We start from the raw sequence: 576,716 nt of genomic DNA on the forward strand, positions 1-576,716 counted from the left end.
TTGGGATTCTTCCCTTTTCCTCTCCCCGCTCTCATGCATGGTCCCCCTCTCTCAAACAAACAAACAAACAAACAAACAAATAAATAAAATCTTAAAAGAGAGAGAGAGAGAAATTAGTCAAGTGATTAACAGCTAGTAAGTGACTGAGCCAGAATTCAGTTTGAGGCAATCTGTAACCATCCCTCCATGCTGTTGCTAGAAATTACTGGCTTGGTGGACAACTGCTGGCTAATTGTATTAGAATGGTGGTTGGGGGTGGTGGGGGGAGATACTAACATCCTAAATGTTGAAATGTTGAATTCTTTTAATGACTAGTCTTCCAGAAATTTTAGTAACCATCCAAACCAAGCCATTCTCTATTTTTCTTGAAAATCTTTCTTGGACTAACCCAATGTGCTCGTATAACTTCAGTACATTGTATGTTTTAGCACAATGACTGCTGACTTGGGTCTTGATTTGGAAATTAAATTCTGCTTGAAACTGGTGCTTGCTGTTGTTCATAGTAGAATTATCATATTTAGCTTTTATTTCTAGAGAATGTTGGATTATAAACCCTGTGATTTTGGGAGGAAGAAGTCCCCCTCCTGCCCACGTCCCTGCATATAATGTTAGTAGAAGATGTGATTGCATTTGAAAAATCTTTATGGAAGTCTCTGGAATTCTAAATAAAAATTCCAGGAAGGTTTGGAGGTTTCTGGACAGCAAGGCCACTTTCAGAGACAAAGAGATATTTTATTTTCTAGCAAGTTCTCAAATTCTAAGAATGGTCTATTTCTTAAATTAAAGGTTAATAAGAAATCATTGTGCCATAGGGATGCTGTCAAGTTATCTCTTTTTTCTTTATGCTCTCCATTGGTTTTTGGGAGCCTACTCTGGTCTGATGGAAAAGGTCTTGAGGGGGGCCCTTTTTCTAGCTGTTTACTGGGCCTCTCTTTTTTCCCCTGAACATGGGCCCTGAACTTAGATATATTTTTATGGATATTCTTGATTTATACTTTATAGGAGGACTGCCTGCATTTCCAGGGTGTAATTGGAAGTCTTTATTAAAAAATCATTTACCTTTCAGTACCTGTGTTTGGTCTTTGCTCCTCCATGGTGTTCTCCATCATTTAAGAGTGGCCCATTTAATTGGTAAGGGATAGATTTCTTTCTATTTTTCCTTATTGTGGGTCTCCATTTCATCCAAAAAACTGGCAGGCCTGATGGCCCTCCCTGTCACAGCAAGATGCCTAGGCTCTCAGTTGACCTCTGGGGACACAGTACAAAGGAAGCTTGAAAAGTGTCAGTTATAGACCCTGTTAGTATCTCCAGAGAGCACACAGAATCTGCAGGGGTGGACTGTAGGATTGCTGGGCTTGGAGCCCCAGAGGGAAGAGTGGAGCTGGTTATATGCCAAGATCTCCCAGTCATTAATGCTCCCTTAGGGATCCTATTCCTACCACCCTCTTCTCTTCCAGGTTCTCTGGTTTGGGTTCTCCCAACCATTCTCTCTTTATTCATGTGTGGACTGCCTCATGCCCAGAGCCTCCCTGTGACCATCACAGTCAATCCAGACCAAATGTTATGTCTTTTAAGAACTCAAAGTCTCCTCATTTCCCTAAGGCTTAAAATGTATATCTAAGAAGACTCTGTAAATCCCCGAGTCCATCCAAGCCACAGGGTGGGGGATGTTGGGACTAATTTTCTGGGAGGGTTAATGGCTACTTCAGTCCACCCTCCCACCTAGTTTATTACCTACGAATGATGTTTCCTCTGGTCTTTTATGTCCTCCTGCATCCTCATACCCCATGTTACTCTAATCCAACCTTCTCCTGCTGCAGTTCTCCTTCCTGACCCTTCTATTAGGTTCTCTAAGGCTCCCAGATTTGTTCCAAGACAAACACACACTTACATTCTCTGTCTTTGCACCAGCCATTGCTTTAGTCACAAACCATACCCTGAGGACACAGTTTTCTGGAGTGAGTTTTCTCTAGTTGTTTACTTTAACTGTCAACATGGCGAAGGTGGTCATCATTGTATCCCCAGTGCCTAACACAAGCTTGGTGCTTTGTGTATATTTGTCAAACGGATGAATGAATGGATTGAAGGACCTGATCATTGATGATAATGAGAGAGAGGAGAAGCTGAAATACGGAACAAGACTCACTTTGTCATTTCAAGATGGCTGATGCCAGTGGGATTTTGGAAACCTTTTTTTTAAGGGGTGTAGGGGCAGAGGGAGAGCGAGAGAGAGAATCTTAAGCAGGCTCCCCACGAGGATCCATCTCATGACTCTGAGATCATGACCTGAACTGAAATCAAGAGTCAGACGCTTAACTGACTGAGTCACCCCAGTGCCCTGGAAATTCTTTTTTCCCCTCAGGCAGATTTGAATTAGTAAGAAAAGAATATAGAAGAAAGAAAAGAAGATGTGCTTTCAATCCTCCTTTCTGTGAGACTTCTCTAGACTACCTCCAAATATGTAGAAGCAACCCTACCTCAAACCTGAAGAAGAAATCTGTCCCCATGGCATCACTCAGGAGAAATCTGGAAGATGTGCAGGTTGTGTGTATGGGCTGGGTGTGAGGGAGATGGGAGGTGAAGCAGGGAGTGGATGAGTGAGGGATGTCACGGTGTACTGGTCTGAAAATCCACCCCCACTCCCAACACTCATGTCTAGGCAGAAGGTCAGAACGGGACCTTATTTGGAAATAAGGTCTTCATAGATGTAATTAGTTATGATGAGGTTGAACTGGGTGAGAGTGGACCCTAATCCCAAGACTGGGGTCTTCATAAGATGAGAAGACAGACACAGAGACACAAGGAAGATGGCCCTGTGAAAATGTAGATAAAAATCAGAGTTATGTGGCGACAAGTTCAAAAGCACAAAGATGGCTGTCAACGCCCAGATGCTGGAAGAGGTGACAAAGGATTCTTCCCTAGAGACTTCAGGCACTGCTGACACCTTGGTTTCAGATTTCTCCCCTCTAGAGCTGTGAGAGAATAACCCTGTACTGTGTTAAGCCCCCGGTTTATGGTAGTTCAGCAGAAGCTCTAAGACACTCACACACAAGGGGAGGAGTCATTTTGTTTCATCTTGCTTATTCTTTCTTTTCTTTTTTCCCCCCTTATGCTTATTTCCCTCATGTATTGAAGAAAAATCATTATCAGTTCACTCCCCTAGTCACGTCTCCTCCTTGCATCCTATACCTGTTGACAGTTTCATTTGAGTTCGAAGAATTAAATAATCTCTTGCAGCAAATGGAGCAGAGGGAGCACCATGGATTTTGCTCGGGAACTCCTGTTCTTCACTAAGTGACAGTAAGGAGGTAATGCAAGACACCGCCTACGGTGCTCCACGTACAGTAGCCAAAATCCTCACGACAAATCTGCGAAATGGGCTGTATTATTCTTGTTTCAGAAATGAAATGAAGTCTCAGAGATCACTTCTGACAAGGCTGTGATCTCTATGGACGAAGCACAATGGCATACTTGACATGTGATCAGAGCCTTTACCAACCATGTATAAAAAAACACTGAAGTGTCCCTAAAACACTTAACTCTGAATATGACAAAGAGGAAACAATCATGTTCAGTCATTGTTTGCTCTCTGGTTTGTTTGCTGGCCCGACAGAACTTGAACATGTAGGAAATGGGGCACCTGGGTGGCTCAGTTGGTGAGGTCTCTGCCTTCGGCTCGGGTCACGATCCCAGGGTCCTGGCATTGAGTCCCGCATCGGGCTCCCTGCTTAGCAGGGAGTCTGCTTCTCCATCTTCCTCTGCCTGTCACTCGCCCCCAACCTCACCTTGTGCTCTCCTTCGGTCTAATAAATAAATAAAATCTTAAAAAAGAAAAAAAAGCATGCAGTAAACACTTTAGATGTTCAACTCAGGTGTTCTCCCCTTTGCCCACAACCCCAAGGCAATCTGACACAAAACTCGTACTTACCCAAGCCGGCAGCAGATGGAGGCTGTGTGGACCTCTGGCCGCATTGAAGTTTCTCTCCTCTCATGCTGCTTGTGGGCTGGTGTTGGTGCCCCAGCTTCCCGGTCTGGGCCACGAGTGCCTGACGATCAGTGTGGGGGTGATGGGCTGCCTTCCCGCCAAGTCTGCAGGCTGTTGTTGGGACTGGACATCCCTGCAATTGTGCCTAAAGACTGGAAAGCTGCTGTTCAAAAAAGAAGTTGATGAGCATGAAGAAAATCTGAACCTTCCTGGTGGACTTGAAGGTAAAGAAAATGTCATTGCAAAAGGTATTTTTTGAAAAGCTTTCCGTGGGATGATGAATACATTTTTAAGAGCTAAAGTCAGTGGAAGCTTGAAGGAAGGATCTCGTAGCATGTTACATAACCAAAGAATTGAAAGATCTATGAGAACTTGTTGCTCCCCCATCTCCGTCAGGTTCACACTTGCAAATCTGTCTGTAATTACAGAATGTACTTCTCCCTTATGCTACTGTCACACAATCGGTATCTATTTTGACTTATAAGCTTTTTTGTATGTGTTTGTGTGGCTGAAAGTCCACTGAAGTGTAAAGTCTGACTCTCCTGTTAGACAAAGCCAAATGAAATAGCGCAGTGAGAAATAGGAAAAAAAAAAAATAAAAAAACAAACAAAAAACAAACCCTGACCCTTTACTTTGGTCCCTTAGCTTACTTTGCTGACAACTTTTAAAATGCAAGTGTAATGCTTCCTGGGAAAAAGAGCAGGGTTAGGTCATGTGTAATCACAGGGATAAAATAGGAGAATCACCTGCTACTCCCATGCTCCTTGTCAAAGATGAGGCCTGGAATTGTCTCTCTTGGATTGTATGTTACGGTAGGGGACTTTTGTTTTCCCTGCAAAGGAAGCCAGTTAGTAGTTCTTCTAACTGTTCTTCCTTTAGTCCTTCTAGTCTCTTTTTCCAGTTGGATGGGAAAAACTTGGAGGTCTTTGGACCTCAAGTCTCTCAGGGCCTTGATCTTTGTCCTCATCGCTCAGAAGAGTAGACTTACAAATTAGGAGGAGAAAACCTTCTTTTTTCTTGAACCAGGTTGTTAGAAAGAATAAAAGTCCAGCAGGTAGCAATCTGTGTTCCTGAAAAACAACCTTTCTATTCAAATTATTGGGGGCATTTATGGTTGCAACTGGTACTCATTTGCTTGGTTTTAAATGTTAACCTATTATTCTGATATGATTTTCAATTTATCAATCCAAATATATTCTTTCATTTAAGAAGTATTTATTCAGGAATTTCTGTGCTGTACTATAGGAGAATATATTTAAAAAGGTAGTGATCCTGTCACCAAAGAACTTAACAAATCTGGTCTGAGAGGTGATGCAGGCGCAAGGGAGCAGATGTTGGTTTTTGCCAACACTTACTGAGTACTTTCTATGAGCCGTGCCCTGTCCAGAGTTTTTGCATTTATGAATTCTATGAGTCTTCAGAAACTCTATGAAATAGGTCCTATTTTTATTAGCAGGTTACCAATGCAGAAGCTGAGACAAAAATTTGGGAAACCTGCCTGAGGTCAGAAATCTAGTAAGTGGTAAAATCATGCCACAAACTCAGGCAAGCTAACCACAGTGTTACCATAAGTTTCAAGTTGGGCAGAACACACACACATACATCACAGATAAGAACAGATAACTGATAGTCACTAACAATACTAGGGCAGTAAAATAAATGGGGGAGATCATCCTGGGTTGGTGTGATATAGGAAGACTTCATGATATGAAACCAATATTAGATCTAAACAAGAAATACCAGCCATATCATCTTGTTGGAGTTGTCCATTAGCCCATGGGAGGCTCTGAGAAGCACGCAGAAGAGAAACTTGTGTGTTTAAGCTATTGATCCTCAAACTTCATGGGCTATGAAGACTTCTTTTCTCCAGGTAATGCTTAAACAACTTTTGGCACACACAGTTTTTAAAAAAAGGATTTTTTTTATTTGAGAGAGAGAGAGAGAGAGAGAGAGAGAGAGAATTAAAGAGAAAGAGAATGAGCAGGGGGAGGAGCAAAAGGAGAGGGAGAAGCAGACTGTGGAACCTTACCTGGGGCTTGATCTACCCGAATTCATGACCTAAGCCTAAGTCAAGAGTCAGATGGTTATCTGACTGAGCCACTCAGGCACTCTGGTGGACACATCCCCTCCTCCCCCACCCCTGCCACCCGCCCAGTCATTTATTTAGTATTATTATTATTTTAACATATAATGTATTATTTGTTTCAGGGGTACAGGTCTGTGTGATTCATCGTCTTTCACAATTCCCAGCACTCACGATAGCACACAGGCTCCCCAGTGTCCCCCCAGCTGCCCCATCCCTCCCATCCCATTGCACTCCAGCGACCCTCAGTTTGTTTCCTAAGGCCAATAGTCTCTTAAGTTTTGTCTCCCTCTCTGGTTTCAACTTCATTTTTCCCTCCTCTCCCCTATAATCCTGTCTTGTTTCTCAAATTCCTCAAATCAGTGAGATCATATAATTGTCCCTCTCTGCTTGACTTATTTCGCCTAGCATAATACCCTCTAGTTCCACCCATGTTGTTACAAATGGCAAGATTTCAGGTTTTTGATGGCTGTGTAATATTCTATTTTGTGTGTGTGTGTGTGTGTGTGTGCACACGCACATGCGCATACCATATCCATTCATCTGTTGATGGACATTTAAGCTCTTTCCATAGTTTGGCTATTGTGGACACTGCTGCTGTAAACATTGGGGTGCACATGCCCCTTCCATCACTATATTTTTATCTTTGGGGTAAATACCCAGTAGTGCCATTGCTGGGTCTGGCAGACACATTTTTAAGCAATTTTGAAAATGTTTAGAGGAACAGAATCTATTTTAGGGTCTTTTATTTATAGAGGCTGTACTTGACTTCTCTGCCTCTGATAAAGTTGCAAAAGGAATGGCCACTGGAAACTTCTATAGATAGGATTTGTAGGATATGAATGGAATTCATGAAAACGTGACAAGTTATCAAATTTTGTTTGCTAACTAATCCTTTCTAACCAGGATTGTATTGTCATCAGTTCTAGGAAGGGCTTAGATTAAACAGATGATCGTCTCTGACTGGGCTGAGTATTTACTTTATAATCAGAAAAGTTCCTTATATTCCCTGGTCTTATCAGTGTATCCTTAGTGCCTGAAGAACATTGTCTTCTTTTACAATCATTTTTACAATATTTTGTAAAAATATTGTATCCTATATTTTATAAGGATTATTTCATGATCAAGCTGGTCACCTACAGATATAATCATTCCCAATGTCTATTAAGCGTTCTTGTGTTTTCTTTTGCACAAAAACTGTACAACCTAGAGAAAGTAAAAGGTATATCCCAACCCTCAATTTGTATATTTGTTTTAAATGATATAGGAACTTACATTTGTTGAGGACACTCTATTAGAAAACATGCTGTATGTTTTATATATGTTTTCTAATTTTGACGTCACAACCACCCTGGAAGGTAGGTGTTACTCTCATTTTACACGCACGTGAGGAAATGGAGGCTCAGAGAGATCAAACAAATTATCTGCCTGGAGTTAAGCAGCAAGTAATAACAAGGGATTTGAATTCTGGTCTGTTGACCTCAGTGCCCACACTTTTAAAACTCTAGGCAACTCTAGGCATTGCCTCCTTAAAAGAGGAAAAAAATTACTAAAGATTAAATCTTGCCATACTAGAACTTAAAACATTCCAGGCAATTGAATCTAAGACACATTGTTGCTTAGACAGCTGAGACAAGGCAATAATCCTATCAGCTAAAACTTAAAATTTTTCTAATAATCTCTCCGGAAAGAAGAAAGAAGAGAGAAGAAAGAAAGTTTGGAAAAAAAATAAAAATCCCGTCATGGACTGTTCTGTAGCTAAAAACTCCCTGGGTAGTCATTGCTTAAATGTCCATTGCATTCTCACAGATGCAAAAATGTGTCTTCTCCTTTCTCTGACGGCATGTTACTTGAGGAGTGCCTCTGCTTTTGGTCCTGCTGTGGGACAGATGGTGAGCACTGGCTGAGAACGCGTCTGGAAATGTGAGTGGTGTGTGTCTGGGAGGCACCAACTTCCGCGCACAGTGGAGCCTACAAAAAAGCAATGAAGCTTTCAGGGCTGGACTCAGAAGAACAGAGCCATCACCAGTCAGAAGTAGAGCATATGCAAAGGAGGTAAATGATTCTTCTTTTGTTTTTAGGACCTGTTTCCTTCACAGAAATTTCGGACAGAACAGCAAACAGAAGATCCACTATCTTCCACTCTAGAGTATAGAAAGCTAAGCTAAGGTCATGGGAAGCTGAGACAGAGCTTTCATTTGAGGAATGGATTGAAGGGATAATCATTTAATCCCACCTTGCAAATAAATAAATACATAAGTTAATCAACTGTTTTGAAAAAATATGAAAATGAGTTTGACTTCCTAACATAAAATTACCAGCTTTTCTTCACTGCATTTCCCCCCCATATATTCTTCACATACTTACTCACTTGTGAATGGCTATTTGCCAAACTTCTTGTCATTGATGAGGAGAGAACTTGCATCTCTTGAAAAGCCTACCACATATAGACAGAATATTCGGTTGGTGCTTTTTGTATTTGGTCTTTTTTAATTGCCACAACAATACCATGAAAGATATTACTATCTGAAAATGCATTTTTTTTTTTTTTAAAGAAGGCTCTACACCCAGTGTGGGACCCAACATGGGGCTTGAACTCATGATCTTAGGGCTTGAGATCAAGACCTAAGCTGAGATTAAGAGTTGGACACCCAACCAGCTGAGCCACCCAGGTCCCCTGTCTGGAAATAATTTTATAGATGTTCAGTAACTTCCCTGAAGTCTCAGAATAATTTAGTGACTGAATCAAGATTGGGACCCACTATTGTCTTGAAGGAGAGGAAGAAATATTCCTCAGTCCAAGGTTTTTCTAGTTGAACTAAGAATTACATATACGTGAGACAGATTAACAGGAGAAAAACCCAAAGTTTGATGATGTGCCCATGGAGGCCCAATAATGAAACTGAGACCTAAAGAAATGACCAAGGCTGGCAGTTTTACACTCTTTACACAAAGACAATAGGTTGGGAGGAATTGACAAGATGAAGAAAACTCAATTTTGGAAGCTTCAATTAGTAAAGAATGCTAAACAGAATTTGGGCTGGGGTAGCAAATTAGTAGAGTGTGAAAAGTTGTTTACACAGCCTTCTTGGCTCTAAATTTCCCATCTCTGGTGACAAGGATGTCTTTACCTCTTGGTACAGGAGGCTACCTTTATACATGGGAGATTTAGTGCCTGCTTTCAGGGGGACAGAGGATGGTCTGAGTATCCTTACGTAGGCTGTCACGTAAGTAACTTTTATTTAAAATATTCAATATGCTGACATGGCACATTTTGGGGTAGCCTGCCTTGGCCCCTACAGTCTCCAAGCTTATCTATGTTCTGCTATGTTGTACTCGGGGAGAGAGCTTTATCGGTGGCTGAGGCCTTACAGGTGTTCTCACGGATTCTCTAAGAAGCATTCACTGGCCGTGCTGGTCTCTGACACAGTCTGATTTCTCCTGGAGAAATGGAATCTTTTTATATCTCAAGTCTCTAGTGCAACCTCTGGCACAGAGTAGATCCTCAATCAATATTTGTGGAATTGAAATTCAATTGCTCACATAGGCTTGACTTAGTGCACAATGTCTCAGCTAGGTTCTTGGGGCCATTTGAAGATCATGTCTGACTGTTATTTGGAAAACCACTGGGTTCTCAATTTTGATTTTGATCTTATGATATCAAATATCCACAAATGAAAAAGTGGCTTTGTTTTCAGACACAGGGAAGCCTGAAGGGGGTGAGATTCTGTATCTAATCTTAATAAAAAGGGACATGAAGAGACCATGCAGATACAAGGTTGTTTCTGGGAAGCAAGGGTGGTGATTTTTTTCTCCTCTATTTCCAGATGGGTTTAGGACACTCAGTTGTCCTTCCTGAACTGTTCTATTTGTTCTTGATGGTTTCTAGTCCTGAAATCTGCAAAACCATATTTTTCACAGGTAATTATTGAATGAAGTCAGCTTTGTCTTTACAACCTAATCCATTGTACCTTATTCTCACTCATATATGAGTTTGACAAATGTGAAACAGAAAAATATCAGGACTCAGGGGAAGTGTAGAACTGCATGGTGGGAGAATGAGAGCCTTCTTTCCTGAACTTGGGACTAACTGGCAAGAGATGCCTTCATGGACAGGGCTGTTTCTGCAGCCCCAAGTAGGATGAGTCACATGAAGAACCTGTCTGTATCTGTGCATTTTTCCCTTGCAAGTTTCCTCTCCTGAACAGCTGGGCTTCATTGTTGAATCTGATTGTTTTGCTTATAACATGTTACCTGGTGAGAATCAGTATATTTTCAAGCTTTGATGTTTTTAGGAAATTATCTTTATTTTCAATCGTTGATCTAGACATGCCAATGGATATTTAGGCCACATTTTGAGCAAAACTCACAAGGTGTTTGTTTGTTTTCCAAATCTCACATGTATACACAAAACAACACAATTTTAAGGGTTTGCTTAAAAGAACAGAACATAAGAAATACAGTGAGACACAAGCTCATAACCAAATTCAAATCAGTGAGCGGATCTGATTCAACAAGAGAAAAGATTACAAAACAAGTCTGTGTTTTGTAGGAAGCACTATCTGAAGACAGTGTCGCTGGACACGCTCCAAATGCCTTTGTGAGAAGCCTTAAGCAGGTGGAAAGAGAGCTGGATTTTTACTCAGCCTGGAGTAGTTCGGGTAGGTTAGGGCTTCATGAACAAGTTTCTGCATACTCACGGGTTCTGTTAAAGGAAAAGCAGGCTTTGACAATCAGACCTGGCAGTGATATATATTCTCTCTCTCTTAAATTGATCTGAACTCTGTTTTGCTTACTAAAAATAGCCCTTTGATTCCTTTCTTCTCAAGTAATGACAGAATTAAACTTGGTAAGTCAACTATTGGTGGTCCATGGACCAGGAGGAGAATATAAAGATAAAATCCATGCTTGATCCAACAGCTGTGTCTTAACTAGCAATGAACTCCTCTATCGAAAGGGAGCCACTACTAGGCAGGAAAAAAAAAAAAAAGTTTTCACATTCTCTTTCTTTCTTTCTTTTTTTTTTCTTTTTTTGCCAGAAAGCAAGGAACTCAAGAAAACTCCAGAAAGAAGGAGAAAAATGCATCTAGTTTATGCATCGTGTCTCCTTCTACTTCAAATTTGGATTATACTAGTAGCTGCATCATAATCGGATATCCGGTGGTTTTCTCTGTGAGCTCTTCTTCAAGACCTAATTGTAAAATAGGCTTCTGTCCTATGAACTTGGAACTACTAAAAATGCCTCCAACCTTACTTATTTAAGTTACAATATAAATATAATTTAAACAAAGTCCATTTCTTAAACCCAAGACAGAGGTCCCATTCGCTCGAATAGCATCTTCTCTTTTCTCCACTGTACCATCCTTGACAATTGCTTTTCTTCATTTGATCTCAGGTACGTTAAACACAGACCACTCAAAAGCTCTCTCTGCACCATCAGACCAAAGTAAGAGAGATTCAGAAGCAGGAATACATTCAACATTTTCTCTTTCGAGGCCTTACCCAGCTGAGAGCTCCAGAGGATGAAAGCAATAAAGAATCCTGTGTCAGTTCATAGCTATTACAGAGAAAAAAAAGTTAGTGTTGAGATTTCACAACTTCTCTCTTACCCATATCAACAATTTCAACTTCTCATCCACCCATTTCGTGAGGTTTTTCACACTTTCTTTAGTACCATCTGACAATCTCTCCTACTTTAATGAAAATATAACCAACTTTCCAAAACGTCCCCTAAACCTTCACTCGGCAAGCCTCAGTGTCTCTACAGAAACTTAGTACAAACCATTTAGTTTCCAACATTTCATTTGTATGTTAGGAGGGGAGAAAACCCACAAGAGTTGCAAGTAGGAAACGAGAGTTAGCTGTCAGTTTGTCAGCTTGCGAAACAGCTCGATAGTGGCAGAAATGATCATATTATCATTCTCCCACTACAACATTATTTAAGGTAAGAAGAAAGGGACATGCCAATTTTCATGTAACATTATTTAAGCTAGAACTTTGAAAGAAAAGGTTGAATGCACAGAGCTCAGTCACCAGAGAAGGATGCAGTAACAAACTGATTTCCCGACCAAGAGTCTGTCGAAAAAAATGACCAACGAGATTCCAAGGTGTCTCTGTTAGCTAGAACTGTAATGAATCACGATGACCTGCCAGGAAGGTAAATTCGGTTGCAAAACTGAAATGTTTTCTTGATTTCAATAATGTTAGCTTCAGCTAGATAATTGAGTAGTTGTTCACACGAAATTAAGGAAAAAGAAAAATCCAGTTACTGTTAACGCCAAAGAAATGCACGCCAACCATAAACCAAAGGTGCTTTGGTACTGTAGCCATAACAAACAAAGTGTGGTGGGAAAGCAGGGAGTTCCCTGATGGTTAGATGACAGGGTCATAGAAGGTTTGTGAGACCTGCCGTGTCTCCTGCGAGGTTGACACATCGCCACGGTCCAAGACAAGAGTCACATAAACACGAGCTTATCAGCTGGCTTGTTAAAACAGTGTGCAACATCGCTGTGTTGAAAAGTGACTTCAGGCTTGTTGAAAGGTCCCATTAATCTGAGGAAACGATGCTTGGTGCCATAGATAAAACACTATGGTCTCAAGCGGAATGCGTGTGAAGTTTCCAGAATATTTCCTCAAAGACTTTAGTCAGTTTTGGTTTGTGACCTTAGCTGGAAAGCACAAAGATGGGCATGGGAAGGCAGTTCAGAAGGACATCTGTGAGGATTTAAGTCGGGCAGCTTTCAGAAGATGAAAGATGTTTAAAGTTAAGGCCTTTATCTGCAAACAATAGTATATTAATAAACTCTATACCAGATTTACAAACGCATTCTCTTGTATGAAAACTAACAGTATTCTGTTCACAGTGCCATTATTGATACAGGTAGCAATCCCATAATACTCATGTATTTTGGCATGGGAATCAGTAGCGCTTGGTATTTACAGAAAATGTACACGTGTGCATATAAACATATCATGGAATCTGAGTTGTAGATAAAAGACAGATCGGCTAATGGTGCAAAGGAATGAACTGTACAGCACCTTCCCCTCGGATCGGATAGGAAACGTGGTTTTTTAAATTGAACAGATGCCAAATCTCTGACCCCAAGTGGCATCAAGTCAGTAACAAAACAATGAACCCCCTGTTCAAGATTGGGTACATTGAGTAATCCTAGTCCAAAGTTTTAGATCCATTGTCTAGTGCATAAAATATAAAAGTTAAAAAGATTTATTATTATTTTTATAATAATAATTATTATTAAAATAGAAGGTCCTTTCTCTCACGTTCTCGTTTGTGCTCTGGCACTTAAGACCCATCTCCTTGGAGGTCCAAGTATGCTGGTGTTTTTGTCATGCAGATCAGCAGTCAGATGGCAAACGCTAAAATAAAAACCCCAAAACAAACAAAAAACTGCTCTGGACTCAGCCACCGTCGCCTGTCTGTCACAGTGTGACCCGGGGCCCGAGGAGGACATGGCAGGAGCACCTCTTTCTTACTCCCCAGTCTTCTCCTGGAGGGGCGAACCTGACCCCCTCATCCCCCCCGAGCCTCGGCGCCCACGTTCCTGAATGGAGTTGCTTATTTCGGCAGCGAATGCTGAGGTGACGGATGGCTTCTGTACACTTGGAAAAAGGAGAGGAGGCAGGTGAGTGGGAGGAGGGTGGCCTTGCAAAAAGCCCAAGACGGATCCCAGCACGTGGCTGGCCTGGTGGCCAAGAGCTGCCACCCTCTCAGGAGGCCTCTGCTCCAGGAGGTTCTCCTCTCTGTGCGGAGCCGGGGCGGACTGGCTGGGACTACGGGGCGTCGCCTTTGGTCCCAGTGGGCACGTCGCTGTCAGTCCCCTGGCCCGCGTGCTCCGCGCCACCGCTCCTGTGGGGCGTGGGCAGCAGGCTCTTCCACTGGGCTTTGTTGTGGGACAGGTGGCGTAGCATGTTCTCCGACAGGGCGCTGGGGCCTGTGAAACGGGCCCACTCCCGGAAGAGTGGCTCCACGATGTAGCTCATGAAACCTAGAACGGGCAAGGCCAAGCTCAGCACCGCGAAGGCGGCACGACACCCACCCCACCGCATCCTCACTCCCAGACCCCGCTGGGCTCCCTCCAGAGGCAAAAGCAGGTATGTTCCCTAAACTTCGGTTTGGGAGCACCTGGTGTGTCACCCCGGGCTTGTTTCTTAACCCCTCCAGACTCAGTTTCCTCATTTGTAAAAAGGAGCTAGGAAGAGGACCAAACCCATAGGTTTCTTATGACCAGGAAATGACTTCACACAGGTGCAATGCGCAGAAGGCTCCCGGCACGTAGTAAACCCTCCATACCTTTGGCTGTTATTTGCGGAGGGAGAAAGACATCGGAACAGGAAGGTAGGAAAAAGTCTGTGTTGGAGCTGAGGAGGGGGTGCGGGAGAGGAGGAAAGGGGGAATGATATCAGGAAGGGGCGTATGGTTGCCGTAGATCCATGGGGGAATTCGTGTGTTTCACGCTGTAGGATATTTCTTCAAGAGTATTGATTTACAGCTTTATCTTACTCTCAGTTATGTTAAGCAACTAAACGGAGCTTCGCTCATTTTTGATAGGGATTTTTACCTGTATAAAATCCCTACCTTGATGACCAGATAAGAATGGTTGATATTCGGTATGTCTGTTCTCTTAATTTCAATGTCAGGGTCTTTCCATATTAAATATGATTTATTAAAGCCAAGACGACTTTTAGTCTAGGCTGGACTGACTGGAATCATCACCAACTTGGACATAGTTAGGTTTTACTGAAATGTAGGTGTGGGGAGAAAGTGTTTTTTAGCATATCGAATTTTCCACTGACAATGTATGTTTATGAGGCTGTGAATTACAAGGCTTGATTGGATTATCTTTTTATTGAACAAACAGCAGATGCTTGGCCTTTGAGGGTGCTACAGAGATGGAAAAAGAATGGAGGCATGCAAAGTGTTATTTCACATTTCTGCATTATCTCATTGTATGTGAAATATGATTTAAGTAGTATGAGATCATTTTAGATCACCCAAACCTGACTGAGGAGGAAATTTAAGCCAGTGATAAGGTTATATAGGGAGTCACAAGTAAGGATTCCCTTGAATTTTCTTGTTTACTATTCCTGAATTTTCTTCACTTCCTTCATAACCTCCATATCTAATTTCTAATATCCTTCACCGTACGAGAGATTTGATATTAGAAAGATGGCTTACAAAATGATATTATTTTCAGGTTTAAAGTGTAAATATTTATCAGGTGTACGTTCATATCAAAAAGTTCATATCAATCCAACATTGAAAAATCTGGTACTTGAAAATCAACTCATTTTCTTCCTGGTGTTCTTGGGGAATTATCCCCCATATATCTACTTGCCCGATATAAAGAGCGCTCATAGTAGATTAGGCAAGCCAATTTTGAAGTCTGAGTAGACACCAGGAGGTACTTTTTCAAGTGAAAGTGACTTCCGCACGATCACATTTGGGAAACTGTTCCATCCCTTCCCAGTGCATTATGCCAAGCTCTCTCTTCTAAGCGAGGGACTGCCTGCCTGGATTGTGTCCTCCTAGAAGGCTGGGAGGGGGAGAGGGAGGCATGGTGGCCTCAGAGCAAACAGGGAATAAAGGCAAGCCTCTTTCTCTTCCTCCTTCGATAGCTTTCGCCAATTAGAGATTCATTTGATCTAATATCTTCTTTCTAAAATGCAGAATTCAGTGGAGAGAGGGAAAGGGATTTTAAATCCCACTTCCACTTGGGCGAATATGAATGACTTAAACAGAAAATCAGATCCAAACCTGAGATGGCACGTGGGGAAATTCTCACTGTGGATTGGGACAGGAAAAAAGGGGACAGTTACAGTCCCGGGGAAATCAGGGCAGAGGACATAGCTGCCTTACTTAGGACCCACTGGCAAAATCCTCGTTTGGGAGCATGAAACCTGCAGCTCCCATCAATCAGACTTTATCTCCAGATTTTTGTAGTTTAGCTTGATCTATGCCTTCATACATGCACCTCCCAACCCTGACCCTACAGAGCCCGGGAATGGGGAACAGAGATTAAGAAAGATTTATGTACGAAAGGTTGTTTTATCATCACCTTTTCTTTCTCTTTCTCTTTATTGGTGTGCTTCTGCAGCCTCACCGAGCCTTTCCTAGTCACTCAATCCCCACCCCATTTTAAAAACAGGTATCTATGGTAACCACATTTTCCTATGCTGAAAACCAGGACATATGATCTGACAAAATAAGTGTGTTCTCATGACAACAACAGGGTAGAATCTCTAAAATCAGGTCTGTCTTGCAAATCCAGGTTGTGTGCTTAACAATGTGAATTGTTAAGCACACAACCTGGATTTGTAAAGACATTTCACAAAATGTCTTTAGCAGAGCCTGGTAAATTTCTTTCTAGCCAGAGCCTTAACAATTGTGGGGGGGGGGGGCGGCGGCACAGGGTTGGGATTTTGGTCAGGGTCTATTCCTTTTAAATCGCATCTGCAGAACCTCCATAACTAAGGGAACCTGGAGTGGAGACTGGCTCCAGGGAGACCAAGGCTGAATTTCTGTTGATGTTGCTCCCTTCTCTGCACTGCCTCCCAGGGATTCTGTAGCTATGTCATCACCCTGAATTCTTCCTGGTTTGTGGTTTTTTTTGTTTGTTTGTTTTTGTTTGTTTGTTTTTCGTTTTCTTTTTGTTTTATAACACTCCCATGTTTTCCTCTTTTGGGTGGAAGAATCAGTTTAATTTTAAAAACAACACAACAATACTAAGGGCAATTTGGAAAAAAAAATGGATCACCAATAATCCCATAATTTCAACATACCTATTTTAATATTTACATCCGTCATTCAGATCTTTGTAACTAGGTTAATTTTGTTCCTATTCCCAGAGGATGACTTTATGACTCTTTTGTGGATGAGATTTGACTCATAGTGACTATAAGCATATTATTATTTGGCTAACTTGCTCTGGTTTTCTTAATTTTCAGTTTAATTTTTTCCGATGCCCCGTTCCCTCCCAGTAGAGGCTTTAAGCCTTGATCCTTGCAGAGGGCTGCAGCCCTGTGAAGGCATTAAGCTCTCTGACGTCTGTGGGTACATGTCAAGGCTCTAGTTTATGACTAAAGGAGTTCAAGTTCTGAGTTTGGCTTTAATTGGAAGGAACTGCAAGGATATGAAGACTTGCTTTAAGTATAGATGAAATTGGAAAAGTATTTTAAGAACTGATGGAAATTCATATTGGATCAAAAATATTTCCTATGTGCCTGAAATTTCCACCATTTGATTTGTTTCATAGTTTTATGTAATATAAAGTAATTATTATGTTAGGTGCATTAGCATCACAGTTGAACAGTTTACTGCAATCAATACTTGAGAATAAGACTGAAAATAAGTTTTGAAGTGCAAAGTAGAGAAGTAGGGGACCCAGAGCTAGAAGCAATAACATGGTTTGCTGAGCATGCGGCAAACCATGCACGCGCCTTCGGATCGTGTTGGGGATGAAAGGTATTGGGGCAGACTGGAAGGGTCCTCAAGGTTCATTCTGCCGACTTCCCACTCTTCAAGTCCTAAACAGTGTGAACTAATCTGTATCTCAGCAGCAAATAGTTGGTTCTTCAGACTTTCCTTCTACTCAGTTTGGTTTTGATTTGATTCTGAACTACAAAGTTAATACAGGCTAGTTAAGGGTCTGTAACAAAGAATTTACTCCATTTTTCTTAGTTTTTTAGTTGGTAATTACCCAGTAGATCAGTCATGGTTAGACTGTTTATTTGGACTTAGCCATTCATTAAACCTCAAGTTTGGATCTTTCAAAGGCTGTGTGTAGATGTTTTTTCTTCGTGACTCTAGCAGAGCTGCCAAAAGTACTTATTTAAAATTAAAACTGAAAAAAAAAATTAAAACTGAATTAAACTCACCAATTTGTATACTAGGGATTGAATCTTTCTGTTGATTACAAAGCGGACTGATTTCCAGCTCAAATTTCTGTTCAAGGTCACCTAAGAAGAAAGAAGAAGAAATACTGGTAATCTAGAATATGTAAAAAATGTGTGTTGTTAGCTTTAGTGATCTAGTTCAAAGAAGTTATTGTGGGAATTACCGTTTGCTGCCTATTACCATTAGGAACTCTCTAGCACCCACTTGCTCTGGTAGCTTCTGTGAAAATTTTAAGATATCAGAGTGTCAATGACCATTTACAATAGGCTTGTTGTAAATGAGTATGCTCTCGGGCTAGAATAAACCTTTCACCAAGATCTGTAAAAACAAGGATACAAGTAATGAGCAATTTCCTACATGAAATGGAAGTTCTGGTTTAAGTTACAGTTAAAGTGAATAGATTTTGTGCTCCCCCTGCCTTTCACCCTGCCTGAGCCTCGTCTGATTTCCTCTGAACCAGGAATAGTGAATAGGCAGGAAATGGGAGTGAGGGACTAGAAAATCTCATTCGAGGAACATCTCTGTCTGTAGCTACAATATTGAGCAGAAACAAAGGTTATCTATCACCTTTAATCCGACTTAGTGTCACCTAGTGTAACTAAAGTTTAAAAAAAAGTATAAGTCAGAAAAATATTTTTTTAATGCCTTTGTCAGCTAGAAGGCCAAAGGCCAAGTGTACCATCTAAAGATTCATCAGAATACTTTATCAATCTTTTGGGGGGTGAAAGATTATGGGTCAACTTTGCACTGGGAAAAAGAGTCTGGTTAATCAGTAGAGAAGCTGTTCCTTAGAAACATTAGCTGCGTTCACAGAGGAGATCTAAATACAACATTAATATCATGCTTCATGTGTGTCAGGCACTATTCTAAACATTTTACATATGTCAATTAATTTCATCCTCTTAACAACTTCATTATAGTACCCATTTTACAGATGAAGAAACTGAGAGGAAGGGAAGTATTTTGACTCAAGTTGCCACACTACTAATAAATGGGGGACCCTAGTTCCAACCTAAAAGTCCAGCTCCAAAGTATCTGCACTTAACAGCTGAGCTAGGGTCTCAGAGATGCCACACCTCTGTCATTTGTTTTAAGCCTTGTAACCATGAGTCCTGTGGTCCCTTGGGGCCTGGCTATTCTCAAGACCGAGGTAAGGAAATCAGTCTGGATTAATTTGAGGAATCCGGGGAAGCCAGATGATAATAGCTTTCTGAGGACAGGGCATGATATCATTTAATATTAAAATGACTTCTACTCCTTACCTGCATAATTCTATTCATCATGATTTTTCAGTCAGCTTGACACTTTGGAGGAATTGTCTTTGATTTCTCCCTTCCCTTCACCCTCCATCTTGAGGCATCAAATCCTATTTATTCCTTTCTCAGAATATCTTTTTTTCCCCTATTCACACTCTGCCTGTCTCTATTCTGGCTTACTAATAATTCACTTTTAGTGTTTGCTTCTTGGTTGGTTTTCTTCCTTCAATATTTCTTCTACTTCAATTACATAAGTTGCCTCCATTGCACTTTCTAAGATGACTCTCATTGTTATGTTCTCTACTTGAGCCTGGTTGGCGTACAAATCCCCAAGTCCCCATATTCTTGCTTTCTACGAGTCCAGATTGCTATATGAAGCAGGTCCCCGTTTCAGTGCATTTGTCCATGTCTACACCTGCCTAGCCAGAGCCGCAGCATCCAACAGACTTTCTGCAATGATGGAAATGTCCTCTGCACTGCCCACTGTAGTGGCTTTTTGCAGTATGATCAATGAAACCAAGGAACTAACATGTAAATTTAATTATTTTAAATTTAACTAGTCACATATGCTTCATGGCTCTCCTCCTGGAAAATGCAGGACACTAACTACACATCCTCCAACACATCCAATTCAGATTCTTTGTCCTCAGCACCAGTCTTCTCCTGTGACCTCAACCATGAGATGCCATCCAGTTAAATCATTTATTCATTCAGCACAGAATTCTAAAGCACGGTACATTTCAGACTCTTTGTTAATCAGTATAGAGAACAGAGAGGAAAGTTGCATCATTTGGCTACTCCAGGAAATTTACTGCCTACTACTACTGCCTACACTTTATACTATCTTGAGGTTCTGAATCTTTAACTCTACTTCTTTGTATCCTTCACGACCCCTTTGGGGGGCTTTGTACATAGAGGAGTTAATAGTTGTGCTAGGGTTTAACAAGGCTGGAAGCAGATGTTCAATAAAAACTTTTGGGAATCTTGGTTGATGGAGATGACATCAGCCGGTGGTTACAACAGGACAGAGATTCTACTTCCCTAAAACATGGAGAGGAAGGAGTTGAATGATGTTCAGAATCTTAATTTCTGTTCTCAGAATTTAATGCTATTTTCCTAATTCATGGGATGTCATCTTCTTTCCCTGCTAAGTCCTCAGCCTTGATTTTAGAGGCTTTTCTTTGCTCAGCATCATGAACCATTAAAGATACTTGGGCTAAGACTATGAGCTGTCTGTGGAAACCCAAATCCTTCCAGGAGACACGCCATAGCAAAGTGAATGGAAGCTCACCTTTTGTGGTCAGGGTTACACATGTTCTAGATTGTTCTATCTTGTAACATTGCATTTGCATATATTGTTAAGGGCAACAATGGGTTTTGGTAAAGAGATCTTATGGATTCTTTTCCTTGGTTGGTCCCATTTACTACATGTAGTTAATAACTCTAACTCCCCAGCTCCGTGGGCCTTACTATCTGTCCAAGTGACATGGCCCCCTGCCTCAAGTCGCTTGCTCATCATTCAAATAAGAGGTAAAATAAGCAAAGGAAGGGGTTAAATGGCAATCAGTGCCATCTGGAGCACACGACTGAGTCAAAACCAAGAGGGACAGAGTAGAATCTCTTTTCTGCCCCATCATTTGATTTCCAAGCATGAGGATCTTAGTCCTTCTCTCATGTTTCAGTATTTTCTATATCACAGAGTAAAGAAGATACTTGTCTTATCTAAGTCTCCTGTTCCAATTTTGTCATATTTCCTTTTGTTTTCTCTCAGTGGAGATTTTATATCATAGTCCATAAGAACTGATTTTTTGACTTCTAGCCACTCACACTCAACTGAAGTGAAGTCACACAGAGTTGTGGGCACTCCGTGAGCGCTTTTCCTCTGAGCGAAAGAGATGGTGAGCAGAGACTTCTGGCCCCATGTGAACCCTGTCCCATCTGCTTTGTCTTCTGTCTTTGGGACCATCTCGATGTCACTGACACATCTTTCGATGAAAGCTTCTCCAAAAGGCTCACTGTTGCTGCTTGACCTCCCCACGGAGCTGGTATGTGGGACACTTCAGGCTTTATTTGTTCTCAGCCTCTCAAACCTGATCCTGTCTCTAACATCAGGCCACTGTTGTGCCTGAACAAACATCCTGAGCACGGAAACCAGGCCTGAAGAAACAAGGCTATGTTTAAAGGCCGATATCCCACCCAGCGTCAAGATCCTGTTCGCTCATTCATAGCCTTATTTCTGAATGAGGTTAATCTCTCAAAAATTATACCGAACTTGGGGCCATTTCTTTTCTCACTGAGTATGTTTGAGAGGATGAGCTCAGTTCTTGGTCAGCTGTGCTCTGTTTCATTATTAACTCTATTTAAGAAAGCTGGGGGAAGGAAAACAGGAATCCAAGTCCCATCCGAGTGGAAAACATTGACCCCAAATGGCATTTAGCCTTTAGGTTGTGCTAAGCTCATTAGAATGAAGGTCAGAGCAAAAATCAATCTGTCCCTCACATTCTTATATCCACAGAGGAAAGCCATTAAAAAGATTACATATACATACATATAAATACACACACATTTATTTCCCACTTCCTCTCATTTTTATTATCCCTCTTTACTACCTGTTTTCACAGTAAGACAGTGTTATTTATGTTTAAATTATTTCCAAAAAAGGGCTGAATGGTTCGCAGGAGAGTCAAAGAGAAAGGCTAGGATAATAAGAGTTGATGAAAGAACAAATGTCATGATAGATTAGCCATTTCTTGTTTGATGAGGCTAAATGCCCAACAGGAACAGGGACCATGAAAAACTCAGCTGTGGGATCACTACTAACCTTGCCTGTAGAATTCTTCACAGACCCTTTCACTCCATTGCTTGCTCATCTCCCAGATTCTACAAGGATTGCAAATGTCAGCACACTTCAAGGCAATCTGAGAGACAACAGGGTGGGAGAGAAGGTTAGAGGCTGATCTTTCCACAGCCAACGTGCCCTAAGCCCGAGGGGCTGTCCCACCGGCCAGGGGGCCTCATGGTCCCCAGCCTGTATTTACAGAGTGCCTCTTCAGGAAACAGCAGGTATTCACCACCACACAAAACCTTCATTCAGAATCCCCACTTTATAGCTTTGAGAAGGAGAGAAGAGCCACGGTCCAAGGACAAGAGCTTCCTGGAGGAGGCCTGGGGTGGGCAGGCCAAGGAAAGCGGGTGGCCTGGCTCCTTCCATTGCCCCACCCCTTGCGAGTGGGGAAGCCGCAGGGGCCCCAGCCAGGCTCCGGTGAGATCATTTGGCCCTCATCCTCACAGTGGCCGCACTGACAGACGCCGTGGATCACTTCACTTCTGTGTGGGCTCTCGTGCCTGTGTCTGTGGATAACAAGCGAGCCCCGACTTGCTTATCCAGCCAGGGAGCTAAGGTCTATCAAACCTTGGAGCGTGTTGTGTCTCAAGCTAATTCTTTTTTTTTTTTTTTTTTAAGATTTTATTTATTTATTTGACAGACAGAGGTCACAAGTAGGCGGAAAGGCAGGCAGAGAGAGAGAGAGGAGGAAGTTGGCTCCCTGATGAGCAGAGAGCCCTGACGTGGGGCTTGATCCCAGTACTCTGGGATCATGACCTGAGCCAAAGGCAGAGGCTTTAACCTACTGAGCCACCCAGGTGCCCCAACCCAAGCTAATCCAAAGCTTACCTCACATTGGTCTGGATCTGGGATGCCAGCTCTTGTCAATAATGCTGACTCTAAGAGGGTTACCTTGAATTCTCAGGAAAGTCCATTCTCTCCCTTAACCACCGACTGCTAAGTTGGGCCCCCGCTAGTGTGTTCTGGCCACCAGCAAAGTCTGTTTGTTTTGACCCAGTTCCTTGGCATCACAGAATCGCTGGCAATGCTGGCATGTGGGAATGCCCTGATCATATTAAAGTTACAAATTTGATTGTTTCCTTATTTCCCCGTTGTCGGGGACGCCAGGCCATGCTGGAACTGGTGAGGGGCAGAAGTGTCCTCCAGGATCTGCCCTTTGGGAATTCATTGGCCGCAGCAAGCCTTGCTTTTGAAATGCAAGTGTGCCAGCCAATTCTTTCAGCTACTCCCAACTTGGCTGGGAGTCTTGAACACCCGATACCTTGATCTTTGTGGCACTCAGGGACTACAAGATGGGTTTGGAAAGTAAAGAAGGAAGGAAACCTAGTTCTACAGCTGGGAGGAAGGCATTTCCTAGGAAGGATGGAGCCCTCGGGACAGCCACAGAGAGCAGCAGGAAAGCATGGAACAAAACCACTGCCCAGTTCAGTCTGCTCTGTGCAGCTGCATTTCCCTGGGTAAAGCCGGTCTATCTAGATGAATCCAGGGTCCATCCGTTCAGCCTTTTGTGCCAAAAGGAAGGAAGTAAGACAAGAGAAAATACAGGAAAAGGCTATGGTTTGGATACCAGCTCAGACCTGCCCTCATGGGGTCCACCCGTCCTCTCGTTCTCATGTTCCAAATGGCTCCTTGCCGTGAAAGGAAGCAGAAAGGGTCGCCCTGACACAATTCAGTTCATTCACTTAAGACTAGTTTGTGAGCCTATGAATTTAGGAATAAAAGGAAGTACAGCAGGGTTTGATGAAACGGGTTTTACATGAAGGAAGGTTACTTGGGTTTCAATTTTGTTCATACTACAGATAATATAACCTGGTTTTGTGTTATAGAAACAGTGTTTCTAAGTTGCACAGCTATCACAGGGGCCGCTTTTACACCAAGCCACAAAACATGGTAGGTTCTTACCATGTATGGTTGCCCCACAGGGCTACTTTGTGGACACTATGGGGTAAGGAAAAGTGAGGGCTTATCAACTTGATGACATGAAACCCAGATTTTGCTTACTTGGAAAACACTTAAAAATTTCATGGGTCTCAGAGCTTTTCATAAAGTCGGTCACCGCTCTAACTGATCCCATGGGGGACATGCCTTCTCACAGGTGCTAAAGTGATTGATCACGTCATGAAGCATTTTTACCCGCAAGGAAGGCAGTGGCTTACTTCGTGGTGGCTGTTGCTTACCTGAAGCATAAAGTGTCTGTCGTGTACATCCTCCAGTCTTAAGTCTTTATTGTGGAGGTGAGTTTTCAGTCTGGTCAGAAATTCATTCTGCCTGTTGATGTCTGTGGCCAAGATCAAGGAGCCCAGCTGCTGTTCAATATCCTGTCTGCATCCGCGAAAGGGAAAGAGAAAACACACACACAGAGCAAATCCTTTGGGGGAGAGTGATCGGTTCTGCCCCCAGCAGGTGGCTTGGACTCTCATTGGTGTCTTTGATTTTGTTCGTTACCCAGAGTCCAGTCCCTCTGAGCTCAGGGGGACTCTCTAACCCCCGGTCACTTCTGTCTTTGGGCCGGAGGTGCTGGTAACTGCACAGTGAATAGTGATGGTAGTTTATACATTCCCATGGTAACCATGGGTCTAAAGACGGAAAATTGGTTAGAAATGCATGCTTTATGTGGGACATAAAAAACTGGATAGCATCGCAAGAGTTTGGGTTATGCTTTTAAAGAGTGGAAACCAACTCAGACATTCAGCTTTGCATGGAGAGAGAAAGGGCATGAGGAGAGTAATAATAAGGAAGACAATAACAGTGACTGATCTGATGGTATGAGAGATACACCAATGGAACAAAAGAGGCTAGGAAAGATACTGGGACTTAAAAAAAGAATCATGGGTAATTAAGACACCATTAAAAAATCAGTAGGCAAGCGATATAGTAGTTGACAAACGGTAGAGGGAAAATGAGATATTTTGGAAAAACAAGCAAATCAGAGCTTTAGCTCACACATAGAAGGAAATCAACAGAAGCAAAGATCCATAACTGTTTTTTAAAATTCATCTTCAAAAATTCAGTATACTTAGGTTTGTCTATAACATCTGTGTATAGCAGTCTTTATGAAGCTGATGATCGCTTACGTTTGCAACTATTCTTTACTCCTCCGCTTCCCCCCACCCCTCCATGTCTTAGGTTTACGGTGTCATACTTTATATCCCTTTATTTTATAGGGTGCTTAGAGCACACAGAGTTGAATGCTTAGGTATGAAGTAAATATCTGTCATCCCCAGCCAGGCGGAGAGCAGGAACGTACAAGCAATAGCATATATGGTCTGACCCTTGCACCTGTCCCCAAACCCCTTTTCTTACTATGGTATAACATTTAGTCTTCCTACAAAAGCAATCTATAATGCGGCATCCCACAGAGACAAAACAAACATGGCGTTTTTATCTGGGATCCATAGGGGTGCGTAGACGTATCTCAGGAAAGGAGTGTACCTGAGCAGCCGGCAGGGTTAGGGCGGAGAGTCTGGCCCCGAGTCTTTCCCTCCTCTCCTCCTTTAGTTTTGTTTGCTCTTTCCCATCTGTTCTCTCTCGTTCTCTCCCTTCTCGTCTTCCTTTAGCTGTCCCTGACACATTCCTCCTCTTTTCTTCTCCTTCTTACTTGATTTCTTATTCGAGTTTTTAGTTCTCTGGATCTTTGCAAATGTTCTAGCAAAAGGCACAGGTTTTAAATCCCTGCATGATAATCGGTTTTATTTCATGCCCGGAGGTAAAAAGCGATCGGAACTGAAATTCTTCCTGCAAATGCCACATTCCTCTGGGTGCTAGGAAACAGCAAGATAGTGTCACGAGGCCAGAAATACATGTAGGAGCCCAGAGCACACTGCCTGTTCTGCAGAGGGGCAACTCGGTGCTTGACTTTAAGTTAGGCCCCCTCAGAAAGATGGGTGCATGGATCTGTTCATCTACTCTCCTCTAGCTGTCCTGAGTTCTGCACATTTAAGTTAACAGGTCAGAATTAGTGGATGATGTTCCAGGAGTTAACTCAGAACCATGTGGAAAATGAGGTACTGGCCTTCGATTTAGGATTTGGCCTGAATACCTGGATGGACAAACAGTGGGCCAGGAAACTAGTATTTTCCCTTCTGTTTAAAATGCAAGAGACATAGGTAAATTAATGACCCCCAGAATAGCTGGGGCCAATTCAGTTACTTCAACAAAATACATCCCAGGAAAGAATTTCTGATTTCTGTGTTTGCTAAGACCGGCCATTAAAAAACAAACTTTATTGAACTAGTCTTAAATCTAGCTGGAGATCTCCTGTGTTCCCTCTTGATAAATATTTATTATTTGGATCTTTGTGGGAGGACACTGTTGCTAACGTAAAAGACAGGAATGTGACAAAGCTGAGCATTGATGCTGAAGAGTGTGAAAGCTGAGAGCTGTTTATTATCCTTCTTCCTGATGTTAGGTCAGAGACCATCCAAGGGCCTTTCAAAGCTCATGGAGAGATTCGGGTTCTGGGTTGCTGTAACTGACGCCAAATCTCCTTGGGGCAACCACCAAGCGCAGGCAGGAAGCACAGCCGACTGTCTCTGTGCCCTTAACCCTGGGGTCTCAAGCGTGGCCTAGAGAAAGCGGCTTATCTCTAAGGTGTGGACATCAGTACATTTCATCTCTACACCACTTACGTCATTTCCTCTGGCAAGTGAGCAAGAAGCCTCGATTCTCGAAGCATGCCGATTGTAGATCGCCAGTGGTGATTCTCCAGCACAGACATATTCTAGAAAGAAAGAAAATCAAAGTCATAAATGAGAGAAAAGGCAGATTCTGATCTTTCACACCGCACACCGTTTCCCTGAGGCCAGTGTTTGCCCTCTAGCCCATCTATCCCTGGTGACAAAGCGGCAGGCGAGAGAAGAAACAGAAAATAGAACCACCGCAGGCTTATAATGACGGTGGGACAGTGGCGGGACAGTGGCAGGGCTAGTCCCTTGCTGTGTCTCCCCTGGTGGGTTATTCTCTCTGCCCCCTGCCCCCCCATTTTTGATAGCTCAGTCAAGCAGCACTCAATGTAGAAGAAAACAAGCAAAACAGGTAAAAATAGGTAATAATAGATACCGCAAGTCCCTGCGCGTAATATAATTCAAGATTTTACTACTCAGCTGAACAGAAGCAGGCCCCACAAGCTCTGATCCATGGCACTAACCACTGAGAATATTCTGTGTCTGGTTCAGCCAGGTGGCTGGTGACATATTCAGATTCCTGAGTCCCAGTCAAGATAGTTTTGATTTGGTAGGTTTGTGGTGAGTAATTTTTATGTTAACTAAAGTTTGAGAACCACTATGCTATGGAAGCAGCTTTATCAATAACCATCGTGGTCAGTAGATTTGCACTTAGCCTTTTAGGGACGAGTTTCAATCCACGGTTGCTTCCTTGTTCAATGATCTTGACGTTCCTTCCCTCGTGGGAACCTCGGCTATGTTCCATCTCTCCTTTCACCTTACTGGTATCTTAAATATGCTGCTTGTGTGCACATTAGCTAACTGTTTAAATAGCAACTATTTCTTACAATCCATTGTGTTTTATGTGAATTAGCAAGCATTATGACCTCGCCTCTGACTCGATGCATATAGAATTGAACCCCTCTAGTCCCCAGGAAATATTTTTGCTTTTATTATTTTTTTTCTGATTTATTTATTCATTCTCCATTTTGTTTCAGATGGGGCTATAAACTTACACAGAACACAGGAAGATATAGCATTTGTTAAAAGTAAGGTATTGCATGACGGCATATATGAGGTACTTAGAGTAGTCAAATTCATACAGACAGAAGAGTGGTTGCCAGGGGCCAGGCGGGAATAGGAGTGATTATGTAATGAGTACAGAGCTTCAGTTTTGCAAGAGGAAAAGAGTTCAAGAGATGGATGGTGGTGATGTACTTAATACCATTGAATTGTACACTTAAAAATGGTTAAGAAGGGGGTCCCTGGGTGGTTCAGTGGGTTAAAGCCTCTGCCTTCGGCTCAGGTCATGATCTCAGGGTCCTGGGATCGAGTCCCGCATTGGGCTCTCTGCTCAGCAGGGTGCCTGCTTCCGGCCCCCCCCCCCCACTCTCTGCCTACTTGTGATCTCTGTCAAATAAATAAAATCTTTAAAAAGGTGAACTTTAGGGGCGCCTGGGTGGCTCAGTGGGTTAATGCTGCTGCCTTCGGCTCAGGTCATGATCTCAGGGTCCTGGGATCGAGTCCCACATCGGGCTCTCTGCTCAGCAGGGAGCCTGCTTCCTCATCTCTCTCTCTCTACCTGCCTCTCTGCCTACTTGTGATCTCTCTCTGTCAAATAAATAAATAAAAATCTTTAAAAAAAAAAAAAGGTGAACTTTAAGAGGGTGAACTTTACATTATATTTGTTTTCCCACAATTAAAACAAAAAACGAGAGGGAGGAAGCAAGGAAAATAATATGGAGACTAAATGGAGCCCAGAGAGTGACTGGGAACTATCCCACCATTGTGCCCTGCTTGGGCACACCTAACTTAGCCACCCACCACGCAATGCTCAGCTTCTTCAGCCAATCCGAACAGAGAATCCTAGGGTCCATTAAGATAAAGCAAATTCAAGAAAACCTCCACTGTTCTTGGGTCTCCAACCAGACTGTGATATCCTTCCAGGACTTTGAGAAATGAGTTTCATGAGGCAGCATCTGGGATAGACTGCTCTGCTGCCCTTCCTTTCTTCCCTCACCAAGGAATTATTATTCTTTATTCATCACCTGACCGTGTTTGAACTGGTGATGAGATTTGGTGACTTTTATCAACTGGTCCATTATCTCCTTTTGGGCATGAGCCACACACAACAAAAGAGAATGTTTGTTCGAAATAAAAGGTCAGACTAATTTGTTTTGATTGCAAAGATTTATGAGAGCAGAGAGCGATAGGTCAGCGTGACTTAAGGGATGTTCTATGCTGCCGTGATATTTCATTCAGTCACTCGCAAGTGTTCACTTGCTAGACTAATTCTTGTAGATGTGGAGGCAAGTAAGTTTTCCGAGGGGTCAGAACACTGGATGAGACCTAATGATAAATGACACCATATCCCTGTTGAGTGGAACAGAAGAGTCTGGAGGATTGCCTCAAGCATAGTTACTCATGTCAGCCTGATTTTACATCTTCATTAATAATCTTCCTGGAGACGGGATAAAAGGATACTTGGGAAGTTTGCTGGTGAAACCATATTTGGAGCTGAGCTCTGGGAAAGTGGAAGGAAACTGAGCGAGCCTGGACACTGGCACAGAATAAAAGACAATAGAATGCATGATTATGAAAACAAATTTTCGTGGAGCAGTCATTATAAATAAAAGTATGTTTTGCCCAGAACTGTGCTGGAAGTAGGGGTGGCTCTGTGGATTCCAGAGAATGAGAAAAGAAAAGCAGGGGGACGAACATTTATGAAGCGCCTACTCTGTGCCAGCCATCTCTATGATCTCATTCAGGCCTCACTTAGCTGTCTCCTATTTTTATTGTTAACTTGCAGATACTAAATTTCAGGTTTCTTTGCAGGGCTGCTCAGCTAGTGGTTGAGGAAGGCCTTAAACCCAGGCCTGCTGGTTCTCAAGGCCGAAGCTTTGCACACAGCCCTTGCTGCCTCCCAAGAATTTCTTCTGTGTGGCCACAACCAAGCATTCAGAAGCCTGCCATTTATAAACTGAGAAATGCCTGCAGTTTCACTTAATTTTCCAGAAATTACCTATAAGTTGTTGCTTTAAAAGTCTATGGTTGATTGTTTTAATGAGATGATAGTTTTTCCCCACATTGGAATCTTGGCAGTTACCTTTAACTTTGATTTCACTGTGAAAAATCCTGTAGTTGGAATGTTGGGAGTTGAGTAGATTGAGGCTGTATTGGGAAAGAATTCATCGCTCATGTGCTTTTAGCCCGCACATCCACTTAGACCTGCTGGTTCTTCCAACATGGCAATGCTTACGCCCATCCCTTCCTTGCATTCAAGCGACCTTATTTTAGGGCTTTCGTATCCTTCTTTTCTAACCTCCTGCAATCCATCCTCCTTACAGTGGCCAGAATGTGACTTGCTCACTTGACAGTTTGTTTTTAACCATCTCCTTAATCATTGGTTGAAATATAAACTAATATTTTTTTGAGCACTGATTAATATGCCAGGTGCTAGGGTGGGTCCTAGGGATGGAAAGATTAATAAGACAAATTGCTGCCCTCAATTCAAGAAGTTCACCTAATTGAGTTCACCTAACTTCGATATGATTATGCCATCTGCTTTCTCCCATGCTCCAAACCCTACATGATTCTTTATCAGATATTCTTTGTCAGATAAATGAAGTCTCAGCATTCAGTACTCTCAGAAAATTATCTCAATTGCCATCCTGTTCCTACACGTTTGAAACAAATGAATATCATTATCGCTCTCCTATGAAGATCTTATGGTGCACATAAATGATGCCACATTAGTAAGACGGTAACATATTATTGAAATAATTATTAAATTATGAATATATGACTGTCCTTTCAGTGTTCTTTTGTTAATTTCATGTCTTCCAGGGTGAGTTATGATGCTCAAACACCTCTATCTCTGTGTTTACTTAACAACCTCTCATTTGTTTTTCAAAATCCATTTCAAATACTCCATCCACAAAGCCATTGGGAATCATTCCAGTCAGAGGCAAACTTCATTTGCTCTGAGTCCTGTAGCTCTTTCTTCTGGCATTAAGTCCTGGCATCTGAGTCCTGGAGGACTCAGAGCCTTTGACATGTGTTAGAGTTATTCATGTGCTTACCAGATTATAAACTACATGTGAGTAGAAAACCCGTTTTGTTCCTTTTGTATCCACCCCACTATAAGCCTTGCACAGAGAAAGTGCTTTCTATTAATTTGCAAAGTAAGCTGCTGAACAAATTATTTTATTCATTTGACAAATATATTGAGCGCTTACTCTGTTCTAGGTGCTGATTACATCAACGAACAAGACAAACGGGGAACCGATGGTGGCAGGAATGGGACAGACAGATAATAAACAATGAACATAATAAACACTTCAATTCTGAAAAGAACCGCATTCATGTCAAAAGGCAGTAAATGGATGGAAAGAAGGAAAATAGAGCAGAATAGTGGGAATTTGAGAGCCTTTGGAAGTGGGGCTGCTAAGGTAGTTGGGTAAGATGTAAGATTTGAACAAAGGCTTGAAGGTAGGAGGTAGTGTGAGCAGGAAAGTAACAGGATAAGAAGTTAGACAATGAGAGACCAAATCATGTATGGCCTTCTGTCTATTATAAAGATTTTGATTTTACTCTGAGAGAAATAAGGAGCCACTGTAGGAGTTTGGGAGGAAGGAAATGATAAAAGATTTTAATAAGATCACTGAGGCTGCTAAGTTGAAAGTGGACTTTGGAGGGAATAAGTGTAGAAGGAGGCATAGCTGGCTCTTCGGGGGTAGGAGCAGTCATCCAGGCAAGAGATGATGGAGGTTGGGGAGCCGAGGTGGAAGTGGGCAGAACGGTCAGTCTGGACCTAAGGATGACTGCAGTGTTTTTGGCCTGAGCAGCTGGAAGGATGGCCCCTCCATCACTTGTGACGGGTGGGCTGCAGGTGGAGTGGGTTTACAGGACATGTTGAGTTCTAGATGTCTGTTTGACATATGGACCTCATAGTGGAGATCTCAAACAGCTAAAGCAGTATTAACAACAACAAAAGGAAGATAAAACAGTTGCATGAGTGTTATAATAATTCTGAATGGAGAGAGAATGTCACATAAAGGGCAAGACCATGTTGATGAATCATTCTGATGGTCTCTGCTTTAAAATTAAGCCTCAGAGACTCCTGGGTATTCATCCCCTCAATCTGTTTTCTTTTGCTTCTCATTCACAGAGCCTCAGTTTTAGATGGTCTCATGGTCTCAAAGAGAACATTTTCTAGCCTCCTTTACAACTAGGTGGGATCAGTTGACTAAATTCTCATTCATTAAATGTACGCAGAAATGTTATGTTGGATTTCTAGGAAGCTTGTTTAATGGGAATTGACTTCTCTGACAGAGGCCTCTCTTGTTTTTCCCATTCTTCCTTCTCATGGTCTGGAATGCAGAAGGAATAGCTAGAGCTCCAGCAGCTATCTTGTGCAGTGAAGAAAAGTGTAACACCCTAGTGATGGCGGCTTGTAGAACTAAAAGAATTCTTGGTCCCCTCATCCTTAATTTTGTGAAGCCCCTGTGCCAGTTCTGAACTACCAACCTCTAGACTTATTTGATGGAGAATAGAGATAAACTTCTGTCCTCGGTTAAGCCATTAAAAACACCAAGTAATTTAAGTTTAGTATATGGTCTTCCATATCACCCTGGAAGGGTTAATGAAAGGATTTTTCAATGTTTTGGTCTGTAATCCTGCTTGGTTTTTGGATAAGAGTGATAATAAAGAATTTTATAACTCCAAAAGCGTGAGGAGAGTACACCTCAGTAAAATCAGAAATACATGCGTGTGCCTGTGGGCCTGTCTGCACACCCACCTGCTCACACATGCCCACCCACGTACACGCACCCCCCCCCCCATTTCTTACTTTTGAGATAAACCATTGCCCTCTGCTAGGAAAGATTCTTCTAGCTCTCTAAACAGAACTGACAGCTCCCTCTTCCATCCCAAACCCAGGCTTCTGTCTTGGTGTCTGAGATACTTTATAACAACTTTGTTCCCTGGCTCCTACGTGTCAGTGATCTTCACAGGTTTTTGTTCATTTACTCTTGAAAATAACTTTGAGAAATCATGCTCTTCATATAGTTTTAAAAAATTGAGGGTTGCCTGGGTGGCTGGGTTAAGCCTCTGCCTTTGGCCCAGATCATGATCTCAGGGCCCTGGGCTCTACCCCTGAATCTGGCTCTCTGCTCAGCAGGGAGCCTGCATCCCCCTCTCTTTCTGCCTGCCTCTCTGCCTACTTGTGATCTCTCTCTCTCTATGTCAAATAAATAAAATCTTTAAAAAAAATTGATATCTAAACCTACAAATTTCAATGGTAGCACAAGAGGGAATGCCCTGCATATTCGTGACTACTGGTGATTTAATACAAAGTCATTGCATCATTCTTTTTTATAGTAAGTGTATCTAAGGGACTCTAAACACCAACGGCATTTAATACATATTTATCACCTGTTGAAAAAAACACATGTGTAATTCATTTTTTGAGTTAGAATTCTAACTCAAATTTAAATTTAAATTCTAACTCAAATTTTAAATTGATTCTTTCCCTTCTAGAACTTATATTCCCAATCTATTTCCCCATAGAATTTTATCTTAACATAATATATTTTTAGGTGTGAAATTCCTTTATTGTCACCTATCATATTTCTCTGCAACAAAGATATGTACACAATTTGACATTTTAATTTAACAAACATTTCTAATGTCAGGCTCTAAGTAAGTAATAAATATTTTTCCAGCCTGAGTTTACAATGCAATTATTATTAGTAATAAGGGATCAGGATACATGTATATGGCCAATTTAGAAAAAAAAATTGTGCTTAAGAAAAAAAATTTTCTAGCCATACATCTATTTATGTGGTGACTGGGAGAGTTAAAATATGTCAGTTTATAGGAGACTATGCAATCTGCAGAATGGGTAAGAAATATGTTCTTCTTTTGCAAAGTGAGAGTAGCTGAAACGGAGAACTGGCTTGACTGCCAGTCAATTTAAGGGCCTTCAAATGGATTCTGTTAGCACTACTCACGCCTGTGTGCCCCATGGAAAATCTTCATGTATCCCCATGGGTGCACAGGCCTGTTCTGAAAAGTGTCGCCATACACGATCACCACTGAGAGCAGGGAGCATATCTTATTTATCTTTGAGCCCCAGTACGTGGCACAGTGCCACTTAAACAAGTCAATATTTGTTGAATGGATACTGACTAATTACTTTCCGAAATCTGAAAGTTCAGTAGCTGCAAGAGTTTAAATAACTTTAAAAGAAAAGAGTTCTGTTCATTTTTTTTGGCCAATACCCTAAAGGAGCCAGACTTGGGGTCTTCTTTTGGGAAATCCTTAGATTTAGGTGGAAGCCAAAGAGATTTTTAAAAATATTACAGCGATGTGCTCTTTCCCACTACTCATCTGCAGATAGCCAGGATCAAGTAAATGATTCCAAAAATAACATGTATCTGATAGCATTTTTCAATTCCAAGATAAGCAAATAAGATGATTATAAAGAATTTTTCAATCAATGCTTTTCATTCTTCATGTAGTAAGAATTTATAACCAACAGGAAATGGACAGTGGAAGTGCGTGCCCTGATTTGGTGGTCTCCCTGGTCTGAGTGCTGCTGCCCCTGCTTGGCAGATTTCCACTCAGGGTCTCTGGCGTCCTCCCTATTGCCAGTATTCCTGATCTCTTGGCGTTAGTCAGATTCTGTCTTTCCTGTTGCAGGGGTCCTGTCTGTACGCCCACCATCCTTCTACTGACTCCTCCAGCAACCTTCCTCCTACCCAACAAATAGTCCCTGAGCACCAGGACTGTGCTCAGTGCCAAGGGAGGACACAGAAGGAGGTAGGTACCCAGAAGATTGCAGACCATGTGGGCCGGTGGTGGTGTGGACAGCCAACCGGGCAATGGCAATTTAGAGACATGAGCACTGGGATAGGGTAAGTAATGAAGAGCTGGAAAATCTTAAAGAGGAGCAGGGAAAATGGGCTTTTAAAACAAAAGGAGGCTTTCAGGAAAAAGATATGTCCAAATTGAGCTCAGAAGGATGAGTGAGTTAGAAAGGAAGGAGGGCAGGGGTTATTACTTGTTTGGATCATCTTCCATAGACCCAGGACCTGGGATGTATTAAGCTCTCCGTGAATATTTGTTGAATGGATAAGAGAATGAGTGACATGTTTGGGAATCTGAAAGTAGATCCGATTGGAGGATGCCTGGGGGCCGAGTTGAGTCAGAGCAGAAAGTGAAGCTGGGAATGTCGCGTGGCCTGAGCATAACAGGATTTGTAAATGGTGTGAAGACATTTGGGCTCGATCATGAGGATAAGGGGTTTTAAGCAGTAAAACCTGTAGGGTCAGATTTGAGTTTCGGGAAACTCGTGCTGGCAAGAGAGTGGAGGGAGGACTGGAGATGGGCGAGGCTGTGTGGACCCCAGGATGATGGTGGTGCCGTGCGTTTCAGGGGAGAGGGTGCTGTGAGCAGGCAGGGATTTCCTGGTCCTTCATAGGAAGCGGCCAGAGTTATCTGTGTCCTCACTAACAGTGGGATGGCTCTGCTCCTATACACCCCTCTGGCTTTCACAGTGGTTCAAAGACCAATAGCAGGGGCGCCTGGGTGGCTCAGTGGGTTAAGCCGCTGCCTTCAGCTCAGGTCATGATCTCAGGGTCCTGGGATCGAGTCCCGTGTCAGGCTCTCTGCTCAGCAGGGAGCCTGCTTCCCTCTCTCTCTCTCTCTGCCTGCCTCTCTGTCTACTGTGATCTCTCTCTGTCAAATAAATAAATAAAATCTTCAAAGACCAATAGCAGAAAAAGCTCAATTGAAGAAAGAAGAAAATAATCCTAAATGCAGGTGAAGATCTGAGCATAGGATGAAATGATAGCACTTCAATAGTCATTGAAATCCCCTGTCCTGTTTGGAGTCCCACATTAGGTACCCCGTCCGTCTACCCTGAAGAAGTATCAGCTCAGCAATTTTGCATTATCCCAACGACAGTGAGTCCTCATGTCCCAAACTCTTTATATTTATACTTTTAAAGATAATCTTCATCTTAGAATTGAAAGAGTACCTATCTCCTGTTGTGGCAACATAACTTATTAGAGTTTTAATTTGGAAAAAATAAAACTCTTAAAACCCCTGCGGCAAAGCCTGTGTTTCCCTTTATGTTGAATTATCAAGTACTATCCGCTCTAAGAACAAAACAATCCCTTTGTTCCTGAATAACATCACATCAGGCATTTAATAAACCACCAGCACAGGTTTTCAAATTAAATCAAGAGTCTATTTGTCAGAGAGAAGCCAGCAGAACAGAACTGCTCTCATGCAAGGCAGCTTCCAACCGTTTCTCCCCTATTTATCAGACACTTTCTTCGATTAAAATATGTTGATAAACTGAGTCTGGTGTATCACAGGAATCCGAGTTAACGACACATTTTTAAAAACAATAGGAACATAGTGTGCACTTTCATTTTGACTCACTCATGAAACAGGGAAGCAAGACGTGAGGACACCATGGGGTTGCTGGGCTCTTCCCTGACAAGCCAGAGGGTCCCCTCTGTAACTCTGCAAGCCCCTCAGCCCAGGAGGGCTCAGAGGGACAGAAGCTCCTTGAGCCTAAATAAGACCTTGGCCCCTGGTGAAGCTGTAACACAGCCGCGCTTCCTGCCCGCAGGAAGACATCTTTCTCTGATTCCCAAAGCACTGCTCTGAGAACCTGGACACCAACTGCTGTCCATGGGGCAGGCCCGTGTTCAGATGAGGGCCCCGGACAGGCCACACACAAGCTACTGCACTGTAAGCAGCAGAAACTTTATGAAACAGAAAATCCAATTTCAGCCTCCTTCCTGCAATTTTCACATGATTGGCCCCAACACTGTTCGTACTGCAGAAATTATGAGGTTCTGTATCATCTTTGCAGTTGCTTGTTTGAAGAGGGGTCATAGGACCATGTGGCAGGAACATTTCTCCTGGCTCTGTCAAGTTCCTATTTATGGTTCAGAGTCAGTAGAACAAATAGTGGTTAAATATGCTGATGGGGGATGCCTGGGTGGCTCAGTCGGTTAAGTGTCTGCCTTTGGCTCACTTCATGATCCTAGGTCCTGAAATCGATCCCTGCATCAGGCTCCCTGCTCAGAAGGGAGTCTGCCCCTCCCTCTGCTTCTCACCCCATCCAAGCTCTCTCTTTCTCTCTTTCTTAAATAAATAAATAAAACCTTAAAAAAAAAAAATGTTGACCTGCTCTAAGTGCTTGTGTTAAGTGACTAAGAAAAATGATTATATAGTTCTGTAAGATAATATAGAATTCAATATTATGGAACATTACATTACACTGTAAGGAACAATGATTAATTAGTTTATTCATTAGGCTGCTCTGTCATTAGTTAAGATGTTAGATAAGTTAGACCCTATCAAAAGGAATTACATTTGAAAAGGAAATGAAAGTGATTCTTTTTGCAATAGTCCTTGTTGTGATAACCAATATCCTATCAAATTTAATGCTTACTTTGCCCAACTGCTGAGCGCACAGGTGGGGGAGGGGCAGAAGCTAAGTGCTCCCATGTCTCCCATGTTCCTTTCTCTTTCAGTCCACCGGGGACATCTGGATGGCCTCCACTCTACTGAGAGAGGTGCCATGTGGAAGTGCTTTTTCACCTTCATGTTGAGTTTGGGTTGGCAGTTCAGCTCGTGAGTCTGGTCCAGACATCAGACAATGGGAGGGAGCCCTCTGACCTGGCCTTCACTCCAGCTGCCCTGACTCTCTCTTTATCTCAGGGCAGAAGCACAGGCTGGGTGTTACGCAATGATCTTATTTATTAGAACTAAAAGAGCACAGCCAACAAAAGGAGGGAGAGGAAGCTCTCTTCCATTTTTATCTCATTTATAGAAAAACTAGATTGCAGAAAGTCACGCACAGGGTGTTCTCAGCCCACATAATTCCTGGCACATCTTCTCTACTGGATTCTCATTAACCAAATGTGTTTATGTGGGTGTGTATAATTTTGTTTGTGTGAATACACACACACATACACACAAAATCACAATATATTGTGTAATATATATATAATGTATATACATATATTTTTATTCATTACAGTATATATATTGTGTAATATATATTGTGTAATATATATATAATGTATATACATATATTTTTTATTAATTACCATGGTCAACTTGTTTTAAAATATGGTGTAAATTATGGATCCTTACCCTAGAAAGAAGTGCATAGGTCTATCCTTGGAAAATCTGCATATAGTTTCCTGAAAGTTCATTCATGTCTCAACCAAATGTAGGCTGAAAGTCTACATTTGTAAAGATTTTAAATAACATGTGTTGTTAATTCTCTGGCTCAGTTTATATATTAGGTAACATCATTTTTTTTCTTGAAATTGAAAACCTGAAGTCATGCCAGTTCCTCATCAACAACTTGGTGCAAAGCAGAGATTTTCTGCCTCAGGTCAAGTTCTGTGTAGCTAATCTACAGAAGAAGCTTCTACAAAGAGAAAATATATATGTGAAAATATGCCCAAGACACTGATCTGAGAGCAGGGGCTGTTCCTAGGCTCAGCTAATGGCCACAGAGAGTCTGTTTTCAGTTATTCTTTAGTTGGGGGTTTTAAACCCTGAAGTCCACCAGCTCATGCTGCTTCCAGTGTCCTCCCTCAGCTCTGCTACTCAGAACGTTACACGTCAAGGCCCAGTTTCCCGTTCTTCCTCTCTGAGGTGCCCCCCCCCCCAGGCCATCTGCAGCATCAGTTTCTGTCTTTCTCTCACCTTTGTAGCTATGTCCTGAAGAGTACTTCACAGAATCCCTCTGCTTGCCACTCGGCTCTAACCCCTTTGTCTCCCTCACTTCAGGAGGAAACCTGGTTGAGGGCTCCTACTGCCTCGCGCACAGAAAATAGGTGATCCCTGTGAATTTCAGAGGCCGTGTGTATAGTGCTGAGTCACTTCTGCTTTGGAGACAAAACACTTATTCTGGCTTTGCCATTAATTAGCTATTTATTTTCAGGAAAAACACTTGATTTTTTTTTTTTAACACTTGAATTTTCTAAGTATCAATTTTCCTCTTTCTGGAAAATTGGTATGATAATGGTACCCACCTAACTGGACTGTTGTGCAGAGTAAATCATATAATGCATCAGAAGTGTTTAGCACAGTTTTTGAGTCAAAGTAAGCATTACATAAAGGTTAGTTATATAATTTGTTGAACTATATTTTACATAGAATTTTCTTTATTTTTTTGAAATAAATAATGGTATATAGCCAAATATAGAAGGCATCAGAAATTTTTTGGAGAGGGTCACCTGGGTGGCTCAGTCGGTTAAGTATCTGCTTTCAGCTTAGGTCATGATCCTAGGGTCCTGGGATCAAGCCCCTCATCAGGCTCCTTGCTCAGTGGGGAGGCTGCTTCTCCCTCTACCACTCCTTCCTGCTCATGATCTTTCTCTCACTCTGTCTCTCAAATAAATAAATAAAATACTTTTTTAAGAAAAGAATTTTTTTTCGACAGAACTGAAATCTCATAATATTTTTAGGTCCTCTTGACAATTTTTACTTTTAATATGTTAAATCCCAATTTGGCTGATAAAAATTTCAGCTTTTATCCTAGTGAGCTCTAAGATAGTAGAAATATCTTTATGATACTGTGTGATCCTGTTTGCCTTCAACACACTTTTCCTTTTTTTTTTTTTTTAAAACATTATTTCTAAAACCTAAAGATAAGGGCTTCTACCTAGCTTCCAAGAGATCCTAAGACCAGATGAGAAGGAGACTGGGGAAGATTTATCCTGCATGTGATTTTCAAGTCCCATATCCCAATTCTTTCTAGTTATTATCAAAAGGATCTTTGTCTTTCCTTTCAAGGATCTGGCCAGACAGTCCAGATGGATAAATTCACTGCTAGAAAATATAATAGCTCATTTTATTATAATAACAATTTTGAACACAAAAACAGAACAGGTCCTTACTCTTTAAAGACTTAAATAATATCTGTATGTGTATCTTTAGCTAACTCCCCAAAATGTTTTCAAACTGAGATTAAGTCTTAGATTTTGCACATTTTGAGCATCTAAGTTTCAACAAATGTTTGAGGGCAGAGATTATACTTGATCCATCTTTGTACTCCTAGATCTTAGTATATTATATGATATATGCAATAAATAGTTGTTGATTAAAAATATGCAAGTCTGTATATTGTATTGAAAAGACTGCAGAATTTGGTTGTATTGGAATGTTTATTTTTAAAATTTTAAAAAAGATTTTATTTATTGGTTTTAGAGAGAAAGAGATAGTATGCATGCACAAGCAGGGGGAGGGGAAAAGGAGTGGAAAAGAATCTCAAGCAGACTTGTGCTGAGCACAGAGCCCTATGTGGGGCTCAATCTCAGGACCCTGAGATCATGACCTGAGTCGAAACCAAGAGTCAGAGCCTCAAGTAGCTGAGCCACCCAGGCACCCCAATATTGGAACATATATTTTTAACAAAGAGATTAAAATAAAAACTATTAAAAATTACTGGACTTCAAATGTTTAAGGAATCCATTTTTTTGAGAACAATTTTAATATCTGAACAAGACAGTATTTTTATTTGGAGAATCAATTTTTGTTAATTAGCAATGAGGACTTAATTCTTACACAATTCTATGACTTTCTTATTTTTAACATCTGACATATTTCTTTTTAAACTTCCTGTCTAGATATGAATCCATCTCATGTCTTGTATATACTACATGCCGAAGTGCAGTTTTATGACCCTCATTTTATGTACCAATAAGTCAGTGACAGCAGATACCTTCCTAAACTTCATTGACATGATTTCTTTGATGACAAGAAATTAGAATTATGTAAGCATTTACTTTATATGGGAAGGGACCAAATAGCAAATTTTGCTGATAGATTTCCTTTGTCTAATAAAAGACATTTGAAAAAAATCAGCGTTGACAGGAATAGAAAATCTGTCTGGAGGTTTTCAGTCCAGTCGTTCATGTCTGTGTTTTTTCAAGCAATAAATTTAGCTTCTGATATGCTTTTAGAAAGTTTAGCTTCAGGTTTTATTTTTCTTTGTTTAGTTTGTAGCTCATCATCAAAGGCTTTCTGAATTCTGTCATCTTGTCCCCTCAATGTGGCCACATCTGTCCTGGCTCTGGGTGTTGGCTGGCCACTCAACAGAGCCCAGCTCTGGATACATACTGGTGGATCCATAAACACTGAAATGTCAGTTCCCACCTACTCTAAAAGCTAATCAACAGTTGGGGAAAGGCTTTTCTCATGTTCTTATCATGCTTTATTGGAAATATATGCATCCTCAAGCTGTAACATCTTGTATAATGCAGGTGTTTTATGGAGATCTGTCAGGAAATTTTTAGCATCATGTTTTTCAAAAGATCTACTAAAATTGAGATCAATGGCTACCTTGTACACAATGATTTTGTGAATGACAACCAAAGGTTTCCAAAGGACCACCCTGAAAATTCTGGGAGTTATTAATCTCTGATACAAGTTTTATTACCTTAAATAACATCAGAGGTAAAAGGTCTCTAGGCCAATCTACTCATGCTGCTGAGCTACCTTAGAATATCAAAGTATGCCTATTATCTTTGATAACATACCTCTGACCTGGAGGCCGTTCAAGTTCAGAAATAGTCTTAGAGACATAGTTTAAATTAGGATTGCACTTGGGAATTATCATTTATAGAAGTCCTACAAGGACTGGCTTCAACTGTCCATTATATATGCGATGGTGTCCAGAGAGACACATAGTCTCAGATCCTGAGAGGGTAGGCTCAGAGATCCTGTTTTCCTTTGCATAATTTTCAATCTGCTTTGGAGAGAATGGATTTCCTCAGATACATTTGTAAACAAATTTAATCTTCTTTGGAAAATATCCTGGACTTATTCAAATCTATGATCTTTGGCTATGGTTGTCATTGAGGCTGATCCCGAAGGAAGGCTATCTCCAAAGGTGAGACTCAGGCTCCAGCACTGGGCCGAAGGCTGTTGGCTGAACTGTGACTCAACACTGAGCTCCCTTACCTGGTATAGGTTGGCTAGATGGTGGTTAGTTTTGATCAAAAATGGCTGGTTCACTCCTGGATGGTCAACATCGTGGGCTGCTGCAGCAAGCAGTCCAAGCATGATGTCCAGAGGTGTGAGGAAGCTGGCGAGCTGTTAAAAAAAATCACATTGGGAGATTGATTGGTGTTTTCCCACATAGGTTAGCATTTGTTTTGGCTGCTCAAACTGTCTGGATTGTGACAGTATTTTTCATGCTTTCCATCCTAACTTTTACCCTCTTGAAGCAGCAGTCAGTGAGGTGATACCACATGGAATTGCAGGGGGAAAAAAAGACAGTGGGAAGTAATTAGGCAAGTCAAATTTTTCTGGATCGTTCATTCAACCACCCTCCTCTTTGTACTGCTGTCCTTGTTTCTTTTCATTGGTGTAGTGAGTGGTGTTGCCTGTTGTCAAGACTATTCTCTGCTGAGCAGGGAGAAGGCAGGGCCTGAAGTTAGCCTTGCTCCGAGAGAAAGCAGTGAATGAAGGAAAATTTTAAAGCCAAAGTAATGGACACATTAAAAAAAACCATTTGTGTATTTCAACCATCCACTCTACCATTGCCACTGTACATACAGAACCAAGAGTGGGCTGAATTACAAAATTTGCATATTTCTTCAATGTGTAATAAATAGTGGGGGAATGTGTAAGAATCTGTCATTATTTTGGTAGCTACGAAAACAAGCAGGAGAATGGGAATCCAGTGTTAAATTTAAGCATACTACTGTGTGATATATTAGAGCTTTCAGACAACTTACAGATAAAAATACACAACCTTTAATGGGATATTTTACAAGGATGAGGCATCTACCCAGTTTTCTTTTGGGAATGCCTGTCTGGCATCTGTATTCTAGTGATTGGTATTAAAACTGGTCAAACTAAGATATCATTTTCGAAAAACCTTAAGAAAATGCATCCTATATGTTAAACCAATTTAGTTATATATGGTCGAGAAATGCTGAGGTTTCAGGTCGTGATTATTATTATTATTATTACGTTTTTAGCTTTGGATTGCTTTATTGCTTCAGAACACACTTGCTCTGGGATCTTTGGAGTTGACAAGTTCTCTTGGGCTTGCATTAGGATGCCCCGTTGGTTTAGTAGGAAATAGAGCTTCAGTCTTGAAGAGTTTTGATTCTATTTTTCAGTCAAAACCCATGCAGCAGGAGACTTTTTCCAGAGCATTTCACCACTGGCACAATTTGTGGCAGAGGTCCAAGACCAAACAATGAATTTCTTGAGGGCTTTGAAGATATCTAAGATGTAGATTGTCATAGAAAGGGTTGTTTTTGTCCTCAGTGCAATCTTGAAAAGTATAGAAATTATGGGGGGAAAACCCTAGGGAAATGTCCACCCTCTTTCATGTGTATTATATAACTTCCAAAGTGGATCCTGGAACTTTCATAGACATAATTTGTATTCTTAGAGTGAATGACCCATGCAGTTATTTTGATATGTTGTGTGATTTGGGACTTAGCAGGCAGTTTACTTGACATCTCCAGATGGCTGAGGAGGCACCCGGGTCTTCTTTTACCTTTGGCTCTTTCAGGTAGCAGTGCATGGCCTGGGTGACATCAGCTGCGTGAACAGCGTTGTGATACGGGTTTTGGCTGTGGTAATCTTCTTGAACCATGACTAGGAGGCAAACAGATAACTCCATCAGCTAAAACCAAAACAGGAAGGGCAGACTAAGCTCAGACCTATCTAGAATCCCTTTTGCTTAAAAATATGAATGTCTCCAAAATGTGCAGCCTGGGGATCCTTTAAAAATAAACGTGGTTTGCAAGCTTGGCAGTTCTACTGGGCTGTTTTTAGTGAAGAGGAGGGGGGAGGGCAGACAGGAGAAAGGCTGAAAGGATTTGCGAGGCCCCTGGGATTCCTCACCACCTTCATCAATCACCTCTTTCTGAGGCGCATCAAGGCTTTCATTCATAGGAAAAATAAATACGTAGGAAAAGGACAACTTTATTTCACACCATAGTTTAATTATTTAAGTTTGCTACCATTTATGAATAATACGTTCCATAAAAGAGGTTTCCCTTTAAAGAGCCCAAGTAGCATTGGGCCCCTGATATCCAAAGATTGGCTTAGCAGTTGAATACCAAAGACTGACCAAAGCAAATCCGAGGCTTCTTCAGGCAGAAAGTCAAAGTACTGTGTTGATCCAATGGTGCACTCCTTTGTTTTATTTCTATCTTATTCAGATCAAGCTAGCATCTCTCACGCCTTTCCAATATAAGGACCAGAGTGCTCTTGGAGCCAAGTAGAGGCATAAGTGAGGCGATTTTGTTTTGCAAATTACAGAAGCTGGTAGCCTGCCTTAGCTCATAGCCATGGGTTAGGGTTCAGTATGTTCAGTGTGCATAGAATGTCCAGATTTGCAAGTGTGGCCATATTATCTCAGCCAGTTTAGCCCTGAATTTGGGTGTTATTTCTGTCATCAAATCTTTTCATTCTTTACTCTGTGGGCCAAAGTATCTGTGTTGTCCTTTAGACAAATAAAAATTATTTGGGCCGTTTGTGGCCATTACTTTGCTTGAGAAATCTAAATTCAATTAGCCTGAGGTTGTTTGTGTTTCTGGAATTGAGCCATGTCGTAGCTGGTTTCAAAAGTTTCTTTCGTGTCACGTATTATTTTACGGGTTTCTAAAAACAATTAGATTTCAACTCTGGCCCTCTCCCTTATTGTTTGTGGTTGGGTCAATTACTTAACCATACGTTTCCTCAGTTTTCTTCTCTATAAAATGGGAATAACAATAGCTCCAATTTCAAACGGCTGCTGTAAGGATGAAAGGTGGTTAAGATATGCAAGTCCGTAGTCCCAGCACATGTAAGCACTGTATAGGCCTGGTTGTCCTTCTTTCTGTTGCTATCATGTCACTGTTATTTTACTCTGGAGGCAACAAGGCATCAAGTCAGCTTCAAGATTCAAAGCACAGCTATGGGGCACATTGAAGAAGCCAGAAACATGCTAAGTGACAGTAGGAAGTTATATGGTGATTAAAAATGTGCTCTGGATAATTTGGCAGATAAATAAGCATGTGCATTATGTCCAGTAAGAACTGGGGCTGTTTTTGATAGAGAGTGATGGGGCGGAATGGAGTGGAAACATGGCGGACTTTCAAGTCAGACAGACCTGGACTTGGACAGAGGCTTTGCCAATTACAAGTTGTTGACCTCAAGCAAGTTATGAAACCTCTTCCTACTTTTCCTTAACCATGAGCCAAATGGCGTTGACAATCCCAACTTGCAGAGTTGGTGAAACGGTTAGAAATAACACACTGAGGGCATCTTGTAGATCACGAGCTCTATGTAAACAGTAGTTCTACTTATATTAAAAAAAAAAAAGCCTATTGAAGAATTTTAACAGCTCATGTCCAGATTGGAATTATTTGAGGCCTACATTACTGGGGTTTGCTGAGATGTAAGCAGATCTGTAATTTCTTTAATGGTCACATGGTTTTCTTTATATCATTTTTTTCCTCTATTGTAAACATAGCTAATTGAGTAAATAATTTTCTCACTGATTAAAAGTGGCAAACCATATTTTAAAATTAAGATGAGATAATTTAAGTTTAACTTGAGATCTTCATTTTCCAGCTATCACTGTTGCCACTTTATGTTAAAGAATACTATGGACTGCCATCATTCAGAGGAAAGGAGGTAGGAATACGGAAATGAAGACTTACCTAAAAACCTGTGCAAGGTCACCATGTCTAGCTTGAAATGGTGAATGAGTCCATGGGTGTTGAAGAGGTGGCACAGCAGTGTTACCAGGCTGTTTCCTATAGGAAAACAGTCACTTGCTTTAACTCATTTTTATCACCATTAAAATATCGAGATTGACAGAAGGATCCAAAGATTCTGTAGTGAAAGTTCTCTGGTAGGTCTCCTTTTCCCTATTAGAATTGAATTTTTTCCAGTATAAAAGATATTATTCTTATGGTTTGGTCCTAGGTTTTCTCATATTGTACAAATGAAACAAGCTAGGTCAGACCTTTCTCTACATCAAAGGCAATGAAAGCATTAAGAGTCTGCCTATTGTGGGGACACACCCACCCACCCATGTGAGTGTATTTTTTAAAGACACAGTTTAATGGTTACTTGTGATGTGCCTTAAGTTGCTTCCATCTGATTCTTACGTCTACAGAGATACCTAAGTCACCAAGTTCCTTAAGAATCCGAGTTTGTTCTTCCCAGGCAAAGTCACCCAGGATGAGATCTGATGAGGAGATAGTTTAGAACTTAAGCCAGCAGAGATGTGAAATTGAAGCAATACATTTAGTATTTAGAAAATATGTAAGCATTTAGAAAATATGATGGACTAAAGAGTAATGACTTTGAATTTTGAATAATTTGAGTAATGATTTTTTGTATTTTAAAAGCATTAGAAAATTTATGAAAGACTTTGCAGTGGACCAAGATGATGACTGGATTTCTTAAGTGGAAAACTAAATATTGCCTAAGCACAATCTTCTGGGGCACCTGATCCTGCAGTTCTGCAGATTCCATTGTCTTTGAGCTTTTTCTTGACTCTCGAATTTGTAGATAACGGATAGCATTGCAAATGATTCTTGTCCATAACATGCAAACAGAATCACTGTTTGACAACAGAATACAGTTGACTTCCTCTTCACAGTTTTACAGCTATTAATAAATTCATTTAAGCATTTCTTACTGTTTATATATGTGTTGTTCTTTGAATTTTCCCTTCACCTAGTTTTAGCATTTTTTTATTAACATATAATGTATTATTTGCTTCAGGGGTACAGGTCTGTGAATCATCAGTCTTACACAATTCACAGCACTCACCATAGCACATACCCTCCCCAATGTCCATCACCCAGCCACCCTATCCCTCCCACCCACCACCCCAGCAACCCTCAGTTTGTATCCTCAGATTAAGAGTCTCTTATGGTTGGTCTCCCTCCCCGGTCCCATCTTGTTTCATTCCCCGCCCCCCGCCCCCGCCAATAGCCCCCTGCCCTGCCCCTCAATTCCTCATATCAGAGAGATCATATGATAATTGCCTTTCTCGGTTTGACTTATTTTGCTTAGGATAATACTCTCTAGTTCCATTCATGTCATTGCAAATGGCAAGATTTCTTTCGTTCGTTCATTCTTTCTTGATGGCATCTTACTGGATCGCTAATTAATTGAGTTAAATCTTCGGCATGTACTCATTTCATATCCCTATGAGGGTCATGATTATCCTCCTTTGAACCAATTCTTTTATTCACAGTTACTTTCATCTACTGGTACTCATTTCTCAATTGATTTGAGCAAAGTGAAATATAAGATTGTGGGTTCTGTCGCTATATGGTCTAGTTAGCTTTCCACAGTGTAAAGCTCTGCTTCATACTCTTAGGCTGTTTCTTTCAACTGTATGTTATTTGTCAAGTAACCGAATGGTGAGAAAACCATCTGTAATGACTTAAAGTACAAGCCTGGTATGTGGTGGGACATGTGAAGGTCAGCATCACATATTACGTCTTTCATTGGCTCCCTAAGCCTATCAGTATTTGTTTAATGGGCAGACGAATATATAACCAAATTGTATTGCTTTCTTTAAGAAAGTCTTTATAGGCACCAAGAAATGTGAAACCAGTGGCAATGTCTACTTTCCCCTTCAGCTACCTCCAAAACTTTTACACTGCGTCATCAGCCGGTGTTTTCCTTCAGTAATGCCGAGCATATCTGAACAAGACCTGCATTGGGTGAGCTTCAGCTCCCTCAAGGAAAATGCACAGACACCTGCCCTATAGTGGTCAGGCCTGGTCATATGAGCTTTAGTGTTTCTAGTTTTCACTAACAATGAAAAGCCTCCATTTGGATGTGGCCAAAGTAGTCTGTGAGGAAAGAATCTAATATGTAGTTTCCAAATTCCTTTGGGATCATCAAGGCCAGAAGGAAAATGGTCTTAAGGTTCTAAGGCCAAATATAGTCCTTTTCATCTGAATTAATTTTCCCTTGGCCTGGCCCTTCTGGAGTGGCTGTAGACTTAAGAAAGTGGAAAAAAAGGGAAAGTGAATAACAGTGTTTGGAAATAGGATTCTTTGGGGTGACTTACCATTTGTCAAGCGATCAAATAAGAAAATGTCAAAATCCCACATTCCCACTTTGGAGAGCATATGCTAAAAAGGCAAACGAAAACAGCAGTCAAATGAATCATACTGGAGACTCAAACATTTACTTTGAGACAGTGAGTGAAACAATTAAAAAGTTGGAAATAGTAGCACATTGCTCTCTGGCTTGTGGTAAAACAAATCTTGCTCTACTAACAAGAGTGTAAAAAGATTCAGACTATCTGGTTCGGTGTCAGCCACATCCCTCACTGGATGTGGGGACTTGGGCAAGTTCCTTAACCTCTCCATACCCCAGTTTCCTATTTGAAAAATATAGCTGATAATATAATCTACCTCAGGATTTTTTTTTTTAAGATTTTATTTATTTATTTGACAGAGAGAGAGATCACAAGTAGGCAGAGAGAGAGAGAGAGAGGGAAGCAGGCTCCGTGCTGAGCAGAGAGCCCGATGCGGACCTCGATCCCAGGCCCCTGGGATCATGACCTGAGCCGAAGGCAGAGGCTTAACTCACTGAGCCACCCAGGTGCCCCTACCTCAGGATTTTTGTAATGATTAAAAAAGGCAACGTATGTGGAGTGCTTAGAATGTTGTTTGTACATAATAAGCACACATAAAATTTGATATCTGTTAAAATTGTAGTTCAGTAAAGCCTCTACATTGCAAATGACTATATACTTAAGGAGAATGTTTATAGCAAATTTCTAAAAAATGAAGTCAAAATGATTGCTGAGCACATTACTCTGCTCAATGTGGACTAAATGTGAAATGAACCAGTCTGATAGATAGGAAAGTGAAGTGGGCCATGGAAAATGTTGGGTAATTTAAAGACCTACTCTCCAATGTGGGCTTATTATCCTGTTTTTCTTGTTTAAATCCCTTATGCACAGCTATGGTTACAGATTCTATCCTCACTGTGGCTTCTGCAGCTGGCCTTCCTCTTCTCCCAAAGCCACTGCTTCCAGTAATGACCAGATAACTCCCCTCTTCCTAACCCTAAATATCTTCCCTGCATCTTCAAGTAAGTCTAAGGGCCTTGTCATAGCACACAAAGACCTTCCAGCATTACCAGAAAAATGAAGGACTAATAGGTGACCTGTGAGATCTAGTGTGTGTGAACATTTTATCCAAGTCAAATACTAAAGCAGAATCAGAACTTGATCCCTGATATCCTGACTTGTGACACACAGTTCGTTCTACATCTCAATGTCATCTCTCTTGAGGGGTGAACCTCGGAGGGAGAGGCCCCCAAGAGTGCTCTGTTGCTGTTGCCCCTGCATTGGGAGCTCACTTAGTTTTGCTCTTCTTTCTCCAGCCAACCAGCCAACCAGCCAACCAACCAAACGAATAAACAAACAAACAACATTCACTCAATCTCAGGTCTTGGGTTGATAGGAGTGATTTTTTTTTTCCCTTTTTTAGACCTGAAGTAGTAGTTCTTCTGATATTACTTATTGCTTAGCTACTAATACTATACAGTAATAGTATATATTACTTAAAAGTATATAGCTATCATAATATTACATAGCCATGTAAACTCTAGGACACTACTTCTGATTTCTGTTTAAACTGTGGTATTTTACCCTGAAATTTAAACTCCTTTGACAGTTTGGGCTAGAGATAACTTGTGAACTTTTTTTTTTTTTAGATTGTCACATTTTAATTTCAACCTTTGACCAATGAATTGCAAAAATAATCATAAAATTTGTGAAAATTATTTAAATAAAATAAAAAATGTATAAAGGATGACACACCATATCGGTAGATGGAAGTGGAATTAAGAGTTGGTCATTATTGGGTTACTTTCAACATAGCTATCACAATGAGACAATTCACTGGGCTTAAAGATTGAGTTCTTCTCTCATTGGTAATTGATCTGTCCAAAATTTTACTTTACTTAGTGTTGTGCAAATATGTTTTGCCCATTTATAGAAACGAAAGTAGCTAGCATGTGCTAGGTATGAATATCTGAAACACATTAAGCAATGCTTTACCTTCTGTAATCTCTATATCACCCCTATAAGTGGGTATTTCTATTAACTTCATTTTATATTTGAGGAAAAAGTCCAGATGTATTGATTAACTAGCCAGAGTCACAGAGCGTCTCAGTGGTAGAAGTTGACTTCTGGTACTATCAGCTGAGGTACATGCTCTTAGCCCCTGACCTCCTGGGAGGTGACAGAGGGGAAACTAACTTACCCTTGCTTGTCCAAGGTAGTCTTCATCCAGCAGGTGGAGAGGGGCTTGTGGTATAATTCCACGAAGCAGCCTCGATGCATGGAAGTATCTTTGAAAGCTTAACAGTCTTTTCACCTTTTTTTTAGTGCCAATTTCCCCTGAGTGTGTTGTATCTGTGGAGAGTAATCAAATACAGAAGTTATGTATTTTAAAAGCCCTATTTTCTCCACTATGTAAAAATACAATGTATTATATTTAAGATTTTATTTATTTATTTGACAGAGAAAGAGCACAAGAAGGGGGAGCAGCAGGCAGAGGGAGAGGGAGAGGGAGAAGCAGACTCCCCCATGAGCAGGGAGCCTGATGTAAGATTCCAATCTATTATAAAAGAGATAAACTTAAAATATGCTCTCAGTCCTTTCTTAGATATAGCCTATTTAACTCTGCATTTGAAGTTGTCTTAGAACGAAAATGACCTTTCTTATGTATTACCTTCATTAAAATGTCAAGATATTTCTGAATGTGATTTTAGAAGACATGAAATATATAAATTAAAATCTTCATTTTCCTATTAATGGCACTGATGTGCTAAGTACATAAAATCTGCATACTTCTGTATGCATTTGAAAGGAACAGTTATGCTTTTTTTCCTATGATATTAAAGCCAAGCCTCCATAATTTAAACAAGGTTCTCATCCTACACTCTCTAAATTAAAAGGGCTGAGAATACACGAGCTTATACATGAGGAAAATGTTTCCTAATGTTCCAGGAATACCAGTGGCATGGGAATCAAGTGAAGTGACCTAGATTTTCCGGACAAGAAGCAGAGAGGGTGTCTACTTTCTAATGGATTATATTCTTTTTTACTAGCGGCCAGGAAAGTTTTGATCCTGTCAGTAGAGATATTTTAATACTCATGTCACATGTGCCTTTCAAAACTTGACTGTTGACATCATGGTGATTGTCCAGAAATAACCCAGGCACATTACTTGAAAGGCTGTCAAGGTATGTTTTATCTCAGCTAAAATTCTATGAATCACTCCAGGGCCACTTAAGTGACGTGTGCTGCCCATTTCGAATCTGGAGTCAATTGAACGGTCTACTAGGAAAATGTAGAGTCCGTATATAAAGAAATTCTGGATTCTTTCATGCTGTCTTCTGTCTCCCCTTCTCCTCTAGGGAACTCAGAATCACAGCGGATAGAGAAGCAGAGGAAAGAGTGAGCAATGTGGCCCTCCCTGACGGCAGTGACTGCTGAAGATCAATTTGTTACTTGGGCTGTATTATGCATGCAAAGGCTTAATTCAGGGCAGGCAAAACCCACAGTTGTCTGGAAATCCCACCTGACCAAAAAGCTCTCTATTTTTAAAATGGATCTAGATTTTCTGTGTGGAAAGAGGCAAATACACACCCAGAAAGAGCAGTGTAACTGAACCTGGGTGTTAAGCGGATGGCCAAATTAAAAATGGTATATGTGGACTCAGTTCTACTAGTGAGTTCTTACTCATTTCTACCAATTTATCAAGTCAAAGTACAGGACAAAGTGGTTCATCCATTTATTTAAAACATAGAGGCACAGTGAAATCCTTTGGTTCTCGATCCTCCGATGAGCAAAACAAAGATGTCTGTACTCAGGAAGTTTACTTTCCAGCACAAAAAGACATGCGATAACCAATAAACAAAAAAATAAGTAATTTATAAAAATTGTGTTAGAAGGTGGGAAGAACAATGGGGGAGTAGCCAGAAAAGCTGAAAGGGAGGGACCAGGTCTTCTGTGTTTGGAGAGTCAGGGTGGTCCTTTCTAGAGGGTACAGTCTAATCAAATGAAGGAGATGAGGAAGTTAGCCAAACAGTGATCTGGGGAAATACCTTCCTCACAGAGGGACCAGCTTGAATGTCCCTTTAGTGGGAGCCTCCTGGCATGCTAGCATGTGGGAGGAGCGGCAGGAATTCCACCTAGATAGGAAGGAGAGGAAGGGGGAGGAGTGGGAGGTGAGGTCTCAGAGCAAAGGCGGGCATGGAAATTAAAAGGGTCTTGTAGCTCATTCTAACAGTTTGAGATCTACTTTGAAAGAAATGAGGAGCCAATGCAAAGGTTTGTTTGTTTGTTTAAGATTTTATTTATTTTTTTGAGAGTGGGACAGAGAGAGAGAGAGAGAGCATGAGTGGGGAGAGGGGGGAGGGGCAGAGGGAGAGGGACAAGCAGACTTCCTGCTAAGCACGGACTCCCCTCTCCCCTGCAATGCAGGCTTGATCCCAGGACCCCGAGATCATGACCTGAATCTAAGTCAGATGCTTAACTGGCTGTGCCACCCAGACGTCGTCCTGCCACTGCAAAATTTTGAGAGAAGAGTGATATGATCACACATTTAAAAAGGGTCATCCTGTGTGGTGAGCAGATTGTAAAAGAAAGCTTTGATGTAGTGAGACCAGCTATGAGGCCCTTGAAATAATCCAGGCAAGAGATGATAACTGCTCAGACTCTGGTGGGACGAGTGGAGGGACCAGTAGTGGAGTCAGGGATCTGGAGATCTCAAACTTTGGGTACCTCCAAGTTTTTGCCCTAAATAATAAGGAGAATGCAGCTGCCATCATCACCTGAGATGGGAAAGCTGCAGGTGGGCCAGGTATGGGATGGATTTCGGTTTTGCACATGTTGGATTTTGATGTCCATTGGAAGTTCAGGCAGAGATGTCAGATCGAAATAAGTGGATATAAAACCCAGGAGAAGAGTGGGCTAGAGTTACAAATCTGGGAGTTGTCAGATGGGATTACCTAGGGAGTAAGGGTGTATACAGATGAGGAAAGCATCAGAGTCTGAGTTCTGCAGTATTTAAACTTTGAAATGGTATAGAGAAGAGCAGAGAAAACCAAAGGAGACTGAGGAGTATCCAGTGGGGATAGGGAAAGCCCAGCATTTCCCAGAAGCCTAGTGAAGACAGCATTGCAAGGAGGAAGGTGAGATCCTCAGTATTGAATGCTGTTAATAGATCAAAACAACAAAGACTGAAAATTGACCACGGGAATAAGAATTTGTCAAAATTCACTGAGCTATGCACTTAATAGAGCACATTTTATTCTGTGCTAGAAGCAGCAACACCTCAGCCACACATCTAGCACCCAGATTTTGTTTTAAAACACAATTTCTCACTAAAAGAAACTAGACCACCTCAGTGAAATGGCCAAGTCTAGGACTGGGGCAGGCAAAGTACAAGAAGAAATGCAACCTTTTGGCCTTCTGGAAGGTAGGGGAGGGCTCGAGAAATGATGGGAACAGTACAAAATGACAAAGGAGATGACTTGCAGGGGGTCCCTCTGCACAAATATGGGAAACTGAGCATCAACATGAATAATTGAAGAGCTAATTATAAACCATGGACTGAAAGAAGAATCCATTAGTCCACACTGATGGTAAGTAAGCAAGTAAGTAAATAAATGAGAAGGGGAAGCTCTCCCTTGCAGAGAGTCTACCCAAAATGCAGAGGAACTAACAGAGTTAGAAAATTACCATTTTACACCTTTTTTTTTTTTTTTTTTTTTTTTTAAGAGAGAGAGAGGGGTGGAGAGGGCAGAAGGAGAGGGAGAGAGAGAATCCTATGCAGGCTCGGTGCCCAGCACGGAGCCTGACACGGGGTATCACAACCCTGAGATCATGGCCTGAGCTGAAATTAAGAATCAGATGCTCAACTGACTGAGCCCCCCCAGGTGCCCCAACATTTTGCAACTTTTATGGTGATACTGCTTCAGGCCCAAATCATTGATGGATGCTGAAACTACTCAGTGAAAGTTTAAAAAGCAACAGGATAATTTATAATATCAAAGTATCTCCCCACAGAGTTTCTAACTGGAAAGGAAGAACTGTGTAGTTTTTTAGTGGACAAATGTAGAGGGGGCGGCATCTTCATAAGTAACCAAAGTTCACCTCCCCAGTAATGGGAGAAGTTGCCATTACAGGCTTTCGATGTAATAACACACCGAGGGTACAACATGGCCCGTGTTGTGTTCTTGCTCTGACCCCCAGGAAGAGGGAACATCATGAGAACCTATGCTGAAAGATCCTCTACACAATAATTAACCTGCATTCTTAAAAAATGTCAATGTCCTGAAAGACAAAGATAGTCTCTGGTACTGTTTCAGAATAATGGATACCAGATAGAGGGCTCTAAATGCATTCATGTGACTCTGAATGGGATCCTGGATCAGGAGAAAATTTCCAAAAATGGCTTATTTAGGATAATTTTTGAAAATTGGATATGGACCTATATATATATGAGATACTCCAATTCTGTCTATACATTTCTTGAACGTGCTGATGGAACTGTGGTTTGCAAAAGAAGGCTCCTGTTCTTAGAAAATACGTGCTAGGACATGCCTACATGGCTCTGTCAGTTAAGTGGTGGCCTCTAGGTTTCAGCTCAGGTCATCATCTCAGGGTCCTGAGATCAAGCCCTGAGGTGGGCTCTGGGCTGGGCGTGGAGCTTACTTGGGATTCTCTCTCTCCTTCTGCCCCTCTCCACCCTTCTCTCTCCCTCTCTCTCTCTCTCTCAAAAAAAATAAGTAAATAAATAGATAATTTAAAAATAAATTAAAAAAAAGGAAAACACATGCCGAGATATTTAGGGATAAATGGGCATGATGTATACAATGAATTCCCAAGAGGTTACAAAAAATATATATAGGAAAGACAAACAGGGCTGAATAATAATTGGTTCCTCTGGGTAAAGGGTATGTGAATGTTCTATACTTGAAAATTTTCTGTAAATTTGAAGGTATTTTATAATAAAGAGTTTGAGAGGGAATGAGAAGAGAAATGTCAGGCAATAGTATCAAGTATAGACAACCCAAGGGGTTTTACTACATAGGGAAGCAAAGAAATGTTGGTGATGGTTCTATACAGAATTATATAGAATGAAATCAAGGGTGTCAAGTTATTGAAATGAGTTATTCCTGTGTTGTGCAGAAATTAAATAGGAAACAACCATACAATGACCTGTTCCTTTTTAGCCTTCTATGAAAATTTCCCCATTCTAAAACACAAAAAGAAAATCTCCTAGGTAGCTGAGAGTACTAAGATAACAGAATGGAAAGTAAACAAGGTAAGCCTGAATGATGGAAATATGCCACAAACATAGCAAATTCAAATTATGGATTATAGTTGACCCTTGAATAATGTGGAGGCTGGGGGTGCACACCTGCTGGGTAGTTGAAAATCTGTATATACTCTGGGCATTTCAAAAGTTTATGTGAGAATAACCCACAGTTGACTAGAAGCCTTATTTGTAACACAGTCAATTGACACATATTTTTAATGTTACGTGTATTACATACTGCATTCTTAAAATAAAGTGAACTGGAGAAAAGAAAATGATAATAAGAAAGCCTTAAGGAAGAGACAATACATTTACAGTACTATATTGTATTTGTTGAGAAAGATCTGCATGTTTGTGGGCCCAGGCGGTTCAAACTTGTGTTGTTCAAATATCAACTGTATTCCTTTGTAAACTTCCATTCAGATTTCCAAGTGGTGTAATACTTCAAATAGATTCATAGGTAAGAAAATGACAAGTTACATGCAATAAATATAGATGATAGGAAATAATGGTTTCATTCATTAAAGTTATCAGATTACCTAAAATATTGCTAATCTAATGATGCTTTGAGCTGGAGGTATTTTGTGTTTTGTTCTTGTTGTTGTGGTTTTCTTTTGTTTTCCTGTTTTTGCTTTTTTGGTTTGTTTTTGAGAAATAGAGCTGGGGGGGTCAGAGGGAGAGGGAGAGAGAGATTTTTTTTTTTTAAGAATGTATTTGTTTATTTGAGAGAGACAGAGAGAGGCCAGAGGGAGAATGAGAGGGAGAAGCAGACTCCCAACTGAGCAGGGAGTTGATCCCAGGACCTACGATCATGACATGAGCCAAAGGCAGATGCCCAATCAACTAAGCCACCCAGGCACCCCAAGAGAGAGAATCTTAAGCAGGCTCCACACATAGTGCAGAGGCCTACCGGGTGGGGGGCTGGGGATTTGATCTCATGCTCTGAGATCATGACCTAAGCTGAAACCAAAAGTAGGAAGCTTGAATGACAGCCATCTAGGCACCCCTGGACATATTAAATTTTAATTGAAATCCATTTTGCCCTTAAATCAAAGAAGAAAACAGCTAGATTCGTTCTTCCCCACCTTTCTTCACCCTGTGGTCAAACAGGTAAAAATGAACCAACATACCAGAATATAGATCTCCTTTGATCTTTATTTAAGTTTTTGATATTTTTGGCCTTTATTTTTTTTTGAAAGAATATTACTTTAAAATGCGATATACCTTGATCACTGAGTTATTTGGCGCTGTCTCAGATCTGGAGTATGAAATAAGTAACTCACTGCCCTAGTTCCCACCCTGTCTTGCATCTTTGGTGCACAAGCTCATATAATGTCAAACACGTTCTATAGTAAAATAAACCTAGACAATAAAACCTTCTCATGGCTCATTTTTTTATGGTAGTCTGTAGGTTTAAAAAAGATAGCATATAATATTATTCATGGTGAGGATTTTTCCAAGTTTTTGAACAAATTGGTTATTATGAGGTATATTCTTTATTTATGCAATTTCAACCTCACTGCAATGGACAAGCAGATATCTACCAAGCAGGTGGCCAGTATTTTCTAAATACCGAGGCAAGGCATGACTATGCTATTTAGCACTTCTATCTGGGTTATTCTTTAATTGACAAAGAAATATTTCAGAATTGTTGGATAGCCATTTAGGGAAAAAGTAGGGTTTAATTTTCTTAGTTGAAGACACACATAAAGCTAAATGAGAAAAGCTTCAAGTTAGACTCTAAACAGGAAGAATATTCAATAGTGCAAGAAAAACAAATTTATTTAAAAAATATTAATAACTCATTTATCAACTGTCATTTAGGGAACACTTGGTGCTATGTGAGATAATGACAAGCTAGGATATAAATCGAAGGTACAGTTGGGAGAAAAAAAAATCCATATAAGGAACAATTCATGAATAAGCATACAGCATGCTAATCCCAGGCACTTATTTTGAGTGTTGACATGTGTTATACAATTATTGAATAGGATTGGTTACATGTGTTTCCAAAAGGGCTCTCAGTAAGTAACCAGTGTATTTACTTTGATAGTTTCAGGCATAGTGATATGTGTATCTGGATAGAAATCTAAATGAGTAGCTAAGCTACATTACAGATCAGCTAAATTCAGCTTGTGAAAATTTATAGAGTTTTATTAACGTACCTAATAATGCAATGCTGTTTATTTAATATCTTTACATAGTTAAAAATTCATTATTTAAAGGCATTCACAGTTATCCTAATGGTACTTTTCGTTTGGATTTTGTTGTTTATGGGCTTTCAGTCCCCAAATTTTCTTTTGCAACAGTTATAAAATGGCGTTCCAGAATAGTTTCATTGCCTAATCTATGCGTGCATTGACCCAGACTGTGAAATTCATTTTCTGCTTGCTTGTAGTTTTATAAATTTCACAATATGTACATATTAACACATTTCTGCACTATTTAGACACTAATTTAGGGTTATGAAGTTTATTTTGGCACTGCTAATATGGTCATTCTTAAATTTCACAAGGTCGGGTTGGCTTAAATACCAAGAACGTTAATAAAAATTATTTTTATTTGAGAAGCTTCTTTATGGCATATTCTCTTTATAGGGGCTGATACATTTTGGTAGGAGGAGACACCTTGAACCCAGAATAAATATCTAGGGGAAAAAAACCTATAAGCACACCTACTATGTTGAGGCTATTTCTGTCATCAACTCTATACCTGGTTCTTTCAGCAAGATCTGCAGTAACTGTTCCTGAGTTTGGATAGCTGGTAGTTGGTGCAGAAGTAGGACAGATGATACTGAGAACAAAGAATGCCTTTATATTTAAGTGAGCAGAACTCGCCTCAAGTAAACATGGAGACCCGACTCTATAAACCTAATATCAATACTTCCAGAGCATTAATCTACCTGAATCCTTTTTTTTTTTTTAATTTTACAAAGATTTTATTTATTTATTTAAAAGAGAAAGAGAGACAGAGAGTACCACCTAGGGGAAAGGGACAAACCGACTCCCCGCTGAGCAGGGAGCCTGCTGGGATCCCAGGACCCCAGGATCATAATAAGATCATGACCTGAGCCAAAGGCAGATGCTTAAATGACTGAGCCATCCAGGCGCCCCAATCCATCTGAATCTTTTAAACAGTGTGTTACTAATCCATGCTCTACTCTGATAATTATTGTACTCATACTTATTACAATACCTATATTATATAATAATTATAATGAAATTCTTTGCAGGGTTAGTGTTATTCATTTGCTTTGTTGATTCTTCTATTATAGGATTTTTAACAGGTCTTGTACTATGAGTTGTTGGCATAAATAACTTCCTACCCTCCAAGGTCAGAAACCATCTCATCAAACTTTGTAATTGTAGGGGAAGCCATAACGGCTTTTTAAATTTTGTTTTGTTTTGGTCATGCAAGTGCCTGACTTAACCTTTGCTTGCTGGGCCCAGCATCCACTTCAAAGGGGCATCCACTTCAAAGAAGGCTATTCCAAATAAACACATTGCCAGCCTCACGACCAAATAAAGAGCCAGGTCACCTCCCTCCCACTGAGGCTCCTTTGTTTTAGAGGTCTTGGTTGATTTCGATAACTAGCCCTGTGGGCCACTTGTTTTTTCTCTTCTTATGCTTTAAATTCCCACTCTTATGTTTTAAATTCACCAATAAAGAGTGAGTCTGCAGAACCCTAGGTCCCCACCCCCAGGCCCCAATAAAAGAGCCCTGGCCTCGCTCACACTCTCTCTCCCTTTCTACCCATGACTTGGCTGTGTGGCCCCAGTTGTGCTGTGCAATTTCCAGGTCCCGTAAGTAATAAACCTTTATTTTTTCAAAGTGTCTTGGTGGTTATGGCTGGAGGGTGTCTTGCAATCATAATAAGAAGCACGAGTGTTGGTCCAGCCATGACACTGGTTAGTGAAAAGCTGAGACCAGCACACAGCAGTAATCCCTTATATTGGTGCATAATGCTGACATAATGGAAACTCTATGCAAAATTTGTGGATTTAATTTGAATAAATTATCTCTGCTTGCAGAAATATCATCATCAAATGCCATTTTAAAATAATAAGTCGATTTATAAAGTGAAAGATGCTACAATTTATGTTAGTTTTGAAATCATTTTCTCAAACCTTCCAGTGGAGTTCCAAGGCCCAGATCTTTCTGCCACCACTCCTTGCTGTGATGACTCCTACTCTAACACCCAACTGTGCCCTGGATGATTGCAAATTCACTCTTATTTACACGTCTGATGCTCTAATTAGATGTCAGATCTTGGAGGCCAGATTCCTGCTAGTTTTCTTTGAATTTCCACACTATCCTGCAAGTCACTGATGGTAAATGAACGAGGATGAGGCGCTTAAGAACTTTCTTGTGTCTGTGCTCCAGTTTCAAGTTCAAGAAGTGTTGGAAAAATCAGGCTGAAATTCTAGATTTAAAGTGTAGCTCTTAAAAAGATGAAAAGAAGTGAATTCATTTGATTGTAGGTGTCCTGTGTGCAAATGGCAGATTTACAGCACAGCTCTTTCTCCCTTCCTACAAATTCAACTAATTCAGGATTCAGGGTTCCTGCAAAGTTAGAAACAGGGAGGTTGTCCAGGATGGCATTTTTCTTGAAAAAATACAGGATTTTAAGAGTGAAACAATTTATTCTAAGATGCAGTTCCCTGTAGATACAATTTTCAGTAGACCATTTTAAAAGGTGAAAAAAATTTAAAAAATTATAATTAAAGATGTTGCCTATAAAGAATAATCTTGGTGCATTTCTCAACTATACACTGCAGACTGGTAGTCTTGACGAGGTGCTAAAGATACCAGGCTCTGCATAAGACTAGTGTTCCTTTCAATGTATTAAAGACTTGGATTCATTTTCATGTGCTTTTAGCAAATTTCATAATTTAGACTTGGATGTAATGACTTCAGCCCTCAAATTCTACCTTTCAGAGTTTAGCATCTTTAGGCATTAAGGTCTGCATTTATTCATAAAAAGAATCAGCTGCCAAAAAGCCTTGTTAAATACATTACTATTTCTATCCCAGTCTTTCAAACATCGTCAGTGGTCAAAAATGGCCATAGTTGTTGATTTCTTCCTGTATATATTCCCAGCACTCAGAGAATGTTAGGTAGGAGCTGATGACAACCCGGGGTGTTATCTGGCTCGTAATCATCACACGTGGAGGGACGTATTTTTAAGATATGGTCATTACAAATGAATTTTGAAATCCTGAGCAGTGGGACTGAGATAAAATACAAATTAAATTCCTTAGCATCTAGGGCCTTTTCTAGGCTTAGTGTTGAGTCGGAAAGTAAGAAAATCAGTTGTGATACCAAAAAGCTAATAAACAAAAATACATATAATATAACATCAACAACAACACTAACAGAACACTGAGGGAAAAAAAAAAAAGAAAGAAAGAAAGAAAGAAAGAAAGAAAGAGAGGGAAAGAAAAGAAACTCAAAGTATACAATCACCTTAAAGTGGAACTTGAAGTTGGGACATCAATTTGAGTTAAAAGCAGTGTGGAGGTTATTTTAAGTTCTCTACAATCAGGTGTTGAATAGAGGTGTATCAAAGCCCCGTGTGATTAGCTGTTCTGTGTGTGACAGATACTCACGACTGCTTGATGGCTGTCACTAGAAGAAGAGATTTGCTTCAACACTGCCATGGAGTGGGAGGAGGAGGCGGAAGAGCAAAGTCTTCTTCAAGACAGGGTAAATTGTTTCTCTAGTTCTACTTTTTAACGCGTTTATTTTTTCAATTGCCAGATTTCTCTTTGACGTTATTGACAGTGAGGAGGACACACCAGCGTGCCTAATAGGAGTTTCAGAATAGAATGAACCCCTTCCAGGCTTCCCTACACCTGCTGCCTCAGGGTTAGAAAATGTGGTCAGAAAGTATTCATGAGGGTCAAATGCTTGTCCTCAGCCACACGACACTCTGGCGTTTGGCAAAAATGTGCTGTTTTGAGCCTGTTGCTTTGCCTACTATAGACTCCATCTCAACCCAAGAGCTGTGACTGTAACTTCCAGGGTTCAGGGATGGTTGGAGAACTACTATTTTCTTTTTTTAAGGAGGGGAAAAGGCCTTAAAAATAAGCTCTTAAGACTTCTTTGGGCAACAGAGAAGTTTCCCAAAATCCCAGTTTGAATGAAATTTAAATGAATTAGTAAGAAGCCGATCAAATTTCCTCAGTCCTAAAGAAGAAGTACGTGCCAGGCACAATGCGGTTTTATTGAACTCTCCGCTTCTGGGAGTTTGAAATGTTTAGCAAATCCTGAGTTTTGAGGGCAATGGTTTGTGGGGAGCATATTGAGGTGACCAAACTACAGTTGGTTCTAAGTCTCCAGAGGGTAAAAACGGCTGCATTAACCCACTAGGTCTCAGCATGTATTTAAAGTAAGTGTGGTCTTTCGTCTGGAGAGATGTGTTTGAACTGTTCTGTTTAACTACAAAAATTCCAGAATTGTGTTGGAATGTGCATCTGCTCCTCTGCTTTCCCACTCTCTGCGAGTTCTTTGCTCTCCTGCCCCAGGAAAACTGGACAAACCCTCTGATCGTCCGTCTCCCGTTGACCCTTCCCGTCTATCTCACCTACCACAGGCAGATTTATGCCTTCAGCCCAAATCCAACCATGTCAACCCTGTGCTCCGAATTCTTCAATGGCTCCCCAGTCTCTACTTTGTTAAGTTCGTATTATTTATTCTGGTATTCGTGGCTCTCTAAATGTGATGCCAACTTCTTTTTCCATTTTTATCTCCTGCTAGTTCCCTTGCAGATAAATAGGTCTCTGTTCTTGCTGTTCCCCTCACCCCCAGCCAGGTCCCCCTCTGGTTTTCTACTTCTGTACCACCATGGGATTATAGAACTGAATGAATTATCTGAACAGGAGAGATTCATTCTTCGAACACAACAGATAACAGAGCTAATGCCCTGTGTAGAAGAACTTGAACTTCTAGTTCTTTTCTGAATTTGTTGGATTTTCTGCAATGATTACAAGTGCATCTTGAGAAGGGTGGGAGATTAGTACTAAGTTTATCCGTTGGTCGAGGCGCAGGTAGAAACATATATCTTGAAAAGTGACCAGCAAAGGATCCTCTATATTTTGTTCTTTGAAAAGTAGGTGCATTTTAAGTGAATTCCTTTTCCTTCATATGTTAAAAAGGTTACTAGAATTATATTTCTTCTGAGCGAATTCTTTGATTTAATGGACTGAATCAAGTGGGCATTAGAAGTGGTTGGAGTATACTCTTTAAATGCAAATATCCACTGTAGTTCAGTAGGGAACTCGAGCTATTTATCTGTTCATTGAGATTTGTCTCTTATGGTCCATGGCTCTCTATGGCTTAAAGTGGCTCCTTAGGTGTAATCACATCTCTGACTCTTGGTGGAACAAGCTCTTAAGGAACAGGCTTCCATTAAGACTTATGCCATTAATTCAGACCATGGAAAGCTTTTCTTACGTGGGGAAGAAAGAATTGCTTTAGATGATCATTGCAGTGTCCATCTGCATGGGTACCTGAACTGTTTCCAAAGATATAACTGATATACTTCATCTAGAACAAATGCAACTGGCCTCCTATTCCACTTATACTATCCACGGCAAGGACAGGGCTTGGGGCCGGGAGTGATGGTACTAGGAAATACTGAGCATCTACTAGATAGTGGACATCTGTCACTCTATTCATTTTTGAAAAAGTGGGTATTATGAAGTTGATAGTGATAGATACATTTTACAGATGAAGGATTTGGCAAGATTTAGTAATGTTTTCAAAGTCACACAACTGATAAGCAGCAGAAGGGGACAGAGATCCAGGTCTATCTGGCCTTGAAAATGACACTCTAGGGTTCCTTATATTCTACTCTTTATAGGAATGGACGAAGAGTAGGCGACATGTGAGTGGCCAGCATAGGACCCTATTTCCCTGGGATACAGTCAGGGATTGATACCCAGATTCCTTTCCTTTAAAAAATGATAGTAAAATAAAAGCAATTAAAGGAAATATCAATATAACCCATAAACTTAAGTGTTTTAAAGATGGATGAAGATTTAAAAGTTGAAGATTAGAATCTATATCACTGAACAGAAAATGTCACCATGAGAAATACTGAAAGGAAACTTGTAAAGTAATGACAGAACATATGAGACAACTTCATAGTAGAATTTGGGAGTGATTCTACACATGTCACTTTCCTGTATCTCTCACTATACGCACAAATGGCATATTAGGAGGTGAATAATAGATCACTGGTGAGCTTTAAAATTGAAAACACATGTATGACTGACATTGACTTAATGTGATTTGATTGTTATGTTATTACACAAAGAAATTTATAGGCATTGGTTAGTCCCTCAAGCTGTGGAAAAGACGAACATTTTTGTTGTGGACATAGAGCAGAGCTGCAGTTTCTGGGGAAGGGAAAGAGTGGGAGGCTCTCGGGCAAACAGGCTGCTCAAAATAAAATCGTGACAGGATGCACACAAGCTTCTGGTTTAACCATTTCATAGCCACGCCTTCAAGTCACCTAAAGTTTCACCTGAAGGGTATCTGCTGACTGAGACCTGGTCTGAGGACATGATCTTCCCTGTTTCACCTAATCCCCCACCCCCAGCATTGTCTTCTCTCCCTCTTTCCTTCCCTCCAGAAAACACATATGGCTTTAATGTGTTTTCTAAACATTTTTATTTACCTTTATAATGTGAAATAATATTCTACTCAGGAACAGATATTAAATAACTACATGGTATTCTTTGGTAGCTCTCAAGGAATGAAATGGAAGTCCTTTAATCACGAGTTGGCTATTTGCTCTTCCTGAGTCTCAGTGCATAGATTTAAGCAGTGTGGTAAACACTGGTTAGGTTCTACCTACAAATATTTACTGAACACTGACTCAGTGATAGGTCCTTGAATATACAGCATTTTCTGGACAGAGTTTCTTATGTCAAATACCCAGAGGAGGGTGGTGGGATGGACTCTTGTTGTCTTCACTACTTTCATTTCTACTTCAGCGGTGATGGGAAAGGGATATTTTAGTATGAAAATGCCTAGAAATTATCAATTAAGTGGAAAATATGATCAAGGGGAAGATTTTATGTCTAGTGGGTTCCCCTCTCAAGAATGTGATGATTCACTTTGCCCCTTGCCCTTGGTGGAGTCAGATAGCCCAAAAGGGTAGAGGCAAGATGGCCCCTGGCATGTATGGAGGGGACATGGTGGGGTAGAGAGGCTCAGAGGATAGGACGGGAGAAAAGCAATGAAGAAGAGGGATCAAAAAGAGTAGGGGCATACAAGTACCCATTGGAGGTGGACTCTGTACCATGAAAGCCAATCTGAGACAAAATGTGAGGAGGTTTTTATACTACCCTTTGAATCCCACATGGGTTTGAAATTTGCTATCAGTGAGCTTGTGTTCTTTTTGGTAATGGCCAGGGTCCTTAATGGCCTTCCAGATGAGGTGAATGGTCAGCCAGAAATACATTCCTATTCTTAGGACTATAGAGACTAGAGAGCTCTAAAAACTCTATAAGCTCTAGAAGTTTATAATAGCCTGTATTGGAAAAAAAAAAAATCAGTACACACAAAACCCTACTAAACCTGCAGACCATCCTGTTCAAGAAAGAGTTGTGGGGAGGAAATGGCGGGGAGTGAAGGTGGGGTGACATTGAAATGCACCAAGAAGCAAATGAAGTATTTGTACTGTTTCTTTTGCCCTAGATCGTTAGCACTGGATTCTTCCGAATGAAGAGTTTAATTGCTGTGTCTGAAGGAGGGGCATTGGAGGAAGAGGTGGTAGACACTTGGCAATTATAGGACTTGTGAAATAACCAAAGAGAATTGTCCTCCAGTCCTTCCCTTCCCTCCCCTCCCCTCCCCCTTCCCGCCCTCCCTTCCTTTCTCATTATTCTCTCCTTCCTTCCTTTCCTTCTCCAAACATTAACTAGACATTTACTTTGGTCCAGACGCTGGGCAGTGCTGGTGGTGAAAGATGATGCAGAAACACCTTCTTCCCCCAGAGAGTCCCCTGTCGAGGGGAGGGCTTATTCCTATTCCTCCATGGCAGAAACAGCTGAAAGCAGTGATTCTGGGTGTGTAAGGCAGGGTGGGGGGTAGGAAGGAGTGGGGCGGTGGGTATCTGCACTCTCTTGGGCCCTCCAACGGCCCTTCTAGTAGAACAGGTAGTGCAGCTGGATAACTAAGTAACTGGAAAGATCCCTTGGCCTAGAGTCAAGACCACCTTGTTCAAGTCTTGGTTCTTCCATTTATCAGTCTTGGGGAAAAGAGCTGAAATTTACTTATACTGTGTATGCTCAATAAAGATCAATAAAGATTGGTTGAATGTGTAAAGACAGCCCCAGTCAGAAGGCAAATATCATCTGGAAAGAGTTAGCTTAGCCAATCAATGACTACCTTAGCTTGAATTAGTTTGCAATTAGGTACACAATATCAGACAGATAGATTCTGAGGCAGGAAGGCAGAAAGGACATTTCAAGGCTTGGGGCTTTATCTTGGATGGGAAGTCATGGGCGAGGATCTGCTGGAAGGTGGGGTGGAGAGGCAGAGAGAGGAGAAAGAAGGTAGTTGGGTGGAAAGTCTTCCCTGTTTTTCCCAGTGGTTGCAGGTGTTCTGTGCTGGGTTTCCATAGCTACCACCTGCGCCCCCTCCCCCCCCCCCATTTATATTCAGCAAAACAGTTATTCATGAATTGTCTTGTTTACTTCTCAGCCACTAAACTGTTAGTTCCTTGAGGACAGGGGCCATGTCTTATTTACCTTTTAATCCTTAGCATTTAGCACAATGGAATGAGTGAAAGAAGGTATAAAAGTTGAAGAAAAACTTCATTGACTTAGTAATTTTGCCCAGGGGTCCCAGTTCTCTGAACAAAATAGCTTGAGCTAATAATGCCTATCATTGTTCCAGGTTTATAAGCAGAGAAACAGAGTAACAAAAGGTTAAGGAACTTGGTAGAAAAAACTTCAAAAGTAGAACAGGCATCAAAAGAGTTCCCACGCCTCTCATTAACTGATATTGTTTCTTAGTCGCACACAATAGAATTAATTAAAAAAAATCAGGTTCTATCTTGAGCTGAGGCAAGTGTTTTAAACTTTCCTTCTTTGCAAATAAAGCTCTGTTAGTTATTTTCAATGATCAGCTTTCTGATAAGAATTGAGGGGATGAATATAAAGTCATCACTTTGTAACTTGTATAGGGCATATCTGAAACAAACATACATACTGAGCCAGCTTTCTGAATGAATGGGAATCAGTGTTTTTCTCAAATTGCCAGGCCCTACCTCTAGGTAAAAAGCAAAATCTGCCCAGCTTCTGCAGTGTCCTACAGAACGTACCTCTCAGTAAAGACGACTCATGGTCTGCCCTCTTAGTGACCTGGTTGGGTTGACAGATTTCACACTGTTTAAGAACAGAGTGAGGAGTGTGCTGTTTGGAGGCTCTCCAGAACTATTCTTCAAAGTGTCAGAAAAATCACAACAGGGTGTAAAGTTCAGAAGTTCAGTTAAGTTTAAGGTCTTTCACCCCGGAAAGTTTTCATTCATTTTTTTTTTTTCTCTTTCTTGTCCCCCCCCACCCCCAATGCTGCAGTTGCAAATTTCCAAGCACGACTTGGTCAAAACCCACTCAAAATTATGCCAAGAATCTGCTTTGAAAGTTATACTGTCAAAATTTGCAGCCCTGGGAGGCTTAGATAATTCAAGAAGTATCTGATTTTCAGAACCATATTTCTAGTTATATTGAATTTCAGATTCTTTCAGGATCCCCAACTCTGAAATATTTTTCCTTGAAAAAAAACCAAAGTTTCTGAAATTTGCTTTAAGAATACTTACTCTTTGGAAGTGATACCCATTGTGTGAGGCATGTAGTGAAGTGTTTAACAAGAATGTAACAAATATGTTTCTAAACAAAAAAGAAATATTTCTTCTTCATCAACTTTAAGCCAAAGAGAAATTTTACTATTAACAAGCCATAAAACAATAAAATGTCTGAAATAATAATAACGTGGAATATTATAATAATAGCTTTAGAAGTCCTAGAGCTAATCTTTTAAGATACTTTATAACCAAAAGCCATTATTGATAAATAAAAAAACCCAAAGTGGATTAATAAATTACACCTTAGTAATGAAGAGCTTAAGAAACAACCCCAATAGGGCCATTGGATTTATGAGATCAGTGTGGGAGGCATTTGGGAAGTGTTTGGGGGCATTTTTGGTTGTTGTAATGATGGAAAGAGCCCAGCTGGAGAGTGGAAGGGATCCAGCAAAGGTAGATGGCCTGAAGTGTGTGGGATAGCTCCACACATCCAATGATGGTCCTGTATCTCATTCAGCTTTTATCAGCTGTTTGGGTATTCATGTAGGTGGAAAGCCTTTTTATAATGATCTGAACCTGGAACCTGACCCTCTTCCTCTGCTTTACATATAAACACAAAGCATTTTTTTGCACCATTTTAACTTTCCCTTTTCAGGAAAGCAACTGCTTTGCAAATTAAGGGAGGGATGTCATTTCGGCAGGGAGGGGTGGTAGACAGGATCTCCCAGGACTTGTTCTGTATCTTAGGAAACCACCAGAGTGGCAAGACTGCCTATGATATCTGATTGTGTCACCCACAGAACACACCCGTGACTGTCTGCATTAGTGGCTGTCACACTCTCAGTGATTCTGCATGGATGGGCGCCATGTGACTACTTCATGATGCCCTTTGGGGTGTTGGTGGGGGGCTTATGCCTAAGCATTTATGTGTTGAAACACAATTTAAGTCACAGACTGCTTTTGATTTCTGCTTTATAATACAGCTGGAACCTTAGATTGAGTTTTTGGGAACTTAAGTGAATAAGTAGGCTATGGATATCCTTTTAAGATAGTAAAAATATAAAAATATTTGCTGTAAAAAGGAGACACTGGAGCCGAGAGGGCTTAAAGCTATTCTATTAGATACAAACTTAGCTGATAAAGGTGGTGAAGTAACAGATTCCTGCCTGTAGCCTAGGAAGATCTTTACAAGAAGGCCGGATTTCCCGTGTGAGCCTTATTGCTCCAAGCGGGAACAAAGATCAGAGTTGCCACAAACTTAGTCATATACATGCCATTATTATGGTTTTTAGCACATCTGCCCACACCACTATTTACTTAATGTCTTTTTTTTAAGCCAAACAAACTCACGTGTACTGACATAAATCTTTTGTAATTTTGGTACAGATAAAAACCAGATCAGACATGCTTATTACATTGTTTCCTAGTATGCATTAAAACAAATAGGTAACTATTAAGGTAAAAGAAAGAAGGTTTTGTTTGTTTGTTTGTTTGTTTGTTTTTGGTAACAAGAAGATAACCTGGTTCATCCTTCCATACACATAGTGCACTTTGGGAACCGGTGCTATGGAGGGTCTATAGTAAGGAAGATTGCTCACTTGGAAAACATGACTTAAAGGCAATTACCAAATAATATTGATAATCTTAACGAAGATACTCTTTACTAAACTCATTTGAAAAATGTCTTGTAACTGGGCAAAACCTTCAGCTGTTCTAAGCATGTCATGTGTAGTTTAACTTTGGTAAGAAGAGACTACATCATCTATAGCAGCAGGTCTTTTTGATTAACATGCTTTTTCACTCAACAAATATTTGTCAAACCCTTACTATGTGCAAAGCATTGTTCTAGGCACCAGGACAAGCAGTGAATAAAATAGAGTTGTTTTTTTTTTTTTAAAGATTTTATTTATTTATTTGACAGAGAGAGAGAGAGAGATCACAAGTAGGCAGAGAGGCAGAGAGGGGGGGAAGCAGCCTCCCTGCTGAGCAGAGAGCCTGATGTGGGGCTCAATCCCAGGACCCTGGGATCATGACCTGAGCTGAAGGCAGAGGCTTAACCCACTGAGCCACCCACGCGCCCCCAAATAGAGTTTTTTTCATTGGGAACTTATATTTCATGAATGCAAGATGAGAATGAATGCAAAATTAATTTCCGTTAGTCCCAAGAAGAAAATAGATAGGGCTACAGCATTAAACTCTAAATCAATCAGATGGCCTAAACTTGGCATGAGTGGATGCACACATGCTATCATTTGGCTTTTCATTTTGTCTGGCAAAGTAATTTTCATGTTTTTGTTTGTTTGTTTGTATAGCTTTTCTCACAATATACGATTTGGTTGATGCTTTGCCCTACTTCTTGGCCTCATTTAAAATTCCGCTCTACAATTTAAGGAATGGAATTTAGAATTTCCTGATACTTCAGCCCAAGTTTTCATTTTTCCTATGTAATTTAAAATTGTCCTTAAGTCACCTCGAGTCATACTTGTCTTTTCTTTCTTTCTTTCTTTTTTTTTTTTTTTTAGATTTTATTTATTTGACAGAGAAAGAGAGAGAGAGAGAGTACGCACACAAGTAGGCAGAGCAGCAGGCAGAGGGAGAGGGAGAAGCAGGCTCTCTGCTAAGCAGGGAGCCCGACATGGGGCTCGATCCCAGGACCTTGGAGCTCATGACCTGAGCTTAACCAACTGAGCCACCCAGGTGCCCCTCGAGTCACACTTTTCTATTATTCATGCCATTATTATTGTTGGTTAATGGTTACCAGTGCTTTGTATCATTTAAAGGAGCGTCAGTTGTTCCTTCTCTTACATCTTCTCTATTTAAGAGACTTAGAAAATAATACCAAAGGTGATTTAAGGTGGTGAGAGCTATTTAATGGCTCAAAATACTCTGAGAGAACATTCCTGTCATAAGACTATGGTGACATGCCTTCCTATTAATTTCCATGTAGTGGGTGTTTCTTACTTATCCAGCTATGAATGTTCGATGAAGTTCATCCATTGTGTTACTCTTGTTAGTCATTTCCAAACAGCTGAAATAAAAAACCCAGTGCTTTAGATTATTTTCAAAATCTCGGGTGGCATGACTGGCCTTTATAGGTTCAGCTAATGGAAATTTTTAAAAATAAGAAAGCTGAACTCTTCTCCAAGATTGCTTTGACGTCCCAGTTAATAATTGCTGTTTAAAATAATTGGCTCTAAAGAATTCTATGATTCTGAGAAGTCATGAGTCATTGAAGACTAAGTTATACCCTCAAATAGCTTTTGTGTTAGGCATTTTGGTTATATTAGAATTCTTTCAAAACAGGTTATCCATATTTGGCAATTCTGAGTTAAGAGAACATTTGACTGACCAGAAAAGGCTCGTCTTTCAATACATTAATCAACTCTTTTAAGAGATTTCCCTTGGAGGTGTTAAAATCTATTTGCCTGTGATTTTATTTACATGGGTAGTAAGACTATCAATGGTATCATAAGTCATGTTGACCCTTTAGAAAGCTAATATTGCCCTTTAAGGAATAATTATTGCTATAATCAAGAGGGACAAATGATAGAGAAAACATCTCAAGAAAAGAGGTCCTCTAAAAGAGGGAACTTTGTTTCTTTCCCAACCTAGGGGCTAAGCTATTAGAATAGTGCCTGGCACATAATAGATTCTCAGTATCTATTTAGTGAATAAGCAAATGGAAAAGAGTATCCCAGCAACTGCAGTGTGTATATATAAATAAGGTTATATATATATATATATATATATATATATATATATATATATATATATATATGGCATGGCATGTAGAACACTTTCAATACATATCAGTTTATTTTAGAGTTACCACGGCAGATTGTATATTGATATTGGCTTGAGATCCTGGACTTTTTATGTAAGAAATTTGAAATGGGATTGAGTCCTGAGACCAGTATATGTTGTTTTTATGAAGCATGTTGATAAAGAAGTCTTAATCTAAGGTAGAGAAGGTTGGACTAAAGGAGTTGATGTGACAGAGAATGCATTTTCATCGCAAAACCAGGAAAAATTGGCCGTGTTTCCAAAACTTAGTTTCAATATTAGCAAGAAGCAACCACTTGCTAATAATAAGCAAGATACAATGGTGAGAAAATGTTTTTATTTACTCACAAGCACTTAATAATTCTCCACTTTATTCTTTTTACAGAGTAAACAACAAACTGCCATTTAAGATGGTCCCTGTTCTTGCTCTAACCCATCCTTATTGTGTGTAGAGGTTCAGACTGGTTTTGACATTCATTCTCATTACCTTCCCTCCAGCCCGCCACTCCCTCCTTTCACCACTAAGCACTGACTCTAGGGTCTGAAGACACTCACTCTTTGAATGAATCCAGCATTTTCACACCACTGATCTTTATTTTGAATGTCCTTAAAAAAAACTCCACTTACAAAGATCTAATCATTGTCCAAGTGCCAATGCCAGTCACCTGATGAAGTCTTTCCCTAGAAGGTCCAGTGATCTCTTCATTAAAACTTCCTTGGCACCTGTCAGTTTATCTGGTGTTTATCTGAGTTGTGTGCCACCATTTCCCCCCAATTTTTTTTTTTTCCATCCTGTATCTCCTATAACTCATAGCTTTATATTTACTGAGCCACACAGTAGTGGCTCAGTAAATATAAATTGTTTGATCTAATTTAACTTTTCTTCTTTAAAAAAAAAAAAAAAAAACAACAAGATTTATTCCAGGTCTCCCAAGGAGACTTCTGGCATAGATTTTTAGCTTTCTAGTCTACCAGAATTATCTCCAAATTAGAAAACAGAGCTATTGTGGTAAGGCACAAAATGAAAGAATGAGAAAAGAATAAGAAAAGAGATGGTGGCCTTTCCTTCATCATATGGCAAGGATTGTCCACCCATAGTGAGTGAGAGGAGTGAGAGAGGGAAAGGGGATGAATGGCTTATCATCTATGCTAAGGGAAGTATTTTCTACTTCACTAATTTCTTGGCAACCTGGAAATGCTAAAAGTCTTTCCATTGCTGTTGGAACCAATGGGGAAAGATGAACAAGGAGAGAACACTACGCAGCCTCTGCCTAGAAGGAAATGAGCGACGGCCACAGCTGTCTTCACGCAAAGAATTGCCTCCTCTCCATGGTAGTGGGGTGGGTATGTGGGACAGAGTAGAGTCCGTGGGAGACAGAGGTAAAACTTGTTTCCATGGCTAACCATTCCTTATAGACTGTATTATGCAAGGGCACACACACACACACACACACACACACACCACAGGAAAGAGAGGAGTCTCTGTTGTGAGATTATTTCCTTTTTTGCAGTTTTGTATCTCAGGGAGAGGTGAGATTGTGGGGTAGGACAGGAACAGTGATGGACTTTTCTATAATGGCTCACACAATGGGAAAAAGGGAAAGCAATGGCAGATGCTTAGCCAATAAAGGTGGGGCCAGGCCACTGTGTTATGGCAGGAATTTCTCTTTCAGTGGTTCCACAGCTGTGGTACTTCTGATACCAAGGGCTGGTGGCCAGGGGGAGCACAGAATTTGTTCTCTGGGCAATAAATACACAACCATCAAGCTCAGAGGGTCCTCCAATGCCCAGTGTCCATGACACCCCACCTTGTGTCCTACTTCAGAGAGAAAGTAGAAGGCATTAGGTGGGAAATTCCTTACTTTTCTGCTACAAAGCCTACAAAACTATGCAGACATTCTTTCCTTCTTTCTACTTGTTCTATTGGAAGAGGGGCTGCCTTTTCTTTCTCTCTCTCTCTCTTTCTTCCTTCCTTCGTTTCTCAGATTTTATTTCTTTATTTGAGAGAGAGAGTGTGCACGTACAAGAAAGCATGAGCGGGATGGGTGGGATGGGGAAGAGAGGGAGAACAGGCTCCCCGCTGAGCAGGGATCCTGAGGCGGGGCTGGACCCCAGAACCCTGGGATCATGGTTGCAGCCGAAGGCAGATGCTTAACTGACTGAGCCACTCAGGTGCCCGGAGCTGCCTCCTTTTCTAAGACCAGTCCTCCTGTCTCCATTACTCTTCAGGACCCTTTACTCCCAGTTGTGACTTTTCTGTCCCATAGGGCTTGTTCTTTCTCAACTAGATCTTTCTCACCATAATTTCAGCATCCTCGAATGTCTTACAAACCAACCAACCAACCAACAACAACAACAACAACAACAAAAACAAGACCAAAAAAGCCTTCTCTCTCCCACATTCTCAACCACGGTTTTTTCTCTATTTTTCTCTATCACTTTATTTACAACCATACGTGGGAAAGCAACATGTCTGGCATTGTAGAGGGGGCTCAATAAAAATTTGTTGAAAGAGAAAGTCCCTGCAAGAATAGGAGAATGAAAAAGAGGATGCATCTTTCTTTTCTTCAACATAGGTTGAGAACTCCTTACTGTTATGTATCGTATACTTGTCAAAGCACATCTACATGTGACCATAGAGAAGGGAAATACAGATACCAGAGATAATAACAGTCCACCTTATTGAGAATTGATACCACGGTAGGTGCTGCGCTAGCACTACTCACTCAGTGCCCTTCATGCTAGCTCTGGGAGATATGCACTCTTCAGCTCTTCTTTCTCAGATCGGGAGGCAGGAGGACAGAGGGGTCTGGACAGACACTGCTGCCGGAATCCAAATCCAGACAACTGTTGGAGAACCAACAGCCCCCACTGCCAGGGGAAGGCCTTGGTTGATCCTTTCTTTCATTGCCAGGGTTAAAATTTATTATCTATATATAAGGTAAAGTTTAAATAAGGAAGGCCTGTGGTTGAGTGGAAAAACAGAATGTCAAAAGACCTGAATCCTGGATATTAATGCTTTCAATACCTTGCCAAGAGTCACTTAGCATCTCTGTTTTCTTTGTTCTAATTTTTGGTTTTCGTTTTGTTTTGTTTTTTGTTTATAAACTGAGAAACCCGGCTAACAGACCTCTTGATTGCCTTCATTTAGAAGGTTTGTCAAAGGTAAAGTGCTGTTTGAACATGAATTAGAACTTGGATTTCATGCTTTTTGGAATAAATTTCCTCTTGAAATGACAAGGCATTATTGTGAAGTATCATACATACATAGCTTTTAGAAGTACCTAGCTTCATAATTTCCAATAATCTTTCCAAGGTGGTTTAGCAAATAAAGTTTTCTGGCCCATGGCTGCAGCTTTATTTTCTGTATCTTGGTATTACCTTATTTAGAAAAAAAATCCATTTTGGATTGATATTGCTTTTTCTTTTTAATAAAATTCCCTTTGTTCTGATTATAATAGGGATACATCTTATGGCAGAAAAAAATAGAATATCAGGAAGAAAGAAATAATAATCACCTTGAAACCACACCTGTTAAAACTTTAGTGTATTTTAAAAAACATAACCGACATCCTTAAGATCCTGCTTCTTTTCATTTAACATATTATCAACGTTTTGAGAAACTTTCTTTCAATTATGCACAGTTTGCGTGACAGGAAATAACCAACTCCCCCTTGAGAAAAATTAAAGCAACCGGTGGCAGCCTCAAATCTGACTTTGTCACAATAGCAATTCCATTTCCTTCTGCTTTAGGGAAAGCGTGCAAGTGTCCTCCGTGGTCACCACCACACCCTTCTCCTTCTTATCAAAGAATACAAGCTCAGATAATGAAACAGGCGACTTGTCGTTTGGCATCTTCTGCCAGAGCAGTAGGAATATATAGCTGAGAAGTTGCCAAATCTAGTGTTTTGATGTATGATTATATATCTTCTCACTAAGTTATAGAAATATTTGTTCCAAGATATTGAGGCATTTTTGTACCAAAAAGGAGAGAGTCTAAATGTACTAGAAAAAGAAAATGACTATTATAATGTATGAAAAATATTTCATATGAGTAATTATATCTGCAACACAGAAAAGGAATGTATTGCATACATGTATTGCCTCTGACCATTAAAATTCATCTCTAAGAAGGAATTATAGTACACTATCGTTAAAAGCTTGTGCTTTTGGTATATGGATTTTTGTGCTCTGGTATTTGGATTTTTGGGCTTTGAATTTCAGCTTGCAAGTTATTTCTTGGGTGAGTTTCTTTTCTTTGAGCTTTAGTTTCTCTTCTGAAATAGTAGTGCCTAATTCCTAGGGATCTGGTTGTGATTAGATGCATTAATCTTGTGCAAAGCATGTAAAGCAGGGTCTAGAACCTAAGAGCTCCACACACATTATTATTATTATTATTATTACTATTTGCTATACTATGTGTGTGGCATAATTGACCTCTATCAGTGGTTCCCTAATACTCATGGAAGGTCCAGAGCCAGGCTTGCTGATTCAGGTAGCCTGGGGCGTTTTGAAATATGCTCTCCAAAGATTCAGGTTCAAAAAAGTTTGCAGTTACAGGGTGGTGGATTTTTCTTGGAGATGTGGTGGTTGCACAGAGGAGGGAATGAGTCATCATTCCCCTGGGAGGGTGCAAGCAGGCTTTGCAAAGGTCATAATGCTGGGAGAGGGCTTGAGTGGTGAATAGATACTTAGGAGAAGAAGTGGCTGGGTTGTGTGGGTGGTGTACTCAGCGGAGGAAGAAGATACATCCAAAATTCAACTACATCTACGGTGGACCTATTATAAGCAAGACAGGCTGCTGGACACACTGATCTCATCTACCTCTCCCCTCAACCCAGTGAGGCTGATGTTACCGTCTCCTTCCACAGGTGTGGACAGTGAGTAGTTTGGGCACTTTTCCCACACTCACAAGAGAAGTAGGATTCAAAGCCAGGTCTGACTTCAAAGCTCTTTGTCTTTCTGCCCACTTCCTCCATTAAGCATGGTTTAGAGTGCACACTTAGCAATGGGTGTGTGGTGTGTGTGGTGGGGCTCTGGGCTGGACAGTGATGGTGGGCCAGGCAAAGAAGCAGCCTGTGGTTAGGTGGGCAGAACCTTGGCTATTTCTGGTGTTTGCAGCAGCCCTCCTGTGCTTCTTGGCCTTCAGGAAACCTCTGGCCTTGGGGGGCCTTGACCAAGAGGGACTTCGCCCAAGAGGGACCTCCACCTGGCTTCCTTCAGCCTCGCCCTGGAATGGAGCACCTCCCATCTCAAAGGTGTGGGGGTGGCTCTTGTTAGGTGCCACTGTACTGGCCATTTCCCTTGGGGACTCTCCTCAGTAATTGCTGTCCTCCCTTCTTAGGTTACTCATGAGTAATAAACCACCCAGATGACCCAAGGCAATTTGGTTTGCTAGTTAAGAGAGAAAACCATCTTCTTGAGCTTGTGTGGGAACCCTGAGATCTCAGTTCGGAAACACACAAAAGATTCTGAGGCTGGAACACTTTCTCTTTTTTCACATGTAGAGTTAAATACAGACCCTTGGCAAGTCATTTAAATCTTCTAAGACTTTGAAGGTGGGGTAGCAGTGACACGACATAACCCCTCATTTTGTTTATTAATGAAGTCACAAGAGATAGTCTTGTGCTTCCTTCTGGGTGGGAGGTTGAATTTAATTTTGTTTCACAAACAACTCATTCTAACTGAGTGACTCATAGGATAACTTCAGTCAAAAGAAACTTAATTTACTCCTGCTTCCCTCTTGATTTTACTGTCTCTATAAATCCAAAGAAGCCGCTATATCAGAAAGACTGAGGAAGTCAGGGTTTTACTCACAGAAGTGCTGCAGTAGAAAATGGTCATTTCTCTGTGCTACATTCAAATGAGTTCGCAAACCCACTGGGCTCTGACATAAACAAATGTGTTTGTACTGACTAGAATCCATGGTGCGAGGTAGGGCAGTGTCTGAATCGTGGTGTCTAGTTTCTCACAGAGGTAAATAAATGGCTGGTAAGACTTCTTTGTGGGTTTTATTATCTGTAGTCTTACACTTCTAAATCAAGCTTATTAGACACTACAATTATAGGGTCTCTGGAATGAAGTCGTTGGTTTGGTGATACCTGTTCTGGTCCTATGGCTCATGGAGGATCATGATTCCCAAGTGGAACTTCCAGATCAGGCCTTTCTGATCTGCACCGCAGTCCCTTAGTTGCAGCTCTCTCTTGGACATTTCCCTTTCATTCTTGCAAACAACCTGTCCCTGAGCTCACTATCTTCTCCCAACTCACCCTCCAACTTTGTTCATGGTTGATCTCATCTCCAGTTCTTCAGGTGACCAGATCCACCCCAGGATTTCCTAGCATTCCGTATCATCAAGTTTTATCTGCTTGTCTCCATGTCGTCTCTGGATTTAGACCTTCTTTCTACTTCTGCCATAGTCTGCGATCACGTTTTTCTTGATTTACTGAGTCTGCCCCTCCTACATAGGAGTGTTAGTTAATTTTCTTAAATGCTATTTTATGCTGTCTATGTTTTACTCAAAATTCTCTGGTGACCTTCCTTGCTTAATGAGTCAAGTTCAAGTTCTTTATCTTGGCATTCTAAGCCTTTTGCTTTCTCTCTAGTCAACATACTTTACTACTTTCTGGATCTTCTCCCACTTAATGACTTAATGTCTCCCATATGTCAGCTCAATCTCACTTTTAGGCAATTCCTTAACGAGAGGACACTCTATTTTATCTCTGAGGGTTCAGCACAAGACCATAAGCCTGCTTTTCCTGCTCAGAACACATCAGTAATCTCTGCTGCCTTTTGTCTCTGATTAGTTGTCTCTGTCAATTCTTTTAGAACTAGATTGCTTATGTTCTTGTATACTCCTTGTATAGTTTAACGTATGTGCATCTTGCCCATGTAGTGAGGTCTTTAAGGGTCAGGGAATATCTAAAAGTTTCCTTTTTTTTTTTTTTAAGATTTTATTTATTTATTTGACAGAGAGAAATCACAAGTAGTCGGAGAGTCAGGCAGAGAGAGAGAGGGAAGCAGGCTCCCTGCTGAGCAGAGAGCCCGATGCGGAACTCGATCCCAGGACCCTGAGATCATGACCTGAGCCGAAGGCAGTGGCTTAACCCACTGAGCCACCCAGGCGCCCCCTAAAAGTTTCCTTTTGAACACTCAGAATCCTCAGCCCAGGTATAGGATGTAGTAAGTGCCACCCTGCTATCCACTGTCCTTGTTGACTTGAAAGGAATTGTTCAGATATTGCGGGGTCTTTGGCAGACTCCAGTCCCACGGCTGTCGGAGACAGGAGCTATCCCAGCTGTGTGGTTACCGGTGTGGCTCAGGACACCTTGGCTTCATGGCTGGCTTTGCATAAAGTAGATGTTCTATTCGTTGAATGAATGAATGACAACTCAGAGGAAATACTGGGCTCCCTATTTTGATTTTCCATTTTTTATCAATCATATACAAAATAATAAATCTATTAAACAATGTCAGCCAGGCTAACAAAAGGCAGTGGCTAGTTTCAGTTTTAGCTTTAGAAGGCAAAACCTTTCTATTTCATTGTGGATTTCCCCAGAAAGTCAGGTGCATTGAATGATCTCTCCTGACTTCTTTGTTTGGCTCCTACTTGAATACCTCATCTTCCAATGAAATTTATATCTAGTTGAGTAGAATTGTTGATGACTCCTTCCAAGTTCCTTGGGTCTTGAAGCACGTTTCAGAAGGACTGTAAAATGCTGGCCTTACTGTGCAGTCCTCCTTCACTTCACTGTTGCTCTAAAGCTGTTCCTCTCTAATTCCTCTAGAACGCCTTCCCTATTTTCCCAAGACTGAGTTAACCGTTCCCTTCCCCAAAGTTAATCATGCTCTCCTCTGAATCCTGTATACACAAACATGTTTCTCATACTATGTATACTTTTAGTATACACGCATGTATTATTAAATGTATCAGAACACATCAGAATGTATAGGTTTATGTCTCTATAAATTCCTCAAAGACTGTGGCTGTGTCTCATTTATCTTTGTATCTCTAGCACCTGGCTCACTGCCTAACGTCGGGAGGTACTCCATCAACGATTACTGGTGAGTAGTGACAGGGAGTGAGTAAAACAGTGAGGCTGACATCAGTTGTGTCTTCTGCAATGCAGTGGCATTTCGGTGGCTAACCATCCTACTGGTCTGGCATTTCTGCGTGTGGAGTGCTGGGGAGCTTGTAGCCACAGACCCTGGGTGCACATCATGGAGCATGACCCCCTTGAGTTAGAAAGGAACCACGACTACAGTCAGAGTCTTGTCTTGTCTTTCTTCTAGGAGTTCTTGTAGTTCTTCTAGACAACTATTAAACTTTGAAATTTTGGAGTGTTACTCTGGTGCTCACAAGAAGTCTGAGCTTTTCCCAGCTGACATCTCCCTTCTCTGCTTGTAGAGCATGGGAGCCTGAACTTCGGGGGGAATACTGGATATCATCTGAACATGACTTCTTTCCAAACATCCCATAACATTTTTTAAAGGATGTTTTATTTTCTCTTTTTCAGTTGAGACATAATTGACATGTAATATTGTATAAGTTTAAGTGTATAAGGTATTTGATTTGATACATTTATATATTGCTGTATGATTACCACAGTGTTAGCTAACACCTCTGTTAGGTCATATAATTACCATTTAATTATTGTGGTGAGAATAATTAAGATGTAGTCTCCTAACAATTTTGAAGTGTATAATGAAGTGTATAATGCAGTACTGCTGACTATAATCACTGTGCTGTGCTTTGGATTTCCCGAACTTATCCATCAGTTGCAAGTTTATACCCTCAAAAACATCTCACCCTGGAACATTTTAATTTAAGCCCTTTACATTTTGTGTGATTCTCATAGGTAACATTAAGAGTCACCTTTAAGAAGATGGCTGAAAGGCTCTCACCATCTGCTAGGAATTCTTTCTTAGAAAACTGAGTTTGTAAGCAAATTGTCCTTCTTTAAGAGGGGGGCATCCCTTAGTACCAGATGGTTTGTAACATGCTGGGTAGCTTTTGTTGATGGTTCTTCTGTGAACGTATTTCATATTTCTGCAGGGTGTAATGTTTTAGATGTCAACTTTTATTTTTTTATTCATTTATTTTCAAAGATTTTATTTATTTGATAGAGAGAGAGAGAGTGAGAGCACCAGCTGGGGGGAAGGGGAAGAGGGAGAGGGAGAGGAAGACTCCCTGCAGAGCAGGGAACCTACAGGGCTGGATTCCAGGAGGCTGGGATCATGACCTCAGCTGAAGGCAGGCACTTAACTGCCTGAGCCACCAGGGTACCCTTTGATGGCAGCTTGTTTTTAAAAGATTTTATTTAATTATTTGAGAGAGAGAGACAGTGAGAGAGAGCATGAGCAAGGAGAAGGTCAGAGAGAGAAGCAGACTCCCCATGGAGCTGGGAGCCCGATGCAGGACTCGATTCCGGGGCTCCGGGATCCTGACCTGAGCCGAAGGCAGTCGTCCAACCAACTGAGCCACCCAGGCATCCCTGATGGCAGCTTTTAAAAAAGTCTTTGAAACTCTGAGTCACTTCTCCTCCATAATAATAAAGAATAATATATATTTTTAAATTATATATTTATATATTAATCACATTATATATTTATATATTATTTTATGTTTACATAAAATATTTGTATTATTTTGTCTAATTATGTATTATATAATATATGTATTATATGTATAAATGTATGTCTAATGTATATGTATGTATAATGCATATGTATAAATATGCATTATGTAGTATAATTATAATATATCAAACACATATATATTCATATATATGAATAAATAGTATTTATTAGTTCTATTTCAACAATAATGAGCAAAGGAAAATCTTTTTGTAGCTCTATTAAAATTACCTCATGCTTGTGGAGTTAAAACGGCCCTGGAGAAGCAGATCTGGAGGAATAGAACTTTAAAGATCAAGATTAGCAAATTAGCAACAGGAAACGCCAAAGAGCCAATTAATCTCCTCCTCCTGCAAAGACCGTAGCTGCCCTGGGGCTCCAGGCTCTCTGAGGCAGCTGAAATGTGCCTCCCTAAAACTTCCTGCTGAAGCTGCCTCATTCCTTCAAGCTCCACAGTCTCTGGGAGTGTTTGCTTTGTATGTCACTTCCTTTGCCGAGCGAGTGTGGAAGTCATTGTGTTGCTCCGAAATGGTTGCCATGGGAACATCTCCACCTAGTCATTATCTACTCAGCCTACTGATTACATTAAACCTGGAGACAGAGAGGTACAAGGGCACTGTAGCCACCTGTTCAGGAGAAAACTGGAGCGCTTATGCGACATTTTTGCCTCTGTGGCCACACATTTCTCAGAACATTGTCTCCGTTTTCCTCCAGAGTTAGGGAATGACATAAATTTGTAGGACAGTGGCATTGGGATAACTTGAGTCCTTACATTCCCATTCGTCCTGCCCTCCTCCGGGTCCCCATTTTCGTATCTCACACAGAATAAAAATAATTGTCATTCTTTTCTCTCCCTCTCTTCTGCCCCTCCATGCTTAGGCGTAAGGATAATCCTCTTCTTTAAAGGTCTATGATTCCTGAGCCCGCACAATGGTGCTGAAGCTACATTTTTTCTTCTTATCTAGAGAAGCTTCTCAAAATTCACACAAATGCCTCTTTTCTAAATTATATGAAATATAAACAGTAAATGAAACTGGCTGTCAACAGGTAACTTTATCTGACATATTTCTCAATAAAGAAATGCGTGGGTCTGGATGCGTCTCTTATGAGGAGGATTTCAGATCTTTATTCCTGGATTGAAAGTGACATTTAAGAGGTGTTGTCTTGAAGTAAATTTTTTTGATAGGAAAAACTTTAAAAAACTATTGGCCTTGTAATTATTGTCTAAACCAGAATACTTAGGGAATGAAAATGGCATTAATAAGTTTGCCTAGGCAACAGGTACAGATTTGACCCCTTATATGTAGACAAGTGCATAGGCATGGTAGTACCATGTCTTCAAAAAATAGGGGGAAAGAGATACCTCTTCCGGAACAATGTTTGTTCAGTTGGAAATTGTAACTGAGGAATTTAAAATCTGAATGAGCAAGGAAGTTCCCTTTCTGTTTACACTTCTATCTCGAGTAAGTTAAGTCAATGTGAGTCCATTCTTGAAAGTAAAGTGATGGCGCTGGGGATTGGGGAAAAAGATGACATTAACGAAGGAAAATAGACCAGGGTGAATGTACCTATGAAGATGTCATAAACTTTTAACTTTGTTTAAAAAACTGACTTAAGGGTTAGTCACTCTTTTCTGTTAAGGGTTTTTTGGCTTTGTGGGTCATATGGTCTTTGTTGGAAAGAAGATGTAGATGATATGTAAATGAAGGGCATGGCTGTTTGCCAATAAAATCTTATTTATGAGACAGGGATGGGTGGGAGCATAGATTACTGTATTGGTTTTCATTGGCTCATTCTCATTCTAGTTATCTGTTTTAATGTCTACTAGTTTTGTTCTGACAGAAACATATTTTAGATACTAATTCTGACATCTTTGTGTTCTGCTATGGCAGGTTGGGGCAGTAGCTGAGAGGGCCAATGAAGAAGTGCAATGGACCTTACTATTCAATGTACATTTTTGTTAGTCATATTCCAGCCATTCAAGACATATGCTGAAGTGGGGGGTAGAAGGTGAACTTCCTGACACATTTTGGACAGGGAGTGGCAGCCACATGGATTTCACTAAGCGTTTTAGAAGAAGAGCAGCTGGGATGCAGACATAGGGGAGAGAGGCTCTGGTGATTTGGTTATTACTATAAATGGTCTTTAAAAAAAAAAAAATCCTACCCGGATTCTAGCTTGGGAGAGTGGGGAAAACCGCAAGCACCTGAGGAAAATAAAGTCTTCAGTCTCTGCCTATACTTGAAAAAAAATGACCAACAAGGAAGGTAAATGATACAGCAAATCACTTTAAACTAGTCCAGTACTTACTGTGTAGAACTGGAATCAGTTGGTAAAAATAAATTTTTAGAAGAAAGTCTTAAAATGTTCCTTTGGAGTTTATCTTTCTCTTTTTATAGAATTATACTTAAAATGTTTCCTTTTAGGCAGGAAGCATATGTTAACAAACTCAGGCAGGCAAATCTCAACAAGAACATGAACGACATTAAAGAGAATTAAATAGTATCTCTATTTAAATATTCTATCGTAAGTCACTATATGGAACACAGATAGACACACACCTGCTGCTACCTGGTGACAAGCTGCTGTAATTGCAGGCTAATCTAGAAACTGGAGAGTGACCACAGTCATGTTATTGATTCGGTTTTCAACTCTCTAACCAGGTACAGCAGGCATTTGACAAATGAATGGAAAGTACCACAGACAAGGAAAAAACTCAGAGGGTTTCAGTCCTATCTGAGCTGTTGAGCAAAATATAGGGGATGACAGATGTCATAATCATTTAATATAATCTTTTTGGGGGATCTTTTGATCTAATTGGTAACAAATGTAAGTGAGAAGTCAGGTCTTTGAGATCTCGTAGTCTATTTAGGGATACGTTTTATACATCTAGGAAAGAAATTGAGTCCACCATAAAGCAAAATACAATGAAGGCAAATAGATATTGTTTTAGCATGTTTTACTGATAAAGAGACATAAGTGAAGGGATTATCTAGAGTAGAGTGTTGAGAAGAGGAGAAAGTGGATTTCCAAATGGAGGGCCAACACTGTCACTTAATGTGTGGAAGGTCATGAGTAATAGTTGGAGTGAAATGGGAGTGGAGGAGAAGAGAACATCTCATACCAAGGGAAGGAGGCCAGCGTGAGTCTTGGCACTAGGAAGTTTCTGGAGGACCTACAGAAGATGGGTAACAGGATGGCACCTGTTTGTAAGTGATTTGTAATATAGTGAAATATTATCTGCATTAGTTTTCTGTTTAAATTTTTTATATTTTTTCATTTTTTAATGTTATAAAACCAAAAAAACTAATTGTAAAAAAACCAAAATCCAAGTGTTACAGAAACCTATGATGTAGACAATGAAATACTCCATAACCCCACTTACAAAGATAACTGCTATTAGCTGATGTTGCTTATTAATAGTAGCATAATTTAGAAACAGATTATATCATTTGGAACCTTGAAATTATAAAGAGAAGTTTCTCCTATTTTCCTAATTCATCTGTGCCTCATACCGGAAACCATGATATAACATCTCATCTAATATTGAGAGAGGCTTTTTTGGTTTTCTCCATCTCACACTTAGTAGGTGAAGCCATTGGAGAGCCCTGGTGTCTGTGAGACAGTGAAATAAATAAACCCTTTACTCATCCCTATCTTGCTTGGTGGAACCATATCCCTGGCAACTGGAAATCAGTATAGTCTAGAGACTGTCAAAGGGGTAACTTCCATGGATGGCTGGAACAGCCTAGTGGAGGTCATAAGGAAACTTAAGAGACACCATCAGAGCTCTGCACTATACCCCCCAATATATCTAATATTGCATTGGTTTGGCAAATCAATTATGTCTTCTACAATGTATTTTTGGGGGCCGTGTTGGGGAGGTTATCTCTAGTATGGAAACGTTGCTCCAAATCTCTGTATCCCAGAAAGAGCTGAGAAAATAGATATTGTACATCGATAGGGAAGTTTAATGAGCTAGAAGATCATAAACATTTCCATCCCCTACTGAGCTTTTGAGGATTTAAAGATAGCAAGTTTTGACTCTCTTAGTAATTTTTAGGGGTTAAGGTAAATCGGATTACCTCTTCTGCTGAACTTGTTTATTCCAAAGGAAAGAAATACAATGTAGTTGCAACCCAACACTTCAAAATTTATGGATGGGAAGTGACATGAGAACCAAACACTGAAAACCTTGGAGCAAACTGAAAGTTATCCTTTCTACTTCCACCGGCCTCTCTAAGTCCAAAGTGCTGGATGGTTGCCATAGTTAGAAGACATGAAATAAGGTGGAGAGACTAGTCACTGGTCTGGGTTTCCAAAGGAATTTGAGATTAACAGAGTTATGAACTGGAGGTTGAGAAAAACTCCAAATAAGGAGAAGTATATGAAGGGGAAAGGTAGAAACGAATGACTTTCTGAGGTATTCATAATGGAGGAAGCAGCAAGTCCAGACTTCTAGGGTTCTGCCATGGTGAAGAGTATTACTGGAAACATGAGAATGGATCTCGGGGACCTTGATTAGATAAAGAAGGGAGAATGACACAACAGATAGTTACTAAGGGCAGCGGCATAATAGGTTCCCCTGTGGAGTTTTAGCAATGAAATAGAATCTCATCTGGTTGAGTCCAGGATGATGGTGGAAAGAATGTGCTGGATAATGAAAGGGATAAGCTTCCTTGTATAGGGCTTCACAGTTTTTAAGACTTACATTTTTATTTTAATTTTTCCCACTTTATTGAAGTTTATTTTTTTTCTTTTCAAATTTTTATTTAAATTCTAGTTAGGTAACATAAGACTTACATTGTTAAAGCTGACCTGATCTCATTTGATCCTCACTAAAGCTGAGGCAGGTAGGCTGGGTCAGAATTACATCACTAGGGAGGAAATCTAAAGACAAAGGGTTAAGTTCCATTTGGGAGGCGAGACAGAGAGGAAGGAAGGCAGACCTCGGAGGGTTTTGAAGTTCAGAGGGAAGTAAGTTTTCTTTTTTTTTTTTTTAAGGAAACATTTGTTCCTTTCCAGGTACACTTGATTACTCACTGTTAAGTAGGCGGAAGTCAATGAATGGGTAGGAGCCACGGCGTTCAGCAGGAACCCCCGTCTGACCCCTTAGACGTACATCTCCTGAAAAACAGAAAATCCAAACAAATGTTTGAAAACATTGCCAAGTATATTCACTTTTCCACTTATGTCACTGGAACCAACACCAAATGTCAGGAGGAAAATGATTTCCATTCACCTTGCATAATAGAGAGCTATGTGAGAAGGGATTTTTTTTTTTTAAGATTATTTATTTATTTATTTGATAGACAGAGATCACAAGTAGGCAGAGGGGCAGGCAGAGAGAGAGAGAGGAGGAAGCAAGCTCTCACTGAGCAGAGAGCCCGATGCAGGGCTTGATCCCAGGACCCTGAGATCATGACCTGCGCTGAAAGCAGAGGCTTAACCCTCTGAGCCACCCAGGCACCCCCGAGAAGGGATATTTAATGAATGCTGAGTGTAATGAACTTGGCAATCTCTTATGAGCGAAGCAGCACTCTGCTCCCTTTTAGATCTGCCTAGAAGATGGATCTGTGAAAACCATAGGAATTTACAAAATGTCCATTGTCTGAGGGCCACAAAGATGAGGCATCTGAATTGGGAAGGACGAATGGTGTTCTGGGATTATAGCTTTTATTCTTATTAACATGTTTAATTGCCCAGTGTTATTCTCTTGGTTCTAGCACAGTTGCCTTCTCACTGGTGTCTACCATCCTGTTGTCTAGGCCGTATCATGGATCTGCTTTAGAACCCGCTCAGTGAAGGCCCATCCTGCTCCAGGTAGTTTGGATACTTCGCCTCCCTTGGACATAACAGTTGCTAGGGTTTGTAGAACTTATTTTTTTGTAGGTTTTCTTTAATGTCTGCATTCACTTTCCTTTGTGATGTGTCTTCTGCCTTCCCGATCAAGGGCATTGACTTTAGTACGAAACAGACTCGGGGTCAACCTTAGCTCAGACACCTGTTACCTGTACGATCTTGGGAAATTTATTTCTCTTAGCCTCAGTTGCCTCCTTTTAAAGTGTCATTGGTTGAAGAATCTAAAATAACACTTGCTGTCTTGCCATAAATGCTGGGTTTACTTTTTTCTCAACTCCTGAAAAGCAAGGACTCTGCATGTTATGTGTTTTGCACTTTTCCATACAGCTTTGTGTATTGTATGGCATATATCAGACTCTAAGTGAATGTCTTCTGTTGACAAGAATAAATATAAAGACAAAATTTGCCAAATAATACATAAAGTGTGGAATTAGAGGAGAGGTAAAAATACATGAGATCTACTATATTTCTGGAAGAACTGAATCAGGGAAAATTTCAGTTCCATGAGTAATGGGTCCACTCCCATAAACTACTCTTTCCCAGATGTGAGGCAGCAGCAGGCCTTAGCCTATGAGTAGAGAGGAGGGACAGTCTTCTCTCTACCATTCCCACCTCCTGTAGTCAACAAGCGCCTGGGTGAGATCCCCTTCAGCTGTAACCCACATCATTGGCAATGTTTAAAATATCCCTTACAAATAGATGGGCTTACCAACTGCAAGCTGTGAGCCTCTGGACTATTCTGTGCTTTGAATTTTATATTGGTACCTTATTTAATGCTTTATATCATCTGATATTATAGTGCCATACTGATATTAAGGAACGTTATAGTTTACAGAATAAAGCAAAGTGGGAGGAGGAGGAAAGAGATGGAAAAGTACTTTTATAAATATGAATATCATCTGACATCAAAGAAAGGAATGCTGTTAGCAATTTGGCAAGCTCCTGGAGTAGATGGCCAGCAGTTATAAGAAAGCCACTGGGGAGAGTTGTAGGGTTTTCCTGTCTTCAGCAGCTTGTCTTGAACACCCCATGTTTATAACACTTTGGAAAGTTTACAAAGCACTTTCACAAACATCACAGTATATTTATTTTCTTCTTCATCTCATTGGATCCTCACAATAGTCTTGTGAAGAGAATGACTATTATTATCCTTATTGTATAGGTGAGAAAAAGGAGGCTCAGGGAAAGAAAACAAAGGACTGCTGTTCACCTACCCAGTCCCAGCTCAGAGCTCACGCCCTTTAAAGGCACTCAGTACGGAGGCCTGAATGGCTCAGTTGGTTAAGCATCCAACAGCTCAGGTCATGATCTCATGAGTCATGGGACTGGCCCCCAGTTGGTCTCCCCACTCAGTTGAGAGTTCTGCTTGATGATTCTCTCTCTCTGACCCTCCCTCTGCTCTCTCTATCTCTCAAATAAATAAATAAATAAATCTTTAAAGGCACTCAATAGATGGTTATTGACTTTAAGTGACTGCTTAAGCTTATGGTTCTTTAAGCTCAGAATTAGCAGGGCTGGTCCTTAAATCTAGGTTACTGAACTTCACAGCAGAGCTCTCCCCTCATGTAACCATTGGTTACTAACCTTAAGGAGAGTACAAACCTGGTTTAAAAAAAAGTCACAGGCCCTCACATGATAGAAGGTGAAATTTAACAGTCATGGAGAAGATACAGCATATCAAAATGATATAATAAATTCAGCACTGCCTAAATGATTTCTGTTTTAGTTTTAGAAGATAGACATATATGTAACAACTTCTACATGGATGAGACTGTATTCATTTGGTCTACAAAGCTGGCTAGGTTTTAGTCTTGTTTCTTTTAGTCTTGTATCATCCCTGTGGGCTTTTCTGAATGGCTTTAGGCTCATTGATTTGAAATCACTTGTCCCCCAGCATTTCTTTCCCTCCATATTAACAAAACATTCCTCCTGACTTTGCAGTTCAGAAGGTACCATTTTCCCAGAAAATGTCTGTGTAATATCAACATAGGTTTTAAAGCCTTTGCCAAAATGTATTCCGTTTGTCCATCTGACAGTGTAAGGCAGAGGATGTCCATTAACTTCTAAGGCTTTAAGTTTAGGGAAGCATTGAGAAGACAGCACCGCATGGCAGAGTGGTTAAAGGGAAGGCAAGGCGTGAGTAATTCAGAGACTCCTGTTGCCGAGAGGATCAATATTTCACCCTCTTGGGTGGTTATGGGCAAATCAATTGCCCATTGATAAATATAACCACTTGGAGGTGGTTATATTTAAATATTTAAATTAATTAGCATAATTACAGCAGCTTTGCCCACCCTATAGGTGGTTGTGAGGAAATTACAAGGTGAAAATAGCATGATAGGTAACAGTAAGCCAATCCTTACACCAGACCGAGCATTTTACTTGCATTATTGACCATCATCTGCCCAAGAACCCAGTGGAGAAGGTGTTATTACACCATTTTGCAGATGAGGAAACTGAAGCCAGTGGAAATTTGATAATTTGTCTGACCTCACAGAAATAATAGGTGTGGAGCTTGTGCTCAAAATCAAAATGGGCTCTTAAACCCCACGTTGATAATCCCTCTTCTGTATAATCAGGGTGAAAAATTGCATGAATAGTTGAGCATTCACTTTTTATTGCCCAATGCATGCTTTGATTGCTATTTGCTGATAAACCAAAGACATATTCATCATGATTCCTGGAACCTAAATGCCAGGGAAATCCACCCCCTTGATGAATTCGAGATTCAATCAGATAGATGTTGTTTATTTGAACAGCAGTCCAGCGGAAATGGGCTGAACGGGTAAGACAACCAAATCCTGTTCTGGATCAACAAGGCATCTATTATTTTCAAGTAAGAGATGGAAGGCAATTATTAAAAATATTATTCAGTAGAACTGAAATTACCTAGCAACTAATTTAATCAAGCTCTTAATTAAATAGAATTTTCATGATGTAATGCCGTTTTGGGGAAAAAGAAACTGTGAAGCAAGTTGATAGCAAGGACACCTAAATAAACAAACAGAACAAAACAAATCAACATCAATGACAAGAACCTACAGAACCCATATCTGGAAGGTTCCTTTTCAATGATTATTCTGTCTATAACTACAATTACAGTCTTGGAAGTGGATTACTCATAAACCTAATGATGGTCTTTAGGTTTAGTAAATAATAGTGTTTAAAAAGGATGAAATCACGTTAAAAATACTAGTAAGGCAGGAGGCAGGATAATCTTAAGTGGGTAACAAAGCATTTTAGAAAGTTTTCCACATGAACACTTAAATACAAACAAGCCAAACATTCCATATGTTGAGCATTCTATTAATTGGAGACTCTACTGAGGTGAACTTCATGTCTTAAGTATATATTTCTAACGTAGAAAGTTCTCTCCCTTTCTCCCTGCTTTTATGAGCCCCTTCTGATGCTAAATTGCTTCAATATGCTCGTGGGAAGAGAGAAATACTTCAGTAACTCTGGTCCCTGGAGAAGCAGAGGCCACTGGGCTGATGTCCGAAAAACAGAACAAGTGGACTCCTGCTGGACTGCTTTTTCTGGCCTCTGGTCCCGGGCACTCATCTATTTACCTAAGACCTTATATCCAAACTAAACAATTATTTTGACTATTCATTAGGCCCTTGTTTAACTTAAGCAACTTTTTTTCTGGCAAGTGAAAGGTGCTATGGAAGCTGGGTCGGAAGTGTTGACAGCTCAGAGTCGTGTCCTCAGCCTGTCCTTATTGTGTTCCAGAATGAAACAAACAGCAGGGGAATTATTTTGAAAGGGCTGCTTCTCTTTTGCCTCTTCAAGCCGAAAACATAACATGTCGTCCTTGAGTATTTCAGGCTGCAAACACAGGCAGAGAGCAGAGCTGAGTGGCTCTGGGAGCCAAGACCCGGAGACAGCCACTCACCCTCCCAGGGGACGTGGTTCCGGGATGGACCTCTTGCCCACTTGGCCTCTCGGGCTGTCTCTGCTTCATAAAAGCTTGTGCTAGGGAGCAGACAGACATTCTGGGGCCTCTTATGTAACTGGCAAAGATGGTGGAGACTCTGGCAGCGGTGACAACGTACAGGGGCTGGAACATGGGCCACATGATAGGAACCGGAGTCTGGCCCCAGTTGTGGGGTCAAGGTCATTTCAGGGTGGAGAAGATGGGTAGGAAAGGAACAGAGCCGTGGCTACTGTGCTCCTGTTGCATCTGAGATGCTGAGGAAGGTCATGATAATAGTTGCAGGAAACACATGGAGAGTCATCGCAGGGGAGTCACTCTGAGCAAGGAGGATGAGCCAGGGGTCGTGTCAGAAAGCCACCACTGTGGAGCAGCCCAGACATGGTGGGAGAGCAGAGGCTCTCGGGAAAGGTATTCCTTCGAGCTTCCTTAAGACAGTACTCACGCACAGCACTGCTGTAAACTTGCAAACTTAAGGCAGAGAGAACCCAGACGCCCAAATCACAGCCAGGAGCTTCACCAGGCTGCACAGCCTCAGCGGGCGGCTTCAGATATTTCAGATGACTACTCTCAATTAGCAGAGTGAATTATTTCTCCTGAGATGTTTATCTAGCCAAACAAAGAGGAGGAAGGTTGTACAATTTGATCTCTCTGTAGATTTATGGGATAACTTAGGTAGAGATGACTGTTCTGAGGGTTATGAGCTTGCCCGAGATCCAAGATGGCTGATTAGACCACATTTCCTATTGGGGGCTTCAGTCCTCTGCTTTAGGTTTTTGAGTGAGGCTGGGCCTCTCTGGTGGCTAAGGTGTCTATATCACCTTACAACTTTGGCTTAGAATTATTAAATACTTTATGATGAAGGTGCATTTTAGGACCTGCATATTACGAAGGTGAATATACAAATAACAGTGTCCTTCTTTTCTAAAGCAGGTGAGGCAGGTTTCAACTCAGACTAGACATTCTTCAGCTTGATGGTTTTACAGAAGGAAAATAAGAAGAAAAAAAAAAGTTGAGGGAAAAAAAGTTACAATCACCAGGAACACAGGAGTCTAATAAAAAAAAGATATTGAACAAGAAGTAGCAGAAATGCCTGAAGAGAATTCCAAGAAGCTATAAAAGAACTTAAAAGAACACAAAGAACGTGTCTTCTTATAAAGATTAAGGATGAGGGGAATAATTTGCAGAGTCATTTTAGGGAATATGTGATCTGGGTCTGCCTTAAGTAATGAAAACACTGGTGTAAGCTTGCACATTATTCACTTATTTCTGGGATAATGTTTTTTATTTTATTTGTTTATTTATTTATTTGACAGAGAGAGACACAGTGAGAGAGAGGGAACACAAGCAGGGTGAGCGGGAGAGGGAGAAGCAGGCTTCCCACAGAGCAAGGAGCCCATTGAGGGGCTCGATTCCAGGACCCTGGGATCATGACCCGAGTTGAAGGCCGACGCTTAATGATTGAGCCACCCAGGTGCCCCTGGGGTAATGCTTTTTAATGCTAGAATCTCACCAAAGCAAAGTTTGTTGTTTTAAATAAATGTTACAGCTCTGTATATAGATGTAGATAGAGCTGTGCTTGTTCACCCCCAACCCTTCATGATGTCTGGCACATGGTAGGCATTCAAAAAAAAAGTAACTATTATTTTTATTTACTTACTGTTCTTCCTGAGGTTTCTGCCTGTCCCCTCATTTCCCCCTCCCATAATAATCAGTATTGTTTAGGAGAATTTCTAAGTCAGGAACTGTTTTAAGGACTGTACTTGTATGAGCTTGTCTAGTCCTTATGACAGTTCGCCTGAAGGAGATGTGTGTATCAGCCCCCTTATACTGAGGAACACAAAGAACTTGCTTGCAGGAGACTGAATTGGGATTAGAAGCCAAGTGGCCTCGGGAGCTCGTGGTGTCTAACCACTGCTACACGGGGCCACTATCCCTATTCTCTACAGTAGTGACCAATGAGATCACCCATGACATTATTCAGGGTTTCCTTTGATCCACCAGTCTGTTTCTCCTCTGTCTGCTGGGTAGTTTAGGGTTATAAAGGTAAGTACCAAAGCTATGTCCCAAGGAAAGACAAATGTTTATCCCGTTACTTTTTCATGGGAGCATTGCAAGCCCAGTATGACAGGAATGCTGTGGCCCATGACATGGGAATGCATGGTACCCACTGGTGCCGTGGTTAGACCACAGGGAGTCTGGACCCCACTGGAGATCGGAGCATCTTGCAGGTCAGTAGAACTTTTGAGTAAGTGAGTCAGCAAAAGGGCCAGTTCTAGGGCAGGCTCTGAGGAGACCCTAGGTTAATTGAATTCATTTCAACAAATGCTCATTCACAACATTATACAAAGTGTTAAAAAGTAGGTGTGGAAAAGAAAAATACAAAGATCCATAGGATGTAATCTTGCCACTCAGATAATTAATCATCTAGAAGAGAGCTACAGAAATGAGCAAATATGGCATATGCTAGAAGAAGTCTGATGTTTAATGGTACTGGAATATTTGGGTTTGGATCCCTCTTTCAGAAAGAAGCATTGTAGGCTTTATGATTTTATATGGATAAGTAACTTGAAAATTTCTGTGCCTTGAATGGCTCCCTAGCTATCTTATAAAATGTTTCAGTTGGTAAAAATGAAAGATAATTATTTAATGTTTAATTTTTAAATTAAATATCATTTTTAAATTTTTAAAATATTTTAATTTCAGTTTAGTTAACACAGCTTTATATTAGTTTCAGGTCTACAATATAGTGATTCAATAATTTTATACATTACTCAGTTCTCATTCTGATAAGTGTACTTCAATTAAATATAATTTTTACACTGAAAGGCCATTCACATTTTAGAACTACGGTTGAAAGAGTGATTTGGACTCTGACACCAGGTCTCTAGCAAGCAAGTTTCTTATAGACAAGAGACTTAAATGAATAGCATTAGTTTCAGAAACCACTTCTTATCAGAAGAGATGTCCTTTGTATCTGATGAATGTGATAGCTTTCTGGAAAAAAAAATATGTATACACACACAGCAGGAGAGGTGGGAAGGAGAGAGAGAGAGAGACATAGGACGAAGAAGAGAGAGAAGAGTCTATGAACCCTGGGGCTGAGGGGAGGACCGTGTCAAGGATAGTTCCTAGATTTCTGCATTGCATCACTGGATGATTGGTTGTGCCAATCACAGAAAAAAAGGAAGTTCTAAAAGAGGCATTGTTTTATGTTCTTCATTTGAAAAATGATATTTAATATATAAGATATTTATGACACATGGTCGTTTTGGCAGATAATACAATAGTGAAGAACCTTGGGAACAGACTTGGTCCCATGGGGTTTAGTCTACTGGAGGGGACAGCAAAGAACAATTATGTGCATGAATGTAAAGTTGTAACTTTGGAGAGTGGAACAAAAGAGACATATATTGTGTTAAGAAACTTACAATGGGCGAAGGAATGTTGTTTTAAGCTTCCCTGAGGAGGTGACATTTGATCTGAGATCTGTTGAATGAATGCAAGTTAATTTCAAGTGAGCATATATCTCAATTTTCCCTGGAAAACTTAGTTTATGCCTTTTGTTTTGCCTGGTGGAATTAGTAATAGTGCCCCTTTCACACTCAGAAGTATTCTAGTTGACTCTTACATGATCACTCTGACCTCAGCAATCCAGGCAGGTGAAAATGCATTTCCAAATGTCCTATGGCAGGAGGATGACATATTTGAGGTAACTTAACAAGACCAAGTGCATAACAGCAAGAGCGAAGTGGATGTGATGGGGCATGGTATAAAATGAGGTTGGATAGTTGTCAGGACTTCGTAGGACAAAGGAGGCTGAGGGGTTTGACCTTATTCCAAGACAATTAGGAAGCCATGGATGAGTTTAAGGGAAGATGATGTTATCTGATTTGCATATTGAAAAAACAACTTTTGGTGCAATATGCAGAATGGATTGGAAGGGGCAAGAATGGAAAGTTAGAGATAATTGTAATAGTCTAGGTGAGAAAAGTTGGTAGCTTGGAGCAGGCGGGTGAGCAGATTTTTGAGATATTTAGTAGGGAGAATTGACACGTGGTGTGGAATAGCATATAAGGCTGAGGGAGAGGGAAATAGCAAGGATAAGTCCTAGATTTCCAGGCTTGCATAACTGGATGACTATGTTTATCACAGAAAAAGGAAATTCCAGAAGGACCAGATTTTGGAGGAGAAGTTCATGTGCTCAACTTTGGTCCATTGCGTGTAAGTGTTCCTGAGATTTCAAAGCAAAAATGTCATGTAGGCAGCTAGACACATGGGTCTGACACCAAGAGGGAATGTCTGGGATGGAGATATAAATTTATAAGTCAAATAAAACTGTGGGCATGCTTGAAGTTGCCCAGGAGGAGAAGTGAGAAGTGAATAGAGCCTCTCATCCAGCCTTGACAAACTATAACATTTAATGTCTTGTTAGAAGAGGAGTCTGTGAGGGAGAAGGGAAAGCCAGGGAGGTAAGAGGAGATCCAGGAGCTTGTTTTGTCATGGAAGAGAGTAATTTAAGAGGGAGGGAATGGTTTTCAGATAAATCTTGCTGAAAGATAAGTGAAATGATGATTGGCAAAAGCCCATTGAATTTAGTCAAGTGACTATAATGAGAAATAGAAGCCAATTAGTTTGGCTATTATGTGGAGTTGGGAAATTGGAAAGGTGTTGTTGTTGTTGTTGTTGTTGTTTAATTAAGGAGCAGATATTTAGATGGATCTTAAATGATAAGCAAACTCTGGAAAAGCAGAACATTATATTGTTGGCTTGTGATTCATCCAACTATGATAATTGAAATCAAGGGAAGGGATTTTTAGGAAAAAAATCAAATGATCTTAAGGACAATAATCACTAGGAATGATCTTAATAATAAAGCATAATTTGAAAATTGCACAAAGGACAAAACAGTCCAAGTCATGAAAATGTCTGTAAATTTTTGCAAAATACATTGATACCCTAATCACTTCCTATACTTAAATATACTTCAAGAAAAAAGTTTAAGGAAATCATTCCCAAGACAATTATTTGCTGGGAAGAAAATGATGGACATATCAATTGAGAATGAATAAATATAATTAATAAGATAAAATACTGGCCAAGTCCCAATATTGCAGAATAATTCTTGTTTTTTTGAGCATTGAATAATTTGAGAGAAGTGTTTCAATGTATTGTTTGTTTTCATGTGCTTCTGAACTTCCTGAATCTGGCCGGGAACAAGGACAAACCTGCCAAAATACTGCAAGAAAAGATGTTGCTGATCATGGGCAGGAAATACTCAAAGTCCCATGAGATAGCATGTTCTTAAGAGACTTCCACACCGGGCGCCTGGGTGGCTCAGTGGGTTAAGCCGCTGCCTTCGGCTCAGGTCATGATCTCAGAGTCCTGGGATCGAGTCCCACATGGGGCTCTCTGCTCAGCGGAGAGCCTGCTTCCCTCTCTCTCTCTGCCTGCCTCTCCATCTACTTGTGATTTCTCTCTGTCAAATAAATAAAAAAAAAAAAAAAAAAAAAAAAAAAAAAAAAAAAGAGACTTCCACACCAAGTCTGCTGACCTCAGAAGGACCACTGGGCTATGACAATCCCTACTGAAGTCTGCTCAGGGCTAGAAGGTATTTGGGAATTCTTCATTTACTTCTGTTTTAAAATGGCACTTAACATTCTTTTAATCTTCAAGTATTGTTCATTTTTTGTTTTTCAGAATGGAAACCAAGGACAAAAATGGACTTTGTAGGAAGTTATTGATTGATTATATTATATCCATGTTATAGGATATTATTTTGCTATTAAAGCCAGTAACTTTTATCTCAATAGTAATAGCTAACATTAATTGGCACTTTGTATGTGTTAGGTAATATTTGAAGTGCTTTTCGTGAACTTACTAATCCTTTTAATAATTCCCTTAGATAAATATTTTTATCAATATCCTACCTGAGGGGTAGAGGTATTAAATTACTTTTCCATGATGACATGGCCCAATGAGTGTGAAGGCTGATTTGAAACCATGTTTTTTTGTTTTTGTTTTTGTTTTTTGCTTATATGGTACCATCCCTGTTCAATTATGTCTTGATCTGAAGTGGGAGCCATAGTATATTATTAAGACAGGATGGGTGCAGTATTTAAAAACTGTATTACAAAGTAAAGAAATCAATTGTGTGAGAAGTTGTTTACTACCTGTATGACGTTGGTAAGTCCTAACCATTCTAGGCTTTTTAAGATCTTTCATTTCATTAAGTAAAGATAATAATATCTGCTTTGTATACCCAATCAAATGAAATCACATAGATAAAAGTACTCTGTCAATTACTTTGTAATGAATTTTTATTATTAAGAATATTATTGTTGTTACTATGTAAGTATTAAACATACAAAAAAGATGTTATATAAATTCTATATTGTATTATACTTTTATTATTTAAGTAGTAGTATTATTATTGATATTGCTATATAAATCTGGGTCAGTGTTAAAGTATATTCAAAGTGAGGAATATTATTTTTTGATATATAACTGAACATGTGTGTTAAGAGTATTATAGGGGTGCCTGGGAGGCTCAGTGGGTTAAAGTCTCTGCCTTCGGCTCAGGGCATGATCTCAGGGTCCTGGGATTGAGCCCCACATCAGGTTCTCTGCTCTGTGGGGAGCCTGCTTCCCTTCCTCTCCCTCTATCTGCCTCTCTGCCTACTTGTGATCTCTGTCAAATAAATAAATAAATAAAAATCTTTATTAAAAAAAGAGTATTATAGTCAAATACTCTTGGGAAGCATAGAGTTTTAAAAAAAATTAAACTTAAAAAAGAATTGCAGTGTTATAAGGGTACCTAGGAGGCTCATTAGGTTAAGTGTCTGCCTATAGCTCAGGTCATGATTTCAGAGTGCTGGCATCAAGCCCTGTGTTGGGCTTTCTGCTCAGTAGGGAGTTTGTTTCTCCCCCTACCCCCAAATAAATTTTAAAACAATCTTTAAAAAAAATTGCAGTGTTATGGACTAAATTGTGCCTCCCTCCCCTGCATATGTTGAAGCCCTAACTTCAGTACCTCAGAATGTGACTCTATTTGGAGATGGGGCCTTTAAGGCACTAATCAATTTAAGAAGAAGGTGTTAGATGGCACCTAATCTAATCAGATGACTACAGAGGAAAGACCATGTATGATGCAGCAAGTAGGTAGCTAAGGAGAGAGGCCTCAGAAGAAACCAAACATGTTGATGCTTCGATCTTGGACTTCCAAACTTCAGAACTATGAGAAAAAAATTTGTTTGCTGTCTAAGATGCCCTCTACAGTATTTTGTAATGACAGGGTGAAGAGGCTGCTTCTACTGGCAAAGAAAACTCTTCAGAATTTAGGGGTTCCGTGTCCCCAGCTTCATCAGGGGCTTCCCATCTGTCCCCATTCTGATTTCCAGGGTCCCATTCCTTCCTGATCAAAGCCCTCACTTTAATAATAGACACCCTGCAATGTTGGGAATCCAATCTGTTTTGTAATTCAACCACTAGCATGATGAGATCCCGGAGGGAAGCAGTTCCACAGCTGTAGGAAGTAGTCTCTTTCAGAGCAGATAGAGAAGGTTCCTGGTCATTTATGTGGTGCCTGAGCTGGAAATTTTAATCCCTCTGCTCTTCTTTTTATTTCCCCATTTTGTCCAGCAACATTGGGAGCAACAATCATTAGGAGAAGTCAATCTCATGATACTCGTTAGTTTGACAAAAATGCTCCAAGGAATCTTGTATATGGTTACCCAGAAACTTGTCTCTTGTAAGTATTTGATTAGGGATATCCAAAGTTGATTTTTTTCCTATCTCTCTTGCCACATCACAACATGCATTATCAGTGCTTTCTTTATTACTGGGAAGAGATTAATCAGCATCTTTAAACCTTATCAAATTAGAGATCCAACTACAGAAAACTGAGAACCAATTCAGAAAACTCATCCTTATGATTCTGTTCCTCTGGCACTGGTCTTGGTACCTATATCTGTATTAGTCAGTGTTCTGTTTCTCTGGAAAACCCTGACTAATACATGAAAGATTTTTCAGATCCTTCAACATATTGATGTTTACTGTGAATATCCAAGAAAGTGAGATCGCACAGCATTTTCCAAACACATTTGTCCACAAAACATGTTTTTTCAAGTGTCTTCTAAGATGACTGTTTTGAGGAAAATAACTGGCTATATATTGCTCTACATAGAGCCTGTGTGTGTGTGTGTGTGTGTGTTACTTAGGTCAAAATCTTAGCATTCTAAGGAACTTAGAAGTCCTTTGACTTCCTTTATAAATACCATCAGCTCTTAAATTCTTGTCTTGTATGACTAAATCTACACCTCTGGTTCTAATTTTTTTTTTTTTTTTTAGGCTATAAATCAGCTGGATAATTGTTCATTTATTCCTCAAAAATAGTTTTGAGGAATATTACTCAGCTTTAAAAAAGATGAGATCTTGCCATTTGAGACAATGTGGATGGACCTAGAGAGTATTATGCTAAATGAAATAAATCAGACTGAGAAAGGAAAAAAGAAGAATGAAATGGACCATTTCCTTACACCATGCACAAAAATAGACTAAAAAATGGATGAAAGACCTAAATGTGAGACAGGACTCCATCAAAATCTTAGAGAAGAAAATAGTCAGCAATCTCTGTGACCTTGGCTACAGCGACTTCTTCCTAGACTTGTCTCCAAAGACAAGGGAAACAAAGGCGAAAATGAACTATTTGGACTTCCTCAAGATAAAAAACGTTTGCACAGCAGAGGAAATAGTCGACAAAACCAAAGACAACCAACAGAATGGGAGAAGATATTTGCAAATGACATATCAGATAAAAGGCTAGTATCCAAAACATATAAAGAATTTATCAAACTCAACATCCAAAGAACAAATAATGAATCAAGAAATGGGCAGAAGATATGAAAATGACATTTCTCCAAAGAAGATGTCCAAATGGCCAACAGACAAATGAAAAAATGCTCAACATCACTCAGCATCAGGGAAATACAAATCAAAACCACAGTGAGATACTACCTCACACCAGTCAGAATGGCTAAAATTAACAAGTCAGGAAACAATAGATACTGGAAAGAATGTGGAGAAAGGGGAACTCTTCTACACTTTTGGTGGGAATGCAAGCTGGTGCAGCCACTCTGGAAAACAGTATGGAAGTTCCTCAAAAAGTTGAAAATAGAGCTACCCTACAACCCAGCAATCGCACTACTGGATGTTTACCCCAAAGATACAAATACGGTGATCCGAAGGGGCACCTGTACCTCAATGTTTATAGCAGCAATGTCCACAATAGCCAAAGTATGGAAAGAGCCCAATGTCCATCTACAGATGAATGAATAAAGATGTGGTATATCTACACAATGGACTATCGCTCAGACATAAAAAAAAAAAAAAACCTTGCTATTTGCAACGATGTGGATAGAACTAGAGGGTATTATGCTAAGTGACATAAGTCAATCAGAGAAACCCAATTATCATATGATTTCACTCATATGTGGAATTTAAGAAACAAAACAGAGGATCAAAAGAAAACAAGACAAAATCAGAGAGGGAGACAAACCACAAGAGACTCTTAATCAAAGGAAACAAACAGGGTTGCTGGAGGGGAGGTGAGTAGGAGGATGGGGTAATTGGTGATGGACATTAAGGACTGCACATGATGTAATGAGCACTGGGTATTATATAAGACTGATGAATCATTAACCTCTACCTCTGAAACCAATAATCCATTATACGTTAATTAAAAAATATATATCAGAGTGAAAAAATAAATTTAAGGGTAATCAACAGAAAAAAAATGGAGAAGGGTCTAAGAAGATGGCTCTGAGGTGACTTGAAGCAAAGACTTGAATGAAATGTGGGAGGATTCATGAGGTTCTCTGGGAGGAGCCTTTCAGGCTCAGGGAACAGCAAGCACCCTGCAAGGAACATGAGTGGCATGTCTTAGAAACAGACAGGAGGCCAGCATCCTGGAGCATAGGGGATGAAGGGAGAGGAGGAAAAGATAAAGGCCTAGAGTTGACATGCCAGGAGAAGCTTGGCGTGGGAGGAGTGGTAGACAGTTTAGGAACTTAGAGAAAAACAGGGAGACACAGAAGGCTTTGGATGACAGAGCGATATGATCCAATGTTTTTGAAGAATCGCACTTGCTGCCCTGAGGGAGAGATTTATACATTTAATAGATCCCAAAGTGAATGTGCTTTTTCTATAATCCAGGTTGTGTTTGGTGTTCAAGTCATGGTAAATCCAGTCAGTCACCACAGCCATGTCACTGGCCGTACTTCCTGTGTCCCCTGTTCCCGTGGGTGGTTTTAACTCAGTAGGGGGATAAGCGCTCTGTTAGGGCCTGAGTGTGTGGGGCCTCTCTATACAAGAGTGCTAAACCACAATAAATATTGTCCTGGCTTCACAGAAAATGGATCATGGCACATGACCACATGGCTATTTCATTGACACAAGTTGTCTCTCAAATTTATAAGCATATAAAACATAAATACATACATTTTGGGGAGAAGTATAATTTAGAGTATTTTACTTTATCTGTAAAATTAATGGAACTGATCCTTGTAGGCTACACACTTGGAAGAAAGAATTTGCAGCATATTTACTTAAAGTGAGGACTATTCAGGAAGCAGATAAAAATCAAGAAACATTGGCTACTGTAGAAACAGTCCCAGAAAGTCACATGTATGTGACTGGAACTTACTAACTCATGACAGGGATTGGATCTTCTGCTGATCTGCCCAATGAGAACGCTGCTCTGCTCTGTGCATACTCCTTTTGAGCCAGTTACATGGCCATTAGTATTCAAATTGGAGACCAAACTTAAGTGGAGGTATTTTATAAGCAGAGATAATTTGATGCTTTTTTCTTTTAACCAAATAAGAATCATACAATGTTTGCCTTTTCCTAGTTTTCCAACACTCTTTTCATTCTCCATATTCCATGAAGATTATTGACAGGAGTTTATCAAATATATCTGAAATAGGTGGGGTTATAATTCACTAGACTCAGAAACTTGAATTTGCAGAATGGCCATCATTTTTGTTTGTTTGTTTGTTTTTTACTTTCTTGAGCTTCCATTTCAACCTTCCACACTGACCCCTTTTAAAAACAAAGTTATACCTTTTTTTAGTTTGAATTAATTCTTTTTTTTTTAAAGGTTTTATTTATTTACTTGACAGAGAGAGAGAGAGACCACAAGTAGGCAGAGAGGCAGGCAGAGAGAGAGAGAAGGAAGCAGACTCCCCGCTGAGCAGAGAGCCCGATGCGGGGCTCGATCCCAGGACCCCGAGACCATGACCTGAGCTGAAAGCAGAGGCTTAACCCACTGAGCCACCCAGGCGCCCCGAATTAATTCTTTTTGACAAGAGGAAATTTTTAAAAAGGGCCCTGAGATTTTACTACGTTCTCTTCATTACTATACTTTTACAAGACTTCTGCTCTTAATGTCTTGCCATGTCCTAGGCCATGGACTGGTCCTTTTTCCTTTTTGTTCTTTAAAAAGCATTTCTAAATCCCTTAAAAATCCTCTTTCTTACTGCTTTCCATCACACATTTATGCTTGCTTTTGGTTAGATAAAACTTTCTCTGTCTTTTATGCATGTTATTAATATTTTAAAAATACTAGAATTCGGGGCCTGCCTGGTTCAGTTGGTGGATGTGAGGCTCTTGAATTAGGGGTTGTGAGTAAGCACCCCACGTTGGCCATAGACATTACTTGAAGATTAAAAACACTTAAAAAAGATAAAATATCTGAATTCCTCAGAGAATTTTCCATGTGCCTTCATTGGATTCTTTAGGTAAACCTCTCTACTCTTGCTTAGTGGAAATATTTTGTGATGTCAGTATAAAAGATTTCTATGTTTCTTGTCTATAAACGCCATAAGTTTGAGTGTTTGTCTTGGCCATTATTAAGAAAATGGTGTCTGAATTAACGGAATGGATACAAATTATAATAAATTTGTCTTTTAGAGTTTTATGTCCTTATCAAGTCATATATCTGATTTTGATAGCAACATATATATCTCACTTTTTGAAATTAAAGTCCAACAATGCTCAGCATTCCATTTTCTGTGACTCATGCTCCACCATTTTCCTCTTGTGATAATTAAACCAAGAGAAGTATTTCTTTATGTCCAAACCCAATTACACAATTTTAATCCATTTGAATGTGAGAACTGGAATTGAAAAACTGATCCAAATATATCTCTATATATATTGAAATACTTTTTTTGGAGATGATAAATATATAAATAAAGCTCATTCTCAATGCAGTTCTATCTATTGAGTACTTATTGTGATGCTACTGTACTCATGTATTACTACTGACAGTGACTTTTTTATGCTGCCAGGTGACACCAGGGGGGCAATTTCTTTTAGTACCAATTATTTAGTTTTCCATATCTGATATTTTGCTGTTTATGTCTATACACTTACAAGTGCAATTGTAACAGATGGATGGATTTTTGCACAGTATAGAATTTTTTTATACCGAGTACAAACTTGGTGCTATGTATTGCTTGTTACTTCAGCACTCAAGATTCTACTACCTGTATTTCTTCAGGACTTCCCTGCTTTTTCAGTCCATAAGACACAGAAAATAACATTAGATTCCCACTGGGTTAAATGTATCTGGTTGTGCTAGTCCAGAGTCTTTCAGACTAGACTGTAAGCCCCAAGCTTGCCTGGCCACCCTGAGGCAGAAAGGGACCAACCTCTCAGAACATTAGAAAACTATTTATAGCACATTGGTTGGGTAACTCCAATCCATATAGTATACAATCTATACTATCTCTGTTCCATCTATCCTCCAATCTAAGACAACACTACCTGGAAAGAACCCTCAAACATGGCTCACCATAGGTTCGATAGATTAGAATACACACTCCTTGAGGTCAGCATACCTCATAGAATTTAGAGAATCATACTACTCAGTATCAAGAGTTGGGTAGAGGGGATATAGGTTATGGAAACTTAAAGTAGAAGAAGGAGACCACCATTTAAAGTAAATGCTGTTATTTCTCTAGACTGACATGGGAATGACCAAGAAAAACACAAGCTCTTGATCACCTTTAGCGTTCTCATCATAGGATTCAATAGAACATTCTCTCTCTCTCTCTCTTTTTCCATTATAGTGTCAAACTGGTCAGGATTTTCTCTCTTTACCCCAGGACTCGAGGGAAAAAGACTAACACTGTCCTGTTTTACAAACATCTAAGAGTAGCTGTTCTCAATCAGATCTAATTTAATTGGTCTGGAGTGAATCTGGGCATAGGTGTTTTTAAAAAGATTCCTAGAGACTTCAATGGGGAGACATTGTTGAAAACAGCTGATGAATATCCCACTCTGAAACTGAACACAAATGTGAAAGGATATACCGCAAAGCACAGTTGCTTAGCAAGATAGAGATGAGACATGAGGCAAAAGAAAATCATACAGAAGTATGATCATTATAGATCATAGAAATCATACAGAAGAAGAAAATAATACAGAAATATTTATAATATGCATCACCTTTGGGTATTTCTGAATTGTGTCTTGACGTTTGGGCACTTCAGATGGAAGAATGTATTATCACTACGCTGAGTTAGGAGAGACTTTATGAAACAAATTAACTTGCAGAATGTCTTGAAAAGAAAAAGGTAGGGAAAACATAGAGTATGAATTTATAGATTGGCAAAAAGAAGGATTAGAGTGTCAAATGGAGAAATGGTGGTGGAGTGGGATGTTTGGTGAGAAAGAACTTGGGACTGGGGTTGGATTAGATGAATAGGAGATAAAGACTCTTGGCCCTCCAGTGAGAAGCTTGACTGCTGAGCAAAAATTAGAGCACTCTGTGTAGGGCCTGATTCAGACCCAGAAGTGTAACTGGTACATTTTTTTTTTTTTTCTTGAATTGGGTAATCAGAGCTGAGGAAGGACTTTGTCAACAACAGTCTGTACTCATACTCAAAGCAAAAGTATAACAAAAATAACACAATGGATTACTTTTGAAATTATTTACTGACAAGATTGAAAGCACAATAAAATACAGGTATGTTTCATCTACTTCCCCTATCCTTTATGTCATGGGCCATGGCACCAGCTTGATGACTCCAGGGAGGTAGGGGGCCAATAGGATTGATTGGCCATTGGCCCACTGAGTTGGAGGGCCGAGCCCAGGAACACCTCCTGTGGTGGTTGTGGTGCCAAAAAATTTAAAATATAGGTATAGATATAGGTATATGTTTCATATTGTTTAGTATATGGAAGTTGCAATTCAAGTTTTGAAGAAAAATACAAGTAATGATATAAAATCTGACTATTATATAGCATCTGTGAAGTCATATTATATCCTAATAATCTCTTCAACTAGAAGCACAAATTCTCCAAATTCCTAAATAAGGAATCTTAGGTTTGTAATATGCCTTTAGTAATAACTCACCACCAATTTTATTGAGGATTCATTTCTGGGTCTTTTCTAAAATTTTCAGCATTGTTTTTTTCTCCAAACCTTGATGCTCTATACATGCTCAGTCTTTCTCATAGCTATGTAAAGGAACCCATGCTACCCTGCCAACGGAAGGATGTTTTCCTTGATGATATTGCTATGGTACAAAAAGAACAGTCATTTCTGGGTCATTCAGGGCTAATGGTAATACAGGACTGAGTTAGTTTAAAAGTTTCATTTGGTCTTAGACTATCTCATGGGGCCTACACAATCACCAGCCATCACTGTGTATATCATAAGAGCGACATTTTGGGAAGATAGATGGATCCAGGGGAATTATATGCCTCTGGTTGGCAGAATATTTGTATCCCCAACCAAGTAGCTGAAAGTGCCTTCTGAGCACTAGAGATAAAAATAAGAAAGAGAGAAAAGACACACACAAAGAAGTAAATGTTTAGAATTTAAGTCCCTGAGGGTAAGTGTTCTGCCTCAATATGACAAATATATGTCATGAATTTAAAATATTCCATAAATATTTTGTTATTTTATTTTATCCAAGCGTACTTTTCTCCCACTTGGGAATATGTCCTATATAAAGATGCATAAAATGTTCACTTTGGCAAACTCATTTCCATTCATTACTTGTTTTTTGGTATTCGGAAAATCTACAACAGTGTCAATATAACATTCTGATTATGTTTTTCAACTTCCCCATTCATTTACTTGGCTTTAAACAAAAATAATATTCAAAAGATGGCCCCAAAGAAAATATGCTGGGTACCAGGGTCATCAAGTGAACAATTGCATCTTTCTCTGAAAAGGGAGCTGGGGAAATGGACCAAATTGCAGGAGGTAGAAGCACATGTTTGTAGTCTTCTCTTTTCTCCATATTTAATAGCATGGAACCATTTATTTATTGACTGCTTGAAATAAATTCAAATAGAAGAACTTTGTAAAGGCTGTAGTCTCTGGTAAGACCTACCTGGTGCCAATCTTTTTTGTTATTTATGAGAAGGCCCAGAGAGATTGAATGCCTTTCTTTCTTTCTTTCTTTCTTTCTTTCTTTCTTTCTTTCCTCCTTCCTCCCTCCCTCTCTTTCTTTCTTTCTCTCATCCAGGAGTTTGTGTTGTTGAGAGCTAAAGCCCTTTTGTCTAGAAAAGAAGCTGGAAAATAATCACAAGCTCATGGTTCTCCTAGGACTGAATTGGAACCCTATCCAACCTTGCATTTAAGTGGAATTCAAGTATGGTAGAAAATGAAGAACCCATGTTTTCTGGAGAGTTTTACTTGTGTCTCACTGTTTCTAGATGAGCAAGAATATTTCAGTGATCCCACTGTTTTGTTCCCTGTAAGTAACTGATAAAGGAGTGGAGGCTGGGTATGCGGAGGACTGAAGAAGACCCACTCCTAAGAGTACTTATTGCTTCTACCATTTACTTAACTTTTCTTTTTCCATGTTTTATACGATTTTATAATTTTAAAATAATGGCTTTATTGAGACATAATGTACATATCATTTAATTCACCAATCTAAAGTGTATAATTCCATGATTTTTAGTGTATTTACAGATTTGTGCAACTGTCACCACAAGCCAACTTTAGAACATTTTCATCACCTCAAAAAGAAACCCCATACCTTTTAGTTTTCACCTTCCTCGGCCCCCATTCTACCCTCCTTGGGCAGGAGCTGCTTGTTTGCATTCTGTGTCTTAGATTTCCCTATTCTGGACATTTCATATAAATGCAATCATACAAACTGTGGTCTTTTGTTCACTTGGCTCTTAATCTGTTTTGCCTTGTAATATTTGTGGTTGTGACATCTTGCATTGTGCTTTGAAAACTCTCAATGTGACCCTACCTGTTCTCCTCACATAGCTTGTGCTCTCCTTGAGTCAGAGACACCCTGCAGAGTATGATCCATACAGCACACCCCAATTAGTGCTTGTGAATTTTGAACCATTTCTCTTGTTTTCACTCTTAATGCCAAGAGAAGTTGTCTGCAGTATCTTTCTAAAGAAGGTCACAGTGCTTTGCTCCCATGTTATGGAGTAGTCTCCTCTCTCTCCCCTCTAACAATGTGTTCAACACATACGGTACATGCACAGTGCATTTCCTGCCCTGAGTCTTTCTACACCCATCTCCATCTGTCCTATCTCTCTCCTGCCCAATTTCCAGAAATGTGCTGTAGTAGCCTACCTGCTCAGTTTGAGAGTAACATTGAACTTTAGGTCTTCTGGGCACTGGTGTACTGGCAGTGGAATGGATTGCTCCACAGAATTCCCACTGATTGTCCACTCTTCCTTGTGTGATTTACAGAAGAGACTTTCACCCACTGGGATTGGCTTTTTGAAACTATGAAAAATCAAATTGTTTGTTTATTTATTTATTCAAATTTCTGGGAGAGTTCCAAGAGCAAAAGATTCACCAGTTTTGGTGGTGGAATATAACTGTTTGCTACATATCTGTATTGCATTACAACCTCTAAACTAGCATATGAGAACAAATTGCTCTCAAACTAGAAATATATATGTATATATTTGTCAAAGTATGGAGATACACAGACACGTGCAAGAGAAGGATGATGATGATGATGATGATTTTGCCTCCCTTTTGAGGAAGACTGCTGTTCAATACAAAATTTTCTATGCCTCACACATATTGAAAAGTAAGGATGTGAAGTTATTGCTTTCTGATTGTTTGTTAACACTTCGGATCTCAAAAAACTCTTTACATTTACTATTTACATACAGACAAAGTGAAAATTAACTAGGCTTCACTTTAACGGAATTGACTTAAATTCCAAATCAGAATAAATTTTGGAGGAAAAACTGTCTTGTTCTACACCTTTTGTGGTAAACAAACTTAGAGGAAAAAAATTTTTTTTTCTCTATCTGCTTAGAGGTAAAAAGTTTTCTTAGGGAAATTTTGGAGTACTGGTTTTCGTTAGCCCAAATTTCTGGTTAACAAGCTTGGGAAATGGACTGATCCATACGGGGATGGTAGATTAGTCATCCTCTGAAATTCATTTGCATTCATTCATTGCATTATGCCTGTACTATTGATCAACATAAGATGCCCGCTAGGCTATTATCAACATTTAAATCATAAAATTGTTTGTTAAGACAACGGAAGATGGAAGAGAAAAATGTTTCTATCCTCAGTATGCTTTCTTTCTCATTCCAACCTATGACAGGAGAATGGGTGGATAAAGAGAGAAAAGTACATAAGTCACTGCAGATGTAATTTTAACACATAGAAACAAGAAGTCCCTTTTCTAGTTGGCATGCAAAGGCACTCTTTCCCCCAGAATCTGGCGGAGGCTTCCTGCAGTTTAGGAGGTGATTGGCACATTTCTGTGCCAATGGGAATAACAGCTGGCTTCTCAGTATTCTTCCGAAGCAGCTGCTGTGTCCACCTTGCCGCTGGTTTGCACACAGCTTCAATTGCTGACATTCTCAAACTCTCGCAGAGTATCTCCCATAACAGTACTTCCTTTTTTAACGCTTTTTATGCTAAGCAAAATATCTGCATCTTTAATCCTTGGTCAAAGGAGGGGCAACAAAAATTCAATTTAGGGAGAAATGTGTTCTTAGCCAACTTTGTGTCAATGTTTTTGTAAATGATCGTGGATGTGTTGGTCAGGAAAAGAGACAGACACTGGATTCCCACATCTACCAGTATTATGATATGTCCCTTTTGGAAAAACATCAGGACAGGATCAAAGTGGAATAAAAGAAGGGGGCTGAGCAAAGGAAAAAAGCAGATAGCATATGGGAATATTTAAAAGTCATTAAAAAAAGAATTAGAGGGGCATCAGAGTGGTTCAGTCGGTTAGGTGTCTGCCTTTGGCTCAGGTCATGAACCCAGGAATCTGGAAATGAGTCCTGCATCCAGCTCCCTGCTCAGTGGGGTGTCTGCTTTGCCCTCTGACCCTCCATCCTCCTCTTGTGCTCTCTCTCTCTCTCTCTCAAATAAATAAATAAAATCTTAAAAAAAAAGATCTAGAGTATGAAAGTGTGAGTAGCCTCTCGTAGTAGGCATGGAAAGGAATACTCTTGTAGGAGTAGATGCAAAAGAAAGGCACAGAATGTTCAGAATGGTGTAGAGAACGAGAATATTCCCCATGCACAGAGGTTATAACTTCAGTTACCCAGAGCTACAATCCCAACCCAGAAAACAAAACAATGGGAAAAGTTCTCTTTTGACAAAGACACACTTCAGTAGGTCCTGCTGGTGCTGTGGAATAACGGAGTAACTTTCGTGGTAAAAAATACCCCTTTCGGAAGGAAGAAATCACAGCCCCGCAGGAGGTGCCAAACCCAGCTAAGAAGCAAAACTAGGGGTATCATGGGCAAGCATTCTGAGGATGGGTGATCCAAAAAAACTCACATGGTTCAGAGCTTAATACTCATGCGAAGATGGCATGAGTTATAAAATACGCTGGTTGTGTAGCGTGGCATCTGAGGCTCAGTCACGTGCTCACCTCAGTGTCACCCAGTGAGGGGGAGTGCAGAGAGTCAAGGGATTGATGTGGGGCAAGGACACACAGTAAGCATGACACCCAACAATCACTGCCCTTATGGCAAGAGGAGCTGTCCTGGGAAAAGGGTGAGAGCTTCAGAAATTCCTTTTATTCTTCAGGGTTGACTTTTCTGTTTTTTGTTTGTTTGTTTTTGTTTTTATTTTTCCTGTTTTTCTTTTGCTCCAACTCTTTGCCTTTAGCCTCCCCTGGAGAGCCAACATGATGGAAATCAAGAGTTCCTTATGCACCCGGGAATGTCAACTCATGTACCCAGCCCAAAGTCCCCATGTCCTCAGGCACGGAGCTATTTGTCTCAACACCCAGCGACCCAGTGCCTTACAGAAGCAAGCTCCTGGGTGGCTCAGTCCTTAGTGTCTGCCTTTGGCTCAGGTCTTGATCTCAGGGTCCTGGGATGGAGCCCCACATCAGGCTCAGTGGAGAGCCTATTCTCCCTCTCCCTCTGCTGCTCCCCCTGCTTGTGCTCTCTCTCTGAAATAAATAATAAAATCTTAAAAAAAAAAAAAGTAAGACAAACTGGGCTACTAGCTCAGAAGCTTTTGCCTTTGCTTTGTTTTGCAAATCCCTTAGATATCAAAACACATTAGTACCAGGACAGCACTGTTAGCACAAGTATATGAAATCAAGGCACAAAAAAGAATTTCCTGACTCATTCTCTGTATGTGTAGTTTCTATTTTCTCCTGTTTCTGAGGAGAGGGTGTAAAGCAGAGGAGAGAAGTAAGCATATTCTCCTTTTCCTGTTTCAGAGCTGGAAAGCTAGGTCGGACTGTGAAATAAAAGGCTAGCCAACAAAAGGGTCCCACGTCTATGAGGCATTAGCTACTGCTCTAAGACTCTCTAAAAAGTGTCTAAAACAACAGTGCATTTTTGAAAGGATCTATTGCCCAGCTCAAGTGGAGTGGGAAGAGCACTGGAACTATCATCTCCAGAGTGTGTCCTGCTCATTCGACCCAGCTCTCTTGCAAGTGCTAGAACGAAGCCAGAGTGGCCAGTCATCAGCCTGGAACTGAACCCAGCAGAGAGAGAAGGGTGGAGAGAAAGTGTGGTGGTGATGGGTAGTTTGGAGAAAAAAGAGATCATGGAGAATTTCTGGAGTGTTTTTTCCATCTCCTGGAAATGAAATCAAATTACCTCCTCCCCTCCATTGTCTGGAACCAGCACCACTCCCAAGGCTTTGATTTGCTAAAGCACAACAAAAATTTCCCTCAAAGGGAGAACATAGATCTTGTGCATTTTAGATGCCCTAGCCCTACAAGAGTCCCTTATCCAGTTGAAATATCATATGATTCACAGTTGTGAGGCTATGTTCGGCAATTGCTTTTTATACTTAATAGACCACTTTTACTAACAAAGTCTTTTATGGCCACCTTTATAGGCTAAGCCATAATTAAGCCTTCTGACAGAGAATAGTGGTGTTTATCTTAAATCACAGAAACATGGAATTGCCCCCAAATATATGGTATATTAATTCTTAAGGCCTAGAACAATGAATACATGTCACTCTACATTTGTCAAAACCCATAGAATGGACACCACCAAGAGTAAATTCCAACGTAAACTGTAGATTTGGGGTGATAATGATTTGTGAATATAAGTTCATTCATTACAACAAATGTAACCACCCTTGTGCAAGATGTCAACAGTGAGTAAGGCTGAGAGTTGGGAGGTAGGGTATATGGGAACTCACTGTGCTTTCTGATCAATTTTCCTGGGAACTTAAAACTTCTCTGAAAAGTATAGTCCATTTTTACTCATTTACTTTTAAACATTTATTTATTTATTAAACATTTTATTTATTTGAGAGAGAGAGAGAGGAAGACTGTGGGGGAGGGGGAAAGGGAAAGAGAAACAGAGAGTAAGCAGGGGCTCAGTCTCATGATCCCGAGATCATGACTCAAGCCAAAATCAAGAGTTCGATGCTTCACTGACTGAGCCACCTAGATGCCCCCCAAAATAAAGTCTATTTTTAAAAAATGAAAACAACAAAAAACTTAATGAGGCAATAGTGTCTATCCTTCTGCATGGAAATTTTCTTCCCTGTCCATTCCTTTTTTTCTTTCCCTTTCTTGGGACCTTAGCTGTATGGTTCAAGCTGAAAATACATTTGTGGCACAGTTCTCTAGATGTTTTATGTGAAAGTGGATTTTAATCCACATGAGCTAAATAATTTCCCAACTTATCAATGATTTGAGAGAGTCTAGATTTGTCCAGTAAAATCTTGTGTGTGTCAGGGAAACTCACTCCATTTCATCGAGGTGCATATTTGGGTCTGGACCCTTTCTCAGAGGGTTGTGAGGTTTCATGATTTTGAATGGATAAATAACGTGGAGATTTATGAATCTAAATGATATCTAGAGAACTTATAAAATGTCCCAGTTAGTAGTATAGAAAGAGGAGTATTTTAACATTAATTTTCAAGTCAACTAAAATTGTTACATAAACGAGTCCTTCACATTAAGAACTATGATTGATGGTGTAATTCAGAGGCTCACACCAAGTTTCCAGTAAGCAAGTTTTTATGAGTACAAGCAAACGAAATTAACAACTCTATTTTCAGAAACTATTTGATATCTGGGAGATATGTCTTCTATATTTGATGAGCTTATATCTGTCTGAAAATAAAATCAGACAGAGCAGGAGGGCTGGGGGAGGAGGGAGAAAGTGAGAGGAAGAAGGTGGGAGGGAGGATGAGAAGGTGAAGAGACTCCAAAGAAAATGGTTAGTGAAGGAGAGCCAATCATAATCCAGCTGTTCCAAGCCAACCAAAGCATCTGGTTTCTTTAATTTAGTACACTTCATACTAAAAGGCCAGTTTGTTTACACTGTATATTTTGAGTTATTTGAAATCTTCCTTCCAAACCATTGGGTTTGCAACTTCAGGGGAGGCTTTTCAAATGTGGCTGGAAAGTATCCCCACATCAGTATCATGTGGTATGAATGATATGGAAAAAAGGGAGAAAAATTAGAGACATTTTGTAGTTAGCATGCCATTTCAAACTATTTTATTATGCCTTTTATTAAGTCTATTATGCCCTCCAATTCAACTTCTAAGCCATGCAAATTCAGCCATATTTTCTATACAGGTAGACATATACAAGTAGACCTATGTATCTCACCACTGGTAACAAGACGTATCTCTCCACTGGTAACCTATACTGTGTTCCAGAAATACTACTTACATTTTAAACAAAACACTAACTGAAAATAAACAAAGGTATCAAATCCAAGAAGCATTTATGCGGAGCCTTTCTGGAGGGACTGTTCAGGTTTTGTCCTGAATCTGCAGACTGTTCCTTCATGGACCTCTCTCACTGAGCTCATTATTGGTAGGGTTTCAGTTTTCCCTTTTAAGTGGGGGTATCCCAGTGTTATCCCCCAAGCTACAGTTCCCATATGAACTCCAGTCCTAGATTTCCAACTTTTTCAAAACACTTCCACTTTGCTGCCCCATTCTCACCTGGATGTCCAAGACAGAACTCAACATTTTTACCTAAACAAATCACTCTTTAATCTTCATATTTATGTAATTGATGGCATCCTTCTTCTGGTCAAAAGAGTTGGTAGTTAATTTCATCTACCTCTTCTCATCCCTTATAGTCCCAGGTGGAGAAGACAAGTCTTTTACCATTTGCTTTATAATATCTTTTACATTTGTCCCTTATACCCACTCCCATTACGCTCTCTTCACTTGATACCAGAATGACACAATAATTTTCTATTTGATTTTTCAGTATGCGAGACTGAAAATATATACCTGAAGGCAAAGGCAAGAAAAACTCCTGAATATCATAAATAAATAGAAGATGCTCAAATCTATCTAGGAGAGACATGCAATTTGAAACCATTCACAAGAAAACTAATTCATACCCAAAGCAACTGGCAAGCCATTAAATTAACAATGGTATGGTGAGAAAGGTTCTTACCCATTTATCTTTTTTGTGATCCAGGCTAACTGCATGACTGTCCCTGAGCTAACCATCACAGCCTTTCCAGTGTCTGGTAATATTTGGAAATCTCGCCACCTTCTCCAGGTCATTAGGGGATCAGGTTATTAATCTTTGACTTTTAAGTTCAGATAGGATAAAAGAAGTTCAGACAGAGGAAAGCTTGCTCTCATTTCTCCAGTCTCTCCAGCTGGGACTGTTTGACATCATCAAGAGCCGTAACTGCAGCAACTTATGGACCAAGAGCAACAGCATTGCCCAGTGGGAAATGCAGCTGAAAAACAGGAGGTGAGAGCTAGTGGTAAGGGGCTGGTCATAAACACTTAAGAGCTCAGAGTGACACATTTGTGGCCTGTGTAATTCCCACTGACGTCAATTCCATGTTATGGATACTTTGGGACCCAGGAAAGAACCTTACATTGCTCCACAAGTCAGAGTTACTCTCTCAAATCTGTAAATTAGTGGGTCTCAGAGTGTGATCCTTGGACCAACAATATTGGCAGCAATTTTAAAATTGCTAGAAACATAGATTCATGGGCTTACTCTGACCAACTACAGAATCACAGTCTCTGAGATTAAAGCACAGTAAACTAGGTTAACAAGCTCTCCAGATGATTCTTATTCATGCTACAGTTTGAGGACCACTGTTCTACTGTATGAGGATGATACTTAGATATAACTAAAAAAAACCCAAACAAACAAATACGGAAATAAATATGGGATAAAGGGTAATTTGAGTAGAGGGTCTGATCTCTTTTTATACTTGCAATGTGTGGCACAGAATCAATTTCAGTAAACATTGTTGTTTAAATAACTGAAAGTGTCTTATACAGGTTGATGCCAACATTAAAAATATTCCACAAAGAAAATGTCTTGGGTTTCTTTGCTTATTTGTTTTTGAGACACTCTTTGAAGTCTAGAAAATGGACACCAATCCGAGAGGTAGAACTTTCTAGGATAAAGAGAATCAGTTGTGATGTACAGAGAAAAGACCCAAAGTGCTCTTCCTTCTCCTGTTCTCAGAATGTTAGTAGATGTTCTGATAATAACCACTTCTCCTTTGAAACAAGGCTTACAAGACTGGTTTATTTTTTAATCACTTAGTTGTCCCTGAGGCCATTCTAGCTCTCTTCCATTTGTCCAACTGGTTATCAGATCGTGAAAATATTCCTCTTCCTCTTTGTTGAACTTCTTTCATTGGGTACTTTCTCCAATATGCCTTTAGTTTAAGCATCCATTCTTGTCTGAGGTCACATCTCTTTGGCAGCTCTCTCTTTTTCCATGTGTGACTCTATCCATTACAAACAGGTTACATTAATTTCCCTGAAATTACCACTCTGTGGTCATTGTTACATTTAAGACCCTTCAGTGGTTTTATATCATGCTCAAAATGAAACAGAGACCTTTTCATTATCTGACTCTGCCTAATTCTCCAGCCTTATTGCTTGCGTGGTTTACTGTACCTACCTTACCAACTTACTTGTCCTCTGTAAACAGTGTGCTGTTCTTGTCTTTCACTGTGCTGGGATATTCCTACCCACTTTCACCTTGTGGCTAATTCATAGCTATACTCCAAGACTCAGTTCAAATTTCTCTTCCTGGAGAAGACTTTCTCAGACCACCCACCCCCATTTTTCAGCGGGTGCCCCTCCTCTGTGTAGCACCCCATCCTAACGTTCATCACATCTGTCTTCTCTTTCTCCTTAGAGCTTCTCAAGGACAGGAGCCATTTCTTTATGTATGTAAACATGACACTTGGCTCTTTTCTTGGGTATACAGCAGCTGCTCAATACATGCTGATTCAGCAAAGGGAAGAATGAATCAATATATATAGAAAGTAGTCCTTCCAAAAGTTGCTCCTGGGGATAGAGTTGAGAAAGATTTTCATGTTTGCTGAACAAAAATGGCTCATGAGCACAGATAAGACAGTTCACATCAAACTGACTCCGAGTCTTCCCACAGACCTCAAACTGAACCATATTGGGAACCTACAGAAATCATAAATCTCTTTCCATGCTGTTATTTCTCCTCATATTTCCACACTCCTACTAGGACTGGGAGAAAATGTGTTTAAATGAAACCCCAAAGGTCATTTCAAGGAAGTTAAAATTGAAGTGGAAAGAGGAAGGATAAGAAATCTTCTGTGAGAATGTTTGTTCTCACTGCCAAAATTTCAGCCTCCAGAGATTTGTGTATGGGAGGAGAAGTTTGTGTCAGATTAGAGAGCATGTAAATTTAGATGCTTATTAAATTGAAAATAAATTATAAAAAATTGAAAGTCTACCATCTCAAATTATTAGAACAAGCCTGGAATTTAATTTTGTGCTATATTCTCTAGAGCTATAGGGACCCAAAAAGGGGGGAGTTATTTTCTCACTTGAGAACATGATACTGAATGTGGTTTTTTTTCTCCAGTTTTTTTTTTTTTTTTTCTCATCACTGTAGCATAAGATCTAGGAGAACTGCAGGTGGGTGGTTGGTTTGAATCCAGTTCCCAGACCTGATGCTCATTAATTGTCCTTGTTTTATTTATATTATGATATTTGGAGTGATTTTCCCATGCTGAAGTAGGCTGGATCCCAATCCACCCGGGAGCACCTACCCTAAATTGTCACACTAATTTTGACTGAGCAAGAGCAATGATGTCTCAATGGACCAGATTCTTATGAAAAGTCCAGAACAGTTGGAAACCATGATCTTTGAGAAATCATTGGAAATAATAGGGAAGTTTTCTATTTGTCTTCTTCATCCAAATGTTTGGGTTTCAGTTGTGACTTGTGAATGCTAAAATTTGGGATTTAACCCTATATTATGTTGGCAAGAGTCAAAAATCAAGTGCTTGGAAAGTTCAAGTGTATAAATAAGACCCCAGCCTTTAAGTGGTCTACGCCTAAAGAAAATCTGGTTCTAATAGTGCTGTTCAGTCCAATAGTGTAGCCATCTACTATATGTGGCTATTGAGCCCTTGAAATGTGCTTAGTACAACTAAAGAACTGAATTTATAATTTTAATAAATTTTCACGAACTTAAAATTTAAATAGTCACATGTGGTTAATGCCTATACTATATTGGACAGTGTCGTTTCAAGACATGGTCTTAACGCGTAAATAGATATACTGAGCATGAAAATTGGTGGTCTTTAAAGAGAAGAACAAAGTCAGGGTATTGCTGTGGAAGTTTATCTGTTCATTAAGAATATATAGTTTCTCCAGGTTAGACAATAGTATGAAGGACATGACCCCCTCTTTGTATAAAATTCCATGTATATTCATATAGAGATGGCTGAAAGATATTAGCAAAATAGATTTTTCTTGGGTGATAGGATTTGGGCCACTTTTTACTTTGTTCTTTTCTGTTTTGTTTATTTTTAACAATTGTAATAAGCATGTCTAGTTCTTTTTTTCTAAATTATACAGCTATTTTATAAAAGCGTATAATGTATGTCTTCCAACATTATTTACTCTAAAATGTATATGTACTTTTTAATCATAAATTCAGCTACCCAGCTTCTGCCCAAAAGAGTATTTGGGAGTTGTGGTGGGATTTTGCACAGAAAGTTGTATATAACTTGATAATCAGAGACTCCAAAGAGACACCTTTTCCTTTTCTCTCCTTTAGATACCAATATTTCTTTTCAGGATATTTAAAGTTTTTCATCACCACAGGCATTCTGAGAAACCTTTGTGGTATTTCATTCATGGGGCTCTTGGATGCTAAGATATCCAAATCTACTTTAACAATGAGGTATGTGTGTGTGTGTGTGTGTGTGTGTGTGTGTGTTTTAAGGGAATCAATTAGATGTGCCCTAGAGCAGATCTTGCAAAGGGGAAGTTTCTTCCCTAGCTCCCCTTTGCAGACATCAGGGCGATGTCTGATCACCAAAGTTGTCAGGTAAGTACTCATCCATTTTCCTTAAGTTAAATGTGTTGTGAAGGATGAGTAGCCTTAGCTGAATGTTGGAAAGGCACTCCAAGGATATAGTTACTCATCGGTCACCTATCCAAAGATGAGCATAGCTAACATTCAGCCCTCACTGTCATTCCTTTCCCCAACCCCCAGATTAATCAGTCCTTTGAGGGCTGTGTTTTACCGTGCAAAGCCATACCCTCTTTGTAACTTGAGCTACAACCCTGCACCATATTCCTACAGAAGAAGACCATATGCATATGCTAAAACATTAGCCTCATGTGATATCTCTTTTCCCCATTTATCATCTGACACCCTGAAGCACTCAGCTCACATGTAGCTTGGCACTAGGCTCAACATTCAACTGAACTGAGCATTTCATCCAACAGCTAACCTCAACTCACCCTGACATGAGATTAGAATCAGGAATTCTGGCCAGATTTGAATTAGCAATGGATGACTCCATCAGATTTAAAATAATCATGGAAACCTATGTGCATCTATGGGTGCCATATTGGAATGCACAGTACATTTGTGGTCATTATCAAGTAGCTCAGCTTTTGAATATACAACAAAGAAAATATACCCTATATTTGAAAGATAAAAATCCAGGATTGATGAAACCTCTTTCATAAGCCTGGTTGTGGGAATATTACACAATGCAATAATAACTGAGAGAAATTTACATTTATAAAAGTCTGCTTTTTGGGAGACCTCATAAAAGCCTTTAACGTTAATCTTCATTAAAGTGCTTAATAATTTATAAATACAGGTTGAAATACGTACTTCATATGAACTAGTTTAGTATTTTAAACTTAATTTTAACTTTAATATGAGTAATACCATATATAGTTTAGAAAGTCAATACTATGAAGCCTGCAAGAAGCAAAGAATACTCTTCTTTCTCACCACCACTCAGTCCCTAGTCACACACACCACTGGCAGTTACTTTAAACAATTTCAGAGTTTTAATTATTTTATTTATCTCTGTATTTCTAAATAATATATTTGTAGCACTATAACTTGATTTTTCAATTTTAGATATCCACAAACAATTAGGAATTCAGGCTCTTCCATATTCTTCTTTCATCCCCTCTCACAACCCCCCATACTTTCTGTTCTCAAATCATTCCAATTTGGGCTAAATCCTATCCATTATTATAGTTTTAATATTTCACAGCTGAGCTTTATTGGATATTATGTTTATGGTTTTTTTTATTGTACACCTCCCCTTTTTTAACATTACTTAGTCTTCTGTGTATTTAAAATCATGGTAAGACACATTAATATTGTGCAGCACAATAGGTATGAGACTTATCTTATTGGTTCTGTTTGTAGGCTTCCTTTGTGTAGCATTTGTCACTGTCCTCCTGGTTATTCTCTTTCTTTCTTTCCTGTGTTGGATTCTCTACTTTCCACCCCCATTGCCCTCTATTTTTATTCTCACTTTAGTGGAACACATCCCCTTGAAGGTCTCTGACAAAGGATACATAAGAAGAGAAAAGTTGACATCTTGTATATCTGCATATAGTTTATTCCATCTTCATTCATGGTCAAGGATCAAGAGGGACTTGACTTTTTTTTTTTTCTAGAAAACTCCTCTTCCCACCAAATGTGAATAGTTTTATGTCTTTTTCCTGGTTGGGCCACTTCCCACAGGGAAAGAATCTGGTGCTGTCTTCTAGTAGATATGTTTTGACTTTATTCCCATGATCTTACAACAGTGCCTCCTCCTTCCCCAGGTGTTGTCATGTGCTGTTGTTCAGAACATTTTGGCCTCATATCCTCAGAGAATAGACCCTAGTCTTCTGCCAGGATGTAACAGGAGTATTAGCTTGGGTTTGTGGGGTAGGGGAAGAGACCTGAGGGTGTAACTGCAACTTACATGGATCTTCAACAAATTCTGTTATTTTTAGTTCTCTCCTTTCTTCCTTGCTGCATGTTTTTACAATTCCCTGGTGTCTTCCGTTCCCAAGTGTTTTAAAGGTTTGAGGCCCATGTCACTTACTTTGTCCACATTTTCTCTTCTGCAGGGTCTTAGTTGTACAAAAAGGTAAACACAGCTCAGTTACTACCCACTCATCCACTTTCTGTCCTCCAAGTGTATCACCTGTTGACTGATGTTTTCTTTTTTATTCTTCCCTTGTGGGTTTATTCAGTTTTTTTTTTTTTTTTTTTTTTTTAAGATTTTGTTTATTTATTTGAGAGAGAGACAGTGAGAGAGAGCATGAGCGAGGAGGTCAGAGAGCGAAGCAGACTCCCCATGGAGCTGGGAGCCTGATGCGGGACTCGATCCCGGGACTCCGGGATCATGACCTGAGCCGAAGGCAGTCGTCCAACCAACTGAGCCACCCAGGCGTCCCGGTTTATTCAGTTTTTAATTGCTGCCCTAGCATAGGTTTTTGGGATAAACAGTCACGATCAACCTACCACACTTAACTGCCCTATAAAAAAATAAAGATGAAACATGTTATCACTGCACAGATGCAGAAATTGAGACACAGATAATAAGATACATAATCAAAATCCTAGATAAATGAGTCATGTAGTTAAGGCTAGAGTTTTCTTTCCTACTTCTGACAAATGTGCTTCTTCTTGAGGCATTGCCTGTGAAGGTTTGTTATGCAACCCTCCTCAATGGTGAGTACCATTCCCTGGGATCATTCTAATAGGAAGTGCTTAGAGAAGAGGGAAAGGATGAAAGGAAAGGGGGCAATTAGGGAAAGAAAAAGGCCATCAAGCAATAAGCACTATGAATTGCAATATGTAACTGCACTTCACCCAGAATTAGGTCTTTAAATGATGAAGTGGTGCCGTTCGTTGGACATTAGAACACACACAAACCCCCATATGGCTGGGGTAGAGAGAACATAGTGCTCGTCCTTGTTTTAATGGGCAGGAGAGTGAGAGCATCATGATCGTGACTGTGTACCAACTATTGTGTCAACTCTGCAACATCTCATTTACTATGTACCAAGACAGGAAGTCATCAACTGCTCTCTAAGCAGGACAGTTCAACACGCTTTCCTTTTGTGAGAATCTGGAGGGGGCAGGGGACTTGTGCCTAACACTTGGTAATCCTGGTATACCAGTTACAATTTACATGATATTACAGCTGCCAGAGAACGTCCAGATAATTTTCCGATTCCTCTTCCCCTTTAATGCTTTGAACAATTCCAGTTTCAAAGAGTCTAAAATATGTTTTTGCTATGTGTAAGGAAAAGTACTCAGAAAGGAGAAACAGACAAAGAGAGAAGGTGACTGTAGCTTGAAGACATTTTATTCATTAGCAAGTGTCAACCAAAGTCTTTGATTTAGTGAGGTTATTTTAGACCCTTTTCCTCATTAGAGTTAACAACCGAATGATCTTGTGTCATTATTGTGGAGTGAGTGATCTCTCTGTTCCCCTCTTTAGCACTTTGAAAATAAAATTCTCAGTATTTTGAAACTCAACTTCTGTATATTATATATGGCTTTTTTTTCTAGTTTACTTTTCCTCTTATCCAACATTTCTGAAGACATTGTGATTCTAAATGTTGATTTCTGAGTGATATTTAGCTCTTCCTACTACTTTGTTTCCCAATTTCTTTTTTGCATTAGGAACAGGGTGGGAATGAATCCCCACCAAGGAATTGGGTCTATTGGTGGCATGTGGGAAGCCAAAATGTTTCATTTGGTTCAGATATGAGACTTTTGGTGAAATGTCAGGTTTTGATTTGCATTTTACTTTCATAACAGGTTTTTACAAAGTATGTTGAGATTCTCAGATATAAATTATCATCATCCATGGCTACTTATATTCTGATACACTTTTATGATATATTTCTAGATTTTTACTAATGTAACCACATTAAAGATGCTGCTATGAACTCAATTGTGCCCCTACTGCCCAAATTCATATGTTAAAATCCTAGCCCCTAGTATCTCAGAACACGACTGCCTGCATTTGCAGAGAGAGGGTCTTTGAAAAAATAATTAAGTTACAGTGAGAACATTAGGGTGGACTCTAATCCGGTATGACTAGTGTCTCTCTAAGGAGAGGAAATTTGGACACAGACAGCCATACAGGGAAAACCATGTGAAGACATAGAGAGAAGATGGCTATTTTTAAGCCACAAAGAGAGCTTCAGAAGAGGGCAAAGCTACTGATACTTTGATTTGGGACTTTGACCCTCTAGAACTGTAAGAAAATAAATTTCTGTGGTTTAAGCCAGCTTGTCTGTGATACTTTGTTATGGCAGCCCTAGCAAACTGATACAGATGATTAGAAAGATAGATTTTGCCTTTATTTAACCCAATCACATTCTTTACATAAAAAGGGTGGGGTGTTTTTAATATCTATTTTTCCAAGACCTATCACAGTAGCTGGCACATAGACAGCTCAGCAATGCGTGTTGAGTTATGTACACTCCCCTTAACGTCATTCAGGAGGTCCTTGGTTGAGGCCCTAACTGAGTGATAATGTTTTATGGAAGCAAGGCAGCGGTGACCTGGGTTGTGAAATAGGAGGCGGATTCAAGCATGGCCACCTCTGTTGACAGTGCTAACTCAAATACTCCATCAACACACTTTAACCAGGAGAGGAGGCCAAAATAACCCAAGAACCAACCATGTTCTCAGAGCAAACCAGTCATAAGCAACATTATTCTCTGGGGCTTCTCCAAAAAGAGAAGGGTGCACTGAGTGACTCTTTGCCCTTCCTAGCAGAATATATAGGTGAGCAAATAAAAACCACACGACTGACTTTCTCAAGAGCTGCTTACAAGCCCGAAAGATCCAAAATGGACACCTGACCCATGTCTGTTGTCAAGACATAATCCACCATAGCAACCAGGACATTTTCCATCGCACGTACTGGTCTGCAGCTCAACTGACAAGGAGCCAGAAAGTCAGGATTCTAAATATCAACAGCATCACTCTGTCAGCACCTCTCATATGACCTTTCTCAGAAAAGGAAAAGTAATGACAAAATGAAAGTTGGCCTGACCATCCGTGTCCAGAAAAGTCTTCAGTGATACAGTCTCTGTCTGAAATACTCTGTCCTACAAGGTGGACAGTCTTTTTAAAGGGTAATGTGACGCTGAGAAACTTATGCTAAAATGATGAAGGCAAAAGATGACTATTAGAAGGCATTTTTTCTTTCTTAAGGTCAATAGAAAAATAAAGAAACAAAATTCAAACATCTGTCTTACCTGCTAACTCTCCCCAGCATTTCCTATCACTGAAATTTGTTCAGTTCTTTGATAACACTAATGATAATTTTATCTGCCTGTTTCTCCCCTACCCTCCTCCCTCACTATTTATTTGCTGCCCCCCCCCCATTACATGTAGCCTTCATGAAGGCAGGAACAATATTTGTAGTATTCACCAATTATGTTTAGGACCAATTTTAATGCTTGCCATGTAATAGATACACACTAAATATTTTTTGAATGACTGCATTAATGAAAAATGTCAATGGAAATCCAAGAAATAAGCTGGTATCTATTTAGTTTTTATCGCGTGTGCCACTTAAAAGGCACTGTCATAGGCTCATCTCATTTAATCTTCAAAATATTAGAATGATGTATTCTGAACACCATTTTTCTGCTGAGAAGACTGAGGCCCAGAGAAATATCACATTTTGGTGCTTCTGTACTTATTGTAGAATGAACTCTCTCTCTGTTCTCCTCTTTAGCACTTTGAAAATAAAATTCCCAATATTTCGAAATTCAAGTTTTATATATTATGTATGGCTTTTTCCCCCTAGTTTATTTTTTCTCTTGTCTAACTTTTCTGATGCTTTGGTGACTTTAAACTTTGAGCAGTGCTGAGGTAAATGCTGAGGTTGGCTGCAGAGACCACGGTAGCTTAGCTACAAGACAGTCTCTGTAATTTTGTTTTCACTGGTTATTTTCAATATATTTATTAGGTTGTTAAATGGAACCATGTTGCCTGTCTCTGGCCAAGTTTTCCCCAGTGCAAATGGCACATTAACTATGCAGCTATAGTGAAAGTAGTCAGCAATCCTAGGTGAGCTCCTGAAACTGAAATCCTGATGGGCAAGTCAGCAGTAGGTCGAAGGTTCAATGAGATCTTTTCCAAACCTCTCTGGTTTGGAAGTATAGTTAGAAACCTCCTGGGGTCAAAACTTCTGATGAGATTCCTGGAGCTTCTTGGTCCAGGCGTGGGTTTGGAATACTTGGGAAATAGCCGACCACAGGGATCTCAAGGCTCCTCATTCTGGCTTGGTTGGGAAGTGCTGAGCTGCATGAAAAGTAGGACATTGAGGGGGTTGTGGAGACTTTTTCAAACCTCAACAGGAATTTCAATTGTTCATTTGGGCAAGACTTTGGGTTTGATTCCTATGTAAGCCCAAATAACTTGTTTTCTACTGACTTTAGATTTTTGGACTCAAATTGTAAGTGTTCAAGTAATATGATCATGTAGGAAAATCAATCCATCACCATATTTTAGTTTGATGATAATAAAAAGTCAATGTTTTGCAAATTTTTAGAAAAGGGCAAAAAAAATGACATTCTAAATAATTAGAGAGGGAGAAGAAGAGAGAATATGGGTGCTAGTACTTTAAAATATATAAAAATTACAGTGTTTCTTTAAAAATTAAATGATTTATGGCATATATGAAACGTCTAAAGTGTTATCCCATCTGGATCAATTACTGAACTTCTAAAATAAAAGAGTAAGTTAGAATACACTTAAAATTTTTTCATTGAATAATATTGTCATTTATGACACTTGAGTATGCCAATATTAATGATTTGAGAATCTCATATTAATAAAATCATCAAAAATGTGAAAAATGCAGGTCTGACCAAAAATTGAATGGGTGTTCATAGAGCTTAATAAATATTCTACCTGGATATCATTGTGAGATAAATAATTTGCCCTAATTTACTGATTCTAATCCAAATAAATTCAAATGTGATGGACTTTTTCTTCTGTCCAATTAGAATTTAAAGACTCATCATCAAAAAATCCCGAAATCTTGCCATTCGCGACGATGTGGATAGAACTAGAGGGTATTATGTGGAGTGAAATCAGTCAGTCTGAGAAAGACAATTATCATACGCTGTCTCTGATATGAGGAATTTGAGAGCACGGCAGGGGGCCGTATGGGGAAGGGAGGGAAAAATGAAACAAGATAGGACTGTGGAGGGAGACAAACCATAAGAGACTCTTAATCTCAGGAAACAAACTGAGGGTTGCTGGGGGGTGACGGGCAGAGGGCTAGTGTGGCTGGCTTATGGATATTGGGGGGGGGTATGTGCTATGGTGAATGCTGTGAATTATGTAAGACAGATGATTCAGAGACCTGTACCCCTGAAGCAAATAATGCATTATATGTTAATTAAAAAAAAAAGAATTTAAAGACTCAATCTATTTCTCATTGAACTCTTCTGTGTGTCACATCAAAATGACATGTTATTGACTGTTTTCGAGTTAAGGTACCTGTTTCTTAAAATTGGTTTTAAATCTTCATTTTGCTTTTTATTCTTTGGTCCTTTAAAATACAATGCAGTGTATTCAACTGATAGATTCATTGTCTGTAACATAATGTGTATTCTGGGAGAGAGTTGGCCACTGGGGAGATTTCTAATTTTTGTTATTTATCTGTTAATATTCTTTAACTTTGGGGTCTTTTATGTTCATTTTGTCTTAAATTTGCTGTCTAACACTTTTTCTTTAATGTTGATTCAAAGTAGAGAGAGATGACCCATTGGTTGATCAGTAGCCAGACAGCTGGGCAGAGAAAAAGATATGCTACCTCTTTAACTGAATCTTCTAGTATTATATTTACCATCCTTAATTTATTTTTTTAACATTTATTTTTGTGATACTTTTACCAAGGCATTTCATCTCTGAGCTATTTCCCGATAAAGATTTCGGATCTTGTAGCACAGTAATAAAAACAAAGAAACAAACACAAATTTAAGATCATTTTTTCATATTTTATAATTGTATATTTAAAAAACTAAGCTCTCAAAAACGCTGGAAATGATTCATTCAAAAGACCTAGTTTATTTTAATTGGTCAGGTATTATTTTAAACCATTTAAGAGTATATAAATAATTGCTTTCTTGAATGCCTGTAAAATTCTGCACACTTATACAGATTTTTAAATAACAGTCTTGTATTTCTGAGACAGTTTTAAACTGTACTATTTCAAGGACTGAAGTTGAGGGGAAAACCATGACTTTCTGTCTGAGAACACATTCACTGCTGATTATTTTCTAATTCTTCCATGAGTGCAATCTAACACGGCCTCACATTTCCATATTTACACATGCGTGTGCAGTCACACAGTCTTCAAATGGTTTGTAGGTTATTTCCCTGCATGCATGGAGCATGTTCTCGCTCATGATTTATTCCTGCCTGCTTACAGCTTCCAGCTTCCCTGCCTTAAAAGTTTCATACAGCGTACATTTTCAAGTCATTTCAAAATTATTTTTCCTTTGCTATGTAGAGTAATGGGATGTGGGCCACTAACCACTGAACTGTTTTTAGGATTAAAATATAAACCACGAACTTTCTTTTCGGATTGCATTTCCCTTTTTTCTTCTCCTGAAGGGAATTAAGAACCAGAAATTCAGTTTTAAATTAATTAAGAAATCATTGTTTGCTGCTTTTCCTCTTCCTGACCTTCTCTTTTCGTTGACTCTGAAAGGGAAGTGTGTGCTGCACTCATTTCAAAGGAATGCTTGCAATTTGGTGGTAGATTATGCAAACTCTAATTAGTGATCCACAAGGTGTTGAAAAAACAGGGCCCAACGTGTGGGAAATACTGGGTAGCTCACTTCCAGCAACTTGAAAAACACCTTCCTTGCTTAGATGTGAAGCTACATCTGTAGCAATATGAAATCCTGCTCAACGTCATATGGACAACAGTTGAAACAAAAAACAAAGAAAACAAACAACCAAAGAAGCAAAACACCTTAATTCTAGCTGTGCTCGGTACATAGAAATACTTACATATAGCTATTCAAGTCTTAATTAGAATGTCCTATAGAGTTTTGACTTTATAATTTGTATATAATACATATAAATTATATATATGTTATATATAATATAAATTTTAACATATAATTTAATATATAAAATATAAATTATATATAATTTATAATATTCAACTTTATAATTTAAGTATTGTTCACTTTTCATTCGCTCATTTCAATCACAAATATTAATGCTCAGTATTAGATGTGTAGCTCTTCATGTAGTGTGTAACCTAGTTGGGGTGGGGGCTGGTGGAAAACAACAGAGGTATAGGAATAGCATTTAGAAATAGACATGAACTTGATGTGGTCTCCCTTGGCAATGGGATCATTTATTCTGGAGGAAAAAAGGTAAACTGTTACTATCGAAGAATTTTTTTAAAAAAGATTTTTATTTATTTATTTGACAGGGAGAGAGAGAAAGAGACAGCAAGAGAGGGATCACAAGTAGGGGGAGCTGGAGAGAGAGAGAAGCAGGCTCCCTGCTGAACAGGGAGTGTAATGCAGGGTTTGATCCCAGGACCCTGGGATCATGATCTGAGCCAAAGCCAAAGGCTTAAGGAATGAGCTGCCCATGCGCCCCTTACTAAAGTTGTTTTAAGCTGTAAAATTTTATATGCATACCTCATCTATATGATCTAGGATGTTTCTGTGCATAAGGGAGACAGGTATATCATTTCCATCACTTAAAGGAATTCCTGCAGAGATCAGAAGCGTTTGTCCAGAGGAGTTCTCAGGGAATCATCGACAAGTCGGGTGATTTGGTCAGGTGACCAAATCACCCAACTTCATATTTCTCTGTCTTCAGATTCGTGCTCTATCTTGCCATCTCTTCTGCTTTGGTTGCTAAGCGATGCTGTGTCACTTTTTTTTTTCCTTTTTAAAGAATATTTATCGTGGTACTTTATGTAACAGAATATACTATGTACCTAATAATGTGAAAAAAATTCCCTTTTATGTTAGGTATCTGTTCCTATAATTGATTTGCATCTGCACAGTGAGAGAGCTGAATTCTTTGTCTGCAGCCCAGGCCATGATTATTCTACAGATCTGTCCAAAGTGTCACACTAATTGAGGGCTTTGCTTTTCTCACAATTTATGAATGCTCCAACAAGAAAATGGTGGCTTTGCAAATGAATATCCACAAGGTTTCATTTCTGATACAGATTGAGTTCAAAATCAACTCACATACTCTGACCATACAGGTGTCTTCTAGAAGGACCAATCAAACCTGAACAGCAAGCAAGGAATCCAGGGTGTGTACCTTTGCTCTTAGAGCTCATTGAGTCATCCTGGGGGAGCCAGGTTAAAATCTGGGGCATGGTACTCAGCCATTGTGCTGTGGGGATAGGAGATGTCTGTGTTGTCTCGTAGGCACTTCCTTCTCGATTGTGACTAAGTCAGACTGACTAAAAGTAAGATAAGAGCTACATGTGGATATGCTTGGATAAGACTTAAAAAAAAAAGAAAAGGGAAAGAGAAATTTTTATCGGGACATTGGAATGTGAGAAGCTTTGAGGAAGCCCCCATGGCAGTGATGTGTGAAATCGATGACCTGATTGTAAATCACTAGTTAGAACTCTGAAAACCACAAGGGAAATACTATTTTCATACTATTACTAAGAACTGATAAAAAAGAGCATAGCTTAGTCTTTGAATTGGAAATATTAACCATTTAATGACAGCTGCTGTCATTAAATCATGATCTTTCTGAAAGTTATGCCTAATTATCTGGATTTTTTAGAAATGCAGAACAAAAGACTTTGATAAAAACATTACATAAACACCATTCAACCAAATCAGGTATCAGCATTTTATAACTTAATACTGTTATTTAGCACACATTCTGTACGCAGGATCCTCTGTTTGCTCTTTGGGTTTAGTTTGGTCCTTCTGGAAGGCAACCAATAATTCCTCAGGGATATGTGGAAGGGGTGGGAAATTCGGAACAGGATCCTGCAATTTCCCCTAAACTGGAGTTAAAAGCAATGTTCCTGAAGCCCTGAGAGTAAACTGGATGCTTGTTGAAGATGGCCACTCCAACCTACAGTAGACTTAGTGGACTCACAAAATAATCAGATCAAGCCCAAGGTCTCTTCTTAAATTAGCCAACACTTGTAACCATTAACATGATTTCTCATATGAGAGAAAAGTGATGACAATTTCAGTTTTTCAAACCATTGTCCTCCTGTGACAGCCTTAAAGGTAGTTTTGTGAAGCAAATGTTTAATTTGGTAAGCTTATTTATAAGTAATTGTGTCAGAAAAATGAAATATTTCCTTAATTGTCACATGAGGATATGACGTCCTCAAAGTAGACTAAGAACAACTTACAAGCCCAGATTTGGGCAGTATTCCCAGATAGCCTCTGTCAAGTTCTCCTGTCCCCAGGTGAGTCCAAGTAGCTGTCTCCTTCATTCACTTCTAAGCATGTATGAAATTGTGCTTTGTGGTATTTGGGTTATGGGTTGTCTGTAAGGATGCGGTATAAATATCTTTACACACACACAAACACATGCCATTCTCATAAATTTACAAGCCATTGGATTCTCTGTTACTTGCATTTGTTTATCGACTTATCTACAACAAATGTTTGTTGAGTATCTACCATATGCCAGGCTTATAAGTGACAGCACTATTTCTGCTTGGAAGAAGCTTGTAATGTTTGGGAGAAAGATAGAAATTAAACATACAATGTCAAATATCATGAAGGAGAAAGATGGGTACAGTATGAGCATGTACTTAGGACCTAATCTATTAGGGGCATCAGGAAAGGATGAAAAAAAAAAAAGTGATAATTCAGCTAAAGACCATGAAAACAATGCTTTATGGGCCATGTGAACTGACTCCTTTTTGAAGGAAAGGAGATGAATGAAGCTGATTGTCTCGTCTGCATCGTAAAGTTCTTGATGAAGTTTCCAGATATGAAGGTGGAGATAATTATATGAGACAGTTGAGAAATGAGTTAGGACCAGGGAAGCAAACCCGACAGGACTTAGCCTGAGACCCTCTTAGCTTCCAGTGGAGAACTGTCTCCATTAAGGACCCACATTTAAGCAAACAGGCAGCCTGCTGTTGAGTCCTCCTTTTTGAGTCCCTGTCCCCAGCCTCTTACTCAATGAATTCCCCACCAACAGAGAAGCAGGTGGGTAGCTTTTGCATTTATGAGATAGAAAGCTGAAGTGGGTTTTTTTTTTGTTTTTTTTGTTTTTTTTGCCTATTGTTTGGTGATTTTTGGCTTCTAATGCACAGACAGAAAGTAATTATAATTTGGCTTGTTTTTCTTCTTTCAAAGCACATGTTTAACCTGTTTGTGCTTTTCTTTACAGCTGCAATGTTAATACAGCTGCACTTTGAGAACAATTTTAGCTATTAACAGTCTTCTGTTGCACATTAAGAAGAATCCCAGAGTAAAAAGATGTACAATTAAGGAGTTGTGAATATTTTCATAGTTTTCTCACATGTTAATAGATTCTTAAACCAGATATTTCACATGTCGTATTAAATATCATTAATTAATTAAATGCACTTTAATAAGTTCCTGCCTTGCCCTGGGCAAATGCATGTTGGAGGGAAATGTATTATGTAGCCAGGATACATGAAATATATAATAGTAACTACAGCAATAACTAGAAGGCAAGAAAGAGATGCTATGGGTTACAGGTGTGGGGGTGTTTATCACCAAGATATCAGGGAAGGCTACATGAGGGTAGTAATTGGGCTGATTCTTGAAGGATAAGGGAATTTGGAAATTAGAGAGTTGGGGATGAGGCATGAATGTCTGGGGGAACAACTCTGAGTAAATGTTCAGAGGCGGGAAATAACAGTGAGTAAGAGAAACACAGCTATCCTGTTTCATTGGCATGTAGAAAATGAGGGAGAGAAGTGGAAATTAAAGAATGGGTTCAGCTCATGGTTTGTCTTAGATGCCAGATTAGTGGGGAGCCGCTGGAAAGTTTTGAGGAGAATGGCATAAGTGGAGCTAGACTTTGGAAAGAGTAACCTGTGTTTAGGACAGATTCACCTTTAGGAAATGTTGACAACAGGGAACTCAGGAGACTGATGTCATAGCCTAGGTCATGACTTCTCAGGATGGTGGAAGAAAATGGCAGGAGGATATGGATGGGAAATACTGATGGGTGGATATAAGTGTTTTGATTTTGTGAGACTTTTTCTGCTTTATTTTTTAGTCTCAAAATATCCAATTGTGGTCTTAAAGAGGCATCTATGAGATTTATCAGTTAGGGTATCAGATTCTCCATGTGCCCCTGGGTGGCTCATATGTTGTTAGCTCAATGGTCTTTACTCTTTAGGCCACTGGTGATGCCCTGTAAATTCTTGCATTATTATTTCCCTGTATTCACTCGAAATTCATCCTGTCCCTTCTAGAACCTACTTTTTGTAGCCAAGGTAATTAGTATTAGTGTTATTTTTATAGAAAACCTGCCCAACTAGTATCCAAAATCTATAAAGAACTTCTCAAACTCAACACCCAAAGAACAAAGAATCCAATCAAGAAATGGGCAGAGGGGAGCCCGCTTCACTCTCTCTCTCTGCCTGATGTTCTGCCTATTTGTGTTCTCTCTCTCTGTCAAATAAATAAATAAAATCTTAAAAAAAAAAGAAAAAGAAATGGGTAGAAGACATGAACAGACATTTCTGCAAAGAAGACATCCAGATGGCCAAAAGACACATGAAAAAGTGCTCAACATCACTCAGCATCAGGGAAATACAAATCAAAACCACAATGAGACACCACCTCACACCAGTCAGAATGGCTAAAATTAACAAGTCAGGAAATGACAGATGCTGGTGAGGATGCAAAGGATGGGGACCTCTCCTACACTGTAGGAATGCAAGCTGGTACAGCCACTCTGGAAAACCACATGGAGGTTCCTCAAAAAGTTGAAAATAGAGCTACCCGGGCTCCAGCAATTGCACTACTGGGTATTTACCCTAAATATATAAATGTAGTGATCCGAAGGGGCACGTGCACCTGAATGTTTATAGCAGCAATGTCCACAATAGCCAAACTATGGAAAGAAACTAGATGTCCATCAACAGATGAATGGATAAAGAAGATGTGGTATATATACAATGGAATAAAACGCAGCCATCAAAAGCAATGAAATCTTGCCTTTTGCAATGACATGGATGGAACTAGAGGGTATTATTATGAGCAAAATAAGTCAATCAGAGAAAGACAATTATCACATGATCTCCCTGATATGAGGAATTTGAGAGGTAACGTGGGGGGTTTGGGGTGTAGGGAAGGAAAACATGAAACAAGATGGGATCGGGAGAAAGACAAACCATAAGAGACTCTTAATCTCACAAAACAAACTGAGGGTTGCTGGGGGTAGGGGAGTATGAGAGGGTTGTTGGGTTATGGACATTGGAGAGGGTATATGCTATGGTGAGTGCTGTGAAGTGTGTAAACCTGGTGATTCACAGACCTGTACCCCTGGGGCTAATAATACATTATATGTTAATAAAAAATAAAAAATTAATTTAAAAAACTTGCCCAAGGCCACAACAAAGACCCTATTAAAGAACACTATTAAAGGTTCTTTTCACTTTTTTTTTTTTTTTTTTTTTTTTTTTTTTTTTTTTTTTTTTTTTTAAAGATTTTATTTATTTATTTGACAGAGAGAAATTACAAGTACACTGAGAGGCAGGCAGAGAGAGAGAGAAGGAAGCAGGCTCCCTGCTGAGCAGAGAGCCTGATGCGGGACTCGATCCCAGGACCCTGAGATCATGACCTGAGCCGAAGGCAGCGGCTTAACCCACTGAGCCACCCAGGCGCCCACTTTTTTTTTTTTTTTTTTTTTTTTTTTTTTTTTTTTTTTTAAATCTCTCAACCTGCTTCAATTTTAACCCTAAGGTTTTGAGAATCTAGAACAACAGTAGGAAATTTAATACAAACTCAGGTCAGTGTGATCAGTAACTGCTTCCCTGATATTCCTCCTCCCCACCAAGAATTCGAAATGGCTTAGAATCAACAGTAGATTCTAGGTGCATTACTAGGACAACTTAGCTTTTAGGTCTACCTGAGATGCTGGAGACAACTTCAGATCCATTCTAGAGAGGGATCTGGGTGTTAGGTTGGGTCAGAGCCTAAATGGGCATTGGAGGTGGAGAGGAAGGGATGAATGGAAGGAGGGAAAGGAATCTCCGAGGACCCCAGAGCTACTGTTCTTAGGCCTGAAACGGATTTCTTCTTTTTGTTTTCTTGGTAATTCTTTGATCTGAAAAACCTGCATGAAAAGAGGCTGTGTGCTATCTTCACTAATACTGTGTGGTCTGGAGAACCCTCATGTGAGTTCAAATTCTGCCTTTCTAGCTGTGTGGCTTTAGACAATTACCCTAACTTCTTTAGACAGCTACCCTAACCTGCCTTAGTTCTTGTATCCACAAAATAAAATACAATAGTCCCCCTTTATTCATTGTTTTACTTTTGATGGTTTCAGTTACCCATGGTAGGGAAGCCGGCGATCCTCCTTCAGATGCACTGTCAGAGGTCTATAGGAGCCTATATCACACAGTACCTAGACCATTCAGCTCGCTTCCTCTTGTCCCATACGCATTTGTATCATCTCACATCATCACAAGAAGAAGGGTGAGTATAATACATGAGATATTTTGAGAGAGAGCTCATTCACATAACTTTTATTATAGTATACTGTTATAATTTATTTTATTATTGTTGTTAATCTCTAGGTATGTAGGTACAGGCAAAAGCATAGTGTCCGTAGGGTTCAGTACCATCTGTGATTTCAGGCATCCACTGGGACTCTTGGAATGCATCCCCCATGGACAAGGAGGGGGACAACTGTAATGGGATTTACCTCATGAGGATATTGTGAGGATTACCGAGAAAGCATTCGAACATGGCTCAGTTCATAACCACGATACACCCTTAGCACTGAGAGGTTAGGTCTCCAGTCCTCTCAGTGCTCTCACAGAGCTCTGCCCTACTCTATCATAGCAAGCACACCATACAGCACTTCATTGTTTCCATTTTTGTCTTTTGACTGGACTGCAAGCATCTTGAGGGCCAGTACAGTAATGCTAATATCTCGTGTTTGAGGTCTGAACAGGTTAGTGGGAACAGTGGTCACTTACAAACGAGAAGACTGAGGTCTGAGAGATTAGTTTGCCAAGAATCACATACCTAGAAAGCAACAGACCAGGATTCAAAGCTGGGTATATTGAGTTATTCTCTCGATCACGGTCTTGTAGTATCTTAATCGCAGTCATCTTTGTACCCCCTGGGCCTGCTACAATGACCAGGCTGGATTAGATACTCATTTAGTGCTTGATGAATGCTTTTGGTAGATATTAACCTATGGTGGTTGAGTTTGAACACATTTCATATGACCTTTGTAGGGGTAGTGCTAAGTAACTGAAAACATAGAGAGGTGCTTTCCTCCCAAGTTCATATCTCTTTGACTTTCAGATTTGGCAAGTAATGCTATCTTTTTTTCCTACAGGAGGGCGGGAGAGAGGAGGATGAGTCACTAAGGTTAGGTCAATTGCTCAAGAATTCCTGATCCCAGACTAGTCTCAGGACTTCCTACCCAGAACAACTACCCTTGAATTAGTGCAGAATTATTTGTAATCTCTGCATGCTATTAACACTAATACTGAGGCATTAAAAAAATAAAGCTATTTATTATGCTACTAGCTAATAGCTGAATTTATCTAAGAGTAAAATGAAACAGAGGGTGGCAGTCAACTTCATAGCATTTGTCTCATTTGTGTATACGCACGCATTCAAGAAATCATTACTGTGCATCCAGTGTATGGCAGCTACCAAGCATAGCACACTGTTCTAGGAAATAGCACAAAAGTCCTCCAGCCAGGGAGGCAGAGTTGCAGGTGCTAGCTGAAGGAAGCCTTGGGTCCAGGTGCATGGAGTTGGGGAGTGTCCAGGACCAACCTTAAAGTGCAAACAAAATAATTCAAAGGACTTCTTTTTTAAAAAGTGGTTTGTGCAATGAATACTGTTATGCTGGAGAAAAATAAATAAATTTAAAAAAAGTGGTTTGTATCAAGGGATGTGTATATATAAAATATATATATATATATATATATATATATATATATATATATATACTCTAGGTTGATTGATCCATGTTACAAATGTCAGTCATTCTTTTTTTGTTGTTGTTAAAGGCTAATAATTTCCATTATATATATATGCAGTTTCCATCATGATTTCCATTGTACATATTTTCTCATTTTTTTCTATCTATCCTTCATCTACCTATATATTTCATTTTCTTTATCCATTCATCTTCCCAATGACATTTTAGGTTTTTTTTTTTTTCATATCCAGGATGTGTTTCTTATCTAATCTTTTTTTGAAGCTCTAATTTGGTACAGATCTCCTACCCAACCTGAGCCTCAGTTTCCCATTTGTGAAGTGGAGTAATAATTCTGTATCTATCTATCTTACTGAGCTGTTAAGAGGATTAAAGGAAATAATATGAATGTGAAGGCTCCTTACGTACTCTAAATTTTTAAAATAAACTTGCTTTTATTACTACAACTTAGATTTTATTATAGTTTATACTTTTTCCTGGCTTCTTGCATTTTTTATTCTGCTAATAAGATGATTTTAGGTTCTTATTTACATGCTTCTTCTATAAAGCCAATATCTGAATATCTATTCTAATTTAGCTATTTACTTGTAAACGTGAATTTTAATATGTTAAGTTTTCTAAAAGTGGGCAGTAAAGAAGAGAAGACAAGGGAGACAGAGCAGGGGAGAAAACACAGAAAAATGACATAAATCAAATGAAGCCAAAGAATCAATCCTCTTTTCCATCAAAGTTAGGGACAAAAGGTGAAAGTCTGGGATTAGGACCTAGATTTAGAAATAATCCTTCTTCAGGAAAAAGCTCTGCTAATAGTGATTAGCTTTAAAAAAAAATAGAGGGGTATATTAGGTATTTGTTTTTATCAACTAAAATAATTATCTATTTTTGATTCAGAGGTATTCTAACTTTTCAGCTAATATTCGACGTCAGAATACAGGGTTTTGGACTGTTCATTAATTGTCTTGTTTGATTCTTTGGTTCCAAACTGGATTGTAAATTTTGAAGAGGAAGAGGTTATAACTTGTGTTTCTTCATAAACCTCTCTAAGCTTGGGAGATGTCTGCATTCTGGTGGATGGAATAGTCAACTTATGGCAAACACCTTCCAGAGAGTGATATCTGATATTCCTATTATCAGCATCACTATTTTCTTAATTAAAATGGAGGGTTATTAGCTTTTTGCATATGGAAGCAGTTTACTTATTTCAACTGTGAGGGGTGAGAGATAAAATCTTGAATGTGAAATAGTCTTGAAAACTGAATGGCATGATTTGGGGAAGATTAATCAAGTGAGGATAGTATTCAAACAGCTACTATGTTCTTGGACTTTACGTAATTAAAACTTAGCAATTTATGCCCAGTGTCTAGGCTTTTCCTGTGCAAATGCAGCAAAGCCATCACCCGCTCTTGCCAAAGCTGTCATTCTGAGCTTAAATCAAACATGGGCTCTGTTTCAAGTAACTGCACCCTCCAAGCATGTCTCCATCATGGCTCACATCTTTGTAGCTTGCACCTCCACTGGCTCTGGTGCAGACAGAGGAAAGTTTACATCTGCATAGCAAGTAGGAAGGTGCCTTTTGATTCTATGTCCGGGGATTGATTAATTCTAATTGCGCTGAGGAATTACTGAGAGAGCTCAGCCAAGGATGGAGTCTGCGTTCATTCTTCTGCCTTCTCTCTGCCTCAGAAATGAGTCACTTTTAACTCATACCCTGCAAAGTTGTTATTAGACCACCCTTGGTCCAAAGCACAGGTCAGCTTGACATGTCAGCACCACTCACGCTGAACAACCGTGTGGGGTAACTCGCTCGTAATTCATGCATCTGAAAAGTGGATTGTGTGTATTTAGGTTGATGGTTTTTCCCATTTCCTATATTTTCATAGAAGAACCTAAAAGCCTTATGTTCTACTAGACTATTTCTTGTATAAATCACTTTTCTTCCTTCAAATCAGTGTCCGCAAAGGAATTCCTTTGAGGTCTAGTAAGACATGAAGTTAATGGACATGGTATTGTATATCTTTTCCAGAATTTTGTAAAATGCCACCTACCCCCACACCCACATTCCCCCCACCTTCTTCTTTTTCTAAATCCACCTGTTGTTTCGTTTAAGAGGTGGCCAACCAACACCTGAGTTGATGAGAGGTGAGGTACTTATAAGCCTCCTAAATCTACCATTGCTTATAACACTGGAATATCATATATTAGGACTGCTAATGGGTAGTACATTCCAAAGTGGGATAATTTTGACTAGTTTTATTCCCTTAAGAGCAATTAGCCAGATAGGCTTTTTCTTAATTCCCTTTGACTGTACTTCTATCTTACTGCTGAGTTCCCAGGAAATATACCCTGGAGGTGAGATGGCCTTTGATCAATGAACAGGCTGGTAGTTGTGAATAATTTCAGATTTCTTTCGACATTTTGGGATGAACAGATGTTATATGTTTTCAAGCTGTCCTTTGTCTCCAATCAAAGGTCATCCAAACTTGAAATCTCATGAGAAAATCTAATAATTTTCTTAAACATAACTAGAAGACATCAGCTCCTGCCAGTTTCATTAGGAAATAAGCTATTATGTTGATCTCCTTACAAAACCCCTGGTTTCTGAGAAGTTTCTTTCCCCATAGTGCTTTGGAAAGGTCTGCCACTTGTCAAGAGTGATCAATCTTGATTCTTAAAAAGCTGTGGCTAGAATTCTAATAGCAACGTGTTATGAATTGGATTTCTGCATTAAAAAGTCTAAGCAGATACCATCCCAACAAAATGGAAATCTAGAGACTGAATTCAAATCACAAAACTCTTGGTAATTAACTAGGTTTTTGACATTAGGTGACCATTCATACCACAAACAATTGACTTCTCAAAAATGAGAATACAAGCTCCTCATATTTTAACTTATTTTAACAAAGCATTTAGTTGACAAGCAATACTGGCAAATTCAATATCCTTTTAGAAATTACTTTTGCATGTACTTTGACTCAACCAAATCCTCAACTCTGTATCTCCAGCCCAAACCAATTTGAATATTTTGGCAAATGTATGATTAGAGGTATTAGGCTTTCACTGTAGGTATTGATGTATAAAGGGTGAAGGTTGGTTTACAAATTAGAAGTAAAGAGTACTTTCAAGATTGTATCACCAGATTTGCAAATATAGATAAGTAAAAATTCTTTTCTATGACTTTACTTCTCACTTTATTTATGAGTCAGAGTAATGAATCTTGGATGAGGGAAGGGGAGTTGAATAAGTGCTCCCTGCTAATCAAGAATAAGCTAAAAAGGCAACTTAATATTTTTGAGTAATTATTAGAAATAAGAAAAGTGTGGGATAATAATGGTTAGCACTAGCAGCATGCTAGGTGGATTATCTGACTTAAACATAATGCAGTTTTCATCATTGTTTCCATATTACAGATGAGAAAACTGATGACCACAGAGTTTAGTAAAGATGCAAATTCTTACTCCACAGCCTGTCATTTAACCATGATAATTCCTAATTAAAGAGAAGTATCCCCAGGGATAGGGCTAAAAGGGGAGGTGTGTAGGAATGTAAGTTATTAATTTTTTGTAAGCTCTAAAAAAAGAACATAAATCAGAACTACAAATTTATAAAAATGGATATAATATTTCCAGAAGAGCTGAGAATTGAAGGCTTTCTAAGAAGAGCAGTTCTTTATATGCTTTAACTTTTCAGCTTTGCAGGGCAATAGCAAACAATGGTCCTAGAAAGAACTCAGTAACCTCTAGAGTGGCCTCAGAAGCCTTTAAAGCACATGAACCTGATTCAAAGTAATTTTACAGTAGCCAGTATACAGCATGCCTGTGTTCACATGCATCTTAATTCATACTTGGTTTCCAATGAAAGGACAAGGTTATTCAACTTGGTTAATGTGTCCAAGACTGATGATATAAATGTATAGCAACTCTTTTTTTTTTTTTTAAGATTTTATTTATTTATTTGACAGGCAGAGATCACAAGTAGGCAGAAAAGCAGGCAAGGCAGAGAGAGAGGAGGAAGCAGGCTCCCCGCTGATGCAGGGTTTGATCCAGGACCCTGGGATCATGACCTGAGCTGAATGCAGAGACTTTAACCCACTGAACCACCCAGACACTGCTAGCAACTCTTGATAGCTAAGAGCAACTCACCTTGACCTTGGTGAGGTGTCAGGAAGAGCAGGTTGGCTATTAAGAAGCTAGAAGATACAGTATGTGACAGGTCTTCCTAGTATGTCCAGACACCTCCTCCTTTGAGTCTCTGGGCCACCTTTGGCTCTGGTGTCTTCTTTTCTTTCTACACTGCATTGTTCTTTGTAGAAAGCGGCCTCCTCTCATCTTCTAGTCTTCCACACTTTTCCTTACTTATTTTGCAAGATCATTGTCCAGTGTATGACACTCAGACAAAGCAAGGGGCTGTTTTATTTTGTTTTCTGACATTAATCTGCTTCCTTTAGTGTCTCCTCCGCCCTGGCAGTCCTCCTTGGTAAGTTTATTTAGAAGCAGTCTCCGAAAAGATGTCTGACTGCAGCTCTCAATATATTTAACATCCAGCTTCTCATTGCTTTTGTACTAAAGAGGAAGAAATCTACTTGTTTTCATTCTTACTGGGTTTTCTTAAATATAATATTTATCTTTTAATCTAAACAGGTACATTCTTCCCAATTTTCTGAATTTTTGGAAAATATTATAGAGGGTTTTCACTGAGCAGAATGTTAGGTGGAATGAAGGAGATGGGTTCAAATAAAATGAGAATATGTTCAGATATTATTTATTCTGAACATTTAATTAACAGGTATTTTTTGAGTACCTACATGTGTTCATACACTGAGGAACACAGATGAAGTAAAGGGCTTAGCTGTATTACTCAAGATAGTGTAGCAGGTAAAAAACCAGGAAAAGCCCTATGAGCTAATTGGGACACTTGTATGTTTAATTAGAACCAAATGTCTGGTACAATCAAGGGCAAATATAAAAATATTTCTACCATCTAAGAGGAGGCATTTGTTTCTTAATTTTTCTCTTCTTATTTTAAAGATTATAAGAATAGGTATGCCCATTATAAAATTAGTAGAACTGTGTGAGCTCCATGTTCCAGGATCCTGTGACCTAACTTTCTACATTCATGAGAGCTGAACTCTCCTGAGGCTTGCTCTTCCCTCATGAGGCTAGACTCGTCCAACCTTACATCCTGCGACTGTGTACACGTTCTTGACTCATTATGTAAGACCTCTCCGAAACCACTACCTGGGGCTACTTCAAATTTGACTCCCTATTTAATAGTCTCTATGGAACCATCTTTGACTATCTGTAAAACTGTCTGTAGGTGGCACAGCTCTTCATATCTGCTTAAAGTCCTCAGAAGGACATATACTATGTCACCCATATCAAACCGTGTCATCTAACCATTATCATCCTCCATTGCAAATATCACATTATATTACCATATCATCATTATCACGAACATGATAAAAGAGCCCTATATACATACCTGGGGAAAAATGGTTTTCTTCCCGAGGAATTTTCGAGGAGATCATGAGTGCTAGAATTATTTTTTCCCCCTTTGCCCTGTCTGCTAGGAAATTTAGATCTCATTTCAGCTGTTACTTTATGTGATTATTCTCCTTCCCTCCAACTTTACTATGCAGCTTTTGTCTTTCATCATGACAGAATGGTTTTATGTCTTTGTGTTCTTATGTTTTATTGTGGCTTTCTAAAATAGGCCTACAGGGCGCTTGGGTGGCTCAGTGGGTTAAGCCACTGCCTTCGGCTCAGGTCATGATCTCACGGTCCTGGGATCGAGCCCCGCATCAGGCTCTCTGCTCAGCAGGGAGCCTGCTTCCCTCTCACTCTCTCTGCCTGCTTCTCTGCCTACTTGTGATCTCTCTCTGTCAAATAAATAAATAAAATCTTTTTGAAAAATAGGCATACAAATCTTTCTGGAAACAGGTAGATGCCTATAAATAAGTTGTCACCCTTAAAGTTCTTCTTTTTATAAATTTACATGTAATGTAATATTGATTTGGTCTTTTCCATCATCCTCTGAACAGCCCATTCATGTGCCTCTGCTTATTATCTAATGGTCCAATTCTATAGTTCTGGTTCTGAAGTTATGAAAGCTTCCCAAAGGGGAGTAGATGCCCCATACCATTTATATCAAACCAACCTTTACATATTTAGTTATGATGGGCAATGGTGGTGGCCAAGGAAAGTTGATGATAATGACAGTTGGAGTTACTACTTTGGCATCTTCTAGAGATGGTAATGTAGCTCTTTGCATCTTCTCAGAGACAAATCATAGCTATTGCTTAGTTGTCAAGATTGGCAGAGTTAAACTCTAGGAAGTAAACTCTGTTTGAGACAAGCCAGAGGGAGTTTTCTCATGTCTTATCAACAGTCACTTCATCCAGAGTTTATCATGCACGGATCCAGCTGAATTCGCTCTAAGACCAATTTAGAAGCTCTGTGTAATGTCTCCGAATACCTTAATGCTGACACTAAATTCATAATTCACAATTTCAGGATATGCTTCTTGTGGGGAAGAGAGAGGGGCAGGGGCAAAACAACAATGTGCAAGTTCAAAGGGGCTGAAGATGCACTTTGGGTATTTGGACTGGCACTCCGGAGCTCGCGGATGCTTGTGATTGCTTATCTGACTTATCTAAACTGCTGACGTCAAAAGAATTAGGCTAGAAATCTTATGATTACAGCTTTTCTTGTGATCTTTTCTGGTATTTCCTGTTTCCTGTCAGGCCAAATATACTTCGAGAGAGGGTCATTTTATGGCATTTCACCATTTCTGCCTCAGCTAGAGCCAGAGGTACGGGAGGCATTAAGTAAAAATAATTAAGAACTACATCAGAAAGCTCCCTCAGCCCCCAACACCCCCACCCCTTCACAGTCACTGACGTTTCTTTCCAACATCAAAAAAGGTTTTTGCAATGGTTCAGGGTAGGGTCTTATTTTTGATGGAATGGGTCTATTGTTCATTAAAAAGAAGAAGCCACTTCAATTATATTTCTCACTATTACCTTATTTGGGTGGTAATCAGCAGGCAGCCTGTGAATGCATGATGTTGGCCGTGAAAAAGGTTTTTGAGAAGAGGGGATACAGTTTCAGAGCAAAAAGGAGGAAACCGGTCACCAACGGTTACCCTTTTCTTTTAGGAATACAAACACCTTACAGAAATAGGAAAGAAAAAAAAAAAAGTGGCCAGGGGGATGAGTTGTATAAAGTCTTGCCTAAACTAACTGTTGCCAAATCTTCAATGTGCTTTCTGAGCTCAGCACTATGTTTGCAAAGAGAGACTGAGAGGTTGAGGGGTTCATCCTCAGTGGTTTATGGGCAATTGTACTGTAGACCTAAGCTTTCAACAGCCTCATGCACTGGCCCTGCCTGGCTCACCCTCCTGAAATTTGACCTCTGGACAATAATGCAGAAAGAAACAGAACTATTATACAGGATGACAGTAACATGGCATTTCACTTACGATGGTTCTAGCAGCTGCCATCTCTATCTCACATATAACCCTCTTTAACCTCACAGTCCTGTTTAAATTCTTATATCCGGTATTCCTTTCTGGTGAACAGCTACCCATTTAGTACATTGCAGGTACTCTAGATGGGCTTGAGACTTGCCCAGAACAATCTAGAATCTAAGTTTGGGAACAAGAAAAAATTACATGTACACACGCACATATGCATTTAGGGGCACACATAAACTTCTTGCTTATGTAAGATGGACGTCGCACATAAAATACAATCACAGAAATGTTAGTGCTTGGTAGTGAAAAGAAAAGAAAATAAGATTTAGAGAATTTAATCATGTAGAGAGGCATTTTTTGGAGTTGGACCATGACAGGCAGCATGACTTAATCAACAGCATGGTGGCACTGACGGACCTAGAACTGGTTCCGAGTATGTTGTGTAACTTCTGTGGGGGTCTCAGTTTCCTCATCTAAAGAAATGCAGTGGTTTAATTGATGATATTAAAGGCATTTTCCATTATAAAATTTAAAGACTTCTCTACTCTTCCACTTAAACATTTTCAATGGTTCTACAAAAATTAAGGGTTCTTGTCCAAATATAACCAGTCTCATTACTTCTCTGTTTCCCACTATTCTTTTACTCCAATGTCATATCAAGCTAACTTGAATAATCTCTATTTCTCAATAATTTCTTTTGTTTTTCTATCTTTGTACCTATATTCATTTTAATTCCTTCACAGGAAGATCACTTTGCCACATCTGGTTGAGACCTTAATGATCTTAAAAACACAGTTGTCAATGACCAGTCACACTAAACCTTCCTGGGTTCCCCTAGAGAGTTAACATGACTCCTCATGGAGTATCTACCACACTTGGATTTGTCTGTTTGCTTGTTTTTAGAGAGAGAGAGAGAGAGTGAGTAGGCATGGTGGGGCTGTTGGTGGGGGGGAAGAGGCAGAAGGAGAGGATAGGAGAGAGATAATCTTAAGCAGGCTCCATGCCCAACGTAGAGCCCAATGTGGGTTTGTATCTCATGATGCGGAGATCAGGACCTGAGCTGAAACCAAAGGTTGAACACTTAACAGACTGAGCTACCCATGCACCCCACACACTTGGTTTGTATTTGAGTACCTGGTTTTCTGTAACTCACTACATTATAAACTATAAATTTACTATTACAAAAATTGTGTTTTTCTTAGACATTCTCTCTTCCATCTTGTAGCACCTAACCTTGAAATAATTGCTTAAAAAAATGGTAACGTGAAGACAGGGAGAACTATGACTTGGCAGAGTAGGAGGGATAGACTGCTTGGAACTGTGAGGAAAAGTTGAGTCAGGTCTGAATTTGGAGAAGTGATGAGCATGAATGGAATGGGAGGTCTGGATGGAAGAACATGAGGAATATAAACCCTTCAGGACAGGTTGGTATCAAGTGTTAAAGGACTTGGACTTGATGATTTACATATTATTTCTTGTGGTTCTGTATAAAATACTATAGCACTTGGGAAAGTTGGTTTGTAAATTAAAGTGAAGTTTTCATCATTTCAAAATTCTTGATATTTACTAAATATGGTTACTAAATATTTACTAATATGGTTTACTAAATATGACAGTTAGAAATTCATTAGTATCCTGACCCCAAGCCTAACTCTCCACCTTTATGGCAATCCTTCTAAAATGTACAGTTTATCATGTCACTTCCCACTAAAATTAATTGAAGCCTTCTCATTACCTGGAGGATATACTCCTTAGAAAGGCAGATGAGGCTCTGGGTGATCTGACCTCCAGTCTACCTCTCTAGTGTCATCTCTAGCCCTCCTCCTGATACACTTCCAATCTTAGGACTTGGCATTTCCAAGAATTTCTTGCATTTGGGCCCACTGTTTCTTCTTCCTGCAATGTCCTCTATCTCTTCTTCATTTGGAGAAATGTAACTTACTTTGAATGATACCTCAAAAATCACCTCCTCTCTGAAAACTCTTTAACACCCATCATACACACAGAATTAATCACTCCCTTGTGTGTTGGCATAGACTTTGTGTATGTGCTTATAGTGTAGCATGTCATTTGCCTTGCTCACTTACTCACTCATTTGTTCTATCCTCTATCTATCTATCTACCATCTATCTATCCACCCACCCACCCATCTGTCATCTATCCATCCATCCATCTACCTCAACTTTCCTGGTTGATGAGTTTTTATTTTCTAAGGAATCAAGACAGTATCTGGACCATGATAATCAATAAATAAACTTGGTTAAATACACAGTCTTTGTCTTTTCTCAATGTTCTGAGTATTAGTTCTACTGTATCTTGAGACATATGTCCTTCTGCCTTGATATCAGTGAGCTGTTTATATGTCTGCCTCTTCTAATGGGTCATAACCTCTTTTCCTTCTGCTTTCTCCCAGGCGCATAACACAATGCTATGCACCTAATGGACAGAATGTAATTCTTCAATTGAACTGCTTTGCAAGAAATACCTAGAGATCTGAATTATTTCCTTTCCTGAATATCTTGAATAAATAACCAGTAAATGTAGGCCTCAGTTTCTTTTCTTTCTAAATTGGGTAGAAGTCCTTTTTCAATTGATACTTACTGTATAGTAGAAGATGCTGAATATTCATATGTAACATTAAAACAATTTCCATTCTGTGACCTCCTAGAGTGTTTCTAATTATTTTTGGAGGGCTGAGACTTTTAAAAAATTTTTTCAAAACAAAGACTTTTTAGTTCAACTTTGTCTATTCATGTTCCATAATGCATTTATCACCAGATCAAACAATATGACATTTAGGACTAAAGAAGGTAGAAATTGCTTTAGAGCTTATGAAATCTGGTGAATTCATAGTTCTTGATTTTATATATCAATTTAATTGACAAGGAGATCTTTTCTCCTATTTTACTGTAGAATTAGGGATTGAGCCAGGAAAAAGCACTCTGTAACTCAGCTAATATTCAAAGGAAAAATGAAGGCAAAAAGATAGGTGTACCTAAACCTCCAATGAGTTATAGAGAGAAAGACAGGAGGGAGGCAGCAGTTTCTTCACATCAGCTACTGTGGAAGATGTAATAATGATCCCTGTTACAATGCTAGAAGAAAACAGTGATCCCTGTTACAGTGCTGGCAGCCTTACTCTTCATCACTCTCACTTCTCTTGGTGTCTTCTGCCCCCTTTTCTAGGAGACAGAGTGCACAGAAAGGAGAATAACTCTCAGAAATTTCTAAGGAACACATTCAAGCAATGAGAATGCATCAGACTTGACCAGAGTACAATGCATGTATGTTTATGATGACAATTCCAATATGTAATAGATATAAAACTTCAGCTTTTGATATGGAATCCAACCAGAAAGGTGAGACTTGTACACATCATGTTCCATGTATTACAGTCATTCAGTTGAACTTTTCGGTGTCAAAGTCCTGAGAGCTTGCTGAAATGCATGTGTATATTTTAGCCAAAAGAGACATAGGTAACAGAGAGGACAGAATAATTGGGTTCAACATATGCATGGGAATATACTAAAATAAATAATATTGAGCACACAATACTCAAGTTTAGGGCCCAGTAGTGTAGCTCAAGCAGTGTGTAATGGATATAATATTTTTTGAGAATGGTGCCAATATTCATCATTTGATCTTCAGAGTGGTTCTTATTCGTTTGCTTTACTTTGTTGTTGGTGTTTTGGGTTCTTTGTTTGGTTTTGTGTTTGAGTTTTGGGTTTGTAGCAGAATAGTACACTTGAAAACTGCTCTTTGTGGAAAGATAAAGGGACTCTCTACATTCTTTCATTAGATCCCATTAACATTGAGAGTTAGGCCTGCTGGTATGGTTTCTTATCCCTTCCACACTGAGACTTTCTCCTGGGAAGGAAAATATGGCACAAGGTAAGGGCATCTACAACTTACACCCTGGAGAGTTGTGAGGAAGAGAGTCAAAGTCAGAACCCAGTGGCCAGATGGACTTGCCTTGGCTCCTGTGTCTAAGGCTGGCATTTTGCATTGTGTGCAGAAGCACATTCAGATAGGTGGGTGAGAACCCAAGGCACATGTTCAACCAGAACCACCTTGGAGAAGAGTCAGGGGTGTGGTGTGGGGGGCAGTATTTACCCAAAAGAAGTAATTTAATCTGGAAAAGATTGACTTTCGTCATAATAGTTAGTAAGAATAAATTTTCTTATCCCATTAGGGTGGGCTAAAGAGGAAGTTTTATTAGTTGGAGAAGAAAAAAAGACTATATTTTATTATGCATTTGAGTGTGGACATTTGAGATCTCCATTACAATTGTCTTCACCAGTGACTGTTTCCTCTTCATTGCTATATGTGTTTTTGATTACACTTCTTATACTTGAATGTAGATTGTTTGTAGTAACCTCACCTTACTTCCTTCCCCTTGGTATTCCACAGTTGGCTCCTTACTTTAAGGAGCCAATCCATTCCTTTTCTCTTCTCTTTCTAAATCATTTTCTTCAGCAAAATCTATCAATTTTTTTTTCAGTGAATTTTTGTCACAGATCATCTAAACAAATATGCCTCTCAGTTTTCAGAAGTTCTCATCAAGGCTGTAGGGATTTGTGTGAGATATTTGGGTGTCATCCAAAAAGAGATGCAGAAGGAAGCAAGAAAAGAATCCTGTGCTTCGGCTTTAATTCTAGAAGTAAGGAACATCTGAGGATACAACGGAAAAAGCTCTAATTATTGCATTATGTGTATCATAATACCCTCAGTTATTTAATTTTCCTTTTCAATACCTTGGCTAAAGATTTACATTTATTTCATCATGTTTATTACATTTATCATTACATTTACTTACATCTATCTATATTTATCTCTCACCTTGATTTTATTTTACAGTTTTCTGGCTTTCTCCCTTTCGATTTCTCCTACCAAGTACATACAATGGCTACTTAATCTCTCTTGAAATATGTTCTTTTCTCTCTAGGGATTTTATTTTCCTGCAGTAAGCCTGGCCCTTTGGACTCATTTTAAGGGCATACACAACTAAATCTTGTTATGTCTTTGTCAACTATGCTTTCCAATTGCATACAAGGCCAACTTTTAAGTTTTATCTTGTTACTAAGGATAAGGACCATGACCTACAGGCTCTTCTTTAGTACTATCTCAGCACTGTGTGCCAACTGAGGAAGTCATACAATGCTCAGAACACAGGCTTGGTTTATAATCTGCAACATACCATGTATGTGGATTTTTTAGGTGAGAAGAAGTCCTCTGAAGGAAGGATCTCCAATAATGTTGTAGTTTAAGGAAACTTAAGACAAGTGTAAAGATACAAAGTTCTCCTCCTGGGTAGTCTCTTAGCATTTTAGACATTGAAGTCAATTCTGAAGAGAAATTTATGGAAAGGCAGAGAGAGATAAGTGGAAAAATAAAGACTGTCTACACTGTGTATAGATCTAGACTAGGGCATTGTATTAAATTGCAAGTACTTTGAGCTTCGCTTTTTCTTATTGATATGGTGATACGTACCTACCAGGTACCCTGAAGCGTACTGATAACTAAAGAGTGAGAAAAATCAAATAAGAGAAAAGAGCACATACTTCTTCATGCTGCTTCTGTGAGTTGAAAAACTAACTTGAAGCTTTGGTCTTCTTACAATAAAGCTCCTAATGTTTTTCTTTTAGAAATTAGTCAGATGCAGAAGTCAATGCTTTGTTGTCCAGTTAACCAGGCTTGTTAAAAAAAAAAGAAAAGAAAAAGAAAGAAAACAAAAAGAAAAAGAAAAAGGAAACTGTTTCCAGGCAAAGAGCAGAGGACGTGGGAATAACATCCTCCACTCAGCTCTATTCCCTCAAAAGCTCATTTATAGGATGGGGTAAACACACACCTTCCGCATTCTATTTTAGAAATTACGTTGAGGAATTTACAGACTGTTATCTGTTAAAAAAAAAAAAAGCAACTTCTGAAACTTTGATTGATATAAAACGTTCCAAAATGCATGAACAGCATAATTATTTTAAAAGTATATAAAAGCATTCATAATTTGTATGCATTTCCTCTAACATTTTATAATTATCAGTACATTTCATCTTCTCTGTATGAAGAGAGAACTGTCTCATATTAGTTTGGCACATACTTTATACCTTTCTAATAGTTCAGAAATGTACTCTTGTGCATTCTTTTCTTTTACTTCAAAAGCTGTAATGATTAAACCTGAACCTCTACTAGAATATAAATTTAAAAATGGTTCCGTTAAAAGGAATAACTAAAATTCCTCTTTCTTGAGCAATCTGTGCCTAGAAAAAAAATGTCCATTCTTGCATTCAATGACAAATTGTAAGCTATTTTGTTCTTTCTGATAATTTCCCTTTTTTCACTTATCAAAGTGTATTCAGTAGCTGACATGTGGAAGATGCTAGGAAGAACACAATGAAAATAGAATGTCCTTTAGGTTCTCAAAAAGCTGAAAATCCAGGAGGGAAAGAAGAAAATGTACATTAGTATAACAAAGTGATTTGCTTACAAAATAAATACAGAGAAAGTTCTGTGATACTTCAGAAGAGAAAGACACAGTCTTTCTCAGTAACCTCAAGAAGGCTTTGTGCAGGGAGTGGCCTATGAGTGGCATCTTAAGGAATGGCAGAAGTTGAGAACATGTAGGGAAGTCATTTTAGGCACCAGGAACAATGACAACAAAGCAAGGGTGTAGCTGTGGGAAGCTTGTCTTGTCTGGGTCGAATGTAAGTGCTTATGGGGCAACAATGACAAATAAGACAGATAAAAGTGAGCTAGTTCTGGTGTGTGGAGAGCTTTGAAGCAGAATAAAAAAAAATGGATTTTCTCTGCAGACAATGGAGAATCATTGAAGGAATCTGGAGAGGAGCAAGACATATTCTGATTTCTCCTTTTGATGTTATTGATCTAGATCACAGAATAGAAGGATGAGGAGTAGAAAGCGTACTGGAGTTGGAAGCTATTGCGAGATGATATCCAAAACATGGTTGGCCAAGGGCCATGGAACTGAAGGGAAAGCAGGTGATGAGTGCAAGGTACTTACTGAGGAAATAGCAACAGTACCAATAGTGTAAATAGTCAACACTTACTGAGAATGTTGTAAGGCTTGGGCTCTTTTCTAGGCACCTTCTTGGGAGGTATTACCTCATTTAATCTTCATCTTTTGTGAAGATGCTATCATCATCCTCTTTTTATAGAAGAGAAAATGGGGTACAGAGAGGTGAAATCATTTGGCCAGGTTCACACAGTTCAGGAACAGAGAGGTAGGACTTAAGAACGTGAAAATCTCAGCACTGCAATGACTCTCTGGTACTCTTAATCTATGCTATGTATTTAGAACAAATTCGAAGTGGACAGTTAGAATAGTTTTGAACCTGGGTTTCTGCAAGGGTCAGATCATTTATGAAAACAAGGAAGTCATGTGGAGGACTAGATGTTGGGAAGGTGAGGAGATGGGTTCCAGTTTTCACTCAATTTACATTCACATTTACAAACAGACTAAAGTATCAATGATTATTATCCAATATAGCTACAGATTGAGTACAGGCTAATGTCTACAAGAAGTAGTTTTAGAAGAATGTTCTGAATTAATGTCAAGTTATCTAATGTTAGACTCACTGATTCTTTGATCAAAGCAATTTGTCCTACTTTGAATGAATCATTAATATTGATGAGTGCTTGAAACTGTGTTTGAGTTTTTAGGGCACCTGGGTGGCTCAGTCAGTTAAGCAGCTGTCTTCAGTTGAGGTTATGATCTCAAGGTCCTGGTATCAAGTGCCCACATCGGGCTCCCTGCTCAGTGGGGCGTCTGCTTCTCCCTCCCCCTCTGCCTGCTGTTTCCCCTCCTTGTACTCTCTCTGTCTCTGTGTCAAATAAATAAATAAAATCTTAATGTGTTTGAATTTTTACAAATGTGTCTGAATTTGGGCAGTTTTATATCTAATACTTTGAGTGGAGAGAAAGGTTTAAACTAACAAAAGCTTGTTTCTCCAACTTCTGTGAGGTTGGAGATAGAACTCCTATTTGCCAATTCATAATAGGTCTTCTATTATGTCAAATAGTGTTTGATTCCTCCCAGAGTCCCTGGTGCCTAACACAGTCCCTAGTATACACTAAGCATCCAATAAATGTTCCTAGAATTATAACAATAGGAATATGCAATCTACAATATATTTAATTTATATTATGCTTTATACTTGAGATACTTTAAAATAGCACTTTGAATGTCAGTTTGAATGGTAGAGTTCTGGAATCAAAGAATCCTTTTGGAGATTTTCTCCTTTGAAGTGGTTTGATTTTTAGAGCTAAGTATAAAGCAAATTTCTGATATTTTATTCTCCTAGAAAGGCTGGACAGGTTATAATAGCAATGGGGAAAATGAATTTATTTTAGAGAGTCAATGTGTTTTTATATTTTCCTGAAGCCAAAGGCTATTGAAATGGGAAGAAGCTTAATAAATAAGTAAACTGTAATGTAAAATTTAGACCAGAGACACCAAAAGAAAGGTAAGTTTCATGGCTATAGAGTTTGTAATTATTTGGTTGAATTCCAAAATAAAATTATTTATTCAGCTATGAATGAGTTCTGTTAGGGGATGTCTAGCCATAGGTTGCTGTCTAGAATTACAATTAGACTAATATTTGCATTCCCAGCATTTGAGAGACTATTTATTTCCTGTTCTCCTTCCCTCTCCCCAACCAGACCCCACTCCTGGGCATGTTCTCACCACCACGCTTTAAAGCTTACTTTCTTTTGATAGTAGATGGAGAATCTTCCCCTGGGTCCTCCTAGCATTTGAAACTTGGATTTAAAACTAAAGCCCACAAAATAAGTAGAAAAATGTAAAGGCACAATCACCTGACTTATTTCACATGTAATATAATTTTTTTGGTTTGACCAAGGTTTATATTATGAGTTCCTTTCTTTGTCCCTCTACATATATATCAATAAAGTGATGTCTTGGTTTAAATTTAAATTACCCAGCATGTGGTCTGACTATGCCAGTTTTGTAGACTATAGTTGGGTGATGGAGATCCTGATCTGGTTCTAACACAGTATCAGAGCATGACCCTGGACAGATTGCTTACTCTCTAGTTAGTCCTCTTTGGATTAACTAGATAATTAGGCCATTCTTTGTTTGTTTCATAAAGGGAAAATGATGTATTAAGAAAACTAAATAATTGGGTACAATCCAATGAACCAAGTTGATGCTCCAACTTTGGGCATGTGGCTGACTTCTAGAGCTCTCTCCAGGGCAAATCGTGCCTTCACCAATGCCCAGATGCACGCATCCCGACACGGGCAGATGATGAGACCCCTTTCTCCTGTTATATCCCCCATTCCTTCCTCCAGCCTATTGCCATGATCGCCATTGTTTGTCTCCATCCAATGCCCATCTGAAGGTGGCAGGAAGATGTTCACACATGTGACCTCCTCCCTACAATGTCCTTGATCCCTTTAAGGGACATTGTTCCCCTCTGTCTTCCTTAAAACCTCTCATGAATACATGTTTCTACACTTATTTTCCCATAAATTCTTTTGTTCTCTCCCTTTAGTACCTAAGTAAAATCTAGAGCACTTTTCCATTTCACTTGTGAGAAACAAAGTTCCAGTCTTGCCTAAGAAGTAGGAGTGAAAATAATCATGTCCCTCATTAAAGAAATTTAAGGTCACATTCAACTTATTAAGAAACAGTGATACCCATCTCTAAAGTCCTCAGGACTTTTGGTTCTATCGGAATTTCTTCAATTTCATGGTTTTTAAAAGGTAAACCTATTTATCTGTTTTCACAAGCAATCAAGATATACATAGAATGCTATAATTTTTGGTTTTCCTGTGTGTAGTTATAGCATGGCAAATATATTGTGTGCTGTAAATGTAACATCTGTACAGGCCAAGACAGCAGAGAGGAGGAAATAAATGACTTTGGGGGACGATTCAGGGATGTGAGGGTGGAGATTAAGACAGTCATTACAAAGAAAGGGATCCTTGAGCTGGACTTTGTAGTCTGAATAAAAAAAGTTTTCATTTGGCTAAGTCAAAGAAAGAGTCCAAGCATCAGGCAAGGCTCAGAGATAGGGTACTACCTGATGCATTTTGAGGAACAAGAAGTTGTTTAGTATTGTCAAAGTATGACCTGTTTGAGGGTTCTGAGGCAAGGGTCAGAATTATGAGAGCGGAAGAGTGGGAGGGAGAGAGAGAGAGGGAGAAGGAAAGAGAAAGAGAGAGAGAGAAAGAGAGAGAGAGAGATCACCATGTGTTTTGGTGCTGTTGTTGTTTGTTTGTTTGTTTGACAAGCTTTCTACCACAAAACCCTTAAACTAGTCGAACACAACTTAAACCATCTCTTTCTAAAATTGAAAGCATGCCAGATCCTTGGAACCCTTCCCGAGGCCCTCTCCATCGTGTTGTTCTGGGTAGAATGGCACAGAGCTCCGATGCAAGTAGGAGCTACAATATCAAAGACAAGAAGAGAAGAAGTAAGAGACAATTTGGAAAGTGAAGCAACTTGTCTTTGGGGCTGCCTGCTGGGGTCCACACTGCTGTGTCTGTAGATGATAAGGTCTCGTGCGCATGCCAGGAAGTGTGAGCCCCTCATCTCCTTGAGAATGTGAAGGCAGGGCAGGTAGAAGGGTAGGTAGACCTCCTTGGAGGGGGTGTTGAAGTAGGGCCTGCCTCCCTGCAGACAAGATAAAGGGGACAGCATACCAGGGACAGCCTTTCTAGGCACCAAAGTGGCTGCTGAGAGATTCCACCGAGAGTGAGGCAGTGGTTTGGGATAAATTAAGACTGTACTAGCCAAACTTTGCAACATTCAGAAAAACATCCCTTTTAAGTGATTAAAAGTTACAGAAGTTCTATTTTCTGTCTGTAGTATTGCTTTTTCAAGAATTGGACCCCCACTGGCATATAATATAAATCATAACATAAACCTATCCCCAATACATGCTAATGTCTGTTGGTAGTTTTATCAAAGGTGTAATTTAAGATATGAATGTTAATCATTTAAATTACTGAAACAAACCAAGAGTGTTAACAGTTGAAGTGTCATAGTTAAGTTTTCTGTCTAGGTGGGTTTTTCCACTTTTCTTATACTACTCACATGAAACACAGGATGGCTTCGGCATTACCTCATCTCTTTTGACCAAGACCCATTTCCCTGGGCATCCATCTCCCACTTGCCACAAAAACCTCAGTCTCATTGGTTTTCTTCTCATTCCTAAGTACTCATTGTTTACTAGAGACCAGCAGTGTTTTTTTTTTTTTTTCCCTTCCTTTCAAATCTTTTTTGTTGTTGTTTGGAACATTACTTTGTAATGATATTCTTTTTTAGATTATTAGGCAACTTACAAAAGTTTCTGCATAAATTACTAAAAATAAAGTGAGTCGTGTTTTGATTTTCTCATCCCTTTCCATGAGGAAGAGAAAGGTAATTTTTAGTTTATCTTTCCCATCTAGGCTCCCACCTCTCCCCACCAATGGTATGTCAGGATTCCACTGCATAGGGCTAGCCAAGACTTCAAATGCATAAACACACACTCATATTTATTCTTCTAAAGTGAACCACCGCTTTCTGAAATATCTACGGACAGATTCCCTAAAGGAAGAGAGCACCCTGTAGCCAGTTACACTTTCTTAGTTTTGGGTTTTATCAGAGCCGCTTGGGATCCTTCACAGGGACCCTAGGTGCCTTTGTGGTTGTGGTGCTGGCTGTCAGAAATAAAGCAAAGTTCTCCACAACTGGCCTCAACACATTCTTATAACATGACAAAGTCCCTATGAGTCATCATTTCCACATTTGTGAGGGAGCTGATTTTTCCTGGTATCAATGGGGTAATCTGTACTATTGACTGTCGTGTCCAAAAGGGAAACCGAGGCAAGGAAGCTTGCTAGCTTTCCCAGGACATACAAAGCTTCCAGGCCAACTCACTCTTGCAAACATTATGCACACCGTAGCTCCATAGTCAAAAACTGGAAAATGTATTTTACTTTATAAAAAACATGACAAAGAGCACCCAGGGAGCATACTGTCTTGAAGGGAACTCTGGCTTGTCCATAAGGAACTGCACAGACAGGATGACCATTAAAGAGCATCCAATTCCAGCCCCACTTTTTTTTTTTTTTTTTTTTTTTTCGGACTGAAGTTCAGGAAATTTCACTTGTTTAAGCCACAGGGCAATCAAGTGTGAGCTGAGCCCAGAGCCCAGGTTCCTCGATTCTCAGTCTATTAATGCTCCTCCTACCACATCCTTCTTAATTTTAAGATGCATTTCTACAATAAAGCAAACATTCATTAATCACAGCCCTCGAACCCCCGCGCTGCAGTTTGTCGTCTTTCCTTCTCCCGGTTTTCTGGCTTGAGCTCTGCAAGGAAGGGAGCGACAAGTCATCACCAGCCTTGGCCCCCATTCCTTTCGCACCTCAGAGTCCAATTTACCTGCAAAGCTGTGGAGAGCATCTTCGTTCTCCAGAACGCCTCTCTGTTTGGTCGCCTGCAGCTCACTTTTGGATTTCCACACCAGCTTTACCATCCTGATCATCTCGGGCAAGTCCCAGGGCAGCGGCCCCTGCTGGCACCCCGGCCGGCTGCCCGCGGAGGAGGGCAGCACACCTTCTGGGGCCGTCCACCTCCTGCCTAGCTCTGCCGAGTGCAAGTAGCGCTCGAGGACGGGCATTCTGCCCCGGTCCCCCGCCGAGGAGCTGGGGCTGCTGCTGCCGGGGCCGCCGCGGCCGCCGCTGCTACCGGAGGGGACAGTCTTCCCGGGCAGGGGAAGGCGAAGCCCCGGGAAATCTCCGGCTCCGGAAAGGCAAGCCTCCTCCAGCCTGGCACAGCCTCCCTGTCGCTCCGTCCCTCGCAAACGCTGCCGGCGCGGCGACTCGCTGGGCCAGGTTTCTCGCGGGTGAGAAGTGTTCCCGGGCGCCTGCCGTGGAGATGGAGCGCTCTCCCCTCCCTGCTCTCTCGGGCACCGGCTGCGCGGCGCTTAATTAATCCCAGGCTGCAGCTGGGACGGCGGCGGGGGGGACCGCCATGGAGGCTTCAGTGTTCGCCTCTCCTGCCCGGATTCGTGTGTTCTCCATTCCCCTCCGGTGCTTGTCAAAGTTTGTCAAGTGGCTTGTTCAGCCGCTAAGGTCTCCCGGCAAAGAAGCGGGGCTCCCCCTTTGCCAGCCTCTCACGGGGGTCCTCCAGAGGCCTTTATCTGACGGTGTCAGGTGAGGAGTCACCCCGATAGTGCAGGAAGCCTAGAAGCTCCCTCCCTCCCCACCTCCCGGTTCCGGGCCCCTCGAGTCCCAAGGAGCTCTCGGAAAACGGGCCGCTGAGCACCGGCAGAACCAATTTGCAGCTGCTGCTCTGAGGAAGGTCTGGCCGGGGGCCACCTTGCCTGTCCACTAGGTCTGCCTTGGGATGGGGTTATGCAGAAGGCTCCGCGATGGAGCCTCAGCACCACGCTTCACACACTCCCCTCCTGCACCCCCTCCCCCTCTGCTGTCATTTGGTTCTCAGCAAACCTAACTGGGTTTTGGCCCATTAGTCAAATCCCTTTGTAACCTCAGCTGCCCTTCAGCTGGAAGGGAAATAACATTGAATCACATTCCAAAGCTAACTCCGAGAGAAGTGAATTAGGGAAGCACCAAGATCCTCCTGCGAACATGCAGTGGGGTCCTATAGTCGGGACACACAATTTGGGGTTGTCAGAAACCCATTTCAAAGGAAAACAATGATAACTTTAAAGGCTATTCACGGGGGCGGGGTGGTAGTGGTGCATACATGGCACTGAAAAGAAAGGAAAGAGTGTTGCCGATCGGCTTTCCAGACCCAGAGCGCTCTGGGCTTCATATTTGGGCCACTAACTGCTGTGCCCCCGCCTGTGCGCAGTTCAGTTGAGGACAATCACGCGCCACGCTGTTTGGTCCCAGGGCTTCGAGGTGGAGACACCAACCCTGAAAGTCAGAACCCATTCAACAAAAGGGGGGTACCCCCTGTAGCTTGTATGAAAAGCCCCAGACATAAATGAAAGTGGGTGGTATTGTGTTTGGCACTTTTGTCAGCAAATTGGGTTCGTAGGAACAATTTGAACTCGAACATTCATGTAGCTCCTGTTTTCTTGGAGGCCATTGCAACAAGCCCAACTTTTTCTCCTTTTCTCATCTCCGCACTGCAAGTGCTTTATTTTACTTAGCATTTTGTTTTGCTGAGGTGCATCTGTTGTTCCTGCTCTACATTCCTTGCAGGCAGGTTTATCATACAACCATTTGATGCTGCTTTAGGGGAGAGGAGACTTGGGGTGTGGGGGAGGAAAAAATCCATTATAGGGTGTGTTTTATTTTCATCACCTTCATCTCCTTTTTTTTACAAGTTGAAACCGGTGGAGGCTACAGTTATTTAGTTGTTATCCTTCGCCCTCTAAGGCTATGGCTAATAAGTTTAGTTTTTCACCCTGAGTTAAATGGCTTTTCTCTTTTTCTGGATGAAAAAAAAATGGTAAGCCTACTCTCTTTCCAAATAGGTGAAGAAACGTCACCATCCATTGAGGGTATAAAGCCGCAATAAAAGACATTGAAGACTACTGTTTGTGAATTTCATTATTGAAATATTGATCAGACAGCTCTTCTTGTAACTACCATAGTCACTCAACCCAATTAGGGAATAATCAGTAATCCACTTAGGAGAAAAATGTGCCTTTTTTTTTTTTTAAATAACTTCCCTCGTTGTTAAAGAATGAAGAGATTTAAGCATCAGTGTGACACTTTCACCACTTCTGACTGCCCTTCCAGTTCTTATCTGACACTTCTATCAGACAGGGGCATTAAGGCTTTGTAGATTTGAAATGATTTTATTTAATAAGCACATGTAGGCTGTTGCACTCTATTAGCATATTTCCTGAATAATGTCTTAAACTCATTCCTCAGTCACAAACTTCCTTGACACAACAACTAAAGTTTCCTCCTAAGTGTTCAACTATTTTTATTTTTGTTCAGTTATTTTGCAATAGTACTTAGCATCAGGATATCCTGACCCTCGGAACAAAGGGGTTAAGAACAAAGAAAACAAATATGATATAATATGTCACACACACTAATGTATTAAGAATACAACTCTCCATGGAACATTTCTTTAAGAATGGCAGTTTAAGAAATCCAAGCATATAAATTTCCATTGTATTCTCTGTGCTGTTGTGCATATTTCCTTGTAAAAATTTATCTTAGAGAAGTTACAAAATGTGGGATCACTGAACGTAAATACCTGCTAGTGGGGATGAGTTAGGGCTAAGCAAACACCATCTCAAATCTTCATTCCCAAGAAGGAATCTACTTTGAAGTTTTAAAAATTGAAAAGGTTGCAGAATTCTTAAAAAAAAAAAAAATTCTTCCCAATATGGGATTATCTTCATCCCAGGGTAGAAGTGCAAAAATACCACAAGAAAGGTCATTCTCATGGTATTTCTGTCTCACATAGAAACAGGAAGTACAGGAAATCTTGCGGGAAAGCTTGGCTCAGGAGATTTTTGGCTCAGTAGCAGGCTCGAGAGATTGGGATAAATTGACAAGATGCTAGTATTCAGACTAAAATTATTATGCCACTCACATTCTCTAACAGGTGGTTTTGTTCCATTTCATAGGTAGTATAGGCTGTGCTTGTTTTTGTCCTTCAGATAGTTACTTTGGAAGAGCAAGCCTATAAGCCTATGATTTTAACCTTCCTCAGTGAATATCATTCACCTTGAGACAGTACCTGTAGCCAGAAGTTTGGATCACTGGGGATGGGGAAAAGGGACTGGTGAGAAGGCTCTGTACCCAGCAGAGACATGGAACAAAGAGGTCTCATCTATGTGACTTGCAAGGATTCTTACAAATCTTAATATCTGTAATTAATGTGCTGTAGATAGGACATTTTAAACTTTCAAAATAATCCCATTTTTAAATTTCAGGCATTGTGAGCCAACCTAACTTTCCAGTAAAAGGTAAATAGGGTAGTTCTTTTCTTGTGTAAAAGAAATGTAATGAGAACTAACCAAGTCAAAGACAGCCTGTTCCAATGGATAACTAATTCTACCAAAAATACTTTGCTATGTGTTTGCAGCTATAAAGGAAAGAATTTGTAACCACAATACTAAAGTTTATGGCCAAGAACAAAGATTCAAAGACAATGATTTAGAACCTGGATTATTTTGAAGAATTTCTAGTGTTCTGGGGGCTACGTAAAAATCTTGCAGACTTGTGGGTGTTCTAGTCATTAAGCAGGTAAGATATGTAATTTTAAAAAGAAATATTAACAATATTAAATATTTCTAAGGATTTTAAGAAATATATTTTAAAGATTCATTTATTGGAGAGATAGAGAGAGAACAAGTGCATGCAAGTGGTTGTTGGAAGGGCAGAGAAAGAGACTCTTCAAGCAGACACCCTGCCATGACCTGAAAGGAAACCAAGAGTTAGATGCTTAACCAAGTGGCCATCCAGGTGCCCCAAGAAATGCGTTTTTTTAAAGGAAACTTGGAAGTATATATTCACTTTGTTTTTTATAATTCTGAATTTATTAACAGATTCTCACAAGACCTTCATCTTAATGGAAATCTTCCCACTTAGATATTTTGGCAATACTTTCTACACTTATTAAACCCCATTCTGCCTCTATCTTTACAGAAAAATTACAAACTATTAAAGGAGTTTATTAATTTTGTCCTGGCCTTTCTTCTCCATCAGTTAAATACAGATGTGCAATCACACACACAGACACAGACACAGACACACACACACGCACGAATTCAAATGCAATTCAACAAAAACACACAAATGTAATTCAAATGAAACTCAAAATGAGCGAGGAAGGAAAAACAGGTCTCCCAACTGTGTTTAACGTAGTCTAAATAGAAGAAGCTCGAACAACGTACAGTGTCCTTCAAAAGAAATAGAAATGGAATAACTCTGGCCTTCACTAATCTCAAGGAATGATGCCAGCAAATAGGGAAAGAGAGTTGGTCTGCAGACCGACCACATAAGGCTGCACACATCTCCCCTAGCACGTGGAAAGGGAGGAAAGTGGATGTGGCAAGATGAGGAAAAATGAAGTAGGAAAAACAGATTCATAGTTTGATTTCACAACAGGTGTTTTAACTACAACCAAGGCTTCTCTTATTCCTTTTGCAGATATATATTAATAATGAGAGCAAGAGCAGAAGGGAGAACTCCTTGTGTAACCCTTTCAGGCACCAGGACTGCCTGTCCTCCCCAACCTATGTTCTGGTTTTCACTGTGAGTTATCCCTTCTTCTATTTCTTTGCTTTACACATTTAAAGAGAGACACCGGGGTTTTAGCTGCCATGAGATCACTATCTTGGCTCTCAGATATCTTAACTAATGCTAAGTTTACTGTCTCTTGACAGTTAACTATGACAAATGAGTCCAATGACACAGGGATTGAGGACAAAATGGCAGGATAACTTGATTTTCTCCACTTTACTCCTCCTCCCTGCTGTTGAAAACCCATACATAAAAAAAATACACTGTTTTGTGGTAAAACAACAACAACTCCTCAAAACAAACAAACAAACAAACAACTCCCTCATCCCCTGCTATTCTCTTCATTACTGAACATCTGAGCTTTGCTGTGTGACCATGGCATCCTCTAGCTGAAACCTTTCTAGGATTTCAGAACTTATTTCCAATTGGGGAAGATTATAAGTGGAGTCCACTTCTCATAATTTCATATTGTGGTATGTCAACTTCTGAATAAACAGCTACAGCAACGAAATCTCCAAAGCAGCCCTCTAAGACTTACGGTTATAAAAATTATGTTTCAATCTCAACTCAGCCCTGAGCTTTGCCTTAAACTTGGGACTTCTCCATAAAAGGGTCTGATGTCAATAACCATCTTACTCATCACACTGGGATCTTATAAAAATAAACTAAGATTAACCTGTGGGTTAATTTAAGACCATAATGCACTTAATTTTTTAATTGGTCATTTTTAAGCTATAAGAAATTATAATTGACAATTTACCTAAACTCAGGTTGTGGCGATGTTTTCCTGGGATCTATTAGAAAGCTGAACAGTCAACCACCCAATCCTTGAAGTAGGTCCTACTTTGGACATTTGTGTTCCCCAAGAGGATGCAGGAGCAGAGAAATCAAAGGCAGGGGTCTTGGAGTATTGGACAGTGGTCCAATGGGAGAGGTAGTAAGGGAATTAATGTACAAAGGTGGGGGAAAGTAGGCAAAATGATTGAAGTGTGATTGAGAATAGGTAGACAAAGGACAAAACATGTGCTTAAAAAAAGGGTCTCAATAGAATATTCATTGTAACTCTTTTGGAGGTGAGAAGACAGCCCATGAATCATACCTAGGGTCTCAGCCTGCATGATCGGCACTGTCATTATTATTTACTGCTCTGGTTAATACACTATAGGTTCCCTTGCTTGGGAATTTCAATTTTAGCCCACAATGACTAATGGTATATTTGATGTTCACAAGCTGCACAGCTCTGTGTTATAAGCTGTGCTTGTGTACATGTGTGTTCAGACCTTCCACTGGTCTTATTTCCCTAGACTAACTTATGTGGACCTCAAGATTTTTGCTTAGGGGTCTGTATGCCCCAGGCATTTTTATAATATTTTTTAAAAAATGTTTTGCTTATTTACTTGAGAGAGAGAGAGAGAGAGAGACCATGAATGGGGGAGGGAGCAGGGGAAGGGGGAGAAGCAGAATCCCTCCCTCCCCTGCAGCAGGGAGCCCAAAGAGGAACTCAATCCCAGGACCCTGAGATCATGACCTGAGCTGAAAGGAGATGCTTAGCTAACTGAGCCACCCAGGCACCCCTATAATTTTTTTTTAAAGATTTTATGTATTTATTTGAGAGAGAAAGAGAAAGAGAGCAAGCAGGGGGAAGGGAGAAAGAAACTCAAGCAGAATCCTTGTAGAGTGTGCAGACTTGATCCCATGACCCTGAGATCATGACTGGGCTGGAACCAAGAGTGGAATGTTCAAGCGACTGGGCCACCGAGTACCTGCATTTTTATAATTTTGATTGCTCCTTGCTGATCTCTGTTTAATTGATGGGTTTTTTAAAAGAAGTGGAGTGTATAAAACCAAATATAATATTTAAAAAGTAGCCTGTGCAAAGTCTGCAATACATTTCTACCTTTTTTTTTTTTTTTTTTGCCAGTAGGGACAGGAATTTTGGAAGTTCTCAAGAATTAGGTCAGGCTGAGTAGACCTAACGAGGCTGAAGGGCTGATGATCCAGACATCCCTCAAAGAAACGCTGAGGAATGCTTGAGTGAGATTTTCCCTTCTTAAGGTAGCAATAATAATAATAATACCTCGACCACTAATAAGATATAGAGAGATTTCAATAACATAACATAAAAAGAAAGTGAGAAGATGATAAAAAACAAAATCTAATAGGAACTATTTCTTCCCTTGGCATTCATTTATGCTTATGTTTATGGAGTTCAAAGTCAATTCTGAAGAAGGAAATTTCAACTCCTAATGTGTAGGAAGTATAATCTTCCTGGCTCTTCCAAGCATTCTTTATTTTTTTCCTCTTTCACTTACTACCTCCTGGTGATTATGAATTAATCTATGAAAATATATGTGGCTCATGAAAATATATGTGGCTGAAAGTATCTCCCAGGTGCTATTTCAGAGCTTCTTAAATGCTAGCATGCATGCAAATCACCTGGAGATCCCATTATGTGCAGAGTCTGTTTGGGCAGGTCTGGGTGAGGACCTGAGGCTCTGCATTTCTACAAAGCTCCCTGGATTTGCCAGGCTGCTGGTGGTGGACCACACTTTCAGTGCCAAGGTGGTGGACCACACTTTCAGTGCCTTCAGTACTGGAGGCTACCAGTAGCAGATACTTTCTGCCTCTTCCACATTAGTTATTTCTGAAAGAAAATGCAGCTAGAGTCCTAATCTTTACAGATACATACATTGGGACTCTAGTAACAATAAATACTAGCTCAGGTCAAACACTAAATTGGAAATAAACAACCAGAACCACAGCGTGAGAGAGTAGGACTGTGTCTGGTGACATTCATGACATTGGACTTGGCTTTTAAATTTTGTTTCATTCATTCATTCATTCATTTCTTTTCCCCCATGAATTAACTGTAAAAATATGGTTGAAGGTCCAATATAAGCCACTGTAATGAATAATATATATGAAGTTTTAACTTTAAACCAAATGGCTATTTTTGAAAATGTTTTTTCACCAAATGTGAAACAAAATCTGCTTAGGCCAATTTTGCCATTCCTCCTTCTTGCCAGTATTTCGTTCTGCTCCTATTGCTATGTTCAGAACAATCAGAACACAGGCAAATTTCAGAGTCTTTGATCTTCATCATTAGGGACAGTCTCACTAAGACCTTCTCCTTCCTTCGATGTATTAGAGGTCTATGTAAAGTGGTCTTTGGATGGAGCCTGGCAATCTTTCCCACTGTGATATTCCAGGCACAAGTGAATGGCAGCCAGATGATTCCACTAAGCAAAGATGGAAAATAAGAAAGTACGCATTCACGGTGCTACAGCAAGCAGCCAATGGTGCTGCTGACTCAGAGAAACAGACTGCCATGTCACACAGCCACAGCGAAACACGAAACACAAGAGATAAATAAAATAAACTGCAACACGCTGCACTCTTTATCAGGTATCGCTCAGAATCTATGCAGCTCCAGGCATGGTATTCGTGGGAAAGTGATGCCAGAAGCAAGAGGCAAGGGTAATCCAGAGCATGAGGCTAGAACACCACCACATTTACGTAATTAAAAATCTGTATAGTTAAAAAAATTTGTACAGTTAACTAAATAAGAATGCTTAGCATAAATGAAAGCATCTGCTGGTAATTGGAGACAGAGTTTGGTGTATTTTTTCCCCATCGTCTTTCCTGGTCTTTTCTAAGGCTAAAAGCTTCGCAATAATTATGAACACCTATATTTCCTGTTGTTTCCCCAGGGGTAACTAAAAAAAGGGAAGAGAAAGCTGGAAGATATTAGATTAAAACTAATATATATCATGGTTATTATTTTGGATAATTTTGGCCCCTGCTTTCCTCTGTGTTGGAAGGAGAATCAAGGTAAAGTGAGGTCACTTAATAGACAGCATACAGACAATATAGAACGCATTCTCTATACAGAACAGTATAGGTATTCTCATCAGCCCCCTCCCCTTTTGACATGTAGTGTTGCTGGAAGAATAGTAGTAGCACCATTATCAAGGAAAGAAAGCCTAGCACACTAGACTATTTGAAACATTGATGTATGTATAAGGTCTTCTTCATGAAAAGATTCTTTAAAAGTTTCCTTTTGGGAACTTTCTTTTCCAGCCTAAGTTCAAATGCTAATTAAAATTCGCTTCTTCTATTCTATAAGTTGTCTAAAATGATTGCATATCCTTCTGCCTATATCATATGTTCCTAATGGTCTCCCCGTATTTTCTTGTCAAACCTCTGAGTTCTCTTACTCTCTGTTCTCCATGACCACCTTCCTGAATCCATTCTGCAGCCTGATACAGAGACTCCTTGCATTCTTTATTTTTGATGTTAATATTTTGTTGCTATTTAAGTGTAAAGTAAAATAGACCTCCTTTGACTTGCATATGTGCACAAACGTTGCTACTTTCACATCTATGTATCTTGAGTATAAAGAGTCAACTCCAGAATCACCTTGTAATAAATGCCTTTTTAATAATGCTGGTACTACTTTCTTTTCTGCTTTCAAACTTTGAGGAATCAAATGATTTGAGCTACTATCAAAATGTGTTTTTCAAATCTCTCATTAAACATTAAAAAAAAAAAACTTCAGTGAAGTCTTACTTATCTTTAGTGGTTGTGGCGTTGTGAATTGGACTTACTTTATGACCATGCCATTTTCAAATATTAATATTAATATCATAATTAATAGAATTATAATAATCACAAATAATTATAAACATAAAATATAAAATATAAAATACACAAATAATATAAAATATAAAAATAATATAAATATAATAATAATTATAATAATTAATATAAATATTAATTTGACACAAAGAGAATTACTGCTTATCAATATAGTTCAAATCCCCCTGTTGGGCATTTAATGCTTTCAAAAACAGGTTCCCACTCACCTACTTCTGTAAACTTACTGAGCTTACATTCAACGCACAAAATTTCTATGAAAATGATATTGTTGACCAGACATGACAGATGTGCTGTCATATTTTGTATGGTAGGCAGAATATTGGCCTCCCAAAGATGTCTACATCCAAATCCCTAGAACCTGTGGATATGTTAGATTACATGCAAAAAGGAATTAAGGTAGTTGATGCAATTAAAGTTGCTAATGAGCTGATATTAAAATAGGGAAATACTCCTGGATTATCACACAGGCCTAATGAAAATGCAAGGGTCCTTAAATGTGGAAGAGGGAAGTGGGAGGGTCAGTGTCAAGAGTGGTGAGATGGAAGACTCATTGGCTACCTGTGGCTTTAAAGACAGAAAGGAGCCCTCCAGCCAAGTAATGAGCACAGCTTCTAAAAGATAGAAAAGGCAAAAACCAGATTCCTTTGTAGAGCCTCCAGAAAGGAATGAAGACCTGGGGACATCTTAGTTTTGGCCCAGTGAGACCCATTTCAAAAATTTCATCTCCAAACTGTAAGATAATAACGTGTTGTTTTAAGCTACTAAACGTGTGTTAATTTGTTACAGGAGCCTTAGGAAACAAACATATTGTCCCTCATTTTGTTGGGAAAGATTTTCCCATTCCTCAAATTCAGAAAAAGTCCCATTTTCTTTATGAAATCTTTGTGCTCTACTTCAAATTGCCTCCTTTGTCCTCAAATTGTCACCTTTCTGGAATCTTATAAGTACACTAATCCCATTCTGAGCGTTTTATTCTCTGGGCATATTTATCTCCCACAGGCCCTATCTCCTAATACCATCATGCTGGAATTAGGGTTTTAACATATGAATTTTGGCAGACCACAAACATTCAATCCATAGAAGATCATTTTCTAATTTTGCCAACAATAAAGCATTATCCAGACACATTAAGCCCTGGATTCCCACAGACCTGAGTACAAGCATTTCCTCTGAGTGTTTATGTACCTGGTCATAGTACTCAGCATCTACGTATGTGTGTGTGTATGTGTGTGTGTGTGTGTGTGTGTGTGTGTGTATGTATATATATATGTATGTATTTGCCAGAGAGAGAGGGAAAGCAAGAGGGTGCACAAGCAGGGGAGCGGCAGGCAGAGGGAGAAGCAGATTCCCTGTTGAGCAGGGAGCCCAATGTGGGACTGGATCCCAGGACCCTGGGATCATGACCTGAGCTGAAGGCAGAGCCTTAACCAACCGAGACACACCCAGCTGTCCCCGTATTAAGCATTTAAATGAAATGCCTTATTTTATCCTTAGGAGAACCCAGATGAGGTAGGTACTATGATGACTACCCCCCAACACCGCCACGTCCATGAAAGTAATTAGCTCAAGATTCATCTGCTGTCAAACGTTAGAAGGGTGATTTGAATCCACCAAAGGCTGATTCTAGAGCACTCCTTAACACTGTGCTCAGAATACCTGTGTGGTTAAGGTATTGGAGAAAGCAGTAGGAACTCTGCTTGATTCCTAGATCGTAATTATATCTGGCCCTATCATCATAAACAGCTCAGTGAAGAAAGTCAGAAGGAAAGCAAGAATAATCATGACACCCCAGCACCCATTTCTATGCCTGTTCTTCATGCCTGGATTACATCTTGTGTTCCTCAAGCCAGATTCACTGCCATGTGGTCATGACTGTCAATATCAGGTTGGGTTTTAGATCTCTGCCATGTGCTGGAGAAAGGTGGCTTTTTCAGTGTGGCCAGAGAGAAAGAACACGGCATAAGTGGGCATTTTAAAAAATTTAGATGAATGTCCCTCCAATAATGGGGTGGTTTCTTCAAATCAGACCCTACACTGCTAAAATAACTCTTCTGCTTCTAAAGAGTGACTTGATTTACCCACACCAGCACTGGTGATTGCCATCGCAATGCACCGGAGCCACCCGCGAGCAGCGATGAAAGCTCATCACAGTAGTTTCTATGTTGTTTAAACAGGACTGTAGCAGCAATTCCACAGTCCCAGCCCTAAATTCTTGGGTCTGAAGAACCCGAGAATGATGATGTGGAATTGGTGAATGGAGTCCTCTAGGTTTACCCAAGACCTTGGAGAGAGATTTCCCTTTGGGAGCTATTTAGCAAGACTGCTTACAGTTTCACTCTGCCAGCTGCATCTGTGTTTGCTAGATAGCTTGGCCAGAAAAGGGGGGTGGGGAAGGGAGCTTTAAGTGTTTCCGAGTGTTAAGGAAACCACTTGGGTCACTTTTTGCATGGATGACAATACATGGGGAAATTCAAATCGGGCCCAGCTGATTTTTGTCCTGGAGTACTGGAACAGGGATAAAGCTGAGGACAGCCATGTTTCAAGGGATCAGGGATCTTATGTTTTCTGCCTCAGTTCCTTTCTTTGGCTTTTCTTCCACATGGTAAATGTGGTCATTTAGTCATTTATATTCAAAGCCCTCCTGCTAGGGAAATGGAAACCTATGCATTTCACGTCACCTTTACATAGCACCTTCTCAGGCATTGCAACGTGACAGAAGGGCTTAGCTCTTCAGAAATGTTCCTGAGGAAAGGAAATTACAAACCCTGGGCAAATCAATCTGACCTTCAGGATGCTCAACTGCTTTCGGTATTCCCCCTTTCTTGTACCCGGTAATAATTAACAAATTCATTCTCTTATTTGAAAAAACAAAACAAAACAGTAAATACTGCAAATGTTTCTCTGACTAAATCCAAGTAAATCTAATTATCCCACATCTTTCTGCACATATTAGATACATTATAACTGATGCCTTGTTTTATTTGGCATTTGTCTCTATATCCATTTGCATGTAAAATTTGCATTTCCTGTTTTATGATTGTAGATCATAGCAGTGCAGGTATTTATTTCTTTGATAGTTTCCTTAGAGCCCCTCCCAAAGTGGTCTCGATTACAGTGAATGTTGAAATAGCACTATTGTTTCTATGGCAAAAACGTGGAGAGAGTTCTGTGTGGGACAGCCACAGCATTTTTGGGAAACCTCAGAAAGGATACTTGGTGTTGCAAAATCAAGGATTCTTTTTGACCTAAACCATATATTGGTTTTCTTGAGATTACTTCAGGGTTAGAACTTTTCCTCCATTAACATGGTTAGTAAAGTCACGTTTTCCTCCAAGAACACAAATTTGCAAATAAAAGAAATGGGTTATGGAGGCGCCTGGGTGGCTCAGTCATTTAAGTGTCTGACTCTTGATTTCAGCTTGGGTCATGATCTCAGGGCTGTGAGATCAAGCCTCACTATGGGTTCTATGCTGGGCATGGAGACTGCTTAAGATTCTCTCCCTCTCCCTCTACCCCCCAACACCCCACTCCTCTCTCTCTCTCTCAAAAAAAAAAAAAAAGAAAAGAAAAGAAAAAGAAGAACAAGAAGGGTCATAGAGAATTGCGTGAGATCTTACTTGGGATTCCCCCAGTTGTTGCATCTTTTTTTTTTTTTTTTTAAGGTTTTATTTATTTGACAGAAAGAGACACAGCGAGAGAAGGAACACTCCAAAGGGAATGGGAGGGGGAGAAGCAGGCTTCCCGCAGAGCAGGATTCCTATGCAGGGCTTAATCCCAGGACCCTGGGATCATGACCTGAGCTGAAGGCAGACGCTTAATGACTGAGCCACCCAGTCATTGCATCTTTCTTATCTCTAACCCGTTGGCCAAATGTGCCACTAGATCCATTGTCTTTAAGTTGCCATTTCTTGGGGTTTTCCTTTAGAACTTTTGGAGACAGAGTTTTCAGAAACAAAACAAAACAGCCTCTATTCTCCAATAGAACCAGGATGTTGGAAAAATTAGACTGAGTTTTTGTGCCAATTAAGAGGCTTAAGTGAAAATATTTATGGAAAGTATATAGAACAAGCCCAGGCAGAAAGTAGGTACTCCATAAAAGCCAGCTGTTACCTTTCCCTTCAAATTATCTGCTCCCTTCTTTCTGGAGCTGGCCCCAGTAAACTCTTTAGCCCCGGTGCCACCAGGAGAAGCAGAAAGTAATATATGAAGAGAGCAGAAAGTCATATATGAAGGGGAAAAGATAGAAGATGTAAAAGTAAGGAAACAGAGGGTATGTGTTTAGTGTGGAGCTGTCAAGGAGATGGGGGGAAAAAGAAGACAGAGACAAAAAGAAAAAAGTAGAGGGAAAAGAGAAAAAAAAGTACAGGTTTTCCCTAGCAGTGGTCTTAAAGGATACTCCAAGACCCTAGAGGTCATTGGCTTTGGGTCCTTCACTTTAATATTGGTCTGATGTCATTTTTTCCCTCATGTACTAACTTCTAACATGTATTCCAGACCATCTAAAAGATTCTTCGGATCTAATTCTATAAAACAGGTTAAAATTATTGTTTTTTTAGTTTGATCTGGATAGCCAAAAAACATCGAATGTTGAGTTAGTTTCTTCCTAAATCTCTTGAAACCTCCTATAGAGGAGAAATTTTCGAATTTCATTCTTCCCATTAAAGGATATAGATACTGAATTATCAAAGGCTTTCTTGGCAAGGCAGTGTCACCTAGAAGTCAATCCCTTAGGACATTGTAAGAAGCACGTTCCTGGCTGGTAGATAAAACACTCTGGGAAAGTCCTTTACCTCTTCAGGCCTTAGGAACATCATTAAGGGCATTAAAGTAGCCATTTTTAAAATGATATCCCCTTGCCCCCACAAAATAAAGTAACTTCAAAGTCTTCTATCTATTTTGTGGGGGTGGGCATGGGATGGTGCCCATAATGAAAGAACTCGGAGATTTGTTATGAGAGTGTGACCCTAGGTGTAAAAGCTTCTCCTGGTGGTCTTAGAGGCACAAGACTTCATTCTTCTTGCACTTGTCAATAGTAAAGATGGGAAAATAAATTTGACAGTGTTAAACAATATTTATTAAGCACCTTCCATAAAGGTGGCCCTCATCCAGGCATGAAGCAAAGTTTGAACAAGTCGGACTTTACATCCCAGTAAAAAGAGCCAGAAAGTAAATACATAGCCACACAAATACATTAACAAGAAAGTATTCAGTGGTTATGTGCAATCATAAGCAAAAATTAATTAATAGTAACCAAAAATTTATTTTCTTGGAATTAATTTCTTAATCACCTGAAACAATGAATTTCTTGCAAGACACCCTATATATTAGAAGAATAGTGGCTAAATAGCCCTGGAATGCCTTTAACTTTGTTCTTCTTACTTGGTTGAACACTTTATTCCTAGAGAATCATTTATTAACCACAGAAGTAAGTCAGTTTTAAGACTAATACCTTGTATTTTTGTAATATTTTCTTCACTTAATAATATGCATATAGACTTCATGAAGTAGGCACAAGAAGAACTACATTTCTGTAAAATTAGAGACTAAGATGGGTGGGTGGCCATCAGATGTTTCTGGGCCTATGGTGGGGAAGGGGAAAGCCCAGGCATATGCCACTGAAGGTGAGAAATGCATGTTCACAAAAATCAGCAGGTAGGCGAAGTCCATACTTGGACACTCAGTGTGTGTGTGTGTGTGTGTGTGTATTTAAAGTATGGAAAAATAGCTTAAGAAACGTTAGAACTTTGTTGGACTTATTTAAGGCAAGTTAAGATTCTGTATTGTTTTTTTTTTGAAGGCACCATGTTCTTTTCATTGCTTAGAGTGTTCAAAGGTTTTCATTTGACTAAAATACCATGATAATTCAGATACAGGCCAAGTGATGGCCTTCTTTTTCTTGACTGGTTGGGTTCAAGATTATTTGTGATGCTGAGGAGTTGACTGTATTTAGTCCAGTTGGCCAAAATGCTCATGTGCTAAGTCCATTGTACTATATCTCCATGCCTATCCAAGATCACTCAGGAGAGGGACCTAAAGTCTTCAGGTGAAGAATATGGTCCCAGAATGATCACCTATTGATTCCATCTGTATGGAACTACCATAAGATAGGATTACATAATAGGAGCCTGAGACTAAATAGGGAATATGCTGAAGTAATGCTCTAAATGAAGAAACAGGTGAAAGAGAAATCAGTCCATCTCTCTAGGTGCTCTTTTGTCTGGTCCCCAAGGATTTTGGGGGTGGGAGTGTGTCTCCCTGACTTATGTTGGATTCATTATTCCACAATCTGGGGCTGAATGTATTCCATCCCACCAGTCATGTTGAGATTGGGTTTCCTCTGGTGATTAAATTATTTGTCCCAAGATGCCTGAAGAGTAAGAGATAAAAGTCAAAAGATAACTGTGCCTTTCAAAATCCCAAGTCACGGTTTAATACCACTGAAAGTTTCCCTGGCTACTGTATTCACTGCCATCATAGTCCTTAACCACCTGGTGCTACGGAAGTAATCTTGTAAAGATGTTGAAATATAACAGGTTCAGTAAAAAATGCCCAAGGTAAGAATGGTTTGGGAGCTTCTGTATTTCCGAAGTGTATTCATTTTCTTTCTGACCTTACTATGTGTTAAAATATTAGTGGAGAGTTTAAAGTTGCCAATTCCTTCTTAAACCATGCAAGAGCCCATTTACTATACTAGTCAGTGATGTTTGAATATTGCCTGATGTAAGGCTTGCCATTAGTACAGCATTGATCACACAACTCAAAAATTTATATATGATGGAAGAACATCCAGCAAAGCCAAAGATTAAAGTTTATGTTGTTAAGTTTTCAGGATTAATGATGAAAGAGTTAATTTTGTCATAGCCCTTTAGCTAATACTGTAAACACACGAGGTGTATTTAAGCTTTACTGGTATTTCCTATTTAAGCCCTGAACTAAAAAAAAAATATGTATTTGGATGAAAATTTTTTTTAAAAGATTTTATTTATTTGAGAGAGAGAGAGCACAAGTAGGAGGGAGAGGGAGAAGCAGGCTCCCCACTGAGCAGGGAGCCTGACTTGGTACTTGATTCCAGGACCCTGAGATCATGATCTGAGCTGAAGGCAGATGCCTGAAGGGTGCCTGAGCCACCAAGGCACCCCTAAAATTTGTTTTTTATTTAATTTAATTTATTTTATATTTTTTAAAGATTGTATTTATTTATTTGGAGGAGAAAGAGGATGAAGGAGAACATGAGAGGGGAGAAGGTCAGAGGGAGAAACAGACTCCCCATGGAGTGGGGAACCCAATAAGGAACTTGATCCTGGGACTCCAGAATCATGACCTGAGCGGAAGGCAGTCGCTTAACCAACTGAGCCACCAAGGCGCCCTGAAATTTGTTTTTTATATGGAATGTGTAATACATTTCTGTTCTGCCTTAACACTTTAACAACTTAAATGACTTTGTGATGAGTATCAATTATACTTCAAGCACAATGCGGATGTTTTCAGGTCATTTCCTTCTAAATGGGTCAGGCTGCTACGGTTTTTTTTTTTTTTTTTTTTTTTTAAAGTTTTGGGTCAAGATTTGACAGGTTTTCAGAAATCATTTTTTATTGTTTTCAAGGCTTTTGGCTGTAGTAACCTGTCCCTACCCTCAGTTCTGCTTTGAACCTTCCAGAGACTGCAAACCCCTTGGTTAAGGGTCCACAAAATGCCTAGTGCTTGCAAATAAGTAGGCTTAGAGTTAGCTACTAAGAATTTCTCTTAGAATGCACAGATGAGAATTCAGCTACTTTGTCTTTTATTTCCAGAGATCCTTTTGGCTTACTTCTGGTTTCCCTGTTCTATTCCAGATGATTAAATTTGCCCAAGGCCTTCCTGCCCAATATTTCAGTAGCTGTGGCATGGCTGCGGTGGTGAGGCCAGGAGTTCTGGAGCAGATCTCGGTTGAAATTCTGGCTCTGTCATAATCCTGCTGTGTGACATTGGGCGAGTTACTTTACCTCCCAAGCCTTAGTTTCATCAACTGGAAAATGAGAAGGAAAATAAACACTCCCCAGAGTTATTGTGAGGATAAAATGAGGTGTGTGGTATGATAATAACTAATATTTATAGAGCAATGATTATGTGCCAGGTACGTAGTTAGTACTCATAAATGGTGGCTCCTTTGGACATACTTGACTCTGTGCCCTTACTAGTTGGACTTTATACAATTAATCCACTGAAGTCCTCACATGCTTTTTTCAAATGCCATAGAAAATAACAAGAAGGTTAAAAGAAATGAATCAGAAAGAATCTACTATGTACAGCCTTGGGGTTAGACATTTTACTTATATTGTATCATCTAATCATCTCAGCAACCCTTTGGAATAGGACCTATTATCCCCATTGTATGGATGGGAAAACTAAAGCCCCGAGGAGTTATTTTATACTTTTCTATATGATAACCAAGAAAGCAGCACAATAAGCAGAACAAATAGAGTACAGTTGGGAACTTAATTCTATCAGAGTAAATTATAACACTGACATTAATAATCTAGTTACTTTCTCCTTGTTTTTATTAGCAAGTCATCAATCATTGTTTTCTTTGAGTGAAAGTAAAATGTAAAACATTTTCCACAATATCAAATTCACTTTATTCTTTCTAACATAGATGTTCACATAGATCCTCGCATGAGTAAAAGGCTAAATTACTTTGTTTCAATCATAATACATACTGAGGCTTGTTTTTTGCTGCCAAAACTGTTCTTTGGTTTAGAAAATTTCCCCTAGGTCATTTAGAAGTATTCCCAGAAAAGATGAAAATGCCAAAAACCTGGTCAAATCTTTTTTCAAGTATTGCACCAAGAATGGAAGGAATCTGGGAATCAAGAATGTGTATTTATCTGGTCACAAGGAGAACAGAGGTTATCTAAATGCCCCCCCCCCCCCCAGTGATCGTCACTTTCTTTTCTGGGTGGCCATTTCCCCCTCATCTTCTCACTACCTTCATGTATTGTGTCATCAATCATCCTACCTTTCTCTTATTTTCAATTTTATTACTTATTCTCAGGAGGAAGGGCACCTGAGAAAATTTCTTTTGCGGCTCCACCTTTTCAAAGGAAGGTGCAAATTAGATGTAGTAAATTTGTAATTCTATTTCCATCTTTAAAAAGAAATGTCATTCAGGCACTGGTCTGCTCTGTCACCTTGAATCAGAAAACAGCTCCATCTGGTTTATTTAGTTTTTGATAGCTCACACTTCAAAGAAAGGCAAGGGTTATATCCTCTGATAATTGCGCAAGCTTACGCAAGCTGAAAAGAAAAAAAGAAAGGAAAAAGAAAAAGAAAAGAAAAGAAAAAATCTTTCCGTGACCCCTGCAGTGATCAGTATGTATATCCTGAAGCAGCAGAGATCTGATGACGTCTGTTGTGGTTTGCTGACTCCCAACAGGCTTGATTCTGCAGGCTTGACTCTGGAAAAAGAATCCCACCAACTTTAAGCAAAATTGTGCCCGAGATTACTAATAAAAATATCATGAAATTGGCTCTGGGGCTACTTTGGGTCTTAAAATTCTGCGTGTGTATGACTGTGTGTTTGCATGTGCACGCATCTATGTGTATTTTAACTTCAACATCCATATTCAACTTAATCTTTTAGGAGTTCTAATACACTGTAAGCTTTCAGGCAAGGTTCTGGCAATAACTCTTCCTATGCAACTGGGTTAACTTTCCATCGATATCCATGTGGATATCCTAAGGTCAGGTTAGATTTTTAATTCATGGAAAACTAATAGAGGGTTTGTATGTTTTATGCATTATCATTTCAAAGAGATGAGTTTTTCAATAGAAATACGCATTATCATTTTAAAATTTCACTTAAAATTTATACTCTACCTACTTTCAAAATAACCCCAGTTTATTTCTAGCCCTGTCTTGGTTATGCAACCACTGTCTGCTCTGGATGCCCCATCTGCAATATAGTGATAATAATACCGGCTGCCTAAGTCATTTCAAAGTGGTGTTTTAAAACTAATGAATAGAGGTCTGCATGAGTCCCAAGCTCTTTAAAATACAACAGCTTTATAACTTCCAAATTAATTTTAACTGGGCCCAAAGTTACATACTGGATATATAGCTCTATAAAAATATTCAAAATAAGAATATATTTGTAAGTTATGCAATTGAAATTAATTTTAAAATGAATGGACTATATATCATATGTATATGTATACACAAAAATGAGGAATACACTCAAATTGTGACAAAATGTATTATGAAATATGACTATAGAAAATAGTAAAATGAATATTCTATAGAAGTTAATATTGATAATGGTTATCAGCGTTGGTGGTATTGTGGGTTAGTTTATTTTCTTGTATATGTTATTTATATAGCTTTCCTATTATATAGTCCAAGTCTCTTAAAATGAATATGTAGTACTTCCAAAATCAGGAAAATAATCTCAATAAATATCTTTATAAAAATTAACTGGACAAGAGGGAAATTTCTCAGAATGCAAATGAGCTTTTAAGAAAAAAAAATGCCATTGAACTCTTTAAGCACTATAAAAGTACTATATAGTACTTAAAGTACTATAAAAATTATAGTATAATGTTGGACCCTGTTTACCATAGAAAGCTCAAGGCTAACCTATTATTGGACCCTGTTTACCATAAACCCTGTTTACCTGTTTACCATAATATTGGTAATCCAATAATATTGGTATTCCAATAATATTGGTAATCCAATATCCTAATATTGGACCCTGTTTACCATAGAAAGCTCAAGGCTAACCTATCATTAAAGGAAAATACTCAAATTCTTTGTCCATATCCAAAGTCTCTCTCTGTGTCCAGGTTTCTGTAGTATGTCAACAGTTTGATGTAGTCTTATCTGCTCAACCTAGCACACCACTGACTGTCCATAAGTTTAAAAAATTCAAAAAGTATGAAAGGGACCTATTCCGATAAGTAAATTATTCCCATTCGCCATCACTCCTGTCACACTGGATTTCTTTGGGTTCTTCTAAAATGCTGCAGGCTTTCTTCCTTCTGGGTCTTCTCACATGCTGTTCCACCTTTCTGAAACATTACCCACAATCCTTCACCAGGCTAATTCCAGCACATATTTTAGTTGGCTCTCACCTTCTTCACAAATCATATCCTGGTCTCCAGACCAAGTCTGAAGGCCTCCCTTATGCTCCTGTGGCTGTCTCTGTTCACTCCTAGGAGCACACTTGTCTTATCTATTACCTCTAGTCTAAAAGCCACTTGGAGGCAGAAACTTGTATGCCTGGTACACAGCAAGTGTGACTCACCAGAGAAGGACTGATGTGACTTCCTTAGGTCAACAACTGTTCCTGTCTACTGAATTTGGGGATAAAGAGGAAGCCCTTACTATTGGCCACTCTTACTATGCCTAGGTTTTTCTCCCATGAAAGAATTGGTAAAAAGAGGAAGACACTTTTAAGATTTATTGCAAGGAAATTTTAATTTAACTTGCTGCATAATTTAGTTAGTTATCCATAAAAAAATAGCTTGGCTTAGTCCTAGAGAAGTGACTACATACACAAAGGAATTTTAAAATAAAAAAGATGAAAAAGATTTTTTTCCCCTCTGACTCTTGTAAGTTTCAACAGCTAACATTTGTGTTAGTTCTACACATGTTACATCAAAGATAACATGATTTGTCGCCTCTTCTTTGAAAAATATCCTGCATCTGTAAGTCATTAGCTTTTGCCTGGCTCTTCTGTTATACTGTATGAGTCCCTTGAAAATGCTTTATGTGTCTCCATTTTCTTAACTATAGAATGGGGCTAATTTTATACTCCACAGTGAAGAGAATGTAGGGAAAAAGTTAATGCTAGAATATAGATGTTAACTAGCTCTTAGTTAGAATGGCAAAAATTACTTTCATATTATAGTTTATTGTCAGAGTACTCTTTTTAGCCAAAGGAATTATATCCTTTTTTGTGTATATTTAACTATATCTCTCCATCTATAGACTTCCACACATCTCTTTCTCAATTCCCAGCTAAAATGCCTGAGATGCTAACAACCATGTATTGTTAAAAGGTGGCTCCACAAGCACCCCAAAAGTGGAAATACACATTGCTCATTCCCTAACTTTTCCATATCACAACTCTGAAACTACTTGTGAATAGGGATTCGTAAGATGAGTACGTTGGGTCAAAATAAGGAGTTACTGCAACCAGTCTGGTCCCATCACTCTAGGCCAAGCCTGTATGTCAGTCTCTGAATGCATCTTGATCTCTCCCATTCCTTGGACATTGCTGATGAAGAGAAGGAGCCACAATTCATAATGTAGGGGCCATAAACGGATCAAGAGCACGCAAAGGGAGTCCCAGGAAAATGTGAGTCCTGAAGGCCTTATTTTGCTAGTAGTGGTGCCTCCTGAGCAGTCAGAAGGTGGGAAGGTGACTGTGGACTATGGGCTGGGAAGGAAGTGGGCACCCTGTGGGAGTAGAGGAGTTGAGAGAGGTGAGATATGGCATATTTTTAATCAAAGCTGGTAAACTGGGGAAGTCAAAGGGATTGCTCAAGTGCTTTTTAAAAAAATTTCCTTTTCCTTTATTAAATTGTCACAAATATTTTACTAGCTTAGAATTGGATTTTCTACCTCATGAGAGAGGCATACACAAAATAAAGACCCTAAATTCTCATCCAAGGCAGACACATAAACCATATTCTACATCATTATAATTTCCCAAGAACTTCAATTCCCCCAATCCAATAAAATTTACACTCTTCAAATACCTTTTTAAAAACAAAAACAAAAACAGAAGCTTGGCAACAGATGTCTACATACCCCAACCAGCCTGGATAATGTCCGTGATGAGGACCTAGCTGGGCTGTTCCATCAAGTTAGCCACGCCCATACTGCTTGTCCCATGTTAATTCAAACCCTTAGAAGTATACACACACTCTAATGCTTCCCTACCCTGATCAGTCCACAGCAAGCCTTTGATTAGCAAAGACAGAAAAATTTGGGTAAAAAAGGAGAACAAAAAAGGAGTGATTCCAAGGTTGGTCAACACAGCAACTATTAATCACTATTTTGATTATGAAATGGCAATTATAGTTGCCATTACTTTGGCATATGATTCAGATCCTATAGTATTTTCAAATAAATAGTGATAAACGGGCCCTTGGTGACCCAAAGTCAGTCTTACTCTGAGAAGAAAGATACTCCATATTTAATATGCCCTTGAGAAGGGAGGTTACATACTGGGAGCCATTGAGTATTGCTATCTGTGTAACAGAGCAGCCTGAGAATCCAGGGAAGAGTCTATTCATATTTCTGTGTAAAGAAAGAAAAAGGAAAATTTAAAAACAAAACAAAACCTTTTCTCTTTCTCTCGCTTTTTTTTTTTTTTCTGTTAGAAGTGAAAAATCACCATTATGATGAATCTCTTTCTCCATCAACCACCTGTGAAAGTAAAACAAACAAATCCCGGTTTGTGGTTGGATCTGATACGTGAGTAAAGCATGAAATTCCAAGGCAAGGGGTCTTGGTGATGTTAACATTCTCCTGGGAAGTGGCTGAAAGTGCACCCTCAACCTGAGACATCAGGAGCTGGATTTTTGGACTTGTCTGGCCTGATCTTGTTCTAGCCCTAGCACCAGGACTTTGATGGTTTTCCCTTAAACTCTTGACGCTGACCTTTTATGTTTCTGTGATCCTGGTTATGGAATCCAATTTTCATCACTGTGTTTCTGACTCTATTTTCCATTTGCATCATCTTGATTTCTTTGATTTGGGTTACAAATTAGAAACTGACTTCAGATCTTATTTGTCAAAGTGTCTGCTAAGCCTGAAATGCGTCTTCTAGGAGATAAGAGAAAAGCTAGAATGTGAACTGAAAAAAGGGAGAGTCTAGGAATGAGATTAGGTTTAATGCCTACCCATGTCCTTGTGGGTTGGAAGTTCCTAAACTCTGGTATGGACTGATTAGAGGTTGACTTCAAAAAGCCATGAAAGCCTGCATAGTTTTTTAACCCTGTGATTTCTTTTTTTATATCACCTGATTGTCTTTGAAAGTTTCTAGAAGAATCCCTCAGGTTATACAATATTTACACCTTTTCCAAACTGTACTGAACCACAGGCAACTTGTTGGGCAAAGTCTTCTGAACACTCTGGGTCTGAGGAGTCTTTACTTCTCTCTTTACCTAGGAGTTTGTGGCAGAGAAAAGGTGATATGCTCATTATTCTGTTTCTCCTTCCTCAGCATGAAGGAAAATTATATTTTCAACCTCCCTTGCAGTATATTTGGGAGCTATATTTCTGAGTTCTTTCTTATCATTTTGTCCTCCTTCCTCCATTCTTTCCTCCCTCCCTCCCTTTCTTCCTCCTTTCCACTGTTTGAGTCAGCAATAGAAAAAGAATGAGAATTATAATATTCTAGCATCACTTTTTGGAATTTTAAAGTTATGGCTACGAATTTTAAGGCAAGGTTGAAAAATAACTCAAAATACATATCATATTATATAAATAAATTGAAATATATCATTTATTATCATAAGTAGCTTGCACTATGTGTTTTTTACTTCATCTACAGGAACCAGGTTTCACACAGGCTACACCATTTCCTTCATGGTGGTCAGCATTCCCACCAGTGGCAGAAGGAATGATGGTAAAACTCTGTCCTCATTGTATAGCTTGACCTGGAGAAACTGTGGAAGATCTTTCTCTACCTCCAAAAAATATTTTTCTGTGGGACTTTTCTTTTTAAATTATAGGGGAATTTTTCTTCTTAAAAAGTGATTTCATATAGGGATGTCTGGATGGCTCAGTCATTAGACATCTGCCTTCGTCTCAGGTCATGATCCCATGATCATGGTCATGATCGAGCCCTGCATCAAGCCCTGCATCGGGCTCCCTGCTCAGTGGGAAGCCTGCTTCTCCCTCTCCTAATCCCCCTGCTTGTGTTCCCTCTCTTACTATATCTCTCTCTGCCAAATAAATAAATAAATACAATCTTAAAAAGAAAGTCACAGTTTAAAAAAAAGTGATTTAATATATATTTTATCAGTTAATTCTAGCATAGTCTTAGGAGATAAAATTGCTATCATTTATGAATGAAGATTGGGTTAACAATTTGCCTAATGTCACCGTCTACAATGGTAAGATGGCTTGGAAAACAAGTTTTCTGATCCATTTTCAGTAGTTGTGTAGATGTGTATGTGTGTGTGTGTGGTGTGTATGTGTTTTGTAAAATGTGAAAAATGCTCCTTGTAACAAGAGGAGAATAAAAGGGCAATATTAAGAAGGAAAGAATCATGTATAGTCCCCAGCCTACTGACTATTGCTAACATTTCCTGTTACCCTTCTATTCAAGATAGTCTTATCCAGATGCGTATTACATATTTTGTACATTATGGATATACAATAGCTGGCATTATATCATTTTGTGTTCTTTTACACTTAATGTAGAAAAAGAGTTCTTGTCACTAAAACATTTTGCAAACACAATGTTTAATTGCTGTATGATGTTTCAACATATGTTTCTATGACAATTAAATTCATCTCTCCCCGACTTTTTGGCACTTAGATTATTATTAAATTTTTGTTTTTTATAAATAATGCTGTAGAAACATTGGCACAAAAAGCTTTTTTTCTGCATTTTAGATTATTTTCTTAGGACAGATTCTTAGTAGGAGAATTACATTTCAGAAACAAATGTGTACATGTTCTACATATGAACTAATTCCTCTGCTTCTTGAAATGATCACACGGTCAGTAAACAAGCACCACTGCCACCCCAGACGAGTTCAGAAATAAAGTCACAAGCTTGAAAGGGATGATGACTTCCAGCTTCCTTTTGGACCTTGTTAAAGTGCCAGTCAAAGGGTAGGAATAGGCTGTTTCTTATCAGCCTTCGTATTTGGCCGCAGTACCATATTTCCTGTAATTGGAATTTACAGTCACTAATCCTCACAGCGCCCCTCTGCTCTAAGGGGGATTGTTATTTCTCAGAGAGGGGAAAACACTGAAAAACATATTTACTGTATTCTTCCCTGGGTCCTTCCTACATTGACTCACCCAAGTGTGGTGCACACTGGAAGAGAATTAGGGTAACCAGATGGAGTTTTTCTCCTCGGCATTGGATCAAAAAAACCAGGCTAAGATAAAAGACTACATTTTGGGTCAAATGGGTATATTTCTGCTGTTTAACATTCCACAGTGGGACAGAGAATGAGTTAAAAGGAAGAGAGGACACTCCTCTCTCAACAAAGCCAGATTGTTTAAATGGGTTAAATTGACAGAGAACGAAGTTACAAAACGCTCTTGCTTGTCCTATATTGATAAGAATCTGCACTTTTGTCTCTGTCATTTTCCTGCCCTTTGTAGGGGTAGAAAACTATGTTATCACTTTCTTCTTAGATATGGGGGAGACTGTATAATATATAATTAAAAGAAAATCTAAATACATAGTGTAAAAGAGCTGGTTGCTGGATCATTTGGTAGAACAGTGGGCTTCTGAGTGATGTGACTTTTTTGCTCAAAAATATTTATGATCTAAATAAGAGCTGGTGTCATTGCTTAATCCATTTGAATAAATAAATCTAGAAAAATTAGTTTGAAATACATGCTTGTTTATAAGCGAGACAATAATCATGCCAAACTGTAAAATCATGATTTTGAAATTAGGAAATTCTATGCTATCTTATTCTTAGATATTTATTTAGGTTTGTATGTTTGATACTAAGGAATTTACGTCTTTTTGGAAAGGTTCCTGTATCTAAGCATATGTCACTATTAGGTAGAAGTGTTTTCTGTTAGGGGTGAGCTTTAAATGCGAATTAATGAACTTAAAGGAACATTAAGAATATCTTTCTGTGTACGGAAACTGGGAAACTAGTGCTAACAATTACATTTAAGAAACAATTTTGGGGCACCTGGGTGGCTCAGTGGGTTAAAGTCTCTGCCTTCAGCTCAGGTCATGATCCCAGGGTCCTGGGATCGAGACCTGTATAGGGCTCTCTGCCCAGCAGGGAGCCTGCTTCCCCTTCTCTCTCTGCCTGCCTTTCTGCCTACTTGTGATCTCTGTCTGTCAAATAAATAAAATCTTAAAAAAAAAAAAAAGGAACAATTTCATTACAATAGGCTCTTAAAGAGGACAAACTTCTAGGATTATTTCATTTCTCTTTTCACTAATTTTTATTTATATGTATTCCCAATTATTTCCTGACAAGTGTATTAATTAGAATATTTCTTTTTAACTCACTCAGACTGTCTTAGAGGAAAACCCTTTTACATGTAATAGATATGGCTAGGTCTTTGAACTTGTGTCCCTGGGCTGGTAAGATTATCTTTCTCAGACCAATCAGCTTATCAGAACAGAAGGTACCTTGTTTTGTACAAAGCAGCGATCACAGGCATGCTAGGCACCTTCAAGAACTTCACCATGGCTCTCCTTTCTAACAGTGGGGAACAATTTTCTATGCTCCTCAGAACAGACAGAATTTCCATTTGTACACAACAGCTTTCCTTTCCTACTGTTACCTCTCAACCGGCTCACAGTGAGTGTCCTTACTGGTTGGTGAAGCAGGAATTAGAGATTAGTTTTGATAAAAAGTACTATTTTATCTACTTCAGAAGTAAATCTTAAAAAACAAAAAAACAAAAAAACAAAAAAACACCTCTTTTAGAATCTTTGATGTTTTCAAGATACTGGGAATCAGACACATTTCCATTGATAAAAATGGCTTCCTTTTCCTGGATTTGTCAGTGAAAGTTCCATGCTTTTGGCTTGATTTTGATGGATAAGTGGGAACTGGGTGCATTGTGGAGGGGAAAGGTGAGGGAGAGTGTTAAGCTTTGGGAATGGGAGTGGGGTGGCCTGAGGACCTTGAGGAAGGGCCAGTGTGATTAAAGTCAGGGCAGAAGGGCTGCAGAACAATTGAAGACGCTTGGTCTGAACAACAACAGAATGCGAAGTTGGGAGAGGATGCAAAAAATCAGGATGGATGGGTCCAGTTCTGAATAAACCTTGATTATGGGGAGAAGAAGTTAGACCTGATTTGATGGGAATGGGCAGCCAATAGTTTCTACTGATAAAAGTGCTGTTTTATGAAGTTTTGTTAGAATGAGGAGTTAAATAGCCTATGGTTTTTTATCCTTCTGACTGCGGATGGTACTTACCATTTCAATTCCATGTTTCTTCTTCTGATAACAACATATATTTAGGTGAGAACTTTAATATATGCTGTCTTATGTAATAATTTTGTTATATTTAGTAGCATTACCTACTCATTTAATGCGTGTTTTGTGGTTACTATGAAAAAGTACTCTATTATTTTTACTATCAACAACACCAAACCAATGGCAGATCCTCAAGTGTTTATTGAATACAAATGGATAAATTAGATTTTTTTAAAAAACCATTCTTATATAATAAAGGCAAGTTCTTGAATATAAAATATCTTGATTACCTTTTATTCTTTCTTTTTTTTGTGTGGGGGGGTTATTGTGGGTTCATTTGTACCCTTGACTTCCATAAATTGTGGAGGAGACATTTCATTTGCCTTTGAATGACTTAATGATTTTCTGATTATAAATCCATTTATACATGTGCTTAGCTGCAAAAGTTTAATTAATAATTATATATCCCTTTACTCTAGGTAGGATGGGGTCAAAGAAAAAACTTTATATATAATTTGTATATGTATATAATCCTCTTAAGAAGAGCACCATCCAATTTTTTCCTCTAGTAATGTAACTTTGTATGATACACTCATCTTATTTTTATATGAAATGCATTATTTCTTACTAACTCATCCACTTTTACAAGTTCATTTATTCTTATGTGTTTCCTCAGTGGAAACAGATCCAATACAGGGAGAAGAATCTTTAGTTATTGGTGTAATTTCTACTCGTTTCCTTGTACAGGAGATTATTAAAGGAAGGGGTAGTTTAAGGACAGACCCTAGGTCCCTCTTAGATTTCTAGAAGTTGTTTTTCTGACTGCTGTTTATTACTTTGCTTACTCAAGGTAATTATAGCTCTCCTCCTATGTCTATCTGGATAGATTCAAGTTTTTATAAGGGCTGGTCCGTGTACACTCGACCCACAAAGGAAAGAAAGCATTCTTTTTATTACCACCAGTGCTTGCCTTGAGAGAGATAGGAAACTCAAAGTTAAACTTGAAATCTGGACCTCCACATTGGTCACTTTGTTAATCTGCCCAAATTTTGAGGTTCAATCTGCCTTAACACTCACTATTAATTCAGCCCATCAGTTAACCATAAGCCCTTCAATAATAGCCCACAGGAATTCCCTAGTAGACACAACTTTCTGGCTTATTTGGAAATTATACAAGGCCTCCACATAGAAATGGTTGAAAATGTCAACAGACATGCTCTTTTTACCTAGACTGAGGAGGAAAAAAAAAAGCTGCTTCTGTGCCAGTTTGTAACAGTCTTGCTTCCATTTCAACTATATCAATGCATATCAATTTTGGCTACACATTAGAGTCAACTGGGAACTTTCAAAACTACCAGTGCTTAAGCCCCATCCTAGATTCACAGAGATGGGGAGGTGGGGTATGAGGCAGGAGCATCTGAGCTTTAAAAAATTCTCAAGTGATTCTAAGGATGAGCCAGGATTGAAAAACACTGAGCTTTAGAGCAAGAAGATGCACTCCTCTAGAAGATGATATAGTTGATATTTTTGACTCTACTGTGGCATGCTGAGATGTTAACTAAGACTCGATGTTTATTGTCTACTTTTAGAGTCAGATACGTGGTAGACTCCACCTCCTTCCAAATAAGCATAAACCCATCAGAGTTTCCTATGTCGCCTACTGAAATATGACCTGGTCAATGCATCTGGGACTGACCAACTTGGGAGGACAGAGAGAACCCAACTTTTGATGATGATGGAAAAGGTAACTGAGCATGGCTGATAGAACATCCGGACAAACAATTGGTTTCATGATTCACTGCGTGCATTGGGCAAGTCATCACATCCTCCAAGACCCTTTTTCCTAGTCCAGTAAATAAGAGATAATAACCCCATGCCTATTGCACAGGGCTGTTGGGAGTGTCACGAGGGACTGTGTCCCCGAAAGCACTTATAAACTTAGAAGTTTCACACTTCATAGAAGAGAGTATTCCTACTTGTGTAATGGTTATTTCAACGTGTCTTACATGTGTTCTTTCTGTGGACTGAGCACTAGAAAATACAATTTAATAATTGTGGATGAAACACAAATAGACATGTAGCTAATATTTTCATCATATTTTCCTTCACGTTTATCCAGATGATAAACCATCCACAAAATCGAACTACAGGAAATCATTAAGTAAAAAGGGAATCTGATCTGTTTAAAAACTAGAATGGAGGGGCATCTGGGTGGCTCAGAGTGTTAAAGCCTCTGTCCTGGGATTGAGCCCTGCATCGGGCTTGATTAGGAATTTTGATCAAATCAGTGGTTAGAGGAACATGAGAAAATAAAATATTTAAAGGACAGAAAGATTTTCTCAGAAAGGACAAGTACACCTGTATAAAGCTGACTCCATGACAAAAGGGAATGAACATCCAGGGGCCAGAAGAAGAGCTCTCTGCTCTACAGGGAGTCTGCTTCCTCCTCTCTCTCTGCCTGCCTCTCTGCCTACTTGTGATCTCTGTCTGTCAAATAAATAAATAAAATCTTAAAAAAAATAGAATGGAGAAAACCTAAAGTATTATCACAAATGTTATTAAATCTTTATTGCCCATGATTTTATGTTAGGTATTGTGTGATGCAGGCTTACTTGGAACTTTAAAAGATTATATACTAAAAAACAATCCAAAGTGTAAATAAATGATATGTATTTGAAACCTAAAATGAACACAATACTAATGGAATGGAATTGTTCTAAGGGACTTCTCTGGTTAAAATTTCTAGGCTAGCGTTTGTGGGAAGGAAAGGAGAGACAACCACCTACAATTTTTCTCTGATTTGTTATAGTGGTGATGATGAATAAACTATGGACTACAGTGACACTTTGATTAAAAAATTCTTTGGCAAGAATGCTCTTTTTTGGATTAACAACAACAACCAAAACAAACTAAAAATCCTCAAGAATCACATGAAACAGAACAGTTTGATTTTGTAGCTACAGGAAAAAAATCTATTTTCATGAAGGTCTTCTCAATGAATATGTGTGTTGAAGGTATCTCAAGGCATGGTTGTAGTCTCGAAAGTTCACAGCCTTTTTTTTCTTATAAACCCTGGTCACCTCCATCATTGGAACCCCTTTTCTGCCTTCAGCTGGTATTCTCTTGTCTGTCATCACACTTGGAAGATGATTTGTTATGCACGACTTAAAAGCATTCATAGGAAATATTGTCTTGATCAGAAATTGTTTTAATCTATTATTTCAGAAGAGAGAAATAGATATCTTTGTGAGAAGAAAATGAATCTTAAAAAAAAAAAAAAAAAGGAAGTGAAGGGTCACCTGGTTGGCTCAGTTGGTTAAGTGGTTGCCTTTGGCTCAGGTCATGATCTCAGGATCCTGGGATGGAGCCCTGAGTCAGGCTCTATATTCAGTGGGGGAATCCGCTTCTGCTTGTGCCTGCTCACTCTTACTCTCTCTCTCAAATGGATAAATAAAATATTTTTGAAAAAAGGAAATAAATATTAAATCTTTCTACACAAGAAAAGAGAGACAGTGTGCTTTATTGTAGAACTCTGACTATATTAAAGCACTATGTTAAAGGACTCTTGACTATTAAACACATTTTGGATCCCCCTTTCTACCCTTTATTTAACATGGGATAATATTATGTGTAACTTTGGTCCTTATATGCTTTCTCCGATTCACATATGAATTATTTAAAGACGAATTATCATTAGTCATAGCATCTAAGAGTCAGAATGGACTGTGAAAAGCTCTGGTCCCAAGTTCTGCCAAATTCAGACATTCCATTAGAACATCCTGAAAAAAGATTGTTAGTCTGAATGAGTTCAGTGCTGAAGATGCTACTACTTTATATTTTGGGACAACTCACTTTCTTAGGAGGTTCTGCCTTATACTTTTCCAAAATCTACCTCCTTCTATCTTCCACTTATTTCACACTCTGAAACTACAAAGAAGTCAAAAGATATTTGTAGGTGATGTCCTCCCTTAGTTTTCCCTTTTTAATTTCAAGGAATTCTGGTTCCTTCAACTCAAATACCTCTTATGATAAGGTGTCTAGGACTTTGAGTTGTTAATTTCTTTCCTTTAAATACAGTCCTTCTTTCCATTATCCCACATGATCTATAGTACATGACCTATAGACATACTGCTACAGCAATAGTATCTCTTGAGACTTTGTGTAAGTTCACATATGTGGTTTGCATGTGTTATGGACTGATTGTTTGGGTCCCTCCCCAATTCACACCTCAGTGTGATGGTATTCAGAGATGGGGTCTTTGAAAAGTGATTAGGCTAGATAGGGTCATGGGGGTGGTAGGGCTCCCATAAAGAAATTGTTGCCCTAACAAAGACAGACACCACAGAGCTTGCTCACTCTCCCTCTTTGCCACAGCACAAAAAAAAAAAAGAGGCCACAGCAGGAGGGTGGCCTTCGGCAAGCAAGGGGAACCTTCTGCAAACCGGCTGTCAGTGGAACCCGACCATGCTGGCACCATTACCTCAGACGTTCAATCTCCAAAACTGAGAAAGCTACTCAGCCCACAGTAGTACATTATGGCAACCTGAGCAGACTTAGACAGCACACGTGTAGTTAAAAAAAAGGGGGCGGATATAATTTTGATTATTGGATGAAGTCACTGTGATTTATCCAACAGATTATTTAGATTTTAAAAATACACAAATACCTTGAAAATCTACTTGCTTAACGATTTATACTTTTCACTTTTTAAGATCATAAGACTTCAAATTGGAAATTTATGTGAAAAAATCAATATCTTAGTGAAGCAAGAAGTTTTATGACTGTAAATATAGATAGCTTTGATATATAGTGTTTGTCTCCCTTTTTATCATTTATGTAATAAATATACATATTTATATATACATATACCTCATGTGTTTCACACATCTCATAATTATGTATTATATACATCTCACATATATTTGCACATACATGTATGTATATGTGCGAGTACATACATCATATTGATGAGGGAGCAGGAGGCTGGCTGAGGACACAGCAAAAGCTGGCGCCTTGCACCCCCTCTTCTCCCACTCCCCTCCATATGTGTAGCATTCCTCAGGCACCCCTGACTGCCATAAAACGATAAATAGTTAACTTGCAGGGATCACAATCCTGCAGAACAGGAATCTCCCTTGCCCTACAAGATGTCCTAGAGACCTAAACAGGGAGGTTACCTTATCAATAGCACAAATTTCCAGAGGCAAATAACTCTTGGTTCCTGAAGCCCTAATGTCCCCCTCCCACCATAAACTGGAGGAGACTGGGGTAGAAGGGAATGTAAATGATAGCCGGATCATAATACCCCACCAAGAATCTCCCAATTATCTTGATGTTAATGCCTGACCTAAAGACGACATTGATCAGGCCATAAGGGCAAAGACCCCCCCCACCCCCGGCACCTTGTAGGCCCTCCCTAACATGTGAGAACTCTGTTGAAACTTCCCATTCCTTCACCACCTCCCCCAACCGTGGGGTATATAACATGCCCACCCTCACAACCCGGGGCAGCAGCTCTTCCTGCCCACGGGTCCTGTCCCCGTGCTTTAATAAACCACCATTTTGCACCAATGACGTCTTAAGAATTCTTTCTTTAGTCGTCGGCTCCGAACCTCCTCACCCCACCGAACCTGACTTAGGTTCTGGGACTTCATCAATATCATGTCCTATCATATCCATCTTTATTGTTTGCTTCCTGCTTAGCTAATGTTCACCTTCTTATGTATTTATTAGTGAATCAAGTCAGAAAGATGAGCCACACTTTTTGGGGAAATGTACCCTGTTTAGTAAAATTGCCTTTTTCTTTCTTCTTTGGAAGAAAGAAGTGGGAGTAGTTTTTGTAACAAGATTACTAATTCTAATGAGTGGGAGCATAAACACACTCTATTTTTAGAGCAGATGGGCATCTCCAGTAATAAGTGGGATCTGTCTCATGCAAGTTATCTCAACTGCCACTGCCGAGGGGTGACCAAGGAAAGAAGGCTGGGGTCTGGAAGACTCCATTTTGCACACCACAGTCACAGATAGAATGTACATGGACATAATGTTTGAGTTTAATATTAGCTGGACAAGGAAATCCCTTATTAATCAAGTCTAGAAGCCCTACCATTCATTTCACAGGTCAGACCCTAGGACCAGGGCAGAACTCACATTCAATGCAGACTAGAGAGGGATCATGCCTCCAATTCCTATGAACTGGCATCACCTTATTCTTACCATCTATGCTAATGGACTCCTTGAAATTCTGACCAATGTTTACATGAACTGAGACTATGAGCACACACCGTTTAAAATGGGATAAATTCTGTTCATTATTATCTATTCCTCTAGATGTGTAATCCATTGTAGATCTGTGTCTAGATTAAGGATCACTGTATTATTTTGGGGAAAGTTTTAGTTACTTGTAAGGATAATTTACATTATCTTTACATTAAATCTACACATATATCCTCCTTCAATAATTCAGAGCAGAAAGTTTATAGGATTATCATAGCTCTCTTCTAGAAGTTTCGAGAGTATTTCAAGAGTTTAGTATCTTACAAATAACAATCTTGTTTCCTCTTCTTGTTTCTTGTGCTCTTTGTGTAACAAGATTATACATAAGATGGGGTTGGTCATTTATTTTCTTCCCCTAAAACATCGTGACCAATCTCATCAGATTCTTGGTCTGAGACAGACTGGAAATTTGGGAGGAAATAGACTCTCCTAATGATTAGAATTCTGGTAAATAATATAAAATATATTTTACTGGAACATCAACATTCAGAATTTGTTTCCTTCCTAAAATCCCTTTCTGAAAGAAGCTTCTTCAAGAAACTGACACTAAGACAGGGTTATCATATCAAGGAGATGAGCAAAAGCAAGCTAGTAAAGAGTTGTGATTGTACTCCTTCCTCACTCCTCTGTTCTTCAGACCTGACAGGTGTAGCTGTCCAGGACATAGTACAAAATGTGACCAGAGTACCTGTGCCATCTTGTTGTAAGCCACCAACATAGGATGCCCATACTGAAAGCATAACCATATTTTAACTTACTAACCACTAACGTGTTCCTGTTCTGTAAGCAAAGGTTGGTTGGGTTTCTTTTGTATTCAGTTTATAAAAAGCTTGCTTAACTAAGTGGCTCTTACACTTTTCTAAATGTTCTCCCTTAAGTAAATAATAGTAGTACGATGTTCTGAAGTCCCATCATTTTGCAATGCTCAGGAAGAACATATTCGTTTCTTTCGACATTTTCACACAATGCACTGGGAGTAGAGGGCTCAAAGGAAAATGTCATCTCCACAGTCACTGAAATTACTCTCATTTCGGAGATATTTTGGGAAATAAGTCAAGGCAGCTCCCCTGGTCATCAACCAGACTTATCTGCATATACCTGAAGAAAGTTAGACTTGTGTTCTTCATAGACTGAGTATCGTGAGAACTGCAGTGCATACAAACAGACACTGAACAGGGTTTTGATGCTAGGGTCTCTAGTGAACAGTATGGGTACCTTCTATAAAACACAGGGCTAAAATCTCTGCTAGAGCAGTAGCTACATTATAATTGGATCCCAGGAGTTTTATTAGCAGTGGGATGGGAGGCGAGTTGAGAGCATCATCTGGGTGTCTGAGCAACGAGTCTCACAAACACTGTGCTATATAGGATCCAGAGGTGGAAAAACTGTTCTCAAGGGCTCAGTGGCCCCTGTATGCTGCCACCTTGCTCAGAACTACCAAAGGGCTTCTCTAAGGCACAACCTTGCCAGTGCACGGAGAAAGGTTACAGTTGCTTTGAATATGAAATTCTTGGAATTAAGTCAGTCTTGAGCTAGCTAAGAGATAACTGGCTCCATTTTTTTCCTATAGTCCAATCCTTCCAGGGAACAGAAATATGTTTGGGTTCTCCAAACAATGTTTATGTGTCTTATCTTTTGTGTGTATGTAAGAAATGTGGTTGGAAGAACTAAAGGTGTCCACAGCAGCTTTAGTTTCGATTTTGAGGCAGCAGTGTTGCCAAAGTGGAGTCTATTTCCAAAGAAATCATTCTCTTTTAGGAGGAGAAAGATAATCTTTGGATTAATTCTCCTTCTCCTTTCCAGTCTTCTTCTCTCTCTATTTTCATTTCTCCACCTATCTAGAAAAAAATGGTAGAAAACTTTGGGCCCCCCCAGACAAGTGACACTTCCAGGATAGTCTGAAGACTTCTAGTCATTTCATCCCATCCAACCACAGAAAGCTACCACCAGGGGCCCAATAGTTCGGCTCAGCTCAGCTAAAAGGTAGATGGCATTACAGGGCAGTATGGCTGAATAGGGGAAATAGAGCTATTTGGAGAGGTTTTTTTTTTTTCTCCTTTCCCAGTGGGGTTTTCCTCTGATTTTGTGGAAAATACAGTAACATGACACTCTCCTTCCTTTCTAGAGCAGTCACAGAGAAAGGAATGCAAATAATTAAAGTGTAAAGTCTGGTGCTTAAACAGGGATAGTCTCGTAACAAAAAGGCAGGTGAAAGGGATGGTGGTGTTCAGTTTGCTTATGTAAGGCTTTAATTTCATGCCACTACTGTGGGGATGGTAGTTGTTCTAGAAATTTCTCCAAATCTCCTCCGAGCCTCTCTCCGGTGTAACTTTTGCATTTTTGTTTGTGTTCTCTTTTCCTTGGGACTGATGAAGACTGGGTGGAGCTGGGAAGGTGGGATCAGAGATGTGTAGTGCCAGCCTCAGTGTCTCTGAGCTCTTTTTGAGCTCTGTATCTCTCTCACATGATCTCAGTATAGCCGCCACAATGACTACTCCTACATCTCTAGGTAAGGAAGCCAGCATGGTATATAAATCAGGAACGTTTGTTGTCAGAATTCAAGCTCACATCTGATTCCAGAACCCAGGTCTGTAACTACCACAATAAAGAATCATCCTTACTCTTTTTATTTTTCTCAAATTAAGCCACAGTCTAAATCTTATTTTCTATATGAAAATTCAGTATAATTTGTGAACCTGGACTAGCGCTGGATTGGATCTGTATAAAAGCCACCACGTGCCATGTGGGATACCTCTAGTCAGTCATCCAATTTACCCCTTCAATTAGAAAATTAATATAAACATTTGTCAACCAATTTCTGTGGTTAGGGGAATAAACTGCTCAAACTGAAAATGTCTACATCTCTCAAACTAGAGAAAAATATTTTGAAAGATTAATAGAAATATGGTCAGAGAGGTTCTAAGTTAAAAACCAGGAGCTATCATTCCTGGCTGTGTGTTAGCATCTGCATGACATTAGCCTTTAAAAAAAAATTGGTAAGCTACAATTTACTTTAGGTCCTCTGATGAGTAACGTTGATGTTTTAGGCAGGGACTCCAATATGCGTCACTTCTTACCTCAAGCTGACTGTTACACCAACAATCCTGGCTGATGAAAAATCTTCCTGCAATTGTTGTATTTTTACTCAAAGCATGCTTCTTTTCCCCATTCCAGCTGGTCTAATAGGTGGATGAAAGAATTGCCAAAAACGCAGTGCAGAAGCATCTGGCTCTGAAGAAAAATACATCAACTTTATTTTCTTTATTTCCTATTCCTTTAGAATTTGTAGTATATAGAGGAAGACCATTTTGCAAGAGGTTACTAATGATGGGAGTAAATACTCCTGGCTTGGCAAGCGAGCACACACGTATGGGAAATGAAGAAATCTGAGTAAACATTGAGGTTTGCTGGCAGCAATCACCATCTTCCAAGATTTTTAGGCCCCTGGGTGCAAAAGGCAACAAACTCCTGCAGCATTTTGCAATGGAGTCTAGGTGTTTATCTGGAAGATCAATTCTTTTTTTTTTTTTTTTTTTTTTTTTTTAAGAATCAATGAAATCTTATGTCGTCTGCAGAGAATCTCTTGCTTTGGCAGGCTAAGAGAATGCCTATAGGATATTTTGGAACTATTTTCATTTAAAATGCTCAGATATGAGACAGGAAAAAGAAAGAAGTTCCTATTTAGAAAACTTCAGTGTCATGACCAACTTACTGAAACTTGGATTAAAAAGATAAACGCTTTACAGGCTTTAAGACAAATTCAGTAATTAGTTAGGGCCCTTGCTAGACCTTGCATTGACTCAGAATTCAGGTGTGCAGCATTGCCCCACCGTACTCTTCTGCGGGCTACGTGCCTATACAATGTAGGTAGTTTTCCTTGCAAAAATGCTCTGCTGATATTATGCACACCAAAACACAATTTTGAAGCTAAAAAATAGATTCTGCATAAGTTACGTGGATAATCTAGCTGGGATGGCTAAATCTCACTGGCTACCACCAATGGCTCTGAAGCTGGTTCAGACCACCATAGTTATTGGTGAACCAGCAATAGCCCAGCGTGGCAATGAGAACCCGTGGATTCTCTAGACTCCAACTGAATTTTGTGCACCTTTAAGTCTACTATTTCAAGATACGGGTAGTATTGTGTCTATCCCGACTTAAGATTTTTCTTTGTTTACTTGCTATAGTGATTGAAATTCCTCAAATAGATAATTCATTCCTTTGACAATATAGCATATTTTCTTAAAGAAAAAGTCATAAGCCCAAATAGTTCATCAATATTTTTGATTTAATTAATATTTTGCATATCATCAGTGATATGAATTTGCTCATCCGATCAGTTTTCTCCACAAAAACTAGATAAGAACAGTGATTAGGAATTTTGATCAAATCAGTTGTTAGAAGAATATGAGAAAAAAAAATATTTAAAGGACACACGGATTTTCTCAGAAAGGACAAGTACACCTGCATAAAGCTGACTCCATGATAAAAGGGAATGAACAGGGCGCCTGGGTGGCTCAGTGGGTTAAGCCGCTGCCTTCGGCTCAGGTCGTGATCTCAGGGTGCTGGGATCGAGTCCCACATCAGACTCTCTGCTCAGCAGGGAACCTGCTTCCTCCTCTCTCTCTGCCTGCCTCTCTGCCTACTTGTGATCTCTCTCTGTCAAATAAATAAATAAAATCTTTAAAAAAAAAAAAAAAGGGAATGAACATCCAGGGGCCAGAAGAAGGGCATGAAAATGTATGCATTGTTTTTTGTATAGAAAACCAATGGTCACACTGTGATGGGAATTTGCCTAGCTCATTTTTAACTTTTCTACATGTGATTTACAGACCTGTAGCAGAGTTGCCTGGAAGCGTGTTAAAAATGCAGAGTCTCAAGCCCCAGCCCAAACTTAATCAGAATTTACGTTTAAACAAGATGGCCATGTGACCTATATGCACAATGAGGTTTGAGAAGTGCAGTTCTCTAAGATCGAATCTCTCTGAGGTAAGGTGTATTACATGAAACATCCCTTAGCAACTCTTAATTGGACAATGTATGTTGGATCCACATTGGGCCAGGGAGATTCACTTTCTGTATTTGAAAGTTGAAACAGAGAAAAGAAATTTTGAGGGAGAAAGAGAAAGGGGGGAAGGGAAAGGAAGGAGTGGGAGTGGGAGAGGGAGAGGGAGACTAGTAATATGTGGGTGGACCACCTCAGAGTCAGAGAAAACCTATTTGGAGAGGGAGAGAGAAATGAAGCAGATTTTCAGAGAAGCAAGCATGGAATCTCTAGTTCCTATTTCCTTTTCTGTCCCAAGAGGTTTAGTAAACCTAAGTTCCACAAAGCTAGGTAAAGATATGACACCTGTTCTCTAGTGCTTATATGTGGGAAGGCTGGAGGTAATGAGTGGGTAAAATGGATGTAATTTCAGGACCTGATATAGCCTGTGTGAACCAGCAAGAAGCTCAAACCAATGGAGAGTCAAGGCTGACATCTTCAAAGTCATTATTATATTGTTTGGATAACACAGACTCTTTTGGGCATCATAAAGAATTTGACTTCCAAAGCAAAAAACAAATTAAAGAAGGTAGCCCTAGGATGGAACTCCAGGTAAAGAAATAACATAGAGTGGTGCCTGGGTGGCTCAGTTGGTTACATTCCTGACTCATGATTTTGGTCAAGTCATGACTCACAGTCATGACATTGAACCTTGTGTGAGGTTCCACAGGGGGCAGGGAGCCTGCTTAAGATTCTCTGTTTCCTTCTCTCTCTGCTGCTGCCCCACTCTCTCTTTCTCTCTCTTTCTGGAAAGAGAGAAAGAGAGAAAGAGAGAAAGACAAAGAAAGAAAGAAAGAAAGAAAGAAAGAAAGAAAGAAAAGAAAGAAAGAAAGAAGGAAAGAAAGAAAGAAAGAAAGAAAGAAAGAAAGAAAGAAAGAAAGAGGGAGGAAGGAAAGAAGGAAGGAAGGAATAAATCACATAGAACCTCTGAAATATTTCTTGTCAATTGTCGCTGCTTAAAAGATGAGTGAAGAGATTTTTCCATATTTCACTATTTAAGCTATCTAGCTGCCTTTTCGTAGAGTGATCCAGAGAAAGAAACTCTAGAGACCTGAAAGAAAGAATGAAAAGCTGTCCTACATCATCTTTGTTTTCTGCTGTACTTGCTTCCTCTCTGCCCTGTTAACAGATGTCTTCCCTGGGAGAGGTGTGGAACAGAGCTCTCCAGAAGCAGTCACTGGGGAAACAGTAAAATTAGTCCCTGAGGACCATTATGAGAGCTGAGGGCCTACTGTGACGACAGGGGGACCCTCATAGCTCCCTCTGCTCCCTCTTTTCCCCCATGTGGCCCAGAGGAGCAGAAGTTGAACTGTGGAGAATACTAGTTGAAGAATAAAGAGCAAATGTTCAGAAGGAACTCATTTTCAGTAATCATTCTAGATAAAAATCATTCTAAAGAAATCATGTATTTCCCTGCATTCTGAGTATACCAAACTCATTTTTAACTAATTTGATTTCTGGGATCTAATAGATAGTCTATTCATAAGGACCCACCATAAATAGATTTCTCTGGTCTATTTCTCTGGTCTAGCTGCAGTCTGGATACTGAAAACCACCATTTCTGGCTTCATTCGGCCTTGTTACCCTCTGCATTTGGAGGTCCCCAAGGTTAACAATTCTGATTTTTGGCGCCCTGCACTTCTTTGGCTGGTTGGATACATCCTCTGTAGCTCACTGTAACGTTTCATCCCTGTGTGGATAGGTCTAGTGCAGGTCATTTCTTAACCCTGCTAGGCCTGGCCATGGTGCCATATTTGGCTAATTCCATCAGGCATGATATCAGTTCTTATGACTTAATTGTTCTCTCTATTCACATGGCCCCCAAATCTATAATTTTTAGTCCTGTGCCTCATTTATAATCTACTCCAAAATATCTTAAGTTGTTTTACTTTGGAAGTATTGCTATTCCCATATTGAACCCAAAGTGTTGAAAACAAAGACCTTTTTTTCCCTTACTCTTCTCATTTCCTTCCCTCAGTCAGAGGGCCCACAGTGATCTGCATGAGCATATGAACACTGTAGGGGTCTCTTACCTTGGAGAAATTCAAATGTGCTTGCATTCTTCTCTGTAATGGTGTTACATTTCCTGCAGCTCTAGCCAAGGGCAGGAGGAAAGAGGCTGGATTTGGCAGTGCAAACTTATCTTTGAAGGACTTGTTTTTCCTCTTTCCCTAAAGCTCATACCCTTCCTAGTAGATGAAGGGAGGTGGGGCTTGTGGTATCCCTCTGAGTGTGAGAAGGGCAGAGGGGAAAAGCTGCTGAGAGGAGTGGGGTAGGAACATTCTGACATATATGTCTTCCCCACTGAGAACCTCTAAAGAGGAGTTGCAAAATGGTGGCCTAGTGAACCTGGCTGCACTGAATTTAAATGAAAGGAAAATTATATTAGCTGCTAACATTTACAAACCAGGATATTTACACATATATCTGAATTTCTAGATTTTCTTCAAAAATGTGTGGAGATAGCTATATGGAACCTGCATTCCCTGAGAGCTGAGAGCAACTGCGTGCTCAATGGGGGCATTTGCTCTCTGGGTGGCCTCTGCACCGCCCTGTCTTATGTTGAACACAGTCAATTTCACTCTTATACTTCACCCACCTGGCTCCTGGAGGCATCTGAGTGCAAGATCTCTGGGAGAACACCTAGAGAGGGAAGTTGGAGGTTTGCAAATCCACTCCTAGGATCACCAGCACTATATCTTGGAAACAGAGCTTGACACACGCTTATTGAATTGATGTGACTTTGAATCTTTGGATTAGAAAAGGTTACAGCAGGAGGACTGTAGACTTGCAGTGATTGTATAGCTATAGTTAAAGATAGCTATAAAACTTGATTTAGTTCAAGTACAAGAAGTGTCTGTCACATATTCCTGACATATTGAGAATACACTTTCTGGTATTTAAGTGCCTAGTGGTTTTATCAGGCATGCTTCTAAGAAATGACACATACTTCACAATCACCCATCCTGTAAAAGAGAGCCAGAGAACTAACTGCATGTAGTGTTGACTACTTTCCAGGTTGTTCAGTATGAACCATTTGGAGAGAAATAGTCTACTCTTTTTTTCCACCTTAAACTGCTATTATAATAACACTTCATCTTTGAATATAAATCACTAAAGTTTTCAGCTGTAATTGCCTGGTATCTCAGGTTCAGTGTCTTAGGGAACATAGCAAATATTCATAAGAATAAAAGTTAGGAGAGTTTTAAAGATAAAGAGGATCACATACACACACAAACACACACACGTGCACACATACATACATACACATTTGGTTAACTTTGAACGAAAAGATAGTGTTTAAAATATTGCAGGGCCATTTTGAGAATTAATGATATAATGCATGGAAAGCACAAAATACAGTCTGGCATCTAAAAAGTACATGTTAGCTGTTTTTATAGATAATCAATTAATAGTTGATAGGAGGTGATTAGCTTTATCTGAAAAGAAGGTATTTTGAACACCATATTATCAAGATGCTAGGAATGGTTTAGTCTTGCTCATTGACTGGTATCACTGTCCAGTTCGTAATTTTCGAGTCTCAGCACAGGAACCAAGCACCCCTTGGACATGGGGCCCGAAGAGCCTTCCTGCTTCTTCTAGGGGGCCACCAGCCGCCAGGACAACATAGATACCTGGGAGTGCCTTAGTTTGGTAACTGCTCCCCACAAGGCAACTAACCTGGGCATCTTCCAACAAAATATAGTTTATTACAGGAAATAAATGACAATATTAAGTGCATTGAACTGTGTCCCAAGACTTTTTGGGGGGGCGGCAGAAGACTATTTTATGGGCAATTTTTGCAAATTCTTCTCCCCATACCCACTCCCATTCCACCTTAACTGTGTCAGGAACACCATCCTGTCATGTATCTGCCTTGGGTTTTTTCTCTGTTTAGTTCACCAATGCTCAGAAAAAACCTTGGTTTTATTTCAATGAGCTGCACAATTTGATGCAACAGTGGTAGCTAAAATGGTTTACTTTCAACCATACTGATTTATAGAATAGACACTGAACAGATTATTTTTAAAATAGAAATTCCTGCAAAACCCCCCATACTTCCCATTGAAACAGTTCTGGGAAACATAATGTGATTTTTTGGGTTTGTTTTGGAGGGGGGTGGATTAGCAAATAAACACACTGACTTCAAAGATTTCCATCTTGTTTTCATGGAACCTAAATGAGATTAGATGACTTGTGATTTATGCTACCACAGTCTTCCGTCACTTCCCACTTTAAATAAAAATATGGTTTTAATTAAAATCACATGCATTGAATTTTTAGCTCCTAAAAAAAGTACGATGGATTACTCGATGAGTGCCAAGAGACACATGGAGCATCCTCACGATATTAAGGCACATGGCCTTCAAGTTGCACGTCTGGGGTATGCTTCTGTCTGCTCACTCCAGCAGCACGTTCTCCCCTGGTGGGGGAAACAATCACAACAAGAACCACCACAAAACAAGGGCCACAACTAACATTTACATAACATTCTGTACTTGTAAACTACTTTCACTTGCATTTTTGTCTTATTTGGATCTTATAGCAGCCCGCTGGGACAGGTGCATGGGTATTATTGTTTCCCTTTATGAAGGGGTAATCTAAGGCTCAGAAGTTAAAGGGACTTGCTCGATAGTGCAATAAATGGTAGCGTTAGAGCTCAGACCAATGTCTTTTGAATTCAAATCCAGTGTTACATCTCAATCATGTCACTACTTTCAGGTCCAAAATAAAATTTTGATTTTGGTACCACCTGTTTCCATATTGGAGTTTTACACATGCTTACATGCTGTTCTCTCTTCCTGGAATGCTCCTTCCCAGATCATTGGACTCCTCCTTAGAGAGGATCTGCCTAAAAGAGCAACACACCCACCTTCATCTAGGGCTGCTGAGACAGAATACCACTGAGTGATATAAAGAATAAAGATTTATTGTCTCATAGTCTTGGGGCTCAAAGTCCCAAATCAGGTCAGACTCCTGAATGGAGGGGAGTTCTTCTAGACAGGTGTAGCCCTCTGGTTGGAGGCTGGGTTCCTCTCTGGATGGTAGGGTTGATTCTTTGCCGGGGGTTGGGGGGACGCAGGGGGAGTTTTATTTCAGGCTCTTCAGGCTCTTCTCCTTAGTATAGATGGTCATCTTCATGCTCACGTGACGCTCTCCCTATATGTGTGTCTGTGTGTACAAATATCTTTTTTTTTTTTAAATAAGGACACCACTGTTATTGCAAGTAGGGTCCATTCTAATAATCTCACTTCACTTCATTAATTCCATGAAAATCTTATCTCCAAGTAAGGTCCTACTCTGATGTATTGTGGGTTAGGGGGAAGGCATATGAATGCCTGGGGAGGGTGGGGGGCACAATTCAGCCTATAGTACCTGCCTTTTCTACTGCCATGCTACTCTCCATCCCCTCTCCTACTCTCCTCATCTCAGTTAATGGCATCACCATTTACCCAGTTCCTTAGGCCAGCTATTCATAATTTTCTCTTTTCTTCTGTTCACCACATCCCATTCATCAGTAGGGTTTATCAGACTTCCTACCATCAAAATATCGCCTGAATATAAACTTCTCACCACTATAGACTTCTTAGTCCAAACCACTATTCTTCTCCTTGGACTAATGTCATTGTTCATTCCCAGTGCCCCGGTGCCCACTCAGAATCTATTTTCTGTACAGAAACAAGTGTGAGCTCTTTAAGATATAAGTTACGTTATGACACTCCCTGTTCAAAACGCTGAGTTAAGAATAAAATCTAAAATCTTTGCCATGGATTTGGGGCTTAATATTTAAAATGAATTCTGGAGATCAGCAGTATCAGTACCCTGTGGAAACTTGTTAGACAGAATCCTGGGTCCTACATGTGCACCTGAATGTTTATAGCAGCAATGTCCACAATAGCCAAACTATGGAAAGAGCCTAGATGTCTATCAACAGATGAATGGATGAAGAAGACATGCTGTATATATAAAATGGAACACTGTGCAGCCGTAAAAAAACATGAAATCTTGCCATTTGCAACAATGTGGATAGAACTAGAGGGTATTAAACTAAACAAATCAGAGAAAGTTAATTATCATATGATCTCTCTGATATGAGGAATTTGAGAGGCAGGGTGGGGAGTCATGGGGGGAAGGGACGGAAAAAATGAAACAAGATGGGATCGGGAGGGAGACAAACCAAAAGAGACTCTAAATCTCAGGAAACAAACTGAGAGTTACTGGAGAGGGGGCAGGGGTGGGAGGCTGGGTTATGGACACTGGGGACAGTATGTGCTATGGTGAGTGCTGTGAATTGTGTAAGACTTATGATTCACAGACCTGTACCCCTGAAACAAAGAATGCATTATATGTTAACAACAACAACAACAACAACAACAACAAAAAGGATCTTGGGCCCTATACTGCAGACTCACTGAATCAAAAAGGCATTTTAACAATATGTTCAGGTGATTTGTGTGTATTTTGAAGTTTGAGAAACACTGGCCTAGAGAACTGTGTAGGATGTCCTCCAACCTGTATCTCTGAACTCAGTTCCCTTCTGCCACTCTCACTTTTGTCCATGTAATTCCAACTCACCTTCTGGCTGTTTCCCACCCTTTGTGGCTCTTTCTCTGCCTAGAATGCCTTCTTCTTCTTCTTTTCCTTTTTAAGACTTTATTTATTTGAAAGACAGACAATGAGAGAGGGAACACAAGCAGGGGGGGTGGGAGAAGGAGAAGCATGCTTCCTGCAGAGTGGGGATTCTGACGTGGGGCTCTATCCCAGGATTCTGGGCTCATGACCTGAGCCCAAGGCAGATGCCTAATGACTGAGACACCAGGCACCCCCCTGGAATATCTTCTTAGAGACTATCCTATCTGAAAAAGCAAGCCCTGTCCCCCTAGGATTTTCTTCTGCTTTGTTTTCTGCATAGTCTTTATTGCTACCTGAAATCATATGCATTTATCTAAATTTAATTTTTTTCAGTCAATGACCTGTAAACTTCATGAGATCAGAAACCTTATTTTATTCACTGCTATTTCCTCCTCAGCAGAGAAGAATGGCTGGCACACAGTAAGTTCTCAATAATTATTTTCAGGAAAGGTAAATATCTACAGTTCTGGTGTAGGATAGGTCATTTTTGTGTGTGCTGATTCAATTAATTACTTTGCCTAGTAAAACACTCTCAGGCTACTGTTGATTAGAGTGTGGTGTTTTACTAATTCACCACTTTTTATGATTCCCCCTCTTATGTTATTTTTTCTTGCTTTCTAATCTCATCTTCCTTCTTCTTCTTTGGAAGAGCCATGGGGTTCTTTTCTATGACACAGTACCATAAAAATGGCCAGGAGTGATACAACAGGCAATTTCTACTCAACTTGCCAAAGCAACATGAAATAATACAAGTTTAATAATGATTTCATTATATAGCAGGTGCTGGCTGGAGTTTCTGGACTTCAAGCTTTTGAAATCAAAGAAAATTTTAAAATTGCAACCTTAGTGTAAAATCTTGGCAATAAACTCAGCACAGATGGCTGCAACATTTCAAGCTTTGTTTACAAAATAGTGAACTTATCTCTTGATCTGTGAGACACTTTTGCTCTCTAATGAGCCGAGGAAGATTCTAAAATATGAAGTGTCAATGAGCTCTGATTACTTCTTCATTACAGAGAAGTCTCTTCAAAACCGTCCCTGGAAAAAATGCATATTTTAATATACGTATCTGATGTATATTAAGAAACTCTTTTTTTTTTTTTTAATTATTTATTTGACAGACAGAGATCACAAGTAGGCAGAGAGGCAGGCAGAGAGAGAGGAAGGGAGGCAGGCTCCCTGCTGAGCAAAGAGCCAGATGCAGGGCTCGATCCCAGGACCCATGACCTGAGCCAAAGGCAGAGGCTTTAACCCACTGAGCCACCCAGGCACCCCAAGAAACTCTTTTAAACTGAGATTCTTTAGTCATTTGTTTCAATATGAATTTGAATCTGGTTCAGGGTGGTCAAAAGCAGGTTTTTTTTTTTTTTTTTCAAAAGCCACAGCATTCTTGCTGAGACTTCTGAAGAGAATACTTCCTCAGGAATCATGAAATTTCTCTTTCCTCAGGCACCTTGGCCTAATCATTTATAGTTTCTGTGGGCCTTCAGAGCCGGCACAAGTGACTCTATCTGCCTTTTAGTTATCAGTTGTGTCTACTTCTCCCATGACCTCTTGTCGTCTCCTCTGTACTCCAGGGTTCATTCTAACCAAAGCTTTCCTACTGTGTTGAGATGTATTTTTGGGAATGAAGATAAGCCAAACCACTTGGTCTAATATAAAGTTAAACATCACTGCTTTTTACAAACATCACATATGGACATAGACCCTAAAAGGTTAATCAGGACACTTACTCCAGCTTATTTGCTGAGCAAGTCAGGCACTGGTGCCTGAGAGCAGACGGTTTGTTACTTCTGATCCCAGGTCACAGGTTTCAAGATTACCCCCTTCAGAGCATTATCCTAGTTTGTTGAAAGCTGAAACTTTGGTGACAGCAATTCTATTCAGTTAGTCGTGTTTCACCAAAAGCAAACGAAAGCAAAAAGCTAGTTCACTCAGCCACCATGGTTTCTAGATAAAAAGTAACCATACTTTTCATTCACCTGACATTGGCCTAGATGGCTGTTTTTCTTTTTCCACATGTGCTTTACTCATCCTACCTTGTTTTATCTTCAAAGTCATAAGCAGTGTAAAAGAGGAGTTTCAAGGGAGTTGTTGGCACAGTTGATGAAGAATTGGAGGCAGAGAGAGAAGGTGACATAGATTTTGTGAAGAGATAGGACAGGAAATTAGGCCTCTGACTCTCGGGTTGCATCTCTGCATTAGAGAGTTTTCTGCAACTCCAGGGGGCAGCAGTCACATGTAGTCTAGGTCAATGGCACGCTGGGGTTGTGCAGGCACAACCTTCCAAGAATCCAAAGTCTCTGCTGTTTGCCATAATAAGATTCTTGGGGCATGCTTAACTCCGTTCATATCTGCAAACACTTACTTTTAAAGATGATAGAAAAAGTTGAAGTTTCTCTCTTTTGCTTTTTCGTGAAACTGATTTCCTGATTAACTAGGATTCTAAAGCTATGATTTAGGAAAAATCAGAGGGGATCTACTAAAACAGAGATTGGCCCCTCTATTAAAATTAAACAAAAAATAAGGTTTCTCTGTACACAAATCATGTAAAGTTTTCCTAAGGAAGGAAAATTTCTTAAAGAAGAGATTGCCCATCACCTTTCCTTTCAAAATCTTAACCACTTTAGAGTGCTACTTCCCCAGTATGATTTTCTAAGTTAGATGAACATTAACCATAGATTTATCTCAACCGTCTGTAACATATGGCACTAAATCTGGTTATGGTTATTTCCCCAAATACATCCTTTCAATACCCATTTCAGGACAATGGGAATATACTTCTCTGAAACCATAATGCAGGCAAGCAAGCACTCTTTTCTTGTTTTGCTAATTTGAAAAATGAACATAATGTATCCAGTGTTTTAAAACATGACACCAATGCCCAAAAATTTCCGATGGCTCCTCTTCTCTTGCAGAATAAATCCAGAATCTGCACAATGACTCATGGGATCTGGCTCCCAGGATCTCTTAGCTCTCCCTCCTCATTCCAAGCCTTTAGCACACTTGTCTTCCTCTGCTCCTTGGGTCCTGCCGGCTCACTCCTGCTTCATGGCTTTGTCATGTCCTCTTTCCTATACATAGGACACTACTGCAGAGCTTGGCTGATGCCCACCTTCTCAGGGAAAACTTTGGCTGTTCTAGTTAAAATCTGCACCCCTCCCCCATTCATCATGACTCCATTCCTTATAGGCACTGCTGCCTTATTTCTTTCTTAGGAGCGTGTCTATCATTGTTACCCTTAAAATAATGTAGTCTATAAATCACTTCTTTATGCTGCTTGCTGTCCATGTCCCATTAACATCTAAGCTCCAGGAGGACAAGAATTGTGTTTTTTTGTTTTATTCTCTGCCGCTTTTCTGTTGCCTAGAAGAGTGTACACATTTGTAGGTACTCAATAGCTTATTTTTGTTGGATGAATCAGCACTATTCAATCATACAGCCATAGGATATTAGGTGATCCAAGCTCTGGATTAACCAGGCTCATATTATAAACAAGATAGCATACAAAACAATATTTTCCTTCCCTTGTCATTAATTTATAATTGTGCATTAGAAATCTTAGTGTTCAACACTGCTCTTTGTAATGACAACAGTTGTGGATATAATTTACAAGCTATATATTTTAGGGAGGCCACTGACTTTCCTTCCAGTGGAAGGTTTACTTTAAAAATAGACTCAGAAAAAAAACTTTTAATTTGAAAAACAGATGGATGGCTAAAGGGGTCACAACACATTTTAATTTTCCTGTGAGAAAACAATAAACTAGATGATAGAGCCTGAACAAAGACTTGCCTGTCTCTCATTTCTCAGAAAAGTTCTCCATTGGGGTCCTGTCCCTGAACAACATCTCAGAGCCTTTCCAGAGCGCACGAGATCACAACTGGACACTGCTATCAGCTTTTTCCAATTTCTTTTTATCACGCTTTAAGGATTTTTCCTTTTTTTGAGTTGCCAGCAGGTCCGTCCTTCCTCCCGCCCTCCCTCCCCCCCCTTCCTTCTTACCTTATTTTCCTTCCTTCCTTCCTTCCCTCCCTCCCTCCTGTCTTCCTTCCTCCCTTCCTCCTTTCTTCCTTTTTTTTTTTTAAAGATTTTATTTATTTATTTGACAGAGATCACAAGTAGGCAGAGAGAGAGGAGGAAGCAGGCTTCCTGCTGAGCAGAGAGCCCGAAGTGGGGCTGGATCCCACGACCCTGGGATCATGACCTCAGCCAAAGGCAGAGGCTTTAACTCACTGAGCCATGCAGGCATCCCTCTTTCTTCCTTTTTAAACAGACTTTTTAAGAAGAACATCTTTAGGTTCACAGCAAAATTGAGCAGAAAGTACCAAGATTTCCCATATATCTTCTGCCCCTCCATGTGCACAGATCTCCCTATTATCAGCATCTCTGTCCAGAGTGGTACATTTGTGACAACTGATGAACCTACATGGACACAACATTATCACTCACATTTCCCCTTTACAACAGGGTTGACTCTTGGTGTACGTTCTGTGAGTCTGGACAAATGTATAACGACACGTATCGACCATTATAGTGTCATACGATGCAATCCCACAACCAAAGGTCCTTTCTTTTTTATGTTGTTTTTTTTTTTCTACTCTAAAAGTTATAAATACATGCTGATGGGATGAAGGTTGTGAAATAAAGAGAAAATATGATGAATCAAAGAAAGTTAATTTTTTCCCTACAACTAAAATTATATACATAAACACACACATTTATGACCATACATATTTGGGAAAACGCAGTATATATGTAGTTCTTAATACAGTTCTATGTCTGCAGGATCTTCTTATATTTGAGATAGACTTTAGGACATGCAGAACCATTAAACATTTCTCCTTGTTTCTTTCTGAAAGTAGAATAGCTAGTTGTCTACAATTATTGCACGTATACCTTTATTCACTTAGACAAAAACCTTGTGCTTTTTGAGTCTCTGTTGAGGAAAAGGAAAGAAATAGAGATCTTGAACTTGGAAAACTACAATCTTCTCCCGTTTGCTTGCTTGCCTACTGAAAGTTATGAATTTTCCTGGCGTATTTGAAATATCTCATGGTAACCCCCTGAGGGGGTCTCTGAGACAGAGTCAGGACGTCTGTGTATGCATGTTACAATTTGGAGAATCTAAGGAAGTTCCACAGGGTTTTGTTCTATACCGTTTCACAGCATTTGTACAGTGAGCCATCCCTGACCCCTGGTACAACAGATTCTGTGCACGTTTGTTCTGGAGAGTTTCCACTGGCCATGGAACCACAAACCTCAGTTACTTGACTTTCATATTGTTTTGCAATTTCTGTGCTATTTCATGGGCTTTTAGCTATGACACAAGGCAAAGGATTGCTAGGATTCCATGAAACTCTGCAGAGGGAATGGTTGATCTCAGAGAGTCCATTTGTTTTGGGAGAAAGTGACTTTTTGAGAGATAATTTAATAAAAACCACAATTCCTCTCCAAGCTGTAGCAACCAAACTACTGGTTACCCCAAGGCACAGTTCCTATTACAAACACCTCCCCATGTAGGTCCATTTCACCACTGGAATAAGTTCTCAAAGCTTTGACACTTGTCAGGTGTAGGTTTTAGTAAGGCAAACAAACCATAAGAAACAAGCTTCGTGCCCTAAGAAATCAGAAAAACAACCTAAATCTCTCTTATTTTTTTTTCCCCCTCTTTGGGAGAGAGAGAGAGTGACCCTAAGCATGTGCACTGAGGGGAAGGGCAGAGGGAGAGAAAGTCCCAAGCAGATCTCCATGCTGAACATGAAGCCCAATCCCCAGCCAAAATCAAGAGTTGGTTGCTTAAACCACTGTGCTACCCAGACGACCCTACACTTTCTAATGGATGTTTAGGTCAAACTCCTTGAGGGCGGAAACAATTTCTTTTCACTCTTGGATAACTACCATTTAGCATAATTCTTGGCACATAGTAGTTGTTCAATAAATTCTTGTGGACTAAACAAAACGCCAGTATGTCCCATTAACTGTTTTTAAAATTAACATATGATATGTTATGAAATCTCTTATATTATAAAACTAATGATTACTCATTGCTGAACACTTGGAATGTATAGAGAAACAAAAAGAAAAATAAAAATCATGCACGATCCCACCATCAATAAAGCCAAAAACATCCTTGAGTACTGGGAAACTATAATCCTCTTATTCCACTCAGTTGTGATATTGGGTAAAGGTGACTCTTTTAGCATACCTGGAAATACCCAAACTAAGAGAAAAAAAAGGCAAAAAGGTAAAAAGGGAAAATAAAAAATTTTGCTGTTTTATTTTTAAAGCAAGTGTGAATAAAATCCATGAAACACATATGAAGTTAAGATTAGAATCACTCTGCTATGTGATTTTATAGACTCACTCTGCTAATGACTAGACTATTGATTTGTCAGAATTAGATGTCTTCACTATAATTTTCATATTATAACTTCATACATAGAACTTCAGATCTTTAAAAAAATGGGTTAATCTTGGGCCCCCTGGGTGGCTCAGTTGGTTAAGCATCTGCCTTGGGCTCAGGTGACCATAGCAGTGTCCTGGAACTGAGTCCCACATTGGGCTCCCTGCTCAGCAGGGAGTCTGCTTCTCCTTCTCCCTGTGCCCCCCCTACTAGTGTACTCTCTGTCAAATGAATAAATAAAATCTTGAAAAAAATTGGTTGATTTTGTATTTTGTAGTAAAAGAAAAAAATGGAAATTAATTATCTCAACATAAAAGAGTTTTTATTTAGGAATTGGGGTTCTGTTTATAGTTCCACTGCGGGTGAGATGCACTTATTAGGATCACCTGTGGGACAGCAGTTTCCAAGTATTCAAGGAAAAATAACTATTAGTTTCATTTGTGCAACAAACTCCAACTCTGTAATTCATTGTTAATCAACAAATGAAGTATATGTGTTTTACTACACCATTATCAACCTGATGATTAGTTTATGTAAATGACACAAGGTCTCATTAGAGGCTACTGCATAAAATGTTTGTATAGAGTTGAATGCTGAATTATACATTCTAACTTTTACTCAAAGATAATTATTAAGTGTTAAATTATTCATTGGATTTCATACATGCTGGGAGGGTAAATTGGTACAGCCACTTTGGAAAACAATTTGGTGGAATCAGTTAAAGCTAAGCATATACATACCCTATTATTCAACAGTTGTAATTCTATGTAAATACTTAAGAGAAAATGTGTGTATTTTACACAAAAAGACATGCAAGAATGTTGATAGCAGTAACATTTTTAACACTTCAAAACCAGAGATTATTTGTGTTTCAGTTCAAAGCTAGGTAAATGTTCATTACCACTAGAATAAATAAAATAAATACACATGCCCGCACACACGCACACACCAAGGAATACTCTATAACAATGATCCTCAAACAATGAAGGGTTTGGGGAATCGTATGGTCTCTATCACAATTACTCAAATCTGCCAGTGCAGTGTGAAAACAGCCATAGACAATATAGAAACGAGTGGGCATAACTATGTTTTAATAAAACTTTATTCACAAAAACAGGTGACAGTCCAGATTAGCCCATGGGCTATAATTTGCTTATGTCTGCTTTAAAGTAAAATAAACAAGAAAAAGAATGAACTGTAGTTATGTGCATCAGCATGAATGAATCTCATAGACAATGCTGACTTAAAGAAGGTAGACATAGGGGCACCTGAGTGGCTCAATTGGTTAAGCATCTGCTTTTGCTCAGGTCACGATAACAGGGTCCTGGGTTCAAGCTCCACATCGGGCTCCCTGCTCTGCGGGGAGCCTGCTTCTCCCTCTGCACCTCTCCCTCCACTGTATCCCCCTCAGTCCTTCACCCTGCTTTTTCCCCTGCGCCCCTCCCCCTGCTTGTGCTTTCTTTCTGTCTCTCTCTCTCAAAAAAAAAAAAAAATCTTTAAATAAATAAAGAAGGTAGACAGAAAGTAGAAAATGCTCTTTGATTCTATTTTTATATATTTCAAAATTAGGGGATGTGATAAAAGTCAGTAAGTCAGTATGGAATCTTTGGGAAATAATGTTGGGAAGGAGGCATGAGGGAAACTATATTGATCTGTGTGGTTTCACATAAATGTATTAACTTTATAAGAATTAATTGAGCTGCGCATATAAAAATTGGATACTTCACAGAATTTAAGTTGTATTTCAATAGAAAAGATAAGAAAATTTTTCTACCTAAATAAACTAATAACTAAATAGACTAATAGCAGGTAGAAGGGCCAATAAATACACAAACTACAATTTCAACTGTTGAGGGATATCAGGCTTTTGATAAATAGAAACTTAAACACATGTACACATATTAGTTTATATTTACTAATGTTAAATATACTAACTGACAACTTGCTCTTTCAAAGATGCTAACATTTGAATCTAATTTCCCAAGGAGCTTTCCCTGAAGGAAAGTAAAGAAAATAGACATGCACAGTCACACAGTTTTTTTTGTTTTTTGTTTTTAAATTGAATATGTTTCTGGATCACCTAGGTGGCTCAATTGGTTAAAGGGCTGCTATCAGCTTGGGTCACAGGCTCAAGGTCCTGGTATTAAGCCCCACATCGGGGTCCCCTCTGAGCAGGGAGTCTGCTTCTCTCTCTCTCTCTCTATGCTCTTCCTGACTGCTCATGCTTTCTCTCTCTCTCTCAAATAAACAAACACAGTATTTTTAAAAAATTGAATATGTTTCCATTTTCAGCAGTACAATTGCTATAGAGGAAAAATCCTTGATTTGTTGGAATGACCTAAACATTTATACTATTTTGTGTGGTCACAAGTCTGAGACCTGATCAACCCTGAACTGGAGTTCAGGCAGGTGAACTAGGCTGGGAGAAGAAGTTACTGCCATCTACTTGACCATCAAACCTGCGTCCAACTTTAAGGTCTTATGAAAGCAACATCTGAAAGAACTAAATCCCTTCAAATATCGAGAGATTTGCTTAACACTTACTCCCTTGGAATATGCATGCTAGATGAAAAAATGGAGAACTAATTCAACATTGACAGTTTGAGAGGAGGATCTTGTGACTAAGGGTCAAGGAGCACAGTCCTGTGCAGGTTACCTTGGCTGGCACTTGGAGGAGAAGACCCCTAAGGAGAAAAGGGAAGGCAGAGTTCATGGATAGGCAACAGTTACTTTTTGGAAATATGTGTTTTGGACACTCTGTCGGTGTTTTATGCATTTTTTGTTTGTTTGTTTTTTTACAGATGGGCATTGATATTTTAGGTTATAGAGTTTGACCTCAGAACACAGTTCTCTTTGACCTATCTCTAGTCAGTTCTTTTCTCTTTCCTACATTAATTTCAAACCTTTACCTGCCTCTTCATGCTTGCATTTTCGATTCCTCTCCTTATTCTCTCCAGGATATCATCTGTTCTTCTTAACCAGAAGGGAAACAATTAAATGGAAATCTCAGTCTCTGCCCATCTCCACCTGATGGGTGTGTCTCCATCCTTACTCTTCCTTGTGCACCTTCCCCGCTTCTCTCTGCTGGAATGGGAAGACATAGCTCACAGCTATTCCCTTTATCTTCAGAAATATTCAGCCACTTCCTCTACTTTTCCTTTCTCCTGAATCAAAACATTCTCAAATCCTTCCCATCTTAAGAACTCTTTCTAGGTGCTATCATTATTCTTGCCTTTCCTTTTCAGACGAATTTCCTGATAGACTAGTGCCCCTCCTTGGTTCTGTGCTCATTGGCTCCACACCACCACCCTCCGCACCCTTGACCTTCGACTAGTTATGCTCTTGCTGATTCTACCTTCAGTTTGCTGAATCCAATGAACGCCTTTAAGCCTGATCTTATTTGACTTCTGTACTTCACATTTTATCATGACCTTCCTTTTGAAACTCTCTCCTTATGGCTTAGACAATAGCATTCTCTCTTGTTTCCCATCTTTTTGCCCACTCATTCTTAACCTCCAACCTATTTACCCTTCTTGAGATTCTTCTTGATCCTGCTCAACCCTTCAGTGTGTTTCTTCCAAGCAATCCGAGGTGCCATTCATCTTCCTCTTCACCTTCTTCTGGGGACATCACCACTGATACATTGTCATCAATTCCTTCTCAGAGATCACTGTTCTGAGCTCCAGACCCTCTACTATGTCTTGGAGTTCCTTCAGCATCTCAGGTTTGCTGTGTTCACAATTTAACTCATCATTTCTCCCAGTTGCAAATCTATTTTCTTCCCCTACTGGGGAAGGTTGTCTGAGAGAGGGTGAAAAAGCACCTCTATTTAACTACATTTCCTATACTCAATCCATTATAAAATTCTATCATCCCCTTTCAAAGTCTCCTGAATTTCGTGCCTCCTCTCTTCCTTGATGTTGTCTCCATTTGGGCAGGACTCATCATTTCTCGCCTAATTATTACTGCGATTTCCTAAACTGGCCTCTCTTTCTCCAGGCTTGTCCTCCTCCAGGGCATTCTCTAGCAAACCAAGGGATCCATCTGAAACATAAATCTTACACTGTAGCTCCTTGGCTTGAACATCCTTAAATGGTTGTTTGTCCTGTTATAAAGCCCTTTAAATCTCACCTTCCTTTCCACCTTGATTATCTTATCATTTCTTTCCTCTGATTTTATTCTTCAGGCATAATGACTTACAGTTTCTTTATTTGGTCACATTAAGCTTCCTGCACTTGCTGCTCCTTTTGCCTGGAAATGCTAATGTCCTTTTCAGCAGGCTGCCCCTTCCCAGCCTCACAGTCCTGTGAGGACTTCTCTTTGACACTCACTTACTTATCACCTCTTGCACAGACCTTTCTGACACTAATGCATCTCTTTCTTTCCACAAGACCCAGGCCCATCCTGCTTATGTTCTATCATGCTAGGTTGTTCTGTCTGTGTAGTTGTCCACACCCCACTAGACTAGAAGCCTCTGGAGATCAGCACCAACTTCAGTGTCTTCTCATCCCTACCCTGGAACTCCATACGTATCTATAAATATCTGATGATTAAAAAAATTTTTGAAGTGTAGCTTCAGATGAAGGGTCTTTTCCTTCAGAGAGAAAATGAAACTACTACAAGACTGACACTTCTATCACTTAGGGATTTGATAGCCTCAGTTCTGATTGAATGCCCTTTGCTTGTGTTGTTATTCTCAGCTAGCTCTTATTGGAGCCGTGGATCCAGGCCGCATTCAGAAGCATGGTGTTTTGTTGCTGTGGAGATGTTGCAGCATTCCAGAGAAAGCAACCGTGAAACCAGGAGACTTATTTTTCTTATGCAAGGCAATAATGACTTCCAAATAAAAATTCTAAAAGTCAGGGAGATAATGCAGAAAAAACCTTTAAATCATAAACCTCGTAAAATAATTTTCTGTCTATTCCTATAAACATAAAGAAGGCAAAATAATGGGCCTCCTTCTGTTTTCTCAACACAATGTTTCATCTGCAGAGGAAGAAACTGTCATGATAGGGAGTCTACCTGCTCATTATATCAACTTTCAGAATACCCCGAGCGGGCGGTTGAGCATACGGTGGTGCTCAAGTAATATGTGTTAGTCACCTGATTCTTAGGCTAGGTTCTAACTCTCTATTTGAGAAGAACTACGTATTTATCATCCTGTAACCTAAAGTAATATGCTTGGGAAACTGCTGATTAGTTCATGTAGGAGCTCTCCTATCCCTTGGCTGAGGTAACAGATGGTTTTAAATTCTACACCAACTGGTGTTTGATACACCTGCTCCATGCCCTGCAGATGGTGATGCTGTCCTCACAAATGCATTGACAGGTATCCATTCAGCAAATATTGGGTCCCCGTTACAGGCTTAGGTAGCTAAACGCCATTCCAGTTGTTAGACACTCAGCAGTGAATAAAACTATGTCCTTGCTCTTGCGATATTTGCATTCTGCTGGTGGGGTAATGTTGCAGCACAGCGATGAACAGACAAATGTAAAATATGTCATTTGGTGATAAATGCAATGAAACATAAAACAAAGCTGACCCTGAGTGATGGGGATAATGCCTCCACTGCCTTTTCTTGGAAATATCCAGGTTTCGATTTGCTCTCTTTTGAAAGGCAGAGAATATCATCCATGCACAGGCATATAGGAATAACGAATCGATCTCTTCATATGATGTGAATGAAGTGCTTTGTCAGAGCAAGTTAGAGTTAATTCAAATTCCTGAGGCATTTTAATCTTGATAAATCAAAGTTAAGCAACTCGAAACTTTTGTTTTTAAACATAGACCTTCGGTTTTAAGGTCAGGTACACATAAAATAGCTCTTAACAACAATCTTGCTGTAATAACCTCTGAGGAGCAGATGCTTACTTATAGATTGCAAATAGGCACTTGAAAATATCTCTTCACTTGAATCAAACTGAGATAGTTTAAAGATTTATTTATTTATTTGAGTGGGAGAAGGAGAGAGAATCTCAAGCAGACTCTGCGCTGAGTGTGGAGCCATGTGTGGGGCTTGACCTCATGACCCTGAGATCATGACCTGAGCTGAAGCCAAGAGTCACACATTTAACCAACTGAACCACCCTGGCTCCCCCAAGCTGAGACAGTTTAATATTTGTAATATATCAAAACTGTCAGTTGGCATATTAAAAGTTCAGCTGATAGCAAATAAAATGTAATGACTTAGAACAAATTAGTTATTAGGATGTAACAAAAATAATACTTATATTTCTAGTACTTCTAAAAGTTTACAGAATGTTTTAATATTTATTAGTTGATCCTTAACAAAACTGATAAGGTACATAATAATAGTTATTATTATTTATGGCTGACTCTGTTTTAGGGAAGAGTAAACTGAAGTTATAAACTTTAAGTGACTTGTCTTTAGCCACAGCATTGAAGCTGGTTCCTTTAAATACCCTGTTCTTTCTGTTATACTACAGTGGCCCACTTTGATATCAAATATTATTTTTCTCTGAAACAGTGTGTATTAATTTTGAGAAAAAGATTTATGGACCTCAAAATTGCCTATATACAGAGATCATATGCTGATGCCAGAGGAAAAAAAGAAAACTATTAATATCAAAAACTCCCCATTTTATTAGATGTCAAAGTTCCAAAACATAAAAAATATCAATTTTCTCTAGTATAAAAGATAACAGTACTGTTTTACTTCTTAAATGAAATACTATGATATTTAGTATCAAATAGAAATGATTAAATGAACATATTAAAAAAAAATCAAACCGGGACGCCTGGGTGGTTCAGTTGGTTAAGCAGCTACCTTCGGCTCAGGTCATGATCCCAGGGTCCTGGGATCGAGTCCCACATCGGGCTCCTTGCTCGGCAGGGAGCCTGCTTCTCCCTCTGCCTCTGCCTGCCTCTTTGTCTGCCTGTGCTCACTCGCTCTCTCTCCCTCTGTCTCTGGCAAATAAATAAATAAAATCTTTAAAAAAAAAATCAAACCTAGAATTCAGGTGATGAGGTCCAAATATTATGTTGAGTTAAAAGTATTTAATTTCACGAGTATCTGGTGAATGGCTGTACTTAACAACTGCACAGTAGAAACTAGTTTATAGAGTATTCTATAAAATTCTAGGACTGAAAAAAACACTCTCTAAAGAAAAGACCAGAACTCTCTCTTATCTGATACTTCTGCTCTTTTTAGAGCTAATGACAGCAGTCAAACTGTCCACAGTCAGGCCTCCAATTCCTTTTCAACTTATCCTTTCATCATCCCTGTGCCTGAAACACTTCCTGCTGCCCCCTTCTCCCCAGGTTTCTTTTATCTGGGCTTTCGAATACGGCCATGCATCCAGCTAGAATCCTGCCATTTTCTCAGCCTCTGTATATCCAAATCTACACGTCTTCATATTCCAGCTGTATGTGCCCTTTCCATCTTTTGAAGTCTCAACATACTTCATCTTTATTATTATTATTTTTTTGTATATGCGTTCTCTCAAGCTGATGCTGCAGATTTTGGGGTTCAGGGCTTGAAATGCTTCCTGGAGGTAAACCCTCCAAGGGCAAGACACACGTCCCGTTGGCCATGCATTACTAGTGTCCAGTACAATACCTTGCATATAATAGATATTCAGTGTATATCTGTTGAATGAATATTGAAGGATGACTTCGAGCTACCATACAATTTTGAATGTATTCAATACTTTTATTTTTTTTTTAAAGATTTTATTTATTCATTTGACAAACAGAGATCACAAGGAGGCAGAAAGGCAGGCAGAGAGAGAGAGGAGGAAGCAGGCTCCCTGCCAAGTAGATGCAGGGCTCGATCCCAGGATCCTGGGATCATGACTTGAGCTGAAGATAGAGGCTTTAACCTACTGAGCCATCCAGGCGCCCCTGTATTCAATACTTTTAAAGAAGTGTTCTCATATTTATATAATGTTTCACTTTTCAGTTGCTTTTCTAAACACTATTAATGTCATCAATAAATAATTCATTATTTTGATTATCATCAATTTGTGTTCAATTGTTTATTATTTATTTACCAATTTATTGATGCATAAATGATATTTAGGACATTAACAGCAAGCAATGTCTCCTCATAGAACATTTTATTCTATCACCAGAATAACCCCTCGGCTAGAAAGAACAGATGTTTCTATTTCCACTTTGCAGAAAAACAATAAATTAAAGCCTAAAGACAAAACATATTCTATGAATACACAGTTAATTTTTCAGCGGTGGGGCTAGAAAACAAGTCTCTCTTTGCTTATGTTATATGCGAGTAAAACACTGATTTTGTGTTATTTTTTGCTTTGAAACTGGTAACCATTTTAACTGATTTATAAGAAACTTCAACCAAAAGCCTGACAGTGTGAACACCCTCTTCTAAGCCATGGTTCTAAAAAACTGCATATTTTATGTTGATATAAGACACCAATTAGCATGAAAACATCACAGATGAAATAAAAGCAGCATCACTGAAAATTTCAAACTATAAAATTAAACCTTGATAAAGGTTGGAGAAATTGAGCCAACAAAATGCCATAAGTTACGGATTAAAGGAAATGCAAATCAAAACCACAATGAGATATCACCTTACACCTGTCAGAATAGCTAAAAACAAAAAAGATAAGAAATAAGTGTTGATGAGGATGTGGGGGAAAAGGAACTCTTGTGTATTATTGGTGGAGATGCAAACTGGTTCAACCACTCTGGAAAACAGTAGGAATTTTTCTCAAAAAATTAAAGATAGAAATACCACATGATCCAATAATCCCACCACTGGGTATTTACCCAAAGAAAACAACAACATAAAAATAATTCAAAGAGATATACGCACGCCTGTGTTTATTGTAGTGTCATTTACAATAGCCAAGATATGGAAGCAACCTAAGCGTTCATCCATAGTGGAATGGATAAGGAAGATGTGGTATATACATACACAATAGAATATTACTTAGCCAAAGGAAAAAAAATGAATAAATTTGTGTCATTTGCAACAACATGGCTGGACCTAAAGGGTATTACTCTAAATGAAATAAATCTGACTGAGAAAGGCAAATACCATATGATTTCACTCAAATATGGAATCTAAAAAAACAAAATAAATGAATAAACAGACAAACAAAAAGCAGAATCAGACTTATAAACTGATGGTTGCCAGAGGCAAGGGGTGGAGGGATGGACAAAAATGGGTGAAGGGGGGTGGGAGACAAAGGCATCCAGTTATGGAATAGACTCACAGGAAGAAAAGGCAGCTTAGGGAACACAGTCAATGATATTGTAATAATGTATGATGACAGATGGTAGCTACACTTGGGGTGAGCACAACATAATGTACAGAGAAGCTGAATCATTGTGTTGTTCATCTGAAGTTAATGTAACATTGTGTGTCAGTCGTACTCAAATCAAATAATTAAAACAGCCTTCCTCCCCAAACGACTACAAAATAAGGCTTACTATTTAAGAGAATCTCCCTCTAAGAATAAGGAGAAAGAAGCAGTTATAAGAGGCATCAAGTCTGTTGGGGAATTCTTTTTTAAAAGTTTCTTTTCCCAAAATTTATCATTTCACAGAGTGAGGTCAGCAAGTAGACTAAGAAGGGAATCAACACTGCTCACTTTATGTAATTCTTAAAAATATGCTTGACTTTTTGTGAGTCAGTTTGATTCATTATATTTAAAAAGTAAAATCCTTTGTAACTCATCATACTTTATACATTACTTGTGCAATAAGAGCTAATTTCTCTTCCACTTCCTCTTTCTTTTGGTATCAGCTCATTATACCTAAGTAAGACACAGGTCTTGCTATATACCCTTGGATATAGTTATATGAGTTTCTGAGGTCAGTTGGGGCTTAAGAGAAATCTTATGACTAAATTTTAAAAAGGATGGAGTTGGGAGGGTGGAGTTTAAACATATGTCCTAAGGATAAAGGGAAGAAGAAAGTAACATTTGTTACAATTTGATGCTTAACTCAATTGCCCATGTTTGCCTTCTCTGAGGGGATGAATACTCAGTACTCAGTGTAGCCAGCCCTGCAGGACATCTTTATTTACCTTCATATCCAACACGAACCATTCCCCTCGACCCAGAAATGATTCTCTGTAAGACCTACACAAGACAGTCATTGCTCCCACTTAAAACTGCATTGAATTCGTGTTTCAGAGTAATTCAAGGTGAATTTTACACTTCTATCTCATTGAATGTAATGAGTCAGAAGCACAACTTTGGTGAGGATGGCTTACATCTGAAAGTTATGAACTACACAGCTTAACTCATACACTCGAAGTATTTTTCATAATGATCTGGGGATGCACCAGCAGGAGAGACGGAAACGGCAAACGGTGTCCCTGGCTAGTGACCCTCTTCCATATTCTGTCTCCACTGTGTGGAGCCAGAGCACTGTGGCATGTAAGTGGGAAAAGAGGGAACTCTTGGGGGTTACAGTGAGCCCCAAACTTCACAACTTAAAACCATGGATGTCTCTGGTTGGCCTCCCTTAGGGATCTCAGTTCTGAGGTGGCATAAATGTTTGGTTTGGTTTTCTTGTTTGGAAATTCTGATTTATTAATAAAAATGTGGTAACATTACCTGCGAAAAAAGAAATGATGCTTATGACTGGCAACAATTAGAAAACTTAATAGTCCCTTAAAATAACAGAGTCTATCTTTTACTGTTGGAGAGCAAAATTTTCTCAAGAAATGCTTTAGGAAGTCATAAGTGCATGATCACAGTTTCCTCTCAAAGGAAGCAACAAATACTTCAGATAATGGTGAAGAGGTGTTTTGTTGTTGTGTGAGTATAAATTCCCCTTCTTGATGAAATATAAGATATGCTCTCATTTATAGTGAGTCACATGTTCATAACTTGATTTTCTCTTATTTTAAGGGAATAAACCATTTGACGTCACTTCTCTTATTATCTTGTACCATATTGCTGTGAAATGATGGCCCCCGAGTACACCTGGGTACACCAGGGGTACAACCTGTTAATGGTGGGTTATGCATGTGTATTGATACCCATAATAATTTAATAATTTCATTTTGTACTCTACTTCATCTAAGATTTCAAAGAACTTTGCAAATGTTTCAGTTAAATTTTGTAACAATCCTCTTAAAAAGATAAGCAGGAAGGGGCGCCTGGATGGCTCAGTGGTTTGGGCTGCTGCCTTCGGCTTGGGTCATGATCTCAGGGTCCTGGGATCGAGCCCCGCATCAGGCTCCCTGCTCCGCAGGAAGCCTGCTTCCCTCCCTCTCTCTCTCTCTCTGCCTGCCTCTCTGCCTACTTGTGATATCTGTCTTTCAAATAAATAAATAAAATCTTTAAAAAAAAAAAGATAAGCAGGAAAAAGTCTAAACCTTCTTAGATGCAAGTTCCTTGAGGGCACAATTTTCACTATGTGAATATATCAAGCTTTCTAGGCATGGTATTATTTTTGACACCACATAACCATCTACCATCCATTTTCAAGGTAAAATGCATGAATGTTCTTTCTATTCCATCTTTACTTTTCCTGTGTCCTCAAACTAATAAAAATTTCCATTCTCATAATGACTTTATATTATTTAGTTCTATATCACTAAGAAAATAGAAATCTAATAAACTAATGAAATCTGCAGGCTTAATAATATACTGCTGTTACCAAGACTATTTGTATTTTGAAAGAGATATTGTGCCTTAATTTGCTTAGAATAAATGATCTAATTATGTAGGTGTTTAGGATAGATTCCACCTGTCATATATTTAAGTGCTCAATTAATTATAATTGTTATGATGGTAATAGTCACATGGAACTGGTTAATAAAGTATATTTCTAGTTTTTGAATATTGTATAATCAGGCAGATTCACTGGGGATGCATTTCATGGCCAGGAATGTGTTCTGGCAGCTATACAAAACATTCCATATAATCTAGAAGAGATGGGAAGATGACTGGCCTTACTTTAGGGAAGAGAAATCTATAGGCAGTAGTAGACAGTCTGCTGCGATCCCTGTCCTTGCTATAAACTAAACAAGTAACTCACAGGGAAACCAGGACAAAGGAAAATTCAGGCAAAATAGATGATGCTCGTGTGCTTAAAATGATTATGGTTTAAAAAAAATGGATTGAAATTACTAGATTACTATACTTACTATAATCATATAATATTTTAATAGTATTAAGGTACCCTATTTGAAAATTTACTTCAATTTATTATCTTCATCTATAAAATGAAGATAATAACAGCACCAGCTTCATCCTATTGTTGAAAAAATTAAATGGGTTAATTGATGAATAGATTTGATGTGATGGTGGAATGTTTTCCCAAATCCAACATTGGGATATAATGGCTGGACAAAGAATTTTTTTCTGCTTATCTGTCTATCTGTCTATCTATCTATCTATCTCATAAGAAATAAGGGATATTTGAAATGGCTGTATGGATGCTATGCTATGTTTCTTGTTATGTATTTCCAATAAAATACTCATTTAACAGGGGATATAGCCACCATCTTAACTAAAATGAAAACATATAAGAACTGCAACAAAGGTTTAAAATACTATTACAAAAAAATGAGGAGGATCAGGAGGTTGGGAAATATGGTATCTGTTTTTGTTAGGTTTTGGTTTTTATGTTTTTGGTTATTTTTCAAGCCATGAGCAATCTTTGGTTACTATTATCCGATTATCTTAGGTTACACATTACCAAGACCATCCCATGCCTCTATCTTGCTGATTTTTGAATCATCTCACTAATAACCTGGCTGTCAACCTATGAGCTAACCAGAGAAAATGGAAGAGCTAGAATGAATCCTTTTGTTCTTTGCTAATGAGTATTTTTCAAGATTGGAATGGACAACGGTAAGATTTTTGTGAGTCAAATTTAGGGATTATTTTTTCTTTATCCAAGCTACTGTTTTATTTTATTTGAATAATTAACCAAAAGCTTAATAGACATAGCTTAGTGATTTAAATAAGTTTAAATACTATACCTAAACCTTTACAGTTTAAAAACATTTATGTTATAATTTGGACAATTCCTTACTTGGAGGTGAAGTACATCTCTTATATTCTCTTTACTAGCTTTCTAACTTATAAAATGAGGAAAATCATATCAACTTCATTTCTTAACTGAATATTATATATTTAAAGGTTTGTGAAAGGTGTTGATGATAGATCATCCCACAAGAACAAATGATTTTTCATTACAATGTTGCAATTCTGTTACAAAGGCAATGCCAGTAATTGTGCTAACTTTAAATTAGTTCATATGTATATTTCTCCCAGGCTCTAGTAAGAGCTTTGTGCTGTGATGTAAATTCTTAATAGTTTACTTACTTACCATTCTGGTTTAGGAATTACAGTGTGATTCCTTTTTTTTTTTTTTATTAAAGATTTTATTTGTTTGATAGATAGAGATCACAAGTAGGCAGAGAGGCAGGCAGAGAGAGAGGGAATCAGGCTCCCTGCCAAGCAGAGAGCCCGATGTGGGGCTCAATTCCAGGACCCTGAGATCATGACCTGAGTCAAAGGCAGAGGCTTAACCCACTGAGCCACCCAGGCACCCCAACAGTGTGATTCTTATTTTTCATCACATTTGCCTCAATACAAGGCACCCAATTCTATGTTATGCCGACGATCCAAGAGTAATTCTGACAGACTAAGAAGCATGGTTCTTGACTTATTGACAGTTAATAAAATCTAAACCTTTTTATCATCAAGTGTTCCACATATAAATGTACTATCCCTGTCTATACACCTATTAAAAAAACCCATAGGCCTCTGTAATATGCAACAAAAGACTGTCAGTAAGGCTACAGAGCAACAGGAAGTCCACATGACATCAACATACTTAATATATATAAAATGAGAAGGCTTCTTACCTAGCATGCAAACACATTTGACATTCTGATCAGGGTTTTCAAACAAGATTTCGCCACACCTCTGAAAGAGAAGGAAAGCCATAATTATTTAAAGATCTTATATTAGTGTTCCCAAGACAATGTGTCTTCATAACTGGACATCACCATAACTTCACTCTACTTTTCATGTTTTGCTTGGTTAATTAAGTCGAGGGATTTATGTCACAAGCAGAGAATTTCCTGGTAGTAAATGTTTAGGAGGTAAGTTGGGATAAATTGTTCCTTCATGCCTCATGAGTCTGCCCAGGGCTGATTTTGTGTGCTCTTCTGAGGAGTTGTGAGTTGTAGCCAGAGATGAATTAGGTGTCTAATGTTTTCTATTTCAGTGGAAGACATGTAATCTTTAGATCTAATACTCTGAGGTTAATCACTCTCAAAATTGGTCCTTATTCAGACTGAAATTATTCTAAACTACCCACTCTGCAATCAAACACAGATATTGTAGGCACAAAACTAGGTGGCCTACACTGAACTCTCTGAACCTGAAGGAAACAAATAAGGAAATGATGAAAAAGTGGCCCTCGTGATGCTCTTCCTGAACTCACAGACTCATGGAAATAGCAACTTTCTTATCTTATCTTAGTTTCAACTTGCTTGTTAAAAGTTTTGTGCAAGGTGAACTCTGGAGATAACCATCAGCTATTGAGAATGGACTACATTTATGTATATGACTGAAAAATGGTTAGTACCTGAATATGTAAATAAATCCTCTAAAACTGAGAAGAAAACAGCACATAATTCAATAGAAAAATGGATGAAGGTACGAGCAATGCATGGAAGGGGGGATCCAAATGGTCAATAAACACAGAAAATAAATTCAACCACACTAATAACCAAGAACCAGCAAATTAAAGGTAAAATGAGGACTATTTTGAATTCATCTGTGTGGCAAAACTTACGGGTCTGGTAAGAACAATTGTTACCAAGAATGTAGGGAAAGGGTACTCTCACATACTGGGGTTTGGAATATAAAATGATAGAACTACTTCAGAGAAAAATTGGCAAAATATAGTAAAGTTGAAATGTGCATATCCAATGACATAGCAAGTCATCTTCTAGACCAATGACTGGAGAAATTTACTTAAACAACTTTAACGTCCAGCTACAAAACAGCTACATATATTTTTCATACATTGGAATGCTATACAGTAGTTAAAATGAATGAACTAGGGTTATGTATATTTTATTTGGGGGAGGATTATACATATTTTAAAAACATAAATTATATATGTGTGACATGTACATGTGAATGTATAATAATAAAGTTATATAACGATAATGCTCCAATTATGTGAAATATATAGTGTTCAAATCATGCAAAGACATAAAATTTTCAAATCATATAAAACATATAAAAACTGTCTCCAATTTATATGAAGTTGAAGATATCTAAAAATAGTACATATTGTTTGTAGACATATTAATTTACAGAAAAAGCATAAAAATAGGCAATGAATAAGGAAGCTCAAAATCAGGGTAGGAGGGTGATACATGGAGCATATATGTTGTCATTCATAATTATGAAATCCTGTGGTACTAAGGAGGGCAGGTTGAGAGGGTAATTGACAACTCGATCATATACGTTCAAACTAATTAATTTTCTGGGGTGACCTACATCAGAGAGATGGACATTTGGCTCAGGGAAGGAAGCCAGTTGCTCTGGTGAATCAAGAGAATGGAATGGCAGAGCAGGGAGGTTGGATGTGCCTGAACGTTGCAAGAGGGCAGTGAATATTAGGCGGAGAGTCTGTATCATGAGCTTTTTTTCCGGCTACTCTGCTGACCTAAATATCATGTGATATTTATCACGCTATTTAATCTCTCCACGCTTCATTTCTTTGGAAGTAACATGGGGATGCTGGTATACGCCGCAAAGTCAGATCAGAGAGCAAATGTGAGGATTAACAACCCGTGGAGTCTGATCCAACCATCTGTTCCTGTTTTGTTTGTGTTTTGGCAAAGGTGAAACCCATTCAAATTGCTAGGATGCATTTCCGCATTACCTCCTTTTCCAAGGGGTATTTTTATGACCCGAAAGAGTTAATAATTATTTTTAAAGGAAAGAGCAGAGGTTTCTAAAAATGTTCTCAACTTCTTGGCAAAAACCAAAGTGCTAAGGAGCCCTATCAATCTATATCCTGGGTCCTAGAAGGAAACAACTCTGGAGTGCTCCTTTACCCTTTGTTAATGGCCAAGCCCCCACATGTGCTGGGATTGAAGAGCTTCCATTCTTTCACTACAGGGGCTGGAAGTAGATGGTTGGTGGAGGTCGCATGATTTCCCATCGCCATCCAAACTCAAAGGCAATCTTATATATGCTCCTAAAGAGGCAGGTGGGGATGGGTATGGGTGTGACTTGTGCCATGGGGGTCTTGCTGTCTTTCCTAGACATAAACAAATCCAGAATAAGTTTCTATAAGTCCTGAAACATGCATTCCTTAACAGTCATGGCCCGCCTGGGCTCACTGACCACACAGCTAGTGACTGAGCAGCAGGAGCAGGTGTGATGGCTCTTCTGATGACCACCGGACCATCCTCTTCTGTGTCTTCATCTCCCTGGCTGTCTGGGGAATGGCTGAGGCACCTCTAAATACTTCTTTAATTGCTCTGCTTCATAAAGTTACCTAATGGTGGTAACAGATTTTAAAGCAATGCCCAGGAGGGGATCTGATTGTTCTCAGGACTTGAAAGAAACCGGATTCTTTCCAGTGCTTTTTCTCATTGATGCCAGTGTTTACAGGGCCTTGGCTGCCACACTCATGCTTGCTATGCAACCTAGGACAATGACCCAGTTTAAGAGATTAATTGGGCTAAGCCACAGAGTCCGAGTCTCAGAAAACCGCAGGATCTTCCATAAGGCAAGATCTCATGCCCTGTTGGGTTCTCGGGTGCTGCAGCTGTCTCCTTATGGCTCTACCTGGTCATGGATGCTGGGACTTCCCATTTAAGCTCCTTGCTGCTCATGATCCTGACTTTGACCTGGTTCTGATGCCAGGCTTCTACCTACTTCTCAAAATCCCATTTCTCTACAGGATCTCCATCTTTTTTTTTTTTTTTTCCTGATATCCTAATACCAACTCTTCTTGTTCTGTCCATCTCTCCCAGCCAACACTACCCCAAATAATAGGTCATAATTATCGAAATCTCCATCCAAGGAGCTAGAGCCCTGCTGGCAACAGAAATCCTCTTGGCATATGTTCTTCTAAGCACAGAGGATATGCTGCACATTAACTCCTGTTTGAATGCTTGTTGCCCTCAAAGACATGAAGATTCAAACCACTTTCATTGTTAGTGCTCCCAACGTGCCTCCTTATTACAGTCTTGTTTCCTGTGGGCACCTGGGTGGCTCAGTTGGTTAAGCATCTGCCTTCTGCTCAGGTCATGATCTCAAGGTCCTGGATCAAGCCCTGCATCACGCTCCCTGCTCAGCAGGGATCTGCTTCTCCCTCTCATTCTCCCTCTGTGCACTCTCTCTCTCTCTCTCAAATAAATAAAATAAAATAAAATAAAAAAATCCTGATGCCTTATACTTACCAGACCCTTAAAAAAAGATTTGTGAATCTTTTTTAGATTAGAATAGATTAGAATAGCTAATTTAGATTAGCTAGTAGTAATAGATAATTTAGATTAGAATCTAAATCTAATTTAGCTTAGAATTAGATTAGAATAGCTGACATCCTGACATCCATTTAGCCCATACTCTGGGCTAAGTAAGCATTGTTCTAAGTGCTGCACATCTTTCATCCTAACCTTTTGTGATACTCTTTTAAGAGAATAGAAAATTGAGGCCAAGAGAGTACCACTCACTACAGAATACTCCACTACCGTGAGTGACAGAATGAAAGCTGACAGCTTACCTGACGGTTGATGGGCAGACACAGATTCTTTAATGTTGTTGGACTATTGTTGGACCCCTCTCTGTCTTGGTCTAGTAGACCATGTCCATTGACATCCTCTTCCCTCACTCAGCCGCTGGCTTTTTGCCTGGGTTTTAATCTATCAGAGCATAGGCTTTGTACTAGATTGATCTAAGTTCAAATACTGTTGTTGCCATCACTTACCAACTATATTATTATGGAGGATTTATTTAGTTTTGTCAAACTTGCATTCTCATTTGTAAAACAAGGCAATCTTGTCTACATCTTAGTATCATTATGTTTAGTTTTAATTCATTGTGAATAAGAATGTACTAATTTAAAGTACGGTAGATGAGATTGTAATACAAAAATATAAATGAATAAATATAATTTATTCATTAAGTTTTAATTCTCATTATTATGAGGATTAAAAATGAATATTTCTAATCTAAAAATTCAGAATAGTTCACAATTTGGTTGCTAATTCCTATATATTAAAAAGTTCTATATTATATCTAAAATTTGCCTTTTAGTCAGGAAGACAAACATGGATGACCTACATTATCTATGTAATATAAATATATAAAATACTACATCTTAGTATTTTAAATTAAAAATATTTTCCATTAGTTAAATCATGTTTCTGCAAAATGTGCAAAAAATATATTTTGCTTATGTGAACTATATTTTTTCAATACTTTCATAATAAAATTAGTTATGAAAAATTGATATTAGGCGTGATTTTTACAAATCACACTAAAGTATTCAAAAACTCTTTTTCTTAAGGGAAATTTATATCTGAAATGAAAATACTTAAAATAATGATAATAGCAACTAATATACTCAAAAGAAATAAAAAAACATTTAAAAAAGAAATAAAAAATATTAAAGATAGTGAAAAGTTCATACATTATTCAACTGGCAGCACTCTGTCATTCTTAAATCAGTTACTATTTTTCCTGCTTCGAATAAGACTTCATACTCTTTGTATTTTTCTGGATATTTCCTATCATTTGAATATATTAGTCTCTCAGCAGGCCACCAGCAATTGATCTTTTTAGGGCAGGTGTCTTAATATCTTTGGATGGGAGGAAACATTAGCAAACAAAACCCAAAACTGAAGTCCTCATTGCTTGGGGTGGTTTTCCAGCTGAGGCAATATCTATTTTCTGCAAGTAGGTAATGTTAAATGCTATCAGCAAATAATTAAAAGGCTGTGCTTCCTTGATTATTTTCTTCCCATCGTTGTAGCTATTTTTTTTTTTTAAGTAGAAAGACATTTAATACATGAAATTAGGTGCTCAGAAGCTCACTAAAGGCTATATGCTAGGCATCTAGAAATGAGTGTTGATAATGCAGAATTGGCTCATGAGGGGAACTGATGGTGGGCCACAACTGGGAGCGTGGAGAAGCAAGGGGCATCACTGGAATTGTTAACTTCAAGAGTACACCATCATGGCAATGATTCAAAGATTAGAAAACTATTGGCTTGATTGCCTTTTGATACCCATGGAGCTAGTAACTGAATGCTGGATCCTGCAGAAATGCAGAAAAACCCAACATGCCCATGACTGTGCTTGATAGAGCATTAAACAAAAAACAACATGAAGAGCTCTAGCATATGACTAGACCTATCCCAGGGGGGAAAAAAAAAATCAAAACTGAGTTTCCCAAGCTGAAGAAGTGTTAACCGTGGTTGCTTTCTGGTGGTCAATGAAGCACTTTTCATCTGTGTCAGGAGCAAGAAAGCCAGCCGGGAGTAGGCAAGCCTCAGCACAGCCTGACTTCACCTCACCCTCACCCCATCTCTGAGTGCTCTGATTCTGCAAATTTGCCATCCAAGAATTTCTCTAGTGAGGCTTTCAGTAATCAAGGCAAATGCCTGTATGCTGACGCATCTGTTTTATTTGTTCACCTCTGAACCTCTAAGTGTCTAGCATGATGACTGGTGCATGATAGGCACTCCTGATGTTAATTAAATGAATGAATGAATATTTCTTTAATGCAGTTCTGTGGGACATGCTTGGAATTTGAGATTATCTGGGGTAGGATGAAAGGAATTTGTTTTCTGGACTCTTACGTATACACACACCAGTAAGTGTTGCTGTTAGATGCAGCCACATGATGGGGAGCTATGTGTGGTGATGAAGGGGGAAACCCAACATTGAGAAGGCATTTCATAATATCTGGGTCACTTCCCATCTCACATTTTCCCCCAACAATAAACAGAATGTTACTAATCAAAACCAGATTCCAGAAGACAAGTCTCGAGAGAAAATAGCCTAGGTCTATAGATCATAAAAAGATAGCTTCTGTTAAGAAACTGAACTCCCAAAGTCTAACAAGGGCGTGGAAGCTTGGAACTCCATTGTCTATCAAATGAGTGAATGAATGAATGAATGAATGCCTGAATATTCAAAACGACATCATTATTGAGTGCCACGGACAGTAGAGGGCACTAGAAAGGTTGTCCATCTAATGTCGGGTTGGATCCCCACTTAAGGAGATCCTGGGGTCAAAGGATGCACAGGTTCAGAGTTGTCCTGTGTTGTTGTGCTCTCCAGTATTTGCAGAATTTCTCCATGCACTTTTATGCTTGAGTTCTATTGCACATATCGAAATTCACTTTGAATATCACATTTTTCATTGCATAAAACAATGGCTAAAAGCTTTTGGTCCAGCACAATTTTAGCAGAATCTGTACCTGCAAAGGCTGATGGCTTGTGGAATGTAACAAAGATATCTCTCTAATGCACCCAGCCATAGCAACTAAGTGGACATCTGGGTCCAAGGCAGTTTGGAAATAATTTTGGAATGGTCTCTGAGAATTCCCCTATATCAGACGCAAAAACCTATGCCACAAACACTTATAAAGTCAGAAAAAATTATGTCAGAATTTTGCAACACAATTTCATCTTTTGTTTTTCTTCTTGGAGTCATAGGTGTTCATAGGTAGCTACAGTTAACTTCCGTGAAGGCATAAATATTTAATTTTTACATAGTGAGTTTTTAAGAGTGAAGTCCGTAGATATTCTGTGTCAGAGAAAGCAGCAAGCAGTATAGAAAGAGAACAGCATTGCTGTTCATAGTGGAAAGAAATTAGAGCATCTGGATCCAAATCCCAAATTTAATCCCTCCTTAGCTGTGTGATCTTGGAAATACTACTTATCTTTCTGAACCTCTTTGTAGAAGGAGAAGGAATGACAATGGTCACTCTTTTACTGAAATAATTAAGGTAATATGTGTGAAAGCATTTTATGTACTCTGAAACCTGTAATGGGGCCTGGTGTGTACGTTGTTTTGTGGAAGGAAGGAGGTGGAAGGTGGAGAGGGCCATTTCATGGGGTTGTCTAAAAGCAAGAAAACACAGCTCTACTGTGTAAGTCATAGGATTTTGCGAGGGGAAAAATTGTCTTCTCCCATGATGGAGAGCACTCGCCCCTTAGAGGGTAACCTGCAAAGTCAGAGTCGTCTTGAGAACAGAAGTTGGCAGGGCAAGATTGAAGTGGTAAGGCCAGGCTGGGCAGAGTAGCAGATTTTGAGAAAGCATTAGATGAGAGAGGAAACAGAGTTTCATGTGAGGGGCAGAGGAAAAAGGCAGGAAAAGTCATGGCTCTGTAGCATGGGCAGGGCAGCTCCAGTACCAGAAACATGCACTGCTAATCTGGGAGGGATCTGGGAAAGCACTGTGGCCAACCAGTCACTTTCTAGATGTAGTAAACAAACAAGGCCAATGAAGTTAGGTGACTTTCCCTTTCAAAAGGTCTTACGATGATCAGAATATGAACTCTTGAGTTGAGAGCAAGACTCCAGCATTTACCAGATGCATGACCCTGGACAAGTTACTCAGTAGTTCTCTGCCTCAAAAATTTCCTCATACGTCAAATGTAGATATTACTACTGCCTACACCATGGGTTCATCTTGAGGATCACATGAGAATTGATATACGTAAACCAACTAGAATAGTGCCTGGAAAAAGTAAGTACCCAATAAATTATTATTACTTTCAAGAATATACAATTATTTGTAAGCAGAGAAGCCATGAAAACCATGGCTTTTCCAGCTGCCATCCAGTGTTAGTCCATGTTACCCCCTTAATTTGGACATTGAGTCATTGCTCTGGGTAGCCTCAAGGCGCCTGAAGCACGCATAAACAGACACCTGCAGTACCTGTTAGATGGGGGCGGCCAACAAATATTTGTTTAATGAATGAATGGGAAATCAGAGGGCAAAGAGCAGGTTGAAAACTGGACTAATCCCTCGAAGACAATTATCTCCAGTTGCTGTAAGGGAAGGATGTCAAGGTTTAACGTCTCACTTTAGTTGAATATTTCATTCAAAATATTCATTCAGCAAACCTTCATTGAGGGCTTCCCAGTGCAGCAATGTAATTATCTATATTTGGCTGTTTATGCTGAATTTATTTATTAAATTCAGTAGAAACTATTTCTATTTTGATTATATTATTCTCAGATAATTCTTGTGTGTTTAAAGTCCTAATTAAAGAGAATTAAGCAGACTTTTTGTATAGTGGACACTTTGACTTTAGGAGGTTCCTATATTTGGTGCCCAGAGACTGACTGATTGTGCCTGACGCACCCTTTTACTTGGTGTTGAGGAAGGGGAGGAACACAAGTGGTTTTGAGAAGGAGGTTTCTCATAGGTGCTCAGCTACACTGGCCACATCTTGATGGGTGCAGAAGAGTTCCTGAATGATGTATTCTGATTGGATAAGGAAGAGAAAAACTAACATTGAACTAGTCCTCAGTGGGAGTTGAAGACACAAGATAAGCTAGAAGGGTATTTATTCTGGGTAATAAACTATGGGCACAAAAACCTAAAGGTGGCTGAGTAAATGAAGGAAGTTAGGAATGGCTAGAAGGGGATGGGGTCCAGATAATCAGAACTAACAAGTGGGATACATGAGGCTGGGGAAGCTGGTAAGGACCAGATCACACATGGCCCTGTGGGACTCCATTTAGTGATTGGAGACAAGCCTGGGTTCTGTAGGCCCTGGATCTGAACAAAGTTACTACAGGTCACAGGCCATCTGTTCAAGGCAGTAGAGAAATCCCAAAAGTGTTTAGAAAGCTTTTGTGATGGGAATACCATACAGCCGCCACGTTTGCTGACTGATGTTGCTCCTCACCACACTTGGCTGTATCTTTAAGTGGGAAAAGAGTTCTGCTTATACCGTCTTATACTTGAGTGATTAATGACATCATCTTCATTATCCCTAATACTCACAGTTTTGGCAAACAACAAAGTTAAGGACCACCACCACAACTGTTTACTCTTTCTGACTCTCCAGCATTACCACTCACACAGGGTGTTCACAATCAGATTTCTTTAGATTTAGTGTAATCCATATGGCCATTACAAAGGATAGTTCATGGAAATAAGAATGCAGTTTGTCAAATTTCCATGTCTAGCATGAATACTTTACAAAGAGCAGGACCTTTCAAGTCATGCATAGGGTGAAGACTGAGAACACAGTGAAGGGGTGATTAGTAGCCAACCAAGTCCATGGATTCCCCAAAGATGGTGGAACTATGGTCCTGTAACCAAAGTCTTTCCCAAAACTTGAGATGGAATCTCCTTCTAGACACTACTGGGAAAGCACGCTGTACTCCAAGAAAATCATTCCATTATTCTACTGTCACCTTCGGAGTGAAAATCAAACCCAAACAGGACTCTGTGTTCCTACCCTTCAGACTGATATTACATGCAACCTGTCCCTCTGCTGCCCCTGGAAGACTGATGTTGCAAGTCCTTGAAACAATCGCCTATTTGTCTGACCTGTGTTGCCCATAATGTACTCAAAATTGCTAAACTCCAGCCATCTGGCTGAAGCATCCAAGCTTTAGACATTGGTTTTCTTGATTTACACTGCAATTTCCAAGCTACTCTATATGACCCTATAGACAGCAAAAGCTTCATAGATAATATCAGCAGTACCTCCAAATCATCGTACAGACATGGTGATTCAGAGATTATGGGACCTCATCCAGCCTGTAACTGAATGAATATTTACACAAGACAAAGGAGTACTTACAATGTGCTTTTGCTGCTCAGTGCAGTAATGCTCCTGTACATAAACCAACAATTAAATGTAATCTTATACACTTATAGTTTTAAAAGAAATTCAAACCAGTCCTTGGAATTAAATAACCCCAGTGCTAGAGAAAATGACTTCCAGAACATGAAGCCTCACATGCAAACACAGGGCCTCTGAGCCACAAAGGAACAAACACTTTTCCACAGGGATAAGGGCTTGTTGTATAACTACTTGTGAGGTCAAAGATCCAGATGTTCCCACAGACAATCAAAAAACCATTACTGGTCAAACTGTATTGACCATGTCCATATGGACAGCTCTGAGACATGCATTTGGCCTCGGGAAGGAGAATTCTGTAAGTTCTACTGGCAATCAATGGCAACTTCAAACCAGAGCTGGAAAATCCAATATCTTGGAGAAACAACTGACAGGTCTTAAAAGCTACAAGTAAAAATGAAAATAGTGTCTATTTTGCTAACAGTTGTATTCTGCTTTGGTATAGCTTACTAATCCCCACAACATACTTGGATAAAAGCAGTATTAAAAAGTCACCTCCTGTTGGATCTTTCTCATTTCATAAAGGTGGAGACTTCCTGTCTAATCTACTGCTATGCCCCAGCACCTAGATCATTTGTCACACCCTAGACTGTCAATAAATATTGCTTGAAATAAAGAATGAACGGATGATATGGGCCTAAAATATACCCAATCCATTCATTACTATATGGCAGTCAAGTCAAAAGTCCGTGAGATGGTGAAAATTCAAATTAAAGAGAAGAAAAGTGAGTACAGTTGTACATAAAATTTAAATAAGATTATATTGCAAGCTTTGATGGCATTACTCCTTTAAGAAGTTGGCATCTGGTGGGAGGGGGGGTGCAGTGAATATACCAGGAATGTTTAAGTGGAGCCCAACCCAAAGGCAAAGATTTCTCCAAGTATTATATGGTTGAAACATAATTTTCCCTGAAAAGCAGGATTCATATACACTTCATTTTTCAACCAGCAGCTCTTTCCACTGATGAATGTCCCTAAAATTAAACAATAAAACAGACAGAATTTGTTTTTAAATCTTCTTGGTCAGGGTCCATATCAAGGAGTAGAAGCAATATCTATATGCCATCTCACTAGTAAATGTTTGAAGGGTTAAACCAGCCATGTGTTTCAGGTGTCGAAGGAGAAAAATTGTATAAAGGTCACGGGGATTACTTGAGATAGTAGGTGCTATGTTGTTGATGGCCTAAAATTCTCATCTTAATCACTTTATGGCCTCAAAACCCTCTTTAGCCTTCTTAAAAGTAGAGATGATCATTGATCTGAGATTTCATTATTATCAATGAACTTCTGGAATCCTGAAGATCATGCTTTATCAGTAAACTGCCTGCACAGCTGACATTGTAATGGGACATATATTCATCTACTATTAATGCTTGTTAATTAATTAATGCTTAGCGAACTAGTAGATTTTTGCTTATATTGAATCTTTTTAACCTGATGACATAAAGCTCCTTGTGTTTTCTGTAAAGCAAGAAAGAAATTGAACACAAAACAACAAATAATTTTAGAAGTAAAATCATGCTTATAGGTTCATTGTATTGATTTACTATCCTTAAATTTCAAAAGGCTGGGCTACTTAGGGATAGGACTATGTCTTAGCTTTGAATTCTAGTATCAAGCAGGTTGTTTGGCATAAAGCAAGTGCATAATAAATGTTTTCATGCATGGGTGAATGAAGAAAATATCATATACCGAAGAATCTGATCATTAGTTAAACAAATTCTACTACACTCAAACATGTCAATACAATAACCTTTCTGGTTATCACTGTGAGGATGAAATGTGTGTGTGTGTGTGTCTTTCTTTCACACACACACACACACACACACACATGCACGGGCGCACACACATGATGCATATTACAGAACTGCTGTCTATTATGCTGTAGGTTTGGTGGTTAAGAATTCAAGCTGCTGTCTGTAGTCTCATTAACTGTGAGTTTGAATCCCAGCCCCACCATTTCCTAGCAGTTTGACCTTGGAAATTGACTTATTCCTTCCCTCAAAGCCTCTCTTTCCTCATCTGAAAAACTGAGACAACACAGAGGTGTTAAGAGATTAAATGAGATAACCCACACGAGGTTCTTAGTGCAGTGCCCAGTACATAGGAGGAAGTAGACAGTGTGTGCCTCTGTAACTATGGTACCTTTACACTGTGGCCTTCATCAGAGTCAAGAGAACAGAAGAGGAAAAGTCTTGTTTGGACAAGTCTGGACATCATGCCACTTTGCCCTCCGATCAAAGTGAATCTTTCCTGTGCTCGTTTTTTTTCCCACAAGTTCAGTATTTTTTTTTTTAATTTTAAAATTAAAAAAAAATTATTTACTTATTTGCCAGAGAGGGACAGGAAGAGAGCACAATTAGAGGGAGAGGTAGGCAGAGGGAGAAGCAGGTTCCCCGCTGAGCAAGAGGCTCGCTCCCAGGACCCTGGGATCATAACCAGAGCAAAAGGCAGATGTTTAACTGACTGAGCCACCCAGGTGTTCCTTCTTCTGTATTTTTGAGGAAGTACAAAGAAGGGGTGGCAGAGAGCTTGGTCTTTGGAATCCAGCAGCTTGTGGATGGCATTTACCAGCCACGTGCCCTCCGGACCCAAGGATTTGACATTACGGGTAAAGTTCCCAGCTCCATGGTGTTACTCTATGCACATGTGCGTCTATGCAGCTGTGTAGGCACTTGTCCTTCAGTATTCACCCTCTTTTCTCCATGTGTTCACCATATTATTCAAGGCCCAGGTAACATGGTGATCCTTTATGAAGCTTTTCTGATACTTTTTGAGCTGAAGATAACCTTTTTTCTTCCTTGAATGTCTTATAATTCTTATAGCAGCTTTCCATTTTCTTGTTCACATTTTCACTTCTTTGTCTATTAGACCATGAAGTCTTTAAGGCCTGAATCCAGATTTGCTTTAAATATTCCATATATTTCCCCTTCAGCCTCTGAAATAGTGTCTCTGTGTATGTGTGTGCATGTGTGTGTGTGAGAGAGAGAGAGAGAGAGAGAGAGAGAGTTGGTCATGAAAAAAAAGAACACGGACCTGTTTTTAAAAACCTTGTTACAACCCTGCCTTATTGTACAAAGATTTGGGGGTAGATGTAGATTTCTTTTTGTGCACATATGTTCAATGTTTATGAACATATGCAGATCACCACCCCCATACACACACCTACATACACATATATTGCAAAGCGTATTAAACCAAGCTTAAAGTCTGGAATTAAAACCTCAGAATGTTCCAAAAAATAACATTTAGTTCACAGTGCTAATAACCTCACTGTAGAACAAAGTTCTTCGTGTTGAAATCTTCTATTTACTCTGAAGTTATTAAGACAGGAGACATTCTCTTGTGACACTTCCTGTAATATATTTTGTTGTTATGATTCCAGGAAAAAATTTTGATCAGTGTTACTCATGTATTACAAACGAAAATATTAAGCATTTGGAATCAAGGAAGTAATATTCAGTTGTTTTCTTGGCCTGCCACCATTCATACCTTTCACATTCACCGTTGCCAACGTTCCTTTAGAGCTAGCTCTCTGTTAGTGAAACATTTTTTCATCTAAATCTCAAGAGTAAATCTTCTTTGTTTGTTTGTTTTCAAAGTGAATAATCTTGATGTTGGATAGCATTCTGGATTTCATCTGTACAAATAGGCCATCAGTCCTTCTGATACTATCGCCCATATCAGATCATGGAAGATTATTCTTTTAAGAGAGCACTTAGTTGAATAAGGAAGTAAAATTATGGAATTTTCTCAAAACAAAGTTCTAAAACCAGGATCTGATTTTGAGTATCTTTACACTAACTACTCATTAGGTGTATGTGTTAGTTACATAAAATATTTACTAAGTCTTTATTTTATTTTCAGATTTTAGACCCCTCAGTGGCTTTTGCTACCTAAAAAGGAAAAGCAATATCTTTTCTGAATGTTAATGTGCAAAACCTTTAATGTAAGGCAAATTTTAAGGAAGATAAAATACCAGCCAACCTATTAACAGCCGATGTTTCAAACATGTGGTTAGGTGAGTTGGCAAGAATGCTTCTGCATAAGGAAACTATTTTGATGATCAGAATAAGAAAGCCAAAGAGCCCCGGCAAATGATACTTTTAAAACATGAAATATAACACAAACTTTCAATTACATATGTAACTCCAAGTGGCCCCAGAAATCGTACAGTGGATGATAAAGTAAATGTAAATTAAAGTCTTGGTCATGCACACACCACTCATATATCTGGAAGGCGAATAGCCTGAAAATAATTTTTATGACATTTTTTATTTCTGCCTTGTTTTCTCGTTCAGTTGCATAGGCCAGAATCGTCAGTGTCGTCTTTGATTTCTTTCTTACTCTTGCTACCTCCCACTCCTACTTCCCTCAGCCTCAGAATAATTTAATGATTTTTCAAGTCTTTTCGCTTCTACTCAAATCCATCTACCTTTCCCTTTCCCGCTGCCAGCACCCCAGTTCCAGCCCTCTCATCATGCACTTTCTGCACAGCTGCCTAATAAATCCTCCCTTCTTAGTATTCTCATTGTCACATCACAGCCAGAATGGTCTACAGTCTGAGTCAGTCATTTCCCTGCTCAGAAGACTTTCATGTCTCCCCTTCCCCCAAAATAACCCAGAATTCTTAGTCTGGCACAGAAGGTCCTGCATCTCCCGGCTTTTGCTCCCTACACTGCTGTTGGCTTACCGAGCTACTGTCCTACCGCTTCACTATTTCCATGTACTGTACGCCCCCGCACCTTCACCAAAGGTTCCTCCTTATCTTCTTTCACTTTACAACGTGGACACCATCTGCCTCTCCTGGAGGCCTTCTTCAACCTCTAAGGTTCTGCAGACTGCCTCTTCTGAACACCATGGTGGCACTCAGGATAGACCTCTATGAAAGCACTTACACGCTGAGGTAGTTCCCTAGACTAAAAGGCAGGTAAGTCCCCTAATTTATCTTCAGCTACAGTGTCTCATACTTAATTGGCACTTAATAAATGTTTGTTGAATGAAGGAAGGAAGGAAGGAAACAGGGGTGAAAGACATGTGACTCTAATAGAACAAAAGAGAAGTCTCACAAAGTCTACATAGTCATCCAGGAGTAAGTAAAAACAGTGCTGGGTGTCCCAAGTATGAGAACACCTGGATTCAAAACAGCAATAAAACAAAAAAATTAAAATCCTTGACACTCTTTTGATACTGGAGTTCTAGTCTTGCGGGAGAACAAAGAGCTTTGGAGTGAAGTAAGGCAGAGACATTGCATAATAATTGTCTGTTATTAGCACGAATGAGTGGTATAGGAAAAGAACAGAATTCAATGTAGGGGGATTAGTTTTATTCTTGGACCTCTACTTTTTGTGTAAACAGGGAGACATATTCGTTATGATCTGCTGGCATTCTGAAGTTTAGATGTATCAAAGAGAAAAAAAAATCCCACAATCAAATTTCAAGATTAAATGTCTCCTTTCTCTGTACCAACATACTAATATAGTTTGAGGCCCATATTGTATGTAACTAAACATATGGCTGAAAAATTGCATAAGACATTAAAAATGTTTATGAGAAGAAAGATCTAATCATTTGCAAGTTTTTAACACTTACAATTATTATGCTGATTTTATGGTTATTTTATAGTTTTTGAACTAAACCCTATTTTCTTGCTTACTCTCAATCCAAAAGAGATAAGGACATTTTATTTGTTTTGGAAAAATAAATTCAATAAATAAAAAGATAAGCTTTCTTTTTGAGGTGAGTTCATTCAAAATGGCTGAAATTTAAAACCCAAATTCAATTTTAAGCAGTGACAGTGGCCAATGCATGTAAAAAAATTCCACCTGCCCACCCAGATCCAGCTTAAAGACCACCTCCCCTGTGAACCATCTCCCCACCATCACACTGCTTTGCTTGCCGTATGTGACATCACTCTTCCCTTCTCCAAATCTTTACACCAATTTACCTCTTTGTATGGTCAGCATTTTTTATATTAATGGTTCATTACTCCTGTTTAGATTTTAAGCTCCTTAAAGGATGAAAACATTTCTCCTCTTTGGATCCCCAACATGACCTAGATAACACAATTACTTCTTAAATTAAAGCTCTGACAAATAGAAATAACAAACGTGTATTTTTTTGCTATTGTGTATTTCAGTTCATCACCAAAAACAAACATTTGTAATATTTAAGGCATTTAGAAGCATGAAAACTTGACAAACGATAACATTTATCTTGTGAGAATCCCTTTCCATGCAGCTTTATTTTTCTCTCGCTTCCCAGTATGATTCCTAGATCCCACTGATGTAATATTCTCCATATGTGTGTGCTTATTCATATCCACTTCTGTGCATTTGTCCAAGATGCACTCTTACTTCATCAAACCTCAATAATGTAAAACCATCGCACATTTCACTTGCTCACCTGTTTTCCTCCAAGATGGCTCTCATAATTAATTCCTCTTAATTGGGGTCAGTTTTCCAAATTGCCTATCTCAATATATATTTTATTTTATATACTTTTTGTATATAAAGATAATCTGCATTTTTCTTTAAAAATGTTATATGTAAGATGCATTGATTATCAAGTTCTAGTTGGCATACAAGTCATCTGATGTGTCTGTTGAAATGGGTAGTCCTGGGTTCTACCATGACAGAGAAAAAAATAGAAGGACCTAGGAATTTAAACATCTAAAAATCACCTCTGGTGGTGCTGATGCTAATGTCCTTTAGTGTTACCTTGGAAAACAGGAGAGTTGGACCAGATGTTTTTCAAACCCTTCTGGACTTTTTTTTTTTCTTTTGTGATTTTTCTTCCAAACATAGTCTAATAATGAGCAAAGAGTACACTTCCAGCCAGCTCCAAGTGCCAGGAGTATAAGAACCTTACATCGCAGGTCCAGCTTGATGACCTTAGGTAAGTCCCTCACCACTGACCATCCTTCCACCTTGAAATTATTTGAATTTATTCCTATAGCTCTTGTGTACTTCCTTTCATAGACTTGGTCACAAGCAAAGTAAGTCAAGAATATAGAAGGGCAGTCTTGCTAGAACGATACTATTCTCTATGGAGTTAGCCCTTTATTGACTATTATTTTGATTTTTTTCTTAAGATAACCTCATTCAAGAAAAATAATGGAATTAAGAAAACAAATTTGAAAACTACTCTGCAATGGCTAGATTTATAATTGGCAGACTTCATGCATGTTTAACAAAAAGAGAATTTTCCAGTGATTCTGTGAGGCATTATTCATTGTCAGCTTTTACACTTCAAAAAAATAGTCAAAATATACTATAAACTAAATTTTCTCCTTTCAAGATAAGCACAAATAAGCATAGCTAACCTTATGGACCACAGGAATTACTGCATCTTTATAAATATACTGAAAATAGTTGTTTAAAAATATAATGTGACTCAGAATAGCACTCTGTACTATAGATTGTAGCCTAGAGAAATGGTCTAGAACTAAAACCTCATTCTACCTCAGCAAGATAGGAACTTTTCAAAAGTATACTCTATTTAAAATTGATGGACACACAAACCACCAAAATCAGGAAAAGTCCAAGTAAGGCCAGTCTTTCCATCTGGATGTAATATACTCCTGTGGAATGATAACAAAATATTGGTTTGGGTTTATATTTTGTATGTGTTTTATTTGATATTTCACTGCTCTATGGGGACCTTTCTGTTAGTTTATTAAGAAATACCCAGTGTTGACATTCAATTCACTATTAAAAAAAAAATCTTTTTAGTAGCTTGCTTCTAGCAAGTAGAAATTTTCTTCTTTTGAGAATTTGGTTTTTAGTCATTGACAGAAGTTGAATGGCATGTAAGCAACAGGATTGGAAACCCAGAAGGACATATTCAGATTTAAATAACTATAACCCATGTCCATGATTAAACAACTTTTTAGTTTCTATACATAGCTGGTAGAATAGCACATTGACAGAGAATCCCTCTTCTGAATACACATGCACATGAGCGTGCACACACACCCACACATACAACACATAAAAAGAAAAAGAAAGAAGGCAATACTTTCTCTCTGATAGACACTCTCCTGCACTTTTCATTCATTATCCTAGAATGACTTTATCTTTATGCATGCGCTAGGATTTGTGACTTGTGTGCTCATTCCCAAAATTCACAAGTCAATTAAAAAAAAATCTAAATAATTTACTCTGAACAGTAAATGGAAAGTCAGCTGCTTTTTTGGTAAGAATGGTTGGCCATCATTTCTCAGACCCAGCAGTCTGTCTCAGGATCCAGCTTAATGACTTCATAAGCAGCATTCTGAGAGATATTTTAAGACTTTGGCTCGCAACACGGGCCCTCAATGGGCTTCTTGATAGGTAGACTCATTGACTCAGAGTAGAAACTAATTAACATTTCAGATCCCACCCCACATCCCCAGACTAATTCAGACTTGCTGAATTAGTCTCCACACTGTCAGGTGCACAAGAGTCTGAGAACTGTTACTCTAAATCAAAGAGAGAAGGAACAAAGCTAAAGTGGTTGATACATATATTTGACTAATAAACCTAACTACCCATGACAATTCTTCTAAAGCAGTAACTTTCAAATAGATTTTGTGGAACCATGTGCTTCTCAGATTTATTTCACTTCAGGGACAGTACTGATTACTTGACAAACATTTCAATTAGATATTTTTAAGAAGTTAAAAATGTAATAAAAATATGCACAATTAAACAGTTCTTTAACAATTTTGATAGAACAGATCACTGTCAAGCTACTTGTAACCTCAAGAATAGAGTGTCTCCTGTCATCTCTGGCCTTATACTTGAACTTCTCATGACTATATCCTTGACTGGAGCAATGATAGTTCTTGCAGGTCTATGAGTGTCTGTTCACACGAAATTGACCAAGCAGGTATATTGGAATGGCTTCTCTGTATCTCACTCAGTCAATGCCAGGTAAATTCAGGCACATTTGCTCAACATATGCTTTTGACATGGAATAAGTGACTGAATACTAGTGATTTATCAGAGACCAGTGTTACACATTAGAACTATAATTCAAGCCACATATGTAATTTTAAGTTTTCTAGCAGCCAGCTTATAAAAAGGAAAATAGGAAAAACCAAAACTGAAAAGAGGAAAAGGAAGCAGTGAAGTTAATTTATTAGCATATTTCACTTAACCCAAGATATCTAAAATATTATTTCAGCATTAAATTAATGATAAAATATGTTAAATTTTTTGTACCAAATGCTCTGAATCCGGTGTATATTTTATGCTTACAGCAAATCTCAATCAGGAGCCATATATGGATAGCATAGTTACAGATAAAACTTGTACGTGAACTAGTAGGTGCTTTTTTGTCTTTGTTTGTATTTCCCTTAATCTCATTGTAAGTTTTATGTATCCTTGAATTAATTTTTGTATTGATAGTTTTTAAAAAAAATATGATATAACAAGACTTTTATATTAAAAATAGGTCATCTTTTAAAACTAGACTTTGGAAAAAAAATGACAGTGGATTGGACAAGAGTGTAGACATAAAATAATAATGATACACCAACATCAGTGGATTTTGTCACCACTGTTCACCACACTGTGAATAAAATGAAAGTAAAATGCACAAGAATCTCCCAGACAGCCACCTGGAGATTGCATTGAGTGTTATTAGTTACAGGGTTCACTTTTTGCAGAGATAATAATCACCCATTTCCTCACAGTATTGTAGGCTGTGAAATTTTTGTACAATGGTTCTATCTTTCCTGTCAACTTAGTGTTATTTTAAAACAAAACATTGTGAGCATAAAAATAAGATTCTCAGGTTAATTTAGCATAAATGTTACAGGGAAAAAACTGGAGTAATGACAAAAAGTATCATATAGTATATGGGGAAGAAACACATTTTTCTCCAGAGAAGGCTCATTAAACTATGTGCTAACAAGTATATGGGTGAGTAGGCTGCTATTGTAAAGGCAATTAGACAATTAGCACCACAGTGCTATAACCCAGAAAAACAGTCCAAGAACATGAACACTACAGAACTGATAAATTTATTTAATGACTAAGATTATGTATACTATTTATAAATTCAACATTTCAAGAGTATCACTACTGCCGATTTTCTTTTTCTTTCCTTGTTCAGTAGGTTTTTGCAGGAAAAATATGGTATTTTATTAAATACTTGTCACATAGAAAGAGTGGTTAGGTTGAGTGGGTAGACTGGTTTTTCACATACCAACAAACAACATGACAGAAAAGTAAAATAATAAGAATTTTTTAGAAAAGCTATGGAGGTGGTGTAAAAAGAATGTTGGGGGAAAAAACCAGTGTCTTATGCCTTGTATAAAAGCTTTTTCTGAAAAGCTATTTATGTGTCATAGGAGAATATAAGCTTGTAAAAAAAGATCTGTCAAGGCAACAGTCTAAGATCATTCTAATTGTAAATATTATTAAGAAATTGTCTTTAAATCACAGATGTCAATATTTGTAGTGTTAGCTCTAGATTTTTTTCATACCAAAGATCCTTGGGTGTTTTATGGAAAGGTGTTGATAAAAATTCATTTTTTAAAAATTTCCTCTAGTGAAATAAAGAAATAAAATCTTTAAAGAAATAAAAATTTCCTCTAGTGAGATATTTTTCAAAATTTGTTTTCCCCAGTTTGCATACCTTGCTGACTTTCTTTGCAGTAAACATCACAAGCTCAATTTGGCACTGCAGGATCACATTACAGGAATGCTTAAAACCACAGAGAAAGTGTCAGCAGTGAAATACATTTGACTGGAAACATAATGACTATCTAGCTGAGGTAGAGTGAGATATCTCACTCCTGGGTAATCTGAGGGGTTTTATTGGATGTCTCATAATGTTATAACACTCGCTATGGACTAAATGTCCCCCACCATTTGTGTCACCCTAAATTTGTATGTTGAAACTTCACCTTCAGATGTGATGATTTTAGGAGGGGACTTTTGGAGGTGATTAGGTTATGGGGGTGGAACCCTCATGAATGGGATAAGTGCCCTGATAAAAAGATACCCCAGAGAGCTCCCTTGTCCCTCTCCCCCATGTGAGGACACAGCAAGAAAATGGCCAATTATGAATGAGCAAACGGGCCCTGTTGGTGTGTCAGTCTTGGACTTCCAAGCCTCCAAAAATATGAGAGAGAAATGTCAGTTGTCTAAGCTGCTCAGTCTACGGTATTTTTGTTATAGCAGCTTGCACAAACTAAGATGACATTCATCAGGGTTTACTGAAGATCTGAGGAATCTGTCATTGACACCTTCCAAGTTGAACTCTTGACAATTAAGGAATATAGTATTTACTCGATATTTTTAACAATTTACTGTCAAAATATAAGAATTTCTACTTTTCTTTCAGCTTCAGTTACAATATAATTGACACTATTCCAGGATTGCCATACAAACTATTAAAACTGTTACCATTTGCTGCTACTTCATTGGTTGAAACAGAACTTCCCCCATATTACAGAAAAAACAAAATACAGAAATACATTGTATGCTGAGTTTGATATAAAACTAAAAATTTCACCCATCACCCATTCTTTATATGTTTGTGTTATTAAAACAGCTTCCATTCTTCTCATTGGCTGACTTTACAAGTAAAAATTATACTTTGAAATAAAAAAAACTATATTTATATTACTACAATATTTTGATCTTTCTTTTATTGGAAATTTTGTATAAGATTCTACTACTCAGAAAGTTTGAAAACCTCTGCTCTAAAGCAAATAATGTGGTAGAAAAACTCCTGGTCCTGCAACCAGAGAGGTTGTCACAAATAGGTGGTACGACTTGGACAAGTCATCTTGCCTTTCAGACTACCGCATTGCTCACCTATAAATGAGCATCTTTGGACCACTGGTTGTGCTCTGAACATTGTCTCACATCACATTTTCTCTTATTCGCTCTTTGCTCCAATGCTGTCTTAGCTTTGCTAATTCTTTCTACCATGCCATGCACCTCCCTGCCAGAAAGTTTTTGCACATACTGTTCCCTCCTCCTCGAGTAGTCTTCTCTTTCCAGCTAACACTTTCTCCTGCATACATTGTCAGCTCAATCATGGTCTCCTGAAGCAAGCATTCCTCCTCTCTTAGGCTAGGGCAGTCCCTTTAGAATGGACCTCTACTTTATGGGTTATTATCACTGTTACAATTTCACATTTGTTTTGACAAGTCTTTGATTAACATCTTTCTTTTAGATTGTAAACTGTATGAGAATAAGGATCTTACTGTTTCCAACAATGATGATGTCAGGCAAGTTTTTCAGCAAGTGCCTTAATTGTTTCCCTCTTTGGGAAACAATTTCCCTCATTTAATATGAGGATACAAATAGTACCTACCTTGTAGAACTTTTGTGAGTTTTAAAGAAATAAAGTGCATTAAAACATTTAGAATATTGCCTGTCACATAGTACATGTTTAATTTTATCTGTTGAATAAATACGTGTATTTTAAAAATTATTTTAGTGTATGTAAGATTTTTTGCTTATCAATAACTCAAGAGCTTTCCCTCCTGTCATTAAGTTATTTTGAAAAAAAGTAATTCTATCTTTTAGATAGGCTACAAGGTGTTGATTTCTCTACAACAGAACAATCAAATTTTAATATAATAAGTAACACTGTGATGAATATATTTTTACATAAATATTTCATTACTAGTTTTGGACACTTCTGGAATTGGCATTATTAGATTAAAGAACAATAACTCTAAAACTTTTTGTAATATTTAGTTTAAACAAATTTCTAGAATGTTTGTTCTAGTATCAATAGGAATTGAATGAGATTGCTTGCGAACCTTCATACTGTGGTTACTATATTAAAAATATTTGTCAATATGATAAGCAAAATTTTATTTATTATTGTTGTTTTAATTGGCTTTCCTGGTTACCAGTAAAGTTTAACATAAATTCATATTCATTCCCTCTTTGAATTTCTTTTAGTGTGTATTTCTATATCATTTGCTATTTTCCACATATAGTTAGCAATATTAGTTGGTTTGGATGAAACATTCAATTATTAGGGGTATTAATTTGTTGTCATATTTTGCAAGCATTTTATCAAGTTTATCACTTGTGTTTTAATTTTAAAAGGTTTCTATATATGACTTCTACATTTTTATGTTATCAAATTTCACATTTTCTCTCTCATCCATGACTTATTCCTAGAAACTCTCTCCCTACCCTAAGGCCATTACATATATACATTTCTTTCTACTTTATATAGTTCTTAATACAACTAACCATTAATTAATTTTTTTTGGTGTCCTATTGGAGATTGGTACCATTTATATTTTTTTCTAAATAGTCAGTTTTCCTTATACCATTCTTTGAATGATCTACTACTTTCCCAACATTGTGAAGCATTTTAATCACATGTTGCATTATTTCATATATAATAAAGTCACCTTGTCTCAATTTTTATACTTTTAAATATTCTACCCCATATGACATTATAAAAACATCTCTACATATTTTACAGATTAATTTTGATTATTTCATTAAGTTTTTTTTAAAGTAATATAACATCTGTGTAGCTTCTTCAGGAAAGGCCATGCATCTTCACCATATCTATTTTGCCAAGTGCAAAGCTTGACTGATAGTTGCCATTGAACATACAGTTGTGAACTGCATGAACTTTTCCAGAAGTGTTCTATTTTATGCAGTAAAAGAAGGAAAACAAAGCAGACTACAAGACTGCGTTGTCTACTTTAGTTTATTCTCTTTCTTTTTTAATAAACACTAATAAAACAGGATTGATATTTCTTGAAAGTTCTAATAAAGCAAGGAGATTTTCCAGGTGGTTGGATCTCTTTATTAAAGGCATCTGTGTCATAGTCACTGGCAGAGACCCAAACAACCTGAAGTTGGCTCTGGGAAATTACAAAGATAGAACACAGCCAAAGTCTGAGATGGAACAATGTGTAAAGTCATACCGCATCTTAATTTGATGACCAACAGGGAAGATCTTTCTGCCCCATCAAATATTATAAAGGAAGGTGATTTATGATATTCTTATGAGTCGGAAGGTAACAAGAGAAATATATAATAATGCTATCTCATACACTAGACATAAGACCCTGTTTGTTAAAAGATATTTTATTCCCGCCCCCCACCTCGGTTAGACATCCTTCTTCTTCATTTTTTTCTTAATTTAATTTTATTTTTTCAGTGTTCCAAAATTCATTATTTATGCACCACACCCTGTGCTCCATGTAATATGTATCCTCCATAATACCCACTACCAGGTTCACCCAACTCACCATCCCTCTCCCTTCCAAAACCCTCAGTTTTTTTCTCATAGTCCACAGTATCTCATGGTTAAGATATTTTATAATCAATTATTTTTTCTCTTTCTCTCCATTTTAATGGTTTCACATTCAGGGAAACATTCCTAGAGCAGAAAAAGAAATTTCTGGCAATTTTATCGTCATGAATATTCACGGTAATAAAGTTACTATTTCAAAAGATGAAAAATTGTCATATAATTCCTCTCCGATATGGTAAATGTTTGCTGAGAGTCAGCTCTAGGTGATCTGCATTGTAGAGTGCTAGAGGGCATTTAAAATCACAGATAAACTCTGACTGATTTTTATTTTGGAATGGTTCCTGAACTCACATATGAATAAAAGAGTGACTTATCCCCTTGGGAATTCACAGTACATCAAACCAAATTAGGAAGCCAGGCAGCTGTGACCTGGTTTTATAAGGGCCAAGAAAGCTATAGAGTTTCACTATTGAAACTTGTAACTCCACATGATTCTCTGGTTCCCATGCCATTTGGGACAGGGGAGCACCTTACTGAATCCCGTAATATGCCACTCTGGGCTTGTATTTTCTCTTACACTTATCCAGAGTTATAAATGAGGACATAAAGACTTCTGATGTAAGAGATCTTGAGAGTGACAGTCAGCAGGAGAGAAAATCAAAATAAGAATTAGAATCAACAGTGTCAATCAGTAGAAACTTGGATTCAGACTTTATAGAAACCATACTGAAAACAGTCCTTATGTTTTGAGTCCTAATGCTATGCTCATTTTATGGATGCTTGAACTGTGGGAGAGAGAAAGCTATAAACCAGCTCTTCTCAGCCTGACCCAGTGAATTTTATTTTTCCTTGTTTTGTAGCTGCTTTTAGGAAGGGTAGGTGAGGGGATAAATACTGAAATGAGAGGTTGGGATAAGACTACAAGGTGAATTCAGAGCTTTAATTTTTTTTTTTTTTAATCCTTTTGGTCGTAGTAAAGGATATGGAGAACAGGTTAAAAAAAGACTCTGGTTGTTGTTATTTGAGGTTTGGGAATATTCCTCCAAATTCTAAAACCCTCACAACCTGCAAGTAAGTATGGCTTTTGGAACCTAGTTTAATTCTCTAAAGGTATTCGAATAAAATTGTGAGTTCATTTTAATTCATTTATTTTTATTGGCATGTCAGTCTTGTGTCTTGAAGAAAATAAAAGTCCCTTTCTAAAGACAGCAATTACTTAAGTAATTTTCTTTGAAAAAATAAAAATAAAACCCCTCGGAGTGCCCAGATGACGGGATGCATCCTACTATGGAAATTTTCATATAAGTGACCATAATCTAATGGAAACAGCCTAACATGCAAGGGCATTTTCATGTGCTTATTTCTGTGAAAATTCTAGTATTATTTTAATTCTGAATTTGGTGACAAGCAATATGTTCTCTTGGCTTCCATTCAGGAGTAAAGCTTGCAAAACCGCCTGTTGGGTTTTTTCATTGTTATTGTTGCTGCTGGAAGAGCTTTCACCACCACTATGTCACCCTATCAGCCTCCTGAATACAGCCATTCATCTCAGAAAAGCACTAATTCCAAGATAACTTTTGCCATCTGGATTCTACCACAAAGTGTTAGGATGGAGATTAGAACAGGACATTAGAACAGGACACAATTGGTGGTTAGTTGGAAATAGTTCATTTTCCAAGAAACTCTGTTTATTTACTTATGTTGTACTCAAAGAGAAATAGAATGAAACTCCAATACTGTCCTTAGCACTCACTGATTTTAATAGGTGGTCCTCCTTGGCATTTGTCCACTCCCAAGCTCTTTCTGTCTTACTCTCTGTTGCCCTTTAAACAAAGCTTGAAAATGAATAAGGAAGTTGGCTGGCTCCTCCCAAGAGAAAACGAATTTACCAGTGGGAACTACCAGCACCACATTGTTTATCAGAACATAAAGTTCGGTAGAAATCCCACAGTGACGTCTTCCCCCAGCCCTTGCTGATGAATCTGGAGACATTTCCAGAACATTTTCAACTGGATTGGACATTCTTTGCAGGAAATGGTCAACCAGCTCTCACCTCAAATACCTTTCCTTTCCTAGGTTATGTTTAGCTCTTAAAACAAGTAGAAAGTAACCTAAATCGAAGTGGAAAGTAACCTAAATCACAGACTCAGTCTAAGATCCCAAAAGAACTTCATGGGCTGCGATTATTTTTCTATGGGTTGATAAGTTAACTCTAATTACTGATATTTATGTGAATCTCCTTCTCAAAGTTCATTTGAGTAATAGATCTTTGCAATGGGAATGGAAAAAAGTTGGAGGAGCCTATTACATGGAAAATATACAAAAATAGTCCTAGAGACAGACTAGTCTTTCAGGAGGTCAAGCTACAGATGGTTTGAAAAATAAATTGTCCACATTGGTATAAGGGATCTTGTGTACCTGAAAGTTGAATTAGAATCAGAGAAATAACTTCTTGAAAGATTAACAGATCAAAAATTTGGATACATTTACTTCAAAGGAAAAAGAAACCTGCAGGGGGATTGACATGTTCTGTGCCAGGCAAGGGGCTTTACCTTTAACCTGTTTCTCATGTACTACAATGAACAGTTCTGTATTCTAATTGTAAAGGAAATTATAGGGAACTAAACAGAACTAGCAATGTTTCCTATTAGCAGAATACCTCACAGTCTTGAATTCTATAAAAAAAAAAAAGGTTGGATGACACTAAAAATGATTATGAAATTATTATTTAATTCAAACAGATAAGCAAGCTAACCTTAGCAAAGGCTCATCATCAACATTTTTTAAAAGTCTGAATGTTTTAATGTTACCCAGGAAAACTGAGACAAAAATATAGCTTAACCATGTTCAAAAGCCTGTATTTGGCCTTCTTATTATAAAATGGGGATAACAATATTTACTTTAAAGATCTGTTGTAAAGACTCAATGAGCTAATTTTAAAGAGCTCTGTAAACAATAATGATGAGGAGGATGACAACAGGTAAGTTTTATCAAGTGTTTACAAGTGCCAGGCACTGATCTGACCTGTGTGAACTCCTTTAACTTTCAACTCTCCTGTGAAGCAAGTACTAGTATCCTCATAACCATTCAGCATATAAAGTAAGTCCTGGAAAGGTTACCTAGTTTGCACAAGGTTCTTTAGTTATGAAGTAGCAAAGTCTGAATTTCAACTTGGGTCTCCTGTTTCTGGAGTTATTTCCACGGTAAAGGACACATCAAAATACCAGGAAAAACAAAATGCAGTGTGTTTTGCTTAAAGATCACCTATGTCATAAGCACATCACAAGTACTCTAATGGAGTTTATGCAATCACAGCAGGGATGTACTATTGTCATGTTGAGAAAAAAAATAAATCTATAAGTATTTGTAGGGAGCACAAGAGCAATTCACAGCAAGGATATGATTACTTAAGTGTATAAATTACATAATTTTTAATAACATTTTATTAGGTGACTATATCTAAATTTTTTTTTTTTTTCTTAGCAAGATTCAGGAAGTTGTAATAAGCCAGAGAGTTAAAGATGTAGTATTTGGAAGACTGGATCCTTAGGTTAGCCTAAGTCTTAAAAGACTCCTTGTTAGGTCAAATGAACAAAGCACTCATTATTTGTTGCCTTTAATTTTCAACTGAAACTGAAGTAAGAGACTTTCAAAAAAGAGGTGTTTGGGAGCACAAGTGGAAAGATCTGCTCAGATTGTTATCCTCTCATATTATAGCCAGAGGAGTTCTTTTATTTTGAGAAGACATTTGTGATTCTTTCCAAAACCTGAACGCACAGTTACCCTGGAGAGTGACTCCCATGCAGCTGACCTGAAAAAGTGATATGATATCTTGATGCTTTCATATTTTTCCTATTAGGAATATTAATGTGGGGAGTGTTTTAAATTAGTACACAAGACAGTTAGCTTTAAAAAGTTCCCATGGGACTGTAGAGGAACTAAACACAGCACAAAACAATCCTCATGTTAAAACATACCAGCAGACTTACAGAAATGATCTGACTGGAAATATTTCATTCATCGTAAAATATTAGATGCTATATTTCAAAAATGATAGGAATCTGTACTTACTCTCTGCCAAAGCAGAAATGGAATGCCTTAAATGCCAAAGATATTGTATTTCTACTTAAATGAACACCTTTGTGTCATCTGTACAAATCATCCAGAGGAACTGCCTATGATAAAAACATGATCTCACTTTAAATACAATTGAAATTCCAAATACTTTTTAAAGTTCTTCTATAAAATGCATCCTAACATAGAACTACATCTTACAGGAGGGTAATACTTTCTCAAGACATATGTTATCCTTTGCAGATACTCTTACTTTGCTTCAGAGTTATACATGTAATAGTAGCAGTCAAAAAACAAAATTGAAATTCTGGTTTCAGAGATGACACCAGATGTGAGACATGAAGAAAATGTCAAGAATGATATGGGTAACTTGCATTCCCAGCCACAGTGAAGTAACTGGTAACGGCGGGCTCATTTGACCACCAACAATTAAAAAAATGGCAAAATATTTGAAACAACTGCTTTCAGATATTGAAAGACACTTAGCACAGAACCATGGCCACACAGAGAGAGGAACTGCATGGAAAGACCTCCCTGAATATCCTAGATCTCTCCCTAGGCACAGAGAGATGGAGTCAAAGACTAATGCCCATTAGTTTTGCTGAGATGAGGAGGCAGATACCTGAGTTTGGGGCTGATGGAATGACTAAAATTTTGGAGCAGGCTCCTAAGGAGAAGAGAAGGGAAAACTACATAGAGAAGGAACTATAGAAATCTGCATAAGAGGTCTTTTAAAACTTGGGTCAAAGACTGAGTGTGGTACACATGGGGCTACTAGGGAACTGAGAGTGGGCTGAAGACACCAGGAGTGCATGGTGCTGGGCGTGGCAGGAATTGTGACCATCCAGAGTGGAGAGGCCTCACAGATACTCTGGGCATACAACTGCTCTGAAATCACCACACTTTAGGAGGAAGGCCAGTGTAGTGTAGAGTAAGGACTATACAAAACCTGCCCTAACACATCTTGGTTACAAGCCCTGAAAGAGTCAACTGAATTATAAGTAAGTTAACTTCCTGCCCGAACAAAATCCAGCAATTATTAAAGGAAGACAATCAAATCCAGACTCTCAACAAGTTAAGATTCATGATATCTATCATACTCCCCAAATTTACTAGCTATACAAAGGAATAAAAAAAATTTAAGCTGCCACCAGAAGAAAATAGAGGCAAACTTGCAATGACAAAGATGTTGGACTTAGCAGATAAGCTAATTCCCTGATACTACCTCTTTTATATACCTAAATCTTACTTAATCTTGAAGGCTTTGACCTTAGAAAAGTGGTTTGAACAATAAGCTTTCCACCTTGGGTATAATAGTCCTGCTCTACATAAGTGGATAGTAAACTTTTTGAAGGCAAGGACCGTAATTGTCTCTAGGAAAGGAAATATAATTTATTTCCAATAACCTGCTCAGCAGGAGCTATTAAAAGCTCAGGGCTTAGCCTTAGCATAACAGTTTATTATATAAAAAGTAAAAATAAATAGCTATTTTCAACATGCTTTGAATTCAAAGGAGAAAGAGTAATATAATAAGTAAAGAAATGACAAATATCAGTGTAAAACTAGAAATAAAAGGCAACCAAATGAAACTTTAAGAACTGAAGAATACAATATTCTAAATGAAAAATTAATTGAGTAGGGCTTAATAATGGATTTGATACACAGGGAGGAAAAAAAAGTGACACTGAAAACTGGAAAACAAAAACTATACAAAATTGAGGCACAAAAGAAGAAAAATTTTTTAAAAATCCCTGCAGATTTTATAAAAATTTACATTAATTTTTAAAACATATGTGAAAATGGAAGGACCTAGAATAGCCAAACAATCCTGGGGGGGAAAAAAAAAACAATGTTGGAGACAATTTGATTTTAAGATTTGCTATGAAGCAGCAGTAATCATAATAATGTAGTATTATTATAACATACACATACCTAGAATATCTTTGAGACCTTATGATAGGCAAAGATTTCTTACATAGAATAAAGAACTAAATATAAAAACACTTTCTGATAAAGTAAAACTATTTTTCATCACAAATGATATGATTTTAGATACAGAAAATCTCAAAGATTTCACTCTCTACAAAGAAAGCTACCAGAGCTTAAAAACAAATTCAGTAAAGATACAGAGTATAATATCAACACACAAAATCAGTTGTGTCTCAATACACCAGCAATGAACAATACAAAAGAAAATTAAGAAAATTAAGAAATTGTTTTCTTAATTTTAAATAAACAATTTAAAAGTGTTCAAAATCACTTTTGAGGGGAGTGATATCACCAAGATGGTGCCACGTCTTGCTGACTTCACTCTCACTCAGAAGAACAACTAACAACTACTTAAGACCAAGTTATCCCTGAGAGAATCCTAGAACAACAGGGTAAAGCTTAAGTACCCCCTGCATCACAGAGACCAAATCAGCCTGCATTAGAAGGGTAAGAGAAGCCGTACACACTGACTACTTTGCCACTCTTCCAGGCTGCAAGGAGAGGTCCTTCATGGGTCCCTGGCTCTTCCAGTGGGAAAAAAGAACCCACAGGACAGTAAGCCTCCTACTCATCTCAGTAGTGTGGGTCCCTTTATGAGAGCCACGACTCTGATTTCACCCCACAGTGATTGCAGAGGAATCTGCAGGGCTCAACCACTGGGTATCTAATTGTGATCGAGAAGGAGAGGGGCTTGCAATTACCAGTTCAGGGATCTTGGCACCCTGAGTTAACACCCACAGTGTCCAAGCAATAATCCAAAATAGTGGGTTTTGCTCATCTGCAGAAGAGTGTGTGGTGCACTCTGAGCAAGGAACTCAATGGGGTGCAGATGTCTTGATTTGGAGAGTCAAATGAAAAGCTTTGCTGGTCTTAGAGCCTGGTTTGCTCACACTGAGGCAAGGAACTTAGTCACAGCCCCACCCATAGCGGAGGGTGTCTCCTGGTGACATCCAACTGGAGTTGCTGGTGGGAACACCTGGGACTTTGTGGCCCAGCAGTGCTTGAGTAGAAAGCCAAGTGGGCAAAACTGATCACCTCTAAAGCAAAGCCGTACCAGTGGTGGAAGATTCCTGCGTAGGAGAAATTAATTTATAACCAAGGCTGGGTATAGCTCCTGGCCCCTCCCAAATGGAGAGCTTATTTAGGAACTTTAGAGTTGCCTAGAGTGGACCATGCCTTTTCTGATTAGACAATGAAACTGTGACACAGTTCTACCTACCCACTGTGGCTCCTAGTTCCATCTAACCAGAAGAACTGGAGAGAATGCCTGGATGCTGTGTAATCCAAGTGGCACTTGATTTGAAAGGACAGACAGAACTTACAGTTTGCAGAGCAAAGCCAATGGACCTGTAAGGCCAGGAAACTTGGCTGGGGAGGGGGGAGGGTCAGCTTGAGTTAAGATAACAATGAGCTTTACCAGCCTTAAAGCTGCTTCTGCTTTTGCACCCCACTGTACCCAGACAAGGAAATGAATTCATAGTCCTGTTTATTACTGAATACAGCCTCCAGCCTGCCTGACTGGGAGCCTAACCAGAACATATGGGAAACTACATAGGTCATCTAATAGTCCTGCTTACAGTGACATTTGAACAGGAGCACGGTCTGTGGCTTTCCCCATCTGCAGAGCAAAACTGGGGGCCTCACCTGACCAGGGTATTCACTGCACTCTCTTGCTTGATTTGGGTCCCCAAACAACAAACTATATAGGTCCTCGGACCTGTCCTGCTGCCCTGTCAGGGCAAGGAAGCTAATTAATAACCTCATCTGCAACTGAATGCAGCCCCTAGTTCCAAATCTCCTGTAAGCCTGACCAGAGAATCCAGGCAACCATGGAGCCCATATGATAGACTCATGTGGGTAGAGAACCAAACCAGTACTCTTACCCAACTATTCAGAGTCAGTGACCCAATCCCCCATCCCCAATCACAGAACTCAGAAGGTTGCTTCATCCCAAATTAGGCCATAATAGACTACCTTCCCTGAAACATTACCAGCAGATGCCCCCAGGAGCCCAAACTGAGCTGACTGGCCAATACCTGTCTCTGCCAAAGCAAACCTGTAAAGTCTGAAGAGGAACTGATTACTCAAATGTCGAGATACCATCATAAGAAATCAAGAATCACAAAATACTGGGTAAATATGACACCCCAAAAGAAACTAATAGAACTAGTAAATGACCTTAAAGAAATGGAGATCTATGAACCTTCCAACAAAGAATTCAGAATGTTCCTCTTAATGAAGTTAAATAGACTATAAGAACACAAAGACAACTGATGAAATTATAAAAACAATATGCAAACAAAAGACAAAGATTGGCAAAGCAATGAAGACTATCAGCACAACACACAATGAAAAGACAGAAAGAATCCTGGAGAATCCCAATTAAACTGAAGAATTCAATAGAGCTTCAAAAGCAAACCTGACTATGCAAAAGAAACAATCAGTGACCTGGAGGATATTAGAAATTATCCAATCAGAGAAGCAAGGAGGACAAAGAATAAAAAAGGAAAAAAGACATAAAATGCAATGAAAATAAATAATGTTCACATGTGCAAATGCTAGAAAGAGAAAGGGGCAGAAAGTATATTTAAAACAATAACAGCTATTATGTCATACACCTGAAACTAATATAACACTGTATGTTAATTATACTTGAATAAAAATAAATAAATGATGGCTTAAAAATTCCCAAACCTGGGAAGAAAAATGGACATCCAGATCTATGAGGCCCAAAATGTTCCAACAGGTTGAACCTGAATAGGCCTACACTGAGAGTAATTATAATTAAATTAAAAATCAGAGGCAAAAGAAAGAGTTTTAAAAGCAGTAAAATAAAAGAGAAAAGTTACATACAAGGGAACTTCCATAAGATTATTGGTAGATTTCTCAACAGAACATTTTGGATGACATATTTAAACTATTGAAAGAAAAAAAGCTGTCAACCAAAAATACTATACATGGTACAGCTATTGTAGAGAGTTGTACATATTTATGTGTCCAAGATTGGAGGAACAATGGACAGATTAACCGGACAGAGAGCAAATGGATCTAATAGATACATATGGATCATTCTGTACTTCCCATGAAATGGAAAAAGGTATTTGCAAACCATATATCTGATAAGGGGTTAATATGCAAAATATATAAAGAACTCAAATACTCAGTAGCAAAAAAACAAATAATCCAAAAGCCAATAGGTACATGAAAAGATATTCCACATTGCTCCTCATCAGGGAAATGCAAATTAAGGCCATAATGAGCTATCACCTGACACCTGCTGGAATGACCATCATCAAAAAAACAAGAGATAACAAATGCTGATATGGACATGGAGAAAAAGGAGCACTTGTGCACTGTTGGTGGGAATATAAATTAGTATAGCCACTATGGAAAGCTGTATGGAGTTTCCTAAAAAAAACTAAAAATAGAACTATTATGATCTAGCAATTCCAATCCTGAGAATGTATCCAAAGGAAGTGAATACACTAACTCAAAAAGATATCTATATTTCCATTCTCATAGCAGCATTGTTTGCAATAGCCAAGAAATAGAATCAGCCTAAATTTTCCATTGATGGATGAAGGAATAAAGAACCCATAGTATATATACCCAACAGAGTATTATTCAGCAATGAAAAATGAGGAAATCTTACCATTTGTGACATCATGAATTGACCTTGGAGGCATTACGCTAAGTGAAATGAGTCAGACAGTGGAAGACAGATACTGGATGATTTCACTTATATGAGGAATCCAAAAACAAAAGTGAGAATAAACTCATGGAAAAAGAGATTAGACACGTTGTTACCAGAGGTGGAGGGTAAGGAGAGGCAAGACTGGAAGAAAGTGGTCAAAGGTATAATTTTCCAGTTATAAGATAAATAAGTACTAAGGATGTAATATACAACACTATGACTATAGTTAACACTGCTGTATGATATATGGGAGGTTGTTAAGAAAATAAATCCTAAAAGTTCTCAATACAGGAGAATTTCTTCTTCTTTTTCTTCTTTTCTTTATATTATAGCTAATGAATGATAAATATTAGGTGAACCTATCGTGATAATTATTTCACAATACATGTAAATCAAACCATCATGCTCTATACCTTAAACTTATACTGTATTATATGTAAATTACTTGTCAAAAAAACTGGAAAAACAAATTTTTGATAAACTAGACCATCAAATTAAAATGTTTGCTCACCTAACATATTTGTATTTTATAAAATATGTTTATTCAAATATAGATTATATTAAATACATTGTGAATAAATTATGAAGATATTATGTGTAATATTATATATGCTTGTACTTTATTATACTTTTCCCAAGTCACATACAAAGAGAAATACATACGTGAAAAAGTATTTGTATACAAAATATATTAAATAACTACAACTCAATCAACTGACTGTACGTCAGTAATAAACAGACAATCCAACAAAAAAAAGGCAAAAAGACTTGAGCAGACATTTCACAAAGAAAGATACGCAAATGGGCTATAGGCACATAATTAGTTATTAGGGAAATGCAGTATCACCACAGTGAGATATAACCATATACCCATTACGATGGTTAAACTTAAAAAAAATGCTGAACAATATTTTGACAAGGATGTAAGCCAATTGAAATCATACTTTGCAGGTGGAAATGCAAAGTTGAGAAGTCATTTTGGACAACAGCTTTGCAACATCTTATAAAAGTAAACATATACCTACTCTGTAACCCAGCAATTACACTCTTAGCTATTTCCTCATGAGAAATAAAAATGTCTTCACGAAAATACTTGGGCAAATATTTATAGAAGTTTATTCATAGTAGACAACAACTGGGAACAACTGAAATGCCTACCAACAAAAGAATAAATAAACAAATTGTGGTTTATCCATACAATGGAACACTACTCAGTCATCAAAGGAACTCCAAAGGAACTCCAGTGTGACAGACACACTGCAACTTGGATGCCCTTCAAAACACACCAGGCTGGGTGAAAGAAACCAGTTACAAAAAAAGTAAGTTCTGTATAATTCCATGTATATGAAGTTCTACAATAGGCAAAAGTTATCTATGATAGAAAAAAAAAAGTCACAACAGTGTTTGTGGTGGGATAAAAGTGATTGGACGGGGCACCAGGGGATTTCTGGGGTTTGGCAACTATCTCTACCTTGATCTGGTGTGAGTTACATAAGGGCTGTGTATCTGTCAAAACTCATCAGCTGTAACATGTAAAATCATTGTACTGTATACAAATTATACCAAAAAAAGGGATCTACTAGAAATTCAAATTAAAACCACAAAGAGCTACATCAAGAATAGCTAAAATTAATAAGACTCATGATAGCAAGTATTGGCAAGGATGTGGAGCACCTGGAATTCGCCTCTATTGCTGATGGGAATGCAAAGTGTTATAATGATTTTGGAAAACAGTTTGGCAGTTTCTTAGAAAGGCAAATATACACTCATCCTATGACCACACTTACATACGTCTCCAAAAGAAATGAAAACATACATCCACACCAAGACCTGTACATTGTTTATAGCAGCTGTAATCATAACAGGCATGCAAAACCCTAAATGTCCTTAAACTGGGGAATGGATAATTAAATTTGTTATATTCTTACTTTGGAATAATAATCAGCAGAAAAAAAAATGAGGAGCAAATGCTGATGTATGCAGCAAGATGGCTGAATCTCAAAAGCATTATACGAAGTAAAAGAAGCCAGTTTAAAAGTCTACCGGCAGCAAGATTCTGTGTCTCAGAGAGGCAGCTCTGTAGGGACAGAAAACACATCACTGGTGCCAGGGGCTCAGAGTGGTGACTAGAATTGACAACAGAAAGCAGCACAGGGAATATTTTGGAATGATAGAAGTGTTCTATGTTTTGATTGTGTTCTATGTGGTTTATTTTTCAAAACGATGAATTCAAAAAGGATGAGTTTTAGAATATGCAAATTTTACCTCAATAAAGAAATAGTAAGGTGAGGCATCTGGTTGGCTCCATCGATTAAGTGTCTGCCTTTGGCTCATGTCATGAACCAGGGATCCCGGGATAAAGCCCTGCAACAGGCTCCCTGCTCAGTGCGGAATCTGCTTCTCCCTATGCCCCTCCCCCTGCTCATGCATCCTCTCTCTCTCTCAAATAAATAAAATCTTTAAATAATAATAATAAGGTAATAAATAATTCAATAAAATTTAAAAAGGGAAATAATTCCAATATCCAACATCAGTTTCACCTTTTGAAGTGGCAGCTATATACCAACACTGCTTGGGATGTTCAACTCTGGAAAGTTAAGGCACAAGGAGAAAGACGTGACAGGCTTAAAGCCATAGACAATGAGCATCAGATAAATCCTTTGGCCTCCGCCCTGGGCCAGCAAGGTCACTGTCTAACATTATATCCCACCTGATTCTACATTTCTGGAAAACTTCATGTAGCACTGTGTCCATGATGGATGGGTTACAGAATCCTTGTCTTCCAGAAACTTAATCGTAACACACTTTATAAGAACAGGATCACAAAATACACCTGTGTATCGGTTTTCATGCCTTAAATGGTGCCAAGAAGTTCTGTCCCATGTAAATAATGCATATTCTTTTAAGAAGCATTTTTAAGAGCAAACTAAATGGTAGATGATAACAAAAAGTAGGGTTTTATTAAAGCAAACGTAACTGCTTATAATTCTAAGGACAAGTTGTCTGGCAGCTCTTGCTGGTACATGTCAAATGAGAATGAAAACTTTTTTTCTTTCTCTTTTCTTTCCTTTTTCTTTTTCTTTTTCCTTTTTTACCTTCTAAGAACACTTCTTGAATCAAGACATAGTAGAAGGTAGGGAGAGACATTTGTAAGATTTCAATAAGAGAGGTTATATCAGATGGAGTCTGGTGGAATATAAACAGGGAGGAATGTTTTATGCAGCAAAGAATAGCTGCAGTAGAAGCAGGGTGGTGAAGAAAAAACCTACAGATTTCAGTTAAGCTACATTATCTTACAGTCCTGAGCCTCCTGCTTTCTGGGCAGCATCGTGAGCCCAGGCCTGGGATAGCCTGAGCTGGAACCCAGACCCTCACCAGCTGTGTGACTTTGGGTAAGTTACCAATAAGCCAGGAGATTTGAATTTTCTTTATCTGGACTATAGGAAGAGAAATACCAAGTTAACTCATGGGGTTGTTTTGCAGATTTGAAAGATAATTATCTGAGATCTTTGTTACATAGTCTATGACACATAGAAAGCATTCAATAAATGTCATTGTTATTAATGCAAAGGGTAGGATTTAGAGTCAGAAGATACAAGTTCAAGTGTATAGTTTGTCTTGGACATTCCTGCTTCTAGCACTAGAGGTCGTATGTTCTGGGAAGCCCCAGTCCTCAGCAAACAGAAATACCTACACCCCAAGTTCTGGTCCTACTGTCGACTAACTGTGATTGGGGGCAAGTCTCTTGAATTTCTTATCTGTAAATGGGAATGGTAACAACAGATTTCTGTGATGATAAACTAAAACGATGCTTGAGAAGAAATCTTTGTAATTCAAAGGCTCAAGATATTGATTATTATCAATAGCACATTTGTCCCTGTCGTAGAGACCCACAGTTTTTTTTTTTTTCCCAGGTTTTGCTCATTTTATTTTTCTTTTCCGATTCCCTTCTACTTTCATGTCTGTTCTCTGTCCATGATCTCTTCGGCTCAGGCTCTTTTTTCAGTTATATTCTTCCTCTGACTCTCCAACTTACGTGCTAATAGAATGTTTAGAACACCAGTAGGACATTCTTTCTAGGGATGCCGTGCGCTGTCCTAGCAACTCCTCACTTACAGGATCACAGTGCTGGATGTATGGAGACTTGTGTGAGAGTGTGTGATGGAAAGTAAAGACTACGTTGAGAATGTACAAGCACTTCAACATTATTCACTTTCGAAAATCTCTTCTGGTTAGGAAATTGTATAGCTCTAGGACCCTCTGATGTCTTTTTGAAAATATTCCCATATGTGTTTTCAGCCCACGAATCCAAAGTGCCATCCAATATATATATATGCAAACTACAAATGCAAACCACCTATACGATTTTAAGATTTCTGGTAGTCAAATATGGCTAGTAGTCAAAATATTAGCATTCAACATACAATGAATATAAAACTATTCATGAAATAGTTGACTTTCTTAAATGCCATCTCTTGATACGCATGGCCCATTGTGACAAAAAGCCACTGGAGGAAATTCCTCATCCATCCAAAATCTGGGCACATGTAGGGTTTGCTTATATTTTTTCCTGAACAGCTGTGGGTATAAAGATTTAATGGACCACCTAGAATTTTCCTGCCACAGTTAATTACTCATAGGGACAGCTTATGACTTAATTAGAGTTCTCTAGCTTTCCTGCAAATAAAGACTATATTTAATGAGATGTTCACTTTAATTACTGAATCCTTTTTTCATAGTCAAATGTTTTCACTTTTTCCTTTTATTCTAACATTTCAAATATTTTATCTCTCATGAAAGATGTATATATGCAGAATAGAGTTTTGTGCTATCAACATACAATCACTATCAGTAGTTTAATATTATATATAATATCATACATTATATATTACAGATAATTACGTATATAAAATTATATAATTATATGATAGTTATAATATAATAATATATTACTTAATAATCTATTTTTCACTCTTTCTTAGTCTGGTTTCTGACACTAGATTGTAGGCTAATTGTACAGAGTAATGCTCTGATTTGTTCTAAGAGTATGGGGTCACTTAGACTGTGTGGAAGTCATGTCATCAAAGAAAGTTTAAAAATCCATTTAGTGAGTATTCTGGTACATTCTTAGATGGTACCTAGGATTCTAAAGTAGTGATTGCAATTTTGGTTTGTAGGGCATGAGAACAGTGGATGTTGTGATGGGTCCTCTTTGGGGTTACGCTCCATATTCTGCCTAGTGAATTCATCTGTTGTCACAGTTTGACCGTATATATTTGACACTTGTGTCAATCTTAGATATCATCCTTAAATTTCAAACTTGTATTTCTAATGGCCTAATTGAATATCCTCACCTTTTCCCACAGACATTGCAAATATAAAATGTCACTTAGGGATCTGTGTTTCAAATGACAGGAACGTGCTCTAGTTTATGTAAGCAGTTGAGGACGCTACCTCAAGGATAACTGGTACAGTGATGGAGTGCTAGATTTGAACTATTCGACCTAGAACCACTCCCAAGATCGCACCTGCCCATTCACTGACAATCCCAAAGCTGCAAGTGTGGACCTTCAAATGCCACACCTTATACTCTTGTCTCCACCAGCCCTGGGTTCCACATCCCACCCTATTACCAAGACCCTGTTGCCCAGACACCTTATTTTCCACAGCAATTCCAGAGAGCAGTCTTAAAAATCTACCTGGATATGATAAAAAAATATATAAAATAATATACATTGTTGTGAAATACACACAGAGAAGAGTATGTAAATATTTATGCACAATTTAAAAAAGGGACTAAAGCTCCCATGTACCCACTGTCAGCATGGGAAAAACAACATCACAGCACCACACTTTGGAGACCCTTTTGTTTCTTTCCCCAGTCACACCCCCTCCATCTACCCAGAGGAAATGCCCGTTCTGAAATGTATCACGCTCTTCCTCTTCTGCCTCATTAGACTGACCTGCTCGGTACCCCTAAAGAAATGTATTATTACATGCTGTTTTGTTTCAAATATTATGCAAATAGAAATGAATGGTCTGGATACTTGTTCCTCCTTCTTTCAAACTTATATTTTCACACTTTCTCTGTGTAGCTGTATATTATTCATTTTTACCATGGTAGGGTACTCTAATGCCACACTATATTTATCCATTCTGCTGCTGATAGACATTTGGGTTGCTTCAAGATTCTTGTGTTTTGTTTTTTTTTACTATTAGCAATAATAGTCTTACGAACACTTCTACATACATACATGTAAAGGTTTCTTCAGATAAATATCTAGGGCTGAAATAGATAATGACTTAGTATTTTCAGATGTTGGACAAATTAACATCTCTGTGAACAGTTGACAGGCCTTCTTATTTCCCCACAATGCTTGATATGATCGGATTTTTAAATTTTTGCCAATTTGGTAAGTGTAAAATAGTATTTCTTAGGAACTTAATTTTGCATTTTATGGATGTCCAGTGAGATTGAGCATCTTCCCAAATGTTTATGAGCCATTTTCTGTGGCCTTTGCTGTGATATTCTTTTCTATTCTTTTCCCCATTTCTCCGGGGAGAATTAATGTCTTTTTTTTTTTCATATTGAGTCTTTTTGCCCAAGAATGAGACACATATGTCTTTATTAAGGTAATAAAATCTTCCAAACTGTTTATTTAAGAAGTTTTATAAATTTTTGTATAAAATTCTTGCACATCTTTTGTAGGATTAGCTGTTAAGGATTTTATATCCTTCTACCAAACTTAAATGTAAACTAAATTAAAATTATGTTGTCTAACTGCTTTTTCCCAGGTGCATAGAAATGCAGTTGATTTTGTATATTCAATTTTTAACCAGCAAATTGTTAATACTCTCTTATTAACTGTAGTAATTCAGGAATTTCAGGTCTGAGTGTGGCTCAATGGCTTGTATTGGGCGGAACCCTCCTTCTGGTAAGAACTATAAAAGCTAAATAAATGTAAACGGTTGCCTGAAGGCACAGCACAGCAACCAAAGCTAGCAGAAACTGGAAGAACGATCTGTGAAGGAAAGGTGACCTTAAAATTTCTTTGGGGTGCCAGAAAAGAGGGTATAAATGGAAAGGCATGTTTTACTGGCTTAAGGAATCAGAGGTCAAAGTTGAGGACTCCAAGAAGAGCTGGGGAAAGAACCCTAAAAGCTCTACACAAATTCCTCTTAAATTGTTGACTGACTCCTAAATCGTACCTGTGCAGGAACCGCATCCAAGAATCCCACAGAAAGCAGCAGAAAGCCCTAGGCAGGAGGCCAACCTAAAACTGAGCAGAGATTTTTCGCACAGATCTCCTGGTGCCGAGAGACGGGTGTTTGCAGTTCCTCTTGCACGTGGCTTATTCCAGTTAATTTCCTCTTATCCTACCAAGCCATTCCAGAGCTTTTCACAAGCCAGGAGGAATAGGTGGGGCCAGGCAATTAAAATCCATTTAACTGCAGGGTCATAGGGAAGCTCTATTTTTAATTTCTTAAGGAATCTCCACACACTATTCTCCAAAGTGGCTGCACCAACTTGCATTCCCACCAACAGTGTAAGAGGGTTCCCCTTTCTCCACATCCTCTCCAACACACGTTGTTTACTGTCTCGTTAATTCTGGCCATTCTAACTGGTGTAAGGTGGTATCTCAGTGTGGTTTTGATTTGAATCTCCCTGATGGCTAATGATGGGAGGGGGAGATGAACCATGAGAGACTATGGACTCTGAAAAACAATCTGAGGGTTTTGAAGGGGCGGAAGGTGGGAAGTTGGGTGAGCCTGGTGATGTAGGTATTATGGAGGGCACGTATTCCATGGAGCACTGGGTGTGGTGCATAAACAATGAATTCTGGTACACTGAAAAAAAAATCTTTTAAAGTTAAAAAAAATCTATTTGACTGGTTCAGCTGGGCTACCAATGAACTATGGAAGCCAAAAATGCACGTGGACTCAAGTGAAATCTCATTAACTGCATTTCCAAACTGACATCCCAGGTAAAGCCCAGTGGATTGGAAAAAAAAAAAAAAGGTCTTATTAAAATCTAAGTCAAAATAAGAAATGTAAGCTTTCATGTTATTGAAAATACGTGTGTGACTCATTATGGAAAGACACTGTATAAAGTATGTTCATACCATTGATTCTCATACCTGCCTGCAGGGAAGATTATGCATCATTGAGGACTTCGACTGTTTCCTATTTGAAGTTGGAGAATACACTTCAACAAAAATAGCAAGATGGGGAAGATGTTTGGAACCTCTTCTTACAGGGTTTTATATATCATGTCTGTGCTCAGCAGATGTGACTGGGTTTGCAGGAGCTGTGAGTGCTGGTGGGAGTGGGGTGGATGGATATCCAGAGGATTGAGGCCTGGACCAACTATGTGACAGCTAATTATCAAACATTAGACAAAAATCAGAACTTGGGCATTCTCCAACTTTGTGAAACTGGAGCCAGTAGATCTGTATGTAGTCCAATGGGTAGACCTTTTGGTTATAATTTTGCAGAAAATTTTGCAAAATTGTTTAATAAACTCAAAGACCCCATAAAAAAAATTTCTGGCTTTCCCCCTTACCATTCTATGCAAGAAGTTCTCTAAAATGCTATTTGTTACAAGCATTTTACTGGCCCATCCCAGGCCTTATCCATACAACCTTCGTAAATATCCTCTGAGTCTCCACCATAGGCCTGCTCTGCCAGATACCCTAACTCCTGTCATTCTGGGCACACTTCCTCAACAGTTCACTTCCCAGCAGTCAGAGAAGGAGGGCTGCACTGTTGGAAAAACGCTATCCAATTGAGAAAACAGCATCAAAGAATTCTGGATGTATGGAATTCTTCTTTATAATTTGAACAAAGAAGAGGAAAATTACAGGGCCACAGAAGTACAGAGAAGGAGGCTTGCCTTCTGTCCTTGTTCTGTCACTCCCTCGAACAATCCAGCAAAACGATGCCTGCTAACACCGCTCCAAACAGTGACCGGCATGCATTCCAGCTGCTCACCACACAATCAGTCCTTTCTGTCCACAAAAAGGCCTGGGATTCATGCTGGCTTTTGCATATTGCATTTAGCATCATATTGGCCCACTCCCTACGCCCTTGCACCCACACAGAGAAAGAAAGGGAAACATGGTAAGACTGGGCTGGGCTCTCAGACTGTTATCAAGGCATTCAGGATCAAGGCTTCCAAGCTGTTTGGCCATGTTCAATCTCAACTTTGGTGACATTTACACATCTCCAGCATTTTTATAAACAAGAATAATCCAAAAACAAATAAGAAAGGATTATGATTTCTCTGAAAGAGAGGAAGCAATGTAATGATTATAGTGAAAGGAAACAGTGTGTAATGTTTTAAGGGTTTAGCCACAACTAAATTAAGAGATTACGGAATCTGGTTGGTCTTTCTTTTTCCTTACTCCCTTCTGCTCAACTTACAACTATGCAAAAGCAAAATATTTATTGCCCAAGGCCTGTAAATATACACAGATAAACATGGGTGCATGTATCTTATAATACACTGGAGAAAGATCAGTTTAAGAAATAGGATTATTTTACCAGGGGGGAAAAATCCAGATTTACTAAATACTAAATGGAACATTTTGGAAAAACCTCTCAAATGTGTTAGTTGTACTTTGGTCAATTTTTCATTTAATTCTTACACTTTAACTTTCAGGACTGGCTACATAATTTGCAGATCTTAGTACAAAATGAAAACACAATGCAACTGCATGGGTCATATGCACAGGATCCAGCCCTAAACATGACTTTCAGGAAGGTAAAAGTTCTGTAATCCTATTTACAAAGGAAAAAGAAATTGTGCAAATACAGAAGGTAAATGAACTCTGTGAGGTTCATGAATAGCAATAGGTAGTATCTTGTGTTACTCATGCAGGATAGATAGGAACAGCCAATCTCTGATCTTAAGTATACACAGATCTCTTCTGAGATCCCCATATATTCCAGGAAGGATGGAGAAAGTTTGTTTCTTTTTTTTTTTTTTTAAGATTTTATTTATTTGACAGACAGAGATCACAAGTAGGCAGAAAGGCAGGCAGAGAGAGAGGAGGAAGCAGGCTCCCTCCTGAGCAGAGAGCCCGATGCGGGGCTCAATCCCAGGACCCTGAGATCATGACCTGAGCCAAAGGCAGAGGCTTAACATACTGAGCCACTCAGGTGCCCCAGGATGGAGAAGTTTAAAAAAATGTATTAGAGTTGTGCTGATCCTATGATTAAAAGTGTCCCCACACATGTCACAGTTAACTTTACATCATAGTATTTCATGCACTATTATAATACAGCTAATTTCATATTATCAGAAGACTATGTAGTGCATGGTTGGACCGACAGTTTATTGAAACATTTTGGGGTGAAAGTTAGTTAGAAATTCTATTTCTTAGAATGTCTGTATAAACATGGAGGAGGTAGGGACTGAGGTGACCTGCTGTCTGTAAGTGTTTCTGGGTTTTGAAGAGCTTGTGCTGGCCTGGAAGGTGCTAAAATTTGCAAGAGTAAGGACATAAGTGACGTGGAATATGTGTTAGGAGACAAGTTTGCTGGGGGATCCCTATTCTCAATATGTATAATCAAGCCGAGACACCAACAAGTGGACAGCTGTCACCAGGCTAATGGATGGTGCCCTGGGGTCTTGAGAGCATTTGTTTCCATTTCCAGGTGGAGATATTTACTTATTCTGACTCACCACAAGATCAGGTGCTTGCTCCACTTTGCAATAATTTGGTCTTCGGCAAAGCAAATATTCTGGCCTTAAAAGCCTTGGAAAAGTCCAGTTTAAACATAGAATTTCTTGCCCATTCCCTGTGGTATTTCAATATAAATAAGACATTTGGTGTGATGTGAACAAACTCTGAAAGGAGAACAATCTAAACCCCAACCGCTTCTTACTTAATTGGTAATATTTATGAGGAAAAGTGTTCAAGTCAAAAAAGAAGGGAATAATAAAATAACTAAGCTTATATTACATTTTGATTTTGAAAGACTTAAAGTACTTCCTTAATATTTCTCAGATGTTTCTCCTTTTAATATTTATAAAATGGTCCTTCTAGGACATATCATATACAGGATACCAATTTTCCTTTCTGCACATACTCATGAAAAACTACAATTTCACTCAAAAATTTCTATTGGTACCTCTAAAAATACCAGAGCTTATATATGAAACATGGAATTCACTTATAATTGCTTTACTAAGAAATTTAATGTTTTGATGCTGGCTTAGGTAAAATACATACTATTAATTAAAAATTACATTCCAATTTGTCCATGGACTACTTCCAGATTTAGACTTGAACATAATCCTCCCAATATTGTTTGGGCCATGCAGACCACATTAGAGTATAGAAAAAGAAAAGTTCCAAAATCTAGAAATTCCCTTTGATATTATCATTTCTAAAGTAACTCTAAGACTTTCCCAAATACTGGGGCACCTGTACATGTCCCCTGTTCTAGCTAAGACAATACTCATGCTCATGGAGGCAGCACGTGGTAGTGAAGCAAATGCCAGTGGTAGAAACACACAGAATTGGTTTAAAATTCAAGCTTTAACCAGCTGTGTAATTTTTGGCAAGTGACAACCTTCTTACAACTCAGTTTCTTCATCAATACAACAGCTTTGTTCATAGAGTTTTCCCATAGATTATATAGATGTGGATTGTCTAGCATACTTTCTGACTGATACAATGTAGGTGCAGAAAATCTGAATTTCCTCCCCATCTATTCATTCTGGTGTTTTTTTGTTTTGTTTTGGTTTGGTTTTTTGCCATTATTCCACGTTATCTAGTAACTAACCATACTCAGAACCTTAAATAATTAGGTACCATTCAATGTTTTTTGAGTAGAAAAATAAATTATTGTCTGGATAGCATAGTGGTTAGATTTTGAAGCCAGACTATATGATTTGGGGATCCTAATGCTACTGGCTCAGCTGTGTGGCTTTGGGTAAATTACCCAGCTTCTCTGATCCTCAGTTTCTTAATTCATAAAATCAGAAGAATAACAATACCAGTCCTTTTAAGTTTGCCGTAAGGATTGAGCCAAGCTGTACCTAACACATATCAAGAGTTGCGTGTCTGTTAATACTCTTTGTCTTATAGACGTATTTATTTAAAGTAGAATACAATTACTAGAGCTATTTGATTTTATTGCATAAAGTTGAGCTAAAGACAAAACACAAATTATATTTTTTTTGTCAGGAAAGTCCTTTAAAATACTTCCAAGGGTTAAGCCATGAACCCCAGATATGTAACAGTAATAGCAGGACTGGAGATTAAATCCACGGTCAAAATAAGAATAACTAGGTATGTTTTTCCAGTTGTTCATCTGATGATCATTTATCAGCCCATGGCAAGAGGAATATTGCTTAGAGTGTTTGAGAATCTCAAACATGCTGTGTTTCACATAACTATGTCCCGTTTTAGTTGATGTGTAAAAAGGAGATCTTGCTTTATTTTCCACATTATTTCTATTGCTGACTCAGGGCACAAAGAAGAACAAATTGTGTAATTTGAGTTGAGAGAAATCATTTTTGCAGTTGTTCTTTAAAAAAAGAAAAAAAACCCTCACATAATGAGCCAAAACTTGCCTAGAGATCTGTGTGCTCTGCTTCCATTGACGTCACTTGGAAGTTGTGTGGGCAGAAATTGGCTGACTTCCTCCAGCATGTCTTTTGAAAACTGAACATACTGAAAAAAATGCACCCTTTTAATCTCAGACTACAGTAGGGGTAGAAGCATCATAAGCAATTTTCCTGTTTACTGCTAAACAAACACCTATAGAGCTCTGAGAGTCACATTCACAGAGTTAACCTTGTTAGTGTCCAGGAACGGGAACAGTGAATGTCCCCTTGATCTGAAAAAGGAATTGTAGGATATTATAGCCAAAGTGTCCTTAGAGATGATCTTGTTCAGTTCCTCCATTTTTAAGAAATGGAAACTGAAACTCAGATTCAGAAATGTTCCCAAGGCTAGACAAGGTTCCAAGACAGGATTAGAATTAAGCATTCTGCTTTTTAGTTCCTGCACAGTTCAGGACAATTCTAAGTATAATAATCAATATTTCTCCACACTAATCTCTTCTTATATAAAGCCCGAACACTGAGGTAATTGTTTTTGAAAACTAAGGGTTTTGTGTACTGTAGAAGTTACCAATTACTGAGTTACAATAAACTAAGCATGGTCTGTTGGAATTGGCTAAGCATGGAGATAATTGGAGGCTCATAAAAGGCTGCTGGACACTGTTGCTGCCTGGTGTGCTTCTGGGTATCAATATGGAGCTTGAGCCTTCCATCCAGGCCTTCTCAGCGACATGAACCCTATGGTGCATAGTTTGGGGAGGTCACTCCTTGGAGACAAGAAGAAGAGGGCAGCTCTAACCCCACTTCACCTCCCACTCTTTTCAAGTTTATTTTTTCAATAATCATTCATCCATTCATTGAAAAATATGTATTGTATATCTACTAAGAGCCAGACTGCAAAATTCCAGTTATTGAAAACATTTTCAAATCCAAACTTTAAGGAATCACTTAATAAAGATGGATAATTACTATTTCTCCCACCTAATAAAAGATCCCACATAAGCTAATCAATTTCTCTGAAATCATTCATCTCACATACCTAAGAACATATATAGCTTTCTTTTGCTTCTGAGTATGGCTTATTACATATTATTTAAATAGACTTATAAATTTGAATCCACAGAAGCTCTGTATGAATGTAGAGTTTTCCCATTTCTGCTTTGATTTATTCTGCATCTTCCTAAAAAGCAGCATTCTTCATTGACAGTGGGTGATCTTATCTATGCTATATGACTTGAATACACTAGCAGTTGTTGCCACTTTGGTTCCTTTGATAAATGTCTGTGATGGTCAGATTCCTGGAAGTCCTATAAGTGAGTCCAAGATATTTTCCCCACCATAGTTATTGCTGCTGCATGGGCTATGGCATCCAAAAATTATTGGGAAAAGGGTTGGTAAGACTTTTAGAAGGGCCAAGGGCATTCAGATTCATGGTGGCAAAGAATCAGATACTGAGAATAAAAGATTTGCCATACAAACTGCAGGTGAATGCTGTCTAGACACCTAAAATGGAGCTAAGAGAATATGTCACCATTATCAACACTGAAATAACTTTGAGAAGGTCCAAAGTCAATCAGACATTTAACAACTGGAAATTCTGAGTATGGAAGGCTAATCTATATATGAGGGTTTTGAAAAAAAAATTACAGAATAAGGATATCATCCTGAAGTTACATAGGAAAAGATAATGTAACAATTAAAAGAAAATATTTAAGAATTTGACTCCTGAAACAGGCAGCAAGTAGATATGTCTTCCACGAAACTTGAGCAGAAAGACATGGGGAGACAGAAAAGACAAAACAAAAACAAAAACAAAAAAAACAACCAACCAAACAAACAAAAAACCAAAGACAACAAGGCAAATTAAAGATAACTGGGTGAAATAGGATAGAATTGAAAGGAAATTATAAGTGAATTAGAAATACCTGAGTTCTCATTGGAAAGAAATAAAATCAGAATTAACACCATAAGAAATTGAATCAGAGAAAAATCATAGGAAACTCTGGGAAGATAGATGGAAAAAAGAAGGAAAATATGGTAGCTCTGGAGGACAACATGTAAAAATTCCAACCCAAAGTTTACTGATATTCCTAAGGAAGAAATAAAAGGAAGCAACAATCAAGGCATAACTAAAGAAATATTTCTGTGCTAGAAAGATCCATATACTCAGATTGAACATTCTCACTATGACCTAAGAAATTAAATTAAAAAAAAAATAAGAGAAGTGTTTACACTAACAAACTAGATAGCAGAGGTTCTCCTCTATTAAAAGACTGAGCAATTAAAAATAATAATAACTAGGTGGCCTGGGGGAAGAGTTAGCTACAAAGGAATACTCCTTAGGCTAACTTTAGATGACTTGCTGACAACATTAAATTTTCAGATCTAGGAAAACAGCTAGAATTGGAGCTTTAAAAGGTTATTAAAAATAGAACATTAATTTCCAGAAGTCAGGTAAAGAAATAACTAAAGTTCTGAGATTAAAAATGATGTAAACAAAAAATCATAGACCGAAACAGTTATCATCTACAGACATACATGAAAACAACAGAAAAATTTTGTCATATGTATAAGAGTATATAAAATATACTACCCACGAATATTTTTTCAAAGATTTGAAGAGGGAGGAATTAAAGGACAAAATTAAAAGTCCAAAAATGAATAGTTGTATTCTTGTTCTTATTTCGTAACTATGAATTTTTATTCATAATATAGAGAGAGCTCTTATTGGATCGATACAAAAAATAGTAATATCCCAATGGAAAATTAGCAAGGAATATAAACAAGAAATATGGACAAAGAGATACACATTTTTTTTTAAGGATTTTATTTATTTGACAGACAGAGATCACAAGTAGGCAGAGAGAGGAGGAAGCAGGCTCCATGCTGAGCAGAGAGCCCGAAGTGGGGCTCAATCCCAGGACCCTGAGATCTTGACCTGAGCCAAAGGCAGAGGCTTTAAACCACTGAGCCACCCAGGTGCCCCTAGATACACATTTTTAATAAGACATTTTTGAATATGTTTACTCAAATGAGTAACCAAAGAAAAATTAATAAAAACAAAAACATTAAATATCAGTTTTAACTTAATCAGCTGGAAGATTTTATTTATATAAGTATGTGTGTATTTATATATGTATGTGTGTGTATGTTTTATTTATATGTGTGTGTATATGTACACACGTATATATGTATGTATGTGTATATATATATATATACCCACACATATATAAATATGTACACACACACACACACACACACAAAATGTCATGCTGTGAAGGATACAAGGTAATCAGCATTCTTATTTACTACTTGTGAGATATAAACTATAGAATTCTCTTGAAGCATGATTTAACAGCATGTATAAAAATCTGCAAAGAACTTCTTAAAATCAACATGCACAAAACAGATAATCATGTCAAAAAATGGGCAGAAGACATGAACAGACACTTCTCCAATGAAGACATACAAATGGCTATCGGACACATGAAAAAATGTTCATCATCACTAGCCATCAGGGAGATTCAAATTAAAACCACATTGAGATACCACTTTACACCAGTTAGAATGGCCAAATTTAGCAAGACAGGAAACAACGTGTGTTGGAGAGGATGTGGAGAAAGGGGAACACTCTTACACTGTTGGTGGGAATGCAAGTTGGTGCAGCTACTTTGGAGAACAGTGTGGAGATTCCTCAAGAAATTAAAAATAGAGCTTCCCTATGACCCTGCAATTGCACTACTAGGTATTTACCTCAAAGATAGAGATGTAGTGAAAAGAAGGACCATCTGTACCCCAATGTTTATAGCAGCAATGGCCACGGTCGCCAAACTATGGAAAGAACCAAGATGCCCTTCAACGGACGAATGGATAAGAAAGATGTGGTCCATATACACTATGGAGTATTATGCCTCCTTCAGAAAGGATGAATATCCAACTTTTGTATCAACATGGACGGGACTGGAAGAGATTACACTGAGTGAAATAAGTCAAGCAGAGAGAGTCAATTATCATATGGTTTCACTTATTTGTGGAGCATAACAAATAACATGGAGAACATAGGGAGATGGAGAGGAGAAGGGAGTTGAGGGAAATTGGAAGGGGAGGTGAACCATGAGAGACTATGGACTCTGAAAAACAATCTGAGGGTTTTGATGGGGTGGGGGTGGGAGATCGGGGGAGCCAGGTGGTGGGTATTATAGAGGGCACGTATTGTATGGAGCACTGGGTGTGGTGCATAAACAATGAATTCTGTTACACTGAAAAGAAAAAAAAAATCTCAATTAAAAAAAAATTGAAAAATGTTTAAAACATTTGTTACCAGAAAAAAAAAATTTGTCACCAAAATTTTACTTCTAGGATTTTTTACCCGGGAAATAATAATATGTTCCTAAGTGTATCTGTAACAATATTAATCCTTGGGTTCTTTATAATGGAAAGAATCTAAATGTCCAATGGCAGGAGATTAAATAAATTTTGTACACAAAATTCTGGCCATGCTAAGTGAGGTTCTGAAGCAATTTTTAGTCAAAATATATGGTTAAGTTTTATTTTTTTTTAGAAAAAGTGTGACCTTAATTTTGTGAAAAAGCTATTTTCTTATCAAAATGGCTAAAATTATCTGTTTTTATAGATGGTAGAATTACTGGAGTTATTAATTGCATGCTAGGTTTTGAGTATGCAACATATTTTACAATAATTTCTATGTATTCTACAGTAATATATGTTGCATTTTTTAGGATCATGAAAATAACATTTTAAATAAAATATCACTGGGACATGATTATTGATCACCATTATCTTATATTTTTATCTCACATGTTTTCTGACATTTTTACTTTATAAGCAGAAAAATCAAGTTTGTGGGTTTTTTCCCCCAAAGAGTTCAGTTAGGGGGACCAAATTTATGCTTATTAATTCATCAAATAATTATTGAAGTATGTTATAAATTTCTTCTGGAGTTTATATGATATTTATTGGCAGTCAGTGAAATCTACAATCTGCAACTGGTGTGAGTTGCTTATCTAATACTTATTGCTTTTTTCTTCCTTGCAGGTAGAATGCCAGTTTTGATCTGGGTAGCAATGTGTCCTGCCACAGTAGGATATATCTTTTAAAAACTTTCTTCCAGCTCTAAGTGACCATTTGACATGCTCTGATCAATAAAACTTAATAAGGAGTCTGTAAAGGCTCTTGTTTTTCTTGCTATAAGCAGCAGACATGGTTTGTTGTCTCCCTCCTTTCTTTATGCCTTAAACCTGATGTGATGTCTGGAACAGCAGCAACAATCTTGCAGCCATAGTAGGTGAGAAACCTGAGGAAAAGACAGAGGCTTGCAGAGATGGTGACCTTGACATAATCCAGCTATTGAATCAAAGATGGCTGCCTCTTTAGACCTACTCAAAAAGAATAACCCTATAGGTAAGCCAGGTTTTCTATTATTTGTAGCCAAATAATACTGATAATCCATGGTACTGAACGCTTTCTGATTTTTAGCTGTCAGGAAACATGGCTAAATTAAGTGCCCAAATTGAAGTAGATCATTCAATTATCAGTTTTTCTCTTCCCTTTATTTTGTTTCAGTTCAACATTCATTCCTAATTGCCTGGCTTTATCTTGTTTAATTTTGTTAGAATCTCAAATTATTTAACAAGCTGGCAAAATTCACATACAAAATATATATGTACTTTTCTCTGTTGCCATCTGTCCTCACTGTCTTTCACTTCGTGTATTTACCTTCGTGGGTGTATTCAACACTGACATGAACAGGGTCATTCATTCTGTTGCCTTCAGCAGGCAAGGGGCTTTGAAGGAGAACACTAATAAAAATAGAAGACACCATCCCTAATCTTACAAAACATGAAATCAAGTTGAGAAGATTAAAACACACACTTTTGTACTCTGTCTGTCTCTCTCACACACACACCCCACAATGGGAAAGCAATTCTGAAGTTTCAAAATGGGTTTCATTCAATTAACATTCTCAGAGTTTCTGCTTGTGCCAGGCACCACCCTGGCTTTTCTTGATGTGAAGGTAAAAAAAAAAAAAAAAAAAAAAAATGTATTTGTTATCTCACGAGACTGTGTAGGTGAAACATACCCAAAAGTGATCACTGTGACAGCTCGCTATTGCAAGTGCTCTGACGGGGACGGATGTAGGCTGCGGTGTGTCTGAGGGAGGTACCTGGGAGTCCTTCTTGAGGGAACCCACATCTAGAAAGAAAAGGGGTGCTAAGCTAAATTGGAGAACAGTATTTCAAGCAGAGGAAAGAGCATGCATACACATTGAGGAGGAGGAGAGGGGGTGGATTATAAGTATTTAACTATTGCTGTAGCATTAAGTGGAATGAAAAGAGGGTCAGAAAGGAGCTAGAATGTAGACAAGCAGCAGGACTGTGCTTTGGGAAGCAAGCTGAGGAACTGTTGAATGGTATGAGGTCTAGAGCAATGAGCATGGATTTTGGAGCCAGACTTATTTTGGTTTGATTCTCATGTGTATCACCATTTTTGCACTCCTGAGCAAACTCTTTTATCTTTTCATGTCTGTTTTCCCTCATCCATAAAATGAGGATACCTATATACACCTTACAGTAGCACCGATCATAGTAGATATATTGCAAGGATTATAGTAGATATATGTAAATCATCTAACACATTACCAGGCTTATAGGAAATAACATAAAATGTAGCAAAGACCATAACAGAAGGTTTCAAAGCAGAAAATTGACTTGGCCAGATAGGAACAGGTGCATAATAAGAGCTTAGGGCTGTAGATGTCACAAGGTCATCTTAGAAGTTGGTTGGACCAATCTTTCAGAGCAGTGTCTTGACATAGTTCTCTTGAGTCCCCAGGTCAGCTTTTCTGTCAGTGACCTAAAGCATTGGGTCCACCTGTTTAGGTATGAATAGGTTCATCTGAAGCAAGACTCACCCACAGTGTTTAGCTCTACCTCCAGTCCAAATCACCCCTTTACTCTAGTTCTTCACTAGACTGTGAATTCATCAATGCTAGGAGAATGAATTGTCCTCTCCCAACTTTCTCAAATATCCATCACTTGGCATATTCTAGGCCTACCCCCCCAAAATTTGTTCAACAGCTAAACTTCTTGTAAGTGGCACCAACTTTTGTAGCTAGTCACAAAGAATCATATCAGATAAAGAGGAAGATGTTTGGGAATGGGTGAGACATTCTCAAGATATCTATTTCACAGGAAATGAGGGGATTGGTACAATGGAAGAAAAGGGACACTTGGGACAGATTCAGTAGACCTTGGGATGAGACACAGAAGACAATGGAACAAGTACTAGTTGAAGGAGACATATGAAATGCAAGGCTATGTCTTCTCTGCCAAAATCCCCTTCACATTCTTTTTGCTTATTACCTTTTTCCCTTACCCCTCCCTCCAAGAACACTAACACTAATGGCTTAGCAAGCCCTGTCAGTATGCAACAGAAGCTTTTATTTACAAGTAGAAAGTTCTAATGCTTTAAGTGTTTTCATGAGGCCTTATTTCCATTCCAGGCTACAATGAATGTACTTTTTAGCCAATATTCCCAAAGTGTTCTTGCTTTACCTGCTGGAGCCTATAACCACAGTTAACTCTAATCTTTGTTAAAACTTTTACAGGCAGACCAGCACTGAATTCTAGGTCCATTGGATAAAGGACTTCTTTCTGAGTTAACAATAGACATAACTAGTGTAACTGAATTATCCATGGGGCCAGCAACATTGGCAGCAATAAGAGAGAGGTGTTAGGATATCAGATCTCTTTCTAGTCTTTAAGTGGGTTTTTCCCTTCCTGATGCAGGTTATCATGGCACCTCACGTTTGGCAGCAACTTTATCTGGTGTGTTAGAAGTAAACCCGTTTACCAGGGCTTGATTAAACAGCATTGATTTTGGACATACAGTCTTTAGCTTTTACTGCTCATTATCATTACTAATGGATTTCTAGTCATTTGACGGTTTTCTTCTGGATGATATAAAGTTCTTTATTGCATGTGTGCCCTTTGGATATTGAGGGACAAACTTCATATTATTGTCAATTCAGAGCCTAAATCTCAAAAAAGATTTATTTAGTTGCTTTATTTTTATTCCATCACATGACTGCCATCATTGACCAATGATTCGACTGCCTATATACATATACATATATATGAACCAATGAATGAGTTCATTTTGGTCAATGAACTCACTGAAATATATATATATATATATATATATATATATATATATATATATATTTATAAAAGAACTCTCACTGAGAGAGTGAGAGTTATATACATATATATTTATATATATATATTTAAAAAAATATATATATATTTCAGTGAGAGTTCTTTTATAGGTTTTTAGTGTAGTCCCATCTTAAATAGAAAGGCATAAAGTCAAATGATCCAATATTTAAAATTGAACTACAATTCTTTTTCTGGGAAAAATTTCTTTTTAAAAAAACCTCTAAAATTATAATTTTTAGTTTTGCTAGCTAGATTGAAATTTTATTCACAGAGTAGGAATTATGATTGAATCTGCCTGGATAAATATGTTCTCGTATTTAGCAGGACCCATCTTATATTGATATGTCCAAATATTTCATTTTTAATTTAAATGACGTGTTCCAAGATTTATTGTATGTTTCAGCCTATCTGAGTGGAAAGTTGAATGCCTGCCACACAACTCCTTTGGACAGGTCAATTGTGCAGAGCTCACTGGAATTGTGCAATTTTGGTAAGTGCATTTTGGGTGGGAACGTGGAAGGCTTTTGTCCTCGGGATGTTCTCTCTCCTCTTGTGGCCATTTGCCTCAGATTTCTCTCTTGAAACAGACTCTCTTGTTTCCTTGGAGCCCTTACCTCAAGTCATCTTTTAAGGAAAGTGGGAATAGGTTACAATTCCTTCTATTGTGGCTTTGCTAGACCTTAAAGTGTTTGATTTCCCAACCATTTGGAATTTTCCATATTTAAACTAATTTGAAGCCAAGAGTTAAGGTATTTTTCACAAAATATGTATGTGTGTGTGTGTGTGTGTGTGTGTGTGTGTGTTCTATTCACTCTATAGTTCATACTGTTTTAATAACAGCATAAATTAATGGTGTAAATTTAAAAAAAATACTTGATATAGAATTGTATGATAAACTGGTGACTACCTTAAAATATTTAACAATAAACATCCCAAAACTATTTGGTGTAGAGATAATGCATATAGGTGTGGTCAATATTTTAACTCAAACATTTAAAAATACCAAAATAGTTTAAAAATAAAACTTTATGTGATCAGTTTTGCTATTGGTATTTTAATAGTTTTCATAATTGGCATCATTTTTTTAAAAAAGATTTATTTATTTGAGAGAGAGAGAGAGATTATGACTGGGGGGTTGGGCAGAGGGAGAGAATCTTCAAGCTCTGCGCTTGATCCCATGACCCATGAGATCATGTCCTGTGTGGAAATCAAGAGTTGGATGTTCAACCGACTGAGCCATCCAGGCACCCCCATGACTGACATCATCTTAATGGTTCCTTCAATTAATTTTTGGAAGTAGGCAGAATATAAATTATGCATGAATATATAAATGGATCAGGTTTTTAACTAGAATAAATGACTTTAGTGACAGCTTAAAAGATCTACTTTAAATCATCTTATAACATCTATTTTTAAAAGACTTCAACATTTGAAGTTAAATGCTCTCTTTTTGCTTTAATTTCAATGGTATAATTATTCTTGGGATTATGAAGATATTGCCATTATTAATTTCTGGATAACAGATGATCAATTCAAAGAGTCTACAATGGTGTGTTTGCTATGTGCTTGTCATGGCAGGAGACACAGGATGAGTAAGAATAAGTCTTGCCCCTACAGGTGTTTACAAGTTGGTAAAGTGTCTAAAAGAAGACAGAGGAAGGTAAGTGCATACGGAAGCTACAAAATCCATACATATGGGTTCAAAGAGAGGCAAGATCACAGTAAAAGGGGAACAGAGAAAAGTTTGTAAAACATACATTAAATAGTGAAGTTGGAAACAAAGCACATATTTCACCTATACATTTTCAGCTTGGTCTATTACAAATATACTGTACCCAGAAAATGAGCATCTTTAATGAAGATACTGAGAAATATTCAGCTTGTTATAATTCATATGAATGTGACTAGCTGAACATTTTTTTTCCCTTTATTTTTATTTTAATTTTTTTTAAAGAGAGAGTGAGTAAGTGTGGGGGAGTGGCAGATAGAGAGGACAGAGAGAATCTGAAGCAAGCTCCAGACCCAGCATGGAACCTGATGGGGGGCTCAATCTCATGACTGTGAGATCAGGATCTGAGCCGAAATCAAGAGTCTGACGCTTAACTGACTGAGTCACTCAAGCGCCCCTAGCTGAACATTTCAAATCATATCTTCTACATATAAATTTCAATGATGGCCTTTAATAACAATCCACAATTGATGCCAATCAATTTTATCATTCCTAGTTATTTTCATATATCAGCGAATTGAATCACATGGAAGAAGTGGGCTATTATAACATATATTCCCTTATGTGATATTATTTCTGTATTGATTGCAGTAATTAATCAATAACTGCTTTTATTTCTTTTCATTATATCACTAGAACATGTAAGTATCTCCTCAAAATAAAATTAGGGTTATAAGACCTTAGAAATGAATAGTCCAAATAGTCTTTTGATACATCAGTTATAAAAATAAGTGTTATGCTAGTCCATGAGATAAGATCCATTAGTAATGCCATTTGGGAAAGATACTTGAAGTAATAGTATCAACTGTATTTGCTTATTTTGTTACTTCAGATTAGTTATTTGATTCCCAATTTTCTGAAAGCACGTACAATTAAGCTGTTCTCACCAAATCTGGTATAAATCAAGGACGTATTTTAGAGAAGCCCAAAAAGAGAACATGAATGAATATAAAGTAATGAGACTGATTTCTACAATTACCACTCAAAAGCCCCTTAAAATAATTTCTGTTTAACCTTCAAAACTCAATGTGTTCATTCAACAAACATTTGAGAACCCACTATGACATTAATAACAAAAGAAAAGAGAAAACTCAATTCAAGTCCATACATATAGAGTGAAATTCCTTATAGTCATCTTTTGAATTGAAATATAATTGATATACAACGTATTTTTAGGTACACAACATAGTGACTATGTACTGATTACCTAGTATGCATTGCAAAATGATCACTATAATAATTCTAGTTGCTATCTGTAGCCATACAAAGATACAATTTATTTGTTGTATGACAACTTTTGAGATTGACTTTCTTAGTAACTTTCACATGTGTAATATGATATTCTTGACTATAGTTACTATGATGTTTATTACACCCTCATGATTTGTTTATTTTATAACTGGTAGTTTGTACCTCTTGATCCACTTTGCCCACTTCATCTACCCTTCCCACCCCCCCAACTCCCCTCTGATAACCACCAATCAATCTCTGTATCTGTGAGTTTTGTTCTGTTTTGTTTGTTCCTGTGTTTTGATTTTTAGTGAAATCATACAAGTGAAATCATACAAGTATTTGTCTTTCTCTGTCTGACTTATTTCACTTAACATACCATGCAACTATCCATGTTGTTGCAAATGGCAAGATTTCATTCTTTTTTATGACTCAGTAGTATTCATATATATAGTATATTCTTTATCCACTCATCTGTCAATGAGCACTTAGGCTGTTTCCATATCTTGGCTATTGTAAATAATGTTGCAGGGAACATAGGGGTGCATATATCTTTTTGAATTCGTGTTTTCATTTTCTTTGGATGAATAACCAGAAGTGGAATTGCTGGATCTTATGATGTTCTATTTCTAATGTTTTGAGGAGTCCCCATGCTGTTTCCCATAGTGGCTGCACCAATTAACATTCCTATCAACAGTGCACAAGGATTTCCTATTCTCCACATCCTTGTCAACACTTGTTTTATTCTTGTCCTTTCCAGCTGTGAGGTGATATCTCATGGTGATTTTGATTTGCATTTCCCTGGTTATTAGTGCTGTTGTTATTCGTGTTCTTTTCATGTGCTTGTTGGCTATCTGTATGTCCTCTGCCATATTTAATTGGATTGCTTTTGTTTGTTACTGAGCTATATGAGTTCTTTATTTTGGATACTAACTCCTTATTGTCATTTGCACATATTTTCTCCATTCAGTAAGTTGCTTTTGCATTTTGTTTATGTTTCTCTTCACTATGCAGAAGCTTTTTAGTTTGATGTAGTCCCATTTGTTTACTTCTTTTTGTTGTTGCTGCCATTGTCTTTGGAATCAAATTTAAAATAAATCACCCAAAACAATGTTAAAGAACTTACTGCCTATTTTCTTCTAGGAGTTATGGTTTCTGGCCTTACTTTCAAATCTAGTATTCACTTTAAAAATTCAATTTCTTGAGTATCAATGATAGATCATTGTTCTTCTAGTTGCAGATGCAGGAGTGGGGCAAGAGGAATTACAATATCAAAGAAGACTAGCACACATTCTTCCTTCCTGGAGTTTACAGTTTAGCTGTGCTAAGCATAGCAAAAGACACAAGGTAAAAGGCAGGTTCCTTTCAAAAGAGAGTGGAAAATGGTTTCTTTTATTAACTAGTGTTATCATAAAAATCACTCGGGGAATTTTTCAAAAGTCATATACCTAACTTTCACTCCAGACCCAAATGAATGAAAATGACTGGCATTAGAACCCTGGCATGAAACACTTCCTCCAGCTGATTCTAGCATGGACCTCTGGTAAGTCCTTTGAATCTCTTGCTTCAGTTTCGCAATGAGTTCACTGTAATACATTTGTAACTTTTAACAATGCTCTGAAGGTTGCCTTGCTTTTCTCAGCATTACTAATGAGACATGCCGATGGAATTCTTAACCTATGGTAAGAAATGATCAAATTAAGAGGCCAGTTTAATGTCTGGCAAATACCTTCTTCTTTGGGTCCTAATATCTATGACTTTATGTGCACTCATTTCCATAAGGATTTTTATTGTAACTAGGGTCACTCCTTCACATTCTTTTCACATTTAACATTTTTTGTTATTCTTGGTGTCTCATCTTGAAATTATAAGTGTTGCTTCTGCTTTGAAATCTAGTTTTCCTAACAGCACAATATTATAGTTAAAATCTTATCAGAAAGAGCAGGAATGTCTCTGCTCTTTGGTTTAGGCTGGGAGAAAATATATTGCACTTGTAAATGCAGCATCACCCATGGAATGTGACATGGTAAAGTCAAAGTGCATGGTACTCCATGAAGATGGGCAACCAAAGCCCACTGGTGGCAGAAAGCCTCTGAATCCTGCAAGCAGGTCAAACAAGGGCTTTGTTGGCATGTCGTTTTCGGTTGCAAGATAGGAAACTATGCCCTCCTGTTGTACTACTGGCTTAAAAATAATATATGAGTAAACACTTCAACTTTCAGTAGTTTCTTAGAGAACGGGTTGCTCATGAGTAGAGAACCATGAGTAGAGCAGGGACACTTAAATATCACAGCACTTACGTGACCAGGGACATTTTCACATTAACAATTTCTGCATTTTCCTCCATGGACTTTGAAAAGTGTCTGTTTACTTTCCTGGACTTAATGCAATTGCCTTGCACCACCAAAAAAAAAAGGTGAAGCTATAGTTGCTTCCTCTTTTGATCCCTCTCCATATTCTTCTACTAATTTTTGTTGATCTATAATGATCTAAGGAAAGATGGTGCTGATTCCTTGGAGAGTTAGCATGTACACTTAAAAATGCCAGGTATGCTGATGGCCATTCTGGGTTACTAGTGGAGTTAAGCTGTATCTTTGAGGCTCTGTACAATTTCTTCCTTCTCTTTTATCTCTAGTAGGACAAATCTGTTGAACACAAATCATTTACATTCACCAGAGTGAAACAAATCTATAACAGTGCTCTCATCTGCTACTTTGGCCTGTTTGAATGGACAGAATATCCACAGCTCCGAATACCACAGGGAAAACCTAGAACCTGCCCTGTGAATTTACTATATTAATAAATCAGAGACTAAAGAACAGTTTTGACTTTCTATCGCCTTTCAAAATGGTTTCTTTAGAAATCTCTGATAATAGATCTTCTTGGAAAATGTCATTGTTTTATCAGAGCAAGTTTGTTAATTGTTGTGAATCATGGATACTACAACATAAAAAAGAATATAACTGGTCCTCAGCTCACGTCCCTGCCTTATTCACACACTGAGGTTGGTGTGAAAAAGAAGCAAGATATTCCAGCTGGAGCAAGCTGAACAGCATGGGCTTAGAGCCAGGGTCCTCTCGGGTCAAACTGGCAGTGGTTCAGCAAGAGCCTGAATTGGTTTAGATCCATACTCTAATATAGGCCTGAGGCTTCCATTGGTAGATCATGTTACCCAAACCTCAGGACGCCTCTAGAATGAACCAGTTGCCTGAAGAGAACTTTAAGACATTCTTGAGAATCTACAAATTGGCATGACCCGTGGAGATCAAACTGCTCAGCGAAGACATTCCATTTATATTCTCAGGCAAACTGGAGAAAAGAAGTTCTCCTCCATACTGAAGTTAGGTTCAAAACCAAGTAGAATATATTGATACCATAGTAAAGGGATATTACAAATAAATAGTAAAATTTAGAGAGGAGCAAGAAAGGCTTATGGGACATGCTTCATTGTGGGTTAGCCAAGAATGAATACCATTTCATTTTTTTGAAGCTTTATTGAGGTATAATTTATATACCATAAAATTAACTCACTGTGAGTCTAAAGTTCTAAGACTGTCAGTTTATCCAGCTCTGCAACGATCTCCATAATCCACTTTTAGAATATGTCCATCATCCTCTAAGTTTCCTGTTGTTCAGTTTGCAGTGAGTCCCCTTTTTGCCTCCCAGCCTTAGCAGCGACTCATTTGCTCTCTGTCTAAACTGATCTTTTAAAAGACATTTCATATAAGTGGCATCATGTAATATATGGTTTATATATATCCTGAATGGTTTATTTCACTTAGCATAACGTTTTGGAAGTTTATCTAAATAATGAATAGCATTCTATTGAGTGGATTGGCCACATTTTGCTTATCCATTCACCAGCTAAGAAGTACTTAAATTTTCTCCAGTTATTGGCTATTGTGAATAAAGCTCTGTATCTTCACTGACATTTTGTACTGTCAGTTTTTTGGAGTACAGCCATGTCTAGTGGGCATGTAATGGTATCTCATTGGAATTGGAATTTTCAGCTCTCTAATAACTAGTGATTTTGAGCATCTTTTCACATGCTTATTAGTTGTATGTACATCTTGTGTATTGGAGAGAGAATTTACTGACCTCTTCATGTCACTTTAGCTGGAAGTCCCACCCATCTCCTCCATTTTGAAATGTTCTCTTATTCTCTCATTTATTCATATAAAATGGGCATTGTGCATTTAAGCTTCTCGTCCTCTCTCTGACCTTTCATTATCAGTCTTCTTCATTGGCACTTCTTCCTCCACTTGACTTTTGAAAGTTGGTGTTTCTCAGGGTTTAGTTTTTAGATTCCTTTCACTTCTCACTTTATTGTTTTCTCATTCACCGTATTTTACTTCTAATGTCAGAGTCATGTTAATCTCCAAATTTATATCTGTAACCTGTCTTCTCTTCAGAGTTACAATCAACATTCTGACTCCATGAAAACTCCACTTGGATAGCTCAAATTCTCTGAAACATTCCCAGGATGGAACAACAATCTTCCCTGTAAGAACTAACCAACTAGCTTCCTTCCTTCCTTCCTTCCTTCCTTCCTTCCTTCCTTCCTTCTTACCTTCCTTCCATCCTTCCTCCTTCCCCCATTCCTCTTCTATACCTCCTCCTCCTCCTCCTCCTTCTCCTCCAGCATTCTCCATCAAAGTAATGATACAGCTCAGCTGCTCCAGCCATAAACCTGGGAGACATACTAGATACCTTTTCTTTGTCATATTCCACATTCAAACGTTCATCAATAATCTCTGCTAACTCTACCTTCAAAGTATGCATCAAATCTGGCAATAATTTTTTCATCTACTTTTCCCTTCACCTTAGTACAGCCATCATTTTTCAGTCAGGGCGCAAGAATCTCCTTATAAATTTATTTTCCACATACTAGTCAGAGAAATATCTTTAAAATAAAAATTGATCATGTTGCCTTCTTTAACACACACACACATACACATACACATGCACACACACATGCGCGCGCGCGCACACACACACACACATACACACACACTGTTAAAATATGCTCATTGCTTCCCATTTCTTTTAGATAAAAATCTGGACAATGTAACATAACCTGGAAAGCCATCATTCAGACCTTGTCTAGAGCCACTTTAGAGCCTTCTCTCTCCTGTGTTCTGAAGTTCAGCCTTAATGGCCTCCTCTTCCTTTTCTGAAGTTGGGTATATGCTGTGTTCTTTGTCAGCAAAACCGCTCCCCACCTACTTCAGCTGATCAACTTCTACACAGTGTTTACATTTATTTAAGTATCTCTTCAGACTTTTGGATTTACCTAGTATTCACCCCCTGCTCAAGCATGCCAATCATAACATATACTTCCATTTAAAGCACTTATTCCAGTTGTAAACAAATAATTATTTGCATGATTATTGATATAATACTTATTCTTCAGATTCTCAGCTCCTTGAAAATCAGAATTCTGTTTTTTCCGTCATTGTATCTCCTGAGTCTAGAAGAGCTAGCTCAAAACAGGTGCCGATGAATATCATTTGTTTAAATGAAGTAGTAAGTGAATTAAGGCTTTTAATTCACTTCTAGAATACCAAAACCATTCCCAGACATATTTTCTCTAACTAAGAATGGTGAATAACTGGAAAAAATCATCTGGATTGAATTTTTTAAAAAATTCATTTCTGACTTTCAGAAACATCACAACTTTAGATATATTCATATTACTTGTGTTTGTTTTCCTTAAGTGTATGTTCTTTGGGGTAGAACCTATTAATCACATTTATCTTCTGGGTATTCAGAATTACAAAGTTGGAAGAAGATTTACAAACACTGAAAAACAAAGCTACCCATACTTTACTGTTGACATTGATTTTACTTCTTTGATCTATGTTTCCAGATAACCCAAGATAATGACATTTATTTTATACCTGTAATAACCATAAATGAAATAACAAGAAACTATTCTAAAAAAATATATATGTCTTTTATATATATGTATTTAGTATTGTGTATATATATACATGTATACATATATACACACATATATATATATATATACATACACACACATACACACATATGAGTATGTTTTCTTCTAGTTTTACTAGGGCTCAGAGATGTCAGATAATTTATCATGTCACAAAAATAATTACCCTGAGGTATGCTATAAGCCACTGGAAGCAGCAGAGCATAATGGTTACACACCTAGACTTTGCAATTGGACAGATTTGATTCAAGTTTTATTTGTCATTTATTAATTGTGTGGCCTTAGGAAGATTACCTAGTCCTTCTATGTCTCCGTATTTTTAATGTTTATCATGAGACTCATTGGGATCATAGGTTATTATAAAATTACATGAGATAACAGGTAAAAGTACTCAGTCAGTAGCTGATATGTGTCAAGAATTCAATGTCAACAGCATCAGCGATGGAGAGAATTAACAGATGACATTTCAAAGAAGGAATGATATAAGTAAACACAAAGATTTATTCAGGGAAATTGTCAACATAGTGCAGTAAGAATTGGAGAGTAGTGGGAGATGAATAGTCATAAGATAGGATGTGACCAGAGTATGGAGGAATCTAAACATAAGGAAAAAAGACTGAATTTGGTGCTAAAAACAATGAAAATCTATGAGAAAGAAATATGTGAGATTTTTTAGTTTATAGGTTTGGACTACAAGAAACTGCTATAAGTTATATTTATTTGGAGCAACTAAACTTTTCCAAATGTGGATAATTGTGAGGCTACAGATCAGCATAACCAACTAAGCCTTTTCAAGAAAAGAAAGCCCTTAATTAAATAGCTTTTATAAATACTGGTTAATTACTGAATATAAGCTTTTGCTTAACAATTTTGATAGCAAATATTTAAATAAACACCAACACCTAAGTGTATATTTAGTATCTTTTCTTTGTCAATGCTGTATTGTCATCATAACTTAATCTAACTGGTATATTCTCTTTCCTAATCTAGGCAGATCTTTTTATAATCTCTTACTTTTTCTAGTGGGAACAGCTTAGGGAAGAATTCCTTTTACTTGGGACTTTGCATTTAATTTGCAAAGAAATTATAATATACCCCAAAGCAAGATTTAACATTGTATGTCTAGGCCTTAGTATGAAGTTTTGCCCAATATAAATGCTCAGCAAATACTTGTAAATACTTGTTGAGAGAAAGAATGTATGAAGGAAAGAAAAAAAAGGAAGGAAATATCTTTTAAAAGTATTATTACTGTCCCATAGAGGTCCATTTAACACAGGTTGCCTCTCCAAAGGGATGTCTCTTATTTTCCTCAATATTTAAGAACATTTATAAATAACTGTTTATAAATGGAGAAAAGACTGGCTTTCTGATGGTTGATTTAGGAAAAGTGATATTTCAAAAACTGAACTGTAGAATTGATTGATAATGGGGAGACCAAAGCCTAGAAGGCCATTGATACGATGTTTATGATTATACAGCTTCACTGTCTAAGCCAAGGTGATAGCAATTAAAGGGAAAAAAACAGATTTTTAAGGGATCATGAGGGAAGGCTGTCCTGGACATTGTGAATAATTTGACTGTAAGGATGGAAGGAAGTAAGAAATTGGGAGATGTCAAATATAACTAAAACTAATCTCTAAAATAGAGAGGAATGGAAATATAGTGACAGTCTAGGAAAATCAAGAGGAGACTTGGATCTGGAGCTTCAGAAGATCCAGAATGAGATTCCATCCATGTTAAAGAGCCAGCATAGAAATATCCCTGGTTTTTACACAAGTTTGTGTGGGCTCTGTCACTAGCTAGCTGTGACATCATAGGGGATACCCTTAATTAACTGGGTGTAATCTCCTCATTGTAGAATGCTACTTGGGTTAACTGCTGCCTTCTAATTCAGAATTTCTATAATTTTACTAGTTTGACTCTTGGGCAGACAGAGGAGAGGCAGAGAGTGAAAGATAAAGACTGGATTTTAGTTCAGGAATCATGAAAAGAGCAGCAACAGAAGACAATGAAAAAGATATGCATGAAGTAGGATCCTAGTGTTCAGTAAGTGTCTGTTGACTAATCAATAAAATTAGAAATATAGAGTCTTCCCAAAAATAAAGGAAGAGAGGGTTCCAGAAACACACACACACACACACACACACAAAACATGCTGTCACTAGCAGTATTAAATGCCACAGTGATTAAAAGAGAATAAAACCTAACAAGGGCACCTGGACTTGATTTATAAGATGCTAGTGACCTTAAGAAGATACTGGGACCAGGGTACAGATTTTGACATGAAATCCAAGAGCTATGGTTGAGGAATGATATAAGAAGTTTCTGATCAAGTGTGGAGGGCTCAGAGAACATGGAGAACAATTCTGTGATCAGCAGAGTTATGAAAATGATGAAAAGTCAATATGTGCTAGAATATAATACACACTGGTTACTAGAAGGATCCAATTTCTCTAGTGAATTTGAGAAATTTAAATCATATCTATTATTTAAGTAAAATATGAGGCTAGTGGGCCCATAAAATACTTAGAGATATTCCTCTATTTATTCCATATGGACAGTATTGACACCTAAACTCTATGAATGTATGGGATGTGAGCTGTTATGATTCAAAATGGGTAAGGACTTATTGATAGTTAAGATTCAGAGATTGTTTTGAAACACTAAAAAATAACGTTCTCTGTATTAATGGTCTCTGTTAGTTCTTATTACCAAATACAAAGCAAAACTAAAACTCAAATGACTTTGCTGATGGAGAAATCAACCATGCAGATTTAGTCACGTCCCTTCAACTTAGTGAAGTGAGGCAGAACTTGAGAAAGCACCTCTCTTCATTGGTGATCTGACAGTATCATGGTGTAGGACCCCAGTGGGAGGGGACATCAACACTGTCAGGGAAGCCCTGAAAAAAATGCCCTTGTTTTCAGTGGAGTACATTTGGTGACCTGGGACAATGTGAACTTTTTTTTGCTTATTTTAACCCATATTTAAAACCCCGAAAGAGTCTGGACTGAGGACTAAGAAAACAGCCTAGTTCAGTGGCTGGCACATGTGAACACTTGATGAAAGTTTTCTGAATAAATAATGCAGGTTTCTCTTTGATCTCATTGACAAAAGTCCTTCACTCTAATTGTTCCATTGACTAAAACACTATTACAGGCTCATGTTTTAAGCAATAAAAATCATCAGATTTTGCAGTCACAACTGGAAATCACTTTCATCAGAGAAATTTGTTTTATTTTCCTATTACTAGATGGCCTAAGAGAATGAATGTATCTTATCAGTAAAGATTAGACATCAAGGAGCACCTTGATGGCTCAGTTGGTTAAACATCAGACTCCTGATTTAGGCTCAGGTCTGATCTTAGGGTTGTGAGATTGAGCCCTGCTTCTGGGTCTGCACTGAGTATGGAGCCTGCCTAGGATTCTCCTACCCTCTTCCCCTGCTCCTCCCCAATCTCCTTCTATTAAAAAAAAAAAAAAAGTTTAGACATCAAAAGACACTCCGTCTGAATTAGCTTTGCTGAATTATTAATATCTGAGTCATAGAAAACATAACCATAGTGGGCTGGGCAGTTTTCAAGGCCTCCTCATGAGGGCTGAGTGTCATTGCGTTCAGTGGAGCTGTTAGGACAACTAGTATGTCCAATTGATGCTGCATTTCTTTGGCTGAGTGTGGCCTATTTTACCAGGCCATCTGTTTAACAGGTCTTAGGGGAGATGTCCTATCTTTAGAGTATACATTAATATTTTAATGATGGTCATAAATCATGTTTGACCAATTCATTCTCCCAAATCAGTGACAAGATTTAAATAGAAACTTGACAACTAGAGTGTATCAATAAAAGAAAACCATGAACGCAAAGAAACTGGACACCTTGATGTTTGAGGAGTGCCTGGAATCATTGAAGATGTTTAGTCTGAAGAGTAGGAGATTTGTCTTCCAATGTTTCAATGTTTACTTTGTAAAAGGGAGAGTGCATTTGTTCTCTGTCATATTAACAGTGAAATTTAGAATGGATTTCAGTATAATAGAAAACTTTATATTGACTGGAAATGTCAAACTACTGGCCATCTACTGAAATATTAAGGTCTCCATCAGTCATTGAAAGTTTCAAATAAAGATAGATGGTATGATACTATTACATAATAAACCCTAAAGATTCCACCCAAAATGACTAGAAGTAATAGGATATAAAATTAATATGTAGAAATTGGTTTCTATACACTAATAACAAAGTAGCAGAAAAAGGAATTAAAAAAATTCCATTTACTGTTGCAAAGAAGAAGAAGAAGGAGAAGGAGAAGGAGAAGAAGAAGAAGAAGAAGAAGAAGAAGAAGAAGAAGGGACCTAACCAAGGAGGTGAAAGATCTGTACTCCAGAAACTATAAAACACTGGTAAATGAAAATGAAGATGACATAAACAAGTTAAAGATATTCTATGCTCATGGATTGGAAGAATTAATATTGTTACAATCTCCATATTACCCAAATCAATCTACAGAGTCAATGCTAGCCCATCAACATGCCAACAGCAGTTTTCACAGAACTAGAACAAATAATACTAAAATTTGTATGGAACCACAAAAGACTCCAGAGAGCCAGGGCAATCTTGAGAAAGAATAAAGGACAAAGCTGGAGGTATCACAATTCCAAATTTTAAGATACACTACAAAACTGTAGTCATCAAAACAGTATGGTACTGACATGAAAGTAGACACACAGATCAAAGAAACAGGATAATGAGCCCAGAAGTAAACACAAATTTATATGGCTAATTAATCTATGACAAAGGAATCAAAAATAACGGAAAATATAGTTTCTTCAGCAAATGCTGTTGAGAAAACTGGGCAGCCAAATGGAAAGGTTACTGGACCACTTTCTAACACCATACACAAAATAAACTCAAGATGGATTAAAGACCTAACTATGAGACCTGAAACCATAGAGATCCCAGAAGAGAACAGAATCAGTAATTTCTCTGACATCAGCAGGAGCGACATTTTTCTAGATATGTCTCCTAAAGCAAGGGACACAAAAACTAAAAGAAACTATAGGGACCACATCAAAATAAAGGCAACCAACTGGATGGGAGACGATATGAGCAAATATATTTTTGGTAAAGGGTTAACATCCAAAATGCATAAAGAACTTATACAATTCAACACCAAAAAACCAAATAATCCATTGAAAAATGAGGCAAGGAACTTAATAGACATTTCTCCAAAGATGACATACAGATGACCAACAGATATGTGAAAAGATGCTCAAACTCACTAATCATCAGGAAAATGCAAATAGAACCACAATGAGATATTACCTTACAACTGTCAGCATAGCAAAAATCAAAGAAACAAGAAATAACAAATGCTGGTGAGGATGTGGTAAATAAAAAACTATCACACACTATAGGTGAGAATGTAAACTGGTCCAGCCACTCTTTGAAACAAAATGGAGGTTCCACAAAAAAAATCAAAAATAGAAATACCATATGATACAATAATTCCTCTACTGAGTATTTACCCAGAGAAAACAAAAACACTAATTAGAAAACATATATGCACCCTTATTTTTTTAAATTCTTTTTTTTTAAATTTCTTTTCAGTGTAACAGAATTCATTATTTATGTATCACACCCAGTGCTTCATGCAATACATGCCCTCCATAATACCCACCACCTGGCTCCCCCAACCTCCCACCTCCCACCCCTTCAAAACCCTCAGATTGTTTTGGAGTCCATAGTCTCTCATGGTTCCTCTCCCCTTCCAATTTCCCTCAACTCCCTTCTCTTCTCCATCTCCCCAAGTCCTCCATGTTATTTGTTATGCTTCACAATATATGGTTATATGATAATTGACTCTTTCTGTTTGACTTATTTCACTCAGCATAATCTCTTCCAGTCCCGTCCACGTTGCTACAAAAGTTGGGGATTCATCCTTTCTGGTGGAGGCATAATACTCCATAGTGTAAATGGACCACATCTTCCTTATCTGTTCGTCCACTGAAGGGCATCTTGGTTCTTTCCGCAGTTAGGCGATCATGGCCATTGCTGCTATAAACATTAGGGTACAGATGGCTCTTCTTTTCACTACATCTGTATCTTTAGGGTAAATACCCAGTAGTGCAATTGCAGGGTCATAGGAAAGCTCTATTTTTAATTTCTTGAGGAATCTCCACACTATTCTCCAAAGTGGCTGCACCAACTTACATTCCCGCCAATAGGGTAAGAGGGTTCCCCTTTCTCCACATCCTCTTCAACACACGTTGTTTCCTGTCTTGCTAATTTTGACCATTCTAACTGGTGTAAGGTGGTATCTCAATGTGGTTTTAATTTGAACCTCCCTGATGGCTAGTGATGAACACTTTTTCATGTGTCTGACAGCCATTTGTATGTCTTCATTGGAGAAGTGTCTGTTCATGTCTTCTGCCCCCTTTTTTTTACATGATTATCTGTTTTGTGTGTGTTGAGTTTGAGAAGTTCTTTATAGATCCTGGTATCCACCTTTTGTCTGTACTGTCATTTGCAAATATCTTCTCCCATTCTGTGGGTTGGCTCTTTGTTTTGTCAACTGTTTCTTTTGCTGTGCAGAAGCCGAATTGCTAAGGAAATGTTGAAAAAGAAAAACAAAACTGGGGGCATCACGTTACTGATTTCAAGCTTTACTACAAAGCTGTGATCACCAGGACAACATGGTACTGGCATAAAAACAGACATATAGACCAGAGGAACAGAGTAGAGATCCCAGATATGGACCCTCAACTCTATGGTCAAATAATCTTCGACAAAGCTGGAAAAAATATACAGTGGAAAAAAGACAGTCTCTTTAATAAATGGTGCTGGGAAAATTGGACAGCTCTAAGTAGAAGAATGAAACTCTACCATTCTCTTATACCGTACACAAAGATAAACTCAAAATGGATAAAAGACCTCAACATGAGACAGGAATTCATCAGAATCCTAGAGGAGAACATAGGCAGTAATCTCTTCGATATCAGCCACAGCAACTTCTTTCAAGATATGTCTCCAAAGGCAGAGGAAACAAAAGTGAAAATGAACTTTTGGGACTTCATCAAGATCAAAAGCTTATGCACCCTTATTTTTATTGAATCATTATTTACAATAGCCAAGATATAGAAGTAACCTAAGTGTCCATTGATAGATGAATGGATAAAGAAGACATGGTGTACACACACCCTCATACACACACACATGCACATTATACACACACTGGAACATTACACAGCCATATAAAAGGGTGGGAGCTTGCCATTTGTGGCAACATGGGATGGACCTAGAGGGTGTTATGCTGAATGAAGTAAGACTGAGGAAGACAAGTACTATATGATTTCACTCATACATGGAATCTAAAAAACAAAACAAATGAATAAATAAACAAAAAGTAGAATCAGACCTATAAATACAGAGAACAAACTGATCATTGTTGGAAGGAAGGGGGTGAGGGATGGGTAAAATGGGTGAAAGGGAGTATCAGATATGGCCTTCTAGTTATGGTATGAAAAAGTCCCAATAATAAATAGTCACAATAATAAAAAAAAGTCACAATAACAAAATACAGCACAGGGAATATAGTTGATGATATTGTAATAGTGTTGTATGGTGACAGTTGGTAGCTCCATCTGTGGTGAGCACAGCATAATGTAAAGAGACGTTGAATCACTATGTTGTATACCTGAAACTAACAAAACATTGAGTGTCCACTACACTCAAGTAAAAAATTAAAAATTAAAAAAACTGCTCTATAAAAGAGATCCTATTAAAGATAGATGATAATCTTCATTCTCACTATACAGACCAATCCAGTTAACAAAACAAAAATTACAAATCAAAGGTGGTAAAGACCCTGCCTTCTAAAGCCACATGGGATACACAGTGCAAACCCTGTTTTAAAAACCTGCATGGACACTCTGAAGAGATGGAACACTTTTATCCCCATCCCTATTATTTTGTTTGAGAAATCACTCTACATGGAAATCTTAGGGGAAAAGTGCTGTAATCCATCTGTTCAGCCTTCAAAGAATATTTATTACTGAATAAGGTTCAAATGGAGGCAATACTTAGGAAAAAAGCAGCAGGAGGATTGACAAACTGAAAGGGAGAAACTGAGAATGTTCAAACTGAAAGAAACATGGTAGAAGATGATATGATAGTGGGGAGAACCAACAAACAACAAAGGGACCAGGAAGCAGGAGAAACACAGAAGGAAAGAGAATTGAAAATGATCTTTTCTCAGCTGAAGACTTTTTTTTTACATGAATTAATTACACAGCACATTTTGGTCAGCACTGTAAGGAACTCAGGGAAGCAGGAGATAATTTAACAACTATCTTTGTTCTCAGGTGGTCACACTGCATGCTAAGAAAAAAGAACTTGGTGTGCTATGTACAGATAGCCAAGAGGAGAATTAGCCACAAATCTTACACTCCAGCTTTGAGTAATTCCCCCAGACGGATCAGGCCAGCTTCCTCACTTCTTATTCTAAATCTCATCTCTTGCAAATTTCAATCTGATTTGAGGAATGGTTCCAGAGCATATTATTAAAAACACAGAAGAAGAATTGTACCTCTACATAATAAAGAGTAGACTTATTTCAAACCTCTTCCACAAATAAGAGTGGGTGGGAGGATGGGAGAGGTTAAGGTAAACAAATCTTCCTCCACTTTGTTCCCAACAAATTTTTAAACATTTTTTAACAATGCGTAGCGAAAAGAATTGTGTAATTATTTCAATTACACAATGCAGTTATTTCAACTGCATTCTTCTAGAGTACTCTGAGTTTCTCTAAAGGAAATTTCCCTGTGTAATAGAGCAAGCGAGGAGAAAAGTCCAGAGGTGTTGCTAGTGACTTGCAAAGAGATTCCATTCTAGTGTCTGGGCAAGTGGCCTTACCTACAGTAAACATGGCTTTTCTAGCACATTGCCCTTTACTGCCTTTAGACCTATAGTTTCTCTAGATTTGCAGGTCATTGCTGTAGGTATTTGCTATTAAAAACATATTGCGGGACCTGGATATTAATGTGCAGGCTCCAGCACTGAACTTCCTATTTCTTTTTTACGACATTGTGATTCTGACACAGACTGTCAAAGATTTGCCCTCCACGCCATGTCGCCTGATAAAACAGGTCACTTGCATGGTCCAAAACTGAAATGCAATAAAAACAAATGATGCATGCCATCCCTGCGGGGCTTCTGTACTTCCCAAGCTCCAAAATACATGGAGGGAAATGTGCAAACATCAAACCTGGTCTGAGATTTACCCTGGCATGACTCTTGACTGGAAAAGAAAAAAAATTTTTTTTTCCTTGTCAGCATCTCTGGGATTGGAACTATTAGCAAACTTACAACTTTGTTTGCTGAACTCTAGTATATCCAGATTGCAAAGAACGCATCCAGACAACTGCCTTCTTCCTGCCTCTTCATCCCCTGAATGAAACTTTCCCTTTCTTTACCAGCCCCAGATGGACATTATTTAGCTAAGCTGCCTGAAATCCCCATTTGCTGAAGGATTTCTTTTATGCAAGAATCTTGGCTTTAGCTTTCTAGCTTTCTTTGTCCTTAACGGTTTTGTTTTGTTTTGTTTTGTTTTGTTTTGTTTTTGTCTTTCTCAACTTCAGGGCCCAAAGGATGATCAGTCCCACATTCTCTTTTTCTTAAATTCCGGATAGAGGAATAAGAGAAATTTACTTCTTCCTACTCAGGATGGTTCTCCCACACCTCACTTTCCATCTTGTTATACTTTTGGTTTTCCCACCTTCCAATCTGAAGCCTCTTCCCGGCCATCAGATCATCTGCAGTGTTTTCCCTAGTTCGACACATCCCATTTACCATTCCAACTTATCATACTCTTGCCTCAGATTTTCCTCCTCTATGTGGCTAAATAGTGACTTTTGATTCCATCCATCTAAGCTTCCATGCTTCGTTCATAATGTATATTTAGTAAGTGTTCAATAGAGGAATAAACTCAGGAGACCCCCCAGTTCTAGAACAACATTTCTGCTCCCAAAATCTGTGGCTCAGAGAAGAGACTCTCCAGAGTAGATTTTCTGTTGGGTGGATTATCTGTAGTCCACTTTTTTCTTCTTTTGGTCTTCCCTCTAAACCCCATTCAGTTGATAGGCATCAAAGAGGGTCCCGCCGGGCCTTTACAGGCAGGGTGAGTGTTGGCAAGATTAGCATGCGATTTGTAGGTGAGGTAGTCCTAAGTGTATGAAAACAAAGAGAAGTGAATTTTCTACTGTGTCTGCTTTTATGGCTTGTTCACTACTCTGTCCCGCTACATTAACAGAAAAAGTCAAGACTTCTGGGTTACCCTTATTTCTTTAATTTTTTGGTAGATACTTATATCTTTACACATGTAATTTGATACATACAGAAACTTATTTGTATCTTTTTTACTGTCCAAAAGCCTTTTATGTCAGCAGATGTCAACATGATTTGCAAGCTTACAACTTATGGAATCTCTACATTGTGTTGGTACGAATACTTGTTGATTGCTACTGGGTCATTGAGCACTTTTTCCCTAAACTGTCAGTATCTGTGCAAATATACATAGGGAATGTCCCACACTATTTGCCTTCAAATTATTCTCTGCTTCACTTATGTATATTTTACCTCTCAACTATATTTTCTTAAGGGCAGGGATTGTGTCTTAAACAGTATTCACTTATATCAACATTGAGCAAAATTTGGCCTTTGCAGTAGGTGTCTAAAAATGCTACTGAGATGAGTCCTGGCTAAACATTTTTTTTTAAAGTGCATTAAAAACAACAACAACAACAACAACAAAAAACCCTCTCTTTTTGTAGATCCTGCAGAATTTGCCTCAGCTAATAAAAAAGTGGCACTGTTTGACAGTCTCACAGTATCAGTATGTAAACAGACCTTGAGTTCTAGGTCTGGTTTCCTTGATGATCAGCTCTAAATATTATTATTTACTATAGGTGTTGATGTTTTGACTGGTTTGAGTTTTTCTTTAAAAAAAGATAAACAAGTTTGGAGAATTGTTATCTGTTCCCTTGTTTGTTTGTAGAGGGGAAAAGATCTATTTACTTCATTCCTTCAACAGAACAAAATATTTTATATTTAATATGATACTTTTTGAAGCAATAAAAGGCTTCTTATTCATCGTTGTCCCTTGTCCCTCATGCCACGGTATACTCAGTTCATAGTAAGCATTCAATAAGTGCCTAAATGCTCTTTATATTTAATAATTATATAAGGCCCTTTAAAAGCATGATATGAAAATGAGAAACCACAAAGTCAAAAATGGATGAAATTGGTTACATAAAATTTTACATGGGTAAGAAAGCACAAACAAATGCAAAAAAGGAAATATAAGCTTCAAAAATATTTTCAAGACAAATGACAAAGGGCTAGTGTTCATAATATAAAAAAGCTCTCATGAGTCAAATATTAAAAATAAGCAGGCCAATAAAAATAGGAGCAAAAGTGATACAAGTGGATACCACTGACCAGGAGCATATGAAATTGTCTTCACTAATAATTAGATAAAACAAATTAAGTAACCTGTCACTTTTCACTCATCAGATCATCAAAGAATCAAGTAATTGATATTATACATTTTTGGTAAGGATAAGGGAAAAGATACCTTTATTGGCTGTGGGTAGGAATAAAAACAATTATAAACATTAGGTAAATTTGATAATATCTTTTAAAATTTAACTGCTTAAAGTTTTGACCCATAAATTCTAGTACTAGGATTTTAATCCAGAAATATACTAGCAATAAATATGTAAGAACATGGATGAAATAATGTTTATTGCATTCTTTGAATAGTGATACCTTATAAACAGAGATCTATCTTATAGAATTTGGGAAAATAAATTTAGAAGAATTAGTTGGACCTTATATTCATGTCTGATTACGGAAAAAGTGTCAACGTTATTTAAGTATAAAAGCAAGTTATGATAGCATACTTAGTGTGATCTTATTTCATAAAATTAAAGTGTATGTTAAATATCTTGGAACATCTGTTCCAGCCACATGAGGACTGACCTAGGCAGACCTCTTTCCACCTACAAACACACATTTAAAAAGGTTTGATAAGATATGGAACAAAAGTTGTAAGTATCTTATTAAACATAAAACAAAGAAAAGAAAGTCCTTGTGAACCAGAGCAAACAGGGAACTTAAATCCAGGTGTTCTGGTCATGAGAGAACTGGGCGACCAACAGGATGTTCTAGCAGATGCTGAGAGTTTCCTGTCCACATCACTTGGGCTATTTAAGGTGCTCCTGCTGATTTTCAATGGCCATGATCTGCATTTCAGTAACTCCAAGCTTTCTTTCCCCACATCTCTGGAAGGCTGCTCTGATTTTACGTGGCATATTGGAAAGACCAGAGAATAATATCCCCTCCACCCCCAGCCCTAGCCATCCTCAACCAATGATTCTCCAGATATGGTTTATATAACCCTTTGTAGTAGGTTAATTATGAGGTATGTGTTTTGCACCATTTCCCAGAATTTCCCACTTGAATTGTGCAGTGACGTAGCTGGCTTACATACACACTTTTCAGTGGCTTCCTTCACTTCCCTGCCACTCACTCACCTCCCCTCTGTCTTACTAGGCTTCTGAGTAGACCTCCCAAAGTCTATACACCCTTGAGTTCTTGCCTCAGGACTGACTTTTAGGGGAACCAAGACTAAGAAAGATGTTAATAACTCGTAAGTATAGCATTGAGATTTTAGTGTTTATTGGAAAGCCAAAGTGAAGGAACCTGGAACCTGGAGTTTTGTTTTACCATAATCCTGGGCTGTACCTCAAGGAAAGGAGAGACAAAAGTCACAAAGGTCTTTGCTCATCATCACAGGGAAATGGCAAGCCAGTTTCTGTTATACGGAAGAAAAAAAAAAACCTGACACGAGAAATTGAAAACCAAGACCTGAGCCTGGCATTTAAGTAGTATAGGAATGTAAAGTGTAAAAAAAAAAAAAAAAAAAAAAAAAAAAGTATGAACTGCTTCTAAAATGGCAAAATTCCTAGGATACTATTTGGAAGAAAATACAAAACATGTAAGACCTGAGAAAAGCAAATATCTGCTGAATATAAACTAAACAATGTAAAAAATACAATTAGAAAGAGCAAATTTATCAAACAAGAGTCAGTCATCAGGGGAATTAGAACACACGTTATTAGTACAATTTGAAGAAATTCGAAAAACAGGTAGGCTAAACATTATTGGAAATAAAGGACAATATCAAAATTATAAGGAAGGAACAAGACACTAACATGGCAATGGGCAATAACAAATATATTTTCTAGAACTGAGAATTAAGAAATAAGATTAATTAAAGATGAAAATTCAAATATGGATCAAAAGCCTTTAAGACATAGCTCAAAAGATTACAGATCTGGAAGAGAAACCTAAGGAAAACATTCACAATGATGTATAATGAAATAAAGATACACTATATATGAAAAGTGTTTAAGAAAAATGGATCATGGAAGGAGAATGCAAACCACACATACTTAACAGACATTCAGGAAGGGAAGAGAAGGTATTCGATGCAATTTTCAAAGAACTTGTGGCTGAAGTTTTACCAGATTTGATGAAATATGTGAAACATAGAAGAGATATGAAATTATAAAGCAGGATAAATATAGGTAAATCTAGATATTTCAGTGAGCCTGAGGAACAGGAGAGAGAGAGAAGCCGTCCTCAGCACTCAAGGGAGGACCTGGTGGAAGAAGTGCCTCAGATGAGGGCTCCAGCTTCTCCTCCCTCAGGATCTACACCAGGATTCCCATGGAGGCCACTCTTCCCAGACTGTTCTTAGTTCATGCTGGGATAGTGAGGGAATGAGAGCAAAGCTCTTCTGGCCCAAAACCAAAATCTTCCAACAGGCAGTTGTGCTTGGGAGATCCCCAGGAGCCTGGCTGAGGTTCTCGGAGTTGCCCTGCAGGCTGAGCCTTTCCTACCCCAGACTCCTTTCCTCTTCTCTCTTTTCTCAAAGTCAGACCTGGTCTGTGGGCTGAAAGTTCTCCCAGTTACTCCTGATCTCTTTGTGAATTACCCTCCAAAGATCATTTCCCCCAAGAAACCCTTTCTGTTTCTACCTTTGTCTTGAGGTGTGCTTTGCAGAGGAGCGGAACCTAGAAAACCTGAAAAGCAACCAGAATAGACAGAGCACTACAAAGTAAAAACTAGACTCACAGCAAAAACTTCATCAGCAACAATAAAGACTGAAATGCAAGTGAATATTATCCTCAAAGTGTTGCAAGAAAATGAATGAAACTTAAAGAAGTCTATATCTTATTAAATTATCATTCAAGAATAAGATTTAAAAAGGACATTTTCCAATCTAAATATGGAAAGTATTCATTACTTATGAACACTCAAAGAAAGAACAAGGACCTACACAGGAAGAATCAAACATAGGAAACAATGTTGAGCGATGTTGGAAACTAATGGTAAATTTAAATAAGCATTTACTATAAAAATATTAAAAAGATAATACTTCAGGGTTTAAAAATAAACCCTGAATAAGCTCAAATAAGCTCAAATAGCATAACGACATGGTTTGGAGGGTAGACAGGATCTGATTTAAGTCAGTTCCTTATATCATTCTGGAGTGTGATAGAGATATTGAGTACATATATACTTATTTATATTTATCTCTAGTGTGAATATTAAAAATTTAAGGGTAGTCACTGAAACCATAAAACCTGAAATGCCTCAGGTGCTTGGGAGGCTCAGTTGGTTAAGTGTCTGCTTTTGTTCAGGTCATGATCTCAGGGTCCTGAGATCAAGTCCTGCATCAGGCTCCTTGCTCAGCAGGGAGCCTCTTCTCCCTCTCCTTCTGATCCTCCCCCCTCCAAATAAATAAAATCATTTTTAAAAAATGAGATGCTTAATCTCTAGACCAATGAAGAGAAAATGAATTTAAAAGCTCAAATCCATTCACTAGAAAGCAGAAAAAGAGTAAATAAGAAATAACCAAAAAGCATCATGAATAGAAAAGCAAAGTTAAAACTAAATAAATAGATTTTAGTGTATGTATGGATTTAGCTTGACAGTTAAAAGAGAGTCTTTGATATAATAAAAAAATTAAACCCCAGTTCTGTTATCTGAAAAGACACCCAAAGAACATATACTCGCAGAAATGTTGAAAGCAAAGGGATAAAAAAAGATATGTCAGGAAAATAACAACCAGATGAGAACAGGAATAGCAGGTTTTATGTTAAAATATTATTAAGAGATTGTTAATGTTTTAATATTAGATGGAATAGACTACATAATTGAAATAAAAGTAATAATTACAAGGAAGATAATCATTCTTAATTTGCATTGTCTTACTAGGCAAACCTTGAGGTGTACAAAGCAAAAATTGACAATATTACAAGGAGAAATTCACAAATCAGAGTAAGAAATTTTAACAACATATTGCTTTCATTGATCCAGCTGTTAAAAAGCTAGTAAGAGAATAGATGCTTTTGACAACACAGTTAAGCTTGAGTTGGGGACTATTTGCGGTTTCCAAAAATTACAGAAAATATCTTCCTTTCTTCCTCACATGAACTTTTTTTTTCACAAAAATTAGTGACTTAAACTAAAAAGCAATTCTCAAAAAGATTTAAGAATCATCTTATATGAGCAGTAGTCCCTGAATACAATGCTTCAAACTTAGAAATCAGTAACAAAAGAAAGCATCTCCTTACCACCTCCCACGCTTAGAAATTTAAAATAACAACTTCTAAATAATTATCGAATAGAAAAAAAATCACAGAATTTACAAAATATTTAGAAATGAGCTACAATGAATATACCATATTTTAAAGATTATGATAGGTAAAAAGATATTGGAAGGGAAATTTACAATGTGAAATGTATAAATTAGAAAGAAAGAAAGATTAAAACTGACAACAGAGTAAACCAATAGTTGGTAGAACAACAAAACAAACCCCCTTTGAATTAAGGAAAGAAATTAATGAGACAGATAAAAAGAAAGCTAGAGAGGCTCCAAACATCAGGCACTCTCCTACCTCAGGCCATTTGCACTTGCTGTTCCCTGAGGCATCGGTATCAGCATGGTTCACTCTCTCAGCATCTCAGGTCTTTTCTACAACATCATCTGCTGAGTGATGCCTCCCAACCACTCTGTTTGAAATTTCATGCCCACCCCCCAACATTCCCTATCTTTCCTGCTTTTTTTTCTCCCTCTTACAGCAATTATCACTATTATCTTTTACATATGCATTTAACTTACTGTGTCCCCTGCTAGTATCTGTTTTGCTCCCTGCTGAATCTGCAGGCACTTGGAACAGTGTTTAGTTTAGCAATTTTCAGGAACTTTTTGTTGAATGAGTAATTTTACATCTATGGAAGTAGTGAGTACACAGATGTCTGCCACAACATTTTCTTTTCTATAGTTTTCTGTATGTTGGAAATATTTGCAATTAAAAAGGCAAACTTTGGGGTGTCTGGGTGGCTCAGTTACTTAAGCCTATGACTTTTGGTTTCCGCTCAGGTCATGATCTCCAAGTCATGAGATGGAGCCCCCCAGTGGGCTCTGCCCTTGCATGGAGCTTACTAAGATTCTCTCCCTTTCTTCTCCCACCCACTCCACCTCTCCCATCACACGTGCATGCATTCTCTCTCTCTCTCAAAAAAAAAAAAATAAGAGCAATCTTTTTAAATAAAAAGTCGATGTCTATGAATAGAAATCAAAGTATTAATGATTATCAATATTTATATTTTATGTTGTCCAATTACTTACAACATATTTATATTGTTTTTATAATCACAACAAAGACAAAAGTAGTACTCATCAAAATAAATCATAAACAGCTAGTTCATATATTCAGCAAATTCAATAACTGTTTTAAAGCATCTTTTCTTTTCCAGAAGTAGAGAAATTCCCAGAACTATATCATTCAATATTAATGATCTATATGAAAGATCATTAAAGAATACTTCAAAAACAATTTAGGCCAAAAAAACCCAACTCCATAATACATACACTCACAGGACACTGCATTCTTTCAGTGAGAACATTATGGAGAATGTTCTTGGACTCAAAGTCTATTTAAAAACCTGAAGGAAAAACGACACCTGACAATATGTATGGGAAAGACATCTCTCTTCCCATTTTTGGTATTTTCGTATATTGTATCATTTGGTGTTTATGGATGGTTTACAAATTCAGATGTGTTTTATAAGTCTGTGGAAGAGACGAATGAAAGAAGTTAAACAAGTGCCACTTCTGGATTGATAACCAAATCAGTTTTTCTTTCAGTTCTGGCTCTCCATCTTCCTTGTAAGTATAATAATCAGATACTTCATTTTAGGGTATGATTGTGTACATGGATAGTTACCAGAGTGAATTTTTTTCACACTTGTAAAATTAATTCATTAATACAAGAGTCATTATAGAATATTGATGGAAATCAATAATCAAGACACCAAAGCATTAGACAATACACCAAGACACAAAAATTGTTCTCTTACGTAGAACCCATTCTCTCTGATAAAATATAAGCTGAGAATATCCTCACCAAACTCAAGTTATTGGTAATCTGCTGGTGTTCAAAAAGCTTTTCAAAAATACAGTGTAAGAGAAAGAGTTAGGCATGAAAAAATGAGAAACATAGCATTTTCACTCATTAGTGACATACAACTGGGTAGTGATTGATAAAATTATGAAATCCTAAATAAGCGTTCTTCTGGGTTTAGCACATGGAGCAGCACTAAGATAGTAAATAATGATTTGTAATGAAATTCTAGATCGCCTGCTGGAGGTAAATTATAAGGATGCTACCAATTATATTTATATAAGGTAAAATTTGCTAAGGCAACTGAACTCTTCTCTGCAAGCACTCAGGCTCTTAAGAAGCTGGAATTGGATCATTTTTGACAGCTCTCTGAGGCATCTGTTAGGAAAAATTGGAGGAGCTAATGAGGTAACCTAATCGCAATGTTATTATGAATAGAAGTTATTCTGAATTGCTTGAATTAGTTTTCTTTCAAATTTCATTTTTGTTATATTTGCTCCACATGATTAAAATCCAGTCATTCATATTTTCCTAAGAATCGTTTACTAAAATAAAAATCAAAGAGAAATGATCTTTCCATCATTTACACCGCTATAGTGAATACATATTTTACGTATATACCTCAACAGACTATACACAACACACACATAAGTATATCTATATATATAATCAATCTATTCTTAAAACAACACTGTGAGGGATTATTACAACCAATATCAAACGAATGGAAACTGAACTACAGAACAGTTTGTGACTTCCTTCATATCACAACAAAGGTAAATGTCAGAGCCAAGACTAAATTTCAAGTTTCCTATCTTTCCTGAGAATTCTTTTCCTCAGTTCATATATCTGTGTTTTCCACAATTACTGGCCAGCTTATAGGTTAATGACCATGGCCACAAGAACACCTTTCTCTGATGCCAAACATCCCCACCCAGTAGGAAATTCTCTTACCCTTTTTTTGCTAGGCCCAACAAGAGAAGAAAATGTGTTCCTGGTCTCTTGTGACTATTTCCTTAAACCCTGCCCCATGTGTAGTTTAGGGTCTACATATGTATTCTTTGCACTTGGATTTCATTTCTTTGTGGGTTACAGAGGCTTTGGTGGGCTGACTGGAAATCAAACTGTCATAAATAATACAGCATCTAGGAGATGATTCTTTTCCAGTTTTAGACTTTTGCACCAAAACAAAAATCTTTGTCAATTGGAGACGCCCATACTTTCATGTGAAGAAATCTGAGCTTGTGCAAAGCCAAGTGAGTTCTCATTAGGGGCCATGCTTAAGTATGACTGTGCTAAAAGAAAAAAAAAATCTATGAGTAAACATGGAACAGCATATTTATACCACAGTTTCTTTGTGCTGCTTTCAAGTATGTATGGAAAATTCCTGTCGTCAGGGTCCAAGCCAGAAGCCTCAGCCCCTTGCCACTAGAGATGTATAAAGAGGCTTTCATGTCTATAGAGTCTTCTGAAGCATGAGCTCTGGCAAGACTCCAGTAATATAGGCAGCACCATGTAAAAACCAGATGTGTATGCATTTGAATCATTTCCTGGCTCCTCCTCCTCTCCTGACCCTTGGATGCTGGTGGAAGGGTTAGTCCTCCACCCTCTTCCTATTTACGTTGTCTTTCTAGGTGATCTCATCTGGTGCCAAGGCTTTAAATAGCGTATGCACTGACAAATCTAACTTCAGTTCTGATCTCTTTCCTGAATACTGCATCTCAAACTGAATGTGTCCTGAACAGAATTCCTAACTTCTCTCTGCAACCCCCTTCCCCATCCTCATCCTCCCTCTATCTTCCCTATATTGTCAATGCTACCGGCAATGATGTGAGCTAAACATCTAGAAGGCATCAATCATTCTCAAATTTATTTTATTTAACGGTCATGTACACAATGGACAAAGTACATACTACTGAACCCACTCCTAAGTGTACGTGCTCGCGGGCGCGCACGCGTGCACACACACACACACACACACACACACAATCAGTCCTATAACACAGGCATGATTGGAATCCTTCTCCAATTTTACAAATTAGAGAACAGGTTACTTGTCTGAAGTTACTTGTCCAAGGTTACAAATCTGGTGGGAGGCTGACCAGAGCCCAGGGAGCCCATCCCCAGAGTCTGGGATCAAAAGCACTATGTATCGCTGTCTTTCCTTCACATTTGATCCACCATCCAGTCCCATCTGTTCTACTGTCAGATGCTCAATGTCTGAACACTGATCATTACTCCACTGTCTCTGTTGTGATCCAAGCCCCCTCACCTCCCATCTGGCCTGCTGTAGCCAGCAGCTGCCCATGATGGATACTGTACCCTGGGCTGAACAACCCATGCTCCACCCAGGAGACAAATCAGTGGCTGTCCCTTCCCTGTCTACTTGGTTTCAGTGACTTCATTCACAGTGAGAGAGTAAGATTCAAACCAGGCTCTGTGAAGGCCCATGCAGTCTGGGCCCTGCTTACTTAGGCCCACTGTCTCTGTCCTTCCTTTCATCTCATTTTGTTCCAGCAGCACTGGCCCTTTTCCGTCTTTACAACAGTGTGACTTGCTCCTTTCAAAGGGCTTTGCTCTCGCTCTTTCCTCTACCTGGATGTCTCTTCTTCCAGGTCTTTTCATAGCTGCTACTTACTCATCATTTCAGACCCAGAGAAGACTCCATTGACCTGCCAACACACATCCGTATCTCTGTGGCTGGCATCAAGCTGTCTCACTATCTTGCTTTATTTTCTTCATGGCATTTAGCCATGTCTGAAACAATTTGTTTTATCTACTTGTTTACCTGTTGACTGTCAGTCTTCCTCACTGGAATTCAAGCTCTGTGGGCAAGGAACTTTGTTTTTTCTACACTCATATCCCCAGTCCCTATACCACATTAGGTCCCCAAGTACCTGATGGTCGAATGAATGAATCAGGCTCTGTTGTTGAAAAGCCGTGACCTTAGACTAATTTTTTAACCAATGAAAGCCTGTGTTTGCTCCTGAAAAGGGGACAATTACACCTGTGTGGAGATTTTCTGAGGAGATTTGAGAGATTTAATCAGAAATTAAAATTTTCCTCAAGATGATAGTGCTTATCAATATACTATATCACAAATTTGTACTAATAGTTTGTGTGCAAAAATTGAGAGTTTTGCAATCAAAAGAAGTCTATATCTGCCCCTGTTCTATGACAAAAGTCCAGAACAAGGAATTCTTAGCTATGTGCAAATTGAAAGCCATAGGAAAAAATTCTCCCTGACACTCTTAAAAAAAAAATGTTTGATATTTTGATATCAAACTTTTTTGGAGACAGATGACATAAGTTTGGGCCCATTTCACAGTTAGAAAATATGAAATCATCTTGTTTACTCAAGTGTGCATGAATAACCAGGTCAAAATAATCAGATTTGTAAATATTTATTAATTTTAAATTAGCTCATTAAAATAGTTTAAATATTAAATTAACTCCTTCAAATGTGAAGGAGAGACAGCACATTAAATCAGTTTAAATATTAGTTTAAATATTCCCTTTTTTTTTGCATTTCTTTAAGGAAAAGACATTAAATATTTGTTCTGTTAAAAATGGAAAAAACAGCTCATGTAGCTTTTATGAAGAATTTGAGGCAGTGGCAATTAAAAACTACATAACTACTATTTAGTTACTCAATAATTTGTAACTCTTCGCTATTCCTCTATAATGTGCTAAAGCTAAAAATGTCTTCTCAATTTAAAATTTCATGGAGTAACACATGAAACTTAGTCATTTGGCTTAAATATCAAATAAATTTCCTTTATTTTAATTACCTGTGAGGTATGATATTATCAATGGAAAACAGTAACAGTGCATAAAACTTACCTCTTATTAGTATGTTTTAAATTTATTATGTCTTAATATCTACTTAGTAATAGGTTTGAAAATTATTGAGCATTGATTCTTTTTAAATTCCAATTTTTTCATCTCTATTTTGAAAAGAAAACATCACACAAGGTATGAAAACTAGAAATACACATTTGTTTGAAGAGAATACCAATAGAGGAGAATGTATCAAGTTCATTTTTCTTAACTTCTTAATATTTTTATTCTAAAAATATATATTCTCAAGCTGTTTGAAAATTTCTCACAAGTAATTAGTGATTAGAGTCAAGGTTAAGGACGTGGTATATTTTGCACTTCTTAGGTTTGACATCAAGTTTACCTGTGCTTCAAAGATATCCCAGTCCTGGCAAAACCTGCATAGAGTAGCACTAGGACAGCACAAACACTCAGGAAAGCCAACAAACTGCCAGAGGCAATAGATAAATACAGAACACCAAAAATCTGGTTTTCCATAACTAGGCCAAAGTTTAATTATAGCATAGCTCAGCTTATTCCCAGGAATATTTTGTTTGCAACTATTTAAATAATTAATTTGTACATTCCATAGGACAAGCTAGTGTACTGAAAATAATTTTTTTTTTAATTACAAAAAACAGAGTGCACTTGAGAACCAGGTGCTGTATGTAAGTGTTGAATAACTTAAATTGTACACTTAAAACTAATATTGCACTCTATGTACACTAACTGGAATTTAAATAAAAACTTAAAAAATAAATAAAAATAAAAATTTTTGAGTGTTTATAACACATATGGAGTATCATTTTCATTCAATGACATATTTGCTTGTATGAAACAATTAGGACAATAAAGAAATTTGTTAATAGCTCATTGTAGTTAATTTATATTAGCTACAATCTAAAACATTAGCTTCCAGTCACAAAAATCATAAATCAAGAATTAAATAATACTTTTATGTAGCTATCTTTAATTGGAAATGTGAGGTGCAGATAAAAGTCTGTCTATTACAAATAGTTCTTAGACCCAAGGTCTCATTAGGATATTAACAATCTTCAAAATAATAGTTTGTCAAAGAGCTATTGGAAAATAATATATAATAATTATATAATAAGGAAAATAATTATATAATGAGGTGATTACACTGTTGAGATTATAATTCTTATATTGTTTAGCTTTTGCATAATGGTTATAATGACCATAGTAAAATTAGGCAGGTGAACACATACTAATTTTTATCTATTTAATCATGACTTCGATGAATACAACTTCTCATTTTTAAATTTATTTCAAATATATAAGAAAAGACAATAAATTTTTTTTGAAAAACGAGAATTTACCACTGGTGCATATAATGCCACATCAATTAACCTTAATACTTTCTTCCCTTTCCCTCTTTTCACAGCCATTAAAGATATGAAAGGCAAGACAATTTGATCCAGTCAGGATCAATAGCAGATAATACATATAAACACTCAAAATATATAAATAAAACAGTTACAAAGACTTTAAAACAGTATGTAGAATATAGTCAAGGATATGAAAGACAAGACTAAGAATTTTGAAAGAGATCTAGAAACTACAAAAAAGAATGTTAGAATTCTAGAACTGAAAAATGCCATAACAGAAGTTGCAAACTCCTTTAATGGATTAAGTGCGAGATTGTATACAGCTGAATAAAGAATTAGGAAAATAAAATATTGGTCAAAAGAAAATGTCTAAAACGAAGAACAAAGAGACCAAAGGTGAACGATGAGGGTAGAAGTATTCAAAGATAAGTATATATGTAATTGGGGTCCCATTAAGAATAGTGTGAGAGAATGGGACAGAAGCAATGTTGAAAAAGAAAATGAATGGTAATTTTCCAAAATTGCTGAAAGATATCAAGATGCACACTTAATACATCATATAAACCCTCACAGGAATAAATGCAAAGAGAATCACAACAAAGCAATAATGGTAACACTATTGGAAATTGAAGGTATAAAGAACTACAAATCATCAAGGAAATTTTTGTAAAAAGGAGAGATTGCTTTTAAATGCTGTTTTCTGACTTCAAGAAAAAAAAACAAAACAGTGAAAGTTTTAAAGCAATATAATAATGTCTTGAAGTGAGGAAAGAAAACTACCAATCTAGAATTTTATTTCCAGGAAACATTCACATTTAAAAAGGGCAAAATAAAGTCGTTTCAGACAACGAAAACCTAAACTAAATTATGAATAAACTAAAAGAAGTTCTATATGCAATCACAGAGATGCTGGAAGTAATTAAGTGTATATATGACTGTATAAAAACATAATAATGTATTTATTATGGGACTTAAATTATATAAAATTAAATACCTGAAAACAGCATATAATTCAGGAGAGGTATAAAAATAGTTAAGACATTCATTCAAAGGTTCTCAATTTTTGCTACAGTAATAAAAATACTAATTTTCATCATACTTTGATTAGGTCAAACATACATTCTGTAACCTCAGTAGTAACCAGTAAAACATGTGAAAGAATTTAAAAATAACAAGCTAATGGGAAAGGAAAATTCAATGACAAATATACTTAACCCAAGAGATGACTAGCAATGAGATAAAAGGAAATCTAAAACAGGAAAACAAATGGAATGTAGAGAGTAAGTCGGCACTTAAATAAAAAAAAAAATCACTATTACATTAAATATAAAAGGGCTGAATACTCCTCTGAAAAGACCTATATAACCAAACTGAATGATAAAGCAATACATCCACTATAAAGAGACAAATCTAAAGCATAAACATATAGAAAATTTAAAACTAAAAGAATGAAAAATAGGTCACACATAAAGCATTGATGGACAAAAAAAAAAAAAGGATACTTTATTATACGAGAAGTTTCATTTCACCAGGAAGATATAATTTGTCTAAATGAAGTATTTATCAACCTCTCCGTATCATCCCATTTCCTTAAGGAGTCTTTTTAGCTTCTCTTTCCAACACTATATTTGTTAGTGAGTCTTTTTGGAAGGAGATAAACTATTACGATATGTAAGAATGTTCTGCTTCCCAAGAACCAATTATCACCCCACAGTGAAGGTATGATTTAACAGCACACCATTAAAATATTAGTTTATTAGTTTATATAAAAATGCTGATATTCAGCTATTTGATCCATAATGGCAATTTCATATCTCTAACACAATATAATGAAGTAAAAGATGGCAGTATTAAAAGGAAAAATAGACAAATCCACAATTATCTGGAGCTGTTAACATTCCTCTTTCAGTAATTAGAGGAAGAAAAAAAATCAGTAAAGATGTGGAAGATCTGAATAATGCAATTATTGAATTTTCTAACTGGCATATATAAAGCACTATACCTAACAACCACAGAATAAACATTCATTTCAAGTGCATGTGAAATGTTTACAAAAGTTGACCATATGCTGGGTCACACATACAAGTTGCAACAAATTTCAAAGACCTAAATCATACACAGTATGATCTATGATCACAGTAGAATTATACTAAGAAACAATGACAAAAAGATAACTAGGAAATCTCAATATACTTAAAAATTAATAAATGCATTTTTAAATCATCTGTGAGTCCAAAGAGAAATTACAAATGAAACTATTTTGAATGAACTCATAATGGAAGCGCTAAATTTTGGGACACAGCTAGAACTGTTAGAGGAAAATCTATAGCTTTAAATGTATATATTCAAAAAGAAGAAAGACTGAAAAGTAAATGAGCCAAAAACAACAAAAACAATAACAACAACAACAAAATCATTTGGGAAAACAGAAAAACAAAACAAAACAAAAACTCAGCAAATAAGTCTAAAGAAAGGAACAAGAAGGAAATAATAAAGAACTGAAATTAAAAATAGACAACAAACATAGATAAATGAAAAGGATTTTAAAAAAATAAAACTTATTTACTTGAAATAGCTAATAAAATTGATCTTGACAAAACCATAGGGAAAAAAGGAAAAACAGGAATAGCACAATAAATTAATAGCAATAATAAAAAGTAAGACTAATATTAAAACAGGATATTACAAATAACCTCATGCTAGTTTTAAAATTTAGACAAAATAGCTAAGAACAAGAAATATACAACTTACCAAAACTGAAAATAAAAGTAGAAAATCTGAATAGCCTATAAAAGTTAGTGGAATTAAAATTATAACTATAAAAATTTCTATAAAATATTCTAGGACCACATGGATTTATTTATAATTTTTAACAAATATTTAAGGAAAAAATAACAGAAATTTATATAAATTCCCCCAAAATATTTTTAAAAGAATAATTTTTCTAATTTTATGAGGCCTGTGGATCCCTGACAGGGTTGTTACCAAAAAGGATCGTTTTAGGCTAATCTTTTTCATCAACACAGTTTCAAAATCCTGAAAATTATTAGCATTCCAGAAACAAGGAAATGAGGGATTTAGGGAAAAAAAAAAAAAAGCACAACATATCATGACTAAATTGCAATTATTTTAGGACTTCAAGTTTGATTTGACATTGTAAAATCAACCACCATCACAATAGAATGATACAGAAAAATCATATGATAGGTATCAAAAAAATTTGAGGAACGCCTGGGTGGCTCCGTTGGTTAAGCCGCTGCCTTCGGCTCAGGTCATGATCCTGGCATCGTAGGATCGAGTCCCACATCGGGCTCCTTGCTCGGCCGGGAGCCTGCTTCTCCCTCTGCCTCTAGCCTGCCACTCTGTCTGCCTGTGCTTGCGCTCTGTATCTCTCCCCCGCCCCTCTCTCTAACAAATAAATAAAAATCTTAAAAAAAAATCCGATAGGTATTCATTCATTAAAACTAGCAAACTGGAATAGAAAGAAACTACCAAATATTATAAAGAATATCATACTAAGTGTAAAAAAAATTGAAAGCTCTCCTGAGATTTGAAACAATCCATTTACCCAGTGTTACCCTCTTCAACAATTTACTGACAATTCTAGCTAGCACAATAAGACAAAGTTCAGTATGGAAAAAGAAGATAAAAAACTGTCAATATAGAGATAGTAAGATTGTCTACCTAGAAAATGAAAGAAATCTACAGAATAAAGTATTATAATTCATAAGTGAGTTAAGCAATGTTGTTGATAAATTGATATAAAATAATCTGTTTTTTAAAAAATATTTATTTATTTATTTGACAGAGATCACAAGTAGGCAGAGAGACAGGCAGAGAGAGAGGAGGAAGCAGGCTCCCTGCTGAGCAGAGAGCCCGATATGGGGGCTCGATCCCAGGACCCTGGGATCATGACCTGAGCTGAAGGCAGAGGCTTTAACCCACTGAGCCACCCAGGTGCCCCTAGAAAAATCTGTTTTTCTAAGTATTAGCAACAAAAGTTAAAATTGAAATTGAAGAGATAACATTCTGAATAATATCAAAATATGTAGCAAAAAATGTGTAAAATGGCCACAAAACAAGCTAGAAGATATTATTGAGAGAATTTAATAGAGTCCTAAATAAATGGAGGGATATACTATGTTATAAATTTGAAGAGTCAGGAAAGATGTCAGTCTTTCCAAACTGATCTATGATCAATATCGTAACAGTGTTTCGTTTTACAGGAAGGAAACTAAGTTAATTTATAATTTATATGGAATGAAGAAGGACCAAAATAATCCTGAAGAAGAAAACAGAAGATTTTACGAAAACAGAAGATTTTACCAAGGGGAGAAAATATATATAACATATATAGCAATCATATATATATGATTTTATATATATGATAAATATATATAAAATATATATACATATATATTTTATATATTAAAATATATAAAGAATTCTTATAAGTTAATATCTAAATGACTTGTTTAAAAATTTGACAGAGAATGTTTACCTGACCTATAACAAGTGAAAAAATGCTCCAATTTATTAATAATCAGGAAAATGCAAATTAAAACCAAGATAAGCTATCATTACATACCTACTAAATGCTAATAAGTAAGGTTATGGGGAAGTGATCTATCATATGGAGTTGGTAAGAATGTACATTATTTGAACCATTTTGAGCAATTTTTCGAATTTTCTACTAAGGTTGAACATTAACATTCTCTGTTGGCTAGCAACTTATTCCTAAGTATACGTTCAACAGAAATACAGGTACATGTGCACCAAAGATGTGTAACAAGAATACTCAGGCCAGTATTTTTTATAATATTAAAAAACTAGATGCAACACAAATGTTTTTCCACAGCAGAATGAGCAAACAAATTCTTGCATATTCAAATAATTAAACACTATGGAATAGTGAAAATAAACAAAATACAACCATATTTAACAACTGAATGAGTCTTACCCTGTAATGGTGAATGGCAGAATGGAGGAGGCATGATGGATTCCTGAGGTGGCAATAATGTAATAATGTTCAAGTTCTTGGCTTGGGTCATGATTGCACAGGTTCACTTACAATAAGTGAATTGTTATGTTTATTTATATGATGGGTATTTTTCTGTATGTGCACTATTGTTTAATATAGAAAATTTTAAAAATTAAAAAAACAATATTTCCCTTAAATGTTTAAAGCACCCAGCAGCACTATACACAAAATAGCTACAACTTCATGAAATAATTTTTATATTTTGTAAGAAAATAGTACCAACTCTTAACACACATGATGCTTACTGTCTTTCACACAGTGTTCTAAGCAGTTTACAGGTAAAACTCATTTGATCTTCTCAACAATCATATGATGCACTACTATAAACTCTTTTATTTTATAGTAAGTCCAGTGAGGCCCAAAGAGATTAAATAACTTTCTTGGGATCATATTGCTAATAAGCGAACCACAATGAATTGCACCAGATTCTGCACTGTTCACCATTACACTATACTGCCTCTGACAGCCAAAATTCTGAAGTATAAAGTGTCAGATTCATCCATTGTGAATCCATTTAAAAAGAAATAGTATTGTTCCTTTATATATTAGAACATCCTATAAGTAAATATACCAAGTAGATTGCTTTAACATTTGAAACATACTTTTATGTTTTGCATAAATTTTTTTCAATTCATGCTTAGAATGATTCAAAATGAACTTGAAACATAAAGCATTTTAAACATATAAAAGCAATAAAAATTTGTCATTAAAAAGCTGGGGTTGTATACCAATTCTGTCAGCTGTAACTTCTGTGAACCTCAATTTTCTTGCCATTAAAATAGGCATAACTAATCTTTTCCTAACAGGAATCTTTCAAGAATGAGGTGACTTGACATTTGTGCTATGAATCGAGTGATTAATTACATATGAAAGTCAATTCATCTTTGCAGTAAGTCCTAGAAATTTTAGAACCTAAAGTTACTTCACTTTAAATTTACATTTCAGGGGCACCTGGATGGCTCAGTTGGTTAAGCCTCTGCCTTCAGCTCAGGTCACGATCTCAAAGTCCTGGGATCGAGTCCCCTGTCAGGCTCGATGGGCAGGCTCTCCCTGCCCTCCCCATGTCAGGTTCCCTGCTCAGCAGGGAGTCTGCTTCTGCCTCTCCTCATGCTCTCCTACTCTTATAAATAAATAAATAAATATTTACATTGCAGAAATACAAAAGTCAAAAACTCTAAATAACTTGCTGAAACTATTACTCTCAGAAAGACTACCAACTGGAACTTAAACTCAAGGCTTTAGATTACAAGTTTAGTGCCCCTTGTAAAAGTTTGAACCTTGGGGTGCCTGGGTGACTCAGTCGTGAAGTGTCGGCCTTTGACTCCTGTCATGATCCCAGGGTCCTGGGATTCAGCAGCATTGGGTTCCCTGCTCCATGGGAAGCCTGTTTCTCCCTCTTCCACTCCCACTCCATCTGCTTGTGTTGACTCTCTAGCTGTCTCTCTTTGTCAAATAAGTAAATAAAATATTAAAAAAAAAGTTTGAACCTCATTTTTTTCTTCCTGATTTCCTTTCTCTTTCACAACATAACATACAAACTGAATTTTTAAAGAAAAATTATAATTATTATCATTTAATCTAATAAATGCATCTATTTCTTTTGGTAAAGAATTACATTAAAGGATGCATTTTCAGTAGGGTATATTCTCCAAATCACTGTCTTCTTGACATGAATTACCACATAAAAAGCTTTTATATAAATTTGTCTTCAAGTTTGAGAAGTCCTTGCTTTTAATCTCTTTCTCATGCACTCACACGTAAACACTTGGGGCAATATATTAATTTTAAAAAGAGGACAATATTTCTCAATTATTATAAGTCAATGAATAATTTTATGTGATTAATGATTTTTTTAATAATTTTTTGATTTTAATGATTTTAATTTTAATGATTTTTTTAATAATTAAAATAGATTTATGAAGACAAGTTTAGAATGTTGGCTCTGGTCATTCAAAACCTGCAATCAAACAAATTCCTATCTGTTTTATGTTTATCCTTTTCATTTTATTTTTACTTAAAGATTACTCTTTACTCCAACATAATATAAAGTCTAGAAAAATATAAAATAAAAAGTACTGAATAACAAAAATGACTAATATTTACATTTTCCCAATCAAATTAAAAACCAAATTGAACATGTTTTCATTTAGTTGAAAAAGCAAGAACAGTATCTTACAGACATAGAAATATGCTATATTTCTATTTCATGGAAAACAACTTTTTTCTTAAATTTAATGACCTTTTCTAAATCAAGGCGTTCTTTAGACCTTTGTATTACTGCAGCATCTCCTTTCTATAAGAATGCTTCTACACTTTTGTGAATGACTGAGTTCTTTCATCTGACCAGACACAGCTGGCAAGTGGCATAATGAGAAAGGGAAATGAAAGTCTTTTTTTTTCCTCCTGTAAAACCAAAAAATATATAAATCGTATTCAAACTGAAGCGTTAGTTGCTTGTATTGCAACAAATGACACATTTTAATACACATAAGTGTTTTCTACTGTTTTGTGAACACATGATATTATAGTAAATTTTAATTTTAAAGGTCTATCAATAACGTGTGGTTTCCCTAAATACTATTTGGATGAATATAAATTTTGGGTCTTTAATTAATTCAAAAAACTAAACCAACCTGACCAATTCTAAAGCAGAAAATTTAGACAAAATGTTCAAAACAATAAAATATGTACAGTAAAATATGTATATACAGTTTATGGAAAAAAATCTCAAATAGTTGGGCATACAATGGACCAAAATATTTTCTTAGACATGTGTAAAAGCTAGAAGGAACTTTGACCTTCACTAAGCCCCTTGTTTTTTCCAGGAGGAAACTGGAGTTCAGAGTGATGATTGGCCCAAAGTTACTCAAGCAGGAGTTGTTCCTTGCTGGTCATACTGCGCTCCTTCGTCATGTCAATGACATATGGGAAGAACTCAACAGGATTGAAGGAAGAAGCAAATGAAGCAATTTAAAAAACAAAACAGAACTCTTCTTTTACTTTCTATTTTTTTCTCAACTTTAAATATCACACAATAAAAATAAATATTTTTCATTTCCCCACTGTAGATGTAATAAACTTGTGGGGAGAAAAGCTGAACGATTCTAAAGTATATGCATGAAAAGTACGTTTTGCTCCCCATCCTGTATTCCAAGTTCTCCCAGAGGTGTCCATCGTTTAAGATTTTTATTGGAATTTCCAGAAAATTTCTGTTGGTGTGTATGAATGTGTATATATAGTTGTGGAAATGTTTAGCCTTTTTTTTCCTTAATATGTCTTAAAAATTCCATATTTGTGCTTGCGGATCTAGCACATTCTTTTAAATAACTATCTGTTTTCTAATGTACATATTTAAAGTAACATTTTCAACAACTCACCTATTATTGGATTTAGGAACCTTCTTGTTCTTTTTATATTACAGAATATAAAATGAACATAATTTGATATGTTCTTAGGCTAAGATTTACCAAGGTCAACGAATATTTAAGTCATTGACTATTTGATATCTTTTTGATACCAAGTCAGACCAAATCAGGCATATGTTAACCACCTTATGTCTACACCTGGACCTAGGGAAACAGCCCTAAGCCCAGATTGGCCCTAGACCTGACCTCCAATTGCAGGAGAAGATAGGCGTATTCCTAAAACTCAGAACTCTTAAATATATTTCAGTATATTTAAGTCAGGTATTAAACCCCCTTTTTGAACAAAATCTTTACTTTGTATGTCTGAAGCAGTGGGCTGGTAATGATCATTTTCATCATGTGATGATAAATTTCATCAAATATCCTGTTAAAAGGATATTTTATGTATTTCTTATTTATATGTTAATTATGACAATGCAAAACACAAAAGGTCTTAATAAGAAAACAATCTGGAATTTTAATAAAAAATCTTAGGTGAATTTACCAACTACTAGAAAGGAAAAACTAAAAAAAATATTACTCCAAATTTTACTAAAGGAAACTCCATCAACATCTCATTACTAATCTTAATTTTTTCCATCTTCTCCCTACAAATGTAGGAAAGGGAGGAGACAAGGAAGGGAGGGAAGGAGGAAGGTTAAATGTATGACATAAACTTTCTTTACTGGCATGTCAGCTAAGGCTATTATTATCCTACTTCTATACTACATGCAAATAGATGTATAAAGCAGCCATGAAAGGATTTAGATTTTCAAAATATTGGTGTATTTATACAGTATTACATTAAAACCTGTATATTGTTTAATAAGTTCCTGTGTGTTTAGTGTTGAGTTATTTTTAGGTTTATCTGAAACTACAAACCTTGCTCCCTGTTCTCCATGGTTGAGTTGGTAACTGTAAATTGTCACATAGAGGAGATGCCAGGATGAATGTTCTGACCCAATCTGACTGGTGAGATCTGACTGGATCTCACCAGTGTGTCTGGATTAGGGGAGCTGAACTGCATCAATCCCACCACTAGGATGAGGCAGTGACCCTGGGCCATCAGGGCAAAGTTCTCAGAGCAGCTACTCAGTGGACAACTGATTCACCAAAGAAAATGTTCTTTGTCTGAGGATTCCTCCAATTGGATTATCCACATGTTTTCAATTATGCTAAAGAAACCAGAATTGGGTTAAGGAGATATTGAACTAAATAATATAGAAAATCCACAATAATGATTGGCACTCAGGAGAAAGATTCTTGTTATGTAACATTATAGTACCCACCTACAATGAACACAGAGCACGTCCCTTACTGTATGAAGGAGTGTTGCCGCCATGGAGCAGCCCATTACCCTAGCACAAGAGAACCGGGGCAAGCCTGGGTGATCGTCTCTGGGGAGCAATAGTCTTCCTGAGGAAAAATTCTCCAAAACCTAGGACTTTGTTTGGCTTTTGTTTTTCTTAGGCAATGAGAGTATTTTGGAGGTGAAATTATGTGAATTTGGAAAACTGAGCAAAGGCAAAGTAGAAAGGGAAGTGGTAGAAATAAAGGATGGGAGAGATGGAAGAATAAAAACAAATGGATGCTAAGAAGTCAGATATTAATCTTGTCAGATTTGGGAAGGAAAACGGCATTCTACAAATATTCCAATGGCCGCATTTAAAGATGAGGAAACTGAGGCCCCCCAAATTTAAGAAATGTGCACTAACTCACATGGGTTATCTCCATAAGTTCTGAGCTGCTAGGTAAGCTTTCCTAACACTGAGGGCATTTCCCAGAACACCACCACATTGCATCAATAACTCAAGCCCATTGCAGTTTGTGACCATTCCCTGCTTGTACCAAATGGCTGCTGGCATCTGGGGCTGCTGTTAAAGTTCTCCTGCTTTCTATGACTCCTTGGGGTTCCAAGTTCAAACGATGATAGAGAAGACACCATCATCACCATTGATTTAGTTCACTGACTTAATTCACCATCTCCATCCTGTGCAGTAACTTAATTCGGCCCCTGGAGAAAACTTCAGATGTCTTCAATGTTATATTTTTGTATTTTTTTTAATAACACCATTATATATGTTATTTTAGAAGAATGGCAATGCCTTTAATTGATCATATTAAAGATCACCATAATAGAAATAAATACATAGATAGAAAATTTAGTTTTCTTCTTAAACTCCAATTAGCATAGTTTCACATCTTCAGTTTCACTTTTCCTCATCACTACCTCCCTCCAAACTTTGCTTTGTTCTTCCATTTCTCTGCAAAGACTCTGCTATTCACTTATATGTTTATCCAGAATTTAAATTTCCCAAAGGTAGAAATTGTTGTTTATCTATCTTTGTATTCATTCATGGGACATGTAGAAAATACACAGTGATGTTTTTGAATAAAGGTTTGATGTTTTCACATTTATACATATATATTATTTTAAAAACTCTAAATTAAGAATACTATAAAAAGTTTCAAATAAAAAGCACTGTTAGAAACACAATACAATCAGTTTCCTTTATAGATAATGAAACTGAAGTGAAGAGTGAGCAAGTAGCTCAGTCACCCAGCTAGTTAGAGCCTGAAGAGAATATCCACTCTGGTCTCCTGTCTCTGCCTCCTGATTTTGTTGCTGCTGTCATTGTTTGTTTTGTTTTGTTTTGTTTTGTGTACTCCATGCAGTCATTTTCTAATAAGTACAAATGAAATCATTTGGATACCTAAATGATTCTTGGAAAAGTATAAATACCTTGGTTATACACTAGAACTTTGACACGCTTCACTCTCTGCGTTCAAATCTCTAAGTGCTTGTGTATAGTAGATATTCAGTCAGTTTGGGTTTCTACATCCCTTTTTCCCTTCTCTCCCCCAAATTTCCATATCAATTACCCAAAAATTGCTAATACACCAAGTATGTACCATCTCACACATCAAAGTTAGCACGTCCACTTAGTCACCCCAGATGCTCCTGGAAGCCAACAGTACAGATCACAAGGCTGCTCTCATGTGAATGATGGAAGTGCTCTCCAAGGCACATCATTGGGAGAAATGCAGGTGCCACCATGAAGAAGCACTGTTAGAGAGGACCTCATTACATGTCCAAATGCCAAATCCCTTCTTCCTCAGCCAGATGTACATCTTAGAGGAGAGGTTCCTACTTGTCTCTAGGCTACTTTTGGGATACACGTGCAAAGTAGCACATGTGTGCCCACCATAGGATGGTGGATTTTTGGAAGAAGATATTCTGTATATCCAGGGTCCCCGGTAAGTGACCTACTTTCCCCAATAAGATGTCCCCCAAAAGTCAGTGTCAGTTGAGCTACTTAGACTACCTGTTAGCTTTTACATTTAGATGTTTGGAAATCTATCCTAATTTTTAATTTTGGTGGTTCTCTTTAATATAATGAAGACCTCTTTATCTTGCTTGAGATTAGTCTAGGGCTTAAAAAATTCCTTCCAACACTGTTCTGTGAGTTGGCAAGCAGCTTCCTCCGTGATTTGAGCCTAGCTAACAACCTTGGACTTTGGAAGATTAATTACTAGGCAGATGCATTTTCAAGGTGGTTCATTTTCACTTTGAGGAAACTTGGTCATTTTACTTTTGCATCTGTTTGGAGTAGGATGTCCTTTGGCTGAAAATAACACAGGTCAATGCTGAGAATGCCCTCCTCTGTACTACTGTTGTGCTGATTTCTAGATTACATTTTAGGCCGGACTGACACCAAAAACATTTTTCAAAGACAGTAAAAAATGCCATACTTTTGAAGCATTTAAATAATTTACAATATATGAAGGGTAGTAAGTGCTCAACAAGTATTTTAACTAGGTATTTATTGAGAACTGACAATAAACAGCTTTGTGCTGAAAACCATGTAAAGCACCAAAAGGTGCACTGGTACGATTTTCCCTAAGTCGATGTCTGTTCATGACACATCTTGAATTTTTCCACACTTATCCTAAGTAACTTGATTCCAAAAAGGTTTTTTGTCAGCTAATTTGCTGACTTAGAGTCACCACTGATTTTTGTCTCCTTTTGGTCAACTGAGCCAGTACAGTCTGAAATTGGACAGCTTATGGTATCAGGTAAAAATCCTTACAAAGAGGGTACAATCTTCGGAGTTGCAACTAGTTAACTTTGGGCTTCTACTTGCTACAAAAAGCAACTTCATTTTATTGGAGAAAATGTCAATCAAGACGCAACTACTGACACCCATCTTTGTTTCCCCAGCGGGTAATACAAGATAAAGCAGAGGAAATGGAGGGACCGCATTTGGAACACACAAAGTCCTTGTTTTCCCACTAGGCGCTGGAGAAAAGCAATTGTCCATTCACAGCACATCCTTTGCATTTCGGAGCTAATATTTTCACAGTTCTTAACTTAGTACATCACAGTTTCATGCAGTTAATTTTGTTAACCCTTTGAAATGCACTATGTCTTTGATATCTTGCTTAATATTTCTAACATGACCCACTTTTTAAAATTTCTGTTTCTCGAGGTGGAGAGTAGAAATCTTAAAAAAAAAAAAATCAGTAAGAAATTTTGGAAACAGAGTCATGGTTTTGAATAATCCCGTCTTACTTGCTATTGCATAACTTTGAGAAGGCTAATAAGGAAATCCAGGTTAACCATATGTTACTGGAATTGCTTTGGCAAAATTGGACTCTTTGCACAGAAATGATTTTTAGCAGGGGTTCCCCTCAACGCATAATAATAACGTGTCATTGAAAACAACATTATGTTATTTGCCCTGCTTCCTGCAGCAGTTAGTGTGTTTACTGTCTATGCCTGCCTTCTGATGCAAAGAGGTTTACTCAAACAGTCACTCTGCCCAAAGCCCATAAAGAACAGGATCTATGGATGATTAATTAGATCCCCGGCTCAATCACTGAGGTCCCTAATTAAATATCTCACTCTGCTTTCAACTCTTGCAGGAAAAGAAAATTAGCAAATTCACAGGGTTAATAAAGAATTTTTTAGTTTCCTTTATAAAAAGTAAGATCTAAAAACCATGGATCATCTAACTCAGCGCCTGCACCTCTTCTGCCGACTTCCAATTCCAGAATATTTTTTTAAATGCAACAAGGTGATAAAGTGCATTTTCCTCAGGAATTCGTTTTTCTGACATACCTTCTACAAGTTTTTCTACCTTCAGCCCTATTACCTATTAGCTTATTCCTACTAATTTTTTCTTCTTGAAGTCTGCTATCAACCAACATGGCAAACTCAAGATAAAAAAAAAAAAAAAAAAAAAAAACAGAAAAAACCCTGATTTTCTTTTTCCCTGTCCTGCAGTCCTCACCAATCTCTGTACCAATATTTTCCTGTTCTATCTTCACCGAAAAGAAAAATGAGCCAACTCTAAGGTTTATGTTGAAGAAGAAGTATTGCATTCATTACAAAAGAAGGGAAAAAGGAATCCTCCTCCATGGGGGCTCAAAGTGCAATGAAAATCCCGGAGTCTCGCATTTAGGCTGGTTGGAATGAAAGGGTTAATTCAGGGTAAGTGATAATGTTTAGTCCCTTCGCCTAGAAAAAGGAAGGAAATTCAAAAGCTGGTTGCTGTAGTAACAATCACAGACCAAAAAAAAAAAAATATATATATATATACACACACACACACACACACACACACACACACACACACACATATATGTATATATATATACACACAGGTTCGTTTTAAATAAAACTCCTGCCATCTCTCTGTGATTCCGTTCTCTCAAGAAAAATGAGCTTGCCGCTTAAATTTGTTGTACCTACCTCAACCATTAAACAAGACATTTAACCATACTGGCAGTTCTGTGACCTTTGAATGCTGTGAAATCTCTGAGCGGTGCTGCTTGTTCATGAAGACTTGTGCTGCAGAATCCAGCAACTTCATCCAGGATTAGGAATATAATTAAGTAAAAACAAGGGGAAAAGAAAAGAAAAGAAAAGGAAAGGAAAGAAACACAAAAGCACGCAGAGAAATCGAGAGAGAAAGAAGGTAGAAAGAGAGATTGTCTCTGGGTGAGTACACGACTTTTCTCCCAGGCAAGAGCTGGGATAGAGCCGAGCCTGCTGCAGTGCCCAGACCCACGACTGGCTGGGGGAGCAGGCAGGCAGCCGGCCTGCTAGGCTGGGAGGTGCTGTCAGTTGCCACAGGCGAGGAAAAGCAGAGACCAATCGGCTTCAACTCTGGCGGCTTACTGAAGTGGAGCCTTTTCTGTTTATGTTTCCTCATTTCAAGAGTGACGTCAAAGGGTTTAGTTTTTCCTCTGCATGTGCTATTAATTTTAAAGTACTGTACTATGGGAAGAATGTGTGTGTGCCTGTGGTTAGTCTGGGCACCCCACTCTCAGGAGAACCCAAGAAACATTTCCTATATTCAGGAATGGAGTTTAAAAATTTAAAATACCTCATGGTTGGGTGTATCAAAAACAAAAACAAAAACAAAAAATAGATAAAAACCTTGAGCTAAATAATAGTGGCAAGATTTATATACTCTTTTTCCAAATGCAAGTTGTGTACATATGCCCACTTGACAGCTGTTGCTTATTTCAAAATGAACTCTTTGTCAGCCTTACCTAAAATGAATTGTTAATCTTTATAGTCATGGATGCAGAGTTCTGCAAATGAGCTGGTGAGTAATATTATGTGCAGGGAAAAACAGAGATCCTGTTTATGCTGCTGATCACTGATTTTCTATCTTTCTTCCAGCTTCTGTGGTGAAGCTTTAGGATTATTTGTGCTAGGGGGATCCTTCCTGCAACTCCCCACAGGGAATCATTTAAGAAGCAGGGCGTGCTGATACCATACAGGCATGCCTGGGATTTCAGCATGTCCTCTTCCCAAACGTGTGAAGGTACAGTTATTTAAGGATTCTTCCTCTACCAGGGGCCCCAGCTTATCCCTGTATTTCTCTTCCTACTCTGGAAAATCTCAGTGGTGGCCATCTGTTGTTTCTCCCTCCTCCATATTCTCTCCCTTCGCCCCCTGCCCCATTTTGCTATTAGAACATCTTTTTTCTTTTGGAAACTTTCCTTTCCCCACCTATGGACCGCACAGCCTTCCTCTGCCACCTCCCTCCTCCCTCTCAGCCCCTGAACCCCCACCCCAACTATGTGACCATAGTGACCCAGACTGGCCAATCAGATTTCTCCATTGCTCTAGACACAGAAAATGTTTTAGGAGTAGGCACATCACTTAAGAAAGGCCAGAGTCCTTTTTCAAATATTAATACTGATTCTTTGGGAAAGGATGTATTTCTCTCTCTCTACAAGCGTACGAGGTAGGGTTAAATAAGCCTGTAGTTGTTAGGATGCATCTTTGATGTCGAAGATACAGCAATGAACAAAACAGATAGTACCTGCCTTCATGTACTTTACATCTGAGGGAAGGGTGAAGACAGGCAATAAAAATAAATAAATATATAATATCCGTTGGTAATAAGGCTTTGAAATAAAGGTAAGTAAGGGCAAAAGTAGTGTGCGTGTGCGTGTGCGTGTGCGTGTGTTTGCTGTTTTAGGTATAATGATCATGGAAGCACTATGATAAAGCAATGTGGAGCAGAGTCCTGAATGAAATGAAGAAGCAGGTCATCTGTGTCTCTGCATTCCAGGCAACAGAAGCTGCATAAAGTCCTAAGACAGGTGAATGCTTGGTATATTCAAAAAACAGGGGAAATAGAATAGCTAGAAGAGAATGAGCAAAAGAAAGAAATGGGTTTAGAGAGATATGTCCCAGGCAAGATCAGGAAGCATCTTTGAAACCAGTTAAAGCATTTAGACTTTATTCTAAGATGGAAAACCTATCAGAGTGTTTTGAACTAAGGAATGCCTATGATCAACATAAATTCTAAAAGGATTTCCTCTCCCTTCTGTGTGGAAAACAGACTTTAGAGGAACAAGGGTAGAAGTAGGGAGGCCAATAATGAGACCATTGCAATAATGGCTTGATCTTCGGTGAAGGTGGGGAAGGTGAAGGGGGCCAGATTCTGGAAGGATGTGTGTGTGTGTGTGTGTGTGTGTGTGTACACATATAGAATTAGCAGGATTTCAAGATGTGGGGTGTGAGAGAAAGAGAGGGATCAGGAATAGTTCCCAGGATCCTCTCTTGAGCAAACTAGAATAGAGTTGGCACTTACTGATAGAGGGTAACTGGAAGAAGAACCTAGTTTTGAGCTGAAATAAAAGTGGTTCTGGGACTTCATTCAACAGCAACAAATATTTATTGATCATGTACTCTGTACAGGCACTGTTTTAAGTGTTAGAGATGAAGAAGTGAACACAAACAAACAAACACAAAGGCCCTTGCCCTCATGAAACTTGGGTTTTTCTGAGAGAAGACAAATCATTACAATAAGGTAGAAGATTATAAAGGATACACTGAATGGGTGATGTGGTATAGATGGTTCTATATATAGAACTGGAGTTCAGGGGACAGTTCCGAGCTATAGATATAAATTTGGAAATCATTGTATATTCAAGGTATTTAACACCATGAGACTGGATGAAATTACCAAGGCAGTGAGTACAGGTGGAAAAGCCCCAGGCAGTCCAAGATTAAGTAGTCAGGAATATGAGAAAGAACAAGTGGAGGAGAGACTGGGAAGGAATCTCCAAGAGATAAGAAAAAAAAAAAAAAACCCAAAAGTGTGATACCTTGGAAGACAAATGAAATTTTCAATGATCAGCCTTGTAAAATGAAAATAGATAAAGACTGAAAATTGACCCTTGAATTTAGAATGTGTAATCATTTGTGTCCTTGACAAAATCAGGTTCAGTACAGTAGAAAGGGTGAAAGGTCAAAAGAGAATTAAAGAGAAAAGTGGGGGCAGACAGTATAGGCAATTCTTTTAAGGTGTTTTTACCCACAGAGAGCTGAGAAACGGGGTACTAACTGGTAGGGAGAGTGGAATCAAGGAGGTCTTTCCAACTGGGAGAAATATCAGTATTTTGTATGCAGTGATAGGAAATATCGAGTTAAGAAGAATAATTAGTGATGCAGAAGAGAGAAGGGGAAATAGTTGGAACACATGGAGTATGTGGTATACTGAATTGCCCTTCAAAGATGCCCAGTCTCTGGAATCTGTGCCTCTATTATATTACATGACAAAAGGGACTTTGCAGATATAATGGAGGTGATGGATCTTAAAAGATGGAGATTGTTGGGGCACCTGGGTGGCTCAGATGGTTAAGTGTCTCCCTTTGGCTCAGGTCATGATCTCAGGGTCCTGTGATTGAGCCCCACATCGGGCTTCCTGCTCAGTGGAGAACCTGCTTCTCCCTCCCCCTCTGCCTCTCTCCCTACTTGTGCTCTCTTTCTCTCCCCCTTTTCTCAAATAAATAAAACTAAAAAAAAAGGGGGGGAGATTATCTTAAATTATCTGGTGTGCTCAATCTAATCATAGGAGCCCTTAAAAACAGAGAACTTTCTTTGGCTGGAAGCAGAAGAGAGATGCAGCAGAAGAAGTTAGAGAAGTTCCAAGTATCAGAAGCATTCAATGCATTGCTACTGGTTTCAGATGTAGGACCTGTGTGCAAGGAAAAGAGAAAACTAAAGGCTATCCCCAGCTGACAAGAAGGGAACAATCACCTTAGTTCCACAGCTGCAAGGCATTGGATTCTGCAACCAACCTGAATGGACAACCTGAAATAAATTCTTCCCTAGAACCTCAAGAAAGAAACACAGCCTTGCTGACACCTTGTTTTCAGCCTTTTGAGATGCTAAGCAGAGTATCTAGCCAAGGCACCTACAGATCTATGAACTAATAAAGTTTCTGTTAATCCATTACAGCAATGATGGAACACTAGTATAAAATGATTGGCTTTAGAAAGCAGCATGGATGATTCATCCACAGAACCAGAAGAGAAGGCAGAGTAAATGGTAGAGATATTGCTAGGTGGATTGTAGTAATGGTGGTGCAAGATTGTGAAAGTTCTCTGTGATTTCTAATTTCTCAATAAAATTGGAACTAAGTATTTTTTTAAAAGATTTTATTTACTTATTTGACAGACAGAGATCACAAGTAGGCAGAGAGACAGGCAGAAAGAGAGAGGGGGGAAGCAGGTTCCCTGATGAGCAGAAATTCCCAATGCAAGGCTCGATCCCAGGACCCTGAGATCATGACCTGAGCCAAAGGTAGAGGCTTAACCCACTGAGCCACCCAGGCACCCCAGGAATTAAGAATATTGGCTAAGAGACAGTATAGAAGAAGTGGTGAAAGTTTGAAGAGAAAAGAAGTGAAATAGTCATCCAGAAGAGTAAAAATAAGGAGTTATCATAGAAAGATAACATAATGGTCAAGAGTACTAAGGGCTTATTTGAGTTTAGTTGTCATTAATTAAAGTGATAATAGAGAGTGTGTTACCTTTACAATATCCATGAGACATTCGAATAGAAATGTCATATGGGCAGCTTGGAGATAATTCTGGGGAGGTAAGGGCAGATGAAATGCTATTGAAAACTATGGGAGGGCATGAAATCATTTGATGAATGAGTATAGACTCAAGGTCGAAAGTCTGGGGTCTTCCAATATCTATTGGGATATTGGAAAATTGAGGATGATCTAGCAAAGGAGACCAAAAATGACTGGACATGGAGGTAGACACACAACCAAGACAGCGGGCTCTCAAAAGTTAAGTTCCAATAGTTGGTGGTGTGGACTGAATGTTTCTACCCTCCCCGGTACTCCCAAGGACACTTACCAATTCATATGTTGAAGCCCTAACTCCCAGTATGACTGCAATTGGAGAAAGGGCCCACAGGGAGGTAATTAAGGTTAAATGAGGTCATAGAGGTGGGACCCTAATCCGACAGGTCTGGTGCCCTTGTAAGAAAGGAAAACACACTAGAACTCTTTGTCTCCACCATGAAAGAACATAGCCAAAGGTTAGCTTTCTGCAAGCCAAGAAGAGAACTCTCAGCAGACACTAACGCTGCTCTCACTTTGATCCTGGTCTTCCACCTCCAGAACTATGAGAAAATAAATTTCTATTTTTTAAGTACCCAGACTATGATATTTTGTTATTCAATCCAAGTGAACTAATACAGTTACGTGAGCCACGAATTCTCTTTTTTTTGCTTGCAGCCACTTCAGTTGGCTTTCTGTTCCTTATAGCAGGAAGAGTCCTAACAAATTCAATATACGGTGTTAATGTTTCCTAGAGGTGACTGTCAACTCTCCTCTACCTGATATAAATACTTCACCATTTGCAGCTTGAAAAACTTTTAAGGATCTATCTGTGTCTGTAACTATATCTATATCTATCTAATCATTTCCACCAAGTACAAAATATTTACTAAGACTACTTATTTGAAATATTAACTGGTTTTCCAAGGCACCATTATTTAACATATATTTTGGAGTATTCTTTGAAACACAACATTTGAAATGACCACATTTTCTGTAATTTATTAGCTATAAAAATAATCCACAAAGAGCCACCTTACTTTGGCCTCTTCATTTTCTTCCCAAATTCCCTTTTTAAATAGCTTATGACTCACAGAAATGACCACTCTTACTCATTTACTTTCCTTTATAATTTAACTCTCTATTTTCTCTATTACCAGAATAGAAAATATAATTCTTCTTGTGCTGCATCTCAAGAAAGATAACTTTCTCAGTGACCTTAGAAATATTAAATTTGCTCAAGGAGTACCTATTGAGCATAAATTATTGACAAAACCCAGTAGTGTATGTTCAACATACTACTGGGGTTGACAGAAATCAACAGATGTGATCTCTACCTTTGAAAGTTATATATTTGGCTTAAAGGGCAATATACATGTTCTTATAAGAGTAATAAGAGGAAAGATGCAGTAAGAATTCTTAAGATGGAAAAAGACACAATGGAAATCCAAAGAAAGGGGAGATTATTTCTCACAAGGGGAAGACTTTGCATAATGTCGGAGATTTCATTTGTCCTGAACCAGGAAGACATGTTATGTTGAGAGACTAACCTGTAGGTTAAGTATAAGGATATGGAAGTACAGGACATGGGGAAGGAATGATATATTGTGAACCCATCATGGTCGATCAGTGAAAATTATAGAACGTTAAATCTAAAATTTGAATTTTACTCATTAGGGAGTAAGGCATTATTAAAGGTCTGCAAGTAGGGAATTAAAATAGTAGTAGAGTATTCCTTTTCGCCGAAAAGTCTAGTGTTAAGTACAGACAATTAAACATATGATTACAATACAAGGGAGTGAGGAATGTAATAGGGGAAGTCCAGGATGATTTGGGAGTATATAGGAGAGAAACCAACACCATATTTTTAACTCAAGGCTTCTCCCTGAAAATACTGACATCTGAGATGAATTCTAAAAGATAAGTAAAAGGTACTCTGGTAAAAAGGAAAAGAACCTGAGATGATTAAGAGCTGCTCCAATAAAAAGGGAGGGTACAAAATGATGAATGCTGAAATGATAAAATAAACATGGACAGGTGAAGATGAGCATGGTTTACTCCAGGGACAGAAGCAAGTTCAGTTTGGTTGGAGTGATAAGAAGTAAACACAGGGGGCATCTGGGTGTCTCAGTCCTACTCTTGATTTCAGCTCAGGTCATGATCTCATGGTTCTGAGATAGAGCACTATGTCAAGCTCCATGCTTAGTGGGGAATCTGCTTGAAATTTTTTCCTTCTGGCTCTTCCCCAACTCACACGTGTGCATGCACACACTCTCTCTCAAATAAATAAGTAAATCTTAAAAAAAAAAAAAAAAAAAAGGAAGAAGAAGTAACTATAGTACGGGGCTTTTAAAGTCATACAAGAAATTGGGACTTTGTTTTAAATGAAATGGGGATATATTGAAAACCTTTAGATAATAAAGGATCGACTTCATATTTTGAAACATAACTTTGGCAGTTATGTGGAGAGCAGATGAGGGAAGTCTGGAGACAAGAAGTCCAGGAGAGAAAGTACAGTAGCTTGGATGAGGATGGTGGTCATGTGGAAGGAGAGATATGAAAAAATTTAACATTGTTCAGGAGATGCCTTCCATGGGATTCAGTGATAGATTGAAGGTGAAAGTTGAAAAGCTTACTACGGGATAAGAATAAGGAACAAGATAATCAAGGACAGCACTCAAGTTTTAGCCATGGCAAATAGGGTGCCATTTACTGAGTTAGGTTTGGAAGGGAACATGATAAGTTCAGTTTGGAACTTAATATCAAAGTGAAGATGGATACGTTGTTGGCAGAAAAACGTAGGTTAGGAGAAGTTTTGAGTACCATCATACATATGGTTGAAATCAGCCATATGTGCTGATGGAATCACTCAGAAAGTGTGCCTAGCATGAGAATAGAAAAGGATCTGAAAAGAAACCAAAAGGAACACAATATTTAAGGGCCAGGAAATGAAAAGAAACCTTAAAAATGGGGACAAAGAGTGGCAACATAGAGAAAAGAGGATGTGGCGTCCATAGGATCTAAGGAAAGTTGTGTTTCAAGACATAAAATATAGTTAATAATGCTAAATCTGCTGAGAGGAAAACAGTACAACATCTTTTATAGCTACTAAACTGCTATAAAACTAAAACATGAAGGTATTGATGTAGGTATAAATAAATAGAAAAATAAGGAAAGAAGTACCTGGGTGGTTCAGTGAGTTAAGCCTCTGCTTGTGGCTCAGGTCATGATCTCAGGGTCCTGGGATCGAGCCCCACATCAGGCTCTCTGCTCAGCAGGGAGCCTGCTTCCCCCTCTTTCTTGCTTGCCTCTCTGCCTATTTGTGATTTCTCTCTCTGCCAAATAAATAAATAAAATCTTTTTTTAAAAAAAGAATTAAAAAAAAGAAAAGCAAATAAATAGAACAGAACAAAGCCCGAAAGTGAACCAATAGGTATGATAAAAGTGGTGTTTTGAATGAGTGAAGGAGGAATAGACTGCTTCAGAAACTGTTGGGACAAGGCTAGCCATTTGTAAATACAATATCAACCTTAGATTCATTCCAAAATCCATTTACAAATATAAAACATATTTAGAAGATTTAAACATGAAAACCTGAAGCTACAAAGTTGCTAGAAAACATACAGCTGGATATATGTGATCTCAAAGTAGAATAGACCTTTAAAAAGGTACTAAAGCAAAGGCCATAACAAAGAGCATTGATAAAGTATCTTTTTTTTTTTTTTAAAGATTTTATTTATTTATTTGGCAGAGAGAGAAAGAGATCACAAGTAGGCAGAGCAGCAGGCAGAGACAGAGGGAAAGCAGGCTCCCTGCTGAGCAGAAAGCCCAATGCGGGGCTGGATCCCAGGACCCTGAGATCATGACCTGAGCCGAAGGCAGAGGCTTTAACCCACTGAGCCACCCAGATGCCCCACATTGATAAAGTATCTTAAGCCAAAGTTAAAGTCTTCTATATGATCAAAGACATTATAAATATATTTTCAGCCTATATAAACCATAATAAATATACATTATTACACATTAGTACATCTCCATCAGAGTTTTTTTTGAAGATTTTATTTATTTGTCACAGAGAGACAGAGAGAGCACAAGCAGGGGGAGTGGCAGGCAGAGGGAGAAGCAGGCTCTCCGCTGCATAGGGAGCCCAATTTGGGATTCTATCCCAGGACCCTGGGATCATGACCTAAGCTAAAGGCAGATGCTTAACCAACTGAGCCTCCAGACATCCCTCTCCATCAGATGTATAAAACAGAGGAGAAAGTCTGGAGGTGGGGAGAAGGCCCAAAAGGAATGCCAATGTTCAAGGGCTAAGCAAACAAAGAGAAGCCTTTAAAACTATGGACAAAGAGTAGTGCCTGGGTAGCTCAGTTGGTTATGCATCTGAATCTTGATTTCAGCTCAGATCATGATCTCAGGATCACGAGATCAAGCCCTGAGTGGAGCCCTGTGCTGGGTACAGAGCCTGCTTGGGATTTTCTCTCTCCCTCTCCCTCAGCTCCTCCCTCTTCCAACCCCCACATTTCTCTCAAAAACAACAACAACAAAAAAACAATATGGGGGAATGTGGTGTCACAGAATCCAAAGAAAATTTTGTTTCAAGAAAGGTAAAAGGGGGCACCTGGGTGACTCAATGGGTTAAGCTTCTGCCTTTGGCTCAGGTCATGATCTCAGGGTCCTGGGATTGGGCCCCGCATGGGGGGGTCTTTGCTGAGTGGGGAGCCTGCTTCCTTTCTCTCTCTCTGCCTGCCTCTCTGCCTACTTGTGATCTTTCTCTCTCTGTTTGTGTCTAAATAAATAAATAAAAATTTTTAAAAAGGAGAAAGGTAAAACAGATGGGGTTTTAAATTTTAGAAATTTTCTTTTGAATGTTAAGATGGGTATAATCTCTAACAACCTCCATGGAGTCTAAGGCAAGTCATTACCCCTTCTCTCAGCCCTTCTTACCTGGTACAGAGTCCTCAAGCTTAGTGTTCTCCTCACTAACCCTTCTGATGCACACCACCCTTCCTCATCTATCATCTCCACATTTCTGTCAACTGATGTATATTTCATACCACCTTCTCCTTTTTGTTTCACTATAACCTTGTCTGCCAATCTGAATCCTCCTCCCTGCTGGTGATAGAACAGCAAGGCAGTGAGAGCATATCTTAAAGCCTTTGAAAATGGAATTTTTACTTCTTCACAGAAAAGTTTTGGTCAAGCATAAAGTAAATAATATTTACAGATACTTATTGAATGCCTACTAAGACCTGGAAACTTCTATCATCAGCAGCAAAATTCATTACGAATGAATTACTTAAATCTTGACAAGATAGAAATATTTGCCCTTCTGCTGGATTTTCATCCACTGCATTTAAAATACTTCCTATTTCAAATTATTTACTCTTTTTCTTTTACCACTACTATTCTTTTACCAAAACTGTTTCCCAAATCAACAGACTATCTTTGGAGACCATGGTTTCAAAGTGCTAATTTAGCTCAGAATCACAGCAAAAATATCAAATAGAAAGCACAATTGGAAAGCAAGAAGCAAAAAACAAAAACAAAAACAGAAACAAAAACCTTTTAAACTCTACCATTTAATGCTTATCTTCAACAATTCCCCAGCACAGCAAATTTCCAAATCACAATTTAGCTTTGGTTACTCATTTTCTGTTTTTTGTTCTTAAATTATTTATTTTTTATTTTTTTTGAGAGGGAGAGAGAGGGGACAGGAGAGGGAGAGAGAGAAGCTCTATTTTTAACTTTTTGAGGAATCTCCACACTGTTTTCTAGAGCGGCTATACCTGAACATGGTAGTTATCTGATAACCTAAGCCATGTGGAAGATTTTTAGTAGAAGGAAAAAAAAATGTTGTGTCATGACTCTGATGGCTATTTACTTTCACATTGGAGTTTTCTCATCTAGAGACATGCCATGTGATGGGCTGAATTGTGTCTCCCTAAAATCATATGTTGAAGCCCTAACCTCCTGGTACCTCAGAATCTGAACTTATTTGGAGATATGGCCTTTAAAAGGGTGATTAAGTTAAAGTGAGGTGATTAGGGTGGTCCATAATCCAATATGACCTGTGTCCTTATGAGGAGATATTATGACACAGAAAGATACAGAGTGAAGACCATAGGAAGACACAAGGAGAAAACATCCATTTGTAAGCCAAAAAGAGAGGCCTCAGAATAAAACCAATCCTTTGACATCTTGATCAGAGACTTCCAGCCTCCAGAACTATGAGGAAATTAAATTTCTGTTGTTTAAGCCACCCCAGCTGTGACATTTTGTTATGGAAGCCCAAGCAAACTGATACATGCCAAAACATAGATCCTAAGTAAGACTAAGATTCTGGGGAAAGTTGCTTCTTCAGAACATAAGAGGTAAAGGGTTTCGTGTGTTAGACTGCTTGTGTGTTTCTTTTCATAATATCAATGTATATTTTCCTGTAATTTACATTTTGGTTTTTATCAGTTAAATTTTTTATATTGTTAAAGGCTTTGCTTTCTATAATATAGAAATTATAATTAAAAAACCCTAATTTATTAAAAATAAGTTGATGGTTAACTACTTTCTTTGCAATGGTTACATCAGGATTCCTTTAAACAGCAGTAACCCTTAATGCATTTAAAATAGAGATTCCGTTTACAAAGATTATTTATTTGCATTTTTAAAATGCTTTAATTTTTGAACTATTATAAAATTGATCAACATTAAGAAAATTATCATTCCAAAAGTTAAAATTCATAATAAAATTAAAGTCTGATTATTAACTTTACAGGATACCTTAATACACTTTATAAGATTTAAATGCATGATGGCATTTAAAACCTGAATTCCAGTTAACAAAGTTTCAACTCACATGTTATATTTAGGGAATCTTCTAATGAGTAGGAAAACATTTTACTTGTATTTTAGGAAAGCACACACATGCCTTTCTTAAGAACTCAGTGATATACCACCAGTAGGTAGTAAGCTTTACGAGGTCACCAGACTGGGTCTAACTAGCTGTGTAATGTGTTCCCAGCACCCAGCACACTACCTGACATTCTGTAGGTCACCAGTCTGTATTCCTTTAATGAATGAATTGATAAGCAAATGAGAGTGGCTGGAGAAGTTACACATGAGTCAAAGGACATAATTAAAAAGGAGAGTAAAAATAAATAAGTAAATAAAAAATAAAAATTAAAAGGAGAGAAAAAAGGTCCTTATGACAACAGAACTATGCTGGAAGCCAAAAGCAGTTAAACTGTGCTGGGAATCTGGCTTATATGAACCCAGGGAAAGAAGCTGGATATTTTATTGAGTGATAAAATCACGAGGTTCTTAATTTGCAGGAGGACAAAGATTTTAGTGGGCAGGTCAGTAGAGGAGGTATATCACCTAGCACTAAAGAAGAGCTATAAGAAATTATGTCTCAGGGAGGGTTGCAAGCAGCAGGAAAGTCTACCTATACATTTATTGAGGGACCACAGAAGAACAAGAAAAGTGGATATAAACAGTGAAATGAGGGACGCCTGGGTGGCTCAGTCCGTTGAGTGTCTGCCCTTGGCTTGGGGTGTGATCCCAGGGTTCTGGGTTCTAGTCCTGCTTTGGGCTTCTTGCTCAGCAGGGAATCTGCTTCTCCCCTTGCTTGTGCTCTCTCTCTCTCTGACAAACAAATGAACGAATAAATAAATAAATAAATAAATAAAATCTTAAAACAAAAACCTAGAAAAATGAGGAGGTGCTTCTTAATGCTAGCAAACTAGGTATTCCCTAAGAAACAGATCCTTTTATGAAAGGAGAGGCCGATTTATTCATCTCAGGTATCTTATCCCACTGTTATTAAATGGCTTTAACCAATCTTAACAAAACAAGAAATTAGAATAATTGTATGTATCTGGCAGCTTCGTGGCTGGGGAGATGGCCAACTTTTACAGTTATTGGATCCATGTAGATATGGCTAAGCCTTTACCACATATACTACAGAATCCCCCTGCAAAAGACCTCAGAGGTGTGTAATGACTCTTCAGATGTGCATCACAGTGTGACAACTTTGGACATTTATCTCAAGAGAGGGGCAAGTAGAGATGCCTGGTACAGTATGAATCTGCGAGGTTGGTTTAAACTGATGTCTTATGTAAAATTTAAGATAAAAAATGTTTCAGTCATATGATCTCCCTGATATGAGGAAGTGGTGATGCAACATGGGGGCTTAAGTGGGTACGAGAAGAATCAATGAAACAAGATGGGATTGGGAGGGAGACAAACCATAAGTGACTCTTAATCTCACAAAACAAACTGAGGGTTGCTGGGGGGAGGGGGTTTGGGAGAAGGGGTGGGATTATGGACATTGGGGAGGGTATGTGCTTTGGTGAGTGCTGTGAAGTGTGTAAACCTGGTGATTCACAGACCTGTCCCCCTGGGGATAAAAATATATGTTTATAAAAAATAAAAAATTAAAAGTCAAAAATAAATGTTTCAGTTAAATTGTGTTAAATCAACCACATGTAAAATCAATTTTGTAACATGAAAACTATTTCAAATGGTTAGTGTGTGAACATGGAGACATAGGCATACAGCATTTTAAATGCCTCGTAGGTCACTTTCACTTATTTATTGAGGTAGACATTTGCCAATAGGAAAATATTCTTTGTTCTTATGTTTAAAAAAAAAAAAGCTAGGGACATATTTCAGCAAGAGATTGAAACTATGAATGCATTTTTCTCTAGCATGGTCAATTTTTTTTTCTCTCTACTATCTTCCATGCCTGCTTGTTGCCATGGCACAAGACAACCCCACTTTTCCTATGCTGCATGATCTCAAATCAATACTGCCTCTACCACCTTCTACCACTTTGCTAGAGATGAATGAGACAACCGTATCTCACACATAGACTGAAAAATAAATAAGCAGCAGGGACCGGTAACTTTCTAGTTTCTTAAGAGGCTATGAAATTGATCCATATATATCATTCCCTGAGTGCAATTCAAATAATATTAAGCTTTTCTTTCATTTTCCTCATTCTGTAGACACACAGGCTTATTCTCCAAGGCTATGCCAGAACTCTCTTGCCCAATTCCACTGAGAGTTAAGAAAACAGAGTTCTTTCTAGTTGGTCTCTCTATGATTTGCCCTTGAGTTAGGGCAGAGTTGTAGCCCAGTGAATTCCTATTATCCCAAGGGGTGCTTCTCCCCTGACTTTCACAGAAAGTTCCATGAACTTCCCATTCCTGGTCATAGCCTACATTAACTTCCCTGAATGGGTTCTTTTTCCAGACTGCTCCTCACTCTCTCTTCCTCTGAACACACTCTTGCAGTGACAGCTCATTCACTCTGATTAAATTGTCATGCTATCAAACACTGGCTTCTTTCAATTATTTCTTTTTCTCTCCCAGCTTTGCTTGATTTCTGGTCACCAGTCTGCAATGCGAGCTTTTATGATCTTCTTCTTCAATTTCTGGGAATCCTTGCTTCCTTGTTTATCATTCTATTATAAAATAAGTTTCAGGGAAATTTCTGCTTAAATTTGATAATATTTTTTTTTCTCCCAAAGCAGCAGGTGAAAAGTAGATTTATGGCAGGAACATTTTCTCATATTTTCATAGGTAATATTATGGATTTGTGAAAAGCCAAAATGCTAAAGATTGCCAAGACTCATACATGGAAATAATTGATACCATATTTATAATCATTCGTTGTACATTTTGTATCTTCATTGTGCAAATCATATTCCTTGCACATGGTAGGTACTCAATTCATTATTCAACACTTTTCTCAAATGCTTTCCCTCTGCTACTCCTAAACGTAGCATCAGATTGGATAGCTTGCCTTTTGTATCTGCAGAGAATATGTAACCTTAGCATGCCCTGCACTCGTCTCCATGGATACCAAATTTCTGTGAATGGCACTTAGAGTGAAAAAATCTATAGGGGGCACTGAATTTTACTCGTTCTTTCAGCTCTGGTCCTTCTCTTCCCAACCCTCTCTCTCTTACATTTTCTGTCCTTGGCTATGTATGATAAGAATCCTAGCACACTTTATGCAGTAGAAAAACCTTGACATCATGTTTGTTTCTTTTTGGCTGCTCCATGAACATCAACCTACAGAAACTGCAGCTAACCACAGGAAATGGGGAGGTCAAAGCCCAAGTCTATTTTTGACAAACTCTAACCAGGGATCCCCAACTTGAGGCGTTCAGAAACCTGGGGCTCAGTAAAAACAGTAATTGCAGAGGCATGGGACTCCTGGAGCAATTTTTACACATTAAAAAGCTAAATTGAAATAAGACCTCACAGTCCAAAACCATTGTCAAAACTCTTCATTTTTGGTTGGAATATCATGAACTTAGTTAGCAAATCCCTATTTGCCACCTTGTGCTTCTTACAGCTCTGGAAGATAGTTACTCGTGTCCTTAAATAATAAAAAAGAAAACATGTTTATTACTATAATAAAAGTGGACATATTTATGTGATATGAAGAGAAGCCTGAGTAGGAAGTCAAACTTAATGTAACACACAATCTCCTTTGCAGATGAAATCTTTCCATACTGTAGTATCCATTAACAAAAAGAAAAAGATACTGATACTAAAAAGAGAGAGAGAGAGAATAACTGTCTTACCTAATGCTTTATTTGTTTATTGGTTTGTATGTTCTATTTTAATGCCTAAGCTTGCTTAAGAGCAGCAGATACACTAAAGCTAATTTCTGATACATTTTCATCCTGGCCATTTGCTTGTTCTGAGTGTAAGAAGGGAAAGTAGATCTCAGACCATTAAGTGAGAAGCCAGATACGATGGCCCTTGTTCAAAGACCCCATGGCAGGACAAGTTGGTGCTGGAGCATAGGTACCCAAGGGACTAAAGTTGAAGATGACAAGAAGATGAGTGCCCCAGAGACCATCGGAGCTGCTGGCAGTTGTGACCTTGAGCATGGTGAAAAGGTTATTTCTCAGCTCCATGCTCTCAGAGTGTGGACAGTTGGGACAGCCTTGCAGGACCCTAATGGCTTTCCAAAAAGGAAGGCCAGCCTGCTGCTAACTGAATGTTCTTCAGAGGTGAGTTTGGATTGTGCTAGAGTCAAGGACAGGGTTTAACACTAACAATAATAATTACTGGACTGTATCAGACTTTCTTCTTTTCTCTCACTAAATCCTGTAGCTAAGCTTGAGATATGAAGGGTTTTACCCACCAAAAAGAAACTATCTCCACGTTCAAAAATCATGCTACCCACAGTGACAGATAACTGCAGGTGAGAATGGCTAAAAATTCCTCTATGCAGACAGCTGTCAGAATCAAGCTCTCTCCCACACTGTAGGGGTGGTAGAGAGAGCAGAAAGAGTTCTGGGAACCTTTCTTGCTTACCCCATCCTCTTCAACACTGTGAGGCAACTCTGATGAGTACCTCTTCCCTCTTCCTTCCAAGTCAGGCAAAAACATAAGTCCAAATATTTCTTGTCCAGTAGTCCGTCAGTATCAGTTATGCCTGAGAAAGACACAGGCTTTGTTCCTGATCTGAAATTTAGAGCTGGGGAAAGAGATATTTTGAAAAGATAGGAAAAATGTGTAAAGGAGCCACTACTCTGGGCTTCAAGAGTAACACGCCAAGTAAATGTAAAGGAACACAATGCTAGTGACCACAATGATGGGAACATTTCTTGAAAAGGGAGAGTTTATGAATCAGATGATATCAATTAATTATATCCTGGAAATTTTATGTCAACTCAGAAAAGAACAAGTCAAAGAAACATTCAGAAAAATAGGATAGACAAACAGCAGAATAACATTCATTTCAGTGAAGACTTCAGAGTACATTCTATACACCGAAGGTTAATTTCACTTTGCTTGGACTCCTACAAACAGAAGCTAACAGCACAGTTTTCTCTGGTACATGCTATACAGCATAATTTGTCCTATAATAATGATGATGATGATGATGATGGTGGTGATCATTATTTACAAATTCTTCATTTTTACACCAGGCTTTTTTTTTTTTAAGATTTTATTTATTTATTTAAGAACGAGAACATGGGCAAGAAAGCAGGATCGGGGGGAAGAGGCAGAGGGAGAAGGAGAAGTAGACTCCCTGCTGAGCTGGGAGCCTGAGGTGGGGCTCAATTCCAGGACCCAGTTTTCACGACCTGAGCTGAAGGCAGACACTTAACCCCCTGAGCCAGCCAGGCACCCCTACACCAATCAGTTTTTAAAGAATGTAAAAAGAACACATTTTTCTGTTTTTGACTTTTTATTTCCCCCCAACTCTTTGATCAACTTCTCTTTTCCACAGAAAACAGATGAACTACAGTGAGGACAACTGGTGAGTTCTTGGAAGGAGGGGGTCATTCATGTCTTATATTTCTTTGTAAATCCTGTGACTGGCAGATTTAGGTACTCAGAGAGTGTTTCTTGAAAGGTTGAACTGAACGGATGAGCTGCGGAATGCATGAGTGAATAAATATATTTATCTTATCCTCCTACTGTCACTTAAGAGGAAGAACATACTGCTTTGGTAATTTGTTCTAATTCTTTTGTAAACTACTGTAGAGGATTGGTCAATTGGGCCACATAAAGGTGAAAGGAAGGGAATAGCATTTGCTACACACTTAGAACATGTCCTGTGCTGGTGCTTTCATATGGGATCTTAGCCAATCCCATTAATGACTCTGAGAAAGTATCATTATCTGCCTTTTACAGATAAGCACATAGAGTCCTAGAGAGAATATGAGCCTATCCAAATTCACATGGCTAGGATATAGGATGTAAACTCAAATGCTACTTTTTCCAAACAGTGTAACTTTTTCTCTATTTCCTCTGTAAATGCAAAAGCAAAGTATAAAGATTAAGTCCCTAACAAATCAGATTGTAAAAGTATTTAAAACTCTTTGTACTGTAAGTGGTCCCTACCAATTTGTCAATTATCTATTAAGCACTCACTATGTACATACTTTGGAAATAAAGGGTGTCCAAGAAGCTAAATTTCAACTATCTTTTAATAGGGGCAGTTTAAACCTAATGTCAATGATCTGGATAATATAATATTCCCAGTGTCTAAGAAACCATATGGTCAAGGTTCTTCAAATATCTTAAAAAGTCATCAGACAGGTATAATTTATCCTAAAACTAGTGGTAATTTTCTCTCATTAGTACAAATTAGATTTAGTGCTAACACATCTATATAAGTGCAACAGATATGGTTAAAAATGTCATTAAAATTAATTTGTTTTTTCAGAAGACGGATAAAAAAGTTTACCAGACATCTGAAAGTTTTATTCGGTAATTAGAAGTTTGCTGGTTTCCAGTCAGAGACCACCAGAATTATAAAATGTTGAGAAATGGTGTCCCATTAAGCCAGTTTGTTCCAGTTTCATCATAGAGTATAGCCAAGGAAATATGGAAAATCACAGAATTAAGATGTTTCCCTAGAACATAATCTATGGGGTTATTTTGACTATATATGAAGGGGGTGTATTTGTTAGGGATCCCGCCTTTCCAAAACTCAGTCTGTCATTTTGAGAGAAAAATATTCAATCTAAATAAATGGCACTTCTGAAAAGACTTTTACTCTGAATCTCTTTTTTTCTTCTTTTTTGTCCTGAATCTCCCTGGAAGTTCCCCTTTCTCTACCTGGATGGGAACAGACTTAATGCTGCTGGCAGCTAAGCCTGCAAACCAGAGGCTAGTTGATGACAGAATGGGAAGCTTTGCTCTCTGTGTCCCCCAGCAGGGTACGCAAGGACACACAGGGAGTCAGGGACACTCATAGTTCTAGAGGTGTAGATTAGGTCAGAGTAGAGAACACTGGAACTAGAGGGGATAGTCCGTCCCTTCACAGAAGGCTGAGCAGGTCCTGGAGGTGTAGATGGTTTTTTTCAAATGCTCACCACAAAATAAATGTACTCCCCACAACTGTGATCCTTCCAGGCCTTTAGGTGGTTGTGCTGCTCAACCGTGGATAGCGGGTTCCAGAGCAAAGGGCTCTTCCTCTTTTAACATCATGGCGGCCCAGGCCAGGGAGCAGAGGTAGAAGGAAAACCCATTCCAGACCCTTACTGGGCCACCAACACAGAAAGCTATGTGCCAAGCTACTAATTGTCAGGGTCCAGCCAACCCTTCCTGAAAGGGTATGCACAAGGCAGACATTGTTCTCATTCAGACCTTGCATCAGAAGAAAAAATTCTACAGCATAACCATGGTCAGACTTTCTCCCTTTTCTGTGATGCTATACTGCTGTGTCCGTGTCCTCCCTGGGCCCAAGAAATCGTATTTGCTTCCTAATCATGTCAAGAAAGAGTCCCAGCACAATATTACATGCCTAGTTTCCTGGCTGTGAGTGAAGAGATGTCCTCTTATCTACCTCCCCAAACTGAAAGAAACTGTTTCAGGAAGCTCTCTAATGAAAACCTAAGGGAAACAGAAGGAGACTTTCATTTTCATGATTTATTCCTCTCAGCTTTTGATTTTTCACAAAAAGCATGCATTATTTTGCAATAATAATAAAAAGAAGGTCTAGAAGGAATGAATTCACTGCACCATTTCACATAAAATCATTATTATAAACGAGTTTAAAGGCACTAAATATAATGCATGTGTTTTATTGAGTGCTGAGGGAAGTGGTACAATTTAATTGAAGATTTCCTGTGCTGTCTGGAGCTGAGAATAAGGGATTGTATTGTGGCCTCTCTGTGCCTGTTTTCCCTTTCCCTCAAAGCCTAATATATCAATCAAGCAAAATTAGTGTAATTAAGAAGTTGACTAAAGACAGAGGGGCTCTTCCTCTGAATTTTTCAAATGAAAACCAACCGCCATTATAAAGCAAACAAATTTATCTATTCACTGAAATTAAGTGAATATAATCATTGTACCTTTAAGGAACCCAGATAATTTGAGATTTAGAGCATTTAAAATACAATGAATTCCCAGAGAAAAAACAAAGACTTTGATTACAAATGGCCAGTGTTCTTTTGATCATGGTAACTAGAGACTTGCAGCAGGGGTCATTTTTCCTTTGGATGACTCCTGCTCCCACCCCATAGCTCAGTTCAACTTCCGCTGCTTCCTAGCTCCACCGGCAAGAGTTGGTAATGGTGGGAGCAGTGGTGGGGTTTACAGAGGACTGTTCCTTTAATATCACTTGGGAGAATGTAGACCCCTGTGGGGGACTGTGGGACGGTCCAATCTCTCAAGTCTAGGATGAGCCCTGAGCAAGCAGCTCCCACTTCTAGCTGGGCAGAGACAATTTCAAGAAGGCAGCAGGAAGTTCAGAAGGTAGAGCATTAATGGGAGTGGAGAAAAAGGATCTAGTCAGGGAGGATTACATACTTTTGGCTGCAGCAGCAGCAACATAAGGGGATGCCAAGTCATAACCAAGTCACCTTAGAATGTGATGAATTTAGTATGTTTATGGCCTGAGGGAAAGAGCTAGGGAAGATGGGGACTTTAAGTGTTATGTTCATCCCGAATTCCTACTGAGTTACTTCAGATTACAAAATATTTGATCTGTTATCTATGTAAGTTTGTTTTAAGAGTCAGAAATCCCTCTGAGGAGGTAGAATGAATCCTACAGATGGGAGCTAGGTGCACCTCACTCCCAAAACTGCATGAGCTGGGGCCTCATGGACCAAAGGAAAAGACAAATCCTGGCAGTCACTCAGTGGCAAAAAAAAGCACCCCCCCCCAAAATAAAACACAAAGCAAACAAACAAAAAACCACCAACCACAAAACTACTCTTATTATTATTATTATTGTTATTATTATTATTATTATTATTATTTCTGATTTAACATTCTAATTCTGTAGAAAAATTTTTCCATAGTAATTACTTTATTTTTTTAATGCCTTAATTTAATTTTACTTTTTTTCTTGTTCCAAGATTCATTGTTCATGCACCACACTCAGTACTCCATGCAATATGTGCCCTCCTTAACACCCACCACCAGGCTCACCTATCCCCTCACCTCCCTCCCTTCCTAACCCCCAGTTTGTTTCCCAGAATCCACAGTCTCTCATCTTTCATCTCTCCCTCTGATTTACCCCAATTCACATTTCCTTTCCTTCTCCTAATGTCCTCCATATTATTCCTTATGCTCCACAAGTAAGTGAAACCACATGACAGTTGACTTTCACTCAGCATAATCTCCTGCAGACCTGTCCATGATGCTACAAAAGTTGGGTATGCATCCTTTCTGAGGGCTGCATAATATTCCATTGTATATATGGACCACATCTTCTTTATCCATTCATCTGTTGAAAAGCATCTTGGCTCTTTCCACAGTTTGGCAATTGTGGAAATTACTGCTATGAACATTGGGGTACCGATGGCCCTTATTTTCACTACATCTTTACCTTTGGGGTAAATACCCAGTAGTACAATTGCAGGGTCATAGGGTAGCTCTATTTTGAAGGAGTCCCACTCTTGCCACTGTTGTTCAACATTGTACTAGAAGCCCTAGCAATAGCAATCAGAAAACAAAAAGAAATAAAATGTATTCAAATTGGCAAAGAAGAAGTCAAACTCTTTCTCTTCACAGATTACACGATACTTTAGATGGAAAGCCCAGAAGACTCCACCCCTAAACTATTAAAACTCATATAGCAATTCAGTAATGTGGAAGAATACAAAATCAATGCACAGAAATCAGTTGCTTTCTTATACACTAACAATGAAAATACAGAAAGAGAAATTAGAGAATCAATTCCATTTACTATAGCACCAAGAACCAGAAGATACCTGGGAATAAACCTAACCAAAGAGGTAAAGGATCTGTACTCGAGGAACTACAGAACACTCTTGAAAGAAATTGAAAGGCACCAAAAGATGGGAAAGCATTCCATGCTCATGAATTGGAAGAATAAATACTGTTAAAATATCTATACTGCCTAGAGCAATCTACACTTTCAATGCCATCCTGATCAAAATTCCACTTGCATTCTTCAAAGTGCTGGAACAAACAATCCTAAAATTTGTATAGAACCAGAAAAGACCCTGAATCGCTAAGGAAATGTTGAAAAAGAAAAACAAAGCTGGGAGCATCACATTGCCTGATTTCAAGCTTTACTACAAAGCTTTGATCACCAAGACAGCATGGTACTGGCACAAAAACAGACACCTAGACCAGTGGAACAGAGTAGAGAGTCCAGATATGGACCCACAACTCTATGGTCAAATAATCTTAGACAAAGCAGGAAAAAATATCCAGTGGAAAAAAGGCTCTTTAATAAATGGTGCTGGGAAAATTAGACAACTATGTAAAGAAGAATGAAACTTGACCATTCTCTTACACCATACACAAAGATAAACTCGAAAGGGATGAAAGACCTCAACACGAGGCAGGAAATCTATCAAAATCCTAGAGGAGAGCATTGGCAGTAACCTCTTCGACATCGGCCACAGCAACCCTTTCAAGACATGTCTCCAAAGACAAAGGAAACAAAAGCAAAAATGAACTTTTAGGACTTCATCAAGATCAAAAGCCTCTGTACAGCAAAGGAAACAGTCAACAAAACAAAGAGGCAACCCATAGAATAGGAGAAGATATTCACAAATGACACTACAGACAAAGGGCTGATATCCAAGATCTATAAAGAACTCCTCTAACTCAACACTCAAAAAACAGATAATATTCTGCCCATCAAAAAATGGGCAGAAGACATGAGCAGACACTTGTCCAAAGAAGTCACAGAAATGGCTAACAGACACATGAAAAAATGTTTGTCATTAGCTATCAGGGAGATTCAAATCAAAACCACATTGACATACCACCTTGCACCATTAGAATGGCCAAAATTAACAGGACAGGAAACAAGTCTTGGAGAGGATGTGGAGAAAGGGGGACCTTCTTACACTGTTGGTGGGAATGCAAGGTGGTGCAGCCAGTACGGAAAACAGTGTGGAGATTCTGCAAAACTCAGGGCACTCTCAAAAGTGCCTGTGTTTTTTCTTAGAACAGTACTCAGATAGCGTGCTTTCCTGAAACAAATCAAGCAACCTAAAGCTTCTTCACAAATTCTGAATTTCTTTTTGTTTTCAACACTGCTCTAAACAGACCACAATTACGACATGTTTAAGTGGGAAAGAATTAGTGGCCAGTAACTGCCTAACTATACGCTGATAGTCCTCATTTTGAAAGAGTCTGTAATTAGTGCTAGCTAGTTGCTGAGGGATTTCTGACCCAGGATGCCAGTTGGCTCAGTCTGGTTAACAAGAAATGGTGATGTCTCTGCATGAATATTAGCTGGTAGGAACTGAACCCTTGCTCTGTGGCACATGATCTATCTGAACTCCTCCCACTCCACGAAGTGAGCATCACCAGGCTCATTTTACCGGGCAGAAACCAGAGGCAGAGAATCTATGAGAAAAACACATCACACACTGGCTGGTGTGCGTCAGAACAGGACTCAGATCCAGGCATGGCTGGCCACAAAGCATGTGCCCTTCCCAGTAGGCCGCAGATCTGCCTTCTAAAGGAAGGAAGGAAATTAAAGCACCAAAAGTCATGCTGTTCCACAGCAGAAATGGCTTATTCCAGCAGATCCCCTTTGGGATAATAATTCTACACCAGTAAAGCCGCACTTGATAATCTAAGGACAGTCTGGCCCAGCCTGACTGGGACTAACTACTTAGATTAGTTGAAACCTGCTCCTCATGTAAACTGATCGCTGAAGTTCTTTTTCCTCCAAAGTTTCACCTCGCATGCCTGAAAATGCAGCTAATTCAGAAACAAGAGGTCTATATGCTTTCCCATATCTGACTGTGTCCCTTTATGACTCTGTAACTTCTGTAAGTCCTATTACATATGATAAATGGCTAATAGCCAAATTATCTGATACATGAAAATGTATCCTGCTTGTTCTTTCAGATACAAATTAATGATGGAATGAGAATTGCATAGGATTCATTATGTTTCTACTTTATGGTTACTGGATAAAAATTTAAATCTGGGGGTTTAATGTACAGCATGGTGACTGTAGTTAACAAAACTCTGTTGCATATATGAAAGTTGTTAAGACTGTAGATCTTAAAAGTTCTCAACATGCAAAAACAGGGTTGCTATGCATGATGACGGGTGTTAACTAAACTTATTGTGGTAGTCATTTTTGAAGCATATACAATTATCAAGACATTATGTTGTATGCCTAAAACTCAAAGTGTTACATGTCAACTATATCTCAATTAAAAAAAATTAAATCTGCCCCTTTATTAAGTTGGCCATGGCTCTCCTCTTCGATGAGAGTTTGGTAAGACTTAGCTAATGAATGAACAAAATTATATCAGGCAAGCTTTGATATGACACATATTGCAGCTGAAAAGACAATCTGAAACAATCATGTACTAATTGATACACCAGAACTCTGCAAAATTGATTTTTTTCTCTGGGAGGAAACAGAAACATCAATTGCCTTAAATCCTTTTTAATTTCATGTAATAGATAAGGAAAAGAATGTTTTGCATATTCTGACAGTACTGTGAAAGTACAATTTTGAGACTTTGCTACCAGATTGGCTTTTGCTGAAAATGTTTTCAGTTTCCAGCCTTCATGCAACCCGCTTCCCTGGTCTGTCAGGCATGCAACAACTTCCCCATGAGAACAAAACACTTCCCAAAGAGTGTTCTCAGAAATTTTAGGGAACTTTAAAGGAGCATCCTAAATCCTGATGTTCTGATGGTTTCACAACTCTTGCACTGCTTCCAAGTTCCCCTGTCCCTAATTTGTTCTGGTGAGTTTTTGTTTGTTTTCACTCAGAGGGTTTTCTTAACTGGACTCTATAGCTCATGTCAGCAAAGAGAGAGTCAAAAATATCCTTCGTGTGTGCCAAGAAAGAAGTAACCACACACATACAAAATAGAACCATTCTACTGGCTTTTAACTCCACTGATGTCAAAGCCAATTACTGGTAGGCTAGCTGAAGAATTTATAAAATCCTTCTATTCTAAGTAGGAAAAGTAGTTTAGTTATCTTAAGTCTTGCCTATATTAACAAAGAGAAAAACAAAACAGGACTTTGGTGGGTTTTGCTTCTGGCTGCTCTTGGTCTTTTATGTAGAACACGTCTTATGAAAATAGCATAGGCAAAAATGTTCCCACAAATATGTTTTGAGAAATAAGCTATAGAGGATGTACACAATGTGACACATAATTACTATGTGGGAAAGTCAGACTCCCACCGAGATGGTTTTGCATTCACAGTGTCAGTGATTGGCCTCATGTCTCCTTCTTTGCTATCTCCCAACTACATTTGCTCCCCAGTGCCCTCCCTCTACTTGACTCCCTTACTCTGACAATGTTTTTATGGCCTCCACCAGCCGAATGGATAAAAAAGGAGCCAAATGGTTCATTCATTTACTATTTCAGCAAATATTTATTGAATTATTATTCCTTGTGGATACCGCCTAGTGCTATGCCCACTAAGAAGAAAACCCTGGAAGGCACATCAATACATTGCCAGCCTACCAGGAAACAAACCCAGTGTAGCACAGCACAGGCAGGAATAGGTGCCTGGAAGTGCAGGAAGCTCTTTCTCAGTCACAAACTAGGAAATCTGAATTTGGACCATCACTGTCCTGTCACTAGTCTATAGTTTGCTTTTTCTTACTACTCAATAATTAGCATTCACATTTGTTTTGTTTTGTTTTAAGTAGAGAGAGAGAGAGAGAGTGCCACTGACTTTCCTTCAGGGCAGCAATTCCAGGGATGCAAACCAGGTTCTTAGTCTGCAGTCATATGTGAAGATGAGTTAGCAAGGGGTGAACTGCATCTCAGGGCTCCAAGAAAGGGCCTCAGGTAGCACTGAAGGGTAAGAGCTTCTGGGGATGAGCTGGGCCAAGAACAGGTCCCATTGGCATATTGGTAGGAAGGTCTGCTCATGTACCTGATGGCTGAGATTTCCTTACAAATATTCAGTGTGGCCCCTTATAGAGAATGTTTCCTTTTTTGAGATTTATGTCTTAGGTAATGTGTATTCAACTTTTGAATCATTTGCTGAAAAAAATATAAAATTTAGAGGAACCTCTTTATCATATTGAAGTCCATCAACATATTCTTTCTATGTCAGGCACTGTGTTAGGTACAGAGGACCCAGAACTGAGTCATGCATAGCTCCTGTCTTTATGTAGCTGACATTCAGGATGGAAAAGGCAGCTGCACACCCCAGTACATAAATATGGCTGACCTTACCCAGGATTTAGCTTCATTGATTCATTTTTCTTCTCTAACTGGTTAAGTTCAAGTTCTGAAAACAAATTCCTTTATGTCACAAGACAAAACAATGTTTTCTTTAAAACATACATATATTGATAATTTGTGATATTTTGCACATTTCTTAAGTGATTATTTTTCTGAGAAATTCATGATCAATTTCTCAAAATTTCTTGGTGTGGGTGTGGTGGACAAGAATCACTCATTTTGGAAATTTGCTTATTAAAATATTGAGAAACTAAGATTGAGAAATTTCACACTGGCTTCTTTGCTCATGGTTAAATCTTTTGAAGAGAGAAATAAGCTTGGATACATTAATTTGCATTGGGAAAGAATAATTTGACACAGCAGGAAGAAAAGGACCCAGATGCCCTGGAAAAGTAGAACCAAGGAAAAGAAAAAGAGGGAATAGAAAAGGTTGACACAATATACATTACCTTTTATGAATATAAATTGAGGTTCTAGTCATTTATCAGAAAAATGATTCATGGATTTGACATCAGGATGCTTTTTTCTTGTTCTGCTTTATTTTTACTATGTTATATTCTTATGCTATGTTTCTTAGCTTTTTAATGCTAAAGTGTTAACATTTGGAGAAGCTAGGTTAAGGAGCCACTGGAACTATTGATAATTTTTGTAACATTTTTATAAGCCTGAAACTACCTGAAAAAATATGGACAAATTGTAACTTCAAGTAGAAACTAGCAGAGTCAAGATTTGAATCTATGTATGTGCTTGACCTTAAAACTATGCATTTGAACCACCTTTTAAAGAACTTTATTTTTATTTTTTTGTAGTAGGTAATCTATAATTGTGTTTTCTACCTGGAACCCTAGTTCAAGGAGACCAAACTTCTAAACCATGACCTCCATTTATTTCTGTGACTGGCTTACCTATTTTGGGATCTCCTGTCATCGCTTACTATTGAAGCTGATTTACTAACCTCTTCAGAAGAATTCTCTTCAATCTTAGACATAGTATTATTAGTTATCTAATGCCATGTAACAAAATTTCCACATCTATAGTGATTTAAAACAACAATGAACATTTAATTATTTCTGTGCATCAGGAATTCAGAAATGTCACATCTGGATGGTTCTGGCTCAGGGTTTTCCATGAAGTTGCAATCAAGATATTGAACAGAGCTGTAGTTATCTGTCCCTTAACAGGGACTGAAGGATCCACTTTGAAGATGGCTCCTTTATGTGGCTGGTAAGTGGGCAGTATGCCTAAGTCCCTTTCCATGTGGGCCTCTCTTAGCACTGGTCGAATGTCTACATGACACGGAATCTACATTTTCCCAGAGAAAGTGATCCATGAAAGAGAATGCTGGGTGGAAACTATCCATTTTAAGACCTAGTCTCAGAAGTCATGTAACATCACTTCTGCCATATTTTGCTTATTAGAAACAAGTCATCATGTTGGGTCCATATTTAAATGAAGGGTAAATTATATCCCACCTTATGAAAGGAGGGTGTAAAGTCAAATAATTTGGAACATATTGTAATGCCACTATATGTGGGTTGTGGCCAAGGGTACATAACCCATCTATATACTTCATGCCATGGATATATCTGGCTATGGATTGATGTTTCTAATTACTGTTCCTTCAGATAATCTGCCCCAAGGCTTCTTTCCATATTCACACCCAGGAGTTTGCCAAATCCTCTGAATAAGACTCTTTATTTAAATGACTAATAACCCAAGCAATACTCACATAGGACAAGTGAGAATTTATTGCTTTAGGCAACCCAAGAAAGTGTTGAACTAATCAAATCTCAGGATAGGCAGTGATCCAGAGAAATAAGGAGCTTGTATATTGATAGCACTACCCCTCCATGTCCTGTCTTTGCTCTTCTTGGAGTGGCGATCTTAATCTTTTCCACTATAGAGCAGTTCTCCATACATAGCAGAAACTATGGCTGCCTATACCTTTCAAAATTACATCCCACAGCTTCTCCTTCATGAGAGGGTTTTTCTCCTACTCTATTTGGATTCAAGTTCAGCACACCAAAGCAGAGGCTAGGTTGCCCACCTCAGGGTCAAAGAAAGGACAGGATCCCAAGGCCTCATAGTTCCTACAGTTACCACAAGGTAGCTGGGGAGGAATGAATGGTCAATTTTCAGAGGAAAAGGGTGTCCTAGAAAAGTCAGTTTGGAGTAGTGGGAAGGATGATGGAGAAACAAACACAGGAGTCCTTAAGAGGTTTCTAGAAAGAACACCTATATTGAGAAGGATTAATGCTGAAAGTAGAAATATCTTATTTTCGCATATTTTCTGCATCTCCCACTTAAAATCAAAATAATGATAGTAACAACATTTATGCGAAATCTACATACTCTTTTGATAAGCTATATTTGTATGGTTATTCACGGTCAAAATAGGCATTCATGTCAATATATTTTAATTAGAACAACATGGTCAGTGGAGATGTTCTAAGTTTTAATTTGAACCCCCAAGCAAGCATTTAAGAACTGGTCCTAACCTTTTGTTGGTTATAAAATATATTTTCTCCTTTGGGCCTTTTAGCAATGTAAGAGACACTTTGACAGTATTTTCAACTGTAACAGGTGGACCACATTTCCCAGAAAAGCAATGAACAAACTGGTAACACCCAACTTCCAAGAAGTGAAAACCATCAAACTTTTACAAAACAATAACTCTGCTATTAGTCATGTGTTTGTGTGTTGGGGATGGGGGAAAATACTTAGGGATGCAACTCTAGGTAGTTGTACACACAAAAATATACCTATTTCTTTTTGAATTTTAAATAGTCTAATATGACATACCAGTGTGAGGAAAAAGGGCCTATGAGTGCTTGTTGCATAAACATTTAAAAAAAAAAACACACACACACACCACATACTTTATATTTTCTTTATAAAATATATTTTGTTCCTAAAACTATATTTACTTTAGACATTTGACTTTTTTTTTAATTTTTTATTTTTTATAAACATATATTTTTATCTCCAGGGGTACAGGTCTGTGAATCGCCAGGTTTACACACTTCACAGCACTCACCAAAGCACATACCCTCCCCAATGTCCATAGATATTTGACTTTTGAGCAGGCATTTTCTTTAACTCTTGTTACGGCCTGGTGCACAAACATTGCCTCATATAATAATTATTAGTCATTCTTGAAAGGGGTAATAGCTGTATTTAAAAATCTCTATGGCAATCAGATTTTTTTCACTCCCAGCTCTCAAATAAGCTTCCCAGTATCCCCTCTTTCATTCTGACCTCTCCACGGGTTCTCTAGAGATTCCATGGACACACAGATGCTATTCTATGTTCAGTCCATTTTGCATTGACACCTCAGCATCCATTTCTGGTCGAAGCTCTGGTAAAGCAATAATTATCCCTTAAACATGTCTTCACAGCGACCTGGTTCCTCTGAGAACCCACAGGTTAGCTGTCTAATTCCTGGTTCCCTCATCAGAGTAATTGATGTGTACAAGATAGAGCTCCATTCTGCACTTCTCATTCCATTCTGTGGTCCAGCTCCTGCCAAGCCCCAGGGGACCATAGAGCTGCTGATTGCTCTTCATCCACCTTGCCCATTTACATTCCTGCTTTCTCCATTTCAACCAGAACCTTAAATAGTAAAGTCATGATATGTAAGCCTGGAATAATAGACCAAATGGGTAGGAATGTTACACATAGCAGAAGTATCCTGAATGCCCCAAACTCCTCAGAAAGGTGACTTTTGCCACTGGACTATGTAATGCTGATTTTTATTCGTTGGCATGGGAGGAGGAAATCTACTTTAAGAATGGAGTCAAGGACCATAGGTCTAGCTCTCTCATTTCTTTTGTCTTGTCCTCAGGAATATTATCTCTTAGAACCTTTGAGGTGGTATAAAGCCTCTTTTCTCATCCACTGCTGAGACTTGTCTTTCTTCGCCAGCACAAACAGCCTAAGGCAAATCTGTAAATGTTGTGCAGTAAGGACAGTGTGCTGAGAACGCTGGCCCATCAGCCAGAAGGACTCCCATCCTCAAGATGTGGTCTTTTCATCTCATTAAAGAGAAGTTTCAACTCAGCCTAGGACCAGGCCACCTGAAGGAGCAGCACTCCTAACCAAGATGTCTCTTGGGTATGTTTTCAAGGGTAAGAGAGACGAGGCCCTGCCTACTATCTTAGCTCATATTCAGGTGAATCTGGGGCCTCAGCTGCAGGCTTCTCCACTGACTGCCTGAAGTTGGTTGTTGTAGTCAAATGCTTCACAAAACTGTCTTGGTATGGTTAGTGTGCTCAGTGGGGCAGGGGAATGTTTACTGGTTACTTCCTGGAATTGTTGTTCAAACTCAAGATGGTATCTGAAGACCCTGAATATTGTGAGGCTGCTGTCTGTCAGATCCAGAATCTTCTCTCCTGGTCTGGTTTAGGAATAGGACCCTATGTCCTGGTCAGGGATTTAATATAAACAAAATTGCTTACTCAGTCACTGATTTATTTTTTAAAACCATATTGAGTAAATATCAACTACTCTCTACTATGCTTACAGGTGAGGTCCACAGAGGCTTAATCACTGTACTTGAACAGGTCTCCTGAGTACAAGTAGTCCTTGTCATGTCCTGGGTTCTTCTACCAATTCTTTCAGTTCAAGGGCTCACTGTGTTCCTTTTCTGAGGTCTTCTGCCAGAAGTCAACTCAAGGTCTAGGGTCTCCTCACTAGCAGCCCATTTTGTTGCCTACAAAGTACAATCTTTAAAGACAGTTTGAGAAAAAACTGAAAACATGGCAAAGAGAGGTCCTCTTCAAAAATTACTTTTGGTCAGGTCAGATACTTACTTACTGCCCAGTCATATGATAAACCTGCCCAGTCACATGATAAACTTAGACTTACTGCCCAGTCATATGATAAACCTGACCCTTCTGCTACACCTACTCAACAACTTCAAGATATAAATCTCTGCTTTTGGAAACATCTGGAAACTTTATGGACTTGGTATTGACAATATGGAAATGTAAGACTGTGTCCTTCTAAAAGTTTGCCCTGGGCAGTGAAAGTCTTATTTGTGGACCTATCAAATATAAAACTTTTTTTTTAACAGAAGACTTTTCACACACATTGCTTCAGTAAGGTCATTCAAAGTCAGCCTCATCCATTTAACCTTCAAGTTTTAACACCCCACACTAATAAGCAAAAACTCCTCTTTCTAAAGCCACCAAACACTCATCAGAGAGATAGTTTAAAAGAAAAACATGTTCACAGTTATTATCAACAAACCCATTTATGGAACTGTCCAAGACATTTAGATAAAATGAATCAAAGAAAAAATATGTTTTCATGACTTCAAGGAGGTTAGCATACAAGACTGAAAACACTCTCAAGGACATACAATGTTTGGCCTCTTTCTTAAGAGGCCTTCAGGGTTTGAGTTAAGACATTGGAACAAGGTCAGGGGAATCCTATTAAAGCTCTGAGCACTGAGGATGCCTAGGGTGTTAAGCCAAAGTCCCCTAAGCTCCAGAAGATAGGGTAAGTATGTTGATAAATCAATTAAATAGGTTTAGGGCTTTCACAGCTCATCTGTGATATGCTCTGGTTCCCAAGATATTACTTAAGAGCAGTTTTAAAGAATATGAATAATGATAATATATAAGTTTATAGAATACAGATTACATGTGTGTGACACTATCCTAAGTGTTTCCCATGTATAAATAATATGAGAACCAAAAGAGTGTCAGAGAGTCAGAGTGGGTAGGAGACATAGGACAGAATTAGAGCTCTTGTTTGACCTGGAGATTTTAGAAATAGATATGAAAAGGAGAAACTTGGCAAATATGAATTGAGTTTTTGTTGTGTTTGTTTTTGTTATTTCAGTTTTGTTCAACTTACTGTCACAACATGATTTAGACATTCATGATGCTAAAGAATGATCTGCCCAATGGTGTGATACTAGCCATGGAATACTGGAGCCCTCTCTAAAATGGTATTAAAGGACTAAGGACAAATCCAGATCCTTCTGTTGGATCAGAGAGTTGATATTGATAATGTCTAAAGGTAGATAAAGATTTGGTGAGCAGAATGAAATAATACCATTTCATACTGGCTCACAAATCCTCTTGAAAATGGAGAAATCAGCTGAGTAATATTCCATAGTATAGATGTACCACATTTCTTTATGCATTTATCAGTCAATGGATATTTGACCTCTTTCCAAGATTTGGTTACTGTTGATAATGCTGCTATAAACGTCAGGGTTCATGTATCCCTTCAAATCAGTATTTTTATATCCTTTGGGTAAATATCTAGTGGTGCAATTGCTGGACGGTAGGGTAGTTCTATTTTTAACTTTCTGACGAAATACCATACTGCTTTCCAGAATGGCCGCACCAGTTGGCATTCCCACTAAGAGTGTAAAAGTGTTCCTCACCCTCCACATCTTCACCAACACCTGTTGTTTCTTGTGTTGTTCATTTTAGCCATTCTGACTGGCGTGAGATGTTATCTCATTATAGTTTTGATTTGTATCTCCCTGATGATGAGAAATGTTGAGCACCCTTTCATAAAAAATAAATAAATTCTTGCCATTTTCAGTGATGTGGATAGAGCCAGAGAGTCTTATGCTAAACAAAATAAGTCAGACAGAGAAAGACAAATACCATATGATTTCACTCATATGTGGAATTTAAGAAACAAAACAGATGAACATAGGGTGAAAACAAAAAAGAGAGAGGCAAACCATAAAACAGAGTCTTAACTATAGAGAACAAACTGAGGGTTACTGGAAGGGAGGTCGGCAGGGGGGAAGGGTTAAATTGGTGATGGGTATTAATGAGTGCACTTGCGATGAGCACTGAATATTGTATATAAGTGATGAGTCACTAAATTCTACACCTGAAACTGATATTATATTGTATGTTAACCAACTGGAATTTAAATAAAAATTTGGAGAGGGGCACTTGGGGGGCTGAGGTGGTTAAGTGTCTGCTTTCCACTCAGGTCATGATCCTAGGACCCTGGATTCAAGCCCGGCGTCAGGCTTCTAGCTCAGCAAGGAGTCTGCTTCTCCCTCTGCCTCTCCCCCTGCTTGTGCTCTCCGTTTATCTCTCTCGCTCAAGTGAATAAATAAAATCTTTTTAAAACAAACAAACAAATAAGAATTTGGAGAAAAAAATGAAATAAATAGATAAATAATAAATAATTAAATAAATAGGGGGAACAAAAGAAATGGAGGAATTGACACCAAAAAAAAAGAAGAAAGTGCCACAAAAAGACATAACTGGAAAGATAACTGTGTTGCAGGTGATATCAGAAGACCTGTTTTCTAACTTCCACATGCATTAGAACGACCTGTGGAGGACACAGGTTTTGTTCAAAAGGCATATTTCTAGGTCCCTCTTCCAGAGGATCCAATTCAGCTGGCAGTAGGTGGGGAAGGAGGACGAGGAATATTTTGAACAAGTACACAAGTGGCTCTGATGCAGAGTTTTGATAATGACCATACTGAGAAATATGTTGAAAGACTGAGGGAAAAAAAGTAATAAATAGTCAACGTGAAGCCTGAAGGAGAAAGGACAGGTGAAATAGGGGTTCCAAAGTCCACAGGAGCCTAAATAGGAATTACATTACAAAATTATATAATCAGCGATCCACTATAGTGAGCAGTTATGATTTCTTATTTATTGCTATTGTTTATTCTCTGCCTATGTCCATTAAAACACAAGGAAAGAAGAGGTGATACATATATACTTGGTAGCATAGAACATGTTATCTATTTTAAGAGAGGCTAACTGGGGCAAGGGGAAGGAATGATGGAAAGTATATCACCTGTTGCCCAGTATGATTGCCACATGCCTTAGAGGACTCCAGAGTCTGCTTTAATTGCTTACTTATAAGTCTACATTCCTGAATGATTTCATAGCTGCCGGGGCCCTGGGGTTCATCTCAGGTGTGTGAATCTGATTGGAGCAAGCCCGGTAGGTTAAGAAACACACAAGAAAATCCATCACTACTGATAAAACCTGATATTTCAGGGGAAAGAAGGTAACAAAGAATTCATTTTGAAGAGTGTATATAAGAGAATTTCTTTTTAAAGTTTCGTTACTGGAAAGAGTAGATCCAATAATTATATTTGGTACTCTGTAAACTGAGATAAATTGTTAGCAGTTTTTTTTTAAAGTTAAGTAGTGATAAAAACAATGAGCATAATCATTTTAACAGTGTTCAGTTTGTTTTTAAGGTATCTGTTACCTTTTAAGCATTGAATCAAATGCGTGAAGAGATTCACTACATGGAGAAACATATAAAATGAATATAAATGACTGATTAATATGAACAAAAAGAATAGCATAACATGCTTAATAACATTTTAACTAAGCAAAATATATTATTCTTTATATTTTAAAAAAGTTTTTAAAATTTACACCCCAGGTATCTATTCTGTCACATTTTAGTGAAGAAAGCTGCGGATGTATTTTCTCTGTAGCCTTGGATTATTTCACCAAGATTCACTGCATAATGAAATGTAGTTTCACGTAGTTTCACTTAAGTTTCTTAAGAAGGGCAACCAACCGTACTTGATGGAAATAAAGGACAAACTGCATGAAAATGTCTTAGAGTGGAAAAAAAAAACCACCCAGACATCAGTAAACTGTTGCCTTTTTAAGCATCATTTCCCCCTGTAATTCTAAATTCCTTTTCTGCTTTCTGACCCATGGACCACTGAGCTGCCAGCAAGAGCCATAATCATGGGCAAACCAAGCCAGACCCAGGGTCAGGGCAAGCACGTGGCCAGCACAGGCTGATGGAGGGACTGGGCCTCATCTCCCTGGAGGAGTGGCTGCCTCCTACACTGGAGATTAGCAGAGACCTTATTTGAAAGCCAATTACTTGTGAAAGGGAAGTGAACGTGAAGGGTAAAGCTCATAAGGGACAGGGAAGTAGTAACCATTGCTGCCGTCCCTTTTCATTTAAAGGGCAAATACTTGGAAAAGGAAAAAAAAAAAAACCACCAACAAAACAAACACAGGATGAGCGAGTCCAAGACTACCAATATCTTAGGTCAAGCTAGTCTTTTAAAAACTGTTTTATATAAATAAAGAAATAGTGAAAATGCCTAGACTGACAGTGCTAGACACACCTAGATTGAGATAGAACAGAATAAATGCGTGGGAGTTAAGCCCACCAGAACTTGCCCACCACTGATTTATAACCAAGGGGAAATAACCGAGCGGAAGGGTAGGGCATGGTTTGGGGATACAGAGAATAGTACTCCAGGGTCCACTTATCCTCAACCTATTTGCAAAACCTACTATTAGTGGTAAGTAACAGGGGCAGGGGCTGGGTTGTAGCAATGTGAAGACCTTTCCCTTAACAGCATATTGGCAACTAATGTTATATAATTTCCTCCTACCGACCACAGAATAGCTGGTCATTACAGCTTTTAGGCACTAGGCATTGTTGTTATCATGTAATATCATACACAATAGAGTTTACCGCAAATACTGCAATGAAACTTACACAGTAAAAATCCTAGGAAAATACTATGATTTGTAGAGTAACAGTTCAACCGGAAGGAAATATATGACTTTCTATAGGAATTTACAATAAGTGGGGGAGCATAATGATGATTAAGGGTATTATTTGAAATGTATCTTTGAGTGGAAATTTTCAAAATAAAGAATAATAAATAAAAATACCATACATTAGCATTTTAAACCAGTTTATGCAAAAGTACTTATTTATACCAGTAATTTCTTACAATTCAAGGTACAAGTGTGAATTATGTGATGTTTTCTCCCCTATTTCTCTTCTCCCTTTACTCCTTAAATATCCAGTTATAGGACCACCTTCCTATTCTCCTTAACACTCACAAATTAAAGTTTCCCTTCTGAAAAGGGAAAATCTGAAAAGCACATAAGGTGTATAAAGATCTTTATATCCTGTTTCAAAATCTTGGCAATTTAAATTTTAGAAGACTTAAATCAAAAGATTGAGTCAAAATGCTTTGGTGCTAAGATTTCCTGGATAGTTTCTCCTGAATCTCCAGACACAATGCCTATTGGTTTTTCCTTGCTGCCTTGATAGGATCATTACAACTATAATTTCTCAGTTATCCTTATTAAAATGTCAACATACTTGGGAAGGAACACTTAACTATGCCTTATTAGCCAATAATACACAAGACTTACATGATCTTTTCTTAAAATTAATTAAAAGTGGGTTTGTTAGGAAACAAGATGGTGAGGTAATCTTCAAGAGGAAGGAGAGAGAATAATCGATAGATTATTATATGGCAAGCAATACTGTATCTATATGGTACAATGCTATATACATTATTTCATTTAGTCAACATTTAAGTGGCATGGTATAGATAGTTTCTCCATTTTACAAATGAGAACATTGAGATTCAGAGAGGTAAATCCAATAGTTGAAGTTCATGAGTGACAGCAATTCAAACTCAAAGATGTGTGAATTCAAAGACTTTGCCTTTTTAAAGGAGTACTACAATTTGAAGGCTAGAGGCATACAAGCCACAGTGGAGTCCAACAAAGCTGGCCCTGCCACTTGTCCTCAAAACTGGACCACAGCAGATCTCTGATTTCCTTACTCCTGGCCAAGTGTTCTCTCTCTGAGACCACACACAGGCTCTCAGGCAATGATCAGGATCAGGAGTTGGCTCTTTGGTCCAGCAGTCTAAGCCAATTTCTATAATCAAGCCAGATTTTTTTTTTTTTTTAAATACTGGTCTGGACCAACCAGAGATAAGAGTCAACCTATACAGCTCATCTTCTGGAAACAGGAATTTGGCTCCCTCTTCACTTTGTGAAAAGTATCAATTAATCCTACGAGGCAATTGCTCTCCTCTGTGGTGTTGAGACATAAGGGGGTGTGGAGCACTTGTGAGAGACTTGGCATTGACAATGAATCCTCCCCTCAGTTATAGGATCATGATCCTGAAAAGAACCACAGTTGATGAGACCATAAAAATCTCACCAAAAGCAGGGGGGTGGGGGTGGGAGGAAGAATTACGGCTGAAACATTTTCAACAAGTCATTGCATAGGAGTCAATACAATAGAAAGTCTAGAACACATCCACTTTTTATTTGTTGATGCTATAAATCTTCTCCAAAATGTGTTCCCATAAATCAACTTCTTTACCCATCTAGTGTTACCAAAACATCTAATCAGGTTTGGTTTTTACAAAGTACAAAAGCAAGGTAAACAGAGAGGTTTCCTTCACCAACTGAACAATTGTTAAAGTTGTTTTTGAAGCTAAGCCTTTATTTCAGTTTAGATGATTGTGAGATCAAAGTGGACAATAATTTTTCCACATCAATAATTTAACACCACAGTCCCAGGAATCCTATGTAACTTTCCAGTATAATAAGGAACCAGTATTTCTTTCATCCTTCTGACTCCAAGGGAGCTAACAGAGCATTATGATCCTTTGCTGTTTTTTTCTCCTGGGGTCTTAGCTCTCAATTTATATAAACTCATCATATTTGAAATATACTATTATATATTTGTGTGGACCTTCTTTCTCAGTTATTTTTAATACTGGGAATTTTAATGTAATCAATATCAATGTTTTGTAATTTATTTAGTAATTTCTAAGCTAAAAAAGTCCTTCTTACCTAGAAATAAGCTAAATATTTATCCATAGATAAATCTGTAGATTATTTCCTCAATTTGTGTGTGTATGTGTGTGTGTTTAGCATCTCATTCCTAAATCCTACTGAAATTTGTTTTGCACTTGGAATAAAGTGATGATATTAAGTGACTTTTAAACAAATAATTAAATAACTTTTTAACACTATTTCCTGAAAAATTGACTCAACTTCCACAATGATTTTTGATGTCAGCTTTTATCATATATCACTGTATATATTAAAAGCTATTTCTGGGTGCCGTATATTTTTATCATTGATTTTATCAATGATTATCATTGTACCCTGATGTAAAAATATTTTTATTTTTATCATTTGAGTTTTGGTTTTTCATTTCTTTACAAAAACATTTTAATATATTACTTTATTTTTCATGCGATAATATCTAAAATTGAATAATATATTCAATATAATATTAACAATATATAGTAACTAACATTTGTTGAAAGTTTGTTTATGCCAGGCACTATTCAATGTACAGTATACAGTACAGATGAAAAAAGCTGAGGGTATCACAATCCCAGATTTCAAGATGTACTACAAAGCTGTAGTCATCAAAACAGTATGGTACTGGCACAAAAACAGACACACAGATCAAAGAACAGAATAGAGAGCCCAGAAATACATCTAAGCTTATATGATCCGTTAATCTATAATAAAGAAGGCAAGGATTTATAGGGGGGCTAAGATAGTCTCTTCAACAACTGGCGCTGGGAAAACTGGACAGCAACATACAAAAGAATAAAACTGGACCACCTTCTAACATCATACACAAAAATAAACTCAAAATGGATTAAACACCTAAATGTGAGACCAGAAACCAAAAAACTCCTAGAAGTAAACGTAGGCAGCCATTTCTTTGATACCAGCCATAGAAACATTTTTCTAGGTATGTATTCTCAGGCAAGGGAAACAAAAGCAAAAATAAACTATTGGGACTATATTAAAATAAAGGCAACCTACAGAGTGGGAGAATATATTTGTAAATAATATATCCAATAAGGAATTAATGTCCAAAATATATAGAGAGCTTATACAAGTCAACTTAAAAAACAAAAAACGAACAAACCCGTGAAAAAAATGGGCAGAGAGACATTTCTCCAAAGAAGACATACAGATGGCCAACACGCACATGAAAAGATGCTCAGCATTACTAATCATCAGGAAAATGTAAATCAAAACCACAATGGGATAGTACCTTACACCTGTCAGAATGGTTAAAATCAAAAAGACAAGAAGTAACAAGTGCTGGAGAGGATGTGGAGCAAGGGGAACCCTTGTGCAGTTGGTAGGAATGTAAATTGGGGCAGCTACTGTAGGAAACATTATGAAGTTTCCTCCAAAAATTAAAAATAGAAATACCATATGATCCAGTAATTCCACTACTGGGTATTTACTCAGAGAAAACAAAACACTATTTGAGAAGAATATGCATCCCTATGTTTACTGCAACATTATTTACTATAGCTGAGATATGGAAGTCATCCAAGTGTCCATCCACAGATAAGTGGATAAACTGGCATATACATACAGTGAAATTTTAATCAGCCATTAAAAAAAAAAGAGATCTTACCATTAGCAACAACATGGATGGACCTAGAGGGTATAATGCTAAGTGAATTAAGTCAGACAGAGAAAGACAGATACCATATGATTTCACTCTTACATAGAATTTAAGAGACAAAATAAAAACAAAAAGACAAAGTACTTCATATAATGTATGTTAATTTTATGTGTCAGCCTGGCTGACTATGGTGCCTAAATATGTGAGCAAACATTATTCTGGATATTCCCATGAGAGTTTCTTGAATTAATTTTTTGAATTAATATTTAAGTTGGTGGACTTTGAATAAAATAGTGTCTTTCATAATATGAGTGGGCTTCATCCCATCACCTGAAGGACTGATTAGAACAAAAGACTGATCTCCCCAGTGCAGAAGGTCTTCACACTTGAACTACACCATTGGTTCTTCCCTGGGTCTCCAGGCTGTTCGTGTTCCCTGAAGATTTTGGATTCCCTAGCCTCCATAATCACATGAGCCAATTCCTTAAAATAAATTTCTCTCCCTCTCTTTTTTCTTTCCCTCTCTCTCTCTCTGATGTAAAATATATATTTTATATTATGATATACAATATTTATCTATTATCCATTGTATAGCATGTTTTATATTAAATATACCATATTATATGATATAATAATATATATTGTATATACACATCTATAGACATATATACACATATATACATATACATCTCATTGGTTCCATTTCTCTAGGCAACTGTGACTAATACATATGTACAAGGTCATTTGTTCATTACAACTAGGTACATTTTTACCACCTTTCTTTTACAGATAAGTTAGTTCACTGAGTCTGGAAAGCTTAAATGTCTTGTCCAACATCATTCCATCAGTAAGTGGCCGAAAGAGGATTCAAACTCATTGCCCACAATCTTAACCGTACAAACATATTTCTTCAGATCAATGAAACTAACTTTTAAAACTTTCTTCAAAGAAGATCCTTATACCTTTTTTGGAAGATCAAAATATTTGAGAGTAAGTTCTCAAAGTGATTATCAAAAAACAATTCCTTTGTTATTTGCCTTTCTCACTCTCATTTCCTTGTGAATTAACAATTTAGGTATTCAGTAGCTGTATGACATATGATAATACCATTGCTTTGATGTTAACAAATAATGAGTCTATTTCTATTAATTTTGAATCAATTAATAGGTATTTAAAAAATTTCTTTAAGTTTAACTTTCAATATAGTTAATATTTATTGATATAATCCGTACAAACAAAAGCCCTTTGGGATCCTGAATAATTTATTAATTTGAAGAGTTCCCAAGACCAAGAAGTTTGAGAACTGCTGTTCTGGATTCAACATAAAAATTAAGATATTTTTGTGAAATGAGTCCATTTGTCAGTTTAGCAGATGCATATTTTTACCATTTCTATAAAATTCTTTAATTCTTACTAAACTCATGTCTGGGTAAGAGAGGGGGAAAAAATAAACCTAAAATGAGTCTTCACAAATATCTTGAATGCTATTTTCAATTTTTAGTGTTTTTAATTTGGCCATGGTCAGAAAAATTTAGGCCCCAGGTCTATAGTCCAGTTTTAATTGTTACCAATTTTATCCAATTATAGTTGGATAAATGTTATCTTACCTTCTTAATGGCAAGTAAAAGACTAACAGGACACTTCCCAAGCATTTTGAAATGTCCAATATTGGGCATTTGCAAGAGGGCCCACTGAAAATGCATGTGGTGGAGAAAAGCTCTGCGTGCTGGCGCCTGGGTGCACAGTGACTCTGCACTTTCTGGTCCAGTTTCCTGTGGGCTGCCTGGGGGCGGTCCACATCCCCTGGGCATTCTCCCAAGGGTGGGGCGACAGCCATAACAATTTAAGATCACTTTGCTGAGCCTTTTGGAGGAGTAGCGCAGAGCTGAGGCAGAATGAAGGGAGCCTCCTGACTGTTACATCAGTAACCTTTGAAGATGCAGAATGGCTCAGCTCCAGGGCAGAAACAGGAGGGAATCCAGAAGGCTCCTCTTCCCCCTCCATATTTGGCAAATCTGTGTTCTCCCAGCCTACCGGGAGGCAACAAAAAGTTGTCCCCTCAGTGTTATTAGACGACTCAATGAGATGAAACAAAGGAACCCCAGGCTGAGTCCTCTCTCTTACCACTGTTGTGGAGCGTCTTGTTCTGTCAAAATCAACACCATCATTCCCCATGTTTGTATAGAACCATCTTGGTTTAAAAGCGCTCTCACGTTTATTATCTCTCAAGGACGCTTATAAGCTTTACTTATCTCTGAAGTAAACCAGGCAAGTATTGTTATCCTTATTTCATAGATCAGAAAGCTGAGAATCCAGAGGGTCAAGCAATTTACTCAAGGTCACAGGTAGCAACAGCCTTGCCAAGGCCCAAAAGCCAGCTCATCTGGTTTCAATCCCACGTTGTGTCCACTGCCTTTACAGATGGCACACAGGGCAGGCTTCCTCATTATATGTGACATTACCTAACCGCAGGCATGTTTTCTCGACAAACGTATTTGGAAGAAAAGTAGAGAGACGAAACGAAAAAAGTGAAGATGAAAAAGGAAGAGAAATAAATCAGGGGGAAATGCACTTCCTTTTGTAAAATGTACTGCTTTCGTTTCTTTTCTTTCTTTCTCTCATTTCTTTACTAATTACATGTAGAAAGTCTGCGGTCATCACTGTCAACTTGAAGGGTTAAAAGTATTTTGAACATCCACCAAAGTCAGCATGTGAAGTAGTATAAAAACACCCACTGACACAAGTTTCTCTTTACAGGTGTCAATGGCGAAAATGAATGAGGGTGCAGAGGAGGCTCTGATATTGAGACAGGAGTCCTAGAATGCACCAGGATGCTCCCCCAGAGTCCAGAAGGGTGAGAGGTGGCCACTTGTGAATGCAGAATGGTCTTCTGTGGGACGTGCTAGAGTTTCTTTAGCCATTAATTACTTTTACAGCTGCCGCTCTAAAAACAGAAGGGATAAAAATTGCACTGTTTGTTCCACTGAAAGTGCAGAAAGGACCAGCAAAAAGAAACCCACAGTCTCTGCCTTGCAAATGAATCAAATAAGATTCTCCTTTAATGTGTGTTTGCTTATTTGAAAATCACTTACAAGAGCGTACTGACAAATAAAATATGAACACACAAAAATTACCAACCTCTAGGCACTTCGATTTCTGATTTATGTGCCTGTTCTCTCTTCTCTCATTAATTTGGCATAAAATAGTTGTTTATTATTTATATAGTCAGACCCCTTTATGGGGTATGCTATATATAATACACTGACATTCTTTCTGTTCATGAGTTTACACCTTGAAATAACTTTATGTTTATATCTGGATTAAAAATAATGAATTACTGGATGGGGTTCAAGATTTTCTCAATCACAGCAAATTCTCTTTCTTGGAAATATGTTGCAGCCAGGTTCTAGTGCATTAAAGTGTGGTAATGGTCTTCGGATCACATACAAGTCTTAAAGAAAACCATGGAAACATTCCTATTTAACAGGTAAATTATAGCATAAACAAGCCACTGTGTGAAAAACAATGCCAGAATTTTCTTCACTTCTCCCAGTTACAATATTTTTTTCAGATGTATTTAGAATCGGTTATTATAAACCTTCATCAGTAGTGGTTAAGAGTGTAAGCTCTGGAGGATACAGCCAGAAGATACAATGTTGGCCTTATTACTTTTGGTTTCATGACCTTGAACAATTTCGTGTACCTCCCCAAGTCTTGGCCTTCTTTCCTGTAAAATGGAATAATAAAGGGACCTATCTCATAGAGTTGCTAGAGGCATTTAATAGATAGGACTTATTAGAAACTTGGCATAGAGGTGGATACATAATAAAAGTTCAGTAAAGCGAGCTCTTATTCTTATTTTTAATCTCTAGAATCCCTTTTTCTGCTTTTACCTACAGAAAGATGGCAGAGAGCACAAGCATACTAATTCTGCCCATTAATAAGCGTCATGTAAATATATATTTGGTAAATGGGAAAATGAGAAAAACATGCATATCAGGATCATTTAGTATAAAGTGTAAACAATTAAGGGGATTTAAACATCAATGTTTAAACTGAAGATAACACCAAAAAGGAAATTTAAGTTGAGGAATATAAAATTTAAGGTCTGATAAAAGAATTTAGTAAATATACACTTCTTAGTTACCTTTGGGGATAACTAAGATTGTTGTGTGTTTGTTTTGACTAATTCTCTTTATTAGCTATCTATTACCTATCTATCAAAACCAGAATCATTGCTTTTACTTTCAATCTGTCACCGGGTTTGTGTCAATGTTTCCTCGCTGACTTCACTTTTTTTTTTTTTCATTCCCAATATTATCTCCTAGGCGAAGTCCCCACACCTGGATTAATGTAACATTCTCCTAGGTATTGTCTCTGTCTTTGAGTATCTTCTTTCTTGTAGCCAGTCCTGCATTTTGCCTACAGATTAATTTTCCTCAAAAACTTGTTTCACCTCTCTGATTTTCCACTGCTTACATGGTAAGATTCTGATTCCCTAATTTAGCTTTTAAGCCTCCATACAATCCAACTTCAACCTACCTTTTTATCTCCATCCCCTCATCCCTCCTCTCCCTCCAAACCACCCCAGTTAGAAGGAAGCCATCTGGCAGAATAGGAATTGTGGACAGAGCAGGCTGCCCTGTCAGCCCCAACCCTAGCATCAAGCCACTTGAACTAAAAGTTCAGGTTTTCTGAATTATGGAACAAGCATTGCATGTACATGCTGGGTATGGAAATGTGAGCTTGACCCATTGGTAAGGGTCTTGCTTTAATCCGTGGAGTGGGCAACTCATCTACTTTCTGTGTTTTTCCACTAATCTTCTAGATGGAGATTGCAAAACTCTATAGAGATAGAGGATGGCTGGCAACCAAAGAGAGATTTAGGGCATCAGTAGTGAGAATTTTTAATGAGTCCTTTAGCCAAACTCAGGAGGTCTGGAATCAATGGGGGAGGTGTTCAGGGTTGGGGAAAGCTAGAAATAGTGCTACTGGGAGAGTAAGCACGCTCGTTCAAAGACCACCGGGAACCTGCCTCTCTCTTCTGTACTCTACCCTCCCTAAACCTGCACTCTTCTAGTGGGAAGGAGTGCTCCAAAGTACAAATCATGGGGGGTTCTGGACTAGACTGACTGAAAATAGCAGGGACTTACTAGACTGTGGTGAGAATCAGAGTTGAGTGGGTGCTGGGGTCACAGGTCTGGGGAACTATCTGGTCAGATTTGGGTCCAGCCACTGGGGGCAATAGTTCCCTCGCAAGATCCTCAGATCTTGAGGATCCTCAGATCTTGAGGATCTCCCTGTGGGAGAAAACCTGAGTTCAAGGTCTCAATAGTTCCCAGCTTTCTTTGGCCCCACGGAAATTTCCTCATGGATGTACTTTGGGTGTGGTGTTTAGACTATCATCTACCCAGAATCTTCTATGATTCCTGGGTGATATTTACTATATTTTTATATCACTAAAATTTTTTTGGAAAAATGGTAAATTTCTTGAGCTCCTACTGTATCAAGTGTAGAACCTAATCATATTGCTTCTAATCTTCATGTTATCAAGGTCACTTTATAAATGAAGAAACTGAGGATCATTTAGGTTAAGTGATAGAACACGACCCTAAAGGAGTCTTTACCTGCCTCGAGCCCAAGGTCTTACAGGTTTCTTCATGAAGATCTACAGATCTATTACCTTTCTTTCTCATTTGCCACCCCCCCCCCACCAAGCTTTGACATTTCTGTCATCTCCAGCAAAGTTCAGAACACAGGTTCTGACTCTGAGCTGAGACATACTATACGGAATTTTCTGTTGCTCTTTCTCCACCTGCTTTGAACACAGAATGGAATTCGAGGATGTAAAATGTAAACATTACAGTTCCCATGTTATTCTTTATAGAGATTTAAAAGAAAATATAGAAAGCAAAGCAAAGCTAATAACTCAGGATTGTATCTGTTAGCTATAACAAAATAAAGTAGTCCCAGGGTATAGGAAAAGTTACCTCTCTAAGATAAATGCAAGATATTTACAGAGCACCCTCATAAAAAATTTATGCTGTACTATTTTCTGGCCTTCAAGCCAGGCATTCAATGTGTCAACAAATCTTTAGAGGGAAACTATTATGTGACAAGCATGGTGTAGGTGGCTACTCTGCATTTGCCTTGTTTTAGGAGTTTCATTTTTCCTACTGAGTTTCTTACAAACTTTGCAACATTCCTATAATCAGGTTAACTATTCTAAAATTTTAAATAAATTATGTTAAATGATATGCAAGCAGTATGAGTGAGTATTTTTTAAGACTCTATTGGATTTATTCACTTTTATGACTTTTTGGTCAGGGAAAAATGAGACATTTTTTCTTATATAATAACATTCTTGTAACTTACAATTTGGTTTATAATTACAGTGGTTTTTACTTCAAAAACTGATATTTGGATGTTGGATCAACTCGCGAATGACTTAGCTACAGCTCTCATTTTTCCAGATCTATCTTGCTCAAGCTGTTTTTAAAAACAAACCAAAAAAAGCCAAACACTTTCTCTATCCCTAAAGTTTAATCAGACTAGTGATCCAAGTCATGAAAACACCTCACAATGGGTATCAATTAAAGAAAAAAAACCCCAAGACCCCAATTCTTAATATATTCTACCTATTAGAAGACATTTCATTAGCAAGCAATTTGTCTCATTCTCAAAAATCAACTTTAACCACTTTATCCATGTGATTTATGTCCATTTGATACCCAAATTATCCATTTAGCTAATTTGTTCCTGTGTCAACATGCACCATAAAATCCCACTGAATGGTTTCTCCTTGGTTTCCCTTTGTAACTTTTCTGGTCTCTTCGTCCTGCCCCCTGCTTTCCCAGGAGAGCTATATGACTTGTGTGAGGTGCTCAGTTATAGAACAGAGCTACACATAGAATGTGTAACACACCCAGATGGTAAGGGCTCCACCAGAGCTGAGAAGGTCATTCTCTGGAAAACCTGAGAACTGGTCTCTTACTTAAAAACATCAGAACTCTTGCACTAAAAACCGGGCACCAATCCAGGTGTACGAAGTTGCTTTTTTGTGTGTGTGTGTCCATTCTAAGAAGTTATCATTTCCATGAGAATGAGGTGCTTATTCCACCACATAAATTTTAAGTTTGGAAAGCATCTCTTTGTAGTTCTAATTTCTTTGAGGATAGTATTTTTCAGGCTTGTTTGTCTTCCATGTTTGGACATCTGAGATGACCATGTTTGGACATCACATTTTGAGGTTCTGCATCCTCAGTGTTCTAGCCTATGGCAGCCTATGCCAGCACTCTGTAGCTAAAGTAAAAGTGGAAATAATTAGGAACTTAAGCCTACTCATGCCAAAACCTGTGTTTCCTAATTTAACAGGTTTTATTTTGCTATATCTATAATATTGTTTCAAATCACTCCTTCATTTTGGAAATGCTAATTTTTTATATAATGCTTTTTTCTTTTTTCTTTTTTTTTTTTTTGCTTTTCCTACAGAGCAGTGAGTGAAGTATATCTATTACAATATAGTTGATTGCTATCACATCATTATATCTCCTTTATTAACAATCTCTAATATATTAGGTATTGCACTGACAGGTACTAAAATATCTTTTTTTTTTTTAAATTTATTTGATAGACAGAATTCACAAGTAGGCAGAGAGGTGGGCAGAGAGAGGAAGGGAAACAAGCTCCCGGCTGAGCAGAGAGCCCAATGCAGGGCTCGATCCCAGGACCCTGGGATCATGACCTGAGCCGAAGGCAGAGGCTTTAACACACTGAGCCACCCAGGCACTCCCTAAAATATCTTTTTATAAGTACTGCTAACAAGATAAACTTGTCAGTAGATTGCTCTGATATGCATTTTATATTATTTTTAAATAATATCTCAACATGAAATTATTTCTGTTTGACCCAAAGGTTCAGGTTGCTAATGGGAACCAAGTTTTGAGAATCAAAGCTTGTTTCATTCTTGTTAAGTAAAGCAATGCATTACTGATCTTGGCTTTAACCTAAATGGACATTTTCATTACTCTTATGGATTAAATGTTTACATTCCCCCAAAATTTACATATCAAAGCCCTAACCCCAGTGTGGCTGTATTTGGAGATAGAGTCTCTAAGGAAATAATTAAGGGTAAATAAGGTCATAAGAGTGGGGCCCTGATCCAATAGGATTAATGTACTTAAAAGAAGAGACTTCATAGAACTCACTGTCTCTCCATTTACATGTGCCAAAGAAAGACACCTAGCAAGAAAGTGGCCATCTGCAAGCCAAGGGGTAGTCCTCACCAGACACCAATCCTACTGGCATTTTGATCTTAGATTTCCATTCCCAAGAACTATAAACAAATAATTTTTTGTTGTTTGAGCTACCCAGGCTATGATATTTTGTTATTGCAGCCTAACTAGACTAATGCAATGATTTAATTTCTTTAAAAAGTTCAGCTAGGTGAACCATGAGAGACTATGAACTCTGAAAAACAATCTGAGGGGTTTGAAGTGGTGAGGGGGTGGGAGGTTGGGGGAACCAGGCGGTGGGTATTGGAGAGGGCACGGATTGCATGGAGCACTGGGTGTGGTGCAAAAATAATGAATACTGTTATGCTGAAAATTTAAAAAAAATTTTTTTTTTAAAGTTCAGCTAGTTTTTCTTCAATTGGGAGATGCACAACATAAAGATAACACAATATTAGGTTTTCCAAAATAAATTTCTCTATTGGGGTACTTCAAAACTGAGATCACTTTTGGCTTTAGGTCTTTCTCTAAAATATCACTAAAAAATGAACATGACTGTTGAAATCTTTTAAAACTTAAAGCAACCAATCTAGGCATATGTCAGCAATGACATTCAAGATTTGTCATTGTTTTGAACATTCACATAAGGTGTAGCAAGTTAGTTCATTGTCATATATAGATCTGTAGAAATTGCTAAGAAATTGAAAGTAAAGAAAAACACAAGTTCTAGGCAGTTTATAAAATGAAATCTTGTTCTTGATATTTATTCCTTAAATTATTTAGAGTTAAGCAATATTAACTATATAGTTCTACAGGTAAGCAATGGAGTTATATAACTAAGTCAATAAAGTCAAGGACATTTAGTAAGAATAATGTTTTGTTTGATAAAGAAACATTTAATTATTTAATTGTTATAGAATGCAGAACTATATCAACTTCTAACATCTTGCACAATAAAGAAAAATTTTTTTCATTGTTATCCCCAAAGAATGAATAAATGCAATTTTCAAAAGGTCACAAAATGCTCTCTCTCAAGATGTTAGCATTTCATAATTATTTATTTTTTCTGTGGATTTTTATGGCTCAGAAAATAAGAATTAACTTTGTACTTAATTATTGGAAAAACAAACCTAGAAAGATATAGATTAAATTTAAATCAAGCTGTAAATATTTGTAATTCAAACAATACAAACCATTTTCAACCTGGGCAAAGGTAACAAATCAATATAATACTGTTCAACACCACCAGATGGATTGGGGCTGATGTGACTAAAAAATGACAATGCTGTCCCAAAATAACTAGATTTGAAAATAGTATACCTGTAAAATTTAAACTAATGGCTAACACTAGATGAGAACTTGATTAATGGTATTCCCACACACATCCAGGTTTTTCTTCCTGACATTGGTTGTATTTGTAATTAAGTCATCATTTGCATAATTGCTTGTGTGACAAGAAACTGTAAGCTCCATTGGGATGGGACTACATCTGTCTTGTTCATAGCTGTGTCGCCAGTATTTACAACAGTGAATTCTCAATAACAATTTGATAGATTAGTGAACGAATGGAAGGGGATTGTATGAGCATCTACAGTTTAGTGGATCTATAAATGAACACAAAATTAACAGATAAATTTGTAAATATGAGTAATAGAACAAAACAGAAAGAAGACCACACCTCAGGATTATTTGGATGTCGGAAGGTGAAAAAAAAAACAAGGACCTATGGAAAGTGATTTATCCTATTTCCTAACAGAAATATCTCACTTAGTAAATTCGATTGATTTTTTTTTTTAATGGCAAATACTCAGGTGACTGGATGATTCAGTCAGTTGAGCATAGGACACTTGATTTAGGCACAGGTCACAATCTCATGGATCATAGGACCAAGCTTCACAATAGACTCCATGCTCAGCTGGGAGTCTGCTTGAAGATTCTCTCCCTCTGTCCCTCCCCCAACTTGTGTGCCTGCTTTCTCTCTGTATCCCTAAAATAAATAAATAAATCTTTAAAAAAGATTTAAAAAAATAGCAAATACCCAGTTCACAATTCATTTGGTCAGAACGCATTCGGTAAGAATATTCCTTCTGTTACTGTGAGGAGTAGCTACAGGGTATAAAAATATTAGAAACTAATTTAAATGTATGAATCAAGAATTTTTAAAAATTCACAACTGTAGCCACCATAAAAAAAATCATGACTTTCTAGAGGGCTTAAAAGAGGAAATTAAAAAAAACTGGTACAAAAAGATTGGGATCATTCCCTGCATATTTTAGACCACAATGCTCTGAAGCTAGAACTCAATCACAAGAGGAAAGTTGGAAAGAACCCAAATACATGGAGGTTAAAGAGCATCCTACTAAAGAATAAATGGGTCAACCAGGAAATTAAAGAAGAATTGAAAAAAATCATGGAAACAAATGATAATGAAAACACAACTGTTCAAAATCTGACAGCAAAGGCAGTCCTGAAAGGAAAGTATACAGCAATACAAGCCTTTCTCAAGAAACAAGAAAGATCTCAAATACACGACCTAACCCTACACCTAAAGGAGCTGGAGAAAGAACAACAAAGAAAGCCTAAACCCAGCAGGAGAAGAGAAATAATAAAGATCAGAGAACAAATTGATGAAATAGAAACAAACAAACAAACAACAACAACAAAAAAAAAACAGTAGAACAAATCAATAAAACTAGGAGCTGGTTCTTTGAAAGAATTAATAAGATTGATAAAACCCTGGCCAGACTTATCAAAAAGAAAAAAGACCCAAATAAATAAAATCATGAATGAAAGAGGAGAAATCAAAACCAATACCAAAAAAATGCAAACAATTGTAAGAACATATTGTGAGCAGCTACATGCCAGCAAATTTGACAATATGGAAGAAATGAATGCATTCCTACAGGCATATAAACTACCAAAACTGAACCAGGAAGAAATAGAAAACCTGAACAGACCCATAACCAGTAAGGAGATTGAAACAGTCATCAAAAATCTCCCAACAAACAAGAGCCCAGGGCCAGACGGCTTCCCAGGGAAATTCTACCAAACATTTAAAGAAGAATTAATACCTATTCTCCTGAAACTGTTCCAAAAAAATAGAAATGGAAGGAGATTTCCAAACTCATTTTATGAGGCCAGCATCACCTTGATCCCAAAACCAGACAAAGACCCCATCAAAAAAGAGATTTACAGACCAATATCCTTGATGAACACATATGCAAAAATTCTCAACAGAATACTAGTCAGTAGGATCCAACAGTACATTAAAATGATTATTCACCACGACCAAGTGGGATTTATTCCTCGGCTGCAAGTTTGGTTCAACATCTGCAAATCAATCAATGTGATACAAAAAATAAATAAAAGAAAGAACAAGAACCATATGATTCTCTCAATAGATGCTGAAAAAGGATTTGACAAAGTAAAGCATCCTTTCTGGATCAAAACTCTTCAAAGTGTAGGGATAGAGGGTACATACCTCAATATCATCCAAACCATGTATGAAAAATCCACAGCAAATATCATTCTCAATGGAAAAAACTGAGAGATTTCTTCTAAGGTCAGGAACATGGAAGGGATGTCCACTATCACCACTGCTACTCAACATAGAACTAGAAGTCCTAGCTTCAGCAATCAGACAACAAAAAGAAATAAAAGGCATCCGAATCAGCAAAGAAGAAGTCAAACAATCACTCTTTGCAGATGATATGATACTTTATGTGGAAAACCCAAAGGACTCCACTCCAAAACTGCTAGAACTCATACAGGAACTCATAAAAGTGTCAGGATACAAAATCAATGCACAGAAATTAGTTGCATTTCAATACACCAACAGCAAGACAGAAAAAAGAGAAATTAAGGAGTCAATCCCATTTACAATTGCACCCAAAACCATAAGATACCTAGTTTTAAACCTAACCAAAGAGGCAAAGAATCTATACCCAGAAAACTATAAAGTACTCATGAAAGAAATTAAGGAAGACACAAAGAAATGGAAAAATGTTCCATGTTCATGGATTGGAAGAACAAATATTGTGAAAATGTCTATGCCTTCTAAAACAATCTACACATTTAATGCAACCCCTATCAAAATACCATCCATTTTTTTCCAAAAGAAATGGAAGAAATAATCCTAAAATTTATATGGAACCAGAAAAGACCTCGAATAGCCAAAGGAATATTGGAAAAGAAAGCCAAAGTTGGTGGCATCACAATTCTGGACTTCAAGCTTTATTACAAAGCTGTCATTATCAAGACAGCATGGTACTGGCACAAAAACAGACACATAGATCAAGGGAACAGAATAGAAAGCCCAGAAATAAATCCTCAACTCTATGGTCAACTAATCTTCGACAAAGCAGGAAAGAATGTTCAATGGAAAAAAGACAGCCTCTTCAATAAATGGTGTTGGGAAAATTGGACAGCCACATGCAGAAAAATGAAATTGGACCATTTCCTTACACCACACACGAAAATAGACTCAAAATGGATGAAGGACCTCAATATGAGAAAGGAATCCATCAAAATCCTTGAGTAGAACACAGGCAGCAACCTCTTTGACCTCAGCCGCAGCAACATTTTCCTAGGAACAACGCCAAAGGCAAGGGAAGCAAGGGCAAAAATGAACTATTGGGATTTTATCAAGATCAAAAGCTTTTGCACAGCAAAGGAAACAGTTAACAAAACCAAAAGACAACTGACAGAATGGGAGAAGATATTTGCAAATGACATATTAGATAAAGGGCTAGTGTCCAAAATCTATAAAGAACTTAGCAAACTCAACACCCAAAGAACAAATAATCCAATCAAGAAATGGGCAGAGGACATGAACAGACATTTCTGCAAAGAAGACGTCCAGATGGCCAACAGACACATGAAAAAATGCTCCATATCTCTCGGCATAAGGGAAATACAAATCAAAACCACAATGAGATATATCACCTCACACCAGTCAGAATGGCTAAAATTAACAAGTCAGGAAATGACTGATGCTGGCAAGGATGCGGAGAAAGGGGAACCTTCCTACACCGTTGGTGGGAATGCAAGCTGGTGCAACCACTCTGGAAAACAGCGTGGAGGTTCCTCAAAATGTTGAAAATAAAACTACCCTATGACCCAGCAATTGCACTACTGGGTATTTACCCTAAAGATACAAATGTAGTGATCCAAAGGGGCACTTGCACCCGAATGTTTATAGCAGCAATGTCCACAATAGCCAAACTATGGAAAGAACCTAGATGTCCATCAACAGATGAATGGATAAAGAAGATGTGGTATATATACACAATGGAATACTATGCAGCCATCAAAAGAAATGAAATCTTGCCATTTGCGACAACTTGGATGGAACTAGAGGGTATCATGCTTAGTGAAATAAGCCACGCGGAGAAAGACAACTATCATATGATCTCCCTGATATGAGAAAGTGGTGATGCAACATGGGGGGTTAAGGGGGTAGGAGAAGAATCAATGAAACAAGATGGGATTGGGAGGGAGACAAACCATAAGTGATTCTTAATCTCACAAAACAAACTGAGGGTTGCTGGGGGGAGGGGGGTTGGGAGAAGGGGGGTGGGGTTATGGACATTGGGGAGGGTATGTGCTATGGTGAGTGCTGTGAAGTGTGTAAACCTGGCAATTCACAGACCTGTATCCCTGGGGATAAAAATATATGTTTATAAAAAATAAAAAATTTTTAAAAATTTGTCAAAAAAATGTACCATAAAATTATTTTCTGAAAAGGAAATAAAATTAAACTTTGCAAAAAAAAAAAAAAAAAGAAAAAAGAAAAGAAATGGAAAAACATTCCATGCTCATTGGAAGAACAAATACTGCGAAAATGCCTATGCTACCTCAAGCAATATACACATTTAATGCAATCTCTATCAAAATACCATCCTTTTTTTTTTTTCAAAGAAATGGAACAAATAATCCTAAAATTTATATGGAACCAGAAAAGACCTCGAATAGTCAGAGAAATGTTGAAAAAGAAAGTTGGTGGCATCACAATTCCAGACTTCAAGCTCTATTACAGAGCTGTCATCATCAAGACAGCTGGTACTGGCACAAAAACAGACACATAGATCAGTGGAACACAATAGAGAGCCCAGAAATAGGGGCACTGGATAGCTCAGAGGGTTAAACCTCTGTCTTTGGCTCAGGTCATGATGTCAGGGTCCTGGGATTGATCCCCACATTGGGCTCTCTGCTCAGTAGGGATCCTACTTCCTCCTCTCTCTCTCTCTCTTTCTCTCTCTCTCTGCCTGCCTCTCCACCTACTTGAGATTGAAATAAATAATATCTTAAAAAAAAAAAAAAGCCCAGAAATAGACCCTCAACTCTATGGTCAACTAATCTTTGACAAAGCAGGAAAGAATGTCCAATGGAAAAAAGACAGTCTCTTCAACAAATGGTGTTGGGAAAATTGGACAGCCACACACAGAAAAATGAAACTAAACCATTTCCTTATACCATGCACAAAAATAGACTCAAAATAGATAAAAGACCTCAATGTGAGAAAGGAATCCATCAAAATCCTTGAGGAGAACAAAAGCAGCAACCTCTTCAACCTCAGCCACAGCAACTTCTTCCTAGAAAACATCACCAAAGGCAAGGGGATCAAAGGCAAAAGGAACTAATGGGACTTCATCAAGATCAAAAGCTTTTGCAGAGCAAAGGAAATAGTCAACAAAACCAAAGACAATTGACAGAATAGGAGAAGATATTTGCAAACAACATATCAGATAAAAGGCTAGTATACAAAATCTATAAAGAACATATCAAACTCAAAAAAAAAATATCAAACTTAATACCCAAAGAACAAAGAATCCAATCAAGAAATGAACAGAGGACATGAACAGACATTTCTGCAAAGAAGACATCCAGATAGCCAACAGACACATGAGAAAGTGCTCCACATCACTAGGAATCAGGAAAATACAAATCAAAACCGCAAGGAGATACCACCTCACACCAGTCAGAATCGCTAAAATTAACATGTCAGGAAATGACAGATGCTGGGGAGGATGTGGAGAAAGGGGAAGCCTCCTACACTGTTGATGGGAATACAAGCTCGTGCAGCCACTCTGGAATACAGCTCTATTTGAAAATAGAGCTACCCTATGACCCAGCAATCGCACTAGTGGGTATTTACTCTAAAGATATGAATGTAATGATCCGAATGGGAATGTGCACCTGAATGTTTATAGCAGCAATGTCCATAATAGCCAAACTATGGAAAAAACCTAGATGTCCATCAACAGATGAATGGATAAAGAAGTGGTACATATATACAATAGAATACTATGCAACCGTCAAAAGAAATGAAATCTTGCCATTTGCGACGACGTGGATGGAACTAGAGGGTATTATGCTGAGCGAAATAAGTCAATCAGAGAAAGATAGTTATCATATGATCTCTCTGATATGAGGAGTTTGAGAGGCATGGCAGAGGGTCTGGGTTGTAGGGAAGGAAAAAATGAAACAAGATGGGATCTCACAAAACAAACTGAGGGTTGCCGAGGGGAGGGATGTAGGGAGAGGTGGTTGAGTTATGGACATTGGGGAGGGTATATGCTATGGTGAGTGCTGTGAAGTGTGTAAACCTGGCAATTCACAGACCTGTACCCCTGGGGCTAATAATACATTATATGTTAATTTTTAAAAAAGGAAATCCAGCCATGATTTAAATATATTCTTACTCACTAGGTTATTAATGAACTTAATTCTTTGCAGAAAGATCTGTGCTATTGAGAGAATTTTCTGAATGAAAGCAGTAAGTACGTTCCAAAGGATTAAATTGTTTCTTACTGTGAGTGAAAGAGTTATGTGTTTTTAAAAAATTCAATGCAACTATTCAAAGACATCTTATAATAATAGAGCTTGAGGGGGTATCGTGTGCTTCATAAATCATGCTTGTATGTGTGCATTTTTCTTCTCATTATCTTGTTTCTCTTTCTGGTTTTTTGCTTTTCCATTTTTTCCCTTTTTTTGTTTGTTTGTTTTTGTTCTTTTAAAAATTTGATGGTTTTTTTGTTTTATTTGTTTTCTTCCTGTCACTATAATCAATTGAGGCACTGCAGTTTTTGTTTGTTGTCCTAGGAGTTGATTTCATTTGTTGATTAAGAATGATAAAGTCATTCAACAGACATTACAGACACCTGCAGGCAATATGAGTGATTGTGGAGATTTGACAGCACTTACAGCCTCTCACAGATCAAGTAGACATTGATTGCAGCCCAGGGATGCAGAACAGGAAGATAGGCTCTGAGTCTGATTCTAGGTGTGAAATATATAACCACCGCAGAAGAATCTTACTGTACATAAAACTGCTCAACAAATGAGAATTCATACTAGGTGATCCCCCAGGTTTGCTTAGCTTTTTGCAAGTGATGTCTTTTTTTGATATATTAGGAATTCAGCCTGGTAGGACAGTTTAACCTGGCATGCAAGTGAACTTGAACAGCAATTATGCATAGTATCCTATGGATTGTTTTGACTTTTCTGATTTTAATAATTTATACCATAGAGTACATAGTCAATCACAAGAGTTCAATGATAGCTCGAAGAGGTCCTGAAACAAACATTCCAGGGCATGAAAATGGTAACTGTGTAGTAGGGCCTAGATAAAATAATTTGACTTAGAAAGGCTGGAAACAGCTGCTGAAGATAGTTCACAACTTTAAAAAAAATGTATTCATAAAAGCGTAATAAAAAATACATTAGTTCAATTTATGTAAATATGTGAGTGTCTATTATGGGATGACCCGCAGAAAAGTGCAATTACATACAGTAAAATGACAGATTAAATGAAGAGCCTATTCAATGTGATGAGTTTTAAGAATTGTATATACCTGTGGGACTCAAATTCTAATTGGAATCTAGAACATGTCTATAATCTCAGAATGTTTTCTTGTGCCTCTTCCCGGTCAACCTCAGCCCTTCACCCAGAGATTCTGGTACCCTCAGTCATGGACTAGCAGAATCATATAGTATATACTCTTGTGTCTGGCTTCTTTCATGAAGCATAATTTTTTAAAGTTTGTTCATATTATTCCATCTATGAGTATTAGGTCTTTTTATTGGTGAGCTAAAGCAATATCTTATAAAAATATACCATAGTTTCTTTATCCTTTCTTCTGTGTGTGGCCATTAAGATCATTTCTAGTCTTTACTTATTTATTAATAAATCTGTTTAGAACATTTTTGTGCATCTTTTCGTGTACACACAAGAAAACATACCTCTTGGGCAAGTGCCTGACTATATGACTGCTGGGTCATAGGGCAGATACATGACTACATTTATAAGAAACTGCTAGACTCACTTCCAAAGTGGTTGTATGCCATTTGACAGCCCTACCAGCAATGTACAAAAATTTCAGTTGCTCTATACCCCCTCCAACATTTGTATTGTCAGTCTTTTTCATTTTAACTATTTTTAGCAGGTTCATTGTGATGTCTTACTGTAGTTTTAATTTACTTCACTGATAACTAAAGACACTGAGCACTTTTTCATGTGCTTATAATTATACATGCATATATCTCTCTTTATGAAGTACCAATTCAAGCAATTTATGTATTTTTATGGGGTTGTTTTTATCTTATTATCATTGAATTGTGGAAGTATCGGTATGCTTTAGAGAAAAACTTTGTATTGCAAATGTTTCCCCTCAATTTGTGGCTTTCATACATATTTTCTTAACACCAGCATTAATAAGTAGAACTTTTTTAAAAAAAGATTTTATTTATTTATTTATTTATTTATTTATTTATTTAGCAGAGAAGACACCCCTAGAGAGGGAACACAAGCAGGGAGAGTGGAAGAGAGAGAAGCAGGCTTCCCACCTAGCAGGCAGCCTGATGTGGGGCTCCATCCCAGGACCCTGCAATCATGACCTGAGCCAGAGGCAGACATTTAACAACTGAGCAAACCCAGGCGCCTCCGACAAGCAGTACTTTTTAACTTTGATAAAGTTCTTCTAACCAGAACTACTCTTTCAGATCCTGTGAATCCCTGACCAGGTCACCTATAGCTTCAGGAAGAAGGTTTCCAACTTAGCTTGCAATTCACTCACATCAACAAAATTAAAGGGGGTAAGAGAAACACATGTTCTTATTTGTTCTAGTGAGTTCTAACTTTTCCTCACAGATTTCAGTTTTCCCTCACAGATTCCCTCAGGGTTCATCTCTGCTCTTTTCCACTTCATGTCTGAATTTCCTTGCCAGGTACAGGCCTAACTGGCACAGAGGCAACAGCCTTATATAGACTGCTAACCAGTTCCCACAATGGTTTAAGGTCTAATTCTGAAATAAATTCCTTGTTGTACATCCCATATAGTAGTTCTCTTACCTAATTGAGCCCTAACTGATATGCTCTGGAATGGTCTTCTTGATGTTTACCCTGCTTGGGATTCTTTGAGCTTCTTGGATTTGCTTGAAGTTATACCATCAAGTACAGAAACTCCACTATTGTTTTTCAACTGACTTTTTTCCTTTTATGCTTCAGTTGGGGTAATTTCCATTGCTCCATCTTCAAGTTATTGATAACTTCTTCTACAGTATCGAGTTTGCTGAGGGACCCAGTCAATTAGTTTTAATTTTTGTATTGTATTTTTTAATCTGTAGTATATCCTTTTCTATAGTTTTCATTTTCCTGCTGATTTTTATCATATTCTTTATCTTCTTTTTTCCCCCCTTTAAATCCTTGAGTATTTTTATAATAGCTTTCATAAAGACATGGTCTACTAATTTCATCATTATGTGATTTCTGGGTTTATTTTTGTCAAGTAATTTTTATTTTGGTTATAGGCCACATTTTCCCACTTCTTTTTATGTTTGGTAATCTTTTAACTTATACACTGGACATTATAGATGCTTCATCATTGACAATCTGGATTTTATTGACTTTCTTACTAGAGTGCTAGTAAGAGTCAAATTATTTGCCATAGCGTTTCATTCTTTCAAGCCCTATTGTTAGGGTATGTGAAAGGTCACCTTTTCTCTAGGATTGGATTTGCCCTACTCCTAAGGCATAGCCCTTCTGGAGTCTCTGTTGAATCTGCATTGTTCATAAGGTCCTTTCTTGTGGGTGGGTCAGAACACAAATGTCTTCCTGCTCTGTCTGGCTGTGGGAGTTTGGTTCTCAGCTCTTCAGTATGCATTATTTCCTAGCATTATACTTTGTCTTACCTCAGAATTTCAACCTACATATACACTACTTACTATTCAGCCAAAGATTCTAGGGGATCCCTATTCAGATTTCTGAAACTCCTTCTCTGCCCCACTCACTTCTCTCCAGCAACTTAACCATACAAATTCCAGCTACCTCACCAGCTCTGAATTCTCACCTGTGTTTCCTCAGCTCAGGGAGACTGCTGTGCTGTTTGTGCTCCCCTTCCCTGAGCCACAGTCTGGAAAGTGACACCAAGTGGAAAGCTGGTACAATTGCAGGGTTCATTTTTTTGCCCTTCAGGGATCACAGTTTTGCGGGCTTTTTTTCCAATGTCTAAAAGCAGTGATTTCATACACGTGTTCTAGTTTTCTAGTCGCTAATGGTGAAAGGCTTACTGTGATACCAGTTCCTCCATCATGGTTGGGATTACAATTTATTTGTTCTACTCCTGTTTATTACTGACAGCAAAACAAATCTATTTGTATATATTGTGTTTTTAGAGGCTTAACGTTAAACCAAATAGAATCAACTCCACAGCAAGCAGAATGACTTAAGATTGTCCTTTCATCCCCTTCCCCACCACAGACTGTTTAGGATTTGACGATCTTAAGGGCAGAGTTATCTGAATGCTCATTTACATTTAAATTTTCATTTTGTTCAGCTCAGTGGTTGTCAAAATTTACTGTGCTTAAGAATGACTATATAAATCAATGATCCTCTACTTAATGGGGGTATTTAAAGGTTGTTCCAGGATAGTTTTGACTATAATGTTCAATTTTAGCCCCAGTGTAAAATGTGAATCTATTGTATGTCACTCATGGATATTAGTTACTTGATTGCATTTGGATTTGTTTATTTTGCGAGAATTTTCAAGGACAACTTAGTACTGTGGAAATGAGATGGAGTGAAGTCATGTTGTATGTAGAGCACCTGGAGGGGGGAAAAACACACAGAGGGAAAACAAAATCTGAGATACTAGGCCTTAGATAGAAAGGAAAATATAATTTGTGTCTTAACTTTTCTTTCAGGTTAGACTGCAAAAAATAATATATATATAATAATATTTAAAAATATATATATATATGTTATACACACACACACACACTCCAGAACATTAGTGTTAAAGATGGTCTCAATTTAGGTTACAACAAATAGTTTTTAGATTTAAGAAAAATCACAAAAGCAGTACAAAGAATTCTCTTATACTTTCACTCAGATTCCCCAAATTAATATTTACCATATTTGTTTTCTGCATCTGTATGTGAAAGTGTATGTAATTTTTCTGATTTGAGGATAAGTTACAGAAGTAATTAATGACCTTCTGCCCCTAAATACTTTCATGGTGTTTCTTGAAAACAAGCACATTCTTTTATATAACCACCATATGCATAGATCTAGGATCCAATCCAGAGTCACAATTTGCATTTAGTTGCTCTGTGTCTTTAATCTCCTTTAATCTCATATAATTCCTTAATCTTTTATGACTCACGATCATGATATTTCTGAAAAGTATAGGTCGCTTATTTTGTAAGATAGCTCCCACTCTGGCTTTGTCTGATGTTTCCTCATAAATTCAGGTTATTCATTTTTGGCAGAAATAGCACAAAAGTGACCTCAGTGCCTCAAGTTAAGAGGTTGAAAAATGGTGATTTTCTGCTGACTTAAAAAAAAAAAAAAAAAGATATATCCTGGGTGCCTGGGTGCCTCAGTTGGTTAAGCAACTGCTTTCAGCTTAGGTCATGATCCTGGAGTCCCAGGATCCAGTCTGCATGGGACTCCCTGCTCAGCGGGGAGTCTGCTTCTCCCTCTCACCCTCCCCCCAGGCTCACTCGCTCTCATTCTCTCTCTCAAATAAATAAAATATTTTAAAGATAGATAGATAGGGGCACCTGGGTGGCTCAGTGGGTTAAAGCCTCTGCCTTCGGCTCAGGTCATGATCCCAGGGTCCTGGGATCAAGCCCCGCATAGGGCTCTCTGCTCAGCGGAGAGCCTGCTTCTCCTCTCTCTCTGCCTACTTGTGATCTCTGTCAAATAAATAAAATCTTAAAAAAAAAACATAGATAGATAGATAGATAAAAAAAAAAAGCTAAGATAGTATATCCTTATCATGATTTCCATGGTCCTACATGATCTGGCCTCTGCTTACCTTTAGATTTTACTCAATACACTATACCTCTCATTATGTGACCCAAAGGACACATCTTTTATTTAAAGAAAAATATTGCTGGAAAACTCCAATTTCTACTGTATTTACCATTTCTAGAGAGATCTGACATATGTTGAAGTTATGTTTTAATTTGGCTCACAGCATGTTCAATGATGGTTGCTTGCCTCATATAAGAAATAGACAGGAAATATTTGGACACGGAGCAGATGACACCTCCTTCTGTCTTGGTGTATGTTATGATGTCATTTTCTGTGAATGTAGTCAGAGTTAGTTTTTTCCTCCTTTGGTGGGGTGCGAGTGGGTTAAAGTCTTAGAACAAAAATGTTATATGTGTGTTTATTTTATTTTAATTTGCTTTTGTTTTTCAAGAAGAGTTGATTTTTTTTAATATAGTTGACATACAATATTATGTTAGATTTCGGTGTACAACTTAGTGATTAGACAAGTTTATATATTATGCTATGTTCACCACAAGTGTAGCTACCATCTGTCCTGTTACATTGCTCTTATAATGTCATTGACTGTATTCCTTATGCTCTTTTATTCCCATAACTTATTCATTCCATAGCTGAAAGTCTGTATCTCCATCTCCCCTTCACCTGTTTTGCCCAACCCCCCCACTCTCCTCCCCTCTGGCAACCATCAGATTGTTCTCTGTATTTATAGGTCTGATTCTGCTGTTTGTTTGTTTATTCTTTTTTTTTTTAAATCTCAGTTATGTGTGAAGTAATATGGTATTTGCTTTCTCAGTTTGACTTATTTCACTTAGCATAATGCCTTTTAGGTACATCCATGTCTCAAATGGTATAATCTCATTCTTTTTATAGCTGCATAATACTCTATTGTGTGTATTTTCCTTATCCATTTATCTATTGATGGACTCTTAGGTTGCTTCCATAGATTAACTATTGTAAATAATGTTACTATAAACATAGGGGTGCATATATCTTTTTGAATTAGTGTTTTCATATTCTTTGAGTAAATATCCAGTAGTGGAATTATTGGATTATATGGTACTTTGGTTTTTAATTTCTTTGACTAACCTCCATACTGTTTTCCTCAGGGACTGTACCAATTTACATTCCCACTAACAGTGCACAAGGGTTTCTTTTTCTCCACATCCTCACCAACACTTGTTATTTCTTGTCATTTTGATTTGATTTTAGCTATTCTAATTGGCCTTGGATAATATCTCATTGTGGTTTTGACTTGCATTTCCCTGATGATTAGCAATGTTGAGCATCTTCTCATGTGTTTGCTGGTCATTTATGTGTCTTCTTTGGAAAGATGTCTATTTTAAAACAGATTGAACTATTTTTGATAACATGAGTAAGTGGTGGAAAATGCAAATATATATATATATATTATTAGATATATTATTATATATATATAATCCTTTGTGTCTATCCTTTGTGTCTCCTCCAGCCTCCTCTACCTTACCTGGAAAAGTAAGGTGGAATAGTTATCTAGCCTTAACCTGTCAGACCATTTGACATTTTTAATTACTTGTTTCATGTGCTTCCTCCCTGGCAAACACTAAACTACTTAAAAAATGTGATATTGGTATATTCTTAGCACTTAAACCCTACTACAGTATTTGGCACATAGAACACTTAAAAATATAATTTTGAGTGAATTTGTTTAAGGGTATAATTCCTTAGGAAGTTTGGGAAGAGGAAGTTCAAGTGTAAAAATTAAGGACATAGTCATTGAATTAAAAGAAAACTGAGTCTATATGTAGTTCTATCACTTAGGTCAGTGACCTTAGGCAACTTCATTATTCTTTTTGGGCCTCTTTTTTCTTACTTAGAAAAATGAAAATAATGACTCTTGTTTGGGATTAAATGAGTCACTGTATGTCCCATGCTCAGTACAAATGTAGATAATTTGAATATTACCCCATAAGTGGTGACTGGTATTAAACTCGTTATGAATCCACTATGCACACTTGGACCATGGTGTGAAGAGTAAAGACCTAAGCGCGCAGTGAAGGCAGCAGCATCTAACTGCCAGAAACCTTAAGGAGGAATTAACCTCATGAGGCAGACCAGTGCCATGGGCAGCCTTTCTATTCCTGTTTAGATATTCTCTTGCTGGAGCTAACTTTGAAGTCATTGGGGTTTTGTTTATTCAAGGTAAAAGTAGATATAAGATAAATGCCAACTCTAGGAACAGTGATGATTAAGCAAAAGACAAAAGGAGTGGTATGATAAAGGTCACTCAATCCACTTTGTGACACCACACTTGACTGGCTATTTGCTGAGTAATATATGTTTAATTTGATGTTAGTATTGTCTGGTTGAATCTTTAGTCTCTGTATCAGAACATGCATGTACATGAGATAGCACTGCATGACACAGGGATGTTAGGTTATGGGCTCCAAAGTCAAAATGCCTTTAAGATTTTGAACATCTAATGTGCTATCCGTGTGCCACAGTTTTTTCCTTTTATCTCTAACATGGTGATAAGAATAGTTCCTGGTTTATAGGATTATGAGGATTAGATCTGCTAGTTTACATAAATCACTTAGCCTAGATAGAATAAGCACGCAGAACTGTTAGCTGTTATTATACTATATTTGAGTTTGTGTGTGTGTGACTACAGGTTTGTTGGTCTTTAATAGCATCATCCAGAGACTTCTTGCTTTTCAGTTTTATGTTAATGTCCTAGTCTAATGGTTTAGCTACAATGTGTAGATTGCATTCTCTCAAGTATATTCATTTGGGGATTAAACATCTTTCAGCAGAGAAGCACTGTATTTTTAAATGCTCTGTTTTGGATACAGTAGAGGCATCTGATTGGAAATAGGCCACATTTTCTGTCATAGGCCTATAATCAGCGTCTGGTATTCTTGGCTAAATATTTGTGGTAATGTTAATGTGAAGTCTTTTAATGTTTAATAAACAAATAAAAAGATATAAATAAACTCAACTTATGGAAGTGAATTTTTCTAAATAATAAAAAATTATTTCAAGAATATTTTCTGAAATGCACATTAATCTAGTTGATTCATTGTATACTTAGGTTTATAGAATGTAGCTCTTTTGCATTCTTTTCTGCTGGAAAAAAAAATATTTGGGTATGTTTATTTCTATGCTTTTGGGAAAATATTTGTCTGCAAATCTGCCAAGATAACATCCAGTAATTGTAATCACAGCTACTTTTATTTGCTTATTAGTTCTGAGAAAAAGGTAATGCTATTTTTTAATGGGTTTAGTAGAACCATTTCTGTGTACACAATCTTCTGTTTTTACTGTTTTAAAAAAGAATTATGTACTTTTTACAGTTCCAAGAACTCAGCTACTATGAAATACTGTGCTTTGAAGGAGAAAAAACAAAGCTCATAGAGATTTTTTTACACTTGCCAATTTATATTAATTTGAAGGGAAGTTGCTTTATATGGTTCTGAAACATTAAAATTGCAATTAAATCACCAGACAGGAAAACAACAACAACAACAACAACAACAACAACAAAAAACTCTATCTCGTTACCATACTTTTAGTCAGGTTGAATAAAGAAATAAAAGACAAACTTTATAAAACAAATTTCTCTTGTCTTGTGCTTGCAGAAGTCTGTGTTTCCCAATTCTTTTCCAATTCTTGTTCTACATGCTCAACAAATATTAATAGCACCTGGGATAATTTTAGAATTCACTGTTTTAATTTCATCCAAAATATGAGGATATATTAATGAGAATATTTATTGGTGTTTCATAGTCTGAGTTATTTTGCAATTTAGTTTTATTGCCTTAAAATGCAAATACAAAAATACAGGCTATACAGGATTTTCCACTAATGAATAATTAAGCATTAGCTAGCAGGTGATAGCTGCTCTTCAAACTATGTTATTTTGAATATTTTACTATGATTCTATTTGCTATAATTCAGCACAGATAAAGCAAAAATCCAACTTTGTGGCTATAAATCTGATATTTAAATAATAAAGTACTGATTTTTAAAATTTGTTAAATAACTCTCCATCAAATACAAATTTATGTGTGCATCTTGAGAAAAATTAACATAGGTTAGATTAAATACCAGCCTTACTGAATAGAATTATTATGTCCATATTTTGTAGTCAGAAATAGAGACATATATTATGACATATGTCCTCATGAGCTAGGCAAAATGTTTACAGTTGAGAAGTGTGCCAACCATAAATTACATTTCTCTGTGTGACAACACATCATGGGGAAATCCCTATTTGTCAGTAAAATAGGTAACCTTTGAATACACAGATTTCAGAACACACAAACTTTTTCTGAACATTTTACCTAATTTGTGAAGATCATTATTTCAACCTGTAGATTGGTTTGATAAAATGAATAAGCTCTGCAAATTGGGTATCAAAAACTAAGCTTGTTATCTCTTTAATTATAACTGAAATAGGTCAATTTTTTAAACATAATGATAAAAAAGGCAAACTAAAAACAATTGAGATTAAATTTATCTGCTTAATTTTTTAAATAAAGGAGTTGTGAAATGCACTCATTATTTGCAACTCTTTCTCCATGAAATTACATAGAAATGCATGTCCGAGTGCCTAGCACTTGATATTTTACATTTTTCAAAAGTTTTAAAATATGTAATTCTACTTGATTCTTACCACAACCTTTGGAGTGAACCAGTATGGATATTGTTAGCTAGGTTTTATAGATGAGTAAGCTATTCTGGATGTATATGTTATTTTCCTCCCTAGCAGATATGTGTGTTTGTATGAGTGTGTGTGTATGTTTTCAATACACGTGTAAATGGCACTTTGTACTACTGTAAAAATAACTGAAATATACGGCAAGCAATCCTGGATTCTCCAAATTCCATCAACATTTAAAAAAATAGATTCACCTGCTGTGAAGTGTGTAAACCTGGTGATTCACAGACCTGTACCCCTGGGGATAAAAATATATGTTTATAAAAAATAAAAAATTTAAAAAAATAGATTCACCACATAACATTTAAGTTAAACACCTACTCTATAGATTATCACTGAGAGGTCAAAAGTACTTTTGCTATATGTAGTAGGAAGAAAAAGACCCATCAAAATTCTAACATTTGCAGAAATAAGGAAACCTTCTGGAATCTTTAGAAAGAATTCATGCATGAAAACACGATCGTAATCCACTCACTCAGTTAACAAATATGTTTTGAACAACAACTCTGTGCCAGGTGGTATTCGAGGCACCAGGCACATAGCAGTGAACAAAACAGACAAAAATCTTGGTAGTCATGGACTTTGTTTCCTGATCAAAGCTGTTAAAAGTGATTTTCTGGGAAGTGTATCTATATAGGGGATCAATGTAAAAAGGCTTAGATTCATGATTTCTATTTTTTCTGACTCTTTCCCTAGCAGTCCTAGGAAAGAAATTTTACCTCATCTACATAAACAAGCAGATGGTTCCTACACTTGGAGCAGAAGTGACAGTGTTTCAGGAATGTCACACAAGAGCACAAATTTAAGCACTAACAATATGTGGTATTGAAGAAATGTCCATTCTTTCTATAGTTGGAAAATGGAGTCTAAACATTGTCCCTCATCCAGAAATACCATTATGTAAAAAGTCTAATCTAAGTCCCATTTCCAGATGTAGGATCAATTTAAGTCTCATGTTGGTATAAGAAGTAATGACCATGCGTAGTCTGCAACAATCTCAGTTGGACATAGAAATGGAGGAGTGGAAGATCAAGATCTTCCCAACTGACTCCATCATTTGGCTATATATTTGGAGCTATTTTAAAGGCTCCTTCCCAGGAAACTCCCTATACAAATTTAAAAAAATTGATTTAAAGCACTGAGTGAAAAGACACTGAAGTATGTCTGATTTGCTTAGAAATTTCTTCTAATCATAAAGGACAAAAATGAAAGAAGAGACTACTTCTCTGTGATGTTTATTTGGCCTGCTTTGGGGGGTTTTAATCTCTGATATGTGTGCTCATAAATGTTCCTTCCTCCCTCTTCTTCTTCACCTTAACTATTACCATCTTACCACTTAAGAATGGAAAAGTCAGATGGAAGTAAGGAAGTGATGAGATCACTTTAAGCCAGGACCACCCAAGCTCCTAGAGAGAAATAAAAGCCCAACCTCATTATCAAGATGTTCAGAAGGAGCCACATAAACCTTTCTTTGCAACTTATGGCAGTATTTAAGAACTCATTAACCTGGGAAAGTCAGCCTTATATTTAACCTAAATTTCCAATTCTGTTTAGGGAAGCAGAAAATAGCTGCTTCTCATGCTCCACATTAAAAAAAAATAATACTAACTTTTTTATCTTCAGACTGAATAACCTTACTTTCTTTTAATTTTGTTACTATGGAATAGTAACAATATTACAGACATGCCAAAAGGCAAAAAGTACTGTAGTATGCATCCCCAAACCTATACTTGTTATAAAAAATTAAATAATATCAATATGATAGAATATTACTGTGTTCATCTCTTTCTAGATATTATTCTCTTTTCTCCTCCTTCTGATGATTTTTAAATACATGCTTTGATTCTTAAATTTGTATGTACCTAGTAAAAAAAAATAATGTAACTTCAAATGTTTTTCAACCATAAACATGATAGCATGCCAAGCATATCTCTCTGCCACATTTTCCTCCCTCAATCTAATATTATGGAGATAATTGTCATTAAGCCAAAGTGTTCTCCAAAGTGGTAGAGCCATTTTATTTAACTATATCCTTCTTTGTGCATTTTTAAAATTTTCTAATTATCTAATACTGCTCGTATTAAATAGGAAAAGAGAGGGTGTTAGAACTGAAAAATAATGAATTTTCTTTCCCTTTTACCTTTTCTTACTTGATTTAACTTATTGAATGGAGAGGAATGGAAGAAAGATGACTAAGGAGTGATGTCTTCTTTTTTTTTTTTTTAAGGTTTTATTTATTTGACAGACAGAGATCACAAGTAGGCAGAGAGGTAGGTGGGGGTGGGGGTGGGAAGCAGGCTCCCTGCTCAGCAGAGAGCCCGATGTGGGACTCAATCCCAGGACCCTGAGATCATGACCCGAGCAGAAGACAGAAGACATTACCACCCCACAGAAGCACCTAGGAAGACTGAGCCACCTAGGTGCCCGGAGTGATGCCTTCTTATTGAATATTAAATTTTCTATTCACGTGGTGCTTATATTCCTTGTGATTTGGTCTCAATATTGACACAAAATAAAATTAATCAACAATGACCAAGCATCTTATCATTGAAAGTTACATTGAGATGTCCTCTGATTCATTACTTCATTTTTAAATTACATATCTCAGGGTAATAGAAAAATGATATCTGAGTCCAATGTGCCTGACTAGTTGATTTGTATATATTAGTGATGTGAAGACAAAGTCCAAAGAAGTTAAAGGACAACATTTTAGTGTCTGCATGGGACAAGTACTTGAGCCACTGCAAAAAAGATAAAATGATAAATGCATATGCCTGATTAAACAATTAGCACTACCTATAATTTCTGATTTATGCCTTAATTCCTTTGTTCAATGCTTCTTAAGCTTATTTTGATACATTGCCATTCAAACGAAGTAGATTTGAAATATGGCTAAATATATTTTCTTGATTTCTAACACATTATTTGTTATGTGTTCATTGAACAGTTCATTAGATGTCTATATATTTTCATATTCTTCACATACAAGATCATCATTACCACCCCACATCTTTACACAGAATTTCTGACCTGGTATTTCTTATGATGATTTAGAATTTTCACAAGAAAGCATTAATCTATCCTTGGAAACTTTTACCCCTAGTATAGGAACAGAATAAAGTCAAAGTTACTTTGGGTAAACTTGCACATTTGGAAGTATTTAGCTATTTAAAAAAATCTTAAACTTGGAGCCTGACATATTTCTAATTTTTGGCTTCTTTGGCTCTGCAGCCTCCATGAAAAATGGCCCTGCCCATCACTAGCCATGAGAAGCATTATGTTCTAATGTTTATATTGTATTTGGGTTGCTTCTGAGCTACTCATCAAAACCTTGACTTTGTGGTTTTAATATAATTTTCATAGAAATATTAAGAACAGATGTATGAGCTAATCAAAAGGAAATATGTAAATATGGCAATTAAATCAGCATAAATAAAAGAATAGTCTGCATTTTTTCTGATTACCACAAAGAAACATAAGATTATTATTTACTCATTGGTATAGAAATATGTTCTGAAATAAAAACAAAAGTAACATGCCTATATTATTTATAATCTTACATTATTCAGTGGTATTAATGGAAATTATTATAACTTAACTGTATGCAAACTTTTTCCTAAAATGTAATCAGTATCAACTTATTTTTAAATGATTCCGATGTCATGGATCACATTTCAAACATTCAAATTATCTATCTATATTAAAACAGCTGAATAAAATTTGTTTAGATAATGTATTAACTTCTCTAAGTAAATTGCATCAAATATGCATGTTGGAAAATATTTTTGGATGCTTAATAAGGTGGCATTACTTTTGATATTACTTTTTTTCTATTCTACATCACAATTTCATATAGTCACAGAATTATAAAAGTGAGAGTCCTTCAGGATTAAAATCAACTATTTTATTTTATTTATTTTTTTTACAGATTTATTTACTTATTTATTTGACAGACAGATCACAAGTAGGCAGAGAGGCAGGCAGAGAAAGAAGAGGAAGCAGGCTCCCCCCTCAGCAGAGGGATTGATCTCAAGATCCTGAGATCATGACCGGAGCTGAAGGCAGAGGCTTTAACCCACTGAGCCACCCAGGCGCCCCTCAACTACCTATTTTAGGGGTCAGACAGTTGCACAGTTGGGTGAGAAAGGAATATACAAATTTTAGTGAACTCACCTCTGATTCTTTGGTATATCTTACTTAGTGCCTATGCAAGGGAATAAAATAAATTTCTGATGATTAAGCTTCGCTCTTTGATCACAAATCTAATAGCTTGTTTGGTGCTGATGAGAGAAGTTTCAATTAAACTCTCTTATTGTTTCAAGCATGAATTAAACATTTTTATTGTTAAACATTTTTATTGTTAAACATTTTTATTGTTGTCAAGCATGAATTCAGTCACTACTTTCCATGTTTCCTGTTGATACAGATGAGAGGAATGATATGAAATGATGAGACTCAGGGGCCCATAACGTAATCAAAATCAGAAGGCAGAAATAAGAAATACTTGCAAACAGGTCCTTCAATATTTTTCTGTTGTCAAAAACAACAAACTACTTCTAGAGAGTCACACACAAACCAAATGATGTATTATTGTTGTTTTTAATTTACTTCAAACTAAATATAGGCAGCCTCTTGATACCTGACTCATCATGACATTTTTGTCCTATTTCAAACTCAACCACCAAACAATTATGATATTTATTTTATACTATGAAGCTGATCAGACTTATCTCAAGAAGCCAAATTCCAGCAAATTACATCTCTCTATGCATTGTAAGTTGTCTGAAAACTTAGTTCACTGCAAGCTGGTAATTACAAGTACAACTTCTTCATGCTACACACATGTTACTCTCACTATCCAAAACATTTGGGGAAACTAGTGACTTTATTTGTAACTAACGTGAAACTGAAAGATATTTATTAATTGGTATTGTGGTAAAGGGCTGCTAGTGGAAGAGGAATTTAAAGCTAGTGATTGTATCAGGTAAATATGGACTTATTCCAGATTGGCAGTTTGAGATTAAAATAACAAATGAGCAATATTAACTAATATAGTATATTAATTTATATACACTTTAATTATGAAATTTATTCTACTATGTTATGATTTTTCTTTTTTAAATCAACTTTACTGAGGAATAAGTTATATTAATAAAATGTGCCAATTTTATGTATACAGAGTGATGAATTTTAACAAATGTAAGCATTCATGTAACACTACTCAAACCAAGTTATGGAACATGTCCATCACACCACCAGGTTCCCTCCTGCCCTTTTGTGATTAATTCCATACCTCTCTTTTCTCAGCCCCAGGATAAAACTGATAGGCTTCTTGTCACTCTAGTTTTGCTTGCTGTAGAATTATATTTAAATGAAATCATGGATGACAGACTCTTCAGTCTGGCCTCTTTGTTTTATTGTAATGTCTTCAAGATACATCCATGCCATTGCATGCATCAATTATTTGCTGTTTTTATTGCCGAGTACTATTTCACTGTATGACTATACCAGAAAATCTTTATCCATTTCCCTAATGACAGATATTTGAGTTGTTTCCAGTTTGGCTATTGTGAATAAACTTCTATGAATATTCTCAGATAAGTTGTTTAGTGCACTTAAGTTTTGGGTAAATACTTTGAAGTGGTCATAGAGTAGGTTTTATTTAGCTTTATAAGAGACTACAGAGAGTTCTCCAAAGTGGTTGTAAAAATTTATACTTAAGCCAGAAATGAATGAGAGTTCTGATGGTGCCATACCTCTTAAACATTTGTGTTGGCATTTTTTCCCTAAATTATAGCCTTCTAGTGAATGTGTGGTGGTATGCCATTGTGATATTAGTTTACATCCTTCTGATGACTAAGAATGAAGAGAATTTTTAGTGTGTTTATTGGCCACTGGTGCACTTTTCTTTGTTCCTTCTTCTATTTTCAGTTAATTGAATATTTCAGTATTTCGTTTTATCTTCTATTAGATTATTAGCTCTACTTCACTGTTTTATTTTTTATTAAAGAGGTTTGCAATATGCAACCTTTACGTTTTCACAATCTACCACCAAATATTATACCCCTCCAAGTACGATGTATTTGTTTCTGTCCTCTTGTCCTTTGTTGTATTATTTTCCTATATCTTAACCTCTAATACAGTCTTATTAATTTTAATGTAAACAATCAATTTTTTTAAAGAAGCATGAAAGGGGAAAAAGTTATTACTTATTTACATATTTACATTTCTGAAGTTCTTTATTCCTTTCTGTAGATTCAATTTCCATCTGGTATTATTTCCTTAGCCTGAGGAAGACTGACACATTCTCTCATCTTTTGGGTGTGTTGAAATGCTTTTATATTGTCTTAATTAGGATATTTTCACTAGACATAGAATTTTAGGCTGACAATTATCTTTTTTCTTTCATTACATTAAAGACGTTATTCCTCAGCTTCTGGCTTATATTCAATTCCATGATCATTCTTATTTTTTGTTCCCCTATGTGTAATACATCTTTTTTCTCTTTCTGTTTTTAAGATATTCTCTGTATCACTGGTTTTCAAAAAAGATGAATTGTGCTTTGTATGTAGCCCACAGAGAATATTTTTCAGTTCAGGTATTTTTTTTTAAATTTCATTTTATTTTTTCAATGTTCCAAGATTCATTGTTTATGTATCACACCAAGTGCTCCATGCAATACGTATCTCCCCTTAATACCCACCACCAGGCTCACCCATCCCCCCACCCCCCCTCCCTTCCAAAACCCTTAATTTGTTTCTCAGAGTCTACAGTCTCTCATGGTTCATCTCTCCCTCCAGTTTACCCCAATTCACTTTTCTTTGTTCTCCTAATGTCCTCCATGTTATTCCTTATGCTCCACAAGAAAGTGAAACCCTATGATAATTGACTTTCTTTGCTTGGTTTATTTCACTCAGCATAATCTCCTCCAGATACAAAAGTTGGTTCATCCTTGCTCTTGGAGGCATAATAGTCCACTGTATATATGAGCTATAGCTTCTTTAACCGTTCGTCTGTTGAAGGGCATCTTGGTTCTTTCCACAGTTTGGCGATTGTGGCCATTGCTGCTATGAACACCGGGGTACCAATCGCCCTTCTTTTCACTACATCTGTATCTCTGGGGTAAATACCCAATAGTGCAATTGCAGGGTCATACGCTAGCTCTACTTTTAATTTTTTAAGGAATCTCCACACTGTTTTCCAAGTGTCTGCACCAACTTGCATCCACCAACAGTGTAAGAGGGTTCCCCTTTCTCCACATCCTCTCCAACACTTGTTGTTTCCTGTCCTGTTGATTTTGGCCATTCTAACTAGTAGAAGGTGGTATCTCAATGTGGTTTTGATTTGAATTTCCCTGATGGCTAAGGATGATGAACATTTTTTATATGTCTGTTAGCCATTTGTATGTCTTCTTTGGAAAAGTGTCTGTTCATGTCTTCTGTCCATTTTTTGACATGATTATCTGTTCTTTGTGTGCTGAGTATGAGGAGTTCTTTATAGGTCTTGGCTATCAGCCCTTTGTCTGCAGTGTTATTTGCGAACATCTTCTCCCATTCTGTGGGTTGCCTCTTTGTTTTGTTGATGGTTTCCTTCTCTATGCAGAAGCTTTTGATCTTGATGAAGTCCCAAAAGGTCATTTTCGCTTTTGTTTCTTTTGCTTTTGAAAGAAGTTGCTGTGGTCGACATCAAAGAGGTTACTGCCTTTGCTCTCCTCTAGGATTTTGATAGATTCCTGCCTCACGTTGAGGTCTTTTATTACTTTTGAGTTTATCTTTGCGTATGGTATAAAAGAATGGTCGAGTTTCATTCTTCTGTACATAGTTGTCTAATCTTCCCAGCACCATTTATTAAAGAGACTATTTTCCACTGAATACTTTTTCCTGCTTTGTTGAAGATTATTTGACCATAGAGTTGTGGGTCCATATCTGGACTCTCTACTTGATTCCAATGGTCTATGTATCTGTTTTTGTGCCAGTACCATGCTGTCTTGGTGACCACAACTTGAAATCAGCTTGAAATCAGCCAATGTGATGCCCCAGCTTTGTTTTTCTTTTCAATACTTCCTTAGCAATTCATGGTCTTTTCTTTTTCCATACAAATTTTAGGATTGTTTGTTCCAGCACTTTAAAAAAATGGCGGTGGAATTTTGACCGTGATGGCACTGAAAGTATAGATTGCTCTGGATGGTATAGATGTTTTAACAATATTTATTCCTCTGATTCATGAGCATGGAATGTTTTTCCATATTTCTGTGTCTTTCAATTTCTTTCATGAGTATTCTGTAGTTTCCTGAGTACAGATCTTTTACTTCTTTGATTAGATTTATTCCCAGGTATCTTATGGTTCTTGATGCTATAGTAAATGGAATCAATTCTCTAATTTCCCTTTCTATATTTTCATTGTTAGTGTATAAGAACGTAACTGATTTCTGTACATTGATTTTGGATCCTGCCACATTACTGAATTGCTATATGAATTCTAATAGTTTGGGGGTGGAGTCTTTTGGGTTTTCCATCTAAGTATCATGTCATCTGCAGAGGGAGAGTTTGACTTCTTCTTTGCCAATTTGAATACATTTTATTTCTTTTTATTGTCTGATTGCTATTGCTAGGACTTTTAGCAATATGCTGAACAACAGTGGCTAGAGTGGGCATCCTTGTTGTGTTCCTGATCTCAAAGGAAATGATGTCAGCTTTTCCCCATTAAGAATGATTTCACTGTGGGTTTTTCATAGATAGATTTTATGAAGTTGAGGAATGTTCCCTCTATCCCTATACTCTGAAGAGTTTTAACAGGAACGGATGCTATATCTTGTTAAATGCTTTTTCTGCATCAATTGAGAGGACCATGTGGTTCTTCTCTGTCCTCTTAATTCATTCTATCACATTGATCGATTTGGGAATGTTGAACCACTCTTGCATTGCAAGGATAAATTCCACCTGGTCGTGGTGGATAATCCTTTTAAGGTACTGTTAGATCCTATTAGCTAAGATCTTGCTGAGAATTGTGGCATCCATATTCATTTCATTCATCCATATTAATTTCAGACCGAATATTGGTCTGAAATTTTCCTTTTTGATGGGGTCCTTGCCTGGTTTGGGGATCAGGGTAATGCTGGCTTCACAGAAAGGGTCTGCAAGTTTTCCTTCTGTTTCTGTTTTTTGGAATAGCTTCAGGAGAACAGGTATTATTTTTTTCTTTGAATGTTTGTTAGAATTCCCCAGGAAATCCATCAGGTCCTGGGCTCTTTCTTTTTGGGAGGTTTTGATCACTGCTTCAATCTCGTTACTAGATACTGGTCTATTCAGGTTGTCAATTTCTTCCTGCTTTAGTGTTGGAAGTTTATAGGTTTCCAGGAATGCACCCATTTCTGCTAGGTTGCTTAACTTATTGGTATATAGCTGTTGACAGTAATTTCTGGTGATTGTTTTTATTTCCTTGGTCTTAGTCATGATCTCCTTTCTTTCATAATTTTATTAATTTGGTTCCTCTCTCTTTTCTTTTGGATTAGTTTGGCCAGTGGTTTATCAATCTTATTAATTCTTTCAAAGAATCAGCTTCTAGTTTCGTTGATGTGTTCCACTGTATCTCTAGTTTCTAACTCATTGATCTCTGCTCTAATCTTAATTATTTCCCTTCTTGTGCATGGGATTGGCTTTGTTGATTTTCCAGTTCTTTAAGGTGTAAAGGGAGTTGGTGTATTTGGGATTTTTCAATTTTTTTTTTTTTTTGAGGGAGCATTGGATGGCTCTGTATTTCCCTCTTAGGACCGCCTTTGCTGTATCCCATAAGTTTTGGACCAATGTGTCTTCATTCTCATTGGTTTCCATAAATTGTTTAAGTTCTGCTTTGATTTCCTGGTAGATCCAAACATTCTTAGGCAGCACGGTCTTTAGCTTCCAAGTGTTTGTACTCCTTCCAAACTTTTTCTTGTGGTTCAGTTCCAGTTTCAAAGCACTGTGTCTGAGAAAATGCAGGGAATAATCTCAATCTTTTGGTATTGGTTGAGCTCAATGTGTGACCCAGTATATGGTATATTCTGGAGAAAGTTCCATGTGTGCTCAAGAAGAATGAGTATTCTGTTGTTTTAGGGTGGAATGTTCTGTATATATCTGTGAGGTCCATCTGGTCCAATATGTCATTCAAAGCTCTTGTTTACTTATTGATTTTCTGCTTAGATGATCTGTCTATTGCTGAGAATGGTGTATTAAAATCCCCTACAATTAATGTGTTCATATCAATATGACTCTTTATTTTGATTAACAGTTGGCTGCCCCCATATTGGGGGCATAAATATTAACAATTGTTAGATCTTCTTGGTGGATAGACCCTTTAAGAATGATGTAGTGTCCTTCTGTATCTCTGATCAGTTCATGTAATTTTTTAACTGTAGAAATTCCATATGATTCCTTTAATAAATATCTTTCATTTCTTTCATAGCCAAAGAAAATTTTTCCATATCTGTTTTTTTTTTCCCACTTAGCCAAAATGTCCACTGCTTGAAAGAAGTATCTTAAAGAACATGCTTATGGTTAGCATTGTGTTTTTGTTTATATGTTTGTTTTGCAAAGAGGAATTCATATCTATTGGAGTCAGAAAACCTGCTTGTGGTTTCTGGCTCCAAATCTTACTATTTATTTGAACATGGACAATTTAACTTGAGTTTTTGGTTCACAAGATGAGCCCATAAAATCCCATCCTAGTGTGCTGATTCATTATGATAATATATGTGAAATTGTTTTGTGCAAAAACTATTAAGTATGGGCTATTTATTTTCTATTAAAACTTTTAAATAAAATATTTACAATAAATAACTTTCTATAGATCTTTTTTCTACTTATAACATTCAGAATGTGCTTGCTAGAAATCTAACCATTAAGGAATTACCTGAATATTAATATTCACTTTCATATATTGCCATGGGAAAAAACACATAGAAGAGACTAAATAATATTACATCTATTAGCACACTATAAATCTGTATGTTCCTGTCATGAATTTTCATGTGTCTTGTAAAACTTAAAGAATTGTCCTTACATCTAAAGAATACCAAACTTTTCTTGGAGAATGCTGTAAGAGGAAGATTTCTTGCCATTTCAGAAGGGTGAGAAATTTCTTCAATGAGAAGAGATTCTATCTTCTATTTCAGTATTATAGAATAAGTAGTGACTCTACATTCAAGGAATAGGGGTGACATTAATGATTTTTTACATTTGATCTATTGTTCTTAGATAAGAGAAAATCCCAACTCAACTTGCTTACATGGTACCTTTTCATTCTTTGTGGAGTAAGGACTTTACACCTAGACAGACATACATAGAACACACAGAAAAAGATATTTGAGATAATGTTTTGCATATTTAAATAGATCTTCAAGTTATTTGAAACAAACTAATTTATGTGCCTTCAAGTAATCTGAAAACATAAATTTACTTCCACATAATTTATTTGGTAACTATAAGTCACTTTTACCAATCCTGGTGCATGTAATTCCTACAAGGATCTCTTATTTACTAGATTTGTCTGATACTTAGTTCCTGCACTAGGTTGAAAATATTAATTCTTCCTCTTCCAAAAGACTTCTATTTTGTTAAATTATATAGATTTTAATTGTTACCTTCTTGTTCCTGTCCTTCCTCCATTGTTTTCCCTTTTCAAAGAAAAATTATCACAGTGCCTGTGTAGCCCAGTCCCATTATTTCCCTGGATTACTATTTAATAAATAATTTCTTAATTTGCTGTCCCGGGTCCAAGTATAACCCATTAGGAACAGAGGAAGTCAAATTAAGAGGATGGAGCAGCTTAGGCATTGGAATCCATGAAGCTTGGCAATGGAAAAAAAGGAATTATTTTAGAATTCTATTGGAGGCCCTCTATAGTTCTCTGAGGGAGGTCTTGACTGTACCTACATCAAGCAGCACCATCTGAGGCTTAGAATTAAACCAAATCGTACATGAGTTCAAAATGACCAAATTCCCTGTTAAAATAACAGTCAACATTCTTCACAGAAAGAGAACAGTACCTAGAATCTCTTAGGTCTATTACTTCTAATAATCAGAGTTCAATAAACAATTCCTTAGACATACAAAGGAACAGTACTCCATAATCAGGAGAAAAAAAAAAAAAGCAGACATTAGAAATCAACCCCCAGACTGACAAGATAATGGACTTAACAGATAAAAAAGTTAAAGCTGAAAAAAAAAGTTAAAGCTGTTTTTACAAGTATGTTCAAAAATTAAAGGAAAATATATGAAATAATAATAATTGGCTTACCATCCAACAAAGCAGCCAGAGGGAAAAGGACGTATTACATATAAGGGAAAGAAATTGGTTTATTTCATCTTTTCATCAGAAAATAAATGGAACCCATAAAACAATGAAATGACATCTTCAAAGTTCTGAAAGAAAAACTGCCAATAGAAAATTCAATACTGGGGAAATTTTTCTTCAAAACCAGGATGAAATAAAGATGTTTTCAGATAAATGAAAGCTGAGCAAATTTTCCACCAGCCAACTAATTACACAGCCAGAAATTCTGAAGGATGATTGTAAGGCCAAAAGAAAATATATACTAATAAAACTTGGATCTAAAAGAGAGTATGCAACATCCCCAAAATTTATAACTGCAAAAATATAAAAGATTAGGTTTGTTTTCTTTTCACAAAGTAGTTAAAATGTGGCTATATTAGTATCAGACAAAGCAGACTTTGAGACAAAGTACACAATGATAAAACACAAGCATCATCAGCAGGTGAATGGTTAAAAAATTTATAATATAGTCACACAATGAAATACTATCCAGCAATATAAAGGACTACTTCCACATATGAAAACATGGATGAAGCTTATAGACATAAAATTGAGGGAAAGAAGCCAGGCACAAAAGAGTACAAACTGTGTGATTCCACTTATGTGAACTCCTAAAATAGGTAAAATTATTCCATAGTAAGGAGATTTTTGTCTTTGGAGCAAAGGTAGTGGATATAGTATAGAAGGGCAAGAGGAAACTTTCTGGGTAAATGGAAATGGTCTATATCTTTATGTGGGTGATGGATACACAGAGGTATATATTTGTCAAAAGTAACCCACCTGTTCATATAAAATATGTGAGTTTTATTGCATACAAATTATCCCTCAACAACATTTATTTTTTCAAAAGTAGAGTAGGTTAAGGAGAAATATTTAGTTTGATAAGCACTTACAGAGTGCCCTCAGGCTTTGGTTACTATCCAGATAAAAGACAGAGGCAAATGAGATTCAGCTCTTACCCTATAGTCTAGTGGAGGAGGCCAGGGAGCAAATGAGTGGTTTCAGAAGATTACAAGGGACACAGAGAAAGATACAATACAAAGGCATATCCTTATCTGCCTGAAACATCCGAGAAGCTTCCTAGAAGGAAAGAATGTTTAGATGTTGAACTCAGGTGCAGGCAGTGAGGATGACAAGAGATATGATTTAGAGCAGCTGGCTAAGCTTTGAAGACTTGAGTGGTTAGTCCAGTGCAGTAAGGTATGACTTGAACAAACAGGACAAAATCCTTTTCCTCAAAGGGCCTCACAGTTGAATCGGAGAGACATAAACATGAAATGCTAGTTCAGTGTGGTTTATGCAACACATATACGTGCAGAGATGCAAGAGGAACCATCGCAGCAAGATTCTGAAGGATAAACTAGAGTTTCCAAGAGACTGTAAGAGCAAGCTCATTCTAGGGAGAGAGGAAAACCCGGTTATTGTGAGGGTCAGATAAGCAAATTTAGAGGAAATCATGATAATACCTAGCATATAGGAGACACTATATATATATAAAGCTATATATATATATATATATATGTATATATATATATATATATCACAATAGGTATGCTGTTTTTTAATGGGGAAAGTTTGCTCCCACTAGACTGAGAAATTCTTCAGAACCACTATTATTTGGGCTGAAAGCACTCTTTAAGGAGATTCTAGCCCATATTAAGGCAATAACTCCTTGAAAAATGTAGCTATTGAGTTCTTATGTAAGGAACTGTGTTATTATTCGTATCAATAATAATCTCAAATGTTTACAAGCTCTTCGCTGAATTTCAGTATGTGTTTTTTCAAATACAGCACAAATGTAGGATCCAAACTGCACAATAAAATATCTGGATGGTAAGCATCAGAAGGATCAGCTATAGTTTTGTCTAAAAATACCAATTTATGTTTAAATATATATGTCTAAATTCAGATTTTGATACATGTGGATTTGACAAAAAGAAAATTAAAAGCCCTAACCTCCTGGCACCTAAGATAAAATGTCTAATGATAGTCTTCAAAAGAGAAAAGCTCAAGATACATATTTTAAATTGTAACCATTCTTTTTTTGAGCAAGAAAATTTTACAAGTGAAGTTATCATCTTAGATACTTTATATGGCTGCATTCTGTGTTTGCACATTCCCAACAGAACTTGCCCAAGACAAAGGCTCACCTTTAGCAAATAGAAGTTTAAGAAAAATAATTCCACTAGTAGGCTGCATAAAACCAAAGAGTATTTTTATGACCTGTGTTATGGGGAAAAAGCAATGAGTTCTATATGAGAACATGGGACAAGATCACACCGTGCTTCCTGGACAAATGCTCTTCCCTAGAAAAATGTGCCTAATGATTATAGTCTCAATAGGCATTCATGAACAAAAAGCAATGACATATTAAAATTGTTAGGACAAAGACATGCACATAACATCACTTCATTTGCATTTATAGGAAAAGAATTCCAGAGTTATATTTATTTATTTTCCCTTAAATAGCATTTTAAAAAGCTAACTTTTTAAAGAGTAACTCACCTATAAATTTAATGGAAAAAGAAATGGTATAACCATCTATTTAGCAAACATTCTTAAAATTTTGCATTCCTAACTTAGACGTTTCTCTTTGTTCTTGATCTTCATGCTATATATATATATACACACACACACATATATTGTGTATATATATATACATACGTATATATATATACGTATATATAGTATTGTATATATATATTGTATATATTGTATTGTATATATATTGTATTGTATTGTATATATTGTATATATATATTGTATATATACGTATATATATATATACAATATATGTGTGTATATACGTATATACATATATATACGTATATATACAATATATGTACATATATATACAATATATGTGTGTGTGTGTGTGTGTGTGTATTCAAAGTAATGATGCCTGTGTGAGAAAATTCTTATAATACTTCTTTTTAAAGATTTATTTATTTATTTATTTGAACCCAAGAGAGCAAGTGGAGGATGTAGCCAAGGGAGAGGAACAAGCAGACTCCACACTGAGTGTGCAGCAAGACATGGGGCTCAATCTCTGGACCTGAGATCATGACCTGAGTTGAAATCAAGAGTTGGACGCTTAATCAACTGAGCCACCTAGGTGCTCCTGAAGTATACTTTTTAAATGACAGATATGTTTTCAGTTTATTGTTACAAGATGTTGTGTTGCAACAAACATTATTACATATAGATTTTTGCACATTTTAAAAAGTACTTCTTCAGATTAAATTCCTAAACATTGAATTGTTGGGCCAGAAGATATACATGTGTTGAAATTTATAGGCACTGCTAAGTTGCCCTCCAGAAATAATGTTTGAAGGGAGAAGTTATTGGTAATAGGGCATCTATATGAAAGTTGCTAATTGCTTTTGGCTGGGCTTTTTCCACTTGGTTTAATATACAGATATAGTGACACACATATAAATATATGCATATATGAATTAAAACACATATGTGTATTTATATTCATCAATGTGTATAACTCACAATGAAGTGTGTTTTCATTCATTTATTTGTCATCATGAGTGCCTTGTCTGGGAATAATAAATGTTTCAAATGATTTTTCTTTATTATGAAAGCTTATTTGGGATATGGAGGAAACAGAGTGGAAAGATTCTTTACATAAAAAATGCCCTTTTGACATTGCTAAAAATAGAAAATATTGTGAGAAATGTTACCAGATAACAGCTGAATTTTGGGGATAAGGGCCAGACTAGTAGTTTTCTACTGCTGCTATAACAAATCATCATGAATTCAGGTCTTAAAACAACACCAACTTATTTCTCTTGCAGTTCTGAAGGTCAGAGGTCCAAAATGAGTCTTACAAGGTTTCTTAGTTCATTCAGGTGGCCATAAAATAATACCATAGACTGGATGGCTTAAATACAACAGAAATTTATTTCTCACCTTTCTGGAGCCTGGGATTTCCAAGATCTAGGCACCCTCAGACTTGGTCTCTGTTGAGAGTTTGCTTCCTTGTTCATAAATGACCATGATCTGGCTGTGTCATTATGGGGTGGTGGAGGTGAGGGAGCTCTCCAGGGTCTCCTTTATCAGGGTGCTGATCCCACTCATGACAGCTCCACCCTCATGACCTTATCATCTCCTAAAGGTCCCATCTCCAAATACATCAAATATGCTTAAGTTTCAGCATACAAATTTGGAGAAGACAATCAGCCTAGAGCAAGAAACGAAGGCCAAACTGTTGGCAGAGCTGATTCCTTCTGGAGACTCTAGGGGAGAACCCATTTTTTGCCCTTTTCAGCTTATAAAGGCCACTTGTCTTCTTTGGCTTATGGCCTCTTCATTACATGACTCTAACCTCTTGCTTCTGTCATCACATCTACTAGTAGAGACTTTGACCCTTTTTTCCTCTCTTATAAGACCATCCAGCTAATCCAGGATGATCTCAACTTAATGGTACTTGCAAAGTTCCTTTTGCCTTATAAAGTAACTATTCATAAATTCCAAAGATTAGGACATGGACATCTTGGAAGGGAGTCAGAAGGAGGCATTATTCTGTCATTGTTGGTGAGGGGCACCAGGGCCAGATAAGAGGACTGGGTGGGAGGGATCTTCTTGGGTAATTGTGGTGATTAGACCAAACAGCTATGTGAAGCTGGCCCAGAACCTACTAACCTCATGTGCCAGGCTCCACATGCAGTTCCTAGGCTTTGATGTAGGAGCTCTAAGGCAGACATGGGAGTATTTGAAAGGAGAGCCCAAACTCCTGCATCCTTAACTGTAGTTCCCTTTTTAGTTCAAGAGGAGTCTGGAGCAAACTCCTAGGTAGTATAAATTTAAGTAGGAAATTTATGCCTCATTCTGTCACTATCTTATTCATTTACTAAAACATCTTCTCTCTATAAGGAACATTTTGTCAGATATAAAGACACATCTTTACATGCATTTTTGCTGTTCTTCTCCCCTTTCCAAAAAATAATTTAAAGTTGGGGAGGATGGCTCAGTTAGTTAAGCATTGGACTCTTGATTTCAGCTCAGGTCATGATCTCAAGGTCCTGAGATCAATCTCTGTGTCAGGCTCATGCTGGAATGGAGCCTGCTTGATATTCTCTCTCTCTGTCTCCCTCTGCCCCTCCCCTCACCCCTACTTGCACCCTTCTCTCTCTAAAATAGTAATAGTAATAATAATAATAACTATTATTATTATCACTATTATTATTTAAGGCAACTAACAATGAAAGACCGATTTGTATAGCAGAAACAGAAATATAAAATTAGGTGCAAGAAGAAATACTTAATATTAAAATAAAATCACTGTAAAAAATAAATAAAATAATAAAGTTGTTCTGCATAAGTGAAAAACTGGCTTTGAGGAAATGAACCACTTTTTTCTGGTCATCCACATACTTTCTCTAAAGTTACTGTACCCATAAAGTACAGTACAGTGAACAGTGAAATTATAAGATTAAAAACTTAGTGATGGCTACGAGATTCCCAAACTATATTACTAAACTTTTACTACCTAAAGTTGTTCTATAACTCCTTTTTATTTGCTCAAATCTTTCTCTGGTTTCCTAATCTATGATGTAACAAAAGATGAGGTACAATCTTAAATGAACCTGTCTAACCCATAACTGACTGAATGTCATCAGAAAGATGGTTTGGAGAGGAACTCTAATTATGGGAAAGGAACAGAGATGTGGTGACATAAGGAGACTATCTGTTGAACAGGTAAGTCTTGTCCTGGATTGAGTTTCTACTTTTTAAATACACTGAGAACAAAGAGTAGAAAATTAAATCTATAAAAAATTACATTACAGGGGCGCCTGGGTGGCTCAGTGGGTTAAGCCGCTGCCTTCGGCTCAAGTCATGATCTCGGGGTCCTTGGATTGAGTTCCACATCGGGCTCTCTGCTCAGCAGGGAGCCTGCTTCCTCCTCTCTCTCTGCCTGCCTCTCTGCCTACTTGTGATCTCTCTCTGTCAAATAAATAAATAAAATCTTTAAAAAAATTACATTACATTAATGAATTTAGTGCCTACATATAAATAGATAATCAATATGCCTACATATATATTATATATATAATCAATGGATTTTTGGATATATATATAAAAATGGATATATATATCAGATATATATATATATATCTTAATGGATTTTTCAAGGACCAAAGCTCCTAATTACTCATTGATCTGATAAAAAGGTAGATTAGCAATGTTTTCTTATGTTCTGTATTCTTGATTCTCTGGAATCTGGGGCCTTGCTGACTGGGGAGAAACTAGTTAATTCTTAGAGATAGCACATATGAGGGTATCTCTGATACACAAACCAACCAATCCCAAGTTCATACCTCAACTTGCTTCCTTGTGTTAGAATCCTGTGGTCTGGGACACTGTTCCTCCTGCTCTAATTCACCACAGAGCCAAGTACTAGAACACCTGGAACCAATATTGTAAATCAGGTTTCACCAAAATTATTCAAACTAGCCGATGTCTGACATAGTTTCTTTCCCATATTGAGTTACCAATAAATTCAAAGACAAATTAGAAAAATCTGCAGAAGACAGGTAGGAAATTTTTAGAATTATCTGATACATGTTTATGATTTGGGATTAGATGGCTGTTTACTAAATTTTCTCTGGTCCTGTACATCCAGAATATGTAGGCAGTCATGCAATTTGATTTTTTAAAAAATGGTAATGTTATAAAAGTGTTGCTTTTTCACAAAGAGTTGCCACCATAATTGACATAGACTCTGTCCTCCCTTATAGAAGGAATATTCTCAGCCAGAATCCCTTTTGGTGCCCTGTGTTTACTGTGTTATTAGTGGCAGATTTCCTTCAGCTCAGTTGAACTAGTTTAGACCTTTGAGTCTACAGGAACCTTCAACATAAAAACTGAAGAAAAATCCATTGGAAAAGATCCCTAGAGTTATAACAAATGTGTTCATATTTAAGTCGAACATCCCACCTAAGAAATTTAGTTCCTTTCAAAAAGAGCTGTAAAACATCACCTTACACATAGAGTCAGGCCAAATTCTATACTTTAAAAAGATTCATGTAAAGTATAAAATGGCTTTGTATTTTGTAAATGTAGAATTACCCTTGATTTTATAATAAAAGGAATTATATCATTGCTCTTTTGATTTGAACTTATATGACTTCTATCTACAATACTGAATCTAAAGTACTTCCTATATTACTTGCATATAAAGATTATGATTTAGTTTAGAAGTTGGGGTAATTATTCCTATTTGTAACTCTGTCTCTCCCAACAGTTTTCTTTTTTTCTCACCATCTGCAGTCCAATCTCAGAACCTAAAGCTATGTTTTTGTTTTTCTTTAAAATGCTATATTTAGGCAAACCTGTGTGAGTCCAGTCCCCATCCATAGATCAGGCATGCCATATCCATCTATGGATTAATTGGTTGAATGATGCAGTGTTTGCAGCCTAGAACCATTGCTTTGCAAATATCCATACTCTGTGCTTGAGCCTGCCAGCTGAGTTATGTAACAGAAAACATTGCTATAGCACCAGCTGACACATGTTCCAGAAATTCTCTATGGGGCATCCCGCCTTGAGATTGAGTGTTAAGATCCACATGTAGGTGATGGAAACGGTAGAACTAGTCAAGATTTCTTCACATCTTCAAAGTCTGTTTGGCTTCTTGAGGCCAAAGTTATTTGTATGACAGTACCAGTTTTAACATTTCTCTGCTTACACAAAGTAATATTTAAGAAAATATTTCTACTTTGATTCGTCAAACAATATCTCACTTTTCTTTTGAATTTCATACCTTCCCACTGGTGACACTACTGAGAAAATACTGATTTCTAGTGCATATTTTTCTTCTTGCTTTCCAAATATCCACCAGAGTGGGTAAAGTATTTCTTTAATTATCTTTTCTGGTGTTCACTCATATTCCCTGTAATATTTAAACATGGGCAAGGAATGAATTACAAAGACTGAGTGTATCTGAGATGTATGTACATTTGGAGTCACAGAAAGGCTACTGAATAATCTGAAATTGCCATGTAAAAGAATTGGCCTTGGATTGGACTCCCTTTGGCCAAGCAGAAAATTCTAACAACCCTCCATCTCTCTTTCATCCTTTATCTGATGCTCCTCTCACCTGGATCACCAACCCCAGACCTTTGCAGATGTAAAAAACATTCAAGCATATTTCCCTGGCTTCCACCATTGGACCCCTTTTGGAATTCTCCTCTCCCCTCAAACCTCACATTAATACCTGTAGGAGAGAGGCAATTCTGCTTCTATTCTAGGACCAAGGGAACCCCGTTGCATGGCTCACTTAATCCACCTTCTTCATCTGGGGTAGGGAAACAAACCCAATACATGGTTATTGATGGACAAAAAATCCTGATTGGCTAGACAGATTGGGAGCATTAAATGTAAATGGCTCACTTAACTAATATTATCATATATTCAAAGAAAGTATTATAGTGGTCAGTTGATAGTATAAAGATCAAAATGGAGTACATCAAGGAGTACTGAGAACTCTGTGAAGACCATTTTATTCACAGTGCAGGGTATTTCAAATGCTGAGTTTATCTATCTTTCCAAAAGGGATGCCTTTTAGATGCCTTTTAGAAACAGTACTGGAAAACAGATGGCATCTTTGGCCTACCATTTATTTTAATGAAAATATCATTAAATGTTTCACAAGTAGGAGATATGTTGCCAGATAGTCTTTCTGAGGTTAATGATGCTTCCATTTTACTCATTTCCTAATAGTTTTTATTAAGTCAATAGTAGTTATTAACTTATAAAATGTTTCATGCTATTTAGCATTTATTTATTTATTTATTTGAATTTTTAAAATTTATTTATTTGACAGACAGAGATCACAAGTAGGCAGAGAGGTGGGTGGGGGCGGGGAGCAGGCTCTCCTCCAAGAGAGCCCAATGTGGGGTTCGATCCCAGGACCCTGGATCATGATCTGAGCTGAAGGCAGAGGCTCCAACCCACTGAGCCACCCAGGCACCCCACTCTTCAGCATATATTTAAATCATCAAGTAATTTGGTAATTGTAGTACTGGATATATTTTACAGATAAAAAAGATATTTTAAAACTAAAATAATCAGGTGAGAAATTGGGGTAAGACCAAAGTGAGGATAAGGGAAAAGATGGTGCCAGTGATATTCAACATGTTCTTATAATAGAAAAATACTAATTATTATTCAACAATAAGAGACTGGTTTACTATATCATGAGGCAAATAAGTTTATTATATAAGATCACAAATGAATTAAATATCCTACTTATAGTCACACAGCTAGTAAGTGATAGAACAGTGATTTGAACCACAAAATTTTGTCCTATAGACTGTATTGTATCCTTAACCACTACACTATACTACTTTCCATCAAAAGGACAGTATTCAACCAGTAAACGCACATATGGCTAAATATGCCAAATAAGATGGTTAAATATTCACAATACACTGTGAAATATAATAAAGATTTTTAAATTTATAATTATTTCATAGTATTATACTGTTTAATAAAAACATACTAATATTTATATAGGAGACTTGTAGGAGAAAGTCTACAACAGTTTGCACCAAAATGAAGAATAGATAGCAAACATCAGGAATGTAGAAAGTCATTTGGAGGGGTGCCTGGGTGGCTAAGTGGGTTAAAGCCTCTGCCTTCGGCTCAGGTCATGATCCCAGGACCCTGGGATCGAGCCACACATTGGGCTCTCTGCTCAGCAGAGAGCATGCTTCCTCCTCTCCCTCTCTCTCTCTCTGCCTGCCTCTCTGCCTACTTGTGATCCCTGTCTATCAAATAAATAAATAAAGTCTTTTTTTAAAAAAAGTCATTTGGATTAGTCAGTGTAAGGTGTATATGATACAGTTAACAAATAACCTGCAAATCTCAGTAGCTCAGAAAAACACATCGTTACAGACTGACCAAGGTTCTGCTCCAAGAGTGCTTTATTTTGAGACCAAGGCAGAGGTATAGCCTCTTTATGATATGCTATTCTAGAAGAGAAGAGGACAAAAAGGTTGGTATAATAAGGCAATTACTCTTAAGGATTCTGCCTGAAAGTGTAACATGTTACTTTTACATGTATTTCACTGACCCAAACAAAGTATATTGCCAAACCTGAAGTGAATGGGGCAGGATGCATAATTTTGGGACTTAGAGAGGGTCAGGTTAAAGACCTAGTAGGAAAAAGCATCACATTATTTCCACAATAATACAATCTATAAAAAATTGCCAGGAGCATCTGACTAATTTCCTAGAGAATGTTCCTTTGTCTTGGATTCAGTTTTGATAGGTTAGACACATAGAGATAGATGGCATCTTAAAGGATATAAAAATTAAGTTCCTTTTACAGAATGACTTACTGACGACTCATTGCAAAAAGATACATAGCAGATTAGAAATACACCACAATTATCAAAAACTATATATATATATAAACATTATAAATACAGGAAAGTATTTCAATTCATTTTATTTCACTTCATTTCATTCCAGTCTCCAGAATAACTAGGCTGCTTCTCAGCTTGATCATGTGTTCAGGAAAGCCTCTTTCTCACATCCAGGGTTAGGGTTAGGGTTAGGGTTAGGGTGACGGTAGGTGCCTGGAGTCAGAGACCTCTCCAGATAATTAGGTTTAGGGTCAGGGTTATAGTAATGGTTAGGGGTAGAGTTAGGATCAGTTTTAGGATTAGGGTTAGGGTTTAGAGTAAAGGCTAGACTATGTGCATGGCATCCTGCAGTTCAGAGTCCTCTCCAGAGAATAAAACCCTATACTTCTGCTGACATGAGAATGGACATGGCAGGCATCTGGAGAGCTTAGGTAAGGAGGGGATGTGTGCCTTTAAATACTCTTTATATTACAGGATAATTTTAAATCATGATAGGAAGAAATAAAACAAAATAAAAGCAATACATCTATAAAAATTATATTACAATTTTTAAGGGAAAATGTAACTTTAAAGTGTGTGCCACCTGTTTAAAAGATGTCAAAAATGTGCCCCAGATCTTGGGAAGTTCCAAGATTAACAATGGTTTAAATATGATTAAAAGTTTAAAAACATACAGACATAAATGTAGATTTATAATCCACTGAAATATTTGAATAGAATATTGCTAGCATAACCAAAAGATCTATTTGTTAGAAAGTACTGTTACTCAATCTTCTCTAAGAATAATGTAAAATTAAAATATGACTTCCATATCTAAAAATACCTTCTTTGTACTAGAATCTTTCCACACTTCAAATCACCGAACTGTTGGTCCTACTTACCAATTATTTCAAATTTATATCAGTTTCTGATAGAAATATTGCTTGTATTTTAGAAATAATAGCATGATCAAGGAAAACAGCAAAAGGTGATCTGGATTATCATAGAGATTTTTGATACAATGATGAGCAGATTCACATGCTAAGCAAGTACTCAAAGCCCCAGTACACACATACATTGTGAAGGATTATATAATATAGACTAGAATAATAAAAATACTATACATAATATGATATATCTCAGTAGTTTTCATATGTATATGTAAACACACACACACACACACACACACACACACACACGATGGAATACTACTTGGCCATTAAAAAGAATAAAATCCTGCTATTTGCAAAAAATGGATGGATATAGAGGGTATAATGCAAAATGAAGTCAGTCAGTCATAAAAAAGACAAATACTATATGATTTCATTCATATGTGGAATTTAAGAAATAAAACAAAGGGAAAGACACAAACAGACTCTTAAATTTAGATAACAGGGAATAATCTCAGTCTTTTGGTATCAGCTGAGTCCTGATTTGTGACCCAGTATGTGATCTATTCTTGAGAAGGTTCCATGTGCACTTGAGAAGAATGAGTATTCTGTTGTTTTAGGGTGGAATGTTCTGTATATATCCATCTGTTCCAATGTGTCATTCAATGCTCTTGTTTCTTTATTGATTTTCTTGTTTCTTGATTCTCTTGTTTCTTTACTGATTTTCTGCTTCGATGATCTGTCTATTTCTGAGAGAGGCAAGTTAAGATCTCCTACGATTAGTGTATTCATATCAATATGACTTTTTATCTTGATTAACAGTTTTCTTATGTAATTGGCTACTCCCATATTGGGGGCATAGATATTTACAATTGTTAGATCATCTTGGTGGATAGACCCTTTAAGGATTATGTAGTGTCCTTCTGTATCTCTGACTTAGATTTAGTTTAAAATCTAATTTATCTGATATGAGAATCGCTACCCCGGCCTTCTTTTGAGACCCATTGGCATGAAAAATGTTTCTCCATGGGTGTAAAGATGCTCCATGGGTGTATCTTTAGGTTCAAAATGGGTCTCTTGTAGACAACATATGGATGGGTCCTGTCGTTTTATCCAATCTGCAACCCTGTGCTGTTTTGTGGGCGCATTTAGGCCATTCACATTGAGAGTGATTATTGATAGATACGTTTTTATTGACATCGAATTACCTTTGAAGTCTTTCTTTCTGTAGATTGTCTCTATATTTCTGTTCAATGCTATTCTTAGGATTTTCCTCTTTAATAGAACCCCCCTTAATATTTCCTGCAGTGTCAGCTTGGTGGTTGCATAGTCTTTTAAGCCTTGCCAGTCTTGGAAACTCTTTATCTCTCCATCCATTTTGAATGTCAGTCTTGCTGGATAAAGTATTCTTGGCTGCGTGTTCTTCTCATTTAGTGCCCTGAATATATCTTGCCAGCCTTTTCTGGCTTTTCAGGTCTCTGTGGACAGGCCTGATGTTATTCTGATGGGCTTTCCTCTGTAAGTAAGGAGCCTCTTTGCCCTAGTGGCTTTCAAGAGATTATACCTACAATTATAATTCCTCAATTTGATTATCAGGTGTCGTGATGTTTTTTTGGAATGTATAATCTTGGGTGGAGACCGTTCAGCCTCTAGTACATGAACGCTGGTTCCATTCACGAGATTGGGAAATTTTTCATGAAGGACTTGTTCCACTATATCTTCTAGACTTCTTTCTTTCTCCTCCCCTTCAGGGATTCCAATAATTCTGACGTTGGAACGTTTCAAGGCATCATTTATTTCCCTGATTCTGTTTTCATGGTTTCTAAGCTGTTTGTTCTAGGCTTCCTCCTGATTCTTTCTATCTGTTTGTCCTCCAGATCACTAATTCTATCTTCTGTCTCATTTACCCTAGCTTTGAGAGAGTTTAGATTAGATTGGAACTCATTGAGAGCATTGTGAACCTCCTCCCTGGTAGCTTTAAGCTCCGCCCTAACATTGTGAACATCCTGTCTGGTCGCTTTCAGCTCGGCCCTAATCAATTCTGTTTGGTCATCCATGGCTTTCTCCAACCTACCTATTGCCTAGATAATTGTTAACCTGAATTCTCTTTCCAACATATTGTCTATATTGATATCTGTTAGCTCTGTTGCAGAAGGTCCATCCTCTGTATTTTTCTTCTGTTGGGCATTCCTCCTCCTAGTCATTTTGGTGAGAGATGACTGAACAGATGTAGCTGGATGTATTAACCGTGGTGCAGTCAAGGTGCACCCTGGAACACTTCTGAGCAATCAGGATTCCCCATCCAAACGAGACAAAAAAAAAAAAAATGTAGATAACAAACTGGTGGTAGCCAGAGGGGTGGGAATGGGGGATGGGTGAATTGGGTGAAGAGGATTAATAAATTACTGGCCAAAGCTTGTCAACCCTATTTTTTTTAAAGATTTTATTTATTTATTTGACAGACAGAGATCACAAGTAGGCAGAGAGGCAGGAAGAGAGAGAGAGGGAAGGAGGCTCCCAGGTGAGCAGACAGAGCCTGATATGGGGCTCGATCCCAGGACCCTAGGATCATGACCTGAGCCGAAGGCAGAGTCTTAACCCATTGAGCCACCCAGGTGCTCCAACTCTACTTTTGACATATTTTCTCTTAAATATAAAGCTCCCCACTTGTATCCTAACTGATTTGCTTTCCCCTGAGGCACTTTCTTCTTTTCTAGTTAACCCTATACTTTGCTCCTAGAGATCTCATTCTAAAACTCATCTGACTATATAACCCAAGTCTAAAATCTTTACTAGGTCCAGGCTGCATATAGAATGAATCCAAATTTTTTTGGTTTCACATTCAAGGCTCTCCACATCTGACTATATATGTTTGTACATGTATCTCTTTCTAAATTCTGCCTTCTTCCTATATCCTCAAGCTTAGTCACATGGGAAATCTCACCCTTCAGCCCCAGCCTGCCACAGTCTCAGCCTCCAGACCATTACCTATGCTCTCCCATCTGAATGTCCTTCCCCAGTCTCTGCTTGTCTTTTCTGCTTCAGACTGCAAAGAGCAATTCAAAGCTTATCTCCTTCAAATAGGTTTCCTATATTTGCCATCAGAATTCTTTTTTCCCGGGGCGCCTGGGTGGCTCAGTGGGTTAAGCCACTGCCTTCGGCTCAGGTCATGATCTCAGGGTCCTGGGATTGAGTCCCGCATCGGGCTCTCTGCTCAGCGGGGAGCCTGCTTCCCTCTCTCTCTCTCTGCCTGCCTCTCTGTCTACTGTGATCTCTCTCTGTCAAATAAATAAATAAAATCTTTAAAAAAAAAAAATAAATAAAATAAAAAATAAAAAAAAAAATAAAAAAAAAAGAATTCTTTTTTCCCACTAAGCACAATGAAAAATATTTTTAAAAAGATAATATTTATTTAATTAAGACAAGAAAGAGAGAGTGTACATAAGGGGGAGTGGCAGCAAGAAAGGGAGAGGGACTCTCAAGCAGACTCCATGCTGAGTATGGAGCCTGACTCAGGGCTCAATCACATGACCTTGAGATCATGACATGAGCTAAAACCAAGAGTCAGATGTTTAACTGACTGAGCCATACAGGTACCCCCCCAAGTATTTTTAACTAAAAAAAAAAAAAAAAATTAAAGTGTATACTAGTTTCACTTTCAATTATGGCCATGTCCATCTCTTCAAATACTTTGTTGGCTGTTGCAGCTTTTAGTGTATATACTGTAGTATTTTGTACCTATCATGTTCTCAGAAAATGTTTTCCAAAGTGAACATGAGGGAAATAAGACCACATGGATTCAAAACTCAGTTCTGCCACTTAACAGCAGTGTCACTTTGCATTCCAGTTTCTTACTTACAGATTTACTGAGCCAATATGTTACAACATTAGTTTTTGTGTTTTTAAGATATTTGTTATCTATACTTTGAGAAGTACCAACAAGGAAGCAAAATATTCTCTATTCTGAATAATCCAAAAATTGAACATAGCTGAAAACTGGAAATAAGACAACAGACTGCCTTCAGAAACCTGGTCAATTTCTTAAATCAAAGAATACTGAATAAGACTATGAAAAGTAACAAGAATACAGAGCTCTACAATTGGAGGAAGAACTCTCTAGAAAAATAACTAACTGGCTTTCAACCGCTGTTTTATTAACTATGAAATATTGAACAAGATAAAGATAGTAAGAATGTAAGAATAATAAAAAATTAGCTTGGAAGCCAGCTAAAAGAAGGAGAGTCCTAGGTACAAAAGTGACGCCAACTTTTTGTCTCTTAGGTTTTCCTTCATCCTCTTTTCTTTGACTTCCTCTTTTGCCAAGTAACATGTGTCATGATCTAATTCTTGTTCTTGTCTCAGTCTTATTTTCTTTGCCAAATACTGAAGTGGAAAGTTTCCTTGAGAAGTTTCAGTTTCCATATGCTTCATAGTGTCATGGTGAAGATTCTGAACCTCTCTGTACCAACCATAAACTTTGCCTGAAAATGTGACCTTGACAGAGTTCATGCCAGGAAGGGAAGACTTAGTCGGAAGACCGACTTTACCTTGTGTCATTCTAACAAAGTTAATGAGTTGTATAGGGAGGAAAAAAAAAAAAAAAAAAAAAAAACCACCATTCTTAGGCACCATTCTCCCTAGAAAAGATGTGGGAATGGGGAAATAAAGTGCAGAATTCTCTTAGGGAAAATAGCCTTCAAAGAAAAGGGAAAAAGAAGGGGACTCTTTTTTTGAGGGGGAGGGGGTAAAATTGACAAGGAAACAAGGCGAAGGAGCCACCAAGGCCAATGAACATAACATATTTTTTAAAGTTCACAGATTGCTGCCAAGTAGCTTTTCTGAGTATGTTGAGCCATGTTTTCCTTGCTTTATTTCATTTTCTGTCTGTACATTTTGTGCCTTTTATCTTCACAAGAAACATTTTTAAATAGAGAAAGTATCTCCATGGCTGAAGTTTTTATACATTAAATAATTACTAAATATTTACCAGCCCACATTTCCCTCGTCAGCTGGCCCACCCTGCCACATGGGGATGCTCTAACTATAAAATGAATGAGCTCACCATTCTTTTCTAATTGCTCAGTAGAGACAGTTATTTAAATCATCTGATGGGCAGCTGACTTTAGTAGGTACTTTCTCGGGTTAGAATGGTGTCTGTAACTAAGAGCCTGATTCAGAAATCAATTTGTAGTAAAACATTTCTTAGGTGTTTGTTGTTCAGATTTGTAAAGACATCTTTTCTCAAAAGTTGGTACCATAACTGTCAGTCAGCTTATAAAATTCAATGAACCTATAATGTAATTTAGATTTATTTCTAGTAAAAGTAGGCTTAGTTCAAGTCTCCTATTGGTAGAAGCACACTTGTCCTGGGTAAGGATAGGAGGGGGCAGAAAAAAGTAGAGAGCAAAGAGCAAGAAGAGATAAAAGCTGGAATCTCTCTCATCTTAATCAAAACCAATCTAAGACAAAATTTTGAAACAAAAAGCTGATCTGAGACCACTTTGCATCTTTTCCTCAACTCCAGTCCCAGCTTTCATGCTACCCTAAGAATTTCCCACATCTTTGTATTATCCCTTCCTCCGTGGTCTCTTTCTCTCCAATGAAAAACCTTATTCTTTCAGTAGATTATCTCAGTAGTAATTAAGATAAACCAGTTACTTGAAATAATTTATGCTAAGTTAAAGTGACTTTTAACATTATTCTTTACTGCTGATATTTGCAAGACTGCAGACTCTGAGAAACAAACTGAGGGTTTGGGAAAGGAGGGGAGTGGGGGTTGGGTGAGCCTGGTGGTGGGTATTATGGAGGGCATGTATTGCATGGAGCACTGGGTGTGGTGCATAAACAATTCTGGAACACTAAAAAGAAATAAAATAAAATAAAATATTTTTAAATAGATGCTTATTAGTCTAAATGGTTCACTAACTTAAGAAGTTTCCAATGATGTAATAAAATGGATATTTCAAAATTTCTGAGCTTTTTCAAGAAGACATCAATCTCACTTTAGAATTAGGGAGAAAGTTGCTATCAGGGTGAGGCTGAGAACAGAATGGGGACAATCCAGTTGTGGTCGTTTGAAAGCATATGGAGTTTATAAGTAAATTATAGCTTATAAATCACTTTAACATAAATATCTAAGTATTTATTCAAGAGGCTCCTTTTATTGGCACTCTATAGTGGGGGGGGGCAAAAAGGGTGTGGAGGTTTTTTCAAACCATAATATTTCTATTCAAAAGGAAGAGAGAGGAGGAGTCAAGATGGCGGAGAAGTAGCAAGCTGAGACTGCTTCAGCTAGCCGGAGATCAGCTAGATAGCTTATCTAAAGATTGCAAACACCTGAAAATCCATCGGCAGATCGAAGAGAAGAAGAACAGCAATTCTGGAAACAGAAAAACAACCACTTTCTGAAAGGTAGGACCGGCGGAGAAGTGAATCCAAAGCGACGGGAAGATAGACCCCGGGGGGAGGGGCCGGCTCCCGGCAAGCTGCAGAGCAACCGCGCACAAAATCAGGACTTTTAAAAGTCTGTTCCGCTGAGGGACATCGCTCCAGAGGCTAAACCAGGACGAAGCCCATGCGGGGTCAGCGTGGCCTCAGGTCCCGCAGGGTCACAGAAGGATCGGGGGTGTCTGAGTGTCGCAGAGCTTGCGGGTATTGGAACGGGAAAGCCGGCTACAGAGACAGAGCTGACAGTAAGCTCGCAGCTCCGTGTTACCTTGAACCGGTCGCAGGCTCAGTGAGCTCGGAGCGCGGCCGGAGGTCAGGCAGATGGGAGTAACTGGGCGCTGTTCTCTGAGGGCGCACTGAGGAGTGGGGCCCTGGGCTCTCGGCTCCTCCGGGCCGGAGACCAGGAGGCCGCCATTTGTATTCCCGTCCTCTGGAACTCTACGGAAAGCGCTCAGGGAACAAAAGCTCCTGAAAGCAAACCCGAGCGGATTACTCACCCCGGCCCCGGGTAAGGGCGGTGTAATTCCGCCTGGGGCAAAGACACTTGAGAATCACTACAACAGGCCCCTCCCCCAGAAGATCAACAAGAAATCCAGCCTAGACCAAGTTCACCTACCAAGGAGTGCGGTTTCAATACCAAGGAGAGCAGCAGAATTCCAGAGGAGGAGAAAGCCAAGCACGGAACTCATGGCTTTTTCCTGTGATTTTTTTTAGTCTTGCAGTTAATTTAATTTTTTCTTTTTCATTTTTATTTCCTCGCCTTCGGGTAAAAATTTTTTTTTTTAACTGTTACCTTTTTCTTTTTTAAACGATTTTTTTTACTAGTTTATCTATATATATATATATATATATTTTTTTACATTTTTCTTAGGTGTTTTCTTTTTTTTTAAAAATTCTTTTCTTTTCTTTTCTTTTTTTTTTCTTTTTTCTTTTTCTTTTTGTTTTTTTTTCTTTCTTTCTTTCTCCTTTTTGAACCTCTTTTTATCCCCTTTCTCCCCACTCACGATTTTGGATCTCTTCTAATTTGGTTAAAGCATATTTTCCTGGGGTTGTTGCCACCCTTTTAGTATTTTACTTGCCCCTTCATTTACTCTTATCTGGACAAAATGACAAGACGTAAAAATTCAACACAAAAAAAAGAACAAGAGGCAGTACCGAAGGCTAGGGACCTAATCAATACAGACATCGGTAATATGTCAGATCTAGAGTTCAGAATGACAATTCTCAAGGTTCTAGCCGGGCTCGAAAAAGGCATGGAAGATATTAGAGAAACCCTCTCGAGAGATATAAAAGCCCTTTCTGGAGAAATAAAAGAACTAAAATCTAACCAAGGTGAAATCAAAAAAGCTATTAATGAGGTGCAATCAAAAATGGAGGCTCTAACTGCTAGGATAAATGAGGGCAGAAGAAAGAATTAGTGATATAGAAGACCAAATGACAGAGAATAAAGAAGCTGAGCAAAAGAGGGACAAACAGCTACTGGACCACGAGGGGAGAATTCGAGAGATAAGTGACACCATAAGACGAAACAACATTAGAATAATTGGGATTCCAGAAGAAGAAGAAAGTGAGAGGGGAGCAGAAGGTATACTGGAGAGAATTATTGGGGAGAATTTCCCCAATATGGCAAAGGGAACGAGCATCAAAATTCAGGAGGTTCAGAGAACGCCCCTCAAAATCAATAAGAATAGGCCCACACCCCGTCACCTAATAGTAAAATTTACAAGTCTCAATGACAAAGAGAAAATCCTGAAAGCAGCCCGGGAAAAGAAGTCTGTAACATACAATGGTAAAAATATTAGATTGGCAGCTGACTTATCCACAGACACCTGGCAGGCCAGAAAGAGCTGGCATGATATTTTCAGAGCACTAAACGAGAAAAACATGCAGCCAAGAATACTATATCCAGCTAGGCTATCATTGAAAATAGAAGGAGAGATTAAAAGCTTCCAGGACAAACAAAAACTGAAAGAATTTGCAAAATACCAAACCAGCTCTACAGGAAATATTGAAAGGGGTCCTCTAAGCAAAGAGAGAGCCTACAAGTGGTAGATCAGAAAGGAACAGAGACCATATACAGTAACAGTCACCTTACAGGCAATACAATGGCACTAAATTCATATCTCTCAATACTTACCCTGAATGTGAATGGGCTAAATGCCCCTGTCAAAAGACACAGGGTATCAGAATGGATAAAAAAACAAAACCCATCTATATGTTGCCTCCAAGAAACACATTTTAAGCCCGAAGACACCTCCAGATTTAAAGTGAGGGGGTGGAAAAGAATTTACCATGCTAATGGACATCAGAAGAAAGCAGGAGTGGCAATCCTTATATCAGATCAATTAGATTTTAAGCCAAAGACTATAATAAGAGATGAGGAAGGACACTATATCATACTCAAAGGGTCTGTCCAACAAGAAGATTTAACAATTTTAAATATCTATGCCCCCAATGTGGGAGCAGCCAACTATATAAACCAATTAATAACAAAATCAAAGAAACACATCAACAATAATACAATGATAGTAGGGGACTTTAACACTCCCCTCACTGAAATGGACAGGTCATCCAAGCAAAAGATCAGCAAGGAAATAAAGGCCTTAAACGACACACTGGACCAGATGGACATCACAGATATATTCAGAACATTTCATCCCAAAGCAACAGAATACACATTCTTCTCTAGTGCACATGGAACATTCTCCAGAATAGATCACATCCTCGGTCCTAAATCAGGACTCAACCGGTATCAAAAGATTGGGATCACTCCCTGCATATTTTCAGACCACAATGCTCTAAAGCTAGAACTCAACCACAAAAGGAAGTTTGGAAAGAACCCAAATACATGGAGACTAAACAGTATCCTTCTAAAGAATGAATGGGTCAACCGGGAAATTAAAGAAGAATTGAAAAAAATCATGGAAACAAATGATAATGAAAATACAACGGTTCAAAATCTGTGGGACACAACAAAGGCAGTCCTGAGAGGAAAATATATAGCGGTACAAGCCTTTCTCAAGAAACAAGAAAGGTCTCAGGTACACAACCTAACCCTACACCTAAAGGAGCTGGAGAAAGAACAAGAAAGAAAACCTAAGCCCAGCAGAGAGAAGAGAAATCATAAAGATCAGAGCAGAAATCAATGAAATAGAAACCAAAAAAACAATAGAACAAATCAACGAAACTAGGAGCTGGTTCTTTGAAAGAATTAATAAAATTGATAAACCCCTGGCCCGACTTATCAAAAAGAAAAGAGAAAGGACCCAAATAAATAAAATCATGAATGAAAGAGGAGAGATCACAACTAACACCAAAGAAATACAAACTATTATAAGAACATACTATGAGCAACTCTACGGCAATAAATTTGACAATCTGGAAGAAATGGATGCATTCCTAGAAACATATAAACTACCACAACTGAACAAGGAAGAAATAGAAAGCCTGAACAGACCCATAACCAGTAAGGAGATTGAAACAGTCATTAAAAATCTCCAAACAAACAAAAGCCCAGGGCCAGACGGCTTCCCGGGGGAATTCTACCAAACATTTAAAGAAGAACTAATTCCTATTCTCCTGAAACTGTTCCAAAAAATAGAAATGGAAGGAAAACTTCCAAACTCATTTTATGAGGCCAGCATCACCTTGATCCCAAAACCAGACAAGGATCCCACCACCAAAAAAGAGAGCTATAGACCGATATCCTTGATGAACACAGATGCGAAAAATACTCAACAAAATACTAGCCAATAGGATTCAACAGTACATTAAAAAGATTATTCACCACGACCAAGTGGGATTTTATTCCAGGGCTGCAAGGTTGGTTCAACATCCGCAAATCAGTCAATGTGATACAACACATCAATAAAAGAAAGAACAAGAACCATATGATACTCTCAATAGATGCTGAAAAAGCATTTGACAAAGTACAACATTCCTTCCTGATCAAAACTCTTCAAAGTGTAGGGATAGAGGGCACATACCTCAATATCATCAAAGCCATCTATGAAAAAACCCACCGCAAATATCATTCTCAATGGAGAAAAACTGAAAGCTTTTCCGCTAAGGTCAGGAACACGGCAGGGATGTCCATTATCACCACTGCTATTCAACATCGTACTAGAGGTCCTAGCCTCAGCAATCAGACAACAAAAGGAAATTAAAGGCATCCAAATCGGCAAAGAAGAAGTCAAATTATCACTCTTCGCAGATGATATGATACTATATGTGGAAAACCCAAAAGACTCCACTCCAAAACTGCTAGAACTTATACAGGAATTCAGTAAAGTGTCAGGATATAAAATCAATGCACAGAAATCAGTTGCATTTCTCTACACCAACAGCAAGACAGAAGAAAGAGATATTAAGGAGTCAATCCCATTTACAATTGCATCCAAAACCATAAGATACCTAGGAATAAACCTAACCAAAAGAGACACAGAATCTATACTCAGAAAACTATAAAGTACTCATGAAAGAAATTGAGGACACAAAGACACAAAGAAATGGAAAAATGTTCCATGCTCCTGGATTGGAAGAATAAATATTGTGAAAATGTCTATGCTACCTAAAGCAATCTACACATTTAATGCAATTCCTATCAAAGTACCATCCATCTTTTTCAAAGAAATGGAACAAATAATGCTAAAATTTATATGGAACCAGAAAAAGACCTCGAATAGCCAAAGGGATATTGAAAAAGAAAGCCAACGTTGGTGGCATCACAATTCCGGACTTCAAGCTCTATTACAAAGCTGTCATCATCAAGACAGCATGGTACTGGCACAAAAAACAGACACATAGATCAATGGGAACAGAATAGAGAGCCCAGAAATAGACCCTCAAATCTATGGTCAACTAATCTTCGACAAAGCAGGAAAGAATGTCCAATGGAAAAAAGACAGCCTTTTCAATAAATGGTGCTGGGAAAATTGGACAGCCACATGCAGAAAAATGAAATTGGACCATTTCCTTACACCACACACAAAAATAGACTCAAAATGGATGAAGGACCTCAATGTACGAAAGGAATCCATCAAAATCCTTGAGGAGAACACGGGCAGCAACCTCTTCGACCTCTGCCGCAGCAACATCTTCCTAGGAACAACGCAAAAGGCAAGGGAAGCAAGGGAAAAAATGAACTACTACTGGGATTTCATCAAGATCAAAAGCTTTTGCACAGCAAAGGAAACAGTTTAACAAAATCAAAAGACAACTGACAGAATGGGAGAAGATATTTGCAAACGACATATCAGATAAAGGACTAGTGTCCAGAATCTATAAAGAACTTAACAAACTCAACACCCAAAGAACAAATAATCCAATCAAGAAATGGGCAGAGGACATGAACAGACATTTCTGCAAAGAAGACATCCAGATGGCGAACAGACACATGGAAAAGTGCTCCATATCACTCGGCATCAGGGAAATACAAATCAAAACCACAATGAGATATCACCTCACACCAGTCAGAATGGCTAAAATCAACAAGTCAGGAAATGACAGATGCTGGCGAGGATGCGGAGAAAAGGGGAACCCTCCTACACTGTTGGTGGGAATGCAAGCTGGTGCAGCCACTCTGGAAAACAGCATGGAGGTTCCTCAAAATGTTGAAAATAGAACTGCCCTATGACCCAGCAATTGCACTATTGGGTATTTACCCTAAAGATACAAATGTAGTGATCCAAAGGGGCACATGCACCCGAATGTTTATAGCAGCAATGTCCACAATAGCCAAACTATGGAAAGAACCTAGATGTCCATCAACAGATGAATGGATCAAGAAGATGTGGTATATATACACAATGGAATACTATGCAGCCATCAAAAGAAATGAAATCTTGCCATTTGCAACAACATGGATGGAACTAGAGCGTATCATGCTTAGCGAAATAAGTCAAGCAGAGAAAGACAACTATCATATGATCTCCCTGATATGAGGAAGTGGTGATGCAACATGGAGGCTTAAGTGGGTAGAAGAAGAATAAATGAAACAAGATGGGATTGGGAGGGAGACAAACCATAAGTGACTCTTAATCTCACAAAACAAACTGAGGGTTGCCGGGGGGAGGGGGTTTGGGAGAAGGGGTTGGGATTATGGACATTGGGGAGGGCATGTGATTTGGTGAGTGCTGTGAAGTGTGTAAACCTGGTGATTCACAGACCTGTACCCCTGGGGATAAAAATATATGTTTATAAAAAAAAAAAAAATAAAAAAAAAAAAAAAAAAGAGAGAGATGAAAAAAAAAAAAAAAAAAGAAAGAAATTCCAAACTTCTCATACTGGTTTAAACCTATATAATGTTAGAGAGCATAAAAATGTAACTATTGATTTAATTAAATTTAATAATTCTGACACGCTTTTTATGTAAAATATAAATATGGTTTATAGTACATCATACTGAATAAAACTTCTTAGATCTTAGATAACTAAAATCCTTCAATTAATACTGAAACTGGTTAATGGACAATCTGAATTCATAGATAATTTTAAAGTGAGATTAGTGAACCAATCCTTACAGGGCATAATTTTAATTTTATGTAGTTTGCTCCTTATTTGCATGTGATATGGAGTCACTATACTTTGGGTTACAGAAATGAACCTGGTCATTTTGCCACTTCAATAAAACAGAAAAGGGATATATGAAAAAAAAAAAAAAAAAGGAAGAACTGGAGGGGAAAACACTATGAATACTCTGATCTAGGCTTAAAGATGGTTGCTCATATTTTATTGGAAAACTCTAAGGGAACACCTAGAATAAGGCTAAGTAAAAATATTAAAGGATGGCTGAGTATTATCTTCTCAGGGAGATATGTGTTTTAATAGAAAACAAAGTAGCCAAGCAAAATGATAAATTCCCAATTTATCATATTAGGAATCACAGTATTTGAACCACTCATGGTGGTGGTGACACCTAAAGTCGTCCATCTATGTAGCTATTTCACCTACTAGGAGATCATCCAGGCTATTGTACTGGTCACTTTTATAAAATATTTTGGATCAGTTACTAATAATATATTCTACAGAATCATTATGACTTTTGCCAAACCTTAAAGCATTAACAATGTTTAAATTAATTGATCGCTATTTTGTGTTAGAAATACCCTTTCACACTGACATTCTAGCAATACAAGAACAAGAAAATTTACTCCATTAGAAAACTTTCTCTACTGTGTGTCTTTTGCAGTTTATTTTCCCAAACTGAAACATAGATCTAATACTGTTTATTTCTAAAAATATAATCTGTCATTGATATATTTTTTTCATTTGTATTTTAAAAATGAGAAATCTGGCAGATTTTCTAAGAAACATTTAAGTTGCAATTGCAAATTCTAACAGATGCTGGAAACCTCATTCAAACATTTCTGTCTGCTGCCACCCAAACTTCAATTCTTTCAAGTTTTGCATTAAAAACAAACTTGTTTTCTTGTTACATTTCTCTACTTTTAGCAGATTCTTTTCCTAAATAACTTAGATTTTATACAAGTCTGAATCAGGGATACAAGGTAAAAACTGTGATACTTGCCAGCGAAGTTCAATGTAAGTTTATCAGACCTTACTGATTTGCTTACTTTGGTAATTAAAAGCAAAGCTTTGGAAAATAGCATTTTTTTTTTAATCTAATACTGAGGAAGAGGAAGAAAAAAATTGGTATCACTTTTTTATAGGAAATTATTTCATGAAACAAATTGAATTAGAATTGTTACATCTTACCATTTTCTTTTTTCTCCTAGGGAATCCATTTCTTATGTAACAATAGTAGAATTACATTTTGATAGTTCAAGTCAGTTTCACAAACATGGAACACTTACTACTAGCAAGGTACCATGAAATATCCTACAGGGAACTCAACAATAAATAAGACAAAATCCCTGCAGCTAAAGAATTTACCATCTACCAGAGAGAATAAGAAAAGCACAAAAATAATGAAACATAAGGCTGACTAGAGAGAGCTATTTGGTTTAATGCAAAAAAGCATGGTCTTTATAGCCAAATATACCTGCTTTCTTTTTTTGTTTTTTGTTTGTTTGTTTGTTTTTAAAGATTTGTTTATTTGAGAGAGAGTGAGAGAGGGCACAAGCAGGAGGGACAGAGGAAGAGAATCTTAAACAGACTCCATGCTGAGGGCAGAGATAGAGAGGGGGCTCCCATCTCATGACCCTGAGATCATAACCTGAGTGGAAAACGAGTCTGTGGCTTAACTGACTAAGCCGCCCAGGTGTCTTATATACCTAAACATACCTGCTTTCAATTTGGCCATGACATTTAGTAATAGAGTGACTTTATAAAGTATTTATTACATAAATATACAAATATACATACATAAATATACAAAAATATTACATAAATATTGTGAACATAATTTTCTCCTGCAAAATAGTGATATAATAATTACCTAAAAATCTTATCACAAGGCTTTTGGGGAGTAAGAGATGTAAAGCACTCAACGAACAGCAGATGCTCTAGGTTGGTTTCCCTGGAAAGAAGACCTTAAAATGAAAATTTCTAACTAGAAATTTTATTATGGTGTGCTCTTAGAATTGACAGCTGTGGGGGAGGTAAGGAAGCAGGAATAGGCAGAAGGAGAAGGTGGGCTACCAACCAATTTCAGCATCTTGGCTAAGTACACAGGGAGCTCTGGTGCTTGGATAGTCCTGTAGCATTCTCTCAGACTGGGACAAGGGAGTAAGGCCTTTAGAGCCCTAAATCAATAGTCATTACATGCATAGTACCTGTGAGAAAGTATATGTGTGACCTTGGAAGAGTCAACTCTCTTCAGAAGCAGCTTTTTTCAATGAATGACAATTGTTGGAGTTGAAGGAAGGGGGTCTCAACTGGGGATGGACAGCCTTCAGTGCCTCTAATAGCAGGGATATGAGAACTTAGATACTAACAGATGAGATAGTGGGGAGAAGGGAGGAAGAATCTGGGTGGCATACCACATGATCTATTTTAAATGTAATTAGCATCAATTTTTCTGACACTTTTAAAAAAATATAAATGTGCCTAAGAAAGTTTGGAAAATGTAGGAAACACAACATTTAAAAATTTTATATCAATCACAATCCCACAATACCATGAACATTTTTTTTTTAGATTTTATTTATTTATTTGACAGACAGAGATCACAAGCAGGCAGAGAGGCAGAGAGAGAGAGGGGGAAGCAGGCTCCCCTTGGAGCAGAGAGCCCAATGTGGGGCTCGATCCCAGGACCCTGAGATTATGACCAGAGCCGAAGGCAGATGCTTAACCCACCGAGCCACCCAGGCGCCCCTACCATGAACATTTTGGTATATGTCTTTCTAATATTTTTTAAGCATATATGTTTTCTAGAATATTTATTCTCTGGAATAATGGTATACTAGAAAAATTGTTCTGTAGTCCATTTTTTTTCATAATGTGAATATTTTCTCATGTAAATAAATATTATTTTAAGAGTTTATTTTGGCTTTCTTCTATTTTAATGATATTCCAAAATTTGCTAAACTAAAACTATATTGCTAGACACTTAGGTTTTCATACTTTTTTTAATTTTACAAAAAAATGCTATAATATATGAAATATATATATATATATATATATATAATTTCTGGTTATTTCCTTAGGTAAAAATCATAAGAATGGAAATTGTTATGCAAAGACTATTTGCAGTTTTAAGGTTTTGAAATATGTTGCCAAATTATCCTCTGAAAATTCCTACCACACAATGTTTCATACTTTCTCTTCCCTCACCCTTGCCAAGATTGGGAATTATCTTTCTTCTTCTCTGTCCCAGTTTTAAAGATAGAATTTTATCACTGATACATACAAATGCAATGAGAATAGCAGAAGTCAAACAGTATCTATGGAAATTGAAAAATGGAAGAGATTACAAGAAATCAGAACAAATGAGAAAAGACTTCCAAGAAAAGAAGACAGATGATATGGGTCTTACGTAATAGGATTTCAACAAATAAAAATGGAAGGAATCCCAGATAGAGAAAACATAAGGAACAAAGACAACATTAGGAAATAGTGATTACCCTTGTTTGATTAGAATGTAAGCAAGAAATGAGACAAAGTAGACTGAGACCATAATGTAGCACAAAAATGGTAAGTAGAGTTCAAATTTGGACAATAACCAATGATTGCCTGACATCGGTGTTAATAATGATTTGAAATATGGTTAGTTTCATTCATTTGTTCAAGAAACTTTTACTTACAGCCTACAACATGCCAAGTACTTGCATCACTGATGAAAGCACACAGAAATCCCTGCATTCTAAAGCACAAAGCACAGAGAAAGACAAGAGGGCCACAAGAAGAATATTACAAAATGGGAGAATAAAAAGCCAGGTAAGAGGAAAAAGAAGTATAATCAAAAGAAGACCAGGAGACTGAATTGCCATGGATAGCAAAGGATGAATGAAATGGAGGTAAAAATCAAAGCAGAGAAAAACTGAAGGTAATAAAAACAAACACAAAAAATTATTGGTTTGGCAACTTAGGGATCATCAGGAACATTTTTTAAAAATGTATATATATTTTTTACAGAGATAGGAAAGGAAGCTAGATTGCTAGGGAATAAAGTAAATGGGGTGGAAATGGGAAATCTGCAAACTGATCATTCAAAAAAAAAAAAAAGACAGTTTAAGGAATTTGAGTATAGAATGAGATGAGGAGAAAGGACCAATGTTAAAGGAAGAGAATTTTTTTCAGTTAAATCCTAAGTATCTAGGAATAAATTTTAAAATGTTAACAAAAATAGTGTTAAATTTTTAAAAAGTGTCAAATTTTTGGTCAGTTAATTCACTTGTACAAACTTCCTGTTGAGCATAATTTAAGAAGACCTGAATAAAGATGTTTCTATGTGCCTGGGTAAAAAGAAACCACCATATTAAAGATGTCAATTTCTGTCCAACTAATACATTAACTCAATGCAATAACAATCCAAAAATCCAAAAACAAGATTTTTCATGGAATGTTCCAAGTCAATTCTAAAAGCCACATGGTTAGTAAAGGAAGAGAATTTTCCACCAGATATCAAGACCTATAAGCAACAGTGTGGCATTGCTGCAGTATTAGGGAAAATGGCCAACCAAATAGAATAGACTTATATATACAATTTATATTGATATATGAGAGAGGTACTATTTCAAATAAATAGTGAAAGATGGACTATTAAGGATAAAATTTAAAGTAGACACCTATTATTATAGTATACAGAAAAATTAATTTTGGTAAGTATAAAAATTATAACAAAAAGTGTTAAACCTGTGAAGGCAGCAAAAGAAGATCCAGTAGTATTAGTTTATGACCTCAGGTTAGAGAAGACTTTAATAAATAGGATACAGAAACCAAAAATGATACCATAAAAAATATATAACCTTGATTATATTAAGATGTAAAAAGACACCATATGCACAGCGGAAATACCAGTAATGGGCTGTAAGAAAATCAGGTTGTATTATATAATATCAAAGAATTATGTACACCCATAATGTATAAGAACTCCTACAGTCACTGAGGAAAAGACAAACAGAGAGATCAATAGTCGGTCCACACAAGCAACAAATGGCAAACAACCAATAAACATGAAAACCATGCATCATTACCACACTGGTAATGACAGAAAAGATACCAGTTGAAAAAGTGATACTGGTTTTTACCGAAGACTACCCCAAATTTAAAAGAATTTAAAATAACAGAAATTAATGAGATAGAATTGGAGCTTGGGTCTCTTTTATTTTTATTTCTAAAAATAAAAATTTTTATTTAAATTCCACCTAGTTAATATACAGTGTAATTCTAGTTTCAGGTGTACAATATAGTGATTCAACAGTCCCATACAAAAGCCAGTGCGCATCACCACAAGTGCACTCCTTAATCCCCACCACCTGTTCCTCCCATCCCCCCATCCAACTCCCCTCTGGTAACCATCAACTCTCTTTTGTTAAGATAACTATTTCTTGGTTTATCTCTCTCTCTCTCTCTCTCCCTCTCCTCCCTCCGCTGCCCTGTTCATTTGTTTTGTTTCTTAAATTCCACATTTGAATGAAATCATATTGTATTTATCTTTCTCTGACTTATTTCACTTAGCATACACTCTCTAGCTCAAGGAAGTCATTGCAAATGGCAAGATTTCATTCTTTTTTATGGCTGAGTAATATTCCATTGTGTATGTGTGTGTGCGCGCATGCGCATACATACCACCTCTTCTTTGTTCATCACTTGACGGACATTTAGGCTCTTCCCATAATTTGTCTATAGTTAATAATGCTGCTATAAACATTGGAGTGCATGTATCCCTTTGAATTAGTATTTTTGTGTTACTTGGGTAAATACCTTGTAGTGCAGTTGTTAGATGATAGATGGTAGGGTAGTTCTTTTTTTTTTTTTTTTTTTTGAGATAGAAAGGTTGGGGGGAGGGATGGTGGGGAGAAAAGAATCTTAAGCAGCCTTCATGCTCAGTGTGGAGCTCATCTTGGTGTTTGATCTCACAACCCTGAGATCATGACCTGAGCTGAAATCAAGAGTAAGACACTTAGCCAAATGAGCCACCACGTACTCCAAGGGTAGTTCTATTTTTAACTTTTTAAGGAAACTCCATATTGTTTTCCAAAGTGGTTGCACCAGGTTGCATTCCCACCAACACTGAAAGTGCATTCACCCTTCTCCACATCCTCACCAACACCTGTTGTTTCTTGTGTTATTTATTTGGCTAATCTAACAGGTGTGAGGTGATATTTTGATTTGTATTTCCCTGATAATAAGTAATGTTAAGCATCTTTTCATGTACCTACTGGCCTCTTTGGAAAAATGTGTATCTTCTTTGGAAAAATGTCTATTTATATCTTCTGCCCCTTTTTTAATTGAATTATTTTGGGGGGGGCTGTTGAGATTTATTAAGTTCTTTATATTTTTTGGATACTAACCCTTTATCAGGTATGTCATTTGTAAATATCTTTTCTATTCTGTCAGTTGACTTTTAGTTTTGTTGATTGTTTCCTTCACTGTGCAAAAGTTTTTTGTTTTGATGAAGTCTCAATAGTTTATTTTTGCTTTTATTTCCCTTGCCTTACGAGACATATTTAGAAAGAAATCACTACAGACAATGTTAAAGAGGTAACTGCCTGTGCTCTCCTTTAACCATAAAACTACTTTTATGGTTTCAGGTCTCATATTTAGGTCTTTAATCCATTATGAATTTATTTGGTGTAAGAAAGCAGTCCACTTTCATTTTTTACATGTTGCTGTCCAGTTTTCCCAGCACCATTTGTTGAAAAGACTCTTTGTCCCATTAGATATTCTTTCCTACTTTGTTGTAGATTAATTTGACCATATAGTTGTGGGTTCATTTCTGCATTTGCTATTCTGTTCTTATTAATTAATTTATTTTTTTTTGCCATTGCCATGCTCTTTTGATCACTACAGCGTTTTTATATAAATTAAAGTCCAGATCTGTGATGCATCCAGCTTTGCTTTTCCTTTTCAAGGTTGCTTTGGCTATTTAAGCTCTTTTGTGGTTCCATACAAATTTTAGGAGTATTTATTCTAACTCTGTGAAAAATGTTGTTGGTATTTTTATTATTAACCACTTATTTCTCTGATAGAATAAGAGTTTTGTTATTCAACAGGAACAGTGATTCAAAGGGTGCTTCCCAAACTAATAGCATCAGCATCACCAGGAACTTACTAGAAATGCAAATTCTCGGGCCCTGTCTCAGACCAATGGAATCAGAACCTCCAGGAGTGAGTTTCACAGCCCGTGTTTCAACAAGTGACTTTGATATATTATAAAATTTGAGAGCCAATAACCTAGAAGATTAGAGGATCATTGAGAACCTGAAGTAGAAAAGAGAGGTACCAACTGATTTACAGAAGTGAGGAAATAGATGGGGCAGGAAAATAAAATTTGTTGGGGAAAAAGGAAATGTTATTAGAGTTTAAGATATTAGCAATAAGGGAGTTTTAAATAATGGTGAGATTTAAGTTATGATCATAAATGGACTAGCTGAAGTGAATGGAAATGGAAATTGGTTTTTGTAAAGATCATAAAAGTAGGACCAGTGTTGGAAGAAAAAGCAAGAGTAGTGTTGAAGTCATTGTATTGACAAAAAGAATAAAGATTAGGCATGTGCTCTGTGTGGAAGCTATGGAGAAATGGTGGAGTATTCTCTGGATATCCACTGATAGTGAAAATTGAGGATAAGTATTTTCATGTTAGACAGAATTCACTTAGACAAGTCCGGGATGTTCAAAGATGTGGAGGGACTAAGTATTTATGAAAACCAGGAGAACTCCAACTCCATGGTCCATGAATCTATAGAAAAGAGACAAGAGGTTTCCATTAGAAAGAGTTTTACAATATCCCATGATACTGAACATAATAATAATTTTATTATTAATAATATTGAGATAGTGATTATTGATATTTATTATGATTATAACACGATATTGATTCCATTTTATTTTGAATGTAATAATAATTGTTTATCTACTGAGCATCAGTAGTTGGAAACTATAATTAATGTATCATGGGACATGTTAACCAAATAGATGCCTTCCCTGTGTTTCAGATTTTCAATAGTTTAAAGATTAGGAAAAAGCTAAAAATTTTTTTAAAAATTGGAAAGTTAAAACTATTTCTACTCATACATTAACCTGTCAAACATTGCAAAATTGCCAGATGTATCTTGCTCTTTCATATGTTATCAGATCTTTCCTTTGTGTCTTGCTATTCCCAAATAAGTGGCCTAATCAGAATCCTTATTTTAGACCCAGGGGACTATTTCTTAGAAAAACATCATTTATAACTGAATTCTTAATATTTAAGAGTTAAAGACTCATAACAAAAACTCCATTAGTGTACATGGTAGATTTGGGTCAGTCACTAAAAAGAAGCAAGATCCTCTCTTATCACTGGGTTAGTGATGGGGACATTGCAATGTTCAAAAATCCACAAAATGTCACAGTTTTAGGCAAAAGTCTTCAAAATCCAAACTGGCTGCTGTGGATTATAAAGAACTTTTTAAAAAGGAGAACCACCACACGCCTTCTTCCCTAAAGACTATGGAGGCAAACTTCCAATGCTCACCATCAAACAGTGTGTGTAAAGACTGCAAGATCAACCCTGGAATTAAAAAGCAAATAAACAAAACACTTTATATGGCCAAACTCAAAAGGGCTGTACTGTTCTCTGGACAGAAATGAGGCTGCAGGCTGGTATTTCAAAAGAGCCACAAATTTTCTATCTGTCCCAAATGGGAAATAATAATTTTATTGAATAATAAATTAAAAATGAATCCACTTCTTTCTCCTTATAACTCAGTAAGTACTTATGATGTGGTCTTTGTAGCCAGAGTGCAATTCTTCAGTTAATGAAAGAAAAGTGTGTGTGAGTCTGTGTATACAATTATCCAAATGAAAGAGTAGAACAAAGTGAAAAAAATATTTCAAGAAACTTAATTTTGGAATAAAAAAACAAACTAACGTCCTTTAGGGTTTCAAGTATGCTGGCAGTGTTGGTATTGCCCCATAAGATACCAGTTTCCATGAGCAAAAAGCACAGGCAGCTTTGAGTACCTCTCTATCTCCATTCATAAGAGGAAAATATAAATACATTTATAAAGATCAGTTTAGGATTTTATTGCTTTTGGCAGAAGACCATTTAAAGACTTAGAGTAAAAAGTCTATGTCATATGGTTATTTAAATAAGAACCAAAAAGGGCAAAGTTGAATTTTTCCTCAATTAGTAATACTTCAAAATGTATTTAATGAAAAGGATTTCTAAAGAAACAAGTTATTATATTATTATGTAATATGAAATTTCCATTCTTATTTTTAAATGAATCAGGGTTTTTTATATTAGAGTCTTGATAGTAAAACACAGTTCTTATCACACAAATAACCTAGCCTTTTTGCTTTTGTTTTGAGAAGATGCTAATTGTACTTACTGCCATGAATATTCTGGCTGTGTTCCAAATGCACAGGGAAGACTAAAATTTAATGTAAAGATCTGCTAGCCCATGGAGTTGTTATACATACAAATCTTTGAAATGAGGAATGAAGATTTAGAACAGGTTAGTGGAAAGTAGTTATCCTTAGGCCTAGGGAGTCACATAACAGTGTGAGAATTTGGTGAAAATTTGCAGAAAAAGGAGAACCTTCCTACATTGTTGGTGGGAATGTAAGCTGGTGCCGCCACTCTGGAAAACAGCATGGAGGTTCCTCAAAAAGTTGAAAATAGAGCTATCCTATGACCCAGCAACTGCACTACTGGGTATCTACCCTAAAGATACAAACGTAGTGATCTGAAGGGCATGCGCACCCGAATGTTTATAGCAGCAGTGTCCACGATAGCCAAACTATGGAAAGAACCTAGATATCCATCAACAGATGGATGGATAAAGAAGATGTGGCATATCTATATCTATATCTATATCTATATCTATATCTATATCTATCTATATCTATATATCTGTATCTATCTATCTAGATAGATAGATAGATCTGCAATGGAATACTATGCAGCCATCAAAAGAACTGAAATCTTGCCATTTGAAACAATGTGGATGGAACTAGAGGGTATTATGCTGAGCAAAATAAGTCAATCAGAGAAAGACAATTATCATATGATCTCTCTGATATGAGGAATTTGAGAGGAAGGGCAGGGGATTTGGGGGGTAGAGAAGGAAAAATTGAAACAAGGTGGGATCAGGAGGGAGAAAAACCATAAAATACTCTTAATCTCACAAACAAACTGAGGATTGCTGGGGGATGAGGGGGGTAGGAATAGGGTGGCTGGGTTGTGGACATTGGAGAGGGTATGTGCTATGGTGAGTGCTATGAAATGTGTAAGCCTAATGATTCACAGACCTCTACCCCTAGGGCAAATAATACATTATATGTTAATAAAAATAATTTTTAAAAAGATATGGATCCTCTTCTAATAAAAATATACACAAAAACACACGTGTAATATGTAACATTGTGCATAGTGTTTCATGGCGTTCACAGATACTTTTGACACCTACCCATGGAGACCAAGCACTCCAGGTTAAGACTACCTGATGGTTTATGTGAGTTCAAAATATCAGGCAATCTAGATAGAACAATCTACTGAAATATATATTCATTGTAGAGAATTTGGAAAATATTAAACAGCGCAAATAATCCCATGTGAATCCATGCACTCACCATGGTAAAATTACCATGATCCCATCACACACAGATAAGCCTGCTTGACATTTGGGTGTATATCTTTCTTTTCCAATTAAAAATGTATTTTTCCACAAATAGAATTATATTGCACATAATATTGTATTATAGTTTTTTGATTCAAATAATATGATTCTATCTCCATGCTATCAAATATTCAGTGACTATTGTATTTCATCAAAATGCAATTATTTATTTAACCAGGTTTTTATTATAAAACATTAATTACTTATTTCTTAACATTATCATTTCTGATTTTTTACTCCTAAAATCACTATTGCTATGGGAATAATTTCTTTTTCCAGGTGGCGGATAATTTCCACATGGGGATAATTTGCCTATTTGCCACATTCATTTTATCTTACATCTTCTAAAATCACCTTGTCCCAATCACTGACCTATTAAACACTGAGTTTTAATTGAAGTATTTGTTACTTGTTCATGAAATATCATGTTAGTTTAAGAAATAAATATAGCTAAATTTGTTTGCAGTGCTTTAACCTAGAGACTTACTATTCTAGATATAGTATAAACTGGGCAGTAACTCTTAAGGATCATTTTGATGGGGGTGCATGGCAGGATGAGCAAGATGTTTGGCTGGTTTGGTTTGATTTGCTATAATGTGATTAGGATTTTGAACTCTGTAATCATTCACTACTAGGTTCTAACTGAGGAGGGGTTCAAACCCTATATAAATTCAAGTTCCTATGATGCTGAGAAGTAAATGTTGACAGGCAGGCAGACAGGAGACCTTACTTAGAGTGAGTTTTAGGTGAATCCTAAGGGCTCTCTCAGTGCTAAAAGTCTTTTATTCGAGACAGAAAGGAAATCAAGATGCCAAAAGATGAACCACTAGTGAGTTTTGGGTGCATGGGGGATATTTGTGATATTTTCTTCCTCTTTATATGTTGTATTCTTCCTATATTTTCTAAATGAGCTTATATTAAGTTGACCATCAGAAAAACACACGGGAAATATTTAAGTGCATTCTGTGGTCTTGCTTTCACAGTTAAATCTCATGTTCAGTAGGTCTTTCAATCCTAATGCCTCCTAATCATTTGTAACCCTAATTAGTAAGGTCATTTTCCAGAAAACCCGAGCTTTACATTCTTATAAATCCACGGAATTCATAAGACCAAATATCTACCCCACCTCCAAAATCCCAGAATAGATCTATCCAAGACACCATGGAAGAAACTGGGTAATCACAGTATGTCTGGCCATTTCTTCATTTTATGTACATTTTGGGTCTGAATGAAGACGTTAAGAGATATAATGGATGAAATTGAAAACTCATGAACAAGAACATGAAAGATTTCATCTCACACAAATGGTTGGTCCTATAGTTTGAAACAGTTTCATCCCAATCTTGGCTCCTTCATTCTTTCATTAATCAAATATTTATTTCATATCTTCTGGGGTGCCAGGTAGTACACTAGGTGCAGAGAGTATAAAGTGGAAAATAAAGCTGACATGACCCCAGTCTTAATGGAAATAATTTTTTAAAAAAATAAATGTGCACATAAACCTCCATTTATAAATTCTTGTTAATAGGAATGGATTACATTGCTTAAATGCTTACCAGGCACCAGGCATTATGTCAAGTGCTTTCAATTAATGATCTCATGTATTCTTTCCAATTTCCCTCTGGGGTAGGTATTATAGATGAGAAAACTGAAGCTTACAGACTCAAGTATTTTGCCCAGAGTCACACCAGGGGACAGGGTTTGAATGCCAGGCTGTTTGATTTCCAAATCAATGCTGTGACAGAAAAGAATGGGGTGCTATGAGAGAGTGGGAAGAGAAAATAACTTCTCGGGTGTCAAGGGAAGCTTTTTGGAGGAAATGGCATTCAAGTGAGGCCTGAAGTATGGGGGGGGGCGGTTAGGGAGGGTATGTGTACTCATTCAGCATTTAAAGTGTTTCTGACCTCAATTTCACCCAAATCAATTATTTATAAATAACTGATTTGCTTAATAATATAGCTCTGAGATTTATGAGCCATAATGAATTTGGAATAATAAGGCAAGAGGTCTTAGCTTTGGAGCATCCTTTTATTCCTCTTGTTGCTGTGCTTTAAAATAGCATACACCACAAGGATAGCTGCCTGCCCACAGCCCAAACAGCTACATCCTCACTAACTTGCTGCTGGGGCATATTGCCATCAGAGGCCTCTTACGTTCATAACAAAGTCTGTCAATCTAGCGCTCTGTATCCAACACAGCACACCAATTCTATCCTGTGGGACACAAAAAACATTTAGAGAAAAGGATGGGGGAAAAGGATGATGGGTTTGGATTATAATGACGAGGAGGAAAAACAAAATCTGTTAAATATTCACATCTGTTGAGTATGCTGTTATCGAAGAATAGAACTGTCTTTATAGAGCCCCACAAAAAAAAAAAAGTGAATTGATGAATAAATAGATATACAAACAAACACTAACTAGAAAAGAATTCACAATCTTTCACATGTAGTTTTCCCAGATGAAAATATAATATTCGTCACAGACCATAGAAGTCCACCACAAACAGGCAAATGTTAAATAATCAAATGCTCCATTTTTAAATGCCAAGGATCTACTCTATATACCATATAAAGCAGGTGTATCCTGGTTTTTCTTCCACTAAATACTATTTTGTAAGCATTTTCCTGTGTCACTAAACAATAGTCTAAAAGTTACATTGTGTAATTTTATAATTTACTTCTCAGTTATTCTATTATTATACATAATGATTTATTCCCAGTTTTCATTTATAAATAAAAATGTAAAGAGGTCTGTGGGTTAAGTCTTGGTTATAGTTTTTAAATTGTTTCTTTGAGGTAAATTCACAGTAATCAAAAGTATGACCTTTTTAAAGCTTGCTTTCCAGAAATGATGTACCAATTTCCACCTCTAGCAGCAATGTAAGAAATGGTCACATTACTATAATCTTACCCGAATTAAGTATTATACACATTTCTCATATTGACAGAGAAAAAATTGCATTTTGTGTGCATAATTTTCTTACTAGTGAGCTTAGATCCTTTATTGGCTTTTGTGTTTCTTATTTAAATTATCTACATTTTTATTGGGATAGTCGCTTTTTATCAATTTATAAAACTGTTGTCATATTATGTTAACCACTTGACACTCATATTTGTTGCGCTTGTATTTTTTGTTGGTTTGTTGCATTGAAGTCTTTAAACAATTTTGGAGGGGGGCCTGGGTGACTCAGTTAAGAGTCTGCCTTCAGCTAGGTCATGATCTCAGGATTCTGGGATGGATCCCCTCATCAGGCTCCCTGCTCAGCGGAGAGCCTGTTCCTCCCTTTCCTTCTCCTCCCTCCCTTTACTTGTGCAATCTCTCTCTGTGTGTCAAATAAATAAATAAAATCTTTAAAAAAAATTTTTTGGAATTAATTTTGGCTTGTCATATCAGTTGAGAGTCCAATTTGATTTTTTTCTAAAAGGCAATTTCCTAGAATCATTTATAGAATAATCTTACCTCTTCTCATTGGTAAATGATGTGGCCTTTACATAGTCCGTACATTTCAAGAAATACTACGGACTTGTAGTAATCAAAACAGAATGGATCTGAGAAGCAAAACTGCCCTTGTTTTTTATGTTAATGGTATTAATAATAATAATAATGGTAATATATGTCTTGCAGAAACAATATATCATATAAACTTGTTAATTATTCAAATGATCTGTCATTGTTTATTCTTCTATTGAATCTGTCAAAAGCTGAGACAGATTATTAGAATCTGCTTAACAGTTTTCTTTCAATTTTCATTTGTTTTTCTAGTAGTCTGATGCTAAGTTACAGTTCATAATTTATATCATTCTGAGTCAAAATTTCTGATTGGTAAAATACACTATCTCACTTTAATGTTATTTAATTTTATATTGTTTAAAATTCATATTGCTACCACTGCTTCCTATTGATATCGCCCAGGTAGACATCTCTTGACCTTTTATTTTTAGCCAAGTAGGAGTTAAAAGTAGATAGCCAGTCTAGGACAGCAATCCCGTAGCCTGCCTTCACATTCTGGTTCTGAGTTGAAAGAAAAAGAATGTGTGTGAGGGAGGAGTCCTAATAAATAAAAGACTAAATGGAACTTCCTTAACCTTAAAATATTTATTTTTAAAATGTACTTAAAATTGAATGTTACTGACATTCCTTTTAAAATGAGGAATAACCAAAAGACAACTGACAGAATGGGAGAAGACATTTGCAAATGACATATCAGATAAAGGGCTAGTATCCAAAATCTATAAAGAACATATAAAACCCAATACCCAAAGAACAAATAATCCAATCAAGAAATGGGCAGAGGGCATGAACAGACATTTCTGGCAAAAAAGACATCCAGATGGTCAACAGACACATGAAAAAGTGCTCCACATCACTCGACATCAGGGAAACACAAATCAAAACCACAATGAGACACCACCTCACACCAGTCAGAATGGCTAAAATTAACAAGTCAGGAAATGACAGATGCTGGCAAGGATGCAGAGAAAGGGGAACCCTCCTACACTGTTGGTGGGAATGCAAGCTGGTGCAGCCACTCTGGAAAACAGCACGGAGTTCCTCAAAAAGTTGAAAATAGAGCTACCCTATGACCCAGAATAAAGATGTGGTATATATATAGAATGGAATACTATGCAGCCATCAAAAGAAATGAAATCTTGCCATTTGTGACAATGTGTTTAGAACTAGAGGGTATTATGTTTAGTGAAATAAGTCAATCAGAGAAAGACAACTATAATATGATCTCCCTGATATGAGGAAGTTGAGATGCAACATGGGGGATTTGGGGAATAAGTAAAGAATAAATGAAACAAGATGGGATTGGGAGGGAGACAAACCATAAGAGAATCTTAATCTTACAAAACAAACTGAGGATTGCTGGGGGGAGGGGGGTAGGGAATGGGTGGGGGGGAGGAGTAGAGGGAGAGAGAGTCATAAGCAGACTTCACGTTGAGCATAGAGCCAGACATGGGGTTCAGTCTAACGACCCTGAGATCAGACCCTGAGCCAAAACCAAGAGTCAAATACATAACTGACTGAGCCACCCAGGGACCCCAATCTATTTTGTCTTTCTGACAGATTTTTTTTTTAATTTTATTTTTGCCTCTGATATTCTGCATATTTTATCATAATAGTTCAATACTATATGTCTTGGTGTGAATTTCTTTTAGTTTGTCCTCTCTGGAATTTGTTCTGCTTTCTGAATTGAGGATTAAAGTCTTTCATTGTCTTTCTTAAATTCCCACTTTCTGAAATACTGAGATGTTTATTGCACAAATTATTTTCTTCTTCATGTCCCTTAATCTCTTTTTTAAGGTTTCTATGTTTCCATTTTTCTCTGGTGCATGTTGTAAAATACATTTAAATTGATCTTATATTTCATAATTCTCTTTTCAACTACATCTTATCTGTTTAATTTACTCAGTGGAAAATTAATTTCAATAATGTTTTTTAATTTCTAGAAGCTCTATTTGGTTCTTACATGTCAGTCTCTTTTTATAATACCATTTTCCTTGCTAATTTTTTTTTAAAGATTTTTACTTGTCTGACAGAGAGAGACACAGCAAGAGAGGGAATACAAGCAGGGAGAGTTGGAGAGGGAGAAGCAGGCTCCCCGCTGAGCAGGGAACCTGATAGGGGGCTTGATCCCAGGATGCTAGGATCATGACCTGAGCTGAAGGCCAACCCTTAATGACCAAGCCACCCAGGCCCCCCTTCCTTGCTAATGTTATTAAATCTCTGCATCATTTACTTAAATATTTTAACACACATTTTAGCCATAGTAAATACAGTATCTAATCTTTGGAGTCAAATTTTGCTAGAGTAAAAAAGCCCAAGGTTGATTGTTTCTCTGGATAAACTTGACTTCGTATTGCTAGGTTTGTTTATTTGTATGAAAGAATGCCGTGAGACCTAAGTTTTAGGTGCATCTCTTCAGGAACTGGTTAGATTTTGTTTTTCTATCAGAAATTCCAGGGTACTACCAATGAAGTACCACCTAAAATCAGTTTCTCCATTTCCAAACTGCCTAAAAACAAGCCTGCTGTTACCAAATTTTAGAAGGGGATTTTGACCCATCCATACTCCATGTGAAGACAAACAAGTTTCTTTCTCTTCTGCCATTATTAGTAGTCCAAAATGTTTTTGTTTTGTGTTTGTTTGGGCAATTCACCATTTTGCTGACTGAATATGTATAATTTGAAGGACTTTGGCTTTATGCAGGGATACACTTTGCCTCACACAGTCCTAACCTTGACTATTTTCACATGCGCACCCATCAAAATCCAACTTTGGGGTTACTGAGACTGGTTTATTTTCCCAGGATAGGAAAATATGTTGAATGTCAGTTCATTGTTCTAATTTCAAACTTTCCCTTTAAATTCTCTGCTCTTTGGAAACTTACCTTACTTTTGTGCATGACCAACTGTGTATTTAAAAAGGTATTTGTCATATTCTATCCAGCTTTCTAGTATATTGTTAGAAAGTTTCCAGAGTATCTCATCCACCCTATTTATGGAAATGGAGCTTTCCTAAGATAAGGTGTTTATCATCTGTAATTCCTATTATATGTTCTTTTTTAAAAGATTTTATTTATTTATTTGACAAAGAGAGAGAGATCACAAGTAGGCAGAGAGGCGGGGGCGGTGGGGGGGGAAGCAGGCTCCCCGCCAAGCAGAGAGCCCGATGCGGGGCTCTATCCCAGGACCCTGAGATCATGACCTGAGCCGAAGGCAGAGGCTTAACCCACTGAGCCACCCAGGCAGCCCTGTATTATATGTTCTTTAAGATTCTTTAATATTTTTGGATTTCTTTTCATATATTGCCTTGTCCTATAAATTGTATCTCTAAACATCTTTGCATCCCTATGCAAGGTTAAGTTTCTTGAAAAAAATAATAATTCTCATTTATTTTCCTAACTTTATCTATGAGCATGGAGAAGTGAATGTTTGCATCTATTTCTGGAAAGTTGAAAATGTCAACTTCATCATTCTATTCTTGGGCATTTTAGCAGAATTGTTCTGCTTTACAATTCAAATGATTCTAGAGTAGAGATGCTTAAAGAAGATATATTACCAAAGACTAGATCAGGATATGGAAGAAGGCCAGAGAAGGGAGAGCTCTTTATTCTTTCAAAATATTGAACCCTTATATGATAGAAAAATTTGACTAAGAAAAACGAAGTTTATACTGATAGCTTAGAGGCAGGTCAAGTGAAGCTTTATTATCTTACTTTATTTACAGCCAGGCTACAATCTAAATGCTACTTTTGTTCCTCTCTCACATAGAACTTTGATCATTATTCCATAAATATTTAAATACTCACATTTGCATGAAAGACATGTACGTTAACCACACACACACTGCTTATGCTCAAAGGGACTTTTGCTTCTGTGACAGAGCCCTCCTTTGCAGTACAACCTATAAGACAACTGTCAGCATTTCTTAAGCTGAACTACAAAATGGGCAAGCATTTGTTAAGCAACAAGAGTACTTCAACTGACTGGGACTTAAGCCATTGACGTCAGCACACATTAGCCAAAATATTTTCCCCTAGTCCATGGCCCCAAACTGTAAACACCCAGCTTGTATGTAATTAGCCTGACTACTTCAAGAGTGGAACAAGTGAATCTGAAAGACACTCCCCCAGCACTCTGCCAGGTTGCCAGAAAAACATTGTCATTCTCTAAATTAATGCACGTAATTGTCCATATCGACTTGGTGCACAGCATGCAGCAGAGAGATAAAAATAGAAGCAATGCAATTCAACATACATGCAGGATGATCTTGGGAAGAAAAAGTCTGCTGCAAACTGAGAACAGTGCCTTTCTTTTATGAGCAAGCATAGTTCATTCATTTCCATGTTCCTGACTTTTTCTATTACCCTTTCTGCTTTCATATTTTAGGACATTTATATTTAAAAGATGAGCATATTTTTTGCTTCTCTGAAGCCTGATTTATTTCATATAGGATTTTTATTCATAGCATTGCCTTTCTATAGGAAACCCACAGCAGGAAATTCTTGGTTTGTGGTTTGTTGCAATACAACAGAGATTACATCAAATTTGCAGGCAACTTTACTTAAGAATGGATCATGGGCCACAAACATGGAAATGAGTTGCTGGAAACCTAGAGGTATGAACCAGAAATGAGGAAGGTCTCAAACCTTCTTCCAATTTTCAGAGCTCTACCTAGTTGTGGGAAAGGCTAATGATAGAACATTGTAAGGGATCTTGCTCCCCTACAGTCAGGGTATACCTCCTATGGCCATTTGCTCTGTTGCGAATGGACCAAAACCTACCCAGCATGCAAAGAAGAGTAGAAAGTACAAGGCAAAGAGAGAGAAGCTTACCACTGGGACATTTTCTTTAATACCAAGTTCCTAAAAACACACAATGTTTCTTATTGAACATTTTTGGAACTTTCTGTAATGAAACTCTTCTTAACTAAATATGCCAGGACCAAACCTAATACACATGGCCAGGACATCATACTCTTTGTATCAAACATTGTATCTGTGTTGTTCGGAAAGGTTCATCTGTTCATCCCGAGTTAGACAGAATCCCAGCTCTGCTTCTGAGTTACTATAAAACCTTAGGCAAGCTACAGACCTGTTCTTCTGTTTAACTTCTAGTTTGTAAAGTGGGGATAATGACTCCTAGAAGTGCTAGTATGCAGTTTGGAAAAAAAAAAAATTCATGTCAATATCTGGCCCACAATACATACAAAATAATTGACAGATTTTACTGTTACTTCAGATACCAACTGTTAATAAATTACTGAAAGTTCTTAATTTTTTTATTGTTGAGCTATATCTCCATCATACAAGGGTTCCTAAACACTTCAGAGTTTAAAAAAAACAAACCAGATTCCCAAAGCCCATCTTAGAGATTGTGAGTTAGTGGTCTGGGGTAGAGGCCATGAATCTGGATCTCTTTGTTAAGCTACACATTCGTTCCTGAGGATTAGCTACATTTTAAGAATACCAGGATAATGAATCCATGTGAAAACTAAGTTCCAATAGTTGATTTTCAGACAAAGACAGAATTCTAGCAAGTGATCTGGGGTTATAGGTTAGAGTTCAACCTTGATTAATTCAGTGAGAAAGGTAATTATATTCATTAAAGTGATTTAATTCCTCTCAAAGGGCTCATCTCTAATTAAGTCCCTCTTCATTAATATAATCATCTTTCTCAACTATAATGGCCTGAAGACTAGCATACATCCCTCATACACACTTCATGAAAGCTATACTCTTCCTTTGAAATTTCTAGAAGAATGGCATGCACCTCAAGCCCAACACTGGTACTGTATTATTAGCATCTTACATGATTTTCAAGCACAATTATGACATAAGAATATTAATTTTAAAACATTATCAGCTATTATTACCACTCCTGGACATGCTATGCTAGGGATCATGTTGGACTCAGATCTCTGTTTATATTCCTTTCTCTATGTTTTTACTTTCATAACCTTCTTCATCACCCTTTGGTTAAAATGCATCTTCTAATTGTATCTCCTGGCTCTCCCAACTGTCATTCCCTTTTAAAAGTTTCCCATCTTTGATCAAAAATTTGGAATTAATGAACTTCCTTTTTTTCCCTGAATATCTCAAAGTGCTCGGCAGGCAATCACATTCACATAATTTAAATGTAGTATGTAGAGTAATAAGAGTAGGGTCAGGCCATCACCCCAGGTCACAGGTTCCAAGATTGGATGTAAGATTCAAGCAGGACATATTTATAAAAATTATAAAATTTTAAAATATATGTTAAATGTCAAATAATACAATGGAAAAGTTAATTCAACACATAAAAGAGAAAAAGCTTATTTTAAACATCTAGTTCCATCAAATTCTTAAAATGTGGAAGAGCATTTTTGGGTCGAAAAATTTATGTTTCTGATTCCTGGTCTTTTTCCAATAAGGAATTGTTTTGGAAAATTTGAGTAAGATCTATTTAGCAGCTTTTGAATATACAATGAGCCAAAACAAAACGTGAACAGGGGATGCAAGAGGATGATTCATATAATATTTTTTAAAATGATATTTTGAGGGTAGATTATTTCTCACAGGGAATATTCTTTTGTTCTGAAGAGCAGAGAATGTTCTTTTAAGGTGAGACTTAAGGAAAGAAAACTCACATCTGAAAGCACAATATATGAGGCAGAATAACAAAGCTGCTCTTATGCCAAATTAGCATTCCAAAAAATGCAAGAATTTTTTCACCCATCAATGTTAGCAGAAGAGGTCATTTGCAATCAGAAACATATTACTCTTTGTACAGAATATTAATATGGATTACCAACATAGATTATTGTATGTAATGGAAATTTTCAGGAAAATTTAGAGCAAATAAATATTCTAGATTTACACTTGAGTCATTTCACTAAGAACAAAACTCGGGTTACTTCTTGAACAAAGTTCAAAGTTTTTAATTTAAAGCAACACACACACATACACACACACACACACACACACAACGACACACCCAAATAAAGTCTACTTGACAATCATATGTAAACATCCAGAGATATTTAAGTGCTTTTTTTGGCTTCAATTTTCATTCACTATAAATGCCATATGATGTGAATTGCATGGGAAGTACTGCAGGTTTGAGTTCCCGCCAAGTCAGTGCTATCACAATTGATCAAGGGAACCAAAGGAAACAATTAGATTATATATATATTTTTTTACTTTTATCCTAAAAGAGTATTTTTAATACATTGTAATGCATTATAACTTACAAGAAACAGAATATATATATAGGAATTTACTTTTTCCTTTAATCATTCCTGATGCTACCAAATGAAGCATATAGGAGACAGAACAAAGCCACTAGAATCAGCATAAAAATGTTAAAGAAGCTATCCTACTTCCTTTAAAAAGTTTTTCCTTTTTAAAGTAATTATAATTAAAAAGTTATATTGGGGCGCGTAGGGGGTAGTCAGTCAGTTAAAGCTCCACCTTCAGTTCAGGTCAAGATCTCTGGATCTTGGGATCTAACCCTGGGGCAGGCTCCCTGCTCACTCTGGAGTCCCACTTCATGCTTTCTTTCTCTCTCTCAAATAAATAAAATCCTCAAAAAACTATATGAAAATAATGACTAAAAGACATGTAGAATAAGAGAAAATCACCCATGTTTTCACCAGTAACTGAAAATTGGCAACCTTTTCCATATTTGCTTTTCTCCCCTCCAACAAACACTGCAAAGTCCTTTTTGACCACTACCTTACCTCCTCCCTCTCTCTAGAGGCAACCACTAGCAGGATTTTGATGGGTCACAGTCTGGCCCTCTGGGTTTCATGGCTCCAAATTTGGGCTTAAATTAGACCCTTGGGGATTCTGCATGACACAAATTGTGGGCCAGGGAAGTGGGCCAGGTTCCAATCCATGGGGATTCTTCCTCTTCAGTGAGTGGATCTAATCCAGCACCCCCCTCCCCTTGTAACACTCCACCCCAGGCTTTACTCTGGTAGTTCCCCTCTGGCCCTTCACTTCCTCCAGCACACATTCAGCTCCTCCTCCTGAGTGGGCACTGCAGCCCCCAGACCCTATTGTCCTAATTTGGTCTTCAGCACCTAGCCTTCACTCTGATGTTCTTTCTCTTCTCTAGCCCCTAGTAATTTTCCTTAGCAGAATGGTTTGTTTTTGACATTAGTAAAAATAATTCTCTGTGCTTTTTGTTTGTTTGCTTTTGGGGTGTAACAGGTTGTTTTTAATATATCCTCCCACTCCATTCTTGACTTTACCATGTCTATTACCTAAATAATTAAAATGAGTTTTAAAATAAATAGGCACACTTAACTACAGAGAACATACTGATGGTTACCTTAGGGGAGGTGGGTGGGGGGATGAGTTAAGTAGGTGATGGGGATTAGAGAGTGCACTTGTGATGAGCACTGGGTGTTATATGAAAGCATTGAAATCACTAAATTATACACTGAAACTAATATTACACTATAAATTAACTGGAATTAAAATAAATACTTAAGGAAAAAAACTTTAAAAATAAGAGAAAAAGATAAACTTGCAAAGAAACAAAATATCTCAATTTTTAAAAAGAAAAATATATTGTACAACGGCTATAAAGAATGCTGCTCATTCATCACATAAATACATATGGAACATCTACTATGGGTCAGGCACTTAGTAATGAATAAAACAAGCAAAAAGAAAAAAACACCACTTTCTTTTAATGGGAAAATATGGATGATAGATAAATAGATGATAGATTGATAGAATAGACAGAAAAAATAAAGAAGGACATTGGAGGGTACTGGGGGGTTGGAGAACACTTTGCAGTTTCTTACATAAAGTGGTCAGGAAAGCCTCAGTGAAAACAAAGAAGGAACAAGGTTGGCATCCGTGTGACAGCAAACAATTGTAGGCAGAAGAAGCAGCAAATGCAAAAGCCCCCAGAAAGGAGTTTACCTGGTGTGTTGAAGAAATAGCAAGTGTCCAGAATGATTGGATTAAAGAAACTGAGTTGGAGAATAAAAAGAGGTAAGATCAGGACACCTGGGTGATTCAGTTAGTTGAATGTCTACTTTCAGCTCAGGTCATGATCCTAGGGTGGGGGTACTGAGTCCTACATCGGGCTCCTTGCTCAGGAAGGAACTTGATTCTCTCTCTGCTTGCCACTTGTTCCTGCTTGTGCTCTCTCTTACTCTCTGGAAAATAAATAAATCTTTAAAAAATAACAAAATAAAAGGAGATAAGATCAAAGAGTTTAAGTGGACAGACTCTATGAAACACTTTACACCACTATAAAGACTGACTTTCACTCTGAGTGAGATGGGAAACCAGATGAGAATTTGAGGTGGAGAAGATACATATGATTTGACTTATATGTTACTATCATCACTCTGTCTGTTCTTTTGACAATAGGCAATACAGTGGTAGGTAAATACAGAAGTAGGAGACTGATTATGTGCCTATTGTTTCATCTGGGCAAGAGATGATGCTAAATCACCTGCACACAGCGAAGTTGGTTTAAAAAAAAAAAATCCAATGTATTTTGAAATGGAACCAACAGGATTTGCTGATACATTAAATGTCAGGTATAAGAAAAAGAGAGATCAAGAAAAAAATTTTTTTACCCAAGTGCCTGAAAAAATCGAGTCAGTATTTACTAAGGTAGGAAAGTTGGCAACAGGTTGAAGTTTGGTGAAGGAAATCAGAAAGTCGGTTTGGAATGCATTAATTTTAAAGTGCCAAGTGGGGATATTAAGTAAATAGTAAGATAGGAAAGTTGGGAGCTTGAGAGAAATTTTGGTCTGATGATGAGAGAGAAGGAGAGAGAGTATATAGATAACGTTTAAAACCAGGAAGCTGAAGGAAATGACCATGGGTAAGTTAAGTCAAAAAAGTAAGCACTATAAAGATAAGCACTGGGACATAGCATTTGGAAGTTAGAGAGATGCGAAGGAACAAGCACAGGAGATGAATGGAAGTAAACAGTGATATAGGAGAAACCCAAAAGAAAGTGTCTGAGAAGCCAAGTAAAAGAAAGTGTTTTTAAAAGCAGGAAGTAATCAAGCTTGCAAATGTTAACTGAAAGTCAAGTAAGGTGAGATCTGGGATTCTATCATTAGATTTAGCAATACGGTATTCATTACTGACCTTGACAAAATAAATTTTAGGAGGATAGAATGAAAAAAATGTTCGGAGAAGGTTCTGGAGAAAATGAGAATGTTTGGAATGGCTGAAAGAAAGAAAGAATATAGATAGTTTTATAATGTTTAGCTGTTAATAAAAGTATATAGATGATCAAGTAGTTGAAGAGGAGAAATGGGATCAGGGGAGGGATTTCTTTCTCAATTGGGTGAATATGAAAGTTCTCTTCTTATTGATTTCACAATGGTAAGAGATGGAAGGCAACTAGCTGAGCATGAGGATGGGGAAGGAGTTTAGGAAAACAATAAGGAATATTGACTAGGAATAGTTAATACATTTAAAGTGAGACTGGTCATCATGGTTGTAGTTATTCCCCAGCTGTATTCATCTTGGAAATTATAGATTCAGAAGAGGAGGAACTGAATTTTCCCAGGATAGGGTTTTACCAGGTGAATAATATAATGTGAGAGCAGGGTAAGAAACTTGGCAGTATGTGCAAGGAATAGATGTAATAATGAGCCATGAAATATAAGCTGTTTAAGAAGCAGAAAATACTAGGGTGAGATGGAATATCAGAGAATGGGATGTTGGAGGCTGACATTATGGATGGAAGGTTATTGGTAATGAAAAGTTCTAGGGTGTGACCATGGGAATAGGGACTAAATGAGAAAGAAAGAAAAAGATCTTTGGGGGAGGAAAGATGAAGAAATTGAGATTCCAACATATGGGGAGTATCATTTGGGTAGATGTTAAAAGTGAGCATGGGGCTACCTCACAGAAAAAGAATTAGTGAGATATAAATGACAGCCACAACATTACAGCCCTAAGAAACAAGAACAAGAAAATGTTGTAATCTTGGGTAGCAACTTCTTTTCATCCTCCTTTTGCTTATACTTCAAGATTCATCTCCAATATTGCCTTTACTATAAAGCCTTTTCAGATGTTCCCAGTAAGGACTCAATCACTCTTTTCATTATACTATCAGATTGAAGGGGGTGTCACTATATCATTTATTACTGAGGAACTGAATTTACAGATGATGGCCAGACCATACATAAAAACATAACTTTGGCCCACAACCTTGCTAGAAAACCAACCCCCTGATCTATAATAAATAGTCCAGGAATTGAGCCTGCTGTAAGTCGAGCTTGTAGGAAGTCTTTAGTAATAACCAGGAAGTTAAACAATTGCTTCCATAATCAGCCCAAAATGGCCAGGACTTGATCAATAACTGACAGTTTCCTTGATTTTTGTCACTACTTCTAACCTAGGACCAACCAGAGAAAACCAAACCTGCACCTCTAACCAATTCCACAGGTTGCTCTGCTTCTAGGTAGCCAGACTACAGCTTCTAATTAGGATGAACCTTTTTCTAACCTAAAATGATTTCCCACTTTTCTGCCTATCATTGAGTCTCTGCCAAAATGCAACTGATAGTAGGAGTGACTGGATTAAGCATCTAACACTTGATTTCAACTCTGGTCATGATCTCAGGGTTGTGAGATTGAGCTCCCTGTTGGGCTCTGCTCTGGGCATGGAACCTGCTTAAGATTTTCTTTTTCCCTCTCCCTCTGCCCCTCCCCCCACAAAAAATGTAATTGACAGTGGCTGACTTCACTGGTATTGTAGTCTGTTTTTCTCACTTGGTTGGTCTTCATTTGTTTCTATCTTTCCAAGCCAAGACCTGACACACAAAATTACTTAATAAATTATTTGTTTTTGTTGATTTATGCTGGTTTTGTGAAATGGCTACTGCCACCACAAGATGTTTTTCACAACAATCTAACTTTGTTGTCATAAATTTTTTAATAATATTCCCTAACCATTCAATTAAAGCCTATAGGATCTGTAGTGATATCTCTCCTTTAATTTCTGGCATTGATAATTTGTGTTTTCCCTCTTTTTCCTTAAACTTAGCTAGATTATTTAATAATCTTCTTGATATTGTCTAAGATCCAGCTTAGGATTTCATTTTCTCAATGCTTGTTTTGTATTTTTTTATTTCCACTCTTAGCCTTTTTATTATTTTCCTTGTTCATAATTTCTTTTCTTTTTCTAGCTTCTTATAGAGAAGACACTAATAAACTTAGGTAATTTATTGTTGATATTTTTCTTTCCTAATATATGTATTTGTTTAAATCATTTTGAGGGTAGTTTTAAGTTTTGTTTTGGCAGGTCTAGAGGAGCATTTACTTCAGGAATAATGCATCCTATTAGTAAAGTATAGCACTTTCTAGAGTCTTTACAGCATTCCCCAACTGATCAATAAGAGCTCTCCACTTTATCTGGTGATAATGCAAATGATTCTCAAGCTTGTGTTCCACTCACAACCTCCTAGTTGTTCTTTGCCCAAACTTGTAAAGTTTCATCTTATTCATGCATGTCTTAATATTTTTCAAAGACTCCTGGGACCTACTTTGTATATTTCTGGCTCCTTTTCTGTGTGTCTCCCAACTCTCCAGATTCTTGCACCACCATTTAAAGATACTCAGATTTAGTTCTGAATTTGATTTTGCATTACTTATGGTGAATCTCAGCATAAAGTTTCAGAGATTCGTAAGTAAGTGAGCATTTTGACAGGGAGAGGAGTTACCAAAATTTCCCCACATTTGGCAATGGAGGCAGAAATTACAGATTGATTTCAGATAACCAATCTTGAAAACCAGAAATTGTATTCTTGAGTCAATCAACACATCTTGAAATAAGCTCCATGTTTAGGCAGTTGACTCAGGCACTTCTGAAGATTTTACCATAAAAATATAAACAATAACTTATTATTTATCCTCATTAAAGGTTCTGTGAAATTCTTCTAATTATTTCATTTGCACCAAATGCCACTAACATATTTTTAAATCTATAATTTCTTTGAAGCTCAGATAATAACAAGTATAATCCCTTGATTGTCTTGCTTAACACATATGTATTGTATATATATTTACACACATATGATATATGATGGGCATATTATGTATAATAGTATAGATTTCTAATATAATATTGAATATAGGCAATTTCTAGAACAAAATACTAATATTTTGTGGTGGTATTTTACTTATAGCTCTAAGTTAATTGGGTCCAGTTAATTCGTAAATCACTTAGAAAATATAATATTTTGAGCCACTGAATTTCCTGTAAGTTGGGTGATTCAGTTTTAAATTTAAAAACTCCTTCCTATTTGGAAGGAGACTGATAAACCTAATCAGTATGTGTACATGAGCCTGTTAGGGCTAAGCGCCATGCTCTGTTCATTAAAATTATTTGTATGATGGAAATTCTCACTCTTGATCCCACTGTGAAATGGGTTTGACTAACAAAACTTACAGAATGAACTCTGTTGACAGATGACCAAGTAGGAGTGAAACATAAAATTTTTCTTTAAGAGTTACTTTCTCATTATAAAATCAATATATATGCATTATAGAAAATTGAAGGTGTAGATATAAAAATGATAATAAATATTAATATTTAGATATAAAAATGATAATAAATAACATAATGTTATTATGTTTCACAACTTCCTTTGTGAAAATGTGTTAAAATAATTTTCTAAAGAAAGGATTTCCATTGCAGATGAATTCCTTGACTCCCGCAAGTGCCTCAGCTTTACATCTTTAGACCAAGCTTTGTAATTTGCTTCTGAAAATGTGGTTAGGTCTTAAGAGTTTGTGTATACTTTCCAGTTCATTTTTTAAAAAGGAATTTTTCTGCAGTCCCCACCTGCAGGAATGGATGCTCCTGCAGCATGTCTATGGGGTCCTTTCTACTGATAACGTTCTGTGAACTTGTTCTTTAGTATGGAATGCATTTCAATTCCTCACCAGGTTTTGCATATCAAAAACACCATATGCTAATCAGGGTTGTAAATTATTTTTACAATTGAGATACTTATATCTTTCTTATGTTGGATGTTTTAAAAATATATATTAAATTCTTGGTTGCAGTTCAATTTGCATTTTTATTTCTGTCATCACCCTGTGTACATTCTAGTGGAGGTGTTAATAAGTAGTAAAACATCCAGAAGACAGAGTGAAAGAGAAGCAGAGAACACAGACAGCATGCAAAATGTATCAAAGAATAAAATATAATTTGATTTTCATTCCAAATTATCATAACTTGTATTTGCAACAGGTGAACTTTATTCTTTTTGACCAGCTCATTTTCTAATAGATTTGAACCCCCCAGGAAAACTATTTACAACATAACTATGACATTCATAAATATCACTGAGAAATATATGTATATGTATTTTTCCTTATGGAAAAAATCAGTAAATGATCCTGTAACAAATGTATATTTTACACTAGACACAAAATACAGCGGTATAGGTAGCATCACAAATAACAGTCAGCCACTTTCTTAGTGATGGAAAAATGTCTTTTTTCCCTTGGGTCTCTGTTCCCTCCTTGTTCCACAGTTTGACCTGCTTCATTCATTCTGCTACTTCTGCTTTGCCCCAATTCCCAAGATAGGCCCCAACTTTAGACTTTGGGAATTAATTGCATCCAAACCATCAGCATGGGGCTCAACATCACTCACCCTTTTAGGTGGTCTTAGGTTTCAGTCCTTACAACTAGAAATTCCTTGTTCCTGATCCTCAGTTCCCACCTTGTGCCCCAGGCCTGACAGAGCACTATCTTATTTCTGGATATGACAGAGGCCCTACCTTGGAAACCCACCTCCCATGTTATCCTCTCTAGGACCTTTCTTCAGTTGGTGGCTAAAACTCTGTTTCATGCTTACAGACTTTCCTAAAGATAATTGCTTGCTTTTGTGAATTTCTTAGCCCCCTTTCTGCACAATTCTTAGAAAGATGACCTTGTCATATTGCATCTCACTCTGATCATATATTACTTTCTCTATACCCTTTAAGACATTATATTCTGCTAAGTGACTTGCACAGTTTCCCATATTCTAAAACTAGGTCCACCTTCTTCCATATCCCCTCTACCTTCATATCCTGTTTGACTAAGTTCCAGATCCCAGACTCTCAGGCTATACTCAGGAAAGCTCCTTATGGCCATGTGCTGAGAAGACCAAAAAAAATAATAATAATAAAAAAAAAAAAAAACGAACAAAAAAAAACAGTACATCTCTGAAATTCAACACTGAAGACATCGTTTCTCTAGGTTTCCCATTCAGGACAGCTCCCAAATATTAGGGAATTGTTTTCCTTAATATAGAATAAAGATGTACTTGCCCAGAGTCTTTTCTGGAACTTTCAGCTATTTGCCAATTACTCCTGCCTCCACCAAGGAGCCTCACTCCTGATGCTAGGACTGGGGAAGAAGTGTTTTGAGTTTCCTGAACTGGCCTTCAGATGTACATTACCAGAGAGAAAGTGTTATAAAATACTGTTGTGTGTAGTTGACAGAGTAAAATTCCTCCCAACCTTAATCATACAATAGATAAATCTGGAATTTGTGATAAGGTCCGAGAACTTAACCAACACTTAAAATATTATTTCAGGACACCTGGGTGGCTCAGTCAGTTAAGCGCCTGCTTTCGGCTTAAGTCATGATCTCAGGGTCCTGGGATTGACGCCTGTATCTAACTCTCTGCTCAGCAAGGAATCTGCTTTTTCCTCTTCCCCTCCGCCTGGCTTGTGCTTGCTCTCTCTCTCTCTCTCTCTCTCTCAATCTCTCAAAAATAAATAAATAAAAATTTTAAAAAATAAAATATTTCAGTGGAATAACATTCTGATTTCCAAATAACCAATACAAAACTAACTTTTTGTCTATAACATTCATGATATGAGACATTTTCCAATTCTGTTTCATAAGTAGTCAAAATTATTTCAACAGTGATAGCTGTGTATGTATATTGTTGAAAATAATGTAATTAACCAATATAGGAGAAAGCAGGGGCCCCCATGTAAGCAGACATGAGATGGCTAATTTGAATTTTGGTTTTTGTTATTAAGGCAAACTTTTTGTAATCCATGTTAATCTTGATTCTGCTATGGAGGCAGAGAACATAATCATGGAGTAAAGGCTTTAGGTAATGAGAAAGAAAATTCCGGTTTAGCTTTCAGTTAGGTCTCTTGCCACCAAAGGCCATGGATGGTACTCAATGGTAATTATTATCCCTTATTATCCCTAATAAGATAGAAACATCTGAAACAGAAACAAAAGGGATATAAACTTAATATTTCACTAATACCTTAATACTGAAGTATTTATACTTTAATACAGTGTAAAGCATTTTAAAAAACAGTTCAATCAAAGTTAAAATGCAAAAAACAAACAAACAAAAACCCCTATGATAGTACTAAAGGAAACCATAGGAGATCCTTAATAACCTTAGAATGGGAAGACTAAAAATGACACAAACCCAGAAGCTATAAGAGGAAAAAAACTGATGAATTGATGAATGTGATCATATAACAAATATATTTTACTACATGACAAAAAGAGAAAGAGAAACATTAAAAAGTTAAAAAAATGAATGACACACTGGGAATAAATTTCTGCTGCTCACATTCCAGAAAAGAGCTAATTTCTTTAATCTCTAAAGAATGCCCATTAATTAGTAAGGAAAAAAACAAAAAGACAAGTCCCATATAAAAGCAGGCAAATATTAACAAATAGTTGACAGTAAAGTAAATGCAGATGGCTTTAAGCATATAAAGAGAGACCTAATCTCATTCACAACAAGAGAAATGGAAATTAAAACTACAACCACAGACCATTTTATACCTACCAAGTTGCCAACCATTAGACAGGGGATAATTTACTATATTGCCAAGGGTTTGGAGGAGCAGGCACTCGTATATTTACAGTGGGAGCAAATTGGTAAAGCCCTTTTGTTTAGTTGTTATTTAGCAGAGGAACCTGAATCATGTGAGACATATAATTTATAACTATTACCCTGGGGCCTAGTATGAATACACAAATGAAGTAATATCCTTGATAAGTTTTCTCCAGCAAGTCTGTTTCCTATTGGGCTGTGAGGAGCCATGAACTCTGGGCTTTTATTATAGATGAGGCTGCTGTTTACAAAAGAAGACATATCCATAACTTTGTCCCAGCCCCAAGTCTACACCTTGTAAAGTTGGCCTATACATATTATGGTGATTTTATAAAACATGTCCATGAATTCTCTGGTATCCTTTCTTTCAATAAAGCAAAGCTTAATTCCCCTCATTTTGAGTGTTGGCTGGATTTAGGGACTTGTTTTTAATGCATAGGATAGAAAAGTTACCATCACTTACAACATTGGGTCACAAAATAAACACCACAGCTTCTGTCTTAGTTTTTCTCTCATGCATCATTCGCTCCAGGAAAAGCCACGGGGTGAGAAACTAAGGCCTCCAGCCAACAGTCATACAAGTAAGCCCTTTGGAAGTGAAGACCGCCGTCCCCACTGAGCCTTCAAAGTACAGCCTCAGTAGGCACTTGATTGCAACTCTGTAGGAGAACCTGAGCCAGCATCAGCCAGCTAAGCCATTCTTACATTCCTGACTCTCAGAGATATGTGAGATAGTAAGTGTTTGTTTTAAGTGACTCGATTTGGGGATCTTTATAATGCAGCAATGGATAGCTAATATATGTATCTCCTGTCCTTCCCTGCCCCCACCACTTCCCAGAGAACAGATATGTCTTTGAGCTCACCACAGAGCCATGGCTTGCTCTTCTGTTCGTTCCATCTCCAGAGACAATGAACTCATGTAGCCTCTACAGCAACAAGCTGGAGAAGAGGAAGAGGTCAAGAAAAGTGATGTAATCACTATAGGTTCAAGCGGAAGAGGGAAAAAACATATGAGAAAAAATGTGTCAAAAGACTCCTTACACAATCCCCAAATTGCTACATAACTTTTCTTGGAACCTGCTGACTTGAACATATCTAGCTGGTTTCTTTCAGGATACTTCCCACCATTTACTTCCTCCACTTCATTCATCTTCCTCCTCCCAACACAGGTGGTATACACACTCTTAGATAAGAGCTGGAAATGCGGGAGGATTCAGGGTTTATACAACATTGCAACATCGACAAAGAAAAAAGATGCTAGCATAACTAGCTATTTTTTTCTAAACTGCATCCTTTTCATAAATATGCAAATTTTGTTCCAATAAATTTCACCATACACATTCTGGGGTCCACAGTCAACAGGATATGTAGCATTCAACATTTTACCTTATAAGGCCTTCATGTTCTCTCTTCCCCCCTCCCTTTCCCTCTCTCTCTTTCTCCCTCTTTCTGTCTTTGTTTCTCTCCCCGCCACACACTCACAGCCCACTCACCACCCTCATCCCCACCCCTACCCTGTGATTTGGTAGTATTAATTCTGAAAAATTCTTTGTCCCTCAATGGAACTGCATTTTTTTTTAAAGATTATAAAAGTCTTTGCAAAGTTCAAAACTGATATAAATGTATTGCACACTACTAAGAGCCATTCTGAAACACATGTGAAAGCATGAAACTTTAAAATCATTCCCTTTCATACACACACATTTCTATGCCTCCCCCCGACCCCAGTTTTCTTGCTATGAGTAAAACAATGCTCCCGAGGCAAAATTTCTGCTGGGACTCAAACATAGTTTGCCCTTTGGTTCAGTTACTCTCTTACCTGACAGAGGAAGGAACTAGCCACCTTGTTCCTACCATCGTGAAGTTCAGAATCATACATTACTGCCCTCAGAGCCCATATCCAGAGCCCCAAAGAGGAGTCTGCACCCATGTAGCCACCAGACTGCTACTCTCTTTCATCCACCATGCTTTTTGGGTTCTCCCCTAGTTTCTCTGTCTAAGATACTATTTCACTACCAAGACCACTGGTCTTGCTTTAAACTCTTACCTGCATGATTGGGAACTGATTCCATAAACCAAGAAGATTATGACTCCTTCTGCATATCTGGCATTCCTCTCTTGGACATTTCCCCCTCCTATTGGGCTGGTTCTAATGCTAATGCTTATTATGCTCTTAGGACATCCTGCTTTGAACTGCAACAGAGTAGAGAGCCAGTCTCTGAGGTAATCCAGAGATCCTAAGTCTTGAGCCCCCAAATCAGGGTTTCTCCCCCACCCCTATCACAATATCTCTGTGAATGAGTTGTCAGCATGCTTCGTACCCAGCATGATTCCTTTTACCTCAATATTTACCCAAACCCAAACTGCCTTTTGTGATCCTTCCACACAGAGACTGGGCACAAAAACTTAGTGCGTTTCCCCTCTTGTCCCTTTGATGTTTTGCTAAAGGAAAGGATGTTTGAAACAAAGAGGAGAATAAGGTGGATAAAAGTAAATACAAACAGATCACATTCTCATTTAATAAGATTTTTGCTCAGTGTAACAAGCACAGAACAAAGGAAGCCCTCCGCTGCCATGACCATATCCCCGAAAAAAATGTTAAGGAGAAGCTGAAGAGTGTCTTCACGTGACTTGATTATTTTAATGTTTCTCACATTAGGTATGTTTTCAAATGTCACCAAGAGGAATAAAAAATAATTATGCATACTTAATTAATAAACACTTCTATGATAGTAATATTCTATCAGCAAGATAGTAATCTGTACGCACCTGCTCACAAAGTTTCCGTAGCTCACAATTGCTCACCACACAAAAAAATTATGCTTCTTCAGGTCTCCAAAGCCCTCTGACAGGTTCTGACTCATTCTACTTGCCATTCACACTCTCCCATACCCACCAAGACCTATGCTTTTAAACACAGAATGATTTGTAATTCTCAAAAGGTACCACACTCTTCTCTGTCTCTTGGCTTTTGCACACTCTGTACTTTCTGAAGTGTTCAACCTTGCCATCATTTCTTTCCTTCCCAACCCCCACCTCATTTAGCTAGGAAACTCACTTATTCTTTAAGGCCCAGATTATGAATCATGTTCTTGTCTAATGCTTTCCTGACACTTCACACTCTGACCAGAGAGAATTGAACATTCCTTTTGTATCACCTTTGTGCCTGGTATGTGCCTTTAAATACATAAAAGTGTTCAAAAGGCATTTAGTGAAAGAATGCATGGACAAATGGATGGATAAGTGATGAGCATTAGGAGTTTTTCTTGGGGGGGCGCACCTGGGTGGCTCACTTGTTATGCATCTGCCTTTGATCCCGGGGTCCTGGGATGGAGCCCCGCATGATCGAGCCCTGTGTCGGGCTCCCTGCTCTGCAGGTAGCCTGCTTCTCCCTCTCTCACTCACCTTGCTTGTGTTCCCTCTCTCTCTGTGGCTCTCTCTGTCAAATAAATAAATAAGATCTTTTAAAAAAAAAAAAAAAGAGTTTTTCATGGTTTCCCAAAGGGGCAGATATTTGCTATGTTCTATTAAAACACACTTTAAATATATCATCTCAGCAAGAAGATAAGCAAACTGAGGTTCAGAAAGGTATAGTTACATGTTCAAGTTGACACACTAGTAAATAGTAGAGTTGGAATAACTCGGACCTGGGTCTGTTTGACTACAAAGCCCATGGTTTTTTCACAGCACCACAATTTCTTTATTCTACTGAGTACATGGCAGGATAATATATTTAACAGGATATTTTAAAACAGAACTATTCCCCAAAAAACAATTTAGAGAGCTACCATATCTAGAAACGGTTAATACTTAAACATTGCTTTGCATCTATTCACACCGATAACCTACCAAACTATAAGGTAGCCTCCTAAAAGACTTACCTATCAGGAAATCATGCCTGAGAAATGACTGGTGTCTAGTTGTATCTCTCCCTAATAATGAGTATGGGTCTTATAACAAAACACACACAAGTTACTAGTTTTTAAATCAGGTTTGTTTGTCTCAACACTAACTGGGAGTGTGTAGGGCCATCAATAGTGTATTAACTGTGGGCAGGAAGAGGTTGGAAAGAGAAAAGGTTGCCTAGTTTCTGAGGCTGAAGGTTAAGGGCTGTGCTCTGGATCTACTGGATGTCACCTGAAGCCAGGTCTGGGAAGTAAGCCAGGGGACGCCATTCTCTTCCAGATGCAAACACCTTTTAGCTATAACAAGCTGGAAGGCCATGAAGCAGTGGTCAGCTGCACTGCAATTTGTTTCTAAGATGACAAAGAGCAGAAAGTACAAACAGAGTAAGGTTAGAGACTTCAGTCAGAGTCACTGGGCGATCCCACTGTTGCTGGGAGCCTGAACTTGGTAGTGTAACTTCTTTGCTTGGAAGCCCTCAATCAAGCAGGACCTCTGAGGCTACAACTGTAATTTCAAACCACAAAAGAAAACAAAACCCTCTCAAACTTTTATTTTGCTGAGGAAGTGGATGATTTAAATAAGTCTGTTTGACACATGCCTATCTGACTTCCCAGTTCCCTTAGGTTTCTTGCAAGTCAGCCATAAAGCTATTCCCCACTTGTTCTGACAGGATTTGTGCATTCTACATCTGGTATTCAGCAAGCATATTTTTCTTCCTTTTTCATTGAACTTCTGCCCATACACACATACAGGGTCTCATTTTAATAGCAGGATTATTCCCTGTGTATTTAAATACACAGGAAACAGGAAATCATCTAAAAGAACACAGTGATCTCATGGTTATATCACTTTTCCCCACAAGCCTATTTGGAATCAGAGACAAAGACAAGATTCTGGGGCTTATAGCTTTAGAGTTTCTCAACCTGAGATACTGACTGACTGACCTTAAGTTCCCTCTTCTGGTTCTTAACAGAATACAAATTAAGAAAATGAAATAGCATATTTATTCTGAGACACAGGAAAGAAGAGAAAAAAAAAAATATATATATATATATCCCCCCCCCAACCCCAATAAATCTGTATTCAGCTCTCAGAAATGTAAGAAGGAACTCTCACATTTGGCTGGCTAACTAAAGCCAGGGTCAGAGGGTCTAGGGAAAGCCCTCTGCTGGGGAAGCAGGGAAGGTCGTAGACATTCAAACAGAGCTCACAGTTAGCCATAGGTTCCCTCAAAAACGTATTTGGAATGTAGAAACTTGTATTTGCTGAGTATTGACATGTCTTGACCATGTTCCTTACAAAAGCCATATAAAATAGGTATTATTATCTTCTTTTTATGGCTGAGGAAACTGAAACCGGACTCCTAAAAACTCCATGTATTGCAAAGGACAGTCTTTCTCCCTGTCAGAAATTCTCTCTATGGGATAAGTTTTCACAGGATGCTCCACACTGCACCCTTGGGAAAGAGGATGAGACTATGATCCTGTTATAGCACCTTGGGAATGAAACTCCCCACACTTCCTCTCCAGCTCTACCCAGATTAGAGACCAAAAGTGCTCAAAGTGATGGCTCTGCAAAATGGCAGCTCTAGAAGTCCTTTCTCCATCAAAGAACAAAGAAACTGGGTTCTGTATACTTTAAGGTATTCTATTCGTTAAGCATTGCTATCTCTTTCTGGTACCTATGTCAACTCTCTGTTAACTTGAATGTTTGATGAATTTGAATATTTTATTACCCAAACATGGCAGAAAATAAAACATCTGTGAAAGCAGAATGCCTTTGTTCAGCCCCTGTAACAATTACCCTACTCCCAGCTCTTTGGGAATGCCAACATTTTCCCTCACATTTTTGCATCAGACATTTTGCTAGTTCTTACCCCCACTTCCTTTCCTGTGAATGTTCTCTTGATCCAGGCATCTGAAATTACCACCATCAAATCTGATTCAGATCTTTCTCAAAGTCTCCACTATTGGCCCCATGTGGATTTTAACTCCTTAAATGTGCCCTATAACCTTGAAACTATATTACTTTTCACCTAATCTCAACACCTTGTAACTAATCTCTAGTCATCTTCTCTATAACATTCTTTGTTTTGCTAACCTTTGAGGAATGAAACAGTATCACTTACTATTTTTGACTCTTGATATAGGGTGTGCTTAAAGTCACATACATCCAGTGGAGTGTAAAAGCTGCCTCATGCCTGCTCTCGAGAGCCCATTGTATACATTATGCTGCATGTCTCTTCCCAATTTAGTTTTCAGTTATATAATGTCTGTATGGTACTTGGCCATTGTGGAAGTATTTATATCATGGAAATTAGCAACAGATCAAAGCTGTGTTTTCCTCCCTTAGAAAGCCACTTTACAGCAGTGTCCTTGCTATTCAAAGTGTGGTTCACAGACCAGCAGCATCGACATCACTTGGGAGCATGTTAGAAATATGGAATCCAGCATCTCACCTCCTGCCTCCCAAATCAGATTTTTGCATTTTTTAACAAGACCCTTTGGTGATTTGTTTGCATATTAAAGCGTGAACAAGGGACATCTAAAATCACCTCTTAAAATCTAGAATTGATTCATTTTATAAAGACTAGGCTCAATAAATTTATAACATTGATGAAAATCCACAGTGTGAAACTGTTTTAATTCTCAAGGCCACTTGCCAAGGGCTGAGATGTATTTGATCTCTTTATATAGTTATTGCTGTAAAATTATGAGTAATTTGTTTCTAAAAGTTTGAAATTGGAATGTCCACTAGCGGGAGAAATCTGGATTTTTAATACGAAATTAAGAACACACCAAACAAAATAAAGGAAATAAAAAAGATTTTTGGACATGGGAACTGGCAAAGATTTGGGAAGGGGCATGGAGAATCTTTTCTTCTTTGTACATGCAACTTTGATGAGCTCAGGGTGCCTAACATATGTAGGAATCAAAGAAATTTTGAAACTATGAGCTAATATTAAAAAGCAGCTGTATCATCCTTTATAAATGGCTTCTCCAGTGCAATAGTAGTAGAGTAAAAATCCTGGGTAAAAGGGTAAGAATAAGCTCAGAAACATACATGAAACTAGCAAGACCAAATTCTAATATATAGTAACATAAGTTTCTGTAAAGCTGCGTCAGTTGAATATTTATGAAAGAAATCTAGATCTTTGACAAAAGCATGAACTTTAGAGTCAAGCTGCTTGAGTTTAAATTCCAGCTCTGCCACTAATGAGCCGTGGGTCCCTAGGAAAGTTTGTCTGTACCTCAGTTCCTTACCTGTAAAATAGGAGCGTAAGAACATTACTTACCTCATTGCATCTGGCAGTTGTAACAACCACACCCATTGGTCACTGTGGTTAAGCTTCCTGACTCTGGAGCCAGAGTGGCTCGTGTGAATCTTGGCCCTAACCCTATGCATGTGCTCTTGGGTAACTTCCCTGATCTCTAAAATGGAGAAAGAGTAAATAACTCGATTTATGTATAATGCTTGAAAGAGCCTCTGGCCAAATGCACTATGTAAGTGCATTTTACCAGGCAGTTCTATTTGATATCTTTTTTAGAGTTTTAATACTTATCTGCCATCAAACAAACCACCTTGGGATAGAGTTTAAAAAGATATGGATGTCCATATCTCTGCAGCTTCAGCATGTCACAAACAAAACCTCTCAAGTCCAGAAATTTTTTAGGTATAAATGTGTGTATTACACCTTAAGACACTGGTTTTCAAGGTTTAAGGGGAGTAGAATTTGCCACTCCAAAATAAAATTGTTTTAAGCTGATGATTTTTAAGGAACAGCAGACATAGTAGATGCTCTGAATATAGAAGCCATCCTTTTATAAGAAACATTTACATTTATAAGGGTGTCCCCCTCTCTGTACCAAATATAAATCTCTAGAAACTTATCAATGCCAAAAGTGACAACTTAAATCTCCATAACAACATTTCCCTTGCTTCTTCTCACCCCTCCCATACCCTAACCTTTCATAATTGGCCTTCTCCTCCCCCTACACCCACCCACAACCCCCAACATCTTTCTTCTGTCTTTAGCTAGAGATGTTTCAGAAATTACTCAGTTTTCCTAGATATCTCCCATATATACAGAAGGCATACATTTATTAAACTTTTGTTTGTCTTTTCCTGTTGATGTTTTCTGTATTTTGTTTTTTTTTTTAGAGAGGGGGAGAGAGAATCTTAAGCAGACTCCATGCCCAGCATGGAATCCATACAGGCTCCATCTCAGGACCCTGAGTTCATGACCTGAGCGGAAATGAAGAGTTAGTTGCTTAACTGACTGAGCCACCCAGGTGCCCCTCTCCCACGTGATTTTAATATACAATTAGGATTGAAGACTACTGGTCCAAGGGCATGACTAAGCAGTTGTAAGAAACAAGCATGTAGTACTTTGGGGGAAGCAGACTGACAAAATGGAATGGACTTCATGTGGCTGTTATCTTTTTTTTGTTAGTAGTGTCAGCCTGCAAGCTTAAGAGATCTGGCATCTTGATGAGGATAGGCATATTGAAAGCCAATCAGCTTTGTTAGGGGCGGTGGTGCAGGAGAGGAAGTCACTCCTTTTCACAGCTTGGACTCACCAAAGACTGATTTGACTTTAAAATCAACTGACCATTTACAATAGAATTATCTCTTCCCAAAGGATTACCTACTTGGGAAATGAAGTTAACATCACAAAACTGTTCCACAAGCCTATGAAATCAGAAAAGTGTCCGAGAGCCTGGAGGAGGAGCATAACCCTGAAGCAGTAATAAACTAGATTTTAGATTCTAGACCACTGGTTCTCAAACTTTCCTGCATGTTAGCATTACCTTGCCTGGGTCATACTAAAGACCAACTAAGTAAGAATAATTAGGGGTTAGACCCAGGTTAATCAGTATGTTTTTAAAACCTTCCCAATGATTTCAAAGGGCATTCAAATTGAATATCCAGAAGAATTACTATTCTTCCCACAATATTCCCAAATTACTTTTTCAGTGCTTCAGTTTATCTGATAACTTTTAAATTTACATTAAAAGTAGTTAATTGATATAGAAAATGTGTTAGTATTCTTTAATCCACCCCCACCCAAATATCTACAAGCTTATTTTTTAATACAGATCCATCCACATAATGAGAATATAATTAATTATTGAATTTATATAATCCATTAACCATGGAGGAATTCCAAATTTCAGACTTGGGGGAAGTATTAGCTCATGCCTGATTTTTAGAGGACTGGAGTTATTTGAAGTTAATTTGTATTTATGTATCTTATAAAACTACATAGAAAAGGTGAAGTAAATCAAAAGGTTTTGTGATTCCTTTTAGGACGCTATACTGCAGCTACAATTGATCAGAGAATTGGCATGAAGAATCAGCAATGCATCTTGTCGCCTAATTAAAATGAAAGTGCTCTTTGAAGAACTGGTAGGAGAGAGCATCTGCATCTCTCTTCTGTTCATTACTAAGTGCAGTGAATTGAAAATAATAGCTTCTCAGGAAGGCTTTTAGAATGAAATTGCCTAAAACCTTTTCTTCTAAGACTAAAGCAATATTAACAAAGCTGGTTTATCATTGTTAGGACTTAGGTTTTGTTACCTGAATATGTCATGAATGTTCTATGTGCGCATTATTTGAGTAATGTCAAGAATGAGCACTTGGAATCCAGTTTTAGAATGCTCCATATGGTCCACAAAATGTATTTCCTCTGCTCTACTTCAATGTTGTTGATTAAACTCTTTGAAAGCATCAGAAATCAGAAATACAGACCCCTAGGGACACCTGGGTAGCTCAGTTGGTTAAGCGTCATGAATTTATCTGCCATTATCAAACAACTAAATAAATGACCTTCATGAGTCCTGATCTTCAACTGCAAGAAAATAAATAAATAAATAAATAATGTGATAAATAGATTTTAGGTATATTATGTTTATTACATTATACTCCATATCTCATATCTCATATAAAAATATAGTTTTAAATGTTAGTAACATATTTTTCAACTTAGCATACCTAAAGTATTATCACTTCAATCACATTCAATATAGAAATTGAGATATTTTATATTTTTTGTACTAATTCTTTGAAATCTAGCACATATCAACTAAGCCTAGTCATTTTTCTTTTTAAAAGATTTATTTATTTATTTAAAAATTATTTATTTGAGAGAGAGAGAAAGGGCATGCATGTGACAGGAAGGGGAGGGGCAGCAGCAGAGGGAGAGAGCATCTCAAGCAGGCTTCACACACAGGTTCTAACTGAGAGTCAGCCCTGTATGTATAGAGGGCCCTGGGTGTGACTCCTTCCTTTACAAACCAACAACTTAGGAACATGGCTCCAGGCAGGAATCAAATAAGCCTTGGGATATTCTCTGCTGTCTTAGTAATAATGGAGAAACTGGAACAAACCCAACTGCCCAAGACTTTTTAAGACTCTATTTTTCAGAGAAGTTTTAGGTTCATAGCTAAGATGAACGTACAGAGATTTCCCATATACCTCTTGCTTCCATAGCTGCAGAGCTTCCCCCATTATCACCATCCCGCACCAGAGTGGTACATTTGTTACAACTGATAAACCTACACCTACACTGATACCTTTTTTTTTTTTTTAAGATTTTATTTATTTATTTGACAGACAGAGATTACAAGTAGGCAGAGAGGCAGGCTGGGGTGGGAGGTTGGTGGGGCAGAAGCAGGCTTCCTGCTGAGCAGAGAGTCTGATGTGGGATTTGATCCCAGAACCCTAGGATCATGACCTGAGCCAAAGGTAGTGGCTTAACCGACTGAGCCACCCAGGTGCCCCCACTGACACCTTTCTATTATCCAAAGGCCATAGTTTAGATTAGGGTTTACTCTGAGTGCTGTACATTCTATAGGTTTGGACAACTGCATAATGACATGTCTCTACTATTATGGTATCATACAGTATTTTCACTACCCTAAAATTTCTCTATGCTCTGTCCGTTCATCTCTACCCCACTCCCATCTCCCCCCAGGGCAGTTACTGGCCTTTTCACTGTCTACACAGTTCTGTCTTTTCCAAAAGGTCATAATTGGAATCACATAGTATATAGCCTTTCCAACTTGGCTTCTTTTACTTAGTAATACACATTTAAGATTCCTCCATGTCTTGTTATGGCTTGATAGTTCATTTATTTTTAGCTGAATAATATTTCATTGTCCAGATATAACATCACCTACTGAAGGACATTGTGGTTTCTTCCAAGTTTTGGCAATTATGAAGAAAGCTGCTATAAACATCCATCTGCAGGTTTTTGTTTTGGCTGTAAGTTTTCAACTCCTTTGGGTAAATACCAAGGAGGGTGATTGTTGGAACTTATGGTAAGAGTATGCTTAGCTTTGTAAGAAACTGCCAAACACACAGTCTTCCAAAGTGGCTGTGTGGTAAACATATATATTCAATAAAATACAGTGCATCAGGCTCATTCAAAGCAATTAAATTCAGAATTTCAGGGCAGGAAGGGAGGCTAGAAGAGGAAAACCAGAAATCTGTATTTTATAAGCTCCCTAAGATAAGTCTAGTTTATCAAAAGTTAAGAAATTTTGTTAAAATGTAGTATAATGCTTATTTTATCTAAGAGTTTGAATAGAGCATTGGTGGCAACAACATCTTTAATTTTTCCATCATCATCTCATATTTGTATTCATAGAGATCAGAAAGTTGCTTCTTCCCTTAATACACATTAGAAAGGCCTATATTTTCCATCTGGAGTAGAATTATAAATAATAGCAACAAAAAGCTGGAAGGATGCTTAAAATAACAAAGAGTTCACCTCATCCCGCACCATCCCATCTTGAGGGGCACAGGTGAAAAAAATTTAAGGACCTCTAGAGAAGATTTCAAAACCTTTTCCAATAATATATTCTGTAACTAGGATAATTTAATTTAAAACAGTTTACTTATGTTAACCTCATTTCTTTTTTTCTTATCCAAACTTCTGAGTTTAAAATATTGTTTTAAACAAACATAAAATCCAATATCTAGGCCTTTATTGAAAACAGGGAAAGAGAGCATTGACCATATCCTTCCCTTAAACAAATCTTCTCTAAATATTAAAATATAAGCTTTTCAGAAGTCATAGTTTCCAAACTTCATTTCTTTGCCAGTCGATATCAAAGCATACAACTCTATAAGGGAAAAAATTGCAAGCAGGGGCTCCAGGCACACACCATAATTTGTGGCCTGCCCCCAGAGAGCCAATAAGAAGACCTAGCTAGGCTTGCAAGAAGACAAGTTGGATTAGAGGGTGGGGTAAGAAAAGCTTAAAGTACACAGGTATGATGGGTCAGCTAATGATGGATTTTGGAGTCATTAGTTTTTAATTTACATTTCATCCATATTAGATATGTCCACTTTCAGGTGGTAGTTGGCACCCATCCTTTTAAACCCAAGATTAATGGTGATAGTGAAGTTTCCAAAGAGGTTTAGAAGGAAATTTATAATCAAACCATGACACAAAAGGAAGGAGTTGATTTAAATGGCAACAAGCAGTAATGAGTGAACCAACACTGCCATTTCCCCCTCTAATCTCAATAAACTACAAAGGCTCCAAGAGAACTCTAAACAAATATGTCTTCTCTTTTTTCATTTCATTTTATTTTATTTTATTTCTTTTCAGTGTTCCATAATTTACTGTGTATGCACCACACCCAGTGCTCCATGCAATACGTGCCCTCCATAATACCCACTACTAGGCTAACCCAACGCCCACCCTTCTCCCCTCCAGAACCCTCAGTTTGTTTCTTATAGTTTGTCTCCCCCTCCAATTTCCCCCAACTCACTTCTCCTCTCCATCCCTCAATGTCCTCCCTGTTATTCCATATGCTCCATAAGGAAGTGAAACCATGTGATAATTGACTCTCTGCTTAACTTATTTCACTCAGCATAATCTCTTCCAGTCCTATCCATGTTGATACAAAAGTTGGGTATTCATCCTTTCTGATGGAGGCATAAGAGACTCCATTGTACATATTGACCATATCTTCTTTATCCATTCATATATTGAAGGGCATCTTAGTTCTTTCCACAGTTTGGCAACTGTGGCCATTGTTGCTATGAACATTGGGGTACAGATGGCCCTTCTTTTCACTACATCAGTATCTTTGGGGTAAATACCCAGGAGTGCCGTTGCAGGGTCATAGGGAAGTTCTATTTTAAATTTCTTAAGGAATCTACACACTGTTTTCCAAAGTGGCTGCACCAACTTGCATTCCCATCAACAGTGTAAGAATGTTCCCCTTTCGCCACATCCTCTCCAACACATATTGTTTACTGTCCTGTTAATTTTGGCCATTCTAACTGGTGTAAGGTGATATCTCAATGTGGTTTTGATTTGAGTCTCCCTAATGGCTAATGATAATGAACATTTTTCATGTGTCTGTTAGCCACTTGTATGTCTTATTTGGAGAAGTGTCTGTTCATGTCTTCTGTCCATTTTGTGATGTGATTATATGTTTTTTGGGTCTTGAATTTGAAGAGTTCTTTATAGCTCTTGGATATCAGCCCTTTGTCTGTAGTGTCATTTGCAAATATCTTCTCCCTTTATGTGGGTTGCCTCTTTGTTTTGTTGACTGTTTCCTTCTCTGTAAAGAAGCTTTTGATCTTGATGAAGTCCTAAAAGTTCATTTTCACTTTTGTTTCCTTTGACTTTGGGGACATGTTTTTTTGTTTGTTTGTATTTGTTTTTGTTTTTTTAAGATTTTATTTACTTATTTGACAAAGAGAGAGAGAAAAATCACAAGTAGGCAGAGAGGCAGGCAGAGAGAGAGGGGAAGCACGCTCCCTGATGAGCAGAAAGCCCAATGTGGGGCTCAATCCCAGAACCCTGAGATCATGACCTGAGCCAAAGGCAGAGACTTAACCCAATGAGACATCCAGGCACCCCATGGGGACATATCTTGAAAGAAGTTGCTGTGGCTGATGTCGAAGAGATTACTGCCTATGTTCTCCTCTAGGATTTTGATAGATTCCTGCCTCACGTTGAGGTATTTTATCCATTTCCAGTTTACCTTTGTGTATGGTGTAAGAGAATGGTAGAGTTTCATTCTTCTAGCTGTCAAATTTTCCCAGCACCATTTATTGAAGACACTGTCTTTTTTCTACTGTATATTTTTTCCTGCTTTGTCTAAGATTATTTGATCGTAGAGTTGAAGGTCCATATCTGGGCTCTCTACTCTGTTCCACTGGCTTATGTGTCTGTTTTTGTGCCAGTACCATGATGTTTTGGTGATCACAGCTTTGTAGTGAAGTTGAAAGCAGGCAACGTGATGCTCCAGCTTTGTTTTTCTTTTGCAACATTTCCTTAATGGTTCAGAGTCTCCTCTGGTTCCATACAAATTTTAGGATTGTTCCAGCACTTTGAAAAATGCTGGTGGAATTTTGATTGGGATGGCACTGAAAGTATAGATTGCTCTAGGGAATATAGACATTTTAACAATGTATATTCTTCCAATCCATGAGCATTGAATGGTCTCCCACCTTTTTGTGTCTTCTTCAATTTCTTTCATAAGTGTTCTGTAGTTCCTTGAGTACAGATCCTTTATCTCTTTGGTTAGGTTTATTCCCAGGTATCTTATGGTTCTTGATGCTATAGTAAATGGAATTGATTCTCTAATTTCCCTTTCTGTATTTTCATTGGTAATGTATAAGAAAGCAACTGATTTCTGTACATTGGTTTTGTATCCTGCCACATTACTGAATTACTGTATGAGTTCTAATAGTTTGGGAGTGGAGTTTTTGATTTTCCATATAAAGTATCATGTCATCTGCAGAGGGAGAGTTTGACTTCTTCTTTGCCAATTTGAATACATTTTATTTCTTTTTGTTGTCTGATTGCTATTGCTAGGACTTCTAGTACTATGTTGAGCAACAGTTGCTAGAGTGGGCATCCTGTTATGCTCCTGATCTCAAAGGGTATGCTGTCAGCTTTTCCCCACCGAGGATAATATTCGTTGTGGGTTTTTCACAGATAGATTTTATGAAATAGACAAGTGTTCCCTCCATCCCTATACTTTGAATCATTTTAATCAGGAACGGAAGCTCTATCTTGTTAAATGCTTTTTCTGCATCAATTGAGAGGCCCATGTGGATCTTCTCTCTTCTCTTACTGATTTGTTCTATCACACTGATTGATTTGCAAATGTTGAACCACCCTTGCATCCCATGGATAAATCCCACCTGGTCATGGTGGGTAATCTTTTTAATGTACTCTTGGATCCTATTAGCTAGGATCTTGTTGAGAATCATAGCATCCATATTCATCAGGGATATTGGTCTGAAATTCTACTTTTTGGTGGGGTCTTTGCCTGGTTTGAGGATCAGGGTAATGTTGGCTTCACAGAAAGAGTCTGTATCTATTTTTTGAAACAGCTTCAGGAGAATAGGTATTATTTCTTCTTTGAATGTTTGGTAGAATTCTCTAGAGAATCCGTCAGATCCTGGGCTCTTGTTTTTTGGGAGATTTTTGATCACTGATTCAATCTCATTACTAAATGTTGGTCGATTCAGGTTGTCACTTTCTTCCTGATTCAGTTTTGGAAATGATACATCTTCTAAGGTAGTAACATGGATAGGAGACAGGTAGGAATTCTGGAGTAGTTGAAGACTACTTTGTGACATGGGTAAAAGTTAATGAATTCTTCTATATCTCAGTTTTTCCCAACTGCAAATGGAAGATAATAATTATAGTGACATCATAGGGTTATTTAGGTATTAAAAAAGATATTTGTGAAGTATAAGAATATAGTTAGACATAAGGCAATTATATAATAAATGTTAGGTATTATTTTTATTGATATGTTATTATCTAATAGGTTATAAAAAATCAAGCTGGAACTAAAATATTATACCATTCATTTTACCCACAAAGTATGAGGAATGGGCGGTTGGGAAATCCCCAAAGTATTTGAATTTAAAGTTAAAAGTCATTTACATACACTTATGACTGGAAAGGACTTAACCTTACCTGTATTTTATTTTCTTTGTAGGCTCTGTTACTATAAAAAGACATCCCTTAAATTTCTACCAAATTACACATTAGGACTATAAACAGTGTGCTTATTTCTAATTTGAAGGTGCCCTTGGGTGTTTCCATGTTCACAGGCAAAGCCAAAGACCTCAAAAGTGTTCAAAGCTTGATTGGCTGGTTTGTGTTGGAATGTAATTTGCATCCCATACCTTCCTGAGTTCCTATGAACTGGAACTCAGAAATATTTCCCCGTGAAAGTAACTCAGAATCAACTGCTTGTTAGTTCACTTACTCAGGACCAAATTCTAAACAGACATTAACAATGGTAGCCGATTTCCCCCACTGGTTTAAGGAAGATTCTTTTGCTGGCCCAAACACATTCCTTTCAGATTTTATCTATCATATTAATTTTATACTGCTTGAAATAAAATTTTCTGTTCTTCTCCAGTAACCTAGGACCTTATATGTAATCTCTCTGGCCTTATAAATTCATGAATTGAGAATAAAATGATTAAGCAGAAAACGTTACTCGAAAAAATCTTGTTTTCCTGGATGGTTTAAATCCTTTTAAATTTAATTTAAATTATAAATTTTAGTCTAAAATACTACAAAATTATTCTTAGTTGTTCTTAATTCTAGCATGTTTTCTTTCAATCATTCTTCCACTAGGAAGTATTTATTTGAATGCCTAGTTATGTAGATATTGCCATAGACAAATCCAAGAAGCTTAAGAAATGGCCCCAATTCTCAAAAATTTTAGAATTTCAATGGAATACAAGTAATAACCAGAAAACAAGTTTAACTAAATATGGATAGTATCAAATGGATGCCAAAGGAGTTCAGATAAGGAACTAATTAGGGGTTACTTTGGTCCCTGGAGGGGAAAAAAGCATGGAAGAGCTTACCTTCAGCAACCCCTCAAATCGTGGAAGGTTAGAAGAAATTTGCAACAGGCAGAGATAATTTGAGAGATTATTCAAAGTGGAAAGAACAATAGGAACAAAAAAGTAAATATTTAGATACTCAAAAGTAGTAGACAGTTTTCCAACTGAATATAACATTTCCAAATGTATAAAAATAGAGACAACATGTATTTTTAGATATCAAAGATATAGCAGAATTCCAAGGAAACAAGAAAAAGGAAATCTCCACATGCTAGAAATATAAAGGAAATACGAGAGAGATTACGGGTCTTAAAGCCTGTTGTGTTCATGGCCATGGACATAGTCCAGGAAAATGTATGCACAGCAGGAATCAGAACTGGGCTCTCTGTACAAAATCAGCAGAAACACCCCACTAGACAAATCACAAAGGATCCAGAATATCTGTGCTTGTGGATCCAAAGCAGCCACTGGAAATGAGCCAACAGCCCCACCCTGTGGGTAAAAAAGAGTCTTCTGGGGATATTAGAACCCTAAAACTAAGCTGTCAATGCAGTAGGAACTGAGTTCTCATTACCAATGCACTCTGAGAATACCAGGCTGAAAAACTAATACAAAAAAATAATTCAGAATGAGTCTTTAAGGTACTGATAGAAAAAACAGTGGAAATCACCCCAGGGTGGTTATCCGGATCTCTCGAAAAGATAATTCTTTCTGAAAATAACTAGCAAACAAAAAACCTAAAACAAAATAGAACACTTAACATGAAAGACACTTTTCAAGACACGAGGACATGAGGAACTAACAATAATGGAATTACTAACAATACTGACTATAATATATAATAATATAATAATGGAACTACTAACAACTAACAATAATGGAAAAATATGAAAGTGAGTTTAAAATAAAGATGTTTAAAATATAAAGGAATAATTTGCACCTGTAAAATAAAAAGAGAACAAAATGAAACAAATTCTAAAAAGCCGAATAAAAGTACAGTCATTAACTTTTTTAAAAAATTTCGTCAGATTATACAGAAGAAGAAGAAGAATATCATTCTTAAAGATAAATTCAAAGATGGAACAGAACATCTCTGTAGCATGGGAGAAAGACAAAGCAATGGAGAATGCAAAAGAGACATTAGGAATCATGGAAACTCTAATATCTACCTCACAGAAAGTCCAAAGATGTGAACAAAGAGTAGACAGACAATATTCTAAATTGTAATGGAAAATATTCTGGATATAAGAACAGATAAATCTTCAGATTGAAAATATCCACCAAGAATAAAGTAGATGAAATAGAAATATAAGGGGAAAAGATCTAAGTGAAACAAAAAAAAAATTGTGTCAAAGATTATTGGAAAATGTGGCTGAAAAAGTCATTTGGTGTCAGACTACAGAAGATCTGGAAATCAGGCTGAGGAGTTTCAACATAGTCTTGGAGAGAATGGGTGCTATTACATGTGGGGCTGGGCTGCTAAAGTAATGCTTTAGGACATTTGAAACAGGAAGACTACAGTGATATTTTCCCCTAGAGAAGAGCTTTTTATCCAAATTTTTGTTTTAAATCATTTTTATATTGAATATTTTATTTATATTTAAAGAGCCAAAAAGTCTTTCCTGATATTCTAAAATGTTATTTTCCAATTTGTATTTACAAGGGTAACTAAATTCAAAGATAAAAATTTTTTTTTTTTTTAATTCAAGAAAATACAAATGGAACCTTGACATCCTCTAGCCTGGATTCATGGACCATATATTTTCAAATGAGTCAAATAGATAGAAATCTATTGCTTTAACAGTCTCCACAAAGGGAGATTCATGAACTTGTTAACAACAAAGCTGAGGGCCAACTATAGGGCCAAGGTCTGAGGGAACTGAGTCCCTTTCCCTAGGGTGCTTTTCCATAGCCCAGTGAGGAGACAACCAAAACATCCATTAATGCAATAATGTGTGTTTATAGGGGGGTGCTATGCATTTCATTGTTGCAGGGTCTCAAAGGAGGACTCCTACAGGACCAGCAATGTGAAGCCACAACTGAAAAGTTGCATTAGCTACACAGAAGACATTCTTGACCTTCAGGACACTGCAAGTATAAATCTTTTGTTATGGCTGATGCACAGGGAACAGATGGACATATCCTGACAATGGAGCTGGAGAAAGGTAAGTACAAGCCAATCATGAAGTGCTTTCTAAGAGCCATTCTATAAAGTTTAACATCACTCTAAACATGATAGGAAGTCAACAAATACCTGTAGAGGTGAGTGCCAAGATCTGATTTGTGTTTGAGAGTCACATTGGGAGCAGGGTAGAAGGGGCTTACAAAGGGAGGATGAGACAGGGAGATCAATGGGAGGAAAAATAAAGTAATCCAACCAAGAAATGATGAAAGCCTGCACTAAGGCTTCTTAACACTGTAGATGGGGAGACAAATGTCTTTCGTTTCTGCTTTTTGGGAGTGTGAAAATTTTTTTCGCAAGTGAAGTCTTATGATAAGAAACAAGTAACTACAGAGCTGGTTGGGGTGGAGGGATGTCAGGGTCCACTCCGCTCCTGCTTCAACTTGCACCCTGCAGCCCTTCCCCTTGCGCGGGACCCCTCTGATAACCATTTGCACCAGAGACAGAGGTTTAAGAAGTAAAGTCACTGTTGTCACCCGTCTCATTTAATAAACTCCTCCAATGTCTAATAACCTGTGGTGTCAAGTTGTTCTTCACCATCTAAAGTAAATCTCTGCAAGAGTTCATGAGAACACTTGTTTTAGTTCCTTCGGTGTCAAATAAATATTGCACTCAATAAATCTCTCAGTGTGTCTCCAGCCTCTGTAACCATACATCAAAACCCAGTTAATTATAGTCTTGTGGAAGCAGACACTCTGACCCTCTATTTCCTGAATCAATTTGGGGATGATGACTGTGGTTCCAGCTTGCATAAACAATTCAACCATTTTAGATCTCACCTCTTGTCATTCTATAGCCTCTCCTTTACAAGAATCATCCACCTGCATGTATTCAATTTCTTGCTGTAATTGTATGATTGGATATAAATATCAATAGCTAGACCTGGCTCTTTTTTTGAGCTCCAGACCCGCAGTTACTATTGAAAATTTTTAAATTGGGCTCTGCAGACACCAGCACTGGCCAAAAGGAATCTTATCACTCTCTGCCCTACACCTACTCCTCTGCCTATTTTACTCACTAAACTACATACGCAGGCTCCATGTAGTATTTACCCTATAGTCACCTGTCCCTCTCCTCTCTCAGTCCCCACCAAATTACCTCATCCTTCATTGTTTCTAACACCTCGAGACCACTCACAGCTGACTGCTTCCTCTCCAGCCCACAGCAGCTTTCATCTACTTACCTGAACTTCCCATGGCAGAGACAGTGGTGCTTGGCAAGCATTCCATCGACTTTCCCCCATTTTCCCCACCTCCCGTGGTTAGGCTGACTCTTGTAACTAGTTATGACTGCAGGAAGAAATGACACATCCAATTTTCATCCCAAAGCAGAAAAAAGCCAAGGCACAATCTCTTTCCCTGCTTCAGTAACTAAAAAAAAAAAAGCCCTGTGTCTCAGGTCATGCAGCCGAAACAACGTGGAGCCTGAGTCCCTGAGTGACATCGTAGAACAGAGCCCCTGCTGATTTGTGTAGGGCCTGTTGAGAGACAGGGAATAACCTCTGGGCTGCATTAAGCAACTCAGTTCTGAACATTGTTTGTTACCACACCGTAATCTAACTTAATGCTGACTAACACTGACTGGTCTCTTCATCCTCAGGATGGCTCTGCTTCAGTTTGCTTCATAACCTCAGAAGGGATGTTTCTAAGGGGATTATATTATCATGCCACAAACACTTCACCCCCCCGCCCCCATCCTACACAAAACTTTTCAGTGGCTTCTCATATCAGACTAGCTCTATTCCAAGGTCTCTGGCATGGTTTCTGAGGGGGCTCAGCTAGCAACACAGACTGCCTTGCAGCCTCGTCTGCCAACAGCCCTCAACACTCCTGCTGAGTAAACTACCTGCATATCCTCCAGGGAGGTTGTTCACTCACTTCTGGGCCCTGGAGGTGCTGCTGCCTGCATGCAACATCCTCCCCATCCTCACCAGCTTCTACCTAGTGAACTCCTCTCCCTTACTCGGGACTCATCTCAGATGTATTTTCTTTGTGGATGCCATTGGGTGAAGGCAACCCCACTTTGGATGGAAACCCACAGTATTCTGTACTGAGCTCCACAACATATCACACAGAAGCATTGTCCTTTTTTTCTTTCTTTTTCCTTTTATTCCCTATTCCCCCAGTCTTTGGGTCGATTCCATTCTTACCACTAATTCCCAATCGCATAAATTCCTCATAATGAATGCCACAGAAACAACCAACCATAAAAACGCATATAACAGAAAATCAATACCGAAGCTTTAACTAATGTACTATATTTATATTTACCAAATAACCTAACAGGTTGTTTTCCTTTCTTCTCAACTCAATTTATTGAAAATAGGGAATGGAGATACTGCAGCAGAACTCCATATACATTAGATATTTTGTTCATTTCTTTTTAATGATAAGCATAACTATACAGCAAAAGAGGACATGACGAAAGAGGAATTAACTCGATGTCTAATTTTATCTACCTATAATTTGCTACTGATGTGCAGGCAAATCCCAAGCAATTACCACAACCAATATCTAAAATTAATACATTTATAACTATTATAACAATGTTTTTGGCTTGGATATTTGGAATATTTGCTTTTTTAAGATTAAAATGTTTTCGGAGTGCCTGGGTGGCTCAGTCCTTAAGCATCTGCCTTTAGCTCAGGTCATGAACCCAGGGTCTTGGGATCAATCTCTGCATCAAGCCCCGCATCAGGCTCCTTGCTTCACGGAAGCCTGCTTCTCTCTCTCCCACTCCCCTTTCTTCTGTTCCCTCTGTAGCTTTGTCTCTCTCTGTCAAATTAATAAAATCTTAAAAATAAAAAAAAGACTAAAATGTTTTCTGTTCTCTTAGTCATTATGACCTCTTTTATTAAAGAAATAACTTCTTTTTAAAAGTACATTAATTTCATCAAATTCATTCCACCACAAAAATGTTTAATGCTTCTTTTTTTTTTTAAAGATTTTGTTTATTTATTTGACAGAGAGAAATCACAAGCACACTGAGAAGCAGGCAGAGAGAGAGAGAGAAGGAAGCAGGCTCCCTGTTGAGCAGAGAGCCCGATGTGGGGCTCAATCCCAGGACCCTGGGATCATGACCTGAGCCGAAGGCAGCGACTTAACCCACTGAGCCACCCAGGCGCCCCTGTTTAATGCTTCTTGATAAATATGTGTAAAAATATGTCTTGGGCAAATATTAAGAAACTGGTTTTTTGCCTTATTCTGATCAACCCATTATAGGGACTATAACCAAGAAATTAATTCTTCTTCTGCTTTAATTTTCTGACCAGGCACTCCTAAGGATTTCTTCTTTAGGGCCGCTGAAAGTTACTTGCTTTCAATTGCAAAATGGCAAAGTCTTTGAAATTAAAGGTTTTATGGCTTGAAAATTGTCCAAAGACTCAAAGAGCTATGATTTAAATTTTTTTATGTTGTTTGACTCCAAAGCAAATACATACAAATAAAACCTTGAAAAACTTCAGTAAAAAGGAAAGACCAATTTAGAAAAATTAGTTGATTTCTATTAATTGGTCAGTGAATTAGCTGACATAACACTAGCTAAAATTAAATCATTCCATGATATGTGGAAAATTCAAATTTAACAAAATTTCCTCGCTGTGGGGATGAGGCATGGCAGGAAGCAGACTCAAATGGTACAACTGTCCTTACATCTTAATTCTGCAGTTTGCTGTTGTCTACCTATTTATTTTGCCGTTTATAGACAAATCGTATTGCATAAAACATTGTAATAGCTTAAATAATACCTGACCTCGTTTCAGCTTGAAATTTATAGGAATTCTTAAGACTTTAACACATAAAGGCTTAAATTCACAAATAATTCAACTAAGGTCATGCCAAAGAAATGCCAGTGAGAGAGCCAGTGAGCCCCGGTGACTCCATCTGCTAACTCACCACGGTATTCCTTGTTCTCTATAGCTCATCCATTTAACCGTAATTTACAAACCTTCTCATTAGCTTGGACCATTTTGGCAAGGATTTGATTTGGCAGCTTAACATATAGCCCTTTTCTGCCCTTGAAAATGTAATATAGTATTCTGCAGCCATAGTATATAACCGACTTTCATGACCCACATGAAACAGGCAAATACAAATGCAAACGAGTTGGAAGGAGATGGAAGGGAAGGGGAGTGGACATTGGGGAGACAGCTTATCCACAGCCCTCCTCTCTCGTTCTGAAGTGAAGGCACATGAAACAGCCTCAGGCAGGGTGGGTGTCAGCTGGCCAGCTACTCTCCTGACTGCAGATGCAGAGGCCAGTCCACAGACCCGCAGCCTCTCTAATCCCATGGCTCATTATGCAGTCCTCTTTCTTGGCCTTCCTTATGCTGTTTTCCTCATTTCATCAGAGAGGAAACCAATGCTAAAAATGTTTTCTGCATATAACATTACCTTTATTTCATTCTGATTTACCCTGATCTCTCTCTCTCTCTCTCTCTCTCTCTTTCTCTAAGGAAAATGGAATGCAGTTTTGGTTCTCTGCTTTGTTTCCATGAAGCTCTCTGTGCTCTGTCAGATCACCTAATCCCAGGAAGGTTCATGATCGGCGTATGCTACCACTTAATGTTATTTTGTACCTTGTCACCTTCGCTTCCTCTTTGAATCATGTTTTGCTGGTTCTACTTCACATTATAAAACAGATGGGTCCCCAGAGTGAATGACATCATGCATTTTTAATGAATGTGACATGGAAACTAAATGCTTTTAAACCTTTCTGAAACAGTAGTAAGATGGATCCATTACCACACTGATTCCGTTACTAGTAGAGCATTTAATTTAAAAATTTGTAGCAACATGTCAGCAAGTGGCAGGCTTCCAATTGGTTCTTATGGAAACCACTTTCAGGAGAAAAAAAAAAGTGTGTGGACAGCAATGCAAGATGTTCTTGCCAACCTGATCGTTCTCTTGTTGTTTATGATATAAAGTGGGTCCTGGAGGACTGAAAATTCCCCTTTTCCTTTTCCACAGCTTCAACATGTGGCTCAGAATCAGTGTAGTGGGTGACCAATAAATGTTGACTGAAAGAATAAAAGAGTTAAAGGATGGGATATATAAACTTGAATACTTGCTTATTGATGGTAGAAATGATGAAAGATTCTCTTCTTTCATCTTCTCGAGGTAAACACCTTAATACGATAAAAAAAAAATTTTTTTTTTCTTGCAGAAAATCAGAATATGTAGTTGAACAGTTTCCATCTCTGATCTTTCTGGATACAGTGTCCTTTGGCTACCTCTCTGACCTAATTCCCTACTGCACCCACCCCTACCCAAAATTAGTTCCAGGCCCCTAGCCTCTTCACTGTTCCCTGCAAACATGCCAAGAACACTGACACTCCAAAAACCTTTGTTCTTTCTGTTCTCTTGTCTGGGATGCCCCTCCTTCCAGTATCCCTCTGGCATGCTTCCTGGTTTCATTCAGGTCCCTGCTCAAGTGTAACCTCAGAGATGTTGCCCCTAATCACGCTAATTAAAAAGCACACTTTTCCCATCACTTTCTCTCCAGTATTTGTTGCCATGTGACATCATGGATATTTTATTTATTTTCTGTCTACCCTCCTAGAATATTAACTCCTTGAGAGCAAAGACTTATCTATTTTGCTCACTGTATATCCTCAACATCCAAAACAGTGCCTGCCAATAAATATTGGGTGAAGGAATAAATAAATACAGAACTTGTTCAGGTAGGAAATGTTTAATAAAGAGATAGCACCTATGGTGGAAAGATAACTAGTTTGGGATGAGAGGGATTACCATTTACAAGACTGTGGGCAAATTGTTTAGACTTACTGGGTCTCAGCTTTCCTCTCAATAAAAAAGGTGTAAAAGTTCCTGCACTAAGAGAACACAAGGGAACAGGAGTTTCAGGAAGGATCAAGACGCACATGACCATGTTTTCCAGAGTATGAAGCCATGCCTAGCCAAGGGTGAAGAATATTAGCTTAGTAGTAGAGAGAGATATCTAAAAATCTGGATCTTATCTATCATTTGGCATCTTATTTCTCAATTTTCTTCAAAGCAATTAATTATGATAGCAAATTAATTCAATTTAATAATTTTAAAACTGCAAAGAGGGGTGCCTGAGTGGCTCAGTGGGTTAAACAGCCAACCCAATTTCTGCTCAGGTCATGATCTCAGGGTCCTGGGATCGCCTTGCATTGAGCTGCAATCTCAATGTGAAGTCCGCTTGAGATTCTCCCTCTCCTTTTACCCTTCTTCCTACTCGTGCATACTCTCTCTCTCTCTCTCTCTGTCTCAAATAAATAAATAAAATATTTTTTTAAAAAAATACTGCAAAGACACCAAGAAAACCTCAAAAAGTCCTTGCTTTCATTTAGCAACAAGAAGTTCAGGACACACTTTATCCTTGCTGTCTCCCCTGAATCCCTTTAGCACCTCCTCCATCCTACTCCATAGGGTTCTAGGCAAACTTTGAATCAATGACTTCCCTTTTCCACTGAAGGATGGGCATGTGACGTGGGCTGGCGTGTCAGCAGCCTTTAATCTGGGACTGCTGTTAGCACTGGCAACAAAGCAAGTCTCTCTCCCTCTCTCTCCTTCTGGAAAGATTATTCGTGCTGGTTGTGCTATTTTTCACTGCATGGAAAGACCAGTTTAAGAAGGAATGATGCCAACACAGGAAAAGTAGAGTTGAGAGATGAAGAGAGACGAAGTTCTGATGACATCTAAATGTGCCTGACGTCAGCTCTACCTTTTATAGCTTTCCGGTTCTGCAAACCAATAAATTATCTTTTTTTAAAACTAATTTGAGGGGCGCCTGTGTGGCTTAGTGGTAAAGCCTCTGCCTTTGGCTCGGGTCATGATCCCGGGGTCCTGGGATCAAGCCCCACATCAGGCTCTCTGCTCGGCAGGAAGCCTGCTTCCTCTTCTCTCTCTGTCTGTCTCTCCACCTACTTGTGATCTCTGTCTGTCAAACAAATTAAAAAAAAAAAAATCTTAAAAAAAAAAAAAGCTAATTTGAGTTGTGAGAGGCTTAAGAAATACAGGAGGATATGAAGAAAACAGTGTGATTGAGTTCTGTTTTGCAGAAAACAAGTAGACAAGACTTGATCCAAAACGCAAAATCAATAGGGTGAAAAAATGTTCAAGAAATTCCTGCATTAAGAAATTAAGAAGAAGAAAAGTCATTTATCACCCACCTACCCCAAGTACTTATTTTCCTTATGTTCCTGCTTCTGGCTCCAGGCCAGGGAAGCCCAGTACTTGTTCAGAGCTGAAGAAATTCTAAATTTCGCTGGCGGGTGAGGAGCAGTGCAGGGACAGAAGTTGCAACACCTTTGCTAGTCAGCAAGAAGAGAATCATTTCCTATTATCCAGGTTTGGGCTCTGGATATATGTTCATATACCATCATTAACACTCCAAACAGATTGATTCTGAAATACTATCAGTGCAAGTCAATTGAGTTCAGTAAGTGATCAGGTTGCTCATATGCAAATTTTGAAATATATTACATTTCCAAATTGGAAATGTGCATGCAGGTTACTGAGATCATCAATAACTTTTAAGAGTAGAAAGGGTTCCTCAGATCAAAAAGTTTGAGAACTGCTATAATAGAGGAACCAGTCGAAACCACAGGTTCTACCTCTTTATTATGTGTACATGTGTATGTATGAAAACGAATCCTTCATTCATAGTTACAAAAGAGGAATAGTTTTTAAAGTGTAGCACAGAGTGCGCACCTGGGTGGCTTGGTTGGTTGAGCAACTGCTTTCAGCTCAGGTCATGATCACAGAGTCCCAGAACGAGTCTTGCATCAGGCTCCCTGCTCCACCAGGAGTCTGTTTCTCCCTCTGACTTTCTCCCGTCTCATGTTCTCTCTCACTGTCTCTCTCAAATAAATAAATAAAATCTTTTAAATAAATAAATAAATAAATAAAGTGTAGCACAGAGAAACCTATATGCCCTGGAGACCCCTTCATAGAGTCGTTGAAGTCAAATATACTCTCATAATCATTCAGAGATATTACTGACCTTTTTCACTTTCATTCTTTTACATGTATATATACAGTGGAGTTTTCCAGAGCTATAATGGCATGTGCTATCACAACAGATGAATGGAGAAATAGATGAGAATCTAGTTTTCTCCTATTAAACCAGACATTTACAAAATAATGTTAAGCAATGAAACTCTCTGGAGATAATTTTTATTATCCATTTAACATATGTCATTCATATTAACTTTTAAATGAGTAATAAACATATTTTTAAATTTATTTTATTTAAGATGACAAATATTGATGAATATGACCCACACACATAAAAGAACTTTGAGATCCTCAATAACTTTAAAGATTGTAAAGGGTTTCTCAGATCAAAAAGTTTGAGAACTGCAATAATAGAGGAACTAGTTGAAAATATACTTGGGTGAAATTTCTAATAACTGCATTTTGCACAAGTTTGCTATCAAATCCAAACTCTACATATTTTTTTCAATGAAAGTTATTTGTGGGAATCTTCAGGAAAAAAATTATTTTATTTTTTATTTTTAGAGAGGTGGGGAGAGAGAGCGCATGCAAGCAGGATGGAGGGGCAGAGGGAAAGGGAGTGAGAGAATCCCAAGCAGGCACCACACCTCGTGCAGAGCCCAGTGAGGGGCTCAGTGTCACTACTCTGAGATGATTATCTGAGCCATAATCAAGAATCAGACTCTTAACCAACAGAGCTACCGAAGTTCCCCAAGGAAAAAAAAAAATTCTTATAATTTATTTATTAAAATGGGTATTTAGGAGCACCTGGGTGGCTCAGTCAGTTGCACTTTCCAAATAAATAAATAAAATCTTTTTTAAAAAAATTAAATAGAGTATTTAATATGTCTACCTTGATTTTAAAATCTGTAAAAAAAAAAAAAAACCCACCAATTTGCTATAGAATGTTATTACCTTTAGCACACCTGTACTCATCAAAAAAAGATAGTACTGCTATACATGAAGAGGTTAGATCACCTTAGTAGCAGCTTTTAAAGCAGGTGTTGGCAATTTTTTTGTAAAAAAAGCCATGATATAAGCATTTTCATCATTATAGCGTTTGTGGTTTCTATCTCAAATGCTCAGCTCTGCTACTGTAGTGCGAAAGCGGCCAAGCAAACATTTACTAATGAAGACTGAAGTTTGAATTTCACATAATGTTCACATGTCATGAAATATTATTCTTCTTTGGTTTTTTGTTTTGTTTTGTTTTGTTTTTTAAGAGAGGGACACAGTGGAGGGGCAAACAGAAGAACTGAGAATCTTTTTTAAATTTAATTTTTTTTTCAGTATTCTAAAATTCATTGTTTATGCACCACACTCAGTGCTCCATGCAATATGTGCCCTCCTTAATACCCACCACCAGGCTCACCCCACCTCCACCCCCCAAACCCTCAGTTTGTTTCTCGGAATCCATAGTCTCAACTGAGAGAGAATCTGAAGTAGACTCTATGCTCTGCTCAGAGCCCAAGACAGGGCTCCATCTCACAACCCTGAGATCATGACCTGAGTCGAAATCAAGAGTCATACACTTAACCAACTGAGCCACCCAGGTGCCTCTCTTCTTTGGTTTTTAACCACTTAAATTGCTCATAAGCAGAAAAACAGGTGATGGCATGAATTTGGTCTGTCACGGTGTAGTTGGCCAACCTCTGGTCCAAAATACATTCTACAAAACTTGACTCCTTGAGATCCTCTGTGACAAAGAGTTCCACAACTAAATAAGTTTGGGAACTGTTGCAGTAAAGATTTAACCTGTATACTCTAAAGCTTCTGAAATATCCTCCAAGAATGTTTTTCTTTCACTCTGTTTATCAAACCCAATGGATCACAGAAACTTTTTTTTTTCAAATAATACTTGTTTATTGTTCTCACACTACTATTCCATGGCATTTACTCTGAGAATTATTGCTCCAAGGGATCCCAAACTCAAATGTCTGCAGGATATTGTGTGGTACCTATGTAAGATAGGAGTTCTGTGTAAGAAAATAAGTATTAATCTGCTCAAACTGCCCAGTAACACTGCCTTTTTATCACATACAGGACAAAGAAAATGACCAAAATGTATCTTGGTTCTGTATCCAGCCCTTAGACACCTATTTGCAACCAAAGCTATATAGATTTATATGCAGTGGAAAGAACATTAATGTTTCAAGATCTATTATACAAGAAACGGACAGGCTGCTTCTCTTGACAAGAGTGATATCATTTTCAGATACATCCTCAGGGAATAATCAGAGAAGGTCACAGTAAAGATATAATCATAGAGGAAACAGCATTTGTACTTTTGCCATTACATAGCTGATTCTGTCTGATTTTCAGGATGTTTCTCAATTTTTAATGTACAAATAACTTGAGATCTTGTTAAAATGCAGATTCTGATTAAGTAAATCTGGGTGGGACACAAAAGTCTGCATTTCTAAAAAACTCTTGTGTAACACTGATAATCCACGGGTTCGGGATTCAGGGAGGGATTTCTTGCACTGCACAAATTCAGTAATATCCAGTGACCTACTAAATAGAAGAATGTGTATGTTCCAAGGTCCCCAGGCAATTTATATGCACATTCAAATCTGAGCCAATTTCCATGAATACATATTCTTGGTGCCTTGAAAGTTCAGTCCAGCTGTACTAAATAATCTTTATCAATAATAAAATATAGTGTGAATCTCTTTGACTAAGTAAAGGAAGGAGAAGAGAAGACTATTCTTCCTTCCCAAGACTCTGTTAAGGGAGCATTACTTCATCTTGAAAAGTCCAGAAATGACTATGAAGTAACGTTTGCCTCACACCTACTAACGCATCCACATTCATACGCAGGAGACGACCCGGAATGCAGGACAGGAGCTCAGAGCTCAGAAGTCACTTATCAAAACTTCTGATATCAGGGATTAGAAAAAAGAACTACATAGTAGAGCTACAAAATATCATTTCAAGAATGCTAACTTCTGGTAGAAATATTCCCATTAATGAAAACTGGCAGGATCACAAGGAGTGAATAACCAGTAAAGTCACACCCTACACCTGCAGCACATCCTTTGGGGAGCTGGTATGAGGTGGGGATCAAAAGTTTGGTGTTCTGTCCCAAATAAAGGTCACAGAATAGGGATACATACCCGGAAAGGCTTACAGATGTTACACAAGGCATGTACCTAAAAGAGAAACCATATGAGGCTATTGATAAATACTTGTTGAATGAGTTCAACAGTATCAGACTTGTGCTCTGAATAAAAGAGTTGTAATTTGTGTGCTTCTTGTCCTAAATTTGGGGGTAACGAATGTAACATCCCTTGGACTCAGAAATGCTGTATTTTTGGCATTCTGACTTGGTGGGTAATAAAGCAGGGTCTGTAAATCAAGTATTAAAAATCAGTAAAAGATGTTGGGACACCATGCTAAGAGGCTGGGGAGGGAAAGGGCATGTTCTTGCTGATAAGAATACTGAAAGTTCAAGAATGGAACCGAGAAGATTGGGCTCTTGAGAATTATGAACAGTAAACAAAGGCACCCTCTCAAATGAAAGCATAGCACAATTACATTTAGCTCAGTGTAGCCAGGCAGAGTGGTGCCTTCAGAGGCCACTTGAGCCCTAGAGAGTTTTCTCTGGGCACTGCATGAAGGAAAGGATTTGGTACACACCTTTTGTTCACAGACCTAGCTTCCTCAATCACCCAACTTTTTTATTACCTTCCCCCTCGTTTATTTTTTTCATCCCTTGGCTTTAGGCCTGGCTTCCCTCCCAGCCCATCACAATTATGTTTTTATCCTTAGTCTTGGAGCACATTCTATCTGTTCTGGCTATGACCCCAGCCACTCACCATAATAGTTTTACTTCCTCATTTTTCCAGTGAACTCATGAACTTCTTTGGGTAATGCCTCTCTTTATTTCACCAGCCCTAGAATCATTTGGTCCTTAGTATCTGGTCCACCTTTATAAGCAGGGTCACCACATTCCAGGTCTGAACAGAACAGAACATATTTAATAGTCTGAGCATTGTCCCTGGTTGACCTCAGGGCTCATTCTGCATCCTTTCATGTGTATTTTCGCTGTTTCTCTTGAGTCCAAATCGAAATCATTTCTTACATGGGAGAAAATCCTCTTATACATTTTTAGTTCTCACAGAAAGCCCTATGTTCACCACATTTTGATGATTAAGTCTTAGGAAACAAGAAATGTAAACTGAATGCCTTATGTTCAGATTGATAATAGTTGCATGGACTTCAGCTGATATATTCTCTAAAACAGTAGAGACCCCTCATTCATTATGTAATAACACACATCCACCAGTAGCCAACACATTTTGTACCTTTTTTACCTGGGTTAAAATCAGACAGACAGCTAGCTAACTTCAGCCTATTGATTTTACAGCTGAAATGACTTGCTTTATGCCTATATCCATGAATAGAACAAAGCCAGTGTAAAACTCTTTGTAATTTAGTTGAAGGAAAACTATTGAATCTTGTTCATAAAATTAAATACCTGCCATTTTTAAAATAGATAACTTTTCTAGATATAGCTAGTCATTTTTATACATATTAATTTTTTTATTTTCAGGGTCAAAGGATTATAATTTTACCATTAAAATTCAACATTTTACCACTAAAATTCAAAATCCTATTGCAAGAAGGTTTATTCCTATTAGTGAGACAATCTCATATAACTTCAGCTTATTTTTGAGCTAAAGTCAATATTAAACTTATTTTGTATAAGAACAGAGCTTTATACAGCTCCATTTACTCTGAATGTGTGAATGAATGAAGACAAGTTGATAAGGCATATTGCTCACCTTTCTTCTTCCTAGAGAAATCAAAAGATACTGCAGAAAACAAGATAAGAAAAATCTCTATCTTTTAAGCATTTACTATATACAAACACATGCATTATCTTAGTGAAAACACAACACAGCAGTTCTATGGAAGGTTTTAACCATTATATATATAAACAAAATGAGAGTCAGAAAGTTTAGCTGTTTTATCCAAAATCACACAACTGGTAATTGATGAACACGTCAGGCTCATGTCTGACTCCAAACTATAATATTTAATAATAGTAACAAGAAAAACAAGTATTACTGAGAATCACCTGCTAGCTACTTCACACATCCCCACATTACCTCAAACCTCACAACAGCAGCAGGAAGTAGATTCATTTTAAGTCCCAACTTTGCAAATGAGGGGCTTGGGTATAGAGAAGTTCAATAGCTTGTGTGAGTCTGCATTGTTGATTAGAGGTCACATAAAGATCTGAATCAGACTGGTGGGAATCTAGTGACACTTGCTTAATCATAATACTTGGTTAGAGACATGTATTTTAAGGATGATCTTAAATTATCCACCCACCCCAATATACTCGTACTGTTATAATTCATATGTATGAATTAAAATGTGCATTTTATACAGTCAATATATTTTTGAAAAATTAAAATATGTATGCATTAAAAATAAAAGATACTAAAACTGTCTTTAACATTTAACCAAATATTTACCATTTTTGGTGCTCTTCATTGCATTCTGCTGATGTAGGGTTCTACCTGGTATCATTTTTCTTCAGCCTCAAAACACTCTCTCAGCATTTTAGGTAGCACAAATTTATGAAAAACTAATACCTTCAGCTTTTATCAATTGGAAAATGTTTCTAGTTTTGTTTTATTTTGGTCCTTCAACTTTTGGGATATTTTTGTTGGACATTGAATTCTAGATTGATATTTTTTCTACATTGATTTGATTTTAAAGATATTATTTCAACATTTTCTGGCCTGGAAATTTGGCCATCTTTCATTGCTCTCCTTTATAATGTGTCTTTTCCTTCCAGTTATTTTTTAATTTTTTTTTAATTTTTAATCTTCTGCTGTATAAATGCAATGTACCTAGAAAGGTATGATGTTCCTTTACATTTGTCCTGTTTGGGGTCTGCATGGGAAATAGGCAGAATTCTTCCAGGGAATGCGCTGCCAAACCCAAACATTTTTTTTTTTTTCCTCTTCTTTTAGTATTTTATTTATTTTTTATTTTTTATTTTTATTTTTTTAATTTTTTATTTCTTTTCAGCGTAACAGTATTCATTGTTTTTGCACCACACCCAGTGCTCCATGCAATCCGTGCCCTCTCCAATACCCACCACCTGGTTCCCTCAACCTCCCCCCCCCACCCCTTCAAAACAAACCCAAACATCTTACATAGAAGGTAGAAGAGTTTCTGATCCAGGCACTACAAATCCATGTTTATATTACTGGAGGGTAAAAGACTTATTTGGCTCCAAAGGTCTGTGAGAGCCCCAGGCCATCAATGTCTCAAATCATGGTGAGTAGTAACTTTTGGAAAGCAAGTCACCATTTTGGAAAATATAAAACTAACCTTTAAAAATGTGCTGATCTCATATTACCATCAGAAGAATGTGAGGTCAGACAGGTAATTTAAATAAATAATTTGCATATCTGACATTCTTTGGGGGATTTTGTTTGTTTTGGTTGTCACATGTTTATCCCTTAGAACCTGTGAGAACAAAGTATTACACCTCCCATGACCAGAATAGGTTGTTCTGGTCAAAATATCCCAACAACTGGTACAGTCATGTCCAGGCAATGAGCAGGGAGTTAGCCATCAGCCTTGGACATTAGTAGTGGTGTCTCAGCCTGGATCTGTAGGGTATGGAAAAAAAGAGGAGATTAAGTAGGGATAGAAAAGACCTTTAAATGCATGCTATTTTCAACCTTTGATTTTAGATTCCTCTATGATAAATATCTACCCTACTTTTCAAAAACAGTGGGAGAATAAAATCTTATAGTCCACATCAGGACATTAATTTTTAATCTTCATACATTAAATAATTATTGATCACACCTTGACAACTTTTCTTTTGAGATTACTAGCCAGCCAATCTAAAGGATTTCAAGCTGGAATAACAATACTCTTTAATTTTGCCAGAACTACTAATTAATTTTTTTAAAAATTCTTGACACAGATCCAGTCTGGAAGGACTAAAGCCAAAGTGAACATCCTGTAAACTCTGGGTGAACAGTTCATTTACATCTGGATGCTCTGATTGAATCTAAATAGTGTGTTCTAGTCTCCCAGGAGAAAGATCTAAGTTCATGTCTATGCTGGTTTGTATCCAAACTGAAAAGAGAATAAATATTAATTTTGGCATACACATGTATTAAAACTATATATTGAAGGTATTTTTCTTCATAGGAAATTCTAATTTCAAAATGCCATCTTCTAAATAACAGTAAGAAAAATAAAACTATAAAATGATCTTTGTATTTTTCTTGTACATTTTAAAACTGTGTCTTGTAATAAGTAATGGGCACCAAAATACTCAACAGCTGCAAAGCTAATCTCAAATCAATATTTATGTTTGCTCTTACAAATAAATGGGATGACTTTTCATGCTAATAAATTCAAGCCACAGTTAATTATTTTTATAACTTGAGATTGTGTGTTGTTACTTTGCTGTGTATTGAAGCTGTATTTTATCACATAAAACTTGCAACACATGAGAGATAGTGGAATAGACATTTTTTTTAGTTTCAAATCTTAAAAGAAATTTGTTTACTGTAAAAAGTCAAATTAATTTTAAAAAACTAAAAAACAAAGTCGGTTTCTTTTATGTAATGGTTATGGTTGTCCTATTCCTGAAGTTGAGAGCTATAACATGCAAGAAGCGAAGTAGTGAATTTAAGCATTCATTCATTTAACTTATTGATCCTACCAATTGTTTTTGTATGTATTAATGCTGGAGATAAGGGAGTAAACACAACAAATACATCCTCTGCCTTCCAGGAGCATTCAGAGTCTCTTTGGGGATCGATAATAACCAAAAAATTGTGCAATTAATTGTGTAATTAGAATTGTGGTAAGTAGGGGCACCTGGGTTGCTCAGTTGGTTGAGTGCGTGACTCTTGATTTTGACTCAGGTCATGATCTCAGGGTTGTGAGATCAAGCCTTCAGTCAGTCTTTGCACTCAGGGAGGAATCTGCTCAAGATTCTCTTTCCTTCTCCCTCTGTGCCTCCCCACCCTGCTCTCTCTCTCTCTCTCAAATAAATAAATACATCTTAAAAAAAATAATTGTGGTAATTGAAATTAGGCAGAAGCTTCATATTACTAAGAAGCTTCCAGCTTCTCTGGGCTAAGGTCATTACAACTCAGATATAAAGAATGGGTAGGAATGGGAGGTATATGGGCAAATGCAAGTTGGCATAAGCCACAGTGTAAAGATTAGAAGGAGGTTCAGAAAAGGGGATTCACGGGTCTGCATGAATGCAATGCAGTGAGGAAAAAGGAGATGTCAGGGGTGAGGCTTGTGATGTTATCAGGTGAGATCACACACATCATTGTATGCCTTATAGGGATTCTGATTTTTATTTTAAGAGCCCTACACAAGTAACTATTAAAGAACCTCAAGGAGGAAGAGGCATGATAAGATTTTGTATTTTAAAAATCATCCAACTGGGGCTCAGTCAGTTAAGCTTCTGCTTTTGGCTTAGATCATGATCTCAGGATCCTGGGATACAGTCAGCCATCAGGTTCCCTGCTCAGCGGGGAGTCTGCTTCTCCAACTTTCCCTGTCCCTCTGACCCTCCTATCCATTTGTGCGCGCTCTCTCTCTGTCTCAAATAAATAAATAAAATCTTTTTAAAAAATCATCCAATTTCCAAAGTAATAGAGAATATATTGGACTTGTTAATAGTACGTAAGGGATATCACTTAAGAGTCTCTTCTAGAAATTTAGCCCAAATAAGGGAAGTAGTTTGACTATGCATGATGAGGTTAGAGAATAAAAGCAACTTCTAATTTAGTGATATTTAGGAAGTAGAATCAACAGGAATTGGAGGTTTAAATATGGGGTTAAGGAGAGTGAGTAAAGAACAATGTCCAGGTTGCTGATGTGTGCAATTAGTGGATATTGATCTATTTATTTTTTTTTTAATTTTTATAAACATATATTTTATCCCCAGGGGTACAGGTCTGTGAATCACCAGGTTTACACACTTCACAGCACTCACCAAATCACATACCCTCCCCAATGTCCATAATCCCACCCCCTTCTCCCAAACCCCCTCCCCCCGGCAACCCTCAGTTTGTTTTGTGAGATTAAGAGTCACTTATGGTTTGTCTCCCTCCCAATCCCATCTTGTTTCATTTATTCTTCTTCTACCCACTTAAGCCTCCATGTTGCATCACCACTTCCTCATATCAGGGAGATCATATGATAGTTGTCTTTCTCTGCTTGACTTATTTCGCTAAGCATGATACGCTCTAGTTCCATCCATGTTGTTGCAAATGGCAAGATTTCATTTCTTTTGATGGCTGCATAGTATTCCATTGTGTATATATACCACATCTTCTTGATCCATTCATCTGTTGATGGACATCTAGGTTCTTTCCATAGTTTGGCTATTGTGGACATTGCTGCTATAAACATTCGGGTGCATGTGTCCCTTTGGATCACTACATTTGTATCTTTAGGGTAAATACCCAATAGTGCAATTGCTGGGTCATAGGGCAGTTCTATTTTCAACATTTTGAGGAACCTCCATGCTGTTTTCCAGAGTGGCTGCACCAGCTTGCATTCCCACCAACAGTGTAGGAGGGTTCCCCTTTCTCCGCATCCTCGCCAGCATCTGTCATTTCCTGACTTGTTGATTTTAGCCATTCTGACTGGTGTGAGGTGATATCTCATTGTGGTTTTGATTTGTATTTCCCTGATGCCAAGTGATATGGAGCACTTTTTCATGTGTCTGTTCGCCATCTGGATGTCTTCTTTGCAGAAATGTCTGTTCATGTCTTCTGCCCATTTCTTGATTATTTGTTCTTTGGGTATTGAGTTTGCTAAGTTCTTTATAGATTCTGGACACTAGTCCTTTATCTGATATGTCGTTTGCAAATATCTTCTCCCATTCTGTCAGTTGTCTTTTGATTTTGTTAACTGTTTCCTTTGCTGTGCAAAAGCTTTTGATCTTGATGAAATCCCAGTAGTTCATTTTTTCCCTTGCTTCCCTTGCCTTTTGCGTTGTTCCTAGGAAGATGTTGCTGCGGCAGAGGTAGAAGAGGTTGCTGCCCGTGTTCTCCTCAAGGATTTTGATGGATTCCTTTCGTACATTGAGGTCCTTCATCCATTTTGAGTCTATTTTTGTGTGTGGTGTAAGGAAATGGTCCAATTTCATTTTTCTGCATGTGGCTGTCCAATTTTCCCAGCACCATTTATTGAAAAGGCTGTCTTTTTTCCATTGGACATTCTTTCCTGCTTTGTCGAAGATTAGTTGACCATAGATTTGAGGGTCTATTTCTGGGCTCTCTATTCTGTTCCATTGATCTATGTGTCTGTTTTTGTGCCAGTACCATGCTGTCTTGATGATGACAGCTTTTAATAGAGCTTGAAGTCCGGAATTGTGATGCCACCAACGTTGGCTTTCTTTTTCAATATCCCTTTGGCTATTCGAGGTCTTTTCTGGTTTCATATAAATTTTAGAATTATTTGTTCCATTTCTTTGAAAAAGATGGATGGTACTTTGATAGGAATTGCATTAAATGTGTAGGTTGCTTTAGGTAGCATAGACATTTTCACAATATTTATTCTTCCAATCCAGGAGCATGGAACATTTTTCCATTTCTTTGTGTCTTCCTCAATTTCTTTCATGAGTACTTTATAGTTTTCTGAGTATAGATTCTGTGTCTCTTTGGTTAGGTTTATTCCTAGGTATCTTATGGTTTTGGATGCAATTGTAAATGGGATTGACTCCTTAATATCTCTTTCTTCTGTCTTGCTGTTGGTGTAGAGAAATGCAACTGATTTCTGTGCATTGATTTTATATCCTGACACTTTACTGAATTCCTGTATAAGTTCTAGCAGTTTTGGAGTGGAGTCTTTTGGGTTTTCCACATATAGTATCATATCATCTGCGAAGAGTGATAATTTGACTTCTTTGCCGATTTGGATGCCTTTAATTTCCTTTTGTTGTCTGATTGCTGAGGCTAGGACCTCTAGTACGATGTTGAATAGCAGTGGTGATAATGGACATCCCTGCCGTGTTCCTGACCTTAGCGGAAAAGCTTTCAGTTTTTCTCCATTGAGAATGATATTTGCGGTGGGTTTTTCATAGATGGCTTTGATGATATTGAGGTATGTGCCCTCTATCCCTACACTTTGAAGAGTTTTGATCAGGAAGGGATGTTGTACTTTGTCAAATGCTTTATCAGCATCTATTGAGAGTATCATATGGTTCTTGTTCTTTCTTTTATTGATGTGTTGTATCACATTGACTGATTTGCGGATGTTGAACCAACCTTGCAGCCCTGGAATAAATCCCACTTGGTCGTGGTGAATAATCTTTTTAATGTACTGTTGAATCCTATTGGCTAGTATTTTGTTGAGTATTTTCGCATCTGTGTTCATCAAGGATATCGGTCTATAGCTCTCTTTTTTGGTGGGATCCTTGTCTGGTTTTGGGATCAAGGTGATGCTGGCCTCATAAAATGAGTTTGGAAGTTTTCCTTCCATTTCTATTTTTTGGAACAGTTTCAGGAGAATAGGAATTAGTTCTTCTTTAAATGTTTGGTAGAATTCCCCCGGGAAGCCGTCTGGCCCTGGGCTTTTGTTTGTTTGGAGATTTTTAATGACTGTTTCTATCTCCTTACTGGTTATGGGTCTGTTCAGGCTTTCTATTTCTTCCTGGTTCAGTTGCGGTAGTTTATATGTTTCTAGGAATGCATCCATTTCTTCCAGATTGTCAAATTTATTGCCGTAGAGTTGCTCATAGTATGTTCTTATAATAGTTTGTATTTCTTTGGTGTTAGTTGTGATCTCTCCTCTTTCATTCATGATTTTATTTATTTTGGGTCCTTTCTCTTTTCTTTTTGATAAGTCGGGCCAGGGGTTTATCAATTTTATTAATTCTTTCAAAGAACCAGCTCCTAGTTTCGTTGATTTGTTCTATTGTTTTTTTGGTTTCTATTTCATTGATTTCTGCTCTGATCTTTATGATTTCTCTTCTCCTGCTGGGCTTAGGGTTTCTTTCTTGTTCTTTCTCCAGCTCCTTTAGGTGTAGGGTTAGGTTGTGTACCTGAGACCTTTCTTATTTCTTGAGAAAGGCTTGTACCGCTATATATTTTCCTCTCAGGACTGCCTTTGTTGTGTCCCACAGATTTTGAACCGTTTGTATTTTCATTATCATTTGTTTCCATGATTTTTTTCAATTCTTCTTTAATTTCCCGGTTGACCCATTCATTCTTTAGAAGGATACTGTTTAGTCTCCATGTATTTGGGTTCTTTCCAAACTTCCTTTTGTGGTTGAGTTCTAGCTTTAGAGCATTGTGGTCTGAAAATATGCAGGGAATGATCCCAATCTTTTGATACCGGTTGAGTCCTGATTTAGGACCGAGGATGTGATCTATTCTGGAGAATGTTCCATGTGCACTAGAGAAGAATGTGTATTCTGTTGCTTTGGGATGAAATGTTCTGAATATATCTGTGATGTCCATCTGGTCCAGTGTGTCATTTAAGGCCTTTATTTCCTTGCTGATCTTTTGCTTGGATGACCTGTCCATTTCAGTGAGGGGAGTGTTAAAGTCCCCTACTATCATTGTATTATTGTTGATGTGTTTCTTTGATTTTGTTATTAATTGGTTTATATAGTTGGCTGCTCCCACATTGGGGGCATAGATATTTAAAATTGTTAAATCTTCTTGTTGGACAGACCCTTTGAGTATGATATAGTGTCCTTCCTCATCTCTTATTATAGTCTTTGGCTTAAAATCTAATTGATCTGATATAAGGATTGCCACTCCTGCTTTCTTCTGATGTCCATTAGCATGGTAAATTCTTTTCTACCCCCTCACTTTAAATCTGGAGGTGTCTTCGGGCTTAAAATGTGTTTCTTGGAGGCAACATATAGATGGGTTTTGTTTTTTTATCCATTCTGATACCCTGTGTCTTTTGACAGGGGCATTTAGCCCATTCACATTCAGGGTAACTATTGAGAGATATGAATTTAGTGCCATTGTATTGCCTGTAAGGTGACTGTTACTGTATATGGTCTCTGTTCCTTTCTGATCTACCACTTGTAGGCTCTCTCTTTGCTTAGAGGACCCCTTTCAATATTTCCTGTAGAGCTGGTTTGGTATTTGCAAATTCTTTCAGTTGTTGTTTGTCCTGGAAGCTTTTAATCTCTCCTTCTATTTTCAATGATAGCCTAGCTGGATACAGTATTCTTGGCTGCATGTTTTTCTCGTTTAGTGCTCTGAAAATATCATGCCAGCTCTTTCTGGCCTGCCAGGTCTCTGTGGATAAGTCAGCTGCCAATCTAATATTTTTACCATTGTATGTTACAGACTTCTTTTCCCGGGCTGCTTTCAGGATTTTCTCTTTGTCATTGAGACTTGTAAATTTTACTATTAGGTGACGGGGTGTGGTCCTATTCTTATTGATTTTGAGGGGCATTCTCTGAACCTCCTGAATTTTGATGCTCGTTCCCTTTGCCATATTGGGGAAATTCTCCCCAATAATTCTCTCCAGTATACCTTCTGCTCCCCTCTCACTTTCTTCTTCTTCTGGAACCCCAATTATTCTAATGTTGTTTCGTCTTATGGTGTCACTTATCTCTCGAATTCTCCCCTCGTGGTCCAGTAGCTGTTTGTCCCTCTTTTGCTCAGCTTCTTTATTCTCTGTCATTTGGTCTTCTATATCACTAATTCTTTCTTCTGCCTCATTTATCCTAGCAGTTAGAGCCTCCATTTTTGATTGCACCTCATTAATAGCTTTTTTGATTTCACCTTGGTTAGATTTTAGTTCTTTTATTTCTCCAGAAAGGGCTTTTATATCTCTCGAGAGGGTTTCTCTAATATCTTCCATGCCTTTTTCGAGCCCGGCTAGAACCTTGAGAATTGTCATTCTGAACTCTAGATCTGACATATTACCGATGTCTGTATTGATTAGGTCCCTAGCTTTTGGTACTGCCTCTTGTTCTTTTTTTTGTGTTGAATTTTTACGTCTTGTCATTTTGTCCAGATAAGAGTAAATGAAGGGGCAAGTAAAATACTAAAAGGGTGGCCACAACCCCAGGAAAATATGCTTTAACCAAATTAGAAGAGATCCAAAATCGTGAGTGGGGAGAAAGGGGATAAAAAGAGGTTCAAAAAGGAAGAAAGAAAAAAAAAACAAAAAGAAAAGAAAAAGAAAAAAAAAAGAAAAGAAAAGAAAAGAATTTTTTAAAAAATAAAACACCTAAGAAAAATGTAATAAAATATATATATATATTAGATAAACTAGTAAAAAATCGTTAAAAAAGAAAAAGGTAACAGTTAAAAAAAAAAAATTTTACCCGAAGGCGAGAAAAAAAAAAATGAAAAAGAAAAAATTAAATTAACTGCAAGACTAAAAAAAATCACAGGAAAAAAGCCATGAGTTCCGTGCTTGGCTTTCTCCTCCTCTGGAATTCTGCTGCTCTCCTTGGTATTGAAACCGCACTCCTTGGTAGGTGAACTTGGTCTAGGCTGGATTTCTTGTTGATCTTCTGGGGGAGGGGCCTGTTGTAATGATTCTCTAGTGTCTTTGCCCCAGGCGGAATTACACCACCCTTACCCGGGGCCGGGGTGAGTAATCCGCTCGGGTTTGCTTTCAGGAGCTTTTGTTCCCTGAGCGCTTTCCGTAGAGTTCCAGAGGACGGGAATTCAAATGGCGGCCTCCTGGTCTCCGGCCCGGAGGAGCCGAGAGCCCAGGGCCCCACTCCTCAGTGCGCCCTCAGAGAACAGCGCCCAGTTACTCCCGTCTGCCTGACCTCCGGCCGCGCTCCGAGCTCACCGAGCCTGCGACCGGTTCAAGGTAACACGGAGCTGTGAGCTTATTGTCAGCTCTGTCTCTGTAGCCGGCTTTCCCGTTCCAATATCCGCAAGCTCTGCGACACTCAGACACCCCCGATCCTTCTGTGACCCTGCGGGACCTGAGGCCACGCTGACCCCGCGTGGGCTTCGCCCCGGTTTAGCCTCTGGAGCGATGTCCCTCAGCGGAACAGACTTTTAAAAGTCCTGATTTTGTGCGCGGTTGCTCCGCCGCTTGCCGGGAGCCGGCCCCTCCCCCCCGGGGTCTATCTTCCCGTCGCTTTGGATTCCCTTCTCTGCCGGTCCTACCTTTCAGAAAGTGGTTGTTTTTCTGTTTCCAGAATTGCTGTTCTTCTTCTCTTCGATCTGCCGATGGATTTTCAGGTGTTTGCAATCTTTAGATAAGCTATCTAGCTGATCTCCGGCTAGCTGAAGCAGTCTCAGCTTGCTACTTCTCCGCCATCTTGACCTGATCTATTTATTGAAATAGGCAATCCTGGAAGTGGCTCACAATCTTATTTTTTGAATTGAGAGATGGGGGAAAGAGAAAGGATGCGTCAGGAATCTGAGTTTTGGCATATTGAGTTTGATATACTTATGAAATGTTCAAGTGGAAACAGTGAGTAAGCAGCTTTATATGCCCAGAACTAAAAGGAGGCATGTATTTGAAAGAAGATAAGTGAAGTGATGAGAGTAGGTGAGAGTGTCTCAGCAGGCTTTCTCAATAGAAATCCTACAGAATCCTAGGGTCTGTGAAATATTACCAGGGCTCTTAGGTCAAAGAATGATTGAAAGAATATTAAACATTCATGTGCTGCATGATGTGATGGGCTGTGACTGAACATTCCCATTAGCAATTTTGTTACAGAATTTTCTCCCCACACAGCAGTGAGCAGTGGGACAGTGTTCATAAGAATGAATCCATTCTCATTGAAGCCGGGTTGGGGAAGGCCTTTGATGTCTGAAAAGTGCTGTTGTTGTACAAAGTAGGGGAAGGTAGATGAACAATGTCTACCTCTTCCTCTTAAATTGCCCTCCCTACCTCCCTTTATGCACAGCCAACTGACTTGAAGCAAATGAGCTTTACCAAAGCAATAGGAAATCAAAGGGAAATTTTCATTCTAAAGACATTTTATACACACCAACTACAAAATGCACTCAGCCACCTGCTCTTATGCTGCAAAATGTGGATGACATAGGGAAAAGTAAATTGTGTTGTGAGGTATTAGTATTTCTCAAGATTTTCTCACTTTGTTACCGTGCCTTTCTGTTTTATACTTTATTTGCATTTGTGTTTCCCAAATATTTCTGGTGGGCAAGTTTCATGATGTCTGAAGATGGGATGCAAATAAGACGGAAATGAAGGTTCTAGACTTGGGTATATGGACTGTTTTGATAAGGTTAATGATGAGGAATTACAATCTTCTGAGTCAATTCACTGCACCAGCGCAGAAAGTGACCCAAAGGAAGTAAATCTTTGTAACAAAAGCTACTTAAGGAGTTTTACATCCCAGCTGTCCTATGCATTGTGCACAGTCTGTGTCAAACAACTAAAAAGGCAACAATAACTCGAGCAAAGTTAGAAAGACACCCATTCATCACAACCATTTGACAAAAAAAGATGCTAATTATTTTAAAAAACAATTTGAATCTCAAACACATAAACGTTTTAGTTGAAAAAAAAGTCACAGTCAGTGAAAAGGCTCAGAAAGCAAGTTATTTAGGAGTTTTCAGGAACATAATTTATAACCTAGAAAAAAATTGCATAGTTGGTGAGAATTTAATTATAGCAGGCAAAATTATAGTTAGTAAAATGTGAGGGTGAGATTCTGTACAAACACCGAAAACGTTCCACTATCAACCAGCATGATATGTTGACATATTGATGTTAAGTCACATGATGCTAAAGAGGTTTTGTATAATAAATGAAATAAACAGCTTCTCTCCAGCTTGATGAATAAATTTTACCAATAAATGTCATACTGTAGAGTTTGTAAGATTTCTAAATGACAGTGAAATTTAAAAATATTTTCTACTGCAAAATGTTGCTCAAAACAAGTAAAATGCAAGATACATTTGATGTTTATGTTCATATCTGAAAACATAAGTTCTATTTTATAAGAATTGCATCAGTTTCTGTGTTGATGGTAACCCCCAAAAGTTCACATTCACTGACATCACAATATACTGATTTCAGAGAACTACTGGTGTCAAAACTCTTAAACATGAAATGAAAACATATCTGGATGATACTATAAAAATTATTATTAAATAAAGGCCAGTTCACTGAAGATAGACTTAAGACAGTGTAAAAATATGGAAAGGGAGTACCTATGCCTCTACAGACAGAAATCCAGTGACTTAACAGAGGAACAATTCTCAACAGGTTGTTTGAGCTTAAAGAAAATTATAGGAGCATTTTGCAGATATTATTAGGCCAGATTTTGCTGGATACTTTGAAGATGAAGAATTGCTACAGAAATGAGCCCACCTAGCAAACATTTTTCATCCCATTATCCATTTGAATAAGTCTTTGTAAGATCCAGGAACAATTTTTCTCACTTCAAGTAACAAGATTCCTAAATTTAAAAGAAATCATACGTGTGGCAATGAACACTGCGTGTTATATGCAACTACTGAATCACTGAACACTACATCAAAAACTAAGTATATACTATATGCTGGCTAACTGGACATAATTAAAAAAATAAAAAATAAAAGAAATATCTTTAGAAAAAATGTACTACAACAGGAAATTCTGAAGTATTTTAATTGCTACATGTGTTTGAGAGGGAGGGAGCATACAAGTCTCAAGCCATATTGAAAACCATCCAGAGAACCTGAGAATAACACTGAAAAGTATTTTTCCTTTCTTTCTTTTTTTTTTTTAAGATTTTATTTATTTATTTGAGGAGAGAGATCACAAACAGGCAGAGTGGCAGGCAGAGAGAGAGGAGGAAGCAGGCTCCCTGCTGAGCAGAGAGCCCGATGCGGGGCTCGATCCCACGACCCTGGGATCATGACCCGAGCCAAAGGCAGCAGCCCAACCCACCGAGCCACCCAGGCGCCCCAGTATTTTTCCTTTCAATCCAACCATATGACTGTGTGAAAGATCCTGTCTCTAGATTTCCTTTCAGAATGAGAACTTGACTTTGAGAGAAGATGAGCTCAAGTTTGCTTATACACTCAAAATGTCAATTAGTGCTCTGCCCTTAGATAAGTTCTGGATTTCTGTGAAAGCAGAGAATCCTGCCACTTATAGGGAAATAATGAACATTTTCTGCAGTTTCAACTTCTTTTGACTAGGAGTACTTCTTACTTAACCAGCATCAAAAACAAAGACAGTAGTTTCCTGCTTACAGTGGACAATGAAATAACATGTATGCTTATCTCATATATTTGATCCAGAATTATATATTTTTGCAGCAAAAACAAGCACAGATTTCATGTTACATATGTACATTTCATTCTTTTTATTCAAACAATTTTTTATCCAAATATAAGCCTACGAAAGAGATGGAAGGACCAACACAATTGTATAATAATATTGCAACTGCTAGGCCTATATTTAAGCCTAATCATGTCACTCAGTAAGAAACTATTTTTTCCAAGTCTTAGGTAAAAAACTTTGACTTTTACACATCCTAAATTATATTTTTATTTACATTGCTTTGGCTTATGATTTTTAGGAGGTTTACTATTAAGCACTAACAATAAGTCTTTGTGTTGTAGGTAACAATTAAAATCAAATTACTTTTAACTATAGAGAACAAACTGAGGGTTGATGGAAGGAGGTGGGTGCAGGATGGGCTAAATGGGTGATGGGTATTAGGGAGAGCACTTGTGATGAGCACTAGGTTTTGTTATGTAAGGGATGAATCACTAAACTCTGCTCCTGAAACCAATATTACACAGTATGTTAACTAACTAGAATATAAATAAAAGCTTGAAAAACAAAATAAAAATCAAGTTATCAACTTGATTTAAATTAAATTGATCAAGTCTACCTTTAAAACAGTAAACCTTGGGGCACCTGGGTGGCTCAGTGGGTGAAAGCCTCTGCCTTTGTCTCAGGTCATGATCTCAGGGTCCTGGGACGAGCCCCACATCGGGCTCTCTGCTCAGCAGGGAACCTGCTTCCCCCTGCCCCTGCCTACTTGGGATCTCTGTCTGTCAAATAAATAAATAAAATCTTTTTAAAAAAGTAAACCTCAAAAATAAATTAATTAATAAATTTAAAAAGGAAAACTCATTTTGTCTGAAACCAGTTATTTTATAGAATTTATTCTGTTTGCCCTATGAGTTTTAAAAATTTATGAAAACAAAATAAAATAAATAGAATTTTTAAAGGCAAGCCAAGGTTACTTACCCTTTCTCTTTTCAATAAAGGTAAAATAAAAGGTCATTTTTAGTCATAAATAGGGGAAGAAACCCTTGCCATATACTATATATCATACATCACATCTCATTAGCATCTTGTTTAGTTGTGATAAATCTTTCAGGTCTTCATGAATGAGGTGTGAAAAAATCAAGTAGAAAATTTTTTAAAAAGTGGAAAAAGAAAAAAACTAAAGTTTTTATTTCAAGTTGATATTTTTAGTGCGAAGCAAAACCACACAAAATGAGAAGGCTGATAAGTTGGCCAAAATAAATATATCCATATAAAACTGTCATTCTCTCCTCAAAAGAGCATTAACAGTATTATAAGTTTATTATATCTACAACTTACTGATCATGCTAACATACCGGAAGCTGTAGATACAATAATTTTTACTTAAGGATTCCCTGAGAGTGGCAAACTATTGAATAGGTTTCGTCTTGTGAAAAGAGAAGAGTCTTTCGATTGAAGCTTAAGGGAGTTCAGTGTTTACAGTTAGATGCATAAGGATTTTCTGGTAAAAGAATGAAAAGAAGAAACTAGAGAGTTAGCCAAGCATCTAAAAGGACCTAGTGTTATGGAAACCAGGGCAGCAAAGATTCCCACTAGGATGGAATAATCAGCTGTATTATTCTTTGATATGAGGTCAAGTGATAAGAAATTATAATAATGTGTGCTGGACTTATCATCAATCAGAGAAGTGACTGATGACCTTAGTCTACCCCTTTAGAGGCAGGTTAATTAGTAAATGTGAGCTAAGGAAATGGAACCATTGAGTAAAGACAACTGTTTCCCTTCTATGCTATCTTCTGTGTGCAAGTAAACAAAAGAAGAGTTAACATGGTAACTGGAGGGAATGAAGAAATTTTTTAAATGAAAAAACTTGTATATGTTTAAATGCTGGTAAGAAGGATCCATTAGACAGAAGGTGAAGAGGCAGAAAGATAATAAAAAGAGGGCAGGAAGGGAATGGGATTCTGAGTGTGATGGGAGGAGGAATGGCCCTATGGCAAGAAAGGTCATCCCCCTCTCCTACAGTGGCAGAAGGAGGAAACAATGGATACAGACAGGTAAGCTTATAATGAGGGAAGAGGGCTGGATTTAGCCCACTCGAACCACATCTATTTAACTTCTAATTTTGTGTTCTCTCCATTATACAACAATGCCTAAGTGCAAATTAAAACAAAACTTTCAAGTTTAGGAAAACAGCATTTTACAATATCCATATCTCTCTCCTTGCTTTCCCTCTCCCACTACCCTACCCTACCTCCCCTCATCTACAAGGGACCAAGAGCAATGAACTCTTTTAAGGTCGTTAAATAGGGTCAACAACTCAAAGCCCTTTGTGGACTTTTATAGTGATGAATATATCTGCCAGGAATCATAACCAGGAATCAGACTTTGAATAAAAACAGAATCCATATGCCCCTGCTCTTACCAGACATTAAATCAAAAGATTAAAAAAAAAAAAAAGCTCTGAATTCAAGTACATACATGTCTTTCCCTGTTCTAGCACCATTCTAATTTCCTGTTCCACATCAGTGTATGTTATGATTGCTTTAGAATTTAGGAGGTTTTTGGTAAGAGAAATTATCTGTGCTTTTGAAGGAGGGTAAGTAGGGATACAGAAGTTAAAGATTAATTACTTCCTCCAAGCAGGAACAAAACCCAGGCGACTATTCAACTCCTCAGTTTACTTTTGATTCTAAATGGTCATTTCAAATCACAACAAAGTAGACAAATAAGTAATTCCTTATTTTACAGCATAGGGTTTAAAAAATCATGTGTTACTCTGGGATACTTAGTAACACAACAGATTCCTCTAAATGATAGTGCATATCAGAGATACAGTTTCATGATACAGAAATATTCTTGACCTATAGAATTTTAACTTTCCACAGCCACAGAGTTTCTAATTAGGTATAAATACAACCTGTAAAGGCATTCATTTGTTTATACATCTAAAAATTTATATTCAGTTGAAAGTTCTTTAAAGAAGAACTTGTTTCTAAATAAGCTGAACCATATCAATTCTTTTTTTACTTTTCAAGCTAAAAAGGATGGAATATCAATACTTGCATAGCACTCAACCTAATGTTACAAGCACTTGACACATAATAGGCACTTGATAAGTTCTTCTTAAATTAATGTATGAGCCTGAGAATTCAAGCATGTGTTCTACTTTACCTGGGAAGCACATTAAAGAAAAGAAAGTCAGCAAGTTGACTTCAAATATTCAACAAAACAATGTATGATTGCAAATTAACTACTATACCAACACAAAAAATTAAAATAATCAAAAGAGTTCTTGAAAGTTTGGTACTGTCAACAAAAATCCTCTGGGGACAGTCCAGAATAATCACTTGGTTGGCATTCTAGAAATGCCAGTGTTGTAGAGATCAATGAAACATTAGCCAGAGAGAAATCCCTGCTTTAGGATTTACCTTCAGTTACTGAAAATAAATCTCCCCCCAACTTCATTTTCAGACAGAATGAAAATAAAACACCAGGAAAAACTCACAAACCCTAAAATAAACAAAATTTAACTTTACACAGGGAAATACTGAATTTAAATTAGAATGTCATTTTATACTTTCTGGCAATTTTTAAGTTAGACATACTTTACAGAAGTTGCAATTTCCAAGTAGTTTTGGAATCTTGACTTTAGGACTAACTCCCAATCTAAATTGGAGCGTACCACCCCTCCTACAACCCACAGCCCACTCACAAATCATAGTATTTGTTTAGCAGATGATAGCTCTAATTCAGGATGCAGAAAATCTTTTTATCCTTCTGTGTTGCAAATATAAAATGCATTATGTGATAAAAGCTGATTGTATCAGTCATGTATTTTGATAAAGCCATCATGGATTACTAATTTTTAACAAAAATTGTTTTAAAAAATGTGTGCCCATTTTTGCAAGCAAGACTGTGTTGAGAGGCCTCAGTAATTCCTCCAGTTAGCCACTTTGGGATCTGGGCTCCCATAAAGTATTCCAGGCACTACACTAAATATTGCACAAGCCACATAACAGGCAATCCTCACAAAAATCTTCTGTGATGGATGCTATTATTTACCCCATACAACTCATGAGGAAATTAAGCTCAGGAATATTAAGTAACTCTGCCAAGGTGACATGACTGTTGGTGATAGAAATATAATTCATATCAACGCTGATCCCAGCTTTGCCTTTCATCTTTATGTTATATGGTGCCTTGGAAATAAAATCTCCTTCCTTTCTCAAAAACCCTATGTTGTCCTAACCTCACCAGATTAGGACAGGTGGCACTAACACCAGGACAGGTGGCAGGCCATCTCAGGGAGGCCATACAAATCATGGTCCTCTTCTTTCCCCCTGTGAGAGACATGTTTAAATAACATAAATATGTATTTTTCCTTACAGGCTCACTCTCCTTCTTGAAATTCGGGCGTCTGTACTATGTTTAAGAATCTCAAAGATTTACCTAAATTCCTGAGCCCCTTTCACAAATCTTTCTGCGCAGAGGATTGCAGTTCTCTTCAATTAGAACAACTGCACCCTTCTCTCCATTAAAGACATGACTTCACGTCTTTTCTCCTCAATCCTCCTCAAGACTGTCCCTCTCAGTGAAGTGATTCCTGAATGGCCTCACCTCAACTCCAGGGCAAAAAAAAAAAGTTTGTTTATCGCTACTGAGGGTACCGCCAAGCTCTGAGGCTACCAAGGCTGAGTCTATCTGTTTCTCTCCCCTGAATGAGTTGGCATTTGTCTTCTCTACCTTATTAAATTGAAGTCCCTGAAAGTAAATCTTCTGCAGTAAGTGTGTTCTCCGTAGTTATTGAGTCCAGACTGAAATTTGAGAAGTGATTGTATCATTCTGCTGAAAAGCAAAACTCTGTTGACAGGGTCACCAAACTCTTTCCTGCTTTAGATGTTTGCTTTTACTGGCTGCCCCACAGCCTTGTGCCACCTCCAAAACCAGGAAGCACATGGTGTTTCCTGTCCCTTGTGCTACCTCGCAGGAAATGCCGGGCTTTGGGTCATCCTGGATGCACTGGCTAGAAATGCCAACACAAGAGACAGAAAAGGAGCTGACACCAAATCCAGACAGTGAAGGGACTTTGCACTGGCCCCGTGTCTGACTTTCTCACTTTTCCCCCACAACCCCTTCATTTTATTCATCCTGTTTCTCCTAGAAGTCGTGTCTACAAATTAATAGTGACTTGTACACACAAATATAAATTTTACTAGTCTATTTAGATGTGAAGATTAATATTAAATGTTAAATACTTCCACTTAAAACATTCATTTTGTCTTAAAATTCTTCAACTTTAAATCATTACTATTCTCCTAAAATAATGAATTATTTTTCAACAGGAAGATCATTTCTATTTTTCCATTAGAAAAGAACACAAAAAATTCCAACTCACTTTAATTCTATATCCTCCAAAGGAAAGCAGCCACACACACAAGAAAAAAAAAAAAAAAAGAAAGAAATTAATTTGGAGCCATGAAGGAAGGAGTAAAATAGCTAACATTTAAATAAAATAGCTAATATTTATTCATGTTTATTATTATGTTGTTCAGACCCTCCAGGAAGCACATGCCAAGGCAGGATTAGATGGAAAAGAGGTCTATTGAGGGAAGTAAATGTGAAAGATAAGGGGGCAGAGGAGCTGGTGAGAATAAACTTCAAGACTGGGTTGCAGTTTCTACTTCTCTTATTTGGAATTGAATAGAATTATCTGAATTTTGATAACTTTTTAAATTTTATTCTGATTAATCTTTTATTTCTAATTAATCAAAAATAGTTGTTCACCATAAAAATTAGTCATATCTGACATTAATCAATGAGTTTGTTTTTATATTAATTTCAAAACACACATTTGCACTCAGAAAATCAGAACGAAAGCAACTTGAGTGCCCGGACCCCCCAAGTCATGAGATCCAGCTTTCTACCCAGAGATGGGTGTTCAACTCTTCCCTGAACATTACCTTTGTCAGGGATGTAATGCAATGCTTCATTTTATTCATTTTTTATTTTAGTCTCATGCAAAGTGCTATTGAGCTTGTTCCTCCTCCCCATCATCCACTTAAGTGATTATTTTCGTAAGTCAAATACAACATTTTGTATTTATCCTTTTTGCACATGATATTTATGGCTTTGTGGAAATCTCACCATCGGACCTTTCTTAAGATTAAGTAAAGTAGGGGCTCCTGGGTGGCTCAGTGGGGATTAAAGATTAAGTAAACTGGAGAGTGATCCAGTGAAATGCCCTGAATCATTGTATTAAAATGGTCTTCTGCAATTTAGTCCTACTCAGCTCTCAAGGGCAGTCCTTGTATATCAAGGTCTGCCTGGGCCAGTTCTTTTGCCTTCACCATTTCTTGATTTTACAGCAAAACACCTGATCTATTTGATAACACTTCTTAAACACCAACCATCCTTTCCTCATTGAAAGCATGTGCACCACTTTTAAGGACTGCTTCTATTAACCTCTGAATCCTTAAGTATTATCTATATAGCTGGGATCTCAGCCTACATTCTGACAGCCCTTCTTAACAATGACTAGCCATTTTCCTTGTTCATTCTACCTTCCCAGAGGGCTGAGCCTCAACACCTCCAAGCAGAGCTCAGAAGTTGGCACCATCATTTCATCTGTTTATGTGTACCTCATGCAGTACCTTGTTTTGACTATTTAAACCTACTATTAAAGCCTGCCAATTTCTACTACTTAATAAGAAAGTATATGTTAAATCAAAGAAAACCAGTGTTCTGAAGATAAGTGTAGAATACATATTAAATGTACAAATATAGATCTTTTACATTCAATTACAAGTACTGATTTGCAAAGTATTTAATAGTACTCTTGCTATAGCTCCTTGCTCTAAGATACTGACTGGAACCACCCTATAATTACATGGCTTACAGAGCTTGTATATTAAGCCATCACCACTCAGTAATTTCACTTTACTTTCTGTATGTTTGTTGTTACTGGTTGTTGTAGTTTCTGTTCCTCTTTAAATTCTTGGCCCACCACAGAAAATAATATGGAGATTAAATTATTCCATATTTTGTGACAACTATGGTCAAGAAGGAAAAAGAAAACGACTTAGATGGCACCCTTCTTGCTCCAACTCCCCCTACTTGTCTATTAAGGATTAGGAGGGAACAAAGCTTTCTTTGAAGACTGTCATTACTTCCTGGTAGTCACAATGAAGCACTGCAAGTTGAAATTCTGTGTACTTCAGCTCTCTTTTCTTCATTTATCCATTCATCCATCTACCCATCCAAAAGCAAACAAGCAAAAATATTTTGGAAGCCCCTACAATGGGCTCTGCAGTTTGATCTAGTTAATTTAAAGAAATCTCAGGGTGATAGAACTTTGAATGCTCTGAAATTTAGCATGAATCACATGAGAATGTATGAGAGTTTTGTACTTGGTTTCAGAAAAGGGAAAACTTTGAATTATTGGAACCTGACGTAGTAGTCAACACACCCCACAGTTGGTTGACATCACCTGGGATAACCCTGATGTGCTCTGACAGGCCTAGTGTGACTCCTTTTCTTGGCTTAGCTTGTCCTTCAGATGGGAGTTTTGCCACTCCACATCAGTGCTCCCCAGCAATCACAAGGAAGTAGGGTTTTTTTTTTATATTATTAGTATTTATTTATTTGAGATAGAGACAGTGAGAGTGAGCATGAGAGGGGAGAAGTTCAGAGGGAGAAGCAGACTCCCCGTGGAGCTGGGAGCCTGATGCGGGACGTGATCCGGGGACTCCAGCATCATGACCTGAGCCAAAGGCAGTTGTTTAAGCAACTGAGCCACCCAGGCACCCACAAGGAAGTGTTTAACCCGTCTGGAGACAGTCAAACATATCAAACAAAGGAATTACACAGGCACTGACCACTAAATTGATTATGGAATCATGAATCTATGTAGTTATTTACTCTTTGCAACAACTCAAGACATTCTAGCACAGGGCAAAGAGCTAGGCTGCCTGCATTCAAATCCTGGCTCTGCCCCTTATAGGTATCATCAAAGGGATGATGAAAAGAAGGACCATTTGCACTCCAGTGTTCATAACAGCAATGTCCACAATAGCCAAACTGTGGAAAGAGCAGAGATGCCCTTCATTAAGTGAATGGATAAAGAAGATGTAGTCCATATATACAATGGGATATTACTCAGCCATCAGAAAGGATGAATACCCAACATTTGCATCAACATGGATGGGATTAGAGGAGATTATGCTAAGTGAAATAAGTAAAGCAGAGAAAGTCAACTATCACATGGTTTCACTTATTTGTGGAACATAAGGAATTGCATGGAGGACATTAGGAGAAGGAAAGGAAAAATGAATTGGGGGAAATCAAAGGGGAAGATGAACCATGAGAGACTATGGACTCCAAGAAACACACTGAGGGTTTTAGAAGAGAGGGGTGTGGGGGGAATGGGTTGGCCCGGTGATGGATATTAAGGAGGGCATATATTGATTGGAGCACTGGATGATATATGTAAACAATGAATCTTGGAACACTACATCAAAAACGAATGATGTATTGTATATTTACTAACATAACATAATTAAAATAAAATAAAATAAATGAATACATGTAGAAAACTTAAATAGCACAGAATAAATGTTATCAGTATTAACTATCATTATAATTTAACCTCAATTTTCTAATTTTCTAATCATAAAAATGATAACATAGACATGCTCCATTCCATTGAAACTCCACAGCTTGTGAATACTGAACAGTAATGCTGAGACACCATGTGTCTTTGGTTACAATTCCTTGACTTACCTATGCCCAGACCCTACTCAGTGTGACAAACCAAAGGATTCTCTCCTGTTCGTAAAATTCTGCCATCAGGTCACTGAAGGCATGGAATGGCTAAAGCTGCTCTTCCATGAACACAATGTTTATTATAACTTGTAAATTTGTCTCCTCTTTCAGGGTTCAAGTTTCCAACTTCAGTGCTAAATGGGAAACTGAGGCAACCATACCAGTTTGACAGAATAGTGAAGGGCAAAAGAAAGGTGAGATTATGATTTTAATAGCCTATTAACTCTAGAAAAAGCGTAAATTCTGGAAAATCTTAAACAAACATACTCATAATAGCAATTAAGAGAAAACATTTTAAACATTTTGGACTAAACTAAAAATCTAAAAACAAACAAAATACCAACCACTACCTTGAGCTTACAAGTATTATTTCATCCTTCAGCATCCCAAGCGATACATATATTTAAGGGAGAGGGTTCAGAAGAACCACAATAGAAAGAAAACAGCTTGTAAGCAGCTGCACAGTAATACCATAGGCCAGTTTTCATTTAAACGAAAAATAACACATTCATTTGGAGCCTGGAAGTTCAATTTCATATCCCTGATTATTTCATGGCTAAATAGGAAGGTTTTCCCATGTTTCATTCCCTTCACAAAATTTGGGCCTAATCCTGCATCTTTAAGGTTACAGGCACACACACGCGCATGTGCACACACACACACACACACACACACACACACACAAAAATTTCAGTGGTGTTATCTGCTTCCTAAGTCTAAAATTTAAAAAAACTCACATTCATCCAAAGTAAATATGCACAGCATGTCATGAGAGAGTGTTCTGTTCAAAGAAAGCGTGTTAATCATAACTTGTCTACATGACACCTAAGTTAGGAGGAGTTCAAAGCAAATGCATGTGTGGCAAAGGTCAAAGCCACCAGCCAAACAGGAAAGCCGTGGAGATTTTTTTCCATTCCAAGTCATCCATATAAGGTGGGGTTTCCTTTTCTGTTTAAGTTTAGACATCATCAGAAAAGTCAAACCACAAGAGAATGATGAAAGTTGTGCTAAAATATGGTAGATGTTTATGTCTTCCATGCCCCATACAACCTTTTGCTGGACAGCCTGTTTCAGCTTCTCAGATTTTTTTGTTGTATTATGTTACATAATTAGAAACTTTTATTACCACAAAAAAAAAAAAAAGCACACAAATAAGGCTCAGCTTGATACCTAAAGATCCAAATAAATCATTGGTATGATATAAAAAACTGCTAATGACAATTCTTTAAATCCTGAAACTTCCAAATAGAATAATGAGTTTGAATCAATTCTTGCTTCTTTCTGATAAGAAGGGACAGTAATCATTTAAAAGCGTGAATTTATGGGAAAATACTGATTGATCACCAATTTTTGCTAGGGACTCTGAGGAATAGTAGATAAATCTCAAAATTCAAGATGTCCTTAAGATACAGTAGAGAACTATCATTTGTACAACCAGAATACAAGGTTATCACACTACGTGAGTTTACCACAAAAAGGACTTTGGTTTGGTGGTGGAAGAGGTCAATTATATCCTCAGCCCTGAAGGACAATTCATTATTCAACAGACAGAGAGATGTGGAAGAGAACTGGAAAAAAATTTCAAAGAGGATGGAATGACAACAAGACCGTGAAGTAAAGAAAAAATATGTATATATACAAAGGGAACAGTGAGTTACACAATGTTAGGTGTCAATTATATCTCCATAAAGCTGGAGGAGAAGAAAGGGAGCAGCAAATGACCCAATATAGTTAAAGATGGGTGACGGTCAGAAAAATGATGACAAGGAATATGGATGGTATCAGACTTGAAAGTGAGGAAGTGAATCCCAGCTTCATCGCCGAGTAGTCTTGCAAAATTGAATAAGTTATATAATCTTCAAGCCTGTTTTCTTTCGTTATAGAGTCAATAATAGTACCTACATCATATGATACCTGTAACAATTAAGTGAGATAATCCCTGCGATGCTCACAAAGGCAGAAATTATGTTATATTTATCTCTGTATGATCAGAAACAAGCACCTTGCTTGAAGCAGAATAAAAGCTCAATAAATATTAGCTCCCACGATTATTATGAATTCTGGGGCAAGACTAGAAAGGTAGTTAGATACAGACCATCAAGGCCCCGACTATCAGATAAAGGGATTTGAGTTGTATATATAATGAGAAATGGAGAGACACTTACAGGTTTTGTGATCAGAACACTGCTCAAGTTAATCCAGAAAATAAATTGTGCAGAAACCAGAGGTAAGACAATCCTTAAAGAAGTTAATGAGAACCTAAATTAGATGGGTGCCTATGAACATAGAAAGAGGAGAAAGGTAGGAGAGATTGCTTGGAGGACTCCGGAGTAAACCATAAGAAAGCCATAGAATATTCTCTGTATTTTCATAAAACAAAGGGCTGGATTCAGAACATTAAACCGACCACTGGGATAAGGAAACAAACTCTAGGGCTTGAATATCCTGAAGATACAAATTCCAGATAAATTAGACATTTACTGGCAGGAAGTTTCCATCTTAACCAAGAAAAAATAAGGAAAACAGACTATTTCTATGACTGAAATCTAAGTCCTAAGGGAGACATTTATTTAATAAAGTAGTGAAGAGTGTTGACTGCGTAGCCAAACTTCCAGGGTTCAGTCCCAACCCTGCCACTTTCCAGCTATGTAGCAAGTTCTTTAACAATTGCATGCCCACTTTTCTTTATTTGTAAGATACTTGGGCCTACTGGCATCGAATTAACACCAGTACCTATTTCAAAAACTTTTTAAGATTAGTGATTTAATACACCTTAAACACTTAGGATGGTGCCTGGTATATAACCAGCCAGTGATAAATGTTAGTTATCTTAATTCCTGAGCTATTTTTATTTGATCTGGACTGAGATAGATGGGTTGCATATGGATCAATCCCAAATGCTACAGTTGACCTACACCCCACGATGTACCACTACCTGGATAAGACTAATTTTCCACCTCTTCCCATCTGCCACATACAAAAGATAAAAGCCCTGGCAATTTTGCATACAATTTGAAACATTACTCTTTCCTTCAGGCATCATGCTTATCCATATCATATCTTTAAGGGTTGTAGGGACTCAGTATTATGGCTTCAGATGACTAATAGCAGAGTGTTCTGCTATTTATCATCACAGAGTGGACAGATACTATATAACCACTATATAAAAATATAAATATAAAATGCAGATAATGAGTCCATATATAGTGAAATATATTTTACTATTTATCACCTCATAATTACTATATAAAATATTAAATGCATATTAAGTCAAGTATTTTATATATCATTCTAGTACACAAATTTTCATTGCCTTTTCAAGCCCTCAGTGATTAATTATTATTTAATGATGGACCAGCCATGCCAAAAATTCACTAGATTGAAACTCTTCCTTGGATTAATTCAACATCTGCTGATTTTAAAAGTACCCAGAATTATTAATTTAGTGTCATCACAGACATGCGAAATAAATTAATTCCTTCACCCACTACTGGGCATAAGCTCAGTGCAACATAAATCCCTATTTCTTAATATCTGAAAATAAATAAGAATGAAAGAATGAACTACAGATTTTAAAAATAGCATTCACAAGGCTTAAGAGTGAATTAGAGACCACAACTCTAATTTCTAGCAACTACTTTATTCCATTAAACATTCTCTTTTAAAGCAAAACACGGTTAAATGTATTTCAACTTGCACCACATTGATCAGAAAGTGACAATCATGAATGCCTAAAAAAATCCACTGGAAGTCAAGATGACCTTCCCAGAAAATACTCTTGTTATGTGCATAATTACTCTGAAAGTCAAACAAAAAGACCACTCATGATTATTTTATAAAACCACATCTGTCCAGATAAAGTAAACCATGTTTTTATGTCAATCCATAACATTAAGAAACATGATTAAAGGATATCTGTTATCCTCTTGGTCTTCTCCTTTATCAACAAATAAGAAGAAAACATGGAAGAAGGGAATTGATCTCTAACCAAAGAAGCTGACAGTACTCTATCTTTCACTTATGAATACTGGCAAACATACTGCTAAGCTTTAGACTCAAGAAACTGTACAATCACCAGCAACTAACAGACAGTAACAATTTCAAATTATTCCTGATAGAGGATCCCAGATGCAGCTACCTCATTACTTCTCCTTCTTGGATACAGGGCGCATATATCAGGTTTCCAGTGTCAATTCAATCCCTCATGTTCTTCAATGAAGGGAAGAAACAGAAAGCAGTAAGTGTCCTGGCTAAGAACTCAAGCTTACAGTTATAATGCCCTTAAATTCAAATCCCAGCAGCCCCACTTACTGGGGCTGAAGCAGCCACTTCTCTAAACCTCAGCTCCTTCATCTATAAAACAGATGCATGTAAAGGGGTTAGAACATACCCTGGGATGATTTAAGTCCTTGATAAATAGTAGACAGTAAGATTATTACTGCAAATGATTTCTCCGCAAATACAAAGAGAAGTATAGTGTTATTGGTTGCACTAGTCAAGAGTTGCATAATTCATTCAACAGCAAAAGCATAAATGATGAGTATATTTGTATGAAGGATAAAGCCCTTGGATTAGTTGTTTTCAGTCAGTAGAGATGGCAGTAGAAAGGTAACTGAGGCCAGGATTCTAGCAACAGAAAATAAGACCTACTATTATTGAGCAGCCAATAAGGTTTTTTAATCAAGGAACTAAATGATTAAAACAATTCTAGCCATGGGTGTAAAGGATGACAGAAATGAAGAAAGGCTTGAAGCCTAGAGCTCAGTTAAAAACCAATTGTAATGATTCAGGCTGGAGAAGCTTAGGACCTGAATTAAGGCAATGAAAGGAATTTACTAAAATGTGAAAACCTTCATGCCACTCCTACACTCAAGTTGTTAACAGATTCTGGGTTCTTAGCCTCAAGTCTGTGAGGAAGGTTGGTCTGTGTTATGTAGAGAAGGGAAAGAAATACTGCTTATAGTGAAGTTCATTTTAGTTAGAATGATCCTAAAGAATTCCCCAATATTAATTAATTTTATAATTAATTTAAAACCAGTACTGAATTGTTGCTTTTTTCAATAATATGAATAAAGAGAATAGGAAAATAAAATGAGAATAATGGCACCCACTTCATCATGTTATTGTAAGGATTAAACAAATAAATATATGTAGAATGTCAAAGCCTGACATACTAAGGTGTTTCAGTTAGCAATAGTTACAGTGAGAGAACTCTTTTTTAGAATATTATGAACCAGATAAGCCTGTATTTAAAGAAGAAAAAGACCAGCAAGCTATCATGGATTTCATCTTAGCACTACACTCAGATCTTTATTGTTTCTTTAATTGATATATATGTATATATATATAACTTCTTAGGAAGCTTTAAAAAACCTAATAACTGAGTGAAATTAATAGACAAAGAAATGCTAAACAAGAAAACTAATGGACACTGAGGAAGAAGCTAAAAAAGGTAAAAAAGTAGATCTCCTAAGAAAAGAAAGTTGATGTTTTTGGGCTAATTGTTTAATATATTAATTCATTCAATTCTCCAATATTTTACTGTTAAATTTATCACAGAGGAGGTATTAAGAAACAAATCAGGCACAGCAAAAAACTAAATTTGGGAGGTAAAATACAAACTAGAGAAATTCTTCTAGAATCCAGACCACAAGGGTAAAAATATATGTGTTTTTTTAATTTTTATTTACACATACACACACATACACACACGAGGCCAGATGCCCCCCCCAAAAAATTCATTATATGATAAGAATTCCAGAATGAGAATTAGATAAGAATCAATATCCAAAGAAATAATAGAAAAATGTTTCCTGACATAACAAAGGAAAGGTTTAGTCTAAAAAATGAGAGTACACTTCTATTTTAGATGGATTTAGTGAAAACAGTATCACAGTTGTAAGTGTAGTCCTAGGCTACTCACAAGTGGGCAAGAGGCCATTGAGCCAGTAATCACTTGTGCTACACTCTTGACACATTCAAACCATCTCAAGTTTTCCCTACAATGAGTATTATAATAAAATATATATAAATTATATATTTATATTTATATAAATATATATAAAATATAAAATAAAATAATAAAATATGCGTGTTTGTGTGTGTGCATGCACATCTTTTCTGAATTTTTTTAAAAGAAAAAAAAACTACAGACCAATATCTTCATGAATGCAGTTGCAAATATTCATAACAGAATATTAGCAAATTGAATACAGCATTATATGAAAAGGATAATTTGCCATGACTAAACAGTTTATTGTAGGATTTCAAGGTTGAATAACATTTTAAAAATCAATAAATGTAACTCCACATACAAACAGGATAAAGAAGAAAAATCATATGATTGTCTCAATTGATACAAAGCCCAACACTCCTTCATGATGAAAACTCACGGCAAACTAGGAAAAGAAAGAAACTTCCCCAACCTGATAAAAAGCATTTATAAAACTGCTTTAGCTAACGTTATACTTAATGTTGAAATATTAACTTCTCCCCTCACCCTAGCACATAACTCAGAACAGGAAATAATGTTTGTTTTCACCACTTCTATTCAATGTTATACCGAAAGTCCAAACCAGATCAATTACAATATAAAAGAAATAAAAGGCATGCATATTCTAAAGAGTTAGTTAAAATTAAAATGACTTTTGAAAAATTGCTCCCGCTGGTGATAAGAAAAGAGGCTATGAGGCAAATGGATCGGAGAGATGAACTTTATTGCAAGCACCCTCGGGCTAGGTTCCACAACTCACAGAAAGAGTGGAGGCGGGGCGGCAGTGAGTCAGGAAAGTCGCACTGGGAGGGAGTTGGTGAGGTCCTTTTATGGGGATGAGGTAGGGCAAAACCTTGAGCCCATTGGATATGTGGTGATCAGAGGGTATGGGGCGGGGGTGGTCCATATGATGGCCAGTTTCCAATTTGGAAGCTCCTGGATGGAGAGTTTCAGTCTCCACAGTCAGACGGTGACATGGAGACTACAGGGAGGGTAGCAGGAAAGTCCGCCATCTTGGAGAGGGTTGGCGGGAAGATCCTCCATTTTGGAGTCCCGGTTTCCCAGCCGGTCCATCATTCCGACCTCTTTATATTTATATTGGTGTCAGGGGGCTTCAGCTTTACTTTGGCTGCTTCCTGCTGGCAGTGGGACGTCTCATAGAGGCCATTGGATGTGCGCAGGCAGGAATAGGGCTGTAGGAGGAGTTGGTTGACTGATACCCTGGTCATTTCCTGCAGGCGCTCCTTCAGCTCAGGTCATGATCTCTTGGTCCTGGGATCGAGCCCCGCATTGGGCTCTCTGCTCAGCAGGTAGCCTGCTTCCCCCTCTCTCTCTGTCTGTCTCTCTGCCTACCTGTAATCTCTCTCTGTCAAATAAATAAATAAAACCTTTAAAAAGGGGAGGGGAGTCGCCTGGGTGGCTCAATGCGTTAAGCCTCTGCCTTCCAGTCAGGTCATGATCTCAGGGTCCTGGGATCGAGCCCTGCATCGGGCTCTCTGCTCAGCAGGGAGCCTGCTTCCTCCCCCCTAAGGCTCCTGTAGGAAATATAAGGCAGGGAGCGATAGAGATTAACAGGAGGAGTATACAGAAGGGCCCTGCCAAAGGGAGGAGCCAGGTTACCCAGGCTTGGGGGTTTAAGCCCCAAGTAGAGTCATCTTGACGCCTTGCTCAGATCCGGTCCTTGAGTTCCTTGACTTTGGAGGTGACTACAACCGACTAGTTGACAAAGCAGCACTCCTCTTTCAAGTAGAGGCATGTTCCCCCTTTCTCGGTTGTGAAGAGATCCAGGGCGCCTCGGTTTTGCAGGGGACAGTGGCTAAGCTGGTGATTTGAGTCTGTAGGGTGGTGAGGGAATCTGCTATTCATCCCATGTCCTTGTTGAGTGCCTGGGAGAGCTTATAATAGAAGTTAATGGAGGTTCCCAGCCCTGCAGACCCAGTTGTTAGTCCTGCCCCTATTAAAAAGGGGAGGAAGGCAGCCCTCCTCTTCCGAGAGGGAGGGAACAGCTGAGATAAGAGTTGTTCAGATGAATAGATGCTGGTGGTTGGAGACATAAGGATGAGAGTACAATCTAAGGAATCATTGGGCAGTTAGGCAGTGATAGATCCCTTTTGGGCAGGATTAGTAGAGAGTGCCTATAGGTCCAATGTGGACCATCTTAGTGGAGGAACTGGGTATAGGCCAGGAGTTAGGAATTGGTATCCTGATGATGTTAGTGAGGGAGTAAAAAGGAAAACAGATCCAGCAGTCTTGCCCCCTGGAGACATTTTTCCAGAGGTTGTAGCTGGAATTTAGGCGGGTTAGGGTGAGCGGTTAAGTGGAGGGTGCCACCTTTAAGGAGTCAAGGTTGATCCCTTTATATTCGGGTTGTGCTTGTACCCGATTTAGAAGTTGTTGAGGGAGTTGTACTTTCTTGAGGGAGTTGTTGCAGGTGGCCTGGTCCTGGAACACCCTCCTCCATCAGACTTTTCCAGATTTGGGGTAATTAGTACGGGGGGGGTGGCGGGAGGTCTGAGAGAGTTCAGAGGTCCAAAAGGTCTTTCCTGGGGCATGGGGTCGACGTGCAGAGGGTTAGTGTTTTTCCCTGGTAGTAGGACTTGGGCATAGAGGTATAGGCCGAGAAATAGCGTGAGGTAGCACGTCATATGACTCTGCCTGGATCTGGGGACTCAGGAGGAGTATGAGAAGGGAGCCCTAACCAAGTGGAGTTTGGTGGGGCCCTCCATCTGGGAGGCTCACTTACTGTCAGTGGGGGGCCGTTTAAGGTTGATTATGTGCACCCACGGCTGGTAGCCCAGTAACTTTGCTGCAGTTGGTGTGGTAAGGATGACAGTGTGGGGTCCCGTCCACCGTGTCTGTAAGGGACCGGGGTTGCGACTCCTGAGGAGAACCTGGTCACCCAGGAGTAGTTTCCGGGGAGGAGTCTCATCATCCTCGGGGTCAGTCAGGGCCGGGGTGACTGAGTCAGCATGAGCTCATGGTAAGGGATATATAGTCTCCAGGAGATGTTGAGACTTTCAGCCACTTGCTGGGTTATATTGGATGTGAAGGCTGGCCCACTGTCCAACTGGAGGGTTTGGGGCAGTCCAAAACAGGGAATGATGTGTTCAATAAGGATAGAGGACACAACGTCCGCCATCTCGCGGGCCATGAGAAAGGCCTCTATCCAGCCTGTAAATGTGTCAACCACTGTTAGTAGGTAGCAGAGGGTTTTATGACGGGGCATGTGGGTGAAGTCCAGTTGCCAGTCTTCTCCCGGCTGGTGGCCCTGCAATTGGTGGTTAGGTCCTGGCCTGTGCATTCCACTGTCGGACTCCGGTAGGTTTTGCGGGCCGACAGGCATGAGGAGAGCGTCCGGGCCAGCCGGTAGCTCCCCTTGGGGCTGAGCGGGATGGCGAGTGTCGCGAGTCCAGGCGCATTAACGAACCACACCAGAATCGGGGGATCTGTCGAAGCAGGGTCTCACTTTATTGAGCGGGGTTGCAGCTTATATTGGGTAGGGGATGGGAAATGAGGTCAGCGGGGAGAGAGCCTATGGGGTTTGGTTACGTAGTCAGTAACTGGATAGGGTGTGTTGGGCGAGAGGAGGAAATATCAGAGTTATGTGGAACCGAAACCGCCACGTTGGCGCCAATACTGCCACGGTGGCGCCTTTTCTAGCCAGAAGAGAAGGCAGGCCAGCGCCATCTTTGCTGTGCCCAACATTCCACCTTGTGCATTGACAGCTGAATAGACAGTACATGCCCTGTGAATGGTTTCAATGACCTTGGACAGGGAAGGGTGATAGAAGAGAGGTTTTAAGAACTGAAACAATGCCTTGGGGCCGATATGGAGTGACTAGTGAATTTTTGTGAGCCAGGTTTTCAGGTATGGCAATGCGGTTCTGGATGTAGATCCACCCTTTGTCCCCCAGTTTGCCCCCAAACTTTTGGAGTGCTAGTGTCTCCTCCTCAGTGTAACAAGGTTGGTGCGCAGTGTTGAGGAAGAGTACAGGGGCAGGAGTGGCCCTAAGGGCCATCTGCCTGTCCACCATATCAGCCTTGTTGTTGCCTAGGGAGATCGGGTCAGGGGTAGTTTGGTGTCCCCGGCAGTGGACAATGCGACCTCGGTGGGTAGGCGTAGGGCCTCGAGGAACCTGGCGATGAGCGGCGAATCCCTTATTGCTAAATAACCGAGTGAGTGTGGGATATGAGGCAAGCATATCTGGAATCAGTGTAAATAGTGACTTGCTGTCCCTTGGATAGGTGGAGCGCCCGGGTTAGAGCTATCAGCTCCGCCTTCTGGGAGGTAGTCCCAAGAGGAAGGGGGGCTGCTTCGACAACTGCCTCAGAGGTAACTACGGCATAGGCGGCACGGCGCAGGCCATCTGGAGTCAGAAGGGAGCTGCCATCCACAAACAGGATGCGGTCAGGGTTAGTCAGGGGTTGATCAAAGAGTCCAGAGTAAGGGGGTAAAGTCCTCCAAAAATTGAGGGCAAGAGTGAGAAGGGTCAGAGGTAGGCGAGGGTGCAGGCAGTAAAGTCACAGGGTTTAAGCGGGGGGAGACAGACAAAGATATCTGAGGGTTTTTGATGAATAGCAAATGGAACAGCTGCATCCAGGGGGGAGTCAAATGGGCCAGAGACTGATGGCCAAGGAGGTCCGTGAGTCGGTGGGGGAGTAGACTGTAAGAGGCTGTCCTAGGGTCAGTTTTAGGGCCTCCTTAGTGAGGGAGGCCACGGCAGCCAGCGCTCTGAGACAGGGTTGCCAACCCCAGGTGGTGGGGTCTAAATGTTTGGACAGGTAGGCCGCTGCCCTATATGTAGGCCCGGTGGGCTGGGTCAGAAGGCAGGTGGCTGACCCAGAACGTTCATCCGTGAAGAGATGTAACAGTTTAGTGGGGTCCGGGAGGGCCAGAATTGGCCCCTTGATGAGGTCTCAGAGCTTCGAAAATCCATGCTGGATTGAGGTAGGATCAGTTAAGGGACCCTGGGAAGTTTCCTTGGCCACTTGGCGTAAAGGCCAGGCCAGGATAGAGAAGTTCAGAATCCAGTGTCTAAAAAACCCCACAAGTCCCAGGAAGGAGAGTATCTCATCTACACTCTGGGGGGGGTTGCAGTTCTCAGAGGAGGCAAATACAGTCCCCAGTAAGGGATTTAGAGGTAGGAGTCAGAGAGATCCCTAGATATGTGACTGGTGGCATACATAGCTGGGCCTTAGATGGGTTGATTCTATACCCCCAGCTCCCAGGAAGTTTAGAGGTATCTTCCTGGGAGGTGAGGAGGGAAGGGCTACAGAGAAGCAGGTCATCTACATACTGCAGCAGGGTACTGGTCTCCAGGAGGCATTCCTGGAGGTTGGCCACCAGGGCCTGGCCGAAAATGTGGGGGCTGTCTTGAAACCCTTGTGGCAGGACTGTTCAGGTGAGTTGCCCAGAAACATGGATGTCAGAGTCTTCCCAGTAAAAAGCGAACAGGAAATAGGAGTCAGGATGCAGGGGAATAGTAAAGAATGCATCCTTTAGGTCAAGTACTGTGAAATGAGAGGTGCCAGGAGGGATGTGAGACAGCAGGGTGTAGGGGTTGGGGACGACAGGGTGGAGTGGGACAACGGCAGGTCCTGCACCAGCCGATAAGCTGCTGATGGTTTTCGTACAAGCAGGATGAGGGTATTGCAGGGGGGTTGGTAGGAATGAGAAGGCCCTGCTGCTTTAGGCATTCTATTATAGGTTTGAGACCCTGACAATGGATAAGGGAGATGGGGAACTGAGCCCTAGAGGGGTATGTGGAGTTATCCTTTAACCAGATATGAACTGGACTGTGGTGGGAGGCGAAGATGGGTTTGGATGTGTCCCAAACTTGGGGATTAACGGCAGGTAGATTTGTTGGGATAGAGGGAGGAGAGGGGAGGAGTGGCAGTAGGAGACACTCCGAGCTAAAGGAGAGAGGCAGATGGTGGCCCGCAGTTTTTCGAAGATATCTCTTCCCAAGAGAGGCACTGGGCAGGTGGGGATTACGAGGAATGAATGAGAGAAAGGGAAACCATCCAGGCCGCAAGCAAGAGGTTGGGTCATCCTAGGGGAAGAGGAGGTCCTGTCAATCCCCATCACCGCGACTGGTGAGGCATGGGTCCTGAGTAGGATGGCAGGACTGAGTAGGTAGCCCCCGTGTCCAGCAGAAAGGAGATGGACTTACCTGCTACCTGGAGCATTGCCCTGGGCTCGGCTTGGGTGAGGGGGGTATCCCAGTCAGGGCTCGGTCAGTCATCCTCCAGCCTGAGCAGCTGGAAAGCAGGACTTGCCGGTTCAGGGTTTCCCCTGTATAGAGGTGTCAAGGATCCCCCGAGGCTAGGAGAGTCCAACTTCCAGTGTCCCATCAGGTGACAGTGAGGGCATAGCTTCGTGGGTGCCTTTGGGTTAGGACATTGATGGGCCCAGTGCCCTTCGGCACCACATTTAAAGCATGCCCCCAGAGGGGTATGTTCGGTTGCCCCTCATTGTTGATTCCCTGAACCAGCTGGCCGCAGGGCCATCACCAGGGCCTGGGTTTGTAATTAGACCTTTGGCTGGAGTCTGGCTTGCCATTTGAGTTTGGCTGCCTCCTCTCAGGAGTTAAAAACCTTAAAGGCCATTTTCACCAAGTCAGAGATGGGGGTCTGGGGGCCCTCCTCTGCCTTTTTTTTTTTTTAAGATTTTATTTATTTATTTGTCAGGGATAGAGGAGAGGACTACAGAAAGAGAGGACTGAAAAGGAGGGTCTGGTTCCGTGGGTGCAGTAGGGGATATGCACTGAGTTGGGGGAGGGGCGCAAACAAGGAGGACTTGAGAGGTCGAACACGAGCGAGCACAGGCAGACAGAGAGGCAAGCAGAGGCAGAGGAAGAAGCAGACTCCCCGCCAAGCAAGGAGCCCAATGCGGGACTCGATCCCAGGACACCGGGATCACGACGCGAGCCACCCAGGCGTCCGTGCCTTTTTTAATTTCTGTCTGATGTCCCACGGGGATTGAGAAATAAAGTGGGTCGCCAGGTCTGTGTCTCCCGCTGGGGAGGCTGGGTCTAATCTGGTGTATTGTGTTAGAGTCTCAATCAGCCGGTTAAGGAACAGGGCAGCGTTTTCCTGTGGGGCTTGGATAACCTCCCTGATTTTATCATAGTTAACCGCTTTACTGCAGGCTGCTCTCATGCCGGCGATAAGGCATTAAACCATGCGGTCTCACCGCCGGCAGCCATCTTGCCCATTCTGATAGTGCCATCCGCGCTCTACAGTGGGGACCCCCTAAGCGCCTACTGGCATGGTGGTGTCCATGAGATGGACTTGATGAGCATGTTCTCAGGCGGTGGCCCGGATGCGTTCCCTCTCCTCGGTGGTGAGGGTAGTGGTCTGAACCACGTGTAAGTCATACCAGGTAGGATCATAGGCTTGGGCCAGACATTGGAACTCTTTATGATTGTCTGGGTTGGCCAGAAGGAACCCAGGCGTTTCTCAATTTGGGAGAGGTCCTGTAGGGAACAAGGCGCATGCACTCTAACAACCCCTTTGGCTCCAGCCACCTCCCTTAAGCTGGACAGAGGATCTCGGGAGCACGTCCAGGCACAAATGGGAGGGGAGGATGGGAAGTCCAGCAGAGACTGACTCGGCTTGTGCCGGGGGTGGGGGTTTGGCCTCGGAAAAGGCTGTTGGGGCCTGCGGGGGTGCGGGGGTTGCCGATTCCCCAGAGGGCTCAGTGGCCGCCAGAGGTTGAGGAGGGGGCTGATAAGGAGGAGGAGGGGGTAAGGTGGGAGCTCGAGTGGGGGGTACAGAAAGAGAGGACTGAAAAGGAGGGTCTGGTTCCTTGGGTGCGGTAGGGGATATGCACTGAGTTGGGGGAGGGGCGCAAACAAGGAGGACTTGAGAGGTCGAACACCGGGAGCACAAGGACGGCCGAGACCGTAGGGTTCAGAAAGCTTGGACGTAGGGAATTTCAGACCATTTGCCCTGACACCTGCATAGATTGTCGAGATCTGTGAGCACTTGATAGTCCAATGTGCCCTCGGGAGGCCATTGTGATTGGTTGTCTAATTTGTATTGAGTCCAGGCAACGGTACAATAATGTATAAGGCATCGCCTGAGTAAGTCCTGGTCTAACTCCAATGTACAGAGGTTGGCCAGAAGGCAGCCCAGGAGCATTTTGGAGTCGAATTTGGATTGGGAGGCTCCCATGGTCCCCTTCACCCACCGACTCAGATTACGGAGGACAGCGTCCCCTCGTCCATGCACTGGGTCACCAGAGGGACAGCAGTTCCCGCAGAATGAGGACGTCTCCCGATTCCTTGGGACTGGTGGGGCCACCAGGTGGCTGGAGGTCTGCCCAGGGGTGGCCATGGCTAGGACAGGACGACCTGGAAGTGGATCAGGGGCCAGGGAACACTCACCACGACAGGTTCCGAAGTAAGCCTTCTCGAAGTGGGCAGCGGGAGGTTGCGGTCGGCAGGTGAGGAGGAGGGAGCCTCTGTGCCGGGCAAGTTCTCTCCCAGGTTTTGGCACCAAATGTAAAGTTGCTCCCGCCAGTTATGGTAAGAAAAGAGGCTACAAGGTAAATGGATCCAAGAGATGAACTTTATTGCAAGCACCCTCAGGCGAGGTTCCGCGACGACTCACGGGGGGCGGGGGAGGGGGCGGTGTTGTGAGTCGAGGAGGTCGCACTGTGAGGGAGTTGGTAAGGTCCTTTTACTGGGTTGAGGTAGGGCATAGCCTTGCGCCCATTGGGTATGCGGTGATCGGAGGGTCTGGGTCGGGGGTGGTCCGTGATGGCCGGTTTCCAATTTGGAAGCTCCTGGGTGGAGAGTTTCAGTCTCCTGACAGTGACGTGGAGCTGCAGTGAGGGTGGCGGGAAAGTCCGCCATCTTGGAGAGGGTTGGCGGGAAGATCCTCCATTTTGGAGCCCGGGTTTCCCAGCCGGCCCATCAACTTTGTTCATAGATGACATGATCAAGGACACAGAAAATCATAAGGAACCTCCAAGAAACCTATTGGAATTAGCAAGTGAATGTATTAAGGCAGAAAAATGTAAAGTCAATATATAAGAATTATTTTTGTTCCTGTTTGCCTGCAAAAGCAACTGCAAAATGCAAATTTCAAAATACCATTTATAATAGCATAAAAAAAAAACATGAAATTCCTAGGGATGAATTTAATAAATATGTGCCAGACCTGAATAAACAAAACTATAAAACATTGCTTCCCTAAATTAATGAGGAATTAACTAAACAGAGACATAAACTCTGTTCATAAATCAAAAGACTCAATGTTGTTAAGATGTCAATTCTTTCCTGAAGGATATATACCTTTCAGGAACATAAATATATACATTTCAGTCTAATCCCAATAAATTTCATCAGAGCTTGCTGATGAAAATAGACTAGTTCTGAGAAACAGAAATGTTGAGGGCTTAATGTAGTTTAAACTAAATTTTTTAAAAGAACTAATCTTAAGCACTTTCTGATTCCAATAATTACTATAAAGCTAAAGAGATCGAGACAGTGCAGTATTGGCTTAAGGACAGACACACAGATTAGCCGAATGGAATATGGTCCATAAATAGACCAATACCTATATTGTCAGTTGGTTTATAATTAAAGTTCCAAGGTAATTCAATAAAGAAAGAAGAGTCATTTTAACAAATGCTGCTAGAACATTGTTCATATGGGAATTCATATGGGAAAAATCCTTAGCACATTTCACACCACAAACAATCTATTTGAAATGGATGAAATGGATGACAGAACTGACTACAAATGCCAAAGTTATAAAATTTATAGAAGAAACTAAAGGAGAAAAGTTTCATAATCTTTTCTTAGGCAAAAATTTACTAGACAGAACGCAAAAAGGAAAAAAAATGACAAATTATATTTCATCAACTATAAATAGTCTGCTTTTCCAAAAATACTGTTAAGAAAGCAAAAAGGCAAGCCACATACTGGGAGAAAATATTCACATTACATATGTCTGACAAATAAATTGCGTCCAAAATATGTAAAGAACTCTTACACTGAGAAGCCTTAATAGTAAGAGCACAAACCACCTGAACAAATAAATACTTCACTAAAGAAGACGATAAACAGAAGAGGAGATAAGATGGTGGAGTAGCAGGGGGACCCTGAGCTTGCCTTGTCCATTGAACACAGCAAGATCAACATCAAATCATTCTGAACAATTAAGAAATCAATCTGAGGATTAAGGAAACAATCTACACAAGTGGAAGGAGAGAACATAATAGCAGATATGAGGTTCAGAGCTGTGAATTGGGGAAGAGAAAATCCACAGTGGGGGGCCTTTCCAGGGATTGAAATCAGGGAGCAAACAGGAGAGAGAGCAGCTCATAGTGTTCACATAATACACTGCAGTGAGGGGATCCCCTGGGTCACACTGGGAGAGACAGTTCCCCTTCCTGAGTATTTGGAAGAGGATAGTCTGCCTCTCCAAGGACAAAAGGCCAGGTGGGAGCCGGTGAGAAGCCCTTCAACATCTGGGACAGAGTTGCTCTGATAACCTGTTTGCAGCTTTTTGATGTGCATCACAATAGACCCCAATCACCACGCATGCCCTGAGCAACTGTTTTTCTGGGACAAGCTGCAAGGCTCCCCTATAGGGGAGGGATTTAAGAATTGGAGGCCCAGTCACCAGCCAGAGATAAAACATAGAACTGTGGCTCCAGGCATGCTGACAGCTGGGTACAGACAGATTAAGGGCAGGGATCTGATGAAAGCCTGGGACAAAGGAGACTTGTTCACTTTCTTGTGAGGGCTTCCTGAACAGCAGCAGTGGCTGTGAGTTCTCCACCTCGGAGAAGAGAGGGCAGGGTGATGCTATCTTCCACCACCACACCCCACCAGCACGACGGACTTGAGAGAGAAACAGTATCCCAGTGGAAGCTGGAGTCACATACACCAAACCCTGTGCCCAGTAAGAGCATCTTTACAAGGACAGGTCTGACTATGAGCCAGTGCAGCAGGCCTCTTGCTCAGCAAAGTAATGGATATATCAACTCTACTAATTATAGAGTGCACCAAAGCATCAGCTTCAATACTGGTAGTAATAGGACCAAGCTTTCTTTTGTCTTCTTCTCTGTCCTTCTCCTCTCCTCCTCCTAATCTTTCTTCTTTGGTATCAGGATTACAGTTTCTTCATTCATTTGTTGGTTTATTTGTTTCCTTGCCCTGTTTTTGGATCAGCCTTCTTTTTTTTTTCTTTTTCCTTATTTCTTATTCTTTGGAATTAGGCTTAATTAGGTTCAATATCTGCAAATCAAGCAACATAATATACTGCAGTATTAAAAGAAAGGATAAGAACCATATGATCCTCTCAGTAGATGCAGAAAAGCATTTGACAAAATACAGTATCCTTTCTTGATGAAAGTGGATGAAAGACCTAAATCTAAGACAGAAAACCATCAAAATCCTAGAGAAGAAAGCAGGCAGCAACCTCTTTGATCTTGGCTGCAGCAAATTCTTACTACACATGTCTAGAGGCAAGGGAAACCAAAGCAAAAATGAACTATTGAGACCTTATCAAGATAAAAATCTTCAGCACGACAAAGGAAACAACCAAAATAACTATGTCAACTGATGGAATGGGAGAAGATATTTGCAAAGGATGTATCAGATAAAGGGTTTATATCCAAAATCTATAAAGAACTTATCAAACTCAACACCCCAAAAACAAACAAGAAATGGGCAGAAGACATGAATGGACACTTTTTTTTTGGTATTTTAAAAAAAATTTTTATTTTTTTATTAACACATAATGTATTATTAGCCCCAGGGTTACAGGTCTGTGAATCATCAAGTTTACACACTTCACAGCACTCATCATAGTACATACCTTCCCCAATGGAATGAACACCTTTCTAAAGAAGACATTCAGAAAGCTAACAGACACATAAAAAGATGGTCAACATAATTCATTATCAGGGAAATACAAAGCAAAACCACAATGAGATACCACTTCACAACTGTCAGAATAGCTAAAATTAACAACTCAGGAAATAACAGATGTTGGCAAGGATGCAGAGAAAGGGGAACCCTCCTACATTGTTGATGGGAATGCAAACTGGTGCAGCCACTCCGGAAAACAGTATGTATGGGGTTCTTCAAAAAGTTAAAAAATAGAACTACCCTACCACCCAGCAATTGCACTACTAGGTATTTACTGAAAAGATTTAAAAAATGCTGATTTGAAGGAGCACATGCACCCTAATGTTTGTAGCAGCACTATCAACAATAGCCAAACTATGGAAAGAGCCTAAATGTCCATCAACTGATAAATTTATTAAGAAGATGTGGTATATATGGAAATTAATATTGAAATATTACTCAATGATCAGAAAGAATGAAATTTGCCATTTGCAACAATGTTTGGATGGAGCTAGAATGTATTGTGCCAAGTGAAATAAGTCAGTAATAGAAAGACAAATATCATATGATTTCACTCATATGTGGAATTTACAAAACAAAACAGATGAACACAGGGGAAAGGAAGGGAAAATAAGATAAAAAAAAGAGAGGGACACCTGGGTGGCTTAGTGGGTTAAAGCCTCTGCTTTTGGCTCAGGTCATGCTCCCAGGGTCCTGGGATCGAACCCCGAATCGGGCTCTTTGTCAGCAGCAGGGAGCCTGCTTCCTCCTCTTTCTCGGTCTATCTGCCTACATATGATCTCTGTCTGTCAAATAAATAAATAAATAAATAAAAGTATTTTTTTAAAAAAGATAAAAACAAAGAGGGAGGCAAACCATAATAGGCTATTTTTTAAAATTGTTTTTATTAACATATAATGTATTATTTGCCCCAGGGGTACAGGTCTGTGAATTGTTAGGCTTACACCACAGGACTCGTCATATCACATGCCCTCTCCAATGTCCATAACCCAACCACCCTCTCCATACCCCCCACCCCCAGCAACCCTCAGTTTGTTTTGTGAGATTGAGTCTCTTATGGTTTGTCTCCCTCCTAATCCCAAATTATTTCATTTTTTCCTTCCCTACCCTCCAAACTCCCCACTTTGCCTCTATCAGGGAGCTCATATGATAATTGCCTTTCTCTGATTGACTTAATTTGCTCAGCATAATACCTTCTAGTTCCATCCATGTCATCGTAGATGGCAAGATTTCATTTCTTTTGTTGGTTACATTGTATTCCATTTATATATATACCACATCATCTTTATCCATTCATCTGTTGATGGATATCTAGGCTCTTTCCATAGTTTGGTTATTGTGGACATTGCTGCTATAAACATTAAGGTGCACGTGCCCCTTCAGATCACTAAATTTGTATCCTTAGGGTAAAAACCTGGTAGTGGGATTGCTGGGTCCTAGGGTAGCTCTATTTTCAACTTTTTGAAGAACCTCCATGCTGTATTCCAGAGTGGCTGCACCAGCTTGCAATCCCACCAACAGTGTAGGAGGGTTCCCCTTTCTCCACATCCTCTCCAACATCTATCGTTTCCTGACTTATTAATTTTACCCATTCTGACTGGTGTGAGGTGGTATTTCATTGTGCTTTTGATTTGTATTTCCCTGATGCCAAGTGATGTGGAGTACTTTTTCATTTGTTTGTTCGGCATTTGGATGTCTTCTTTGCAGAAATGTCTATTCATGTCCTCTGCCCATTTCTTGATAAGGATTATTTGGTCTTTGGGTGTTCAGTTTGAGAAGTTTTATAGATTTTGAATACTAACCCTTTATCTGATATGTCATTTGTAAATATCTTCTCCCATTCTGTCAGTTGTCTTTTAGTTTTGTTGACTGTTTCCTTTGCTCTGCAAAATCTTTTGATCTTGATGAAGTTCCAATAGTTCATTCTTACCCTTGCTTCCCTTGCCTTTGCCATTGTTTTTAGGAAGAAGCTGCCATGGCTGAGGTTGAAGAGGTTGCTATGTGTGTTCTCCTCAAGGATTTTGATGGATTCCTGTCTCACACTGAGGTCTTTCACCCATTTTGAGTCTACTTTTGTGTGTAGTGTAAGGATATGGTCCAGTTTCATTATTCTGCATGTGGCTGTCCAATTTTCCCAACACTATTTGTTGAAGAGACTCTTTTTTCCATTGGACATTCTTTCCTGCTTTGTCAAAGATTAGTTGACCATAGAGTTAAGAGTTTATTTCTGGGCTCTCTATTGTGTTCCACTGATCTATGTGTCTGTTTTTGTGCCAGTACCATACTGTCTTGATGATGACAGCTTTGTAATAGAGCTTGAAGTCTGGAATTGCGATGCCATCAACTTTGGCTTGCTTTTTCAACATTCCTCTGACTATTCGAGGTCTTATCTGGTTCCATATAAATTTTAGGATTATTTGTTCCATTTCTTTGGAAAAAAAAATAGATGCTGTTTTGATAGGGATTGAATTAAATGTGTATATTGCTTTAGTTAGCATAGACATTTTCACAAGATTTGTTCTTCCAATCCATGAGCATGAAACGTTTTTCCATTTCTTTGTGTCTTCCTCAGTTTCTTTCATGAGTACTTTATAGTTTTCTGAGTACAGATTCTTTGCCTCTTTGGTTAGGTTTATTCCTAGGTATCTTATGGTTTTGGGTGCAGTTGTAAATGGGATCAACTCCTTAATTTCTCCTTCTTCTGTCTTGCTGTTGATGTATAGAAATGAAAATGATTTCTGTGCATTGATTTTACATCCTGACACTTTACTGAATTCCTGTATGAGTTCTAGAAGTTTTGGAGTGGAGTCTTTTGGGTTTTCCACATAAAGTATCATATCACCTGCAAAAAGTGACAGTTTGACTTCTTCTTTGTCGATTTGGATGCCTTTAATTTCTTTTTGTTTTCTGATTGCTGAGGCTTGGACTTCTATTCTATGTTGAATAGCAGTGGTGATAGCAGACATCCCTGCCATGTTCCTGACCTTAGGGGAAAGCTCTCAGTTCTTCCCCATTGAGAATGATTGTGGGTTTTTCATACATGGCTTGGATGATACCTGAGGTATGTACCCTTTGAAAAGTTTTGATCAAGAAAGGATGCTGTAATTTGTGAATTGCTTTTTCGGCATCTATTGAGAGTATGATATGGCTCTTGTTCTTTCTTTTATTAATGCATTTATCACGTTGACTGATTTGCAGTTATTGAACCAACCTTGCAGACGAGGAATAAATCCCACTTGGTCATGGTGAATAATCCTTTTTATGTACTGTTGGATTCTATTGGCTAGTATTTTAGTGAGAATTTTTGCATCTGTGTTCATCAAGTATATTGGTCTGTAATTCTTTTTTTTATGGGGTCTTTGTCTGGTTTGGGGATCAAGGTAATGATGGCCTTATATAATGAGTTTGGAAGTTTACCTTCCATTTCTATTTTTTGGAACAGTTTCAGGAGAATAGGTATTAATTCTTCTTTAAATGTATGGTAGAATTCCCCTGGGAAGCCATCTGGCCCTGGGCTCTTGTTTGTTGGGAGATTTCTGATGACTGCTTCAATCTCTTTACTGGCTATGGGTCTGTTCAGGCTTTCTATTTCTTCCTGGTTCAGTTTTGATAATTTATATGCCTGTAGGAATGCATTCATTTCTTCCAGATTGTCAAATTTGCTGCCATATAGTTGCTCATAATATGTTTTTACAATTGTTTGTATTTCTTTGGTTTTGGTTTTGATCTTTCCTCTTTCATTCATGATTTTATTTGGGTCTTTTCTCTTTTCTTTGGTAAGTCTGGCAAGGGGTTTTTCAATCTTATTAATTCTTCCAAAGAACCAGCTCCTAGTTTCACTGATTTGTTCTACTGTTCTTTTGGTTTCTATTTCATTGATTTCTGCCCTGATCTTTATTATTTCTCTTATACCACTGGTTTAGGCTTTCCTTGCTGTTCTTTCTTCAGGTCCTTCTGGTATAGGGCTAGGTTATGAACATGAGACCTTTCTTGGTTCTTGAGAAAGGCTTGTATCACTATATACTTTCCTCTCAGGACTGCCTTTGCTATGTCCCACAGATTTTGAACATTTGTTTCCGTGAATTTTTTCAATTCCTCTTTAATTTCCTGGCTGACCTATTCATTCTTTAGTAGGATGCTCTTTAGCCTCCATGTATTGGGTTCTTTCCAGCTTTCCTCCTGTGATTGAGTTCTAGCTTCAGAGCATTGTGGTCTGAAAATACGCAAAGAATAATCCCAGTCTTTTGATACTGGTTGAGACCTATTTGTGATCCAGGATGTGATCTATTCTGGAGAATGTTCCATGTGCACTAGAGAAGAATGTGAATTCTGTTGTTTTGGGATGGTATGTTCTGAATATATCTGTGATGTCCATTTTGTCCAGTGTGTCATTTAAGGCCTTTATTTCCTTGTTGATCTTTTGCTTGGATGATCTGTCCATTTCAATGAGAGGGGTGTTAAAGTCCCCTACTATTATTGTATTATTGGCAATGTGTTTCTTTGATTTTGTTATTAATTTGTTTATATATTTGGCTGCCCCTTTACATTCAGGTAACTATTGAAAGATATGAATTTAGTGCCATTGTATTGCCTGTAAGGTGACTGTTACTGTATATTGTCTCTGTTCCTTTCTGGTCTACTACTTTTAGGCTCTATTTCCTGTAGGGCTGGTTTGATATTTGCAAATTCTATTAATTTTTGTTTGTCCTGGAAGATTTTTATCTCTCCTTCTATTTTCAATGATAATCTACCTGGATATAGTGTTGTTGGCTGAATATTTTTCTCATTTAGTGCTCTGAATATATCATTCTTCTTTCTGGCCTGCCAGGTCTCTGTGGATAAGTCTGCTGCCAATCTAATATTTCTACCATTGTATGTTACAGACTTCTTGTCCTGAGCTGCTTTCAGAATTTTCTCTTTGTCACTGAGACTTGTAAGTTTTACTATTAGGTGTGGACCTATTTTTATTGATTTTTAAGGGTGTTCTCTGTGCCTCTGGGATTTTGATGCTTGTTCCCCTTGCCATATTAGGGAAATTCTCTACTATCATTCATTCCAATATACTCTCTGCCCCTCTTTTTCTTTCTTCTTCTTCTGGAATTCCAATCATTCTAATATTGTTTCATCTTATGGTATCACTTATTTCTCAAATTCTCCCCTCATGGTTCAGTAGTTGTTGGTCTCTCTTGTTCAACTTCTTTATTTTCCATCATTTGGTCTTCTGTATTACTAATTCTCTCTTCTGCCTCATTTATCCTAACAGTAAGAGTACTAGGCTCTTAAATATAGAGAACAAATTGAAGGTTGCTGGAGGGAAGGTGGATGAGGGTTGGGTTAAACAGGTGATGGGTATTAAGGAGCACACTTATTGGGATGAACACTGGGTGTTACATGTAAGTGATGAATCACTAAAATCAACTTCTGAAACCAACACTATATTATATGTTATCTAACTTAAATTCGAATTTTTTAAAAAAGAAAATATGAATAGCCAAAAAAGCAAATGAAATATGTTTAACATTATTAGTCATTAGGGAAATGTAAATTAAAATTAAAATGATATGTCACTATATGTACACAATGGGATGACTAAAATTAAAAAGACGATACCAAGTGTTGCTGAGACTATAAAACTGGTACTCTCATATATTTTGGTTGCAAGAGGAAATGGTGCTATCACATTAGATACCAATTTGGCAGTTTCCTGGAGTAATCTCAGAAATTCATAAACAATCTATGGAATCCCTTTCCCAGATTTCCCCCCATGCTATCTCCCATGTGCACCCCCAAACCCCTCCCGACCTTCTGGTTCCCTAAAGCTCTCCTCTCTAGTCCTCCAGCTAAAAATCTGGCATCTGTTTACCTTTCTCTGCCACTCAGTCCCTATGACTGCATCCACATCTGGACCAAGTGGGAGGAGGATAGAAAGAGAAAAATAGCAGTAAGTGTTTGTCCTACTTTCTTGGGACCATACATCCTCCAATAAAAAAAAAAAAAAAAAAAAGAAAGAAAAAAGAAAGAAAGATCCTTTCCCTCAGAGTTTAAGGCATGTGTGAACCTTCACTGCCACACTTAGCACTTGCAGAAGAGAAGACCACTTTCTTTCACCTGAAGTCTAAACTAGGAAAATTCTGGAGCTCTAGCTGCCTCTCCATACAGATTTCGGCTGCCTTGAATCTAAGCCAGAGAATTCAAGGGCAAAAGTGGTGAACTTACCACAAATTTAGTGATACTAAAGATTCTCGTCTTCTTCCCCACCACATCTGCTACTATTTATTTTTTAGAATTCTCAAATATCTGCTCTCTCCCTTCTTTCCAGGATTTATATGTACATCAGGGGGAGATACAGGGTACAATGTACTCTAAATAACTCTCTCCATATTTACCCTCATCTCTGCACTTATAAAATATGGCAACAAGATCTGTGCTTCTACTAAGTATTTTAATGCTTCTAAATGATGCTAAATTTTCGTCTTAGGGAACAGAAATGATCTAATTATTCACCAAGTACAACCATGTACAACAGCAATTAAACTGGCCCCAACAAAACTTTCTAGCTAATAAATATTTAATAAAAACTATAAGTAAACTATTGTGGAGGGGAGTTGATTAGGAGTTCACATAATTTTTTTAATTATCAAAATTTGGTTTAATAGTTCAAATATAGTAAGTCACTTTGTTATATAATCAGTAACAATTATTTTTCACAATGAGATTTGTTCATGCAGTAAACTCAAACTGGCAGCACTGGTATATAAAATATGTAGTGTTTAATGTCACTACTTCTTCAATAAATGCCTCAAGATGCCTTCTTCTCACATCACAAGTATATGTTATTTTGAATTCTAGAGCAAGATTTGGAGAAAGAGATGGAAGAAATTTGAGAAAGAACTTTCTCAAATATAACTTCCAAATTAGGCACCAGGCAAGACTAAACTTTTCCTAATGGAGAGTCATTTCTTTTGACTTGCATCTCACTTCTTGGTTGATAACCCAAAATCCATGGAGCCAAGGTGCTTAACATCTAGTAGTTCACCACCAGACCCCCACTTTGGGATGAGATGTTCATCCCACCCAGCTGCTGAGTATATCCACTCCCTTGCCCAATGTGGGGCATTCCACCTTGATATAAAAACCAATGGTCAAAGGATGGGGGCAGAGGCATGAAGGGGTACAGAGACCTGCTTCAATTCAAGAAAATTCTGTAGTGCCACCTGAGCTCCTATGCAGTCCTTGGGACAGCTGAAGACTGTGAGTGCTTTGCAGTTCCTTTCCTTCTGCTCAAACTTGCTTCTGGTGTTGCTGCTAAGAGTATTCTCCACTAACTCTTGCAAATAAACCTGCGTAAGTATTCTGTTTCACAGAATTGGCCTAAGACAATTGAGCAAGCAAGAGAGAAAGGAAAACTTACATAAGCTAATAATATCCTTTATAAATTAGTTTTTTCACATCACTTTCTGGCTTTACAAAAAGAAATTACGGCACCCTGAAGTACTAAATCACTACGAAGAGGCAGGGTGTAGGCAGAAATGCAAATCTTTGACTCAGCAATTTAGCTCAAGATGACGTATCTAAAACAGTTACTAGAAAACTACATGAACATTTATTTTCAAGGACGTTTGTTGCATCATTGTGAAAGACATGAAATAATCTAAATGTCCACAAATGGGACATTTCTTAAATAAATTATAGAAACTTCATATTACGGCAGTTGCATTATAGATCACATTATATACCGTTAAGAGAAAAAAGTTCACTAACATATGGGTTCTCCATTACATTAAAAATGCTTATTTATAGATACAGATTTTTAAGAGAATGGTGATTTCCTGTCTGCTGAGAATATGGATGATTTTAATTTTCTTTGTATTTTTCTGATTTTATGAATTTTTATAATGAAACTGAATTGCATTATAATTAGAAAAATCATTTTACTAAAAAATTGTTTAAACAGATATATACCTAAGCAAGATTTCTTAATAACAATTACTAAAATGAAAGGTAAAAAAACATGCTAATTTATTTTTTAAATTATGCTCTTTTAACAAACTTATTATAGAATATTTCAATGAATGGAATTCATATTAATACAAATTAAGAGATGATTCCTTGGTTTATGGGGCACAGTGGAAACTAGCTCTGTTTTGAAACTGAATCCTCAAAAAAATGTGGTCTGTGTATTTTTGAGTTCACAAGAATTACTTTGGTGGCTATAGCAGTCTGACACTCCTGATTTTAAAATATAGAAGATAAAACATGTCAAATAATCCACAACAAAAATATATTACGACATTCAAAGATGGTGGCCAGGGACTAATCCCCTATGAGATTATCTTTTATATGATTGAATTAGCATAAAGAAATAAATATACATTTAAGAGTTATACACAGTTGTGCAAATAAAGTATCAATAAATAAGAAAGGTATAGAAATGGATATTTGTTCTGTGAACTAGAGATGCAGTACCAATGACAAAATATATATATAAAATGAAAAGAAAATATTACATAATGTTTATGATAATGACCATAACTTAATAGATTTGAAATTATAAGGCTTGTGTGTATGTATGTATGTGTGTCTGTTTGTGTGTGTGTGTGTATGTAATTTGCAGGATATTCTTTGGCATAATGAAAGTCAGTTTTGCTTGAAGGTTAGTAAAAGGTTGAAAAACTAACAAAAGCAATAATGGGATTTTCTTTTAGCCAAATAACATCATATATCTTCATATTCTGCTGCTTTTTCATGTTTTTACTAAGGAAATGAATTAATAGAAAAATAGAAAAAAAAAAAAAAAAGCAGTGCAAGAATGTGAGTGGCAACTCACAAGCCAAATTCAGGAAGGTAGAAGACACAGTCATTGACAGAAAGGATTGGTCCTAATTTCACTGAAACCCAACAGAAAGTGTGAAGTAGTTAAGTTGCAAAATCACTACTTCTATTAACAATAACCTAACTGATGTGAGATCTCAAGATCATTCTCTTTAATAGAAGAAGCAGGACAAAATTCTCATGAAAGTAGCTGTGGGTCACACATAGGAGAGATTCAGAAAAATAGATTGATGCTGGTTCTGCAGTGACCTAGAAGACAATGAAACAATAACAGAATATGTGATTTTGCTGTATGTTGGGCAGTGGCAATGGATTTGTATTATTGTTTAATTCACTTAGCTGGAAAAATTTGGCTCATGGTTGAAAAATAAGATTTAAATTAGGAAAAGGATTATGTCTTATCCTGTTTTATCTAAAAACAATTTTGTAGAGTATCACACAGCATCAGCATTTTAAGAAGTCAGTAAATCCAAGTTAATGAAAAAAATTGTTTTTCATTACTAAAAGTAATGAAAATGCTAATAATGCTAATAATTTTGTAGCTATTTCTAATGCTAATAATGTTAATAATTGTGAAGCTATTTCTAGGTTGCTGGTTACTTCCAATGTATCAGGTCTGTTGATTTGTCTTCTTTAAGGTGTTTTTCCTGTTTTCTGTAATGGTTACAAATGTATAAATATCCAGGAATACCTGCCATACCAAGAAAAGAAAAAAATAACCGTGAAAAGGAAACAGAGAATGTCAGTGAGACTGACTTTTAGACTGGGTGACAGGAAGGTTTTACATACATATACCTAAGCTACAGCACCAGAATTTTCTCTAGAACCCTAGAATACAAGAAAACTAAGTTTCTCCTGAATAGAGCCTTTATGAGAGACCCATCCTAGTGAAGGCTGCATAAAAAGCTACTTTATTTTCAGTGTGTTTTGTGTCACATCTTCTACTCATTAAAAATTAGCGAAAGGTGATCTATTTCAAAAATAGTTTCTCAGGGCACCTGCATGGCTCAGTTGATGATCATGAACTGGATGATCATCATCAGATGATCATCCAACTCATGATCTCAGCTCAGGTCATGATCTCATGGTTGTGAGTTCAAGCCCCATGTTGGGCTCTGCGCTAGGCATAGCGCCTACTTTAAAAAAAAAAAAAAAAAAAAAAAAAAAAAAAAAGCTTCTCAATGGGTCTAAAGTCATGGAAATGCTAAGAGCTGAGACTATATTCTGACCTGTGAATAACATGATCCATTAGTTAGAAAGGAATCAACCAGAAAATGGCAGGTATTCCTCTGCATGGTAATTTCCATTTACAACGAAGTAAAATGTGGTCAAAGGGATAATTTAAGGATCAGAGGTTCACCAAGCCCTTTTTTACATGGAAGTATGATCAACTTTTCTATGACATCAATCTAAAAAGTATACACTTTTTAAGTCTCTAAAAAGTATACACTGCATAGTACCTTAAAATAGCAACCTGCAACAGGTGACCAGATAAATTCACTGGTAACCAGCCTGACAGTTGGCTGGGGTTCTGGATTTACAAGGTGAGTATAAACATGAAAATGTTTATGAAACTGTTTCAGCCTAGAGAGCATTTTAAGGGAATTTTCAAAAAAAAAATTTATTTTTGAAGTTCTGGGAGAGAATAGAGTGAAGAGGTTAAGTAAAATTCAGTTGAAACTTTTAGTCCATTAGTAAAAATTAAAAGTGATTTTTTTCCTAGCTCTATTGAGGTAAGGTCGACAAATAAGAATTGTACATATTTAGGTTGCACAATGTGATTTTTAAAAATTGTACAACATGATGATTTAATGTACAATGTGAAATGATTACCATAATCAAGTTAATTAACATATACATCAATTCATATAGTTACCTTTTGTGTGTGATTGTAGTAAGAACACTTAAGATCCCTTAGCAGATTTCAAATTTACAGTACAATATTATTAACTATAATCATCATGCTGTACATTAGATCCCAAGCACTCATTCATCTTACACCTGAAAATTTGTACTCTTTGATTAACAAAGAGTACCTCTACCCTACACCAAATCCCTGACCACCACCCATCTACTCTCTGGTTCTACATATAAGTGAGATCATATGGTATTTGACTTTCTGTGTCGGTCTTAGCATACAATCTTCTGGGCTCATTCATGTTATTGCAATGGAAAATTTTCCTTCTTTATTATGGCTCAATAGTATTCCATTGTGTATATGTAGTACACTTTCTTTATCCATTCATTTATTAACTGACACTTAAGTTGTTTCTGTGCCTCAGCTATGGTGAATAATATTGCAATGAATATGGGAATGCAGAGTTCTTTGAGGTACTGATTTTATATCCTCTGCATAGATATATCCAGAAATCAGACTGCTGGATCACGTTGTAGTTCTGTTTTTTATAGTTCATTTTTAATTTTTTGATGCAACTTCATTATGTTTTCCATAATGGTGGGACCAATTTACCTTCCCACCAATAGTCCACAAGTTTTCCCTTTTCTCCTCATCCTCACCAACACTTGTTAACCCCTGTCTTTATGGCAAAGCTCTAGTAGTGAGATGACATCTCATTGTGGTTTTGATTTGCATTTCCTTGATTATTAGTGATGTTGAGCTCTTTCATATACCTGTTGCCTATTTGTATGTCTTCTTTGGGAAAAAAGTCTATACATGTCCTTTGCCCCATTTTTTAATCAAGTTACTTGTGGGTTTGGTGGGTTTTGTTTTGTTTTTGGTTTTTGTTTTGTTTTGGCTATTAATTTGGATAAGTTTATTATATATTTTGGATTTTAACCTCTTTTCAGATATATGGTTTGAAAATATTTTCTCCCATTCTGTAGGTTGCCTTTTCATTTTCTTGATTATTTCCTTTTCTGTACAAAAGATTCTTAATTTGATATTGTCTCCCTTGTTTATTCTTGTATTTATTGCCTTTGTTTTTGGTGAAATAGCAAAAAAAAAAAAAAAAATCATTGCCAGGCCTGATGTCAAGAAGACTACCCTCTGTGTTTTCTTCTACTTTCATGGTCTCAGGTCTTACATGTAAGTCTAATCAATTTGAGTTAATTTTTGTATATAGAATAAGAGTCCAAATTCATTCTTTTGCATGTGAATATCAAGTTTTCCCAAGATTTCCCATTTCCCATTATATAGTCTTGGCATCCTTATGAAGGATTAGATTACTGAATATGTGTAGATTTATTTCTGGGCTTGCAGTTCTGTTCAGTTGGTCTGTGTGCCTGTTGTTATGCTGATACCATATGATTTTGATTACTATAGCTTTGGAATAGAGTTTGAAATCAGTGTGATGCCTTCAGCTTCTGCATTTCTTTGTCCTCCCTTTGTCCTTCTCTGGCTATTTTGGATCTTTTGTGGTTCTCCATTTTCTTTCATTAATGTCTCATAGTTGTCAAAGAATGTTTTTAAAAATTATTTCATTCCATCATTATTGGCAAGGTCACTGGAAGCAGATTTCTACTTATAATAAACATTCAATCTTTGCTTAATTATTCATCACAGATATTGTACTTGTAACATGGCCTTTAGTACTTAATTAATGATTTTTAAGAAGCAACTCTAAATTCCTTATAATGCAAGAGACTCTTATATGCCATATGCCATGGTAGTTAGATCCTTGCCCCTTCCATCTACAGAACTTAAGTACTAAGCCAGCACATAAACCTCTTGCAATTCAGGGTCACCATTTGCTTCTCTAGTAGAATTATTCTAGGCAATGCCTTAGTCCCACTGCTGGTCCTTCAGGGTAAAAAAAAAAAAAAAATTAAAACTTTGCTACTGAGATCTATAAAGAACTTCTCAAACTCAACACCTAAAAAACAGATAATCATGTCAAAAAATGAGCAGAAGACATGAACAGACACTTCTCCAACGAAGACAAACAAATGGCTAGCAGACACATGAAAAAATGTTCTCATCATTAGCCATTAGGGAAATTCAAATCAAAACCATATTTTTAGTCTGACCCCACTCACTACACCATTTAGAATGGCAAAGATTAACAAGGCAGGAAACAACAAATGTTGGAGAGGATGTGGAGAAAGGGGAACCCTCTTACACTGTTGGTGGGAATGAAAGTCACAGCCACTTTGGAAAACAGTGTGGAGGTTCCTCAAAAAATTTAAAAAAGAGTTACCCAGTGACCCAGCAATTGCACTACTGGGTATTTACCCCAAAGATACATATGTAGTGAAAAGAAGGGATGTATGTATCCCAAAGTTCACAGCAGGAATGTCTACAATGGCCAAACTGTGGAAAGAGCCAAAATGCCTTCAAAAGACAAATGAATAAAGAAAATGTGTTCCATATATACAAGGGACTATTACTCAGCCATCAGAAGGGATGAATACCCAACTTTTGCATCAACATGGATAGGAATAGAGGAGATTATGCTGAGTAAAATAAGTCAAGCAGAGAAATTCGATTATCATATGGTTTCAATTACTTGCAGAACATAAGAAATAACATGAAGGACATTAGGTGAAGGAAAGGAAAAGTGAATTGGGGGAAATCAGAGGGAGAAATGAACCATGAGACACTGTGGACTCCAAGAATCAAATTATAGAGAGGAGGAGGATGGGGAGATGGGTGAGCCTCATGGTGGGTATTAAGGAGGGCACGTATTGCATGGAGCACTGGGTGTTGTACAAAAACAAATCTTAGAACACTGCATCAAAAACTAATGATGTATTTTATGGTGACTAATATTACACAATAAAAGATAATAATAAAATAAAATAAAATTTCCTACCTAGAAGTGGATTAAAATGAATACATGAAACACATTGCCAGGGTATATAACTGTTTATTTTGTAAGTATTATATTATTATATAACTATTATATAAAAGATTATATATAACTATTATATAAAAGTTTATATTATATATATAATATATATAACTGTTATATAAAAGATTAAGTCAAGTCTCAATGTATTTCAACTTTTTGTTAAGGCAAAATATGAGCAATCATTTAGTTCATTAATATTAACGAACACTGGGTATTACACACAACTAAAAAATCACTGAACACTACAACAAAAACTTATGATGTACTACATGTTGGCTAACTGAACATAATAAAAAATAAAATAAATTTAAAACTTAAAAATATATTAATAATTAATAGCATATTAGAATAATGTTATGCTGTGGACTACCTAGATATTTTACTATTCCATGAACATAATTTTTGCTTTTCCACAGCTCTGCTTTTGTTCATGTCATTCCAGTTCCTTGATGTCAAAGATTTTAACAAAAGGCAAATTAAATTTAAAACAACCCTCATCCCCATTTAACTATGTGGTAATTGTGTTCTTCTTCAGGAAAGTGAAATTTTGTGAACATTTGTAATAAGGCTCTGATTACAGTAATAATCTTTATTTGTGAAAGAATTTCTTAAGTGCCAGCATTTCTAGATCCTTTCTGTACAGTTTCTCATTTCATCTTTATAATACCCTTTAAATGTAGGTCCCATTTCACAGATGAAGAAACTGAGGCACACAAATAAATTTATCCTGCGTAAGGACATACAAGAAGTAAGTGTACCATTTAAAGTAATATTCAAATAATTTCGTTTTGGGGCCTCTGTACTTAACTACTTCACTGTATTGCTTCTTCCATATGTTAGGCTATCTGGCATCTCACAAATGCTGGAGGTATCTTCAAGATATCAATTTTGCCATATCTTCAGTGAATATTTTTCATAGTCTTACCCCATTCACACTGCTTTAGAGTTGAAAAATAGCTTCTTTGAGGCAAATGTGCACAGTTTCTATGGACTGAAATCCTTTGTATGTTGAATAAGTCTTATAAAAACACTGAATAAATTTTCATTTATTGTTAGATAATACATACACGTGTTTTATTTTATGTATCTTGTTTGCAGAGGAGACATTAATATTCTTGTATTGCTTTTTTTAAAAAATATATTTTATTTATTTATTCATGAGAGAAGAGAGAGAGGCAGAGGGAAAAGCAGGCTCCCCACTGAGCAGGGAGCCTGATAGGGGATTCAATCCCAGGACCCTGGGATCATGACCTGACCTGAAGGCAGACACTTAACCATCTGAGGCACCCAGGTGCCCTGTATTGCTTTTTTATATATATAAAATATTATGTGGTCAGAAATTTAAGAAAAATTTAAGGAACATAAACACCACCATACTTCAACCTAGAGATAAGCCCAGAGATCAAATTCTCTGATTCCATATGTTTTACATAAATCAGAGATGTAGAAAGATACATGTCACTTACAGATGACAAAAACATACTAGTAAACATATTTTTTAAAGTTCATTCTGATATAAAATGGGAAATAGTATATTTACTGAGAAATCATTTTTCATCTGTAATGTTAGTAAAATGACATGATTTAAGATTAGTGAAATTTTGTAGTAGAAGGATTATTTTAAATGGAAAAAGTGTATATTAGTACAATGATGTCACTTACAGGAGCTCCTCCTTTAAAAATTACTAGAGGGGCACCTGGGTGTCACAGTCGGTCAAGCATTGGACTCTTGGTTTCAGCTTAGGTGGAAACCTGCATCAGCCTCCATACTAAGTGACTCTACTTAAGACTCTCTCTGCCCCTCCTGCTCCTGCTGTCTCTCTCTCTCCCTCTCTGAAATAAATGAATCTTTAAAAATAAATAAAAATTACTAGAGATGTATGCAACCATACATGCACCAAGATGCTTATTTCAGTATTATCTTAAACAAGAGCAAACATTCAGAAACATCTTAAGCATCTTTTATGTCTAAAAAGAGGAATGGTTAAATAAAATCTAGCAGATATATATAGTGAAACATAATGTGATATATATAATATAGATATAATGTGATATAATATACATACGTGTATACCTATATGTGATATATATAATATAAATAAATTATCATTTATTTTATTTATTATCATTTATTTTATTTTTTATGTCTGAGGACATGATAAGATCTTCACAAAACAAATTCTGAATCAGGATTCTTAAAATGCATGCTTTTCCACAGACTTCCTCATCCCTCAGTAAATAGATCCTTGAGGGTCCAGTGCAGGTTTTTAGGCATGTCTCAACTAACAGGAAGGACATACACTATAGGAAAGCCTCAGATATGCATTTCCTCACCCACCATTCCCACTCCTAAGAGTCATAATTGAATTAAGCAAATGTTTTTAATGAACATACAGAAACTATAGAAATTTAGTTCACTTGAAAGAAATACAATACATTACATAAAAACCAATTCAAAATTAATTATATTACTAATATTTGTTGTGAAAATAAACTTTTATGCCTACAGTATTACAGTGTTCAAATTATATGTCTTTAATAAAACTTTTAAAGTTACAAATATGGCCTTTATTAAAATCTGCTATAGAAGAAAAACACATAAAGCAATTTGCACACACACACACACCCCACGCCACTCTTATAAAATTACTAAGTAAAATTTTCATACTGTTCTGAGTACTTACTGGTTAGTGTTTGTCATTACTGGACATATTTATACACAGGACTGTTGTTTTGACATCAATCCTTTTTAATAATAGTTTCAGTGGAAGTCTTTTTAAATTCTATGAATTAAATGTTACAATTTCGCTGGTTTGGAGTATGTATCATAGAGAACCACGATGGAGAGGAGGCACCCTGATCAGTTAAAAAGTTCTTTGGAGAAAGAATGAAGGAGGAGAAGCTGGACTAGGAGTGGAGATGGGCGTTTCATCTCTTGGGTAGGCTGCTGAAACCCTCTGAGTGTCCATTCCCTCATCTGGCAAATCGTGTTTACTGTGATCTATTAAGTCTAAGTGACATGATGGCAGTGATGACCAAATGTGACAATGGATTTTGTTTAACTACACCTACCAAGTGTTATTAACCACTGAGCTAGAGCAGAAGCTTATTCTGAATCTGTTTCTTCATTGATACACCATGGAGATGGAACAAATTAAAGGTTTTTCAAAAATTATTTTTGCAATAGAACTCATTTTTTAAGTCAAATCTCATACAGCACTTTGACAGATTGAATCTATAAAACCAATGGAACAATGGTCTCAAATCTTTAAAATCTGTCATTTAAATTTGGATTTTTCAATAAAAATCAGAGAATTCTTCATTTGCATGCCTGCCCCCCCACAGTCTCTCATTGCTTCAAATAATAAAATAAAATTACCTGCTCCTATTTTTCTTTTAAAAAGATATTATGGCTAGTTAAGTTTTAAATTAATTTTCTTACTTGTACTCAAAAATCAAATATTTAGTGGATCCTCAAAGTGTATAAGAAACAAAATGATTCCTAGAGGGTTTTATTTTGAACTATTATTCATAAGTTTATTAAATCTCTGCATTAAAATAACAAATAGTCTACAAACTTTGGTTGATTAATGACTCTCATGCTAACGGGGGGGGTCTTCATCAAAGTCATGTGGCAGATGAAAAGTATAATGAGAAGCAGAAATATTTTGACTCCTAACAATGTTCCATTCATCAAATCAGACTCACTTTTTTTATTAAGCATGAAAAAAAGCATGACAAACGTGGAATCCTTTCCAAACCAGCCTTCTCTACCTCCAAAATGACTTTACCATAAACCCTGAAGTATTTCCTTCTTTTACAAAACCAAGCAAGCACAATTTTTATAGAAACCATGCCTGGGCATATGTGTGTATAAAACAGCAGAAATGTATCCATACCTTTCTTACTAATACTCTACTTTCCATACATTTGAATTTCTCTTACTAATTTCATGTCCCTTTGCTCAAAATGGAACAGACTGTCATTTGTGATGTGACTGGACAGATCTTCAAGAACTGTAGCAACTTGCTGTGGGATGTTTAGGCTTCACAACATATATTATGATTACCCCTGTATTTCACAACATATATTATGATTACCCCTGTATTTCCCCCAAGCTAATGAAATTCCCAATCAAATTTTTGAAAAATAGATTGTCTTTTTATGTTTATAAGTAATGTCTGTTAAGTGCATAAAACTACAAATAAAATATTTAAAAACAGCAAGAAAATAAAATCACCTAGTCCTTTACTTAGAAATACTTTGATAAATATCTTTTCATATATTTAATGTCCATACAACCAAATGTATAATTAAAACAGGCCCCTATTTTTCATTTAATCAATATAACAGACTTTTTTCATGACTTTGTGATTTCAATATGTGATTTCATTATGGATTTCAGTAAATTTCATTATCTTAATGGTTCTTTAATTGTGTGGACATATCAACATCTATTTTTTGCCAATTTTGTATTTATGTAACATAGAACATTTGCAAGTATTTACTGTTATAAACAATTTAGTAATTAATATCCTTGTACTCAGAGATGATATTCAAACTATATAATGGGTCCAGGGATAAATCAATAAAAAATTGTGTAAAAAACCATAAGAGGCTCTTAATCTCAGGAAATAAACTGAGGGTTGCTGGGGAGTGGTGGGGGTCAGGAAATAAACTGAGGGTTGCTGGGGAGTGGTGGGGGAAGAATAGGATGGCTGGGTTATGGATATTGGGAAGGGTATGTGCTATGGTGAGTGCTGTGAATTGTGTAAGACTGATGGTTCACAGACCTGTACCCATGAAGCAAATACATTATATGTTAATTTTTAAAAAGTCATGATGATCACCTTCCCAAAAAGAAAATAATGACAACTACAAAACACACACACACACAGATAAGACAGCCTCGTCATGATGACCCCCCCAAAAAAGAAAATGATGACAACTACAAAACACACACAAACACACACACACACACACACACACAACATAGCCTTACATATGCAACTGAGTCTACATTAGCCTGGATTAAATTAACATAAGTTATTAAACATTAAATTTTACATGTTTCATTTATTATTTTCTTCCAAAAAATTCTTAAGAATGGAACTGTGGGGTCAAAAATACATACCATTTTAAAGATGATTTTGAAGCATACTCCTAAAATATCTTTCCAACTAGCTTATTATTCATTTACACTCCCACCAGCAAAGGGAAATAGGATTACCAATTTTCTAACAGTCTTGACAACACTGAATATTTATTATAAGCCCTGTCAAGAATCTCTACTAACCAATACGCAAAAGATGATGTCTAATAGATTACATCAATGACCTCAAATCTTTGCCTCTCCCTAGTTATTCATGTCCTCTACCACGTGACTTTGCAATCCCTCCTGTTAAAAGATATGTTTCTTGCCCTTTGATTCTGAGTTTGGTCATGTCTTTTGCTTTGCTCAATGATATGTTGGCAGGTATAATCCAAGCAGAGGCTTGATACACAAACACTTGCCCAACTGGACTTGCACTCTTTGTACTTATACCACTGCCACAAGAAAGGCATATTGAACAGCCCACTGATCCCAAAAAAGAGGATGAGAAATACATGGAACTCCAGTGGAGTATGAAAGATACATGGAGCAGAACTGCCCTAGCTAAACAATCCCAGACAAGCCTCAGCTAGATGCAGGCACCAGCTACATAGAGAAACAAAAGCAAGCCTAGCAAATACATCCCAAAGCAGGGCAACTTCCAGTCAACAAAAAGATGTGCAAGTTTTGATAACAACCAATGGGTTTTTTTAGCCATGGGGTTTGGAAATGTTTGTTACACAAAAATGGGCTAAATGACACAACAGCTCCTTTAATTTCAACTTATTTGGTTAATTTTTGTGTTTTTTGTTCCTTTACATTTCTTCTTTTATGGTTTCTCTGCTCATGTCACCCATCCTTTTGATTTTTATTATTGATTTGTAATAGCTCTTTATGGTATATCTCATTGTGTGTATATATATATAAATATACATATATATATAATATATATTTTTTTCTTAGCCTTTTATTTATGTGTTGATCATAGCATACAAAGATTTTAAATACATGTACTTAAATCTTTCTATACTTTATTAATTTATATTTGGTTACCTACTTGGAGAGACCTTCCTTCTACATCAAGATTTAAAAAATATTCACCTACATTTTCTTTCAATATTTATATTGCTTCTGTTTTAACAGTTAAATATTTATTATAGCTAGACTATATTGTGGTAAAAAGTTATGAGATAAAGAATCTAACATCCATTTTTTTAACAGACAGTCCTTCCAATACTACTGAAATAGTACTGAAACCGTACTGTTGAATAATTTTTTATTCCATCAATTTCAGGTAACATATGCATCATGACATCAATTTTCCCAAAATGTTCGCATTTGTTCCTAGCTGTTCTGTACTAATGATTTATTAGTACATTCTTATTCAAGTACCCCAGTGATTTCTTTTTTATCAGCTTTATACAATTATAAATCTTGGTGAGGAGGTACACATCTATTACTCCTTTTACCACACACAAAAATAATTGTGTAGACATTTTAGAAGTGTATTCTTCCTAATTAATTTTAGAAGTATTCATTGGAGTTTTCAAAAAAAGCTTCATTTAGATCTAATTAATTAATCTAATTAATGTATCTAATTAATTTAGAGAAAATGGCTGTTTTCGTCTTTTCATTTAGAAATATGGCATGTATTTCATTGATCTATAGTCAGCCATTTTATTAAACTGTTTCATTCAGTAAATTTTCAATTGATTCTCTTGAGGAGACAACTATATAAACTTGAGATAGTCCTCTAAAATAAATAACATTATAGGGAGGAGTCAAGATGGCGGAGAAGTAGCAAGCTGAGACTGCTTCAGCTAGCCGGAGATCAGCTAGATAGCTTATCTAAAGATTGCAAACACCTGAAAATCCATCGGCAGATCGAAGAGAAGAAGAACAGCAATTCTGGAAACAGAAAAACAACCACTTTCTGAAAGGTAGGACCGGCGGAGAAATGAATCCAAAGCGACGGGAAGATAGACCCCGGGGGGAGGGGCCGGCTCCCGGCAAGCGGCGGAGCAACCGCGCACAAAATCAGGACTTTTAAAAGTCTGTTCCGCTGAGGGACATCGCTCCAGAGGCTAAACCGGGGCGAAGCCCACGCGGGGTCAGAGTGGCCTCAGGTCCCGCAGGGTCACAGAAGGATCGGGGGTGTCTGAGTGTCGCAGAGCTTGCGGGTATTGGAACGGGAAAGCCGGCTACAGAGACAGAGCTGACAGTAAGCTCGCAGCTCCGTGTTACCTTGAACCGGTCGCAGGCTCGGTGAGCTCGGAGCGCGGCCGGAGGTCAGGCAGACGGGAGTAACTGGGCGCTGTTCTCTGAGGGCGCACTGAGGAGTGGGGCCCTGGGCTCTCGGCTCCTCCGGGCCGGAGACCAGGAGGCCGCCATTTGTATTCCCGTCCTCTGGAACTCTACGGAAAGCGCTCAGGGAACAAAAGCTCCTGAAAGCAAACCCGAGCGGATTACTCACCCCGGCCCCGGGTAAGGGCGGTGTAATTCCGCCTGGGGCAAAGACACTTGAGAATCACTACAACAGGCCCCTCCCCCAGAAGATCAACAAGAAATCCAGCCGAGACCAAGTTCACCTACCAAGGAGTGCGGTTTCAATACCAAGGAGAGCAGCAGAATTCCAGAGGAGGAGAAAGCCAAGCACGGAACTCATGGCTTTTTTCCTGTGATTTTTTTTTTTTAGTCTTGCAGTTAATTTAATTTTTTCTTTTTCATTTTTTTTTTTTCTCGCCTTCGGGTAAAAATTTTTTTTTTAACTGTTACCTTTTTCTTTTTTAACGATTTTTTACTAGTTTATCTAATATATATATATATATTTTTTACATTTTTCTTAGGTGTTTTCTTTTTTTAAAAATTCTTTTTTTTCTTTTTTTTTTTTTTTTTCTTTTTCTTTTTCTTTTTTTTTTTTTTTTTTCTTTCTTTCTTCCTTTTTGAACCTCTTTTTATCCCCTTTCTCCCCACTCACGATTTTGGATCTCTTCTAATTTGGTTAAAGCATATTTTCCTGGGGTTGTTGCCACCCTTTTAATATTTTACTTGCCCCTTCATTTACTCTTATCTGGACAAAATGACAAGACGTAAAAATTCAACACAAAAAAAAGAACAAGAGGCAGTACCGAAGGCTAGGGACCTAATCAATAAAGACATCGGTAATATGTCAGATCTAGAGTTCAGAATGACAATTCTCAAGGTTCTAGCCGGGCTCGAAAAAGGCATGGAAGATATTAGAGAAACCCTCTCGAGAGATATAAAAGCCCTTTCTGGAGAAATAAAAGAACTAAAAATCTAACCAAGGTGAAATCAAAAAAGCTATTAATGAGGTGCAATCAAAAATGGAGGCTCTAACTGCTAGGATAAATGAGGCAGAAGAAAGAATTAGTGATATAGAAGACCAAATGACAGAGAATAAAGAAGCTGAGCAAAAGAGGGACAAACAGCTACTGGACCACGAGGGGAGAATTCGAGAGATAAGTGACACCATAAGACGAAACAACATTAGAATAATTGGGATTCCAGAAGAAGAAGAAAGTGAGAGGGGAGCAGAAGGTATACTGGAGAGAATTATTGGGGAGAAATTCCCCAATATGGCAAAGGGAACGAGCATCAAAATTCAGGAGGTTCAGAGAATGCCCCTCAAAATCAATAAGAATAGGACCACACCCCGTCACCTAATAGTAAAATTTACAAGTCTCAGTGACAAAGAGAAAATCCTGAAAGCAGCCCGGGAAAAGAAGTCTGTAACATACAATGGTAAAAATATTAGATTGGCAGCTGACTTATCCACAGAGACCTGGCAGGCCAGAAAGAGCTGGCATGATATTTTCAGAGCACTAAACGAGAAAAACATGCAGCCAAGAATACTATATCCAGCTAGGCTATCATTGAAAATAGAAGGAGAGATTAAAAGCTTCCAGGACAAACAACAACTGAAAGAATTTGCAAATACCAAACCAGCTCTACAGGAAATATTGAAAGGGGTCCTCTAAGCAAAGAGAGAGCCTACAAGTGGTAGATCAGAAAGGAACAGAGACCATATACAGTAACAGTCACCTTACAGGCAATACAATGGCACTAAATTCATATCTCTCAATAGTTACCCTGAATGTGAATGGGCTAAATGCCCCTGTCAAAAGACACAGGGTATCAGAATGGATAAAAAAACAAAACCCATCTATATGTTGCCTCCAAGAAACACATTTTAAGCCCGAAGACACCTCCAGATTTAAAGTGAGGGGGTGGAAAAGAATTTACCATGCTAATGGACATCAGAAGAAAGCAGGAGTGGCAATCCTTATATCAGATCAATTAGATTTTAAGCCAAAGACTATAATAAGAGATGAGGAAGGACACTATATCATACTCAAAGGGTCTGTCCAACAAGAAGATTTAACAATTTTAAATATCTATGCCCCCAATGTGGGAGCAGCCAACTATATAAACCAATTAATAACAAAATCAAAGAAACACATCAACAATAATACAATGATAGTAGGGGACTTTAACACTCCCCTCACTGAAATGGACAGGTCATCCAAGCAAAAGATCAGCAAGGAAATAAAGGCCTTAAATGACACACTGGACCAGATGGACATCACAGATATATTCAGAACATTTCATCCCAAAGCAACAGAATACACATTCTTCTCTAGTGCACATGGAACATTCTCCAGAATAGATCACATCCTCGGTCCTAAATCAGGACTCAACCGGTATCAAAAGATTGGGATCATTCCCTGCATATTTTCAGACCACAATGCTCTAAAGCTAGAACTCAACCACAAAAGGAAGTTTGGAAAGAACCCAAATACATGGAGACTAAACAGTATCCTTCTAAAGAATGAATGGGTCAACCGGGAAATTAAAGAAGAATTGAAAAAAATCATGGATAATGATTTATCATATTTATCATATTTATCATTATCATTTACCATATTTATCATTATCATGGAAACAAATGATAATGAAAATACAACGGTTCAAAATCTGTGGGACACAACAAAGGCAGTCCTGAGAGGAAAATATATAGCGGTACAAGCCTTTCTCAAGAAACAAGAAAGGTCTCAGGTACACAACCTAACCCTACACCTAAAGGAGCTGGAGAAAGAACAAGAAAGAAACCCTAAGCCCAGCAGGAGAAGAGAAATCATAAAGATCAGAGCAGAAATCAATGAAATAGAAACCAAAAAAACAATAGAACAAATCAACGAAAGTAGGAGCTGGTTCTTTGAAAGAATTAATAAAATTGATAAACCCCTGGCCTGACTTATCAAAAAGAAAAGAGAAAGGACCCAAATAAATAAAATCATGAATGAAAGAGGAGAGATCACAACTAACACCAAAGAAATACAAACTATTATAAGAACATACTATGAGCAACTCTACGGCAATAAATTTGACAATCTGGAAGAAATGGATGCATTCCTAGAAACATATAAACTACCACAACTGAACCAGGAAGAAATAGAAAGCCTGTAAGGAGATTGAAACAGTCATTAAAAATCTCCAAACAAACAAAAGCCCAGGGCCAGACGGCTTCCCGGAGGAATTCTACCAAACATTTAAAGAAGAACTAATTCCTATTCTCCTGAAACTGTTCCAAAAAATAGAAATGGAAGGAAAACTTCCAAACTCATTTTATGAGGCCAGCATCACCTTGATCCCAAAACCAGACAAGGATCCCACCAAAAAAGAGAGCTATAGACCGATATCCTTGATGAACACAGATGCGAAAAGACTCAACAAAATACTAGCCAATAGGATTCAACAGTACATTAAAAAGATTATTCACCACGACCAAGTGGGATTTATTCCAGGGCTGCAAGGTTGGTTCAACATCCGCAAATCAGTCAATGTGATACAACACATCAATAAAAGAAAGAACAAGAACCATATGATACTCTCCATAGATGCTGAAAAAGCATTTGACAAAGTACAGCATCCCTTCCTGATCAAAACTCTTCAAAGTGTAGGGATAGAGGGCACATACCTCAATATCATCAAAGCCATCTATGAAAAACCCACCGCAAATATCATTCTCAATGGAGAAAAAAACTGAAAGCTTTTCCGCTAAGGTCAGGAACACGGCAGGGATGTCCATTATCACCACTGCTATTCAACATCGTACTAGAGGTCCTAGCCTCAGCAATCAGACAACAAAAGGAAATTAAAGGCATCCAAATCGGCAAAGAAGAAGTCAAATTATCACTCTTCGCAGATGATATGATACTATATGTGGAAAACCCAAAAGACTCCACTCCAAAACTGCTAGAACTTATACAGGAATTCAGTAAAGTGTCAGGATATAAAAATCAATGCACAGAAATCAGTTGCATTTCTCTACACCAACAGCAAGACAGAAGAAAGAGATATTAAGGAGTCAATCCCATTTACAATTGCATCCAAAACCATAAGATACCTAGGAATAAACCTAACCAAAGAGACACAGAATCTATACTCAGAAAACTATAAAGTACTCATGAAAGAAATTGAGGAAGACACAAAGAAATGGAAAAATGTTCCATGCTCCTGGATTGGAAGAATAAATATTGTGAAAATGTCTATGCTACCTAAAGCAATCTACACATTTAATGCAATTCCTATCAAAGTACCATCCATCTTTTTCAAAGAAATGGAACAAATAATTCTAAAATTTATATGGAACCAGAAAAGACCTCGAATAGCCAAAGGGATATTGAAAAAGAAAGCCAACGTTGGTGGCATCACAATTCCGGACTTCAAGCTCTATTACAAAGCTGTCATCATCAAGACAGCATGGTACTGGCACAAAAACAGACACATAGATCAATGGAACAGAATAGAGAGCCCAGAAATAGACCCTCAAATCTATGGTCAACTAATCTTCGACAAAGCAGGAAAGAATGTCCAATGGAAAAAAGACAGCCTTTTCAATAAATGGTGCTGGGAAAATTGGACAGCCACATGCAGAAAAATGAAATTGGACCATTTCCTTTACACCACACACACAAAAATAGACTCAAAATGGATGAAGGACCTCAATGTACGAAAGGAATCCATCAAAATCCCTTGAGGAGAACACGGGGCAGCAACCTCTTCGACCTCTGCCGCAGCAACATCTTCCTAGGAACAACGCAAAAGGCAAGGGAAGCAAGGGAAAAAATGAACTACTGGGATTTCATCAAGATCAAAAGCTTTTGCACAGCAAAGGAAACAGTTAACAAAATCAAAAGACAACTGACAGAATGGGAGAAGATATTTGCAAACGACATATCAGATAAAGGACTAGTGTCCAGAATCTATAAAGAACTTAGCAAACTCAACACCCAAAGAACAAATAATCCAATCAAGAAATGGGCAGAAGACATGAACAGACATTTCTGCAAAGAAGACATCCAGATGGCGAACAGACACATGAAAAAGTGCTCCATATCACTCGGCATCAGGGAAATACAAATCAAAACCACAATGAGATATCACCTCACACCAGTCAGAATGGCTAAAATCAACAAGTCAGGAAATGACAGATGCTGGCGAGGATGTGGAGAAAGGGGAACCCTCCTACACCGTTGGTGGGAATGCAAGCTGGTGCAGCCACTCTGGAAAACAGCATGGCGGTTCCTCAAAATGTTGAAAATAGAACTGCCCTATGACCCAGCAATTGCACTATTGGGTATTTACCCTAAAGATACAAATGTAGTGATCCAAAGGGGCATGTGTACCCGAATGTTTATAGCAGCAATGTCCACAATAGCCAAACTATGGAAAGAACCTAGATGTCCATCAACAGAGGAATGGATCAAGAAGATGTGGTATATATACACAATGGAATACTATGCAGCCATCAAAAGAAATGAAATCTTGCCATTTGCAACAACATGGATGGAACTAGAGCGTATCATGCTTAGCGAAATAAGTCAAGCAGAGAAAGACAACTATCATATGATCTCCCTGATATGAGGAAGTGGTGATGCAACATGGAGGCTTAAATGGGTAGAAGAAGAATAAATGAAACAAGATGGGATTGGGAGGGAGACAAACCATAAGTGACTCTTAATCTCACAAAACAAACTGAGGGTTGCCGGGGGGAGGGGGTTTGGGAGAAGGGGGTGGGATTATGGACATTGGGGAGGGTATGTGCTTTGGTGAGTGCTGTGAAGTGTGTAAACCTGGTGATTCACAGACCTGTACCCCTGGGGATAAAAATATATGTTTATAAAAAATAAAAAATTTTTAAAAAAAATAAATAAATAAAAAAAATAAAATAAAATAAAATAAATAACATTATAAAGAATGCATTTTTGTTTTAAAGTATGAAATGTTTTATTTCACACTGTATATATTCCACAACACTTTTTATGTAAAGCAAAAGCAGACAATAAGTCAAGGATTTTCAGCATCTTCTTAGTTATAAATTTTCAAGATAGTCTTCATGATTTTTTATTCAAATTGACAGGATTTTCTTCTTACAAAATAGTTGAAGTGTTTGGTGAAAAATTTTGCAAATTTGAGTATTTAAGTATTTGACTATTGAGATGCAGGGGAGCCTGGGTGGCTCAGTAGGTTGGGCCTCTCCCTTCAGTTCTGTTCATGGTCTTAGGGTTCTGGAATTGAACCCCACACTGGGCTCTCTGCTCAGCAGGGAAACTGCTTCCCCCCCCATTCTGCCTGCCCCTCTGCCTGCTTGTGCTATCTCTCTTGTCGAATGAATAAATAAAATCCTTAAAAAAAAAAAAAGACTATTGAGATGCAGAAATTGCATCATTAATGATTTGCAGGGGATTCTAATCAGAAATGACATTGCCTTCTAGCTAGCCCAAACTCCAGTCTGTAGATTATTTGCATTAAAATCACATTGTTTTTGTAACGCGAATATTCCTGCATCCCACATTATACACAATTAATCTGAATCTGTTCTGGGCATGGCCTGTGTATTAGTAATTTTTAAAATCTCTCTCTCCCTGCTATTTAAATTATCCTCCACAGATGAGTAGCATCAACATCTCCTGGGAACTTGTTATCAATGCAGAATCTCAGGCCTCACACTTCAGAACTTCTGAATCAAAATCTGTGTTTTAATAAAATCCCCACATAATTCACATGCACGTAAGGTTGGAAAAGCTGGGGTTTGTGAAAGTCCAATGTGTAACCAGGGTTAAGGATGACTGCAATTAAGCAACACATCCTCCCATCATGCAATTTAATAATAGAAATTATTGTTTCTTAATAAAGATTCACTTTTCTCCCTACAAGAGAATTTACTGGTACAGAGACAAAAGGTGGAAGAGGAAGACCCAAAAAGGAGAACATCACTCACTAAAATTTTAAATAAATATTGAAATACTAAAACCAGATTTTGAGGTTGAAAACAACTTACTACATCCACTAGGATACTCCCGTAATTAACTTTATCATTAGAAATTTCTAAATAGCTTTGAATTACCAATACATTTACAACCTGGACCACTTATCCATGCTTAGTTGTAATGATTCAGTTATCTTCCTCTCTTTTCACTAGTTCCTATGAATTAAAGACCTATAATGTATTATCCTTTCTTCCATCAAAATTACCACAAAATGTTCTTAGGCTTTAGGAAAAAAGCACAGCTAGGATATAGTATATAAAGAGAGCGATAAGAGCAGCAGGCATAATTGAGAGATTATTGTGCATGCGTTGTTTTCTCTGTAGGCTCCAGAGTATTATTCTCTGCTAACGATATTGAATTTTACTTTTTAAGTTCTTTTGTTTATTTGTTGTTTTTAATCATGGAAAGCCAAACTAAACTTACAAGATTACTTTACTAAGCACCAGCATTTTAGAGGAGTTTTGCTTTGTTCTACATCTGGAAAGATAAACTGACCTACGACCTTTTGCACAATCTGTAACTCTCCAGAACCTGTAAGAAAACCACAGAAACAACCACATTTACGCACATCAGCACCACAGTAAATCCACGTGAGCTACGAGGTGGAAATAAAAGGCTTGGGCCAGTGCTGCTGGAATGCATTGTGATAAAAAAAAAAAAAAAAAAAAAAAAAAAAACATCCAGGAGGGAACAGCAAACAGCATTTAACTTGTGAGTTAAGTAGCATGTTTTCTCAGTAACGTGCTCTAACTAGAAGCTGCGCTCTGTGTCATCTTTATTGTATTCTTCCTCCTTCAGAGTTTTGACAGAAGATTAACTATGAACTCTTAAGTTATATTTAATAGAATTAACCTATTAACAATGAAACTGGTCACAGCTGTATTACCCAGCTTCTCCAGGTCATTCACGGATTAGACTTTTTGTTCACTACCCAAGAATGCCCATGTTGTTGTTTCTGCCTCTTTGTTAACAGTTAATAAAAACCAGTGTTACCAGACAGGGTACAGCTGACCCACTTGTAAGGACAGAATTGGGACCTAACCAACAGAAGAGGGGATGGTGGTAATCCTCTGATGATTTTGACTAAATAAAGCAGTCTGTGATTTGTATAATCTCTTGAACAGCCTGCTTCTTGGTTCTTGGCTGGTGGCTCTATTGGTTCCCCTGCCTAGGATGATCTTTCACTGATTTTGCACCAGTGCTTCCTGCTAGCCACCTGGGTCTTCCCTGACTGCCTACTCCAAAGGAGCTTCGGTTCCTCCTTATCAAAGAACTTTGCTTTCTTTCCTTCAGAACACTCATCATCATCTGATACATACAGTTTTAAATTTTAAATACTGTCTAGTTTTCCCCCATGAAAGTGTTTGCTCCAATAGGGCAGAGACCATGTCTGTCTTATGACCAAGCATATGGTTCCCAGAACCAGAAGAGAGTTTGGCCCCTTGAAGGCTTTCAATGATTATTCATTGAATAAAAGAATGAGCTATGATAGCCACAGGAATCAACTCTTAGGAGTATCTAATATAATCTGAGATATCAAATATTAATATTAATCTATGATGAGAAAGCTGTGGTTAGGTAGAATAACTTATTTCAAATGAAAACCTGGGCATTTATAAAATCTACTGTGTTAGATCTATTTAGATTAGAACAGGTTTATTTATCTTGTATTACTCTTTTTCATCTATTCCTCACAGAAGAAATGCCTTGGCTCCAACTATTAAATTTGACTGTGGTTCTTATGCCTCAGGCCAACCCAAGGAGGAATATATCAATTAAAAATGCAGGAGATGTTTTGTTTATGACTTCCTTTGCTGTGAAAACGTTTTTTATTTTGATACAGTTCCAATAGTTTATTTTTGCTTTTTGTTTCCCTTGCTGGAGAAAAAAGTTGCTATAGTCAATGTCAAAGAAGTTACTGCCTATGTTCTCTCCTAGGAGTTTTATGGTTTCAGGCCTCACATTTAAGTCTTTAATCCATTTTGAGTTTATTTTTGTGTATGGTTTAAGAAAGTTGCCGAGTTTCATTCTTTTGCATGTAGCTATCCAGTTTTGCCAGCTCTATTTATTAAAAAGACTGTTTTTCGACATTTATATTCTCATCAACTTTGTCTCAGAATAATTGATCATATAAATGTGGGTTTATTCCTGGACTCCATTCTGCTCCATCTATCTATGTGTCTATACTATTTTGATTACTACAGCTTTGCAGTATATCTTGAAATCTGAAATGAGATGCCTCTAATTTTGTTCTTTCTCAAGATTGCATTAGCTATTCAGGGTCTTTTATGGTTCCATACAAATTTTAGTATTGTTTTTTCTGGTTCTGTGAAAAATGCTGTTGATGTTTTGATAAGGATTGGTTTGTATCTGTAGATCACTCTGAGAAGTAAGAACATTTTAACAATATCAACTCTTAAAATCTGTGAGTGTGGAATGTCCCTTTGTGTCATCTTCAATTTCTTTCATCAGTGTTTTATAGTTTCAGTTTTTCACCTCTTTGTTTAAGTTTATTCCTAGATATTTTATTCTTTTTGGTGCAATTGTAAATGGAGCTATTTTCTTAATTTGTCTTTCTGTTACTTCTTTAGTGTATAGTAATGCTACTGATTTTTGAGATACTAATTTTATATCTTTCAGCTTGGTGGAATTCATTTATCACTTCTAATAGTTTTTTGGTGGCATCTTTAGGATTTTTTTTGAAGTAAGGTATCATGTCATCTGCAAATAGTGACAGTTTAATTTCTTTTTTACTGGCATGAATGCCTCTTATTTCTTTTTTTTGTCTGATTGCTGTAGCTAGACTTCTAGTACTGCATTGACTAAAAGGGGTGAGAGTAACATCTCTGTTTTTTCTTGACCTTAGAGGAAAAGCTCTGTTTTTCACCATTGTATATGATGTTAACTATGAATAGATATTTTTCCAAAGAAGACACAGAGACAGTCAACAAGTTCATGAAACGATGCTTAACATCACTAATACTCAGGGTGATACAAATCAAAATCACAATGAGATATCTCATGCCTGTAAGGATGGCTATTATCAAAAAGTCAAGAGATTAAGTGTTGGTAAGAACATAAAGGAAAGGGAATCCTTGTGCACTATTGGTGAAATGTAAATTGGCATAGCCACTATGGGAAAACAGTCTGGAGGCCCCTCAAAAAATTAAAAATAGAACTACCATATGATCCAGCAATCCCACTTTTCTGTATATAACCAAAGTAAATGAAATCACTATCTCAAAGAGATAATTGTACCTGCATGTTTATTGATGCCTTAATCACAATAATCAAACCACAGACACAACCTAAGAGTATGTCAATGGATGAAAGAATAAATAAAATGCCATAAACATATATATATAATGTAATATATATACTATGTCACATATACATATATATTTATATATAATTTAGCTGTATCTTTTAAAAAATAAGAAATCTTGTCATTTGCAACAACCTGGATGAAACTTGAGATCATTGTGCTAAGTGAAATAAATCACACAGAGAATGACAAATACTGTATGATCTCACTTACTTGCGGATCTAAAAAGCTAATTCATAGAAACAAAAAAAAATGCAAGAGATGTTCCTATTTTTTGCGAAGTATTCACTGATCTCCAAACAAATTTTCAAGTGAAATTTTAAAAAGCCTTCTCATATTTGGCTTATTTTATTGTTTTATAACCCTCTATAAATGTATCTATTTCCAAATTTAAGTAATATTTATTTGATCCCAAAACAAAATTTATTCACTGTAAAGCCTTTCAATCTAGATCTGCCCTTGTCAACTGTTAAAAACCTATATGGTAGCATTTCATGTTATGGAAGTGTGAAAAGTAGCTTCCCCAGAGAGAAATGAACCTTGCTAAGACAGAATTTAATTACCTTTTCTGCTCAGTCTAGGCACCAGAACCTGTCATTTAACACTTGGTGCAGTTCATGTGACCCAGTTATCTACAAATATCAGTACCTGAAAATGTTCCATACCTTGCTAATCTGCAAATAACAACAAAATCTGTTGCACAAATGCTGAATCTGCACTCTAAAATTTTCTCTATATAGCCATACTCCCCAAACTCTGAAGAATATGCTGTATATAATGGATTTCCAGATGCTCTTCACAAAATATTTGATGATGACCTTTGGTGAGTTTGAAAAGACAGTCTATGCAGTGATTATGAATGCAGAGTATGGAATCAGACATCTGGGTCTGAATCGAGCCCTGCCAGCTGTTTGCTGCCGAACTCTAAGTAAGTTACTTAGTGCTTCTGAACATCGGATCTCCAAATGAGGGAAATAACAGTGCCTACCTCAAAGTATTGTGAGAATCACACATACCAGGACCTATAACTCCTCAGCACAGTATCAGGTACATACTCTGATAGAAAGAAATGATAACTGCTTTGTGGCCAATATTTTCCCAGTTTGTAGTTTATATTTTTAATTATATTGATTATATTGGTAATATAGTGAAATTTTCATTTTGTGCCTTCAAATTTATGCATCTACTTCCCAATTTCTCAATCATAGTGGCCGTCAGATAACTATTAGTACCCGCTGAGGGTTTAGTACTAACATCATTTGGGTCCTTTCTGTGCATCCTATCCCTTGCTATACTTGTCCCACTCTAATGCACTGTCTTTAGGATCTTCATGCTCTTTCCTCTCCATTTTAGTCTTTGATGGCTCACTTTTGAATCATTAGGTGGTGAGTCTGCATAAGCTGGTTACTGTGGAAGGTTCTGAGTCCTGCTTATATGCTCTGCACCCACTAGTCTCGCTCAGTCTCTCACCATGATCAATCTGTCCTCTCACAGTGAACAGATCCCTCTGCTTTAGCCCCTGCATGAACCTGACTTTTCATATGAGTGTAGAAAGAGAGATTGATAGAACAACACTTTTTTTTTGTAGAAAGAGACATTTCCTGGTTGAAGCTAGAACTGAAAAAAGATTCTCCCTGCCCCCACTGCCCACAAAAGTGAATGTCATAACATTTCCCGTATGAGCTATTTAAGTATCTATCTATCTATCCACAATAACTTAGGATATTGTCATAGATCTGCTACTTGCTTAATGCCATGTGATCTATGTGATCCCAGATTTGATTACAAATACACACAGACGTATTAGTAGCTTTTAAACTACTGATGATATATATGACCATGAGGCAGGAAAATTGTTCTTATTTTCTGGAATTTGTAAAAAGATCAAGAATTCTCAGTTTCATAGTATGAGTTGGTATTTCTAGTGAGAAAATATAGACAAGAAAAAAAAGATCAGTTACAATTTCTATTCAGATAAATTTAATAATAATAATCTTATAGCCAAGTTAATGCCAGTCATGGGTAGAAAAGTAACACATATTTGTTCTAGAAAAATTTTACATATACAAAATAGTACATATAAGAAAATTTAAATAATCTGGCTTATTGGGGAAATTCAAATCAAAACCACATTGAGATACCATCTTACACCAGTTAAAATGGCAAAAAAAATTGACAAGGCAAGAAACAAAAATGTTGGAGAGGTTGTGGAGAAAGGAGAACCCTCTTATATTATTGGTGGTAATGCAAGTTGGTACATTTTGGAAAACTGTGTGGATATTCCTCAAAAAGTTAAAAATAGAGCTACCTTGTAACCCAGCAATTGCACTACTGGGTATTTACTCCAAAAATACAGATGTAGTAAAAAGAAGGGTCACATGCCCCTCAATGTTCATAGCAGCAGTGTCCACAATAGCCAAACTGTGGAAAGAGCCAAGATGCCTTTCAATAGATGAGTGGATAAAGAGGATGTGGTCCATATACACAATGGAATATTACTCAGCCATCAAAAAGAAGGAATACCCAACATTTGCATCAACTTGGATGGGACTGGAGGAGATTATGCTAAGTAAAATACGAAAAGTGAAATTGGCTTTCAAACAGATAAAGTCGATTATCATGTGGTTTCACTTATTTGTGGAACATAAGGAATAGCATAGAGGATATTAGGAGAAGAGAAAAATGGGAAAAATGAAGGGGGCGAAATCAGAGTGGGAGATGAACTCTGAGAGACTATTAAGATTCTAGGAAACAAATAGAGAGTTTTAGAAGGGAGAGGGTGGAGGGGATGGATAAGTCTGGTGATGGGTATTAAGGACGCCATGGACTGCATGAAGCACTGGGTGTTATAAGCAAACAATGAATCATGGAACATTATATCAAAAACTAATGCTGTATTGTATGGTGACTAACACAATAAAAATAAATAAATAAAACCTGACTGTTACTCTTTCCCCTCTCTTAGAACATGTGTCCATCTGGCCACTGTCAATACTTCTAATTATAAGTCTGAATTACCAAGTCACTAATTTGGGATTTTCTTAATTTTCTTGATCACTGTTTTAAACATTTTTGGTGGTAGAAAAATAATATTAACCAATATATAATACTCTAAGTTCATTCTAATTTTTTCCTTAGTAAAATTAGAATTTCCCTAACTATCTTCCTTTTTCTTTTTCAGCATTGTAGTTTCATTCAGAGACTTTTGTAAAAACAAGGCATTTGGAAGGATGTGGGATGTGTGGTGTCTGTTCCTCAGTCACCCTGCCCCAGGACAAGTCTGACAGATGCTGTGTGCTTTTCACATGGCCACCACAGAAAGCTCCTGCCAGAAGTCAATCCTGAGATGCCCCCATCCAAAAGGAGAATAATACTTAGAATATTTTTTTTTCCTAAAAGTGTCTCGGTTTGAGTTTCATGCCTGAAAAAGAATGAGGGGGCAGACTAGGATAAAGTATAGTGAGCCAGATTCCACTCCAAGAAGTACAAGTAAAGAACCAGAAAGAATGAGACAAGGAAGGATAAAAGGCCAATATAAAGAGATGTTATTGAGATTAATAGTGTGGACCATAGCTCTTCAGAGACAAAACCAGCCCCCGACAAACAGGACTAGCCTGAAACTATCAGCTAGACTTAGGTTTTGCTAACAGCTGGCCTGACACTCACAGCAAGGTCTCAGTGTTCTCAGATTGGGTAAGAATAATTTCACAGACCATTAACATCAGAAAAGGCCACTCTGATTGTAATGGACAAAAATATCACTTTATAACCATATCTGAAAACAAATAAAAACATGAACATTGCTCAAGCCATTAAAAACAACCAAGTATCTCCCTAACCTTGCTAATATGAATGACTGCTATTTTTTTTTACCAGTTACAGATACAACTTCACTTTTTTCCTCCCATCTTAAAGGTAAGATTTGAGATATCCAATCACAGAATTATCCTTGCTTCCTGACTGTATCCAATCCTGAACAGGGCACCATTGTCTTGAACTCTCCCCCAAAATACCTAATACAGTCAAAAATTTGTAAGTCCTTTCTGACTGCCTCTTAAAGTGGATGTCTCACAGTTCTCCATGTGGTGCATTCTGTTTGCAATACGCATTAGACCTAATTTGTTCACCAGCAGATGTGTTTCTGCTGGTCTCTGGTTATGGGGTATTGAGACGCTCTATTATGCTGGTACTTCTTGATGAGTTTACAGAATGTATCACAGACTTGTCCAATAGAAAGAGAGAGGCAGAAGGAGCTGTGCTTGGACTCAGACCAAGGAAGTTCCTGCTTTGGTGATGTGGGACCCATGAGGCATAAAGTGAAGTAAGCCAAATTTCAATCCCAGCTACCTCTCAAATCCAATGTATGAGTCTCCTCTGCATTTCTCTTATCTGTGCCCACTATAGCATTCTGATCTTCAATAGGTACTTAAAGCAACATGGGATTCCCTTGGACACAAGAACCAAGAGGTAGGGCTGCTTGCACTGCAGCCTGGGTCAACTGGAGCTCTACTCTTGCTCAGGCCTTACTCAATGTCAGCAGCTTTTTATTTAGGTCATCCAGTTAATAAAATGGGCAGTACTCCAATAAGTGGAAAAAATTACTACCAAAGCTTAAATACACCTACTAAACATTGAAGAGTTCAACAACCCATTGTTTGTGAAACGACCTATCTTTTCATGCCCAAGATTCTTGGATTCCATAAAGTTCACTGAACTGTCAGACCCTTGTATTTTCAGAAGTGTGTGTACAAAAGAAGAAGAAGGAGGAGGAGGTGAAGAAGCCAACAAAGAGGAAGTACATGTATGTTAAGGCACTTGGCATAATGACTTATCAACTGATAAAATCAATGTAATGAATGGCCAATGCCCTAGGAACTAATTGATTCAGTTAGTGAAAACCTAATTCTTTTGGTATCTTTTATGTTTTGACATTTAAAAACAGAACATTTATAAGATCCCAACATGAAGACCATAAATGGAATAATTGCTATAAGTGGAATAACTAGTTGATTAATCTGCCATCTTCTTCAAGATAGCCATCTTTCATTCCTGTCAAACTACAGAATTAAATGGGAATGTGAGAAGAATTGCTGTATTCATTCATGACGGTATTAGTTTCTATGATTATTTTTTACATTCTATTTTGAGAAGGAGGGATAAACTTAACAAATGTTGTGTAGGACAGTACACTAAAAATTACAAACATCTCTCGGAAAAATTAAATGATATTTGTAAATGGATAAAATATAGATATTTATAAATCCCCAAATTCAAATAGTTTAAATGTCAATTCTACTAAAATTGATCTATAGAGTCAGTACAATCCCAATTAATATTCTAACTGACTGTTTTTGGTATAAATTTCAAGCCGAATCTAAAATTTATTTAGAAATAGAAAGGCTCTATAACAGCCAGAAAAAAAATTAAAAGACTTACACTTGCTGATTTCAAGGCTTACTATTTAAGCTACAGTAATTAAGAAAATGTGGTATAAGCTTAAGAATAGATACATAGATCAATGAAACAAAACAGCATCCAGAAAGAATTCTGCATCTATACAGTCAATTGAGCTTCAACAATAATGTCAAGATAATTCAACAGAAGCAAAAGATAATTTCAACAAATGACGCTAGAACAACTAGTATTCATATGGAGAAAAAAATCAAGTTTTAATCATTGCATCTTTTACAAAATTAACTCAAAATAGATCACAGATGTTAACATAATGCTAAAACTCCAAAACTCCTAATTATTAAGGAAATGAAAATTAAAAACACAGTGAGATATCACCTCACACCTATCAGAATGGTTATTGCCGAAAGACGAGAAATAACAAGTGTGGAGAGGATGTGGAGAAAAGAGAATCCTCATAAACTGTTAATGGGAATGTAAATTGGTACAGCCAATATGGGAAACAATATGGAGATTTCTCAAAAAATTAATAATAGATCAACCATATGTTCTAGTTATTCCACTTCTGGGTATCTATGCAAAGAATAAGAAAACAATAATTTGAAAAAATATATGCACCCCTATGTTCCTTGCAGTACTATTTATAATAGCCAAGATACTGAAACAATCTACTTGTTCACCAATAGATAAATGGGTAAAGAGGATATTACAGATACACACACACACATATACACACATACTGGGATACTATTCAGCCATAAAGAAGAATTTGAAATCTTGCCATTTGTGACAACATGGCTGGACCTTGGCAGTATTAAGCTAAGTGAATTAAGTCAGAGAAAGACAGATACCATATGATTTTACTCATATGTGGAATCTAAGTATACAAAACAAATGGAAAAATAAAACAGTATAAAATCTCATAAACATAGAAAACACATAGATGATTACCAGAGGGGAGAAGATTTGGAGGGTGAACAAAAAGGATGAAAGAGGTCAATTATATGGTAACAGATGGTAACTAGACTTTGGTGATGATCACTTTGTAACACTAACAGATGTTAAATTACAATGTTTTACGTGTAAAAGTTATATAATATTATATATTAATTTTACCCCAGTTTTTAAAAAATCCTTCTAAAATGGATAATTTTTTTAAAAAAAACTGGCAAAGTAAGTGAATCTTTTTTATACTTATGGTTGAACTGTAAAATGACAATCACTTTGGCAAACAGTTTTCTAGTCTCTTAAAAGTAAATACAATGAAGTAGCAAATATAAGTATATTCTCTATGAGAATAGTAAAATACAATAAATTATTCATATTACATTAGAAGTAGCAAATTAATTTTTTTCATTCTTGAAACTGAGAAACAGTAAAAGAGAAGATTCAAACATATTTTTGAATATGAAAGTGATCACTACTAGAATTAGTCATAAGGTATACAGATGGCTTCCAATTCAGTAGGCAATATAAAAGCAAAGAAAATGTGGCCCATTTAGCAACAGCAGTGCACATGCATGCATATAAAACAATATTCTCTAAAACTTAGAATACAAAAGTCCTGACATAAAAAATAAAACCTCAGAAAGTATAAAACAAAATGGTGAGAGTTAGGGTTGGGGTTACGGTTAGGGTTTTCAATAAATTGAAATTGCCTGAAATTCAACTCAAAAAAAGGCAAATACTCTAGAATCATCTATAGATCAGCATTAAAACTATCATCTTGGAAAAGGTATGCTTAAAAATACTATTAGAAATATTACAAATGAGGGGCACCTGGGTAGCTCAGTGGGTTGGGCCTTTGCCTTCAGCTCAGGTCATGATCTCTGGGTCCTGGGATCGAGCCCCACATCGGGCTCTCTGCTCAGCAGGGAACTTGCTTTCCCCTCTCTGCCTGCCTCTCTGCCTACTGGTGGTCTCTGTCTGTCAAATAAATAAATAAAATCTTTAAAAAATAAAAAATTAAAAAAAAAAAAGAAATATTACAAATGAGGGACACCTGGGTGGCTCAGTTGGTTAAGCGACTGCCTTCGGCTCAGGTCATGGTCCCAGGGTCCTGGGATCGAGTACCACATTGGGCTCCTTGCTCAGCGGGGAGCCTGCCTCTCTCTCTGCCTCTGCCTGCCGCTCTGCCTGCTTGTGTTCTCCTTTTCTCTCTCTCTGCCAAATAAATAAATAAAATCTTAAAAAAAAAAAAAGAAATATTACAAATGAAAAGATGAGAGCAGCTAATTTTGGCAAAAACAAGTAAGTAAAAATGCAATACAGATGTCGGATAATATAAATTTTATGGTAAAATATATCAGATTGAAGGAAAAATGTTGATAATTTATAAAGAGGTTTTAATCAAGAAAAATATAACAATTATGAACATTCCAACCAAAGATTTTCCTTTAACATTTCTTGTTGTACAGGTCTACCAGCAACAAATTTTCTCAGCTGTGTGCATGTGTGTGTGTGTGACAGGGGGGTGGGGGGAGAAAAGACTTCATTTGTCTTCATTTTCAAACAAATTGTCAACGTTACAAAATTCAAAGTTTTTGTTCCTTCAGAAATTTAAAGTTTCCTTTTTAAAAAATAAAAATTAAATTACTTTTTAGTTTGCATGGTTTCTGACAAAAAATCTGTAATAATTCTTCTCTTTGTCACTGTACATAATGAGGCCTTTTTCCTCTGATTTCCTTTTATATTCAAACTTGGAAGTATATTTGACCCTTTTTTGTTGAATATTTTTCTGCTCTCCCACCCACCTTCACTGAGGACTCCAATTACATGTATGTTAGACTACTTGGTGTTATCCCACAGGTCACTGAGGCTCTGCTCATTTGTCTCAGTCTTCTCTTCCTCTCTGTGCTTTTCATTTTGGATTCTCTATGGCTGAGAGTTTGCAGATCTTTTCTATGCTGTCTAATCAGCTGTTGACCCCAATCAACTGTATTTTCCATTTCGCATATTGCACTTTTCAGTTCCAGAAGTTCCATTTGGGCTATTTCTCTCTTCATCATATTCATGGTTTCCTGTACCTCCTTGAACATATGGTGCACATATATAATTATTGCTTTAACATCCTCCTTTGCTAGTTTCATCAACTTTTTAATTCTTAGAGCTATTTTCTAGGTCCATTTCTATTTTCGTGTGATTATAATCACATTTTCTGCTTGTTTGCGTGGCTGGTTAGCTTTGGGTTTGATGCCATTTATTGTGAATTTAATGTTGTTCTTTGCTGGGTTTTGCTGTGTTCCTTTAAATAATGTAGGATTTTGTTCTGGCATACAGTTAAGTTACTTGAAATAAGGTAAATAATTTTGAAGCTTAAAGTCTTTAAGTTTCACTGGGGTATGTCAAGAGCAGCCTTTAGCATAGAGCCAATTTATGCCCACAACTAAGCTGAAACTCTTCTGAATGTCCTACCCAATGCCTATTTCCACTTGGATAGCGGAAACATAAACTTTTACCAGTTAATTTGAATTCTGAGAATTGTTCTGCCTAGTCTCTTTGTAATGTGTTCCCACCCTGATTTCAGACAGTTTCCTCTCATGCATTATAGAGATCAATACTCAAGTAAAGAATTGTGAGAGGTTCCTGCATAACCCTAAAGCTCTATCTCTGTGTTGCTCTCTCCTCACTGGTACACTGTCCTACAAATTCTGGCTAAATTGTTTTTTGTGGATTAAACCTCCTTCTCCTATCTTAGCAAGCTCCCTAGTCTCTGGCTGCGCTCTCCATAAGCTAAGCAGTAAAGTGATGCAGTTAGAGACCTTATTTTGTTTCTTTTCTTTAGGGTATCACAGTCCCGTGTTATCTTTTGTCCAATGTCTAAAAACCATTGTTGTATAAATATATCGCCTGGTTTTCTATTTGCTTCAAGTGACAAGTCCTTATTATTTCATCTTGGATGGAAGTAGAAGAAACACATCAACAATTTTAACAATGTGTTCAAAAACATATATTTGCATTAATCTTATTTTAATGGTGAAATGCAGGAATAGTAATAGCCCCAGTATTTGAAGGCATAGGAAGATAAATATATTGAGAAACAAGAGAATATGTTATATTGGTAAATCATCCGTTCAAACCATCCCAGTGTTTGGCAAAAACATACAGGGTGTGTTGAAATTAATTTACTTGTTTAAGGGAATGAGGATATTTCAAAGTATTTTTTTCCCTTTAGTGAAATGATATTTCCCCAAACTCTGAATGCCTACTTATTAGAGAAATTTCTTTTTGAATCAGGGATAGCAAACTAACTCCAAGAGATTTAAAATGAGATATCCTGCCCGACTAATTATTCTCCTCCTAAAAGGAGAACAACATTTCTAGGAACTCACTTTTGTTCCATCTTCCTCGTGGAATTAATTAACTGTTCCACCATGATAAAATGAAAGTCATTAACATAATATTGCTATGTCCTGTCTAGTTTCCAGTGTTCCTCTCATGTAAAAATTGCTTTCTAAAAGCAATGCATAAGTTCTGCCTCTTTCAACTAAAGCTGACGATTTCACACTTGTGAATTACCCAAATTTAGACCCCCAGAGACTCATAACTGACTACATGTACCCAAAGAGTCATTAATTCACCAGCATTTGCTCATAGTAACTCCTCTTTCTCACCAAGGCCTTGAAGAGTAATTCACTCTGCTGATCCATCTCTATATTTGTTCAAAGATAAAAACTGCTCTGAGAGGTGCTTATCTCCGTTAGTCTGTTTGCCAAAACTGCCACAACTGAGGCTGTACAAGTAACCACGGTGAGGAGGGCACTTACCCTCAGGTCTGTATAGTTGCTTTTTAGTATCGTTTTAAATGTGCCATAGCATTTCATTTTTCCCACAAAAGTCCCACACACACAAGGTGACCAACACTGTTTGCTCCTCTCCAACTGTAATCAATAGAAAAATAAAAACAAAAGAAATCTTGTCTCTTGAAAATAAAAACTAGATGTGAATATGTAAACAAAAATTGCATGAGTTGCAAGAAAAAGAAAACCCAGCAGCGTGGAAATCTTTTTTTTTTTTTTGACCCTATTATTTATTTGACAGAGAGAGATCACAAGTAGGCAGAGAGGCAGGCAGAGAGAGAGAGAGGAGAAAGCAGGCTCCCTGCTGAGCAGAGAGCCAGATACGGGACTAGATCCCAGGACCTTGAGATCACAACCTGAGCCAAAGGCAGCAGCCTAACCCACTGAGCCACCCAGGCGCCCCGTGTGGAAATTTTAAATCATAAATTTTTCAAAAGAAATTGAGTACTATAATAGCATTGTATAAGTAAATAGCATTTGAGTATGCTTCAATAAATGTTGGAAGTTACTAACAAATAAACCATCAATAAAATAGCTTGTTTTAAAAAATGAGTTAAACACAGCCACCGTTACTGTTCAAACTCACAAGCTTTCCTATAATTTTACATATACTATCACATTGATTATCACATTATCTCTTCAAAGTAAGTGCTAATGTTAACATCAACCAAAGTGAAATATTCTAAATCATGAATTAGCACTAATCCCACTATAAGAGTTTGAAAAACCTTGAAGATGTTGCTTTTTGAATTCACAAGAAAAAATGACATAAAAAGACAATTTATTAACCCATCTAATTACAATAGAGAAATTAAGTTAGAATTCAACTTCCAGACTTATCTTTGATAATTTAAAGATACTTTAAATAATTTAAAGTTATGAAATAATTTATTTCCCCATATTGAAATTTATTTCCTCTCATCACAATGGTAAACCCAATAGAAGCCTCATATGCAAATATGTTTGCATTGTTGAGCCATTTTTTATCGACCCACTGTAAAGAAACTGAACTTTGGGGACCTCATCAAGATAAAAAGCTTCTGCACTGCAAAGGAAACAGTCAACAAAACAAAAAGGCAACACACATAATGGGAAAAGATATTTGCAATGACACTACAGAAAAAGGGCTGGTATCCAAGATCCATAAAGAACTTCTCAAACTCAACACCTCCCACCACAAAAAGTAATAAGTTAAAAATGGGCAGACACTTCTCCAAAGAAGGTATGCAAATAGCTAACAGACACATGAAATTCATTAGCCATCAGGGAAATTCAAATAAAAACCACATTGAGATACCACCTCACACTGGTTAGAATGGCAAAAATTGATAAGGCAAGAAACAACAAATGTTGGAGAGGTTGTGGAGAAAGGAGAATCCTCTTATATTATTGGTGGGAATGCAAGTTGGTACAGCCACTTTGGAAAACTGTGTGGATATTCTTCAAAAAGTTAAAAATAGAGCTACCCTGTAACCCAGAAATTGCACTACTGGTATTTACCCCAAAGATACTGATGTAGTAAAAAGAAGGGCCACAAGCACCCCAATGTTCATAGCAGCAATGTCCACAATAGCCAAACTGTTGAAAGAGCCAAGATGCCTTTCAACAAACAAATGGATAAAGAAGATGTGGTCCATATATAACAATGGAATATTACTCAGCCATCAGAAAGGATGAATAACCAACATTTACAACAACTTGTTTGGGACTGGAGGAGATTCTGCTAAGTGAAACAAGTCAAACAGAGAAAGTCAATTATCATATGGTTTCACTTATTTGTGGAACATAAGGAATAGCATGGAATTCCTCAGGAGAAGGAAGGGAAAAATGATGGTGGTGCGAATCAAAGGGGGAGATGAACCATGAGAGACTATGGACTCCAGGAAACAAACTAAGGGTTTTAGAGGGGAGGGGTTAGGGGGATGGGCTAGTCTGGTAATGGGTATTAAGGAGGACACATATTGCATGGAGCACTAGGTGTTATACACAAACAGTGAATCATGGAACACTACATAAAAACTAATAATGTACTGTATGGTGACTAACATAAAATAATAAAAAAATTATTACAAAATATCTTATTGGGAAAAGGCAAAACACATAATGATATATAGGTCAAGTTCAGAAATTACATACAAATTCTTTGGTTATTTTCTCTTGTAAATGTGCTTCAATAAAAGAGCTGATTAAATATAACAAATATTTGGTTCATCCACTGGCTGATCTTATTTGCAGCAGAGCAATTTTTGTGAAATTTATTCTTTTTTGTGAAATTTATTCTTGAAATAACAATTTACTATTTTATTATTTATAATATTGAATTCAAATTATGATTAAATATTATGACACTTTAAAAGTTAAATTAATTAAATAAAAACTTAAAAAAAGAACTGGATTCTGAAATCGGATAGACTCCAGGTTGCTTTACTGATACACTTACTTACTATGCTGAGATTGATGTTTGATGTATAATTAGAGCTCACTAAATATACATAAAATGATGAAAGTATTGTACTTTGCCAAGTACAAACATTACCATCCCTATCCCATAAAATAGAGTTAATATTAAGTCATTCTCAGAGTAAATATAAGAGATTATAATTATCATAAATAATGCTTGAAGAGAATTCAGTACAATGCCTGACATTGTTAGCACTCAAAAAATGGTTTCTAAAAACCCACTTATTGTGCATAAATAACTAGCACATATTAAATCCTACAGTTAACTGTTTTCTTTGCTCACCACTGTTTCTACCAAATCCCCTCACTCTAAGAAGACAGACTTGCTTCAAACTTCAAACAGAAAATAGAGGCTATTTAACAGGAGATAAGAGGCCCCATATGGTTGACTTGCCACCAGGTGGCTATTTGGTCTCCTAAAATAATAATGCTCTATAAGGAGCTCAGCATTGGTCTTGGTTACTGACAAATTGGACATTTAGAGGCAGCAGTAATACACAGGCCTTGGTACATGAGACCTTCCTATTGGGTCCATGTATAACCTCCATCTCTGCCATCATGGCCACTCTGTTCACATTCCAGAGAGTTCATATCCCTATCCCATCTATCCCATCAGTTCTGGGTGACTGGTCATAGAGACTGGATAATGCCAAATGGCTAAGACATGTTGTCTGCTTGGTTATTTAGTGCCTTTTCCATGGTATATGCTTTCTGGTAGGCATTAACATTTGAGAAAATGTCTTTACTCCTTCTGAGGTACAGCTTCCCTTAACCTTTCTATTCCTCCCTCTAATATCTGTCATTTCCACTTCACTCAGATGATTGCTTTATTTGGTTTCTAAGATCCACCGGAACAGAAAGTTTGTTCCATTGCCTGGAGTCCTTGCCAGAATGTCAAATCCTACATCCCAGCAACCCCGGGTCAAAAAGTTTTTTTTATATAGTCTTACTTCTGGGCCCCCTTGATTAAGTCTCATCAAAATCCAATCACAAGTGTACTCCTCTGGCTCCTGCCCATACATGTGAAATAATTCTCAAAAGTTCTTTGGTGTGCTACTTCTTTCCTCTCTTATCAGGCTCAGCATAACCCAGCAGGGTTGTGTTTGGAACTTAGGTTACCAGCTTCATAACTAGATGAGTGGGGAATTCCTGACAGGGACACTTGTTGTCTTGTAGGGGAGAGGTTTCTGCAGTATCTTCCAACAAGAAAAATAAATAATACTTGGTAGGGATAAGAAGACCACATCTACAAACCCTGAGGGCCTGGGGGAACCTAAACAGCCAAAACTTCGCAGGGACATTCTCCTAGATATCTTCATCCCATGTATCAGGCTCCCAGGACCTACTCTGTCTGAGCATTTAAACGTCTGTGAAGCTGTCACTTTGACTGCAAAATCTTGTGTCTGCTTCTTGGCTGGGTATGTTCCTCCACTCTAGAAGATAAGGGTTTTTATGGAAGCCACCAGAAAGTCCCTCTTGTGTTTTTAGTTAGCTCTTAACTATTTGTTAACAATCCCTCAGTTTTTCATTCTCCCTTGTAGAACGTCAATAGAACTTAGCAATAATCTGCCCTCTGGCTGTCTGATTCCCCAAATCATAAGTGAAATCTTAATAATTGGGCCACCAACTGTACCAGGACCCACATTCTTCTCAGGAGAAGGTTCTCCTCACCATCTGGGCAAAGAAGCCAGTCTCTAAATGCTATCTTAGTGCCTGTTTTCTCAGACCCCTCCCAGCTTCCCTTTGCCAATTTACGTTCTCTGAGAAGCAGAAGCCAAGATGAGATCAGACATGCAGGTATTAACTGGGGTTAATGTCTCTGTGAGATAAAGGAGGAAAAGGCAGGATTAAGTAGGGAGAGCCTTAAGACGGGCATGCCAAACTGACACCTGGAAAAGAAGAGAAGGAAAAAAGGATTGGATAAGAAATTCCCAGACCACAACTCAGTTTAAGAAACTTAAACATCCCAACAGGGATGGGCATTCCCAAGCAAAGGCTGCTCATTTGAACTAGGGCAGGAATGGGCCCTAAAACCTCTGCCATACTCAGCCATTGGCTGGGAGCAATCTGGGAGCAATCCAGGGGAAGTGTGGTCTAAGTCTCTCACAAGTGCAGCAATGGAGGCCATCCCTAGAGCTGGCTCTCTCAAAGGATACGGAGCAGTGCAGGTCCGTAGCCACCACACTTGGCATGTTTGAACGTATTGAGAGATGAGAGGAGATCTGCATATTCAGAAATGAGAAGAGATCTGGATTTTGGAAATAACTTAGTAATGAGTGCACAGACCGCTAAACTTGACAAAAGGCAATTAGTAGAAAAAAAATGGTAAGTTGTACAAGAAAGAATAGTCACAATTCACTATGGTTCAGTGGTGATACTTCAATGATCTCAAGCATAGAAATTAACCAAGTAAAATGTACCAAAATGATTTTAATCAAAAACTACACTGTAAGGAGGGCAAAAGTGTGACCAGCAAAGGCGGGGGGGGGGGGTCGTGGGGGAGGTGGTACAAGAGACCAGAATTACTATCTTCCATTTAGGAAGTCATAGGATAATTTTTAGGAATAAAGAATCAAGCAACAACAGTATAAGCAGTTCATTTAAAATTATTAAGGTAAATGATAGAAGTAACAACTGAAATAATTGAAAATGTTGTCTCTAGGGAGCAGGAATCTGTGGTGGAAAGAGGCTTAGCAGAGGACTACTCTTTTTCTTTTTAAGCCTATGGTATTATTGTATTATTTGACTTTTTAAACTCTGTTAATATTGAACTTTGATTAAAATATTAAAATTAAATTTTAAAAAGCAAATAAAGAATGTCCCATAGTTAATTATAAATTCTAATGAATGATTTATGCAATTTTCAGATATGATGTTGTTGAAAAGTACATCAAAACAAACTTAACTCATACTCACTAAAGGGATACACTTTTACTCTCATTTCATATTTCACTAGAAGTGTTTGAGCATGCAAAATTAAAAAGATCATCTACTGTGTCATTAGGAGATTTTAAAAGGAATGTTTTTAAGTCAGTCAGTGGGGAATTTTATGGGGTTTTTAGCTCGTTTTTTGATAATATACACTTGGCTTAAGATCTGCCTGTGTCAGCTGTTATCAGCTGCCTGTGTGCGTCACTGAGTTTGCTTTGTGGTATTATCTGTAGCCAAAGGAAACACAGAGGAAATCATCACAGCAGCTCCACACATTTTAATCAGCTGAAAAAAAAAAATCTGTTCCCCCACTGGTATTTTCACACATACCTTCAACAGCAAAGCCTACTATATTATAGCAATAAAAAAAATGCAAAACAAAAAACTGTATATGGATTCTGATAGCTCCTAATTCAATCTTAAAAATGTAATTTATATAAAGTCAATAATTCTAAAAAGCCTTCTAGTCCCAAAATTTGCATTGACCTTTTCCACAACAACATCACTTGCATTTTTGCTTAGAATTGTTTCCACAATCTTACCTTATTTGTTTCACACCCGACTCAGGGAAAGCCTCATCTTCCAGTAGGAAAATCAAAACCCCTCTCCGACAGAGAAAAAAACAAGTCTAGTAAAAATCTATCTTGAATGGAAATGATAAGCAATATCCATCATCATGTGTATCAAGTATAAATGGTTCCATAACATGAAGTGCTGGAACCATTTAACTTATATTCTGTGTCAAATTATTCCCAGTTCTGAGCCCCCACCTGCCTAGGTAGGGAAGCAGCTGATCAGTATCAGTAATTAGTTTTTACTCACACACCATTCAAGGGGCTGTATAAGAACCCCAGGGTCCAGAGGAAATGTTATGTTCCCAGATTCTTATTCCACTGTGGTCACCATCTTACTGTTCCTCTTTTGAGCACATATCCTGCCACAATGCATGTATTTTGCACCACTGGGACCTGCTGATAGAGCAGCCTACAGAGATTTACAGAAATATCTCTTCCCAGCTCCCTCAGTGGGCAGTGCCTCAGTCATTGGAACTCTGATGGCTGCCCACAAGACTTCCAAGATTTTGCCTTCACAAAAGCCTTTAAGACAATCCTCCATGGGACCAGCAAGCTTCTGTTTCTTTTCCATTCTTTTTTCAATTAAGCCTGCTCTACCAGGGCAGAGAAGAGGTGGGGCATGGGGAAAGGTGCTCCATTAAATTATTAATACCTTGTCCTGCCACAGTTATAAAATGTTTTCAGTTACTTGTCCAATTTTTCTTAAGGTAATGAAGAGTGAGCATATAAATGCTTGTTTTCATGCCTGAAATAATTACAGCAATCCTTTGCCAACCACGCTCTTGGAGCTGGCAAAACAGTTGATTAGAAATACCTTTTCATAGAGAATAAAAGTTTGGGCAGGGAAAAAAAAAGATAGATAGGTAGATAGATATAGATATAGATAAAAAATATTTTAAAACATCATAAATAAAAGTCTGGAATACATCTTGTCTGAAACAAATCATACTTATTAAAACCTGTTCTGCTAGAAAATCTTCCCTGAGCTCCCCTTTCAGTTGTTCTACAACCACTGATGCTGTTTTGTGATCTGCTGAGGCAGATGTACTCATAAGCCTGATCACTCAGTTAAAGGGATTGACAACCATCACCCACTTGCTTGAAAATTAATGTTACATTTGCATTCTTCCTGTACATAAACCCAAAGCCCTTACCCTACACAGGCATGAAGGGCAACTAAAAGAAGAGATATAGTGTGTATGTTTGTATGCGTATATTCAACAGTGTGTATACAAACACACACACACACACACACACACACATACATATGTATCTTCACAACACTGGAGGAGTTATAACTATAAAACTATATATAGTTTATAGTTATAACTATAAAACTTTTTCTTTTCTTTTTCTGAATCAAATAATGCCTATAACTTGTCACTCACCAAGGATGGCAAAATTTCTATATTACTTATCACTGGTGTCCACCTATTCCCTTTTACAAAATGCCTATGCCTTTTAATAAGTTATCAAGATGATTAGGAAGTACTATTTTCCCATACTAGTCTACGCATTTGTTTAAAGGATAAAATTTAAAAGATCTTTTCTCTCTCAAAATCCCCATAGATCTATACCCAAGTCTGAAGGAGAAAAGAGAAGTCTGAGGGTTTAGTATTCTCTTGCTGCATAAGGATCACTGAAGCACCTGTTAAAATAATAATTTTTGGCTGCCATTCCTGGAGATTATGATTTAATGGGCCTGGGGCAGGGCCCAGAAATGTGTATTTTGTATATTTATGAAGTTTAATAAGTGATTTTGATAGAACTAGATTTGGGAACACATGTAAAGAACTGAACTGAACTTCCATATGTAAAAGACCTCAGACTTTTAAAATTTGTTATAAAATGTTAAATCACTATAAATTTACCCTAGAATTCTAAAAGCTGTGGTTGGAAAGAGATTACTATAATTTTATGAGATATAATTTATACATATTCCCCCCTGCTTTTTGTCATTATGGTAAAATACGCTTAACATGAAATTTACCATTTTTAAGTATACAGTTCAGGGGAATTAAGTACATTCACATTGTTCTGTAGCTATCACCACTATCCATCTCCAGAACTCTTCATCTTCCCCATCTGAAACTCTGTACCCATTAAACACTAACTCCCCATCCCCACACCCGTGCCCCTGTCAACCACCATTCTTTCTATCTTTGTGAAACTGACCACTCTAGGTACCTTATATAACTGAAATAATACAGTATTTGTCCTTTTGTGACTGGCTTATTGTATTCAGCATCTTGTCCTCTAATAGTCCATTATATGTATATAGCACATTTTAGTTATCCATTCATCCACTGACAGACACTGGGGTTGCTTCCACCTTTTGGCCATTGTGACTAATACTGCTATGAACATGAATGTACAAATGTCTACTCAAATCCAAATCTGTTGGATATATAGCCAAAAGCAGAATTTCTGTAAATCTGTAATACTCCTAATAAGATAGAAGAGTGCCTGCATGTATTTTAGCCTGAAATTCCTAATATATAAATTTAATTCTGATTTTTTAAAGTGACAAATACAATACTGGCCTCACATTTATTTTAGAGTTTTATCTCTACTTGCTCTTTCCTTTCAAATCTCTGCATCTCAGGATGTTTTGTTTTCCATCTTCAACACACCTCTCATGACAAGTTCACTATTCCCAACCTTCAGTTATTCTCACTTGTTCTTTAGTTTCCAAGTTCATCATCAAGCCCTGGATTGTCCCTCCAATTCCTCTTGCCCAATGAGCCATATCTTTGTGAATGAACAAGCTATCTGTCAAGAGCATTGTTCCACTGGACATTCCCACTCTCTCCTGGCCTCATCCTCTCTGGTTCTATCAGCTCTTTCCCCTTAGGCTCTAATTCTGCTTAAAACCAGAAGGAAATTCCTTTATCTTTAAAAACAATAACATGGTCTTTTCTGGTTCCATATAAATTTTAGCATTATTTGTTCCATTTCTTTGAAAAAGATGGATGGTACTTTGATAGGAATTGCATTAAATGTGTAGATTGCTTTAGGTAGCATAGACATTTTCACAATATTTATTCTTCCAATCCAGGAGCATGGAACATTTTTCCATTTCTTTGTGTCTTCCTCAATTTCTTTCATGAGTACTTTATAGTTTTCTGAGTATAGATTCTGTGTCTCTTTGGTTAGGTTTATTTCTAGGTATCTTATGGTTTTGGATGCAATTGTAAATGGGATGGACTCCTTAATTTCTCTTTCTTCTGTCTTGCTGTTGGTGTAGAGAAATGCAACTGATTTCTGTGCATTGATTTTATATCCTGACACTTTACTGAATTCCTGTATAAGTTCTAGCAGTTTTGGAGTGGAGTCTTTTGGGTTTTCCACATATAGTATCATATCATCTGCAAAGAGTGATAATTTGACTTCTTCTTTGCCGATTTGGATGCCTTTAATTTCCTTTTGTTGTCTGATTGCTGAGGCTAGGACCTCTAGTACGATGTTGAATAGCAGTGGTGATAATGGACATCCCTGCCGTGTTCCTGACCTTAGTGGAAAAGCTTTCAGTTTTTCTCCATTGAGAATGATATTTGCGGTGGGTTTTTCATATGGCTTTGATGATATTGAGGTATGTGCCCTCTATCCCTACACTTTGAAGAGTTTTGATCAGGAAGGGATGCTGTACTTTATCAAATGCTTTTTCAGCATCTATTGAGAGTATCATATGGTTCTTGTTCTTTCTTTTATTGATGTGTTGTATCACATTGACTGATTTGCGGATGTTGAACCAACCTTGAAGCCCTGGAATAAATCCCACTTGGTCATGGTGAATAATCTTTTTAATGTACTGTTGAATCCTATTGGCTAGTATTTTGTTGAGTATTTTCACATCTGTGTTCATCAAGGATATTGGTCTATAGCTCTCTTTTTTGGTGGGATCCTTGTCTGGTTTTGGGATCAAGGTGATGCTGGCCTCATAAAATGAGTTTGGAAGTTTTCCTTCCATTTCTATTTTTTTGGAACAGTTTCAGGAGAATAGGAATTAGTTCTTCTTTAAATGTTTGGTAGAATTCCCCCGGGAAGCCGTCTGGCCCTGGGCTTTTGTTTGTTTGGAGATTTTTAATGACTGTTTCAATC

General features: G+C 37.8%; 1 protein-coding gene across 3 annotated transcripts; it reads right to left on the reverse strand.

Moving 5' to 3' along the window:
• Positions 1 to 10,355: 10,355 nt before the first annotated feature.
• On the reverse strand, positions 10,356 to 320,807 carry PDE7B (phosphodiesterase 7B). 3 transcript variants are annotated; one of them, XM_004740264.3, is made up of 13 exons: positions 320,388 to 320,807; positions 219,746 to 219,806; positions 85,408 to 85,491; positions 50,058 to 50,209; positions 47,846 to 47,909; positions 45,465 to 45,560; positions 43,310 to 43,410; positions 41,755 to 41,886; positions 26,713 to 26,804; positions 24,262 to 24,406; positions 22,061 to 22,157; positions 17,965 to 18,045; positions 10,356 to 14,075 (listed from the first exon to the last, which is right to left on the reverse strand). In XM_004740264.3, the coding sequence occupies exons 1-13, from the start codon at positions 320,406 to 320,408 to the stop codon at positions 13,861 to 13,863; spliced, it is 1,341 nt and encodes a 446-aa protein (XP_004740321.1). In that variant the 5' UTR covers positions 320,409 to 320,807; the 3' UTR covers positions 10,356 to 13,860. The 3 variants fall into 3 exon arrangements, with proteins under 3 accessions (XP_004740321.1, XP_004740322.1, XP_004740323.1); XM_004740265.2 differs by lacking the exon at positions 320,388 to 320,807 and having other exon boundaries at positions 219,746 to 219,827; XM_004740266.3 differs by lacking the exons at positions 219,746 to 219,806; positions 320,388 to 320,807 and adding an exon at positions 153,965 to 154,506.
• Between the last annotated feature and the right edge of the window lie 255,909 nt (positions 320,808 to 576,716).

Source organism: Mustela putorius, unplaced genomic scaffold, assembly GCF_011764305.1.
Source record: "Mustela putorius furo isolate JIRA1106 unplaced genomic scaffold, ASM1176430v1.1 tig00003863_pilon_pilon_pilon, whole genome shotgun sequence".
NCBI classification, from domain to species: Eukaryota; Metazoa; Chordata; class Mammalia; order Carnivora; family Mustelidae; genus Mustela; species Mustela putorius.

Excerpts from the sequence above, each read along its gene's own strand:
- PDE7B (XM_004740266.3), bottom strand. The coding sequence starts at position 154,202 with ATGCCCGTCCTCGAGCGCTACTTGCACTCGGCAGAGCTAGGCAGGAGG. Across the intron at positions 45,561-47,845 it reads ATTTGATCGCTTGACAAATG|GAAACAGCCTGGTAACACTG; the intron begins GTAAGTCACCCC and ends GTTTTCCTATAG. Across the intron at positions 41,887-43,309 it reads GCTACCTGAAAGAGCCAAAG|CTCGCCAGCTTCCTCACACC; the intron begins GTAAAAGAAGAC and ends TTTTTTTAACAG.